Source organism: Rattus norvegicus, chromosome 4 (assembly GCF_021556685.1).
Source record: "Rattus norvegicus strain SHRSP/BbbUtx chromosome 4, alternate assembly SHRSP_T2T, whole genome shotgun sequence".
Lineage (NCBI taxonomy): Eukaryota > Metazoa > Chordata > Mammalia > Rodentia > Muridae > Rattus > Rattus norvegicus.
Genome location: NC_141537.1, coordinates 10,704,002 through 11,229,826, shown reverse-complemented (window position 1 = coordinate 11,229,826; position 525,825 = coordinate 10,704,002). Strand labels below are relative to the sequence as shown.

Below are 525,825 nucleotides of genomic sequence, written 5' to 3'. Positions count from 1 at the left end.
GGACAGGAATGCTGTAAGATACTGTCTATGAGGACAGGAGTGCTGTGAGATACTGTCTACTAGGAGAACAGGAGTGCTGTGAGATACTGTCTACTAGGACAGGAGCGCTGTGAGATACTGTCTATGAGGACAGGAGTGCTGTGAGATACTGTCTATGAGGAGGACAGGAGCGCTGTGAGATACTGCCTGAGGACAGGAGTGTTGTGAGATACTGTTTATGAGAAGGACAGGAGCGCTGTGACATACTGTCTATGAGGACAGGAGCGCTCTGAGATACTGTCTATGAGGACAAGAGTGCTGTGAGATACTGTGTATGAGGACAGGAGCGCTGTGAGATACTGTCTATGAGGAGGACAGGAGTGCTGTGAGATACTGTGTATGAGGAGGAGAGGAGCCTTGTGAGATACTGTCTATGAGGACAGGAGTGCTGTGAGATACAGTCTATGAGGAGAGGAGTGCTGTGAGATACTGTCTATGAGGAGGACAGGAGTGCTGTGAGATACCGTCTATGATGAGGAAAGGAGCGCTGTGAGATACTGTCTATGAGGAGGACAGGAGCGCTGTGAGATACTGTCTATGAGGACAGGAGTGCTGTGAGATACTTTTTATGAGGAGGACAGGACTGCTGTGAGATACTGTCTATGAGGACAGGAGCGCTGTGAGATCCTGTGTATGAGGAGGACAGGAGCGCTGTGAGATACTGTCTATGAGGACAGGAGTGCTGTGAGATACTGTCTATGAGGAGTACAGGAGCACTGTGAGATTCTGTCTATGAGGAGTACAGGAGTGCTGCGAGATACTGTCTATGAGGACAGGAGCGCTGTGAGATACTGTCTATGAGGACAGGGCGCTGTGAGATACAGTCTATGAGGACAGGAGCGCCTTGAAATAATGTCTATGAGGACAGGAGCGCTGTGAGATACTGTCTATGAGGACAGGAGCACGGTGAGATACTGTCTATTGGGACAGGAGTGCTGTGAGATATTGTCTATGAAGAGGACAGGAGTGCTGTGAGATATTGCCTCTGAGGAGGAAAGGAGCGCTGTGGGATACTGTCTATGAGTACAGGAGCGCTGTGAGATACTGTCGATGAGGACAGGAGTGCTGTGAGATACTGTCTATAAGGAGAGGAGTGCTGTGAGAAACTGTCTATGAGGAGGACAGGAGTGCTGTGAGATACTGTCTATGAGGACAGGAGCGCTGTGAGATACTGTCTATGAGGAGTACAGGAGCGCTGTGAGATACTGTCTATAAGGACAGGAGCGCTGTGAGATACTGTCAAGACAGGAGCGCTGTGAGATACTGCCTGAGGACAGGAGTGTTGTGAGATACTGTTTATGAGGAGGACAGGAGCGCTGTGACATACAGTCTATGAGGACAGGAGCGCTCTGAGATACTGTCTATGAGGACAGTAGTGATGTGAGATACTGTGTATGAGGACAGGAGCTCTGTGAGATACTGTCTATGAGGAGGACAGGAGTGCTGTGAGATACTGTGTATGAGCAGGACAGGAGCGCTGTGAGATACTGTCTATGAGGAGGACAGCAGCGCAGTGAGATACTGTCTATGAGGACAGGAGTGCTGTGAGATACTGTCTATGAGGAGGACAGGAGTGTTGTGAGATACTGTCTATGATGAGGACAGGAGCGCTGTGAGATACTGTCTATAGAGGACAGGAGCGCTGTGAGATACTGTCTATGAGGACAGGAGTGCTGTGAGATACTGTTTATGAGGAGGAGAGGACTGCTGTGAGATACTGTCTATGAGGACAGGAGCGCTGTGAGATACTGTGTATGAGGTGGACAGGAGCGCTGTGAGATACTGTCTATGAGGACAGCAGTGCTGTGAGATACTGTCTATGAGGACAGGAGCGCTGTGAGGTACTGTCTTTGAGGAGGACAGGAGCGCTGTGAGATACTGTCTATGAGTAAAGGAGCGCTGTGAGATACTGTCTATGAGGAGGACAGGAGTGCTGTGTGATACTGTCTATGAGGAGGACAGGAGTGCTGTGAGATACTGTCTATGAGGAGAGGAGCGCTGTGAGATACTGTCTATGAGGAGGACAGGAGTGCTGTGTGATACTGTCTATGAGGAGGACAGGAGCGCTGTGAGATACTGTCTATGAGGAGGACAGGAGCGCTGTGAGACACTGTCTATGAGGTCAGGAGTGCTGTGAGATACTGTCTATGAGAACAGGTTTGCTGTGAGATACTGTGTATGAGGAGGACAGAAGTGCTGTGAGATATTGTCTATGAGGACACGGGTGCTGTGAGTTACTGCTATGAGGACAGGAGTGCTGTGAGATACTGTCTATAAGAGGACAGGACTGCTGTGAGATACTGTCTATGGGGAGGACAGGAGCGCTGTAAGATACTGTCAATGAGGAGGACAGGAGCGCTGTGAGACACTGTCTATGAGTTCAGGAGTGCTCTGAGATACTGTCTATGTGGAGAGGAGTGCTGTGAGAAACTGTCTATGAGGAGGACAGGAGCGCTGTGAGATTCTGCCTGAGTACATGAGTGCTGTGATATACTGTTTATGAGGAGGACAGGAGCGCTGTGACATAGTGTCTATGAGGACAGGGCGCTGTGAGATACTGTCTATGAGGACAGGAGCGCTGTGAAATACTGTCTATGAGGACAGGAGCGCTATGAGATACTGTCTATGAGGACAGGAGCGCGGTGAGATACTGTCTATGAGGCCAGGAGTGCTGTGAGATACTGTCTATGAGGAGGAAAGGAATGCGGTGAGATAAAGCCTATGAGGAGCAAAGGAGCGCTGTGGGATACTGTCTATGAGTACAGGAGCGCTGTGAGATACTGTCTATGGGGACAGGAGTGCTGTGAGATACTGTCTATAAGGAGGACAGGACTGCTGTGAGATACTGTCTATGAGGACAGGAGTGCTGTGAGATACTGTTTATGAGGAGGAAAGGACTGCTGTGAGATACTGTCTAAGATGACATAAGCGCTGTGAGATACTGTGTATGAGGAGGACAGGAGCGCTGTGAGATACTGTCTATGAGGACAGGAGTGCTGTGAGGTACTGTCTATGAGGACAGGAGCGCTGTGAGATACTGTCTATGAGGAGGACAGGAGCGCTGTGAGATACTGTCTATGAGGACAGGAGCTCTGTGAGATACTGTCTATGATGAGGACAGGAGCACTGTGAGATTCTGTCTATGAGAAGAACAGGAGTGCTGTGAGATACTGTCTATGAGGACAAGAGCGCTGTGAGATAATATCTATGAGGACTGGGCGCTGTGAGATACTGTCTATGAGGACAGGAGCGCTGTGAAATACTGTCTATGAGGACAGGAGCGCTGTGAGATACTGTCTATGAGGACAGGAGCGCGGTGAGATACTGTCTATGAGGCCAGGAGTGCTGTGAGATACTGTCTATGAGGAGGAAAGGAATGCTGTGAGATATTGCCTATGAGGAGCACAGGAGCGCTGTGGGATACTGTCTATGAGTACAGGAGCGCTGTGAGATACTGTCTATGAGGACAGGAGTGCTGTGAGATACTGTCTATAAGGAGGACAGGACTGCTGTGAGATACTGTCTATGAGGACAGGAGCGCTGTGAGATACTCTCTATGAGAAGGACAGGAGCGCTGTGAGATACTGTCTATGAGGACAGGAGTGCTATGAGATACTGTCTATGAGGACAGGAACGCTGTGAGATACTGTCTATGAGGAGGATAGGAGTGCTGTGAGATACTGTCTATGAGGAGGACAGGAGCGCTGTGAGATACTGTTTATGAGGCAGACAGGAGCGCTGTGAGATACTGTCTCTGAGGAGAACAGGATCGCTGTGAGATACTGTCTATGAGGAAAGGCGCACTTGGTTATACTGTCTATGAGGACAGGAGTGGTGTGAGATACTGTCTATGAGGACAGGAGTGCTGTGAGATACTGTCTATGAGGACAGTAGTGATGTGAGATACTGTTTATGAGGAGGAAAGGACTGCTGTGAGATACTGTCTAAGAGGACATAAGCGCTGTGAGATACTGTGTATGAGGAGGACAGGAGCGCTGTGAGATACTGTCTATGAGGACAGGAGTGCTGTGAGATACTGTCTATGAGGACAGGAGCGCTGTGATATACTGTCTATGAGGAGGACAGGAGCGCTGTGAGATACTGTCTATGGGGACTGGAGCGCTGTGAGATACTGTCTATGAGGAGGACAGGAGCACTGTGAGATTCTGTCTATGAGAAGAACAGGAGTGCTGTGAGATACTGTCTATGAGGACAGGAGCGCTGTGAGATACTGTCTATGAGGACAGGAGCGCTGTGAGATACTGTCTATGAGGACAGGAGCGCGGTGAGATACTGTCTATGAGGCCAGGAGTGCTGTGAGATACTGTCTATGAGGAGGAAAGGAATGCTGTGAGATATTGCCTATGAGGAGCACAGGAGCGCTGTGGGATACTGTCTATGAGTACAGGAGCGCTGCGAGATACTGTCTATGAGGACAGGAGTGCTGTGAGATACTGTCTATAAGGAGGACAGGACTGCTGTGAGATACTGTCTATGAGGACAGGAGCTCTGTGAGATACTCTCTATGAGAAGGACAGGAGCGCTGTGAGATACTGTCTATGAGGACAGGAGTGCTGTGAGATACTGTCTATGAGGACAGGAACGCTGTGAGGTACTGTCTATGAGGAGGACAGGAGTGCTGTGAGATACTGTCTATGAGGAGGACAGGAGCGATGTGAGATACTGTCTATGAGGCGGACAGGAGCGCTGTGAGATACTGTCTCTGAGGAGAACATGATCGCTGTGAGATACTGTCTATGAGGAAAGGCGCACTTGGAGATACTGTCTATGAGGACAGTAGTGGTGTGAGATACTGTCTATGATGACAGGAGTGCTGTGAGATACTGTCTATGAGGACAGGAGCGCTGTGTGATACTGTCAATGAGGACAGGAGTGGTGTGAGATACTGTGTATGAGGAGGACAGGAGTGCTGTGAGATACTGTCTATGAGGAAACGAGTGCTGTGAGATACTGTCTATGAGGACAGGAGTGCTGTGAGATACTGTCTATGAGGACAGGAGCGCTGTGTGATTCTGTCTATGAGGAGGATGGAGTGCTGTGAGATACTGTCTATGAGGACAGGAGTGCTGTGAGATACTGTCTATGAGGACAGGAGCGCTATGAGATTCTGTCTATGAGGAGGATGGAGTGCTGTGAGATACTGTCTATGAGGACAGGAGTGCTGTGAGATACTGTCTATGAGGACAGGAGCGCTGTGAGATCATGTCTATGAGGAGGACAGGAGTGCTGTGAGATACTGTCTATGAGGACAGGAGTGCTGTGAGATACTGTCTATGAGGACAGGCGCGCTGTGAGATACTTTCTATGAGGAGGACAGGAGTGCTGTGTATACTGTCTATGAAGAGGACAGGAGCGCTGTGAGATACTGTCTATGAGGAGGACAGGAGCGCTGTGAGACACTGTCTATGAGTTCAGGAGTGCTGTGATATACTGTCTATGTGGAGAGGAGTGCTGTGAGAAAATGTCTATGAGGAGGACCGGAGCGCTGTGAGATTCTGCCTGAGGACAGGAGTGCTGTGATATACTGTTTATGAGGAGGACAGGAGCTCTGTGACATACTGTCTATGAGGACAGGAGCGCTCTGAGATACTGTCTATGCGGACAAGAGTGCTGTGAGATACTGTGTATGAGGACAGGAGCGCTGTGAGATACTGTCTATGAGGAGGACAGGAGTGCTGTGAGATAATGTGTATGAGGAGGACAGGAGCGCTGTGAGATACTGTCTATGAGGAGGACAGGAGTGCTGTGAGATACTGTCTATGAGGACAGGAGTGCTGTGAGATACTGTCTATGAGGAGGACAGGAGTGCTGTGAGATACTGTCTATGATGAGGACAGGAGCGCTGTGAGATACTGTCTATGAGGAGGACAGGAGCGCTGTCAGATACTGTCTATGAGGACAGGAGTGCTGTGAGATACTGTTTATGAGGAGGAAAGGACTGCTGTGAGATACTGTCTAAGAGGACATAAGCGCTGTGAGATACTGTGTATGAGGAGGACAGGAGCGCTGTGAGATACTGTCTATGAGGACAGGAGTGCTGTGAGATACTGTCTATGAGGACAGGAGCGCTGTGAGATACTGTCTATGAGGAGGACAGAGGGCTGTGAGATACTGTCTAGGAGGACATGAGCGCTGTGAGATACTGTCTATGAGGAGGACAGGAGCACTGTGAGATTCTGTCTATGAGAAGAACAGGAGTGCTGTGAGATACTGTCTATGAGGACAGGAGCGCTGTGAGATACTGTCTATGAGGACAGGGCGCTGAGGATACTGTCTATGAGGACAGGAGCGCTTTGAAATACTGTCTATGAGGACAGGAGCGCTGTGAGATACTGTCTATGAGGACAGGAGCGCGGTGAGAAACTGTCTATGAGGCCAGCAGTGCTGTGAGATACTGTCTATGAGGAGGAAAGGAATGCTGTGAGATATTGCCTATGAGAAGGACAGGAGCGCTGTGGGATACTGTCTATGAGTACAGGAGCGCTGTGAGATACTCTCTATGAGGAGGACAGGAGTGCTGTGAGATACTGTCTATAAGGAGGACAGGAGTGCTGTGAGATACTGTCTATGAGGAAAGGAGCGCTGTGAGATACTGTCTATGAGGAGGACAGGAGTGCTGTGAGATACTGTCTATGAGGAGGACAGGAGCGCTGTGAGATACTGTCTATGAGGCGGACAGGAGCGCTGTGAGATACTGTCTTTGAGGAGAACAGGATCGCTGTGAGATACTGTCTATGAGGAAAGGCGCACTTGGAGATACTGTCTATGAGACAGGAGTGGTGTGAGATACTGTCTATGAGGACAGGAGTGCTGTGAGATACTGTCTATGAGGACAGGAGCGCTGTGAGATACTGTCAATGAGGACAGGATTGCTGTGAGATACTGTGTATGAGGAGGACAGGAGTGCTGTGAGATACTGTCTATGAGGAAACGAGTGCTGTGAGATACTGTCTATGAGGACAGGAGTGCTGTGAGATACTGTCTATGAGGACAGGAGTGCTGTGAGATACTGTCTATGAGGAGAGGAGTGCTCTGAGATATTGTCTATGAGGACAGGAGCGCTGTGAGATACTATGTATGATGACAGGAGCGCTGTGAGATACTGTCTATGAGGACAGGAGTGCTGTGAGATACTGTGTATGAGGAGGACAGGAGTGCTGTGAGATATTGTCTATGAGGACACGAGTGCTGTGAGTTACTGCTATGAGGACCGGAGTGCTGTGAGATACTGTCTATGAGGACAGGAGCGCTGTGAGATACTGTCTATGAGGAGGACAGGAGTGCTGTGAGATACTGTCTATGAGGACAAGAGTGCTGTGAGATACTGTCTATGAGGAGACAAGTGCTGTCAGATAGTGTCTATGAGGAGGACAGGAGCGCTGTGAGATACTGTCTATGAGGACTGGAGCGCTGTGAGATACTGTCTATGATGACAGGAGTGCTGTGAGATACTGTCTATGAGGAGAGGAGTGCTGTGAGATACTGTCTATGTGGACAGGAGTGCTGTGAGATACTGTCTGAGGACAGGAGTGCTGTGAGATACTGTCTATGAGGTTGACATGAGCGATGTGAGCTACTGTCTATGAGGATAGGAGTGCTGTGAGATGCTGTCAGGTTAGGAGTGCTGTGAGATACTGTCTATGAGGACAGGAGCGCTGTGAGATACTGTCTATGAGGACAGGAGCGCTGTGAGATACTGTCTGAGGACAGGAGTGCTGTGAGATACTGTCTATGAGGAGGACAGGAGCGCTGTGAGATACTGTCTATGAGGACAGGAGCACTGTGAGTTATTTTCAGGACAGGAGCGCTGTGAGATACTGTCTGAGTACAGGAGTGCTGTGAGATACTGTTTATGAGGAGGACAGGAGCGCTGTAAGATACTGTCTATGAGGACAGGAGCGTTGTGAGATACTATCTATGAGGACAGGAGTGCTGTTAGATACTGTCTATGAGGACAGGAGCGCTGTGAGATCATGTCTATGAGGAGGACAGGAGTGCTGTGAGATACTGTCTATGAGGACAGGAGTGCTGTGAGATACTGTCTATGAGGACAGGCGCGCTGTGAGATACATTCTATGAGGAGGACAGGAGTGCTGTGTATACTGTCTATGAAGAGGACAGGAGCGCTGTGAGATACTGTCTATGAGGAGGACAGGAGCGCTGTGAGACACTGTCTATGAGTTCAGGAGTGCTGTGAGATACTGTCTATGTGGAGAGGAGTGCTGTGAGAAAATGTCTATGAGGAGGACCGGAGCGCTGTGAGATTCTGCCTGAGGACAGGAGTGCTGTGATATACTGTTTATGAGGAGGACAGGAGCTCTGTGACATACTGTCTATGAGGACAGGAGCGCTCTGAGATACTGTCTATGAGGACAAGAGTGCTGTGAGATACTGTGTATGAGGACAGGAGCGCTGTGAGATACTGTCTATGAGGACAGGAGTGCTGTGAGATACTGTCTATGAGGACAGGAGCGCTGTGAGATACTGTATATGAGGAGGACAGGAGTGCTGTGAGATACTGTCTATGAGGACAGGAGCGCTGTGAGATACTGTCTATGAGGAGGACAGGAGCGCTGTGAGATACTGTCTATGAGGAGAACCGGAGCGCTGTGAGATACTGTTTATGAGGAAAGGAGCACTGTGAGATACTGTCTATGAGGACAGGAGCGGTGTGAGATACTGTCTATGAGGACAGGAGCGCTGTGAGATACTGTCAATGAGGACAGGAGTGATTTGAGATAATGTGTATGAGGAGGACTGCAGTGCTGTGAGATACTGTCTATGAGGAAACGAGTGCTGTGAAATATTTTCTATGAGGACAGGAGTGCTGAGAGATACTGTCTATGAGGACAGGAGCGCTGTGGGTTACTGTCTATGAGGAGGACAGGAGTGCTGTGAGATACTGTCTATGAGGACAGGAGTGCTGTGAGATACTGTCTGAGGAGAGGAGTGCTGTGAGAGACTGTCTATGAGGTGTACAGGAGCGCTGTGAGCTACTGTCTGAGGACAGGAGCGCTGTGAGATACTGTCAGGTTAGGAGTGCTGTAAGTACTGTTTATGAGGACAGGAGCACTGTAAGATACTGTCTATGAGGAGAGGAGCGCTGTGAGATACTGTCTGTGGACAGGAGTGCTGTGAGATACTGTCTATGAGGAGGACAGGAGCGCTGTGAGATACTGTCTATGAGGACAGGAGCGCTGTGAGATATTGTCAGGACAGGAGCGCTGTGAGCTACTGTCTGAGAACAGGAGTGCTTTGAGATACTGTTTATGAGGAGGACAGGAGCGCTGTAAGATACTGTCTATGAGGACAGGAGCGTTGTGAGATACTGTCTAAGAGGACAGGAGTGCTGTGAGATACTGTCTATAAGAACAGGAGCGCTGTGAGAAACTGTCTATGAGGAGGACAGGAGCGCTGTGAGATACTGCCTATGAGGACAGGAGCGCTGTGAGATACAGTCAAGACAGGAGCGCTGTGAGATACTGCCTGAGGACAGGAGTGCTGTGACATACTCTTTATGAGGAGGACAGGAGCGCTGTGACATACTGTCTATGAGGACAGGAGCGCTCTGATACTGTCTATGAGGACAAGAGTGCTGTGAGATACTGTGTATGAGGACAGGAGCGCTGTGAGATAATGTCTATGAGGAGGACAGGAGTGCTGTGAGATACTGTGTATGAGCAGGACAGGAGCGTTGTGAGATACTGTCTATGAGGACAGGAGTGCTGTGAGATACTGTCTATGAGGACAGGTGTTCTGTGAGATACTGTCTACGAGGAGGACAGGACTGCTGTGAGATACTGTCTATGATGAGGAGAGGAGCGCTGTGAGATACTGTCTATGGGGAGGACAGGTGCACTGTGAGATACTGTCTATGAGGACAGGAGTGCTGTGAGATACTGTCTATGAGGAGGACAGGAGCGCTGTGAGATACTTTCTATGAGGAGGACAGGAGTGCTGTGTGATACTGTCTTTGAGGAGGACAGGAGCGCTGTGAGATACTGTCTATGAGGAGGACAGGAGAACTGTGAGAACCTGTCTATGAGGTCACGAGTGCTGTGAGATACTGTCTATGAGGAGAGGAGTGCTGTGAGAAACTGTCTATGAGGAGGACAGGAGTGCTGTGAGATACTGTCTATGAGGACAGGAGTGCTGTGAGATACTGTCTGAGGAGAGGAGTGCTGTGAGAGACTGTCTATGAGGTGGACAGGAGCGCCCTGAGCTACTGTCTATGAGGACAGGAGCGCTGTGAGATACTGTCAGGTTAGGAGTGCTGTAAGATACTGTTTATGAGGACAGGAGCGCTGAAAGATACTGTCTATGAGGACACGAGCGCTGTGAGATACTGTCTGAGGACAGGAGTGCTGTGAGATACTGTCTATGAGGAGGACAGGAGCGCTGTGAGATACTGTTTATGAGGACAGGAGCGCTGTCATATATTGTCAGGAGAGGAGCGCAGTGAGATACTGTCTGAGATCAGGAGTGCTGTGAGACACTGTCTATGAGGACAGGAGCGCTGCGAGATACTGTCTATGAGGACAGGAGCGCTGTGAGATACTGTCTATGAGGTGGACAGGAGCGCTGTGAGATACCGTCTACTAGGACAGGAGTGCTGTGAGATACTGTCTACTAGGAGGACAGGAATGCTGTGAGATACTGTCTATGAGGACAGAAGTGCTGTGAGATACTGTCTACTAGGAGGACAGGAGCGCTGTGAGATACTGTCTACTAGGACAGGAGCGCTCTGAGATACTGTCTATGAGGACAGGAGTGCTGTGAGATACTGTCTATGAGGACAGGAGTGCTGTGAGATACTGTCTATGAGGACAGGAGCGCTGTGAGATACTGTCTATGAGGAGGACAGGAGCGCTGTGAGATACTGTCTATGAGGAAAGGAGCGCTGTGAGATACTGTCTATGAGGACAGGAGCGCTGTGAGGTACTGTCTATGAGGAGGACAGGAGCGCTGTGAGATACTGTCTATGAGGAAAGGAGCGCTGTGAGATACTGTCTATGAGGAGGACAGGAGCGCTGTGAGATACTGTCTATGAGGAGGACAGGAGCGCTGTGAGATACAGTCTATAAGGACAGGAGTGCTGTGAGATACTGTGTATGAGGAGGACAGGAGTGCTGTGAGATACTGTCTATGAGGACAGGAGTGCAGTTAGATACTGTCTATGAGGACAGGAGCACTGTGAGTTACTGTCCATGAGGAGGACAGGAGTGCTGTGAGATACTGTCTATGAGGACAGGAGTGTTGTGAGATAATGTCTATGAGGACAGGAGTGCTGTGAGATACTGTCTATTAGGAGGACAGGAGTGATGTGAGATACTGTCTATGAGGACAGGAGCGCTGTGAGATACTATCTATGAGGAGGACAGGAGCGCTGTGAGATACTGTCTATGAGGAGGACAGGAGCACTGTGAGATACTGTCTATGAGGACTGGAGCGCTGTGAGATACTGTCTATTAGGACAGGAGCCCTGTGAGATACTGTCTATGAGGACAGGAGTGCTGTGAGATACTATGAGGAGGACAGGAGTGCTGTGAGATACTGTCTATGAGGACAGGAGCGCTGTGAGATACTGTCTACGAGGACAGGAGCGCTGTGAGATATTGTCTATGAGGACAGGAGCGCTGTGAGATACTGTCTATGAGGACAGGAGTGCTGTGAGATACTGTCTATGAGGACAGGAGCGCTCTGAGATACTGTCTATGAGGAGGATAGGAGCGCTGTAAGATACTGTCTATGAGGACAGGAGCGCTGTGAGATATTGTCTATGAGGACAGGAGTGCTGTGAGATACTGTCTATGAGGAGGACAGGAGCGCTGTGAGATACAGTCTATAAGGACAGGAGTGCTGTGAGATACTGTGTATGAGGAGGACAGGAGTGCTGTGAGATACTGTCTATGAGGAGGACAGGAGTGCTGTGAGATACTGTCTATGAGGACAGGAGCACTGTGAGTTACTGTCTATGGGGAGGGCAGGAGTGCTGTGAGATACTGTCTATGAGGACAGGATTGTTGTGAGATACTGTTTATGAGGACAGGAGCGCTGTGAGATACTGTCTATGAGGAGGACAGGAGTGCTGTGAGATACTGTCTATGAGGACAGGAGTGCTGTGAGATACTGTCTATGAGAAGGACAGGAGCGCTGTGAGATACTGTCTATGAGGAGTACAGGAGTGCTGTGAGATACTGTCTATGAGGACAGGAGGGCTCTGAGATACTGTGTATGAGGAGGACAGGAGTGCTCTGAGATACTGTCTATGAGGACATGAGTGCTGTGAGATACTGTGTAAGTGGAGGACAGGAGTGCTGTGAGATACTGTCTATGAGGACAGGAGCGCTGTGAGATACTGTCTATGAGGAGGATATGAGTGGTGTGAGATCATGTCTATGAGGAAAGGAGCGCTGTGAGATTCTGTCTATGAGGAGGACATGAGCGCTGTGAGATACTGTCTATGAGGAGGACAGGAGTGCTGTGAGATACTGTCTATGAGGAAAGGAGCGCTGTGAGATACTGTCTATGAGGAGGACAGGAGTGCTGTGAGATACTGTCTATGAGGAGGACAGGAGCGCTGTGAGATACTGTCTATGAGGCGGACAGGAGCGCTGTGAGATACTGTCTTTGAGGAGAACAGGATCGCTGTGAGATACTGTCTATGAGGAAAGGCGCACTTGGAGATACTGTCTATGAGACAGGAGTGGTGTGAGATACTGTCTATGAGGACAGGAGTGCTGTGAGATACTGTCTATGAGGACAGGAGCGCTGTGAGATACTGTCAATGAGGACAGGATTGCTGTGAGATACTGTGTATGAGGAGGACAGGAGTGCTGTGAGATACTGTCTATGAGGAAACGAGTGCTGTGAGATACTGTCTATGAGGACAGGAGTGCTGTGAGATACTGTCTATGAGGACAGGAGTGCTGTGAGATACTGTCTATGAGGAGAGGAGTGCTCTGAGATATTGTCTATGAGGACAGGAGCGCTGTGAGATACTATGTATGATGACAGGAGCGCTGTGAGATACTGTCTATGAGGACAGGAGTGCTGTGAGATACTGTGTATGAGGAGGACAGGAGTGCTGTGAGATATTGTCTATGAGGACACGAGTGCTGTGAGTTACTGCTATGAGGACCGGAGTGCTGTGAGATACTGTCTATGAGGACAGGAGCGCTGTGAGATACTGTCTATGAGGAGGACAGGAGTGCTGTGAGATACTGTCTATGAGGACAAGAGTGCTGTGAGATACTGTCTATGAGGAGACAAGTGCTGTCAGATAGTGTCTATGAGGAGGACAGGAGCGCTGTGAGATACTGTCTATGAGGACTGGAGCGCTGTGAGATACTGTCTATGATGACAGGAGTGCTGTGAGATACTGTCTATGAGGAGAGGAGTGCTGTGAGATACTGTCTATGTGGACAGGAGTGCTGTGAGATACTGTCTGAGGACAGGAGTGCTGTGAGATACTGTCTATGAGGTTGACATGAGCGATGTGAGCTACTGTCTATGAGGATAGGAGTGCTGTGAGATGCTGTCAGGTTAGGAGTGCTGTGAGATACTGTCTATGAGGACAGGAGCGCTGTGAGATACTGTCTATGAGGACAGGAGCGCTGTGAGATACTGTCTGAGGACAGGAGTGCTGTGAGATACTGTCTATGAGGAGGACAGGAGCGCTGTGAGATACTGTCTATGAGGACAGGAGCACTGTGAGTTATTTTCAGGACAGGAGCGCTGTGAGATACTGTCTGAGTACAGGAGTGCTGTGAGATACTGTTTATGAGGAGGACAGGAGCGCTGTAAGATACTGTCTATGAGGACAGGAGCGTTGTGAGATACTATCTATGAGGACAGGAGTGCTGTTAGATACTGTCTATGAGGACAGGAGCGCTGTGAGATCATGTCTATGAGGAGGACAGGAGTGCTGTGAGATACTGTCTATGAGGACAGGAGTGCTGTGAGATACTGTCTATGAGGACAGGCGCGCTGTGAGATACATTCTATGAGGAGGACAGGAGTGCTGTGTATACTGTCTATGAAGAGGACAGGAGCGCTGTGAGATACTGTCTATGAGGAGGACAGGAGCGCTGTGAGACACTGTCTATGAGTTCAGGAGTGCTGTGAGATACTGTCTATGTGGAGAGGAGTGCTGTGAGAAAATGTCTATGAGGAGGACCGGAGCGCTGTGAGATTCTGCCTGAGGACAGGAGTGCTGTGATATACTGTTTATGAGGAGGACAGGAGCTCTGTGACATACTGTCTATGAGGACAGGAGCGCTCTGAGATACTGTCTATGAGGACAAGAGTGCTGTGAGATACTGTGTATGAGGACAGGAGCGCTGTGAGATACTGTCTATGAGGACAGGAGTGCTGTGAGATACTGTCTATGAGGACAGGAGCGCTGTGAGATACTGTATATGAGGAGGACAGGAGTGCTGTGAGATACTGTCTATGAGGACAGGAGCGCTGTGAGATACTGTCTATGAGGAGGACAGGAGCGCTGTGAGATACTGTCTATGAGGAGAACCGGAGCGCTGTGAGATACTGTTTATGAGGAAAGGAGCACTGTGAGATACTGTCTATGAGGACAGGAGCGGTGTGAGATACTGTCTATGAGGACAGGAGCGCTGTGAGATACTGTCAATGAGGACAGGAGTGATTTGAGATAATGTGTATGAGGAGGACTGCAGTGCTGTGAGATACTGTCTATGAGGAAACGAGTGCTGTGAAATATTTTCTATGAGGACAGGAGTGCTGAGAGATACTGTCTATGAGGACAGGAGCGCTGTGGGTTACTGTCTATGAGGAGGACAGGAGTGCTGTGAGATACTGTCTATGAGGACAGGAGTGCTGTGAGATACTGTCTGAGGAGAGGAGTGCTGTGAGAGACTGTCTATGAGGTGTACAGGAGCGCTGTGAGCTACTGTCTGAGGACAGGAGCGCTGTGAGATACTGTCAGGTTAGGAGTGCTGTAAGTACTGTTTATGAGGACAGGAGCACTGTAAGATACTGTCTATGAGGAGAGGAGCGCTGTGAGATACTGTCTGTGGACAGGAGTGCTGTGAGATACTGTCTATGAGGAGGACAGGAGCGCTGTGAGATACTGTCTATGAGGACAGGAGCGCTGTGAGATATTGTCAGGACAGGAGCGCTGTGAGCTACTGTCTGAGAACAGGAGTGCTTTGAGATACTGTTTATGAGGAGGACAGGAGCGCTGTAAGATACTGTCTATGAGGACAGGAGCGTTGTGAGATACTGTCTAAGAGGACAGGAGTGCTGTGAGATACTGTCTATAAGAACAGGAGCGCTGTGAGAAACTGTCTATGAGGAGGACAGGAGCGCTGTGAGATACTGCCTATGAGGACAGGAGCGCTGTGAGATACAGTCAAGACAGGAGCGCTGTGAGATACTGCCTGAGGACAGGAGTGCTGTGACATACTCTTTATGAGGAGGACAGGAGCGCTGTGACATACTGTCTATGAGGACAGGAGCGCTCTGATACTGTCTATGAGGACAAGAGTGCTGTGAGATACTGTGTATGAGGACAGGAGCGCTGTGAGATAATGTCTATGAGGAGGACAGGAGTGCTGTGAGATACTGTGTATGAGCAGGACAGGAGCGTTGTGAGATACTGTCTATGAGGACAGGAGTGCTGTGAGATACTGTCTATGAGGACAGGTGTTCTGTGAGATACTGTCTACGAGGAGGACAGGACTGCTGTGAGATACTGTCTATGATGAGGAGAGGAGCGCTGTGAGATACTGTCTATGGGGAGGACAGGTGCACTGTGAGATACTGTCTATGAGGACAGGAGTGCTGTGAGATACTGTCTATGAGGAGGACAGGAGCGCTGTGAGATACTTTCTATGAGGAGGACAGGAGTGCTGTGTGATACTGTCTTTGAGGAGGACAGGAGCGCTGTGAGATACTGTCTATGAGGAGGACAGGAGAACTGTGAGAACCTGTCTATGAGGTCACGAGTGCTGTGAGATACTGTCTATGAGGAGAGGAGTGCTGTGAGAAACTGTCTATGAGGAGGACAGGAGTGCTGTGAGATACTGTCTATGAGGACAGGAGTGCTGTGAGATACTGTCTGAGGAGAGGAGTGCTGTGAGAGACTGTCTATGAGGTGGACAGGAGCGCCCTGAGCTACTGTCTATGAGGACAGGAGCGCTGTGAGATACTGTCAGGTTAGGAGTGCTGTAAGATACTGTTTATGAGGACAGGAGCGCTGAAAGATACTGTCTATGAGGACACGAGCGCTGTGAGATACTGTCTGAGGACAGGAGTGCTGTGAGATACTGTCTATGAGGAGGACAGGAGCGCTGTGAGATACTGTTTATGAGGACAGGAGCGCTGTCATATATTGTCAGGAGAGGAGCGCAGTGAGATACTGTCTGAGATCAGGAGTGCTGTGAGACACTGTCTATGAGGACAGGAGCGCTGCGAGATACTGTCTATGAGGACAGGAGCGCTGTGAGATACTGTCTATGAGGTGGACAGGAGCGCTGTGAGATACCGTCTACTAGGACAGGAGTGCTGTGAGATACTGTCTACTAGGAGGACAGGAATGCTGTGAGATACTGTCTATGAGGACAGAAGTGCTGTGAGATACTGTCTACTAGGAGGACAGGAGCGCTGTGAGATACTGTCTACTAGGACAGGAGCGCTCTGAGATACTGTCTATGAGGACAGGAGTGCTGTGAGATACTGTCTATGAGGACAGGAGTGCTGTGAGATACTGTCTATGAGGACAGGAGCGCTGTGAGATACTGTCTATGAGGAGGACAGGAGCGCTGTGAGATACTGTCTATGAGGAAAGGAGCGCTGTGAGATACTGTCTATGAGGACAGGAGCGCTGTGAGGTACTGTCTATGAGGAGGACAGGAGCGCTGTGAGATACTGTCTATGAGGAAAGGAGCGCTGTGAGATACTGTCTATGAGGAGGACAGGAGCGCTGTGAGATACTGTCTATGAGGAGGACAGGAGCGCTGTGAGATACAGTCTATAAGGACAGGAGTGCTGTGAGATACTGTGTATGAGGAGGACAGGAGTGCTGTGAGATACTGTCTATGAGGACAGGAGTGCAGTTAGATACTGTCTATGAGGACAGGAGCACTGTGAGTTACTGTCCATGAGGAGGACAGGAGTGCTGTGAGATACTGTCTATGAGGACAGGAGTGTTGTGAGATAATGTCTATGAGGACAGGAGTGCTGTGAGATACTGTCTATTAGGAGGACAGGAGTGATGTGAGATACTGTCTATGAGGACAGGAGCGCTGTGAGATACTATCTATGAGGAGGACAGGAGCGCTGTGAGATACTGTCTATGAGGAGGACAGGAGCACTGTGAGATACTGTCTATGAGGACTGGAGCGCTGTGAGATACTGTCTATTAGGACAGGAGCCCTGTGAGATACTGTCTATGAGGACAGGAGTGCTGTGAGATACTATGAGGAGGACAGGAGTGCTGTGAGATACTGTCTATGAGGACAGGAGCGCTGTGAGATACTGTCTACGAGGACAGGAGCGCTGTGAGATATTGTCTATGAGGACAGGAGCGCTGTGAGATACTGTCTATGAGGACAGGAGTGCTGTGAGATACTGTCTATGAGGACAGGAGCGCTCTGAGATACTGTCTATGAGGAGGATAGGAGCGCTGTAAGATACTGTCTATGAGGACAGGAGCGCTGTGAGATATTGTCTATGAGGACAGGAGTGCTGTGAGATACTGTCTATGAGGAGGACAGGAGCGCTGTGAGATACAGTCTATAAGGACAGGAGTGCTGTGAGATACTGTGTATGAGGAGGACAGGAGTGCTGTGAGATACTGTCTATGAGGAGGACAGGAGTGCTGTGAGATACTGTCTATGAGGACAGGAGCACTGTGAGTTACTGTCTATGGGGAGGGCAGGAGTGCTGTGAGATACTGTCTATGAGGACAGGATTGTTGTGAGATACTGTTTATGAGGACAGGAGCGCTGTGAGATACTGTCTATGAGGAGGACAGGAGTGCTGTGAGATACTGTCTATGAGGACAGGAGTGCTGTGAGATACTGTCTATGAGAAGGACAGGAGCGCTGTGAGATACTGTCTATGAGGAGTACAGGAGTGCTGTGAGATACTGTCTATGAGGACAGGAGGGCTCTGAGATACTGTGTATGAGGAGGACAGGAGTGCTCTGAGATACTGTCTATGAGGACATGAGTGCTGTGAGATACTGTGTAAGTGGAGGACAGGAGTGCTGTGAGATACTGTCTATGAGGACAGGAGCGCTGTGAGATACTGTCTATGAGGAGGATATGAGTGGTGTGAGATCATGTCTATGAGGAAAGGAGCGCTGTGAGATTCTGTCTATGAGGAGGACATGAGCGCTGTGAGATACTGTCTATGAGGAGGACAGGAGTGCTGTGAGATACTGTGTATGAGGAGGACAGGAGTGCTGTGAGATACTTTTTATGAGGACAGGAGTGCTGTGAGATACTGTCTATGAGGACAGGAGCGCTTTGAGATACTGTCTATGAGGAGGACAGGAGTGCTGTGAGATACTGTCTATGAGGACAGGAGCGCTGTGAGATACTGTCTATGAGGACAGGAGCGCTGTGAGATACTGTCTATGAGGACAGCAGTGGTATGAGATACTGTCTATGAGGACAGGATCGCTGTGAGATACTGTCTATGAAGACAGGAGTGTTGTGAGATACTGTGTATGAGGACAGGAGTGCTGTGAGATACTGTCTATGAGGACGGGAGCGCTGTGAGATATTGTCTATGAGGAGGACAAGATTGCTGTGAGATACTGTCTATGAGGACGGGAGCGCTGTGAGATACTGTCTATGAGGAGGACTGGAGTGCTGTGAGATACTGAGTATGAGGACAGGAGCGCTGTGAGATACTGTCTATGAGGAGGACAGGAGTGCTGTGAGATACTGTCTATGAGGACAGGAGTGCTGTGAGATACTGTCTATGATGACAGGAGCGCTGTGAGATACTGTCTATGAGGACAGGAGTGCTGTGAGATACTGTTTATGAGGACAGGAGCGCCGTGAGATACTGTCTATGAGGAGGACAGGAGTGCTGTGAGATACTGTCTATGAGTACAGGAGTGCTATGATATACTGTCTATGAGGACAGGAGCGTTGTGAGATACTGTCTAAGAGGACAGGAGTGCTGTGAGATACTGTCTATAAGAACAGGAGCGCTGTGAGAAACTGTCTATGAGGAGGACAGGAGCGCTGTGAGATACTGTCTATGAGGACAGGAGCGCTGTGAGATACAGTCAAGACAGGAGCGCTGTGAGATACTGCCTGAGGACAGGAGTGCTGTGAGATACTCTCTATGAGGAGGAGAGGAGTGCTGTGACATACTGTCTATGAGGACAGGAGCGCTCTGAGATACTGTCTATGAGGACAGGAGTGCTGTGAGATACTGTGTATGAGGAGGACAGGAGTGCTGTGAGATACTGCCTATGATGAGGACAGGAGCGCTGTGAGATACTGTCTATGGGGAGGACAGGTGCGCTGTGAGATACTGTCTATGAGGACAGGAGTGCTGTGAGATACTGTCTATGAGGAGGACAGGAGGGCTGTGAGATACTTTCTATGAGGATGACAGGAGTGCTGTGTGATACTGTCTTTGAGGAGGACAGGAGCGCTGTGAGATACTGTCTATGAGGAGGACAGGAGAACTGTGAGAACCTGTCTATGAGGTCACGAGTGCTGTGAGATACTGTCTATGAGGAGAGGAGTGCTGTGAGAAACTGTCTATGAGGAGGACAGGAGTGCTGTGAGATACTGTCTATGAGGACAGGAGTGCTGTGAGATACTGTCTGAGGAGAGGAGTGCTGTGAGAGACTGTCTATGAGGTGGACAGGAGCGCTGTGAGCTACTGTCTATGAGGACAGGAGCGCTGTGAGATACTGTCAGGTTAGGAGTGCTGTAAGATACTGTTTATGAGGACAGGAGCGCTGAAAGATACTGTCTATGAGGACACGAGCGCTGTGAGATACTGTCTGAGGACAGGAGTGCTGTGAGATACTGTCTATGAGGAGGACAGGAGCGCTGTGAGATACTGTTTATGAGGACAGGAGCGCTGTCAGATATTGTCAGGACAGGAGCGCAGTGAGATACTGTCTGAGAACAGGAGTGCTCTGAGATACTGTCTATGAGGACAGGAGCGCTGCGAGATACTGTCTTTGAGGACAGGAGCGCTGTGTGATACTGTCTATGAGGTGGACAGGAGCGCTGTGAGATACTGTCTACTAGGACAGGAGTGCTGTGAGATACTGTCTACTAGGAGGACAGGAATGCTGTGAGATACTGTCTATGAGGACAGGAGTGCTGTGAGATACTGTCTACTAGAAGGACAGGAGTGCTGTTAGATACTGTCTACTAGGACAGGAGCGCTCTGAGATACTGTCTATGAGGACAGGAGTGCTGTGAGATACTGTCTATGAGGACAGGAGTGCTGTGAGATACTGTCTATGAGGACAGGAGTGCTGTGAGATACTGTCTATGAGGAGGACAGGAGCGCTTTAAGATACTGTCTATGAGGACAGGAGCGCTGTGAGATATTGTCTATGAGGACAGGAGCGCTGTGAGATACTGTCTATGCGGAGGAAAGGAGCTCTGTGAGATACAGTCTATAAGGACAGGAGTGCTGTGAGATACTGTGTATGAGGAGGACAGGAGTGCTGTGAGATACTGTCTATGAGGACAGGAGTGCTGTGAGATACTGTCTATGAGGACAGGAGCACTGTGAGTTACTGTCTATGAGGAGGACAGGAGTGCTGTGAGATACTGTCTATGAGGACAGGAGTGTTGTGAGATACTGTCTATGAGGACAGGAGTGCTGTGAGATACTGTCTATGAGGAGGACAGGAGTGATGTGAGATACTGTCTATGAGGACAGGAGCGCTGTGAGATACTATCTATGAGGAGGACAGGAGCGCTGTGAGATATTGTCTATGAGGAGGACAGGAGCACTGTGAGATACTGTCTATGAGGACTGGAGCGCTGTGAGATACTGTCTTTTAGGACAGGAGCCCTGTGAGATACTGTCTATGAGGACAGGAGTGCTGTGAGTTACTATGAGGAGGACAGGAGTGCTGTGAGATACTGTCTATGAGGATAGGAGCGCTGTGAGATAATGTCTATGAGGACAGGAGCGCTGTGAGATATTGTCTATGAGGACAGGAGCGCTGTGAGATACTGTCTATGAGGACAGGAGTGCTGTGAGATACTGTCTATGAGGACAGGAGCGCTGTGAGATACTGTCTATGAGGAGGACAGGAGCGCTGTCAGATACTGTATATGAGGACAGGAGCGCTGTGAGATATTGTCTATGAGGACAGGAGTGCTGTGAGATACTGTCTATGAGGAGGACAGGAGCGCTGTGAGATACAGTCTATAAGGACAGGAGTGCTGTGAGATACTGTGTATGAGGAGGACAGGAGTGCTGTGAGATACTGTCTATTAGGAGGACAGGAGTGCTGTGAGATACTGTCTATGAGGACAGGAGTGTTGTGAGATACTGTTTATGAGGACAGGAGCGCTGTGAGATACTGTCTATGAGGAGGACAGGAGTGCTGTGAGATACTGTCTATGAGGACAGGAGTGCTGTGAGATACTGTCTATGAGAAGGACAGGAGCGCTGTGAGATACTGTCTATGAGGAGTACAGGAGTGCTGTGAGATACTGTCTATGAGGACAGGAGGGCTCTGAGATACTGTGTATGAGGAGGACAGGAGTGCTCTGAGATACTGTCTATGAAGACATGAGTGCTGTGAGATACTGTGTATGTGGAGGACAGGAGTGCTGTGAGATACTGTCTATGAGGAGAGGAGCGCTGTGAGATACTGTCTATGAGGAGGATAGGAGTGCTGTGAGATCATGTCTATGAGGAGAGGAGCGCTGTGAGATTCTGTCTATGAGGAGGACATGAGCGCTGTGAGATACTGTCTATGACGAGGACAGGAGTGCTGTGAGATACTGTGTATGAGGAGGACAGTAGTGCTGTGAGATACTTTATATGAGGACAGGAGTGCTGTGAGATACTGTCTATGAGGACAGGAGCGCTGTGAGATACTGTCTATGAGGAGGACAGGAGTGCTGTGAGATACTGTCTATGAGGACAGGAGCGCTGTGAGATACAGTCTATGAGGACAGGAGCGCTGTGAGATACTGTCTATGAGGACAGCAGTTGTGTGAGATAATGTCTATGAGGACAGGAGCGCTGAGAGATACTGTCTATGAAGACAGGAGTGTTGTGAGATACTGTGTATGAGGACAGGAGCGCTGTGAGATACTGTCTATGAGGACAGGAGCGCTGTGAGATATTGTCTATGAGGAGGACAAGAGTGCTGTGAGATACTGTCTATGAGGACGGGAGCGCTGTGAGATACTGTCTATGAGGAGGAAAGGAGTGCTGTGAGATACTGTCTATGAGGACAGGAGCGCTGTGAGATACTGTCTATGAGGAGGACAGGAGTGCTGTGAGATACTGTCTATGAGGACAGAAGCGCTGTGAGATACTGTCTATGAGGACAGGAGCGCTGTGAGATACTGTCTATGAGGACAGGAGTGCTGTGAGATACTGTTTATGAGGACAGGAGCGCCGTGAGATACTGTCTATGAGGAGGACAGGAGTGCTGTGAGATACTGTCCATGAGGACAGGAGTGCTGTGATATACTGTCTATGAGGACAGGAGCGCTGTGAGATACTGTCTATGAGGAAGACAGGAGTGCTGTGAGATACTGTCTATGAGGACAGGGGCGCTGTGAGATACTGTCTATGAGGACAGGAGCGCTGTGAGATACTGTCTATGAGGAGGACAGGAGCGCTGTCAGATACTGTCTATAAAGACAGGAGCGCTGTGAGATACTGTCTACTAGGACAGGAGTGTTGTGAGATACTGTCTACTAGGAGGACAGGAATGCTGTGAGATACTGTCTATGAGGACAGGAGTGCTGTGAGATACTGTCTACTAGGAGGACAGGAGTGCTGTGAGATACTGTCTTCTAGGACAGGAGCGCTGTGAGATACTGTCTATGAAGACAGGAGCTCTGTGAGATACGGCCTATGAGGAGGACATGAGCGCTGTGAGATACTGTCTATGAGGAGGACAGGAGCGCTGTGAGATACTGTCTCTGAGGACAGGAGTGCTGTGAGATACTGTCTATGAGGAGGACAGGAGTGCTGTGATATACTGTCTATGAGGACAGGAGCGCTGTGAGATATTGTCTATGAGGACAGGAGCGCTGTGAGATACTTTCTATGAGGAGGACAGGAGTGCTGTGAGATACAGTCTATGAGGACAGGAGTGCTGTGAGATACTGTCTATGAGGATGACAGGAGTGCTGTGTGATACTGTCTTTGAGGAGGACAGGAGCGCTGTGAGATACTGTCTATGAGGAGGACAGGAGCACTGTGAGATACTGTCTATGAGGACTGGAGCGCTGTGAGATACTGTCTATTAGGACAGGAGCCCTGTGAGATACTGTCTATGAGGACAGGAGTGCTGTGAGATACTATGAGGAGGACAGGAGTGCTGTGAGATACTGTCTATGAGGACAGGAGCGCTGTGAGATACTGTCTACGAGGACAGGAGCGCTGTGAGATATTGTCTATGAGGACAGGAGCGCTGTGAGATACTGTCTATGAGGACAGGAGTGCTGTGAGATACTGTCTATGAGGACAGGAGCGCTCTGAGATACTGTCTATGAGGAGGATAGGAGCGCTGTAAGATACTGTCTATGAGGACAGGAGCGCTGTGAGATATTGTCTATGAGGACAGGAGTGCTGTGAGATACTGTCTATGAGGAGGACAAGAGTGCTGTGAGATACTGTCTATGAGGACGGGAGCGCTGTGAGATACTGTCTATGAGGAGGAAAGGAGTGCTGTGAGATACTGTCTATGAGGACAGGAGCGCTGTGAGATACTGTCTATGAGGAGGACAGGAGTGCTGTGAGATACTGTCTATGAGGACAGGAGCGCTGTGAGATACTGTCTATGAGGACAGGAGCGCTGTGAGATACTGTCTATGAGGACAGGAGTGCTGTGAGATACTGTTTATGAGGACAGGAGCGCCGTGAGATACTGTCTATGAGGAGGACAGGAGTGCTGTGAGATACTGTCCATGAGGACAGGAGTGCTGTGATATACTGTCTATGAGGACAGGAGCGCTGTGAGATACTGTCTATGAGGAAGACAGGAGTGCTGTGAGATACTGTCTATGAGGACAGGGGCGCTGTGAGATACTGTCTATGAGGACAGGAGCGCTGTGAGATACTGTCTATGAGGAGGACAGGAGCGCTGTCAGATACTGTCTATAAAGACAGGAGCGCTGTGAGATACTGTCTACTAGGACAGGAGTGTTGTGAGATACTGTCTACTAGGAGGACAGGAATGCTGTGAGATACTGTCTATGAGGACAGGAGTGCTGTGAGATACTGTCTACTAGGAGGACAGGAGTGCTGTGAGATACTGTCTTCTAGGACAGGAGCGCTGTGAGATACTGTCTATGAAGACAGGAGCTCTGTGAGATACGGCCTATGAGGAGGACATGAGCGCTGTGAGATACTGTCTATGAGGAGGACAGGAGCGCTGTGAGATACTGTCTCTGAGGACAGGAGTGCTGTGAGATACTGTCTATGAGGAGGACAGGAGTGCTGTGATATACTGTCTATGAGGACAGGAGCGCTGTGAGATATTGTCTATGAGGACAGGAGCGCTGTGAGATACTTTCTATGAGGAGGACAGGAGTGCTGTGAGATACAGTCTATAAGGACAGGAGTGCTGTGAGATACTGTGTATGAGGAGGACAGGAGTGCTGTGAGATACTGTCTATGAGGACCGGAGTGCTGTGAGATACTGTCTATGAGGACAGGAGCGCTGTGAGATACTGTCTATGAGGAGGACAGGAGTGCTCTGAGATACTGTCTATGAGGACATGAGTGCTGTGAGATACTGTGTATGTGGAGGACAGGAGTGCTGTGAGATACTGTCTATGAGGAGAGGAGCGCTGTGAGATAATGTCTATGAGGAGGATAGGAGTGCTCTGAGATCATGTCTATGAGGAAAGGAGCGCTGTGAGATTCTGTCTATGAGGAGGACATGAGCGCTGTGAGATACTGTCTATGAGGAGGACAGGAGTGCTGTGAGATACTGTGTATGAGGAGGACAGTAGTGCTGTGAGATACTTTTTATGAGGACAGGAGTGCTGTGAGATACTGTCTATGAGGACAGGAGCGCTGTGAGATACTGTCTATGAGGAGGACAGGAGTGCTGTGAGATACTGTCTATGAGGACAGGAGCGCTGTGAGATACTGTCTATGAGGACAGGAGCGCTGTGAGATACTGTCTATGAGGACAGCAGTTGTGTGAGATAATGTCTATGAGGACAGGAGCGTTGTGAGATACTGTCTATGAAGACAGGAGTGTTGTGAGATACTGTGTATGAGGACAGGAGTGCTGTGAGATACTGTCTATGAGGACAGGAGCGCTGTGAGGTATTGTCTATGAGGAGGACAAGAGTGCTGTGAGATACTGTCTATGAGGACGGGAGCGCTGTGAGATACTGTCTATGAGGAGGAAAGGAGTGCTGTGAGATACTGTCTATGAGGACAGGAGTGCTGTGAGATACTGTCTATGAGGAGGACAGGAGTGCTGTGAGATACTGTCTATGAGGACAGGAGCGCTGTGAGATACTGTCTATGAGGACAGGAGCGCTGTGAGATACTGTCTATGAGGACAGGAGTGCTGTGAGATACTGTTTATGAGGACAGGAGCGCCGTGAGATACTGTCTATGAGGAGGACAGGAGTGCTGTGAGATACTGTCCATGAGGACAGGAGTGCTGTGATATACTGTCTATGAGGACAGGAGCGCTGTGAGATACTGTCTATGAGGAAGACAGGAGTGCTGTGAGATACTGTCTATGAGGACAGGGGCGCTGTGAGATACTGTCTATGAGGACAGGAGCGCTGTGAGATACTGTCTATGAGGAGGACAGGAGCGCTGTCAGATACTGTCTATAAAGACAGGAGCGCTGTGAGATACTGTCTACTAGGACAGGAGTGTTGTGAGATACTGTCTACTAGGAGGACAGGAATGCTGTGAGATACTGTCTATGAGGACAGGAGTGCTGTGAGATACTGTCTACTAGGAGGACAGGAGTGCTGTGAGATACTGTCTTCTAGGACAGGAGCGCTGTGAGATACTGTCTATGAAGACAGGAGCTCTGTGAGATACGGCCTATGAGGAGGACATGAGCGCTGTGAGATACTGTCTATGAGGAGGACAGGAGCGCTGTGAGATACTTTCTCTGAGGACAGGAGTGCTGTGAGATACTGTCTATGAGGAGGACAGGAGTGCTGTGATATACTGTCTATGAGGACTGGAGCGCTGTGAGATATTGTCTATGAGGACAGGAGCGCTGTGAGATACTGTCTATGAGGAGGACAGGAGTGCTGTGAGATACAGTCTATAAGGACAGGAGTGCTGTGAGATACTGTGTATGAGGAGGACAGGAGTGCTGTGAGATACTGTCTATGAGGACAGGAGTGCTGTGAGGTACTGTCTATGAGGACAGGAGCACTGTGAGTTACTGTCTATGAGGAGGACAGGAGTGCGGTGAGATACTGTGTATGAGGACAGGAGTGCTGTGAGATACTGTCTATGAGGACAGGAGCGCTGTGAGATACTGTCTATGAGGAGGACAGGAGTGCTGTGAGATACTGTCTATGAGGACAGGAGCGCTGTGAGATACTGTCTATGACGACAGGAGCGCTGTGATATACTGTCTATGAGGAGGACAGGAGTGCTGTGAGATATTGTCTTTGAGGACAGGAGCGCTGTGAGATACTATCTATGAGGAGGACAGGAGCGCTGTGAGATACTGTCTATGAGGAGGACAGGAGCGCTGTGAGATACTGTCTATAAGGACAGCAGCCCTGTGAGATACTGTCTATGAGGAGGACCGGAGCGCTGTGAGATACAGTCTATAAGGACAGGAGTGCTGTGAGATACTGTGTATGAGGAGGACAGGAGTGCTGTGAGATACTGTGTATGAGGACAGGAGTGTTGTGACATACTGTCTATGAGGACAGGAGCACTGTGAGTTACTGTCTATGAGGAGGACAGGAGTGCTGTGAGATACTGTCTATGAGGACAGGAGCGCTGTGAGATACTGTCTATGAGGAGGACAGGAGTGCTGTGAGATCATGTTTATAAGGACAGGAGTGTTGTGAGATACTGTCTATGAAGACAGGAGCGCTGTGAGATACTGTGTATTAGGAGGACAGGAGTGCTGTGAGATCATGTCTATGAGGACAGGAGTGCTGTGAGATACTGTCTATGAGGACAGGAGTGCTGTGAGATAAGTCTATGAGGTGGACAGGAGTGATGTGAGATATTGTCTATGAGGACAGGAGCGCTGTGAGATACTATCTATGAGGAGGACAGGAGCGCTGTGAGATACGGTCTATGAGGAGGACAGGAGCGCTGTGAGATTCTGTCTATGAGGACTGGAGCGCTGTGAGATACGGTCTATTAGGACAGGAGCCCTGTGAGATACTGTCTATGAGGACAGGAGTGCTGTGAGATACTGTCTATGAGGACAGGAGTGCTGTGAGATACTGTCGATGAGGACAGGAGCGCTGTGAGATACTGTCTATGAGGAGGACAGGAGCACTGTGAGATACTGTCTATGAGGACAGGAGCGCTGTGAGATATTGTCTATGTGGACAGGAGCGCTGTGAGTTACTGTCTATGAGGAGGACCGGAGCGCTGTGAGATACAGTCTATAAGGACAGGAGTGCTGTGAGATACTGTGTATGAGGAGGACAGGAGTGCTGTGAGATACTGTGTATGAGGACAGGAGTGCTGTGACATACTGTCTATGAGGACAGGAGCACTGTGAGTTACTGTCTATGAGGAGGACAGGAGTGCTGTGAGATACTGTCTATGAGGACAGGAGCGCTGTGAGATACTGTCTATGAGGAGGACAGGAGTGCTGTGAGATCATGTTTATAAGGACAGGAGTGTTGTAAGATACTGTCTATGAAGACAGGAGCGCTGTGAGATACTGTGTATTAGGAGGACAGGAGTGCTGTGAGATCATGTCTATGAGGACAGGAGTGCTGTGAGATACTGTCTATGAGGACAGGAGTGCTGTGAGATAAGTCTATGAGGTGGACAGGAGTGATGTGAGATATTTTCTATGAGGACAGAAGCGCTGTGAGATACTATCTATGAGGAGGACATGAGCGCTGTGAGATACGGTCTATGAGGAGGACAGGAGCGCTGTGAGATTCTGTCTATGAGGACTGGAGTGCTGTGAGATACTGTCTATGAGGACAGGAGCGCTGTGAGATACTGTCTATGAGGACAGGAGTGTTGTGAGATACTGTGTAAGAGGACAGGAGTGCTGTGAGATACTGTCTATGAGGACAGGAGCGCTGTGAGATATTGTTTATGAGGAGGACAAGAGTGCTGTGAGATACTGTCTATGAGGACGGGAGCGCTGTGAGATACTGTCTATGAGGAGGACAGGAGTGCTGTGAGATACTGTCTATGAGGACACGAGCGCTGTGAGATACTGTCTATGAGGACAGGAGCGCTGTGAGATACTGTCTATGAGGACAGGAGTGGTGTGAGATACTGTCTATGAGGACAGGAGTGCTGTGAGATACTGTGTATGAGGAGGACAGGAGTGCTGTGAGATACTCTCTATGAGGACAGGAGTGCTGTGAGATACTGTCTATGAGGACAGGAGCGCTGTGAGATACTGTATATGAGGAGGACAGGAGTGCTGTGAGATACTGTCTATGAGCACAGGAGCGCTGTGAGATACTGTCTATGAGGACAGGAGCGCTGTGAGATACTGTCTATGAGGACAGGAGTGGTGTGAGATACTGTCTATGAGGACAGGAGCGCTGTGAGATACTGTCTATGAAGACAGGAGTGTTGTGAGATACTGTGTATGTGGACAGGAGTGCTGTGAGATACTGTCTATGAGGACAGGAGCGCTGTGAGATATTGTCTATGAGGAGGACAAGAGTGCTGTGAGATACTGTCTATGAGGACGGGAGCGCTGTGAGATACTGTCTATGAGGAGGACAGCAGTGCTGTGAGATACTGTCTATGAGGACAGGAGCGCTGTGAGATAATGTCTATGAGGAGGACAGGAGTGCTGTGAGATACTGTCTATGAGGACAGGAGTGCTGTGAGATACTGTCTATGAGGACAGGAGCGCTGTGAGATACTGTCTATAAGGACAGGAGCGCTGTGAGATACTGTCTATGAGGAAGACAGGAGTGCTGTGAGATACTGTCTATGAGGACAGGAGCGCTGTGAGATACTGTCTATGAGGACAGGAGTGGTGTGAGATACTGTCTATGAGGACAGGAGCGCTGTAAGATACTGTCTATGAAGACAGGAGTGTTGTGAGATACTGTGTATGAGGACAGGAGTGCTGTGAGATACTGTCTATGAGGACAGGAGCTCTGTGAGATACTGTCTATGAGGAGGACAAGAGTGCTGTGAGATACTGTCTATGAGGACAGGAGCGCTGTGAGATACTGTCTATGAGGAGGCCAGGAGCGCTGTGAGGTACTGTCTATGAGGACAGGAGCGCTGTGAGATACTGTCTATGAGGAGGACAGGAGCGCTGTCAGATACTGTCTATAAAGACAGGAGCGCTGTGAGATACTGTCTACTAGGACAGGAGTGTTGTGAGATACTGTCTACTAGGAGGACAGGAATGCTGTGAGATACTGTCTATGAGGACAGGAGTGCTGTGAGATACTGTCTACTAGGAGGACAGGAGTGCTGTGAGATACTGTCTATGAGGAGGACAGGAGTGTTGTGAGATCATGTCTATGAAGACAGGAGCGCTGTGAGATACGGCCTATGAGGAGGACATGAGCGCTTTGAGATACTGTCTATGAGGAGGACAGGAGCGCTGTGAGATACTGTTTCTGAGGACAGGAGTGCTGTGAGATACCGTTTATGAGGAGGACAGGAGTGCTGTGAGATACTGTCTATGAGGACAGGAGCGCTGTGAGATATTGTCTATGAGGACAGGAGCGCTGTGAGATACTGTCTATGAGGAGGACAGGAGTGCTGTGAGATACAGTCTATAAGGACAGGAGTGCTGTGAGATACTGTGTATGAGGAGGACAGGAGTGCTGTGAGATACTGTCTATGAGGACAGGAGTGCTGTGAGATACTGTCTAAGAGGACAGGAGCACTATGAGTTACTGTCTATGAGGAGGACAGGAATGCTGTGAGATACTGTCTATGAGGACAGGAGTGCTGTGAGATACTGTCTACTAGGAGGACAGGAGTGCTGTGAGATACTGTCTTCTAGGACAGGAGCGCTGTGAGATACTGTCTATGAGGAGGAAAGGAGCGCTGTGAGATACAGTCTATGAGGAGGACAGGAGTGCTGTGAGATCATGTCTATGAGGACACGAGCGCTGTGAGATACTGTCTATGAGGAGGACAGGAATGCTGTGAGATACTGTCTATGAGGACAGGAGTGCTGTGAGATACTGTCTACTAGGAGGAAAGGAGTGCTGTGAGATACTGTCTTCTAGGACAGGAGTGCTGTGAGATACTGTCTATGAGGACAGGAGTGCTGTGAGATACTGTCTATGAGGAGGACAGGAGCGCTGTGAGATACAGTCTATAAGGACAGGAGTGCTGTGAGATACTGTCTATGAGGAGGACAGGAGTGCTGTGAGATACTGTCTATGAGGACAGGAGTGCTGTGAGATACTGTCTATGAGGAGGACAGGAGTGCTGTGAGATCATGTCTATGAGGACAGGAGCGCTGTGAGATACTGTCTATGAGGAGGACATGAGCGCTGTGAGATACTGTCTATGAGGAGGACAGGAGTGCTGTGAGATCTGTCTATGAGGACAGGAGCGCTGTGAGATACTGTCTATGAGGACAGGAGCGCTGTGAGATACTGTCTATGAGGACAGGAGCGCTGTGAGATACTGTCTATGAAGACAGGAGTGTTGTGAGATAATGTGTATGAGGACAGGAGTGCTGTGAGATACTGTCTATGAGGACAGGAGCGCTGTGAGGTATTGTCTATGAGGAGGACAAGAGTGCTGTGAGATACTGTCTATGAGGACAGGAGCGCTGTGAGATACTGTGTATGAGGACAGGAGCGCTGTGAGATACTGTCTATGAGGACAGGAGTGCTGTGAGATACTGTTTATGAGGACAGGAGCGCCGTGAGATACTGTCTATGAGGAGGACAGGAGTGCTGTGAGATACTGTCCATGAGGACAGGAGTGCTGTTATATATTGTCTATGAGGACAGGAGCGCTGTGAGATACTGTCTATGAGGAAGACAGGAGTGCTGTGAGATACTGTCTATGAGGACAGGGGCGCTGTGAGATACTGTCTATGAGGACAGGAGCGCTGTGAGATACTGTCTACGAAGAGGACAGGAGCGCTGTCAGATACTGTCTATAAAGACAGGAGCGCTGTGAGATACTGTCTATTAGGACAGGAGTGTTGTGAGATACTGTCTACTAGGAGGACAGGAATGCTGTGAGATACTGTCTATGAGGACAGGAGTGCTGTGAGATACTGTCTACTAGGAGGACAGGAGTGCTGTGAGATACTGTCTTCTAGGACAGGAGCGCTGTGAGATACTGTCTATGAAGACAGGAGCTCTGTGAGATACGGCCTATGAGGAGGACATGAGCGCTGTGAGATACTGTCTATGAGGAGGACAGGAGCGCTGTGAGATACTGTCTCTGAGGACAGGAGTGCTGTGAGATACTGTCGATGAGGAGGACAGGAGTGCTGTGATATACTGTCTATGAGGACAGGAGCGCTGTGAGATATTGTCTATGAGGACAGGAGCGCTGTGAGATACTGTCTATGAGGAGGACAGGAGTGCTGTGAGATACAGTCTATAAGGACAGGAGTGCTGTGAGATACTGTGTATGAGGAGGACAGGAGTGCTGTGAGATACTGTCTATGAGGACAGGAGTGCTGTGAGATACTGTCTATGAGGACAGGAGCACTGTGAGTTACTGTCTATGAGGAGGACAGGATGCGGTGAGATACTGTGTATGAGGACAGGAGTGCTGTGAGATACTGTCTATGAGAACAGGAGCGCTGTGAGATACTGTCTATGAGGAGGACAGGAGTGCTGTGAGATACTGTCTATGAGGACAGGAGCACTGTGAGATACTGTCTATGACGACAGGAGCGCTGTGATATACTGTCTATGAGGAGGACAGGAGTGCTGTGAGATACTGTCTTTGAGGACAGGAGCGCTGTGAGATACTATCTATGAGGAGGACAGGAGCGCTGTGAGATACTGTCTATGAGGAGGACAGGAGCGCTGTGAGATACTGTCTATAAGGACAGCAGCCCTGTGAGATACTGTCTATGAAGACAGGAGTGCTGTGAGATACTGTCTACTAGGACAGGAGTGCTCTGAGATACTGTCTACTAGGACAGGAGCGCTGTGAGATACTGTCTATGAGGACAGGAGTGCTGTGAGATACTGTCTACTAGGAGAACAGGAGTGCTGTGAGATACTGTCTACTAGGACAGGAGCGCTGTGAGATACTGTCTATGAGGACAGGAGTGCTGTGAGATACTGTCTATGAGGACAGGAGTGCTGTGAGATACTGTCGATGAGGACAGGAGCGCTGTGAGATACTGTCTATGAGGAGGACAGGAGCACTGTGAGATACTGTCTATGAGGACAGGAGCGCTGTGAGATATTCTCTATGAGGACAGGAGCGCTGTGAGATACTGTCTATGTGGAGGACCGGAGCGCTGTGAGATACAGTCTATAAGGACAGGAGTGCTGTGAGATACTGTGTATGAGGAGGACAGGAGTGCTGTGAGATACTGTCTATGAGGACAGGAGTGCTGTGAGATACTGTCTATGAGGACAGGAGCACTGTGAGTTACTGTCTATGAGGAGGACAGGAGTGCTGTGAGATACTGTCTATGAGGACAGGAGCGCTGTGAGATACTGTCTATGAGGAGGACAGGAGTGCTGTGAGATCATGTTTATAAGGACAGGAGTGTTGTGAGATACTGTCTATGAAGACAGGAGCGCTGTGAGATACTGTGTATTAGGAGGACAGGAGTGCTGTGAGATCATGTCTATGAGGACAGGAGCGCTGTGAGATACTGTCTATGAGGACAGGAGTGCTGTGAGATAAGTCTATGAGGTGGACAGGAGTGATGTGAGATATTGTCTAAGAGGACAGGAGCGCTGTGAGATACTATCTATGAGGAGGACAGGAGCGCTCTGAGATACGGTCTATGAGGAGGACAGGAGCGCTGTGAGATTCTGTCTATGAGGACTGGAGCACTGTGAGATACTGTCTATTAGGACAGGAGCCCTGTGAGATACTGTCTATGAGGACAGGAGTGCTGTGAGATACTATGAGGAGGACAGGAGTGCTGTGAGATACTGTCTATGAGGACAGGAGCGCTGTGAGATACTGTCTATGAGGACAGGAGTGTTGTGAGATACTGTGTATGAGGACAGGAGTGCTGTGAGATACTGTCTATGAGGACAGGAGCGCTGTGAGATATTGTTTATGAGGACGACAAGAGTGCTGTGAGATACTGTCTATGAGGACGGGAGCGCTGTGAGATACTGTCTATGAGGAGGACAGGAGTGCTGTGAGATACTGTCTATGAGGACACGAGCGCTGTGAGATACTGTCTATGAGGACAGGAGCGCTGTGAGATACTGTCTATGAGGACAGGAGTGGTGTGAGATACTGTCTATGAGGACAGGAGTGCTGTGAGATACTGTGTATGAGGAGGACAGGAGTGCTGTGAAATACTCTCTATGAGGACAGGAGTGCTGTGAGATACTGTCTATGAGGACAGGAGCGCTGTGAGATACTGTATATGAGGAGGACAGGAGTGCTGTGAGATACTGTCTATGAGCACAGGAGCGCTGTGAGATACTGTCTATGAGGACAGGAGCGCTGTGAGATACTGACTATGAGGACAGGAGTGGTGTGAGATACTGTCTATGAGGACAGGAGCGCTGTGAGATACTGTCTATGAAGACAGGAGTGTTGTGAGATACTGTGTATGAGGACAGGAGTGCTGTGAGATACTGTCTATGAGGACAGGAGCGCTGTGAGATATTGTCTATGAGGAGGACAAGAGTGCTGTGAGATACTGTCTATGAGGACGGGAGCGCTGTGAGATACTGTCTATGAGGAGGACAGGAGTGCTGTGAGATACTGTCTATGAGGACAGGAGCGCTTTGAGATAGTGTCTATGAGGAGGACAGGAGTGCTGTGAGATACTGTCTATGAGGACAGGAGTGCTGTGAGATACTGTCTATGAGGACAGGAGCGCTGTGAGATACTGTCTATGAGGACAGGAGCGCTGTGAGATACTGTCTATGAGGAAGACAGGAGTGCTGTGAGATACTGTCTATGAGGACAGGAGCGCTGTGAGATACTGTCTATGAGGACAGGAGTGGTGTGAGATACTGTCTATGAGGACAGGAGCGCTGTGAGATACTGTCTATGAAGACAGGAGTGTTGTGAGATACTGTGTATGAGGACAGGAGTGCTGTGAGATACTGTCTATGAGGACAGGAGCTCTGTGAGATACTGTCTATGAGGAGGACAAGAGTGCTGTGAGATACTGTCTATGAGGAGGACATGAGCGCTGTGAGATACTGTCTATGAGGAGGCCAGGAGCGCTGTGAGATACTGTCTATGAGGACAGGAGCGCTGTGAGATACTGTCTATGAGGAGGACAGGAGCGCTGTCAGATACTGTCTATAAAGACAGGAGCGCTGTGAGATACTGTCTACTAGGACAGGAGTGTTGTGAGATACTGTCTACTAGGAGGACAGGAATGCTGTGAGATACTGTCTATGAGGACAGGAGTGCTGTGAGATACTGTCTACTAGGAGGACAGGAGTGCTGTGAGATACTGTCTATGAGGAGGACAGGAGTGTTGTGAGATCATGTCTATGAAGACAGGAGCGCTGTGAGATACAGCCTATGAGGAGGACATGAGCGCTGTGAGATACTGTCTATGAGGAGGACAGGAGCGCTGTGAGATAATGTTTCTGAGGACAGGAGTGGTGTGAGATACTGTCTATGAGGAGGACAGGAGTGCTGTGAGATACTGTCTATGAGGACAGGAGCGCTGTGAGATATTGTCTATGAGGACAGGAGCTCTGTGAGATACTGTCTATGAGGAGGACAGGAGTGCTGTGAGATACAGTCTATAAGGACAGGAGTGCTGTGAGATACTGTGTATGAGGAGGACAGGAGTGCTGTGAGATACTGTCTATGAGGACAGGAGTGCTGTGAGATACTGTCTAAGAGGACAGGATCACTATGAGTTACTGTCTATGAGGAGGACAGGAATGCTGTGAGATACTGTCTATGAGGACAGGAGTGCTGTGAGATACTGTCTACTAGGAGGACAGGAGTGCTGTGAGATACTGTCTTCTAGGACAGGAGCGCTGTGAGATACTGTCTATGAGGAGGACAGGAGCGCTGTGAGATACAGTCTATGAAGAGGACAGGAGTGCTGTGAGATCATGTCTATGAGGACACGAGCGCTGTGAGATACTGTCTATGAGGAGGACAGGAATGCTGTGAGATACTGTCTATGAGGACAGGAGTGCTGTGAGATACTGTCTACTAGGAGGAAAGGAGTGCTGTGAGATACTGTCTTCTAGGACAGGAGCGCTGTGAGATACTGTCTATGAGGACAGGAGTGCTGTGAGATACTGTCTATGAGGAGGACAGGAGCGCTGTGAGATACAGTCTATAAGGACAGGAGTGCTGTGAGACACTGTCTATGAGGAGGACAGGAGTGCTGTGAGATACTGTCTATGAGGACAGGAGTGCTGTGAGATACTGTCTATGAGGAGGACAGGAGTGTTGTGAGATCATGTCTATGAGGACAGGAGGTCTGTGAGATACTGTCTATGAGGAGGACATGAGCGCTGTGAGATACTGTCTATGAGGAGAACAGGAGTGCTGTGAGATCTGTCTATGAGGAGAGGAGCGCTGGGAGATACTGTCTATGAGGACAGGAGCGCTGTGAGATACTGTCTATGAGGACAGGAGTGGTGTGAGATACTGTCTATGAGGACAGGAACCCTGTGAGATACTGTCTATGAAGACAGGAGTGCTGTGAGATACTGTGTATGAGGAGGACAGGAGTGCTGTGAGATACTGTCTATTAGGACAGGAGCGCTGTGAGATACTGTCTATGAGGAGGACAGGAGTGCTGTGAGATACTGTCTATGAGGACAGGAGCGCTGTGAGATACTGTCTATGAGGACAGGAGCGCTGTGAGATACTGTCTATGAGGAGGTAAGGAGTGCTGTGAGATATTGTCTATGAGGACAGGAGCGCTGTGAGATACTATCTATGAGGAGGACAGGAGCGCTGTGAGATACTCTCTATGAGGAGGACAGGAGCGCTGTGAGATACTGTCTATAAGGACAGCAGCCCTGTGAGATACTGTCTATGAGGACAGGAACGCTGTGAGATACTGTCTACTAGGACAGGAGTGCTGTGAGATACTGTCTACTAGGAGGACAGGAATGCTGTGAGATACTGTCTATGAGGACAGGAGTGCTGTGAGATACTGTCTACTAGGAGGACAGGAGTGCTGTGAGATACTGTCTACTAGGACAGGAGCGCTGTGAGATACTATGAGGACAGGAGTGCTGTGAGATACTGTCTATGAGGACAGGAGTGCTGTGAGATACTGTCGATGAGGACAGGAGCGCTGTGAGTTACTGTCTATGAGGAGGACAGGAGCGCTGTGAGATACTGTCTATGAGGACAGGAGCGCTGTGAGATATTGTCTATGAGGAAAGGAGCGCTGTGAGATACTGTGTATGAGGAGGACAGGAGCGCTGGGAGATACAGTCTATAAGGAAAGGAGTGCTGTGAGATACTGTGTATGAGGAGGACTGGAGTGCTGTGAGATACTGTCTATGAGGACAGGAGTGCTGTGAGATACTGTCTATGAGGACAGGAGCACTGTGAGTTACTGTCTATGAGGAGGACAGGAGTGCTGTGAGATACTGTCTATGAGGACAGGAGTGTTGTGAGATACTGTTTATGAGGACATGAGCGCTGTGAGATACTGTCTATGACGAGGACAGGAGCGCTGTGACATACTGTCTCTGAGGACAGGAGTGCTGTGAGATACTGTGTATGAGGAGGACAGGAGTGCTGTGAGATACTTTCTATGAGGACAGGAGTGCTGTGAGATACTGTCTATGAGGACAGGAGCGCTGTGAGATACTGTCTTTGAGGAGTACAGGAGTGCTGTGAGATACTGTCTACTAGGACAGGAGCGCTGTGAGATACTGTCTATGAGCACAGGAGTGCTGTGAGATACTGTCTATGAGGAGGACAGGAGTGTTGTGAGATACTGTCTATGAGGACAGGAGAGCTGTGAGTTACTGTCTATGAGGACAGGAGCACTGTGAGTTACTGTCTATGAGGAGGACAGGAGTGCTGTGAGATACTGTGTATGAGGACAGGTGTGCTGTGAGATACTGTCTATGAGGAGGACAGGAATGCTGTGAGATACTGTCTATGAGGACAGAAGTGCTGTGAGATACTGTCTACTAGGAGGAGAGGAGTGCTGTGAGATACTGTCTTCTAGGACAGGAGCGCTGTGAGATATTGTCTATGAGGACAGTAGTGCTGTGAGATACTGTCTATGAGGAGGACAGGAGCGCTGTGAGATACAGTCTATAAGGACAGGAGTGCTGTGAGATACTGTCTATGAGGAGGACAGGAGTGCTGTGAGATACTGTCTATGAGGAGGACAGGAGTGTTGTGAGATACTGTCTATGAGGATAGGAGTGCTCTGAGATACTGTCTATGAGGACAGGAGCGCTGTGAGATACTGTCTATGAGGAGTACAGGAGTGCTGTGAGATACTGTGTATGAGGATAGGAGCGCTGTGAGATACTGTCTATGAGGAGAGGAGTGCTGTGAGATACTGTCTATGAGGACAGGAGCACTGTGAGTTACTGTCTATGAGGAGGACAGGAGTGCTGTGAGATACTGTGTATGAGGACTGGAGTGCTGTGAGATACTCTGTATGAGGACAGGAGTGCTGTGAAATACTGTTTATGAGGACAGGAGTGCTGTGAGATACTGTTTATGAGGACAGGAGCGCTGTGAGATACTGTATATGAGGAGGACAGGAGTGCTGTGAGATACTGTCTATGAGGACAGGAGTGCTGTGAGATACTGTCTATGAGGACAGGAGTGCTGTGAGTTACTGTCTATGAGGAGGACAGGAGTGCTGTGAGATACTGTCTATGAGGAGGACAGGAGCGCTGTGAGATACTGTCTATGAGGAGGACAGGAGTGCTGTGAGATACTTTCTATGAGGACAGGAGCGCTGTGAGATACTATCTATGAGGAGGACAGGAGCGCTGTGAGATACTGTCTATGAGGAGGACAGGAGCGCTGTGAGATACTGTCTATGAGGACTGGAGCGCTGTGAGATACTGTCTATTAGGACAGGAGCCCTGTGAGATACTGTCTATGAGGACAGGAGTGGTGTGAGATACTATGAGAAGGACAGGAGTGCTGTGAGATACTGTCTATGAGGACAGGAGCGCTGTGAGATACTGTCTATGAGGACAGGAGTGCTGTGAGATACTGTCTATGAGGAGGACAGGAGTGTTGTGAGATACTGTCTATGAGGACTGGAGCGCTGTGAGATACTGTCTATGAATACAGGAGCGATGTGAGATACTGTCTACTAGGAAAGGAGTGCTGTGAGATAGTGTCTATGAGGAGGACAGGAGCGCTGTGAAATACTGTCTATGAGGACAGGAGCACTGTGAGATACTGTCCATGAGGTGGACAGGAGCGCTGTTAGATACTGTCTATGAGGAGGACAGGAGCGCTGTGAGATACTGTCTATGAGGAGGACAAGAGCGCTGTGAGATACTGTCTATGTGGAGTACAGGAGCGCTGTGAGATGCTGTCTATGAGGACAGGATTGCTGTGAGATACTGTCTATGAGGACAGGAGCACTGTGAGTTACTGTCTATGAGGAGGACAGGAGTGCTGTGAGATACAGTCTATAAGGACCTGAGTGCTGTGAGATACTGTGTATGAGGAGGACAGGAGTGCTGTGAGATACTGTCTATGAGGACAGGAGTGCTGTGAGATACTGTCTATGAGGACAGGAGCACTGTGAGTTACTGTCTATGAGGAGGACAGGAGCGCTGGGAGATACAGTCTATAAGGACAGGAGGGCTGTGAGATACTGTGTATGAGGAGGACAGGAGTGCTGTGAGATACTGTCTATGAGGACAGGAGTGCTGTGAGATACTGTCTATGAGGACAGGAGCACTGTGAGTTACTGTCTATGAGGAGGACAGGAGTGCTGTGAGATACTGTCTACGAGGACAGGAGTGTTGTCAGATACTGTTTATGAGGACATGAGCGCTGTGAGATACTGTCTATGAGGAGGACAGGAGCGCTGTGAGATACTGTCTCTGAGGACAGGAGTGCTGTGAGATACTGTGTATGAGGAGGACAGGAGTGCTGTGAGATACTTTCTATGAGGACAGGAGTGCTGTGAGATACTGTCTATGAGGACAGGAGCGCTGTGAGATACTGTCTTTGAGGAGTACAGGAGTGCTGTGAGATACAGTCTACTAGGACAGGAGCGCTGTGAGATACTGTCTATGAGGACAGGAGTGCTGTGACATACTGTCTATGAGGACAAGAGCGCTGTGAGATACTGTCTATGAGGAGGACAGGAGCGCTGTGAGATACTGTCTATGAGGACAGGAGCGCTGTGAGATATTGTCTATGAGGACAGGAGCGCTGTGAGATACTGTCTATGAGGAGGACTGGAGTGCTGTGAGATACTGTCTATGAGGAGGACAGGAGCGCTGTGAGATACAGTCTATAAGGACAGGAGTGCTGTGAGATACTGTGTATGAGGAGGACAGGAGTGTTGTGAGATACTGTCTACTAGGACAGGAGCGCTGTGAGATACTGTCTATGAGGACAGGAGTGCTGTGACATACTGTCTATGAGGACAAGAGCGCTGTGAGATACTGTCTATGAGGAGGACAGGAGCGCTGTGAGATACAGTCTATAAGGACAGGAGTGCTGTGAGATACTGTCTATGAGGAGGACAGGAGTATTGTGAGATACTGTCTATGAGGACAGGAGTGCTGTGAGATACTGTCTATGAGGACAGGAGCTCTGTGAGTTACTGTCTATGAGGAGGACAGGAGTGCTGTGAGATACTGTGTATGAGGACAGGTGTGCTGTGAGATACTGTCTATGAGGAGGACAGGAATGCTGTGAGATACTGTCTATGAGGACAGAAGTGCTGTGAGATACTGTCTACTAGGAGGACAGGAGTGCTGTGAGATACTGTCTTCTAGGACAGGAGCGCTGTGAGATACTGTCTATGAGGACAGGAGTGCTGTGAGATACCGTCTATGAGGAGGACAGGAGCGCTGTGAGATACAGTCTATAAGGACAGGAGTGCTGTGAGATACTGTCTATGAGGAGGACAGGAGTGCTGTGAGATACTGTCTATGAGGACAGGAGTGCTGTGAGATACGGTCTATGAGGACAGGAGCACTGTGAGTTCCTGTCTATGAGGAGGACAGGAGTGCTGTGAGATACTGTCTATGAGGACAGGAGTGTTGTGAGATACTGTCTATGAGGACAGGAGTGCTGTGAGATACTGTCTATGAGGAGGACATGAGTGATGTGAGATACTGTCTATGAGGACAGGAGCGCTGTGAGATACTATCTATGAGGAGGACAGGAGCGCTCTGAGATACTGTCTATGAGGAGGACAGGAGCACTGTGAGATACTGTCTATGAGGACTGGAGCGCTGTGAGATTCTGTCTATTAGGACAGGAGCCCTGTGAGATACTGTCTATGAGTACAGGAGTGCTGTGAGATACTATGAGGAGGACAGGAGTGCTGTGAGATACTGTCTATGAGGACAGGAGCGCTGTGAGATACTGTCTATGAGGACAGGAGTGCTGTGAGATACTGTCTATGAGGACAGGAGTGCTGTGAGATACTGTCGATGAGGACAGGAGCGCTGTGAGATACTGTCTATGAGGAGGACAGGAGCGCTGTCAGATACTGTCTATGAGGACAGGAGCGCTGTGAGATATTGTCTATGAGGACAGGAGCGCTGTGAGATACTGTCTATGAGGAGGACAGGAGCGCTGTGAGATACAGTCTATAAGGACAGGAGTGCTGTGAGATACTGTGTATGAGGAGGACAGGAGTGCTGTGAGATACTGTCTATTAGGACAGGAGTGCTGTGAGATACTGTCTATGAGGACAGGAGCACTGTGAGTTACTGTCTATGAGGAGGACAGGAGTGCTGTGAGATACTGTCTATGAGGACAGGAGTGTTGTGAGATACTGTTTATGAGGACAGGAGCGCTGTGAGATACTGTCTATGAGGAGGACAGGAGTGCTGTGAGATACTGTCTATGAGGACAGGAGTGTTGTGAGATACTGTTTATGAGGACAGGAGTGCTGTGAGATACTGTCTATGAGGACAGGAGGGCTCTGAGATACTGTGTATGAGGAGGACAGGAGTGCTGTGAGATACTGTCTATGAGGACAGGAGGGCTCTGAGATACTGTGTTTGAGGAGGACAGGAGTGCTGTGAGATACTGTCTATGAGGACACGAGTGCTGTGAGATACTGTGTATGAGGAGGACAGGAGTGCTGTGAGATACTGTCTATGAGGACAGGATCGCTGTGAGATACTGTCTATGAGGAGGGCAGGAGTGCTGTGAGATCATGTCTATGAGGACAGGAGCGCTGTGAGATTCTGTCTATGAGGAGGACATGAGCACTGTGAGATACTGTCTATGAGGAGGACAGGAGTGCTGTGAGATACTGTGTATGAGGAGGACAGGAGTGCTGTGTGATACTTTCTATGAGGACAGGAGTGCTGTGAGATACTGTCTATGAGGACAGGAGCGCTGTGAGATACTGTCTATGAGGAGGACAGGAGTGCTGTGAGATACTGTCTATGAGGACAGGAGCGCTGTGAGATACTGTCTATGAGGACAGGAGCGCTGTGAGATACTGTCTATGAGGACAGGAGTGGTGTGAGATACTGTCTATGAGGACCGGAGCGCTGTGAGATACTGTCTATGAAGACAGGAGTGTTGTGAGATACTGTGTATGAGGACAGGAGTGCTGTGAGATACTGTCTATGAGGCAGGAGCGCTGTGAGATACTGTGTATGAGGAGGACAAGAGTGCTGTGAGATAATGTCTATGAGGACAGGAGCGCTGTGAGATACTGTCTATGAGGAGGACAGGAGTGCTGTGAGATACTGTCTATGAGGACAGGAGCGCTGTGAGAAACTATCTATTAGGAGGACAGGAGAGCTGTGAGATACTGTCTATGAGGAGGACAGGAGCGCTGTCAGATACTGTCTATAAGGACAGGAGCGCTGTGAGATACTGTCTACTAGGACAGGAGTGTTGTGAGATACTGTCTACTAGGAGGACAGGAATGCTGTGAGATACTGTCTATGAGGACAGGAGTGCTGTGAGATACTGTCTATGAGGACAGGAGTGCTGTGAGATACTGTCTACAAGGAGGACAGGAGTGCTGTGAGATACTGTCTTCTAGGACAGGAGCGCTGTGAGATACTGTCTATGAGGACAGGAGTGCTGTGAGATACTGTCTATGAGGAGGACAGGAGTGCTGTGAGATCATGTCTATGAGGACAGGAGCGCTGTGAGACACTGTCTATGAGGAGGACATGAGCGCTCTGAGATACTGTCTATGAGGAGGACAGGAGCGCTGTGAGATACTGTATCTGAGGACAGGAGTGCTGTGAGATACTGTCTACTAGGAGGACAGGAATGCTGTGAGATACTGTCTATGAGGACAGGAGTGCTGTGAGATACTGTCTACTGGGAGAACAGGAGTGCTGTCAGATATTGTCTACTAGGACAGGAGCGCTGTGAGATACTGTCTATGAGGAGGACAGGAGTGCTGTGAGATACTGTCTATGAGGACAGGAGCGCTGTGAGATACTGTCTATGAGGACAGGAGCGCTGTGAGATACTGTCTATGAGGACAGGAGTGGTGTGAGATACTGTCTATGAGGACCGGAGCGCTGTGAGATACTGTCTATGAAGACAGGAGTGTTGTGAGATACTGTGTATGAGGACAGGAGTGTTGTGAGATACTGTCTATGAGGCAGGAGCGCTGTGAGATACTGTGTATGAGGAGGACAAGAGTGCTGTGAGATAATGTCTATGAGGACAGGAGCGCTGTGAGATACTGTCTATGAGGAGGACAGGAGTGCTGTGAGATACTGTCTATGAGGACAGGAGCGCTGTGAGAAACTATCTATTAGGAGGACAGGAGAGCTGTGAGATACTGTCTATGAGGAGGACAGGAGCGCTGTCAGATACTGTCTATAAGGACAGGAGCGCTGTGAGATACTGTCTACTAGGACAGGAGTGTTGTGAGATACTGTCTACTAGGAGGACAGGAATGCTGTGAGATACTGTCTATGAGGACAGGAGTGCTGTGAGATACTGTCTATGAGGACAGGAGTGCTGTGAGATACTGTCTACAAGGAGGACAGGAGTGCTGTGAGATACTGTCTTCTAGGACAGGAGCGCTGTGAGATACTGTCTATGAGGACAGGAGTGCTGTGAGATACTGTCTATGAGGAGGACAGGAGTGCTGTGAGATCATGTCTATGAGGACAGGAGCGCTGTGAGACACTGTCTATGAGGAGGACATGAGCGCTCTGAGATACTGTCTATGAGGAGGACAGGAGCGCTGTGAGATACTGTATCTGAGGACAGGAGTGCTGTGAGATACTGTCTACTAGGAGGACAGGAATGCTGTGAGATACTGTCTATGAGGACAGGAGTGCTGTGAGATACTGTCTACTGGGAGAACAGGAGTGCTGTCAGATATTGTCTACTAGGACAGGAGCGCTGTGAGATACTGTCTATGAGGACAGGAGTGCTGTGAGATACTGTCTATGAGGACAGGAGTGCTGTGAGATACTGTCGATGAGGACAGGAGCGCTGTGAGATACTGTTTATGAGGAGGTCAGGAGCGCTGTGAGATACTGTCTATGAGGACAGGAGCGCTGTGAGATATTGTCTATGAGGACAGGAGCGCTGTGAGATACTGTCTATGAGGAGGACAGGAGCGCTGTGAGATACAGTCTATAAAGACAGGAGTGCTGTGAGGTACTGTGTATGAGGAGGACAGGAGTGCTGTGAGATACTGTCTATGAGGACAGGAGTGCTGTGAGATACTGTCTATGAGGACAGGAGCACTGTGAGTTACTGTCTATGAGGAGGACAGGAGTGTTGTGAGATACTGTCTATGAGGACAGGAGCGCTGTGAGATACTGTCTATGAGGAGGAAAGGAGTGCTGTGAGATCATGTCTATGAGGACAGGAGTGTTGTGAGATACTGTCTATGAGGACAGGAGCGCTGTGAGATACTGTGTATGAGGAGGACAGGAGTGCTGTGAGATCATGTCTATGAGGTTAGGAGCGCTGTGAGATACTGTCTACGAGGAGCACAGGAGTGATGTGAGATATTGTCTATGAGGACAGAAGCGCTGTGAGATACTGTGTATGAGGAGGACAGGAGTTCTCTGAGATCATGTCTATGAGGACCGGAGTGCTGTGAGATATTGTCTATGAGGAGGACAGGAGTGATGTGATATATTTTCTATGAGGACAGGAGCGCTGTGAGATACTATCTATGATGAGGACAGGAGCGCTGTGAGATACTGTCTATGAGGAGGACAGGAGCGCTGTGAGATACTGTCTACGAGGACTGGAGCGCTGTGAGATACTGTCTATTAGGACAGGAGCCCTGTGAGATTCTGTCTATGAGGACAGGAGTGCTGTGAGATACTATGAGGAGGACAGGAGTGCTGTGAGATACTGTCTATGAGGACAGGAGCGCTGTGAGTTACTGTCTATGAGGAGGACAGGAGTGCTGTGAGATCATGTCTATGAGGACAGGAGTGTTGTGAGATACTGTCTATGAGGACAGGAGTGCTGTGAGATACTGTCTATGAGGAGGACAGGAGTGATGTGAGATACTGTCTAAGAGGACAGGAGCACTGTGAGATACTGTCTATGAGGAGGACAGGAGTGATGTGAGATACTGTCTATGAGGACAGGAGCGCTGTGAGATACTGTCTATGAGGACTGGAGTGCTGTGAGATACTGTCTATGAGGACAGGAGCGCTGTGAGATACTGTCTATGAGGAGGACAGTAGCGCTGTAAGATACTGTCTATGAGGACAGGAGCGCTGTGAGATATTGTCTATGAGGATAGGAGCGCTGTGAGATACTGTCTATGAGGAGGACAGGAACGCTGTGAGATACAGTCTATAAGGACAGGAGTGCTGTGAGATACTGTGTATGAGGAGGACAGGAGTGCTGTGAGATACTGTCTATTAGGACAGGAGTGCTGTGAGATACTGTCTATGAGGACAGGAGCACTGTGAGTTACTGTGTATGAGGAGGACAGGAGTGCTGTGAGATACTGTCTATGAGGACAGGAGTGTTGTGAGATACTGTTTATGAGGACAGGAGCGCTGTGAGATACTGTCTATGAGGAGGACAGGAGTGCTGTGAGATACTGTCTATGAGGACAGGAGTGCTGTGAGATACTGTCTATGAGAAGGACAGGAGCGCTGTGAGATACTGTCTATGAGAACAGGAGGGCTCTGAGATACTGTGTATGAGGAGGACAGGAGTGCTGTGAGATACTGTCTATGAGGACAGGAGTGCTGTGAGATACTGTGTATGAGGAGGACAGGAGTGCTGTGAGATACTGTCTATGAAGACAGGATCGCTGTGAGATACTGTCTATGAGGAGGACAGGAGTGCTGTGAGATCATGTCTATGAGGACAGGAGCGCTGTGAGATTCTGTCTATGAGGAGGACATGAGAACTGTGAGATACTGTCTATGAGGAGGACAGGAGTGCTCTGAGATACTGTGTATGAGGAGGACAGGAGTGCTGTGAGATACTTTCTATGAGGACAGGAGTGCTGTGAGATACTGTCTATGAGGACAGGAGCGCTGTGACATACTGTCTATGAGGAGGACAGGAGTGCTGTGAGATACTGTCTATGAGGACAGGAGCGCTGTGAGATACTGTCTATGAAGACAGGAGTGTTGTGAGATACTGTGTTTGAGGACAGGAGTGCTGTGAGATACTGTCTATGAGGCAGGAGCGCTGTGAGATACTGTCTATGAGGACAGGAGTGCTGTGAGTTACTGTCTATGAGGACAGGAGCACTGTGAGTTACTGTCTATGAGGAGGACAGGAGTGCTGTGAGATACTGTGTATGAGGACAGGTGTGCTGTGAGATACTGTCTATGAGGAGGACAGGAATGCTGTGAGATACCTTCTATGAGGACAGAAGTGCTGTGAGATACTGTCTACTAGGAGGAGAGGAGTGCTGTGAGATACAGTCTATAAGGACAGGAGTGCTGTGAGATACTGTCTATGAGGAGGACAGGAGTGCTGTGAGATACTGTCTATGAGAAGGACAGGAGCGCTGTGAGATACAGTCTATAAGGACAGGAGTGCTGTGAGATACTGTCTATGAGGACAGGAGTGCTGTGAGATACTGTCTATGAGGAGGACAGGAGCGCTGTGAGATACAGTCTATAAGGACAGGAGTGCTGTGAGATACTGTCTATGAGGAGGACAGGAGTGCTGTGAGATACTGTCTATGAGGAGGACAGGAGTGTTGTGAGATACTGTCTATGAGGAAAGGAGTGCTCTGAGATACTGTCTATGAGGACAGGAGCGCTGTGAGATACTGTCTATGAGGAGTACAGGAGTGCTGTGAGATACTGTCTATGAGGATAGGAGCGCTGTGAGATACGGTCTATGAGGAGAGGAGTGCTGTGAGATACTGTCTATGAGGACAGGAGCACTGTGAGTTACTGTCTATGAGGAGGACAGGAGTGCTGTGAGATCATGTCTATGAGGACAGGAGTGTTGTGAGATACTGTCTATGAGGACAGGAGTGCTGTGAGATACTGTCTATGAGGACAGGAGTGCTGTGAGATCATGTCTATGAGGTCAGGAGCGCTGTGAGATACTGTCTACGAGGAGCACAGGAGTGATGTGAGATATTGTCTATGAGGACAGAAGCGCTGTGAGATACTGTGTATGAGGAGGACAGGAGTGCTCTGAGATCATGTCTATGAGGACCGGAGTGCTGTGAGATATTGTCTATGAGGAGGACAGGAGTGATGTGATATATTTTCTATGAGGACAGGAGCGCTGTGAGATACTATCTATGATGAGGACAGGAGCGCTGTGAGATACTGTCTATGAGGAGGACAGGAGCGCTGTGAGATACTGTCTACGAGGACTGGAGCGCTGTGAGATACTGTCTATTAGGACAGGAGCCCTGTGAGATTCTGTCTATGAGGACAGGAGTGCTGTGAGATACTATGAGGAGGACAGGAGTGCTGTGAGATACTGTCTATGAGGACAGGAGCGCTGTGAGTTACTGTCTATGAGGAGGACAGGAGTGCTGTGAGATCATGTCTATGAGGACAGGAGTGTTGTGAGATACTGTCTATGAGGACAGGAGTGCTGTGAGATACTGTCTATGAGGAGGACAGGAGTGATGTGAGATACTGTCTATGAGGACAGGAGCACTGTGAGATACTGTCTATGAGGAGGACAGGAGTGATGTGAGATACTGTCTATGAGGACAGGAGCGCTGTGAGATACTGTCTATGAGGACTGGAGTGCTGTGAGATACTGTCTATGAGGACAGGAGCGCTGTGAGATACTGTCTATGAGGAGGACAGTAGCGCTGTAAGATACTGTCTATGAGGACAGGAGCGCTGTGAGATATTGTCTATGAGGATAGGAGCGCTGTGAGATACTGTCTATGAGGAGGACAGGAACGCTGTGAGATACAGTCTATAAGGACAGGAGTGCTGTGAGATACTGTGTATGAGGAGGACAGGAGTGCTGTGAGATACTGTCTATTAGGACAGGAGTGCTGTGAGATACTGTCTATGAGGACAGGAGCACTGTGAGTTACTGTGTATGAGGAGGACAGGAGTGCTGTGAGATACTGTCTATGAGGACAGGAGTGTTGTGAGATACTGTTTATGAGGACAGGAGCGCTGTGAGATACTGTCTATGAGGAGGACAGGAGTGCTGTGAGATACTGTCTATGAGGACAGGAGTGCTGTGAGATACTGTCTATGAGAAGGACAGGAGCGCTGTGAGATACTGTCTATGAGGACAGGAGGGCTCTGAGATACTGTGTATGAGGAGGACAGGAGTGCTGGGAGATACTGTCTATGAGGACAGGAGTGCTGTGAGATACTGTGTATGAGGAGGACAGGAGTGCTGTGAGATACTGTCTATGAAGACAGGATCGCTGTGAGATACTGTCTATGAGGAGGACAGGAGTGCTGTGAGATCATGTCTATGAGGACAGGAGCGCTGTGAGATTCTGTCTATGAGGATGACATGAGAACTGTGAGATACTGTCTATGAGGAGGACAGGAGTGCTCTGAGATACTGTGTATGAGGAGGACAGGAGTGCTGTGAGATACTTTCTATGAGGACAGGAGTGCTGTGAGATACTGTCTATGAGGACAGGAGCGCTGTGACATACTGTCTATGAGGAGGACAGGAGTGCTGTGAGATACTGTCTATGAGGACAGGAGCGCTGTGAGATACTGTCTATGAGGACAGGAGCGCTGTGAGATACTGTCTATGAGGACAGGAGTGGTGTGAGATACTGTCTATGAGGACAGGAGCGCTGTGAGATACTGTCTATGAAGACAGGAGTGTTGTGAGATACTGTGTTTGAGGACAGGAGTGCTGTGAGATACTGTCTATGAGGCAGGAGCGCTGTGAGATACTGTCTATGAGGACAGGAGTGCTGTGAGTTACTGTCTATGAGGACAGGAGCACTGTGAGTTACTGTCTATGAGGAGGACAGGAGTGCTGTGAGATACTGTGTATGAGGACAGGTGTGCTGTGAGATACTGTCTATGAGGAGGACAGGAATGCTGTGAGATACCTTCTATGAGGACAGAAGTGCTGTGAGATACTGTCTACTAGGAGGAGAGGAGTGTTGTGAGATACAGTCTATAAGGACAGGAGTGCTGTGAGATACTGTCTATGAGGAGGACAGGAGTGCTGTGAGATACTGTCTATGAGAAGGACAGGAGCGCTGTGAGATACAGTCTATAAGGACAGGAGTGCTGTGAGATACTGTCTATGAGGACAGGAGTGCTGTGAGATACTGTCTATGAGGAGGACAGGAGCGCTGTGAGATACAGTCTATAAGGACAGGAGTGCTGTGAGATACTGTCTATGAGGAGGACAGGAGTGCTGTGAGATACTGTCTATGAGGAGGACAGGAGTGTTGTGAGATACTGTCTATGAGGAAAGGAGTGCTCTGAGATACTGTCTATGAGGACAGGAGCGCTGTGAGATACTGTCTATGAGGAGTACAGGAGTGCTGTGAGATACTGTCTATGAGGATAGGAGCGCTGTGAGATACGGTCTATGAGGAGAGGAGTGCTGTGAGATACTGTCTATGAGGACAGGAGCACTGTGAGTTACTGTCTATGAGGAGGACAGGAGTGCTGTGAGATACTGTGTATGAGGACTGGAGTGCTGTGAGATACTCTGTATGAGGACAGGAGTGCTGTGAGATACTGTTTATGAGGACAGGAGTGCTGTGAGATACTGTTTATGAGGACAGGAGCGCTGTGAGATACTGTATATGAGTATGACAGGAGTGCTGTGAGATGCTGTCTATGAGGACAGGAGTGCTGTGAGATACTGTCTATGAGGACAGGAGTGCTGTGAGTTACTGTCTATGAGGAGGACAGGAGTGCTGTGAGATACTGTCTATGAGGAGGAGAGGAGCGCTGTGAGATACTGTCTATGAGGAGGACAGGAGTGCTGTGAGATACTGTCTATGAGGACAGGAGCGCTGTGAGATACTATCTATGAGGAGGAGAGGAGCGCTGTGAGATACTGTCTATGAGGAGGACAGGAGCGCTGTGAGATACTGTCTATGAGGACTGGAGCGCTGTGAGATACTGTCTATTAGGACAGGAGCCCTGTGAGATACTGTCTATGAGGACAGGAGTGGTGTGAGATACTATGAGGAGGACAGGAGTGCTGTGAGATACTCTTTATGAGGACAGGAGCGCTGTGAGATACTGTCTATGAGGACAGGAGTGCTGTGAGATACTGTCTATGAGAAGGACAGGAGTGTTGTGAGATACTGTCTATGAGGACTGGAGCGCTGTGAGATACTGTCTATGAATACAGGAGCGATGTGAGATACTGTCTACTAGGACAGGAGTGCTGTGAGATACTGTCTATGAGGAGGACAGGAGCGCTGTGAGATACTGTCTATGAGGACAGGAGCACTGTGAGTTACTGTGTATGAGGAGGACAGGAGTGCTGTGAGATACTGTCTATGAGGACAGGAGTGTTGTGAGATACTGTTTATGAGGACAGGAGCGCTGTGAGATACTGTCTATGAGGAGGACAGGAGTGCTGTGAGATACTGTCTATGAGGACAGGAGTGCTGTGAGATACTGTCTATGAGAAGGACAGGAGCGCTGTGAGATACTGTCTATGAGGACAGGAGTGCTGTGAGATACTGTCTATGAGAAGGACAGGAGCGCTGTGAGATACTGTCTATGAGGACAGGAGGGCTCTGAGATACTGTGTATGAGGAGGACAGGAGTGCTGTGAGATACTGTCTATGAGGACAGGAGTGCTGTGAGATACTGTGTATGAGGAGGACAGGAGTGCTGTGAGATACTGTCTATGAAGACAGGATCGCTGTGAGATACTGTCTATGAGGAGGACAGGAGTGCTGTGAGATCATGTCTATGAGGACAGGAGCGCTGTGAGATTCTGTCTATGAGGAGGACATGAGAACTGTGAGATACTGTCTATGAGGAGGACAGGAGTGCTCTGAGATACTGTGTATGAGGAGGACAGGAGTGCTGTGAGATACTTTCTATGAGGACAGGAGTGCTGTGAGATACTGTCTATGAGGACAGGAGCGCTGTGACATACTGTCTATGAGGAGGACAGGAGTGCTGTGAGATACTGTCTATGAGGACAGGAGCGCTGTGAGATACTGTCTATGAAGACAGGAGTGTTGTGAGATACTGTGTTTGAGGACAGGAGTGCTGTGAGATACTGTCTATGAGGCAGGAGCGCTGTGAGATACTGTCTATGAGGACAGGAGTGCTGTGAGTTACTGTCTATGAGGACAGGAGCACTGTGAGTTACTGTCTATGAGGAGGACAGGAGTGCTGTGAGATACTGTGTATGAGGACAGGTGTGCTGTGAGATACTGTCTATGAGGAGGACAGGAATGCTGTGAGATACCTTCTATGAGGACAGAAGTGCTGTGAGATACTGTCTACTAGGAGGAGAGGAGTGCTGTGAGATACAGTCTATAAGGACAGGAGTGCTGTGAGATACTGTCTATGAGGAGGACAGGAGTGCTGTGAGATACTGTCTATGAGAAGGACAGGAGCGCTGTGAGATACAGTCTATAAGGACAGGAGTGCTGTGAGATACTGTCTATGAGGACAGGAGTGCTGTGAGATACTGTCTATGAGGAGGACAGGAGCGCTGTGAGATACAGTCTATAAGGACAGGAGTGCTGTGAGATACTGTCTATGAGGAGGACAGGAGTGCTGTGAGATACTGTCTATGAGGAGGACAGGAGTGTTGTGAGATACTGTCTATGAGGAAAGGAGTGCTCTGAGATACTGTCTATGAGGACAGGAGCGCTGTGAGATACTGTCTATGAGGAGTACAGGAGTGCTGTGAGATACTGTCTATGAGGATAGGAGCGCTGTGAGATACGGTCTATGAGGAGAGGAGTGCTGTGAGATACTGTCTATGAGGACAGGAGCACTGTGAGTTACTGTCTATGAGGAGGACAGGAGTGCTGTGAGATACTGTGTATGAGGACTGGAGTGCTGTGAGATACTCTGTATGAGGACAGGAGTGCTGTGAGATACTGTTTATGAGGACAGGAGTGCTGTGAGATACTGTTTATGAGGACAGGAGCGCTGTGAGATACTGTATATGAGGATGACAGGAGTGCTGTGAGATGCTGTCTATGAGGACAGGAGTGCTGTGAGATACTGTCTATGAGGACAGGAGTGCTGTGAGTTACTGTCTATGAGGAGGACAGGAGTGCTGTGAGATACTGTCTATGAGGAGGAGAGGAGCGCTGTGAGATACTGTCTATGAGGAGGACAGGAGTGCTGTGAGATACTGTCTATGAGGACAGGAGCGCTGTGAGATACTATCTATGAGGAGGAGAGGAGCGCTGTGAGATACTGTCTATGAGGAGGACAGGAGCGCTGTGAGATACTGTCTATGAGGACTGGAGCGCTGTGAGATACTGTCTATTAGGACAGGAGCCCTGTGAGATACTGTCTATGAGGACAGGAGTGGTGTGAGATACTATGAGGAGGACAGGAGTGCTGTGAGATACTCTTTATGAGGACAGGAGCGCTGTGAGATACTGTCTATGAGGACAGGAGTGCTGTGAGATACTGTCTATGAGAAGGACAGGAGTGTTGTGAGATACTGTCTATGAGGACTGGAGCGCTGTGAGATACTGTCTATGAATACAGGAGCGATGTGAGATACTGTCTACTAGGACAGGAGTGCTGTGAGATACTGTCTATGAGGAGGACAGGAGCGCTGTGAAATACTGTCTATGAGGACAGGAGCACTGTGAGATACTGTCTATGTGGAGTACAGGAGCGCTGTGAGATGCTGTCTATGAGGACAGGAGTGCTGTGAGATACTGTCTATGAGGACATGAGCACTGTGAGTTACTGTCTATGAGGAGGACAGGAGTGCTGTGAGATACAGTCTATAAGGACTGGAGTGCTGTGAGATACTGTGTATGAGGAGGACAGGAGTGCTGTGAGATACTGTCTATGAGGACAGGAGTGCTGTGAGATACTGTCTATGCGGACAGGAGCACTGTGAGTTACTGTCTATGAGGAGGACAGGAGCGCTGGGAGATACAGTCTATAAGGACAGGAGTGCTGTGAGATACTGTGTATGAGGAGGACAGGAGTGCTGTGAGATACTGTCTATGAGGACAGGAGTGCTGTGAGATACTGTCTATGAGGACAGGAGCACTGTGAGTTACTGTCTATGAGGAGGACAGGAGTGCTGTGAGATACTGTCTACGAGGACAGGAGTGTTGTGAGATACTGTTTATGAGGACATGAGCGCTGTGAGATACTGTCTATGAGGAGGACAGGAGCGCTGTGAGATACTGTCTCTGAGGACAGGAGTGCTGTGAGATACTGTGTATGAGGAGGACAGGAGTGCTGTGAGATACTTTCTATGAGGACAGGAGTGCTGTGAGATACTGTCTATGAGGACAGGAGCGCTGTGAGATACTGTCTTTGAGGAGTACAGGAGTGCTGTGAGATACTGTCTACTAGGACAGGAGCGCTGTGAGATACTGTCTATGAAGACAGGAGTGCTGTGACATACTGTCTATGAGGACAAGAGCGCTGTGAGATACTGTCTATGAGGAGGACAGGAGCGCTGTGAGATACTGTCTATGAGGACAGGAGCGCTGTGAGATATTTTCTATGAGGACAGGAGCGCTGTGAGATACTGTCTATGAGGAGGACTGGAGTGCTGTGAGATACTGTCTATGAGGAGGACAGGAGCGCTGTGAGATACAGTCTGTAAGGACAGGAGTGCTGTGAGATACTGTCTATGAGGAGGACAGGAGTGTTGTGAGATACTGTCTACTAGGACAGGAGCGCTGTGAGATACTGTCTATGAGGACAGGAGTGCTGTGACATACTGTCTATGAGGACAAGAGCGCTGTGAGATACTGTCTATGAGGAGGACAGGAGCGCTGTGAGATACAGTCTATAAGGACAGGAGTGCTGTGAGATACTGTCTATGAGGAGGACAGGAGTGTTGTGAGATACTGTCTATGAGGACAGGAGTGCTGTGAGATACTGTCTATGAGGACAGGAGCTCTGTGAGTTACTGTCTATGAGGAGGACAGGAGTGCTGTGAGATACTGTGTATGAGGACAGGTGTGCTGTGAGATACTGTCTATGAGGAGGACAGGAATGCTGTGAGATACTGTCTATGAGGACAGAAGTGCTGTGAGATACTGTCTACTAGGAGGACAGGAGTGCTGTGAGATACTGTCTTCTAGGACAGGAGCGCTGTGAGATACTGTCTATGAGGACAGGAGTGCTGTGAGATACTGTCTATGAGGAGGACAGGAGCGCTGTGAGATACAGTCTATAAGGACAGGAGTGCTGTGAGATACTGTCTATGAGGAGGACAGGAGTGCTGTGAGATACTGTCTATGAGGACAGGAGTGCTGTGAGATACTGTCTATGAGGACAGGAGCACTGTGAGTTACTGTCTATGAGGAGGACAGGAGTGCTGTGAGATACTGTCTATGAGGACAGGAGCGCTGTGAGATACTGTCTATGAGGAGGAAAGGAGTGCTGTGAGATCATGTCTATGAGGACAGGAGTGTTGTGAGATACTGTCTATGAGGACAGGAGCTCTGTGAGATACTGTGTATGAGGAGGACAGGAGTGCTGTGAGATCATGTCTATGAGGTCAGGAGCGCTGTGAGATACTGTCTACGAGGAGCACAGGAGTGATGTGAGATATTGTCTATGAGGACAGAAGCGCTGTGAGATACTGTGTATGAGGAGGACAGGAGTGCTCTGAGATCATGTCTATGAGGACCGGAGTGCTGTGAGATATTGTCTATGAGGAGGACAGGAGTGATGTGATATATTTTCTATGAGGACAGGAGCGCTGTGAGATACTATCTATGATGAGGACAGGAGCGCTGTGAGATACTGTCTATGAGGAGGACAGGAGCGCTGTGAGATACTGTCTACGAGGACTGGAGCGCTGTGAGATACTGTCTATTAGGACAGGAGCCCTGTGAGATTCTGTCTATGAGGACAGGAGTGCTGTGAGATACTATGAGGAGGACAGGAGTGCTGTGAGATACTGTCTATGAGGACAGGAGCGCTGTGAGTTACTGTCTATGAGGAGGACAGGAGTGCTGTGAGATCATGTCTATGAGGACAGGAGTGTTGTGAGATACTGTCTATGAGGACAGGAGTGCTGTGAGATACTGTCTATGAGGAGGACAGGAGTGATGTGAGATACTGTCTATGAGGACAGGAGCACTGTGAGATACTGTCTATGAGGAGGACAGGAGTGATGTGAGATACTGTCTATGAGGACAGGAGCGCTGTGAGATACTGTCTATGAGGACTGGAGTGCTGTGAGATACTGTCTATGAGGACAGGAGCGCTGTGAGATACTGTCTATGAGGAGGACAGTAGCGCTGTAAGATACTGTCTATGAGGACAGGAGCGCTGTGAGATATTGTCTATGAGGATAGGAGCGCTGTGAGATACTGTCTATGAGGAGGACAGGAACGCTGTGAGATACAGTCTATAAGGACAGGAGTGCTGTGAGATACTGTGTATGAGGAGGACAGGAGTGCTGTGAGATACTGTCTATTAGGACAGGAGTGCTGTGAGATACTGTCTATGAGGACAGGAGCACTGTGAGTTACTGTGTATGAGGAGGACAGGAGTGCTGTGAGATACTGTCTATGAGGACAGGAGTGTTGTGAGATCCTGTTTATGAGGACAGGAGCGCTGTGAGATACTGTCTATGAGGAGGACAGGAGTGCTGTGAGATACTGTCTATGAGGACAGGAGTGCTGTGAGATACTGTCTATGAGAAGGACAGGAGCGCTGTGAGATACTGTCTATGAGGACAGGAGGGCTCTGAGATACTGTGTATGAGGAGGACAGGAGTGCTGGGAGATACTGTCTATGAGGACAGGAGTGCTGTGAGATACTGTGTATGAGGAGGACAGGAGTGCTGTGAGATACTGTCTATGAAGACAGGATCGCTGTGAGATACTGTCTATGAGGAGGACAGGAGTGCTGTGAGATCATGTCTATGAGGACAGGAGCGCTGTGAGATTCTGTCTATGAGGATGACATGAGAACTGTGAGATACTGTCTATGAGGAGGACAGGAGTGCTCTGAGATACTGTGTATGAGGAGGACAGGAGTGCTGTGAGATACTTTCTATGAGGACAGGAGTGCTGTGAGATACTGTCTATGAGGACAGGAGCGCTGTGACATACTGTCTATGAGGAGGACAGGAGTGCTGTGAGATACTGTCTATGAGGACAGGAGCGCTGTGAGATACTGTCTATGAGGACAGGAGCGCTGTGAGATACTGTCTATGAGGACAGGAGTGGTGTGAGATACTGTCTATGAGGACAGGAGCGCTGTGAGATACTGTCTATGAAGACAGGAGTGTTGTGAGATACTGTGTTTGAGGACAGGAGTGCTGTGAGATACTGTCTATGAGGCAGGAGCGCTGTGAGATACTGTCTATGAGGACAGGAGTGCTGTGAGTTACTGTCTATGAGGACAGGAGCACTGTGAGTTACTGTCTATGAGGAGGACAGGAGTGCTGTGAGATACTGTGTATGAGGACAGGTGTGCTGTGAGATACTGTCTATGAGGAGGACAGGAATGCTGTGAGATACCTTCTATGAGGACAGAAGTGCTGTGAGATACTGTCTACTAGGAGGAGAGGAGTGTTGTGAGATACAGTCTATAAGGACAGGAGTGCTGTGAGATACTGTCTATGAGGAGGACAGGAGTGCTGTGAGATACTGTCTATGAGAAGGACAGGAGCGCTGTGAGATACAGTCTATAAGGACAGGAGTGCTGTGAGATACTGTCTATGAGGACAGGAGTGCTGTGAGATACTGTCTATGAGGAGGACAGGAGCGCTGTGAGATACAGTCTATAAGGACAGGAGTGCTGTGAGATACTGTCTATGAGGAGGACAGGAGTGCTGTGAGATACTGTCTATGAGGAGGACAGGAGTGTTGTGAGATACTGTCTATGAGGAAAGGAGTGCTCTGAGATACTGTCTATGAGGACAGGAGCGCTGTGAGATACTGTCTATGAGGAGTACAGGAGTGCTGTGAGATACTGTCTATGAGGATAGGAGCGCTGTGAGATACGGTCTATGAGGAGAGGAGTGCTGTGAGATACTGTCTATGAGGACAGGAGCACTGTGAGTTACTGTCTATGAGGAGGACAGGAGTGCTGTGAGATACTGTGTATGAGGACTGGAGTGCTGTGAGATACTCTGTATGAGGACAGGAGTGCTGTGAGATACTGTTTATGAGGACAGGAGTGCTGTGAGATACTGTTTATGAGGACAGGAGCGCTGTGAGATACTGTATATGAGTATGACAGGAGTGCTGTGAGATGCTGTCTATGAGGACAGGAGTGCTGTGAGATACTGTCTATGAGGACAGGAGTGCTGTGAGTTACTGTCTATGAGGAGGACAGGAGTGCTGTGAGATACTGTCTATGAGGAGGAGAGGAGCGCTGTGAGATACTGTCTATGAGGAGGACAGGAGTGCTGTGAGATACTGTCTATGAGGACAGGAGCGCTGTGAGATACTATCTATGAGGAGGAGAGGAGCGCTGTGAGATACTGTCTATGAGGAGGACAGGAGCGCTGTGAGATACTGTCTATGAGGACTGGAGCGCTGTGAGATACTGTCTATTAGGACAGGAGCCCTGTGAGATACTGTCTATGAGGACAGGAGTGGTGTGAGATACTATGAGGAGGACAGGAGTGCTGTGAGATACTCTTTATGAGGACAGGAGCGCTGTGAGATACTGTCTATGAGGACAGGAGTGCTGTGAGATACTGTCTATGAGAAGGACAGGAGTGTTGTGAGATACTGTCTATGAGGACTGGAGCGCTGTGAGATACTGTCTATGAATACAGGAGCGATGTGAGATACTGTCTACTAGGACAGGAGTGCTGTGAGATACTGTCTATGAGGAGGACAGGAGCGCTGTGAAATACTGTCTATGAGGACAGGAGCACTGTGAGATACTGTCTATGTGGAGTACAGGAGCGCTGTGAGATGCTGTCTATGAGGACAGGAGTGCTGTGAGATACTGTCTATGAGGACATGAGCACTGTGAGTTACTGTCTATGAGGAGGACAGGAGTGCTGTGAGATACTGTCTATGAGGACAGGAGTGCTGTGAGATACTCTCTATGAGGACAGGAGCACTGTGAGTTACTGTCTATGAGGAGGACAGGAGCGCTGGGAGATACAGTCTATAAGGACAGGAGTGCTGTGAGTTACTGTCTATGAGGAGGACAGGAGTGCTGTGAGATACTGTCTATGAGGACAGGAGTGCTGTGAGATACTCTCTATGAGGACAGGAGCACTGTGAGTTACTGTCTATGAGGAGGACAGGAGCGCTGGGAGATACAGTCTATAAGGACAGGAGTGCTGTGAGATACTGTGTATGAGGAGGACAGGAGTGCTGTGAGATACTGTCTATGAGGACAGGAGTGCTGTGAGATACTGTCTATGAGGACAGGAGCACTGTGAGTTACTGTCTATGAGGAGGACAGGAGCGCTGGGAGATACAGTCTATAAGGACAGGAGTGCTGTGAGATACTGTGTATGAGGAGGACAGGAGTGCTGTGAGATACTGTCTATGAGGACAGGAGTGCTGTGAGATACTGTCTATGAGGACAGGAGCACTGTGAGTTACTGTTTATGAGGAGGACAGGAGTGCTGTGAGATACTGTCTACGAGGACAGGAGTGTTGTGAGATACTGTTTATGAGGACATGAGCGCTGTGAGATACTGTCTATGAGGAGGACAGGAGCGCTGTGAGATACTGTCTCTGAGGACAGGAGTGCTGTGAGATACTGTGTATGAGGAGGACAGGAGTGCTGTGAGATACTGTCTATGAGGACAGGAGTGCTGTGAGATACTGTCTATGAGGACAGGAGCACTGTGAGTTACTGTCTATGAGGAGGACAGGAGTGCTGTGAGATACTGTCTATGAGGACAGGAGTGCTGTGAGATACTGTCTATGAGGACAGGAGCACTGTGAGTTACTGTCTATGAGGAGGACAGGAGCGCTGGGAGATACAGTCTATAAGGACTGGAGTGCTGTGAGATACTGTGTATGAGGAGGACAGGAGTGCTGTGAGATACTGTCTATGAGGACAGGAGTGCTGTGAGATACTGTCTATGAGGACAGGAGCACTGTGAGTTACTGTCTATGAGGAGGACAGGAGCGCTGGGAGATACAGTCTATAAGGACAGGAGTGCTGTGAGATACTGTGTATGAGGAGGACAGGAGTGCTGTGAGATACTGTCTATGAGGACAGGAGTGCTGTGAGATACTGTCTATGAGGACAGGAGCACTGTGAGTTACTGTTTATGAGGAGGACAGGAGTGCTGTGAGATACTGTCTACGAGGACAGGAGTGTTGTGAGATACTGTTTATGAGGACATGAGCGCTGTGAGATACTGTCTATGAGGAGGACAGGAGCGCTGTGAGATACTGTCTCTGAGGACAGGAGTGCTGTGAGATACTGTGTATGAGGAGGACAGGAGTGCTGTGAGATACTTTCTATGAGGACAGGAGTGCTGTGAGATACTGTCTATGAGGACAGGAGCGCTGTGAGATACTGTCTTTGAGGAGTACAGGAGTGCTGTGAGATACTGTCTACTAGGACAGGAGCGCTGTGAGATACTGTCTATGAAGACAGGAGTGCTGTGACATACTGTCTATGAGGACAAGAGCGCTGTGAGATACTGTCTATGAGGAGGACAGGAGCGCTGTGAGATACTGTCTATGAGGACAGGAGCGCTGTGAGATATTTTCTATGAGGACAGGAGCGCTGTGAGATACTGTCTATGAGGAGGACTGGAGTGCTGTGAGATACTGTCTATGAGGAGGACAGGAGCGCTGTGAGATACAGTCTATAAGGACAGGAGTGCTGTGAGATACTGTCTATGAGGAGGACAGGAGTGTTGTGAGATACTGTCTACTAGGACAGGAGCGCTGTGAGATACTGTCTATGAGGACAGGAGTGCTGTGACATACTGTCTATGAGGACAAGAGCGCTGTGAGATACTGTCTATGAGGAGGACAGGAGCGCTGTGAGATACAGTCTATAAGGACAGGAGTGCTGTGAGATACTGTCTATGAGGAGGACAGGAGTGTTGTGAGATACTGTCTATGAGGACAGGAGTGCTGTGAGATACTGTCTATGAGGACAGGAGCTCTGTGAGTTACTGTCTATGAGGAGGACAGGAGTGCTGTGAGATACTGTGTATGAGGACAGGTGTGCTGTGAGATACTGTCTATGAGGAGGACAGGAATGCTGTGAGATACTGTCTATGAGGACAGAAGTGCTGTGAGATACTGTCTACTAGGAGGACAGGAGTGCTGTGAGATACTGTCTTCTAGGACAGGAGCGCTGTGAGATACTGTCTATGAGGACAGGAGTGCTGTGAGATACTGTCTATGAGGAGGACAGGAGCGCTGTGAGATACAGTCTATAAGGACAGGAGTGCTGTGAGATACTGTCTATGAGGAGGACAGGAGTGCTGTGAGATACTGTCTATGAGGACAGGAGTGCTGTGAGATACTGTCTATGAGGACAGGAGCACTGTGAGTTCCTGTCTATGAGGAGGACAGGAGTGCTGTGAGATACTGTCTATGAGGACAGGAGTGTTGTGAGATACTGTCTATGAGGACAGGAGTGCTGTAGGATACTGTCTATGAGGAGGACAGGAGTGATGTGAGATACTGTCTATGAGGACAGGAGCGCTATGAGATACTATCTATGAGGAGGACAGGAGCGCTCTGAGATACTGTCTATGAGGAGGACAGGAGCACTGTGAGATACTGTCTATGAGGACTGGAGCGCTGTGAGATACTGTCTATTAGGACAGGAGCCCTGTGAGATACTGTCTATGAGTACAGGAGTGCTATGAGATACTATGAGGAGGACAGGAGTGCTGTGAGATACTGTCTATGAGGACAGGAGCGCTGTGAGATACTGTCTATGAGGACAGGAGTGCTGTGAGATACTGTCTATGAGGACAGGAGTGCTGTGAGATACTGTCGATGAGGACAGGAGCGCTGTGAGATACTGTCTATGAGGAGGACAGGAGCGCTGTGAGATACTGTCTATGAGGACAGGAGCGCTGTGAGATATTGTCTATGAGGACAGGAGCGCTGTGAGATACTGTCTATGAGGAGGAAAGGAGCGCTGTGAGATACTGTCTATAAGGACAGGAGTGCTGTGAGATACTGTGTATGAGGAGGACAGGAGTGCTGTGAGATACTGTCTATTAGGACAGGAGTGCTGTGAGATACTGTCAATGAGGACAGGAGCACTGTGAGTTACTGTCTATGAGGAGGACAGGAGTGCTGTGAGATACTGTCTATGAGGACAGGAGTGTTGTGAGATACTGTTTATGAGGACAGGAGCGCTGTGAGATACTGTCTATGAGGAGGACAGGAGTGCTGTGAGATACTGTCTCTGAGGACAGGAGTGCTGTGAGATACTGTCTATGAGAAGGACAGGAGCGCTGTGAGATACTGTCTATGAGGACAGGAGGGCTCTGAGATACTGTGTATGAGGAGGACAGGAGTGCTGTGAGATACTGTCTATGAGGACAGGAGGGCTCTGAGATACTGTGTATGAGGAGGACAGGAGTGCTGTGAGATACTGTCTATGAGGACACGAGTGCTGTGAGATACTGTGTATGAGGAGGACAGGAGTGCTGTGAGATACTGTCTATGAGGACAGGATCGCTGTGAGATCCTGTCTATGAGGAGGACAGGAGTGCTGTGAGATCATGTCTATGAGGACAGGAGCGCTGTGAGATTCTGTCTATGAGGAGGACATGAGCACTGTGAGATACTGTCTATGAGGAGGACAGGAGTGCTGTGAGATACTGTGTATGAGGAGGACAGGAGTGCTGTGAGATACTTTCTATGAGGACAGGAGTGCTGTGAGATACTGTCTATGAGGACAGGAGCGCTGTGAGATACTGTCTATGAGGAGGACAGGAGTGCTGTGAGATACTGTCTATGAGGACAGGAGCGCTGTGAGATACTGTCTATGAGGACAGGAGCGCTGTGAGATACTGTCTATGAGGAGAGGAGTGGTGTGAGATACTGTCTATGAGGATAGGAGCGCTGTGAGATACTGTCTATGAGGACAGGAGTGTTGTGAGTTACTGTGTATGAGGACAGGAGTGCTGTGAGATACTGTCTATGAGGCAGGAGCGCTGTGAGATACTGTCTATGAGGAGGACAAGAGTGCTGTGAGATAATGTCTATGAGGACAGGAGCGCTGTGAGATACTGTCTATGAGGAGGACAGGAGTGCTGTGAGATACTGTCTATGAGGACAGGAGCGCTGTGAGAAACTATCTATTAGGAGGACAGGAGAGCTGTGTGATACTGTCTATGAGGAGGACAGGAGCGCTGTCAGATACTGTCTATAAGGACAGGAGCGCTGTGAGATACTGTCTACTAGGACAGGAGTGTTGTGAGATACTGTCTACTAGGAGGACAGGAATGCTGTGAGATACTGTCTATGAGGACAGGAGTGCTGTGAGATACTGTCTATGAGGACAGGATTGCTGTGAGATACTGTCTACTAGGAGGACAGGAGTGCTGTGAGATACTGTCTTCTAGGACAGGAGCGCTGTGAGATACTGTCTAAGAGGACAGGAGTGCTGTGAGATACTGTCTATGAGGAGGACAGGAGTGCTGTGAGATCGTGTCTATGAGGACAGGAGCGCTGTGAGATACTGTCTATGAGGAGGACTAGAGCGCTGTGAGATACTGTCTATGAGGAGGACAGGAGCGCTGTGAGATACTGTCTCTGAGGACAGGAGTGCTGTGAGATACTGTCTACTAGGAGGACAGGAATGCTGTGAGATACTGTATATGAGTACAGGAGTGCTGTGAGATACTGTCTACTAGGAGAACAGGAGTGCTGTGAGATACTGTCTACTAGGACAGGAGCGCTGTGAGATACTGTCTATGAGGACAGGAGTGCTGTGAGATACTGTCTATGAGGACAGGAGTGCTGTGAGATACTGTCGATGAGGACAGGAGCGCTGTGAGATACTGTCTATGAGGAGGTCAGGAGCGCTGTGAGATACTGTCTATGAGGACAGGAGCGCTGTGAGATATTGTCTATGAGGACAGGAGCGCTGTGAGATACTGTCTATGAGGAGGACAGGAGCGCTGTGAGATACAGTCTATAAGGACAGGAGTGCTGTGAGATACTGTGTATGAGGAGGACAGGAGTGCTGTGAGATACTGTCTATGAGGACAGGAGTGCTGTGAGATACTGTCTATGAGGACAGGAGCACTGTGAGTTACTGTCTATGAGGAGGACAGGAGTGCTGTGAGATTCTGTCTATGAGGACAGGAGCGCTGTGAGATACTGTCTATGAGGAGGAAAGGAGTGCTGAGAGATCATGTCTATGAGGACAGGAGGGTTGTGAGATACTGTCTATGAGGACAGGAGCGCTGTGAGATACTGTGTATGAGGAGGACAGGAGTGCTGTGAGATCATGTCTATGAGGACAGGAGCGCTGTGAGATAGTGTCTATGAGGACCACAGGAGTGATGTGAGATATTGTCTATGAGGACAGAAGCGCTGTGAGATACTGTGTATGAGGAGGACAGGAGTGCTGTGAGATCATGTCTATGAGGACAGGAGTGCTGTGAGATACTGTCTATGAGGACAGGAGCGCTGTGAGATACTGTCTATGAGGAGGACAGTAGCGCTGTAAGATACTGTCTATGAGGACAGGAGCGCTGTGAGATATTGTCTATGAGGATAGGAGCGCTGTGATATACTGTCTATGAGGAGGACAGGAGCGCTGTGAGATACAGTCTATAAGGACAGGAGTGCTGTGAGATACTGTGTATGAGGAGGACAGGAGTGCTGTGAGATACTATTAGGAAAGGAGTGCTGTGAGATACTGTCTATGAGGACAGGAGCACTGTGAGTTACTGTCTATGAGGAGGACAGGAGTGCTGTGAGATACTGTCTATGAGGACAGGAGTGTTGTGAGATACTGTTTATGAGGACAGGAGGGCTCTGAGATACTGTGTATGAGGAGGACAGGAGTGCTGTGAGATACTGTCTATGAGGACAGGAGGGCTCTGAGATACTGTGTATGAGGAGGACAGGAGTGCTGTGAGATACTGTCTATGAGGACACGAGTGCTGTGAGATACTGTGTATGAGGAGGACAGGAGTGCTGTGAGATACTGTCTATGAGGACAGGATCGCTGTGAGATACTGTCTATGAGGAGGACAGGAGTGCTGTGAGATCATGTCTATGAGGACAGGAGCGCTGTGAGATTCTGTCTATGAGGAGGACATGAGCACTGTGAGATACCGTCTAAGAGGAGGACAGGAGTGCTGTGAGATACTGTGTATGAGGAGGACAGGAGTGCTGTGAGATACTTTCTATGAGGACAGGAGTGCTGTGAGATACTGTCTATGAGGACAGGATCGCTGTGAGATACTGTCTATGAGGAGGACAGGAGTGCTGTGAGATACTATCTATGAGGACAGGAGCGCTGTGAGATACTGTCTATGAGGACAGGAGCGCTGTGAGATACTGTCTATGAGGACAGGAGTGGTGTGAGATACTGTCTATGAGGACAGGAGTGCTGTGAGATACTGTGTATGAGGACAGGAGTACTGTGAGATACTGTCTATGAGGCAGGAGCGCTGTGAGATACTGTCTATGAGGAGGACAGGAGTGCTGTGAGATACTGTCTATGAGGACAGGAGCGCTGTGAGAAACTATCTATTAGGAGGACAGGAGAGCTGTGAGATACTGTCTATGAGGAGGACAGGAGCGCTGTCAGATACTGTCTATAAGGACAGGAGCGCTGTGAGATACTGTCTACTAGGACAGGAGTGTTGTGAGATACTGTCTACTAGGAGGACAGGAATGCTGTGAGATACTGTCTCTGAGGACAGGAGTGCTGTGAGATACTGTCTACTAGGAGAACAGGAGTGCTGTGAGATACTGTCTACTAGGACAGGAGCGCTGTGAGATACTGTCTATGAGGACAGGAGTGCTGTGAGATACTGTCTATGAGGACAGGAGTGCTGTGAGATACTGTCGATGAGGACAGGAGCGCTGTGAGATACTGTCTATGAGGACAGGAGTGCTGTGAAATACTGTCTATGAGGAAAGGAGTGCTGTGAGATACTGTCGATGAGGACAGGAGCGCTGTGAGATACTGTCTATGAGGAGGTCAGGAGCGCTGTGAGATACTGTCTATGGGGACAGGAGCGCTGTGAGATATTGTCTATGAAGACAGGAGCGCTGTGAGATACTGTCTATGAGGAGGACAGGAGCGCTGAGATACAGTCTATAAGGACAGGAGCGCTGTGAGATACTGTGTATGAGGAGGACAGGAGTGCTGTGAGATACTGTCTATGAGGACAGGAGTGCTGTGAGATACTGTCTATGAGGACAGGAGCACTGTGAGTAACTGTCTATGAGGAGGACAGGAGTGCTGTGAGATACTGTCTATGAGGACAGGAGCGCTGTGAGATACTGTCTATGAGGAGGAAAGGAGTGCTGTGAGATCATGTCTATGAGGACAGGAGTGTTGTGAGATACTGTCTATGAGGACAGGAGCGCTGTGAGATACTGTGTATGAGGAGGACAGGAGTGCTGTGAGATCATGTCTATGAGGACAGGAGCGCTGTGAGATACTGTCTATGAGGAGCACAGGAGTGATGTGAGATATTGTCTATGAGGACAGAAGCGCTGTGAGATACTGTGTATGAGGAGGACAGGAGTGCTGTGAGATCATGTCTATGAGGACAGGAGTGCTGTGAGATACTGTCTATGAGGAGGACAGGAGTGATGTGATATATTTTCTATGAGGACAGGAGCGCTGTGAGATACTATCTATGAGGAGGACAGGAGCGCTGTGAGATACTGTCTATGAGGAGGACAGGAGCGCTGTGAGATACTGTCTACGAGGACTGGAGCGCTGTGAGATACTGTGTATTAGGACAGGAGCCCTGTGAGATTCTGTCTATGAGGACAGGAGTGCTGTGAGATACTATGAGGAGGACAGGAGAGCTGTGAGATACTGTCTATGAGGACAGGAGCGCATTGAGATACTGTCTATGAGGAGGACAGGAGTGCTGTGAGATCATGTCTATGAGGACAGGAGTGTTGTGAGATACTGTCTATGAGGACAGGAGCGCTGTGAGTTACTGTCTATGAGGAGGACAGGAGTGCTGTGAGATACTGTCTATGAGGACAGGATTGTTGTGAGATACTGTCTATGAGGACAGGAGTGCTGTGAGATACTGTCTATGAGGAGGACAGGAGTGATGTGAGATACTGTCTATGAGGACAGGAGCACTGTGAGATACTATCTATGAGGAGGACAGGAGCGCTCTGAGATACTGTCTATTCGGAGGACAGGAGCACTGTGAGATACTGTCTATGAGGACTGGAGCGCTGTGAGATACTGTCTATTAGGACAGGAGCCCTGTGAGATACTGTCTATGAGGACAGGAGTGCTGTGAGATACTATGAGGAGGACAGGAGTGCTGTGAGATACTGTCTATGAGGACAGGAGCGCTGTGAGATACTGTCTATGAGGACAGGAGAGCTGTGAGATATTGTCTATGAGGACAGGAGCGCTGTGAGATACTGTCTATGAGGACAGGAGTGCTGTGAGATACTGTCTATGAGGACAGGAGCACTCTGAGTTACTGTCTATGAGGAGGACAGGAGTGCTGTGAGATACTGTCTATGAGGACAGGAGTGTTGTGAGATACTGTTTATGAGGACAGGAGCGCTGTGAGATACTGTCTATGAGAAGGTCAGGAGTGCTGTGAGATACTTTCTATGAGGACAGGAGTGCTATGAGATACTGTCTATGAGGACAGGAGCGCTGTGAGGTACTGTCTATGAGAAGGACAGGAGTGCTGTGAGATACTTTCTATGAGGACAGGAGTGCTGTGAGATACTGTCTATGAGGACAGGAGCGCTGTGAGATACTGTCTATGAGGAGGACAGGAGTGCTGTGAGATACTGTCTATGAGGACAGGAGCGCTGTGAGATACTGTCTATGAAGACAGGAGTGTTGTGAGATACTGTGTATGAGGACAGGAGTGCTGTGAGATACTGTCTATGAGGCAGGAGCGCTGTGAGATACTGTCTATGAGGAGGACAAGAGTGCTGTGAGATAATGTCTATGAGGACAGGAGCCCGGTGAGATACTGTCTATGAGGAGGACAGGAGTGCTGTGAGATAATGTCTATGAGGACAGGAGCGCTGTCAGATACTATCTATTAGGAGGACAGGAGAGCCTTGAGATACTGTCTATGAGGAGGACAGGAGCGCTGTCAGATACTGTCTATAAGGACAGGAGCGCTGTGAGATACTGTCTACTAGGACAGGAGTGTTGTGAGATACTGTCTACTAGGAGGACAGGAATGCTGTGAGATACTGTCTATGAGGACAGGAGTGCTGTGAGATACTGTCTACTAGGAGGACAGGAGTGCTGTGAGATACTGTCTTCTAGGACAGGAGCGCTGTGAGATACTGTCTATGAGGACAGGAGTGCTGTGAGATACTGTCTATGAGGAGGACAGGAGTGCTGTGTGATCATGTCTTTGAGGACAGGAGCGCTGTGAGATACTGTCTATGAGGAGGACATGAGCGCTGTGAGATACTGTCTATGAGGAGGACAGGAGCGCTGTGAGATACTGTCTCTGAGGACAGGAGTGCTGTGAGATACTGTCTATGAGTAGGACAGGAGTGCTGTGAGATACTTTCTATGAGGACAGGAGTGCTGTGAGATACTGTCTATGAGGACAGGAGCGCTGTGAGATACTGTCTATGAGTAGGTCAGGAGTGCTGTGAGATCTGTCTATGAGGACAGGAGCGCTGTGAGATACTGTCTATGAGGACAAGAACGCGGTGAGATACTGTCTATGAGGACACTAGTGGTGTGAGATACTGTCTATGAGGACAGGAGCCCTGTGAGATACTGTCTATGAAGACAGGAGTGCTGTGAGATACTGTGTATGAGGACAGGAGTGCTGTGAGATACTGTCTATTAGGACAGGAGCGCTGTGAGATACGGTCTATGAGGAGGACAGGAGTGCGGTGAGATACTGTCTATGGGTACAGGAGTGGTGTGAGATACTGTCTATGAGGACAGGAGCGCTGTGAGATACTGTCTATGAAGACAGGAGTGTTGTGAGATACTGTGTATGAGGACAGGAGTGCTGTGAGATACTGTCTATGAGGACAGGAATGCTGTGAGATACTGTGTATGAGGAGGACAAGAGTGCTGTGAGATAATGCCTATGAGGACAGGAGCGCTGTGAGATACTGTCTATGAGGAGGACAGGAGTGCTGTGAGATACTGTCTATGAGGTCAGGAGCGCTGTGAGATACTATCTATGAGGAGGAAAGGAGAGCTGTGAGATACTGTCTATGAGGAGGACAGGAGCGCTGTCAGATACTGTCTATAAGGACAGGAGCGCTGTGAGATACTGTCTACTAGGACAGGAGTGTTGTGCGATACTGTCTACTAGGAGGACAGGAGTGCTGTGAGATAATGTCTATGAAGACCGGAGCGCTGTGAGATACTGACTATGAGGACAGGAGTGCTGTGAGATACTGTCTTGAGGAGGACAGGAGTGCTGTGAGATCATGTCTATGAGGACAGGAGCGCTGTGAGATACTGTCTATGAGGAGGACATGAGCGCTGTGAGATACTGTCTATGAGGAGGACAGGAGCGCTGTGAGATACTGTCTCTGAGGACAGGAGTGCTGTGAGATACTGTGTATGAGGAGGACAGGAGTGCTGTGAGATACTTTCTATGAGGACAGGAGTGCTGTGAGATACTGTCTATGAGGACAGGAGCGCTGTGAGATACTGTCTATGAGGAGGACAGGAGTGCTGTGAGATCTGTCTATGAGGACTGGAGCGCTGTGAGATACTGTCTATGAGGACAGGAGCGCTGTGAGATACTGTCTATGAGGAGGACAGGAGTGCTGTGAGATCTGTCTATGAGGACTGGAGCGCTGTGAGATACTATCTATGAGGAGGACAGGAGCGCTGTGAGATACTGTCTATGAGGAGGACAGGAGCGCTGTGAGATACTGTCTACGAGGACTGGAGCGCTGTGAGATACTGTGTATTAGGACAGGAGCCCTGTGAGATTCTGTCTATGAGGACAGGAGTGCTGTGAGATACTATGAGGAGGACAGGAGAGCTGTGAGGTACTGTCTATGAGAAGGACAGGAGTGCTGTGAGATACTTTCTATGAGGACAGGAGTGCTGTGAGATACTGTCTATGAGGACAGGAGCGCTGTGAGATACTGTCTATGAGGAGGACAGGAGTGCTGTGAGATACTGTCTATGAGGACAGGAGCGCTGTGAGATACTGTCTATGAAGACAGGAGTGTTGTGAGATACTGTGTATGAGGACAGGAGTGCTGTGAGATACTGTCTATGAGGCAGGAGCGCTGTGAGATACTGTCTATGAGGAGGACAAGAGTGCTGTGAGATAATGTCTATGAGGACAGGAGCCCGGTGAGATACTGTCTATGAGGAGGACAGGAGTGCTGTGATATAATGTCTATGAGGACAGGAGCGCTGTCAGATACTATCTATTAGGAGGACAGGAGAGCCTTGAGATACTGTCTATGAGGAGGACAGGAGCGCTGTCAGATACTGTCTATAAGGACAGGAGCGCTGTGAGATACTGTCTACTAGGACAGGAGTGTTGTGAGATACTGTCTACTAGGAGGACAGGAATGCTGTGAGATACTGTCTATGAGGACAGGAGTGCTGTGAGATACTGTCTACTAGGAGGACAGGAGTGCTGTGAGATACTGTCTTCTAGGACAGGAGCGCTGTGAGATACTGTCTATGAGGACAGGAGTGCTGTGAGATACTGTCTATGAGGAGGACAGGAGTGCTGTGTGATCATGTCTTTGAGGACAGGAGCGCTGTGAGATACTGTCTATGAGGAGGACATGAGCGCTGTGAGATACTGTCTATGAGGAGGACAGGAGCGCTGTGAGATACTGTCTCTGAGGACAGGAGTGCTGTGAGATACTGTCTATGAGTAGGACAGGAGTGCTTTGAGATACTTTCTATGAGGACAGGAGTGCTGTGAGATACTGTCTATGAGGACAGGAGCGCTGTGAGATACTGTCTATGAGTAGGTCAGGAGTGCTGTGAGATCTGTCTATGAGGACAGGAGCGCTGTGAGATACTGTCTATGAGGACAAGAACGCGGTGAGATACTGTCTATGAGGACACTAGTGGTGTGAGATACTGTCTATGAGGACAGGAGCCCTGTGAGATACTGTCTATGAAGACAGGAGTGCTGTGAGATACTGTGTATGAGGACAGGAGTGCTGTGAGATACTGTCTATTAGGACAGGAGCGCTGTGAGATACTGTCTATGAGGAGGACAGGAGTGCTGTGAGATACTGTCTATGGGTACAGGAGTGGTGTGAGATACTGTCTATGAGGACAGGAGCGCTGTGAGATACTGTCTATGAAGACAGGAGTGTTGTGAGATACTGTGTATGAGGACAGGAGTGCTGTGAGATACTGTCTATGAGGACAGGAGCGCTGTGAGATACTGTGTATGAGGAGGACAAGAGTGCTGTGAGATAATGCCTATGAGGACAGGAGCGCTGTGAGATACTGTCTATGAGGAGGACAGGAGTGCTGTGAGATACTGTCTATGAGGTCAGGAGCGCTGTGAGATACTATCTATGAGGAGGAAAGGAGAGCTGTGAGATACTGTCTATGAGGAGGACAGGAGCGCTGTCAGATACTGTCTATAAGGACAGGAGCGCTGTGAGATACTGTCTACTAGGACAGGAGTGTTGTGCGATACTGTCTACTAGGAGGACAGGAGTGCTGTGAGATACTGTCTATGAAGACCGGAGCGCTGTGAGATACTGACTATGAGGACAGGAGTGCTGTGAGATACTGTCTTTAGGAGGACAGGAGTGCTGTGAGATCATGTCTATGAGGACAGGAGCGCTGTGAGATACTGTCTATGAGGAGCACAGGAGTGATGTGAGATATTGTCTATGAGGACAGAAGCGCTGTGAGATACTGTGTATGAGGAGGACAGGAGTGCTGTGAGATCATGTCTATGAGGACAGGAGTGCTGTGAGATACTGTCTATGAGGAGGACAGGAGTGATGTGATATATTTTCTATGAGGACAGGAGCGCTGTGAGATACTATCTATGAGGAGGACAGGAGCGCTGTGAGATACTGTCTATGAGGAGGACAGGAGCGCTGTGAGATACTGTCTACGAGGACTGGAGCGCTGTGAGATACTGTGTATTAGGACAGGAGCCCTGTGAGATTCTGTCTATGAGGACAGGAGTGCTGTGAGATACTATGAGGAGGACAGGAGAGCTGTGAGATACTGTCTATGAGGACAGGAGCGCATTGAGATACTGTCTATGAGGAGGACAGGAGTGCTGTGAGATCATGTCTATGAGGACAGGAGTGTTGTGAGATACTGTCTATGAGGACAGGAGCGCTGTGAGTTACTGTCTATGAGGAGGACAGGAGTGCTGTGAGATACTGTCTATGAGGACAGGATTGTTGTGAGATACTGTCTATGAGGACAGGAGTGCTGTGAGATACTGTCTATGAGGAGGACAGGAGTGATGTGAGATACTGTCTATGAGGACAGGAGCACTGTGAGATACTATCTATGAGGAGGACAGGAGCGCTCTGAGATACTGTCTATTCGGAGGACAGGAGCACTGTGAGATACTGTCTATGAGGACTGGAGCGCTGTGAGATACTGTCTATTAGGACAGGAGCCCTGTGAGATACTGTCTATGAGGACAGGAGTGCTGTGAGATACTATGAGGAGGACAGGAGTGCTGTGAGATACTGTCTATGAGGACAGGAGCGCTGTGAGATACTGTCTATGAGGACAGGAGAGCTGTGAGATATTGTCTATGAGGACAGGAGCGCTGTGAGATACTGTCTATGAGGACAGGAGTGCTGTGAGATACTGTCTATGAGGACAGGAGCACTCTGAGGTACTGTCTATGAGGAGGACAGGAGTGCTGTGAGATACTGTCTATGAGGACAGGAGTGTTGTGAGATACTGTTTATGAGGACAGGAGCGCTGTGAGATACTGTCTATGAGAAGGTCAGGAGTGCTGTGAGATACTTTCTATGAGGACAGGAGTGCTATGAGATACTGTCTATGAGGACAGGAGCGCTGTGAGGTACTGTCTATGAGAAGGACAGGAGTGCTGTGAGATACTTTCTATGAGGACAGGAGTGCTGTGAGATACTGTCTATGAGGACAGGAGCGCTGTGAGATACTGTCTATGAGGAGGACAGGAGTGCTGTGAGATACTGTCTATGAGGACAGGAGCGCTGTAAGATACTGTCTATGAAGACAGGAGTGTTGTGAGATACTGTGTATGAGGACAGGAGTGCTGTGAGATACTGTCTATGAGGCAGGAGCGCTGTGAGATACTGTCTATGAGGAGGACAAGAGTGCTGTGAGATAATGTCTATGAGGACAGGAGCCCGGTGAGATACTGTCTATGAGGAGGACAGGAGTGCTGTGAGATAATGTCTATGAGGACAGGAGCGCTGTCAGATACTATCTATTAGGAGGACAGGAGAGCCTTGAGATACTGTCTATGAGGAGGACAGGAGCGCTGTCAGATACTGTCTATAAGGACAGGAGCGCTGTGAGATACTGTCTACTAGGACAGGAGTGTTGTGAGATACTGTCTACTAGGAGGACAGGAATGCTGTGAGATACTGTCTATGAGGACAGGAGTGCTGTGAGATACTGTCTACTAGGAGGACAGGAGTGCTGTGAGATACTGTCTTCTAGGACAGGAGCGCTGTGAGATACTGTCTATGAGGACAGGAGTGCTGTGAGATACTGTCTACTAGGAGGACAGGAGTGCTGTGTGATCATGTCTTTGAGGACAGGAGCGCTGTGAGATACTGTCTATGAGGAGGACATGAGCGCTGTGAGATACTGTCTATGAGGAGGACAGGAGCGCTGTGAGATACTGTCTCTGAGGACAGGAGTGCTGTGAGATACTGTCTATGAGTAGGACAGGAGTGCTGTGAGATACTTTCTATGAGGACAGGAGTGCTGTGAGATACTGTCTATGAGGACAGGAGCGCTGTGAGATACTGTCTATGAGTAGGTCAGGAGTGCTGTGAGATCTGTCTATGAGGACAGGAGCGCTGTGAGATACTGTCTATGAGGACAAGAACGCGGTGAGATACTGTCTATGAGGACACTAGTGGTGTGAGATACTGTCTATGAGGACAGGAGCCCTGTGAGATACTGTCTATGAAGACAGGAGTGCTGTGAGATACTGTGTATGAGGACAGGAGTGCTGTGAGATACTGTCTATTAGGACAGGAGCGCTGTGAGATACGGTCTATGAGGAGGACAGGAGTGCGGTGAGATACTGTCTATGGGTACAGGAGTGGTGTGAGATACTGTCTATGAGGACAGGAGCGCTGTGAGATACTGTCTATGAAGACAGGAGTGTTGTGAGATACTGTGTATGAGGACAGGAGTGCTGTGAGATACTGTCTATGAGGACAGGAATGCTGTGAGATACTGTGTATGAGGAGGACAAGAGTGCTGTGAGATAATGCCTATGAGGACAGGAGCGCTGTGAGATACTGTCTATGAGGAGGACAGGAGTGCTGTGAGATACTGTCTATGAGGTCAGGAGCGCTGTGAGATACTATCTATGAGGAGGAAAGGAGAGCTGTGAGATACTGTCTATGAGGAGGACAGGAGCGCTGTCAGATACTGTCTATAAGGACAGGAGCGCTGTGAGATACTGTCTACTAGGACAGGAGTGTTGTGCGATACTGTCTACTAGGAGGACAGGAGTGCTGTGAGATAATGTCTATGAAGACCGGAGCGCTGTGAGATACTGACTATGAGGACAGGAGTGCTGTGAGATACTGTCTTGAGGAGGACAGGAGTGCTGTGAGATCATGTCTATGAGGACAGGAGCGCTGTGAGATACTGTCTATGAGGAGGACATGAGCGCTGTGAGATACTGTCTATGAGGAGGACAGGAGCGCTGTGAGATACTGTCTCTGAGGACAGGAGTGCTGTGAGATACTGTGTATGAGGAGGACAGGAGTGCTGTGAGATACTTTCTATGAGGACAGGAGTGCTGTGAGATACTGTCTATGAGGACAGGAGCGCTGTGAGATACTGTCTATGAGGAGGACAGGAGTGCTGTGAGATCTGTCTATGAGGACTGGAGCGCTGTGAGATACTGTCTATGAGGACAGGAGCGCTGTGAGATACTGTCTATGAGGAGGACAGGAGTGCTGTGAGATCTGTCTATGAGGACTGGAGCGCTGTGAGATACTATCTATGAGGAGGACAGGAGCGCTGTGAGATACTGTCTATGAGGAGGACAGGAGCGCTGTGAGATACTGTCTACGAGGACTGGAGCGCTGTGAGATACTGTGTATTAGGACAGGAGCCCTGTGAGATTCTGTCTATGAGGACAGGAGTGCTGTGAGATACTATGAGGAGGACAGGAGAGCTGTGAGGTACTGTCTATGAGAAGGACAGGAGTGCTGTGAGATACTTTCTATGAGGACAGGAGTGCTGTGAGATACTGTCTATGAGGACAGGAGCGCTGTGAGATACTGTCTATGAGGAGGACAGGAGTGCTGTGAGATACTGTCTATGAGGACAGGAGCGCTGTGAGATACTGTCTATGAAGACAGGAGTGTTGTGAGATACTGTGTATGAGGACAGGAGTGCTGTGAGATACTGTCTATGAGGCAGGAGCGCTGTGAGATACTGTCTATGAGGAGGACAAGAGTGCTGTGAGATAATGTCTATGAGGACAGGAGCCCGGTGAGATACTGTCTATGAGGAGGACAGGAGTGCTGTGATATAATGTCTATGAGGACAGGAGCGCTGTCAGATACTATCTATTAGGAGGACAGGAGAGCCTTGAGATACTGTCTATGAGGAGGACAGGAGCGCTGTCAGATACTGTCTATAAGGACAGGAGCGCTGTGAGATACTGTCTACTAGGACAGGAGTGTTGTGAGATACTGTCTACTAGGAGGACAGGAATGCTGTGAGATACTGTCTATGAGGACAGGAGTGCTGTGAGATACTGTCTACTAGGAGGACAGGAGTGCTGTGAGATACTGTCTTCTAGGACAGGAGCGCTGTGAGATACTGTCTATGAGGACAGGAGTGCTGTGAGATACTGTCTATGAGGAGGACAGGAGTGCTGTGTGATCATGTCTTTGAGGACAGGAGCGCTGTGAGATACTGTCTATGAGGAGGACATGAGCGCTGTGAGATACTGTCTATGAGGAGGACAGGAGCGCTGTGAGATACTGTCTCTGAGGACAGGAGTGCTGTGAGATACTGTCTATGAGTAGGACAGGAGTGCTTTGAGATACTTTCTATGAGGACAGGAGTGCTGTGAGATACTGTCTATGAGGACAGGAGCGCTGTGAGATACTGTCTATGAGTAGGTCAGGAGTGCTGTGAGATCTGTCTATGAGGACAGGAGCGCTGTGAGATACTGTCTATGAGGACAAGAACGCGGTGAGATACTGTCTATGAGGACACTAGTGGTGTGAGATACTGTCTATGAGGACAGGAGCCCTGTGAGATACTGTCTATGAAGACAGGAGTGCTGTGAGATACTGTGTATGAGGACAGGAGTGCTGTGAGATACTGTCTATTAGGACAGGAGCGCTGTGAGATACTGTCTATGAGGAGGACAGGAGTGCTGTGAGATACTGTCTATGGGTACAGGAGTGGTGTGAGATACTGTCTATGAGGACAGGAGCGCTGTGAGATACTGTCTATGAAGACAGGAGTGTTGTGAGATACTGTGTATGAGGACAGGAGTGCTGTGAGATACTGTCTATGAGGACAGGAGCGCTGTGAGATACTGTGTATGAGGAGGACAAGAGTGCTGTGAGATAATGCCTATGAGGACAGGAGCGCTGTGAGATACTGTCTATGAGGAGGACAGGAGTGCTGTGAGATACTGTCTATGAGGTCAGGAGCGCTGTGAGATACTATCTATGAGGAGGAAAGGAGAGCTGTGAGATACTGTCTATGAGGAGGACAGGAGCGCTGTCAGATACTGTCTATAAGCACAGGAGCGCTGTGAGATACTGTCTACTAGGACAGGAGTGTTGTGCGATACTGTCTACTAGGAGGACAGGAGTGCTGTGAGATACTGTCTATGAAGACCGGAGCGCTGTGAGATACTGACTATGAGGACAGGAGTGCTGTGAGATACTGTCTTTAGGAGGACAGGAGTGCTGTGAGATCATGTCTATGAGGACAGGAGCGCTGTGAGATACTGTCTATGAGGACGACATGAGCGCTGTGAGATACTGTCTATGAGGAGGACAGGAGCGCTGTGAGATACTGTCTCTGAGGACAGGAGTGCTGTGAGATACTGTGTATGAGGAGGACAGGAGTGCTGTGAGATACTTTCTATGAGGACAGGAGTGCTGTGAGATACTGTCTATGAGGACAGGAGCGCTGTGAGATACTGTCTATGAGGAGGACAGGAGTGCTGTGAGATCTGTCTATGAGGACTGGAGCGCTGTGAGATACTGTCTATGAGGACAGGAGCGCTGTGAGATACTGTCTATGAGGAGGACAGGAGTGCTGTGAGATCTGTCTATGAGGACTGGAGCGCTGTGAGATACTATCTATGAGGAGGACAGGAGCGCTGTGAGATACTGTCTATGAGGAGGACAGGAGCGCTGTGAGATACTGTCTACGAGGACTGGAGCGCTGTGAGATACTGTGTATTAGGACAGGAGCCCTGTGAGATTCTGTCTATGAGGACAGGAGTGCTGTGAGATACTATGAGGAGGACAGGAGAGCTGTGAGATACTGTCTATGAGGACAGGAGCGCATTGAGATACTGTCTATGAGGAGGACAGGAGTGCTGTGAGATCATGTCTATGAGGACAGGAGTGTTGTGAGATACTGTCTATGAGGACAGGAGCGATGTGAGTTACTGTCTATGAGGAGGACAGGAGTGTTGTGAGATACTGTCTATGAGGACAGGATTGTTGTGAGATACTGTCTATGAGGACAGGAGTGCTGTGAGATACTGTCTATGAGGAGGACAGGAGTGATGTGAGATACTGTCTATGAGGACAGGAGCACTGTGAGATACTATCTATGAGGAGGACAGGAGCGCTCTGAGATACTGTCTATTCGGAGGACAGGAGCACTGTGAGATACTGTCTATGAGGACTGGAGCGCTGTGAGATACTGTCTATTAGGACAGGAGCCCTGTGAGATACTGTCTATGAGGACAGGAGTGCTGTGAGATACTATGAGGAGGACAGGAGTGCTGTGAGATACTGTCTATGAGGACAGGAGCGCTGTGAGATACTGTCTATGAGGACAGGAGAGCTGTGAGATATTGTCTATGAGGACAGGAGCGCTGTGAGATACTGTCTATGAGGACAGGAGTGCTGTGAGATACTGTCTATGAGGACAGGAGCACTCTGAGTTACTGTCTATGAGGACAGGAGTGCTGTGAGATACTGTCTATGAGGACAGGAGTGTTGTGAGATACTGTTTATGAGGACAGGAGCGCTGTGAGATACTGTCTATGAGAAGGTCAGGAGTGCTGTGAGATACTTTCTATGAGGACGGGAGTGCTATGAGATACTGTCTATGAGGACAGGAGCGCTGTGAGGTACTGTCTATGAGAAGGACAGGAGTGCTGTGAGATACTTTCTATGAGGACAGGAGTGCTGTGAGATACTGTCTATGAGGACAGGAGCGCTGTGAGATACTGTCTATGAGGAGGACAGGAGTGCTGTGAGATACTGTCTATGAGGACAGGAGCGCTGTGAGATACTGTCTATGAAGACAGGAGTGTTGTGAGATACTGTGTATGAGGACAGGAGTGCTGTGAGATACTGTCTATGAGGCAGGAGCGCTGTGAGATACTGTCTATGAGGAGGACAAGAGTGCTGTGAGATAATGTCTATGAGGACAGGAGCCCGGTGAGATACTGTCTATGAGGAGGACAGGAGTGCTGTGAGATACTGTCTATGAGGACAGGAGCGCTGTCAGATACTATCTATTAGGAGGACAGGAGAGCTGTGAGATACTGTCTATGAGGAGGACAGGAGCGCTGTCAGATACTGTCTATAAGGACAGGAGCGCTGTGAGATACTGTCTACTAGGACAGGAGTGTTGTGAGATACTGTCTACTAGGAGGACAGGAATGCTGTGAGATACTGTCTATGAGGACAGGAGTGCTGTGAGATACTGTCTACTAGGAGGACAGGAGTGCTGTGAGATACTGTCTTCTAGGACAGGAGCGCTGTGAGATACTGTCTATGAGGACAGGAGTGCTGTGAGATACTGTCTATGAGGAGGACAGGAGTGCTGTGTGATCATGTCTTTGAGGACAGGAGCGCTGTGAGATACTGTCTATGAGGAGGACATGAGCGCTGTGAGATACTGTCTATGAGGAGGACAGGAGCGCTGTGAGATACTGTCTCTGAGGACAGGAGTGCTGTGAGATACTGTCTATGAGTAGGACAGGAGTGCTGTGAGATACTTTCTATGAGGACAGGAGTGCTGTGAGATACTGTCTATGAGGACAGGAGCGCTGTGAGATACTGTCTATGAGTAGGACAGGAGTGCTGTGAGATCTGTCTATGAGGACAGGAGCGCTGTGAGATACTGTCTATGAGGACAAGAACGCTGTGAGATACTGTCTATGAGGACACTAGTGGTGTGAGATACTGTCTATGAGGACAGGAGCCCTGTGAGATACTGTCTATGAAGACAGGAGTGCTGTGAGATACTCTGTATGAGGACAGGAGTGCTGTGAGATACTGTCTATTAGGACAGGAGCGCTGTGAGATACTGTCTATGAGGAGGACAGGAGTGCTGTGAGATACTGTCTATGGGTACAGGATGGTGTGAGATACTGTCTATGAGGACAGGAGCGCTGTGAGATACTGTCTATGAAGACAGGAGTGTTGTGAGATACTGTGTATGAGGACAGGAGTGCTGTGAGATACTGTCTATGAGGACAGGAGCGCTGTGAGATACTGTGTATGAGGAGGACAAGAGTGCTGTGAGATAATGCCTATGAGGACAGGAGCGCTGTGAGATACTGTCTATGAGGAGGACAGGAGTGCTGTGAGATACTGTCTATGAGGACAGGAGCGCTGTGAGATACTATCTATGAGGAGGAAAGGAGAGCTGTGAGATACTGTCTATGAGGAGGACAGGAGCGCTGTCAGATACTGTCTATAAGGACAGGAGCGCTGTGAGATACTGTCTACTAGGACAGGAGTGTTGTGCGATACTGTCTACTAGGAGGACAGGAGTGCTGTGAGATACTGTCTATGAAGACCGGAGCGCTGTGAGATACTGACTATGAGGACAGGAGTGCTGTGAGATACTGTCTTGAGGAGGACAGGAGTGCTGTGAGATCATGTCTATGAGGACAGGAGCGCTGTGAGATACTGTCTATGAGGACGACATGAGCGCTGTGAGATACTGTCTATGAGGAGGACAGGAGCGCTGTGAGATACTGTCTCTGAGGACAGGAGTGCTGTGAGATACTGTGTATGAGGAGGACAGGAGTGCTGTGAGATACTTTCTATGAGGACAGGAGTGCTGTGAGATACTGTCTATGAGGACAGGAGCGCTGTGAGATACTGTCTATGAGGAGGACAGGAGGGCTGTGAGATCTGTCTATGAGGACTGGAGCGCTGTGAGATACTGTCTATGAGGACAGGAGCGCTGTGAGATACTGTCTATGAGGACAGGAATGGTGTGAGATACTGTCTATGAGGACATGAGCCCTGTGAGATACTGTCTATGAAGACAGGAGTGCTGTGAGATACTGTGTATGAGGACAGGAGTGCTGTGAGATACTGTCTATTAGGACAGGGGCGCTGTGAGATACAGTCTATAAGGACAGGAGTGCTGTGAGATACTGTCTACTAGGAGGACAGGAATGCTGTGAGATACTGTCTATGAGAACAGGAGAGCTGTGAGACACTGTCTACTACGAGGACAGGAGTGCTGTGAGATACTGTCTACTAGGACAGGAGCGCTGTGAGATACTATGAGGACAGGAGTGCTGTGAGATACTGTCTATGAGGACAGGAGTGCTGTGAGATACTGTCGATGAGGACAGGAGCGCTGTGAGATACTGTCTATGAGGAGGACAGGAGCGCTGTGAGATACTGTCTATGAAGACAGGAGCGCTGTGAGATATTGTCTATGAGGACAAGAGCGCTGTGAGATACTGTCTATGAGGAGGACAGGAGCGCTGGGAGATACAGTCTATAAGGACAGGAGTGCTGTGAGATACTGTGTATGAGGAGGACAGGAGTGCTGTGAGATACTGTCTATGAGGACAGGAGTGGTGTGAGATACTGTTTATGAGGACATGAGCGCTGTGAGATACTGTCTATGAGGAGGACAGGAGCGCTGTGAGATACTGTCTCTGAGGACAGGAGTGCTGTGAGATACTGTCTATGAGGAGGACAGGAGTGCTGTGAGATACTGTCTATGAGGAGGACAGGAGTGTTGTGAGATACTGTCTATGAGGACAGGAGTGCTCTGAGATACTGTCTATGAGGACAGGAGCGCTGTGAGATACTGTCTATGAGGAGTACAGGAGTGCTGTGAGATACTGTCTATGAGGATAGGAGCGCTGTGAGATACTGTCTATGAGGAGTGGAGTGCTGTGAGATACTGTCAATGAGGACAGGAGCACTGTGAGTTACTGTCTATGAGGAGAACAGGAGTGCTGTGAGATACTGTGTATGAGGACTGGAGTGCTGTGAGATACTGTGTATGAGGACAGGAGTGCGGTGAGATACTGTTTATGAGGACAGGAGTGCTGTGAGATACTGTTTATGAGGACAGGAGCGCTGTGAGATACTGTCTATGAGGAGGACAGGAGTGCTGTGAGATACTGTCTTGAGGAGGACAGGAGTGCTGTGAGATCATGTCTATGAGGACAGGAGCGCTGTGAGATACTGTCTATGAGGAGGACATGAGCGCTGTGAGATACTGTCTATGAGGAGGACAGGAGCGCTGTGAGATACTGTCTCTGAGGACAGGAGTGCTGTGAGATACTGTGTATGAGGAGGACAGGAGTGCTGTTAGATACTTTCTATGAGGACAGGAGTGCTGTGAGATACTGTCTATGTGGACAGGAGCGCTGTGAGATACTGTCTATGAGGAGGACAGGAGTGCTGTGAGATCTGTCTATGAGGACTGGAGCGCTGTGAGATACTGTCTATGAGGATAGGAGCGCTGTGAGATACTGTCTATGAGGACAGGAGTGGTGTGAGATACTGTCTATGAGGACATGAGCCCTGTGAGATACTGTCTATGAAGACAGGAGTGCTGTGAGATACTGTGTATGAGGACAGGAGTGCTGTGAGATACTGTCTATTAGGACAGGGGCGCTGTGAGATACAGTCTATAAGGACAGGAGTGCTGTGAGATACTGTCTACTAGGAGGACAGGAATGCTGTGAGATACTGTCTATGAGGACAGGAGAGCTGTGAGACACTGTCTACTAGGAGGACAGGAGTGCTGTGAGATACTGTCTACTAGGACAGGAGCGCTGTGAGATACTATGAGGACAGGAGTGCTGTGAGATACTGTCTATGAGGACAGGAGTGCTGTGAGATACTGTCGATGAGGACAGGAGCGCTGTGAGATACTGTCTATGAGGAGGACAGGAGCGCTGTGAGATACTGTCTATGAAGACAGGAGCGCTGTGAGATATTGTCTATGAGGACAAGAGTGCTGTGAGATACTGTCTATGAGGAGGACAGGAGCGCTGGGAGATACAGTCTATAAGGACAGGAGTGCTGTGAGATACTGTGTATGAGGAGGACAGGAGTGCTGTGAGATACTGGCTATGAGGACAGGAGTGGTGTGAGATACTGTTTATGAGGACATGAGCGCTGTGAGATACTGTCTATGAGGAGGACAGGAGCGCTGTGAGATACTGTCTCTGAGGACAGGAGTGCTGTGAGATACTGTCTATGAGGAGGACAGGAGTGCTGTGAGATACTGTCTATGAGGAGGACAGGAGTGTTGTGAGATACTGTCTATGAGGACAGGAGTGCTCTGAGATACTGTCTATGAGGACAGGAGCGCTGTGAGATACTGTCTATGAGGAGTACAGGAGTGCTGTGAGATACTGTCTACGAGGATAGGAGCGCTGTGAGATACTGTCTATGAGGAGTGGAGTGCTGTGAGATACTGTCAATGAGGACAGGAGCACTGTGAGTTACTGTCTATGAGGAGAACAGGAGTGCTGTGAGATACTGTGTATGAGGACTGGAGTGCTGTGAGATACTGTGTATGAGGACAGGAGTGCTGTGAGATACTGTTTATGAGGACAGGAGTGCTGTGAGATACTGTTTATGAGGACAGGAGCGCTGTGAGATACTGTCTATGAGGAGGACAGGAGTGCTGTGAGATTCTGTCTATGAGGACAGGAGTGCTGTGAGATACTGTCTATGAGGACAGGAGTGCTGTGAGATACTGTCTATGAGGAGGACAGGAGTGCTGTGAGATACTGTCTATGAGGAGGACAGGAGCGCTGTGAGATACTGTCTATGAGGAGGACAGGAGTGCTGTGAGATACTGTCTATGAGGACAGGAGCGCTGTGAGATACTATCTATGAGGAGGACAGGAGCGCTGTGAGATACTGTCTATGAGGAGGACAGGAGCGCTGTGAGATACTGTCTATGAGGACTGGAGCGCTGTGAGATACTGTCTATTAGGACAGGAGCCCTGTGAGATACTGTCTATGAGGACAGGAGTGGTGTGAGATACTATGAGGAGGACAGGAGTGCTGTGAGATACTGTCTATGAGGACAGGAGCGCTGTGAGATAATGTCTATGAGGACAGGAGTGCTGTGAGATACTGTCTATGAGGAGGACAGGAGTGTTGTGAGATATTGTCTATGAGGACTGGAGCGCTGTGAGATACTGTCTATGAGGACAGGAGCGATTTGAGATACTGTCTACTAGGACAGGAGTGCTGTGAGATAGTGTCTATGAGGAGGACAGGAGCGCTGTGAGATACTGTCTATGAGGACAGGATCACTGTGAGATACTGTCCATGAGGTGGACAGGAGCGCTGTGAGATACTGTCTATGAGGAGGACAGGAGCGCTGTGAGATACTGTCTATGAGGAGGACAAGAGCGCTGTGAGATACTGTCTATGCGGACAGGAGTGCTGTGAGATACTGTCTATGAGGACAGGAGCACTGTGAGTTACTGTCTATGAGGAGGACAGGAGTGCTGTGAGATACAGTCTATAAGGACAGGAGTGCTGTGAGATACTGTGTATGAGGAGGACAGGAGTGCTGTGAGATACTGTCTATGAGGACAGTAGTGCTGTGAGATACTGTCTTGAGGACAGGAGCACTGTGAGTTACTGTCTATGAGGAGGACAGGAGTGCGGGGAGATACTGTGTATGAGGACAGGAGTGCTGTGAGATACTGTCTATGAGGACAGGAGCGCTGTGACATAATGTATATGAGGAGGACAGGAGTGCTGTGAGATACTGTCTTTGAAGACAGGAGCGCTGTGAGATACTATCTATGAGGAGGACAAGAGCGCTGTGAGATACTGTCTATGAGGAGGACAGGAGCGCTGTGAGATACTGTCTATAAGGAGAGCAGCCCTGTGAGATACTGTCTATGAAGACAGGAACGCTGTGAGATACTGTCTACTAGGACTGGAGTGCTGTGAGATACTGTCTACTAGGAGGACAGGAATGCTGTGAGATACTGTCTATGAGGACAGGAGTGCCGTGAGATACTGTCTACTAGGAGAACAGGAGTGCTGTGAGATACTGTCTACTAGGACAGGAGCGCTGTGTGATACTGTCTATGAGGACAGGAGTGCTGTGAGATACTGTCTATGAGGACAGGAGCACTGTGAGTTACTGTCTATGAGGAGGATAGGAGTGCTGTGAGATACTGTGTATGAGGAGGACAGGAGTGCTGTGAGATACTGTCCATGAGGACAGGAGTGCTGTTAGATACTGTCTATGAGGACACGAGCACTGTGAGTTACTGTCTATGAGGAGGATAGGAGTGCTGTGAGATACTGTCTATGAGGACAGGAGCGCTGTGAGATACTGTCTATGAGGAGGACAGGAGTGCTGTGAGATCATGTCTATGAGGACAGCAGTGTTGTGAGATACTGTCTATGAGGACAGGAGCGCTGTGAGATACTGTGTATGAGGAGGACAGGAGTGCTGTGAGATCATGTCTATGAGGACAGGAGCGCTGTGAGATACTGTCTATGAGGAGGACAGGAGTGATGTGAGATATTGTCTATGAGGACAGGAGCGCTGTGAGATACTGTGTATGAGGAGGACAGGAGTGCTGTGAGATCATGTCTATGAGGACAGGAGTGCTGTGAGATACTGTCTATGAGGAGGACAGGAGTGATGTGAGATATTGTCTATGAGGATAGGAGCGCTGTGAGATACTATCTATGAGGAGGACAGGAGCGCTGTGAGATACTGTCTATGAGGAGGACAGGAGCGCTCTGAGATACTGTCTACGAGGACTGGAGCGCTGTGAGATACTGTCTATTAGGACAGGAGCCCTGTGAGATACTGTCTATGAGGACAGGAGTGCTGTGAGATACTATGAGGAGGACAGGAGTGCTGTGAGATACTGTCTATGAGGACAGGAGCGCTGTGAGAAACTGTCTATGAGGAGGAGAGGAGTGCTGTGAGATCATGTCTATGAGGACAGGAGTGTTGTGAGATACTGTCTATGAGGACAGGAGCGCTGTGAGTTACTGTGTATGAGGAGGACAGGAGTGCTGTGAGATACTGTCTATGAGGACAGGAGTGTTGTGAGATACTGTCTATGAGGACAGGTGTGCTGTGAGATACTGTCTATGAGGAGGACAGGAGTGATGTGAGATACTGTCTATGAGGACAGGAGCGCTGTGAGATACTATCTATGAGGAGGACAGGAGCGCTCTGAGATACTGTCTATGAGGAGGACAGGAGCACTGTGAGATACTGTCTATGAGGACTGGAGCGCTGTGAGATACTGTCTATTAGGACAGGAGCCCTGTGAGATACTGTCCATGAGGACAGGAGTGCTGTGAGATACTATGAGGAGGACAGGAGTGCTGTGAGATACTGTCTATGAGGACAGGAGCGCTGTGAGATACTGTCTATGAGGACAGGAGCGCTGTGAGATATTGTCTATGAGGACAGGAGCGCTGTGAGATACTGTCTATGAGGACAGGAGTGCTGTGAGATACTGTCTATGAGGACAGGAGCGCTGTGAGATACTGTCTATGAGGAGGACAGGAGCGCTGTAAGATACTGTCTATGAGGACAGGAGCGCTGTGAGATATTTTCTATGAGGATAAGAGCGCTGTGAGATACTGTCTATGAGGAGGACAAGAGCGCTGTGAGATACAGTCTATAAGGACAGGAGTACTGTGAGATACTGTGTATGAGGAGGACAGGAGTGCTGTGAGATACTGTCTATTAGGACAGGAGTGCTGTGAGATACTGTCTATGAGGACAGGAGCACTGTGAGTTACTGTCTATGAGGAGGACAGGAGTGCTGTGAGATACTGTCTATGAGGACAGGAGTGTTGTGAGATACTGTTTTGAGGACAGGAGCGCTGTGAGATACTGTCTATGAGGAGGACAGGAGTGCTGTGAGATACTGTCTATGAGGACAGGAGTGCTGTGAGATACTGTCTATGAGAAGGACAGGAGCGCTGTGAGATACTGTCTATGAGGAGTACAGGAGTGCTGTGAGATACTGTCTATGAGGACAGGAGGGCTCTGAGATACTGTGTATGAGGAGGACAGGAGTGCTCTGAGATACTGTCTATGAGGACACGAGTGCTGTGAGATACTGTGTATGAGGAGCACAGGAGTGCTGTGAGATACTGTCTATGAGGACAAGATCGCTGTGAGATACTGTCTATGAGGAGGACAGGAGTGCTGTGAGATCATGTCTATGAGGACAGGAGCGCTGTGAGATTCTGTCTATGAGGAGGACATGAGCGCTGTGAGATACTGTGTATGAGGAGGACAGGAGTGCTGTGAGATACTTTCTATGAGGACAGGAGTGCTGTGAGATAATGTCTATGAGGACAGGAGCGCTGTGAGATACTGTCTACTAGGACAGGAGTGTTGTGAGATACTGTCTACTAGGAGGACAGGAATGCTGTGAGATACTGTCTATGAGGACAGGAGTGCTGTTAGATACTGTCTACTAGGAGGACAGGAGTGCTGTGAGATACTGTCTTCTAGGACAGGAGCGCTGTGAGATACTGTCTATGAGGACATGAGTGCTGTGAGATACTGTCTATGAGGAGGACAGGAGTGCTGTGAGATCATGTCTATGAGGACAGGAGCGCTGTGAGATACTGTCTATGAGGAGGACATGAGCGCTGTGAGATACTGTCTATGAGGAGGACAGGAGCGCTGTGAGATACTGTCTCTGAGGACAGGAGTGCTGTGAGATACTGTGTATGAGGAGGACAGGAGTGCTGTGAGATACTTTCTATGAGGACAGGAGTGCTGTGAGATACTGTCTATGAGGACAGGAGCGCTGTGAGATACTGTCTATGAGGAGTACAGGAGTGCTGTGAGATCTGTCTATGAGGACAGGAGCGCTGTGAGATACTGTCTATGATGACAGGAGCGCTGTGACATACTGTCTATGAGGACAGGAGTGGTGTGAGATACTGTCTATGAGGACAGGAGCCCTGTGAGATACTGTCTATGACGACAGGAGTGCTGTGAGATACTGTGTATGAGGACAGGAGTGCTGTGAGATACTGTCTATTAGGACAGGAGCGCTGTGAGATACTGTCTATGAGGAGGACAGGAGTGCTGTGAGATACTGTCTATGAGGACAGGAGCGCTGTGAGATACTGTCTATGAGGACAGGAGCGCTGTGAGATACTGTCTATGAGGAGGACAGGAGTGCTGTGAGATATTGTCTATGAGGACAGGAGGGCTGTGAGATACTATCTATGTGGAGGACAGGAGCGCTGTGAGATACTCTCTATGAGGAGGACAGGAGCGCTGTGAGATACTGTCTATAAGGACAGCAGCCCTGTGAGGTACTGTCTATGAGGACAGGAGCGCTGTGAGATACTGTCTACTAGGACAGGAGTGCTGTGAGATACTGTCTACTAGGAGCACAGGAATGCTGTGAGATACTGTCTATGAGGACAGGAGTGCTGTGAGATACTGTCTACTAGGAGGACAGGAGTGCTGTGAGATACTGTCTACTAGGACAGGAGCGCTGTGAGATACTATGAGGACAGGAGTGCTGTGAGATACTGTCTATGAGGACAGGAGTGCTGTGAGATACTGTCGATGAGGACAGGAGCGCTGTGAGATACTGTCTATGAGGAGGACAGGAGCGCTGTGAGATACTGTCTATGAGGACAGGAGCGCTGTGAGATATTGTCTATGAGGACATGAGCGCTGTGAGATACTGTCTATGAGGAGGACAGGAGCGCTGTGAGATACTGTCTATGAGGACAGGAGTGCTGTGAGATACTGTCTATTAGGACAGGAGCGCTGTGAGATACTGTCTATGAGGAGGACAGGAGTGCTGTGAGATACTGTCTTCTAGGACAGGAGCGCTGTGAGATCATGTCTATGAGGACAGGAGTGCTGTGAGATACTGTCTATGAGGAGGACAGGAGTGATGTGAGATATTGTCTATGAGGACAGGAGCGCTGTGAGATACTATCTATGTGGAGGACAGGAGCGCTGTGAGATACTGTCTATGAGGAGGACAGGAGCGCTGTGAGCTACTGTCTACGAGGACTGGAGCGCTGTGAGATACTGTCTATTAGGACAGGAGCCCTGTGAGATACTGTCTATGAGGACAGGAGTGCTGTGAGATACTATGAGGAGGACAGGAGTGCTGTGAGATACTGTCTATGAGGACAGGAGCGCTGTGAGAAACTGTCTATGAGGAGGAGAGGAGTGCTGTGAGATCATGTCTATGAGGACAGGAGTGTTGTGAGATACTGTCTATGAGGAGGAGAGGAGTGCTGTGAGATCATGTCTATGAGGACAGGAGTGTTGTGAGATACTGTCTATGAGGACAGGTGTGCTGTGAGATACTGTCTATGAGGAGGACAGGAGCACTGTGAGATACTGTCTATGAGGACTGGAGCGCTGTGAGATACTGTCTATTAGGACAGGAGCGCTGTGAGAAACTGTCTATGAGGAGGAGAGGATGCTGTGAGATCATGTCTATGAGGACAGGAGTGTTGTGAGATACTGTCTATGAGGACAGGTGTGCTGTGAGATACTGTCTATGAGGAGGACAGGAGTGATGTGAGATACTGTCTATGAGGACAGGAGCGCTGTGAGATACTATCTATGAGGAGGACAGGAGCGCTCTGAGATACTGTCTATGAGGAGGACAGGAGCACTGTGAGATACTGTCTATGAGGACTGGAGCGCTGTGAGATACTGTCTATTAGGACAGGAGCCCTGTGAGATACTGTCTATGAGGACAGGAGTGCTGTGAGTTACTATGAGGAGGACAGGAGTGCTGTGAGATACTGTCTATGAGGACAGGAGCGCTGTGAGATACTGTCTATGAGGACAGGAGCGCTGTGAGATATTGTCTATGAGGACAGGAGCGCTGTGAGATACTGTCTATGAGGACAGGAGTGCTGTGAGATACTGTCTATGAGGACAGGAGCGCTGTGAGATACTGTCTATGAGGAGGACAGGAGCGCTGTAAGATACTGTTTATGAGGACAGGAGCGCTGTGAGATATTTTCTATGAGGATAAGAGCGCTGTGAGATACTGTCTATGAGGAGGACAGGAGCGCTGTGAGATACAGTCTATAAGGACAGGAGTACTGTGAGATACTGTGTATGAGGAGGACAGGAGTGCTGTGAGATACTGTCTATTAGGACAGGAGTGCTGTGAGATACTGTCTATGAGGACAGGAGCACTGTGAGTTACTGTCTATGAGGAGGACAGGAGTGCTGTGAGATACTGTCTATGAGGACAGGAGTGTTGTGAGATACAGTTTTTGAGGACAGGAGTGCTGTGAGATACTGTCTATGAGGACAGGAGTGCTGTGAGATACTGTCTATGAGAAAAACAGGAGCGCTGTGAGATACTGTCTATGAGGAGTACAGGAGTGCTGTGAGATACTGTCTATGAGGACAGGAGGGCTCTGAGATACTGTGTATGAGGAGGACAGGAGTGCTCTGAGATACTGTCTATGAGGACAGGATCGCTGTGAGATACTGTCTATGAGGAGGACAGGAGTGCTGTGAGATCATGTCTATGAGGACAGGAGCGCTGTGAGATTCTGTCTATGAGGAGGACATGAGCGCTGTGAGATACTGTGTATGAGGAGGACAGGAGAGCTGTGAGATACTTTCTATGAGGACAGGAGTGCTGTGAGATACTGTCTATGAGGACAGGAGCGCTGTGAGATACTGTCTATGAGGAGGAGAGGAGTGCTGTGAGATACTGTCTATGAGGACAGGAGCGCTGTGAGATACTGTCTATGAGGACATGAGCGCTGTGAGATACTGTCTATGAGGACAGGAGTGGTGTGAGATACTGTCTATGAGGACAGGAGCGCTGTGAGATACTGTCTATGAAGACAGGAGTGTTGTGAGATACTGTGTATGAGGACAGGAGTGCTGTGAGATATTGTCTATGAGGCAGGAGCGCTGTGAGATACTGTCTATGAGGAGGACAGGAGCGCTGTCAGATACTGTCTATAAGGACAGGAGCGCTGTGAGATACTGTCCTCTAGGACAGGAGTGTTGTGAGATACTGTCTACTAGGAGGACAGGAATGCTGTGAGATACTGTCTATGAGGACAGGAGTGCTGTGAGATACTGTCTACTAGGAGGACAGGAGTGCTGTGAGATACTGTCTTCAAGGACAGGAGCGCTGTGAGATACTGATTATGAGGACAGGAGTGCTGTGAGATACTGTCTATGAGGAGGACAGGAGTGCTGTGAGATCATGTCTATGAGGACAGGAGCGCTGTGAGATACTGTCTATGAGGAGGACATGAGCGCTGTGAGATACTGTCTATGAGGAGGACAGGAGCGCTGTGAGATACTGTCTCTGAGGACAGGAGTGCTGTGAGATACTGTGTATGAGGAGGACAGGAGTGCTGTGAGATACTTTCTATGAGGACAGGAGTGCTGTGAGATACTGTCTATGAGGACAGGAGCGCTGTGAGATACTGTCTATGAGGAGTACAGGAGTGCTGTGAGATCTGTCTATGAGGACAGGAGCGCTGTGAGATACTGTCTATGAAGACAGGAGCGCTGTGAGATACTGTCTATGAAGACAGGAGTGCTGTGAGATACTGTGTATGAGGACAGGAGTGCTGTGAGATACTGTCTATTAGGACAGGAGCGCTGTGAGATACTGTCTATGAGGAGGACAGGAGTGCTGTGAGATACTGTCTATGAGGACAGGAGCGCTGTGAGATACTGTCTATGAGGACAGGAGTGCTGTGAGATACTGTCTATGAGGAGGACAGGAGTGCTGTGAGATATTGTCTATGAGGACAGGAGCGCTGTGAGATACTATCTATGAGGAGGACAGGAGCGCTGTGAGATACTCTCTATGAGGAGGACAGGAGCGCTGTGAGATACTGTCTATAAGGACAGCAGCCCTGTGAGGTACTGTCTATGAGGACAGGAGCGCTGTGAGATACTGTCTACTAGGACAGGAGTGCTGTGAGATACTGTCTACTAGGAGGACAGGAATGCTGTGAGATACTGTCTATGAGGCCAGGAGTGCTGTGAGATACTGTCTACTAGGAGGACAGGAGTGCTGTGAGATACTGTCTACTAGGACAGGAGCGCTGTGAGATACTATGAGGACAGGAGTGCTGTGAGATACTGTCTATGAGGACAGGAGTGCTGTGAGATACTGTCGATGAGGACAGGAGCGCTGTGAGATACTGTCTATGAGGAGGACAGGAGCGCTGTGGGATACTGTCTATGAGGACAGGAGCGCTGTGAGATATTGTCTATGAGGACAGGAGCGCTGTGAGATACTGTCTATGAGGAGGACAGGAGCGCTGTGAGATACAGTCTATAAGGACAGGAGTGCTGTGAGATAGTTGTATGAGGAGGACAGGAGTGCTGTGAGATACTGTCTATGAGGACAGGAGTGCTGTGAGATACTGTCTATGAGGACAGGAGCACTGTGAGTTACTGTCTATGAGGAGAACAGGAGTGCTGTGAGATACTGTCTATGAGGACAGGAGTGTTGTGAGATACTTTTTATGAGGACATGAGCGCTGTGATGTACTGTCTATGAGGAGGACAGGAGCGCTGTGAGATACTGTCTCTGAGGACAGGAGTGCTGTGAGATACTGTGTATGAGGAGGACAGGAGTGCTGTGAGATACTTTCTATGAAGACAGGAGTGCTGTGAGATACTGTCTATGAGGACAGGAGCGCTGTGAGATACTGTCTATGAGGACAAGAGCACTGTGAGATACTGTCTATGAGGAGGACAGGAGCGCTGTGAGATACTGTCTATGAGGACAGGAGCGCTGTGAGATATTGTCTATGAGGACAGGAGCGCTGTGAGATACTTTCTATGAGGAGGACTGGAGTGCTGTGAGATACTGTCTATGAGGAGGACAGGAGCGCTGTGAGATACAGTCTATAAGGACAGGAGTGCTGTGAGATACTGTCTATGAGGAGGACAGGAGTGTTGTGAGATACTGTCTATGAGGAGGACAGGAGTACTGTGAGATACTGTCTATGAGGACAGGAGCACTGTGAGTTACTGTCTATGAGGAGAACAGGAGTGCTGTGAGATACTGTGTATGAGGACAGGTGTGCTGTGAGATACTGTCTATGAGGAGGACAGGAATGCTGTGAGATACTGTCTATGAGGACAGGAGTGCTGTGAGATACTGTCTACTAGGAGGACAGGAGTGCTGTGAGATACTGTCTTCTAGGACAGGAGCGCTGTGAGATACTGTCTATGAGGACAGGAGTGCTGTGAGATACTGTCTATGAGGAGGACAGGAGCGCTGTGAGATACAGTCTATAAGGACAGGAGTGCTGTGAGATACTGTCTATGAGGAGGACAGGAGTGCTGTGAGATACTGTCTATGAGGAGGACAGGAGTGTTGTGAGATACTGTCTATGAGGACAGGAGTGCTCTGAGATACTGTCTATGAGGACAGGAGCGCTGTGAGATACTGTCTATGAGGAGTACAAGAGTGCTGTGAGATACTGTCTATGAGGATAGGAGCGCTGTGAGATACTGTCTATGAGGAGAGGAGTGCTGTGAGATACTGTCTATGAGGACAGGAGCACTGTGAGTTACTGTCTATGAGGAGGACAGGAGAGCTGTGAGATACTGTGTATGAGGACTGGAGTGCTGTGAGATACTGTGTTTGAGGGCAGGAGTGCTGTGAGTTACTGTCTATGAGGACAGGAGCGCTGTGAGATACTGTTTATGAGGACAGGAGCGCTGTGAGATACTGTCTATGAGGAGGACAGGAGTGCTGTGAGATACTGTCTATGAGGACAGGAGCGCTGTGAGATACTGTCTATGAGGAGGACAGGAGAGCTGTGAGATACTGTCTATGAGGAGGACAGGAGCGCTGTCAGATACTGTCTATAAGGACAGGAGCGCTGTGAGATACTGTCTACTAGGACAGGAGTGTTGTGATATACTGTCTACTAGGAGGACAGGAATGCTGTGAGATACTGTCTATGAGGACAGGAGTGCTGTGAGATTCTGTCTACTAGGAGGACAGGAGTGCTGTGAGATACTGTCTTCTAGGAAAGGAGCGCTTTGAGATACTGTCTATGAGGACAGGAGTGCTGTGAGATACTGTCTATGAGGAGGACAGGAGTGCTGTGAGATCATGTGTATGAGGACAGGAGCGCTGTGAGATTCTGTCTATGAGGAGGACATGAGCGCTGTGAGATACTGTCTATGAGGAGGACAGGAGTGCTGTGAGATACTGTGTTTGAGGAGGACAGGAGTGCTGTGAGATACTTTCTATGAGGACAGGAGTGCTGTGAGATACTGTCTATGAGGACAGGAGCGCTGTGAGATACTGTCTATAAGGAGGACAGGAGTGCTGTGAGATACTGTCTATGAGGACAGGAGCGCTGTGAGATACTGTCTATGAGGACAGGAACTCTGTGAGATACTGTCTATGAGGACAGGAGTGGTGTGAGATACTGTCTATGAGGAGGACTGGAGTGCTGTGAGATACTGTCTATGAGGACAGGAGCGCTGTGAGATACTGTCTATGAGGACAGGAGCGCTGTGAGATACTGTCTATGAGGAGGACAGGAGTGCTGTGAGATATTGTCTATGAGGACAGGAGCGCTGTGAGATACTATCTATGAGGAGGACAGGAGCCCTGTGAGATACTCTCTATGAGGAGGACAGGAGCGCTGTGAGATACTGTCAATAAGGACAGCAGCCCTGTGAGGTACTGCCTATGAGGACAGGAGCGCTGGGAGATACTGTCTACTAGGACAGGAGTGCTGTGAGATACTGTCTACTAGGAGGAGAGGAATGCTGTGAGATACTGTCTATGAGGCCAGGAGTGCTGTGAGATACTGTCTACTAGGAGGACAGGAGTGCTGTGAGATACTGTCTACTAGGACAGGAGCGCTGTGAGATACTATGAGGACAGGAGTGCTGTGAGATACTGTCTATGAGGACAGGAGTGCTGTGAGATACTGTCGATGAGGACAGGAGCGCTGTGAGATACTGTCTATGAGGAGGAGAGGAGCGCTGTGAGATACTGTCTATGAGGACAGGAGCGCTGTGAGATATTGTCTATGAGGACAGGAGCGCTGTGAGATACTGTCTATGAGGAGGACAGGAGCGCTGTGAGATACAGTCTATAAGGACAGGTGTGCTGTGAGATACTTGTATGAGGAGGACAGGAGTGCTGTGAGATACTGTCTATGAGGACAGGAGTGCTGTGAGATACTGTCTATGAGGACAGGAGCACTGTGAGTTACTGTCTATGAGGAGGACAGGAGTGCTGTGAGATACTGTCTATGAGGACAGGAGTGTTGTGAGATACTGTTTATGAGGACATGAGCGCTGTGAGATACTGTCTATGAGGAGGACAGGAGCGCTGTGAGATACTGTCTCTGAGGACAGGAGTGCTGTGATATACTGTGTATGAGGAGGACAGGAGTGCTGTGAGATACTTTCTATGAAGACAGGAGTGCTGTGAGATACTGTCTATGAGGACAGGAGCGCTGTGAGATACTGTCTATGAGGAGTACAGGTGTGCGGTGAGATACTGTCTAGAAGGACAGGAGCGCTGTGAGATACTGTCTATGAGGACAGGAGTGCTGTGAGATACTGTCTATGAGGACAAGAGCGGTGTGAGATACTGTCTATGAGGAGGACAGGAGCGCTGTGAGATACTGTCTATGAGGACAGGAGCGCTGTGAGATATTGTCTATGAGGACAGGAGCGCTGTGAGATACTGTCTATGAGGAGGACTGGAGTGCTGTGAGATACTGTCTATGAGGAGGACAGGAGCGCTGTGAGATACAGTCTATAAGGACCGGAGTGCTGTGAGATACTGTCTATGAGGAGGACAGGAGTGTTGTGAGATACTGTCTATGAGGACAGGAGTGCTGTGAGATACTGTCTATGAGGACAGGAGCACTGTGAGTTACTGTCTATGAGGAGGACAGGAGTGCTGTGAGATACTGTCTTTAGGACAGGAGCGCTGTGAGATACTGTCTATGAGGACAGGAGTGCTGTGAGATACTGTCTATGAGGAGGACAGGAGCGCTGTGAGATACAGTCTATAAGGACAGGAGTGCTGTGAGATACTGTCTATGAGGAGGACAGGAGTGCTGTGAGATACTGTCTATGAGGAGGACAGGAGTGTTGTGAGATACTGTCTGTGAGGACAGGAGTGCTCTGAGATACTGTCTATGAGGACAGGAGCGCTGTGAGATACTGTCTATGAGGAGTACAGGAGTGCTGTGAGATACTGTCTATGAGGAGTACAGGAGTGCTGTGAGATACTGTCTATGAGGATAGGAGCGCTGTGAGATACTGTCTATGAGGAGTGGAGTGCTGTGAGATACTGTCTATGAGGACAGGAGCACTGTGAGTTACTGTCTATGAGGAGGACAGGAGTGCTGTGAGATACTGTGTATGAGGACTGGAGTGCTGTGAGATACTGTGTTTGAGGACAGGAGTGCTGTGAGTTACTGTCTATGAGGACAGGAGCGCTGTGAGATACTGTTTATGAGGACAGGAGCGCTGTGAGATACTGTCTATGAGGACAGGAGCGCTGTGAGATACTATCTATGAGGAGGACAGGAGAGCTGTGAGATACTGTCTATGAGGAGGACAGGAGCGCTGTCAGATACTGTCTATAAGGACAGGAGCGCTGTGAGATACTGTCTACTAGGACAGGAGTGTTGTGAGATACTGTCTACTAGGAGGACAGGAATGCTGTGAGATACTGTCTATGAGGACAGGAGTGCTGTGAGATACTGTCTACTAGGAGGACAGGAGTGCTGTGAGATACTGTCTTCTAGGAGAGGAGTGTTGTGAGATACTGTCAATGAGGACAGGAGTGCTGTGAGATACTGTCTATGAGGAGGACAGGAGTGCTGTGAGATCATGTCTATGAGGACAGGAGCGCTGTGAGATACTGTCTATGAGGAGGACATGAGCGCTGTGAGATACTGTCTATGAGGAGGACAGGAGCGCTGTGAGATACTGTCTCTGAGGACAGGAGTGTTGTGAGATACTGTGTATGAGGAGGACAGGAGTGCTGTGAGATACTTTCTATGAGGACAGGAGTGCTGTGAGATACTGTCTATGAGGACAGGAGCGCTGTGAGATACTGCCTATGAGGAGGACAGGAGTGCTGTGAGATCTGTCTATGAGGACAGGAGCGCTGTGAGATACTGTCTATGAGGACAGGAGCGCTGTGAGATACTGTCTATGAGGACAGGAGTGGTGTGAGATACTGTCTATGAGGACAGGAGCCCTGTGAGATACTGTCTATGAAGACAGGAGTGCTGTGAGATACTGTGTATGAGGACAGGAGTGCTGTGAGATACTGTCTATTAGGACAGGAGCGCTGTGAGATACTGTCTATGAGGAGGACAGGAGTGCTGTGAGATACTGTCTATGAGGACAGGATCGCTGTGAGATACTGTCTATAAGGACAGGAGCGCTGTGAGATACTGTCTATGAGGAGGACAGGAGTGCTGTGAGATATTGTCTATGAGGAGAGGAGCGCTGTGAGATACTATCTATGAGGAGGACAGGAGCGCTGTGAGATACTCTCTGAGGAGGACAGGAGCGCTGTGAGATACTGTCTATAAGGACAGCAGCCCTGTGAGGTACTGTCTATGAGGACAGGAGCGCTGTGAGATACTGTCTACTAGGACAGGAGTGCTGTGAGATAATGTCTACTAGGAGGACAGGAATGCTGTGAGATACTGTCTATGAGGAGAGGAGTGCTGTGAGATACTGTCTACTAGGAGGACAGGAGTGCTGTGAGATACTGTCTACTAGGACAGGAGCGCTGTGAGATACTATGAGGACAGGAGTGCTGTGAGATACTGTCTATGAGGACAGGAGTGCTGTGAGATACTGTCGATGAGGACAGGAGCGCTGTGAGATACTGTATATGAGGAGGACAGGAGCGCTGTGAGATACTGTCTATGAGGACAGGAGCGCTGTGAGATATTGTCTATGAGGACAGGAGCGCTGTGAGATACTGTCTATGAGGAGGACAGGAGCGCTGTGAGATGCAGTCTATAAGGACAGGAGTGCTGTGAGATACTTGTATGAGGAGGACAGGAGTGCTGTGAGATACTGTCTATGAGGACAGGAGTGCGGTGAGATACTGTCTATGAGGACAGGAGCACTGTGAGTTACTGTCTATGACGAGGACAGGAGTGCTGTGAGATACTGTCTATGAGGACAGGAGTGTTGTGAGATACTGTTTATGAGGATATGAGCGCTGTGAGATACTGTCTATGAGGAGGACAGGAGCGCTGTGAGATACTGTCTCTGAGGACAGGAGTGCTGTGAGATACTGTGTATGAGGAGGACAGGAGTGCTCTGAGATACTTTCTATGAAGACAGGAGTGGTGTGAGATACTGTCTATGAGGACAGGAGCGCTGTGAGATACTGTCTATGAGGAGTACAGGTGTGCTGTGAGATACTGTCTACTAGGACAGGAGCGCTGTGAGATACTGTCTATGAGGACAGGAGTGCTGTGAGATACTGTCTATGAGGACAAGAGCGCTGTGAGATACTGTCTATGAAGAGGACAGGAGCGCTGTGAGATACTGTCTATGAGGACAGGAGCGCTGTGAGATATTGTCTATGAGGACAGGAGCGCTGTGAGATACTGTCTATGAGGAGGACTGGAGCACTGTGAGATACAGTCTATAAGGACAGGAGTGCTGTGAGATACTGTCTATGAGGTGGACAGGAGTGTTGTGAGATACTGTCTATGAGGACAGGAGTGCTGTGAGATACTGTCTATGAGGACAGGAGCACTGTGAGTTACTGTCTATGAGGAGGACAGGAGTGCTGTGAGATACTGTGTATGAGGACAGGTGTGCTGTGAGATACTATCTATGAGGAGGACAGGAATGCTGTGAGATACTGTCTATGAGGACAGGAGTGCTGTGAGATACTGTCTACTAGGAGGACAGGAGTGCTGTGAGATACTGTCTTCTAGGACAGGAGTGCTGTGAGATACTGTCTATGAGGACAGGAGTGCTGTGAGATACTGTCTATGAGGAGGACAGTAGCGCTGTGAGATACAGTCTATAAGGACAGGAGTGCTGTGAGATACTGTCTATGAGGAGGACAGGAGTTCTGTGAGATACTGTCTATGAGGAGGACAGGAGTGTTGTGAGATACTGTCTATGAGGACAGGAGTGCTCTGAGATACTGTCTATGAGGACAGGAGCGCTGTGAGATACTGTCTATGAGGAGTACAGGAGTGCTGTGAGATACTGTCTATGAGGATAGGAGCGCTGTGAGATACTGTCTATGAGGAGAGGAGTGCTGTGAGATACTGTGTTTGAGGAGAGGAGTGCTGTGAGTTACTGTCTATGAGGACAGGAGCGCTGTGAGATACTGTTTATGAGGACAGGAGCGCTGTGAGATACTGTCTATGAGGAGGACAGGAGTGCTGTGAGATACTGTCTATGAGGACAGGAGCGCTGTGAGATACTGTCTATGAGGAGGACAGGAGAGCTGTGAGATACGGTCTATTAGGAGGACAGGAGCGCTGTCAGATACTGTCTATAAGGACAGGAGCGCTGTGAGATACTGTCTACTAGGACAGGAGTGTTGTGAGATACTGTCTACTAGGAGGACAGGAATGCTGTGAGATACTGTCTATGAGGACAGGAGGGCTGTGAGATACTGTCTACTAGGAGGACAGGAGTGCTGTGAGATACTGTCTTCTAGGACAGGAGCGCTGTGAGATACTGTCTATGAGGACAGGAGTGCTGTGAGATACTGTCTATGAGGAGGACAGGAGTGCTGTGAGATCATGTCTATGAGGACAGGAGCGCTGTGAGATTCTGTCTATGAGGAGGACAGAGCGCTGTGAGATACTGTCTATGGGGAGGACAGGAGTGCTGTGAGATACTGTGTATGAGGAGGACAGGAGTACTGTGAGATACTTTCTATGAGGACAGGAGTGCTGTGAGATACTGTCTATGAGGACAGGAGCGCTGTGAGATACTGTCTATAAGGAGGACAGGAGTGCTGTGAGATACTGTCTATGAGGACAGGAGCGCTGTGAGATACTGTCTATGAGGACAGGAGCGCTGTGAGATACTGTCTATGAGGACAGGAGTGGTGTGAGATACTGTCTATGAGGACAGGAGCCCTGTGAGATACTGTCTATGAAGACAGGAGTGTTGTGAGATACTGTGTATGAGGACAGGAGTGCTGTGAGATACTGTCTATGAGGCAGGAGCGCTGTGAGATACTGTCTATGAGGAGGACAAGAGTGCTGTGACATAATGTCTATGAGGACAGGAGCGCTGTGAGATACTGCCTATGAGGAGGACAGGATGCTGTGAGATACTGTCTATGAGGACAGGAGCGCTGTGAGATACTATCTATGAGGAGGACAGGAGAGCTGTGAGATACTGTCTATGAGGAGGACAGGAGCGCTGTCAGATACTGTCTATAAGGACAGGAGCGCTGTGAGATACTGTCTACTAGGACAGGAGTGTTGTGAGATACTGTCTACTAGGAGGACAGGAATGCAGTGAGATACTGTCTATGAGGACAGCAGTGCTGTGAGATACTGTCTACTAGGAGGACAGGAGTGCTGTGAGATACTGTCTTCTAGGACAGGAGTGTTGTGAGATACTGTCAATGAGGACAGGAGTGCTGTGAGATACTGTCTATGAGGAGGACAGGAGTGCTGTGAGATCATGTCTATGAGGACAGGAGCGCTGTGAGATACTGTCTATGAGGAGGACAGGAGAGCTGTGAGATACTGTCTCTGAGGACAGGAGTGCTGTGAGATACTGTGTATGAGGAGGACAGGAGTGCTGTGAGATACTGTCTATGAGGACAGGAGTGTTGTGAGATACTGTCTATGAGGACAGGAGCGCTGTGAGATACTGTCTATGAGGAGTACAGGTGTGCTGTGAGATACTGTCTACTAGGACAGGAGCGCTGTGAGATACTGTCTATGAGGACAGGAGTGCTGTGAGATACTGTCTATGAGGACAAGAGCGCTGTGAGATACTGTCTATGAGGAGGACAGGAGCGCTGTGAGATACTGTCTCTGAGGACAGGAGTGCTGTGAGATACTGTCTTGAGGACAGGAGCCCTCTGAGATACTGTCTATGAAGACAGGAGTGCTGTGAGATACTGTGTATGAGGACAGGAGTGCTGTGAGATACTGTCTATTAGGACAGGAGCGCTGTGAGATACTGTCTATGAGGAGGACAGGAGTGCTGTGAGATACTGTCTATGAGGACAGGAGCGCTGTGAGATACTGTCTATGAGGACAGGAGCGCTGTGAGATACTGTCTATGAGGAGGACATGAGCGCTGTGAGATACTGTCTCTGAGGACAGGAGTGCTGTGAGATTCTGTGTATGAGGAGGACAGGAGTGCTGTGAGATACTTTCTTTGAGGACAGGAGTGCTGTGAGATACTGTCTATGAGGACAGGAGCGCTGTGAGATACTGTCTATGAGGAGGACAGGAGTGCTGTGAGATCTGTCTATGAGGACAGGAGCGCTGTGAGATACTGTCTTTGAGGAAAGGAGCGCTGTGAGATACTGTCTATGAGGACAGGAGTGCTGTGAGATACTGTCTATGAGGACAGGAGCCCTGTGAGATACTGTCTATGAAGACAGGAGTGCTCTGAGATACTGTGTATGAGGACAGGAGTGCTGTGAGATACTGTCTATTAGGACAGGAGCGCTGTGAGATACTGTCTATGAGGAGGACAGGAGTGCTGTGAGATACTGTCTATGAGGACAGGAGCGCTGGGAGATACTGTCTATGAGGACAGGAGCGCTGTGAGATACTGTCTATGAGGAGGACAGGAGTGCTGTGAGATATTGTCTATGAGGACAGGAGCGCTGTGAGATACTATCTATGAGGAGGACAGGAGCGCTGTGAGATACTCTCTATGAGGAGGACAGGAGCGCTGTGAGATACTGTCTATAAGGACAGCAGCCCTGTGAGGTACTGTCTATGAGGACAGGAGCGCTGTGAGATACTGTCTACTAGGACAGGAGTGCTGTGAGATGCTGTCTACTAGGAGGACAGGAATGCTGTGAGATACTGTCTATGAGGACAGGAGTGCTGTGAGATACTGTCTACTAGGAGGACAGGAGTGCTGTGAGATACTGTCGATGAGGACAGGAGCGCTGTGAGATACTGTCTCTGAGGACAGGAGTGCTGTGAGATACGGTGTATGAGGAGGACAGGAGTGCTGTGAGATACTTTCTATGAGGACAGGAGTGCTGTGAGATACTGTCTATGAGGACAGGAGCGCTGTGAGATACTGTCTATGACGAGGACAGGAGTGCTGTGAGATCTGTCTATGAGGACAGGAGCGCTGTGAGATACTGTCTATGAGGACAGGAGCGCTATGATATACTGTCTATGAGTACAGGAGTGGTGTGAGATACTGTCTATGAGGACAGGAGCCCTGTGAGATACTGTCTATGAAGACAGGAGTGCTGTGAGATACTGTGTTTGAGGACAGGAGTGCTGTGAGATACAGTCTATTAGGACAGGAGCGCTGTGAGATACTGTCTATGAGGAGGACAGGAGTGCTGTGAGATACTGTCTATGAGGACAGGAGCGCTGTGAGATACTGTCTATGAGGACAGGAGCGCTGTGAGATACTGTCTATGAGGAGGACAGGAGTGCTGTGAGATATTGTCTATGAGGACAGGAGCGCTGTGAGATACTATCTATGAGGAGGACAGGAGCGCTGTGAGATACTCTCTATGAGGGGGACAGGAGCGCTGTGAGATACTGTCTATAAGGACAGCAGCCCTGTGAGGTACTGTCTATGAGGACAGGTGCGCTGTGAGATACTGTCTACTAGGACAGGAGTGCTGTGAGATACTGTCTACTAGGAGGACAGGAATGCTGTGAGATACTGTCTATGAGGACAGGAGTGCTGTGAGATACTGTCTACTAGGAGGACAGGAGTGCTGTGAGATACTGTCGATGAGGACAGGAGCGCTGTGAGATACTGTCTATGAGGAGGACAGGAGCGCTGTGAGATACTGTCTATGAGGACAGGAGCGCTGTGAGATATTGTCTATGAGAACAGGAGCGCTGTGAGATACTGTCTATGAGGAGGACAGGAGCGCTGTGAGATACAGTCTATAAAGACAGGAGTGCTGTGAGATACTGTGTATGAGGAGGACAGGAGTGCTGTGAGATACTGTCTATGAGGACAGGAGTGCTGTGAGATACTGTCTATGAGGACAGGAGCACTGTGAGTTACTGTCTATGAGGAGGACAGGAGTGCTGTGAGATATTGTCTATGAGGACAGGAGTGCTGTGAGATACTGTCTATTAGGACAGAAGCGCTGTGAGATACTGTCTATGAGGAGGACAGGAGTGCTGTGAGATACTGTCTTCTAGGACAGGAGCGCTGTGAGATACTGTCTATGAGGACAGGAGTGCTGTGAGATACTGTCTATGAGGAGGACAGGAGTGCTGTGAGATCATGTCTATGAGGACAGTAGCGCTGTGAGATACTGTCTATGAGGAGGACATGAGCGCTGTGAGATACTGTCTATGAGGAGGACAGGAGCGCTGTGAGATACTGTCTCTGAGGAGAGGAGTGCTGTGAGATACTGTGTATGAGGACAGGAGCGCTGTGAGATACTGTCTATGAGGAGGACAGGAGTGCTGTGAGATCTGTCTATGAGGACAGGAGCGCTGTGAGATACTGTCTATGAGGACAGGAGCGCTGTGAGATACTGTCTATGAGGACAGAAGTGGTGTGAGATACTGTCTATGAGGACAGGAGCCCTGTGAGATACTGTCTATGAAGACAGGAGTGCTGTGAGATACTGTCTATGAGGACAGGAGTGCTGTGAGATACTGTCTACTAGGTGAACAGGAGCGCTGTGTGATACAGTCTATAAGGACAGGAGTGCTGTGAGATACTGTCTATGAGGAGGACAGGAGTGCTGTGAGATACTGTCTATGAGGAGGACAGGAGTGTTGTGAGATACTGTCTATGAGGACAGGAGTGCTCTGAGATACTGTCTATGAGGACAGGAGCGCTGTGAGATACTGTCTATGAGGAGTACAGGAGTGCTGTGAGATACTGTCTATGAGGATAGGAGCGCTGTGAGATACTGTCTATGAGGAGAGGAGTGCTGTGAGATACTGTCTATGAGGACAGGAGCACTGTGAGATACTGTCTATGAGGAGTACAGGAGTGCTGTGAGATACTGTCTATGAGGATAGGAGCGCTGTGAGATACTGTCTATGAGGACAGGTGCGCTGTGAGATACTGTCTATGAGGAGTACAGGAGTGCTGTGAGATACTGTCTATGAGGATAGGAGCGCTGTGAGATACTGTCTACTAGGACAGGAGTGTTGTGAGATACTGTCTACTAGGAGGACAGGAATGCTGTGAGATACTGTCTATGAGGACAGGAGTGCTGTGAGATACTGTCTACTAGGAGGACATGAGTGCTGTGAGATACTGTCTTCTAGGACAGGAGCGCTGTGAGATACTGTCTATGAGGACAGGAGTGCTGTGAGATACTGTCTATGAGGAGGACAGGAGTGCTGTGAAATCATGTCTATGAGGACAGGAGCGCTGTGAGATTCTGTCTATGAGGAGGACATGAGCGCTGTGAGATACTGTCTATGAGGAGGACAGGAGTGCTGTGAGATACTGTGTATGAGGAGGACTGGAGTGCTGTGAGATACTTTCTATGAGGACAGGAGTGCTGTGAGATACTGTCTATGAGGACAGGAGCGCTGTGAGATACTGTCTATGAGGAGGACATGAGCGCTGTGAGATACTGTCTATGAGGCGGACAGTAGCGCTGTGAGATACTGTCTCTGAGGACAGGAGTGCTGTGAGATACTGTGTATGAGGAGGACAGGAGTGCTGTGAGATACTTTCTATGAGGACAGGAGTGCTGTGAGATACTGTCTATGAGGACAGGAGCGCTGTGAGATACTGTCTATGAGGAGGACAGGAGTGCTGTGAGATCTGTCTATGAGGACAGGAGCGCTGTGAGATACTGTCTATGAGGACAGGAGCGCTGTGAGATACTGTCTATGAGGACAGGAGTGGTGTGAGATACTGTCTATGAGGACAGGAGCCCTGTGAGATACTGTCTATGAAGACAGGAGTGCTGTGAGATACTGTGTATGAGGACAGGAGTGCTGTGAGATACTGTCTATTAGGACAGGAGCGCTGTGAGATACTGTCTATGAGGAGGACAGGAGTGCTGTGAGATACTGTCTATGAGGACAGGAGCGCTGTGAGATACTGTCTATGAGGACAGGAGTGCTGTGAGATACTGTCTATGAGGATGACAGGAGTGCTGTGAGATATTGTCTATGAGGACAGGAGCGCTGTGAGATACTATCTATGAGGAGGACAGGAGCGCTGTGAGATACTCTCTATAAGAAGGACAGGAGCGCTGTGAGATACTGTCTATAAGGACAGCAGCCCTGTGAGGTACTGTCTATGAGGACAGGAGCGCTGTGAGATACTGTCTACTAGGACAGGAGTGCTGTGAGATACTGTCTACTAGGAGGACAGGAATGCTGTGAGATACTGTCTATGAGGACAGGAGTGCTGTGAGATACTGTCTACTAGGAGGACAGGAGTGCTGTGAGATACTGTCGATGAGGACAGGAGCGCTGTGAGATACTGTCTATGAGGAGGACAGGAGCGCTGTGAGATACTGTCTATGAGGACAGGAGCGCTGTGAGATATTGTCTATGAGGACAGGAGCGCTGTGAGATACTGTCTATGAGGAGGACAGGAGCGCTGTGAGATACAGTGTATAAGGACAGGAGTGCTGTGAGATACTGTGTATGAGGAGGACAGGAGTGCTGTGAGATACTGTCTATGAGGACAGGAGCACTGTGAGTTACTGTCTATGAGGAGGACAGGAGTGCTGTGAGATACTGTCTATGAGGACCAGAGTGTTGTGAGATACTCTTTATGAGGACATGAGCGCTGTGAGATACTGTCTATGAGGAGGACAGGAGCGCTGTGAGATACTGTCTCTGAGGACAGGAGTGCTGTGAGATACTGTGTATGAGGAGGACAGGAGTGCTGTGAGATACTGTCTATGAGGACAGGAGTGCTGTGAGATACTGTCTATGAGGACAGGAGCGCTGTGAGATACTGTCTATGAGGAGTACAGGTGTGCTGTGAGATACTGTCTACTAGGACAGGAGCGCTGTGAGATACTGTCTATGAGGACAGGAGTGCTGTGAGATACTGTCTATGAGGACAAGAGCGCTGTGAGATACTGTCTATGAGGACAGGAGTGTTGTGAGATACTCTTTATGAGGACATGAGCGCTGTGAGATACTGTCTATGAGGAGGACAGGAGCGCTGTGAGACACTATCTATGAGGAGGACAGGAGAGCTGTGAGATACTGTCTATGAGGAGGACTGGAGCGCTGTCAGATACTGTCTATAAGGACAGGAGCGCTGTGAGATACTGTCTACTAGGACAGGAGTGTTGTGAGATACTGTCTACTAGGAGGACAGGAATGCTGTGAGATACTGTCTATGAGGACAGGAGTGCTGTGAGATACTGTCTACTAGGAGGACAGGAGTGCTGTGAGATACTGTCTTCTAGGACAGGAGCGCTGTGAGATACTGTCTATGAGGACAGGAGTGCTGTGAGATACTGTCTATGAGGAGGACAGGAGTGCTGTGAGATCATGTCTATGAGGACAGGAGCGCTGTGAGATACTGTCTATGAGGAGGACATGAGCGCTGTGAGATACTGTCTATGAGGAGGACAGGAGCGCTGTGAGATACTGTCTCTGAGGACAGGAGTGCTGTGAGATACTGTGTATGAGGAGGACAGGAGTGCTGTGAGATACTTTCTATGAGGACAGGAGTGCTGTGAGATACTGTCTATGAGGACAGGAGCGCTGTGAGATACTGTCTATGAGGAGGACAGGAGTGCTGTGAGATCTGTCTATGAGGAAAGGAGCGCTGTGAGATACTGTCTATGAGGACAGGAGCGCTGTGAGATACTGTCTATGAGGACAGGAGTGGTGTGAGATACTGTCTATGAGGACAGGAGCCCTGTGAGATACTGTCTATGAAGACAGGAGTCCTGTGAGATACTGTGTATGAGGACAGGAGTGCTGTGAGATACTGTCTATTAGGACAGGAGCGCTGTGAGATACTGTCTATGAGGAGGACAGGAGTGCTGTGAGATACTGTCTATGAGGACAGGAGCGCTGTGAGATACTGTCTGTGAGGACAGGAACGCTGTGAGATACTGTCTATGAGGAGGACAGGAGTGCTGTGAGATATTGTCTATGAGGACAGGAGCGCTGTGAGATACTATCTATGAGGAGGACAGGAGCGCTGTGAGATACTCTCTATGAGGAGGACAGGAGTGCAGTGAGATCTGTCTATGAGGACAGGAGCGCTGTGAGATACTGTCTATAAGGACAGCAGCCCTGTGAGGTACTGTCTATGAGGACAGGAGCGCTGTGAGATACTGTCTACTAGGACAGGAGTGCTGTGAGATACTGTCTACTAGGAGGACAGGAATGCTGTGAGATACTGTCTATGAGGACAGGAGTGCTGTGAGATACTGTCTACTAGTAGGACAGGAGTGCTGTGAGATACTGTCGATGAGGACAGGAGCGCTGTGAGATACTGTCTATGAGGAGGACAGGAGCGCTGTGAGATACTGTCTATGAGGACAGGAGCGCTGTGAGATATTGTCTATGAGGACAGGAGCGCTGTGAGATACTGTCTATGAGGAGGACAGGAGCGCTGTGAGATACAGTCTATAAGGACAGGAGTGCTGTGAGATACTGTGTATGAGGAGGACAGGAGTGCTGTGAGATACTGTCTATGAGGACAGGAGTGCTGTGAGATACTGTCTATGAGGACAGGAGCACAGTGAGTTACTGTCTATGAGGAGGACAGGAGTGCTGTGAGATACAGTCTATGAGGACAGGAGTGTTGTGAGATACTCTTTATGAGGACATGAGCGCTGTGAGATACTGTCTATGAGGAGGACAGGAGCGCTGTGAGACACTATCTATGAGGAGGACAGGAGAGCTGTGAGATACTGTCTATGAGGAGGACTGGAGCGCTGTCAGATACTGTCTATAAGGACAGGAGCGCTGTGAGATACTCTCTACTAGGACAGGAGTGTTGTGAGATACTGTCTACTAGGAGGACAGGAATGCTGTGAGATACTGTCTATGAGGACAGCAGTGCTGTGAGATACTGTCTACTAGGAGGACAGGAGTGCTGTGAGATACTGTCTTCTAGGACAGGAGCGCTGTGAGATACTGTCTATGAGGACAGGAGTGCTGTGAGATACTGTCTATGAGGAGGACAGGAGTGCTGTGAGATCATGTCTATGAGGACAGGAGCGCTGTGAGATACTGTCTATGAGGAGGACATGAGGGCTGTGAGATACTGTCTATGAGGAGGACAGGAGCGCTGTGAGATACTGTCTCTGAGGACAGGAGTGCTGTGAGATACTGTGTATGAGGAGGACAGGAGTGCTGTGAGATACTTTCTATGAGGACAGGAGGGCTGTGAGATACTGTCTATGAGGACAGGAGCGCTGTGAGATACTGTCTATGAGGAGGACAGGAGTGCTGTGAGATCTGTCTATGAGGACAGGAGCGCTGTGAGATACTGTCTATGAGGACAGGAGCGCTGTGAGATACTGTCTATGAGGACAGGAGTGGTGTGAGATACTGTCTATGAGGACAGGAGCCCTGTGAGATACTGTCTATGAAGACAGGAGTGCTGTGAGATACTGTGTATGAGGACAGGAGTGCTGTGAGATACTGTCTATTAGGACAAGAGCGCGGTGAGATACTGTCTATGAGGAGGACAGGAGTGCTGTGAGATACTGTCTATGAGGACAGGAGCGCTGTGAGATACTGTCTATGAGGACAGGAGCGCTGTGAGATACTGTCTATGAGGAGGACAGGAGTGCTGTGAGATATTGTCTATGAGGACAGGAGCGCTGTGAGATACTATCTATGAGGAGGACAGGAGCGCTGTGAGATACTCTCTATGAGGAGGACAGGAGTGCAGTGAGATCTGTCTATGAGGACAGGAGCGCTGTGAGATACTGTCTATAAGGACAGCAGCCCTGTGAGGTACTGTCTATGAGGACAGGAGCGCTGTGAGATACTGTCTACTAGGACAGGAGTGCTGTGAGATACTGTCTACTAGGAGGACAGGAATGCTGTGAGATACTGTCTATGAGGACAGGAGTGCTGTGAGATACTGTCTACTAGGAGGACAGGAGTGCTGTGAGATACTCTCGATGAGGACAGGAGCGCTGTGAGATACTGTCTATGAGGAGGACAGGAGCGCTGTGAGATACTGTCTATGAGGACAGGAGCGCTGTGAGATATTGTCTATGAGGACAGGAGCGCTGTGAGATACTGTCTATGAGGAGGACAGGAGCGCTGTGAGATACAGTCTATAAGGACAGGAGTGCTGTGAGATACTGTGTATGAGGAGGACAGGAGTGCTGTGAGATACTGTCTATGAGGACAGGAGTGCTGTGAGATACTGTCTATGAGGACAGGAGCACTGTGAGTTACTGTCTATGAGGAGGACAGGAGTGCTGTGAGATACTGTCTATGAGGACAGGAGTGTTGTGAGATACTCTTTATGAGGACATGAGCGCTGTGAGATACTGTCTATGAGGAGGACAGGAGCGCTGTGAGACACTATCTATGAGGAGGACAGGAGAGCTGTGAGATACTGTCTATGAGGAGGACTGGAGCGCTGTCAGATACTGTCTATAAGGACAGGAGCGCTGTGAGATACTCTCTACTAGGACAGGAGTGTTGTGAGATACTGTCTACTAGGAGGACAGGAATGCTGTGAGATACTGTCTATGAGGACAGGAGTGCTGTGAGATACTGTCTACTAGGAGGACAGGAGTGCTGTGAGATACTGTCTTCTAGGACAGGAGCGCTGTGAGATACTGTCTATGAGGACAGGAGTGCTGTGAGATACTGTCTATGAGGAGGACAGGAGTGCTGTGAGATCATGTCTATGAGGACAGGAGCGCTGTGAGATACTGTCTATGAGGAGGACATGAGGGCTGTGAGATACTGTCTATGAGGAGGACAGGAGCGCTGTGAGATACTGTCTCTGAGGACAGGAGTGCTGTGAGATACTGTGTATGAGGAGGACAGGAGTGCTGTGAGATACTTTCTATGAGGACAGGAGTGCTGTGAGATACTGTCTATGAGGACAGGAGCGCTGTGAGATACTGTCTATGAGGAGGACAGGAGTGCTGTGAGATCTGTCTATGAGGACAGGAGCGCTGTGAGATACTGTCTATGAGGACAGGAGCGCTGTGAGATACTGTCTATGAGGACAGGAGTGGTGTGAGATACTGTCTATGAGGACAGGAGCCCTGTGAGATACTGTCTATGAAGACAGGAGTGCTGTGAGATACTGTGTATGAGGACAGGAGTGCTGTGAGATACTGTCTATTAGGACAGGAGCGCGGTGAGATACTGTCTATGAGGAGGACAGGAGTGCTGTGAGATACTGTCTATGAGGACAGGAGCGCTGTGAGATACTGTCTATGAGGACAGGAGCGCTGTGAGATACTGTCTATGAGGAGGACAGGAGTGCTGTGAGATATTGTCTATGAGGACAGGAGCGCTGTGAGATACTATCTATGAGGAGGACAGGAGCGCTGTGAGATACTCTCTATGAGGAGGACAGGAGTGCAGTGAGATCTGTCTATGAGGACAGGAGCGCTGTGAGATACTGTCTATAAGGACAGCAGCCCTGTGAGGTACTGTCTATGAGGACAGGAGCGCTGTGAGATACTGTCTACTAGGACAGGAGTGCTGTGAGATACTGTCTACTAGGAGGACAGGAATGCTGTGAGATACTGTCTATGAGGACAGGAGTGCTGTGAGATACTGTCTACTAGGAGGACAGGAGTGCTGTGAGATACTCTCGATGAGGACAGGAGCGCTGTGAGATACTGTCTATGAGGAGGACAGGAGCGCTGTGAGATACTGTCTATGAGGACAGGAGCGCTGTGAGATATTGTCTATGAGGACAGGAGCGCTGTGAGATACTGTCTATGAGGAGGACAGGAGCGCTGTGAGATACAGTCTATAAGGACAGGAGTGCTGTGAGATACTGTGTATGAGGAGGACAGGAATGCTGTGAGATACTGTCTATGAGGACTGGAGTGCTGTGAGATACTGTCTATGAGGACAGGAGCACTGTGAGTTACTGTCTATGAGGAGGACAGGAGTGCTGTGAGATACTGTCTATGAGGACAGGAGTGTTGTGAGATACTCTTTATGAGGACATGAGCGCTGTGAGATACTGTCTATGAGGAGGACAGGAGCGCTGTGAGACACTATCTATGAGGAGGACAGGAGAGCTGTGAGATACTGTCTATGAGGAGGACTGGAGCGCTGTCAGATACTGTCTATAAGGACAGGAGCGCTGTGAGATACTGTCTACTAGGACAGGAGTGTTGTGAGATACTGTCTACTAGGAGGACAGGAATGCTGTGAGATACTGTCTATGAGGACAGGAGTGCTGTGAGATACTGTCTACTAGGAGGACAGGAGTGCTGTGAGATACTGTCTTCTAGGACAGGAGCGCTGTGAGATACTGTCTATGAGGACAGGAGTGCTGTGAGATACTGTCTATGAGGAGGACAGGAGTGCTGTGAGATCATGTCTATGAGGACAGGAGCGCTGTGAGATACTGTCTATGAGGAGGACATGAGCGCTGTGAGATACTGTCTATGAGGAGGACAGGAGCGCTGTGAGATACTGTCTCTGAGGACAGGAGTGCTGTGAGATACTGTGTATGAGGAGGACAGGAGTGCTGTGAGATACTTTCTATGAGGACAGGAGTGCTGTGAGATACTGTCTATGAGGACAGGAGCGCTGTGAGATACTGTCTATGAGGAGGACAGGAGTGCTGTGAGATCTGTCTATGAGGACAGGAGCGCTGTGAGATACTGTCTATGAGGACAGGAGCGCTGTGAGATACTGTCTATGAGGACAGGAGTGGTGTGAGATACTGTCTATGAGGACAGGAGCCCTGTGAGATACTGTCTATGAAGACAGGAGTGCTGTGAGATACTGTGTATGAGGACAGGAGTGCTGTGAGATACTGTCTATTAGGACAGGAGCGCTGTGAGATACTGTCTATGAGGAGGACAGGAGTGCTGTGAGATACTGTCTATGAGGACAGGAGCGCTGTGAGATACTGTCTATGAGGACAGGAGCGCTGTGAGATACTGTCTATGAGGAGGACAGGAGTGCTGTGAGATATTGTCTATGAGGACAGGAGCGCTGTGAGATACTATCTATGAGGAGGACAGGAGCGCTGTGAGATACTCACTATGAGGAGGACAGGAGTGCAGTGAGATCTGTCTATGAGGACAGGAGCGCTGTGAGATACTGTCTATAAGGACAGCAGCCCTGTGAGGTACTGTCTATGAGGACAGGAGCGCTGTGAGATACTGTCTACTAGGAGGACAGGAATGTTGTGAGATACTGTCTATGAGGACAGGAGTGCTGTGAGATACTGTCTACTAGGAGGACAGGAGTGCTGTGAGATACTGTCGATGAGGACAGGAGCGCTGTGAGATACTGTCTATGAGGAGGACAGGAGCGCTGTGAGATACTGTCTATGAGGACAGGAGCGCTGTGAGATATTGTCTATGAGGAAAGGAGCGCTGTGAGATACTGTCTATGAGGAGGACAGGAGCGCTGTGAGATACAGTCTATAAGGACAGGAGTGCTGTGAGATACTGTGTATGAGGAGGACAGGAGTGCTGTGAGATACTGTGTATGAGGACAGGAGTGCTGTGAGATACTGTCTATGAGGACAGGAGCACTGTGAGTTACTGTCTATGAGGAGGACAGGAGTGCTGTGAGATACTGTCTATGAGGACAGGAGTGTTGTGAGATACTCTTTATGAAGACATGAGCGCTGTGAGATACTGTCTATGAGGAGGACAGGAGCGCTGTGAGATACTGTCTCTGAGGACAGGAGTGCTGTGAGATACTGTGTATGAGGAGGACAGGAGTGCTGTGAGATACTGTCTATGAGGACAGGAGTGCTGTGAGATAATGTCTATGAGGACAGGAGCGCTGTGAGATACTGTCTATGAGGAGTACAGGTGTGCTGTGAGAAACTGTCTACTAGGACAGGAGCGCTGTGAGATACTGTCTATGAGGACAGGAGTGCTGTGAGATACTGTCTATGAGGACAAGAGCGCTGTGAGATACTGTCTATGAGGAGGACAGGAGCGCTGTGAGATACTGTCTCTGAGGACAGGAGTGCTGTGAGATACTGTCTATGAGGACAGGAGCGCTGTGAGATACTGTCTATGAGGACAGGAGCGCTGTGAGATACTGTCTATGAGGACAGGAGTGGTGTGAGATACTGTCTATGAGGACAGGAGCCCTGTGAGATACTGTCTATGAAGACAGGAGTGTTGTGAGATACTGTGTATGAGGACAGGAGTGGTGTGAGATACTGTCTATGAGGCAGGAGCGCTGTGAGATACTGTCTATGAGGAGGACAAGAGTGCTGTGAGATAATGTCTATGAGGACAGAAGCGCTGTGAGATACTGTCTATGAGGAGGACAGGAGTGCTGTGAGATACTGTCTATGAGGACAGGAGCGCTGTGAGATACTATCTATGAGGAGTACAGGAGAGCTGTGAGATACTGTCTATGAGGAGGACTGGAGCGCTGTCAGATACTGTCTATAAGGACAGGAGCGCTGTGAGATACTGTCTACTAGGACAGGAGTGTTGTGAGATACTGTCTACTAGGAGGACAGGAAAGCTGTGAGATACTGTCTATGAGGACAGGAGTGCTGTGAGATACTGTCTACTAGGAGGACAGGAGTGCTGTGAGATACTGTCTTCTAGGACAGGAGCGCTGTGAGATACTGTCTATGAGGACAGGAGTGCTGTGAGATACTGTCTATGAGGAGGACAGGAGTGCTGTGAGATCATGTCTATGAGGACAGGAGCGCTGTGAGATACTGTCTATGAGGAGGACATGAGCGCTGTGAGATACTGTCTATGAGGAGGACAGGAGTGCTGTGAGATCTGTCTATGAGGACAGGAGCGCTGTGAGATACTGTCTATGAGGACTGGAGCGCTGTGAGATACTGTCTATGAGGACAGGAGTGGTGTGAGATACTGTCTATGAGGACAGGAGCCCTGTGAGATACTGTCTATGAAGACAGGAGTGCTGTGAGATACTGTGTATGAGGACAGGAGTGCTGTGAGATACTGTCTATTAGGACAGGAGCGCTGTGAGATACTGTCTATGAGGAGGACAGGAGTGCTGTGAGATACTGTCTATGAGGACAGGAGCGCTGTGAGATACTGTCTATGAGGACAGGAGCGCTGTGAGATACTGTCTATGAGGAGGACAGGAGTGCTGTGAGATATTGTCTATGAGGACAGGAGCGCTGTGAGATACTATCTATGAGGAGGACAGGAGCGCTGTGAGATACTCTCTATGAGGAGGACAGGAGTGCAGTGAGATCTGTCTATGAGGACAGGAGCGCTGTGAGATACTGTCTATAAGGACAGCAGCCCTGTGAGGTACTGTCTATGAGGACAGGAGCGCTGTGAGATACTGTCTACTAGGACAGGAGTGCTGTGAGATACTGTCTACTAGGAGGACAGGAATGCTGTGAGATACTGTCTATGAGGACAGGAGTGCTGTGAGATACTGTCTACTAGGAGGACAGGAGTGCTGTGAGATACTCTCGATGAGGACAGGAGCGCTGTGAGATACTGTCTATGAGGAGGACAGGAGCGCTGTGAGATACTGTCTATGAGGACAGGAGCGCTGTGAGATATTGTCTATGAGGACAGGAGCGCTGTGAGATACTGTCTATGAGGAGGACAGGAGCGCTGTGAGATACAGTCTATAAGGACAGGAGTGCTGTGAGATACTGTGTATGAGGAGGACAGGAGTGCTGTGAGATACTGTCTATGAGGACAGGAGTGCTGTGAGATACTGTCTATGAGGACAGGAGCACTGTGAGTTACTGTCTATGAGGAGGACAGGAGTGCTGTGAGATACTGTCTATGAGGACAGGAGTGTTGTGAGATACTCTTTATGAGGACATGAGCGCTGTGAGATACTGTCTATGAGGAGGACAGGAGCGCTGTGAGACACTATCTATGAGGAGGACAGGAGAGCTGTGAGATACTGTCTATGAGGAGGACTGGAGCGCTGTCAGATACTGTCTATAAGGACAGGAGCGCTGTGAGATACTCTCTACTAGGACAGGAGTGTTGTGAGATACTGTCTACTAGGAGGACAGGAATGCTGTGAGATACTGTCTATGAGGACAGGAGTGCTGTGAGATACTGTCTACTAGGAGGACAGGAGTGCTGTGAGATACTGTCTTCTAGGACAGGAGCGCTGTGAGATACTGTCTATGAGGACAGGAGTGCTGTGAGATACTGTCTATGAGGAGGACAGGAGTGCTGTGAGATCATGTCTATGAGGACAGGAGCGCTGTGAGATACTGTCTATGAGGAGGACATGAGGGCTGTGAGATACTGTCTATGAGGAGGACAGGAGCGCTGTGAGATACTGTCTCTGAGGACAGGAGTGCTGTGAGATACTGTGTATGAGGAGGACAGGAGTGCTGTGAGATACTTTCTATGAGGACAGGAGTGCTGTGAGATACTGTCTATGAGGACAGGAGCGCTGTGAGATACTGTCTATGAGGAGGACAGGAGTGCTGTGAGATCTGTCTATGAGGACAGGAGCGCTGTGAGATACTGTCTATGAGGACAGGAGCGCTGTGAGATACTGTCTATGAGGACAGGAGTGGTGTGAGATACTGTCTATGAGGACAGGAGCCCTGTGAGATACTGTCTATGAAGACAGGAGTGCTGTGAGATACTGTGTATGAGGACAGGAGTGCTGTGAGATACTGTCTATTAGGACAGGAGCGCGGTGAGATACTGTCTATGAGGAGGACAGGAGTGCTGTGAGATACTGTCTATGAGGACAGGAGCGCTGTGAGATACTGTCTATGAGGACAGGAGCGCTGTGAGATACTGTCTATGAGGAGGACAGGAGTGCTGTGAGATATTGTCTATGAGGACAGGAGCGCTGTGAGATACTATCTATGAGGAGGACAGGAGCGCTGTGAGATACTCTCTATGAGGAGGACAGGAGTGCAGTGAGATCTGTCTATGAGGACAGGAGCGCTGTGAGATACTGTCTATAAGGACAGCAGCCCTGTGAGGTACTGTCTATGAGGACAGGAGCGCTGTGAGATACTGTCTACTAGGACAGGAGTGCTGTGAGATACTGTCTACTAGGAGGACAGGAATGCTGTGAGATACTGTCTATGAGGACAGGAGTGCTGTGAGATACTGTCTACTAGGAGGACAGGAGTGCTGTGAGATACTCTCGATGAGGACAGGAGCGCTGTGAGATACTGTCTATGAGGAGGACAGGAGCGCTGTGAGATACTGTCTATGAGGACAGGAGCGCTGTGAGATATTGTCTATGAGGACAGGAGCGCTGTGAGATACTGTCTATGAGGAGGACAGGAGCGCTGTGAGATACAGTCTATAAGGACAGGAGTGCTGTGAGATACTGTGTATGAGGAGGACAGGAATGCTGTGAGATACTGTCTATGAGGACTGGAGTGCTGTGAGATACTGTCTATGAGGACAGGAGCACTGTGAGTTACTGTCTATGAGGAGGACAGGAGTGCTGTGAGATACTGTCTATGAGGACAGGAGTGTTGTGAGATACTCTTTATGAGGACATGAGCGCTGTGAGATACTGTCTATGAGGAGGACAGGAGCGCTGTGAGACACTATCTATGAGGAGGACAGGAGAGCTGTGAGATACTGTCTATGAGGAGGACTGGAGCGCTGTCAGATACTGTCTATAAGGACAGGAGCGCTGTGAGATACTGTCTACTAGGACAGGAGTGTTGTGAGATACTGTCTACTAGGAGGACAGGAATGCTGTGAGATACTGTCTATGAGGACAGGAGTGCTGTGAGATACTGTCTACTAGGAGGACAGGAGTGCTGTGAGATACTGTCTTCTAGGACAGGAGCGCTGTGAGATACTGTCTATGAGGACAGGAGTGCTGTGAGATACTGTCTATGAGGAGGACAGGAGTGCTGTGAGATCATGTCTATGAGGACAGGAGCGCTGTGAGATACTGTCTATGAGGAGGACATGAGCGCTGTGAGATACTGTCTATGAGGAGGACAGGAGCGCTGTGAGATACTGTCTCTGAGGACAGGAGTGCTGTGAGATACTGTGTATGAGGAGGACAGGAGTGCTGTGAGATACTTTCTATGAGGACAGGAGTGCTGTGAGATACTGTCTATGAGGACAGGAGCGCTGTGAGATACTGTCTATGAGGAGGACAGGAGTGCTGTGAGATCTGTCTATGAGGACAGGAGCGCTGTGAGATACTGTCTATGAGGACAGGAGCGCTGTGAGATACTGTCTATGAGGACAGGAGTGGTGTGAGATACTGTCTATGAGGACAGGAGCCCTGTGAGATACTGTCTATGAAGACAGGAGTGCTGTGAGATACTGTGTATGAGGACAGGAGTGCTGTGAGATACTGTCTATTAGGACAGGAGCGCTGTGAGATACTGTCTATGAGGAGGACAGGAGTGCTGTGAGATACTGTCTATGAGGACAGGAGCGCTGTGAGATACTGTCTATGAGGACAGGAGCGCTGTGAGATACTGTCTATGAGGAGGACAGGAGTGCTGTGAGATATTGTCTATGAGGACAGGAGCGCTGTGAGATACTATCTATGAGGAGGACAGGAGCGCTGTGAGATACTCACTATGAGGAGGACAGGAGTGCAGTGAGATCTGTCTATGAGGACAGGAGCGCTGTGAGATACTGTCTATAAGGACAGCAGCCCTGTGAGGTACTGTCTATGAGGACAGGAGCGCTGTGAGATACTGTCTACTAGGAGGACAGGAATGTTGTGAGATACTGTCTATGAGGACAGGAGTGCTGTGAGATACTGTCTACTAGGAGGACAGGAGTGCTGTGAGATACTGTCGATGAGGACAGGAGCGCTGTGAGATACTGTCTATGAGGAGGACAGGAGCGCTGTGAGATACTGTCTATGAGGACAGGAGCGCTGTGAGATATTGTCTATGAGGAAAGGAGCGCTGTGAGATACTGTCTATGAGGAGGACAGGAGCGCTGTGAGATACAGTCTATAAGGACAGGAGTGCTGTGAGATACTGTGTATGAGGAGGACAGGAGTGCTGTGAGATACTGTGTATGAGGACAGGAGTGCTGTGAGATACTGTCTATGAGGACAGGAGCACTGTGAGTTACTGTCTATGAGGAGGACAGGAGTGCTGTGAGATACTGTCTATGAGGACAGGAGTGTTGTGAGATACTCTTTATGAAGACATGAGCGCTGTGAGATACTGTCTATGAGGAGGACAGGAGCGCTGTGAGATACTGTCTCTGAGGACAGGAGTGCTGTGAGATACTGTGTATGAGGAGGACAGGAGTGCTGTGAGATACTGTCTATGAGGACAGGAGTGCTGTGAGATAATGTCTATGAGGACAGGAGCGCTGTGAGATACTGTCTATGAGGAGTACAGGTGTGCTGTGAGAAACTGTCTACTAGGACAGGAGCGCTGTGAGATACTGTCTATGAGGACAGGAGTGCTGTGAGATACTGTCTATGAGGACAAGAGCGCTGTGAGATACTGTCTATGAGGAGGACAGGAGCGCTGTGAGATACTGTCTCTGAGGACAGGAGTGCTGTGAGATACTGTCTATGAGGACAGGAGCGCTGTGAGATACTGTCTATGAGGACAGGAGCGCTGTGAGATACTGTCTATGAGGACAGGAGTGGTGTGAGATACTGTCTATGAGGACAGGAGCCCTGTGAGATACTGTCTATGAAGACAGGAGTGTTGTGAGATACTGTGTATGAGGACAGGAGTGGTGTGAGATACTGTCTATGAGGCAGGAGCGCTGTGAGATACTGTCTATGAGGAGGACAAGAGTGCTGTGAGATAATGTCTATGAGGACAGAAGCGCTGTGAGATACTGTCTATGAGGAGGACAGGAGTGCTGTGAGATACTGTCTATGAGGACAGGAGCGCTGTGAGATACTATCTATGAGGAGTACAGGAGAGCTGTGAGATACTGTCTATGAGGAGGACTGGAGCGCTGTCAGATACTGTCTATAAGGACAGGAGCGCTGTGAGATACTGTCTACTAGGACAGGAGTGTTGTGAGATACTGTCTACTAGGAGGACAGGAAAGCTGTGAGATACTGTCTATGAGGACAGGAGTGCTGTGAGATACTGTCTACTAGGAGGACAGGAGTGCTGTGAGATACTGTCTTCTAGGACAGGAGCGCTGTGAGATACTGTCTATGAGGACAGGAGTGCTGTGAGATACTGTCTATGAGGAGGACAGGAGTGCTGTGAGATCATGTCTATGAGGACAGGAGCGCTGTGAGATACTGTCTATGAGGAGGACATGAGCGCTGTGAGATACTGTCTATGAGGAGGACAGGAGTGCTGTGAGATCTGTCTATGAGGACAGGAGCGCTGTGAGATACTGTCTATGAGGACTGGAGCGCTGTGAGATACTGTCTATGAGGACAGGAGTGGTGTGAGATACTGTCTATGAGGACAGGAGCCCTGTGAGATACTGTCTATGAAGACAGGAGTGCTGTGAGATACTGTGTATGAGGACAGGAGTGCTGTGAGATACTGTCTATTAGGACAGGAGCGCTGTGAGATACTGTCTATGAGGAGGACAGGAGTGCTGTGAGATACTGTCTATGAGGACAGGAGCGCTGTGAGATACTGTCTATGAGGACAGGACCGCTGTGAGATACTGTCTATGAGGAGGACAGGAGTGCTGTGAGATATTCTGTATGAGGACAGGAGCGCTGTGAGATACTATCTATGAGGAGGACAGGAGCGCTGTGAGATACTCTCTATGAGGAAGACAGGAGTGCAGTGAGATCTGTCTATGAGGACAGGAGCGCTGTGAGATACTGTCTATAAGGACAGCAGCCCTGTGAGGTACTGTCTATGAGGACAGGAGCGCTGTGAGATACTGTCTACTAGGACAGGAGTGCTGTGAGATACTGTCTACTAGGAGGACAGGAATGCTGTGAGATACTGTCTATGAGGACAGGAGTGCTGTGAGATACTGTCTACTAGGAGGACAGGAGTGCTGTGAGATACTGTCTATGAGGAGGACATGAGCGCTGTGAGATACTGTCTATGAGGAGGACAGGAGCGCTGTGAGATACTGTCTCTGAGGACAGGAGTGCTGTGAAATACTGTGTATGAGGAGGACAGGAGTGCTGTGAGATACTTTGTATGAGGACAGGAGTGCTGTGAGATACTGTCTATGAGGACAGGAGCGCTGTGAGATACTGTCTATGAGGAGGACAGGAGTGCTGTGAGATCTGTCTATGAGGACAGGAGCGCTGTGAGATACTGTCTATGAGGACAGGAGCGCTGTGAGATACTGTCTATGAGGACAGGAGTGGTGTGAGATACTGTCTATGAGGACAGGAGCCCTGTGAGATACTGTCTATGAAGACAGGAGTGCTGTGAGATACTGTGTATGAGGACAGGAGTGCTGTGAGATACTGTCTATTAGGACAGGAGCGCTGTGAGATACTGTCTATGAGGAGGACAGGAGTGCTGTGAGATACTGTCTATGAAGACAGGAGCGCTGTGAGATACTGTCTATGAGGACAGGAGCGCTGTGAGATACTGTCTATGAGGAGGACAGGAGTGCTGTGAGATATTGTCTATGAGGACAGGAGCGCTGTGAGATACTATCTATGAGGAGGACAGGAGCGCTGTGAGATACTCTCTATGAGGAGGACAGGAGCGCTGTGAGATACTGTCTATAAGGTCAGCAGCCCTGTGAGGTACTGTCTATGAGGACAGGAGTGCTGTGAGATACTGTCTACTAGGACAGGAGTGCTGTGAGATACTGTCTACTAGGAGGACAGGAATGCTGTGAGATACTGTCTATGAGGACAGGAGTGCTATGAGATACTGTCTACTAGGAGGACAGGAGTGCTGTGAGATACTGTCGATGAGGACAGGAGCGCTGTGAGATACTGTCTATGAGGAGGACAGGAGCGCTGTGAGATACTGTCTATGAGGAGGACAGGAGCGCTGTGAGATACTGTCTCTGAGGACAGGAGTGCTGTGAGATACTGTGTATGAGGAGGACTGGAGTGCTGTGAGATACTTTCTATGAGGACAGGAGCGCTGTGAGATACTGTCTATGAGGAGGACAGGAGTGCTGTGAGATACTGTCTATGAGGACAGGAGCGCTGTGAGATACTGTCTATGAGGACAGGAGCGCTGTGAGATACTGTCTATGAGGACAGGAGTGGTGTGAGATACTGTCTATGAGGACAGGAGCCCTGTGAGATACTGTCTATGAAGACAGGAGTGTTGTGAGATACTGTGTATGAGGACAGGAGTGGTGTGAGATACTGTCTATGAGGCAGGAGCGCTGTGAGATACTGTCTATGAGGAGGACAAGAGTGCTGTGAGATAATGTCTATGAGGACAGGAGCGCTGTGAGATACTGTCTATGAGGAGGACAGGAGTGCTGTGAGATACTGTCTATGAGGACAGGAGCGCTGTGAGATACTATCTATGAGGAGGACAGGAGAGCTGTGAGATACTGTCTATGAGGAGGACTGGAGCGCTGTCAGATACTGTCTATAAGGACAGGAGCGCTGTGAGATACTGTCTACTAGGACAGGAGTGTTGTGAGATACTGTCTACTAGGAGGACAGGAAAGCTGTGAGATACTGTCTATGAGGACAGGAGTGCTGTGAGATACTGTCTACTAGGAGGACAGGAGTGCTGTGAGATACTGTCTTCTAGGACAGGAGCGCTGTGAGATACTGTCTATGAGGACAGGAGTGCTGTGAGATACTGTCTATGAGGAGGACAGGAGTGCTGTGAGATCATGTCTATGAGGACAGGAGCGCTGTGAGATACTGTCTATGAGGAGGACATGAGCGCTGTGAGATACTGTCTATGAGGAGGACAGGAGTGCTGTGAGATCTGTCTATGAGGACAGGAGCGCTGTGAGATACTGTCTATGAGGACAGGAGCGCTGTGAGATACTGTCTATGAGGACAGGAGTGGTGTGAGATACTGTCTATGAGGACAGGAGCCCTCTGAGATACTGTCTATGAAGACAGGAGTGCTGTGAGATACTGTGTATGAGGACAGGAGTGCTGTGAGATACTGTCTATTAGGACAGGAGCGCTGTGAGATACTGTCTATGAGGAGGACAGGAGTGCTGTGAGATACTGTCTATGAGGACAGGAGCGCTGTGAGATACTGTCTATGAGGACAGGACCGCTGTGAGATACTGTCTATGAGGAGGACAGGAGTGCTGTGAGATATTGTGTATGAGGACAGGAGCGCTGTGAGATACTATCTATGAGGAGGACAGGAGCGCTGTGAGATACTCTCTATGAGGAAGACAGGAGTGCAGTGAGATCTGTCTATGAGGACAGGAGCGCTGTGAGATACTGTCTATAAGGACAGCAGCCCTGTGAGGTACTGTCTATGAGGACAGGAGCGCTGTGAGATACTGTCTACTAGGACAGGAGTGCTGTGAGATACTGTCTACTAGGAGGACAGGAATGCTGTGAGATACTGTCTATGAGGACAGGAGTGCTGTGAGATACTGTCTACTAGGAGGACAGGAGTGCTGTGAGATACTGTCTATGAGGAGGACATGAGCGCTGTGAGATACTGTCTATGAGGAGGACAGGAGCGCTGTGAGATACTGTCTCTGAGGACAGGAGTGCTGTGAAATACTGTGTATGAGGAGGACAGGAGTGCTGTGAGATACTTTGTATGAGGACAGGAGTGCTGTGAGACACTGTCTATGAGGACAGGAGCGCTGTGAGATACTGTCTATGAGGAGGACAGGAGTGCTGTGAGATCTGTCTATGAGGACAGGAGCGCTGTGAGATACTGTCTATGAGGACAGGAGCGCTGTGAGATACTGTCTATGAGGACAGGAGTGGTGTGAGATACTGTCTATGAGGACAGGAGCCCTGTGAGATACTGTCTATGAAGACAGGAGTGCTGTGAGATACTGTGTATGAGGACAGGAGTGCTGTGAGATACTGTCTATTAGGACAGGAGCGCTGTGAGATACTGTCTATGAGGAGGACAGGAGTGCTGTGAGATACTGTCTATGAAGACAGGAGCGCTGTGAGATACTGTCTATGAGGACAGGAGCGCTGTGAGATACTGTCTATGAGGAGGACAGGAGTGCTGTGAGATATTGTCTATGAGGACAGGAGCGCTGTGAGATACTATCTATGAGGAGGACAGGAGCGCTGTGAGATACTCTCTATGAGGAGGACAGGAGCGCTGTGAGATACTGTCTATAAGGACAGCAGCCCTGTGAGGTACTGTCTATGAGGACAGGAGTGCTGTGAGATACTGTCTACTAGGACAGGAGTGCTGTGAGATACTGTCTACTAGGAGGACAGGAATGCTGTGAGATACTGTCTATGAGGACAGGAGTGCTATGAGATACTGTCTACTAGGAGGACAGGAGTGCTGTGAGATACTGTCGATGAGGACAGGAGCGCTGTGAGATACTGTCTATGAGGAGGACAGGAGCGCTGTGAGATACTGTCTATGAGGACAGGAGCGCTGTGAGATATTGTCTATGAGGACAGGAGCGCTGTGAGATACTGTCTATGAGGAGGACAGGAGCGCTGTGAGATACAGTCTATAAGGACAGGAGTGCTGTGAGATACTGTGTATGAGGAGGACAGGAGTGCTGTGAGATACTGTCTATGAGGACAGGAGTGCTGTGAGATACTGTCTATGAGGACAGGAGCACTGTGAGTTACTGTCTATGAGGAGGACAGGAGTGCTGTGAGATACTGTCAGAGGACAGGAGTGTTTTGAGATACTCTTTATGAGGACATGAGCGCTGTGAGATACTGTCTATGAGGAGGACAGGAGCGCTGTGAGATACTGTCTCTGAGGACAGGAGTGCTGTGAGATACTGTGTATGAGGAGGACAGGAGTGCTGTGAGATACTGTCTATGAGGACAGGAGTGCTGTGAGATACTGTCTATGAGGACAGGAGCGCTGTGAGATAGTGTCTATGAGGAGTACAGGTTTGCTGTGAGATACTGTCTACTAGGACAGGAGCGCTGTGAGATACTGTCTATGAGGACAGGAGTGCTGTGAGATACTGTCTATGAGGACAAGAGCGCTGTGAGATACTGTCTATGAGGAGGACAGGATCGCTGTGAGATACTGTCTCTGAGGACAGGAGTGCTGTGAGATACTGTGTATGAGGAGGACAGGAGTGCTGTGAGATACTTTCTATGAGGACAGGAGTGCTGTGAGATACTGTCTATGAGGACAGGAGCGCTGTGAGATACTGTCTATGAGGAGGACAGGAGTGCTGTGAGATCTGTCTATGAGGACAGGAGCGCTGTGAGATACTGTCTATGAGGACAAGAGCGCTGTGAGATACTGTCTATGAGGACAGGAGTGGTGTGAGATACTGTGTATGAGGAGGACAGGAGCCCTGTGAGATACTGTCTATGAAGACAGGAGTGCTGTGAGATACTGTGTATGAGGACAGGAGTGCTGTGAGATACTGTCTATTAGGACAGGAGCGCTGTGAGATACTGTCTATGGGGAGGACAGGAGTGCTGTGAGATACTGTCTATGAGGACAGGAGTGCTGTGAGATACTGTCTATGAGGACAGGAGCGCTGTGAGATACTGTCTATGAGGAGGACAGGAGTGCTGTGAGATATTGTCTATGAGGACAGGAGCGCTGTGGGATACTATCTATGAGGAGGACAGGAGCGCTGTGAGATACTCTCTATGAGGAGGACAGGAGCGCTGTGAGATACTGTCTATAAGGACAGCAGCCCTGTGAGGTACTGTCTATGAGGACAGGAGCGCTGTGAGATACTGTCTACTAGGACAGGAGTGCTTTGAGATACTGTCTACTAGGAGCACAGGAATGCTGTGAGATACTGTCTATGAGGACAGGAGTGCTGTGAGATACTGTCTACTAGGAGGACAGGAGTGCTGTGAGATACTGTCGATGAGGACAGGAGCGCTGTGAGATACTGTCTATGAGGAGGACAGGAGCGCTGTGAGATACTGTCTATGAGGACAGGAGCGCTGTGAGATATTGTCTATGAGGACAGGAGCGCTGTGAGATACTGTCTATGAGGAGGACAGGAGCGCTGTGAGATACTGTCTTCTAGGACAGGAGCGCTGTGAGATACTGTCTATGAGGACAGGAGTGCTGTGAGATACTGTCTACTAGGAGGACAGGAGTGCTGTGAGATACTGTCTTCTAGGACAGGAGCGCTGTGAGATACTGTCTATGAGGACAGGAGTGCTGTGAGATACTGTCTATGAGGAGGACAGGAGCGCTGTGAGATACAGTCTATAAGGACAGGAGTGCTGTGAGATACTGTCTATGAGGAGGACAGGAGTGCTGTGAGATACTGTCTATGAGGAGGACAGGAGTGTTGTGAGATACTGTCTATGAGGACAGGAGTGCTCTGAGATACTGTCTATGAGGACAGGAGCGCTGTGAGATACTGTATATGAGGAGTACAGGAGTGCTGTGAGATACTGTCTATGAGGATAGGAGCGCTGTGAGATACTGTCTATGAGGAGAGGACTGCTGTGAGATACTGTCTATGAGGACAGGAGCACTGTGTGTTACTGTCTATGAGGAGGACAGGAGTGCTGTGAGATACTGTGTATGAGGACTGGAGTGCTGTGAGATACTGTGTATGAGGACAGGAGTGCTGTGAGATACTGTCTATGAGGACAGGAGCGCTGTGAGATACTGTTAATGAGGACAGCAGCGCTGTGAGATACTGTCTATGAGGAGGACAGGAGTGCTGTGAGATACTGTCTATGAGGACAGGAGCGCTGTGAGATACTGTCTATAAGGAGGACAGGAGAGCTGTGAGATACTGTCTATGAGGAGGACAGGAGCGCTGTCAGATACTGTCTATAAGGACAGGAGCGCTGTGAGATACTGTCTACTAGGACAGGAGTGTTGTGAGATACTGTCTACTAGGAGGACAGGAATGCTGTGAGATACTGTCTATGAGGACAGGAATGCTGTGAGATACTGTCTACTAGGAGGACATGAGTGCTGTGAGATACTGTCTTCTAGACAGGAGCGCTGTGAGATACTGTCTATGAGGAAAGGAGTGCTGTGAGATACTGTCTATGAGGAGGACAGGAGTGCTGTGAAATCATGTCTATGAGGACAGGAGCGCTGTGAGATTCTGTCTATGAGGAGGACATGAGCGCTGTGAGATACTGTCTATGAGGAGGACAGGAGTGCTGTGAGATACTGTGTATGAGGAGGACTGGAGTGCTGTGAGATACTTTCTATGAGGACAGGAGTGCTGTGAGATACTGTCTATGAGGACAGGAGCGCTGTGAGATACTGTCTATGAGGAGGACAGGAGTGTTGTGAGATACTGTGTATGAGGACAGGAGTGCTGTGAGATACTGTCTATGAGGCAGGAGCGCTGTGAGATACTGTCTATGAGGAGGACAAGAGTGCTGTGAGATAATGTCTATGAGGACAGGAGCGCTGTGAGATACTGGCTATGAGGAGGACAGGAGTGCTGTGAGATACTGTCTATGAGGACAGGAGCGCTGTGAGATACTATCTATGAGGAGGACAGGAGAGCTGTGAGATACTGTCTATGAGGAGGACTGGAGCGCTGTCAGATACTGTCTATAAGGACAGGAGCGCTGTGAGATACTGTCTACTAGGACAGGAGTGCTGTGAGATACTGTCTAATAGGAGGACAGGAATGCTGTGAGATACTGTCTATGAGGACAGGAGTGCTGTGAGATACTGTCTACTAGGAGGACAGGAGTGCTGTGAGATACTGTCGATGAGGACAGGAGCGCTGTGAGATACTGTCTATGAGGAGGACAGGAGCGCTGTGAGATACTGTCTATGAGGACAGGAGCGCTGTGAGATATTGTCTATGAGGACAGGAGCGCTGTGAGATACTGTCTATGAGGAGGACAGGAGCGCTGTGAGATACAGTCTATAAGGACAGGAGTGCTGTGAGATACTGTGTATGAGGAGGACAGGAGTGCTGTGAGATACTGTCTATGAGGACAGGAGTGCTGTGAGATACTGTCTATGAGGACAGGAGCACTGTGAGTTACTGTCTATGAGGAGGACAGGAGTGCTGTGAGATACTGTCTATGAGGACAGGAGTGTTTTGAGATACTCTTTATGAGGACATGAGCGCTGTGAGATACTGTCTATGAGGAGGACTGGAGCGCTGTGAGACACTATCTATGAGGAGGACAGAGGAGCTGTGAGATACTGTCTATGAGGAGGACTGGAGCGCTGTCAGATACTGTCTATAAGGACAGGAGCGCTGTGAGATACTGTCTACTAGGACAGGAGTGTTGTGAGATACTGTCTACTAGGAGGACAGGAATGCTGTGAGATACTGTCTATGAGGACAGGAGTGCTGTGAGATACTGTCTACTAGGAGGACAGGAGTGCTGTGAGATACTGTCTTCTAGGACAGGAGCGCTGTGAGATACTGTCTATGAGGACAGGAGTGCTGTGAGATACTGTCTATGAGGAGGACAGGAGTGCTGTGAGATCATGTCTATGAGGACAGGAGCGCTGTGAGATACTGTCTATGAGGAGGACATGAGCGCTGTGAGATACTGTCTATGAGGCGGACAGGAGCGCTGTGAGATACTGTCTCTGAGGACAGGAGTGCTGTGAGATACTGTGTATGAGGAGGACAGGAGTGCTGTGAGATACTTTCTATGAGGACAGGAGTGCTGTGAGATAATGTCTATGAGGACAGGAGCGCTGTGAGACTCTGTCTATGAGGAGGACAGGAGTGCTGTGAGATCTGTCTATGAGGACAGGAGCGCTGTGAGATACTGTCTATGAGGACAGGAGCGCTGTGAGATACTGTCTATGAGGACAGGAGTGGTGTGAGATACTGTCTATGAGGACAGGAGCCCTGTGAGATACTGTCTATGAAGACAGGAGTCCTGTGAGATACTGTGTATGAGGACAGGAGTGCTGTGAGATACTGTCTATTAGGACAGGAGCGCTGTGAGATACTGTCTATGAGGAGGACAGGAGTGCTGTGAGATACTGTCTATGAGGACAGGAGCGCTGTGAGATACTGTCTATGAGGAGGACAGGAGTGCTGTGAGATATTGTCTATGAGGACAGGAGCGCTGTGAGATACTATCTATGAGGAGGACAGGAGCGCTGTGAGATACTCTCTATGAGGAGGACAGGAGCGCTGTGAGATACTGTCTATAAGGACAGCAGCCCTGTGAGGTACTGTCTTTGAGGACAGGAGCGCTGTGAGATACTGTCTACTAGGACAGGAGTGCTGTGAGATACTGTCTACTAGGAGGACAGGAATGCTGTGAGATACTGTCTATGAGGACAGGAGTGCTGTGAGATACTGTCTACTAGGAGGACAGGAGTGCTGTGAGATACTGTCGATGAGGACAGGAGCGCTGTGAGATACTGTCTATGAGGAGGACAGGAGCGCTGTGAGATACTGTCTATGAGGACAGGAGCGCTGTGAGATATTGTCTATGAGGACAGGAGCGCTGTGAGATACTGTCTATGAGGAGGACAGGAGCGCTGTGAGATACAGTCTATAAGGACAGGAGTGCTGTGAGATACTGTGTATGAGGAGGACAGGAGTGCTGTGAGATACTGTCTATGAGGACAGGAGTGCTGTGAGATACTGTCTATGAGGACAGGAGCACTGTGAGTTACTGTCTATGAGGAGGACAGGAGTGCTGTGAGATACTGTATATGAGGACAGGAGTGTTGTGAGATAATCTTTATGAGGACATGAGCGCTGTGAGATACTGTCTATGAGGAGGACAGGAGCGCTGTGAGATACTGTCTCTGAGGACAGGAGTGCTGTGAGATACTGTGTATGAGGAGGACAGGAGTGCTGTGAGATACTGTCTATGAGGACAGGAGTGCTGTGAGATACTGTCTATGAGGACAGGAGCGCTGTGAGATACTGTCTATGAGGAGTACAGGTGTGCTGTGAGAAACTGTCTACTAGGACAGGTGCGCTGTGAGATACTGTCTATGAGGACAGGAGTGCTGTGAGATACTGTCTATGAGGACAAGAGCGCTGTGAGATACTGTCTATGAGGAGGACAGGAGCGCTGTGAGATACTGTCTCTGAGGACAGGAGTGCTGTGAGATACTGTGTATGAGGAGGACAGGAGTGCTGTGAGATACTTTCTATGAGGACAGGAGTGCTGTGAGATACTGTCTATGAGGACAGGAGCGCTGTGAGATACTGTCTATGAGGAGGACAGGAGTGCTGTGAGATCTGTCTATGAGGACAGGAGCGCTGTGAGATACTGTCTATGAGGAGGACAGGAGTGCTGTGAGATACTGTATATGAGGACAGGAGTGTTGTGAGATACTCTTTATGAGGACATGAGCGCTGTGAGATACTGTCTATGAGGAGGACAGGAGCGCTGTGAGATACTGTCTCTGAGGACAGGAGTGCTGTGAGATACTGTGTATGAGGAGGACAGGAGTGCTGTGAGATACTGTCTATGAGGACAGGAGTGCTGTGAGATACTGTCTATGAGGACAGGAGCGCTGTGAGATACTGTCTATGAGGAGTACAGGTGTGCTGTGAGAAACTGTCTACTAGGACAGGAGCGCTGTGAGATAATGTCTATGAGGACAGGAGTGCTGTGAGATACTGTCTATGAGGACAAGAGCGCTGTGAGATACTGTCTATGAGGAGGACAGGAGCGCTGTGAGATACTGTCTCTGAGGACAGGAGTGCTGTGAGATACTGTGTATGAGGAGGACAGGAGTGCTGTGAGATACTTTCTATGAGGACAGGAGTGCTGTGAGATACTGTCTATGAGGACAGGAGCGCTGTGAGATACTGTCTATGAGGAGGACAGGAGTGCTGTGAGATCTGTCTATGAGGACAGGAGCGCTGTGAGATACTGTCTATGAGGAGGACAGGAGTGCTGTGAGATACTGTCTATGAGGACAGGAGCGCTGTGAGATACTGTCTATGAGGACAGGAGCGCTGTGAGATACTGTCTATGAGGACAGGAGTGGTGTGAGATACTGTCTATGAGGACAGGAGCCCTGTGAGATACTGTCTATGAAGACAGGAGTGTTGTGAGATACTGTGTATGAGGACAGGAGTGCTGTGAGATACTGTCTATGAGGCAGGAGCTCTGTGAGATACTGTCTATGAGGAGGACAAGAGTGCTGTGAGATAATGTCTATGAGGACAGGAGCGCTGTGAGATACTGTCTATGAGGAGGACAGGAGTGCTGTGAGATACTGTCTATGAGGACAGGAGCGCTGTGAGATACTATCTATGAGGAGGACAGGAGAGCTGTGAGATACTGTCTATGAGGAGGACTGGAGCGCTGTCAGATACTGTCTATAAGGACAGAGGCGCTGTGAGATACTGTCTACTAGGACAGGAGTGTTGTGAGATACTGTCTACTAGGAGGACAGGAAAGCTGTGAGATACTGTCTATGAGGACAGGAGTGCTGTGAGATACTGTCTACTAGGAGGACAGGAGTGCTGTGAGATACTGTCTTCTAGGACAGGAGCGCTGTGAGATACTGTCTATGAGGACAGGAGTGCTGTGAGATACTGTCTATGAGGAGGACAGGAGTGCTGTGAGATCATGTCTATGAGGACAGGAGCGCTGTGAGATACTGTCTATGAGGAGGACATGAGCGCTGTGAGATACTGTCTATGAGGAGGACAGGACCGCTGTGAGATACTGTCTCTGAGGACAGGAGTGCTGTGAGAGACTGTGTATGAGGGGGACAGGAGTGCTGTGAGATACTTTGTATGAGGACAGGAGTGCTGTGAGATACTGTCTATGAGGACAGGAGCGCTAGGAGATACTGTCTATGAGGAGGACAGGAGTGCTGTGAGATCTGTCTATGAGGACAGGAGCGCTGTGAGATACTGTCTATGAGGACAGGAGCGCTGTGAGATACTGTCTATGAGGACAGGAGTGGTGTGAGATACTGTCTATGAGGACAGGAGCCCTGTGAGACACTGTCTATGAAGACAGGAGTGCTGTGAGATACTGTGTATGAGGACAGGAGTGCTGTGAGATACTGTCTATTAGGACAGGAGCGCTGTGAGATACTGTGTATGAGGAGGACAGGAGTGCTGTGAGATACTGTCTATGAGGACAGGAGCGCTGTGAGATACTGTCTATGAGGACAGGAGCGCTGTGAGATACTGTCTATGAGGAGGACAGGAGTGCTGTGAGATATTGTCTATGAGGACAGGAGCGCTGTGAGATACTATCTATGAGGAGGACAGGAGCGCTGTGAGATACTCTCTATGAGGAGGACAGGAGCGCTGTGAGATACTGTCTATAAGGACAGCAGCCCTGTGAGGTACTGTCTATGAGGACAGGAGTGCTGTGAGATACTGTCTACTAGGACAGGAGTGCTGTGAGATACTGTCTACTAGGAGGACAGGAATGCTGTGAGATACTGTCAATGAGGACAGGAGTGCTATGAGATACTGTCTACTAGGAGGACAGGAGTGCTGTGAGATACTGTCGATGAGGACAGGAGCGCTGTGAGATACTGTCTATGAGGAGGACAGGAGCGCTGTGAGATACTGTCTATGAGGACAGGAGCGCTGTGAGATATTGTCTATGAGGACAGGAGCGCTGTGAGATACTGTCTATGAGGAGGACAGGAGCGCTGTGAGATACAGTCTATAAGGACAGGAGTGCTGTGAGATACTGTGTATGAGGAGGACAGGAGTGCTGTGAGATACTGTCTATGAGGACAGGAGTGCTGTGAGATACTGTCTATGAGGACAGGAGCACTGTGAGTTACTGTCTATGAGGAGGACAGGAGTGCTGTGAGATACTGTCAATGAGGACAGGAGTGTTGTGAGATACTCTTTATGAGGACATGAGCGCTGTGAGATACTGTCTATGAGGAGGACAGGAGCGCTGTGAGATACTGTCTCTGAGGACAGGAGTGCTGTGAGATACTGTGTATGAGGAGGACAGGAGTGCTGTGAGATACTGTCTATGAGGACAGGAGTGCTGTGAGATACTGTCTATGAGGACAGTAGCGATGTGAGATACTGTTTATGAGGAGTACAGGTGTGCTGTGAGATACTGTCTACTAGGACAGGAGCGCTGTGAGATACTGTCTATGAGGACAGGAGTGCTGTGAGATACTGTCTATGAGGACAAGAGCGCTGTGAGATACTGTCTATGAGGAGGACAGGAGCGCTGTGAGATACTGTCTCTGAGGACAGGAGTGCTGTGAGATACTGTGTATGAGGAGGACAGGAGTGCTGTGAGATACTTTCTATGAGGACAGGAGTGCTGTGAGATACTGTCTATGAGGACAGGAGCGCTGTGAGATACTGTCTATGAGGAGGACAGGAGTGTTGTGAGATACTGTCTACTAGGAGGACAGGAGTGCTGTGAGATACTGTCGATGAGGACAGGAGCGCTGTGAGATACTGTCTATGAGGAGGACAGGAGCGCTGTGAGATACTGTCTATGAGGACAGGAGCGCTGTGAGATATTGTCTATGAGGACAGGAGCGCTGTGAGATACTGTCTATGAGGAGGACAGGAGCGCTGTGAGATACTGTCTTCTAGGACAGGAGCGCTGTGAGATACTGTCTATGAGGACAGGAGTGCTGTGAGATACTGTCTATGAGGACAGGAGTGCTGTGAGATACTGTCTATGAGGACAGGAGCACTGTGAGTTACTGTCTATAGGAGGACAGGAGTGCTGTGAGATACTGTCTATGAGGACAGGAGTGTTTTGAGATACTCTTTATGAGGACATGAGCGCTGTGAGATACTGTCTATGAGGAGGACTGGAGCGCTGTGAGACACTATCTATGAGGAGGACAGAGGAGCTGTGAGATACTGTCTATGAGGAGGACTGGAGCGCTGTCAGATACTGTCTATAAGGACAGGAGCGCTGTGAGATACTGTCTACTAGGACAGGAGTGTTGTGAGATACTGTCTACTAGGAGGACAGGAATGCTGTGAGATACTGTCTATGAGGACAGGAGTGCTGTGAGATACTGTCTACTAGGAGGACAGGAGTGCTGTGAGATACTGTCTTCTAGGACAGGAGCGCTGTGAGATACTGTCTATGAGGACAGGAGTGCTGTGAGATACTGTCTATGAGGAGGACAGGAGTGCTGTGAGATCATGTCTATGAGGACAGGAGCGCTGTGAGATACTGTCTATGAGGAGGACATGAGCGCTGTGAGATACTGTCTATGAGGCGGACAGGAGCGCTGTGAGATACTGTCTCTGAGGACAGGAGTGCTGTGAGATACTGTGTATGAGGAGGACAGGAGTGCTGTGAGATACTTTCTATGAGGACAGGAGTGCTGTGAGATACTGTCTATGAGGACAGGAGCGCTGTGAGACTCTGTCTATGAGGAGGACAGGAGTGCTGTGAGATCTGTCTATGAGGACAGGAGCGCTGTGAGATACTGTCTATGAGGACAGGAGCGCTGTGAGATACTGTCTATGAGGACAGGAGTGGTGTGAGATACTGTCTATGAGGACAGGAGCCCTGTGAGATACTGTGTATGAAGACAGGAGTCCTGTGAGATACTGTGTATGAGGACAGGAGTGCTGTGAGATACTGTCTATTAGGACAGGAGCGCTGTGAGATACTGTCTATGAGGAGGACAGGAGTGCTGTGAGATACTGTCTATGAGGACAGGAGCGCTGTGAGATACTGTCTATGAGGAGGACAGGAGTGCTGTGAGATATTGTCTATGAGGACAGGAGCGCTGTGAGATACTATCTATGATGAGGACAGGAGCGCTGTGAGATACTCTCTATGAGGAGGACAGGAGCGCTGTGAGATACTGTCTATAAGGACAGCAGCCCTGTGAGGTACTGTCTTTGAGGACAGGAGCGCTGTGAGATACTGTCTACTAGGACAGGAGTGCTGTGAGATACTGTCTACTAGGAGGACAGGAATGCTGTGAGATACTGTCTATGAGGACAGGAGTGCTGTGAGATACTGTCTACTAGGAGGACAGGAGTGCTGTGAGATACTGTCGATGAGGACAGGAGCGCTGTGAGATACTGTCTATGAGGAGGACAGGAGCGCTGTGAGATACTGTCTATGAGGACAGGAGCGCTGTGAGATATTGTCTATGAGGACAGGAGCGCTGTGAGATACTGTCTATGAGGAGGACAGGAGCGCTGTGAGATACAGTCTATAAGGACAGGAGTGCTGTGAGATACTGTGTATGAGGAGGACAGGAGTGCTGTGAGATACTGTCTATGAGGACAGGAGTGCTGTGAGATACTGTCTATGAGGACAGGAGCACTGTGAGTTACTGTCTATGAGGAGGACAGGAGTGCTGTGAGATACTGTATATGAGGACAGGAGTGTTGTGAGATACTCTTTATGAGGACATGAGCGCTGTGAGATACTGTCTATGAGGAGGACAGGAGCGCTGTGAGATACTGTCTCTGAGGACAGGAGTGCTGTGAGATACTGTGTATGAGGAGGACAGGAGTGCTGTGAGATACTGTCTATGAGGACAGGAATGCTGTGAGATACTGTCTATGAGGACAGGAGCGCTGTGAGATACTGTCTATGAGGAGTACAGGTGTGCTGTGAGAAACTGTCTACTAGGAGAGGAGCGCTGTGAGATAATGTCTATGAGGACAGGAGTGCTGTGAGATACTGTCTATGAGGACAAGAGCGCTGTGAGATACTGTCTATGAGGAGGACAGGAGCGCTGTGAGATACTGTCTCTGAGGACAGGAGTGCTGTGAGATACTGTGTATGAGGAGGACAGGAGTGCTGTGAGATACTTTCTATGAGGACAGGAGTGCTGTGAGATACTGTCTATGAGGACAGGAGCGCTGTGAGATACTGTCTATGAGGAGGACAGGAGTGCTGTGAGATCTGTCTATGAGGACAGGAGCGCTGTGAGATACTGTCTATGAGGAGGACAGGAGTGCTGTGAGATACTGTCTATGAGGACAGGAGCGCTGTGAGATACTGTCTATGAGGACAGGAGCGCTGTGAGATACTGTCTATGAGGACAGGAGTGGTGTGAGATACTGTCTATGAGGACAGGAGCCCTGTGAGATACTGTCTATGAAGACAGGAGTGTTGTGAGATACTGTGTATGAGGACAGGAGTGCTGTGAGATACTGTCTATGAGGCAGGAGCTCTGTGAGATACTGTCTATGAGGAGGACAAGAGTGCTGTGAGATAATGTCTATGAGGACAGGAGCGCTGTGAGATACTGTCTATGAGGAGGACAGGAGTGCTGTGAGATACTGTCTATGAGGACAGGAGCGCTGTGAGATACTATCTATGAGGAGGACAGGAGAGCTGTGAGATACTGTCTATGAGGAGGACTGGAGCGCTGTCAGATACTGTCTATAAGGACAGGAGCGCTGTGAGATACTGTCTACTAGGACAGGAGTGTTGTGAGATACTGTCTACTAGGAGGACAGGAAAGCTGTGAGATACTGTCTATGAGGACAGGAGTGCTGTGAGATACTGTCTACTAGGAGGACAGGAGTGCTGTGAGATACTGTCTTCTAGGACAGGAGCGCTGTGAGATACTGTCTATGAGGACAGGAGTGCTGTGAGATACTGTCTATGAGGAGGACAGGAGTGCTGTGAGATCATGTCTATGAGGACAGGAGCGCTGTGAGATACTGTCTATGAGGAGGACATGAGCGCTGTGAGATACTGTCTATGAGGAGGACAGGAGCGCTGTGAGATACTGTCTCTGAGGACAGGAGTGCTGTGAGAGACTGTGTATGAGGAGGACAGGAGTGCTGTGAGATACTTTGTATGAGGACAGGAGTGCTGTGAGATACTGTCTATGAGGACAGGAGCGCTAGGAGATACTGTCTATGAGGAGGACAGGAGTGCTGTGAGATCTGTCTATGAGGACAGGAGCGCTGTGAGATACTGTCTATGAGGACAGGAGCGCTGTGAGATACTGTCTATGAGGACAGGAGTGGTGTGAGATACTGTCTATGAGGACAGGAGCCCTGTGAGATACTGTCTATGAAGACAGGAGTGCTGTGAGATACTGTGTATGAGGACAGGAGTGCTGTGAGATACTGTCTATTAGGACAGGAGCGCTGTGAGATACTGTGTATGAGGAGGACAGGAGTGCTGTGAGATACTGTCTATGAGGACAGGAGCGCTGTGAGATACTGTCTATGAGGACAGGAGCGCTGTGAGATACTGTCTATGAGGAGGACAGGAGTGCTGTGAGATATTGTCTATGAGGACAGGAGCGCTGTGAGATACTATCTATGAGGAGGACAGGAGCGCTGTGAGATACTCTCTATGAGGAGGACAGGAGCGCTGTGAGATACTGTCTATAAGGACAGCAGCCCTGTGAGGTACTGTCTATGAGGACAGGAGTGCTGTGAGATACTGTCTACTAGGACAGGAGTGCTGTGAGATACTGTCTACTAGGAGGACAGGAATGCTGTGAGATACTGTCAATGAGGACAGGAGTGCTATGAGATACTGTCTACTAGGAGGACAGGAGTGCTGTGAGATACTGTCGATGAGGACAGGAGCGCTGTGAGATACTGTCTATGAGGAGGACAGGAGCGCTGTGAGATACTGTCTATGAGGACAGGAGCGCTGTGAGATATTGTCTATGAGGACAGGAGCGCTGTGAGATACTGTCTATGAGGAGGACAGGAGCGCTGTGAGATACAGTCTATAAGGACAGGAGTGCTGTGAGATACTGTGTATGAGGAGGACAGGAGTGCTGTGAGATACTGTCTATGAGGACAGGAGTGCTGTGAGATACTGTCTATGAGGACAGGAGCACTGTGAGTTACTGTCTATGAGGAGGACAGGAGTGCTGTGAGATACTGTCAATGAGGACAGGAGTGTTGTGAGATACTCTTTATGAGGACATGAGCGCTGTGAGATACTGTCTATGAGGAGGACAGGAGCGCTGTGAGATACTGTCTCTGAGGACAGGAGTGCTGTGAGATACTGTGTATGAGGAGGACAGGAGTGCTGTGAGATACTGTCTATGAGGACAGGAGTGCTGTGAGATACTGTCTATGAGGACAGTAGCGATGTGAGATACTGTCTATGAGGAGTACAGGTGTGCTGTGAGATACTGTCTCTGAGGACAGGAGTGCTGTGAGATACTGTGTATGAGGAGGACAGGAGTGCTGTGAGATACTTTCTATGAGGACAGGAGTGCTGTGAGATACTGTCTATGAGGACAGGAGCGCTGTGAGATACTGTCTATGAGGAGGACAGGAGTGCTGTGAGATACTGTCTACTAGGAGGACAGGAGTGCTGTGAGATACTGTCGATGAGGACAGGAGCGCTGTGAGATACTGTCTATGAGGAGGACAGGAGCGCTGTGAGATACTGTCTATGAGGACAGGAGCGCTGTGAGATATTGTCTATGAGGACAGGAGCGCTGTGAGATACTGTCTATGAGGAGGACAGGAGCGCTGTGAGATACTGTCTTCTAGGACAGGAGCGCTGTGAGATACTGTCTATGAGGACAGGAGTGCTGTGAGATACTGTCTACTAGGAGGACAGGAGTGCTGTGAGATACTGTCTTCTAGGACAGGAGCGCTGTGAGATACTGTCTATGAGGACAGGAGTGCTGTGAGATACTGTCTATGAGGAGGACAGGAGCGCTGTGAGATACAGTCTATAAGGACAGGAGTGCTGTGAGATACTGTCTATGAGGAGGACAGGAGTGCTGTGAGATACTGTCTATGAGGAGGACAGGAGTGTTGTGAGATGCTGTCTATGGGGACAGGAGTGCTCTGAGATACTGTCTATGAGGACAGGAGCGCTGTGAGATACTGTCTATGAGGAGTACAGGAGTGCTGTGAGATACTGTCTATGAGGATAGGAGCGCTGTGAGATACTGTCTATGAGGAGAGGAGTGCTGTGAGATACTGTCTATGAGGACAGGAGCACTGTGTGTTACTGTCTATGAGGAGGACAGGAGTGCTGTGAGATACTGTGTATGAGGACTGGAGTGCTGTGAGATACTGTGTATGAGGACAGGAGTGCTGTGAGATACTGTCTATGAGGACAGGAGCGCTGTGAGATACTGTTTATGAGGACAGCAGCGCTGTGAGATACTGTCTATGAGGAGGACAGGAGTGCTGTGAGATACTGTCTATGAGGACAGGAGCGCTGTGAGATACTGTCTATAAGGAGGACAGGAGAGCTGTGAGATACTGTCTATGAGGAGGACAGGAGTGCTGTCAGATACTGTCTATAAGGACAGGAGCGCTGTGAGATACTGTCTACAAGGACAGGAGTGTTGTGAGATACTGTCTACTAGGAGGACAGGAAGGCTGTGAGATACTGTCTATGAGGACAGGAATGCTGTGAGATACTGTCTACTAGGAGGACATGAGTGCTGTGAGATACTGTCTTCTAGGACAGGAGCGCTGTGAGATACTGTCTATGAGGACAGGAGTGCTGTGAGATACTGTCTATGAGGAGGACAGGAGTGCTGTGAAATCATGTCTATGAGGACAGGAGCGCTGTGAGATTCTGTCTATGAGGAGGACATGAGCGCTGTGAGATACTGTCTATGAGGAGGACAGGAGTGCTGTGAGATACTGTGTATGAGGAGGACTGGAGTGCTGTGAGATACTTTCTATGAGGACAGGAGTGCTGTGAGATACTGTCTATGAGGACAGGAGCCCTGTGAGATACTGTCTATGAGGAGGACAGGAGTGTTGTGAGATACTGTGTATGAGGACAGGAGTGCTGTGAGATACTGTCTATGAGGCAGGAGCGCTGTGAGATACTGTCTATGAGGAGGACAAGAGTGCTGTGAGATAATGTCTATGAGGACAGGAGCGCTGTGAGATACTGTCTATGAGGAGGACAGGAGTGCTGTGAGATACTGTCTATGAGGACAGGAGCGCTGTGAGATACTATCTATGAGGAGGACAGGAGAGCTGTGAGATACTGTTTATGAGGAGGACTGGAGCGCTGTCAGATACTGTCTATAAGGACAGGAGCGCTGTGAGATACTGTCTACTAGGAAAGGAGTGTTGTGAGATACTGTCTACTAGGAGGACAGGAATGCTGTGAGATACTGTCTATGAGGACAGGAGTGCTGTGAGATACTGTCTACTAGGAGGACAGGAGTGCTGTGAGATACTGTCGATGAGGACAGGAGCGCTGTGAGATACTGTCTATGAGGAGGACAGGAGTGCTGTGAGATCATGTCTATGAGGACAGTAGCGATGTGAGATACTGTCTATGAGGAGGACATGAGCGCTGTGAGATACTGTCTATGAGGACAGGAGCGCTGTGAGATACTGTCTATGAGGACAGGAGTGGTGTGAGATACTGTCTATGAGGACAGGAGCCCTGTGAGATACTGTCTATGAAGACAGGAGTGCTGTGAGATACTGTGTATGAGGACAGGAGTGCTGTGAGATACTGTCTATTAGGACAGGAGCGCTGTGAGATACTGTCTATGAGGAGGACAGGAGTGCTGTGAGATACTGTCTATGAGGACAGGAGCGCTGTGAGATACTGTCTATGAGGACAGGAGCGCTGTGAGATACTGTCTATGAGGAGGACAGGAGTGCTGTGAGATATTGTCTATGAGGACAGGAGCGCTGTGAGATACTATCTATGAGGAGGACAGGAGCGCTGTGAGATACTCTCTATGAGGAGGACAGGAGTGCAGTGAGATCTGTCTATGAGGACAGGAGCGCTGTGAGATACTGTCTATAAGGACAGCAGCCCTGTGAGGTACTGGCTAGGAGGACAGGAGCGCTGTGAGATACTGTCTACTAGGACAGGAGTGCTGTGAGATACTGTCTAATAGGAGGACAGGAATGCTGTGAGATACTGTCTATGAGGACAGGAGTGCTGTGAGATACTGTCTACTAGGAGGACAGGAGTGCTGTGAGATACTGTCGATGAGGACAGGAGCGCTGTGAGATACTGTCTATGAGGAGGACAGGAGCGCTGTGAGATACTGTCTATGAGGACAGGAGCGCTGTGAGATATTGTCTATGAGGACAGGAGCGCTGTGAGATACTGTCTATGAGGAGGACAGGAGCGCTGTGAGATACAGTCTATAAGGACAGGAGTGCTGTGAGATACTGTGTATGAGGAGGACAGGAGTGCTGTGAGATACTGTCTATGAGGACAGAAGTGCTGTGAGATACTGTCTATGAGGACAGGAGCACTGTGAGTTACTGTCTATGAGGAGGACAGGAGTGCTGTGAGATACTGTCTATGAGGACAGGAGTGTTGTGAGATACTCTTTATGAGGACATGAGCGCTGTGAGATACTGTCTATGAGGAGACTGGAGCGCTGTGAGACACTATCTATGAGGAGGACAGAGGAGCTGTGAGATACTGTCTATGAGGAGGACTGGAGCGCTGTCAAATACTGTCTATAAGGACAGGAGCGCTGTGAGATACTGTCTACTAGGACAGGAGTGTTGTGAGATACTGTCTACTAGGAGGACAGGAATGCTGTGAGATACTGTCTATGAGGACAGGAGTGCTGTGAGATACTGTCTACTAGGAGGACAGGAGTGCTGTGAGATACTGTCTTCTAGGACAGGAGCGCTGTGAGATACTGTCTATGAGGACAGGAGTGCTGTGAGATACTGTCTATGAGGAGGACAGGAGTGCTGTGAGATCATGTCTATGAGGACAGGAGCGCTGTGAGATACTGTCTATGAGGAGGACATGAGCGCTGTGAGATACTGTCTATGAGGCGGACAGGAGCGCTGTGAGATACTGTCTCTGAGGACAGGAGTGCTGTGAGATACTGTGTATGAGGAGGACAGGAGTGCTGTGAGATACTTTCTATGAGGACAGGAGTGCTGTGAGATACTGTCTATGAGGACAGGAGCGCTGTGAGATACTGTCTATGAGGAGGACAGGAGTGCTCTGAGATCTGTCTATGAGGACAGGAGCGCTGTGAGATACTGTCTATGAGGACAGGAGCGCTGTGAGATACTGTCTATGAGGACAGGAGTGGTGTGAGATACTGTCTATGAGGACAGGAGCCCTGTGAGATACTGTCTATGAAGACAGGAGTCCTGTGAGATACTGTGTATGAGGACAGGAGTGCTGTGAGATACTGTCTATTAGGACAGGAGCGCTGTGAGATACTGTCTATGAGGAGGACAGGAGTGCTGTGAGATACTGTCTATGAGGACAGGAGCGCTGTGAGATACTGTCTATGAGGACAGGAGCGCTGTGAGATACTGTCTATGAGGAGGACAGGAGTGCTGTGAGATTTTGTCTATGAGGAGGACAGGAGCGCTGTGAGATACTGTCTATAAGGACAGCAGCCCTGTGAGGTACTGTCTTTGAGGACAGGAGCGCTGTGAGATACTGTCTACTAGGACAGGAGTGCTGTGAGATACTGTCTACTAGGAGGACAGGAATGTTGTGAGATACTGTCTATGAGGACAGGAGTGCTGTGAGATACTGTCTACTAGGAGGACAGGAGTGCTGTGAGATACTGTCGATGAGGACAGGAGCGCTGTGAGATACTGTCTATGAGGAGGACAGGAGCGCTGTGAGATACTGTCTATGAGGACAGGAGCGCTGTGAGATATTGTCTATGAGGACAGGAGCGCTGTGAGATACTGTCTATGAGGAGGACAGGAGCGCTGTGAGATACAGTCTATAAGGACAGGACTGCTGTGAGATACTGTGTATGAGGAGGACAGGAGTGCTGTGAGATACTGTCTATGAGGACAGGAGTGCTGTGAGATACTGTCTATGAGGACAGGAGCACTGTGAGTTACTGTCTATGAGGAGGACAGGAGTGCTGTGAGATACTGTCTATGAGGACAGGAGTGTTGTGAGATACTCTTTATGAGGACATGAGCGCTGTGAGATACTGTCTATGAGGAGGACAGGAGCGCTGTGAGATACTGTCTCTGAGGACAGGAGTGCTGTGAGATATTGTGTATGAGGAGGACAGGAGTGCTGTGAGATACTGTCTATGAGGACAGGAGTGCTGTGAGATACTGTCTATGAGGACAGGAGCGCTGTGAGATACTGTCTATGAGGAGTACAGGTGTGCTGTGAGAAACTGTCTACTAGGACAGGAGCGCTGTGAGATACTGTCTATGAGGACAGGAGTGCTGTGAGATACTGTCTATGAGGACAAGAGCGCTGTGAGATACTGTCTATGAGGAGGACAGGAGCGCTGTGAGATACTGTCTCTGAGGACAGGAGTGCTGTGAGATACTGTGTATGAGGAGGACAGGAGTGCTGTGAGATACTTTCTATGAGGAGAGGAGTGCTGTGAGATACTGTCTATGAGGACAGGAGCGCTGTGAGATACTGTCTATGAGGAGGACAGGAGTGCTGTGAGATCTGTCTATGAGGACAGGAGCGCTGTGAGATACTGTCTATGAGGAGGACAGGAGTGCTGTGAGATACTGTCTATGGGGACAGGAGCGCTGTGAGATACTGTCTATGAGGACAGGAGCGCTGTGAGATACTGTCTATGAGGACAGGAGTGGTGTGAGATACTGTCTATGAGGACAGGAGCCCTGTGAGATACTGTCTATGAAGACAGGAGTGTTGTGAGATACTGTGTATGAGGACAGGAGTGCTGTGAGATACTGTCTATGAGGCAGGAGCGCTGTGAGATACTGTCTATGAGGAGGACAAGAGTGCTGTGAGATAATGTCTATGAGGACAGGAGCGCTGTGAGATACTGTCTATGAGGAGGACAGGAGTGCTGTGAGATACTGTCTATGAGGACAGGAGCGCTGTGAGATACTATCTATGAGGAGGACAGGAGAGCTGTGAGATACTGTCTATGAGGAGGACTGGAGCGCTGTCAGATACTGTCTATAAGGACAGGAGCGCTGTGAGATACTGTCTACTAGGACAGGAGTGTGGTGAGGTACTGTCTACTAGGAGGACAGGAATGCTGTGAGATACTGTCTATGAGGACAGGAGTGCTGTGAGATACTGTCTACTAGGAGGACAGGAGTGCTGTGAGATACTGTCTTCTAGGACAGGAGCGCTGTGAGATACTGTCTATGAGGACAGGAGTGCTGTGAGATACTGTCTATGAGGAGGACAGGAGTGCTGTGAGATCTTGTCTATGAGGACAGTAGCGCTGTGAGATACTGTCTATGAGGAGGACATGAGCGCTGTGAGATACTGTCTATGAGGCGGACAGGAGCGCTGTGAGATACTGTCTCTGAGGACAGGAGTGCTGTGAGATACTGTGTATGAGGAGGGCAGGAGTGCTGTGAGATACTTTCTATGAGGACAGGAGTGCTGTGAGATACTGTCTATGAGGACAGGAGCGCTGTGAGATACTGTCTATGAGGAGGACAGGAGTGCTGTGAGATCTGTCTATGAGGACAGGAGCGCTGTGAGATACTGTCTATGAGGACAGGAGCGCTGTGAGATACTGTCTATGAGGACAGGAGTGGTGTGAGATACTGTCTATGAGGACAGGAGCCCTGTGAGATACTGTCTATGAAGACAGGAGTGCTGTGAGATACTGTGTATGAGGACAGGAGTGCTGTGAGATACTGTCTATTAGGACAGGAGCGCTGTGAGATACTGTCTATGAGGAGGACAGGAGTGCTGTGAGATACTGTCTATGAGGACAGGAGCGCTGTGAGATACTGTCTATGAGGACATGAGCGCTGTGAGATACTGTCTATGAGGAGGACAGGAGTGCTGTGAGATATTGTCTATGAGGACAGGAGCGCTGTGAGATACTATCTATGAGGAGGACAGGAGCGCTGTGAGATACTCTCTATGAGGAGGACAGGAGCTCTGTGAGATACTGTTTATAAGGACAGCAGCCCTGTGAGGTACTGTCTATGAGGACAGGAGCGCTGTGAGATACTGTCTACTAGGACAAGAGTGCTGTGAGAAACTGTCTACTAGGAGGACAGGAATGCTGTGAGATACTGTCTATGAGGACAGGAGTGCTGTGAGATACTGTCTACTAGGAGGACAGGAGTGCTGTGAGATACTGTCGATGAGGACAGGAGCGCTGTGAGATACTGTCTATGAGGAGGACAGGAGCGCTGTGAGATACTGTCTATGAGGACAGGAGCGCTGTGAGATATTGTCTATGAGGACAGGAGCGCTGTGAGATACTGTCTATGAGGAGGACAGGAGCGCTGTGAGATACAGTCTATAGGGACAGGAGTGCTGTGAGATACTTGTATGAGGAGGACAGGAGTGCTGTGAGATACTGTCTATGAGGACAGGAGTGCTGTGAGATACTGTCTATGAGGACAGGAGCACTGTGAGTTACTGTCTATGAGGAGGACAGGAGTGCTGTGAGATACTGTCTATGAGGAGAGGAGTGTTGTGAGATACTCTTTATGAGGACATGAGCGCTGTGAGATACTGTCTATGAGGAGGACAGGAGCGCTGTGAAATACTGTCTCTGAGGACAGGAGTGCTGTGAGATACTGTGTATGAGGAGGACAGGAGTGCTGTGAGATACTGTCTATGAGGACAGGAGTGCTGTGAGATACTGTCTATGAGGACAGGAGCGCTGTGAGATACTGTCTATGAGGAGTACAGGTGTGCTGTGAGATACCGCCTACAAGGACAGGAGCGCTGTGAGATACTGTCTATGAGGACAGGAGTGCTGTGAGATACTGTCTATGAGGACAAGATCGCTGTGAGATACTGTCTATGAGGAGGACAGGAGCGCTGTGAGATACTGTCTCTGAGGACAGGAGTGCTGTGAGATACTGTGTATGAGGAGGACAGGAGTGCTGTGAGATACTTTCTATGAGGACAGGAGTGCTGTGAGATACTGTCTATGAGGACAGGAGCGCTGTGAGATACTGTCTATGAGGAGGACAGGAGTGCTGTGAGATCTGTCTATGAGGACAGGAGCGCTGTGAGATACTGTGTATGAGGAGGACAGGAGTGCGGTGAGATACTGTCTATGAGGACAGGAGCGCTGTGAGATACTGTCTATGAGGACAGGAGCGCTGTGAGATACTGTCTATGAGGACAGGAGTGGTGTGAGATACTGTCTATGAGGACAGGAGCGCTGTGAGATACTATCTATGAGGAGGACAGGAGAGCTGTGAGATACTGTCTATGAGGAGGACTGGAGCGCTGTCAGATACTGTCTATAAGGACAGGAGCGCTGTGAGATACTGTCTACTAGGACAGGAGTGTTGTGAGATACTGTCTACTAGGAGGACAGGAATGCTGTGAGATACTGTCTATGAGGACAGGAGTGCTGTGAGATACTGTCTACTAGGAGGACAGGAGTGCTGTGAGATACTGTCTTCTAGGACAGGAGCGCTGTGAGATACTGTCTATGAGGACAGGAGTGCTGTGAGATACTGTCTATGAGGAGGACAGGAGTGCTGTGAGATCATGTCTATGAGGACAGGAGCGCTGTGAGATACTGTCTATGAGGAGGACATGAGCGCTGTGAGATACTGTCTATGAGGAGGACAGGAGCGCTGTGAGATACTGTCTCTGAGGACAGGAGTGCTGTGAGATACTGTGTATGAGGAGGACAGGAGTGCTGTGAGATACTTTCTATGAGGACAGGAGTGCTGTGAGATACTGTCTATGAGGACAGGAGCGCTGTGAGATACTGTCTATGAGGAGGACAGGAGTGCTGTGAGATCTGTCTATGAGGACAGGAGCGCTGTGAGATACTGTCTATGAGGAGTACAGGAGTGCTGTGAGATACTGTCTATGAGGATAGGAGCGCTGTGAGATACTGTCTATGAGGAGAGGAGTGCTGTGAGATACTGTCTATGAGGACAGGAGCACTGTGTGTTACTGTCTATGTGGAGGACAGGAGTGCTGTGAGATACTGTGTATGAGGACTGGAGTGCTGTGAGATACTGTCTATGAGGACAGGAGTGCTGTGAGATACTGTCTATGAGGACAGGAGCGCTGTGAGATACTGTTTATGAGGACAGCAGCGCTGTGAGATACTGTCTATGAGGAGGACAGGAGTGCTGTGAGATACTGTCTATGAGGACAGGAGCGCTGTGAGATACTGTCTATAAGGAGGACAGGAGAGCTGTGAGATACTGTCTATGAGGAGGACAGGAGCGCTGTCAGATACTGTCTATAAGGACAGGAGCGCTGTGAGATACTGTCTACTAGGACAGGAGTGTTGTGAGATACTGTCTACTAGGAGGACAGGAATGCTGTGAGATACTGTCTATGAGGACAGGAATGCTGTGAGATACTGTCTACTAGGAGGACATGAGTGCTGTGAGATACTGTCTTCTAGGACAGGAGCGCTGTGAGATACTGACTATGAGGACAAGAGTGCTGTGAGATACTGTCTATGAGAAGGACAGGAGTGCTGTGAAATCATGTCTATGAGGACAGGAGCGCTGTGAGATTCTGTCTATGAGGAGGACATGAGCGCTGTGAGATACTGTCTATGAGGAGGACAGGAGTGCTGTGAGATACTGTGTATGAGGAGGACTGGAGTGCTGTGAGATACTTTCTATGAGGACAGGAGTGCTGTGAGATACTGTCTATGAGGACAGGAGCGCTGTGAGATACTGTCTATGAGGAGGACAGGAGTGTTGTGAGATACTGTCTATAAGGACAGGAGCGCTGTGAGATACTGTCTACTAGGACAGGAGTGTGGTGAGGTACTGTCTACTAGGAGGACAGGAATGCTGTGAGATACTGTCTATGAGGACAGGAGTGCTGTGAGATACTGTCTACTAGGAGGACAGGAGTGCTGTGAGATACTGTCTTCTAGGACAGGAGTGCTGTGAGATACTGTCGATGAGGACAGGAGCGCTGTGAGATACTGTCTATGAGGAGGACAGGAGCGCTGTGAGATACTGTCTATGAGGACAGGAGCGCTGTGAGATATTGTCTATGAGGACAGGAGCGCTGTGAGATACTGTCTATGAGGAGGACAGGAGCGCTGTGAGATACAGTCTATAAGGACAGGAGTGCTGTGAGATACTTGTATGAGGAGGACAGGAGTGCTGTGAGATACTGTCTATGAGGACAGGAGTGCTGTGAGATACTGTCTATGAGGACAGGAGCACTGTGAGTTACTGTCTATGAGGAGGACAGGAGTGCTGTGAGATACTGTCTATGAGGAGAGGAGTGTTGTGAGATACTCTTTATGAGGACATGAGCGCTGTGAGATACTGTCTATGAGGAGGACAGGAGCGCTGTGAAATACTGTCTCTGAGGACAGGAGTGCTGTGAGATACTGTGTATGAGGAGGACAGGAGTGCTGTGAGATACTGTCTATGAGGACAGGAGTGCTGTGAGATACTGTCTATGAGGACAGGAGCGCTGTGAGATACTGTCTATGAGGAGTACAGGTGTGCTGTGAGATACTGCCTACAAGGACAGGAGCGCTGTGAGATACTGTCTATGAGGACAGGAGTGCTGTGAGATACTGTCTATGAGGACAAGATCGCTGTGAGATACTGTCTATGAGGAGGACAGGAGCGCTGTGAGATACTGTCTCTGAGGACAGGAGTGCTGTGAGATACTGTGTATGAGGAGGACAGGAGTGCTGTGAGATACTTTCTATGAGGACAGGAGTGCTGTGAGATACTGTCTATGAGGACAGGAGCGCTGTGAGATACTGTCTATGAGGAGGACAGGAGTGCTGTGAGATCTGTCTATGAGGACAGGAGCGCTGTGAGATACTGTCTATGAGGAGGACAGGAGTGCGGTGAGATACTGTCTATGAGGACAGGAGCGCTGTGAGATACTGTCTATGAGGACAGGAGCGCTGTGAGATACTGTCTATGAGGACAGGAGTGGTGTGAGATACTGTCTATGAGGACAGGAGCCCTGTGAGATACTGTCTATGAAGACAGGAGTGTTGTGAGATACTGTGTATGAGGACAGGAGTGCTGTGAGATACTGTCTATGAGGCAGGAGCGCTGTGAGATACTGTCTATGAGGAGGACAAGAGTGCTGTGAGATAATGTCTATGAGGACAGGAGCGCTGTGAGATACTGTCTATGTGGAGGACAGGAGTGCTGTGAGATACTGTCTATGAGGACAGGAGCGCTGTGAGATACTATCTATGAGGATGACAGGAGAGCTGTGAGATACTGTCTATGAGGAGGACTGGAGCGCTGTCAGATACTGTCTATAAGGACAGGAGCGCTGTGAGATACTGTCTACTAGGACAGGAGTGTTGTGAGATACTGTCTACTAGGAGGACAGGAATGCTGTGAGATACTGTCTATGAGGACAGGAGTGCTGTGAGATACTGTCTACTAGGAGGACAGGAGTGCTGTGAGATACTGTCTTCTAGGACAGGAGCGCTGTGAGATACTGTCTATGAGGACAGGAGTGCTGTGAGATACTGTCTATGAGGAGGACAGGAGTGCTGTGAGATCATGTCTATGAGGACAGGAGCGCTGTGAGATACTGTCTATGAGGAGGACATGAGCGCTGTGAGATACTGTCTATGAGGAGGACAGGAGCGCTGTGAGATACTGTCTCTGAGGACAGGAGTGCTGTGAGATACTGTGTATGAGGAGGACAGGAGTGCTGTGAGATACTTTCTATGAGGACAGGAGTGCTGTGAGATACTGTCTATGAGGACAGGAGCGCTGTGAGATACTGTCTATGAGGAGGACAGGAGTGCTGTGAGATCTGTCTATGAGGACAGGAGCGCTGTGAGATACTGTCTATGAGGACAGGAGCGCTGTGAGATACTGTCTATGAGGACAGGAGTGGTGTGAGATACTGTCTATGAGGACAGGAGCCCTGTGAGATACTGTCTATGAAGACAGGAGTGCTGTGAGATACTGTGTATGAGGACAGGAGTGCTGTGAGATACTGTCTATTAGGACAGGAGCGCTGTGAGATACTGTCTATGAGGAGGACAGGAGTGCTGTGAGATACTGTCTATGAGGACAGGAGCGCTGTGAGATACTGTCTCTGAGGACAGGAGCGCTGTGAGATACTGTCTATGAGGAGGACAGGAGTGCTGTGAGATATTGTCTATGAGGACAGGAGCGCTGTGAGATACTATCTATGAGGAGGACAGGAGCGCTGTGAGATACTCTCTATGAGGAGGACAGGAGCGCTGTGAGATACTGTCTATAAGGACAGCAGCCCTGTGAGGTACTGTCTATGAGGACAGGAGTGCTGTGAGATACTGTCTACTAGGACAGGAGTGCTGTGAGATACTGTCTACTAGGAGGACAGGAATGCTGTGAGATACTGTCTATGAGGACAGGAGTGCTGTGAGATACTGTCTACTAGGAGGACAGGAGTGCTGTGAAATACTGTCTATGAGGACAGGAGCGCTGTGAGATACTGTCTATGAGGAGGACAGGAGCGCTGTGAGATACTGTCTATGAGGACAGGAGCGCTGTGAGATATTGTCTATGAGGACAGGAGCGCTGTGAGATACTGTCTATGAGGAGGACAGGAGCGCTGTGAGATACAGTCTATAAGGACAGGAGTGCTGTGAGATACTGTGTATGAGGAGGACAGGAGTGCTGTGAGATACTGTGTATGAAGACAGGAGTGCTGTGAGATACTGTCTATGAGGACAGGAGCACTGTGAGTTACTGTCTATGAGGAGGACAGGAGTGCTGTGAGATACTGTCTATGAGGACAGGAGTGTTGTGAGATACTCTTTATGAGGACATGAGCGCTGTGAGATACTGTCTATGAGGAGGACAGGAGCGATGTGAGACACTATCTATGAGGAGGACAGGAGAGCTGTGAGATACTGTCTATGAGGAGGACTGGAGCGCTGTCAGATACTGTCTATAAGGACAGGAGCGCTGTGAGATACTGTCTACTAGGACAGGAGTGTTGTGAGATACTGTCTACTAGGAGGACAGGAATGCTGTGAGATACTGTCTATGAGGACAGGAGTGCTGTGAGATACTGTCTACTAGGAGGACAGGAGTGCTGTGAGATACTGTCTTCTAGGACAGGAGCGCTGTGAGATACTGTCTATGAGGACAGGAGTGCTGTGAGATACTGTCTATGAGGCGGACAGGAGTGCTGTGAGATCATGTCTATGAGGACAGGAGCGCTGTGAGATACTGTCTATGAGGAGGACATGAGCGCTGTGCGATACTGTCTATGAGGCGGACAGGAGCGCTGTGATATACTGTCTCTGAGGACAGGAGTGCTGTGAGATACTGTGTATGAGGAGGACAGGAGTGCTGTGAGATACTTTCTATGAGGACAGGAGTGCTGTGAGATACTGTCTATGAGGACAGGAGCACTGTGAGTTACTGTCTATGAGGAGGACAGGAGTGCTGTGAGATACTGTCAATGAGGACAGGAGTGTTGTGAGATACTCTTTATGAGGACATGAGCGCTGTGAGATACTGTCTATGAGGAGGACAGGAGCGCTGTGAGATACTGTCTCTGAGGACAGGAGTGCTGTGAGAAACTGTGTATGAGGAGGAGAGGAGTGCTGTGAGATACTGTCTATGAGGACAGGAGTGCTGTGAGATACTGACTATGAGGACAGGAGCGCTGTGAGATACTGTCTATGAGGAGTACAGGTGTGCTGTGAGATACTGTCTACTAGGACAGGAGCGCTGTGAGATACTGTCTATGAGGACAGGAGTGCTGTGAGATACTGTCTATGAGGACAAGAGCGCTGTGAGATACTGTCTATGAGGAGGACAGGAGCCCTGTGAGATACTGTCTCTGAGGACAGGAGTGCTGTGAGATACTGTGTATGAGGAGGACAGGAGTGCTGTGAGATACTTTCTATGAGGACAGGAGTGCTGTGAGATACTGTCTATGAGGACAGGAGCGCTGTGAGATACTGTCTATGAGGAGGACAGGAGTGCTGTGAGATCTGTCTATGAGGACAGGAGCGCTGTGAGATACTGTCTATGAGGACAGGAGCGCTGTGAGATACTGTCTATGAGGACAGGAGTGGTGTGAGATACTGTCTATGAGGACAGGAGCCCTGTGAGATACTGTCTATGAAGACAGGAGTGCTGTGAGATACTGTGTATGAGGACAGGAGTGCTGTGAGATACTGTCTATTAGGACAGGAGCGCTGTGAGATACTGTCTATGAGGAGGACAGGAGTGCTGTGAGATACTGTCTATGAGGACAGGAGCGCTGTGAGATACTGTCTATGAGGACAGGAGCGCTGTGAGATACTGTCTATGAGGAGGACAGGAGTGCTGTGAGATATTGTCTATGAGGACAGGAGCGCTGTGAGATACTATCTATGAGGAGGACAGGAGCGCTGTGAGATACTCTCTATGAGGAGGACAGGAGCGCTGTGAGATACTGTCTATAAGGACAGCAGCCCTGTGAGGTACTGTCTATGAGGACAGGAGCGCTGTGAGATACTGTCTACTAGGACAGGAGTGCTGTGAGATACTGTCTACTAGGAGCACAGGAATGCTGTGAGATACTGTCTATGAGGACAGGAGTGCTGTGAGATACTGTCTACTAGGAGGACAGGAGTGCTGTGAGATACTGTCGATGAGGACAGGAGCGCTGTGAGATACTGTCTATGAGGAGGACAGGAGCGCTGTGAGATACTGTCTATGAGGACAGGAGCACTGTGAGATATTGTCTATGAGGACAGGAGCGCTGTGAGATACTGTCTATGAGGAGGACAAGAGTGCTGTGAGATACTGTCTATGAGGACAGGAGCGCTGTGAGATACTGTCTATGAGGAGGACAGGAGTGCTGTGAGATCTGTCTATGAGGACAGGAGCGCTGTGAGATACTGTCTATGAGGAGGACAGGAGTGCGGTGAGATACTGTCTATGAGGACAGGAGCGCTGTGAGATACTGTCTATGAGGACAGGAGCGCTGTGAGATACTGACTATGAGGACAGGAGTGGTGTGAGAAACTGTCTATGAGGACAGGAGCCCTGTGAGATACTGTCTATGAAGACAGGAGTGTTGTGAGATACTGTGTATGAGGACAGGAGTGCTGTGAGATACTGTCTATGAGGCAGGAGCGCTGTGAGATACTGTCTATGAGGAGGACAAGAGTGCTGTGAGATAATGTCTATGAGGACAGGAGCGCTGTGAGATACTGTCTATGAGGAGGACAGGAGTGCTGTGAGATACTGTCTATGAGGACAGGAGCGCTGTGAGATACTATCTATGAGGAGGACAGGAGAGCTGTGAGATACTGTCTATGAGGAGGACTGGAGCGCTGTCAGATAATGTCTATAAGGACAGGAGCGCTGTGAGATACTGTCTACTAGGACAGGAGTGTTGTGAGATACTGTCTACTAGGAGGACAGGAATGCTGTGAGATACTGTCTATGAGGACAGGAGTGCTGTGAGATACTGTCTACTAGGAGGACAGGAGTGCTGTGAGATACTGTCTTCTAGGACAGGAGCGCTATGAGATACTGTCTATGAGGACAGGAGTGCTGTGAGATACTGTCTATGAGGAGGACAGGAGTGCTGTGAGATCATGTCTATGAGGACAGGAGCGCTGTGAGATACTGTCTATGAGGAGGACATGAGCGCTGTGAGATACTGTCTATGAGGAGGACAGGAGCGCTGTGAGATACTCTCTCTGAGGACAGGAGTGCTGTGAGATACTGTGTATGAGGAGGACAGGAGTGCTGTGAGATACTTTCTATGAGGACAGGAGTGCTGTGAGATACTATCTATGAGGACAGGAGCGCTGTGAGATACTGTCTATGAGGAGGACAGGAGTGCTGTGAGATCTGTCTATGAGGACAGGAGCGCTGTGAGATACTGTCTATGAGGACAGGAGCGCTGTGAGATATTGTCTATGAGGACAGGAGCGCTGTGAGATACTGTCTATGAGGAGGACAGGAGCGCTGTGAGATACAGTCTATAAGGACAGGAGTGCTGTGAGATACTGTGTATGAGGAGGACAGGAGTGCTGTGAGATACTGTGTATGAGGAAAGGAGTGCTGTGAGATACTGTCTATGAGGACAGGAGCACTGTGAGTTACTGTCTATGAGGAGGACAGGAGTGCTGTGAGATACTGTCTATGAGGACAGGAGTGTTGTGAGATACTCTTTATGAGGACATGAGCGCTGTGAGATACTGTCTATGAGGAGGACAGGAGCGATGTGAGACACTATCTATGAGGAGGACAGGAGAGCTGTGAGATACTGTCTATGAGGAGGACTGGAGCGCTGTCAGATACTGTCTATAAGGACAGGAGCGCTGTGAGATACTGTCTACTAGGACAGGAGTGTTGTGAGATACTGTCTACTAGGAGGACAGGAATGCTGTGAGATACTGTCTATGAGGACAGGAGTGCTGTGAGATACTGTCTACTAGGAGGACAGGAGTGCTGTGAGATACTGTCTTCTAGGACAGGAGCGCTGTGAGATACTGTCTATGAGGACAGGAGTGCTGTGAGATACTGTCTATGAGGAGGACAGGAGTGCTGTGAGATCATGTCTATGAGGACAGGAGCGCTGTGAGATACTGTCTATGAGGAGGACATGAGCGCTGTGAGATACTGTCTATGAGGAAGACAGGAGCGCTGTGAGATACTGTCTCTGAGGACAGGAGTGCTGTGAGATACTGTGTATGAGGAGGACAGGAGTGCTGTGAGATACTTTCTATGAGGACAGGAGTGCTGTGAGATACTGTCTATGAGGACAGGAGCACTGTGAGTTACTGTCTATGAGGAGGACAGGAGTGCTGTGAGATACTGTCAATGAGGACAGGAGTGTTGTGAGATACTCTTTATGAGGACATGAGCGCTGTGAGATACTGTCTATGAGGAGGACAGGAGCGCTGTGAGATACTGTCTCTGAGGACAGGAGTGCTGTGAGATACTGTGTATGAGGAGGACAGGAGTGCTGTGAGATACTGTCTATGAGGACAGGAGTGCTGTGAGATACTGACTATGAGGACAGGAGCGCTGTGAGATACTGTCTATGAGGAGTACAGGTGTGCTGTGAGATACTGTCTACTAGGACAGGAGCGCTGTGAGATACTGTCTATGAGGACAGGAGTGCTGTGAGATACTGTCTATGAGGACAAGAGCGCTGTGAGATACTGTCTATGAGGAGGACAGGAGCGCTGTGAGATACTGTCTCTGAGGACAGGAGTGCTGTGAGATACTGTGTATGAGGAGGACAGGAGTGCTGTGAGATACTTTCTATGAGGACAGGAGTGCTGTGAGATACTGTCTATGAGGACAGGAGCGCTGTGAGATACTGTCTATGAGGAGGACAGGAGTGCTGTGAGATCTGTCTATGAGGACAGGAGCGCTGTGAGATACTGTCTATGAGGACAGGAGCGCTGTGAGATACTGTCTATGAGGACAGGAGTGGTGTGAGATACTGTCTATGAGGACAGGAGCCCTGTGAGATACTGTCTATGAAGACAGGAGTGCTGTGAGATACTGTGTATGAGGACAGGAGTGCTGTGAGATACTGTCTATTAGGACAGGAGCGCTGTGAGATACTGTCTATGAGGAGGACAGGAGTGCTGTGAGATACTGTCTATGAGGACAGGAGCGCTGTGAGATACTGTCTATGAGGACAGGAGCGCTGTGAGATACTGTCTATGACGAGGACAGGAGTGCTGTGAGATATTGTCTATGAGGACAGGAGCGCTGTGAGATACTATCTATGAGGAGGACAGGAGCGCTGTGAGATACTCTCTATGAGGAGGACAGGAGCGCTGTGAGATACTGTCTATAAGGACAGCAGCCCTGTGAGGTACTGTCTATGAGGACAGGAGCGCTGTGAGATACTGTCTACTAGGACAGGAGTGCTGTGAGATACTGTCTACTAGGAGCACAGGAATGCTGTGAGATACTGTCTATGAGGACAGGAGTGCTGTGAGATACTGTCTACTAGGAGGACAGGAGTGCTGTGAGATACTGTCGATGAGGACAGGAGCGCTGTGAGATACTGTCTATGAGGAGGACAGGAGCGCTGTGAGATACTGTCTATGAGGACAGGAGCGCTGTGAGATATTGTCTATGAGGACAGGAGCGCTGTGAGATACTGTCTATGAGGAGGACAGGAGCGCTGTGAGATACTGTCTTCTAGGACAGGAGCGCTGTGAGATACTGTCTATGAGGACAGGAGTGCTGTGAGATACTGTCTACTAGGAGGACAGGAGTGCTGTGAGATACTGTCTTCTAGGACAGGAGCGCTGTGAGATACTGTCTATGAGGACAGGAGTGCTGTGAGATACTGTCTATGAGGAGGACAGGAGCGCTGTGAGATACAGTCTATAAGGACAGGAGTGCTGTGAGATACTGTCTATGAGGAGGACAGGAGTGCTGTGAGATACTGTCTATGAGGAGGACAGGAGTGTTGTGAGATACTGTCTATGAGGACAGGAGTGCTCTGAGATACTGTCTATGAGGACAGGAGCGCTGTGAGATACTGTCTATGAGGAGTACAGGAGTGCTGTGAGATACTGTCTATGAGGATAGGAGCGCTGTGAGATACTGTCTATGAGGAGAGGAGTGCTGTGAGATACTGTCTATGAGAACAGGAGCACTGTGTGTTACTGTCTATGAGGAGGACAGGAGTGCTGTGAGATACTGTGTATGAGGACTGGAGTGCTGTGAGATACTCTTTATGAGGACAGGAGTGCTGTGAGATACTGTCTATGAGGACAGGAGCGCTGTGAGATACTGTTTATGAGGACAGCAGCGCTGTGAGATACTGTCTATGAGGAGGACAGGAGTGCTGTGAGATACTGTCTATGAGGACAGGAGCGCTGTGAGATACTGTCTATAAGGAGGACAGGAGAGCTGTGAGATACTGTCTATGAGGAGGACAGGAGCGCTGACAGATACTGTCTATAAGGACAGGAGCGCTGTGAGATACTGTCTACTAGGACAGGAGTGTTGTGAGATACTGTCTACTAGGAGGACAGGAATGCTGTGAGATACTGTCTATGAGGACAGGAATGCTGTGAGATACTGTCTACTAGGAGGACATGAGTGCTGTGAGATACTGTCTTCTAGGACAGGAGCGCTGTGAGATACTGTCTATGAGGACAGGAGTGCTGTGAGATACTGTCTATGAGGAGGACAGGAGTGCTGTGAAATCATGTCTATGAGGACAGGAGCGCTGTGAGATTCTGTCTATGAGGAGGACATGAGCGCTGTGAGATACTGTCTATGAGGAGGACAGGAGTGCTGTGAGATACTGTGTATGAGGAGGACTGGAGTGCTGTGAGATACTTTCTATGAGGACAGGAGTGCTGTGAGATACTGTCTATGAGGACAGGAGCGCTGTGAGATACTGTCTATGAGGAGGACAGGAGTGTTGTGAGATACTGTGTATGAGGACAGGAGTGCTGTGAGATACTGTCTATGAGGCAGGAGCGCTGTGAGATACTGTCTATGAGGAGGACAAGAGTGCTGTGAGATAATGTCTATGAGGACAGGAGCGCTGTGAGATACTGTCTATGAGGAGGACAGGAGTGCTGTGAGATACTGTCTATGAGGACAGGAGCGCTGTGAGATACTATCTATGAGGAGGACAGGAGAGCTGTGAGATACTGTCTATGAGGAGGACTGGAGCGCTGTCAGATACTGTCTATAAGGACAGGAGCGCTGTGAGATACTGTCTACTAGGACAGGAATGTTGTGAGATACTGTCTACTAGGAGGACAGGAATGCTGTGAGATACTGTCTATGAGGACAGGAGTGCTGTGAGATACTGTCTACTAGGAGGACAGGAGTGCTGTGAGATACTGTCTTCTAGGCCAGGAGCGCTGTGAGATACTGTCTATGAGGACAGGAGTGCTGTGAGATACTGTCTATGAGGAGGACAGGAGTGCTGTGAGATCATGTCTATGAGGACAGGAGCGCTGTGAGATACTGTCTATGAGGAGGACATGAGCGCTGTGAGATACTGTCTATGAGGAGGACAGGAGCGCTGTGAGATACTGTCTCTGAGGACAGGAGTGCTGTGAGATACTGTGTATGAGGAGGACAGGAGTGCTGTGAGATACTTTCTATGAGGACAGGAGTGCTGTGAGATACTGTCTATGAGGACAGGAGCGCTGTGAGATACTGTCTATGAGGAGGACAGGAGTGCTGTGAGATCTGTCTATGAGGACAGGAGCGCTGTGAGATACTGTCTATGAGGACAGGAGCGCTGTGAGATACTGTCTATGAGGACAGGAGTGGTGTGAGATACTGTCTATGAGGACAGGAGCCCTGTGAGATACTGTCTATGAAGACAGGAGTGCTGTGAGATACTGTGTATGAGGACAGGAGTGCTGTGAGATACTGTCTATTAGGACAGGAGCGCTGTGAGATACTGTCTATGAGGAGGACAGGAGTGCTGTGAGATACTGTCTATGAGGACAGGAGCGCTGTGAGATACTGTCTATGAGGACAGGAGCGCTGTGAGATACTGTCTATGAGGAGGACAGGAGTGCTGTGAGATATTGTCTATGAGGACAGGAGCGCTGTGAGATACTATCTATGAGGAGGACAGGAGCGCTGTGAGATACTCTCTATGAGGAGGACAGGAGCGCTGTGAGATACTGTCTATAAGGACAGCAGCCCTGTGAGGTACTGTCTATGAGGACAGGAGTGCTGTGAGATACTGTCTACTAGGACAGGAGTGCTGTGAGATACTGTCTACTAGGAGGACAGGAATGCTGTGAGATACTGTCTATGAGGACAGGAGTGCTGTGAGATACTGTCTACTAGGAGGACAGGAGTGCTGTGAGATACTGTCGATGAGGACAGGAGCGCTGTGAGATACTGTCTATGAGGAGGACAGGAGCGCTGTGAGATACTGTCTATGAGGACAGGAGCGCTGTGAGATATTGTCTATGAGGACAGGAGCGCTGTGAGATACTGTCTATGAGGAGGACAGGAGCGCTGTGAGATACAGTCTATAAGGACAGGAGCGCTGTGAGATACTGTCTATGAGGAGGACAGGAGTGTTGTGAGATACTGTGTATGAGGACAGGAGTGCTGTGAGATACTGTCTATGAGGCAGGAGCGCTGTGAGATACTGTCTATGAGGAGGACAAGAGTGCTGTGAGATAATGTCTATGAGGACAGGAGCGCTGTGAGATACTGTCTATGAGGAGGACAGGAGTGCTGTGAGATACTGTCTATGAGGACAGGAGCGCTGTGAGATACTATCTATGAGGAGGACAGGAGAGCTGTGAGATACTGTCTATGAGGAGGACTGGAGCGCTGTCAGATACTGTCTATAAGGACAGGAGCGCTGTGTGATACTGTCTACTAGGACAGGAGTGTTGTGAGATACTGTCTACTAGGAGGACAGGAATGCTGTGAGATACTGTCTATGAGGACAGGAGTGCTGTGAGATACTGTCTACTAGGAGGACAGGAGTGCTGTGAGATACTGTCTTCTAGGACAGGAGCGCTGTGAGATACTGTCTATGAGGACAGGAGTGCTGTGAGATACTGTCTATGAGGAGGACAGGAGTGCTGTGAGATCATGTCTATGAGGACAGGAGCGCTGTGAGATACTGTCTATGAGGAGGACACGAGCGCTGTGAGATACTGTCTATGAGGAGGACAGGAGCGCTGTGAGATACTGTCTCTGAGGACAGGAGTGCTGTGAGATACTGTGTATGAGGAGGACAGGAGTGCTGTGAGATACTTTCTATGAGGACAGGAGTGCTGTTAGATACTGTCTATGAGGACAGGAGCGCTGTGAGATACTGTCTATGAAGAGGACAGGAGTGCTGTGAGATCTGTCTATGAGGACAGGAGCGCTGTGAGATACTGTCTATGAGGACAGGAGCGCTGTGAGATACTGTCTATGAGGACAGGAGTGGTGTGAGATACTGTCTATGAGGACAGGAGCCCTGTGAGATACTGTCTATGAAGACAGGAGTGCTGTGAGATACTGTGTATGAGGACAGGAGTGCTGTGAGATACTGTCTATTAGGACAGGAGCGCTGTGAGATACTGTCTATGAGGAGGACAGGAGTGCTGTGAGATACTGTCTATGAGGACAGGAGCGCTGTGAGATACTGTCTATGAGGACAGGAGCGCTGTGAGATACTGTCTATGAGGAGGACAGGAGTGCTGTGAGATATTGTCTATGAGGACAGGAGCGCTGTGAGATACTATCTATGAGGAGGACAGGAGCGCTGTGAGATACTCTCTATGAGGAGGACAGAGGCGCTGTGAGATACTGTCTATAAGGACAGCAGCCCTGTGAGGTACTGTCTATGAGGACAGGAGTGCTGTGAGATACTGTCTACTAGGACAGGAGTGCTGTGAGATACTGTCTACTAGGAGGACAGGAATGCTGTGAGATACTGTCTATGACGACAGGAGTGCTGTGAGATACTGTCACCTAGGAGGACAGGAGTGCTGTGAGATACTGTCGATGAGGACAGGAGCGCTGTGAGATACTGTCTATGAGGAGGACAGGAGCGCTGTGAGATACTGTCTATGAGGACAGGAGCGCTGTGAGATATTGTCTATGAGGACAGGAGCGCTGTGAGATACTGTCTATGAGGAGGACAGGAGCGCTGTGAGATACAGTCTATAAGGACAGGAGTGCTGTGAGATACTGTGTATGAGGAGGACAGGAGTGCTGTGAGATACTGTGTATGAGGAAAGGAGTGCTGTGAGATACTGTCTATGAGGACAGGAGCACTGTGAGTTACTGTCTATGAGGAGGACAGGAGTGCTGTGAGATACTGTCTATGAGGACAGGAGTGTTGTGAGATACTCTTTATGAGGACATGAGCGCTGTGAGATACTGTCTATGAGGAGGACAGGAGCGATGTGAGACACTATCTATGAGGAGGACAGGAGAGCTGTGAGATACTGTCTATGAGGAGGACTGGAGCGCTGTCAGATACTGTCTATAAGGACAGGAGCGCTGTGAGATACTGTCTACTAGGACAGGAGTGTTGTGAGATACTGTCTACTAGGAGGACAGGAATGCTGTGAGATACTGTCTATGAGGACAGGAGTGCTGTGAGATACTGTCTACTAGGAGGACAGGAGTGCTGTGAGATACTGTCTTCTAGGACAGGAGCGCTGTGAGATACTGTCTATGAGGACAGGAGTGCTGTGAGATACTGTCTATGAGGAGGACAGGAGTGCTGTGAGATCATGTCTATGAGGACAGGAGCGCTGTGAGATACTGTCTATGAGGAGGACATGAGCGCTGTGAGATACTGTCTATGAGGAGGACAGGAGCGCTGTGAGATACTGTCTCTGAGGACAGGAGTGCTGTGAGATACTGTGTATGAGGAGGACAGGAGTGCTGTGAGATACTTTCTATGAGGACAGGAGTGCTGTGAGATACTGTCTATGAGGACAGGAGCACTGTGAGTTACTGTCTATGAGGAGGACAGGAGTGCTGTGAGATACTGTCAATGAGGACAGGAGTGTTGTGAGATACTCTTTATGAGGACATGAGCGCTGTGAGATACTGTCTATGAGGAGGACAGGAGCGCTGTGAGATACTGTCTCTGAGGACAGGAGTGCTGTGAGATACTGTGTATGAGGAGGACAGGAGTGCTGTGAGATACTGTCTATGAGGACAGGAGTGCTGTGAGATACTGACTATGAGGACAGGAGCGCTGTGAGATACTGTCTATGAGGAGTACAGGTGTGCTGTGAGATACTGTCTACTAGGACAGGAGCGCTGTGAGATACTGTCTATGAGGACAGGAGTGCTGTGAGATACTGTCTATGAGGACAAGAGCGCTGTGAGATACTGTCTATGAGGAGGACAGGAGCGCTGTGAGATACTGTCTCTGAGGACAGGAGTGCTGTGAGATACTGTGTATGAGGAGGACAGGAGTGCTGTGAGATACTTTCTATGAGGACAGGAGTGCTGTGAGATACTGTCTATGAGGACAGGAGCGCTGTGAGATACTGTCTATGAGGAGGACAGGAGTGCTGTGAGATCTGTCTATGAGGACAGGAGCGCTGTGAGATACTGTCTATGAGGACAGGAGCGCTGTGAGATACTGTCTATGAGGACAGGAGTGGTGTGAGATACTGTCTATGAGGACAGGAGCCCTGTGAGATACTGTCTATGAAGACAGGAGTGCTGTGAGATACTGTGTATGAGGACAGGAGTGCTGTGAGATACTGTCTATTAGGACAGGAGCGCTGTGAGATACTGTCTATGAGGAGGACAGGAGTGCTGTGAGATACTGTCTATGAGGACAGGAGCGCTGTGAGATACTGTCTATGAGGACAGGAGCGCTGTGAGATACTGTCTATGACGAGGACAGGAGTGCTGTGAGATATTGTCTATGAGGACAGGAGCGCTGTGAGATACTATCTATGAGGAGGACAGGAGCGCTGTGAGATACTCTCTATGAGGAGGACAGGAGCGCTGTGAGATACTGTCTATAAGGACAGCAGCCCTGTGAGGTACTGTCTATGAGGACAGGAGCGCTGTGAGATACTGTCTACTAGGACAGGAGTGCTGTGAGATACTGTCTACTAGGAGCACAGGAATGCTGTGAGATACTGTCTATGAGGACAGGAGTGCTGTGAGATACTGTCTACTAGGAGGACAGGAGTGCTGTGAGATACTGTCGATGAGGACAGGAGCGCTGTGAGATACTGTCTATGAGGAGGACAGGAGCGCTGTGAGATACTGTCTATGAGGACAGGAGCGCTGTGAGATATTGTCTATGAGGACAGGAGCGCTGTGAGATACTGTCTATGAGGAGGACAGGAGCGCTGTGAGATACTGTCTTCTAGGACAGGAGCGCTGTGAGATACTGTCTATGAGGACAGGAGTGCTGTGAGATACTGTCTACTAGGAGGACAGGAGTGCTGTGAGATACTGTCTTCTAGGACAGGAGCGCTGTGAGATACTGTCTATGAGGACAGGAGTGCTGTGAGATACTGTCTATGAGGAGGACAGGAGCGCTGTGAGATACAGTCTATAAGGACAGGAGTGCTGTGAGATACTGTCTATGAGGAGGACAGGAGTGCTGTGAGATACTGTCTATGAGGAGGACAGGAGTGTTGTGAGATACTGTCTATGAGGACAGGAGTGCTCTGAGATACTGTCTATGAGGACAGGAGCGCTGTGAGATACTGTCTATGAGGAGTACAGGAGTGCTGTGAGATACTGTCTATGAGGATAGGAGCGCTGTGAGATACTGTCTATGAGGAGAGGAGTGCTGTGAGATACTGTCTATGAGGACAGGAGCACTGTGTGTTACTGTCTATGAGGAGGACAGGAGTGCTGTGAGATACTGTGTATGAGGACTGGAGTGCTGTGAGATACTCTTTATGAGGACAGGAGTGCTGTGAGATACTGTCTATGAGGACAGGAGCGCTGTGAGATACTGTTTATGAGGACAGCAGCGCTGTGAGATACTGTCTATGAGGAGGACAGGAGTGCTGTGAGATACTGTCTATGAGGACAGGAGCGCTGTGAGATACTGTCTATAAGGAGGACAGGAGAGCTGTGAGATACTGTCTATGAGGAGGACAGGAGCGCTGACAGATACTGTCTATAAGGACAGGAGCGCTGTGAGATACTGTCTACTAGGACAGGAGTGTTGTGAGATACTGTCTACTAGGAGGACAGGAATGCTGTGAGATACTGTCTATGAGGACAGGAATGCTGTGAGATACTGTCTACTAGGAGGACATGAGTGCTGTGAGATACTGTCTTCTAGGACAGGAGCGCTGTGAGATACTGTCTATGAGGACAGGAGTGCTGTGAGATACTGTCTATGAGGAGGACAGGAGTGCTGTGAAATCATGTCTATGAGGACAGGAGCGCTGTGAGATTCTGTCTATGAGGAGGACATGAGCGCTGTGAGATACTGTCTATGAGGAGGACAGGAGTGCTGTGAGATACTGTGTATGAGGAGGACTGGAGTGCTGTGAGATACTTTCTATGAGGACAGGAGTGCTGTGAGATACTGTCTATGAGGACAGGAGCGCTGTGAGATACTGTCTATGAGGAGGACAGGAGTGTTGTGAGATACTGTGTATGAGGACAGGAGTGCTGTGAGATACTGTCTATGAGGCAGGAGCGCTGTGAGATACTGTCTATGAGGAGGACAAGAGTGCTGTGAGATAATGTCTATGAGGACAGGAGCGCTGTGAGATACTGTCTATGAGGAGGACAGGAGTGCTGTGAGATACTGTCTATGAGGACAGGAGCGCTGTGAGATACTATCTATGAGGAGGACAGGAGAGCTGTGAGATACTGTCTATGAGGAGGACTGGAGCGCTGTCAGATACTGTCTATAAGGACAGGAGCGCTGTGAGATACTGTCTACTAGGACAGGAGTGTTGTGAGATACTGTCTACTAGGAGGACAGGAATGCTGTGAGATACTGTCTATGAGGACAGGAGTGCTGTGAGATACTGTCTACTAGGAGGACAGGAGTGCTGTGAGATACTGTCTTCTAGGACAGGAGCGCTGTGAGATACTGTCTATGAGGACAGGAGTGCTGTGAGATACTGTCTATGAGGAGGACAGGAGTGCTGTGAGATCATGTCTATGAGGACAGGAGCGCTGTGAGATACTGTCTATGAGGAGGACATGAGCGCTGTGAGATACTGTCTATGAGGAGGACAGGAGCGCTGTGAGATACTGTCTCTGAGGACAGGAGTGCTGTGAGATACTGTGTATGAGGAGGACAGGAGTGCTGTGAGATACTTTCTATGAGGACAGGAGTGCTGTGAGATACTGTCTATGAGGACAGGAGCGCTGTGAGATACTGTCTATGAGGAGGACAGGAGTGCTGTGAGATCTGTCTATGAGGACAGGAGCGCTGTGAGATACTGTCTATGAGGACAGGAGCGCTGTGAGATACTGTCTATGAGGACAGGAGTGGTGTGAGATACTGTCTATGAGGACAGGAGCCCTGTGAGATACTGTCTATGAAGACAGGAGTGCTGTGAGATACTGTGTATGAGGACAGGAGTGCTGTGAGATACTGTCTATTAGGACAGGAGCGCTGTGAGATACTGTCTATGAGGAGGACAGGAGTGCTGTGAGATACTGTCTATGAGGACAGGAGCGCTGTGAGATACTGTCTATGAGGACAGGAGCGCTGTGAGATACTGTCTATGAGGAGGACAGGAGTGCTGTGAGATATTGTCTATGAGGACAGGAGCGCTGTGAGATACTATCTATGAGGAGGACAGGAGCGCTGTGAGATACTCTCTATGAGGAGGACAGGAGCGCTGTGAGATACTGTCTATAAGGACAGCAGCCCTGTGAGGTACTGTCTATGAGGACAGGAGTGCTGTGAGATACTGTCTACTAGGACAGGAGTGCTGTGAGATACTGTCTACTAGGAGGACAGGAATGCTGTGAGATACTGTCTATGAGGACAGGAGTGCTGTGAGATACTGTCTACTAGGAGGACAGGAGTGCTGTGAGATACTGTCGATGAGGACAGGAGCGCTGTGAGATACTGTCTATGAGGAGGACAGGAGCGCTGTGAGATACTGTCTATGAGGACAGGAGCGCTGTGAGATATTGTCTATGAGGACAGGAGCGCTGTGAGATACTGTCTATGAGGAGGACAGGAGCGCTGTGAGATACAGTCTATAAGGACAGGAGCGCTGTGAGATACTGTCTATGAGGAGGACAGGAGTGTTGTGAGATACTGTGTATGAGGACAGGAGTGCTGTGAGATACTGTCTATGAGGCAGGAGCGCTGTGAGATACTGTCTATGAGGAGGACAAGAGTGCTGTGAGATAATGTCTATGAGGACAGGAGCGCTGTGAGATACTGTCTATGAGGAGGACAGGAGTGCTGTGAGATACTGTCTATGAGGACAGGAGCGCTGTGAGATACTATCTATGAGGAGGACAGGAGAGCTGTGAGATACTGTCTATGAGGAGGACTGGAGCGCTGTCAGATACTGTCTATAAGGACAGGAGCGCTGTGTGATACTGTCTACTAGGACAGGAGTGTTGTGAGATACTGTCTACTAGGAGGACAGGAATGCTGTGAGATACTGTCTATGAGGACAGGAGTGCTGTGAGATACTGTCTACTAGGAGGACAGGAGTGCTGTGAGATACTGTCTTCTAGGACAGGAGCGCTGTGAGATACTGTCTATGAGGACAGGAGTGCTGTGAGATACTGTCTATGAGGAGGAGAGGAGTGCTGTGAGATCATGTCTATGAGGACAGGAGCGCTGTGAGATACTGTCTATGAGGAGGACACGAGCGCTGTGAGATACTGTCTATGAGGAGGACAGGAGCGCTGTGAGATACTGTCTCTGAGGACAGGAGTGCTGTGAGATACTGTGTATGAGGAGGACAGGAGTGCTGTGAGATACTTTCTATGAGGACAGGAGTGCTGTTAGATACTGTCTATGAGGACAGGAGCGCTGTGAGATACTGTCTATGAAGAGGACAGGAGTGCTGTGAGATCTGTCTATGAGGACAGGAGCGCTGTGAGATACTGTCTATGAGGACAGGAGCGCTGTGAGATACTGTCTATGAGGACAGGAGTGGTGTGAGATACTGTCTATGAGGACAGGAGCCCTGTGAGATACTGTCTATGAAGACAGGAGTGCTGTGAGATACTGTGTATGAGGACAGGAGTGCTGTGAGATACTGTCTATTAGGACAGGAGCGCTGTGAGATACTGTCTATGAGGAGGACAGGAGTGCTGTGAGATACTGTCTATGAGGACAGGAGCGCTGTGAGATACTGTCTATGAGGACAGGAGCGCTGTGAGATACTGTCTATGAGGAGGACAGGAGTGCTGTGAGATATTGTCTATGAGGACAGGAGCGCTGTGAGATACTATCTATGAGGAGGACAGGAGCGCTGTGAGATACTCTCTATGAGGAGGACAGGAGCGCTGTGAGATACTGTCTATAAGGACAGCAGCCCGGTGAGGTACTGTCTATGAGGACAGGAGTGCTGTGAGATACTGTCTACTAGGACAGGAGTGCTGTGAGATACTGTCTACTAGGAGGACAGGAATGCTGTGAGATACTGTCTATGAGGACAGGAGTGCTGTGAGATACTGTCTACTAGGAGGACAGGAGTGCTGTGAGATACTGTCGATGAGGACAGGAGCGCTGTGAGATACTGTCTATGAGGAGGACAGGAGCGCTGTGAGATACTGTCTATGAGGACAGGAGCGCTGTGAGATATTGTCTATGAGGACAGGAGCGCTGTGAGATACTGTCTATGAGGAGGACAGGAGCGCTGTGAGATACAGTCTATAAGGACAGGAGTGCTGTGAGATACTGTGTATGAGGAGGACAGGAGTGCTGTGAGATACTGTGTATGAGGACAGGAGTGCTGTGAGATACTGTCTATGAGGACAGGAGCACTGTGAGTTACTGTCTATGAGGAGGACAGGAGTGCTGTGAGATACTGTCTATGAGGACAGGAGTGTTGTGAGATACTCTTTATGAGGACATGAGCGCTGTGAGATACTGTCTATGAGGAGGACAGGAGCGCTGTGAGACACTATCTATGAGGAGGACAGGAGAGCTGTGAGATACTGTCTATGAGGAGGACTGGAGCGCTGTCAGATACTGTCTATAAGGACAGGAGCGCTGTGAGATACTGTCTACTAGGACAGGAGTGTTGTGAGATACTGTCTACTAGGAGGACAGGAATGCTGTGAGATACGGTCGATGAGGACAGGAGTGCTGTGAGATACTGTCTACTAGGAGGACAGGAGTGCTGTGAGATACTGTCTTCTAGGACAGGAGCGCTGTGAGATACTGTCTATGAGGACAGGAATGCTGTGAGATACTGTCTATGAGGAGGACAGGAGTGCTGTGAGATCATGTCTATGAGGACAGGAGCGCTGTGAGATACTGTCTATGAGGAGGACATGAGCGCTGTGAGATACTGTCTATGAGGCGGACAGGAGCGCTGTGAGATACTGTCTCTGAGGACAGGAGTGCTGTGAGATACTGTGTATGAGGAGGACAGGAGTGCTGTGAGATACTTTCTATGAGGACAGGTGTGCTGTGAGATACTGTCTATGAGGACAGGAGCGCTGTGAGATACTGTCTATGAGGAGGACAGGAGTGCTGTGAGATCTGTCTATGAGGACAGGAGCGCTGTGAGATACTGTCTATGAGGACAGGAGCGCTGTGAGATACTGTCTATGAGGACAGGAGTGGTGTGAGATACTGTCTATGAGGACAGGAGCCCTGTGAGATACTGTCTATGAAGACAGGAGTCCTGTGAGATACTGTGTATGAGGACAGGAGTGCTGTGAGATACTGTCTATTAGGACAGGAGCGCTGTGAGATACTGTCTATGAGGAGGACAGGAGTGCTGTGAGATACTGTCTATGAGGACAGGAGCGCTGTGAGATACTGTCTATGAGGACAGGAGCGCTGTGAGATACTGTCTATGAGGAGGACAGGAGTGCTGTGAGATATTGTCTATGAGGACAGGAGCGCTGTGAGATACTATCTATGAGGAGGACAGGAGCGCTGTGAGATACTCTCTATGAGGAGGACAGGAGCGCTGTGAGACACTGTCTATAAGGACAGCAGCCCTGTGAGATACTGTCTATGAGGACAGGAGCGCTGTGAGATACTGTCTATGAGGAGTACAGGTGTGCTTTGAGATACTGTCTACTAGGACAGGAGCGCTGTGAGATACTGTCTATGAGGACAGGAGTGCTGTGAGATACTGTGTATGAGGAGGACAGGAGTGCTGTGAGATACTGTCTATGAGGACAGGTGTGCTTTGAGATACTGTCTACTAGGACAGGAGCGCTGTGAGATACTGTCTATGAGGACAGGAGTGCTGTGAGATACTGTCTATGAGGACAAGAGCGCTGTGAGATACTGTCTATGAGGAGGACAGGAGCGCTGTGAGATACTGTCTCTGAGGACAGGAGTGCTGTGAGATACTGTGTATGAGGAGGACAGGAGTGCTGTGAGATACTTTCTATGAGGACAGGAGTGCTGTGAGATACTGTCTATGAGGACAGGAGCGCTGTGAGATACTGTCTATGAGGAGGACAGGAGTGCTGTGAGATCTGTCTATGAGGACAGGAGCGCTGTGAGATACTGTCTATGAGGAGGACAGGAGTGCTGTGAGATACTGTCTATGAGGACAGGAGCGCTTTGAGATACTGTCTATGAGGACAGGAGCGCTGTGAGATACTGTCTATGAGGACAGGAGTGGTGTGAGATACTGTCTATGAGGACAGGAGCCCTGTGAGATACTGTCTATGAAGACAGGAGTGTTGTGAGATACTGTCTATGAGGAGGACTGGAGCGCTGTCAGATACTGTCTATAAGGACAGGAGCGCTGTGAGATACTGTCTACTAGGACAGGAGTGTTGTGAGATACTGTCTACTAGGAGGACAGGAATGCTGTGAGATACTGTCTATGAGGACAGGAGTGCTGTGAGATACTGTCTACTAGGAGGACAGGAGTGCTGTGAGATACTGTCTTCTAGGACAGGAGCGCTGTGAGATACTGTCTATGAGGACAGGAGTGCTGTGAGATACTGTCTATGAGGAGGACAGGAGTGCTGTGAGATCATGTCTATGAGGACAGGAGCGCTGTGAGATACTGTCTATGAGGAGGACATGAGCGCTGTGAGATACTGTCTATGAGGAGGACAGGAGCGCTGTGAGATACTGTCTCTGAGGACAGGAGTGCTGTGAGATACTGTGTATGAGGAGGACAGGAGTGCTGTGAGATACTTTCTATGAGGACAGGAGTGCTGTGAGATACTGTCTATGAGGACAGGAGCGCTGTGAGATACTGTCTATGAGGAGGACAGGAGTGCTGTGAGATCTGTCTATGAGGACAGGAGCGCTGTGAGATACTGTCTATGAGGACAGGAGCGCTGTGAGATACTGTCTATGAGGACAGGAGTGGTGTGAGATACTGTCTATGAGGACAGGAGCCCTGTGAGATACTGTCTATGAAGACAGGAGTGCTGTGAGATACTGTGTATGAGGACAGGAGTGCTGTGAGATACTGTCTATTAGGACAGGAGCGCTGTGAGATACTGTCTATGAGGAGGACAGGAGCGCTGTGAGATACTGTCTATGAGGACAGGAGCGCTGTGAGATACTGTCTATGAGGAGGACAGCAGTGCTGTGAGATATTGTCTATGAGGACAGGAGCGCTGTGAGATACTATCTATGAGGAGGACAGGAGCGCTGTGAGATACTCTCTATGAGGAGGACAGGAGCGCTGTGAGATACTGTCTATAAGGACAGCAGCCCTGTGAGGTACTGTCTATGAGGACAGGAGTGCTGTGAGATACTGTCTACTAGGACAGGAGTGCTGTGAGATACTGTCTACTAGGAGGACAGGAATGCTGTGAGATACTGTCTATGAGGACAGGAGTGCTGTGAGATACTGTCTACTAGGAGGACAGGAGTGCTGTGAGATACTGTCGATGAGGACAGGAGCGCTGTGAGATACTGTCGATGAGGAGGACAGGAGCGCTGTGAGATACTGTCTATGAGGAGGACAGGAGCGCTGTGAGATACTGTCTATGAGGACAGGAGCGCTGTGAGATATTGTCTATGAGGACAGGAGCGCTGTGAGATACTGTCTATGAGGAGGACAGGAGTGCTGTGAGATATTGTCTATGAGGACAGGAGCGCTGTGAGATACTATCTATGAGGAGTACAGGAGCGCTGTGAGATACTCTCTATGAGGAGGACAGGAGCGCTGTGAGATACTGTCTATAAGGACAGCAGCCCTGTGAGGTACTGTCTTTGAGGACAGGAGCGCTGTGAGATACTGTCTACTAGGACAGGAGTGCTGTGAGATACTGTCTACTAGGACAGGAGTGCTGTGAGATACTGTCTACTAGGAGGACAGGAATGTTGTGAGACACTGTCTATGAGGACAGGAGTGCTGTGAGATACTGTCTACTAGGAGGACAGGAATGCTGTGAGATACTGTCTATGAGGACAGGAGTGCTGTGAGATACTGTCGATGAGGACAGGAGCGCTGTGAGATACTGTCTATGAGGAGGACAGGAGCGCTGTGAGATACTGTCTATGAGGACAGGAGCGCTGTGAGATATTGTCTATGAGGACAGGAGCGCTGTGAGATACTGTCTATGAGGAGGACAGGAGCGCTGTGAGATACAGTCTATAAGGACAGGAGTGCTGTGAGATACTGTCTATGAGGAGGACAGGAGTGCTGTGAGATACTGTCTATGAGGACAGGAGTGCTGTGAGATACTGTCTATGAGGACAGGAGCACTGTGAGTTACTGTCTATGAGGAGGACAGGAGTGCTGTGAGATACTGTCTATGAGGACAGGAGTGTTGTGAGATACTCTTTATGAGGACATGAGCGCTGTGAGATACTGTCTATGAGGAGGACAGGAGCGCTGTGAGATACTGTCTCTGAGGACAGGAGTGCTGTGAGATACTGTGTATGAGGAGGACAGGAGTGCTGTGAGATACTGTCTATGAGGACAGGAGTGCTGTGAGATACTGTCTATGAGGACAGGAGCGCTGTGAGATACTGTCTATGAGGAGTACAGGTGTGCTGTGAGATACTGTCTACTAGGACAGGAGCGCTGTGAGATACTGTCTATGAGGACAGGAGTGCTGTGAGATACTGTCTATGAGGACAAGAGCGCTGTGAGATACTGTCTATGAGGAGGACAGGAGCGCTGTGAGATACTGTCTCTGAGGACAGGAGTGCTGTGAGATACTGTGTATGAGGAGGACAGGAGTGCTGTGAGATACTTTCTATGAGGACAGGAGTGCTGTGAGATACTGTCTATGAGGACAGGAGCGCTGTGAGATACTGTCTATGAGGAGGACAGGAGTGCTGTGAGATCTGTCTATGAGGACAGGAGCGCTGTGAGATACTGTCTATGAGGACAGGAGCGCTGTGAGATACTGTCTATGAGGACAGGAGTGGTGTGAGATACTGTCTATGAGGACAGGAGCCCTGTGAGATACTGTCTATGAAGACAGGAGTGCTGTGAGATACTGTGTATGAGGACAGGAGTGCTGTGAGATACTGTCTATTAGGACAGGAGCGCTGTGAGATACTGTCTATGAGGAGGACAGGAGTGCTCTGAGATACTGTCTATGAGGACAGGAGCGCTGTGAGATACTGTCTATGAGGACAGGAGCGCTGTGAGATACTGTCTATGAGGAGGACAGGAGTGCTGTGAGATATTGTCTATGAGGACAGGAGCGCTGTGAGATACTATCTATGAGGAGGACAGGAGCGCTGTGAGATACTCTCTATGAGGAGGACAGGAGCGCTGTGAGATACTGTCTATAAGGCCAGCAGCCCTGTGAGGTACTGTCTATGAGGACAGGAGCGCTGTGAGATACTGTCTACTAGGACAGGAGTGCTGTGAGATACTGTCTACTAGGAGCACAGGAATGCTGTGAGATACTGTCTATGAGGACAGGAGTGCTGTGAGATACTGTCTACTAGGAGGACAGGAGTGCTGTGAGATACTGTCGATGAGGACAGGAGCGCTGTGAGATACTGTCTATGAGGAGGACAGGAGCGCTGTGAGATACTGTCTATGAGGACAGGAGCGCTGTGAGATATTGTCTATGAGGACAGGAGCGCTGTGAGATACTGTCTATGAGGAGGACAGGAGCGCTGTGAGATACAGTCTATAAGGACAGGAGTGCTGTGAGATACTGTGTATGAGGAGGACAGGAGTGCTGTGAGATACTGTCTATGAGGACAGGAGTGCTGTGAGATACTGTCTATGAGGACAGGAGCACTGTGAGTTACTGTCTATGAGGAGGACAGGAGTGCTGTGAGATACTGTCTATGAGGACAGGAGTGCTGTCAGATACTGTCTATGAGGACAGGAGTGCTGTGAGATACTGTCTATGAGGAGGACAGGAGTGCTGTTAGATACTGTCTATGAGGAGGACAGGAGCGCTGTGAGATACTGTCTATGAGGAGGACAGGAGTGCTGTGAGATACTGTCTATGAGGAGGACAGAAGCGCTGTGAGATACTGTCTATGAGGAGGACATGAGCGCTGTGAGATCTGTCTATGAGGACAGGAGCGCTGTGAGATACTGTCTATGAGGACAGGAGCGCTGTGAGATACTGTCTATGAGGACAGGAGTGGTGTGAGATACTGTCTATGAGGACAGGAGCCCTGTGAGATACTGTCTATGAAGACAGGAGTCCTGTGAGATACTGTGTATGAGGACAGGAGTGCTGTGAGATACTGTCTATTAGGACAGGAGCGCTGTGAGATACTGTCTATGAGGAGGACAGGAGTGCTGTGAGATACTGTCTATGAGGACAGGAGCGCTGTGAGATACTGTCTATGAGGACAGGAGCGCTGTGAGATACTGTCTATGAGGAGGACAGGAGTGCTGTGAGATATTGTCTATGAGGACAGGAGCGCTGTGAGATACTATCTATGAGGAGGACAGGAGCGCTGTGAGATACTCTCTATGAGGAGGACAGGAGCGCTGTGAGATACTGTGTATAAGGACAGCAGCCCTGTGAGATACTGTCTATGAGGACAGGAGCCCTGTGAGATACTGTCTATGAGGAGTACAGGTGTGCTTTGAGATACTGTCTACTAGGACAGGAGCGCTGTGAGATACTGTCTATGAGGACAGGAGTGCTGTGAGATACTGTGTATGAGGAGGACAGGAGTGCTGTGAGATACTGTCTATGAGGACAGGTGTGCTTTGAGATACTGTCTACTAGGACAGGAGCGCTGTGAGATACTGTCTATGAGGACAGGAGTGCTGTGAGATACTGTCTATGAGGACAAGAGCGCTGTGAGATACTGTCTATGAGGAGAACAGGAGCGCTGTGAGATACTGTCTCTGAGGACAGGAGTGCTGTGAGATACTGTGTATGAGGAGGACAGGAGTGCTGTGAGATACTTTCTATGAGGACAGGAGTGCTGTGAGATACTGTCTATGAGGACAGGAGCGCTGTGAGATACTGTCTATGAGGAGGACAGGAGTGCTGTGAGATCTGTCTATGAGGACAGGAGCGCTGTGAGATACTGTCCATGAGGAGGACAGGAGTGCTGTGAGATACTGTCTATGAGGACAGGAGCGCTTTGAGATACTGTCTATGAGGACAGGAGCGCTGTGAGATACTGTCTATGAGGACAGGAGTGGTGTGAGATACTGTCTATGAGGACAGGAGCCCTGTGAGATACTGTCTATGAAGACAGGAGTGTTGTGAGATACTGTCTATGAGGAGGACTGCAGCGCTGTCAGATACTGTCTATAAGGACAGGAGCGCTGTGAGATACTGTCTACTAGGACAGGAGTGTTGTGAGATACTGTCTACTAGGAGGACAGGAATGCTGTGAGATACTGTCTATGAGGACAGGAGTGCTGTGAGATACTGTCTACTAGGAGGACAGGAGTGCTGTGAGATACTGTCTTCTAGGACAGGAGCGCTGTGAGATACTGTCTATGAGGACAGGAGTGCTGTGAGATACTGTCTATGAGGAGGACAGGAGTGCTGTGAGATCATGTCTATGAGGACAGGAGCGCTGTGAGATACTGTCTATGAGGAGGACATGAGCGCTGTGAGATACTGTCTATGAGGAGGACAGGAGCGCTGTGAGATACTGTCTCTGAGGACAGGAGTGCTGTGAGATACTGTGTATGAGGAGGACAGGAGTGCTGTGAGATCTGTCTATGAGGACAGGAGCGCTGTGAGATACTGTCTATGAGGACAGGAGCGCTGTGAGATACTGTCTATGAGGACAGGAGTGGTGTGAGATACTGTCTATGAGGACAGGAGCCCTGTGAGATACTGTCTATGAAGACAGGAGTGCTGTGAGATACTGTGTATGAGGACAGGAGTGCTGTGAGATACTGTCTATTAGGACAGGAGCGCTGTGAGATACTGTCTATGAGGAGGACAGGAGTGCTGTGAGATACTGTCTATGAGGACAGGAGCGCTGTGAGATACTGTCTATGAGGACAGGAGTGGTGTTTGAAACTGTCTATGAGGACAGGAGCCCTGTGAGATACTGTCTATGAAGACAGGAGTCCTGTGAGATACTGTGTATGAGGACAGGAGTGCTGTGAGATACTGTCTATTAGGACAGGAGCGCTGTGAGATACTGTCTATGAGGAGGACAGGAGTGCTGTGAGATACTGTCTATGAGGACAGGAGCGCTGTGAGATACTGTCTATGAGGACAGGAGCGCTGTGAGATACTGTCTATGAGGAGGACAGGAGTGCTGTGAGATATTGTCTATGAGGACAGGAGCGCTGTGAGATACTATCTATGAGGAGGACAGGAGCGCTGTGAGATACTCTCTATGAGGAGGACAGGAGCGCTGTGAGATACTGTCTATAAGGACAGCAGCCCTGTGAGATACTGTCTATGAGGACCGGAGCGCTGTGAGATACTGTCTATGAGGAGTACAGGTGTGCTTTGAGATACTGTCTACTAGGACAGGAGCGCTGTGAGATACTGTCTATGAGGACAGGAGTGCTGTGAGATACTGTGTATGAGGAGGACAGGAGTGCTGTGAGATACTGTCTATGAGGACAGGTGTGCTTTGAGATACTGTCTACTAGGACAGGAGCGCTGTGAGATACTGTCTATGAGGACAGGAGTGCTGTGAGATACTGTCTATTAGGACAAGAGCGCTGTGAGATACTGTCTATGAGGAGGACAGGAGCGCTGTGAGATAATGTCTCTGAGGACAGGAGTGCTGTGAGATACTGTGTATGAGGAGGACAGGAGTGCTGTGAGATACTTTCTATGAGGACAGGAGTGCTGTGAGATACTGTCTATGAGGACAGGAGCGCTGTGAGATACTGTCTATGAGGAGGACAGGAGTGCTGTGAGATCTGTCTATGAGGACAGGTGTGCTTTGAGATACTGTCTACTAGGACAGGAGCGCTGTGAGATACTGTCTATGAGGACAGGAGTGCTGTGAGATACTGTCTATTAGGACAAGAGCGCTGTGAGATACTGTCTATGAGGAGGACAGGAGCGCTGTGAGATAATGTCTCTGAGGACAGGAGTGCTGTGAGATACTGTGTATGAGGAGGACAGGAGTGCTGTGAGATACTTTCTATGAGGACAGGAGTGCTGTGAGATACTGTCTATGAGGACAGGAGCGCTGTGAGATACTGTCTATGAGGAGGACAGGAGTGCTGTGAGATCTGTCTATGAGGACAGGAGCGCTGTGAGATACTGTCCATGAGGAGGACAGGAGTGCTGTGAGATACTGTCTATGAGGACAGGAGCGCTTTGAGATACTGTCTATGAGGACAGGAGCGCTGTGAGATACTGTCTATGAGGACAGGAGTGGTGTGAGATACTGTCTATGAGGACAGGAGCCCTGTGAGATACTGTCTATGAAGACAGGAGTGTTGTGAGATACTGTCTATGAGGAGGACTGGAGCGCTGTCAGATACTGTCTATAAGGACAGGAGCGCTGTGAGATACTGTCTACTAGGACAGGAGTGTTGTGAGATACTGTCTACTAGGAGGACAGGAATGCTGTGAGATACTGTCTATGAGGACAGGAGTGCTGTGAGATACTGTCTACTAGGAGGACAGGAGTGCTGTGAGATACTGTCTTCTAGGACAGGAGCGCTGTGAGATACTGTCTATGAGGACAGGAGTGCTGTGAGATACTGTCTATGAGGAGGACAGGAGTGCTGTAGATCATGTCTATGAGGACAGGAGCGCTGTGAGATACTGTCTATGAGGAGGACATGAGCGCTGTGAGATACTGTCTATGAGGAGGACAGGAGCGCTGTGAGATACTGTCTCTGAGGACAGGAGTGCTGTGAGATACTGTGTATGAGGAGGACAGGAGTGCTGTGAGATACTTTCTATGAGGACAGGAGTGCTGTGAGATACTGTCTATGAGGACAGGAGCGCTGTGAGATACTGTCTATGAGGAGGACAGGAGTGCTGTGAGATCTGTCTATGAGGACAGGAGCGCTGTGAGATACTGTCTATGAGGACAGGAGCGCTGTGAGATACTGTCTATGAGGACTGGAGTGGTGTGAGATACTGTCTATGAGGAGGACAGGAGTGCTGTGAGATATTGTCTATGAGGACAGGAGCGCTGTGAGATACTATCTATGAGGAGGACAGGAGCGCTGTGAGATACTCTTTATGAGGAGGACAGGAGCGCTGTGAGATACTGTCTATAAGGACAGCAGCCCTGTGAGGTACTGTCTTTGAGGACAGGAGCGCTGTTAGATACTGTCTACTAGGACAGGAGTGCTGTGAGATACTGTCTACTAGGACAGGAGTGCTGTGAGATACTGTCTACTAGGAGGACAGGAATGTTGTGAGATACTGTCTATGAGGACAGGAGTGCTGTGAGATACTGTCTATGAGGAGGACAGGAGCGCTGTGAGATACTGTCTATGAGGAGGACAGGAGTGCTGTGAGATACTGTCTATGAGGAGGACAGAAGCGCTGTGAGATACTGTCTATGAGGAGGACATGAGCGCTGTGAGATACTGTCTATGAGGCGGACAGGAGCGCTGTGAGATACTGTCTCTGAGGACAGGAGTGCTGTGAGATACTGTGTATGAGGAGGACAGGAGTGCTGTGAGATACTTTCTATGAGGACAGGTGTGCTGTGAGATACTGTCTATGAGGACAGGAGCGCTGTGAGATACTGTCTATGAGGAGGACAGGAGTGCTGTGAGATCTGTCTATGAGGACAGGAGCGCTGTGAGATACTGTCTATGAGGACAGGAGCGCTGTGAGATACTGTCTATGAGGACAGGAGTGGTGTGAGATACTGTCTATGAGGACAGGAGCCCTGTGAGATACTGTCTATGAAGACAGGAGTCCTGTGAGATACTGTGTATGAGGACAGGAGTGCTGTGAGATACTGTCTATTAGGACAGGAGCGCTGTGAGATACTGTCTATGAGGAGGACAGGAGTGCTGTGAGATACTGTCTATGAGGACAGGAGCGCTGTGAGATACTGTCTATGAGGACAGGAGCGCTGTGAGATACTGTCTATGAGGAGGACAGGAGTGCTGTGAGATATTGTCTATGAGGACAGGAGCGCTGTGAGATACTATCTATGAGGAGGACAGGAGCGCTGTGAGATACTCTCTATGAGGAGGACAGGAGCGCTGTGAGATACTGTCTATAAGGACAGCAGCCCTGTGAGATACTGTCTATGAGGACAGGAGCGCTGTGAGATACTGTCTATGAGGAGTACAGGTGTGCTTTGAGATACTGTCTACTAGGACAGGAGCGCTGTGAGATACTGTCTATGAGGACAGGAGTGCTGTGAGATACTGTGTATGAGGAGGACAGGAGTGCTGTGAGATACTGTCTATGAGGACAGGTGTGCTTTGAGATACTGTCTACTAGGACAGGAGCGCTGTGAGATACTGTCTATGAGGACAGGAGTGCTGTGAGATACTGTCTATGAGGACAAGAGCGCTGTGAGATACTGTCTATGAGGAGGACAGGAGCGCTGTGAGATACTGTCTCTGAGGACAGGAGTGCTGTGAGATACTGTGTATGAGGAGGACAGGAGTGCTGTGAGATACTTTCTATGAGGACAGGAGTGCTGTGAGATACTGTCTATGAGGACAGGAGCGCTGTGAGATACTGTCTATGAGGAGGACAGGAGTGCTGTGAGATCTGTCTATGAGGACAGGAGCGCTGTGAGATACTGTCTATGAGGAGGACAGGAGTGCTGTGAGATACTGTCTATGAGGAAAGGAGCGCTTTGAGATACTGTCTATGAGGACAGGAGCGCTGTGAGATACTGTCTATGAGGACAGGAGTGGTGTGAGATACTGTCTATGAGGACAGGAGCCCTGTGAGATACTGTCTATGAAGACAGGAGTGTTGTGAGATACTGTCTATGAGGAGGACTGGAGCGCTGTCAGATACTGTCTATAAGGACAGGAGCGCTGTGAGATACTGTCTACTAGGACAGGAGTGTTGTGAGATACTGTCTACTAGGAGGACAGGAATGCTGTGAGATACTGTCTATGAGGACAGGAGTGCTGTGAGATACTGTCTACTAGGAGGACAGGAGTGCTGTGAGATACTGTCTTCTAGGACAGGAGCGCTGTGAGATACTGTCTATGAGGACAGGAGTGCTGTGAGATACTGTCTATGAGGAGGACAGGAGTGCTGTGAGATCATGTCTATGAGGACAGGAGCGCTGTGAGATACTGTCTATGAGGAGGACATGAGCGCTGTGAGATACTGTCTATGAGGAGGACAGGAGCGCTGTGAGATACTGTCTCTGAGGACAGGAGTGCTGTGAGATACTGTGTATGAGGAGGACAGGAGTGCTGTGAGATACTTTCTATGAGGACAGGAGTGCTGTGAGATACTGTCTATGAGGACAGGAGCGCTGTGAGATACTGTCTATGAGGAGGACAGGAGTGCTGTGAGATCTGTCTATGAGGACAGGAGCGCTGTGAGATACTGTCTATGAGGACAGGAGCGCTGTGAGATACTGTCTATGAGGACAGGAGTGGTGTGAGATACTGTCTATGAGGACAGGAGCCCTGTGAGATACTGTCTATGAAGACAGGAGTGCTGTGAGATACTGTGTATGAGGACAGGAGTGCTGTGAGATACTGTCTATTAGGACAGGAGCGCTGTGAGATACTGTCTATGAGGAGGACAGGAGTGCTGTGAGATACTGTCTATGAGGACAGGAGCGCTGTGAGATACTGTCTATGAGGACAGGAGCGCTGTGAGATACTGTCTATGAGGAGGACAGGAGTGCTGTGAGATATTGTCTATGAGGACAGGAGCGCTGTGAGATACTATCTATGAGGAGGACAGGAGCGCTGTGAGATACTCTCTATGAGGAGGACAGGAGCGCTGTGAGATACTGTCTATAAGGACAGCAGCCCTGTGAGGTACTGTCTTTGAGGACAGGAGCGCTGTGAGATACTGTCTACTAGGACAGGAGTGCTGTGAGATACTGTCTACTAGGACAGGAGTGCTGTGAGATACTGTCTACTAGGAGGACAGGAATGTTGTGAGATACTGTCTATGAGGACAGGAGTGCTGTGAGATACTGTCTACTAGGAGGACAGGAATGCTGTGAGATACTGTCTATGAGGACAGGAGTGCTGTGAGATACTGTCGATGAGGACAGGAGCGCTGTGAGATACTGTCTATGAGGAGGACAGGAGCGCTGTGAGATACTGTCTATGAGGACAGGAGCGCTGTGAGATATTGTCTATGAGGACAGGAGCGCTGTGAGATACTGTCTATGAGGAGGACAGGAGCGCTGTGAGATACAGTCTATAAGGACAGGAGTGCTGTGAGATACTGTCTATGAGGAGGACAGGAGTGCTGTGAGATACTGTCTATGAGGACAGGAGTGCTGTGAGATACTGTCTATGAGGACAGGAGCACTGTGAGTTACTGTCTATGAGGAGGACAGGAGTGCTGTGAGATACTGTCTATGAGGACAGGAGTGTTGTGAGATACTCTTTATGAGGACATGAGCGCTGTGAGATACTGTCTATGAGGAGGACAGGAGCGCTGTGAGATACTGTCTCTGAGGACAGGAGTGCTGTGAGATACTGTGTATGAGGAGGACAGGAGTGCTGTGAGATACTGTCTATGAGGACAGGAGTGCTGTGAGATACTGTCTATGAGGACAGGAGCGCTGTGAGATACTGTCTATGAGGAGTACAGGTGTGCTGTGGGATACTGTCTACTAGGACAGGAGCGCTGTGAGATACTGTCTATGAGGACAGGAGTGCTGTGAGATACTGTCTATGAGGACAAGAGCGCTGTGAGATACTGTCTATGAGGAGGACAGGAGCGCTGTGAGATACTGTCTCTGAGGACAGGAGTGCTGTGAGATACTGTGTATGAGGAGGACAGGAGTGCTGTGAGATACTTTCTATGAGGACAGGAGTGCTGTGAGATACTGTCTATGAGGACAGGAGCGCTGTGAGATACTGTCTATGAGGAGGACAGGAGTGCTGTGAGATCTGTCTATGAGGACAGGAGCGCTGTGAGATACTGTCTATGAGGACAGGAGCGCTGTGAGATACTGTCTATGAGGACAGGAGTGGTGTGAGATACTGTCTATGAGGACAGGAGCCCTGTGAGATACTGTCTATGAAGACAGGAGTGCTGTGAGATACTGTGTATGAGGACAGGAGTGCTGTGAGATACTGTCTATTAGGACAGGAGCGCTGTGAGATACTGTCTATGAGGAGGACAGGAGTGCTGTGAGATACTGTCTATGAGGACAGGAGCGCTGTGAGATACTGTCTATGAGGACAGGAGCGCTGTGAGATACTGTCTATGAGGAGGACAGGAGTGCTGTGAGATATTGTCTATGAGGACAGGAGCGCTGTGAGATACTATCTATGAGGAGGACAGGAGCGCTGTGAGATACTCTCTATGAGGAGGACAGGAGCGCTGTGAGATACTGTCTATAAGGCCAGCAGCCCTGTGAGGTACTGTCTATGAGGACAGGAGCGCTGTGAGATACTGTCTACTAGGACAGGAGTGCTGTGAGATACTGTCTACTAGGAGCACAGGAATGCTGTGAGATACTGTCTATGAGGACAGGAGTGCTGTGAGATACTGTCTACTAGGAGGACAGGAGTGCTGTGAGATACTGTCGATGAGGACAGGAGCGCTGTGAGATACTGTCTATGAGGAGGACAGGAGCGCTGTGAGATACTGTCTATGAGGACAGGAGCGCTGTGAGATATTGTCTATGAGGACAGGAGCGCTGTGAGATACTGTCTATGAGGAGGACAGGAGCGCTGTGAGATACAGTCTATAAGGACAGGAGTGCTGTGAGATACTGTGTATGAGGAGGACAGGAGTGCTGTGAGATACTGTCTATGAGGACAGGAGTGCTGTGAGATACTGTCTATGAGGACAGGAGCACTGTGAGTTACTGTCTATGAGGAGGACAGGAGTGCTGTGAGATACTGTCTATGAGGACAGGAGTGCTGTCAGATACTGTCTATGAGGACAGGAGTGCTGTGAGTTACTGTCTATGAGGAGGACAGGAGTGCTGTGAGATACTGTTTATGAGGACAGCAGCGCTGTGAGATACTGTCTATGAGGAGGACAGGAGTGCTGTGAGATACTGTCTATGAGGACAGGAGTGCTGTCAGATACTGTCTATGAGGACAGGAGTGCTGTGAGATACTGTCTATGAGGAGGACAGGAGTGCTGTGAGATACTGTCTATGAGGAGGACAGGAGCGCTGTGAGATACTGTCTATGAGGAGGACAGGAGTGCTGTGAGATACTGTCTATGAGGACAGGAGCGCTGTGAGATAATGTCTATGAGGAGGACAGGAGCGCTGTGAGATACAGTCTATAAGGACAGGAGTGCTGTGAGATACTGTCTATGAGGAGGACAGGAGTGCTGTGAGATACTGTCTATGAGGACAGGAGTGCTGTGAGATACTGTCTATGAGGACAGGAGCACTGTGAGTTACTGTCTATGAGGAGGACAGGAGTGCTGTGAGATACTGTCTATGAGGAGGACAGGAGTGCTGTGAGATACTGTCTACTAGGACAGGAGTGTTGTGAGATACTGTCTACTAGGAGGACAGGAATGCTGTGAGATACTGTCTATGAGGACAGGAGTGCTGTGAGATACTGTCTACTAGGAGGACAGGAGTGCTGTGAGATACTGTCTTCTAGGACAGGAGCGCTGTGAGATACTGTCTATGAGGACAGGAGTGCTGTGAGATACTGTCTATGAGGAGGACAGGAGTGCTGTGAGATCATGTCTATGAGGACAGGAGCGCTGTGAGATACTGTCTATGAGGAGGACATGAGCGCTGTGAGATACTGTCTATGAGGAGGACAGGAGCGCTGTGAGATACTGTCTCTGAGGACAGGAGTGCTGTGAGATACTGTGTATGAGGAGGACAGGAGTGCTGTGAGATCTGTCTATGAGGACAGGAGCGCTGTGAGATACTGTCTATGAGGACAGGAGCGCTGTGAGATACTGTCTATGAGGACAGGAGTGGTGTGAGATACTGTCTATGAGGACAGGAGCCCTGTGAGATACTGTCTATGAAGACAGGAGTGCTGTGAGATACTGTGTATGAGGACAGGAGTGCTGTGAGATACTGTCTATTAGGACAGGAGCGCTGTGAGATACTGTCTATGAGGAGGACAGGAGTGCTGTGAGATACTGTCTATGAGGACAGGAGCGCTGTGAGATACTGTCTATGAGGACAGGAGTGGTGTGAGATACTGTCTATGAGGACAGGAGCCCTGTGAGATACTGTCTATGAAGACAGGAGTCCTGTGAGATACTGTGTATGAGGACAGGAGTGCTGTGAGATACTGTCTATTAGGACAGGAGCGCTGTGAGATACTGTCTATGAGGAGGACAGGAGTGCTGTGAGATACTGTCTATGAGGACAGGAGCGCTGTGAGATACTGTCTATGAGGACAGGAGCGCTGTGAGATACTGTCTATGAGGAGGACAGGAGTGCTGTGAGATATTGTCTATGAGGACAGGAGCGCTGTGAGATACTATCTATGAGGAGGACAGGAGCGCTGTGAGATACTCTCTATGAGGAGGACAGGAGCGCTGTGAGATACTGTCTATAAGGACAGCAGCCCTGTGAGATACTGTCTATGAGGACAGGAGCGCTGTGAGATACTGTCTATGAGGAGTACAGGTGTGCTTTGAGATACTGTCTACTAGGACAGGAGCGCTGTGAGATACTGTCTATGAGGACAGGAGTGCTGTGAGATACTGTCTATTAGGACAAGAGCGCTGTGAGATACTGTCTATGAGGAGGACAGGAGCGCTGTGAGATAATGTCTCTGAGGACAGGAGTGCTGTGAGATACTGTGTATGAGGAGGACAGGAGTGCTGTGAGATACTTTCTATGAGGACAGGAGTGCTGTGAGATACTGTCTATGAGGACAGGAGCGCTGTGAGATACTGTCTATGAGGAGGACAGGAGTGCTGTGAGATCTGTCTATGAGGACAGGAGCGCTGTGAGATACTGTCCATGAGGAGGACAGGAGTGCTGTGAGATACTGTCTATGAGGACAGGAGCGCTTTGAGATACTGTCTATGAGGACAGGAGCGCTGTGAGATACTGTCTATGAGGACAGGAGTGGTGTGAGATACTGTCTATGAGGACAGGAGCCCTGTGAGATACTGTCTATGAAGACAGGAGTGTTGTGAGATACTGTCTATGAGGAGGACTGGAGCGCTGTCAGATACTGTCTATAAGGACAGGAGCGCTGTGAGATACTGTCTACTAGGACAGGAGTGTTGTGAGATACTGTCTACTAGGAGGACAGGAATGCTGTGAGATACTGTCTATGAGGACAGGAGTGCTGTGAGATACTGTCTACTAGGAGGACAGGAGTGCTGTGAGATACTGTCTTCTAGGACAGGAGCGCTGTGAGATACTGTCTATGAGGACAGGAGTGCTGTGAGATACTGTCTATGAGGAGGACAGGAGTGCTGTAGATCATGTCTATGAGGACAGGAGCGCTGTGAGATACTGTCTATGAGGAGGACATGAGCGCTGTGAGATACTGTCTATGAGGAGGACAGGAGCGCTGTGAGATACTGTCTCTGAGGACAGGAGTGCTGTGAGATACTGTGTATGAGGAGGACAGGAGTGCTGTGAGATACTTTCTATGAGGACAGGAGTGCTGTGAGATACTGTCTATGAGGACAGGAGCGCTGTGAGATACTGTCTATGAGGAGGACAGGAGTGCTGTGAGATCTGTCTATGAGGACAGGAGCGCTGTGAGATACTGTCTATGAGGACAGGAGCGCTGTGAGATACTGTCTATGAGGACTGGAGTGGTGTGAGATACTGTCTATGAGGAGGACAGGAGTGCTGTGAGATATTGTCTATGAGGACAGGAGCGCTGTGAGATACTATCTATGAGGAGGACAGGAGCGCTGTGAGATACTCTCTATGAGGAGGACAGGAGCGCTGTGAGATACTGTCTATAAGGACAGCAGCCCTGTGAGGTACTGTCTTTGAGGACAGGAGCGCTGTTAGATACTGTCTACTAGGACAGGAGTGCTGTGAGATACTGTCTACTAGGACAGGAGTGCTGTGAGATACTGTCTACTAGGAGGACAGGAATGTTGTGAGATACTGTCTATGAGGACAGGAGTGCTGTGAGATACTGTCTATGAGGAGGACAGGAGCGCTGTGAGATACTGTCTATGAGGAGGACAGGAGTGCTGTGAGATACTGTCTATGAGGAGGACAGAAGCGCTGTGAGATACTGTCTATGAGGAGGACATGAGCGCTGTGAGATACTGTCTATGAGGCGGACAGGAGCGCTGTGAGATACTGTCTCTGAGGACAGGAGTGCTGTGAGATACTGTGTATGAGGAGGACAGGAGTGCTGTGAGATACTTTCTATGAGGACAGGTGTGCTGTGAGATACTGTCTATGAGGACAGGAGCGCTGTGAGATACTGTCTATGAGGAGGACAGGAGTGCTGTGAGATCTGTCTATGAGGACAGGAGCGCTGTGAGATACTGTCTATGAGGACAGGAGCGCTGTGAGATACTGTCTATGAGGACAGGAGTGGTGTGAGATACTGTCTATGAGGACAGGAGCCCTGTGAGATACTGTCTATGAAGACAGGAGTCCTGTGAGATACTGTGTATGAGGACAGGAGTGCTGTGAGATACTGTCTATTAGGACAGGAGCGCTGTGAGATACTGTCTATGAGGAGGACAGGAGTGCTGTGAGATACTGTCTATGAGGACAGGAGCGCTGTGAGATACTGTCTATGAGGACAGGAGCGCTGTGAGATACTGTCTATGAGGAGGACAGGAGTGCTGTGAGATATTGTCTATGAGGACAGGAGCGCTGTGAGATACTATCTATGAGGAGGACAGGAGCGCTGTGAGATACTCTCTATGAGGAGGACAGGAGCGCTGTGAGATACTGTCTATAAGGACAGCAGCCCTGTGAGATACTGTCTATGAGGACAGGAGCGCTGTGAGATACTGTCTATGAGGAGTACAGGTGTGCTTTGAGATACTGTCTACTAGGACAGGAGCGCTGTGAGATACTGTCTATGAGGACAGGAGTGCTGTGAGATACTGTGTATGAGGAGGACAGGAGTGCTGTGAGATACTGTCTATGAGGACAGGTGTGCTTTGAGATACTGTCTACTAGGACAGGAGCGCTGTGAGATACTGTCTATGAGGACAGGAGTGCTGTGAGATACTGTCTATGAGGACAAGAGCGCTGTGAGATACTGTCTATGAGGAGGACAGGAGCGCTGTGAGATACTGTCTCTGAGGACAGGAGTGCTGTGAGATACTGTGTATGAGGAGGACAGGAGTGCTGTGAGATACTTTCTATGAGGACAGGAGTGCTGTGAGATACTGTCTATGAGGACAGGAGCGCTGTGAGATACTGTCTATGAGGAGGACAGGAGTGCTGTGAGATCTGTCTATGAGGACAGGAGCGCTGTGAGATACTGTCTATGAGGAGGACAGGAGTGCTGTGAGATACTGTCTATGAGGAAAGGAGCGCTTTGAGATACTGTCTATGAGGACAGGAGCGCTGTGAGATACTGTCTATGAGGACAGGAGTGGTGTGAGATACTGTCTATGAGGACAGGAGCCCTGTGAGATACTGTCTATGAAGACAGGAGTGTTGTGAGATACTGTCTATGAGGAGGACTGGAGCGCTGTCAGATACTGTCTATAAGGACAGGAGCGCTGTGAGATACTGTCTACTAGGACAGGAGTGTTGTGAGATACTGTCTACTAGGAGGACAGGAATGCTGTGAGATACTGTCTATGAGGACAGGAGTGCTGTGAGATACTGTCTACTAGGAGGACAGGAGTGCTGTGAGATACTGTCTTCTAGGACAGGAGCGCTGTGAGATACTGTCTATGAGGACAGGAGTGCTGTGAGATACTGTCTATGAGGAGGACAGGAGTGCTGTGAGATCATGTCTATGAGGACAGGAGCGCTGTGAGATACTGTCTATGAGGAGGACATGAGCGCTGTGAGATACTGTCTATGAGGAGGACAGGAGCGCTGTGAGATACTGTCTCTGAGGACAGGAGTGCTGTGAGATACTGTGTATGAGGAGGACAGGAGTGCTGTGAGATACTTTCTATGAGGACAGGAGTGCTGTGAGATACTGTCTATGAGGACAGGAGCGCTGTGAGATACTGTCTATGAGGAGGACAGGAGTGCTGTGAGATCTGTCTATGAGGACAGGAGCGCTGTGAGATACTGTCTATGAGGACAGGAGCGCTGTGAGATACTGTCTATGAGGACAGGAGTGGTGTGAGATACTGTCTATGAGGACAGGAGCCCTGTGAGATACTGTCTATGAAGACAGGAGTGCTGTGAGATACTGTGTATGAGGACAGGAGTGCTGTGAGATACTGTCTATTAGGACAGGAGCGCTGTGAGATACTGTCTATGAGGAGGACAGGAGTGCTGTGAGATACTGTCTATGAGGACAGGAGCGCTGTGAGATACTGTCTATGAGGACAGGAGCGCTGTGAGATACTGTCTATGAGGAGGACAGGAGTGCTGTGAGATATTGTCTATGAGGACAGGAGCGCTGTGAGATACTATCTATGAGGAGGACAGGAGCGCTGTGAGATACTCTCTATGAGGAGGACAGGAGCGCTGTGAGATACTGTCTATAAGGACAGCAGCCCTGTGAGGTACTGTCTTTGAGGACAGGAGCGCTGTGAGATACTGTCTACTAGGACAGGAGTGCTGTGAGATACTGTCTACTAGGACAGGAGTGCTGTGAGATACTGTCTACTAGGAGGACAGGAATGTTGTGAGATACTGTCTATGAGGACAGGAGTGCTGTGAGATACTGTCTACTAGGAGGACAGGAATGCTGTGAGATACTGTCTATGAGGACAGGAGTGCTGTGAGATACTGTCGATGAGGACAGGAGCGCTGTGAGATACTGTCTATGAGGAGGACAGGAGCGCTGTGAGATACTGTCTATGAGGACAGGAGCGCTGTGAGATATTGTCTATGAGGACAGGAGCGCTGTGAGATACTGTCTATGAGGAGGACAGGAGCGCTGTGAGATACAGTCTATAAGGACAGGAGTGCTGTGAGATACTGTCTATGAGGAGGACAGGAGTGCTGTGAGATACTGTCTATGAGGACAGGAGTGCTGTGAGATACTGTCTATGAGGACAGGAGCACTGTGAGTTACTGTCTATGAGGAGGACAGGAGTGCTGTGAGATACTGTCTATGAGGACAGGAGTGTTGTGAGATACTCTTTATGAGGACATGAGCGCTGTGAGATACTGTCTATGAGGAGGACAGGAGCGCTGTGAGATACTGTCTCTGAGGACAGGAGTGCTGTGAGATACTGTGTATGAGGAGGACAGGAGTGCTGTGAGATACTGTCTATGAGGACAGGAGTGCTGTGAGATACTGTCTATGAGGACAGGAGCGCTGTGAGATACTGTCTATGAGGAGTACAGGTGTGCTGTGGGATACTGTCTACTAGGACAGGAGCGCTGTGAGATACTGTCTATGAGGACAGGAGTGCTGTGAGATACTGTCTATGAGGACAAGAGCGCTGTGAGATACTGTCTATGAGGAGGACAGGAGCGCTGTGAGATACTGTCTCTGAGGACAGGAGTGCTGTGAGATACTGTGTATGAGGAGGACAGGAGTGCTGTGAGATACTTTCTATGAGGACAGGAGTGCTGTGAGATACTGTCTATGAGGACAGGAGCGCTGTGAGATACTGTCTATGAGGAGGACAGGAGTGCTGTGAGATCTGTCTATGAGGACAGGAGCGCTGTGAGATACTGTCTATGAGGACAGGAGCGCTGTGAGATACTGTCTATGAGGACAGGAGTGGTGTGAGATACTGTCTATGAGGACAGGAGCCCTGTGAGATACTGTCTATGAAGACAGGAGTGCTGTGAGATACTGTGTATGAGGACAGGAGTGCTGTGAGATACTGTCTATTAGGACAGGAGCGCTGTGAGATACTGTCTATGAGGAGGACAGGAGTGCTGTGAGATACTGTCTATGAGGACAGGAGCGCTGTGAGATACTGTCTATGAGGACAGGAGCGCTGTGAGATACTGTCTATGAGGAGGACAGGAGTGCTGTGAGATATTGTCTATGAGGACAGGAGCGCTGTGAGATACTATCTATGAGGAGGACAGGAGCGCTGTGAGATACTCTCTATGAGGAGGACAGGAGCGCTGTGAGATACTGTCTATAAGGCCAGCAGCCCTGTGAGGTACTGTCTATGAGGACAGGAGCGCTGTGAGATACTGTCTACTAGGACAGGAGTGCTGTGAGATACTGTCTACTAGGAGCACAGGAATGCTGTGAGATACTGTCTATGAGGACAGGAGTGCTGTGAGATACTGTCTACTAGGAGGACAGGAGTGCTGTGAGATACTGTCGATGAGGACAGGAGCGCTGTGAGATACTGTCTATGAGGAGGACAGGAGCGCTGTGAGATACTGTCTATGAGGACAGGAGCGCTGTGAGATATTGTCTATGAGGACAGGAGCGCTGTGAGATACTGTCTATGAGGAGGACAGGAGCGCTGTGAGATACAGTCTATAAGGACAGGAGTGCTGTGAGATACTGTGTATGAGGAGGACAGGAGTGCTGTGAGATACTGTCTATGAGGACAGGAGTGCTGTGAGATACTGTCTATGAGGACAGGAGCACTGTGAGTTACTGTCTATGAGGAGGACAGGAGTGCTGTGAGATACTGTCTATGAGGACAGGAGTGCTGTCAGATACTGTCTATGAGGACAGGAGTGCTGTGAGTTACTGTCTATGAGGAGGACAGGAGTGCTGTGAGATACTGTTTATGAGGACAGCAGCGCTGTGAGATACTGTCTATGAGGAGGACAGGAGTGCTGTGAGATACTGTCTATGAGGACAGGAGTGCTGTCAGATACTGTCTATGAGGACAGGAGTGCTGTGAGATACTGTCTATGAGGAGGACAGGAGTGCTGTGAGATACTGTCTATGAGGAGGACAGGAGCGCTGTGAGATACTGTCTATGAGGAGGACAGGAGTGCTGTGAGATACTGTCTATGAGGACAGGAGCGCTGTGAGATAATGTCTATGAGGAGGACAGGAGCGCTGTGAGATACTGTCTATGAGGACTGGAGCGCTGTGAGATACTGTCTATTAGGACAGGAGCCCTGTGAGATACTGTCTATGAGGACAGGAGTGGTGTGAGATACTATGAGGACAGGAGTGCTGTGAGATACTGTCTATGAGGACAGGAGCGCTGTGAGATACTGTCTATGAGGACAGGAGTGCTGTGAGATACTGTCTATGAGGAGGACAGGAGTGTTGTGAGATACTGTCTATGAGGACTGGAGCGCTGTGAGATACTGTCTATGAGGACAGGAGCGATGTGAGATACTGTCTACTAGGACAGGAGTGTTGTGAGATAGTGTCTATGAGGAGGACAGGAGCGCTGTGAGATACTGTCTATGAGGACAGGAGCACTGTGAGATACTGTCCATGAGGTGGACAGGAGCGCTGTGAGATACTGTCTATGAGGAGGACAGGAGCGCTGTGAGATACTGTCTATGAGGAGGACAAGAGCGCTGTGAGATACTGTCTATGAGGAGTACAGGAGCGCTGTGAGATACTGTCTATGAGGACAGGAGTGCTGTGAGATACTGTCTATGAGGACAGGAACGCTGTGAGATACTGTCTACGAGGAGGACAGGAGTGCTGTGAGATACTGTCTACGAAAGAGGACATGGCTCCTGCACTCACAGACTCAATGCAACTAGTTACCACAGAAGATAAAGACAAGAGTTAAGATTCCAATAGGAGGCAATAAATAGGTGCAGGAGAGAACATGAAGATGTCAGAGGAATTTGTTAGAGGTGTTTGTGGTCATGTGGGAAAAAAGAGTTGGGATTATAGAATCATGGACTGAAGAGATGGGTCATTGGTTAAGAGCACGGACTGCTCTTCCAGAGGTCCTGAGTTCAAATCCCAACAAGAACATGGCTCAGAACCATCTGTAATGAGATCTGAGGCCCTCTTCTGGTGTGTCTGAAGACTGTGAATACTGTATAGTGTGGCAGTGGTGGCACACGCCTTTAATCCCAGAACTTTGGAGGCAGATGCAAGTGGATCTCGTAAGTTCAAGGATAGCCTGGTCTACAGAGTGAGTTCTAGGACAGTCAGTGCTGTTACACATAGAAACTGTGTCTTGAAAAAGCAAACAAAACAAAAACAAAGGGTGTGCACCAGCATGCCCCATCCCAACATGGTTTAAAACCACATTGAGCAGCAGCACGGAGGACTAAGGTTTACAGCTACTTTATTTACAAGTATACATTTAACACAATGAGATAAACACTGATAGACTGAAGGACTAAGGTTTGCAGCTACTTTATTTACAAGTATACATTTAACACAAGGAGATAAACACTGATAGACTGAAGCCTAGCTAATAGTAGTGTAACGTGTATCATTTTGATGATTACATTATTTTAAACAACAAACTACACTGAAAAATTAATGCCGATAAAATTCTTGGTCATAATATTAAGAAATACAATATATAAATTGAAAATATGATTGTTTAAAATTTGAAAATGGAAGTGAACTCATTTGGACAGAGTCAGACGTTAACATAATCTGAGAGGGGAGGACCTCTGACCCAAATGACATCGTTCAGGTTAACAGAAGAAAACAGAAGCCTAGTTTTATCTTCAAGGATGACAGGCAGCTTGCTTCCTCAGGTGGAATACACTCAGGCTCTGCAGCAGGCGCGTCACATCACCGAGCACGAAGACTTCCCTTGTGAAGCCGCTCCGTCAATCTTTTCTGCTTCCAAAATTATCCTTCTAAAAACATCCACAGCAGTCTGAAGAGAAGTTAAGAGCAGCGACAGGGTTAGTTCTCAGTAGACTCTGATAGCTGTTCACAACCAACAAGACTGAGAAGGGCAGGCACCCATCTGTTCTTCAGGGCCATATGGGGACCAGAAGGTCCCTAGAAGACCCATAAGGCCCGGGACCTTCCTTTGTCACAGCGACCAGCACCAGCTCCCACTCTGCTTGGCCTCATGCTCTCTGCCCCATGCTCTACGATGCTCCCTGGATAGTTGGTCCAGCTCTACTCTGGCCTTTCTCTTGTACCCTCTGCAGCTCCTACAGGGTCCCTTTCTCCTAGGACCTTTGGTACCCCAGGCCTCCAACAGGGGAGGTGCTCTTCTTGCCCATCCTGCTCCTGCAGACCACACTTCTCTTGGCGCCCCCAAACTTCAAGTCTGACTACATTCTGTGTTTCTCTGGGCTGCATCTACAGATGCTGCAAGCTCTCCATCATCCACAGCTAGTCCTCCTGTGCACCATGCCACCAATTACAAACCCGTCTAGTCTAGTTCCTCCCAGTCTTGGTCTCCTCTAGTGATTTCAACCCAATCTTAGTCCTGCAGTCAAACTCCTCTGGCAACTTTAGAAAGATCTCCTTTGGGGTTGGGGATTTAGCTCAGTGGCAGAGCGTTTGCCTAGCAAGCGCAAGGCCCTGGGTTTGGTCCCCAGCTCCGAAAAAAAGAAAAAAAAAAAAAAGAAGAAAAAAAAAAAGATCTCCTTTTTTCTGAAGGGTAATGAGAACTATCAGTCTCTGTCCTTTAAATACAAGAACTTTGATTATGGAAATTAAAGGCTATTGTTTTTAGAAGGCAGGACCTGGCTCAGGCCACCTCACTATCAGGAGTCAACTCACTCTAATATCTACTTTACGTGTCCCAACATAGGTATCCATTAGCTTGGAGAGTCCATAAGGCTCAATCTGGCAGAGCTGGTGTCTGGCTCTGCTGACAGTCCTCCTGTCCTGCTCTAAGGCTAACCACTTTCTCTTCTCTAGGTCAGCTTTCGGTCTCACAGCACTGAACCCACTTGCTCAGCAGGCATCCACCAGCATGTGCGCACTGCTCAGCCCAGGGGAGCATGGACCTGTTACAGGAGCATGACAGGAACCCTTGATGTGAATCAGGTTACCGAGCTCCAGTCGTCCAGAGGTACCTGGCCCTCCCACCTCACTGACCCTGGCTCATGGTTGGTCACTTGTTCTCTAGTTCACTGGAAAACAGACGCTGCCTTCACAAGAGAACACCATGCTCACCACCACAGCCATGCACACCCTCTGCTCCCATGCGCAGTGACCAAGTCTACCATCTGACGAAGTACAAGCCAGCACAGCGCTCCTCTCTCTTGAAGTAAGGCCACTTCCTTCCCTGCTTATCAGAATGTGATTCTGAGGAAAAGGCCAGGCTGTGGATGGGTCTGAAACTAGTTCTTCTGCCTATACCGTGAGTTAGAGATCCTCAAGTTCTCAACTTTTCTAGATTTCTTATTTCTAAAATGAGATGGTTCAACAGATACTTTTGAGAACAGAGGAGACAAGCATTCAATTCCCAGTACAGGCCCCATTAGTGCTAACCTCCTTCTTGCTATCTGGACTTCACTGTCTGTTTCCCAGCTGAGCTGATTCAAACAGAGGACTTGGACATCTGAGCTGGATCAACAGGAGGGCATAAAGGTCAAGTGAGCCCACCTCAGATATCAATGAGTGCTTCAGAGGGAAGACGGGACCATTCAATTCAGCTGGGTGCATCAAGGAGCCCAGGAAGTGTGAAACCTGAGTGAAGACCTTGAGGCTGAGGAATTTCCTCATGGGAAAGGCACAGAAAGGGTTCAAACAGACGCTTGGCTCCTTGGCCTGGAGATTCCTCAGAGAGGTAAAGTCATCTTAGTGGTAGATCAAACAGGCCCCACAATGAAACTTAACTACTATGAACTACCAGAGGATGCAAGCAGACAATGGGGGCAGGACATTTTAAGCTTAAGCAGTGTCCTCCCTGTGCTTGAAGAAGCAGTAGAGGTCTGTGTATGTGACTGGAAGGCAGAGCACAGGCTGCCACATGCTAAGGACTTGAGCATGCTCTAGGAGGCTGAAGCGTGTGGTCTACCCAAGGAAGGCCAGGCAGCAAAGGGGAAGGAAAAAAGTAAGGGAGTGGAGGAATCAGATACCACAGGTCTGGGCAAAAGAACAAGTTTAAACTGAAGCTATGAATAAAAACAAGCAGAGTTCAGTGGCGCTCTCTCGCGGAGACAACACACCCCTTAAAGGGATAGTCACAGGGCTGAAACTGGGAACAAAATAACACTTAATTTCTGTGCTAAAATAACCATGCAACCTCAAGAGAAAACAGAGCTTGGTGGGCTTGCAAGTTGTAAGGCAACTCTGCTTACCACAGGTTCAGACTCTGCATTACAGAGCCAGCTGCCACTCCCATGGGGAATGTTTCTAAAATGAACTTAAAAGTGAGCTAACACTGGGTTCGGTCCCCAGCTCCGAAAAAAAGAACCAAAAAAAAAAAAGTAAGCTAACAAATCCTGCACTCCAAAGAAAAAAATTCCCCGCTTTGTGCCACAAACTGTGACGTGTTGGCTCAGCGTCCTCGGGGCCAAGCTGTTAACTTCTTTTTTCTTACCGATGAATCCATCCCAGGCTGGCCTAGGCCCAAAGGTTCTGCAGGGCAGTCTCCTAACAGCCCCGTGCCTGCTGTGCTCTAAGTATTCCTCATCCCACGGGCTTTCTCTGCCTTTGCCAGGCCCACAAGGAAGGGCCAGGCCTGAGTCAGGTGCATGCCGCCACCTTCCTGTCCCTCCCACTCACCCAGCTTTGTCTGTCTGAATTGTGGACTGTGCAAAGGAGCCAAGAAGTAGGCCAGTGTATTACTTACAATAAAAGGAATCATTTATAAAATCAAAACCATGCATCTGACCCCTCTGCACTGTAAGGGACACAGTCACAGTTAGGTCTCCTTGTCTGTGTCTTCCCTCTGTCCTGCCTATGGCGACAGTCCCAGGAGCAAATATCCTCTCAACAAAACGCCCTCTCAACAGGCCTTCTAGGCCTACCAGAGCAGAGTGTTTACAAAACTCAGAAATTATTAGTAGCTTTCTAAAACACTCCAAAGTTGGCGTTAGAAATGGCAGATGGTTAAATGAGCAGGATTAAAAATGACAGGTAAGACGCCGACTGAAGGAATATATGCTGGTAACTAATGAGAATGACGTTTAGTTAATTTTAGGAACTACACACCTGATTTTCTTTTGCAGAAGATTCCAAAAAAGCTGCATTCCAAGATTCTGCCAAAGCCTTTCCTTCTTCATAACTGATCACCCTAAAGAGAGAAGAAAGTCCTGATTCTTTGTTCTCTGTCATTTAAAAAGCTGTGACTAATTCAGCAAACAGGCCCCACACTTCGATCAACTTTCCTGTAAGTAGAACCATGTGCTCTACATTATCAGGAAGCGATGAGGGAGCACTTAATTCTGCATGGCTGGAACCCAACAGACAAGCCTCGAGTCGTCTATGTGCTGACATCTATGTGCTGACAAGTCTTGCAGGTTCAGAAATGTGACTGCTTCCCACTACTGCAGACCCAACCTCAATCTGCTGGCCACAGCAAGGTTTTAAACACTGCAAGGCCAGGGTAAATCCCACCAGGGTCATAGCTCACCTGTTTACCTGAGCACCACCAACCCAGGCTATTCTCAGCTCCGTGGACATGGTGTTCCTGCCCCTGCTCATCACAACGAGTGTGCAAGGGCACTGTGTGAAAACCGAATAATACCTGTCATGCTAACTAACCCAAGACAGTTTCCCAGTTTGCTCCTTGTTCTAAACCAGTGTGGCATTTACCCTGCACATTGCTTCTGCTGTACTTCTGGCAACCATGAGAACAGAATTTTTGGCATTTTGGTGACTAAATCTTTTTGGACTTAAGAGCTACACACCTTTCCATATGCAGGTCCTTCTTATTTCCGACTAACATAATCGGTATCCTATGAGGAGAGAAGACGAGACAGGTGAGTGAGCCTCAGTGTTCCCACTGTAGGAGATGCTCGCACACCCTTCTAGACACAGCGACTGTGCTACTTACTGCACTTTCCCCACCATGTCCAACAGCTTGCCGTGGATAACTTTAATTACTTCAAAGCTACAAGACAAAAAGCATGGAACATCATTGTAATGGAGAAATTAAAAAACTTACATTTACAGGAGGAAAACATATACCACAGATCTCTTCCCATAGGACACTCAGGATTTGTACTGTGACTACTCTACGTCTTACACTTACTCTTAGGTCTAGCACTGGGCCCACAAACCACAGCACCTACTGGACCCCCAAACTGCATCTATCAAAGAACAGAATGTTTGACTGCAAATCGGAAGAAGGTCTTCTGAGGTGGTGTGCCCCAGTGATCAGCCCTGTTCCCCCAACACTCCCACCCCTTTTTTGAGGCAGTCTCAAGGTATAGCCCTGGCTAGCTTAGCCAGTTCTGTCTGCCCCTATGTCCACCGTGCTGGGGTTAGAGAGACATGTATACCACACTTGGTTCCCCTTCCTTTTCTAAGTACCATTATCCACTGGGTGATGCCAACCTCTTGATTTTTATGATCATCCACATCCACAGTGACTGCTTTCCACTACTACAGTGCCAACCTCCATCTCTGGCCACAGCAGATGGTATCATCCTGATACAATCACTGAACATGTCACAAAGATTAGCCTAAAAACCTGCCGCAGTGGGATCCCTCACACCTCTGACCGCTGGCTAATAGACACCAGCCATTCCCATTCTCCTTCAGCCTGGTACGAGCATCAACCAGCACACACTGTATTACTTGTAAGGCTGCCCAGAACCCGACTCCTTTCTGCAGTCACTTTTAAGCCTAGCTCTTCAGAGGCAGAGGCAGGTGAGTGGGAGGGCAGCCTGGTCTACATGTGAGTTTCAGGACAGATAGGGCTACATGGTCAGACCATTTATCAGCTGGGCATGGTGGCACACCTTTAGTCCCAGCACTCCCGAGGCAGAGGTAGGTGGATCTCCATGAGTCTGAGGCTAAACTGCTCTATACAGTGTGTTTCAGGAGTGTCAAAGCTACATAATGAGACTCTGCTTAAAAAAAAAAAAGTCCTAAATAGTAGAGAGTGAAAAAGATGATTTAATGATTTAGTGAAAGAAAAAGCAAACAGAACAAAACTAAAACATAAAACACAGATTAGTGCAATGTTTATAGTATATTTTTGGGTATCCCCTAGAGCTATTTCTACATTTCTCCAACTGTTTCCCAGGATGTGGAGCTGGCCAGGTTTGTTTTAACTCAGGTATAAGCAGGGACTAGCAGCAAAGGGTCTGTTCAGAGAACCTGGTTTCCAGTGACACACCAACACTTCAAGGTAGGAGTCCTGCCATGGATGCAGTTGGGCAGACATATACATGGAGGAGGAGGAAACAAATTTCTGTTACCAACAGTGTGTAGTGATTAAGGGCCTAGGCCCTGCCCAATAAGGCTAACTGAACAGTTGAAATGTTGCTAGGTAGGGCCAGTAAGGATCTGAACTTTCTATTTTGTTAAATTTGAGCTGATTCCATCCCTGCAGTCAAGCTCAACTAGATAGCTGGCCTTGACTGGCAACTAGTCAGTGTCACATAGAGCCTCTGCAGCCCTGGGCAAGTTCCTTTAGCAGCTGTGTGTTTAATTTCTCTCTACAGAGGTGAGAAACAAGGTATCTGAAGAGGGTTTCTTATGGACACAGTCAGTGGCGGGCTGTTTTACAATTATTTTCTTTATGTGTGCATGGGTAGGTATGCAGTAAGGTTGACCTAAGGTGCCTTCCTTAGTCACTCTGATTCTTTGAGACAGGTTCTTACTGAAGCTGGAGCTTGCTGACTGGCTGGACTAGCTGGCTACCCAGCCCCAGGGATCCTTCTGTCTGGAAGCAGAGATTTCAGCACAGGCCATCATGCCTGGCTTTTACATGGGTGCTGTAGGTCCAAACTCAGGCCCTCATGCTTGGACAGTGGAAATATTTTATCAACAGAGCTGCCTCCCAGCATCAGTAACACATCATTAAAAGGCAGACAGGGTGACAGACTAACATTTCTCACACTGAAAAGATCCCAGCTAGCCATCAAACTTCTACCAACACTGGCATTTCTATGAACCTTCAAAGACAAGCTGCTCCCACTGTCATGAGCTCTACTTGTGTGCTCGGCCACATCTGCTTTGTCTGCTGCAACAGACCACTCCTTTTTCTGACAATGGATGCCATCCCTGCTAACAAATGTGTTGCTTAAAAGAACCAGAATTAATTCTCATTAACAAAGCAGTGGCTGCATTTCAGTCAGTGAAACCTTATTACTCAAAGGTCTCGTTTCATAAATCCACATGAGAAAGCATTCAAACAAACTCAAGTCCCTAAATTATATTGCTAAGTCAATTCCATATTAATATAGCAAAACACACAAAACAAAACCAATTTACTATTTCCCATTTACATACCAGAAAAGCTCAGTTCACATTCAAGTAAGAAAGCAGATTTTATTCTATCAGTGTGACGGAATGCACTGAGGACTCTATCCCTATAATAAATAGATTGCTTCACAAGGAAAAAACAAAAAACAAAAAACACTGAAGACATTCAGTGTAGTAATCAATTCTAACTGTTACTATTAATTCTAGCATAATCTTTTAAAAGGGTCTATGTATAGTAAAAACTCAAGCAAACTGCTAGAGTCTTACCTTTTGATTGATGTAACAGAATACACAAGAATATAACCATTAATATCTATGGAGTATGTCTGAGGAAAAATGGAATATTCATCCTGTGGGGAAAAAATTAATTACATTTGAGTAGTCTTCATCAAGCAGCGTAAACAATCTTTATCCCAAGTTTTTCATGTATTATTTAAAGAGATTAAACCAAAGGAAAAAATGTTATGCCAGATAGAGCTATACAAGAACCTGCCTGGAAGAAAAAGAAAAAGAATGTTGGGGGTGTGTTTGATATATGAAGGAAAATTCAACATTCCCAAAAGACTGTGTCAAGGTCTTCAATGAAAATATGCAGGGTCATGGGACAGTCAATAATTACTGCTAAGTTAACATGTGAACAGACTAATAAAAATGAGTTTTTAATAAAGGAACGATTCTGCAGGCACTTGAACAAACCCCTAAAGCTACAGTAACAGCTCGTCCTGGCTCATGAATAGTGACTGGAAAATGTAAAAAGATGCGGTCATGCACGGGAATGAGGTACAAACTACAGTGCCCTCAAAAGCAGCAAAGGTGGAGAGCAGCACGAACTGCAAACGCGAGCACAGAGCCTTTAGATTCCCTGCGATCGCTCAGTTTGTACTTGAGCAGAACTGTACTCTATACAGGAGTGAAGACTTAGATAAAAGTGGCTGGCAGCAAAGTGCTTGCCTCGTAGAGCTTGAGGGACAGAGGAGAGATTCCCAGAAGCCTGCGTGAAGAGTAAGCAGTGCCGGCCGGCCTGTGTGCAGACAGGCAGATCACTGGCTCACTGGCCAGTCTGTCACACCAACTCCATGAGTGGGGGGTTCAGTAAGAAACTGAGTCTAAAAGGCAAAGTCAAGGACAATGGAGGAAGACACACACCACCAACCTCTGGTCCTTACCTGTGTCCACACCTACTAACCCACACACTGACACACAACATTCCTTCCACACACACTAGTCATCAGTTATAATGATAAACTGGGATGTTCACGGCAGCACCACTGTAGAAGCACTACTGACAACCTAACAGGTCAATAATTATGGTTCAGTCTACAGCTGCTTGCCATGTGGTCACCAGGGGCCATGTGCTTAAGAAGTAAGTTCCGTGGTAGAAGTCTATCTTTTTTTTTTTTTTGATAAAAAGAGAAAAAATACAATACCATATTTACATGTTCTTTGTGTATTATAATGGTATAATACAGTGTTATGCCTTACTATATTCTAATAAAATTTAATTTTTAAACTATAAATATTTAAAACACGATATTTTTTGGGGGGGTTTCAAAACGGTTTTTCTGTATAGCCCTGGCTGTCCTCGAACTCAGAGATCTGCCTGCCTCTGCTTCCTGAGTACTGGAATTAAAAGTGTGTGCTACCACAGTCTGCTAAAGCATGATTTTTAATGATAAAATTGGTTACATTATAACTGTCAAATAGATCTATCTATAGTTTTAAAATATATTTTTCTAAATCTCTTGTCTTTGTTTTGAGATAGGGTTTCGATGTAGCTCAGGCTGGCCTCATTCAAATATGCTATGCTGCCAACGACTAATTTGAAGTCCTGATCTTCCAGCCCTTCTTTAGCATCAGGAGTATATAGGTTAGTGCCAAGCATGTCTCACCTCAAAATCAGGCCAATCCAAAATGTCTCCTGAAAACTCAAAGTAAGCAAGCTGCATTAAGCACACTCATCCTTCTCTTCGGCTGGGCAATTAAGCCACAACGACAGTCGTGTAGTGTGCGTACTGTCTATCTATACTGATCTGACCAACAATGAACCCCTCAACAATGTGGTCCCAAGAGATTATAGCTGATCTGGAAAATCCCCACTGCCTAGTGACACCCACTGCACCGGGACCTCACTGCCGCAGCAGTGCTGGAGGCTTAGGAAGACTGTAGTCTAAAGCCAGGTACTATGTGCTCACTTATTTTACTACTATTTTGGTTTTCCAAAACAAGGTTTCTCTGGGTATCCCTAGCTGGCCTCGAACTGACAGAGATCCACCTGCCTTTGCCTCTGGAGTACTGGGGTTAAAGGTGTGTGCCACTACTGCCTGACAAACGTTTATTTAATTTGGAGACAAGGTTCACTATCCTACTTCAGCCTCCAGAGTGCTGGGATTACAGGCATGGTGTGTACCACCTATATCCTGCTATATACATAATTCTTAAAAAACAAAAAACAACAGAAAATGCTGATTTATTATTTTTGTGTATGTTTGTGTATGTTGAGTTTAAATGCATCACATGTGTGCAGATACCTGCAGCGGTCAGAAGAGGGTAATGCCGGGAACAGGAGTTACAGGTGTTGTGAGCCAACCAGTGTGGCCATAAAGTTCAGGTCGCCTGAGGTGCTCTTAAGTACTAAGCCCCCACACACAACCTTAACAACAACAGTCAAATCTCCTAAAGTCCTACTTTTCAGAATGACCTTGTTATAAGTAACATATGATCATGTTTGTGCTGATATAAACTATAAAGTAAAAAGTACTTGCAATTTATTATGACTATTTATGGTGTACATTTTTTAAACATGCAGACTATTTTATAAATTTATTAGATGATGATGATGATTTTGAGATATGGTCTTATTATACTGTTCATGATGATCCTTAACTCTAGAGATCCTCCTGCCTCAGCCTCTCAAACTCACAACTGTCTGAATCCCTAGTTCCAGCATATCCGATGCCCTCTTCTGGCCTGTGTGTAGTGCATTTATGCGGTGCACAGACATTCCTGTAGGCAAACACCCATGTGCAGACAGTAAAACGAATGTAGCTATAAGCACCAGCCCTCACTGTTTAGTACCAGCCTCGCCCCCTAGAACTGATCAACCCGAAGCCAGAGGTAGGAGATTCAGTCTCTAAGTTTTCTGTGGAGTAAGGGCAGAATGGCAGCAGCTAGAGAGGCCATGTTTTACTGCTGTGAACTACACACAAATTATTAATATTAGCAAAGGTGTGAATTATTATTCAAAGTAGTCAACTCTGGATGCATTATCTAGTAACAAAGAACTCACCAGAATGACGGTAGTAACCCAAGTAAGTACTACTCTGAACTACAGAGCACATATGATCCCCAAGCCAGGAGCCTGTCAATTTTTATTATCTGCATATCAGACTATTAAAAACTGTTTGATGCCCGCCCAACTGTATGTTCATGTTTAGAGCAAAGCACTTCCTCAGGAGAATGTACCTGAACTGTGTCGATTCAGAGAGCCACAGGAAGACATCCCCCCACACCACCCTACTCTGGCTCTGCTTAATGTCTATCAATAGCAGGGACGAGCACCCTCTGGTCTGAGGCACATCAAGTCTACAGAAACTTCAACCTAATGATCCTGTGCAGGCTGATACCAGGAAAGCAGTGGGGCACAGCAAAACTCATCCTCTGTCTCCAGGTCACTGGAGAAGTAAGAATAGCTGAGATTCAAAGCCTAAAACTCAAGAGATCCATCTGCCTTTACCTCTTGAGTGTCACCATGCCCCACCCAACTCAAAGCTTCCAGACTTAGTCCCCACTTTCTAGGGGTTTAAAAAAGATTTCAAGGGTTGGGGATTTAGCTCAGTGGTACAGCACTTGCCTAGCAAGCGCAAGGCCCTGGGTTCGGTCCCCACCTCCAAAAAAAAAGAAAAAGGAAAAAAAAAAAAAAAAAAGATTCCAAAGATACAAAAGCAGATGAAGCCAAGGTAATGTCAAGAGTCCTAGTCGAAATATCTTTGCCCAGGACCCTAAGTTTAAACCTGGTTTATCAACAACATTAGTAACAGTCTCCCTCACATTAAATGTGTCTTTAATTTAGGTAATAAACTGTATTCAACTACAAGGACAAAGCAAAGCCTGCAAAACTGAACCAAATTTCTACTTCAGGGATTCCCCCTACTAGTTCTGAGAGAGGCATGCTGTCTATGCCATTGCCATCTCTTGTTTTAATGAGCCCTGCTGATGCCTGTTTCCCCACGACCCCATAGGCCTGGGAGGAAAGTGCATGCCACAGTGCTCTAGAAGCTCAAGGTCTCACACGGTCAGGGTTTACTTGCTTCCAGAACAAGAACTCCAGGCTTCCCTAAGTGCTAACTCCCCTCTGTTCAGCAGTTTCCTGCTTCACACCCTCCTTCTGTGCTTACTTCACGATAAAACAGAAGGAATTAGTTTCTAAGTATGGAACAGATCCCATTATTTTAGGTCCCATACAAACGCCTCCATTCAGCAGTGCAGAGATTAGACCACTCGCCTGCACCCGCTCTTCTGACCTTTGTGACTGCACTGCATGGGCAGGGAGAGTCAGAGCTGGAGGCCCAGCTCATCATACTCCCCGCCCGCCTTCCAGTGAACAGGGACAGACTCAGTCTAACAAAATGGTTTCCAGGAAAGGCAGCACTGGGTGCTATGGAAACAAGGCAGCTCAGCTGTCAAAGGCTCTTGTGTTCCTGGAGTACTCTTACTTCTTCCTCCTCTGTCCCCAGCCTGTAGCCCCGGCAGACATTCCATACGTCACTGCTGCACTCAGTAACCCGACTATCACTCTTTCTTGTGCAGAGGGATGTGGAAGAACTTAACTTCTGGCAACCATTCATCAAGTAAATCCACAGTTAAATCTGCCCATCACACAATCGAACCAATCTAGTGTTTCCCGGCTCAAGTCCTCATGATGAAATAAGCATTACCTCTCTTGCCAGCTAAGAAGTATTTTATTTTTCTCTTTTTTTTTTTTTTTTTTTCCGGAGCTGGGGACCGAACCCAGGGCCTTGTGCTCGCTAGGCAAGCGCTCTACCACTGAGCTAAATCCCCAACCCTATTTTTCTCTTAATATAGGAAAATGCACATTATGGGGGGCCAGAGGGAAGGAAGTAATATGATCCTTTTAATATAGAATTAAAGTGTCATTATTCTGTAGTGACTGTCAACCCTCAGTTAACAAGACCTGCCATGTGGTTTAACAAAAGATCAGGCAGACAGAACATTAACACTCTGCGGTACCAGCCTGAGGTACTCTGGGGTACAGCCTGAGACCCCGAGTGTGTGAGAGGGCTGCTGGGCAGGCCCATCAGATCCACCGCAGGAAATTCTGAGGTCACTTACCTGCCCTGCTGTGTCTACAAGCTGAAGATGATACTCTTGCCCATTTACTGTGATCAGCTTGGTGAATGCTACAAGCAAAAAGAGAATAAAATACTGGTTTAAATAAATTAACTCTGGATTACTTAAAAGTCTGAACAATGACAAGTGATCAAACTAAGTCCCTAATAGTCTTGTCACAAGTTGCCATTAATGGAAATTGAACAAGCCTCAAACTGTACAGAATATCTCCTTCCTTCATCAGCCTAGTAGGAATTGCTGAAGAAAATCAAGCTCGGGGAAACCTTGAATGCTTTCCAAAGGAACTGCAGTCAGGCAATAATTCACATCTTATAAAAACAATCTGACTGCTCTGTGGAGGGTGCTTCTTCCTCTATGAACAAGGGAAATACACTATGTAAAGTCAGAAGTCTAGAATGAACCAAAACCACAAAAGATCTTCCCTAATTCACAGGAAGTCTACTAATGCCAGAGCACAAAGAACTCGCATTAAGTGCTAAGAAGCTTCAGAACATTAAAACAAGCAAACAAAGCAACACTTTACTGAGATAGCACAACAATGGAACAGATGTTCTCGGCTGGAACCACCAATCCTTCTCAGTCTAAAGAGCCAGGCAATTTGTCACAGCCTTTTTCCCAAAAAGGATGAGAAAAATCAGTTCAGCATTTCAAGGGGACAGGCTTCCAAACATTAGAGGGAGGCTACTTGGAGATCTGCAGCCCCACAAGAAAGTGGAACACATTTTTTTTTGTGTTGGTGGCTCCAGCCACTCTCCTGTCTGTCTGTCTTGTACAATACAGGCCCAGTAACAGAAGCTATCCCTCTGCAGCAGAAAGTAGTCCCAATGTGTTTCACTACCCAATCGACAAATAGAACTATTCAGAAAACTAAGCAACAAAGAGAAAGGCAGAGGATACCATGTGGATCATAGTTGCTGAGGGAGACCCCACCAGGCAGTGTTAACCCGCTCTACACGCAAGCAAGGATGCTGGGCAGGTTCACAACGACAACCAGATGGAAACTGAACAAGAGTAAGTCGAGATGGAAATATCCAATACAAATCCACTGATCGCTGGTAGAGCGCCACACACTCATCTAAAGACTCAGCATTTGGGAGGCAGAGGAAGAGGCAGACGGATTTAAGACCAGCTTGGTCTACACAGCAGGTCTGCTAGAGCTACACAGTGAGATGCTGATTCAAACAGTGAACATTCTCTTATTCTATAAAAGAGTTTTACTTTGACTTCTCACTTCCAGTCACCTAACACTGCAGGAGATTTGATCAGTCAGTCAGGGAGCTTGATGAAAATTATGTGAGCAGAAACGCAGCTATGCTTAATTAGAACTAAACAGTTGTAGTTGTTGCGAGGTATGATCCAATTGTTCTGATCAGGCTAAGGTTACTGAGACAATGGTTCATTTATTTACAATTACTTCCTGGGTACGACTGTACCAGCAGCACTGTTCTACATGCCGAGGATGCTCCAAGTCCCTGACTCTGAGCTGACAGAAGACGGGAAACCCATATCATTACCAAATGGAAAATGGACATGGGGAGAAATTATATTTAGTGAAAAACAAAACAAATCAAGAAAGTCAAGGGGAGGGGAGAGGATAATTGTTTGTGGATTTGGTTTACTGCTTGCATTATGTTATTTGGGAACTGCACGAGAATCCTGTATCTGAGAGTCCCTGCCCCCAGCTGGTTTTGACTGGCAAATAAAGTTGACAGCAGCCAGTGGATGGGCAGGGAGACAGAGGTGGGACTTTAGGACTCAGGGGCAAGGGGACCAAAGAGGTAGAGAAAGAACTGCCACTGCTGAGGGGAAGAAGATACAGGCCTGAGAGCTGTAGAAGACATAGTGCCAATCACATAAGAGCTGGGAAGAGTGGTCCCAAGGCTTCCCCCCACTGAGTCTAGGGTAACCAAGTAATAATTCAGGAAGGAGTACTGAAGGGGAGGTGTTAGAACATGGACGTTTAGAAGTGGTACAAGCCATTGAGCTGATCAGTGCATATTAAATAAGGGTGTGTGTGTGTGTGTGTGTGTGTGTGTGTGTGTGTGTGTGTGTCTACTGGGGAGAGTCGAGCAGATTATAGCAACAGATAAGAGATGAAAATGACCAAAATACATTCTATACGTGTATGAAATTAACAGAAAGGGAAATAGTTAAAAGGCAGTCAATCAGTCTAAAATATGCTAGCAATGTTGTGAATAACAAGTAAAACTGAACACAGGGAACCTGGGCATGGTGGTAACCACTTGTCCAAGCACTCAGAAAGCAGACAGGAAGATGAAGAGTTCTAGACCAGGCTAGGCTACATAGATTGTCTCCACCTCCTGCCCTTCACCCCAAAGATACAAGTACTAGGCCAAGTGTGCAAGTAAGTTGTAGCTATTTACTGGTAAAGTCTTGTGCAAACAAAAGTAACAGATGTCTGAAACTCTGGCATTCACAAAGTAAGCTGTTATCTCTATAGTGAGTTAAGCATCTTTAATTCATATTCACCAAGAGGTCTAACACCGTGAGATTCTTCATCAGACTTTCTTAACCACAGACAGGTGGTGATGGCACAGAACTTCCATCCCAGCACTAGGGAGGCAGAAGCAGGGGCTATGAGTTTGAGGCCAGCATGTCTACAAAGTGAGGTCTAGGACAGCCAGGGCTACTGCACAAAGAAACCCCGACTCAAAACAAACAAACAGGGCTGGAGAGATGGCTCAGCGGTTAAGAGCACCCGACTGCTCTTCCAGAGGTCCTGAGTTCAATTCCCAGCAACCACATGGTGCTCACAACCATCTGTAATAAGATCCGATGCCTTCTTCTGGTGTGTCTGAAGACAGCTACAGTGTACTTATATATAATAAATGAATAAATAAATCTTTAAACAAACAAACAAACAAACCAACCAAACATCCTAACCACCAATCATAGTGCCAACTAACCCTGAGATGATAAACTCTAAGGTAATAAATGGCTCCTATTCTTGCTTGTAAACCACAACCTCTAAGTCTAGTACACATTAGGTTGTTAACACTACAGAAAGGATAAAAACCGTATCTGTGAAGTACTTCTGGTCTGCACGGTTTTCTTTGTTAATTCTTCTATTATCCTATAACTATTGAAAATGACAGAGTCCCCAAACTCTTTCCTTTTAAAGCAATGTCAGAGTGTACCACCATGAACATTTGCTATGAATAACCTACTCTGTAATGATAAAAGTTAAGTGTAAAATAATTATTAGGTTATTTCTACATCTCCAGTATTTGGGGGGGGGGGCGTAAAGACCAAGTCTCATGTATGTAGCTTTGGTTGGTCTGAAACCTTTTCTCTCTCTCAAATTCATGTTCTTTTCTTTCAAGTTCATGGTTATCACCAAACATTGCTCTCTTACCAAATAGTGGAGGAACAAAATAAAGGCTTCTACCCTGGTAGAATATAAAAGAATAGAAAATAGAGCCCACTGACAAAATATGCCCCTATAAAGTCTCAGGGGATATTTGATTTGATAATCATTTCTGCTCTTGCCTGCAGACTTTACTGAATTAAACACTATGAATCTATCTGTATGATAATGTCTTTACTGCTGAATACCAAAATAGGAAAAACCCAAAGGCACAATAAAAAGTGACATTAACAACATTAAACTAGCCAAGCTGGGCTCGACAGCCATGTACCTCTCTTCCTAACTGCTCAGAGGAGCACATGTGGAATGCAGCCAAGCTAGGAGACACAGATCAACTCTGTGGACTCACTAGAATCAAAGTCCATCAGTATCTCTACTGTAAACGCAGGATGCGAAGGCCACCGTGCCACTGAATCTGCCCCTAACACGCCCAATCTGTATGTTCCTGACAGCAAGCCCTCCTCCATTAGTCCTGCTCTCAAGAGCCTCGCACCTTGGCTCAGAGTCTACCAGGGACTCTAAAATAAAGCAGGTGCTCTGATATGCTGGATCCCACCCTGAACATCTGTAAGGGTCTCAAAGACAACAAAATAAAGACCATGGCTGCTTCTGGGCTGCACATGCCCATTTCCTGCATGTGTTATGAAATCCAAGAGACTAAGAAACCACCTCTTTCCAATGCTGAGCGCCTGCTGTGATCCCAGAATAGCATGTTTGCCGGCAGCCTCTTTCAAGTCTTTAGGACGCAGAAAGCAGGGTGCTCCTCAAGGTACAAAGATTTAGGGGTTTTCATTCTTTTCAAACTTGACACACATACAAAGGGCTCCTGCTGAGTGGAGGGGGTGGGGATAAAAATAAGACTGCTCTCACTTCCTTTTTCTTGAAGCAACTTTGTGTATGAAGGTTCCAGTGTGGGAGCAGAGTCCCATTGATTGAGATATCACTTTCTTCATGCCAGAGGACATGGGCCCCGAATAAAATAACTTCAGGGCACACTGAGTAAAATTTTTGTCTGTTTCCTTTAAATCCCTCATTGGAGAAATATAAATTTAACAGATTATCCCCTGCAACCAAACTTTCAAGACTATACAAATAATATTTGTGTACAAAAAAATGCCTTCTCCATTCCTAAATAGTTGAAAACAATACTCACTGTTTTCTATGGTTGGATCGTAGGAATCAACAAATTGACCTTCAACAAACTGAATTGTCAATGAGGACTTTCCTGTAGAAGAGAACAAACAGTTTAGAATTATTGGTATATCTGGATAAAAATAACTGTTTTACAAAAAAGCCACTCTAGGACTAACAGGATGGCTCAGTGACTAAGAGCCACATAAGCAGAAACCAAGTTTGATTCCCAGTACACATGCTGGGCAGCTCCCAACTGCCTGTAATCCGGCTCCCCTTCTATACGTGTAATAAAAGATTAAATGTTGATAACTAAAAACAAAACAAAACAAAAACCCATAGCAAAAGCCCATTCTAGTAGGTGAAGAAACTCAAGGTGTCAGGGCTGTGTAAGTGATTTCAAAGATAAAACATATTCAACTTGCTTTATGTGAGATTAAAATCAATTAAGCTATAACCATGCAAACTTTTTTTTTTTTGACATTCATTAAGTATTTCTGACCAACAAGCATAGAGGACAGTTAAGGGAAGTCTAAAGCAGTTTAAAACAGAAGAACAGGGGCTGGAGAGAAGGTTCCGTGGTAAAGAACCCTGGTTGCTTTACCAGAGGATCCAGGTTTGACTTCCAGCAGTCACTTAGTGGATCCAATCCTGGGGATTCAGACACTGACTGTTTATATATGCTTGGCCCAGGGAGTGGCACTACTAGAAGGTGTGGCCTTGTTGGAGTAGGTGTGTCACTGTGTGTCACCTTATCCTAGCTGCCTGGAAGTATTCTGCTAGCACCCTTCAGATGAAGATATAGAACTCAGCTCCTTATGCACATTCCTGCCAGGATGCTGCCACTCGCCCACCCTGATAACAGACTGAACCTCTGAACCTGTAAGCCAGCCCTAATTAAATGTTGTTCTTACAAGAGTTGCGCTTAATCATGGTGTCTGTTCATAGGAGTCAAACCCTAACTAAGACAGACACCCTCTTCTGATCTCTATTGGAGAGGCACTAGGTAGACATATGGTACACACACACACACACACACATATATATATATACACATATATAAAACACTTATACGGGGTTGGGGATTTAGCTCAGTAGTAGAGCGCTTTCCTAGGAAGCGCAAGGCCCTGGGTTCGATCCCCAGCTCCGAAGAAAAACAAAACAAAACAAAACAAAACAACAAAAAAAAAACCACTTATACATGTGAAAATATAAACCCAAATAAAGAAATGAAGAAACAAAATTGGGAAAGGGTGGGGGAGGGCAGGTGCAATTCCTGTAAGCCTTTCTTCCCTTTCAGGAATTAACCAGTTTGGGGTTTGTGTCTGTGCACATGTCTATGGTCAATGGAAGCCAAAGGACGGTCTTCCCTGTAAACCCCCTGCAGGTGCTGCCCAGCTTGATCTTCCACTTTTTACTAAGAGCTGTTCTTATTGGCTGGCCGCTGAGCTCACAGGCTCTACCATTCTTCCACTTCTCCATGCTCGGGATTTCAAGTGCTTATAATCCCAGCTGCCTTAAGACAAAACAAAAAACTGTGGGTGCCAAGCTGAACAAGGGAAGAACATTATCAACTGAGCTGTCTTCCCAACTATAGATTTATTTCATGTATGTGAGTACACTGTCGGTGGTTGGGGATTTAGCTCAGTGGTAGAGTGCTTGCCTAGGAAGCGCAAGGCCCTGGGTTCGGTCCCCAGCTCCGAAAAAAAAGAACCAAAAAAAAAAGAAAAGAAAAAAAAAAGAAAATGAGACTGTAGCTGAAAAAAGGAAAGTGAGTACACTGTCACTGTCTTCAGACACACCAGAAGAGGGCATTGGATCCCTAATTACAGATGGTTGTGATCCTCCATGTGGTTGCTGGGAACTGAACTCAGGACCTCTGGAAGTCAGTGTTCTTAACCACCAAGCCATCTCTCTAACCCCTCCAATCATACTTTTATTAGTGCACATTAACTAAAAAAAGGTACAGAAATTGTACAAAATCACATTCATATCACCGTGTATACAACGTACTTTGATTATATTCACATGCCTTATTTCTCTCTTGTCCCCTCCCTACCTCTTGGTAGTCTCCTTCCTCTTACATACTCCTCCCCTCTATTTTCATTTCTATCTATCTGTGGTGGTCTGAACATGCTTCACCCAGGAGTGGCACTATTAGGAGGCTTTGTTGAAAAAAGTGTGTCACTGTGGCGTGGGCTTTAAGACCCTTGCCCAAGCTGCCTGGAAGCCAGTCTTCTCCTGGTTCCCTTTGGAACAAGATATAGAACTCTCAGCTTTGTCCCCGGTGCCATGCCTGCCTGGATGCCGCCATGCTTCCTGCCTTAATGATAATGGACTGAACTTGTAAACCAGCCCCAATTAAATGGTGTCCTTAAGAGTTGCCTTGGTCATGGCATCTGTTCACAGCAGTACTCCCTCCCTCTCTCCCTCCATCCGGTTTTTGAAGACAGGGTTTCTGAGACACACCCTGGCTGCCCTGGAACTTATTTTGTAGACCAGGCTGGCTTAGAACTCATAGAGATCCACCTGCCTCTGCCTCCTGAGTGCTGGGATTAAATAAAGGCATGCACCATTATCACCGGTTTTGTGTCTATTTAAAAATCTACATTCTGCAGATAAGAGAAAGTACATTTTAAAAATGACTTAATTTTTTCACTATTTTTAGTTACTTAAGTTGGGGGAACTGTTTCTCAGGCCTTGACTGGCCTGATGGAACTCACATTATAGACCAGGCCGGCCTAGACTGCACAGAGATCTGTCTACTCTGCCCTACTTCCCTTTGGGATGCTTGCATAAAGGTGTGCACTGCTACTCAGGCCAAGAAAGTTTAAAAAAAAAATTAAGAAACTGTTTTTGTGGGTTGGGGATTTAGCTCAGCGGTAGAGCGCTTGCCTAGCAACCGCAAGGCCCTGGGTTCAGTCCCCAGCTCCGAAAAAAAGAAAAAACAAACAAACAAACAAACTGTTTTTTGTGCCAGGGTTTCTTTGTGTAGCTCTGGTTGTCCTGGAACTGAAAATAAAGTCTTGAGGGCTTGTTTGGGGAGGTTCTAGCAGGGGAGGACAGCTACTCTAGATCCTTGACAGAAGGAGGAGGGACGAACACTGGAGTAGTGAGGCAGGAAGGGGACATCTGCCTAGTTAGCCAGGTTAGCCTTCACATCCAAAAGTAAACTCTTTGTTTTTGGAGCTGAGGACCGAACCCAGGGCCACCACTGAGCTAAATCCCCAACCCCTCAAAAAGTAAATTCTTAAAGGAAGCTCTGACCCTGAGTCAAGGTAATTTCCCACGCTGTCCTTGACACCTGCTGCCTTAATGCATTATCTTCCCGTGTGCTTTCTTACAGCCTGCTGTCAGCGTTACTAGATTATCAGCTTTTAAAGAGTAATCTGAAAAAACCAAAAACCAAAACCCTGTCACACAAGCATTTTATTTAAAATACTCCTTAATACAGAACCCTGTTCTGATGACTGGAACAGGCCTAGGGATGCCCAACAACAGTACAGAGCTGGAACTAGAACCCTACCTCCTTACTCCCCTAATCTGCTTCCTTAGTGTCTCCCACACATGTTAGAACAGGGCCTACCTTGTGAAGACAAAAAGAAAAAATCCTCAATTATTGTTGTCAGGAAAGAATAAACTGTGTCTTGTTCATCTCACTGCCAAACTCCTCTCTTTCTCGTTGTCAGACATTACACACGTGTTCTGCAGGCTTGCTGGGCTAACTCCTGCTTTGAAAGGCATTTCTACTCCTAGCCTATAACTACAGGCAGAGTGCAGTTCATGTTCCCCAAATCAAACTTTGAATTGCACAGCTCACAGGCTGAGGAGTGTCCTCACACCAAGGAGCCATAACTTGAAATTAATTCATAAAGCAGCACCCACCCACTGAAGACAGACAACCTCCTAGACGGAAGCTCAGTTCTTAGTACAATCAGCATGGACTCCCAATGCCACCACAACCCACAGAACCAGACACGCCAACTGATTCACTTGACTGGGCCTCCTCAGGTCCAGTCACTACCATCTTGCCTCTGCCAACCTCCCGCTGCAGTGACCTCTACCCTAGCTGCCGCCACCACTCCCAGATGAGTGAATGACTCATTCCTGTCACTCTGTGAGTACAAATGTCAGTTCTGCAGGGAGCCTATCCCCAAATCACCCTAGGAGTAGCGGTCCCTATCAACAGTCCTCCTGCAGCCACCTGCCATCTCTTCTCCCCATTTGGCCCAATCACCACTGGCCCACTGAGATCAGCCTAACACATACAGACATTCATCTCTAAATGAACAAACCCAAAGCTCAGGTCTCATCTCTTCTATTCAGAGTGTTTAACAGAACAATTCCATTAGCATTTATAAAGACCAATCATGGGTCTGCTCATGATAAAATAGCAGTTCAGGAACTACACAAATGTTGCTTGCATTGTGTCTAAATGCATCCAAGTTAGTCATCTTATCAATAAAGAAGGATCTAATGCTAAGTTTAGGTACTATTTCCTGGGACAAAGACAGCAAAGGAAAAAATTCCTCTTATGTTAGTAAAAACTGAGAAGTTGGTAAAAATTATTTTTCAAAAGATTTTCTCCTTATTTTATGTCTCAGTGTTTTGCCTGCATGCCTGCCTATGACTGCAGAGGTTCTGGAACTGGAGTTACAGATGGTGGGCGAGCTGCCACGTGGGTACTACCAAACTCTTCCCTAACCACTGAACCATTACTCCAGCCTTCCTCACAAAGGGAAATTCTTACTCATGTAAATATACATTTAACACAATACTTGGGAGTCAGAGAAGTTAATTAGAAAGAACAGAGAAAAAGGTTCTTTGTAAAAAAAAAAATCATTAATTTATTTATTTGCACACACGTATTCAAGTACAGGCAGGCACATGCCACAGTGCTTGTGCGGAGGTCAGAGGACAACCTGGGGCAGCTGGTTCTCTTTTCCCACCATGTGGGTCCTAGGAATGGAACTCTGGTTCTCAGGCTTGGTGGAAAGGGCCTCTACTGCTGAGGCATCACTTCTGTTCAAGACATTCCTCAGGAAGTCTTTGAAGGGGACCGTACCTCTTAGGAGATGGGAGCGTCAGTCTACACGTTCCCTAACAAATAAATGGAAAGAAGGTGGGGGATAGCTTTCTTTCTACCATTAAATGATCAAGAATTAAAAATTATAGCAAGCGCAAGGTCCTGGGTTCGGCCCCCAGCTCCAGAAAAAAAAAAAAAAAAAAGAAAAGAAAAGAAAAAAAGAAAGAAGGGGGTTGGGGAATTGGCTCAGTGGTAGAGCGCTTGCCTAGCAAGCGCAAGGCCCTGGGTTCGGTCCCCAGCTCTGAAAAAAAGAAAAGAAAAAAAAAATTAAAGAAGAATTACAAAGTATTTTGCAATTGTCAATGTAGGTCTAGATTAAAATAGTGAAAGAGGGGTTGGGGATTTAGCTCAGTGGTAGAGTGCTTGCCTAGGAAGCGCAAGGCCCTGGGTTCGGTCCCCAGCTACGGAAAAAAAAGAACCAAAAAAAAAAAAAAAAAAAAAAAAATTAGTGAAAGAAAGCCAGCTGTGGTTATGCACATCTGTAATCATCATTCTAGGGGCTGAGGGGAGAGGGGGAACCAAAGGGCACAAAAAAGAGGAAAAAAATACCTGTCTGTCTGTCTGCATGTATACATACACATATATTTAAAGTTAAATCTATCTTAAATTTATTCTTTAAAAATTTCATATATGCATACATAGATCTCACCATATTCACCTCCTCCCACCATCGAACTCCTCCTGGGTTCCCCTCATTTTCCTCTCAACTCCCCATCCTTTTAAAAAAAAGTCCACGGAGTCCAATTAGTGCTGCCCATATATGCATGAGCATGAGGTCATTCACAGGAGCACGGTCAACCTAACAGGGACCACATTCATAAAAACAAAAACAAAACAAAAACAACAAAAAAACAAAACAAAACCACTCTAGCCCACTCCTGCCCCCAACTTCCCAAGCAGCCATCAGCTGTCAAGAGCTGCTGACTTGCTTGATCCAAGTCTTGTTGGGAACGCTGAGACAATTTTATACCAGCTTTCTCTGACTTGTGGCTTTTAAGAATTTCTGCCTTCTCTTTCAGATGTTCCTTGAGTCTTGTGGGAACACAGTATGATACAGATATCCCACCAGTTGTGAAGAGACACTCCATTTGAAAAATACACTTATTGTTGCACATTCTGAAGTGTCCATTTGTATTCTAATAAGAAAGTTAACCTGATATAGTAACAAGTCATCTGGTAAAAGCACATGAGGTAGTCTAGCCTAAATCCCAACAAAGAACAGTCAATTACTGTCATCCTGAGAAGTCAGCTGGAAAAGAGAATTTAATCAAATATGTCCTTCCAGCTGGCCCCTAGAGGAAAGGTATTATTTGTTAGGAGACATGAGGCTGTGAGCCTCTGGGTCTTCCTTGGATCTCTCCTCCCTTGTTGGACTTTCCTCCTAAGGGGGAGATCACTAATTACTGAAACCAAGATAGGAAGGTTCCACTTAGCTGTTCTGCTGTCTTCTTTAGAAAGTAGAACACTAGACAACTGTCAATGAAATCTACTAATCAACACAGACTAGTCATCCTTGTCAATAAAACACAACAGCTGTGCTCAGGTGCTCTCGCCCGCTACTGTACTGCAGCTTCCAGAGACACCTGAACCAGCAGTTCAGCTCTTGTGGAAAAGTCAAGTTCTCTGTGTGCTATACTGGTGGCTACTAAAATCAAACTGTGGTCTTCATTATGGCTAACGTTTATGATCCCCCCTCACATGCCTGACATTTACTTTGGCTTCTGTCTCTAGCAAATGTAACTTCTAAAAACACTAGCAACTTGTCAAAGGTGAGTCTGCAAAGATGGTCATGCTTTTAATTTGTACTGAGGAGACACTAAAACTCGCTGGGGGCTGGGAGGTGTGTCTGAGAAATGTTATAGAAAAACAACCCAAGAGTGATCTCAAGTCAACAGAGAGGAGTGCATGTTGGGCAGGTGCATCCCCGCACAGCACAGGCAAACCATCAGCAATCAGCAGCACACGTTATAAAGGTCATGAAAAGAACCAGCCTTGGGGTTGGGGATTTGGCTCAGTGGTAGAGCGCTTACCTAGGAAGCGCAAGGTCCTGGGTTCGGTCCCCAGCCCCGGGGGGGAAAAAAAAAAACCAGCCTCAAGTCCCACAGTCAGCTTCCAGACTCCTCTTCCTAATAAAACAATTGCGTTTTTTTTTTTTTTTGGAGCTGGGGACCGAACCCAGGGCCTTGAAGCGCTCTACCACTGAGCTAATCCCCAACCCAATTGCGTTTGTTTTAAAAACCACAGAAAAAATTTTGTAAAAAAATTTCTCAACTTTCACTAGATAAGAGGGCACCAAATTGGTTTATTTGTTTTGCCATGATGAAATAGCATGGTGAGTATTCATTCCACTCTACTTTCTCTGAAGCTGTACTTTCAGGGCTACTGATTCCCATGCTTTGTGACTACCAAAATAATCGTCACTTCTGTAACTCCTTAGCTCTTTTCAGATTAATGCTCAACTTGTTTTTATGTTTCTTTTCCTAAAAAACATATACCTACTTTCATACCTCCATCCTCATCCCCAGCATTGTCTACTAAAACAGTTTCCGTGTTTCTGGTTCATTGGGTTAAGACGGGTAGAGTCTTGCTCTGCTAAGTAGGTGGTCAAGTCATCAGGCAGTAGGGGAACCATTACAACTCCTGTACTAGATCTGGGGCAGGCACTCCTCTTCTTTGGAGTGCTGGAGGTTGAACCCAGACTTCAAATACACTAAGTAGAAACCCCAACACCAAGCGACAACTTTGCTCTACCCCTAACTCTTAACATACAGGGACACTAATGTCCCGTGTACAGTCTAACACTGTAGCAAAACCCAGTAGTATCTATCACCCGTAACCTCTCCTCTACAGCACCTGTCTCCTAGACATGCCAGGAAGTAAGGGCTGGGTCACCATGACCCAAACTACTGTCCCAGTGCCTCAGCACCTGCTGAGGACCAGTCAATCAGTCTTGGGCATTCTGCCAGCACACATTCTTTCCAGCAGTCATCACCCCATCCAGACCAACTCTGAAGCAATGTTTTCAAAGTGGGGGGCAATGAACCACTGGGTCATGAGATTCCTTTATTGTTTAAGAAATAGGAACACTGACCTGGAATGCAGATAAAGGTGCTGGGAAACCAGTTTGGGACACATTTATAACTGGGTGACCATATGATGTTTGTTACCATAGGCTGCAGTTAAATGGTTAGCACTCTGACTCGGAGATGTACTACTGTAACTCTGACTCTCAATCTCTTACCTCTACAGGCTTTACTTCACTTCCAAGATAAATCATTTCCTAACACTCCTTTGTCAGGGGCCTCCCATTTCCTTTCTGTGAGCCTTCTGATAAATCTGTCATCATAATCTAATGAACTGCTATTGTAAGTCTGTTCAGCATCTTTGAGCCTTAGTGGTTACAAGCTATATCTTCTCTAGCCCCTACCACTGTAGCTCCCCTTTCTTCTGCACTAGCAGATTCAAGTGCTAGCATACGCCCAGCAACCTAGCACCACAGAGTACTTGTTATCTAGTCTACCCAAACCCCCTTGACAGGAAGTTCTAGTACAGGTGTATATCAGTAAGTACCTCCCTATGTACTGTGCCATAGTGCAACAAGTCGAACTATCATCCAAGGAGTTCTCCAATGCTCTAACTCCCACCAGCAGGTCAGAGCATAAGCATTTAAACCCTGTTGATACAGCCATGGTCATAATGTACCACGACCCTTGAGATACCAAGGGCATTCAATCTCTTCATTACCACTATCTTCCAGGTACCAAGGTGAACGTTAAGCACTATACAGGCAGCCTGTGAAAGCACGCCTGTCCATCTGACATCATTCACACACACCAGCTTTCCAACAGAAGTTGTTCTATGTCCCTGTTCTCTTACCTAGTTCCTCTCAGCTACCTCTAACCTTTCTCCTCCTGAAACAGCTCTAGACAGATTTTCTCCTGGTTCACTTCTATGCCACTTAGCTTGTTCCACAGCTGTCTCTGAAATATTTCAGAATTCCCAGGAACACACCTCTGTGTGGTTCTGTCTGCTATCAGACAAACACCACCTTGCTAGGAGAGTGCAGCAGCTGGGGGCTGCATGCGTGACCATGAATAACAGAACAGTGAAGATGACAGATCTTAGCTACTTAAAACTTCACTCCACTAATCCAAGTTCTCAAGGAGAACCCATGGAGATGCACGTGCCCTCCAGCCATAGTAAAAAGGTGTTCTGAAGAGCCTTGAAGAAAAAGATCAGATAGAGATCAAAACTACAGAGACAATTAAGGAGATTAGCTTTCTAACTTCAAAAAAGAAACTGATCACCAAGACAAAACCTGCAGATCAGACTGAAAGAATACAAGCTCATCAAAAGGATGCAACTGAAAAATTACAGGGAAACAACACCCACACCCCCAAACCCCCAAACCAAACACAGCACTACCAGCCAGTGATGAGCTGAGACATCTGTATGTCTCTGAGGGACTGACATCCCGTAACTACAATTCTGCTCCTTCTTCCCCGTTATGCATTCACTTCAGCTTTCACTCCTAGTTTCTGCAGTTATGGTCACAAGTGCTTCTGGAGCCACAGTCACCTTGCACACCATCTCTCTTCAGGTAACTTCTTCTACTAGCTGCATTTCTGTAGTTCCAAGCTTGGGAACATTTCATCCTCAGTAAACCTTTAAGGTCTTCGTAAAAGGAACAGGAACTGGCAGTGCCTGCTCGGAACTGGCTTGAGTGACTCTTATAAGGAAGAGGACAGTCAGAAACCCAAAGGGGAACATTCTTTGAGTGTTTGAGGTAAAAGTGACACACAGAATCAAACAAGTCACAGACCACAGGAACCAAGTTCCCCACTAGAGAATAAGGTAGAGAGAGATAAAGGGTGAGGAGAAAGTGAGTGAGATGGAGTAATCTGGAGGAAGCAAGAAAAACCCAACCATTAGGAACCTCAAGTTACATTCCTAGATAAAGAGACTCCACTAATGAGACAGAACAGTATGGTGGTCAACTTGATGGTATTTCAGTCACCTACAAGACATAGCACTGGTTATGTCCATGAGGAGGCTGGAGAAGGTTAACTGAGAATGGAATGCCCACCCTGCATGTGTGTGCCACCATCCTGTGGACTGGGGTCCTGGATGAGTAACAGGAGGAAAGGAAAAGCCCACTGAGTCCCAACACTCACCACTTCCTGCTTCCCAGCACAGATCATGTGACCAGCTGTCTCACATTTGTTTGCCTTTCTTCCACAACAAACTATGTCCTGAAATTGTGAGCCAAGATAAACCCTTCATTCCTCAAATTGCTTTTTGTCAGGTGTTTAGTCACAGCATCAAGAAAAATAACTAATACCATCAAAATGATTAGAACAGATGAAAGGAACCTGCAACTCTGCCCAAAACTAAAACCAAACAAACAAAAAAAACCAAACAAACAAGCAAACAAACCCCAAATGTTTGAGGGTCCAACACAATTATCAAAAGCATTGCTTTCATTAAAAAAAAAAAAAACAACTTATGAAAAAACAGTCAGGAATGCTGGCATTCTCCTTTAATGCCAGCACTCAGGTAGATTTCTGTGAGTTCAAGGCCAGGCTGTTCTACCTATATATAGAACAAGTTCTAGGACAGCCAGGGTTAGAGAGATCCTGTTCCAAAAAACAAACAACTTATGGGGGGTGGGGGTAACACAAGTAAATATCAGTGAGAGTTTCAAGTAAAAATGGATTAGTTTTGGCAATTTTCAGAGCAAAACAAACCCAACTCTACGACAAGCGTCCTTTCCCATTTCTAGAAATCCATTCAGTCCCCAGTACAGCACCCGTCAATGGCAGCTCCATGGTAGGAGGGTGCCAACAGCACTAGTGAGTAAGGTTTGTAACATCCTGCTTTCAGAAGCACTTTAATTAGTAGAAACTGAACAGTGGGTGAACGTTTAGGATTTGAACTCAAGATTATGGTATGAATCACATGAGATGAATGTGAAGTTCTATGGGTCATACAACATGGCAGTATCTACCACAGATTCAATAAGTGGCTATTAAATTCTAGTACAATATCCCCTGAATCGACTAACCTTTTCCCCAAATTATGATCAATACAACTGATGATCAATTACCATCAATACAAATTGGGGTGGGGGTGGAGACTGTATTCCAGGACCCCCCCCAGCTATTCAGTCAAGAGTAGTACTGGTGTAAGACAGGCGGAGTCTAGAAAAAGACCCATTTACAGGTTCACGGCAGAGGTGTAAAAGTGAGTCTGGGAGAGAGCAGTGTTTTCAATACATGGTGCTCAAACAACCAGACATTCAGTGATACTCACAGAGACGGTGAGAGAGACAGACACACCTCAGCTATACCTAGTTGGTACCCTATTTAAAAAGAAAATTATCAAAACCAGATCATAAATTAAATATAAAATGACAACTATGAAACTTCTAGAAGAACACATTCAAGAAAATCTTTGTGACATGAGTTGAAGAAATTTTTTTCTATATATAACTAAAAGCACAACTTATAAAAGATTTTTCAAAGGGGCTGGGGATTTAGCTCAGTGGTAGAGCGCTTGCCTAGGAAGCGCAAGGCTCTGGGTTTGGTCCCCAGCTCCGAAAAAAAAGAACCACAAAAAAAAAAAAAAAAAAAAAAAAAAAAAAAAAAGATTTTTCAAAAGAAACCAACTTGAACTTACCAAATTAGGAACTGTGGGACAGGGAAGGTAGCTCAGTTAGCAAAATGCATACTGCACTGCTTAAGGTTTGAGTCCGACACCCAGGCTCCAGAGCTGGGGGCTGGGGGCTGGGGGCTCAGAGGTAGAACCTCGGCACCGTGAAGTAGGGACAGGATGATCCCTAGGGCTTACTGGTGAATTAGTCTAGGTAAACTGGTTGAGTTCAGTTAGAGAGACCCTGCTGCAAAGTATGAGGTTGAAGGCAATCAAGGAAGACACTGGGCATCAACTACTGACCCTGCCTGCATACCTGAACCGCGCATATACAGATACAGTAACTGCTCTATGACTTGAGTCATCCTCTTAATGAATTAAGTGAATGAAAATATAAGCTATGGACAGACCTTCAGGGAACTCTGTCAAAACACCGTGGAGTAACTGCAGAAACCAGCAAATCAAGAAGGGAGCATTGCTGGGGTGGGGTCAGGGGCAATAGAGAAGGGACTAGCATGGCATCTGTGGTCTGAGGGAAAATGTAAAGTGGGGGAGGGGAAAGAACAATGGAGGTGGAGGGAGATAAATGAAGCAGAGAGGAAGGCAAAATAACAATAAAGTCTCAAGGGGTTGGGGATTTAGCTCAGTGGTAGAGCGCTTGCAAAGGCCCTGGGTTTAGTCCCTAGCTCCGAAAAAAAGAAAAGGGGAAAAAAAAAAAAAAAAAGTAAGTCTCAAAAGGTATAAGGAAGTAAGGAATTCCACTACTAACTACCTGAAAATGCATATAGCATGGAAGTTAGTGTATAAATATACACCATATATACAATTATATATACATATATAATTTAAATTAAAAATTCCCACCTGAGCTAACACTGCTTCCCCAAAGATTTGTAGAGCATAGAACAAAACCCTAACACCCTGCACTTGAAAGTCCCTTTTAAAGTTGTCAGAGTGGAAGGTAAAAATGAAGGTGGAAGGTCTGTCCTTTTTGCTGAAGAGACCTTGTACTTCAGACAGAGTTCATAGCTCCACAATGGACCTAATCTGAAGGCCTCCTCCCTGAGGGCAACCTTTCATGATACCAGGCACCGGGCAAGTGTGCAAGAAGGGAAGGAACCAATAGTCCTACTCAGCTATGATGCCCACGAACCACAACGACCAGCACGGCACCATAACACTAAGTACGGGCACAGATGACTTGGCAGTAACCAACAGCTCTCTAACTGGACTTAAGCCATCTTGACAAGAAGGAAACCATGCGACTACTGGCTAGTGAAGTCATGGATCTTGAAGGAGAGCCCCCAACCACCATCTTGAAACCAGCATAATCCCTCAGTATATTCCTTCTTTAGGTAGGTTTTGGGGCTTGAACTCAGGTCACAAGGCTTCTGGAAAGCACCTTACACACAAAGTGGTCTGGCTGGTCTTGGTACCTTGAGCTGAAGGTGTACATATGCAGCTGGAGTCACTGAAGATAGATTTTAAAATGATATACCTATGCCAGCACCCCCATTTCAAAGGAGCCATACAGGAATTTGTGTATACTCTGGGAAAGTGCTCACGACTGTTCACATGAGCACCACTGTCACCACGGGGTCTGAGGGGGACACAGATGCCAACAGTGCAAAGTTTTTTTCCTTATTTTTTGCTACACGGCTCTGACTGTCCTTAAACTCATGCCTCCAAGTGCTTGGATTACAACTGTGTGCCACCGTGCTTGGTTTGCAGCCCCTCCTCCTCCTGCTTCGTTTAAAGATGGGGTCTCATGCTAGTCTTATCTCAAACTTGCTATGTAGTTGAGGATGACCTTGAACATCTGATTCTTCTGTCATACCTCCCAAATCCTGAATTATAGGCATGCACCAGCACATCAGATTTTGTACAATGCAGGGGTTGGAGCCCAGGGCTTCATGCTGGTAGGCAAGTACTCTACCACCTACCTCCTCAGTCCAAACTGTTTAACAGAAAGCTCACGTGAGACGCTCTCATTGGAGCTTGAGAACACTTCCACAGGAGTCGACTCACTTGTTCCTAGCAGTTAAGCAGGGATGACGTCATCCTGCATTTTCTCACACCCATATGCAAACTTTAAAAAAACCACTGTGTACCCACTACTGCCAAGCACTATGGTACCAGAGGAAAACAAGAATGAATGACTAAATTACATAAATGAAGAATTTTATTAAATGTCAGCGGTTTGGGAATTGATCCCTAAATTAGAATATTCATTTTTCTAGAATGACTTACAGATAAGCCAAGGTGGAAGTCAAGAACAGATTTTACTAAATTATAGGTAACTAAATATCTGCCAAAGAATAAATGTGCTCCAAAATGGGTTGAGTGGGCATGGAAAAGCCCCTCCTACAAAAAAGGGCAAATGAAGAGGTTGAAAAGGTAGCTCAGTGTGTAAGAATGCAAACCACCAAGTCCGACCCGCCGGGAGGAGAACTAACGCCTCCAAATGGTCCTCTGATCTCACATGTGTGCTGTGTCAAACATGTGCAGGTTTAAAAGAAAGACACCAATTAACTTAAAGAGCATAAGATTTAATATTGCTTAAAATACCCACTTGTCAGCTAAACAATCATATTAATAAGGAAATTTCTTCAAAAATTGTTAAAATATACCGTGTTTACGCCAACATTAATTCGGTTCTCAGACACTTTGGCTACCCAGTTCCGTCCCGGGGCCACACGTGAACAGTGGTCATGAAACAGCAGGCAGCTCTGACGTGTGTAGTTTGGAGACTTAGTATGAAAAATATTCTTAAATCATATGTTGAAATTAAACTTTACTGGAACAGAAGAATCCTAGTTGTATAAACTAAACTTATATGAATTAAGACCTATGGGGGGGGGGGGTTGGTAGTGGTGGTGGTTGGGGAGGGGAATACCCTTATAGAAGAAGGGGTGGGAGATGGGATAGGGGACTTATGTCCGAGAAATTGGGAAAGGGAATAACATTTGAAATGTAAATAAAAATTATCTTTAAAAAAAAAAAAAAGACCCTGGGTTTAATACTAAGCATTGCAAAACAACAATAATAAAACTGTAAAATGGGGAAAAAATAAATTAAGCCCCAGACTATCTTTAGAAAGGTATAGCGCAACTGTCTTAAAACTAAAATTTCTATTCAGTCATCCACTTATCTATGCAATAGAGACCAAGAAGGAAATTGTCTAGAAATGAAGCTTATCCCCAACAGGAATGAGAAAAACACCCTGTGGGTCTCAACCTTTTGTGGGTAGGTTGCCAAACAACCCTTTTACAGGGTGCCCTAAAACCATCAAAATCAGGTATTTACATTATGATCATAACTAGCAAAGTTACAAACATGAAATAGCAACAGAAATAAGTTTGTGGCTGGGAGTCATCATAACAAAGGGACTGTATTCAAAGGTCACAGCATTAAAAGGTTGAGAACCACTGATGAGGCACACAAACGCTCAGCACACCTGCTTGGCTGACTCAGAGTGGGCCCACCTGGGCTCTGAAACTTCTCTTGTCTCTGGAGTGACAAAGAAACTACCAACCCTAAAGTAAGGAGGGATGCGGGTTGACATTAAGTTATCAGGAGCAGAAAACATCAGTCCCCAACATGGCCACCTGCTAGGATCTTTATAGCCAGAAGCCAGGCAGATGTGGCAGGTGCAAAATGAAGCTTATGCACCCTCTAGCCCTTGGTCCTGTTGTTTTTTCCTTTAAACCAAAAGCAACACTGCCTGGTCACACGAGCTGGCTAGCACAGTCCCTTCCCAGAGAGACATCCTGCATTGGCCCACAACAACTCAGTCTTTCTGATTGCCCCAACCTCTTCTTGCGGCAGACTGTTCTGAAGATGGAAAACAAATTATGATCCAGGGCCAAATCTGCCTCACAATCTGTTTATTATTTATTTTTTTCTTTTCTTTTTTCCGGAGCCGAGGACCGAACCCAGGGCCTTGCGCTTCCTAGGCAAGCGCTCTACCACTGAGCTAAATCCCCAACCCCCTGTGTTTTTTTTGTATGAGTTAAAAGTGGGTGTGCATGTTTTTCTTTCAATGGCTTCAAGAAAAAAGGATGCCAGCTTTGTGCTCGGTACATGGACAGAGAATGCCCTTGAGCATTTAACCAGCACCTATCTGAGTAAGTAACACAGCACTTTAACCCCTTCAACCGACAGTGCAGCGTGTTAAGCTGTGGAGTATTGAGACCCTCTCCTTGGGAGTTCATTTCATCAAGAGCCCATCACTCTGCTCTAACCTCAGGAAAATACGAAGGCTAGAAGCTTCCTGTTCTGAACTAATATCAGTGTAGATTAAAATTCCCAACCGGGTATGGTGGCACACACCTTTGACCCCAGGACTCCGGAGGCAGAAGCAGGCAGATCTCTCTGATTTGGAAGACACAGTGGTCTATGTAGTGAGTTCCAGGACAACTGGGGCTATATAAAGAGATATAAAATAAAAGAAGAAAGAAAGCTCCCATATCCTATAAGGAACACTTCAGAGGCTGAAGAAAATTTAGCAATTTTGAAATGTAATAACGATATTTAAAGCTCTTCGTGTTTCACATGAAGTAATACATGTGACATAAAAGTACTAAGCGGTTTGCTTCAGTTAGTTTAAGAATCCTGAAAGCACTTTATCATGTGTTGTAACACTTGTTACTTTGTAACAAACGCTTCCTACCCTAACAACCATGACCAAATTCAATTTCCATTTAGTGAACTATGTAACAATCCACTTATGGACAGTATTAGACGTTATTAACAGCTCATTGTTTTGTACCTTCAACTAAGAAAAACACTGCACAATAATGACTTCCTATACTACAACAGGTAGAGGCAGCTGGTTTTCATTTTGTGATCCAGCTGCTGTTTTTAATTTCAGTAATGCTGGTATTTATAGATGCCACTTTTTAGTATTCTGGTAGCATGTGACACTGGCAATTTTATTTAATCTTTGGAAACCTTACCATTATCAAGTACAAAGGGGACACATCCAACGAGCATCACACGAGGCCACAGAAGCAACTCACTGCTTCCTACTCGTTATGAATGACTTTCCCAAGTTCCTTTGAGGCCCTGGAGCTTGTGCCCGCCTTCTTCCCAACTTCATTTCTTACTCTTGCCTCATTATGCTTTACCACCTCCAGTTTCCTTCTGTTCTCATCATGCCAAGATCTTTCTCATCTCGCTAAACTCTCCTTGCCTCCTAGAATACTAGGGAATCTCACCTAGGAAGCTTATGCATATCTTTGCTAATCGTACCTACAGTGCACCCATTTTTGACTCAACTTTACACAACAGTGAGTAACAGGATCTTAGGCTGTGGCCTTTGGACTTCTGGACCTTCTCCAGGACTCATAAGGTGAAAACATCACCAAGTCAGCCACTGAATTATGCTCCCATTTGTATAAAAGATGCAAATGCAATGGTAGTGCCTGTGTGGGCATCCTCAGCAAGACCCAAGACAGCAGGCACAGAAACATTTTGTGACATCACCGCACTCTCTGAGGGGAAGCCATCTCCATTTGCCAACAGCCTTAAGAACACAGTGAGTGATCAAGTGTACGGGGTCTTGACCCTTGCACATCTTTTACTATTCTCCAAGAGGGCCGGCAACATGGCTCAACAGCTAAAGGTGCTTGCTGTGCAGGTCTGGGGAAAGTGGAAAGAAATAAGAGATTCCTGAAAGTTGCTCTTTGACCTTGACATAGGCACCATGGCAGGAGTGCTGCCATACACAGTAAACAAACCAAAAAACAAACAAACCGAAAAAGCCAGAAACCATTCTACAGCATGATGGAAGGTCTGAACAAGCACTGCTGCCGCACACAGAAACACGACTAACCTGGCCGGTGGGTTTTAAGACACAAAAGAAACAGATTTCAATGGATGATCAGTACAACTTTTGGAGTCTGAAGTCCACATCATAGAAAAAAGAAAAAGGAAAAAAAACCCAAAAGAAACAGATTTCAACTGGGCACAACCCCTGTTCACATAATTTCAATACTTGGAGGGAAAGGCAGGGAAGTTTACTCAAAGTTTTAGACTACCCTGCGCTAAGACCCTATTTCCCTTACTGTCTTCCCACCCTCTCCATGAGTGGGGAAAGGAGATCACCAAGTCAAGTAAAAACCGGTAGTACGGGGTTGGGGATTTAGCTCAGTGGCAGAGCGCTTGCCTAGCAAGCGCAAGGCCCTGGGCTCGATCCCCAGCTCCGGAAAAAAAGAAAAAAGAAAAAAGAAAAAAAAAAGAGCTATTCAGAGTATAAAGCGAAACAATGTGATTTAATTCAAAGGGAACAGATAACAAGGCTGTGGACTGCCTAGAGAGAACCAACTTCCATAAGCTGTCCTCAAATCCATGTACACACCTGCTTGTCTCAAATAAATATACTAATAAAAGACTGTTGGTCACTGCTTAAAACGGTTCAGTGAACACCAAAAACATGCCACCACCTCAAAGAACTATTAAAAATTCACCCATTTTCAAGCTAGGTTGTGGTAACACACACCTTTAATCCTAGCACTCAGGAGGCAGAAGCAGGTGGATCTATGTGAGTTCTAGGAGAGTCAGGGCTACACAAACAAATCCTGTCTTGAAAAACCCATAAACAAAACACCACCACCCCCTAACCCATTTTAAACTATTCATTAACTATTCGATAAATGCCATTATTTGCCTCATACTACAATGAAATCAGGAGCAGATGAAAATCATTGCTTTAAAACATCAATTATTAAGAGATTCTTTCCTGGGGGCTAGCTAGAGTAAAGAGATGGCTCAGTGGTTGAGAGCATTTGCTGCTCTGGCAGAGGACCCGGTTCATTTTCAAGCACCCATACAGTAGGTCTTAATCACCTGTAAGCACAGTTCCAGAGGAATGACCTCTTCTTGTCTTAAAGACTTGCAAAATAAATCAATCTAAATAAAAATTCTTTCAGATCTGAAATGCATACTATCAAAATCTAAGTTGCTTTATGGGCAGAAATTGACAACTTAGTCCTACATAACAAAGGGCTAAAAATAGGCAAATTTTTCTTGAAAAACAAACCAAACCAAAACCAAAACTCTCAAGTTAGAAAGCTCCTACGTCTCCACTGTTATGACCCACAGTGATGCTAGAGCGACTGTGGCCTGGTGTAAAGACACACAGATCAGCAAAGTCCAGCAGAGGGGAATCTATGCACACTTCACATTCCACTAAAGGAGCCAATGAGGAAAGGCGTTTCCTAACAGGCTGAGACAAGCTGTACCCTGAAAGTAAGAGCTGAGTGTAAAACACTCAGAAGCAGCAGCAGTAAAGCCCCACTGTTTCCCATTAGGCGGTGAGTGCCCTGGATACGACACCAAAAGCAGAAAGTGCAAAACGGAAACAAACTAGACCTCAAGCAAGGCCCTAAACTGAATCCTAAGCACCAAGCTAAAAAAATGGAAGCACAACTTCACCACCATAGATGGAAGAAACTTTATAAATCAGATATATCCTTGAAGCCTACTAGGATGGCTAAAGTCAGAGTTGGTAAAGAGGGAGACAATTCCAAGCCTAATACATTGTTATAGGAATGTAATGGGAGATGCTGTATAAAGTTTGACGATTCTTTAAAATGTCAAAACCAGGGACACCCCATGTCCCAGCAATTCCATTCCTAGGGAACACCAAGAGAAATGAAAACAAAGGAATGTCTGTGCAGGGATGTTTACAACACCATTATTTTTAACAGACAAGAAGTATAAACAATTCACATATCTAAGAGGAAAACGTAGTATAAACTCACATTAATGAACTATGAATTCAGCCACAAACAGGAACAAGGTACGCTGCCCTTACATGAAGTGTTCAGAGCAAGTAGTTCGATAAAAACAGAAGGCAGCGTCGTGGCTGCCAGCGTCTTGAGTGGTAACAACTAACCCCTATGAGCACAGGTTTTCTTCTCGGTACCCATGGGCATCAAAATTGGATCCCCAGAACACATGTCGTGGAAAGAAAGAACCAATTCCCAAAAGCTGTCCTGTGACCTCCACATGCTTGTGTACATGATCTCACTTCAGCAGCACCCGCTCTAAGACTGTAACCATACGATGAAGCGTTCCATAGGTTAAGGTTACAATAAACTCCGCTAATTCTCTTATACAGAGCAATGAATGGGACTGGTAAAGCTTCACAAAAATAGACACCCCTGAACTACTCTGCTGAGGTACGTATATAGAACACGCTACTAAGCACACATTAATTTCATACTTCATGTATGGAAGTACATGGCAAGTCATGTTTAAACCACAATTTCTTAAAAAGACACACACACATATACAGAGGTACTAAACTACTTTTGAGTGTGGTATACTCAAAACATGTGTACAGGCGTGTGTGGGCATGCAAAGAGGCCAGAAAGAAATGTTAGGTGTTCTGATTCCCTTGAGACAGGGTCTCTCACTGAAACTGAAGAACTCCATTTGCTAGGCAGGCAGGTGGCTAGCAAGCCGGGGCTCTCCAGTCTCTGTCCCCACCACCACACTGCCTTGCACAGCTTTACATGGGTTCTGGGGACTAGAACTCAGGTCTTCACAGTTAAACAGAAAGCACACTACTCACTGAGCTACCCTCTTATCCCTTACCACATTTCTCAAACAAATTATTTCATAAAAGAACAGGATGATTGAATGGGTCAGAATCCAAAGGGCTTATGTTCTACTGGGAACAATCAAGCACATGATGATACCTTTCACTGTGAAGAATCCAACAGCATCAGTCGCACTCTAACAAGGTTTACCTCATCTACTCTTCCTGAACTGCCATTTACCAAACCATTTCATTTTATAAACGTTCACATTCCTCTGATCCCATCCGTCTTAGCAATATAAGGATTACACGCAACAAATACACTTTTGGAAAGATGATCTAGTGACAAACTAGATTACCGACACCCTGGAAGATATTCCAGAGGGACTACCAGATTTTGACAATTTTGACTGGAGGAGTCCTCACTACTAAGGACTCCTCAGCTACAGTAACAACCATGTTACCATGAGGAAGCTGCTACATATGACCACCACCAAAATGAACAAAAGGACCTCCATAAAAGCCAGACTAATTACAGGTGACATTGAGGTGACATGTCTGCAAAAATCTTCCCTACTGCAAATACCAGGAAAATACCACAGAAGAGAATTTTACTGTCCCATTTTAAACCCTTTTCATAGGTTTATCAATGTTTCAAAAACAAATGAAGGGGTTGGGGATTTAGCTCAGTGGTAGAGCGCTTGCCTAGGAAGCGCAAGGCCCCGGGTTCGGTCCCCAGCTCCGAAAAAAAAGAACCAAAAAAAACAAAAAACAAAAACAAAACAAAAACAACAACAACAACAAAAAAAAAAAACAAATGAAGACTTGAAAGCCACATTTCAGTGCTTACTGAAGCAAACTTAAAAGTCTGTGGCACGTCCAGTAACAATGCCCAGCAGTATAGTCAAAGCAGAAAACCATTTACTCAAAAGAACAGTATAAAAAGGCATGGTTTTGAATCAATCTCTCTCTCTCTCTCTCTCTCTCTCTCTCTCTCTCTCTCTCTCACACACACACACACACACACACACACACACACACACACACCCTAGAAACACTGACATTTCTATACTAGGGCACTGAACATATCTCTTAGGTTCTGAGAAGTGGGTAATCCTGGCAGAGCGGCTAGTGCATGCAATCATGCTGGCAAAAGACCAACCCACTCCTCTGCAAAGAATCCTGAAACTATAAAATATTTCTGTTCATAGGAAAGCAAACTAAAGTCAAAGGAAACATTAGGAGTAACGTAGTATCTTACTTTAGGCATTACCCTTGCAAACAACTATGGAGAAAACAGGCTGTGTGACACATTGGGGGCATTGAAAATAGGCCTACAATCCTGTGCTCCTCCACCAGCTAGCACCACACTTCCAACCAGCAGCCTAGAGTGAACCTTTGTGGGGAGAAGTATAGGAGTAGCCAGGCACACCTATCCCTGCTCTAGTGGGGCTTTCACAGGAAGACCAGTCTAGGCTATACAGTGAGTCCAGGACTACCTGGGTTACATAAGACCTTGCCTAAAAAATCAGGATGGGTTTCTACTGACAGAAGTTCTATAGCCAAGGAGACATAACACCAAACTTATTTAAATCCAGTGCCATTCCAAAAATTACAAGAAAATAAAATCCAGACCTGTAGAATATTCTCACGGATTGATATGCCTTGCACATTCAAGATTACCATCTTCAATTAGTTAACACTCTGTATATTTATCTAATTAGAGGGTACTCAATCAACAGCCAAGTTACATCGTGGTCTCATTCTCCGAATTGGGGGGAAATTAAGAAACAGTCAACAGTATGGTGATCCAGACAACCAGCATCGGTTACCTCAACCAGGAGCTCCATAGTGGTGTTTAGTACATGGTCTCTTAGAGACACTGAAACCGTAATTTTGTGGATGTTAACTCTAGGGTTGCAACTGTTAAAGCAGTCACCTACTCTTTCCTAAGATAAACACCTCACTTAGCACCTTTCCACTCTAGGCACCTTCAACTCTCATACTGTCTCCAATCTTCCAACTCCTTCCTAAGGGGTTTCTCCAGACCTTGAGGAAAGATAGTGAAAGGATGAGTAAGCAGGCCCAGACTGATGTTGGTCAAAGAGCACAGACCCAGACACCAGCAGTGGAAAGCCGGGTGAGAACGCAGAATGAAAAGCCTACAGGAGTCCGTTCAGGGGCAGGCTTTCTACTGGCCACCTCCTTCGGCAACCAAACTCCCCACCTCCCACTCACTTCACCACATGTCAGTTGTCCCTGTCAAGCATACATTTTTCGGAGACAGTTACGGCTTTCAAACAGCACTTAAAGATGAACATGATGTTCTCGGGTTCCGGTCAAAGACAATAAAGCCTCGCCCTGCAACGTGGTCAAGTTCATACGTCCTGTTTCACATAAGAGACTGAATACTACTGTCTCGACACCTTGTACCTTCCCCACTCCACCCAGGCCCACCTCTATTCGGCAAAAAGATGACTACTAGGAGCAGCTTCAAATGTATGTCAATCGCTTGGTGGTGGTGTTGGGAAAACAAAAGGGCTTTTGAATTACTTTAACAGCCTGGTTCAAAGAGCCTGGCCTTGTTTCTTCTCAAAGGGGGAGAAAATAGGACACCGAGAGTTCGGAGATGTCTTTCTCGCCTTCCCTGTGCTGGCCGCCAGCTGCTACCTAGCGGGCCTATGAGGGGTCCAGTCTAGGTTTCTTGGAGGCGGAAAACTTGGTGGCCAAACATCTTGGAAGTTTCTCCGTTTTCTTTTAAAAGGTTTAATTTCTTTACAGATGGAAAGGTCACAGGGAGAGGTTTCCTTTGTTGAAATGCCCGGGGCTTGTGGGATTGGGGAAACGGGTGGGGATAGACCGTGCTCAGAGAAGGCGGGACAGACACGGGGATCCGACTAGACTGCTCCGGGCCGCAGGACCGGTGCAGTGGTCCGCAGCTCCTACGCCTAGAGAAGAACTCAGTCGCCTCGGCCTGCGGCCCCGCCACCTGTCCGTCGCGCCCGGGTACAGGGGAAGGCGCCGCCGCCTCCACTCAAAATGGAGGTTATGAAACGCGCGCCGCCCGCCCGCCCGCCCGCCCGCCACATGGCCGCGCCGCCACAAACTTCGCAGGCGCGTCCACGTCCTGGGGATCAGACCCCGGCATCACCGGGGCCGCCACTCACCCACAGACCGATAGCCCAGGATGGCGATCTTCCGGGACTTGGACTGAGGCATCTTGGTAGCCTGGTCAGCCCCGGCCCAACCACATCAACCGCAGCGGCGGCGACTCCTCCGGCTCAGACTATCGGCGGCGGGTGCGCCGGGGGAACGCGGCATACAGAGCGCGGCGGCGGGCGCGGCTGCCTCTTGCTCGCTCGTTCTCTAGCTCGCTCAACCGCCCGGAACCGAACGCGCGGGCCCTCCCCCAACAACACACCCACGTGACCGCGCGCGGCCGCGTCTGCGCCGCCTCCCGCCACCGCCTCCCAGCCCGGAACGCGCGGGGGTGCGTCGGGGGAACGTTTTACTTTAAAGGGAAAAAGCGGAGACGCCCGAAGGCCCCCGGAAAAGTCACGACCAAAACTCGCTGCGTCATGACCCTCCCACCTACTTCCGCCGCTTTTTAATTACGACAGTCTTTCCCGAGCTCTGACTGGACGGCTTCCAGACTGCCGCGCGATGACGCAATGGAAACTCCATCTTCTATTGGGGATTAGGAGGGGGTGGAGCCAAGGAGAGACACTGTTCAACCGGGAGCTAAAAATACAACCTGGCTGCTTTTGCTACGCGGGGCGCCTGCGTGATCCAAAAGCGTGGCCCTACGGGCGAGTGGGCGGGCGGACAACTCCCCAGTGATTGGCTGATATGGCGTGCGGGGGCGGAACCATAGGCGAGAAGCGCGGTCATTGGTGAAGTGACGAGCCGTTGGCCGACTTGCGCCTGCCGGCCCTTAAAAGGCGTGAGGCGCGTGGCCCTAGCTGACGGGCTGTAGGTTGGCTGTCACCTCTCTTCGTTCTTGTCTATACTTTAAATTACCGTCCTGCTATGTTAGCTTTAGTCTGGGCTTAGTGTGGGTGGTGACTAAGCTTTATTCGTGGCTGAGGAACTGTGGGAAGAATGGAATCTGTGCAGAACGCAAATGTCAGAGATTCCACTAAAAGCAGCGCGAGCTGGCCAGTCCTAGTGCGGACTCGGGCAACACGCTGGGCAGCGCGCACCTCGCATAGAAAGGCGCACTCGTGGGTATCCTGCAGCCAGATCAGCGCGTCTTTTCATACATAACAGTCGAGATGTTATTTCTGGAGAAACGTGAAAGTCAGCCATTGTCAAGAACGCTGAGGAAAAGCAGGCGGCTTCGCTGTCTGGTGTGGGCGGGCCATGCCTGAAAAGGGAAGGCTGTCATATTTTCTGCAACAGGCGTACTGGCACAGAGCCCTTGTTTCCGGAGAACTAGAGGATTGGGATGTCCTCATATTGAAGAACAGGAAGAAAAACTAGTCCCTAGGTCTAGTTCATGAAAGCCCAAGCTAGGCCTGGAAATAAAGGTGCCAAGAGCGTGAACAGCACGCTTGTCCTTAATTTCTTGTCCTTCACAATAGACCTGTTTTTATAAGGTCTCATGTAGTCCAGGCTGGCCTGGAATTCTTAAGAGATCCACCTGCCTCTGCCTCCAAAGTGCTGGGATTAAATGCTGCCCTGCTACCCTTGATCTTTCAATTCTGTCTTTGCCCAAGTGCTCTGATTTCCGGCTTCCAAACCATGTTTATTCAGTGCTAGGAATTGAACCCAGGATGAACGTTAGGGAAGTACTCAGGCAACTGAGCCTTCCCCTTAGAACTATATTAAGTATTTTAAAACAGACTCAGGTAAATGTATATTCAGCAGATAAATCCACCAGTGTTCTTGAGACCAAAGCACTAAATTTCCTGGTGAATGTAACACAGGGTTACCTTAAGGGGGGTGCGGTCAACAAGTTGCATTAGGCAGTAAATGCACTTGATATGCAAGCCTCACAACCTGACTTTGATCCATGTATACCAAGGTGGAAAAAGAACTGACTCGTTCTTTGACTGCTAAATCTGTTCTATTTTATACACACATCTGCACACTACTACCACTACCACTACCACTACCACTACCACTACTAATTAGGACAGGATACAAATACCAGGCTATGCATAGTGAAGGTCTGAATGTGTGTTGGTGTTGGGTAAATTTATACATGCATGCTATTGTATTTTGTTCTGATATCTGCTCAAAAATATCTTCCTTTGAGTTCCCTGAAAAAGTTTAAAAATATTGCTTTAGGCTATGAATATTTGTAACCAGATAAGTAGTTCTAAAGTTCAAGAATCTTCTAGCTGCTGATTAAAAGCTCTTAGATGTCAGATTGGAGAATTTTGAAGATACTCCGCAATGGATTGAATTCACTTTCAACACTGGCTCGGGGCTGGAGAGATGCCCTAGTGGCGAAGAGCTCTTTTTTTTTTTTTTTTTTTTTTTTGGTTCTTTTTTTTCCGGAGCTGGGGACCGAACCCAGGGCCTTGTGCTTCCTAGGTAAGCGCTCTACCACTGAGCTAAATCCCCAGCCCCGAAGAGCTCTTTTGGAGGGCGGAGTTTGGTTTCCATCACCCACATAATGGCTGACAACCAGCTATAGCCCCAGTTCCAGGGGATATGAACCCACTTCTGGCCTCTGTGGGCACTACATTGCACATGGTACACAGACACATACATGCCAGGAAGATGTGTGGCTCAGATTCCCGAAGACAACAGATACCAAAAGTATGCACTCATGGAAATACCTAAATATAATCAGACAGGAGCATCAGGAGAAATGCTCTTTCTGTCAATCCCAAAGCAGCACATCCAGCTGAGAAAGCTCTTGAACTTTTGTTAAGCAAGCTGGAAGAGTGGCTGTCTCCAGTCAGCTTCCAAAGGTTCTGCTAACATGGTCTCAGTATGCTGCCCTTTCTCCACGTTCTTTTACATCGTTCCTTTCCTATGTGCCCTAAAACTCTGAAGTCTTCCATTTCAATCTCTAGAGAGAGAATATAATTAGTTCAGTTAATGACCACTGTCCCTTGAGGAGCTCATGCTAAACACGTGACTTGGGCAGATAGGTCTTTGCTGGTATCTATTTCTGGGGTTTGTGGCTATTACTTAAAACAACCAGCCTTACACTGTAGTATTTCTTATTGGCTTTTTGTGACTATTTGCAAAGTACAAGACTTACACTTGTGACACAGTTTTATTATACTTTATTTATTTATGTGTGTGTTGTATGTGTGTGTGTACATAACATGGTGTATTTGGAAGCCAGAGGACGACTTTTGGGAGTCTCTTTTTCTCCTTCCACCATCTGGGTCCTGAAGTCAAACTCAAATCAACAGGCTCGGTAGCAAATACTGCTACTCCCTGAGCCATCTCACCAGCCTACAATGTAGGTTTTTGATTCCTAAGATCCCTTCCTACTCCCATTATTGGATCAAGCGAAGACAAAAGTCCTTGTTTACTAAAAAATATTGTGAAATTGTTTCTCATGGGAAATCTTGACCTTAATTGAAGTGTCTAAGAGTCTTGTGTTTTGTTTTACACATTTGATGGCTATCTTGTTATGTCTCAGAGGTGTCTGCCTTCAGGTTTCATTGCTGTGAAGGAACAACATGATCAAAGTAACTCTCATAAAGGACAACATTTAATTGGGGCTGACTTCAGGGGTTCAGTCCATTATCGTCATGGTGAGAAACATGGCAGCATGCAGGCAGCCATGGTGCTGGAGAAGGGGCTGAGAGTTCTACATCTTGATTCAATCTGCAGGCGGCCAGGAAGAAGCACCGATCACACTAGTCTTAGCTCGAGCATACATATGAGACCTCAAAGCCTGCCTCCACAGTAATACACTTCCTCTAACAAGGTTACACCCACTCCAATGAGGAGGCCACTTCTCGTGGGCCAAGCATATCCAAGCCAGCACAGTGTTCAAAATCAACCAGTGCAGATTTGGGGGAACATCCCACTCCGGTCTGCTATGTGGACAAAATGTTGAAGTCAGAGGGTCAGCTCTTACCCCTGTGGACAGAGAGGGACCTTCTCAGCAGAAAAATGGTCCTGTCTTCAGCATTTCAGGGTGAGTGTCATCTTGGGGGAAGACAAGTCCTTTACTTTCACTGGGAAGAAAAATCTGACCCCTCTCTTACCAGGTGTTCACCTCAGTGTACCTCTTGAAGCATGGAATTATGGGATGCCCCTAAAGAAGGGAAAGTGAAGGGGGCCTTGGAGGAAGGCACATGTGCCAGAGAACACTGACTTACCAAGGAAGCAGGAGGACAGCTGTAGGCTGTGTAGTCACTGTAAACTGTTCTCATTTCATCATGGCTTGAGCTGTGTCCCCCAAGAATGAACCTGTGAAAGTTCAATCCCTGTCAGAACACTCTTAGTAGAAAACAGGGCTCCTGCAGACAGATTTCGTTAAGATGAAGTCATATTATAGCGACCCTCAAGCCAGTATGAGGTATGACCTAAGAAGGGAGGAGACATGGGCATGAGGGAGGTGTGACAGCGACTAAAGGGCTCCTGGGATTGTGTGAAGCTGGAAGAGGTGAGGAAATTACTCCTGAGACCCTTCAGAGAGAGTGGTTCGGCCAACACCTGGATTTCATGCTTTGACCCTCTAGAATCCTGAGAATAAATTTCCATTGTTTTAAGCAACCTAGTTAGCAACATTTTATCAGTGTAGTTACAGGGAACTACATCCACTCTCCTCAGGCTGCCACCGATCTTAGAATAAGATAAGATAAGGTAAGTTTGCATGTGGTTTCCAGGGGCTGTAGATAAAGACTGTCTTTGCATAACCCCTAGGCCTATAGCTTCTCACGTTCACCAACAAAAGGCTGTTGACCCACACAGAGCCAGGATATGAAGGTCGTTGGCTCAGTGGATGGTTAGATGACTGGATCAGAAGGCTTAGCTCATTCCTAAGAACCTAGGAGATGGGGTTGGGGGATTTAGCTCAGTGGTAGACCTCTTGCCTAGCAAGCGCAAGGCCCTGGGTTCGGTCCCCAGCTCCGGGAAAAAAAGAAAAAAAGAAAAAAAGAAAAAGAAGAACCTAGGAGATGTCCAGGAAAAGCCAGGAGGTGATTCCTTGCAGAAAATCAGGTTACAGTTTATGATCCTTCAAATGCACCTTAGATGTAGAATTTAGTCACAGTTATTCATAAGCCATTGAAAAATATAATGAACACTTGAGGTGCATAGTAAATGTCAGCCCAGTCGTATGAAGGGCTGGCTCAGTATTGAATTTCATCTAAGCCATAAGGCTGCAGGGAACCTGTGAGGATGCAAGAAGGAAAAACAGGACACAGATATAGAATGTACAGGTTGGTCATGGTTCCATCATTTGCATGTGGCATGACAGGTACTGAAGTGTCACATAAGGGACGTCAGGGCAGTTTCTTCACGGTTGAGTGCTCAGAATGTTGGGTATTGCCTATTTCATATCTCTCTCTCTCTCTCTCTCTCTCTCTCTCTCTCTCTCTCTCTCTCTGTTCTTCTTGTTTTTCAAGACTGGGTTTTTCTGTCTGTCCTGGATCTCACTTTGTAGACCAGGCTGGCCTCAAACTCACAGAGATCTTCGTGTGTTTGCCTCCCAAGTACTGGGATTAAAGGTGTGGCCACCACTGCCTGGCTTTTTCTTGACTGTCAACACAGTGGAGGCTCACCTTGACCACCTGGCTAGGTGTGTCAACTGTCATGCTTTACAGGGTCCCTTTCTCTCTTCCTCACTCCATACTGTTTAGGAAGGAGCCTTGTGCTCATCTTCTCCTGAGGGGTGGGAAGTAATCTGTTACGTCATTTTCTTTCTGCCTGAGAATTTCCTTCAGAGTTTCTTTTAGACTCCTAGATACATATTTTCTATCTGAAAATATATTTTATTTCTTTGACTTTCACTTAGAAGGTTATAGATTTACATATAATCTAAGAAATAGCACAGGAAGGCCTTATGTGCCTTTATGTAACATATTCCATAAGTATAGGTAATATCAAGATTGAGTTCTTTATGTCATATTTAGAACTCACCAGCTTTCCTGGTGTGTGTGTGTGCACGTGTGTGTGTTATGTGTTGTGTCTGTGTGTGTCTGTGTGTGTGTGTTGTGTGTTGTGTCTGTGTGTGTGTGTCTCTGTGTGTGTGTGTCTGTGGTGTGTGTGTGTCTGTGTGTGGGTCTCTCTGTGTGTGTGTCAGAAGTGAGCCTCCCTTTTTTATACGTGTTTGTATTTTTGCTTTAACGGTGTTTTAGGAGTTTCTTTCTCTCTCTTTTGAAGTGTTCTTGTCTCTCGGACCCCATTTTTCATGGGTTTAAGTCTTTTCCCTTCTGCTTTGACTTCTGTGTTTGGCTGATAATTTTCTCACTGGAGTTTCAAGACCTCTGGCAGCAGAGGAAGTCTCTTTAAGAAAACAGTTTAAACACTGAAAAATTCTATCTTACTTCCTGACTGTCCCTTTGTAATACAAAGTGAGTACTTAACCTCCATGTTTGCTAAATGCTGTCCAAAGTTCCATAGTTATGAATTGTTGGTTTTATGTGTTTTGGAAAAACTTCCAGTCACTATTTCAAAACAAAAAAAAATAATTACAAAAAACCATAATTACACTCTGTGGTAGTTTAAGTAAAAATGGTGTATATGTATACAGGCACTTAATATTTTTATGCTATTTTGAATGAGAGTTAAGTTTTAAAAAATTTTTGATTTCTTACTGGCACCTGGAAACATAACTATTTTTTAAGCTGGCCATTTAGTAAAATTTATTTATCAAAGCTTCATTTATTTTACTCCTTTGTTCATTCCTTCTGCATAGATATCACATAGGCTTTACTCACTGATTCTCATTTTGGATGCTGTCGCTTACTCCACTATGACACTGGATTCAAGGGATGAATGCAGACTTCCTCCTTGTCCCTGGATTCTGGGTGAGAAAAGACCAAATTTCATCACTTTGTATACTGGTAGCTACAGGATCTTAGTTGAGGAGGGTTTCCTCCTTTCCTGGTGTGCAGATAAGGAAGTTTTATTTCCATACAAATGATAGATTTTCTGAGAAGTTTTTCAGAGTTTATCAAGATGATCCCATGGTGTGGGTTTCTTACCTCAGTTTCCCCCTGGATTTCACTGACTGAGCTTCAGATGTGAATCCAGTCTGTACCTCTTTCCCCCTCTATGACCTCATTTGGTCAGCCTGCTGGTATTTTACATGATTAGGTTTGTTACAATTTGTTACTATTTTCTGTATCTGCCTTTGTTTTTTTTTTTTTTTTTTTTTTTTGGTTCTTTTTTTTCGGAGCTGGGGACCGAACCTAGGGCCTTGCGCTTCCTAGGTAAGCGCTCTACCACTGAGCTAAATCCCCAGCCCCTGTATCTGCCTTTGTTAATCTAGCTATTGTTTCCCTTCTGTGTAGTCCCTCTCCCTGTAGTGTGTGCATGTATTCCTGTGTGTACATGTGGAGGCCAGAGGTCAATCATTTGCTACCTGACTTTTTGATAAAGGGTCTTTGACTCAACCTGGAGCTCATGGATTAGCTAAACTCGTTGGTCAACAAGCTCCAGGGATCCACTTGTCTCCATTCCCATTCCTTGCCTAATGCTGGGGTCACAGCGTGGTGTTGTGCCTAGCTTTCATGTGGGCCTGGGGAACTGAACCCAGGTCCTTACACTGTGTCTACCAGCACTTTATCAACTGAACCGTCTCCTCAGCTCTCTCCTTGTAATTTTTTTGTCTGGTTTTGTGTCTGGGTTATCCTGGGCTGACAGAATGAGTTGGAAAAGATTTCTTCTTCCTCTTCGTCATCTTCTTCACTGTCGTCTTCTCTTTCTCCCCCTCCTAAGAATTTGTGTAGGATTAACACCAATCTCTCCTTTATAGAGAAAGGCTGTTTATGTTATCTGTTGACTCTTGAATGAGCTTTGAAAATTTGTGGTAGTGAAGAGATTCATCCACTTCACCTATCAACTTTGTTAAGACAAGGTTGACTTGTTACGGTTATCTCCTTCTTTTTTTTTTTTTTTTTTTTTTTTGGTTCTTTTTTTCGGAGCTGGGGACCGAACCCAGGGCCTTGCGCTTCCTAGGCAAGCACTCTACCACTGAGCTAAATCCCCAACCCCAGGTTATCTCCTTCTTACCCTTTGTAACCATGCCGGGGCATCTGTCTCACTAAAGAGCTTAGGAATTCGGTCCTCTTAGCTTTTTTCTTCATTTGGGCAATCTAGACTTTAACAAACTTTATTTATCTTTCAAAACCTTTAACTTTTGATTTCACAGATCTTTATTTTTTGTCGGCGCCAGCACCGACACGGTACCGAGAATCGGGTGAAAGCCTGCGGGATGAAAGAAACACACACATACACACAGGTTATCGTGTCAAGCCAGGAGAGGAAGAGAGGAAGAGAGAGAGAGAGAGAGAGAGAGAGAGAGAGAGAGAGAGAGAGAGGAAGAGCAGAAGAGAGGAAGAGAGGAAGAGAGGAAGAAGAGTGAGAGTTTCCTGTAGCTTTATTCACCACTTATATACCCAAGTCTCCAGGTAGAAAATAACTGGGAAGCACAGTGGGAAACCCTGGCTTGTGACTTCGATAACAAAAGACCAACTATGAGACCTGAATTAATTAGGGAGAAATCCGAGAAGACCAGCCTAAATCTCAAGGATAAAAGCTGAGGAAGCAAAAGGCAGAAGTAAATTGACCACCACCCAGGTGTGGTCCAGGTGTGTCAGTTCCACACAGCAGAGGTCATGCAGTGGAGACACCGGGTGTTTACTACTTGGTCTTTTCTTCCTGTGCCGTAAATACATGGGAGAGGCTCTTAGGAGTATGTGTGGCCAAGAGTCACGTAGCCACTTTGAGCTATCTAGGCCCAAATCCAATATGGCTCACTACAATTTTTATTGCTTCTGTTGTAATAATCCCTAAGATCTTACCGAGTTGGACGCCATGTTAAAAGCAACATTATGACACTTGCCAAAATGCAACAAAGACCTAGTCCATAGTTCCGGGTAGATCTCCAAGTAGAAGGTCCCTAAGTGTACTGACCTTTCTCTTTCCTTTTGGCTTCTGCAGTTCTACTTTTTGCTAACTGAAGTATGTCAACCAGGATATGATTTTTGTGCATAAAAGACAAAGAGCTATAAGGTACTAAATTGCATAATTGGGGAAAGTTCCTCATGTAGTCTCTAGCCTGAAATAAGGATTTTTCTTTTCTGCTTTAAGAGTGTCTGTGTAGTGGTCTTTGGTGGGCTTGCTAACCTTGCAACATTCTGGATGCCTTAGCAAGATCCTCAGAAACTAAGCTACTGGGACACTGGTGCTCTCAGATCCCCTCTGGGGTGACAATGTGGAAACAAATGGTTCCTATCAAATGCATATCCTGAGATATTCCGGGGACCCATGAACTTCTCCTGCCTCTAGTCCTACTGTGTCAAAGGCTCCCAATGCCTTTGAAAGACCCCCCCCCCTTAAAAGGAAAATTTTACGAGCTTAAGGTCCACAACTATAAAAGTAAAAAGTAAGTCTTAAGATTCACAGACTCAGAAGTAAAACAGGCCCGGGCGAGCCCAGGCACGCCCAGGCCCTGTGGGGCCTGCCCCGCCATTAAGACTAACAGACCATAAAGATAAGGAAAAAGGAATGCAGGAACCAGCCCGAGTTATCGAGTTATCAGTGCTGACTCATAGGCCATCTGGCAGGAAGGGATAAGCCCCTAGCCCCTGACATTCCGGACGCCCCAGCCTGCACGTACTCTTTTGCTGCGTAACCATGCATCCGCGCCTCATTTGAATCCACCAATCAAGTCCCTGTAACCATGCATCTGCTTCTGTATGCCTGCTTCTGCTCCCCAGAACTCTATAAAAACCCGTCCCCGGTTTGCTGGGCGCACCAGTCCTTTTGAGCTGACTGAGACACCCGCAGGTACCTGTGTATCCGGACAATAAACCCTCTTGCTGATTGCATCCGGTGGTCTCGGCCTGGTCATAGGGCTTGGGGATCTCCTTCCCGAAGGAAGATTCTCTCTGAGGGTCTTTCACCTTCACCCTAAGATGGGAAACCACAGAGAGTGTCTGAATCTGCCACCTCCAGAAGTAAGTTTGTTTATGACACCTTCCAAATAGGACACCTTAAGAAATAAGGATTGGGGATTTAGCTCAGTGGTAGAGTGCTTGCCTAGCAAGCTTAAAGCCCTGGGTTCAGTCCCCAGCTCTGAAAAAAAGAAAAGAAAAAAAAAGAAAAGAAAAGAAAGAAGGACAACCTTAGGAAAGGCTAGATACAGTCCTAACTCTAGGGTCTGGGCTCCTCCACAAGATGTCACTCGAACTCATGGTTTAAGTGTGTGTGGTACTCCCCTCTGGTTGTCTTTGTTTGTCTGTGTGTGTTTTTTTGTGTGCTTCTGTCAGTTCTGTTTGGCTGTGGAAACAAATCTAAGATGGGGATGGGAGTGAGTAGTTCCAAGACACCACCTGGAGTGTTAAATACTCCAAGAAAGGTTTCATAGACAAGGACAAATACAGGGTCTGTTTCTCAACCAGAAAACTCGAGTCTTCTATGAAATCATCTAGCCATCTTTTGGAGTTGGGTGGCACAGTGACAGATCTCTGGACTCCCAAATGATCCAGGCTGTCTAGAACATGGTGACCAAACACACCCCTGCAACTCTGACCAGTTTCCCTGTGCTGACTAATGGCTTTCTCTGGTGCAAGACCCTCCCCAATGGCTTAAGACTTGTGCCCTCTTGTTGGGGACACAAATCCTTTCGGTTCAGCTAGATTGCCCAAAGAAACCCAAGCCTCCTTCTATTCTCTGGTATCCATCCTTGTTCTCCTGGCCCCTAGGTTAACTACGCTATATTTGGTCATCGCTGGACCATTAACACTTTTGCTTCCAGTCCTCACTGTAGGATCCTGCTTGCTCAGCTGCCCGTTTAACTGTGCAAACAGTGAGTTCTGTTAAATTGTTAGTGCTGAGGGATGTAATCACCTGACCTGATAAGTGCACAATTTGACTTATGCATATAAAACTAGTGGGGACTGTATGTCCTCAGACCTAGAAAAGCCGACACCATGTTAGAGACACCATTACAACCTTAAAACCCAGCATGTAGGCTCCAATGCCTGCCCAAACAGGAAGAAACATAGTCCATGGTCCCAGGAAGGTCTCTGAATAAAGTATTTTGATCACATTTGTCACTTCTTGATCCAGCTCCTCCAAGACCTCCATTTTACCGGGTCCCCTCCCATTTTTTGTGTCTTCTTTTTGCACCCTCACAGACTCCAATAGGTACTGTTCACATGTGCAAGGTCGTAGGGTCATCTACTGTAATTTGGGCAATGTTCCAGATGCCACACCCTGGAGAAAACTCACTCCTGCACCAGTAAGTAGTCTTCAACTGCCCATGGTTCCTCAGCCTGATGTGGGGCTTCTGCAGCACACCCCTATCCGTACTGGAGTGTTGATCGGCTTGATCTTGTGCCAGTCTGGAGGCAGACAACTATAGATGTCATAAGTTCATGGATGAGGTGTCCAGTCCTGTCCAGAAGACACTTTCCCAACCGTCTTCCCCACCTAACAGATGTCTTAGTTAGAGCTGATCTGCTACACGCAAAAGGAGCTCATACACATATATTTTAAAGTGTCATGAATTACTGGAGCTGTGGTCCATTTGGTAGAGCTGTTAGGGATTGGTTCTAACGGTTTGAATTAGTCTGGAATCTGTGTGTCCAAATGCTGAGTTCAGGCTAGGAACTGGAGGCGAGGGGGAGGGAGAATCGCCATGACTTCGGGGAGAAGGATGGGATGTAAGAGCTGCAGGAGAGAAAGCCAACCAGCCACATAGAATTCCGATAAGTGGCCACTGGACACTACCTCATTGGGCCTGAGGTAGCAGGGGAAAGTTTAGGAGTCTCAGGAGTACCAGAGGGGAGCGTTCGCTAGCAGGGGAAGGTTTAGGAGTACCCAGTCTTTGAGCTAGACATGGCACGTCAAAAATTAATTGACGTGTGTGTGTGTGTGTGTGTGTGTGTGTGTTTCATTTGTGAATCCAAAGAGCTCCTGGGTGGGTGTCTGGGAGAGCAAGTTCCTGGGAGCCAAGGCAGAATAGCTAAACGACTGCTCCATCGAGCACTTACCCAGCATGCACCAAGCCATAGGCCCCATCCCCAGCCCCTATAAATCAACCGTGGGAGACCCAGGAAGATCAGAAGTTCAGATTATCTTCTGCTACACAGAGATGTTGGGGCCAGCCTGTGACACAGAAGACTTTGGCTTGAAAAAGTCTTTAATACTTTTGATTTGCTTCCAGCTAAATTGACAAGAGACCGGAAGTAAGTAACAGTGCAAAACAGGTACTAAATGTAACTCTTTCTGAAAAGCAGAGACTTCATATAAAAGTCACATAAAGGGGAGGTACACTTTAACTTTCAGTGTAACTATATGGTCATGAACACAAATACATTCAAGTATGGTTAGGCCCACTCTAATACCAGAATCCTGGGGCCTGAGGAAGGGGGATCCTGTGTTGTGGACCAGCCTGGGCCACATAGTGAGACCTTATCCAAAACAAAACAAAAAACATAATTGTGTTAGTTTGAATATGCTTAGCACAGGGAGTGGCGCTATTAGGAGGTGTAGCCTTGTTGGAGGGCTGGACAATGTGATGCTCCTCCTCCTAACCCGCGAGCCGGCCTTTTCCTACTGATCTTCAGGTGAAGATGTAGAACTCAGCTCCTCCTGCCCCGTGCCTGCCTGGATGCTGTGATGCTGCCATGCTCCCACCTTGATGATAATGGACTGAACCTCTGAACCTGTAAGCCAGCCCCAATTAACTCTTCTCCTTACAAGAGTTGCCTTGGTCATGGTGTCTGTTCACAGCAGTAAACCCCTAAGACACATATACACAAAAATAAACAACCAACTCAAAACATAACTCCCCCAAACAAGCAAATATAACAGTGTCTGTTAAGACTGAACGCATCCTTGCTTCCTATATTAAATTTAACTCCTGTGTGATAGTATTTGAAGGTAGAACCTTTGCCAAGTCATCAGGTCATAAAAGTGGATCCTTGGTAAGTGAGATTAGCTGGGGGAGGGGAGAAAACTGGAATTTGCTATCTTTCCCTCATGTAAGGATAAATGCAGTTATCTCCAGTTTTAGCTGGACCAGGGAGCCCACCAAAACCAGGCACCCTGTATCCTGTTCTTGAATGTTTAGAAGAGACCATATATCTCAGCTGGGTGTGATGTGCATGTATCTGATTACACAATGAGTTCCAGAGCTTCAGAGACCCCGTCTCAAAACAAACCAAAACCAACCAACCAACTGACAAACAAACAAACAAACAAAAAATACCTACAAACCAACCAAAATCCAAAAACCAAATAAGAACAACAACCAGAGAGAGAGACCATACCTCTTTAAACTTCTGTTGTTTATAAGTGATCTAATCCATGCTGCTAGTGCCAGAAGTTAGTATCGCTAAAGTAGTTCTTTATTGATAGTGATAAAATACCATAACCAAAAGCAACTTAAGGAAGAAAATTTATTTTGGTTTCTGATTCTGTTGGAATCCATCATGGCAGGCACAGTGGCAGAACCAGGAAGCTGGGTTATCACATTTTCACCTACACACAGGAAGCAGAGCAAGGGAACAGGAAGTGGGCTGAGGCTATAAATCCTCAAACCCCACCCCAGTGAAATATTCCCTTTAGGTAGAAGGCCATGATTCTAAAGGTTCTATAACCACTCCATGTGGGGCAGATCCAAATATTCAAATACATAAGCCCCTAGGAGACATTTCTCATTGCAACCACAACAGAAGGTTTGAGACCTCTGGCTTTTCTCTGCCTGCCTTTGACTTCAGCTCAGCATGATTTTGACATTTAGCAGAGTGACAAAGTAACAAAGTAGCAACAGCTCGTGGAGGCAAAGCAGCCTGAATGTAATGTACGAAGTGTGGCTGAAACCAGGAGTATCACTTCTCACTCAACACAAAACTTGGTTGCCGGGAGGGGTAGTGCACACTTAGATCCTAGCACTTGGAGGCTGAGGCAGGAAGATGCTTCTCTTTCAAGGGCAGCTCTGGCTATCCTTGAGTTCCAGGCTAGCCTGTGGAGGGTTTTATTTGTTACAAGGCTAAAGCACAATCTGCTTAGTCTCATACTTTTGAAAAACAGGGCTGTGCCTTAAAATTATTCAAAGTTGACTGACAAGCCAGTTTATGGCAGAAATGGCCGGTCACCAAAGCAAGGAGGCTCAGAGGCTGCAGGCGCTTGCAGTGGATCTATCCGGGTGAGCTCCATTCCTGGAACCCACAGAGGACAGAGAAAACTGCCTCCCAAAAGTTGTCCATGACCTCCATTCAAACACACACACACACACACACACACACACACACACACACACACACACACGCCAGACATACATATACAATATAATAAATGAGAAACATTAAGTTCCTTCTCTGTCACTAAAAGTTTGTACACTCTTGCACAAGCTTCTTCAGTTTTCTCCATCTCAAAGGCTGCCCTGAGAACTATCTGTCTCCCCTTCTCCCTTTCTGCCTTCTGGATGAAATGCTGGCTGTGTCCTCAGAGTGGCGCACAGCACAGCATATGACATAGTGCCAAAGATGAGGTTTCTTCTGCACGCTCCCCTCAGCCTGTTCTGATGTTCATTCCCACCTCGCCCCCAACCTTTCACTTATTCTTCAACATGGCTTCAGCTAAAGCTTTCGTAGGGAGAGACCAACTTTCCTTTGATGGCACTGGGGTAGAGTAAGCTACCTCAGCCTTCCCACGGGAAAGAAAATGGAACAAGGCAATCTTGAAAGTCGCCAATGTTACCCTGAATTAAAGGCTGACCTAGCCAGTGCCTACAAAGCTTGACCTTCATGGAGGTGGCTCAAAAGAGGAGAGAACTAACTATAGTAAAGAGCCAAGAGAGAAATAGCCAACTGGAGGGGACCCAGTGGCAACCATCAGAGCAGCTCTTGGCTGCGGGAAGAAGTTCAGTGGACTGCATGAAGTCTAGCAAAATTTGTGCAAACCTGGCTGCTTCATATTTCCATTGTTAGCTGGATGTGAGTATGACCCAGCCAGGGTCAAACAAAGATGTGTGTGTGTGTGTGTGTGTGTGTGTGTGTGTGTGTGTGTGTGTGTATTTTTTTTTTTCTGAAGAGATCTCCCTGTGTAGTTGGAGGAAGTCTGGTACTCACTTTAGAGCCTAAACTGGTCTGGAATTTATGGTGACCTTCCTGCTTCTGCTTCCAGAGTGATAGGGTCACCACACCCTGTAAGGATAGCCAATTTCTTTTTTTTTTTCTTTTTTTTTTTTTTCGGAGCTGGGGACCGAACCCAGGGCCTTGTGCTTGCTAGGCAAGCGCTCTACCACTGAGCTAAATCCCCAACCCGGATAGCCAATTTCTAAGGTGACCTGTGGCCTACTCAACTCTGTTTCAGATGAGCTGTGTTGGCTGGTCCAGGCTCTCAGAGGAATTGAATGGTAGGAGTGAATCGTCAGCCATGGAAGCAGGGTGGGAGCTGGAGGACACCCAGGGAGATAGAAGCCAGGAGGTGCCAGCAGACAGTATCCATGGGGCCCTGCAATGAGTTGTAGAGGAGCAAAATTATGGGGTACACTGGCCACTTGCTGCTGTTCTGGGGGATCCAAGAACAAGGCAGAAGCACTGTGTGAAGGTTCTCAGCAACCTCCCTAGTCTATGTCCAAGGGACAAGTGTCTATTGCTAAAGATACCATGTCTGAGACAACTCTTGCAGAAGAAAGCATATAATTGGGGTTGACTTACAGTTTCAGAGGTTAGTCCATTATTATCATGGCAGGGAACAGAGCAACTTGCTGGTAGGTGCTAGAGCAGTAACTGAGAGCTTTACATTCTGCTCTGCAGGCGGGAGGCGGGGGGCAGAAGGAGGGAGGGAGGGAGGGAGAGAGGGAGAGAGAGAGAGAGAGAGAGAGAGAGAGAGAGAGAGAGAGAGCGCATCTGACATGCTCACCTCAAAGCCCACTCCCAGTGACATACTTCTTCCAGCAAGGCCATACCTCCTGATCCTTCTAATCCTTTCCAACAGTTCCACTCCCTGGTGAGTGAACATTGAAATCTATGAGCCTACAGGAGCCATTCTTTTTTTTTTTTTTTTTTTTTTTTTTTGGAGCTGGGGACCGAACCCAGGGCCTTGCACTTCCTAGGTAAGCGCTCTACCACTGAGCTAAATCCCCAACCCCTACAGGAGCCATTCTTAATCCCATCTGTACATCAGGCCAGTGCTGCAAAATGGGGCCTTTCGCTTCCTCGAGTTGCTGCTTCCTTTGAGTACAGACCTGCCACTAAGGCCACCAGCCTGCAGCTACTGAAAAGAAAATTATACGAATTCTAGGTTTAAAAATATAAAATTAAAAGAGTTAGCCCCAAAAGCCACAAACTCGGGGCTAAGCCCTGCCGCCAGGAATAGCAGGCCATAAAGATAAAGAAAAGGAATGCAAGAACCAGCTCAGGCTATCGAGGACTGAGCCATAAACCATCCAAAGACATCCCCCCAGCTTACTCAGAGTCATACTTTAACCAGATGTCCTCCAGACCCTGATAAGCCCCTACTTGTGCTTTTCAGCCATTGTGTCCTACAGAGAGCATTCCAAGAAACCGGACAGCCCAAGCCTAACCAGAGGTGTTTCAAATACAAATGCTCCATCAATTTTGACAAACTTTTAAAAATAATGAGGACCTAAAGACCCTACCCTTCTCCTGATTTAGTAGCTCTGTTCCAGGAACCAGGGGGCCATAAAACCTTCTGGCGTCCCCTTATCTCCTGGAGCCATAAAACAATCCTGTAACTTGCGGTGCATTCCCCTTTGACATCCCCCATCCCCTGGTGCTCACAGCCTCTGCCTTTAAATACTCTTTTTCCCAGCCTCTCGGGGCCGACACCTCTGTCTCCTGCGCGGGATACGTGTCGGCCCGGAGATCTCTATAATAGGTCTCCGTAATAAACCTCGCCTTTGCTTATTACATCCAAAATGGTCTCTCTGTGTCTGGGGTCCGCGATTTCCCAAGACTTGAGTAAGGGTCTCTCTGCGTGGGATCTTTCACTACCTCTTAGGAGTTAGGAGACCAGGTCTCCCTCTGCTTTCAAGATGGTTGGTTCCATTAGTCACTTTTGGAGTCCCTGATCAAGTGCTGGCCTTTGTCAGTGCTAGTGCTTTATCAGAGTCCATGCTGGGTGACAGGTGTGCAGGCCAGCTTGTAACATCCAGCACTGCTATGGGTGGGTAATTGTGTATATGACATTGGAGATGTCCTAGGAGCTATATGGATTCATTAACTTTTGCACTTTTTTTTTGGGTGGAACCCAGGGCCTCTCGTGTGCTGAGCTATACCTCCAGTCTTCTTACTACTTTTAAATTTTTGGATTGTAGAAGTTCATTGCTTGATTATGACAACTGCCAACATTTTTGCAACTTTTTTTTTTTTAACTCACGAACCCTCCTCTTGCATTAAGTCATTTGGTTGCAAAAAGGGTGAAGTGTGAGGAAAGGCTGGTGCTGACTCATGGTCACAGGAGGCCTCTTCAAGCAAGGGCTGACCTCAGAGTTGGGCTTTCTCAAGGCATTTACTGAAAAAAACATTTTTGAAAAATCGGTTTTTACCTATTTGGGCTAAAACATGGATTAAGAAACCTACCAAAAGCTTCTAAAATTCCAATAACACAGCACTTTTATATTATTAGTGCTTTTGTCTAATGTATTTCTAGAATTTTTCTGTTGAGGCAGGCTTCTGGGTAGCCTCGAACTCACTATTTCCCTGCTTCAGACCCCTAGTGCTGTGATTTCATGAGTGCACTGCACTTTTAATAACTTCTTTCATGATCATAACTGAGAACTCCATGGCTTCCAGAAGGTCAAATGCCAATCACTATTTTGTTGTATTTTGGAGGAAAGGTATCATGTACTTTAAGGTCAGCTGAGGCGTCTAGATTTTACGGAAAAAAGTTTGATGGCGCAAGCTTTTAAACTCAGCACCAAGGAGGCAGAGGCAGGTGGATCTCTCTGTGAGTTTGAGGCCAGTTGACAGCAAATTTCAGGGCTTCACAGAGAAACTGTATCTCAAACAAAACAAAACAGTAACAAAGAAAAAAACAAACAAACAAACAAAAGCCCAAAACAAAAGAGCTTGAGAGTAAAGGGACAATAAAATCTACAGCCTCAGGCTGGAGAGAGGATGCCCAGCAGTTCAGAGCACAGGCTACTCTTTCAAAGAACCTGAGTTCTATTCCCAGCACCCATTTGCAACTGCCTATAACTCCATTCCAAGGGAACCAACCCACATACATGTGGGCAAAACACTAATGCACATAAGATAAAACAATTCCTCCTGCTATCACTTTAATAAACTCAACAGACAACTCCCACATATAGTCTCCTGGGAGACGTCCGGTGAGAACGATGTCAGTCACACACACAGCTAGGAACCCTCCAAGGTCAAACTCTACCAAGCTAAGAGGTGATTTTTGGAATATTCATTGGAGTCCCTTACCTGTTGGCCCAGCCAGGAGGCAGAAAGGATTCAGGTCCTTGCCTGTCCTCTCTCCTTGCCCCATCTTGTCCTAGGATTTCTGCCCACCCTCCCCACACAGTTTGGGAAGCCAGGACTTAATGAACATCTCTCCTTATTGCACACCCGTGAGGAATGCAGCCACTTCCCACTCGCAGAAGAGTTCATCTTCTTGCTTGACAAAGGCTGTTTCTGGAAAACTCTCCCGAGCTGTAACTTGAACCAGTTACCATGCCTGTCCTGTGGAGAGTGGGCTTGGTAGAGGACCGGCCTTTGACACGGCTGGACCGCGATGATTCTGCAGATGTTTCCCAGTGTGATTACATCACTTCTGAAGAGCACTCATTTTACGCTGCATTTCCCAGGGTGCTGCTCCCCCAGGAAGGGTTGAACTGAAACTGCCTACTCCCCCGCAGTATCCGTAAGATGCTAGACAGGACCAGTCTTCACGTGGTAACACAGGAGCCTCAAGGAGTGCGCAGAGGCATTCCAGCAGCGCAATGATGGAAAGACTCGACTTCCAGGTTTCCAGTTACCCGAATCTGTTCGCTCTGTCCTGGATGGTCCCACCTGTAAGTTCCCAAGTTTACTCTAGCTCTTTTCTCACCTTAGGAAGCATAGCAGATTTCTTCAGAGCCTCTACATCCTCTCAGAGGTTACATTTTGTTCTGGGAGCGGAAAACTCCAAGCACCACCAGGAAGCTTGATTGACGGGAGTTGAACAGACCCTAGTGTTTCTGGGCTCTCCCTTTCTGTCCTCCTTTCTACCCACAGTTGAGTAAGCTTCAAGCCTAGGGGTGGGAACGAGCCTGCTCACAGACTCCCCCACACTGAGTCTGGTCACCAGACCTTTTCAGAGCAGTAATTTTAACCTACATTCAGTTTTGAGAGAGAGTTTCACAGGAGCAAAGCCAAGAGAGTATTGGTAAGAAATTCTGGGCCGGGAAGGGGTGGTGGTGGGTGGGGTGGGGTGGGGGCTGGAGAGATGGCTCAGCGGTTAAGAGCACTGACTGCTCTTCCAGAAGTTCAATTCCCAGCAACCACATGGTGGCCCACAACCATCTGTAATGGACATCCAATGCCCTCTTCTGTTGTGTCTGAAGTCAGTGACAGTGTACCCACATACACAAAATAAATTAGTAAATCTTAAAAAAGAAACTCTGTACAGAAGATCTACTATCAGAACAGGTAACTATTAATTGAATGATGGTTTTAAAACTTAACTTATTATTTTTAATTTTTATTTTTTATGTGTATTGGTGTTTTAGCCTATATGTCTGTGTGAGGGTGTCAGATCTTGGGGTCACAGGCAGTTGTGAGCTGCCATGTGGGTGCTTGGATTTGAACCTCGGTTCTCTAGAAGAGCAGTGAGTGCTCTTAACCACTGAGCCACCTTTCCAGCCACAGACTGAATAGTGTTTAAAAATCGATAGGTGTAGGAAAGACACGAATAGTAAAGGTAAAACACAAAAGCAAATTTGTCTAATGGCCACCTAGAGAGGGCTGAACTCAACAAGTGATGGTGCATAGTCAAGTAGATCTTAAAAATGCATGAAAATTGATATCATTCCGGGCCAGAAAGCAGACCTCAGCAGATTTCCAAGAGTTCCTGCCATTGACTGTGTTCTCCACCACATGCAATTAAGTTAGAAACCAATAACAAAAGCAGAACGAGAAGCCTGACTTGTAGGAAATAGAAGCTGTCTACAGAATTCATGGGTGAAAAGAAATCATAAAGGAAGGGTAGGTTAGGGCTGGCCATGCTGCAGATGACCATGGGAAGTCAAAGCTGTCGAGGCACACTGAAAGGGAACGTCTGAACCTCAAGGCTAAAGGGTAGTGAGTTTCTTTAAGAGGTCAGCATGGACACAGACATACTCTGGGAAGAGGATGGGGAGGGAAAAAAGCTGAAATTACGAAGGCAGAAAAAACCCATGCCAATAGTAGGTGTCTGCCCCTGTGGAGTTAGGGCCTTTGTGGTTATAGCTGAGGCCTGCTGTGAATTTGCAGTCCTTAGGCTCAGCTTGCTAGCTGTTAAGTTACAGGCCTACACCACTATGCTGGCTTTAGTATTATTAATAAAGCATGATGCTAGTTTTGGCTTTTGTTTTGAAACAGAGCCTCACGTTGACTTGGGTGGCCTAGAACTTGCTATATAGGTAAAGCTAGTCTTGGCTTAATCCTTCTGACAAGTACATGGATTATGGGTGTACAATAGTGGCTTTGGACCTCAGCTCTGGTTTCAATTTCAAGAACCTGCCTCAGTGAATAAGGCAAGGAGACACTGATGAAAATTCTTGACGTCAGCTTGAGGTCTCCATACACGAAAACCTATAGACACATGGGATAGTGTACATACACACATGTACACACAATACACACATGTACACATGATACACAGATGTACACATAATACACACACATACACACAATATGCACATGTACATACAATGCACACATGTACAAACATGTACACAAAATACACACATGTATACACGATACACATGTAACAACACACACATGTATATATGATACACACGTGTACACATGATACACACATGTACACACAATACATCGTGTACATTATAAAAAGAGAAGGAAGAAGATGACAGTTGCTTGATATTGAAATGGATATGAAGAGATTTGTCTCTTTTCTTTTTAGTTTTTATATTTGTTTTTGTTTTCAAGACAGGGTTTTCGGGGTTGGGGATTTAGCTCAGTGGCAGAGCGCTTGTCTAGGAAGTGCAAGGCCCTGGGTTCGGTCCCCAGCTCAAAAAAAAAGAACAACAACAAAAAAAAAAAGACAGGGTTTTCCTAGGTAGCCCTGGCTGCTCTGGAACTTGCTTTGTAGACCAGACTGGCCTCGGACTCATAGAAATCCACCTGTCTCTTCCTTCCCAGTGCTGGAATTAAAGGTGTGCATCACACTACCTGTCTCATGCCTCGTTTTACCATTCACCTATGCTTTTAAAACCAGATACATCTTAAATATAGTCCATTTATAAGAACAGAAAATTGTTTATTTTGATAAGGTTTTTTTGTAAATATTTTTGGGAGTTATGAAACATTTTAAAGGTATCCTAAGAGGGTGTGGCCCTTGGAGGTCCACCATGCTCGGGTGGCTGACTCCATCCCCACAGGGATATGGACAGCACAGACCAGACTTGGGTTACTTAAAAGAAAGAGGATGTGCATGTGGAAGGGGGTAGGGAGGGTCTGGGAGGAGTCTTAAAGACTAAATAACAATATTACACTTTTAATAAAGCATTCTTGGCACCTAGGGTGCTAGGCTAAGGGTGGGCCAATCTTCTTAAGCCTGTGACCTCTGTCATTCCCCAGGCCCTCCCTTCCTTAATCCTCCAGGTCCTGTTTGTATTTTTTTTTTCTTTGGTTCTTTTTTTCGGAGCTGGGGACCAAACCCAGGGCCTTGCGCTTCCTAGGTAAGCGCTCTACCACTGAGCTAAATCCCCAGCCCCTCCTGTTTGTATTTTTTGAGACAGGTTCTTCCTATGTTGCCCAGGCGGACCTCAACAATTCTCCTGCCTCAGCCTCTTGAGTAACTAGGCCTTCCAGTGCATGCCAGTACATTCTACATCCACTTGAGGGACTTTAAAAGCAGCCCCAAGCATCTTGCTTCTTCTTTGATAAAAACTGCAGCATACTCAGTTATAAATGAAGGACACTATGAACAAAAACTTATCAGATGCTACCTTGAAGCATGGCCCTAACTCAGTATGCAGCATTCTGTGATGTTTGCCTTGGTGATCACTAGCCTGGGAACAGATCTAGACTCGTAACTGTAAGTGTGGTTTGTAAGCATGGCTTATTCTAAGAGGGTAGGGCTCTTGTCTTAGACGTGTTCTATTGCTGTGAAGAGACAGCATGACCACAGCAACTCTTATAAAAAAGAAAGCATTTAATTGGCTGGCTTATAGGTTTAGTCCTTCAATATCATGGCAGGAAACATGGCAGCACTCAGACAGACATGCTGTTGGAAAAGTAGCTGAGAGATCTATATCCAGATCTGCTGCAGCAGGAAGAGAGGCACTGGGCCTGGCTTGGGCTACTAAAAACTCAAAACCCAACCCCAGTTGTAGGGATGGGTCTGATGCTAAGGTCCTGTTGTCCAATTGGTTCTTGATCTATCAGTAAAGATGCCATGGGCCAATTGCTGGGCAGAAGGAATAGGCGGGATTTCCAGGTCCTTGCAGGCAAGCTAGCAGATGCAGGGGAGAAGACAGTTTTCACCAATGCTTTGGAAGGACAAAAGGTGACCAGCCATGTATGGAGAAGTGGCCATAGGTTGCTTTTCCAGTGGGGAGGATGGGGAGTTGAGCTGGGACTAAAGGTAACTGAAGAACTAAAGTTGAGAACAGTGATTTAGGGTGCTAAGTTAAGAGAATTGGGGAGGCATGCTAGCCACGGGAGATTAACAATGCTCAGCAATTAATTGAGCCAATAGCACAAGTTGAAATTGAGCAGCGTGTGCACGTGTGCGCATGTGCATGTGTGCATCTGTGCTTTTCATCCATGGATCCAATATTCTCTGGGCGGTGACTGGTAGCAAGGCCCATTCAAGAGTTAGGATGGGGTACCAAAAGCTAACACCCAGTGACACATTTCCTCTAACAAGGCTACACCTGCCCCAACAAAGTCACACCTCCTAATTCTTCTCAAGTAGTGCTACTGCCTGATTTCAATACATAAGCCCACGGGGGGGCCATTCTTATTCAATCACCACAGCTTGTTTTTCACTTTGAGACAAGAGTCTCCCTGGGTAGCCCTGGTTAGCCTGGAACTCTAGTAGTCCAGGCTGGCCTTGAACTCACAGAGATCCACCTGCCTCTGCCTCCCAAGTGCTGAGACTTAAAGTATGCACCAGCACACCTGTTGGATTCCTTCCTTCCTTTCTTCCTTCCTTCTCTCTCTCTCTCTCTCTCTCTCTCTCTCTCTCTCTCTCTCTCTCTCTCTCTCTCTCTCTGTTAAGACAATTTGTAGGAGGAGTCAGTTCTCGCCTTCTACCATGTGGGTGGGTCCTAGAGATCAAAACTGAGGTTGTCATGTTTGGTGGGAAGTACTTTTGCCTGCTGAATCATGAAGTTTTTTTTTTTAAACCATAAAAATAGTTAAAAATTAAAAAAAAATCACAAGTCAGGGGCTATCTGTACACAGCCCTAGCAGATGAACATTTCGCTTTGACCCAAACCTTACCTGTACATACTATCAGATTATGTAAATCTCCTACATATTTCTTTAATGTCAGCCAGCCAGTCCGTATCTGTGAATTATTAAATCATTTGAAGGGTCTCACGGTGAATTTGACTAATGTAGTTTCACCGCCTGCCCCCTTACCCCCAGCTGTCGTTCACTTTGTTGAGGAGTGGGGTTGGCCTGTAATCAGTTCTCTGTCTTACTCAGAGTTACTATTACTGTGATGAAACACCATGACCAAAAGCAAGTTGGGAAGAAAAGGTTTATTTGGCTTACATGTCCACAACACTGTTCGTCTTGAAGGAGGCAAGGACAGGAACTCTAACAGGGCAGGAGCCTGGAGGCAGTCTCTGATGCAGGAGCCATGGAAGAGTGCTGCTTACTGGCCTGGTTCAGCCAGCTATCTCAGAACCCAGGCCCACCAGCTCAGAGATGGCCCTACCCACAACGGCTGAGCCCTTCCCCACAACCACTAATAAAGAAACGCCCTGCTGGCAGATCTTACTGAGTCATTTAATTGAGGCTCCTTCCTTTCAGAAAGCTCTAGCTTGTGTCAAGTGGATAAGACTAGCTAGCTGTCTTCTTATTGGTTGGGTTCTTTCTGCATCTCCTATAGTTATATCTAATGGCTTGATCAGATTCAGAATAGATGACGGATTTGATCATATTTTACCTAAGGTCTTCCTTCTTCCTTTAAAGATTAAGGTAGGTCTGTGGATGTAAAATAGCTTGTACCTGCTTTATGATACGTAGTAGTGACCGTGCTTTATCAGAGCTGTTTTTAATGATGTTGCTCAGAATGTTTTCTTTCCAGATGATGATTGAGAAGCTAATTTAAAAAAAAAAATGGTGCCAGGTACCACAAGAGTAACAGAACTGTGCTGTTTTCTCGGGTTTTGTTTTTTTACTTTTTTTTTTTTTTTAATGGAGTGTGCTGGATGTCTCTACAGTTTTGTTCAGATGACTGCAGAACCTGGAAAAGCTGTTGCTGCTGTTGATGCATAACACACTGCTATTATTGGTCTTTTTATATAAATATAAATATATATATATACAGATATATAATTTGAATTTTTGGAAACTTTAGCTGTGCTGTCAACTTTGGAAAAAAGTATCCCCATTTACTGTGTTGAGTTGGCACTGTACAGAAATTAACAGCCATATTGGTCTAGAAATGTTGAACTTAAGTTTTTTCCATTTGTACAGGGGTAACGCACTGTATTAAATATGTAAGGTCTTATCTACGTGGGTTTGATTACAAAAACTAATAAAGTATTCTCTAAATAAAAAAAAATTAAGGTAGGGCATGGGTGAGGACTGGGTCATGGGACAAAGAAGGAAGGAAGGAAGGAGGAAGAAAGGTGAGCATGCTTGTCAACTTTGCACTGCAGAAAAGAAAAAGCAGCTAGGAGGCTATGGGGAGTGTCCATGTCAGCTTCGTGGGTTGCAGGGTGTGTGTCTGTGTCAGCTTCATCGGTTGTGGATGTGTGTTCAGCTTTGTGGGTTGTGGGGGGTCTTTGTGTTGGCTTTGTGGGTTGTGGGGTGTGTGTCAGCTTCGTGGGTTGCAGGGTTTGTGTGTGTGTGTTTGTGTCAGCTTTGTGGGTTGTGGGGGGTGTCTTTGTCAGCTTCCTGGGTTGCAGGGTGAGTGTGTCTGTGTCAGTTTCGTGGGTTGCAGGGTTTGTGTGTCCTGTGTCAGCTTTGTGGGTTGCAGGGTTTGTGTGTCTGTGTCAGCTTCGTGGGTAGTGGGGGGTGTCTGTGTCAGCTTCGTGGGTTGCAGGGTTTGTGTGTCTGTGTCAGCTTTGTGGGTTGTGAAGGGTGTCTGTGTCAGTTTTGTGGGTTGTGGGGGGTGTGTCAGCTTCGTGGGTTGCAGGAGGTGTCTGTGTCAGCTTTGTGGGTCGCAGGGTGTGTGTGTCTGTGTCACCTTCGTGGGTTGCTGCAATGCTGTAGCACAAGCTGGGAGACTCCCAGCAACAAAGCATACTTACTCTGGAGGCTGCAGGCTGAACCCAGTGTCTGCAGATTCTCGGGGGGTGGGGTGGGGTGGGTGGGTGGATTCTGTCTTCCAAGCTTCTGGTACTGCCAAGGATCTGTGACTTTCCTTGGCATACTGGCTGCGTCACTCTGTTCTCTGTCATCATCATCATTCCCTGCTTTCTCCCTGCGTGTCAGTATCCAGATTTCCCTCTTACAACAAGGACATCAGTCCCATTGGACCAGTGCCACCGGCATGACCTCATCTTAACTCGATTCCTCCACAAAGACCCAGTTTCCAAATCAGGTCAGTGTTGCCAGGTAAGTCAGGTATGAGGATATCAGAGAGTCTTTGTGGGAGACAGTTCAACCCACTACAGCCATTTAAAAGGACAGGATGGCATGAACTCTACCAAACCATTATCATGCTATACAGTAAAGATGGCAGCAAGGACTACTTCAGGCAAATGTGGGGTGCAGCTTGGTGATAGGGCTACCCAGTATGTGTGAAGCCCTGGGCTTGGCTCCTGCACTGAAACAAAACAACAAAACAAAACCGAGAGGGGCTGGCATGTGTAGAAGACTGCTCACCTAGTATATGCAGAGTGAGCTCTGGGTTCAGTCCCAGGCGTGGCATGACCTGGGAGTTGTGGCATGTACCTTTTATCCCAGCACTCAGGTGTTAAGAGACAGGAGGATCAGGAGTCCGGTTATCTTGGGCTACATGAGTTTGAGGTCAACTTGGGCTACCCAAGAGCCTGTCTCAAACAACAGAAAAGAAACAATGTACCCGTTAAGCTCTCCCCTAGGTGAGACTCACAGAGCTAGCAGAGTTGAGGCCAGGATGGCATAACTCCCTTAGCCTCCTGCCCTGATCTTCTGGCTGCAATACTTCTAGAAACTCTTGTCATTTACTGTTTTACGAGCAGCTCTTGGGGGTGATTCCTAATCAAGTGCAAACAGGATCTGAGGGTCGAGGCAGCAGAGAGGGCAGGGAGGAAAAGGAGCAAAAAGCAGCAGCCCTTATGAAGTAGCTGCTGGTCCTGGGTGGCCAGGTGTTGCTTGACAAGCCGAGCCCAGGGCTGGGCCTAGGAGGAGGAGAACCACAGCAACCCCAAGGGTGGCAGTCTAAGAGGAATCAGAAGCCTGGAGGTTTAGGTGTTTAGGCAAACAGCCTACGAACCAGCTCACCTAGGAGCTAGACACGTGTGAATGTTCATGAGTGTTTATTCCAGGACTCACGTTCATTTGCCTGCCATTCCAAAGCAGATGTACTGGACACAAGAGGCTCTGCCTCTGGCTGGATGCCTGTATGGACATACTCCCCTGAGGGGGGCATGTCTTGGCACAAAGGATGAGTGTGGGGGTGGGGAGGGGCCCTGAAATGGGGGTGATGGATGGCTGGGCTTGGTGCTTTCCGATGTGTCTTATGGAGAGGGTCAGGTGAATTCTTGACAGTGCCAAGTAGGGACAAAGTTGGAGTACTGTCTTCCCTATAAAACTACATGGAAAAGTGATGTGGGGCGGGACAGGGTGGGGCAGTGTCTTCCAGATGCTCACGCCCAGGGCCGGACTCTGAAGGTGTGAACTAGGTTAATGTACTACAGGCTTTGTAGTGTTTTGTAGCTTTCTCTGAGTATTAACTTCAGCCACCGCTGGTTCCGAGGACGGTGGGGTAGGCTACGTGTATCCATTTATTTATGCATCTTGTTGATAGGGCCTTGTTCTGCAGCCCAGGCTGGCCTTGCATTGAACGCAGGGGTTGGGGGAGGCCCTGAACTGGGAAGGTCTGCATTGTCAGCTCTGTGCTGCTGCCCCTAGTCCATGTGACAGATCTCTTTATAAAATACTTATTTTTTGGGCTGGAGAGATGGCTCAGCGGTTAAGAGCACTGACTTTCAGAGGTCCTGAGTTCAGTTCCCAGCAACCACATGGTGGCTCGCAATCATCTGTAATGGGATCTGATGCCCTCCTCTGGTGTGTCTGAAGACAGCTACAGTGACTCATATGCATAAAAACTTTAGCAAACTGGTAGATAGGATTTATTTTAATTTTCGATCTGGAAAACAAAACAAACCCCCCAAACAAACCCCCAAACTCTGCTCATATATACACACACAGATATAGTGTCAACATTTTCAGAGCACTGACACGAGGGGACAGTTTCCCTTACTGCTTTATGTGTCACAATAAAAGTTACAAGCGTCTTGTCAGCGGTCACACAAACATCATGAGTTTACATTTCAACACACAATAAAAAAAAAAAAAAACAACACAGACGTCTTCTGGTACTTCATCCCTGCGACCTCGGCCTGTTTCCATGAACGTTTAAAAGACCCAACAGTGGCTGTTTGGTGTGAGCCTGGCCTTTAATGGCTGAGCCATCTCTCCAGCCCCAGGAGCTTGTTTTGGAAGGCATAGCCTTTCCAGATCCAAACTAAAATCTCGAGAGATTTTCCACTTAGGAGAACGATCAAGGTTTTATTCGTAGGTATGGTGAAGTCCACTCACCAAAAGATGTGTAGAAAACCTGCATGAGAGAAAAAAATAAATAAAGCGAGGTTGCCAAGCCAGCCTCGCCGACGCGGCAGCCAGAACAGGACACGTAGCACTCAGAAGCAGCACGTGGCGTTTTCGGTTGCCTCTGCTCAAATGAAAACTTTTCAACCCACTGGGTGCAGAGGAGGAAGCTGGGTAAAGGTTTGAAGATGCTCACACTTGGGCCGGGCGTCTCTTCAGCAGCACTTAGGGGCGTGCGGCAGCGGCGGTGACATACTGCGTTTGGACATAAGGCACCGTGATCTGGACGTGCCGTTCACTCACTCTCTGTCACCTGCTCCATCCCAATGACTTCTTTGAAATGAAAAGTAGTACTATTTCAGGATACAGTGCACTTTAATGACATACAGCATTGGAAACCCTTCACACGGGTCTGAGGACAGTCTTTGAACGCAAGCCTGAATCTTCAAGCACATACAATCTTTTCCTATACTTACAAATCACTGGAAAAATACCCATCGCTAAACTCTGATATACATTCTTAGCCATTTTATTCTCTTTCTATTGCAGCCAGTGTTCATGAGGCAAAACGTGACCCCGAGACTTTGTTCAAGTTCTCCTGTGAGGGCGTCTACACTTGCGGTGGTCATTCGGTCTCTGTCTCCTTCTGTTTGGCACCTGCCAGGGAGACGGAAAGTGGAAGTCTCAGAGCTTATGTCCATGGTAGGGTTCTGTGCACCGGCCGATCCCACCCAGAGAGAGGTAGGAGGAATAAGTGGTCACAAGAGCCCCGCCCCCTCCCATCACCACTTTGGCTTCGATAGCACATCTTCCCATTCTAGGTGTCAATTCTACTGCTAACGTAGTAAAAACAGGCAGAGTTCTTTCAGCTGCCATACTTATAAGACTATTCCTTTCTTTTTTTAAACAAAGTATTACAACATGTCTGAAGACGACTGTGTATAGCAGCTAAGAGTACCCGCTGGGTCTCCACAGGAGACGGCAGGCAAGCTACCATACTACCCAAGGCACCTCTCTAGCTTTCATCTGAATGAACCCTTTTTAAAAACAAATTCGTGTGAATGGATGCTTTGCCTACACGCATCTCTGCACCAGGTAGGTGCAATGCCCAGGGGTGCCAGAGAGGGCGTCGATTCTCTGGGACCAGAGTTGCAGGAAGTTGTGAGCCACCAAGTGGGTGCTGGGAATCAAACCTGAGACCTCTGGAAGAGCAGCCAGTGCTCTTACCTTCTGAGCCATCTCTCCAGGCCCTGGCCTTTGTTTTCTGAGGCAGGATCTTGCTATGTAGCTCAGCCTGGCCTCTACCTTCTGAGGGCACACTGTGTCAGACATTAATAACACACTAGAGCAAAGGGCTGTCCTACAATCTACTCTAAAAACCAGGCTGGTCTTGTGAACTCACAGAGATCTGCCTGCCTCTGCCTCCTGAGTGCTAGGATTAAAGGCGTGTGCCACCACCATTGGACTCTTCTCTCATAATTTCTGCATGCTGCTGCCAGGGTCCCTGTGAAGGTACCTTTCATGGGTTGGCTCTGTGGATTCTGCATCTGAGGCAGGACTGTGGCAGTGGCTGGGGACTCTTACGGTGAGCCAATGTAAGGATGAGGCTAATTACAACAGCCAGTCTCAGGGAGACTGCTCACTGAACTAAAGAGATGTACCGCCACCACAGTGTGCACATAATTTAATGATTAGCTACTGGAGTTCAGCACCTGTTGTCACCTCTGTCTTGGGTCTGTGACCCTGTGGAAAAAGGAGCTGGTTTCTGTGATGCCGATGGAGAGGTGGGGGAAGGGATGCAAAGAGAATGTAAAGGAGGGTGTGACAGAGTTCTAAGACCCATCAAACCACCTCTTACTGACACTCAGCCCGCTCCCACGGGCTCTCTACCCCTGCTCACCGAAGCAGACCATCAGAACTTCAAAGTGAGAAGGAAAGTCAGAAAGGTCTGCAGAGCAACGTGCACACAGCGTGGGTGGTGGTGGTGGGGGAAGACTTCAGCACCTCAGGGCTTGTCCTGGAAATCTATGTATGTATATATGTACGTATGTATGTATGTATGTATGTACGTATGTATGTATGTATGTATGTACGTACGTACCTACGTATGTATCCATTTATGTATCTATGTACCTATGTATCTGTATATGTATGTATCTATGTATCTATCTATGTATCTATCTATCCATCCATCCATCCATCCATCTTACCCACCCAGCCACCTCTCTATCTTTTTTTTTTTTTCCTTTTTTTCAGAGCTGGGGACTGAACCCAGGGCCTTGCGCCTTGCGCTTGCTAGGCAAGCGCTCTACCACTGAGCTAAATCCCCAACCCCATCTCTCTATCTTTTAAGACAGGTTTCCTTTATGTACCCTGGCTGAACTGTAGCTCACAGAGATGTACCTGTCTCTGCTCCCCAAGTCCTAGGATCAAGCACATATGCTATTATGCTGGCCTGAAATCTCCATTTTTTACCTGCTGGTGTGAGGATCAGGGCTTGCAGGATGTCTGACAGGGAGATAATACCCACAATACTATCTGCTTCATTCACTACCACCAACCGATGGACCTGCAAAGAAAAAAAAAGTCTAAGTGTAAGTTTACTCTGTGTGCGTGTGTGTGTGTGTGTGTGTGTGTGTGTGTGTGTGTGTGTAGGGGGTACATTTGCCCATGTACAGTACACAGAGGCAAGAGGGTTGTTTTAATTGCTCATTTATTTTATTTATATTTTCTGTGTATGAGTATTTTGCCTGCATACATGTCTGTATACTACATGCATGCAGTGCCTGTGGAGGCCAGAAGAGGCACTGGAGTTACAGATGGTTTTGAGCAGCCATGTGGGTGCTGGGAATCCAACTTGTGTTCATTGGAAGAGCAGTCAGTTTTGGTAGCTTCTGAACCATGTCTCCAGCCCCACTGAACAGAAATCTCCCACTGAACCCAAAGCTTGCCACTTCTCTAGACTGGCTGGCCAGTGAGTCTAGGGGCCACCAACCTCTGCCCACCAGGGCTGGGGTTACAGGACCCAACTGCTGCCCTGTCTTAGGTGGGTGCTGGGATCTAAACTCAGGCCCTTAGGCTTGGACAGCAGGCAAGTTATCCACCCAGCCATCCTCCTAGCCCACACGTGAAAACTTTAAATTAAAAGATTTTGAAATGCATGTTGGGAAAAAATGGCACTCATGTGACCATAAGATAGATACAACTACGGGGCTGCGCAATGGGCAGTCTGCAGAAAGATCTAGAAAATGTAACAGCCAGAGCTTGACCACAGCAAGTGAAACCAGCCAGTTCTGCCTGCTGAGCTTTCAAACTTCAAAATATCTATAAAGAAATGACACAGACTCCAAATTAATAACCCCCCCCCCCCGCTCTGTGCACGCATGGACGCATGTGGTGGGCATGGAGGCCAAGAATTCTTCTCTAAGACTGGAGGTCACCCACTCAGCTACACTGGAGGCTGGCAGGCCTCACATGTGCTCTTGGTTTTTACTGTAGATGGAATTTGGGAATTATCAACAGAGCTATTCCCTCACTCCACTACGGCCACAATTTTTAATATTCCGTCTCAGTCTCTTGTAGCCAGTAGGCAGCTGGTTTAGATGGCAAAGAAGTCTGGAGGGCTGTGGAAAATAATGGGGGGCTCTCTGCTCTTCTCCTCTCCTGCTGAGGCTTTTTTGTGACATCCAGGTATATATCAGTGTTAATTTTCAGGATACGCTGTGGCAGAGCGAGGCAAGTACGGTCACCTCTGGTGCTCTTGTCTGGAAGGGAGAGCTCACAGTGTGGAATAGCGTGCGATGGTTTGATGTCATAACTGGCTTTAGGGTTAAACACTAGGTGCTCTGGGAAGCTGGCTCCCGGTGGCCCTGGGAAGAGTCATCTAGTGAAGCAATTTTAGTTAAGAGGTGTGTAACTTGAGAGAACGACTTATTTACATTCCAATGGCTTCTTTCAAACCACAGAATTGCAAGAGTGCAGGCATTCTCCAGTTTCCTGCCCTTGGCGCGAACGCCATATGCAGCAAGATTCCTGTTAGTTCTACTGTGTCCATGTGGTCCCTTCTCTATGCAAACACATGAGCAGCAACTCCCAGAATCCTACTGGCCTCAGTATCTGGCCTTTTCCCATCTGTAGCTCTCACAGTGGATTCCATTCACCACATAATGTCCACTGTCATCAAAGGGAAGGATACCTTTCCTGCTGCTTATGACCTATGGAGGGTGTATGATCCTAAGGACATTCATGAGACACTAGGATGCATTCATAAATATGTGAGAACCTTCTAGAAAACAAGATGGATGCAAAACAGTTTTTAAAAAGGAAAGATTCGGGGCTGGGGATTTAGCTCAGTGGTAGAGCGCTTACCTAGGAAGCGCAAGGCCCTGGGTTCGGTCCCCAGCTCCGAAAAAAAGAACCAAAAAAAAAAAAAAAAAAAAAAAGGAAAGATTCTCCATTAAAATGCTGTGCTAAAGAGCAATGGAAACAGCCGGGGAGAGGAAACACCGAGACAATGAACTCGGACGCCACGTGGAGGTCAGACCCTGTAGGATGGAGCCCGGCTCTACAGGAAGGCAGCTGGAGTCTCTAGGGCAGACGCTGGGCTCAATAGGACAGAGGCTGGACTGACTGCACGAGGCTCAGGGGAATTGTAACAGCAATGGCTCTCAAGGCAGCACAGGACTTGACGTGTACAGCTTTCACTGTGGAAGTTTATGGACGCTTCTTAGTGGTCTCAAAAGTCGTCAGGCACTTTGCCTCTTAGTTTGCATGTTTATATTTGTAAAGCCAAGACAGCCTTGTTATTGGGGGCTCATTTTACATAGTAGGGAATGTTCTGGAGGGAATGAAACTGCATCCTTCAGTCCTTGAGAGTGACACTTGACGGGAGGGCTGGAGGAGGGATAAGGGCACACAGGAGGCCACTCCCAGCCCTGCCTGAGAAGGAAGGAATGCTGTGGGATGGGAAGGTGTGCGGTAGGCACTACTGTGGCCCTCTCCTCCTTCCTGGGAACCCTGTGCAGGTACACTTGAACATCCCACAAGCCCTGAAGTGCAGGGAGTTCAGGGCTCATCAAACAAACCCGAAGACAGGTGTTCAAACCCTGGAGCCCACATAAAGGGGGAGAGAGAGAAACGACCTACATGGACACATGGGCAAACCCTCGAGAGTGCATGTGTGCGTATGCAAGCGCGCGCGCGCGCGCACACACACACACACACACACACACACACACACACAGAGTTTCGCTTTACCTTGTTACCATTCACTTTGTTAAAATAACCTTATATATTTTTTTTCTTTAAATTCACAGATATTCTGACAAGATGTACTGACTAAAAGCTCCTGGGCAACTTTTGTTTTCTCAAGTGTTCGTTTTGTTTTCATTCTATGAAAGTATCTTGCCAATATTTTCCACTCACAAAAATGCATCAAATTCACTCAACTCAGCAGGCCTTCCCATCGGAGTGTACTGAGCACTGTTCTGGGGCTTAGAACGCCGTGAACCCCCTCTACAGACACCTGTGGCCTGCCTCCCAGGGCTGGGTCTCAGCCTCCCAAGGAGTCTACCCACTACTTGCTGTGTGTGTGCCCAGCAGACACGAGGGAAGATGTGTGGCGGGCTGCGGTCCCTCACCTCGGCTCTCACTATTCTGTCCACAATGGTCTCCAGTGTTTCCAGCTTACTGCACTTGACCACACCCTCAAAATACTGTGAGCGGTGCTGCAGGGCCTGGGTCACCGTGATGTCTAGGTTATTGTACGTTTTCTCAGCAGCAAGATTCTGTAAGAGTCATAAGAAAAAAAAATACATCTTTCATTTCCACTTGGATGAACTAGCAGGTTGATTTTTTTTTTTGTTCTTTTTTTTTTTTTTTTTCCCGGAGCTGGGGACTGAACCCAGAGCCTTGCGCTCCAGAGCCTTGCGCTTCCTACCACTGAGCTAAATCCCCAGCCCCTGAGCAGGTTGATTCTTTTTTTTTTTTTTTTTTTTTTTTTGGTTCTTTTTTTCAGAGCTGGGGACTGAATCCAGGGCCTTGCGCTTCCTAGGCAAGTGCTGTACCACTGAGCTAAATCCCCAACCCCGAGCAGGTTGATTCTTAAAGACACTGACATGGGATCTGGCACAGGAGCTCTCTTCTCAGCTAGTGTCACACCACCAGCACGGTTCCCGCTGAACTCAGTCACACTCCTAGGCGTGCCTTGTCTGTGGAAATGTTCATTTGTTGTTGTGTTGTTAAAGTGGGGGTTCAATCTAGCACCTTATGCAAACTAAGCAGGTGCTCTACCACTGAGCTACCCCTAGGCCTCTCCCCGCTCCCTTTCTAAATTCTAAGTCGTGTTTTCCTAAGTTTTCCAGGCTGGTCCTGAACTTACTCTGCAACCCGGGCATGTCTTAGGCTCCTTCAGAGCTGGAACAACAGGCTTGGGAGACAGACGCTGTGTGGTTCCCTTACAGAGATTTCCCTTATTTATGTGTGTGGCATGCCTACTGACAGTGCTCTCTGCCAGGCTCCCCCACTCATGTCCACCAAGGCTACACCCCACATGAGCAGCATCTCTTGAGACACGGACCAACACCGGCCAACAGTGAGACGCCTCGGAGGGAGGGGTCTGCATCAGTGTCTCCCAGTGGGTTCTTAGGGAAGTGTGGGGCCCGTCAAGATCAAGAAGAGACTCAAGAAGCCCAGAAAGCCAGAGTCTCCCATGACTCCCACCGAATTTAGTGGGGCCGTTCATCCAAGGTTCTAATGAAAAGATTTCTGGTTTAATGAGATGATTTTTGGTTGAATCAAAAGACAGCTGCAAAACCATAATTAGTGGCAGGGTCAAAACTGTAGCAAAATGTGTGTCTGGTTCAGCTGTCAAACCTGTTTCCCTTTCTTAGACACAGTGTGAAACTCAAAAATTACATTAAAGATGGGTGGGAAAGACTTGGCCAGCGTCACAGACGTGCTTTGCTTGAAGAACCCCAGGAAACTAGGCCCTAGATCTGTTTCGTGGCTGTTTCCTTAGAACAGTGTCTCCCAACCTGAATGGGAGTTGCACTGACAGCTACCCAGCTCGTGTGAGCATTGAGCACCCCCAAAAGAAACACGGCCAGGTAAGGCTCGTGGGCTGTAGGGACAGAGGCAATGAGTTCCCATCAAATGGCCAAGGTCAGCAAAAGGTCAGCACACACTTAACACACAGCTCATTGGTAAAGCAATGGCTCTCTGAAATACCCCCCTCGGGAGGAGACTTTCACTCGAGAAGTCAGGAATTATTACATCATGGAATAAACGACTTAGTGCACTTTTAGTTTTCATTTGTTTTAAAATGCATGCTGAACGACAGGCTTAAAAAACATGAAAAAGTACTTACAATTACATCAAACTTGGAGTAAATATCTACAACTTTTCCTAAAAATGAAAACATATGTTAGAAGAACATTTTAGGAACGGTAACTCATTAAAAAAAAAAAAGTCCTGATTGATAACTACGGGGCACATTCTCGTCTTCCTGCCGGCTAACTACGGGAGCTGGAGCCTGGCATGCGTTTCTCTGCTGTCTGCCCACTTCCCACTCATCCCGGCCCAGGAGCAGGGATGGCCTCACAGACCTGACTCATCCACCACAGGCAGCGCAGATATCCGTCTCTCCACAAAGATGTTCAAGGCTTTGATGATGGGGGTATTCGGGTGAATGAAGGCAATATTGTGATATGTTCCTATTCCGAGCTCATCCAGGTTCTGCTTCATGAAGGCGGGCTTTGGCATGTCAGACATCTGAGCAAGGAGAGACATGAGAATGTTCTAGAACCCTAGCAGACCCTTTCAGTGTACACACATCCAGATCTGAATGAAAAGCTATGTGCAACAAATTAAAGGCAAGTCTTTCCTATTAGAGTTATCCATCAGAACTGTTTCTCTCAAACCAGCTAACGGCTCCACATGTTATCTTTGTACAAAAAAACCAATTCTACATATTCATGGTTTCCCTTCTCTTCACACCAAAACAGTAGGAAGAAGATGAGATCGGCAGGTCTGTCTGGGAAATTAAGGCCCGAGAGCAGCACCGATGGAACCCTGCATTCTTAGGCCATCTATATTCAGCCCTGGGATCTGAAGGGACACTGAGCTCTGTGTGTTTGCACATCCTGGGCCTGACTGGCTGCAACTAAGCTGTTGCTGTTCCCACCTCCACTGACCGCACGCTCCCCAGATGAATCCAGTTTCTCACTATTAACAGCAAAGAATAAGCCAGCTGAACAAGATAGAAAGAGCCTTTACAATTAGCTTTCCTTTTCTATTTCAGAGGAGGAAGGATAAACTGGAAGAAAGTCTAGGATCAGGCTGGACTACAACAGAGTAAGGTCTATGGTTTCAAAGATCCACCTTTTATAAAGGGCAGAGTTGACGCCATCTTCCTGGTGTACCTTATAATTATCAGGAAAAGATGAACAATTAGAAGAAACAAAATGTTCAAGTCAAAGAGTTCATCAACATTCAAATCATGAGACTCCTAGAAATTTAGAGAAAAAAAAAGAGAGAGAGAGAAAGACCTATTAGGTCACCTAGTCCATCTCAGCACAGAATTCCCGCCTCACTGCCTACCTTCTGCATGCCTGGGAGGGTATCACTACCCTTCCCCAGAATGATCCTGATAACCAGTAAAAACTAGGCCCTGGTGTTGCTTTATTTGAAATATGTAGTTTTTTAATCTGAGAACCCTTGGCTGAATAGTCTGGCTACAAGGCTCTATCTACCATATTTGTCCGAACTAAGGTAACTCCCTTCTTCTCTTCAGACTAGATGGGTGACGTCATGAATAGCTGTAACAGCACCAACCAGACAGGGCTGCGTAAGGACACCTCGTGCAAGGCTCCCAACATAGTGTCTGCCAGCGGCCAGCGTCACACACGGGCTCCAGTGGCTGAGCATTGAGCACCTGCCCCTCCGCCCCAACCCTGGGTTCCTATGCTATCACAACAAGGAAGGTTTCCACACTCCCCATCACTGGCTGACGGACAGCACCCCCTGCTTGCTCTTCTTCAACTGCTCAGGAAATGCCACAAACGCCATTTCAGCAAATGATTCTTCTCCCAAGTTAGTCAGTAAGCTATGTGACCAGATGGACCACACAACACGTCTCCATCACTGATCCCTGGACACCTCTGTAAAACCCTGGCCCTGCAAGGCTGCATCCGAAAGATCAACTCGGGCCCTTCTGTAGACTTGTATGCTCCCTTAGTCCCTGATGGGAAGCTGCAGACAGGAGCCTGGAAAAGCCCCTTGGAAGCAGCTTTCAAAAGTTTATTTCCTTTAGTAAGATCACTTCAGACAGCCTTTCTGAATGGTCCACACCTCGCTGCTCCTCCTGGCGATGACTCCATGTTTACACAGGGGAGGGATGTGGATGAGACCCTCCCAGCACATTCCTGCTCTACCATGGTGTAACCCTTACTCACGTCTGTTCTGCCTTGGCAGTCTCTGGCCATTGCAGTTGAGAATGAGGTGACCCCATGGATGGTCCTTTTTTTTCTGCTCATGTTTCTAAAACCATGACCTCAGCAAACATACCACAAGCAACTTTTGCCCTAAATCCTGGCTCCCTCCATGGATGCCATAGGCCTCAGTGAGACTGATGTACAAACTGCTCAGGCTCCCCCTGCACAAGACGGACACAATGCCCGCCTATGGGGGGCATTCCCTGGTTTTACTATTTTAATACTAGGACTAAAAGATTTAGGACCAAAAGCATTTGAGCTGGCGTCAGCGTGGAGGACACACAGTGCACACAGTAGTGAGTTGGGAAATGGAAGTGTTGTGAAACGGAGACCTTGGAACTAACGGTTTCTTCTACTTCGAGCAACGGGAGCCCATTTACTTGACGTAAGTGACAGTCAACGCAACTACATCTTTAGGGACTACTTACAAAAAGCTGGAGGAACTTGAGGATTCTTTTGTGGGTAAGTATATAAAGTGCATTCCCACTGATAGGGTCAATAACTGGCAATCTGTGGATTTTATTTTTGATCAACGAGTATACAGCATCGAAGAGGCTGCGGGAAAAGCCATTAGAGTCATTAGGAGGCTTTCAAGGAAAATCAGAAAACCTTCGGACCACCCCAGCTACAGTACTCTCACTGCTTTTACATTACCACAACAAGAGGTTCATTAGTTTAAAACAGTCACAGCAAAGTTTTACATGGGAGCTCGTCACTCATCTGCTGGCTCATCCCAGACTCAAGGGGAAACATCTCCAGTCCGGGGGGTGTTTAACAATGCATCCGGGGATTTGTTTGAAGGTGAGCTGTAAGCCTTCAGGAAGACCAGCAGTGACCTCAGCACTGAGGCCGGATGCCACACTCCCAGGGTGCCCGCCTGCCCTGCCAGCCCACCCCGGGGAATTGTCCTTCTGTGTCCTTTTTGCCTTCTGCCACCACTGCCAAGGGGCCTGTTGGGTATACCTTCTCCATCCGTTTGGAAATGAGGTAACAAAACCAAGTGTCTTCTCTCTCTAGAGCTCTTGGGCTTAGACTGCCTCCTACTCTGTCCATCTTGTGCCGAGAGCCAGAGGCTGTGCCCAGCGCCTGCTCTACCCCCAGGCTGTGCCTGGGTCTCGCTTCGCCCTTCCAGCTCCCTCAAGGCTACCTCTGGTCTGGACTGCAATCACTGGGGACGTGTTTCACTGCTCTTCCCAGAGTCCAGCCACTGAACGTTGGGGTCAAGAGCGAAGTCCTGAGGATCAATAACTCTAACAGGACCCCTCTACTAATGTTGCCACAGGCAAGCTGGGTGTTCAAAACTGACCTGGATGACCAACCTCATGGCCAGTCACTTGGATCCACATTAGTTGTTCCACCCATTACTCTACTCCCCCTCCCTGTCTCAGGACTTGCTAAGTTGCCCAGGCTAACCTTATAATTGCTAGGTATATAGCCCAGGTTGGCCTTGAAACTTGCAATCCTCTTATGTCAATCTTCCCCAAGGTTCAGGAGTCCAACTATGTGCCACCTATGTGCCTGGTGTCGCTGGGATTTCCAACATCTCTCGACTTCTGGCATACTATTTGGATTAAGGAAGCTGGCCCTAACTAGACTGGTCCTAACTAGTAGTACACTGTCTGCCTACTTCTACTTATCCATCACGGCAATCAAATATCTAAATTGCACAGAATGTTTTCAAATGGGGGAGAAGAAGCTTCACGTTTACCTCGCATCTGGAGAGATATTCACCAAAGGCTTGAAGGTTTCTTGTAAGTACAGTTCTGCATTTGGAGAAGGAAAACACACAGTCAGTTACAGACTCGCTGTGTAAAATGCTACTTTATATTCCAATACCCTCAGCTGACAGGAACAACTAGACAAACCAGAAACCCAAATAAAAGGTCATTTAATTTACCCCAAATATTGTTATAGTCACAGTTCTTTAATGTGGCCTCAATTGTTTTCGGGACGTTGTACTTGTAGAAAAAAAAAATCACATGTAGTGGGGAAAATCCCTCTATCTTCATAGACGCTGGCAGCATCAGGAAAAGCTCTGATGCAGAGCAAAGGCAGCGGAAGCCACTGGGTCCTATCAAGTTCACATTACTCTCAAGAAATGAAATGTTTTCAGAATCCCTTAGAGCAGGTTTTCATAATGTGGGAGACAGCATCGCTCTAACCAGTGCTCTCCAAACGATCTCGTTGCATTTCACTACGCTGAAGCTCAGAACCCAGGGCATGTTGGGATCCTTGCCAGCCTATACTCGTTTTCTTTGTAAGGAAATCACAACTGCACTTAATTTGGTTTGCTGAGGACTGGATGCAGAAGGACATCCTGACACTGTCTCACAACACCCTGTAGTGGAAGTGCGAGAACACCTAATGGGATGCACACAGCACAGCTGGATGAGACGTGCCTGTCTTGGTACTGACCATCATGTCACTGACAGGCCATCTGGATGACATGCTGACCTAATTCATTCAGTCTGCCTTGATAAAGCATGCTCAGTAAAACATCCCTTGACAAGCTCTCAAAATCACATGAAATTAAAAGGGCCCGCAGAGGCCATGAGCATTCCATTTGAGGTTCTGACTTTTCAGCTACCTTGAAAGTTGGCCATCCTGCCAAAGCACACGATGAGAGCCAGGCTAATGCCTAGCTAGAACGTTTCCTGTAGGCGGTCCCTCCCTGAGCACTGGGACAGGGTTCTTATGCTCTGATCAGTGGGGGGCAGTGGGGGGGTCCTCTACCATACCCCATGGGAGTCTGCCCTGCCCGCTGTGAGGCTTCCAGATGACAACTTTCCCATAATGGAACAAGAATTTAAAATCTGACCCCAGTGTAGGTAAAAATAACATGACTGCAAAGGGTAAATTCTGGCATGGCAAACAGTTCTTTTGTATGTATTCATGTACTCTATCTGCGTGTGTGCACGTGTTTGTGTGTGTACACCAGAGGACACTGCAAGCACCCTCCACCACGTGAGACAGTCTGTTACTAGCTCTGGCTGGCTAACCGGTGAGCCCCAGAGACTCGCCTGTCACTGCGTCTCCATTGCAGAACTGAGTGCACCCTGCCATACTTGGCTTCTTTATGGAGGGTTCTGGGGACTGAGCTCCAGTTCCACGGCTTGCACAGCTATCTCCCTAGCCCAAGAGTTCCTGAAATGATTTCTTTTTTTTTTTCCAGAGCTGAGGACCGAACCCAGGGCCTTGTGCTTGCTAGGCAAGCGCTCTACCACTGAGGTAAATCCCCAACCCCCTGAAATGATTTCTTATTCTATCCGAACTGTCCAGTTAGAGCTTTTCTTGTCTCAGTTTTGCTGTATTTGTAGAAGAATAATTTATCTTAATTGCAGCTTGGTCTGTCCTAAACTTAGGCCATGGAGACCAATATCTGGGGGTGATGCTCTGTGGTAGGCTCCCTCAGGTCTACAGCTCCAGGTTTAGTGAAAGGCCACACACATGTGGCTACAGTCAACACAGTCTACCACAGAGGGACAGTGTGCACATTATATGGAAGTCCCTCAAAATGGAGAAGCAAGCAAGCAGAGTGTTTTAGCCGATGGGCTGTAACTCAGTACAGGAAATGATCTGGCAGTAAATCACACTTTCACATAGTGTCTTCCCCGTGTGCTGAAGAGGGCAAGACCTGGTAGAGCTTACCCCTCCACGTTTCAATCTTATGTTCCTCCAATTCATAAATCTGTACCTGCAAATAAGAAAAATTTGTGTCTACACATGTCACCATTCACACGGGCAAACAGCTCCCCATCTGTCACTCTCTTTGTAATTAGAAAATTAGGGGATACAAGGAGAACGTATTTCCGAGTACTAAAAAAATGGCATTAGCCTTGTACGTACTTACATTTCATTGATTTCCCCCCCAATTTTTAATTTACTAAATGACCACAGAGATTTGCTATATAGTATCTGCTGTCCTTTATATAATACAGAGTATTCAAAGTCCGGTAAAACTTACTTAATTTTTCTCTAAGTAAGATATTTTTTAGTTAAATATTTTAAAGTAAGCAGATGAAAGTAACAGGTTTTATGGTGGCCCTTCTTGTTTTGTACGTATGTATCAGATACATCACCTTAGTCCCCTTTCATGTGCACCCCTCCCTGCAGCTCTTTCCTTTCTTCCCACAAGCTGCCCTTCCTCCTGTTCTGATGGCACACTCAGGCCTCTGCCATCTGACTCCTCATTCCTCCCCTGAGGTCCCCCCACCCCTGTGCCCTCTCCCTTCTCAGGCTACTTTCTACCTTCCTGTCCTACATACAAAGATCTTCCTTCTGCAGGTTTCCTCCTGAAGAAACACACTTTTGTATGTTATTTGGGAATTACAGGCATGTACCACCTGGTGACAGTTTGATCAAAGTCATGGGTTGCAACCATGACTGCGAGAACCTGCCCAGGTTGTGGCCATCTCAGCCTGAGTAAAAACATATTGCTGTGCTTCCTCGATGGGATCAACTGATGCTTCTTAGAACAAGCTTCCCCGTTAACAAATGCATATTAGCGGATAACTGACTGCCACTTAGAAACTCATGGGAGTAACTTCTGCCTTCTAGATGCTCCATACAGTAGAACTAGTTAAATAAAGCAGACAAGTGACCTCCCCACCACAGCAGACAAAATTAAAACTGAGCTGTGTTTAATACAGGATAGACTGGCTTTCAGTTGAAATTGCCCTTCTAGAACATGCTGGGGTGTCTGCCATCATTGGCATCCAGAAGAGTCTTTTCTATTAGCAAGAAAGGGTCAGCACTGAATTCTTCCGTTTGGATTTCTATGTCCTCTTTCCTAGTTTCCTATAGCAGACATAAAGCCACGAACAAGGGGTCGGGGTGTAGTTCACGGTGGACGACTGCCTAGCAAGCCCAATGCACCAGTCCCCACCCCCACCCCCGGAACTGAGATAAATAACTAAATCCTGGATGGGTGCCCAGTGACTATCAATCGCCACTCAGAAGAGGCCTGCAAAAAAAAAAAAAAAAAAAAAAAAGCCCTCAGCCACTTTATCTCCAGGCCCCCAGGCCAAGCACTAAGAGGAAGTGGGGAGGCAGCACCCTTCCTGAACACACCACCATGCTGCTGGTCATCAAGCAGCGGAATGTACACACTTCAGGGCAGTAAATTAGAAAGTGTAATTCTGCAAGCTGAAGAAAGCAGTTGCTACTTCTAAAAATTTTTTTTTATTTTTTACTTTTGCTGGTGCCTTCTCCAGGCTTCAGATAAATGACGTGAGGCTGGGCTCACTGCTTACTTGGGCTGGAAGTCTCGTACTGAACTTCCCTATGTTATATGCACTGGAAAAACCCATCCCACCCCGACCACATACACTGTGAGGTCCATGCCACTTACCATGGGGGATTTATAGTATCTGTGTAGTATGTTTATGAAATCTGTAATTGTGAGCATTCCTGAAACAGAGAATCAACAGTTAAAAACAAACTCAGGGGTGGGGAGATAGTTCAGTGGTTAAAGCACTTGCCACAGAAGCATCAGGAGTCTGGATCCTCAGGAACACTGGTGGGTGTTGTAATCCCAGCCTTAGATGGCAGAGTCAAGGGATCCCCTGAATAACCTGGCTGTTTACTAGGCATATTGGCAAACTCTGGGTTTGATTGAGAGAGCCTGCCTCAAAGTTAGTAAAGTGAACAAGTGATGGAGGATGGTTCCCGATATTAAGTTTAGGCCTCCACGTGCCCGCAAACATGTGTGAGTGCACACACGCATACACCACAAGCATATACCACACACACACACACACACACGACTATACATACACCTTCACCACCACACACACACAAATGTGCATATTAACACACATACATACACGACTACATACACCTTCATATACACACAAGTGCACAATACATACACACCACACACATGACTCTACACATTTACACACATACACATAGCCCACACACGTGTGGATATATGTTGATGCCTGCGCCATCATGATACTGAGCATTGGGTGTAGGCCTGCGAGGTTTAAGAACCAAAAATACAGACTTGGGTCACTCCTGTTGAGAAAATGAATGCAGAAGCTTTTACTAGGTTCACAGGATCGCAATAGAGAAACAAGTTTACATTCTCAGCAGGGAAACAGAAACTGAAACTAAAGCTGACACCAGTTGTTACCCCCTATGGCCAAACAGCAAGGCCAGGATGTTCCTTCAGGAGAACAAAGGCTTTCACATGCATCATGGAGGCTCAACAGGGGGCAAACGCTGGGGGGGAGAAGGGGGCAAGGGGAGGGGGGCAGCGCCAGGGGGGTCCGACACACATACATGACTACACACTTGCAAGTGTGCATACACATGTACATATATACTACACACACATTACACACACGAGTGCACATGCACACGTGCACAACACACACACACCCCTATGGAAAGAGACAGACGAAAAGACATGCAGAAGCGAAGCTTCCAGTGGCTAGTGAACCTGCTACAGTTACAGTTACTAGAAAATCTTGTAATGTACAACCCAAAGACCTCAGGCTCAGTCTAGGATATTAAAAAAAGAGCATACATTCCCTGCACTAACCTAAAAGTGCAAACTGAATCTAACAGGTGGTTAGATGGACTCGGAGTGTCTGGCAGGTTGAGAGAGAACCAGGCAGCACTCATAACTGCAAAGATCTGCAGCTGCATCTGAGTAGACTTACATGCCTCAGAGATACTGAGGTCCCCTAAGTGACATGGGACACCTGGAGAAACATTCTGAACACAATGGGGTTAGAAAATTCATTTATTGTGGACCTACTATGTGTTGGAAACTAGGATTATGAGGGTGAAAAAAAAAAGGATGTTTTCTGTAAGAGCATTATAGTCTAGAGGGAGAACAGACTTAAGTCGTTAATTTCAAACTAATGTCCTGAGAGCAGACCAACAGCACCTTTGGCCACTGACTTTGGCCAAATGTGACAGAGTCAACATAGTCGTAAGGCACACATTTTTTTCCTCTTTCGGTACCAAGGTCCGAGTCAGGGCCCAGCACATCCTAAGTAAGCCCCACAACACTGAACAGTAACCCTAGTTCTTGGCTATACAAGAATTTGGCACCCCAAGGTCTTGCTATAGCTTAGGTAGGAACTTGAGATCCTCCTGCCTCTGCACCCCAAGTGCTGGGATTACAGGTATGTACCACCATATCAGGGCTCACCCAGCATTCTGGCAGCTTAACGATTCAGCGGGCATTGATTACACTCCCATCCTGACGCTTGCTGTCACTGACAAGGTGACGAGCAGAGCCAGCACACACGAGCAAGTGCCTTGAGCTCGTCTGACCACATCAGTAGCCATTCTGCTCTCTGAGTTGATGAAGACACAAAAGCTTCCTCAGTGAACTCAGAGACTAGGTTCAAAAAGCGACGTTCCCTCCCCAGTCCACTTGAAAAGCAGAAAAGACTGCAATAAGGCTCACAACGTTGTCTTAAATTCACTAGTGGTTTGGTCTGGTCCAGTATGCAAAAGACAGAAAGTTCTTCAGCTCAAAGACTGTCTATCAGGCTGACCCTGCAGGGATGGAATCCTGGAGCCCTCTGCTCTGCGGGAAAGGACCCTTCCCAGACAGCCTTCCCCAGCCACGCTACTCACCTACGAAGCTCTGCTTTTTACTTTCCCACAGCGGCGCTGCACGGACTCCGTTGGCTACCAAAGCAAAGAAGGCCTTTTTAACCTGAAAGAAACAAGAAATAAAACATCCTTTTAAAGCATACATTTCAGGAGGAAAATACTCTCAACTAAGGTTTCAACAGAATCTTAACCAGTAATTAGTGATGGGAGTATTGTCATGTTTCCTGCACAGACATCATGACCAAGAAGCAAGTTGGGGAGGAAAGGGTTTATTCAGCTTACACTTCCACATTGCTGTTCATCAAAAGGAAGTCAGGACTGGAACTCAAGCAGGGCAGGAAGCAGGAGCTGATGCAGAGGCCATGGAGGGATGCTGCTTTCCCTGGCTTGCACAGCTTACTTTCTTATAGAACCAGACCAGGGATGGTACCACTCACAATGGGTCCCCCCAACTTGACCACTAGTTGAGAAAATGCCTTACAGCTGGGTCTCATGGAGGCATTTCCTCAAAGGAGGCGCCTTTCTCTGTGATGAGTCCAGCTTGTGTCAAGTTGACACACAAAACCAGCCAGTACAATAGGCTACAAATAATATGTGTTAGCAAAATATTTTTGTGTAGGGGTTGGGGATTTAGCTCAGTGGTAGAGCGCTTGCCTAGCAAGCGCAAGGCCCTGGGTTCGGTCCCCAGCTCCGAAAAAAAGAAAAGGAAAAAAAATTTTTTTTGTGTAGCTTTACTTAAAGGTATTTAGATGTGTCTAACTTTGACACTGTAACATGACACTGTCATCTTTGGAAAAATCAATCCAATTTAAAAAACCCCACAAAACCCTCAAAATTATATTTTCCCTTTGCGTGTGTGTGTGTGTGTGTGTGTGTGTGTGTGTGTGTGTGTGTAGGTAGGTAGGTACGCACGTGTGTGGGCACATGTGTGGAGGTTACAGGACAACTTCAGGTGCTGGTCCTTGTCTTCTGCCTTGGTTTGGGACAGGGAGGTCTTTGTTGCTGGATGCTGTGTATACCCGGCTAGCTTGCTGACAGGTTTCCACAGACCCTCCTGTCTGCGCCTCCCACCATTACAGGAGCAACAGATTACAGACACATGCTATCAAGGTCAGCTTTTTACATGGGTCCTGGGGATTTAGGTCCTCACATTTGTGGCAAATGGTTTGAGCATGGGGACATCTCCCCAGTCCTCAAAAGACTTGAAGTAAGTTTACAATTTTGTGTTCAGCCATATTCAAAGCGAAAGAATTATGAGTTGCATGTGGCCTATGGGCTACAGGTTGGCCACACCTGGTAGAGAGAGTGGGGATTATATTTTTCAAACTGAAAGGTAATAATTAACTTCACTTTTCTCTTCACTGTAACTAAATATTCTTGTATATTCAAATAATTAAAATCATACAAAATAGTTAAATAGCCTAATTTCCCCACATGTGATGGGTAATTCAGATGAAACATAGTTATAATGAATTATTTGCAATGATATGGATTGTTGTATTAAAAATCACAACAAATAATGCATCCTCGTCCCCCACAAAGATGGGAAAGGCAAGCATACAGTTGTACTGGTACTTCTCAGCACTTCAGACAAACATGAGCTCTGGGGCTGTGACAGCACAGGCGCTGTTCAGTGTTAACACACAGCACTTTGTTCAACTGTAAGACACACCCTTAGGGATATTGTCAGGTGACACACTTGATTTATTAAGGGCCAAAAGCTCAGGGCTGAAAGCAATCCTCTAAACAGCAAGTGCAAACAAGGAAAACACTCTGTAATCATTAATAATTCAAGATATGCAAATGAACATTAAAGCATTATTCAGAGCTGCTGTAGTGTGGACCTGAGGATGGCGCTCAGATGCCTGTGTGGGAGGAAGTGAGGACGGGGCTGGGATGCCTGTGTGGGAGGAAGTGAGGATGGGGCTGGGATGCCTGTGTGGGAGGAAGTGAGGACGGGGCTCAGATGCCTGTGTGGGAGGAAGTGAGGACGGTGGGAGGAAGTGAGGACGGGGCTCAGATGCCTGTGTGGGAGGAAGTGAGGACGGTGGGAGGAAGTGAGGACGGTGCTCGGATGCCTGTGTGGGAGGAAGTGAGGACGGTGGGAGGAAGTGAGGACGGTGCTCAGAAGCCTGTGTGGGAGGAAGTGAGGACGGTGGGAGGAAGTGAGGATGGTGCTCAGATGCCTGTGTGGGAGGAAGTGAGGACGGTGCTCAGATGCCTGTGTGGGAGGAAGTGAGGACGGTGGGAGGAAGTGAGGACGGGGCTGGGATGCCTGTGTGGGAGGAAGTGAGGACGGGGCTGGGATGCCTGTGTGGGAGGAAGTGAGGACGGTGCTCAAATGCCTGTGTGGGAGGAAGTGAGGACGGTGCTCAGATGCCTGTGTGGGAGGAAGTGAGGTCTTTTTTTGAAATAGGGTCGGGGCTGGAGAGGTGGCTCAGTGGTTAAGAGCACTGACTGCTCTTCCAGAGGTCCTGAGTTCAAATCCCAGCAACCACATGGTGGTTCATAGCCATCTGTAAAGAGATCTGATGCCCTCTTCTGGTGTGTCTGAAGTGTACTCATATACATAAAAATAAATAAATAAATCTTTGAAGTAGGGTCTCCCTCTGCAGCCTAAGCTGGTCTGGAACTTGTGATCCTTCTGCCTCAGCCTTTTCTGGGTTTTAGGGTTCTGGGTAATTCACCCCTCCTGGTGCTTCCATTTATTTTCTGTCTCTTTGCCTCCCACCACCATGGGTGACTAGGCCTCCTCAGTCACCTGTTCTCACCAGCAAGTACCTAACTTCTGCCCTAACTCCTGCCTCCAGGTCCCGGCCCCATGTGAATTCCTGCCGTCCCTGCTTTCAGTGATGAGTGGTGACTACGGAACTGTGAGCATAACCCATCAACCCCGTCCTCCCAACCCCGTCCTCCCAACCCCGTCCTCCCAAGTTGCTTCTGGTCACGGTGTTTCATTGCAGCAATAGTGACCCTGATCCCTGCTTGGATTATTTTTGGGAGTGGGATTCGTGTGTGTGTGTGTGTGTGTGTGTGTGTGTGTGTGTGTACGCGCGCGCACGTGCGCGCGCTCGCGGGTGTGCTGTGAATGCACAGGAAGCTCCATTTATGTTGCTGCAGGTCTGCCCTCCTTTTCCTTTCTTGGATGTCAGATTTGTCCCCCACAGCTCCTCTGCCACCACAGACAGCCGGGTAACGTCTACCATCTCCTACTGTATCAGGAGGTGATTCACCTGAGACATCGGACTTGGTTTTGTTCAGAGAGACAATATTCCATAATCTCTAAATGATCTTCTAATCATTAATTACTTCGCCCTTTCCAGCTCCTGACCATCGTCCTTGGCAATGAAAGCAGCACAGGGGAAGGGCTCCAGTTTCTCTGGCCACACCAGGGGACCACTCATGAGCAAGGGGACCAGCTCTTCCTTTCTTTTTTCTTTCTTGCCTTGAGACTAATGGATACCCAATCTTCCTTGAGCATCTTAATTCCCATCTCAGAGGAAGATGATAATAAACAGCTCTCTTCTCATCTTAGTCTTCTAGTTTACTTTTGATGACATGCACATATACATGTGTGTGTATCTATTTAACTTTTTTTTCTTTTTTTTTTTTCGGAGCTGGGGACCGAACCCAGGGCCTTGTGCTTGTTAGGCAAGTGCTCTACCACTGAGCTAAATCCCCAACCCCGGCTTTGAACTCTTAATCCTCCTGCCTGTCTTACAAGTGCTAGGACTGCAGGCATGTACTGCTACACCTATCTCTCTCTCTCTCTCTCTGTCTCTCTCTCTATCTCTGTCCTGGAACTTGCTCTGTAGACCAGGCTCAAAGGTCACACACAGAGATCTGCCTGCCTCTGCCTACCAAGTGCTGGGACCAAAGCTGTGCCCTGGCTTCTTTCCTTCTCAATGGCTGCACCAGGGTATTCTGTGATGTGTCCACTGCTAAGCCAATCACTGCACAGCCTCTGGGTTCAGGCCTCCAGGCGGGCCTGCCTTTTTTGGTTCCTGCCTGCTGCTCTTAGCTCTCAGTGGTGTGCCCAGGAGAAACAAGGCAGTTAATCTTCAAAGATTCAAGCACATCTTTCCCTCTGCTCTACCCAAAGCCAACATGTCCTGTTTTCTTGTGCATAAATCAACTCCCTCCAAGCTCAGACTCACGGGATCCATGATTCTGGGATGGGCCGTGCACATGGCTTTGATTAAGTGTACAAGTGACAGAACGTGGTTGACCTTGGGCACCCGGAAAACACTGCATTCTTCACATATTACTCAGCCTGGCTAAATTCTTAATTCCAAAGAGAGTCAACCCCAGGACACAATAATATCTAGATAAACGGAGGATTGGTACTTGTGGCTGTTTACTTAAATGTGAAGGGTCAAGAGCAGCTGACTGCTTCTGAGAGGACTGGGGGAGGCAGGGTGAGGGTGCAGTTTATTTTGGGGACTCAGAATGTCTAGTTATTTACTGGGATTGGGAACAACTGCTGTAGAGACATTTAGAATGACTTTCTAAGACCACCTTCCCTGCAGTAATAGCCATGCATTTGCTCTCCGTCCTATGTCAAAGGATCAGAGTCTTAGGGGCCTAATAGCACCCTGAGGGCTCCCTGTGGATCACCTGAGGGCCACCTGAAGGTTCCCTGGTTCAGGGAGCTCACAGGTCTTAAAGCCCATTAACAAAATCAACCGAATTTCCATAAATTTACAAAAAAAAAAAAAAACCTGTTGGAAATGAAATTAAGCAAAAGCAAAAAACGACTTCCGCCTTCCTGTTGGTCTCTGGTGCAGGGGACAAAAGGCAGGAAGAAGAGCTCCAAGGAGGGCCTGGTGTTTCCTCCGAAGTGGAGCAAAGGCAGTGGTGGGAGGTGGACAGCAGCGGGGTAGAGCTGGGGGAGCCTGGGAGGCCTCTCCTTGGTCAGCTCTTTATGAAGAACACAGGAGGCTGGGAGGAATTTTTCTGGGTGCCCAGAGTCCCATTAGGGCTTAGGGTGAGGCTGCCCTCCACAGGCTGTTGTGGAAATCACACCCTTGCTGGCTTCTGGGGTCCTGTCTCTCTTCCTAAACCTTTTGGGGTCTCCAGCCACTCCCAGAATCCAGCCTTCACAAGCCATGTGCCCACAGGTTCTTAGCTTAGTATCTACCCATTGGAGCACAAGTGAAGGCCGTCTTATCTGGCGAGGTGGCATGTCGGTGTGCGCTCATTATTTGTACATAGAGATCTTATACACTGGATATAACTTGATTATTAAACTGAACACATAATTTAGAATTTTCACATGCAATTATAAGCCATATTGATAAAAATAAACTCCAATAAATACAATTTTAATAGCGAAATGATCAGGTTCAAATTTCCTGATTGGAAAAAAGAAACCAATAAAGTTCTTTTTCTAGAAATTACCCACCTCAATATTTTTTTCTAATATTTACCATATATTCATGGAATAACCAAGAGAGACAATCAGGTCCCAGTGAGGGAGGCAGGGCAGTTTAGTACACTTAGGCTTAGGCTCCAACCCAAGCAGACAGACCCGGGTTCAACTTCCACACCTCACGGTACTAGTTGGAGGATGCGGAGTCTGTGGATTAAGCTTTGATTTATGTTAAACTAGAATCCAGTGTCTGTGTCATAGAATTCACTCAGCAATAGTGAGTTCCTTATGAGGTTACCATGGGGATGTAGACAAAACCTTAGCCCAGGCCTGACTCACAGAAGAGCTCGGGAAAGGCCTGCTGTCATTGCTGGATTGAATTACCATGCACACGGCCACCAGCAACAAGCTATCGGAAGCTAGGCATACTCACTTGCAACGTAGTGTCGAAGACAACAAGCTTTGAGCTGGTTGGAACGATGTCATAACACTTGTGTGACCTCATGAATCGCATATAAACGCCACTCTCTGAGTCTTCTGCTAAAAAGAAAAGGCAATGGGTTATGACAAACTGCTCTCACCTCAGTGGGCAGAAACTGGGTTCCAAAGACCCACTGCTTACTTTATAGGAAGAGGGCAGTCACTCCTGATAATTCAGGATTGTTCCGGAAGTCCTAGCTGGCATATCAGGAGAGGAGGTAGAGGTGTGGGAGAAAGGCCTACAAGTGGAAAAGGACCCGCCCCTCCCCGCAGACTATTTGCGTATGATATGCTTGACTACCAAATGCTGGTGGACAGGCAGGAAGTCTCGATGCCGTCCTCTGAAGGCACTGGGCCTATTTTTCTTATCAACTTTCACTTTCTATCTTGTTATCACTGATTCTGCTTTCATTCTCAACTCTTATTTCCTTCCTGGGCAGTTTCTCTGAATGATCAGACACTTCCTCAAGTAATTAATCAGTTCAGCTGACAAATACCGACTGCATCCGGCTTAGTGTAGGTTCTTCCCAAAGCTACGCTTGAGACCAAGGGGTGAGCGAGGCAAGAGAACAGAGAAAACAAAACAAAACACCTCAAGATAAGGCTGCCCTGTAAGCAGGTTACAGTCTGATCTAAGTGGAGGCAAAGGAGTATGGGAGGGTGCTCCGATATCTTGGGTACAGAACTGTGTTCCAGCAGGAGACATCACCCCTGCCCTCGGGGTCAGGGGTTATTCCTGGGGGTTACCTGTAGTTTTTCTGCCCTGAAGCATAACTACCAAATCCCCATGGGCAGAGATGGTGGGATGAGAGATCAGGGGGAAGACAACCCCCCTGCCATTTGTCCCTCACAGCTCCCAGTGAGTCAGGGGAGGAGACTGTGACACTTCACAGGAAACAATACAGACTGTGACTGCAGCGCTCACACTATCAAGCACACTGCCGAGGACAAGGTGTCGAGTATGAGGGCTGGGACCTGCTGACGGCTTGGGGCGAGTGTGGATAAGCGGGTGAAACTGAAGTCGGTATGCTGCTATCTTTTCTCGAACTATTTATCTACCAGAGAAACGGGGTCCTGTCCAGGAAGAACAGCAACTGTGAAAGTGCTAGAATAGAAGCCAGGGAGGTTCTGATCCAATTCTGCCATCACCGATAGCGCTGGGTTCCTCATAAGCTGTTCTGTGGGCAACATCAGTTCAATTTACTATAGTTATCCAATACCCATGTTACCAGTCGCTTGCTCAATCAGAATTCAGATGAATGAACTCAAGACAGACACTAGCAACAATGGAATATGACCCCCCCACCCCCGTGCACACTTTACAAGACATTCTGATTTAACTGAAATCAAGCCTTTTGGGTTAGAGTGTAAATCAGGACTGCAGTGTTTGCTTCGCACGCATTTGAGCCGGCATCCTCACCAGAGCCAAGCACACAAAACGGGCTTCTCATAAGACTGTGCACACTGTAGATGTCTGTATTTCTGTAGATGTCTGTATTTCTGTCGATGTCTAAGATAACGATCTGAAAAAAACCTATGTAGTGGGATTATTCAAACTTGAGTCTTTTAAAAATATCTGTAAATTTTGTGTTAAACATATTTTGAATGTATCCGTCTTATTTCCCTTTGATTAAAAGTATTTATGTGTGTGCGTGTTTACAGTGGGTGTGCCACACAAACGCAGGTGCTCACAGAAGTCAGAAGAGGGCATCAGATCTCCTAGAGTTGGATAAAAGCAGTTGTGAACACTAGTGCCTGAACTGGGGTCCCCTGGAAAAGCAGTCAGCACTAACCACTGGGCCATCTGTCCACCAGCCCTTCTTTCCTTCTTTATTCCACTGGCTTTTACATTCAGAATACGTCTATCCTCTTGGTTAATCCTCTATAGAAATGCTCACACAGACACACTCAGAGGAGTGCTGCATTAATTTAGGTGCTTCACGGCCAGTGACGTGGACAAGATTAACAGTCATAGGGCCTGTGAGGGGGCTCAACAGGCAGGGATTTTTCACCAAAGCCCGGTGACGTGGGTTTAATGCCTGGAACCAACATAAAGACTGAAGAAGAGAACCACATGCACATATGCAAATGTTACACGGTCCTCGCTCTACCTCATGCCCACACAATAAATAAAAATTACACTAAGAAAAATTATCCCAAGTCCACCTCTTGAGAACTTGACAGCTAAGCACCCCTCTGGGTGCGATGTATGGAATCTCTCGTGTGACGATAGAATCCTCAGCTGTCAATAAAATGCTGTTGGCCGATTAGCTTAGGCAGGAAACAGGGAGGTGCGAGTTCTGGTACAGAGAGATTTCTGGGATAGAGTCAGGAGACGGGGAGGAACTCGGAGGAAGACAGTTGCGTAAAACTTACGGAGAGGTAACCAGCTACATGGCATGGCTTAGACTAGTTTAAATGGGATCACTGAGTTATGAACCAAACTGGCCTACACATTTATCCATGTACAAGAAGTCGAGGGTTAAAAACAGTGAGCGATCCCGGATGAACACGGAACATGAATGGTCTTGAATCCAGTTCCGGCTGCCATTCTGGCACCTTCTGAGCGCCTAGCACAATGGCCTGGTAAGCTCCAGTTTCCCAGCCTGCATCATCAAGATGTACATATTCCCTACACCTCTGTCCCGAAGCCTCATGAACCAAGAGTCAGCAGCAGCCCAGCTTCTCTGGTGCTGCCCTCAGTGCTATGCTTCCGTGAATGTGCGTATGTGTACAGTGCAGTGCCTTCAGGCAAGGGTGGAATCCACTGCAGCTGAGTTACAGGTAATTGTGTGTGTGTGGCCTTGTGTGGGTGCAGGGGACTGAACCACGATCCACTAGAGGAGTGGCCAGAGCTCATTACTTCCAAGGCAGCTCTCCAGCCTCGGGTACTGGACAGACTGAATAACGGAGAGGACCAAGCGTGCATCCTAGCTTGGTTTGGGAGCTCAGGGTCCAGGGAAGGCTGCTGCGTGTTCTGTGATGCTGTGTACCTGTACCAAGGACAGCACTTTAGCAGGCAGAGAGCAAGCCTGTGCTACAGGCCACAACATTCAGGGCAATTTTTTTCTCCTCAATTAATTCTCTTCAGAAGTGACCTCGGACAAACCTGGATTGCTTTACCAATCTCCTAGGTGCCTCCCCAGACATAGGAGTAGGCAGCTGAGATCACACCCAGCTGCTTCCTCACATGTCACAATAATAAACCAACTGTGATACCAGATAGTAGCTTCCACTTACTGGGGGGCGGGGGTCCTCATTAGCTCCAACTGCCCACGTGACCCAGCCTACAGTCCCCGGACAGGAAAGCCTCAGTCAGGAACTGCCTAGCGAGACCGGTGTATGGACAGCCTGAGAAAGGTTGTCTTGATTGCTGATTGATGCGGGAGGACCCCATCCACTGTGGGCGGCCTGTGAGTGCACCAGTAAGCAGTTTTCCTCCGTGGTTCCTGCTGAGTTTCTCTCCTGACTTTCCTCAATGACAGACTGTGGTCTGGAGGTGTAAGGCAAACAAACCCTTTACAGCCTCCCCATGCTGATCTGGCCATGGTGTTTGTCACAGAAACGGAAAGGAAAGGAGAACATTAGGATTTCTGTATTTTTTCCCACGTGCTTTTTTTCTTGTTTAGGAGCCCAGCTACGACAGCCCATAATTATCATGCCTGCTTGCGTTCCTCCACTCGGACTTCCCTTCTGCTGAACAACCTTGGTAGTTCTAAGGAGAGCAGGTAGATGATCTGGGGGTTCTGTTGACCTTGACTTGGTCGACGTCTCACATCAAGGACATTAACGGTGATGCTGCTGAATCATCAATCTTGTCGCCTGGCTGGGGATGTCCTCCTCAGGGTCCTTATTCCTCTTTCTGCGTTGTGGTTTCCTGAGCCCACACCCAGTAGGTGAAGGGTTGGGTTTATCTTCCTCAGGGCAGGGCATCTATGTAATTTGGCATAATTCTTTTGGGGACAGTTATTTATGTGTGTTCATGTATGAATGGACCAACATCAATCTGGACTCACAGGTATCTGTTCTCCTGAGTCGTAGCTGTCATATGTAGTGTTGTTCAGAGGCTTGCTTTAGCCACTCAGACACTCACTCTCTGTTTATACACCTGGGGGAGCCATGGAGCTCATGTCTGGCCTCACACGGCCCTGAGCTTGCTCTGGTTCTGCCTCCCAGGACTGCCCTTCCACTGCAGCCTTTACTCAGTCTGATCGGGAATGAGACCCTGTTAGAACTCTGTGCTTCCTGGATCAAAAGCAGGTGTGGGAGCCTGATTCCCCCTGAAAAGACATTTTATGCAGCCTCTGGGCCACAGGGAGCCATGTTGCCCACTGTTAACATCTTCTATTAGTATGATACACTGCTTACACAATGAACCCAGAGTGAGCATGAACCAGCTACTAACCAAGGTCCACACTGCTCACACTGCCTTAGTTCTGTCACGTCCTGTTGCCGTCACAGGCTCTTACCCAGGATTCTACACTGCACTCAGGTGCCTCTGGCTGTGACAGCTCGAGAGGGCTTTTGGAGCTTTCTCATGAACAGACTGACTGTTGAGGAAGATCTATAACGTTTTTAAAAATGAAAAAAAATTGCCTAAATTAAGCGAAACGGTAAACAGGTAAGGCAAATGCTGAATGTCAGTGGCGTGGATGGAGGAGAGATTTCCACTGGTACACAGCACAGTCCACAACTAAATCAGGCAAAGTTTATCCCACTTTCTCATCTTCAGAGAAGCCACTTCCTTCATTTACATCATTGTTAAATTCAAAGTTGCATTTGAAAGCAGAGAAAAACAGGTTAATTTGGGGTTAAAGAGGAAAAGCAAAAACAAAGACCCCACCCCACCCAAAGCAGCTTGTTCAGAGAGGGACAAAGAGGTCTAGACTTAGGTCCTTCTGGGTCTGAGCCCCAAGGTCTCTCCTGTCCCTTGGACCAACACTGTCCCTTTTCACTTCCGCCTCTTGCGCATCACTGCTAGGGACACTGACTGGTCCCTGAGGACCTGGCCCACCAGGTGGAGAACTGTGTTAGCCCAGAACTGCTGTTCAAGGGAGCAGCCAAAAAGCCCACTAGAAGGCAGCGAGTTCCCTACAGTGTGGTGTAAAATTAGTTCCCTACAGTGTGGTGTTAATTAGTCTGCAAGACGTAACATTTAAGCTTAAATAAAAATCATGGAATGGGGCTGGAGAGATGGCTCAGTGGTTAAGAGCACCGACTGCTCTTCCAGAGGTCCCGAGTTCAATTCCCAGCAACCACATGGTGGCTCACAACCATCTGTAATGGGTTCCGATGCCCTCTTCTGGTGTGTCTGAAGACAGCTACAATGTTCTCATTAAAATAAATAAATTAAAAAACAACAACATGGTAAACACTAAATGGGATATATGCAAATGAGATTACTCTTTCTAAAATTGGATTTGATGGCCTAACAACATGGACTCAATGACGTGATGTCCTCCCCACTCCCCCCATCTAGCCCCATGCAGCCAGAGTGGACTCAATTTAATTCAAGTTTCAGGAGTCTGGCTGAAACCCATCTGTCTGCCTGTCTGTGACGCCCCCTGCACCCCTATAAATGCATCAGAATCATACTAGAATATGCTTTGGGGAGTTGGCTTTGGGAAGGTGCTCCCAAGGAGACTCACTGTGCCAACGCACACGCTGGGTGCTCTTGTTTGTGGTCTACTGGGTCCTTTCAGTGTGGGCTGAACAGTGACACCCTGCACCCAGAATGGCCACTTAAAACATCTGGAGGCAAATGGTTTATAGTCAGGGATTTTCAGATGTCAGACAAGGAGTTTGGGACCAGACCATCCTGGACTCAGGACAAATGACTTCATAAAAGAGAGAAGGGTTGAAAGAGATCCAGAGAGGAACATGGAGACAGTGTTGGATGACAAGGACTGCCAGCAATGAGGAGAAGCATAGAGAGGGGGAGGGGCGGGGGACAGAAAAAGAAGAGGGGGCACAAACAGACAAAGAGCTAGACAGGGAGGGGTGCGCCTGGGAAACATTCTCCTCCAGCCTCTAGGGCTGCTGATAGCTTACATCAGACTTGTGGCCTTCAAAACTGTGGGAGAATAAATTTCTGTTGTACACCAAAGATTGGTTACAGAGGCCTCAGGACACTAACATACCTTCAAAGATCAGTTCAAAGAGCACTTCCTCCCGCAACATCTTGCAATGGACTAAATTGCTACCGTTCTGACATGTCCATTAGTGCTTTATGAGCAGTTGCCTGGGAGCCCTCGCAAGCCCACTGATTTACAGGCCTGGGTCTTCCAAAGCCTGGAGACTGAACGGGGAGGCAAGCAGGGCTCACACTTCTTTACATACTCAGTGAGTTCCCGTATGTGTTGGACACAAGTCACCACTGGCCACTGAAAACATATAGATCACGTGTGACAGGGGCAAGAGGAGATCTGCCCACTCTGTCAGACACAGCAAAAGCTTCCAGTACCCAAAAGGGGAGGCACAGGTGGACCCTGCCACAGGGGTCGACGGGGAAGCTAGACACAGTGGGAAATACACTTTCTTCACAGTATATGCCTCTAAAAATTAGGTTATGTGTGTGTGTGTGTGTGTGTGTGTGTGTGTGTGTGTGTGAGAGAGAGAGAGAGAGAGAGAGAGAGAGAGAGAGAGAGAGAGAGATATTGATTGATTTTGAGAGATTGAGATGGGGGAGGTCACTGAAATAATGACCAAATGGAAATAGCCCTGTGATTTAAAAAAAAAAAACACAAACAACACTTTAATGTTCCAAAGCTTAATAAGTTGTAAGTATAGTTTATACTAAACCTATTTTCTTTCTTTCTTTTCTTTTTTTTTTTTTGGTTCTTTTTTCCGGAGCTGGGGACTGAACCCAGGGCCTTGCGCTTCCTAGGCAAGCGCTCTACCACTGAGCTAAATCCCCAACCCTAAACCTATTTTCTAATTCTGGTAGGAAACATGGAATTAAGATTGCAGAAATAATTTAAAATGGTCATCCTATCTATCTAATTATCATTTGTGTGTGTGTGTGTGTGTGTGTGTGTGTGTGTGTGTGTGTGTGTACATGCATGTGTTCACTGGTGTGCAAATGGAAGCCACATGAGGATGTGGAGTGTTTTCTCTTACGACTCTGCTTATCTGCCTCACTGCCTTGACGTGGGGAATCTTACTGAACCCAAAGCTCGCCATAACGGCTAGGCTAGACCTGCCTGTCTCCACCTCCTAGTCTGGGGTTACAAGCATGTACACTCAGTCATACCTGGCTTGTTGTGTGGGCGCTGGGGATTTGAACTCAGGCCCTCATGTTTGGATAGCAAGCCCTCTTACCTACCGAGCTGTCTCCCCAGCACACTCACTATGTATTCTAAATATTCTAAAACCTCTGAATACAGCAGACTAGACAAATCCAAGCCTCAGTGGCACTCACTGTATCATATATTATTAATATTTTCCCCAAATCCACTTCCGTGGAACTTTAATTTAGAAAGCAATTGCAAAAATGTGTACACTGCTTCATCTTTTTGTTCTCATAAGATGAAGACGAGAACAAAAAGTGTTAAGTCAAGCAGAGGCATGAAGAGACGATCAGAACAGCAGACACCAGAGTGAGGGCTAACGGAATAATAGCTTCCTAGTGAGTGTTAATCAAACCTAAATGCAGGACGGCCGAGGAGACATGACTCAGAAATGGGCTCGGGCATGTCTTCGCTGGAGATAATGCCTACTGATTAATTCACTACTGTGAGGGGTAACTCTGCCAGTGGACAGGATCTAGAATGTCATCGTATACCAACATCTGGGCATGTCCTCAGGGGTTAGCTAGATCAGGTTAACTGGGGAGGGGGCACCCACCCTGCATGTGGGCAGCAGCAGTTTCTCTGCATCCTGACCCAGGATGCAACAGGACCATCCTCCTCACTCCCAACGCCACAATGGACTGTGTCTCTTTAAACTATGAACCCAGCAACCCTTTCCTCTGCTAATCTGCCCCTGTCAGGGTGGTGAGGAAATGAATACAGCTGATGACTACCAACTGGGCAGCACCATCAGGTAGCACTGCTCTCAAGCCCGGGCAGCCACGACAGGCTGTGGTTCCAGGAAGCCTGTTCCGGTCCTGGCTGCCCTGCCCCAAATCCCACCAGGACAGTTCTAGGTCCCTCCCTGAAACTCCTGCATGGTCTAGGAGGGCTATCCTGTCACTCTTGGGAACAGGCACACATTGACTGTTACATGGTTGATCTCGACCCAAATGGGAAAATAAAAGATGGCCTAAGGCCACACCTGGCCTCCCCTCTGTAAGCTCCTCCAGGTCTCCTCAGACGAAGACCACAGGAGGGGTGAAGCACCAGGCAGCACACGCTGCTGTCCAGTTTCCCTTTCTGGACAGGCTGTCGTATGACATCACCACGGGTGTGAATTATCCCAGCCTCACCCTTGAACAAAGTGTCAGTCAGAGGGACGGCTGCTCACGCCCTGTCTGTGGACGCCTTAGCGCACTGCATCTCTGTTTCTGTGGCTGTCTGTTCTCTGTGTTTCAACTCAGCTCTCAGTCTGGCCACGGACACCTCTAGGAATTGATCGCTGACCGCTGACCAGTTGCTTTGTCTTGTCACCACTGGGGAGGGAACCCAGAGGCTCAAATGAGTGATCTCTAACTGAGCCATACCAGCCCCGACACCCTCTGCTTTTATCCTTAAGATGTAAGACGGAGCTGAGAAAAGGGTGTCTAGAGGGTGGAGGCTACAGTGTGACAGGAAGTGAGGTCAGAGTCCTGGGGGTGGGAGGGGCAGGAAGAAGGGAAGGGGAATGTGTAGATATCTGGAGGCTCACTTGGTTCCAGTTCTCGAGGATGAGAAAGGTTCCCTACAGTATCTTCCACAGTAATCTACATTTGCTGCGGGACATTACTATTTGAAACAGCAATAAGAAGCATGAAGATGTCTCCAGGAATAGCAGCACAGAGTAGCTAAATACCACAGTGTAAGTAACGACACTGGCACACAGTAATCAACATTGTGGCCACTCTGCTCTCAGCACCAGCAACGTTAAACCTCAAGCTGAGACTAAGTCCATAAGGAAGGGAAAGTTACCACCCAACTCCTCAGACGAAGACACTGAGGCCTGGGGCTCAGATAACATCCTCCAGAGTAACATGACATTACTACTGTGAAGCCAGCTTTTCAGAAGTTCTAGACGGGACCAGAGCATGGCGACTGAGTATGGGTGACATCAATTCGACATTACACAGATTCAAGGCAGGAAAGAGAACAGAAAATCAGAGTGTATATGCCTTGTAGTCCTTGCAGTATGGGGCAAGGGAAGAAAGGACCTCAAGTGGGCCCCACAGTTAAAAGGAATTCAGGGGCACACAGACGAGCAGGTTATCTGTGGAGGAAGCCCATGGAGAGCAGGAGCTCCAGCTTCCTCTCAGCCATAGCATGTGCTTGTCCCCAGGGGGATGTTTGGTGAAACCTGAGCGGCTTTTGCTGCAGGCTGGGGTACAGCTTGCAGGCTCTCCTGGCATCTGGTGAGTAGAGGCTGTGTGTGCTCGCACACAGGGCAGCACATAGCCCAAGATGTCAGTGGAAGCCCTGCAGCAGCCCGGCTGGCTTTTTTAGCTCTTTTATCTGACTGCCTGCCTCTCCCATTGGCCTCTACTCCAGGAGTGCCCCCCAGCGCTGGCCTCATCCTCTGCGGGCGGGCATGGGGACATGCTGGGGGTCAGGCTGTCACAGAGCAAGGAGAGGTCAGTGCAGTGATGGCCTTACAAAATTTTCTAATGTCCTTTGATAGAATCGTGATTCCCCCCCCCCCCCCGGTCTAAGCTTGGTTAATCTCAGAAGAGAAAACTCAACTGAGAAAATGCCCCAATCAGGCTGGTCTGTAGGGCATTTTCCTGATTAGTGATTTGATGTAGGAGATGTCATCCGCTGTGGGGGGTGCTTCCCCTGGGCAGGTGGCAAACTGAGCAAGCCATGAGGAGCAAGCCAGAAAGCAGCACTCACTCCTCCATGGCCTCTGCTTCAGTTCCTGCCTCCAGGTTCCTGCCATGCATGAGTTCCTGCCTTTGCTTCCCTTGATAATAGACTGTGGTGTGGAAGTGGAAGCCAAAAAATCCTTTCTCCCCAGGTTGCTTTGGGTCATGGTGCATAATACTGTAACAGGAAGCAAACAAAGCTAAACATTAATATAACCCCAGGGCTTAAGATTAGGATGAATCCCACTGGCATTTATTCTCTTGCAAGTTTTTGGTTTTGCATGCATTCATGTGTGCATGCGTGCGTGTGCATGTGTATGTGCACTCTGTATATGCATGTAGGTGCTCACGCATCTGTGTACATACCCTTGTGGAAGTCTGAGGACAACTTTAAATGTCATTCCTCAGATGCTATGCATCTTGTTTACTGAGACCCCCCCCCCCCCCGGCAACACCCACTCCTTCCCAGGACACAGAACCCAGACACTGAACTAAAGCAAGTGAGGGTCACAGTCATGGTCACAGTAAGCAGCAGTTGACACGGGGACCAGGGCAACAGCACAGCTTCCTCCAATCTCTACTGTATTGGGGATCTTGAAAGGGGATCCTGGTCAGCTCTCTCGGCATTTCTTGAGATGAAGGGAGACTCCTTCTGTGTTGTTATGGACTTGTGTACGTCTTGGTAAACTGAGGGATTCTTGCCTGGGCCTGGCCGGAGCACATGGGGCTTCTGATAGCTGACATTTCTTATGCTTGCACAGTTCTGCCAGTGCCTTCTGCTGTCCTCTTAACTGCTGCCTTCTCTGGCCCTGACTTACGGATAAAGCAGGCCTCATAGAATACCCACTCTTCCTTTCCTGTGCCCAGGGCTGAGTACCAAGCTTCTATTGTTCAGGGAAAGTGGTAGAACGACTCACAGAGATTGGCCTGCCTCTGCCTCCCAAGCACTGGGATTCAAGATATGCATCACCACGCCTGGTCATATTTAAAAACAAAACAAAACAAAACATGGCTTCTGGGGACCATTGTGTGACAAATACTTTACAAACTAAAGAATCTCCCCAGCTTCTGCAGTTTCTTCATTTTTGTTTTGGATGGGGTCTCATGTATCGAGGATCAGACTGGATATATATTAAAGATAATCGTAAACTTCTGATCCTCCTGTCTCCACCTCCCAGTTGCTGCGATTACAGGTTTGTGCCACCATGCATGGTCATGTGGTGCTGGGAACAGAGCCATGGGTTTGTGCATGTGTGGCCATCACTCTATCAACTGAGCTACACCCCCAGCCACAAACAGTCCACCGATTTCCATACGATTCAACTCAATTACTTTTTCTCTTGTGGTAATTGGCAGGAAACAAACCAGGGAAATACACGCTAGTGATAATTACTCAGGTAATAACGGAACAGTCTTAAAACTCATCAGTGCAGTCTCTGTCTTGGTTACTCTTCTATTGCTTTGATGAGACACCCCAACCAACCTATCTGGGGCTCATGGCTTCAGGAGGAGCATGGGAGCAGGCCTGGTGCTGAGAGCTTACATCTGACCCACAAGCCTAGCTAGGCATGACTGGGGGAGTCCTAACTGGAAATGATGAAAACTCAAACTCTACTCCAGTGACACGCCTCCTGTAACAAGTCCACACCTCCTGTCCTTCCCAAAAAGTTCCACCAGTTGGGGACCTATATATATGAGCCTCTGGGGGCTGTTCTCATTAAAACCACCATGGTCCCATTTCTCTTTTAAAAAAATGTTTCTTACGCATACAAGAGTTTTGCCTGAATGTCTGTCTGTATACCACATGTGGGCAGTGCCTGTGGAGGGCCCTGGATCTGAAGTTACAGATGGTTGTGAGCCACCATGTGGATTCTGAGAACCTAACTCTGGCACTCTGCAAAAGCCTCAAGCACTCTTTTTTTTTTAAAAATAATTATTTATTTACTTTTTATGAGTACACTGTTGTTGTCTTCAGACATGGTTGTCTTCAGAAGGTTGTGTCCTGGGAATTGAACTCAGGACCTCTGGAAGAGCAGCCAGTGCTCTTAACCACTGAGCCATCCCTCCAGCCCCCAGCCTCAAGCACTCTTAACTCCAGCTCTGTCCAGCTTCCTTTCCTGTATATTACTTTGAGAATCTGTTGACGGTGAAGAAGGCTCTCTAATTTCTGACACTTTGTGGTTTCACGCTCCTCTTAAACAGACCTGACAAAGGTCTGCTATCCATGCTACTGCTTTCTCCAGGAACACGCCTTCGTCTTTACCGAGCAGGGCTCCTTTTCTATGAGATCTCATCTCAGCAGGAAAAGATGAAAGGATCAATTCAGCAAACCACCAGAGGGCGAGAGATCAATTCTGTCAACCAGGGAAGGTGAATTCAAGATGACGAGAAAACACTATGAGCATTCCGCAGTTAGACGCTGATGAAAGGCTACCTCATTCTGGAAGCAGTACCATTCTCCCAAATCGCAGTGTTGGTCCACAATTACGTACACTGTTAGGGGCTAGCACTGAAGCTCCCATTACAGATCCACAGGCTATCTCCATCGTGGCATGCCACCGTTCTAATGGCCAGAGGCACTCTGTCAGGAGTTGCCACTCCAAGCCATGATGTATAAAAGCCATGCACAGAACCACAGCAAGGCACTGGCCATGGACACTGCTATCAGTTCACAGGCCTGGGATGACACCTTCCAGTCTGTTTAGGGGCTCAGGTTGAGTGGGAGACAGAGTAGGGGGGAGGGTAGGGCACTCGGGGACTGAACCTATTGGGGGAACTGCAGCTACCTTTCCTGTGGCCTTCTATAGAGGAGAAGCTACTTTTCTTACTGCCCCCTTTCTCTTTTCCTCTCCTCTCCTCTCCCCTCCACAGAATTCTGAGACCAAGTGTATGGAATTCTGTGCCCACTGAACCCGATGCCCACAGGACCCCATTGCTGGATTTTCTCAGTTCTGATTCTCCACCTGGGGGGCCATGGAATCCATAGGTGTAGGGCTCAGATCAGGTCTGCCCACATCCCTGCCGTCCTGGGTGCAAATCCTCGTGCAAACCCCGTGGCTGATTGATTGACTATAAATGAAGGTCCCTGCGCCTCTCTCCCTGGGATCCATCAATTTTCTCGAGGGCAACAATTAACAGTTTATCGAGACATACACAGGAATATTGTAAGGGGTGTGGGCAGATGCCCTGAGCTTTCACAGACCCCATGTATTCAGCTGTCTCGACGCTCTCTGGACTCTGTCTTTCACGATTTTAATGGAAGTCTATTTAGTATGCATGACTAATTAAAACGCAGGTCACTGCTGATCAACTTTAGAGCACTTTTTCTGCCCAGAGGCTAGGAATGGTTCTCAAAGTCCCAACCTTCAACCCTCTAACTCTGCCCTACTGTTTCCAGTCACTAGCCTCCTCCTGGAATGACCAAGAGATGGCCCGACAGCAATCAATATTAGCAGACAAAAAAATGACTTTGAAGACTGAGAATTTTAGATGCTGTATACACCGGGAAACCAGCCATACCACCTACTGAATTTGACCACATCAGAGCTTAAGCCTGAACTGTTATCATTATTACTTCTTTTTCTTCTTCTTCTTCTTTTGCTTTTTACTTCTTTGAGACACAGGCTTCTCGCCCAGGCTGCCTGAAACTCACTAGCTAGCTCAGACTGGATCTGAACATGTGGGACTGTCACTGCCTCCATCCACGAGTTCAGGGTTGCAGGCATACGCGGCCACATCTGGCTCTTTATCTGGGGACAACAATGTCATCCTTCTGCAGGGTACTCCGAGTAAAGAAGGTAAACACAATTGTGCTCACCACGGCTGCAAAGGGGCAGAGACATCCACCAGGCACCTGCTTTATGGCAGTCATTACCGCTACTGTGTATGCAAACGACCACACCCTCACGTTTGGCTGAACGCTGTCTGTGGTCATGTTACTCGATGCACATTTACTCATAGGAGCTCGGTGCTGGTATGGACAAGCTACCTGCGAAAAACAAAGCTTTAAGTACTTTGCTTAAAGTCCCAGAACTACTAACCAGGGGGAATAGGTCCCCGATCTGGGTGTGACTCTTAGTTACTATGGCACTAATTATAGAGGCATTTAGAAACGGGTGGGTCATCTGTTCAGACTTCAAAGCTAGGATCACCAGTAAGACCAATGGCCACACAGCCAAGACACCAAGTGTGTGTGTGTGTGTGTGTGTGTGTGTGTGTGTGGTGTGTGTGTGTGTGTGTGTGTGTGTGTGTGTGTGTGTGTGTGTGTGTCTGTATCTTGAGGTGGTCACAATGGATGGGAGAACATCCTACGACAAATGGCAGCAGCAGGATCTCCTCCACCTCCTCTTCTCTCCTTTCTCCTTTCTGAGGCAGGGTTGAGTAGCTTAGGCTGACCGACCTGGACACAGGGCCTGGACACACTACATCTTGGAGGGGGATCTTAACTTGCGACGTACCTGCCCTCAAGCCTGGGCTGGGACGACAGGCCTGCTTCAGCTCCACTCTGCCCGGCTTATGCAGCACTGGGGGATTAGGCCCAGCGTCTCCTGCGGGCTCTGCTTTGTCACCAGCCTCGAATATTCCACCCCAGCAAGTTCTTGTTAGCAACTTACTTGTAAATGGCCAAAGTATCAATCTGAAACTAAACTAAAAACGGGGTGGCTTGAGGCAAAGTGATGTGATGTTAAGTTCAGATCTACAGGAACTGTAGGAGACGACAGCAGCACCCCTGGACAAATGGACAATAACTACAACTCGACCCAAAGGACCCCAAATTAGCTGCCTCCCCATGGATTCTTCCTTAACTATGGAAGACAAGTCAGACTCTTCTCTACCCTTAGCAGAACGCACCTTGTTCCCACAAAGTGAAAATCTGGAAGACCCTCCCTCACACAGACTGCCCATCCTTCCTGCTGGATTACCAATGACTCGCCCCATCGGCAGACACCGCACGCCTGGCCGGCATGGGCGGGTGGAGATGTGTCCTCATCGCAGAGAGACTCGGTACCTACCACTCTCCTCCACCTCTCCACCTCATCCGCATTACCAAAGTCAGCTCTTCCTCACCTGCATGGTGCTTTCAACACAAATAGCTCTTTTTTTCCCCATAGGAATCAACCAGCTGAAGTACTCCAGGCTCTGTGAGTGTGAGGGCTAAAGTTCCACTCCACGTAACAAATATTTATAGGAAATGAAGGCCCTTGGAGCCTGAGGTTTACTAACAAAGAAATGCAGTGACCCCATTAGGGCACTGAGATACTCAGTGAAGTCCTGCCTGGCTCAGACTTGCAGGCCTGTCCTTTTCACTTTCTTCCTCCATGCAATGGAAACGATGAGGCTAACTGCTTCTTACAGCCATTTAAAAGATTAGGTTAGGTGTGCAGGGCTCAGTGAGAGGAGAGGGAAGAACCATCCAGAGAGAGGAGGGTGGGGTGGGGGGGAGAGAGTGAATAGTCCCTGAGAAGACAGAGGCCTGGTGGAGTAGGTGTGTGTGCGCTCGCTCGAGGCAGCAAAAGCTGCAAGTGCAGGAGGGATGCTACAGGGAGGAAGAGGGAGGGAGGGAGGGAGGGAAGGAGCGGACACCAAGGACAGGGAGGAAAACTAGGCAGGACTGAAGGAGGCAGGGTGAGCTGCAGAGATCAGCTCCTAGTTCAACAGATGGATGGAGAGGGCTGGGCTGGCAGGAAGAGAGGCGGTGCTTAGAAGGCAATCCTCAGGCGGGTGAGACAGTGGGGGATATCATCGAACCAAGCTGGCAGAGTGAAAGAAGGGGGTGGGGAAGAGGAAGAAGGAGAAAATGTGCTGGCTAGGGCTCGGGTTTGTCAATTTGACACAAGTTGACTCATGTGGGAAAAGGGAACCTTCAACTGAGAAAATGCCTCCATTAGACCGGCCTATACGCAAGACTGCGAAACATTTTCTTGATTAATGACTGATGTGGGAGGGCCCAGTGCACTGTGGGTGATACCAATCTTGGATGGGTGATCCTGGGTTGTCTAAAAACGCAGGCTGGGTGAACCATGAGGAGCAAGGTCATTCCTCTATGGCCTCTGCCTTTAGGTTCCTTCCCTGACTTTGCTCAGTGGTGACATGCTACCTGGGGTTTGTAAGATAAAATAAACCCTTTACTCCACAGGCTGCTTTGGTCCCCAGAGAAGCTGATCTCTGCAGCTTGTTCTGCCTCCTTTGATCCCTCATAAGCTTCCATGACCAACCTCGCCTGTTCTTGGGGTCCGCTCCTGCTTCTTTCCATCCCTTCCTTCTTTATCAAATTAGGACAGAAAGGGGGGGAGGATGGGGAGGGGGAGGGAAAAAGAGATCAGGAAAGCGAGTAGACTATGAGGATCATGGCTGATTTTGCTAGCTAGGCACCCGTGAAGGACAGAGGCCTGGCTGGAGAGGTGTACTGGACATTCTTAGACACTAAGTTTCATGGCTAAGTTTGGTTTCATGAAACCAAATGCTGGGCAGTATGAATACTGGTCAGAGCCAGGAGTGAGCGCTCTCTCAGGTGAGGACCAGTGTGAAGGTGAGTAGGCCTCAAATGGAGCCTCAGGAGCACTTGGTTTCTTACACTCGGTAAGAAGGGTGGCTGCATGGAGCTGTGAGTCACACCACGTTATACTGGCTGCAGAGGGAAGAGGAAGAACCACAGAGGGAATCAACAGCCAGCTATAGTGAGGAGCCCACCAGGCACCAAGCTGCTGCTCCAGCTGTGTGGTAGACATTAAGGATGAGCTCAGAGACGAGGACACAGGGCAACTGTGTGGACTACAGGTCGAGAGGGGGGTGAGGGCTGACTGCTGCCCACTGGATTTGGGGACGATAAGCTTCTGCTGACCTTGGCAAGTTTGGATGCAGGGCAGAATTGGGGTAAAGAATAAAGAGGCAGCAACCATGGTAAGGGGGCTTCCTGAAAGGAAGATGGCCTCACATTGGCCTCCAACATGGGCTTGACTCTAGGTGAGTACCACACGTCTCCCGAATGTGCTGGGCATGCCATCTCAGAGAGGGCACTTCACCTCTTCCCTTCTTAGTTCCCTCTTCTGTGACCTGGGGGTGGGGTTGGGGTGGGGGTGGTAATGCTGGGTGCCTTAGGGTTATTTGAGATTCAGCATAGTGCCACAATACATGCCAGTGGTTATCAAAAGATCTCAGAGAAGGGAACATTAAAACATGCTTCCGATTTTTCTGGCGCTGCTGCTGCTGCTGCTGCACAGCGGACGCTGTTCCTGTTTATATCTGACTGGTGAAGGTGGAAGCCACTGAGGTCAAACCACAGGCCCAGGACTCTGGTGAGTGGGGTGGAGTTCCACTTGGACAGTGATGGGATCTGGACCACCAGGCCCATACGATAGCAAGACAGTCTTCTGGAGGTAAGTTCACAAGTCCCTAGCGAAGTGACGGGAGATGCTACCTTGGTTCCTGATGAGTTTCTAGTTGGTTCCATGCACTTTCGAAGCCTAGTGATAAGTCACATTTTTTTGCTATCCAAACACTCGATGTTTAAACCGGTCAGGGATTTCCCTCCCCTTTTCGGCAGCATAACCTTTTCCTATCTGTCTGTCTTAGCCTGCTTTTTGCTACTTGGACAGAATACCATGCTCTGAGCAAAGCACAGATATTTACGTGGCTTATGATTTTGGTGGCAGGAAAACCTAAGTAGCGTGGTGTTCGTGTACGCTGAGTTTCCTACGCGCTGCGTTGTAACGGGGAGAGTATCACAAGGCGGCTGGTACAAGAGGCTCTAAGGACAGAGAGAGGCCAGAGACTGCTGAGGCTAGCTTGATCCTTTCCAACCTGCCTTGGAAGAACCAACGTATACCTGGGAGACCAACGTTAATCCCTTCTAAGGGCGTGCTCATCTCTTAAAGACCCATCACCTTTCCAGGTTACATAAGGACTCAAAATTTCATTCCAGAAACTTCTGCGGGGGTGGGGGGAGGGCAGACTCCCTCCCAAAGCACAGTCTACATGACGACCCCTGTACCTCCTTAAGCCTAGGATACCGTTAAGATACATTAGACCCTGACTTTGGATGTCCTAAAACATGTGGCGATATGTGAATACAGTTAAAGCTAGGCAGGAAAATGTCTACTACAGATATTTCACACAACCTTAATTATTCTTGTGGTCAAGAATCAATATATCCCTTGCCTATAAGCCAAGCCCACAAGAGAAGGTAAGAGCTGAGAGAGCGCAGAGACATTCAGAACCTGTCGCTTTGACATGTCTACCACCAGAGGTCAGCACCCTTCTCATCGCAGGCAACAAACCTGCAGGCTGACTGCAGAGCCTGCTCTTAAAAGCTCTGAGAGCCTGGTAAGGAGGAAGGCTTCCTAGGTTGCCCTCTACCAGCAGACGCAACCGGAGCCATTTATATTTTCCCTGAATTTCCTATCCTTGTGAAAATTTAATACCACATGGAAACTGTGTACTTGTTCATGTATGGTGACCCCATGACTGCAATATCTGAGGTGTGCTGTCTCCAGAGAGAGCCCCCATCTTTGCTTACTTTAGGTCATTATGTCCCATGAGGTAAGAACCATGGGTTAGTGGGCAAGTTTTTGTTAGTTCTCCCCACCTCCCCCCGCCTGTGTGTGTGTGCGTGTGCGTGTGCGTGTGTGTGTGTGTGTGTGTGTGTGTGTACACTGGTTATTGGATGCCCTGCAGTCTGACTTCCAGGCAGGAATGGAAAGCAAGCAAGCAGTCACTAAGCGCCAGGCCTGTGTCTGCCAGACACAGCCCATAATAATAACAATGCTCAAACAAAGCTTCAGGAGGCTCTGTGGATTACCCCAGGAAAGATGGCCAAGTCCCTCACATGACAGGGCCTTAACTGTGAGGTGTTTTACTGGGAAATGAGGCTTACTCTCCCACAAAGTGGTCCCTGTTCTTTCTTGTGCCTGTGTGTCTGCGTGCATGCATTCATGTGTGCATGCGTGTATCTAAGTGTTTGGGTGCACGAGCGGGTAAGGGCCAGAGGTGGCTACTCGATGTCTTTTTCCATTGCTCTCCACTTTGGTTTTTGAGATAGGGTCTCACACTGAACCTGGACCTTGCCAATTCACCTAGTCCGGTTGGCCAGCAGACTCCAGAGATCTGCCTGTCTGTACTTCCCCAGTGTGCAGGGATTACAAGCTGGTGTTATCGCGCCCTGCTTTTTCATATGTGGGTGCTGGGGACTGAGTTTAGGTCCTTGTATTTGCTGTTTAGTTTTCCTGTTTACCCGACACCAACTAGAGTTACCTGGGAAGAACCTCGATTGCGAAAATGCCTCTATCTTACTGGCCTTTCGGCATGTCTGTAGGGTACCTGTCAGTCAGTGATTGATGTGGGAGGGCCAGCCTACTCAGGGTGGTGCCTTCTCTGGGCACCTGTGTCCTTGTATCTTGGGTGACACAAAGAGTCATGGGTAGCAAGCCAGTAAACGACATCGTTCCATGGCCTCTGCATCCAGGTTCCTGCCCTGACTTTCTTTCGGGATGAACTACAAGCAGTGGGGCAATAAATCCTTTCTTCCCTAAGTTGCTTTTGGTCATGGGGTTTGTCACCAGGAAGCAAACGACCACACCACAATGGAGCTATGGCCCAGTCCCTTCCTTACTTCTCATCACTCTGGAGTCAATTAGCCCGGCTTCCCACAGCAAGAGTGTGTGAGTGAGGTCTGGACCTGGTGAAGAACTGAGAGGTGGGATGGACAGATGATAAAGGTGAGGAGAAACCGATCAGCAAGGGCAGGCAGAGAACACCACTGCTGCAAGCCACCTCAAACCTATCACTAGTCCTCTACAAGCCCCTAGACTTTGGGGACAACAGGACGGAAGCCAGGGATGGACCTAAAGTCTACGAGAATGTCCGAGCTGGTAAATAGGGCCAGGATTCTGGCCGACTGAACTGTGGGGCATGCAATATATGATCTTTAGAGCAGTCCAGGCTATGTTCAGGTTCAGACCTAGTCAGGAAATAAATTCAAAGCAGTTGGGATAAACACAATGCTGAAATGAAGTGACTTTCAGGCCCCAGAGCTTAAAGAATTAAAAAAAAGCAAACCCATAAAGCGATGGCTCTGGAGACGTTCTGGTCTCAGGGTTTTGCAAGCATCAGATCAATGAATTCTCCCAGCATCATAAAGCAAGTACAGACATTTCAGGTGGCTACTGGGATCCTTATGGCAGACACCAGCAGAGCGGAACAGGGGGACAAGGGAAAGGCACACAGACGGGCAGCTTCAGAGAGATGCGATTTGCAGTGCACCCCGCAGCTGTGGTAAGATAGGTGGGAGGCAGAAAGGGTGAGGGACGCGCTGAGTGCCAAGAGGAGCATGGCTTGCTGTGCTACATGTAGGAGCCAACGCTGGCCCGTTTCATAAATCAATTTTCTTGGACCCCAGCCCTACTGTGTTTGGCCTTGGGCTGCAAAGGGGACAGACTGGGTGAATAACACAAAGTCTGAGATGAGATAGCCCCTTCTGCTGCACCCGAAGGCCCATGACCTGGAGCCTCACTCTTTAAAGGGAAGCCTGTGAAAGAACTGAGAGAAGGCAGGCACACCAGGGCTGGGTAGCAGGAAGCGCCCGAGCCCAGCTGATGCACACAGGAGAGCAGAGAGCAGGACTACCTCCTCTTAGCTCAGACTAACAACAGCCTTGCTGTGCTGTCCCCCTTCCACCTCTTCTTTCCTCCAGCCTTACTAATACTTTAGACGCCTTCTGTCGACTGCAACAGAGTTGACATTTATAAGGAAATAGAAAAACGGCTTTGGCACAACACTTCCAGTTACCATGTACCTGCCCGTATAACGAATGTGTCGTCAGGCCTCCAAATGCGTAACTGAGGACACTAACGGGGAAATGAGGAAGGCAGAAGAGTGAGCGGGCATATTCAGTTGGGACCCACTCTGCGGACGGCTAGCATTGGTTCCCGGGATACTTAAAGGTGTGATGCCTCCCTGTTGCACCTCCTTTCTCCCCTTCAAACAAGCGGCTTTTCTGAATTTCAGATGAATGAACAATTTAAAGTTCCAGGGAAACACTGGACTATTCCACCAACACCATTCCCATTCCAGCTCAGCCTCACAGCAATTGTTTAATAGTCTGCCTTCCTAAAAATCTAGGAACATTTGACAGGGTTATTTGTGGGGTTCAGCTAAAAGCAACGACGGTGACACGGATAAAAATAGATGGGTGGAGAGGGGGCGCTCCTGTTTTTAATTTTAATTTTTATTCTTAACAAGCTTGCTTTCACACTGTACATTCACGACACAGGCAATCCAGAGGCGAAAGGGTACACAGCTAACTGTGAGAAAGGCGCATAAAATAAATCTCGAGGAAAGAGAAAAGCCACGAAACCTATACTAAGCAGAACCCCCATATTGAGATTCACTAATAAAGTCCGTGGGTTTTGGCTAATGGCACTTAGTAAAAGTAACACTTACAAAGCACTGACCATGGGTTCTCGCTGAACGCCTCAGAGCGGATGATCTCACGGAACCCTCGAAGAGTTTCACCACTGGCTCTCTTACAGACAAGAGGAAACCAAGGCACGGAGAACGCAACACCACTTGCATGTGAGTCTGGGTCCTCCCACATAGAGCTCCACTCCGGCAAGCCTCACTTCAATCTCTCCAGCTTAGCCTTCCCAGACCACAAACCTGGCAGCCACTGGTCACTACCTGCTGTGCATGCAGCATAGGAACACCAAGGGATCAGGAGGTGCGTCCAAATGAAGACACGGGCTTCTCTTTTGATAGGACAAAACACAAGCAAAGCTCGGGAAAATTCTGAAATGCACCGTTTGTTAGTAACGAAGACATTTCTATAGAGACGTATTATCTTTAGGCCAACATTTTTTTTTTTTTTTGTGAAGTGCTACAGTGAAGCTACAACAGGCACTGGCCTAATGCTATCAGGGTAGCACTCCCCAGCTGGTTAAGCATGCTTATTTAAGTAATTGTCTGAACATAAATGAACAGGGGTATTAAAGTAAAGTTGGCACAAGGGACAGCATCCACACAGCACATTCTTTGTTCCAGGCCCTTCGTTTTGTCAGTACTCTCGGAAAAAGGAGCAGCCCCTAAATAAATCATGGAAGTACACGAGACTGCATAAGGCCTTTTATAGTCTGCAAATGGTCATGCATCTTATATAAAGTTCATTTTCGACTTCCCCGTTTAAATGTTAGCAGCCTCAAAATAAGAGCCAGGCTATTTACCTGTAAGAAGCTAGTATTTAAAAATAGGGCAGAAAGAAGAATAACCAGGCGGCAGGAGAGGAGACAGGATGGTCAAGTGTGAGGGGGTCGACTGGTCTCAAACCAGATCTACGAGCCACTTCGGGTTTGTCGATTCAACTTTACCCATTTGAGGGAGAGGAGGGAGGAAGACACACCCTACTGGAGGTATTTCCACAAATACAGATAAGGGAACCGGTTTGTTATTTGAAGGTATGGGCTGTCCATATGATTCCGGGGGTGTCCTCGGGGCGCGCGGTGACATGCACAATTAGGGCTGCATGACACCTGGCACTCTCTTGAGTTCGGGTGCGGAGGACAAAAGGGCCGTCCCTTGGAGCGCGCGGGCGGCCGCTCCCGGGATCGGGGCTGCGTCCCCCAGAACCCGGCTGCGTCCCTTGGAGCAGAGCTGCATCCCCGGGAGCCAGACTGATTCCCTGAGAACCGGACTGCATCCCTGGAGCAAGGCTGTGTCCCCGGGAACAGGGCTCCATCCCCGGAACCAGGCGCAACCCCAGAACACGGCTGCATCCCCAGGAACTCGGCTGCTTCCCCGAGGCCGGGTGCTTTCCTCAGAGCGGGACTGCGTCCCCAGGAACCGGGCTGCATCCCGGGAGCCCGGTGCTTCCCCGGAGTGGGCTGCAGTCCCGGTGCTCGCCGCCGGCAGCGCAGGGCGCGGGTCGCGCACTCACCTTCCTCCTGGAACTCCAGCTTCTCCAGCATGCCGGCTTCCGCGGGTCCCGGGGCCGCCGCCAGCGCCGCCTGAGGGGGAGGAGGAGGAGGACACGGATCAGCATGGGCCGCGGCGCTCCGGCTTCTCTCGCATCGGGGGGGAGGGGCCTGCAGCGGCGGCGGGCGCGCGCCCCGGCGGGCGCGCGCGGCAGGCCAGGGTGGAGCGCGTCCCCGCCCAGGCCCCGCAGCCGCAGGTGGGCCGCGATGGCTCGCTCCGCTCCCCCCTGCGCCTTTGGTACGGCCCGCGAGCAAGCGTGGGAAGGGGGAGCGGCAGCCCCAGCGCTTCGGCCGCCGCGCGCGCCTGCGGACACGCGCGTTCTCGCGCAGGTGTGGGCCCATGGGCACCCGCCGCACCCTAGGCGGGTGCGCGCCTCCCTCTCGGGGCCCCGCGCCGGCGGCGTACCGCTCCCTTAAAAGGCGAGGCCGCCTTCGGGGCCGCGCGTCGCCCGCGCTTTCGCGTGCTCTCCATCTCACCCCCCTCTCCCCGCGGCGGATCTCTTAACTGGCTTCCTCCGCTCGCAGCTCGCTCTTTCCTCACCGCCGCAGCTTGCGGCCAAAAGTTCACACAATTTAAATCTGGCCCCGGGCACGCCCGTCACCCTGGACTTGGGTATCTGAGACTTCCCTATCGCCAACTCTGGTTGGCAGGCAGGCGAGGCTGGCAGCCGTCTGCTGCCGGTTAGGGCCCGAGGCTGCCGACGGCCAGCACCTGCCGGGCCACCGACCTGGGAGGGAACTTGTCAATTTTACAAGCCCAGAAGCAGGAAGTAGAGACCTCTTTTAACCTTAGATGGGTCAATTCCTAAATCTAAAGTGTCCCCTCTCAAAAACAAAAAACAAAAAACAAAACAAAAACCCAAAACGGTTTTGTTAAGCTGTTTTGCGATTAAAAAAAAAAAGCAGTTTGTCTTGCTTTGTAGTGAAAAAACTGAACACTTCTTAAGTTCCGGAGCAGTTTCAGAGCTCTGTCTCATTTAGCCAAGTACCAGGAATAAAAGGCAAATTGGAAAAGGGGGTCTGAGGTTGGGAGGAGAAGGTGAGGAGGGGGCTGGAGGAGGAGTTGGAGCGGGAGAGGGAGGAATATGATCCAAGGACATTGTAAGTTGGGGGTAGAGAGGTGGTTCAGTGGTTAGGAGCACTTGCTACCCACATGGCAGCGCACAACTGTAACTCCAGTTCCAGGGATCTGGTACCCTTTCTGGCTTTCGGAGGCACTGCGTGCAGATGTGCACAAAGGCAAACACCCATAGACATACAATTTTTAAAAAATCTTTAAAATATATTGTATGCATGTATGAAGTTCTCAAAGGAAAAAATTAAAAATATTAAAACACACTATGTAGGAAGAAAGAAACGGAACCATCCGAATTGTAGACTGTCTGTGCATAAAGCCCCAGACTCTGGAAACAAACCACACTTCTACAATCAGGAAGATGAGGGAGAGCGGAGGATCAACACACCGCATCTGGTATAATAAAAACAACTATGTGGGAGCTGGTATCAAATGCTGTTTACAGTCTCTGCCACGAAAGTTAATACGTAAAATAAACACAGGAACCACACACAGAGTTTCTATCTAAAGTGTGCACAGTAGGTGAGGTAGATGCAGAGGTAACAGGCGTGGGGGGGGGAGGGCACCCCACATTCAGAGGCAGGAAGACCCAGCATAAAAATGTGGGCCACCAAGGTCATCTCTGGGTTTCTTTCACTTCCTGTCAAAATCCCAGGAACTCTGTTTTGTAGACACAAATAAGCCGATTTTATACCTCACACAGGAAGGTGCAAGCTTTGGAACACCTAGACTCAAGTGGGAGGGGTCACGTTTCCCATTATTAAACCCTGCAGTGAGGACCAGAGAGAGGGTGCAGGGGCTGAGGACCCACCACTCTCCTGAAGAGGACTTCAGCACCCACATCCATGGCCTACATCTGTCTGCAACACCAGGTCCAGGGGCTTCTGTGCACTCGCCTTCATTGCTCAAACCCACAGAGAGATACATAATGCACAGACATTACAAACCAATAAAAGCAGGCTGGGTGAGGTGGCCTTTAATCCCAGCACTAGGGATGCAGGGGCAGGCCAACCTCTGAGTTCAAGGGCAGCCTGGTCTACAGAGCTAATTCCCGGACAGTCAGTCTCAACCCTGTCTCAACACCCCCGCCCCTGCCCCCAGAATAAGAAAAGGTGCTTGTCTCAGAAACCCAACAGACCAAAGCGAATCTCTTTTTAAAAAGCTTACAGTATAGCGGCAGTAATCGGGACTATGTGATATTAGAGAGAAACAGATAACTGCCAACAGCACACCAGCAATGCATCCAAGCTAATATGTGAACCATGCTTTGACAACTGCACGAAGGCACACTCCTAACTACCAGTGGGCACTGGTTATCAACCGTCAGAACACACGAACGAGGACAACCCAAACTATCCCAATGTTATCTGCAAGTTAGCGCAAATTGGGTCATGGTCCTAGCATGTGAACCTTTTAGGAAAACAATCGAGAAAATCTCAGATGGAAAACATTCTCCATAAAAGGGAAAATTTGATAACTTAAATCTACAAAGCGGGAGAAAATATTTGCAAACCACACAGTTAACCAATGACTGGTGTCTCGAATATAAAAGGATGCTGAAAACTCAGAGAAAAGCAGACAGAAAGAATGGAGAGACAATTCACCAGGAGCGGGTGGGACAGAGCCGGCAACAAGCACATCGAGGAGAGTCATGTAAATCCAAGGCACGAGCTGTCAACACACACCCATCAGGATGAAGCACACACTGATTGTATCCAGTGCAGGTGAGGACAGAACTAAACAGAACCGGTTTGCACTCTGGGATGGCTAGAAACAGAGAGTGGTGGAGACATGGCTTAGCAGTTAGGAATACCTGCTGTTCTTCTCCAGAAGACCTGAGTGCCCCCCCACCCCCACCCCCACCCCCGCACTCTCAGGCAGCTTATGATTGCCTGTAATTCCAGCTCCAGGGGATCTGACACCTCTGGCCTGGGAGGGCTCCTGCACTCATGCGGGCAGACACAGAGAGACCTGCATACACATGCACATAATTAAATATAAATTTGAAAAGAAAAACCAGAATGAAAGAATGCCCTGAAAACACCTTGCCAGTTTCCTTTGAAGCTGTGCACTTACAAATCACACATCAGGTGTTTTCCTGAGTATTAATCACGGGGCGACAATGGACACATTGACAGGATACAAGAATGTTCCCGGGGCTGGGGATTTAGCTCAGTGGTAGAGCGCTTACCTAGGAAGCGCAAGGCCCTGGGTTCGGTCCCCAGCTCCGGAAAAAAAAAGAACCAAAAAAAAAAAAAAAAAAAAAGAATGTTCCCAGCAGCTGCCTTCCTAAGAGCCTCAACTGGGAATTACAGATGCTATTTGATGGCTGACGGTTACAACACCCAAACCATCTATGCCACAGCACATCACACCAAAACTTCTAAAGGTCCACCAATTATCTGTTCAAAAACTTGAAAAAACTGGGCATGGTAGTGCACATCTTTGATCTCAACATTCGGGAGGCAAAGGTAAGTGGATCTCTGAGAGTTCTAGACCAGCCTGGTCTACAGAGTGAGTCCCATGCCAGCCAGAGCTACATGGTGAGACCCTGTCTCAAATAAAATATGGACAAGTCTCACAGGAATTATTCCGAGTCAAATTAAAGCCATTTCTGAGGGTCATACATTGCTTTCATGTCATGACACAATTATAGAAACCGGGGTCAAATTACTGTATGCCAGGGGTTGGAGTGCAGGGGTGGACAAAAGTGACCATGACTTTTATGAAAGGTCACCTTGAGGGACCTTGATGGTAGTGGACCTGCTCTGAATCTTGCCTGTGCCAGAATCCACATCCTGCTTAAGATAGCACACTGCCTTCCCCCCATGAGTCAAGCCAATTTTGTGGAAGAAATGACAATTGGGACTCATGAATGTATTTACTGGAAAAAATAGCTTACCCTGTAGTGCAGTGACTTTCAGTGGATTAAGAGTCAGGCAACCAAGTTGACAATCTTTTCACTGTCCCAAAGGGAAACTGTGCACCCACTATCTTATTTCCTGCTGGCTGCTCACCCCCACCGTGGGGCTAATCCACTTTTGTCTCTATTGGTTCCAGATGTCATACACAAGGGGTCATCGTCCTGGTGTGACCCTCCCTCAGCTGGTGAACATTTCATCTGGGAGTTTTCTACCTTTTGGCTGTTACAAACATTCATGTCCGTGTGGACATGTATTTCCATTTTGGGGGGTTAAATACCGAGGAGTAGAGTTGCTGGGTCATATTCTACTGGCTACTTCATGGCTAACATTTGAGGAACAGCCCATCTGGGTTACACCACCATGGTGTGGCACTTGCCAACAGTACGTGAGGATCCAGCTTCCATTAAAGCCACGTGGCCACCCCACAGTGTGTCTGGCAAGTGTACCTACACCTTGTTATCTCGAAAGAGCAAGGTTGGTGATGAATGCATAAGTGTTGCCCGAGTCCCACACCTCAGATTTTACCTTCTTGTTTTTGTGGTAATGTTGGCGATGTTTTTGAAAATCTCTTATTCTTTTTTAAAGCTTATTTTTATTTTATGAGTTTTGCCTTAAAATGTGTATGCTTAAAATGTGTATGCCTAAAGTGTATATGCCTAAAATGTGTATGCTAAAATGTATAAGCTTAAAATGAGTGGGCCTGGTGCCCATATCTGCAGAGGCCAGAAGACGGCTCTGGGTTTCTCAGAAAAGGACTTAAGGAAGGTTGTCAGCAACCACGTGTGTGCTGGGAACTGAACCAGGGTCCTCTGAAAGAACAGTACACCCTTTTATCTTCTGAGCCATTACCCCAGTCCCCCCTTTCCTGGGTCCTTCCTGGTTAGGAGTCCATCAATGTCACCTTACAAACTGAAGAGATGGTCTTGGAGACTAACATGGGCAGGAAACAGGCAGGGGCTGTGTTCTCTACAAGGTGGTCCTCAATAAGAGAATGGAAACCACACTTATCCAGCTCCTGGGCCCACTCCTCCCTCAACACTGGATGTCCAGCAGCAGCCTGAAATGGAAGTATTTCTATGTAATAAGCTGGTGAAATCAAATTTATGTCATGGATTTTTTACTTGGCAAGAAAACACATTTCTCAGAAAGACAGCTATGGAGCAATAGGAAAGGGCAGATGAAATATTGTTCTATCATACGGCCCTTTTCAAGAAGTCAATGGCCTTCAAAGCTCTTAGATACCTGCATGAATACCTACAGGGTCCAAAGAAGGTCAATTCATGGGCAGGAACTTTTTAAAGTTGGTGGTCCTCAGTTGCCCTTCTATGGCAATGTTTTCTTAAGGTCTCGGCAGACTTTTTGTCAGACTTAATTTTAGCTGCTCTGGGCGGGGGGGAGGGGGAGCCAGGGCAGGGAAGAGGGGGAAGGAAGGGCTTGGTATTATCCCCATAGAGAAAGAGGGGTGTGCGCTCATCCATCACAGTCGGTCAGGACCTGGGTTTGGAATTAGAAAAACCAGATAAACCGTGCACCTCAAATTTCCTGACAGCCCATCTGAGGCCAATCCCCCCAGGGGACCTGCATGGTTCTTCTGGCGACAGAGAGGCATGGTGGGTGTTCCCCTTGCTACCGTGTGACCACAGGACACCTTTCTACCTGTATGCCTTTGCCTCTTCAGGCAATTTGAAGCTCCAGGGCTCTAGTGTGGTGAGAAGAACAATTTGCTCTGAAGGGATGCCTGCAAAAAACGGAGCCCTTACAAACGTGGCGTCCTGGCTGGTGAGAAGTGCTGAATTATTAAGATCTGTTACATAACTGGCCTGGAGAATGAGAAATACAGTATTCTGAATAACTTGGAAGGAAAAGCTTTACCCGGATGCACAATCACAAAACAACTGCTAAAAAGTACCCTTAATGCACCAAGGTTCTACGAGGTTGCTCTGCCTTAAGAAACAAAGAGACATTAAATAGCTACTTACTGCCAAGAAAAAATTGACAGTAAATACAGGAAAAGGAGCCCCTCAATTATTTAGCGCACTGACCCGAAGTCATTGCTCGTCTCTGACTGTCTCTGAGTGACTCTGGCTACCATGGCAGCCTCCCTGGGTGTAAAACGTGCTAGCATGGAGCTACCCTGGGCTACACCTGTTCCTGAAGCTGTGAATGCTGCCTAACACAAAACCCCAATCTACTTCAAACAGTACAAGATTTGTTGTTCTTGGAGAGAGACAGGGGATCAATACGTATCCCTGGCTGGCCTGGATTTGACATGTAGACCTTGAACTCCTACAGATCTACCTGCCTCTGCCTCCTGCACAGTGGAATTAAAGATGTGCCACCAAGTGTGGCTTGCTTGTTTGTTTTGTACTCAATTGCTGGTAGATGATGGCATCTGATTCACTGGCAAGGTCGGACACTCCTGCTTCTTCCTTGGGTAGACCACTGCTCAGGCAGGGTAGCAATGACACAGGATTTGCTCCTCTTCCCCATTACTGGGGACGGGGCCCCCTCTGTCTTTACCAGGAATCCTCTTCTGATTCTCCCCTCTTACCTTCCTGTGGCGATCTAAATGAGAATACCCAGAGGCTCATATGTTTGAATGCTGGTTTCTGGTTAGAGGAACTGTTTGAAAAGGATTAAGAGGCGTGGCCTGTTGGAGCAGGTGTGACCTGGTTGGAGGAAGTATGTCACTGGGCTTTGACGTTTCAAACGCCCACATTAGGCCCAGCCCCTCCCACTCCCTCTCCCCTGCTGCCTACAGATCAGGATGTAAAGCCCCCAGCTACCACTTCAGCACCATGCCTGCTGCGATGACCATGGACTAACCCTCTAAAACTGCAAGGAAGTCCCTAATTCAACGCGTTCTTGTATCAGAGTTGCCCTGGTCATGGTGTCTTTTCGCAGCAACAGAACAGTGACTATGACACTTCTCTTCTTCACAGTTTATCTGATTGGTGGCTTCTTTTCGATAATTTCTTTATTTGCCTACAATCGAATGCCTTAGTTTCCAGTGCGATATTTAAGAATTCTATATGAAGAGGACATGGCTCTGTCATCAAGAGCACTTTACTGCTTGTCTTAGTCAGTATCCTACTGCTGTGAACAGACACCACGACCATGGCAACTATTAAAAGGACAACATTTAATTGGGGCTGGCTTACAGTTTCAGAGGTTCAGTCCACTATCATCATGGTGGGAAGCCTGGCAGCGTCCGGGCAGACATGGTGCTGGAGGAGCTGAGAGCTCTACCTCCAGATCTGCAGGCAGCAGAAAGCAAACTGGCTTGAGCTTCTGAGACCTCAAAGTCCACCCCTTAGTGACACACTTCCTCCAGCAAGGCCACACCTGCTCCGAGATGGCACACGCGCAGCTGGAACTCCAGCTCCAGGGGATCTGACAGCTCTGGCCTCTGCAGGCATTGCACTCACATGAATATACCCATACATAGACATGTAATGAAAATAATGAAATAAGATTAGAAACAACTCTATAGAGGCAGGCAGACAGCCAGGACTAGATAGAGAGACCTTGGAGAGAGAGGGAGAGGGAGGGGGAGAGAGAGAGACAGAGAGACAGAGAGACAGAGAGAGAGAGAGAGAGAGAGAGAGAGAGAGAGAGAGAAAGAGAGAGAGAAAGAGAATTCTATATAAATTACTGTACTTACATATATAGTCTCTCAAATTCAAGATATGTAAAACCTAAAACGTTTCCCCTTTATTGTGTGTGTGTGTGTGTGTGTGTGTGTGTGTGTGTGTATTGTTTGTTTGTTTGTTTTGAGACAGGATTTCTCTGCATAGCCCTGGTTGAACCTAAACTCACGCTGTAGACTAGGCTGACTTCCAACTCAAAGAGACCTGTTTGCCTCTGTGTCTCAAGTGCTGAGATTAAAGATGTGCACCACCACCGCCTGGCTTTCCACCTTAGTGTTTGATACAATGAACCCAGACTAGCTGTCCAGTAAGCTCTAGGGACCTCCTGTCTCTGACTCTTCACCACGAGGATTACAGGAGGAGCCACGTTCCACTATGCCCACCCGTTTATGGGAATTGGACTCAGGTCCTCATGAATGTGTAGCGAACACTTTACCAACGAGGCCATCTCCTCAGCCCCCTACGTTAAAGCTGGGCACCATGGTGTGCACCTGCCGTCTCTGCTTCTGGAGCTGGAGAAAGAGGATTAATTGCTTAGGCCCAGGAGTTTGAGGCCAGCCTGAACAACACAGTGTTCAGCAAAACAAAGGATAAACTTGCATTCAGGATATAATCATCTGCCAGACACCTGGTTGGTGAATGCTTTCTCCGTTCTGTAGGCTACCTTTTCACAGTTCCCTAATCACGACAGAGCAACCATCTTCAGTTTGGATGAGGTTCGAGTGAACTTTTGTGATGAGCGATGCTGATTGTCACCTAACTGGGCCGAGAAGCACCCGGGCTAGTGACGCACCTTGGCTGTGCCACCACCTCTCTGTGAGAGCCGACCCACCCTCAGTGTGGGTGGCGCCATCCTATAGGCAGGGCCAGAAGGAATAAACTGGGCAAAGAGAAAACTGCCAGTAAGCTCAGGCACCCCCCACCCCCATATGATATGCTTCCACCATGTTCTCTGGTTCACTGTGCTCTCGGAAGCCAGACACCATTATTCAAACTAAGCCTTTCCAGTTTCAAACTGTTTCTCCCCGGCCAACACACCCTCTTATGGTTTGTGTTTTCTGTGTCTTTTCCTTCTCCCTCTCAGGCTGTGAAGATTTACTTCAACAGCCTTCTAGAAGCTTTAGTTTCTTTCTCTGTAGCTTCAATCCAGTTCTATGTCATCACACAAGCTTCCCCCACAGGACTGGAAGTTCTGGAAGGGGGAGACTGGTTTCCTTTTAACCACAGTATTACCAGGACTCTAGCATCTTCTGGCAGTAGGCGTTCCATACCTGCTGTTAGGCCTTTTGACAACTTGATAGAAGCTAGAGTTATCTGGGAAGAGAAAACGTCAATGGAGAAAATGCCACCATCAGATTGCCCATAGATAAGTCTACAAGGCATTTTCTTGACTGAATGAATGATATGGTTGGGGCTAGTCCACTGTAGCTCACTGAAGAAGGACTTTCCTTCTCCATGGTCTTGTACTGTTTCCCTTTTCTTCCATTTATGATAGTTAGCACTGTCAGCCAACTTGAGAGTCTAGAATCAGCCAGCGGACAAACCTCTGGGCACATCTATGAGGAAGTTTCTAGTTTATCCCTGGATAAAGATTGGGATACCCACCCCAAAGTGGGCAGCACTATCCTCAGGGGAGAGATGCCAAGCCGAATCAAAAGGAGAAAGTGAGTTGAGCATTTACTCATCGCTTTCTACTTGATGGTGGATGCAATGTGACCACACGTTCCTGCTGCTATCACATACCCATTATGATGGACCGCACCCTCCAACCGTGAGCCCCTCCAACTGTGAGCCCTTCCAACTGTGAGCCCCTCCAACCGTGAGCCCCTCCAACTGTGAGCCAAAGCAAACCCTTCCATCCTTAGGTGGCCTTTGTCAGGCACTTGGTCACAGCAATGAGTGAAGCAATTAGTACACTGGTTTTCCCTTCTTCCTTGGCTCCCCTTTCCCTGGGGCTTCTTTGTGTGGTTTTGTGCACTGTACCATCCTGGAGCTCTAGTTTGCAAAGGCTAAGCAAGGGGAGAGTGCTCCTAAGTTCAGTGCTGTAATTTGGCCATGGGTCCTCAGCCTCCTTCCCCTTGGCCTTGTGCTGTTTGCTTTCATATATTTGGATCAGTAGCCTGGCTACTCCACTAGAGATCTAAGCACTCACAGTGCGTATTCTGAAAGCTCAGAATGCTCTCTGAATACAAAGGAGCAAGGTTTCTGGCTCTGGCTTTCCTCACCTGTGTCCCTGTCCCAACCTCCTAGAAGTCTTAACTTTGGCTAGTCTATTTATCGCCGTGACCTGTTTTGATTCAGTTTTTTACTGTGACACATGATGACACAGGGTTGCTGGGAGAAGTTTACTCTCCCTGTCAAGGTGACCTGCCTTTACTCACACTCAGTGGACTGAAGTGGGGCTCTATTTCTGAGCACCTTGCTTTGTTCGCTGATCTAAACGTATGATTTCATCACAACCACCCTATGTGAGGCTGAAGCTCTAGGCTGTTGGGACTCAAGCCTCAAGCCTCCAGGAGCCTTCCAACCCCCACCCCCCGGTTGTCTTTCTCTTTCTTACTTTTTTCCTTCTGCCCCCTCCTCCTTTTTCCTTCTTCTCTTTTAAAACAAGTTTAAACATTTGTTTCATATGTATGGGTGTTTTGCCTGCATGCACAAGCAAGAAGCTAGCAAAGGGCATAGGACAGAGTTATAGTTGTGAACTATCCATGTGGGTGTTCTTCTTCTTTTTTTTTTTTTTCTTTTCTATTTTTCGGAGCTGGGGACCGAACCCAGGGCCTTGCACTTGCTAGGCAAGCGCTCTACCACTGAGCTAAATCCCCAACCCCCCATGTGGGTGTTCTGATGTACACTTGGGCTCTCTGCAAGAATAACAAGTGCTCTTAACTGCTGAGCCCCCTTTCCTGCCTCTTCTCGAGTCCCCTCTTCTTTCCTCCTCCTCTCTTCTTCTTTCTGCTCTTCCTCCTTTCCCTCCCCCTCTACCCTACCACACCATCTCTCTCTCCTCTCTCTCTTTTTCTGAGTCAAGGGTCTTGCTATGTAACCCAGCCAGGCTAGCCTGAAACTCTCTGTGTAGCCCAGGCTTGCCTCATGCCCATAATCCTCTCGCCTCTGTCTCCCAAGCACTGGAATTATAGGACAGCTTTGAAAGGTGTTTGTTAGCCGGGCAGTGATAGCCCATATTACGAGGCACAGGCAGGTGGATCTCTGTGGGTTTGAGACCAGCCTGGTCTATAGAGCTGGTTCCAGGACAGCCAGGGATGCATAGAAAAATCCAGTCTCAAACAACAACAACACTCACTGCCTTGTACCTGTAAGTCTTCAGTTTATAGTTCCTTGCTAACTGAATAAATTTACAAATTCTATGTGTTTAAAATGTGCATGTACATATTTATTCTGATTACAACACAACATAGTATTTGTACTTTATTCACACACACACACAAGTGTATTACATTATCATATATCATACAGAACAGGAAAGAAAATGTCTTTCCTATTTTAAACTCAGTGCTATACAAGGTGATTTGCACACTGTACTAGGAGGTGCTCCCCCCAGCCCCCGGATTCACACTGCTCTGTTGCAGAGGGACTCTCTTGGCTGCCTGCCCAGCATCCATTCCCTTCTGCTTCCCGGTTGGGGTTCACATCCTCCCCACACATGCATTACATCAGCTCCACATTACATGTTCATGACTCCGCCTATCAGTTCTTGTCAGGTAGGCATGCACTGAGAGCTTTGGGTGGCCAGCCGGGTGCCTTCAGATGAAACCACAGCAGACAGGGCTTGGGTGATGTCACTGAGCAGGTCTACCCATGTCTCACTTTGCCTGGGGCCTATTCTATCCCTGGACCTGCACACATGAGAAAATAGTGACCTTATCCTTGGAGCCTGTTTGAGGAGATTCTGATGCCCTCCAGTTCAAACCATGCCAGGCAGGGTGCTGTGACAGAGACAGGCCACACCTTCAGGTGGCCAGGGTCTACCTAGGTGGAGATAACATTCAAAGTCTGGAAGCCAGAGTCCCTATATGCTGAAGTACACATTACCAAGAAGTTGAAATAAAAGAAGGTCCATCTGCTGAGAAGGTGCAGATGCTGAAGAACTCTCTCAAATGGGGCTTCCTTCAAAGTTGTATTGAGGTAGCTTTAAAAATCATATCTATTTATTTATTCTCCCTGTGTGCGTGCCTGGGGTACCCATGCAACTTGCAGGAGTCAATTCTCTCCTTTTACCATTACTCTGGGGACTGAATCCAGTTATCTTGGTAGCAGGAGCCAGTACTGCTGAGCTGCCGGCCTGGGTGGGGTCTGAAGGAAGTCAAAGGGAGGACAAGCTTCAGATCTCCCTATAGGCAGAGAGCTCATGGTTGAGAGAGGAGTATGCTCAGAAAAGCCTCGGGCCTGCATACACATACACACAATAAATAAATACGCAAGAGGAGTGAAAGAAAATAAAGTGTGGGCTCCTTGACGTGATGGGAACAGCAGAGGCTGGGCAGTAAGAAATCAAAGCCTGGTTTTAAAACTCTAAAGTATAACCTACTCATGGACCATGAAAGCTGCTTAATGTGCCAACCACAGTAGAACAATAGTTTATTTACTTTAAAAGAGAGTGGTTTGCATTGCAGATGGCTAGGGATAAGGCTTGCACAGAGAAGCCTCACACACACACACACACACACACACACACACACACACACACAGGAATAGCAGACCAAGATTTTCCCTCACTCATTCCTTCTTTGGGCTAGGGATAAGGCTTGCACAGAGAAGCCACACACACACACACACACACACACACACACACACACACACACACACGAATAGCAGACCAAGATTTTCCCTCACTCATTCCTTCTTTGGATCCCTGACACACGCTAAAGAAGGAAATGCATGTGTTGTGGCCTCTGCTTCCATAGACTGTTGTGTACACACAGGATGTGTTTTGGTGAGCTTGCTGCTAACTGTGCTCTCTTCCTTTCTTTACAACACACAGTAGCTTCTATAACAGAGAACAATATGAAGCCCGGAGGTGGCGGGGGTTGGAGGGGAGAAAAATTTAAACTAGTTCCTTCTTAGTTGCAAGTCAGCAAGTAACCAGGTGAAATTAGTCCTCCACTTGCGAGTTTTTTAAGGACAAGATCTTATGTAGCTCAGGCTAGCTTCAAACTGTGTAGCTTTGAACTCCTGGTCTTCCTGACTCTGCCTCCCAAGTATTGAGATGACAGGGCTGTACCACCATGCCCAACTTGGCCAGTGCTTTTAGAGGCATCTGCTGGTGTAGAATTCTATCTCCCCTGGGGCGGGGCTGGGAAAACCCATGTATGCACACATGCACACACAATCATAGGAGTGGCAGAGAACACTGTTAGTTGTATTTGATTAGAAAATGGGAGAGTTTGGGATTCCCCTGCTGAGAAGTGGCTGGTTACCAGATCTGTATCCTTGAGGGAATGTTCAAGAGTGGGACCATGGCAGGAGACAGGGTCACAGCCATAGTTGTGCTCCCTTTGTCCTTTGTACCCTGAAGATCTGTAGGTGACAGACACTTTACAGAGTGTGGTGGCTAATGTCGGCTGTCAACCTTACCCATCTGGGAAGAGAGAACCTCATTTCGATAATTGCTTCCATTTCCTTAATTGCTTATTGATGAGAGAGGGCTCAGCTCACAGCCATCCCTAGGTAGGTGGGCATGGGCTACATAAGTAAGGGAGCTGAGTGTTTTCCTGTGGTCTCTGCTTCGGTTCCTGCCTCAGCTGCTCCTGATGATGGGCTGTAACCTGTATGCCAAATAAACGTTTTCCTCCTGGAACTGATTTTGGTCAATGTTTTATCACAGAAACAGAGAAAGGAGCTAGAACACAATGGTAGTATGCACCTACAGACTGTGTGAGGAGATCTGAAGGTAGGGTCAGGACTCCTGCATGTCTTGGACATATTTGCAGGACACCAAGGTTCTGTGATGGTCAGTGGTAATTTCAACTTGACAGAGTCTACAATCACTTGAGGGAAAGGCTTTTAGGCATGCCTAGGGAGAGAGGACTTGATTGTGTTAATTGAGATGGTAAGGCTTGCTCACCGTGGGCGGCGCCATTCCCTGTGCAAAGGATGCTGGACTATATAAAATGGAGAAAGTGAGCTGAGTACGAGGAAGTGTTCATTACTTTCTTACGGACATACCAGTTGGTTCAAGATCCTGATACCTTGACTTCACCACAACAATTGCCTGCAGCCTGAATTGTGAGCTGAAACTAAACCCTTACGTTGCTTTTGTTTGAGCAACAAGAAACTAATACAGAAATTGGTATTAGGAGTGTGGCAACGTTGGTATTTTCCCCTCCATGGAGTGTAGAAAAGTTTAGAATTTGCAGTTAGAAAGAACAGTGCCAGCAGCAGAGCTCAACAGGGCACTCAAGTGGGAACTTAGAAGGGAAGGCTGAGAGGAACACAGTGGAGGCTCATGAGGTGACAGAGGGGCATAAAGACTCAGTCAGGATTGGTGATAGAAGCTATTTCTATGATACTTTAGCCAAGGATCTGGAGTCATTATTCTTGTGCCCTGAGAGCATGAGAGACTTTGAATTTAAGAATGATGGATTCATTTGTCCTGCAGAAGACATTTCAGTCAGGAGAGCACTAAAGCTGGCAAAGAAAGACGCTCGAAGTGTTAAAGAGATCAGTCCTGCTGGAGAGAAGCCTTCCGTGCTGTACTGGGATGGTAGGGAAGGTGTGAAGGGGGGGAAAAAGACACTAGTAGAGACTCCATCCCAGAAGGCAAAAAAACAAAAACAAAAACAAAAACAAAAACAAAAACAAAAACAAAAACAAAAACAAAAACAACCCCCCCACCCTTGAAGACTCCATCTTGTTCTTACGGAATGAGAGCACAGGCTGAGGGGCTCACACAACAGACCATAGAAACTTCATCAGTGAGATTCAGACTCCAAACTCACAGAACGTTGAGCTGGGCTCACCCAGTGTACCGTGAGTGATACTGGCCCATGTGAAATAAGCCGTGCACACAGAAAGACAAAGCACTACAAAATCCCACGTCTGTGTGGATCTTACAAAGTCCAGCCTCTAGGACCAGTGTGTAGGACCGCGGTCACCACGGGCCGAGTGTGGAGCTGTCGGGTAGATGGCGTCTGTCCCTTACGAGAAATAACTTCTAGTAGCCCATTCTACCATGTGCTGACTATCGTCAAGAGTAATGTGGAGTTCAAAAATTCTGGCAAAGATTTAATGTTCTTACCACAAGAGATAATAAGAATTTGAGCTTGCGTGTGTACTCACTAGGGGGATTTAATCACCCCACAGCGCAGGCAGGGATCACACTGGAGCTCATCGAGTATATACACTTAGTTGTCAGTTGTTAATTAAAAGTTACAAAAACCCCGGAAACAAAACTGTCCTTTGTCAAGAAGGTGACCCACATTTATCGAACAAGGCTGCAGAATATAGTCCTCCCTTCTCCCAGGGCCTGTCTGTGTGAGGCTGGATTTCCTCACAAACTTCAACCATGGCATATGGAAACAGGTTTCAGAGGCAGTCCTGAGAACCCCACTGTATTCTCTTAACTAGACACTTCAAAAATTAACACCGACGTAAGAACGCGCCATTCTGTGATGGCTCACTGGGTAAGGATACTCGCTGCCAAGTCTGTTGACCCGAGTTTGAGTCCACCTGGAGAAGACGACCGGTTCCTCTAAGTTCCTCTGGTCTCTACACACATGGCATAGCCCACATGCATGCAGTTTTTTAAAAAGACAATTTATCTTTTATAGAACATATTTACCATCACGTATATGGGTATATTCCTGGATTTAAGTTGATTTAACGGCTTTATATTGAAGCATATAGACATTCCTTCCCAGTTTTATTGACACTACTCTGACAATGAGCTGAGAAAGCTTTAGTCCGCGCACAGAGCCCAGCACGACTGTGCCCAAGCCCACACTGCTCCCACAGACCAAGCTCTGCTACCTTGCCTCACAGCACTGGTCTTTCTCAATGAGAAAAAAAATGACTGAAATTTGGCTGTTCAGAGAGAAGTTAATGTGTTGTGCTCACGTGCTTTTAAATTTAAATGTGAGAGGTGTTTAAAGCTATTCTAAGGCCAATGACAGACCTTGAATTGCTTTCAGTTCAAAGACAGGATGAAACTTGTTCCTCTAAAGGGAGTTCTGGGTTGCACACATTAATTAATTATCCCACTCAATGGCAGGACAGCCCTGCAGATCCTTGACCCACCATGATCCTGATCGCAGCTAGGGAGGTGTGATGTGTGGGTGGCAGGAGTGATGTGGTCATTCTTGTTACCTTTTTAAAAAACAGACCTGCTTTACTTTTATTCATGCATGGAGGTGTCCATGGAGGCCAGGGGAAAATGCCGGATCCCCTGGTGTCAGGAGTTACATACATCTGTGAGCTACCATTGCTTGCTAGAAACCAAACCTTGGTCTTCCACAAGAGTAGCCAGTGCTTTTAAACAATGAGCTATCTCTCAATCCCTCTATGTAAAATAATTATTGGGGATGTATTTATTGTATTTACAAGAATGTTTGCCTTCGTGTCTGTGCCTGGAGCATGCGTGCGCAGTGGCAGTGGAGGACAGAAAAGGGTATCGGAGCCCCCAGAACTAGAACTACAGATGCTTGTGAGGTGTCACTTGGGTGCTGGGAACCAAAGCCGGGTCCTTTGTAGGAACAGCCACACTCAAGACCACTGAGAAATCTCTCCAGCAACATGGACTCACTATGTGGTGCTGCCTGGTCTGCAACTCACTCTGTCGACCAGGCTGGCCTGGAACTCACAGAGATCTGCCTGTCTCTGTCTCCCAAGTGCTGGTATTAAAGGTGTGCGCTATCTTGTCGGGCTCCCATCTTTCTAAAAGATTTGAATTTATAGGTGTATACGCTTCCCAGTATAGTTGAATCCAGTCAGATCCTTTCAGCCACCAAATGACAGAAATCTGTTACTCTGAGAGGGAGAGAGAGGGAGAGAGAGGGAGAGAGAGAGGAAGTCTTTTTGATGGATGCCTTCATTATGTTTATCAGTTTGAAAGCTATTATTTTATCATTATTATTTTATCATCATCATCATTTTATTATCATCATCATTTTATTACTATTATTTTAAACACTACCATGCTTCTGAAATGAGAACTTATTGGTATTTTATAAATCCTGGGGTTTTCTCTGTTTCTGTTGAAACAGTCATTCCTTGGCCACCAAGTGAAAACAGATACATCAGCCAAAGGCCTCCCTGTTTATCACCATCTTCAAAGCAAAGCTTCCCCATGGATATGAGGTTACAACAGTGAAGGTTACAGACAGCAGGGCTTACAGCAGAACTGTCCAAGGCCCCCTCTTCACCTTAGAACTGCTCATCATGTGACTCATTCTCCCTCTGATGCGGCTACACCACAGCGTTTCGGTTTCTTCCCACTTAGAGGTTTTTGGTCATTACTGTTTATAGTTTAGCTCTTCTGCAGAAGGTCAAGACTGACACTTTCTTTTTAAGATATGTACATGTGTGTGTGTTTGTATGTGTGTGTGCAGGTATGTGTGCTGTGTACAAGTGTGTGTGTGTCGTGTGCAGGTATGTGTGATATGTGCAGATGTATGTACAATGTGTGTGTGCATGCACATGTGCAGGAGTGTGTGGTATGTATGTGTGTGTGGTGTGCAAGTATATGTATTGTGTGCAGGTGTGTGTGGTGTGTGACATGTGCAAGCGTATGTAGTATGTGTGTGCAGGCACATGTGTGTGTGTATGTGTGCAGGCCTCTGTGTGTGTGTGTGTGTGTGTGTGTGTTGTGTAGGTGTGTGTGGTGTGTGCAGGCCTGGGTGGTGTATGTGGTGTGTGGTGTGTGCAGGTGGCCTATACTTAATTCCGGTGTCTCCCTTCATTGTTTTCTCTTTCCTTTACACTGTCAGGGTCTTGCTGAACTCAAGAGCCCACAGAGCTGGGCCTATGTCTAGGTAGCTTGACCTGGGGATCTCCTGGCTCTGGCTCTGGAGTACTGGGCCTCACAATTGATGCTTTTCATGTGGCTTCTTCAAGCTCATTTTAAAAATCCCTCCTATTTAAACTTCTATGATGCTGCTTCAGTATTGGTCTTTCTTCTTTTCCTTTTCTTCTTGTTTTGCTCTGATTTGAGCTGTGATGGGAGCTGCCTTCATTCCTCACCACCCCCGTCCCCCTCTCACCTTTGCTCATGACCCTCCTTGCTGGACTCATGGTAGTTTGATCTTCTCCCTTTCTTTTTAATTAAGTGTGTGCTTGTACATGTGAAGGCTCACATGTGTGTGCATGTAGAGGTATGTATGTGCATGTGAAGGTGCACATGTGTGTGTGCATGTATGTGGAGGTGCACATGTGGCACGTGCATGCGGAGGTGTGTATGTGCATGTGAAGGTGCACATGTGTGTATGTGCATGTGGAGGTACACATGCTGCATGTGCATGTGGAGGCCAGAGGACAACCTCTAGTATCATCCTCAACAATGCCATCTGTCTCCTTTGACGCAGGGTCTCTCTTTGGCCTGGAGCTCACCAATTAGTCTAGACCAACTGTGTCAGCCTATGCAGGAATCCTGTGTCTCTGCCTTTCCTAGGCTGTGATGACAAACACATACCATCAAACTCAGTTTATGTTGAGCGCAGACTTGGGTCCCCATACCTGCACGGCAAGTGCTTTCCCTGCAGCGCCTCCCTGTCCTCAGCTCCTTAGCTGACTGTTGCTATCTTTGTCTCTGGGATCTACTTTCCAGATGGCGTGCTCAGCTTCGCCTAACAATCTGATTCGGCTGCGTCCGCTCTTGTCTCACAGAGGCAGTACCTCTTCACTACTGCTTTCTGTAATGGCGGCTTTCCTTCAACTCTTGATTCTTTAGCTTCATTTGATGGAGTGTCCTAGAGGAGGCTGGAGTTCTTCAGCAGGTAAACCATTGAGGGGTGGTAATAAAGGTCAACTAATTCAGAACTTCGCCTCTAAAGGGAAACTAACTCCCCACTCTTTTTCACCAGAAGAGGGCATCAGATCCCATTACAGATGGTTGTGAGCCACCATGTGGTTGCTGGGAATTGAACTCAGGACCTCTGGAAGACCAGCCAGTGCTCTTAACTGCCGAGCCACCTCTCCAGTCCCACAAATGTTTTTTTTACTTAATCTTTCATTTTATAGAAGATATTATTCCTTAAATTTTACATTACTGACATGTTTAAAACAGTATGCAGTAATTTGACATATAACAGGGCACATGGGACTTTCCCTTTTTTGTGTGTGACACTAGGGACTGAGCCCAGGGCCTCGTGTATGCAAGAAACCCAACTCTTAATCTTTGCTCTGGGAAGCGTCTTTCTGTATAGTCATTCAGACATCAAGTGCCAGGGTTTATTAACTGCCCCTTGCCTTCAAGGTAGCTGCTGTCTTCCAGCCTGAGTCACTATGCCCCCTTTCCATGGAGAGGGACGTTTATACGTATGAACAGCCAGGATTGTCACAGGAAGCCTCTAGATGCAGCAGTAAAGCCTTCACGAGGCAAAGGCAAGTGGTCAGGGTCACAGACAACCACAGAGAGAAGCTCCCACAACTAGTCGGTTACTGGGTCATTCTTTACCCGAGGTCTTTGGCCAATATATTCTTGATTTCTTGGGCCCAAACACTGTGGCTCCATTTCGTAATTGTATTCCGTTTCATCACTATCCCAGTGAAAGTGCAACCTGCAATTTAAGTGTTGAGTAGTATTGTTTTGCTGTTGTCTCAAGCAGTGGTTAAAACTCCCACCCCCACCCCTACCCCCACCCCATGTAGCCCCCAAATCAAATACAAGACATTGTGGAGGCAGAGCCAGGGTTGGGGGTTGAGTCTGGACTGTCTCTGGCTAAGCAAGCAGAGCTGTATCTCCAGCTCTATCTTAATTAAAAATTAAAATAAAAAAGCCTGGGGTTGAGGATTTAGCTCAGTGGTAGAGCACTTGCCTAGCAAGCGTAAGGCCCTGGTTTCAGCCCTCAATTCAAAAAAAAAAAAAAAAAAAAAAGCCTGATACAGGCTCTCCTCAGGGCACTCGGAATACGCATGACTCCACTCCGTAGCATAAGCTGCCTTCAACTAACACGCACTGTTTCTGTCTCCCAATAGCCAGGATCGTAAGCTACGCCAATCAGGCCAGCCACAGTTTTCTTGAAAAACTTTACTGCCCCAGGCGATTTGGTTCTCTTTTCCTTTGCCTCTCCCCTCAACACAGTCAGCTCCCCAGCACTGTGTCAGGCTGTGAGCCTATGGGCGCTGGGTGCTGCACCGGGAGGCCTATGGGCTCGGGAACTCTGGGGCAGTCGGGTCAACCAAGAGCACAGGAACATTTCCTAGAAATCCTGAGCTCTGCAGGTGCCAGATCACAAGTTCCAAGCAGATCAGAGACAAAGGGGTTCACTCGGGGGGATCCTCAGCCTGGACACAGATGCTGGTGCCTTATCGCGTCCCCCCAACTCTTTCTGTTCTCAGTCTGATAGGAGGAGAAAGGGCCAGAGGCAGGAGGCTGTGGCCAGATAAGAGAGGAGACAAAGCAGCTTGGCACACGACGTGGCCGAGTTTGGTCTTGAAAACGTGAGGTCCCCGGGCTCAACCCGAGGAGAGGCACTGTGTTGGCCGTCTGTGGACATAATTATGTCCTTACTTTTCCATGCGTGTGTCTTTCATTTCCCGACATCCTTCTGAAGAGAGCAGCAGTAATTTTATTTTATGCCTTTAAAGGACACCGAGTGAAACCCCAATGCCCCAGTCTGCATCTTAGGCCGGACCATCTTGAGCCTACTACATGTACGTTATAATATATCCACTTGCTAATCTGAGATACGGAAACAGACGATGTCAAACTCACCTTTATCATTTGACACGTCCCACAATGAGCTGCTCTTTAAAGCCTGGCATTTTCGTAGTGACTGAAAACTAAATCTGATTTTTTTAAACCTGAACATTTTAGTAGGGCACTACAGTGCTAATTGCTGTGAAGACTTGTGCTGGGCAGATTTGGTGAACTTGACATAAACCTAGGCACATCTGGGAAGGCAGGGACCTCACCTGAGGAACTGCCCCCATCAGAGTGAGCTGTAGGGAGGTCCGTGTGGCATTTTCATTGATTAATGATTGATGGGGGGGGGGCAGATCTCTGTTGGCAATGTTACTCCTGGCCAAGGGGGTACTAGGGTATGCAAGACGGAGCAAGCTCTGGAGAGGGAGCCAGCAAGCAACATTCCTCCATGGTCTCTGGTTCAGTTCTTGCCTTGAGGGCCTGCCCTGACTTCCCTTCATGATGGAATGCAAACCAAGATAAGCCTTTCCTTCCCGAGTTGTTTTTGGTTATGGTGTTCAGCACAGGGGCAGAAACCTAAAGAGGACAAGATCAAAACAAAACAGCCCTTATGAGACTCGGGAGGTGATGTAGCAGTTAAGAACGCTTGTTACTCTTCCAGAAGACCTGGGTTTACTTCCCAACGCCCACATGGTGGCTCACAGTCCCAGGGGATCCCATGCGGTCTTGTGACCTCCATGGCTCCTTGGCACGCACTCGAAATCCAAACATGCATGCAAGCAAAACACTCCTCTCCATAAAATAAACGTAAGGAACATCTTTTTCTGAAGGGTTTAAACTTCCCAAAGTCCTTTATCACTACATAGGTGTGTATGTGAATGTTGTCAGTGTGAGAGCAGGCACACGCTTGCTGGAGGCCAGAGGGCAACTTCTGGCAGCTTCCCCTCCCATGATGTAGGCCCCAGGAACTGAATTCAGGTTGTCAGGCTTGAGTGGCAAGCACCTGTAAGGCACCCGCCAACTTACTGGTCCTACCATAAGATTTTTTTTTTTAGATTTATTTATTTATTATATATAAGTACACTGTAGCTGTCTTCAGATACACTAGAAGAGGGCATCGGATCTCTTTACAGATGGTTGTGAGCCACCATGTGGTTGCTGGGAATTGAACTCATGACCTCTGGAAGAGCAGTCGGGTGCTCTTAACCGCTGAGCCATCTCTCCAGCCCCTACCATAAGATTTAAAAATGAATATGTGTATCATTTTTATCAGAGCAATAGAGAGATACAGATGTGTTATCAAAAGACTGGATGCAATGTAAGTAAAAACTGGTAAGTGAGGACAATACGAAGCAGGCTTCCTGGAGCTCGAGAGACAGCTCAGTGGTTAAGAGCTCTTGCCAGTCCTGCAGAGTAGTCCTAACACTCACACGGAGGCTCACTGTTACCTGTAACTCCAATCACAGGGCCTCTGACATCTGGCCTCTGAGAGCACTTCAAGCCTGTGGTTCACAGACATACATATAGACAAAAACACCAGCACACACACACAATAAAGCTTAATCCCATGTTACGTTTAGCCAAGTGTAAGTCTCTGAAGGATGGCTACTCTTGGGTAGTGTGGACAAAGTGAAAATTCTCAATGCCATTTCCTGCTGTAGGAGTCAGGCAGGGCTTACACGGGGCCTGCAGCTTCATTCAAGTAACAACACGGGACCTAAAGTGCAAAAGTTACCTCTCAAAGAGGGCGTTTACTCCCCCACAGCTCACTGCCCCTCTTAGTGAAAGTGAACGGAAGCAGGCAGATCGAATGGAGGCCTCTGTTTCCTCTGAACCCTAGTCATACACAGCCTTGGCAGCGATGGTGCCTGCAGTCACCTTGGCCCGGCACACAGATGGGTTGCATTCCTGGCAGAGTCCTCAGGGAGGCTCAGTTTGGCAAAATGGAAGGAATGTGGGTTTCATAGGTAGCTCTCTGCTCTCGTCAGGTCTCTGCCACTTGCTGCTCATAAAACTGGGGGTGGATTCTGTTTTTCTTAAGTTTGGTTCTTTACCTGTCAGAGTAGAAACAATACTACCTTCCTGGCATCCTGGGATTAAAAGGAAGCAAAGGGACGATGCAGGCCTGGCTGCTGGCTCGAATGGACAGTTCTCATTTCATATCTAGAAGCCATGCAGGAGGGACCGGCTGCAGTGGCCTGCGGTGGGGAATGTGGAGGGATGAAACTGAACGAGAGGAAAACGGATGAGAAGAAACTGGCACACAGGTCCTGATGCTGCACTGAGCCCCCTGAGGACCTGTGGCTCTCTTAACCGGTAGGGATTTGTGTAGAATCTCCTCTCTCCACCTTTACTAGTGATGCTGTTTCACATCAAGCCTGATCTAGTGAATTTGCTAAGATTTGATGTTTTCTTATGAACAAAACAGAAATCTTCTTTTAAAGACAAGGTCTTGCGCATCCCAGGCTGACTCCGAACTCCGCATACAGCGGACAATGACCTTGGTCTTTTTTTAAAAATATTTTACATTTTGAGACAGGGTCTCACCATGCAGCTCTGACTGTTTGGAACTCACCATGTAGACCACGCTGGCCTTGAACTCATGGGTATGCCACTGCCTCTGCCTCCCAAGTGTTGGGATTAAAGGCGTGCACACCACATGTGTCGTGAACTTGAACTTTTTTTTTAAAGATTTATTTATGTATGTGAGTACACAGTCTGTCGCTCTCTTCAGACACACCAGAAGAGGACCTCTGGAAGAGCAGACAGTGCTCTTAACCGCTGAGCCATCTCTCCAGCCCGTGAACTTGAACTTTTGACCCTCCTGCCTCTACTCCAGCATTTTGGGGCAAGGCTTACAGGTGCACATGGCTGTGCCCAGTTTGCTGGGGAATCAAACCCAGAGCTTGTGCATGTCAGGCAAGCTCTCTGCCAACGGAGCTACGTGGCGCATGCACTCTCGCAAATAAGAAATAGACGTAAAAAAGTATGCTCTTCGGTGTTTTAGGGAAAGATGGTGTCTCATTGCTCGCCCCCTCCCAATAACACATTCCCTGTTCACTGCAGTTTCTAGATCCTGCCTCTTCTTAGAAAAAACAAAAACAAAAAAACTGAGAATGGACTTTGCCTCCTTCAGGGGAATCCATGGCCTGAACTCTCCCTCCCTCCCTCCCTTTCAGTCTGTCTCACCCACAAGCTACCTGCTGACTGGGCTCACACTCGCCCACACTCATGGAGACTGAGCTCCGAGAGACATAAGTGCCAAAAGCCTTTTCTGTGTGCATTCCTGCCTCAGAGGAGGGCAGTGGATGAGGGGGGGTTCTGCTGGTGCTTTTCTCCCACATCACGGATGTCCTCACACATGGGGCCTTTGCCTGGTCACATCGGCTGCCCTCAGACATTAATACATGGGTTGAACACGCTGCGCTTCACACCTGGTTGGAAACAACCCCTTTTCAGTTGCCCGTTTGAAAGGTTGAATAGGTAGGCGGGTGCTGTGCAAACAATCGCATCTACAGCCACGCGCCCAGGGAGTTAGGAGTGTGGTTTTCTTCAGCTATTGAGGCCAAGCCTCTACACTGGAGCTGACATTTCTACTTGCTTCACTCTGGAGTGCCAGACGCAGCCTCCTGGGGTTACCACGGCTGTGCTCAAGCACATCAACACGGCTAGTAAAGTTATTTCTGGGGGTCCTGCTTCTGCTTTTAACAGGTAAGTTACACTAATACTTTGTGTCCCAACTGAGAATTGTGAGATACTGGCAGTGCCCCGAGCCAATATGGTTTGTTCCTTCCATAGCTCACACTGGAGTTTGTGAGGTATTAAAAGGGCAGAGACTTAATTTAACTTCTATTGGTGGGGCCCGGATTATATAACCACGGGTGGAACCCTCTGATTAAATCCTGGTAGCTTTATATGACAGAAAGGCTCGGGCCAGGGATGCAGTACAGCTGGCACAGTGCTTGACTAGCATGCACGAAGCCCAAGTTTTACGACCAGACATGGTGCCGGTTTTATGTCCAACACTGCAGAGAAAAGGTGCAGTGGAATGCTTGGGTAACCCCAGCATTTGGATGGCAAAGGCAGGGGGATCCAGGCTATTTTTTTTAGCATTAGCTTGGAAAAATGAGACTGTAGGAAGAGAGAGAAAGATAAAGACGAGGAAGGGAAAGAGAGGCAGCAGAGAGCACACCTGTGTCCTGTGGTTTGCCATGTGCTCTGCGCCTCCCCAAAGACTCCTGCAGTAAGAAGGCCACCATCGGATAGATGCAGTCCTAACCGTTCTGTACAACTCACCTGGTCTGTGGTATTGTGTCAGTAGCAACAGAAAAACACACTAGTAGGTGCTACAGTTCCTCAGACTGTGTCCGGGCCTTCCCAAGCTGAACTTTGATTGCCAGACACTAAGAAGGGGAGTGGTTGAATTCAGCTCTAGGGATTAGAGCGGGTAAGGAAACCCCATCTTCCTTCTGTCCTCCCTGACCCCTGAGCCTGGAGAAAACTGCCTTCCATGGCCCTCAGGTGCGGAACCGTCACATCCTCGGCCCTGCATCTGAATCCCATGGCTACTGTGCAACTCTAGGGAAGCGCATGCTCTCACATGAACAGCAGCTGAGATCTCTGGGACGTCCTGCAGTGTGACGCTCAGGTTCCCCAAGTCAGCCTCACTGCTGGCTATACATACCTGTATATCCAAATCTCATTCTATCATCCATCCACCCACCCATCCACCCATCCATCCACCCACCCACCCACTCATCCATCCATCCACCCATCCATCCACCTACCCATCCACACACCCACATCCATCCATCCATCCACTCATCCACCCACCGACCCACCCACCCATCCACCCATCCATCCATCCATCCATCCATCCATCCATCCATCCACTCATCCACCCACCGACCCACCCACCCATCCACCCACCCACCCACTCATCCATCCATCCATCCATCCATCATCCATCCATCCATCCATCCATCCACTCATCCACCCACCGACCCACCCACCCATCCACCCATCCACCCACCCATCCACCCATCCATCCATCCATCCACCCACCCACCCACCCACTCATCCATCCACCCACCCACTGACCCACCCACCCATTCACCCATCTAATCTATTTATCTATCTCTATCTAATCTCTACCTACCTATCTACCTACCTACCTATCTACCTACCTACCTACCTACCTACCTACCCACCTACCTATCTACCTATCTTACTATAAAAGAAAGTGAGGCTTTTAACAAAAACGTTTTCCCAACAACCAAGGAAGACGGTGCCTCACTAGAGTATTCGGTGTATGTAGCCTGGTGTGGTGACGACACACACCTGTTAACCGACACGTAGAGGCTGGGACTGTGGGACTGTGAACCTGGAGCACACAGTAAACCTTTGCCTATCCATAAGTAAGTAGATAAGCATTGAGCATAAAGGAAATATGCCAGTGTCTAGGAGGCTGAACACCGCTATCCGTCTCTGTATCTGTGAGGAAGGGACAGTGTGGGCCGGGTGGCAAGACACCACGGCACAGCTTTGGACCTGTTTAGATGTTCTGGTTTTATTCTTTAAGCTCTCCTCTCTGCCAGCAAGGAGAATTGAAGCTTTTAAAAGCGTGGTAAAATAGAGAATTAGATTTGCCATTAACCATTTCAAGTGCACAGCCAGTGGTGGTCACACTGTGTGTCAGTACCGCCAGAGGAAAGAGGGATGCTAACACTGAAATGAGCCTCAAAGTACAGTCTGTACAAGAATGAGACTTTTATTTTATTTATGTAAGTTTTCTTGTTTGCTTGCTTTTTATTTATTTTTGTGTATATGAACGTTTGCCTGCATATGTCTGTGCGCCATGTGTGTGCAATGCTTGTGGAAGTCACTAGAGGGCACTGGATCCCCTGGAACTGGAGATAAAGATGGTTGTGAGCGGCCATGTGGGTGCTGGGACTAGAACCCAGCGTCCTCAAGGGCTTTTAACCACGGAGCCATCTTACCTCTCCAGTCGTCCTGTTTATCTATCTATCTATCTATCTATCTATCTATCTATCTATCTATCTATCTATCCATCCATCCATCCATCCATCTATCCCTTTCTCTCTATATCTAATCTATGTATCTGTTTAGATCTATTTATACCTGTCTGTCTGCCTGCCTGTCTGTCTATCTACCTATCTATCTCTAAGCTATGTATCTATTTAGATATCTATCTATCTACCTATCAATTTGGGTGTTTGTCTGTTTGTTTGGTTGGTTGGTTTTATGTTTTTTGAGAAAGGGTTTCTCTGTGTAGCAGCCCTAGTTGTCCTGGAACCCACTCTGGAGTCCAGGCTGGCCTCTAATTTACAGAGCTCTGCCTGCCTCTGCCTCCCAAGTGCTGGGATTAAAGGCACGTGCTACCATGCCCAGCTCAGAATGTTATTTTTAAGAGAAATGAAACGTCTTTACAGAGGCTTGTGATGTAAGGACGATTAAACAGAAAGAAAGCAAAGAAACAACTTCATCAGATCCAACCACGAGAACCGAGAAACCTCTCCAATCTGTGAAAGAGCAAATGTGTGCACCGGACTAATGCTACGGTGTGTGTCTAGGAAGCCTGGAGAAGAGAAGAAATCCCAGATGGAGACATTCCTCAAGAGGCTCCCATAGAGCCACCTGCATTCATTTCCGGTCTGCACAACTCTCTCTCCTGCAGGTATGCCTAAGGCAGTCCCGAGAACCTCACATGGGCCCAGGGCCAGAAAGAGGAAAATATGGGTTACAGGGCCGTCTCTTGTAGCTGAGGAGAGGGGAGTGGGTGGCCACTCATTAACCAGGCATGCCCGAGTGCTCAGGGGACTGCAGAGAAGGCTTGTCCCAAACTTTTCCATCAGTGCCATGGCTCATTTCCATAGCATCATTAAGGCAACACTATTAATACTGCTGTTATGGTTTGTGCTACTGTAGTACCAACGACAATTCGCCAGCTCCTGTTAATGCTTTCCTAAGTGCTGGGAGGGAGGCAAAAGACCTGCTTCTGAGCTGAAGGAATTCTCATCTAGATGCAAATTGAGGCAAGCCGGCTGTGGTGCGTGAACGGTGCATGAGTACACAGCGGCAATTTTTCCACCTTTCAATGTTCAGTCCCAGCTCTCAACCCCAACCTGGTGCATTCTCACACAAATACGTTGGCAAAGCAGCCTCCCTTCTTAGTATTTAACTGTTTTCTTATCCATACCTGATATTTTGAGTCTTGATCCCTTTGATTTAATCTGAGGTAAATGCTTCTGGTTCCCCCCACTTCAGACTGAAAGATGTTAGCACCAGATATCTCAGATGTTCCAAAGGAATAATAATAATGATAACGACAACAACAACAACAACAACAACAACAACAACAACAACAACAACCACCACCACCACCAAACAAACCATTTCCTCCTCCAGTGAAAACATTCTGTTCTAGAGAGAGAAGAAAGGCTCTGGAAGCTAGGAAAACCTACAAGGTTTAAGAAGTTCCTGAAAGTTACAAGATTCACAGAACCAGCTCCTAAGGTTATGTAAGAGGTAAAATTGCTGCCTGTCCAGGGGTGCAGTTTTCTTGAGTCATTCTTGTGCTAGTGACCTTCCAGTGATGTGACTCCTTGAGTCACCCATGCTCCTATGCGCACCCTCAATAAACTCAATAGCTTACTAAGCTAGATGTGGGTGGAGTGGTTTCTTTGGTCTTTGATTGTTGCTGTGTGTGGTGAAGAAACGCTTGTTAATATTTCCTCAGGAAAAATCACTCAACAGCATCTAGTGGAGCTTGCCTTTCACCTACCGTACTGTCCTAGATAACCGAATGGCAGTGTTACTCACTCTTTGATGCCTCAGACATGCAGCATCACCCCTCCCCCACATGACACATAACTGGGAAGCACCTAGCCCAGACTTTATCACACAATGATTTTTAAGTCAGTACTTTCCTGTAAGGAGCTGCCGCCCCTGCAGCCTCAGTGCCGTGTGGCTGTCTCGTGGCTATTGTTTTATTTGCTGGTTCCTTCCCCAGTTTCCTTCATGAACTCCACCCAACAGTCTGCTGCTAATGAAATCTTTTTAGAAAATTACTTTAATTTCTGTTGCATATGCCAGGGTGTACGGTATGCATGTGCATACATAGGTGTGTAAATGTGTGGACATGTGTGTGCATGTGTGGAGATCCAAGGCTGCTGACCCAGAGTCTTCTTAAATTGCTTCCCATGTTCTTTGAGGCAGGGTCTACCCACTGAACTCAAAGCGCGCCCACACAAGTAGTCTAGCTAGCCAGCTTGGCGTGGGGGACCCACCTCTGCCTTCTGAGTGCTGGGATTACCTGTGGCTCCCCACAACTATGAAGCATCTATGTGGGTTCTGGGGATCCCAGTCTTGTCCTTACGTCTGCCTTTCAAGTGCTTCCCCACTGAATCGCATTCCCTTCCCCTAAAGGATCCTCTTTCTCTAGACGAAAGTGAGGCACACGCACTTGTGTTGGCCAGCTTTCTAGCCCTTCCCAAAAAAAAAAAAATGCCTGAGATCATTAACTTCTGGCCGTTTTGGCTCACAGTTTGGGAGATTTCCGTGGCGTTGCTTGGCTCACGGCTCTGAGTCCCTGACAGCGTTTTAGGCAGGAGAATGTGGCAAGTCGCACCATTCGCTCCCATTACAAGCCATGGGGAGAAGACAGAGGAACAGGCTGGGCCTGCCATCTTCTTCATCCTCCCAGTGACCTGAGCGCCTTCCCACAGGTCTTCGTCTCTTCGAGGATGTACCACCTACCAACAGCGCTATTCTGGGCGCCAAGCCTCTTACCACAGAGGCCCCTGAGTGACGCTCTCTCTCTAAACAGTAACATTTCTCTAAAAACCACAAGGAAAAGATAGTGACAAGCCTGTGATGACCTCTGCAACCCTGCCTCAGATGCAGCCCATGCTTACCCAAGGACACGCAGATCACTGCCATCTTCTCTAACCTTGTTACCAAACCTCCTCTATCAGTTTTGAAGCGATCTGCGTCATTTAATTAATCCTCTGAGGGGAGAAGAGTCACAGGCATCAAATCCTAATTGCACAGACTCTGTGCTGGGTCTGGTCTCACAGTCTCAGGGTAAAGCTCTCCTACTTGTCTCCTGTCCTTCTGGAGACCAGGTTCACTGTGCCCACTGGACTTTCTCATAGTTAATTGCTCACTGGTAAAGGGAAGCTCTGACATGGATTTGCCAGGGATTTGTAAACTTCTGAAGAAAAGCCACATGGGAATCCCTTGGGCTTCGCTGGGCTGTGACTCTAGCATGAGCTAACACAGGGAAAAGACGAGAGGATAAGCATGTGCCAATCAAACTTCATAAAATGAAGCGATAGGCTGGATGGGACTCTGGGGACAGGGCTGGCCAAGCCTGGAATTAGGCATCCGAACTAAGAGGCTGAGTCACCATGGGTGGAGGGTCAGGATTCCAGCACTTGTTTTCAGAGAGTGCAATACCGTGCTGCGAACATGGCTGGGGAGTCCAGCTGTCATGCTCACCTCTTGGCTTCCACACTTGCTAGCAGCTAACCCTCCAATGAGCAATTGTGCACAGTTATCTTACTGGGTCCTCGTCACAGCCCGAGACAAGCTCTCTGTCTCCATCTTGCAGAAGCACAGGGTGAGGGGGTGAGGTGCGGGATCGTTAAAACATTTCCTCAGCTCATTAACAGGTCCAGCCACTCTCATCACTGCAGAAATATCCTTCCTCGCCTCCCTCCGGCATCCCTCACTTCTCTCTATACCAAACCTGGCAAGACAACAGCCCACATTCTCAGCCCAGGCTTAGCTATCGCACTCTCCCAGTAACCCTGCCATCTGGCTTCCACCCTGGCTGGGCCTGTGAGCCAGCCAGCCTGCCTGCCTGCCTGCCTGCCTGCCTGCCTTTCTTCCTTCCTCCCTCCCTTCCTGCCTTCCTTCCTGCCTTCCTTCCTTCCTTCCTCCCTTCCTTCCTTTCTCCCTTCCTTCCTCCCTCCCTTTCTTCCTTCCTTCCTCCCTCCCTTTCTTCCTGTCTCCTTTCCTTTTCCTTCCCCTTCTCTTCCATTCTTTCCCATCTTCCCTCCACTCCTTTCTTCTTTCTTTCCTCTAATTAAAAAAAGTTAGTGCACAAGTAATGGGCTTCGTTATGGTATTTTCATACATATTTCTCCCTGACCCCCCCAGGCTCTGTGTTTGCCTCCTGCTGGTCCTCATTCTCCTCTCTCTCTCACATCCCTTGAAGAGTTCTTTTTCCCCCTCTCCTGATTGTTCCATCCCCTACATATCACACATGTGCACACTCACACAGACACATAAACAATCACACACGTAGACAAACACATGCACACATAACCAGCACACATCCATACACACAGACACACTCACAAATGCACAAAACACACACTTACATGCACACACTTACACACAGACATATACACAAAGACACATACAAATGCATACACATACTCACATGCACACACTTACACACAGACATATACACAAAGACACATACAAATGCATACACATACTCACATGCACACACAGAGACATATACACATTCACACACACACAAGAACACGTGCACAGACACACACACACACACACACACACACACACACACACACACAAACTCCAGGATCTGTACAGTAGAGTGAGTGGAGTTTTGTCTTTCTGAGTCTGCCTTATTCATTAGCATGTAACTCCCCATTCAGTCCATCTTTCTGCAAACACCGTGATTTCGTTTGTCTTCATGGCTGGATAAAATCCCACCGTGTTTACTTATAACACATTTCTCTTATCCTTTTATCTATTGTAGAGACCCAGGTTGGTTCCACTCCCTTGCTATGGCGAACAATACAGCAAACACGGATGTAAAGTAGAAACGCATGCAGTTGAGATCTGAAGCAGAGGCAGGGGATACCAGCCCGAGACAGGGCAGGTAGCCATTCTCGCTCTGCCCCACAGCAGTGAGAATGTTGGAAGATGGCTAGAAGAAGCTGCAGGGAACACCCCATCATCTGCATCACCCCAATGTCCTAAACGTGGTCTCTCAGCCATGGGCAGGGCTGCTCAGTTACAATGGAAAATCCAAGGGAGGCCCTAAAGTAGCTGTTGTCATGGTTAGAGGACATGGCTGAGATGGATTTAACCATGAGCGTGTTGTTGCGTGGTGCCATAGAAGAGTAAAGTCATCCTGGAAATTGGCTGTGGCTCTTCAGAAGCCCCTCCCCCACCTGTGAGTTCTGTCATAAAGAGGAAAGGAGGAATACTCCTTAACTGACTTAGCTCTGGGGTTGGTTTCCTGGGAGACCCCTTCTTCCTGCTGGGGAGACTTTCAGGGCAGGGATTATCAAAATCACCTTTGAGTACTCAGTGCCTGGGACAGTGCCCCACAAGAAAGAGGGTTTTAGGGAAAAACAGCTGAGCAAATCATTTCCCTTGTGGGTTCCTAGTGACATGGGAGAGACAGGCAGGAGGAAGCAGATGTCCAGGTGGCAGTGTGCTCATCTGTCACATACATGGTGCTGGCTCAAGTAAGCTGGGGCAAGGGCACACACCTGTAATCCCACCATTCCAGGGGGGAGGGGGAGGGGAGAAGGAAAAAGAGGAGGGGAGAGGGGGAACAGGAGGGAAGGAGTGAGGGGGAGGGAAAGAGAAGGAGAGAGGGAGGGAAGGAGTGAGGGGGAGGGAAAGAGGAGAGAGAGGGAGAGAGGGAGGGAGGGGAGAGAGAGGGAGAGAGAGAGAGAGAGGAAGGGAGGGAGGGAGGGAGAACGAGAGAGAGATCTAAGGTCTAGCACATCCTTGGCACTCAGCTACCCTGGAGACAGGAGCACACAGGATTCTTGAAGACCCGTTGTGTCGCTCAGAGAAATGTGTGGGCTCTGCCTTCTTTTCTTTTTTCTTTTTCTTTTTTTTTTTGGTTCTTTTTTTTTTTTTCGGAGCTGGGGACCGAACCCAGGGCCTTGCGCTTCCTAGGTAAGCGCTCTACCACTGAGCTAAATCCCCAGCCCCTCTGCCTTCTTTTCTGTTCCAGGACTGAGGACCCCACCATGCAGGGCCCATGGAGAGTGCAGCCTAAAGTGCTGGTAGCTATGAGAGCAGCTGCCCTCTGGCTGTCTTTTCTCAGTGACACAGTGACAGGAATGCTCCAGCTCTGTGGCCCTCATACCAACAAGCCCTCTTCGCAGCTCCTGCTCTGACACAATGTCAGTCGTTCCCCCCCAGACACAGACACAGTGTCAGTGTCAGTCCCCCCCACAGACACACACAGACACACACAATGTCAGTCCCCCCCGACACACACACAATGTCAGTCCCCCCCCACACACAATGTCAGTCCCCCCCCAGACACACACACAATGTCAGTCCCCCCCAGACACACACACAATGTCAGTCCCCCCCCACACAGACAATATCAGCCCCCCACACACACAATGTCAGCCCCCCCCAGACACACACACTATTTTTAAAATATCTAATCTGTAGTGAGCAACACAGATAGAAACGTTAGCTTGCCATCTCTGGACAGGCAAATCCTTATTAGGCTGTCACTGGGTACTCGAAGTGGTGGACAGGAAGGTAAAACCAAGGTACTATACACAAAAACTTCCTAATGCAATGTAATTTGAAATATTTATAGACTTCTACAGTGCTCTTCCTTTAAAGTTAAAAAACGATGTCAGGTTGGGGATGTAGCTCGTTGGGTGGTGTGTGTAGCATGCATAAAGCCTTGGGTTTCTCCTTAAGCACTACACAAAGCAGGCAGAGTGGTATAGACCCACAGCCCCAGCACTGCGGTAGTAACAGGAGGATCTGACGTCCAGGGTCAGCCTCAGCTACACAGTACGAGGTCAGCCTAGGATATATGAGACTTTGTCTGAAAAACATTTGTAATTGGTACATTCGCAGGTGTTTACAGGGACAGGATGATGGCTTCCCACAGGTATGTAGTATGTGACGAGCATAGCAGAGTAAAGAGTTTTTCTATCTCAAGAAGATTTACACAAAATACAAGTCTGTGCTGAGGAGACAGCACAGCCCATAATGTGCTAGTTACAAGCAAGAGGACTCGAGTTCAACCCCCAGCACCCACATAAAATACAGGCACTTTTTTTTCCTTTTTTTCGGAGCTGGGGACCGAACCCAGGGCCTTGCGCTTGCTAGGCAAGCACTCTACCACTGAGCTAAATCCCCAACCCAGATACAGGTGCTTGTAATCCCAACGCTAGGGAGCCAGAGCCAGGAGGGTTGCCAGGGAGTGGCCATCCACTGTAGTTGAATCAATCAGCTGCAGATTTGGTGAGAAACCCTGTCTCAAAATACAAGGTGGAGAGTGATTGAGAAAGTACTTTCAGTCAGCCTCTGCCCCCACATGTATGCATACACATATGCACTAACACACATATATGTATACACACACAGACAGACGGACAGACACTAGACAGACAGACAGACAGAGGCACAGACAGACAGACAGACACACACACACACACACACACACACACTATTCATCTCAATAACCCTGAAAAGCCAACTGACCAGAGATTCCCCCAGGATTCAGGTCACATAAACAAGAGATCTCACCAATGCAGTCGGTTGACACAGTTTTTTTAAAGATTAACTTTGCTCGGGTCACTTTCCCACAAGGAAACAAATGTGAGCTATCTATTATCACGTGGCAATTGCCCTGGTATCTCAGTGGCTTGAGACGGTAATTAATTATCCGGACTGAATTGTCTTTCTCACACATTCACGTCGAAGCCTTTACCCTCCATTCCTGTGTTCTGTGAAGACAGAACCTTTAAAGTGGTGATTACAGCTAAGGAGGGACCAGGGGTGTAGTAGAATGATGTCATAGGGTAGTCCCAAAGCACTGGATCCTCACAAGGAGGGGAGGGGAAACCAGAGAACACAGAGAAGCACAGAGAGAAGGCTACAAGAGAACACACTGAGAGCTCTGCAGGTCAAAGGGCGAGGCCTCCAAGAGACCAAACTTCAGACGTTGGGCTGCATTAATCATGTTGTAGTATTACAACGGAACACAGGGCACAAGCTGCTTCTGAGGTAAAGAGAAGTTTATTTTGACTCACAGCTATGGAGATCCAAGTTCATGGGGGCAGAGCTTGATTTCTGCTGGGACTGTATCATGGCTTGGGGCCTTCCCTTGTCTCAGTCTTTCTGGGATTGCTCCTGTAATGGTATTCAAGTACCAAGGCCCCCAGGGGACAATGACTCAAGACTATGTCAACCCTGAAATCCCAAGACCAGGGTGTATTTCAGTGATAGAGTGCTTGCTTAGCAGGAGCTGTGTGTATGTGTGTGTGTGTATGTGTGTGTGTGTGTGTGTGTGTGTGTATGTGTGTGTGTGTATACATGCACGCGTGTGTGAGCATGTGTGCACATGCGACACACACACATAGACTCACCTATATGTGACTCTATGCTAGTACGTATGGGCACACTTTAATGGTCAACTTAACATAACCTAGAGTCACCTGGGAAGAGAGTCTCATTAAGGAGTCTCATTAAGAAACCATCTACATTGGGTTGGCCTGGGCACATGTCTTTGCGGAATTGTCTTAATTAAGTTAATTGATGTGGGAAATGTACCCCATGGGGCAGCACCATTCCCTAGACAGTAAATCCGGATCTGTTTGAGTTGAGAAGTTGAGCTGACTACAAGGAAGCACATGAGCATCCCTGCAGCCCTTACACCAAACCTCTCAGAAGAGTCCATACTAGCTTTCACCTCTCTGGTGTGTGTCTTTGGCCCTTGGCCGTGCAGGGGTCCAGAGGCAGTCTTGCTGAGTTATGGTGAAACAGGGTGACATCATCCTTTGGCTTCGGTGTGGTTCCTGCCTTTCTGCCTGAACCCAGGCAGTTCGGAATCCCTTCCCCGTGTGTCCCTTAGCTGCCCACTCTCCTTGAGCCTCTCTTCACCAGCCCCACGCTTTCCACATCATTTCCTGCACCATCGCTGCCCCGATCAATGCTTTATGTTTATGATGATGCTTCGGTTCTGGGTTCACATGCTCAATTCTATTTACACGCTTCCCCTGAAACACAGGAGCCACAGTGCCTTACTGTCCCGGGAACAGCTGACTCCCACTCACCGACATAGACCTCCACAGCCCTTTGGTCTCCCAATGCAATGAACCCACTCCATCTGGTCAAGGCAGTTTTTAGAATCATCCTTGACTCTTCTTTTCCTCCTCGAATTACTTATTCACCAGAAGCCAGCTGCCTTCTGCTTCTTCCCGCTCAGAGCTCTCTGAGTTCCAGTGTACTCTCTCTGCTGCCAAGCGCGGACCACTTCCCCCTGTCTCTAGCGTGGGCCTTTGCTCCTGCATATCCTACCTGATCTCATACACCCTGAAATGCAAAGCTCGGTCACTGCTCCTCCTTACTGAGAAAGGGGTTGGGTCTGTCAGTCACCGAGATAGAATATGCTCTCCCACAACAATGAAACAGGTTCTAGCAAGTTCTATTGTTCTCCCACCCCCTTTTGCAGGCAAAGTGCCTTCCTTTGTTCAATTAGGGGCTATTGTCCCGTACACAGATGAGTGTTGCTCATGGCTCTCTCACCTCTCACCCAAGCTAGCACTGGATCCTGCACTTGTTTGTTTAAAGCAGGGTCTCAGGTATCACACAGCTTAGAGCATCTTTAGGTTACTAGGTAGTGGGATGACCTTGAACCTCTGATCCTCTTGTCTCCATCTTTCAAGTACTAGGATTATAAGAACCCTGTACCAGCCTGCTTATGTGGTGCTGGAGACGCGCCCACCACTGGACTCCACGCTCTCTGGACGAGCGCTGTACCAATCGAGTCACGTCGCCAGCCTGCGTTTATTTACTGAATAAATAAAGGGTCTCAGTAAGTGCTGTCACTACAGACTAATTATTCACCCTGTCCCTTTCCAACTTTAGAACAAAATTCATGGGAGCTGACTTTAGGAAAAATTATCTTCACGGTCCCCGTTTATGGAAAGAGTCTCTATTCTAAAGAGCAGAGATAAATTATGTTGAAATATTTCTAGGGCTCCAGAAATCTTCAAGCAGCTCATATCTCTCCATGAAGATTATGCCAGCAGCAAAGTTAACAAAATCAGCCAGGCTCTTAAGGAACAGCACATAAATTAAAACATCCAACAAAATCCAATTACAAAGGGACACACTCTGTATGAACGTCAAATACCACCCCCTCCACTGTGGCTGCAGAGGCTGCAGACAGTGCCAGGGTGAGGGCAGCCCTCCCTGGATGACATTTACAGACGGTTAGGTCTGCTAACGGCAAGTGCCCAGCAGAAACATCCTTTTGTGATTCTTTTTGCGTATGTGATATATGTATGCGTGTATATGGGTGTTATGATGTGTGTGTGTGTGTGTGTGTGTGTGTGTGTGTGTGTGTGTGTGTGTGTGTATGTATGTGAGCATGCACGTGAAGGCCAGAGTTGGACATCAGATGTATTCTTCTCTGACTTTCCACCTCCTTTTTTGGAACAGAGTCATCTCACGGACCTTGAGGCTTACCTCAAGTTGATTAATTCAGCTAGGTTTGAGGACCAGCCATCTCCAAGAACCTATTCAGCCCCTCTCTCCCCTCCTCAGAACTGAGGTTACAGATTCCTGCCATTGCACCGGTGTTTGTATAGGTGCTGGGGATCCGAATCCAAGCCCTCAAGTTTGTGTGGCAGGCACTTAACCTGCTACACCTCCTTAGCTCTCTTTTCCAATTCCTTTCAAAGGAATTAGAACACATCCTTTTGGAAGTGGGAAGCCCTGGTGGTCACCCTGGTTCCCTGTAGCTTTAGGTAGAGAAGCACCATAGATAAGCTCATGGCTTTGCTGTTGGGAGGCACACACGGTACAGGTCTCAGCAGAGCACCATTGTAAACATGCAGTTCTGTGACCAATGTATCCACACTGTCATGGAGCCCTCAGACCCTCCACCTCCAAGACCACCTCATCTTCCCAAAGGGAAGCACCCATCAAAAATCTCACCCAGGGCTGGTGAGATTGGCTCAGTGGGAAATGGCTATTGCTGCTAAATCGGAGGACCTGATTTTGATCTGTGAGATCCACATAGTAGAAGAAGAGAGACTGGACGATTGTCACCTGACCTCTGCACAAGTGCTGTGACACCCAAACCACACTCCATCCTCTGAATAAACAAAAGCTACTCTCTCCCCTTAGCCCCTGAGAAAGCATCACTCCACTCTCTGCTTCTACAAAGAGTGTGGGGACCTTATGTAAAGGAAGCCACGACGGATTTGTCCTCTGGTGTGTGGCTTCTCTCACTCAGCATGACAGCCTCGGGGTTTATCCCTGTCCATAGCCAGTGTCTGTCTGGCACCCAGTTCCAGCCAGTCACAGTTCTCTTCTGTATCTCTGCTTAAACTCACGCCACTCGTGCAGGTTCAGCTCAGCTGGTACTGTGTCTTCTCCAGTCTCTAATGCAGCCGCCAGCTTACCACTCTGACTTAGCTTTTTGCCCAAGTACTACTTAATATATTGCCAGCAAGTAGGTGAGCTCTGGAGGACAGAGCAATGCTGGGCAGTTTAACCCTTGCCAGCAAATGACCACTGCCAAGCTTCCTTGAATGAAAAGAAGAGCAATCATGGTATGGTCTCTGCTTGGCAAATGCATTTTCTCCCCTGAGATAGCCACTGCTATGGGTTGAATGATGTCTCCCGCAGAAGATATGCTGGCGTTTAACGGTAGTATCCTCCAGTGGCACTCTTAGAAATAAGGTCTTTGTGGATGTCACCAGGTTAAAATGAAGCCACTGAGGTGGACTCTGAACTAGGATGATTGGTGTCTTAAGGAAAGGGACATGGGGACACTAGCAGACATAGGCGGAAGGTGGCTTAGAAGGTGGAGTTAGGATCTAGAAAAATCCAGGCTGCTAGATGCTGGGCAGGAGAAGACGCCTGGAGCCCTGGAGAAATGCTCCCTTTGGCTTTTTAGCTTCAGAACTGTGTGGAAGTTCAGTGTGCTGGTTTAAGCCCTTGGTGTTTGGGGTGCTTGCCCTTCTTTTCCGCAGGAACAGAACCTGTTGGTTTCATAGACTGCAGGAAATATATGGAACAAGACTGCCTCTGATTGGACATGCGTGTCTCGTTTGGACTGTCTGAAGACACGACAGACCAGCGTTGCACGCGCTTACTCTGTGTTATCGACTGTGCTCCCCAAAGATGGTTTAACAATCTACGGAGGGATGTGCCGAGGCACCGTGTCCACACCATGCCATCATGCCATTTTATAAAAGGGATGGAGAACCCAGGGGTCTCAGTGCTGTGACGGTCCTGGAACCAATTACTAGTGAGCCTGGGCTTCGTTCTCACGGCCCCAGGAAAAGAAGCCACCACGGCTGAATGACAGGGCTCCATCTCTGCTGGTGTGTCCTCGCTGGGCCCAGGATCACTCTGCGTCTCTGATAGCACTTAACTCAAAACCAAACAGGCTACTGCTTAGGGTCTCCATGCTCGGACAACGTTCAGGTGTAGGGGGAATCTGGCCCTTCCACCAACAACCCCAGACCTTCTCAGTTAATCCTCTGGCAGCCATGAAGACATGTTGTCCCACTTCCCACCAAGTGACTAACTTTCCAAGGACCTACGTCAAGTCAGGTGATGTCAGACCTTAAAACTCTAGGACATAACCCCTTTCTTTTCCTCTCTCTTTCCTTTTCTTTCTTTTTTTTTATAATTTTTATTTATATGAATACACAGTAGCTGTCATCAGATCTCATTACAGATGGTTGTGAGCCACCATGTGGTTGCTGGGATTTGAACTCAGGACCTCTGGAAGAACAGCCAGTGCTCTTAACCGCTGAGCCATCTCTCCAGCTCTTTCCCTTTCTTATCTTCATCCCTCCCTCCCTCCCTCCCTCCCTCCCTCCCTCCCTCCCTCCCTCCCTCCCTCCCTCCCTCCCTCCCTCCCTCCCTCCCTCCCTCCCTCCCTCCCTCCCAGCTTACTCTGCTGTGTTAGTGATAGTTTAGCAGGCCAGTCAAGGCAAATCCAAATGGTGCTTCTAAAGCACGTGTTTAAGAAGTGGAGGGAACAGACTTTCTCCTGGCCATGCTCCAGGACGGCTTCTCCTTTGATCCCTACAGTGTCACTCAGACCTGCTTGCTGCTCTCAGCCTGTGACTTCAGACAGCCCAATTTACAAATGCTAACCCTGGGCAGCCCTGGGCAGCCGAAGCTGGTGTGGGGAAGCATCCTCCTCCCTCCCACAGCCTGGTCCAGCCCCACCCTGGAAGAAAGTGCAGACTTACGGTTCTCAAAGGAGCATGGTGTGTGGGAGATGCCAGAGGAAGCCGGACCGGGCTCTGGAAGGCCAGGCAGAAGCGCTGGCCGGTGTCCGGTGGGGATGAGGAGGCATAGATGCGGCTTTCTAGGCGTTCAGGCTCCTGCTTGTAGGACTCCAGGGGAAATGGGTGCTGCTTGGTCACTTGGGTGGGTGTTGATGGAGAGGAGGAGACGCTGGAGGCTGCAGGGAAGTGACAGAGCTCATTAGGGGTGTGGCCTTGGCAGAGAAGAGGGCTCTGTGCTTCTAAGAGCCCATCCCTTCCTCTGACCAACCCAACGAGCAAACACAAAAACCAACCCTGAAACAGTAAAGGTCGAAATCAAGGCAGAGTTTAATACACACGTGCATTCACAGCCTCTTAGGAGTTCAGAGTTCAGAAGCACCCTCACCGTCCATGCTGAGGCATGAGCAGTGTTAGGGGGGTCATACAGTCCTGACTGTTCATATAGTCAAGCCTACCCTCCACATGGTCTCACTCTCCCCTTGGCCAGTACTGCCCGCTTCCTCTCCCTCCCCATTGTGCGCGCCCACAGCAAACACCGTGGAGACATATTGGTGGAGGTTGCTTATAGGGAGATACAGAGAGAGTTCAGCAGAACCAAGATCTCTGCTGCAGAACACGAAGAAACAAGGATGGGCGCCAACACCAGAGGCCAGAGGAAAAGGGACAGACCCTGCCCTGCACACTATGGAGGAAAGGTGGCACTGCCCATGCCTCAATTTGGGACTTTTGTTTTTTTCCTTCAGTTAGGGTCTCATATACCCCAGGCTGGCCTTGAACCCACTCTGTAGCTGACCAAGTCTTCAGCAGGGTGTCAGCCTACCCCTCATAGTGAGGTCAGTCAGAGCAGGCTAGCTCCACTTGTATGTATCAAACAGTCTTACAGTCACCCTTACAGTTTCTTCCAGACGGAGTCCTGCCTTGGTGCTTCCCTTGTAGGCACGCCTAACCCTCCGTGGGCATGGGATGGAGGCTGATGAGGTGTAACACAGTAGGGTGGGCCAGGTCAGTCAGGGGTTTCCATGTTTCAGATAGGGGCAGTCCCCAGTGATTTCCAACTCCTCCTTGTCCCCCTTGACCCACTATGACAGAAAGCACTGATATCCAATGCCCACGGAGCACAGTCAAACTTCCCTTGGACTGTAACTCCATTTACATTTAGGCTTTCTGGTCAAACCCACATACACATTTTCAAAGACACAGAACCCTCTGTGTGGGTCATTTTTGCTGATCAAAATCACAGATGTGGAGTTAGGGAGATGGCTCAGTCAGCAAAGTGTTTGATTTGCAAGAATTAAGATCAGAATTTGATCTCCAGAAACCACTTAAAAGCAAAAACAATCAAACCCAGGCACGGTGATGTGGGTTTGTGATCCCAGTTTTGGGAGGTAGAGACAGGAGGATTCCAGTCTAGCTTCCTTGGAAAATTCCAGGCCAAGTGCAGGACCTTGTCTCAACAAACAAACAAGCAACAAACTAACCCAAGAAGGATACCACCTGAGGAGTAAACCCCAGGGTGTCCTGTGAGCACACACGTGTGCACCTGCACACGCCTGCAGCCCTTTGAGCACACACATGTGCACTCCACACATGCTTGCAGCTCCCTAGATGAACACACACCCAGGCTCACACAGGCAAGAATGTTAGTTTGTTTCTCAGAGCTGCTTCCCCTCACCGAGTGTCTGGGGTTATTACAGTGCAGATTTTGAAGGCAGAGCTCACACACCCAACTGCTTATGGAGTGGTGGAGTGAGTCATAGCAGCAGAGTGCCTGTCAGGAAGGAGTCGGCCTTGCCACCCTCCTCTCCATGTGAGGAAGCTGTAAGCAGAAGAGGCAGAGAACCCTTGGCATGGGGTGGTGCCATCTGGAGTTCTTGAGAAGGGGGAAAGGGTTTGCTATGTGCAGTGTTCACAGCCTGCTGATCTGCATACATCTGCAGCATCCCCGGAAGGATCCCCGGGAGGGAACAACAGAGGGAAAGCTGCTCAGCGACAGTTTTTCCTACTCCCAAGCTTTCTATAGTGGGTATAGAGATGTTTAACCTCCACTGTCAATTTGACTGCATTTAGAATCACCATGGGAACCTATCTCTGGGTGTGTCTATTAGGGTGTTTTCCAGAGAGGTTTAACTGTGGGTAGCATCATCCCAAGGGCTGGATGTTGCAGACTGAATGACGGAGAAAGCTGTGCATCAACGTTCGTTCTATTCCCAGACTGCAGAAGCAATGCGACCGGCTGCCTTCCCCGCTGCTGCTCTGCCTTGACCGCTACAATGGACGGCACCATGAGCTGAGAGACCCTTCCTTCCAATTGCTCTTGTCGGGCATATTGTCATAACAGCGAGAGAAGGAATTCTACAGGTATGTATTATGTACTTTGAAACTTACCCTTTTCTATCCATTGTTCTTTTATGAGCAGCTGGCCAGGTGTGTGTGTGAGCACATGCCCACCCTGCCCTGCTTCCCTCTAGCTCTGGCCAGGAGTGTGAGTAAGCACACGCCCACCCTGCTTCCCTCTAGCTCTGGGCAGGTGTGTGTGTGTGTGTGTGTGTGTGTGTGTGTGTGTGTGAGCACATGCCCACCCTGCCCTGGCCTTCCCTCTAGCTCTGGGCAGCCTCTGCCAGAGCTGGAGACAGCCTTCTCATCCCGAGCTGCTGCAGAGTCAGGCTCCTTCCTTTCCTCTCTGTTTCCACACCTCAGTCTGTCTGTCCCTCTTCACAGGAAGCTATCTACGCGCACCATTCTCCTGGAATAGGTCCAGTCACCACTGGGTGAATGACTTCGCTGACAGGGCAAACTCCCGGCTGGTTCTTTGATTAGCTAATGATCACCATCCCAGTGCAAAACCCTGGAAGAGGAAGGCAGCTTTACTTGAGAGGACTCACAGAGGCCGAGGGGCACCGGGCCACAGCTCATGCTGGCTCAGCCTGCCTTTTCTGCTGGAATGGATACCGTCTGTGGCTGCATAACTCTCCAGTTGCCTCAAGAAAACCCTCCACCCTCAGGTCACGGGGTGTTTCCATCTTCCACCCAGCCTGCCTCACCTCTGTCCTGCTCTCCGTCCTCAGTCAGGGCCTCCCATGGGGCACAGGGACTGCACAGGCTTCATCAAGCCGCTCTCTGTGACTGCAGTGTACACCCAGGACAAGAGACTTAACAAGAGAAGAGGGTTACGCTGGCTCGTAGTTTCAGTTCAGGACAGGTCACAGGTCATCCTGTGGCACAGCAGGACAGAAGTGTGTGGCGACTGTCCACCTCAGGGCCAGCTCACAGGAGAGAAGGACGAGGATACTACAACCCACGATTTCCTTCAAGGAAGCATCTCCAGTGACTGAAGAAGCCCTATCAGGCTCCACTGCTGAAACTTTCCACCAGCACCAAGTCGGGGACCCAGTCTTTAAAACGTGGGTCACTGGGGAATAGTCCAGATACAGACCATGGCAGAAGGGGAAGGGAATGTGTGCGGCAAAGGCGCAGGTGACACAGGGCAAGGCTCACAAGCAAATACAGAACGTGTGGTCAATGTAGGGGCGCAGGGAGGACCTCACTAGAATAAAATAAATGCCCCTCTTCTCCCTGATGGGAGATCCGTTTCCTGGTGCCCTGCAGCACTTCCTGTTGCTTGCAGAGTCCTGCCTCACACTCTAATGAGTCCACCAGCTCCTCGGGCACCTATACCTCAGATGGAGGGACGGGTGGTCAGACGACGGTTAAGTACTTACGCACCTCTTTGTGTCAAGTACACAGAACAAGTTCATAAACCCTGACTTCACCTTCCAGACTCCTTCATCTAAATCGAGATGTCACCAAGGGATAGGATCAAAGCTGCAAAACCACAAAAAGCCGTGTGAACTTTCTCAGAAAGAGGGGCTCCACGGGCATGCCTACGGGAAGAGAGTCTGGAGGTGCCAAGTGCCTGGAAAGGGCAGGAAGAGGAGCTGAGGAACAGTGAAGGGTGCGCAGAGGGGCGCTGGGTCTGGAACTCTGAGTGGCTCTATACTGGGTGGCCCTGGGCAGGCAGCTTTTGACCCAAGCTGGCAGAAAGAGAGGGACAAAGATCAATTGTCACCAAGTGGGTGCTGGCGTCTCAGTGGTTATTTGGGATGGCTGTTAGGCTGGTGAGGACATTCCTGGGTGATTTTCTGTTTGAATACTGGTGTCACCATTAGTAAATCAAGGGGCAAGAGGGACAGCATTGCTTCACATCTCCATTTTACAACCTTTTGATGTTGGGATGGCTCATGCTCAGTAACCACACTGTCAAAGCCACAAAATAAAATCATAAAAGAGTCCTGCAGTGTTTTAGGTGAGTTTATGACTGCGCTAAGCCACATTCATAGTTACCCTGGGGCGTGTGCTATTTACTTAGATCCTTACTGCTTTCTTTCTGGACAGACTACAGTTTGGCCATCTACATATGCAGGTGTCTGCTCTGCACATCAGTAGCTCCTGGCCGCTTCTGGGACCCAGTTTGGCGAAGGGGGAAGGGGAAGCCAGAGGCCCACTTCAGATATGGTGGGGGAAAAGGGACAAAACCAAAGGGAAAAGCAAAACTGAGAGCACACCCAGCACCCCTGAACCATCCTGTGTTAAGTGCATGTTCCCGAGGCAGGCGGGGCTCAGAGAGGAGCAGCCAGCCCATAGCCAGAGGTGGGCAGGTCCTCTTGTCGAAGACTGAGCCTTGATCTAGAGAGCAACGAGGATGGTCTCCAGGGCAGGTGACTTTCATACTGGGTGGGCAATGCCCATGGTAACCCCAGAAGGGGCCCAGATGGTTCCCTTGTTAGGTTTTCTCTGAGAAGGCGTCCCTCCCCTGCTTCTGAAGGTTTTTGCTGTGGGCAGTTGACGGCTCTGAGGGTGAACAATGGCTCTGATTTTTTCCTGGCTGCTGCCAAGCCCATGAATAAGCCCAGTGAGTGAACAGACACGGACCCTGGCAGCCACACAGAATGCCAGGCAAGTGTCTCCAGACACCAGGGAGCCATGAGCTGGTGACTTCACAGGGCCTGGCTGGCCATGCTGGTGGAACTGTGGCTGTGAGAGGGAGAGGGCAGGACAGAGACATCAATAAAGAGCTCCAGCCTTTGAGACTGTTGGACAAGGCTGAAACAGAGGCCCGGGCTTCAGAAGCTCTAAGCTCTGGGCCTGGATTTACCCCCCAACTCATCAGAAATGCCCAACGAGTGCACTGGAAAGCCAGCAGGCGCCATTAATACAAGATCCCAGAAAAGGAGCAGCCTGTCAGGAACCCAGGTCTGCCCAGCCGTCTCTGACCACCTGCCTGGCTCTGGCAGGGGTGCGACAGCTGAACTTTAAATGAGCTCGCTTCTAGTCACCCTCAGACCTGGGCTCCCTCTTCCATGGCACCATGAGGGTAGCAGCCTTTCCTTCTTAACAGACAGGGGCCTTCCTTTTGGAAGTCCAGGTCACAGCCACTGCTCAGTACCCCTTAAGGCAGGATCAGCCAAGACACAGTGGGAAACCCTTCTAAGGGGTACCAGGACAACATGGCATTCCATCCACGGCAGATTAAGAAAGCCACAGATCATAAGGACTGCTTCCAAGCACCACACTTCTGAGATCTGGGTGTGCGGCTCAGTTGGTAGAATGCTTTCTAACGCACACGAGGTGATGGTTTTCATCCCCAGCACCCCGTAAACCTGGGAATGGTGGTGCAGGCCTGTAGTCTCAGCATTTGAGAGGTGGAGGCAGGAGAATCAGAAGTTCAAGGTTGTCTTCAAATACAAAACCAGGTTTGAGGGCAGGTTGAGATACATGAAACTGACCGGCCAGCAACCTAACATAAACACACAAGCCCACGCCTACACACTAGACCGCTCAGTCCCACCTGCTGGCAAGCCCTAGGCATTGGATCACCCAGTTACATTGTTCCCAAGGTGATATGCCAAGGTGACTTTTGGGCTAGCAGATCCTCTTTTCTCCAGCGGTATTTTCTATGTGACGGTCCCACCCGTGGACTTCAGCCATTTTTCCCCTTTCTCTCTAACCCACAATTTTTGCTAGGTCACTCTTCTAGGCCACTTCTCCATCACACCTGCCTCAGTGGACCCATTCCAGAGGGATCTCAGCCCACTCCACCTGTCCTTGTCCTGTTCCTGACTCTGGGAGGAGCCTGAGCCTGTGCCTGCTGCTGTCCTGTAAGGAAAACACATTGGTTTTCAGGATCCTTTACATTCTCTAGAAAGACGCCATGTACTTCAACATTATTTTTGTCGTTTGTAAATGGATCAGTATTTCACAGGCCCTCAGGTTTAATTTTTAGATAATGGATAGAGATACTTATGACCACATAAACAAAAGCTCCTCAGCCCTCAGTCTTTAGAACTACAGATATTAACAGTTTCTCACTAATATGTATTTAAAATAAAACAAAAAGGGAATGGAATGGGATGTATTTTATGACATAAATATCTTTAATATATGGGCCAAGGAAAGATGCTAGATTCAAAAGTACCTGCTTTTCACTCAGTCTAGTTAAACAGTAATAATATATCAATAATAATGTAATACATATAACACGGTATGAATCCATACTACTATATAATATGTATGTGCACTCCATATAAGATATATTATATGTATGTTATAGATAATATGTAGCCCATCAGAATCTGTGAATTATCCTCAGTGACTGCAAGGGTCCGTGGATCTCACTATGAGGACCAGGGTTCTATCCTGACTCTGTTGTGCCTTTTCTCCCTTGATGATGCTCATAGGCTGCCCTGTCCTTGTGAGAGTTCAAGTCCCCCATCCGGAACCACATGGTGAAACCCAGACCATACTATATGTATTTCATGGAATTCCCTCCTTCCCTTCGCTAACCACATCCCAACACTAGGAAGGACATGGACTATGGCTTGGATCTGGGTCCCTTTTGACATAGATTATCTGTGCATAATTGCTGTTCACTGCTCTATCCTGCCCCCTGGAGGTGTTCAAATGAAAACACAAGCCCAACGGCAGTTGGCAGAATAGAACTCGCAGCTGCTTCAGGTGGGAATTTAAGACCTGGAACCCTGATAGATGGGTGGGCAGGGTTGAGGGGGCACTTACAGAGTAGCAACCCCTGCACAGTAAAGGCCCCTGGTAGATGAGAAGCCCAAGGCAAGAGGCAAGAGAACTCACAGAGGTTGCCTAATGGGCTTTGCTCTTTAGGTCCATTTGCTGGCTACCACTGGTGACTTTCTCAGTGATATTAAAGGATGCTGGAGGCACCAGAACACTCTGGCACAGTGATTCATGGCTGTTGTGATACCTGTGTCCTGTCAGCCCCCTTCAAGGGTTCCTCAAGGGCTCAAGATATGGCTCTCCATTGGTAGACTGTCTGCCCAGCATACATGGCATCCAGCAATGTTAAAGCTAGCTCTGCCAGTCAAGTGTCTACCGTGTGAGCATTAGGGCCTGAGTATGATCCCAGATCCCATGTCTAAAACTGGATGGACCTGGAAGTGCATGCTTGTGAACCTATCACTGCGAGACAGACTGGTCCTTGGAGCAAGCTTCCTTAGCCAGCCTGGTAACTCCCAGGACAGATAAAGAGATACTATCTCAAAACATGTGTGTATGCATGCGAGTGCACATGTACACACACAGACACACACACATACACTCACACTCACACAGACACATACATACACACACATACACTCACACACACAGACACATACACACACACAATCACACACACACACTCACACAGATACATACACACAGATATACACTCACACAGATACATACACACACACACTCACACACACAGACACTCTCACACACAGACACATACACACACACTCACACACACAGACACATGCATACACACACATACACTCACACACACAGACACATACACACACAATCACACACACACACTCACACAGACACATACACACAGATATACACTCACACAGATACATACACACACACAGACACATACACACATACACACACTCACACACACACAGACATATACACACACACAGACACATACACATACACACATACACACACACTCACACACACACTCACACATACACATACACACACACTCACACACACAGACACACACATATACACTCACACAGATACATACACACACAAACACATTCACACACACAGACACATACACACACACAGAAACATACACACACAGACACATTCACACATATACACTCACACACATACACAACACACTCACATACAGATACATACACACATACACACTCACACAGACACATACACACACATACACTCACACACACATACACAACACACTCACACATACACACACACAGACAGACACAGACACACACACACACACAACATTACATATGGAATCCCTCCAAGGCAGCCTGAGAAGTAAACCAGCTGTTGCGATGTGCACAATGTCCTGATGTGAAGAGTCGAGAGGAAAACTTAAGGCCTGGAGGGACAGGGCTAGAACCAAATTGGAAGGAAATGCTATCCTGAGTCTCTACCGTCTGCCCTGAAGTCAACTGTCCTTAACCTTGCTTTGTGTCTTCAGATGTGTTAGTAGCATTTGATGATTTATGATCTGAGTGAGGCATGCTTGTTTATTAAATCTCAAAGTCCCCCACTTGCATCCAATCTTGCCTGTTGCTGCTCTCAGAGAGCCTGGCTAGCACCTAGTTGACACCAACTCTGTGTCTGTTGTATATGTGTTTTGGAATAGATCAACTCTGACTGTACCACATCTTCTGTAATTTTTTTCTGACTAGTCAAATTGTGCTATGGGCAAAAGTACCCAAGTTGAAGAAATTTCTAGGGAACACAGGAAGCTCACAGAAGACCCATCCTGTCAGGCAAACAGGATCCCATACTCTGCTGCATTGTAATAATGTACTGGAATAACTGTATTTATATCCTCCATCCCTGTCTTAGCTAGGTTTTTACTGCTGTGATAAAAACCACATCCCCATGGGATGGGTCTTTCCTCATCAATCATGGAAATGTACCACAGGCTTGCCCACAGGTCAATCTGGTGGAGGCATTTTCTCAATCAAGGTTCCCTCTTCCTAAAAGATTCTAGCCTGTGTCAGGTTGACACAAAACTCAACCACACATGAAGTCTGTGGATCTTGGGCCCTTGAAGGGTCCATCCCGTTCAGCCCAGTGCAGATATGTCCTCCCCTGCTAAGTCCCTGAACAATGCACTCTGCTCACTTCCCAATGGAAGCCAGTGTGCCAGTGCTCTGAGCCCAAGTCAGTGAGCGCAAAGGCTCAGACCTGGCATCCTAGGGCCTGTCAGCAGACACCCACTATGCGGCAGAGCTCTTCCCCATCTCCACCAGCTCAGGCGCATTTAGCAGGGAGGTGGCTGGACTGCAGCTAGGCTGTGTCCAGGTGACAAGCCTCAGATACACTTGTGCCTGGCACATTGACCGTCTGTCAGTGCTGGCCAAAGAGAAACTTCCCAGGGCCATGGGCAGGTTCAGTAGGGTGGATAATTCAAATGGAAATCCTGGAGGGAAACCCTTTCTTTCTTTCCTCCACTGCCCTCCAGAGGAGGTCAAGGTGGCTAGGAGATCTAAGGTGGCCTTAGAGAATGGAAGCTCCATCATTAGGTCTGTGGGAAGAACTTGAGGCCCTGGTGGTGCCAGGCACAGGCCTGACCTTGAGGTCTGAGCTTCGCTAGTGGCTTTAAGTCTTCTTGGTGTCTCCTAGATTAAACTCTCTTGGCCCTTAACTCAATTGGGGTAGAGTGAGGGTCCGTGGCCTCAGTGGTCAGAGATGCCACTGGGAGGGAACAGGATGCTCTTCTGCTCCTGAGGAAGGTCTGGCCGATCCTACTCTAGCATGTGTGTGGTCTAGGAGCACCCCAGGCTGGAGCTGATCTGTCTGTATGAGGGAAGCTCTAGGTCACATACCTCTGATAAGCATTTGTGAGTTTCTCCACCGACCTTGGAAATTCTGCCTGTCTCCCATGGGAAGGTTTCACAAAAAAGTCATTGGTCTGGGTAGGCCTTGATGTCTGCCCTTGAGGAGTTCAATTTGATACACCGGGCAGAGGGTATTGTGGCTACCGGGACAGTTGAGATGTGTCCGTGTCTCTCCAGCACTGAGATCACAAGCACGAAGCATTGCACCTTGCTTTCTTAACAGGATGTGGGAAGAGAACTCAGGTCTTCATGTCTACAGAGCTTTACCAACTGAGCTATCTTTTCAGCTATCATCTGCCTTAAACATTACATTGATTTGTGTGTGTGCGCACATGTATATGTGTGTCGCTGGCATTAACAGAGGTCAGAGGACAACTTCAGGGACTGTCCGTCCACCACATGAATCTACTCCCAGGGACCGAATGCAGTCATTAGGCTTGACAGCAAGCGCCTTTATCCGGTGAGCCCATCCCGTCACCTCTTTCTGCAATGGAGATCCAGGCTCCGAGAGGTGAAGTGTCACCTAGAGCCCATGCAAGTCCTGTAATGTCTTAGGTCTTCAGACGGGGGTGTGTCCCTCCCGTGTCAGCAGTGCATTCACACGCAGATGTTACATCGCTCATCGGTCCAAGCAACAAGAGGAAGGAGGTTCTCCAGAGATGTTGGGTTTATAGGGACCAGCAAAGCTTTACAACAAGAAAACATGGGCTATATTAAGTTATATGCACGTGCGAAGAGGTGGGGAGGGTTTTTTTTTAAAGGCAAATTGAAGAGGACACCATAAGTAATGTTGTACCAGTGTCCTAGATATCAGGGTCAGTAACAAGGGTGGTAGCAATCCAAGCTAAGCATAGGTGGTTGCTGGGCAGATGTCTTTGCAGAAGCATGCACTGTGCAAGGCTGTGGGAGCCTTTGTGCAAGGCTGTGGCTCTGGCTGGGTCTTTTGTGGTCACTCTCAGAATCATAAATGTGTGACACTGATCTCCTTCAGATGTGTTCTTAGATGGAGACTGGCTGCCTACCGAGAGCCAGAAGAGTTGCTGTAACCTTGATTTCTCTGAGATATTGGTTTACAAAAGCGTTACTCGGGAAGTGGCCACAGCAGGGCCGGCTGGGCTGCGTAGTTCAGCCAGGCGTCTCTAAGGCACGGAGCGGCAAAGCCTTGCTGTGACTGAATTTGGAAGCAATTCTGCTGAGTGGGGCCCAAGGTCAAGGAAGGTCAAGTGGCCATCAGGTCGCCAAATAGGAACTTTCTAGCTTGGCCCTGGAGGAGTGGGGGCGTGCATATGATGCTTGTGCACCGCGCTGAGGACGGTGCTCCACCTTAAGCCTCTCTGGGAACTTCTTGTTCTGAACTAGCCTCATGGTCACTGCTTTAGCTGCTGGGATGACAACCATGAACTACCACATCTAGTTCTATTCAGTGGTGGGGACGAACCTAGGACTTTGTGTAGACCAAGCAATCTATCATTCTGTCAACTGAGACAAATCATTCTGTCAACCGAATGCATACCCCTCCCATCGCCAAGAAGTGGTTCTCAATACTGCTGAGTGCCAGGACCCTCTGACCTGTACTGAGTCACATGGGAACCCCAGAACACACCTTCCTTGTTTATTCTGCTTCTGAAGTAACTTCAGGATATTTCCACCCTTAAAGCTTGGCTTCTAGAATGAGTGTGCCAAGGGGGTCACCAATCATGCCCATGGAACCTTTCCTACCAGTAGTTTGACTCCCACAGTTGCCAGCTCCTAGTGGGAGCTGTGCCCACCCTGCAAGTCTAAATAACCAAGCCTGAACCTTCTGAGGGACTTTGTTACTTTTCTCACCACTGTGAGGACATCCTTGGCGGAAGCAGTTTTAGGAAGGAGAGGCTTATTCTTGGCTCACAGTTTGGCGGGGAAAGCAGAGCTCTTGGGCCAGAAGGGCCATACCACAGACCTGAAGGCCAGCCTCTAGTCGGTTACTTCTACCGGTCAGGCTATGTGTCCTACAGGACCCAAAAGTCTTCCTAAACCACACCTCCAGCTATGGACCTACTGGTCAGAACCACGGGAGCCTTTTAATCTGTAACAGACCCTTGTTAGCAGAACACAGGGCAGAAATCAGTAGAAAACCAGAGTGCTATCTGTCTGGAGCCCGCCACCAGAAGTTTCTAGAGCATGCCCTTTAAAATCCAAAATTATACCTATCTGAGTCGATTCAGAACCAGTGGTGGTGACTCCTCCCAGTGCAGCCCACGGGAGCTATAAGTGTGGCTTCCCAAGTTATCCCCACCTCTCTCATTAAATATTTATTTTTACTTTATGTGAGTGTCTTACCTGCGTGCGTGTCTGTGTACCACATGACTACAGTGCCATGTAGTCCAGCCCACAAATTGTGAGCCATCCTGGGTGTGCTGGGAGGCAGAGCTGGTTTCTCTGCGAGAGCAGCAACTGCTGAGCCACGTCTCCATGGTGACCTACCTCCTGATGGTCCACCTTGCACCTCCTCCCAGCAGGAAGCTTTACCCTACAGGCACCCCTCGGACCACCCCATCCTCCAGGCTCTGGGCTCAGAGCGGGTGAGAGGGTGGTAGGTGGCCAGATGGGTTTTGAGCTACTGGCCTTCCCGGGGTATGTCCGTTTTCCAAGTGTGCAGCAATCTGGAGAAACCAGGGCTCACATCCATGTGAGGAGATACGGTATAGACCACGGTACTTAAACCCTTCCTGTGAGGACCATGCTCAGCCAGCAGGAGAAGGCCAGGGCTGGCATTAGGGACACTGTGCTGAATGTGCTTTTGCCTAGCTCCCCTGTGGTGTGCTCTCCCTGGGCAATGGCTGGTGGCCAGTGTGGGCATTCCCTTCCAGGAGGCTGGCCACAGCCAGATGCCATGGGACTCTGACCAAGGCTCTCCTGGGGCTCTGCTGACTTGAAACCTCATCTGACATAGCCTGCCTGGCCCTTGGGGTGTGAGGTGCCAGTAAGACGGCTGGGTGGGGGGGGGTGGGAAGGTGTCCAGACAGCTTCTTCAGAGCCATTCTGAGCATTCAGCTGCCCCCTTCTTCCCAGAATGAAGGGACTATGAATACTGGCCTCACGGGGTCGAGTCTCCCTGAAGAGACAGGGAAGGAAGGCCCACGCTTCAGGGAGGGAATGGAGGATCTCTGGGTGGGGATATGGGTACTGCCTTTTCAGGATGGCCCAGATCTCAACCCTAGCATGCACTGCTGCCTCTCAATGCAGCAACAAGGTGAGAGTTCAAAGCCATTCAACATGGCAGCAGCCCACTGGGTCTTTCTTCCTCATGTTTTAAAAAGAGAGATAACACCTGAACTGGAAGAAAGCCAGCCAGGGACCCTCTTCCCTGAGATCCTTGAGTTCCTGATGCTTCCAGTGTGTGATGTCCAATAACTGCCACTGTTAGATCATGGTTCACAGGGAGTACTTGGTCCTTGACATGCAGGCCTTAAGGGTGCCAGAGTCCCTGTTCCCTGCCACATTTGTCTTCCCTAAGACCTGCTGCGTCCGTGAACCACTCTCCTTTCTATACATTGAAATAGCTGGTTTAAACCTTGCTCAGCCTTACCGCCTGGTGGAGGCTGGCCCTCATAACGTCACTGAGCACAGTCCACGAAAGGGAGGCAGCCACTCAAAATCTACGGGGCTGAGGCAGGTCTCCGGGCTCGAGCGGACCTCTAACACGTGTGGCTGCTGTACGCTTTCCCCCGTAGATTTCTAGAAGCGGAACACTTTGCTCACAGAAGTGGGACTGCCCAACGGTCTCGATCAGCTCCCATGTTCCTGCGTCTATTGCTGATCAAAGCTCCTGTGCTTTCTGGGGCCTGGCTCTTCCTTCAAGCTACTTCGCACATTCCAGCGTCATAAAATTATAGTGTGTTGTGAGGCTACTGTTCCTGTGCTGGGGGTAAAGCCAAGGCCCTGGGGATTCTAGGCACATGCTATACCAGCGACCTCCATCCTTAGCCTTTCTTTACTAAGGCAGGGCAGCTCAGCCTTCGGGGTTCCAGCACTGCAGTTGGTTAAGTCTGCTGTTTCTTCCACTGAACATGACGTGTGGGTCTCATTAATCACCACACCTCCCGCACAGCACGCTCCTGGCACACAATTCCCACTCAAGTACTGGCAGTTCCTATATGAGATCCCTTTGTTTAACAATGTTACCAAGGGGCATAGCTCGTGAAAGAACAAATGGATACATTATATGCCATCAGAATTTAAAACACAGACAAAGAAAGAAAAGACAAGTGCAGTGGAAAAGATATTTGCAAATCAGGTGTGTCATAAAGGCTTGCATCCACAATACATAAAGAATTATCAGAACTGGAGTGATGGCTGTTTAAGAGGCAGCTCACCGGCTAATCGCACACTGCCCTTGCAGAGGACCAGAGCTCTGTTCCCAGCACCTACTTCAGGTGGCTCACAATTGCCTGTAACTCCAGCTCCAGGAGTCCATTACCTCTGTCCCCTGTAGGCACCTGCACTCATGGGCATGTGTACACACTCTCTCGCATACACATACAACCAAAATTAAAAATAAAACACACCTAAAATAGTAACACAATGTATAAATTGTCATTTTAAACTGCACACACATGCATATACACCCATAATTTAAAAACAGAATAGATCTGGACCCCTGTGCACCACCCACACAGCACAGGCAAGGCACAAGACACCGAGAGGTCCAAAGACACTCAAGACACCCGGTGCCACTAGGATGATCAAGTACGTGGGGGAGAGATGGGAGAGATAGAAGCGGAAGGATGTGAGAACAGTGGAGAGAGATGGAGCTGGAGACTCGAGGGTAGTGAGGACCAGCCTGGTGTGAGCAGCCTGCACAGTCACCTGAGGTCATGTGAGGTCCTGGCCTGTGCTGTCGCCAGGGACCACGTCTGGGTCTATGGCTCTGCAACAACAGGCTATCCAAGAGGAGTCATGGAGAGGATCCAGGATTGACAGTGTGTAAGCCAGGGGCCTCCAACCAGACCAGTGACTCGCTGCGGTGAGCATCTGCAAGTGAGCTGTTTGGGCAAAGGGTGTGCGCTATGTGACACTCGGTGACACTCCACAGCTCTCAGGTCAGGATGTCTCTTCATCCTTCTTTTTAATTTAGTTTAACTTTTTTTTTCAGCTGGGGGGGAAGTGGCAGGGGTGGAGAATGGGTAAGGAGGGAGGGGAGATGAGAGGGGTTGGAGCGCAGGATATGAAATTCACAAAGAATCAATAGAAAGTTAAAAAAATCTAAAATATATACGTATAGCATTTTAAAGTGCGTGGTGCAGTGGTACGTCACACTCACATGGTGTGGGCGTCGCACTGTACATCCCCTAAACCCTTCCTCTTCCCAAGCACAAAGCCCGCACTCATTTGTTTTGTTTCATTTTTTTTATGACTGTTTTACTTTGCTTAGTTGGTGAAGATCTGTTCGTGCTGTCCTGCGTGTGTCCAAATCCCCATTCTGCTTCCGACTGGGTTACACACACGGCTACACAGAGGCTTTCACAACTCCCTGCTGATGCCGCCCTCCCGGTTGCACCAGACCTAAACCTCCTATTTCCATGACCTCACGCCAACGGCCTAATACTAGGAGAAAGCTCCTAAATGTTTTGCTGGCCTGGGTCCAGTCCCTCTTGGTCAGAACCTGTCTTAGCCTGTGTGATTGCTGGTCCTAACTCCCAGGGGTCTGGGTGTGTGTGTGCCCATCCCTGGTCATTGATCTGGGTATGGTCAGCAGGCCCAGGCAGGCAGGAAGCCCAGGCAATGTCAGACTTCCCTGTCCTTCCACAGCCAAGTTTCCAAGGTGCTATCTGAGAAGCCCTGCCAAGGGTAATGTGACATTTACATGACACCGGGTGGGGCTGCCCTGGTGACATAACAGGAGGGGGTGTGTCTCTGGGCACTGAGCCCACAGCTCGGCACAGTCTGATGACTTTGTGTTGTGTAAATTAAAGCAGTAGTCACCTGGTCCTCCAAGTCACGGCTGAAACCTGCACCCTCTGATGTGACAACAAACCATGGTGTCTGTCACCTCTACCCGGGGACTTGGCCGTCTTCCTTCCTAGCTCTTTCCTAAGCAGATCCACTTGATGGAGTATTGGTGAACTTCCTTGTTAACAGGACACTGTGCTGGGACTGCACTGGGAGAAGGCACAGACGTTTGCCCTCAAGAACTTCAGCAACCAGTTCTAAACCCCTCGCCGGCTCCCGCTGCTTACTTCAATTGGGCAGCTTGTCTGACCATCAGGGAACTGGACTAATCAGACCCTGCCAATGCCCTGGGGCATAGCTACTAGAAAGCAAGTGGCTTCAACCCCCAAAGTGTACATGAGGGTGTCTCTGGCCAGGCTGGAAAGCCTGGTGCTGGCCTGCTTCTTAAATGAGGAAATGGTCATCTCTGGCCTGAGTATCTTGGAACTAGGCCCTTTTCTTGGGGTGTGGGGGATTCACTCCCTGAAGATAGGTACTGCTTTTACAGAATGATGACTCGCCTGGATACAGTCCGCTGATGTGGGAGGAGCCCTACTCTGTGTCTCTAGGATTAACTCTTCATGGACTGATGGCCACAGGGCCTGAGCTGCCGCCCAGCATGTCCACAATGGCTCTGGGCTTGATCCCAGAGGAGTCTCTTCTCTCATAGCTGCTCAGAGCTTGCAATCTCTGTTCTAGTTCACTCTGTTCCGTCTCCCCGTTCCCCTGACGTGGACTGTGATAGACTAGAAGCAGCCGTAGCTCACTCGGCTTACGAGCACCGTGAAGCTCTGCCACCATCGTCTGCACTGTCTGCATCAGGCTCAGGACAGCACCATGATGTGGCTGCTCTGTGGCCTGGAGCAGGGGAGACAAGGGGCTCTGGAGAAGCAAGAGCGGGCCTTCTCTGGAGGCCCTGGTCTACTGAGTCATTCACCCCAATAAGCTCCAGTCCTTCCCTGGCCCCAGCTTGGAAGGGACTGCCCTGCATAAGCATGGACGGTGTGGCCCTCAGTTCAGCTCTCCCCATCACACCACACTTCCAGAAACAAAGCGCTTTGCATCTCAAAGCCCAGGGTAGGAAGGTGGTTTGTAAGTCAGGGGAGCAAAGCTGGAGAAGCCTCTCTTTCCAGGTGTAGTCACCTCAAGGGCTGGCCAGAAAGGGCCAGGCGGGAGAGGAGCCAAAGAAGGTAGGTAGAGCAGCAGTGCTGGGCTCTCACGGGGTCATCAGGTTGGCGCTCTGCTTGGCTGGCAACAGATTTCAAAGCCCAGGGAAAGTCTGTTCACAGCTGGAGAGTGCTACCCACTCCTCAGTTTCTCTTGCCTTGCTCAGTGGCCCGATGTTTTCATGGGGGAGATGAAGGAACAGACCCTGGGAGGGCAGGTGGCCACAGCCCTTGGCTTGGTGAGAGGAAGGTTAGGCAGGGTGGGGATAGGGAGGATGAAGACGGAATGAGGTAAGTGGAACACCTCCCTCCCCGCCCAGAGGAAGGGTACAGAACCAAGGCCAGTCAAATGGACAGCAACCTGGAGGACATTTGAGTGGGCTCTGCTGGGATGTGGTGGGATGATGCGGGTGGCTGGAAGAGTGCACAGCTGTTTGTCTGGGCGCCATGACTGGTGGGGAGGGAGGGGGCGGGGCCAATGGTGTGCTGAGAGTTTGTAGCTGGGCATCATCCATCTAGAGGGCGTGCAAGTGACATGGCCAAGGGGACACAGGAAGGGGCTGCTTGCTGTCTCCTGGAAGGCAGAGCAAGGTCCTGAGCTGAGGCGGTGTGGAGGAAGAATATGAAGGCCAGGGGGATTGGTCAGTTGGACAGATAATGACGCTAACATTTATAGGTTTTCCAATGACACTGTGATGTCTGTCTGCTATGGACATGAGGGTAGAGTCAGAAGGGGACATGAGGTGTTGGGAGCAGCCTCCCATGGAATGGAGCGTCAGAGTTCAGAACATGCCACACAGAAGGAGATGCCCTTCACCCAGCCTTCTCACACCAACGAGTCGATGGCTCGAGGTTACTGGGTGGAGAAGAACGGGCAAACGGTCAAAGCAAACAAGCCCCAAGATGTGTTTGGGGACCTCTTGCCATGAGAACAGAGGACCAAAGCCAGGGATCAGAGTGTCCCTATGGAAACCTGTCCCTGTGAGGTCTTGCAATCAGACCCCTCACGCTGCAACATAAATGACAGAGGAGTCGAAGCAGAGGCAGCAGCATTCAGTGAGAGTTGGAGGACACCCTGCTAGTCAGCAGAGCTTTACAGAAACTTTGGGGAGTGGCTCTAAGTACCCATGAGGTCCGAGGTCACCTTCTCTGGCCTATAGTCCCTGCTCTAACAAGGGGCATCTCCCTGTTGCCTGGTATAACCTGGAGAAGCAGTGACAGGAGAGGCTATAGAAACTGGGACAAGCCATGCTGAGTCTGCAGAGACTATCTTTGGGCAGGGGTCCCCGAGTCCACTGAGTGACCTCAAAAGGGATACCATCTTCCCTGGGTGATGCTGTTGTGGGCTGAGACCTCAAGGAAGTGCCAACTGCTGGCCTGAGAGCTTCGTGGCCATGTTCGGGTTTCAACCCCTGTCGGAAAAGACAGTCAAATTTGCTGAAGGGCACTGTGTAGGACTGGTGGTGGGGCTGAGGTAAAATGTCCCTCTCTGACCCCCTGCAATCTCCTAGAGCAGGTGTGGGGCTGGCACCCTCCCTCCTGGGTGCCTTCAACGTTGATTAAGAATTTAGAATAATTTTGGTTTGAAATTTGTTATTTAACCTATGGGATGCAGTACCTGTGGGCACCTACAGTGCAGTTAGATACCAGGAAGTGAATGAGCCAGCCATATCACTCTCTTTTGACAGAGAAGGGTATTCAGACAAAAATGACCGTTAGGTGAGAGAAGAAGGCTGCCAACTCACAGACCTTGAGCTAGAGAGAGGAGGCTGGTCTTTGAGAAGGATTAGGACTGAGATAAACTGGGAAGGACCGGGGTAGACAGGCCTGAGGTGGTAGGTGGTGCAAAGGTTTAGTGCACAGACAGTCGTGCACGAGTCCCTGACCCAGACTACAGAAACTGGAAGCCTCCACAGGACACTTCTTGATCTGCTGCGACTTTCCTCATACGAGATGAATGAAAATAGTCCCTCAGGACTCTCGGTGAGGTTCTGAGCAATGAGGCTTTTATCCCTCCACCTTCGGAGAAAACAAGCCGTTGGATAAGCCATTGCAACTGGTGCTTTCTCCTGCACAGACACCGTGAGGCAGCTCTTAGTAGCTCCCTTTCTGGTCTCCAGTATTTTAAGTGGAGTGAAACTGGAAAGAGCTGTGTTAATAAGCTCTGGGCATAGAACAGAGTGAAACAGAGAGGCCACGCTTGGCAGGACTTAGGCGTTTAGAGTTTGCTCTCAGCATACAGGCTGAGGAGCAGCAAGCTGGGCTCTTGCTGTCAATGCCCAGGCTAGCTCAGGCCTGTAGAGTCCCCAGGTATCTTCTCCCAAGAGTCCCTGGTGACATATACACTGCACTGCAGCAGAGACAGGCTCTAGTCTGGGCTAGCATTTACTAGCATTAGTAAGGGTCATGTTTCTGGACCCTGTCCCAGAGGTTCAGATCCAGCAGTTGGGTGGGCGCCCTGGAACTAGCCTTTTCTACTAAGTTTTCAGGCTGCTGGCCTGAGGTTCACACTGAGGGCCATCTGCTCAAAGAGGTCACCTGAGTTCCTGGTGAAGACTGGGCGTTTCTCAGTCACCTGCTTTGGGCATATGAACGCAAGTTGTCAGATACCCAGACAATAGTTACTGTGTGTGTCTTTACCCAGTTAGAGTCAGGGACCCACAGAGAGCCCATGGGTCTACCTGGGGGCCAACAGAGTCACAGAGCATCCTCAAGGCCAGGGAACAAGCCAGGATGGTAGGCTTCACGCTCTAGCCTTCCTCGGGGGCGCTGGCTCAGGGCATCGTCCTGAGGCAAGCCCGTGGCCCTGGCTAGAGTCCTGAGCCTGAAGGGTGGCTTGAAACAGACATGCTCTTCACTCCACTGTGATGACCACTGCTTTGCAGAACTCCGTCAGACAGTGCTCCCAACATGACTGTGAGTGATGAGCAGGTTAGCCCACTCAGGCTAGCCCACTCTCACTTCTATACTCCATTTTTCTTTGTTTATTTGTTCATGTATTGGGTTGGGCATGTGCGTGTGTGTGTGCGAGTGCGTGTGTGTACGTGTGCGTGTGTGTGTGCGCATGCTTGTGTGTGTAGGCCAGAGGTCTTGGGTATCTTCCTTGATTAGTCTCCACTTTATTTTCAAGGCATGGCCTTTCTCTGAACTGATTTAGCTACACAGGCTGGCTACACAGAGAACCTCAGGGAACCCACGGACCCCAACTTCCTGTGCTGAGACTCCTGGTCCATGCTATGCCTGACTTTTTAAAGTGTGTACTGGGGGTGAAATCAAGCCCTCAAGCTTTACCGACGGAGCCATCTTCCCAGCCCCCATTTTACGCTCTTCATATCCTTGGTCCTCGTTCTTCAAAAGACAAAGAAACCTTCCATGTCGGAGAGAAAAGAAAACCAAAAGGGATGTACCGACTTTTGTCCTTGACACGAGAAGCATAAGACCTGGCCAATCAGCACAGATTCCTCGTCAGTATCCACAGGACATGAGCTGGAAGGCAGCTCCACACTGAACCCAAGAACCTGATCTGGACAGCGAGGCCCCTCCTGAGCCATGCCAGGTGGCTCCCATCTTATCTCTCGTGATGCTCACCTCCCCTGTCTGTCTGCCAGGAAGCCTGTGAGCTCACTGCCACGGCCACACTCTGCTCGGGCACATGGGACCTTGAAGTTTAATACTCACTTAATAATTCATTTCTACTCCTAACTGGCCTGCCTGGTTGGGCCTCTGTGGGAGAGGATGCGCGTAGTCTGGATGTCCCAGGGTGGGGTGGTACCTCAGAGAAGGGGGAGAAGTAAATGGGGGGAAGGATTTGTAAGGGTGGGACTGGGAGGACAGAGTGGGGGCATGATCAGGGTGTCAAATGAATAAAGAAACAAGTTGATTTTTAAACAGTATAAAATAACCATCCCTAGGGATGAAACATTCACCTACAGACCCAAGAACCCCAAGTTTAAGTGACCTGGAGAGAGCCCCATGTCACATGATTAGGTGATAGGTAACAGGTATTAGGTGATTAGTAATAGGACCTTATCATGACAACACCAGAGTAAAGTCCTGGGCACACAGCCCCCAAAGGAAGCAAAGTTTTGCTTTCGAGAGCGGGTGGAACAAGGAGGGGGAAGTTAAAAGTCCACTGGATCAGGTGTCCTTTGCATGCCCGTGAGAGATAAGCCTGCTCCCCTTTGAGAGACACCAAAGAAGCGCTGGCTTGTAAGCCTGGAAGCATCTACAGTATAAAGGGAAGTGAGCCCAGACCCTTCGGTGCCACAGTTGTGTCTGGGGGGCATCCTCACGCAGACCATCCCTGCACCCCACAGAGGTCAACCCTCTCCTTAACATGCACAGTACCTGCTGCCTCCCTTCCAGCCTCAGACTGCCTGCTGGCTGCGTGCTCTCATGGCGACTCACTCACCAATGAGTGTCAGGAATGGAGGAAGGGGGAGCAGACCCCTGCCATGTGCAGGGAGCGTCCACAAGCCCCGAGGGAAGAAGTGAGAAGGTTGTACCAAGTGGGTGCATTCGCAGAGAAGCGCACAGGCGCCTCCATTCGGGCATAAGCAGCCATGACTCTAATGCTGTGTGTGCCTCTTACGTGTGTCCTCTCTAGGCAAGGAGCCATGTGCTCTTCAACATCTGTGCTGTCTCTCTCTCAGAAACTGCAAACCTCCCGTCCCCTCAGGGCGCCCCACTGTGGGAACTAACACATGTATTGTTTCTACTGACGATGGGCGTTTCTACTTGGGCTACTGTGAATGATGCTGGAGGGCTCTTATGTGCGTGCCAGAATTTCTGCCTGTTCTTGCTTTATTTACTCAACACAAAAGACATTACAGGGAGGGGAGGACAGGGGAAAGGGCTATCTGGGCATTTGTGCCATGGTGTGTGGGACCTACACAGTTATCATCATGCACTCATGCCTGCTAGGTGTTTAGGATCCTCGGGGGAAGCAGGATGAGGGAAGCTTGTAAGTAGATTTTGAATCTAAGCGAGACAACTTCAAAGCAAAGTGAACAGAATCAATAGTCAAGTGCAGATGCTTGTCTGTCTGTCCATCTCTCTCTCTCTCTCTCTCTCTCTCTCTCTCTCTCTCTCTCTCTCTCTCTCACACACACACACACACACACACACACACACCCCGAATCATCAGCCAAACCGCACACACCTGTCATGACTGTCAGGCTGAGGACTTTGCAACACTCTGAGAAAAAGTCAATGGCATCAGGCTAAGCTTCCCCTGTACAGAATGGGGCTGCTGGTGCCCAGAATCAATCACCCGAGGAATCCAAGTGATTAAGCCCTGAGTAGGAAACCCTTCGGCTATCAGAGCTGCAAGCCAATAAGAGATAACCCTGTTTCCTTTTGAGGAACACAAAAGAAACGAAGGGTTGTAAGCTTGTTACACACACACACACACACACACACACACACACACACACACACACACACACACAGTCTTAGACATCTACGAGAACTGCAAGTTAAGCCTGCTGGGAAAGTTGTTTGGAGAGCGCTAACTGCTAGGCAGGATTATCCCTGTAGGTTGAACACATCCACATGTGCCCACAAACATCTGGCCAGCGCTAAACTGACCTTTGGAAAGCCAACGGTGACAGGCAGAATAGGACTACCTGCCTTCCTCCTGAGTCCAGGCCTGGAGCTGAGCTCAGCACATTCCTGCCAGAAGACAGTGTGAGCGTATGTACGCATGCATGCGAGACAGCCTGTGTCATCACTGTGGTGGGGCGTCTGCCGGGGAGGGCCTTCGGGAGGCTGTGAGGACCCTACGCTGGCTCCACGCGACTCTGACCTGGCAGGCCAGCTCTCAATTTTTTTTTTTTTTTGACTGAGGGGTCTTGGTGTGGCTGTGCTTGTGCGAGCAGCTGTGACGATGGTGGATGAGGGGAATGTGACTTGAGAGTGAAAGAGATGAGACAGTTGTGGGTAGATGCTTGTTTAAAGGTCCAGAGACAAACATTCTGCCTGCCTGGGCTCTGCCCACTGTGGGCCTCCTAGAGGAGCATTCTGGGTCTGAGTGAACGGTTAGGTTTCCTCTGGGCTCAGGTCCTGGGGGTCCTAATCATGAAGGTGGACCAGGCTTTTCTCTCTGGTCACACTCAGGAGCAGGGAGGGCTGGCTTCTGAGCCCCACCCCTGGTGCCCCGTCACCAGCTGCCTGGATGGACGGACGCCCCTGTGTACCAGTGACAAGCCTCCACCCCTCTAGCTCCCCAGGTCAGTGTTCAGAGTGAAAGGGGAGAAGGTGGGGAGGGGTGGAGTGGAGCTGTGCTCATACGGCAGGGGGAGGGGCTGCCGGCGCGAGACTCAGTTCAGCAGATGTCATCCAGGGACTTGCCCTAGGCCACACAGCTGGCGTCTAAGTTTCCTTCAGCCCTGGAGTCTGGCTTAGCATCTTCAGCCTCCTCCCTGACCTTTGCCCTCAAACGTGGAAAAAGTGATGAAAGATTTCAAGCAAGGCTGCAGAGAAACCTGCTTAGTTCCAGAACTCAGCAAACTGGTTCTGGTCTTACCCTAGCTTAACCTGTCAGGTTCTCCAGAAGAACTGATCATGAAAGGATCGGAGCTCTCTCCATCAGGGCCAGCAACTCAACATGGAGACGGTCCCAGGAAACCCAGCTCTACTATGGGTAGAATGGAGCTGCAATCATCTGGACCTGCTGAGCTTCCAGAGGATGCTTGCTTGATCCACAATTTATGGCGCTAATAGATTCCCAACTGAGACCTTTCTTTTCTCCTTAGAGAAGGAATTCGGGGCCCCTGTGGGCTGCCTCTGGGTTGGGCAGTCCTAGCCAGAGCTCCACTGGATGTTCTCAGGTTACTGCTTCCTCCTCTCAACCCTGTTCCTGAGGTCCTCATCCCCTTGGAGCTAGCTGTCTTGATAGGAAGTGAGAGGAAATGGTTGTTGTAATACATGTCCTTAAGGTGTCCAACCATGAGACAGGATTGTCTTTCTTTGATTCAGTCCCACACCAGCCTCAAAGGGACCTTAAGGCATCTGCAGCACGAGGCTGCACAGACAGGAACTTCATTAGGGGCAGCCTGGAGTCTCTTGGAGGAGTCTTAAGCATCAGCAGCCTGAGGTCTTCACACTGACAGGGCCTTTGCTGGGCTCATGTGACTAAGCCCAAGTCTCTGCTCTGAGTCATCTAACTCAAGGTCAAACTGTGTGGGTCAGACAACCACTTTCTGCAAGAGAACTCCAGGTTGTGGTCTCTTCATTCGTCACTAGTCAGAGACCCCAGAAGGCCCACCCTGGTGTGTCACCACTGTGGAGTTATATGAGCAGTGTCACTGGGCGGCCACCGATATGGTGCTACAGCTGGGACCGGCATTCTTATTCTGCCTTCCACCTGCATTTCAGCTCCTCAAAGGGCTTCCCAGCTCAGGGCCGCCCCCTCTCCCTCCGTGCGTGACTCGGGGAAGCTGCTGCCTGTGAGCTTCCCTTTATCTCAGCGGGCATTCCACAAGCAATGCAGTTCTCTGTGTTGAAGCAAGCACACTGTCTGATGCCATCACCCAACCACAGTCCTTCAGTGTCACTGACGGGGTCACCATGACCTGTGCTGGTCCTTGATTCTCACTCTCACTGTGGCATCAGATCAATAATCAAGTTAAACAAGGTGAGCTGGGGGGCTGGGCCCGGCTGGTCGGAACTCAGAGCAGCCATGCTGCAGGAAGGCCAAGTCCCTAAGGTGGCCACAGTGGCTAGTGCCAGCAGAGTCGGAAGCCGGCTCCGTGATGAAGATCAGAAAGGCTGACAGCACTTGTGTGGGCGCTGACTGGAAACTCCTGAGAGGCTCAAGAAAGCAGAGAGTGCGTGCAGGAGTCCATTCCGCCGTGAAAGAGACAGCAAACGAGGAAGCGGAGGCTTCTCTGAGGCCATCTGGGAGCACGAGGCTGAGCAGAATACACACCTAAGAGCTGTCAGGCCCTAAATCTCAAACCACTTCTCCCCTGCAGCTCTCCTCAGAGCCAGGTGCTGCCAGAGACGTAAAGAACACCATCTTATTCTTGCAGGATCTGATTCAATAAAGTCAGAGTTTTGGTTAATAGCTTTCTGCCCTCAGCAAAACCTGTCCAGTGAGACATTTATTGTCCCCTGAAGCCCAGATGCTCTTGCCACAGACCAGAGTAGAAGAAGTAGGGTGGCAACGGTATACGTGCCCATGTCTCCTGAGGAACAGCCATGTGGCCCCACAACACAGGAACGAATTGCTTATGCTGGGTTTTGAGGAATTCAGCCAGTCGAGTAAAGGGCAGGGCTTGGCTAGCAGGTCTTCATGTAACCCTGGCATCCACCTTCATTTAGAAGTGCTTTCTCTATACAGCTGGTCCTGCTGGGGCCCAGCTACTGAGAAGATATCACCCATGCTAAGCCTATGGCCCAGGTGACACCGTAGTGACTGGAGTCTAATGAGACAGACACCATGCCTGGTGAATTACACAGGGAACTGAACACAGAAAAGTCACCCCTGCCTCCTCACATACATACACACACATGTGCACTGCATACATACGAACACTCGCCCTCCCCACCACTGCCACCACCATGCTGGGCAAGGACAAGATGACAAGTCCCTAGTAGTGCGGGCTGCTTGTAAGTTCCATGTAAGCAGCCTCTAACCTTCTTGGTCACACACTCTGTGCAGTGACTCTGACACAGGGAAGCTCAGGTACTGGACACACAGGCCTCACAGACCAGATCCATGCTGTTCACTTCCCATCAGCCTCAGCACCGCGTTCCTATCACCTCTGTCCTCGACAGGGACCTGGGGTCTTCCGTGGTTGGCTGTCACAGCTGTGCTCCCAGCTCAGGGGCTTTGTACTGAATGCTTTTCATTCCCCAAATATCTCCACCATCTCTCGAATGTACACCTCTCACCCAAGTTCCCGTTTACCAAGGCCGGCCTCTGTGACCACACATGCTCTCACCACACATGGACACATTTGGCTTCAGTTTTCTTAGTCCAACCAATGTATCAGAGGAGGACCTGTCATAATATCTAGCTTGATGCTCTTACTTGCAAACAGGCTCCAGGAGGCCTTAGAACGCTGGCAGTGCTAAGTATAGGGGCTGGCCATACTAGATGTTGAGTGCTGACAGTCCCACGCAAGTAGAGCTGACGGTACCAAGCACAGAGTACTGAGGTACCAGGCACAGAGTACTGAGGTACCAGGCACAGGGTACTGAGTTACCAGGCACAGGGTACTGAGTTACCAGGCACAGGGTACTGAGTTACCAGGCACAGGGTACTGACGGTACCAGGCACAGGGTACTGAGGTACCAGGCACAGGGTACTGAGTTACCAGGAACAGAATACTGAGGTACCAAGCACAGGGTATTGAGGTACCAGGCACAGGGTATTGAGGTACCAGGCACAGGATACTGAAGTACCAGGCACAGGGTACTGAGTTACCAGGAACAGAATACTGAGGTACCAGGCACAGGGTACTGACGGTACCAGGCACAGGGTACTGACGGTACCAGGCACAGGTACCAGGCATAGGGTACTGAGGTACCAGGCACAGGGTACTGACGGTACTAGGCACAGGGTACTGAGTTACCAGGCACAGAGTACTGAGGAACCAGGCACAGGGTATTGAGGTACCAGGCACAGGGTATTGAGGTACCAGGCACAGGATACTGAAGTACCAGGCACAGGGTACTGAGGTACCAGGCACAGGGTACTGAGGTACCAGGCACAGAGTACTGAGTTACCAGGCACAGAGTACTGAGGAACCAGGCACAGAGTACTGAGGTACCAGGCACAGGGTACTGAGGTACCAGGCACAGAGTACTGAGTTACCAGGCACAGAGTACTGAGGAACCAGGCACAGAGTACTGAGGTACCAGGCACAGGGTACTGAGGTACCAGGCATAGGGTACTGAGGTATCAGGCACAGGGTACTGAGGTACCAGGCACAGGGTACTGAGGTACCAGGCACAGAGTACTGAGTTACCAGGCACAGAGTACTGAGGAACCAGGCACAGAGTACTGAGGTACCAGGCACAGGGTACTGAGGTACCAGGCACAGAGTACTGAGGTACCAGGCACAGAGTACTGAGGAACCAGGCACAGGGTACTGAGGTACCAGGCACAGGGTACTGAGGTACCAGGCACAGGGTACTGAGGTACCAGGCACAGAGTACTGAGGTACCAGGCATAGGGTACTGAAGTACTAGGCACAGAGTACTGAGATACCAGGCATAGGGTACTGAGTTACCAGGCACAGAGTACTGAGGAACCAGGCACAGAGTACTGAGGTACCAGGCACAGGGTACTGAAGTACCAGGCACAGGTACCAGGCATAGGGTACTGAGGTACCAGGCACAGGGTACTGAGGTACCAGGCACAGGGTACTGAAGTACCAGGCACAGAGTACTGAGGTACCAGGCACAGGGTACTGAGGTACCAGGTACAGGTACTGACGGTACCAGGCACAGGGTACTGAGGTACCAGGCACAGGGTACTGAGGTACCAGGCATAGGGTACTGAGGTACCAGGCACAGAGTACTGAGGTACCAGGCATAGGGTACTGAAGTACTAGGCACAGGGTACTGAGGTACCAGGCACAGACTACTGACGGTACCAGGCACAGGGTGCTGACAGTACCAGGAACAGAGTACTGAGGTACCAGGCACAGGGTGCTGACAGTACCAGGAACAGAGTACTGAGGTACCAGGCACAGGGTACTGAGGTACCAGGCACAGGGTACTGAGGTACCAGGCACAGGGTGCTGAAGCACTAGAAGCCCCCTTCAGGTTAACCCAGGTCTGGCAGAAGTCTCATGTCCTCCTGGTGCTTCCCCTGAGGGGGATGTGCCCACCTCTCAGGTGACCGAGCAGCTGTGTGGATCCAGTGTCAGGGGGTGACTGCTGTGGCAGCTGAGCATCAGGTGCCACCGGGGACTCCGGGGACCTCTTCCAAAGCCCGTGTGCATGAGGTGTAACAAGACTAGGCTGCTTGGCACGCTCCTCCCTCCCTTTCCCTTCTGGCACCCACACTGCTGCCTGACGCTCCCCAGCTCTTGGGGGTAGACTGCACAGGGCTCCCTCTTCTGGGAAGTGGCTTGGCCTGCTGAAGCCAGAGAGGACCAAGGCCCAAGTGCTTGAAGCCAGAACATTCCACGCACTTGATCTCTGTCTCCTTCCTGGACATGACTATTCTCAGGCTCTAGGTAGGTAGATGGTGACACACGGACATCTCCGTAACAGATGCTCTGGCCTTCGGGGAAAGAAGACCTCCTTTTCCTGACAGACGTCATAAAGCAAAACTGCCCACAAACCAACATTTATGCAGGAGCAGCAAGGGGCTGAGTGGGGCAGAAAACACTGCCTGATCTGAGACCTGGGCTGCTGGGCTCTGGTTAGGTTCCTGTGGTCAAAAAAGGGGCTAGAAACAGATCATGTTAATGAATGTAAACCATGCTTGGTCACCCGGGACATGTTTCATGGAGGAACAGTGAAAAGCAGAGAAATCTCCTCCTGCCTCAGACACTGTGGGAAGCATACAGTAGGATGCCTAGTCAGAAAAATTCACTGTCCACACTGGCGCCTCTCAATCACAGAGCACCCTGTATCTATGGGACTGTGTGCAGACCGGGCCAGAGCAACTCGGGGCTGTGTGTGGGGTCCTCTCACTCTGGTTCTCTTTGACTTCTCTTGGAAGCTGGCGGGTAAAAGGATACAGAGAAGGAAGATGAGAGGGAACATTCCAGGAGGACAGGGGCCAGTGAGAAGGGACTCAGAGCCAGACTTCTTAGGCCACGGGTATGCTGACCTTCGAACCCACATCCCTTCATGGCCTGTGGATACCCCTATCTGATGCTCCAATCTCCCCTGCCTTCAAGGCAGACAGTCCTTAAATTCTAGGTTTGGAGAAGTTTCCCTGGCCGGCAACCACTGTGAGTCAGCAGGTTTTAAAGGGATGGTGCTAGTTTGCTCTCGTGTCTGTAAAGATAGATTTCTTTCATTTTTAGTAGAAACTACCTAAGCACATAGAAGAGAGGAGAACACATATGTTTTCCTTTTGCTGAACTGCAACAGCTCTCTACTCGCTGTAGTTCAGTGGCAGAGTGCTTGCCTAGCATGTGTGAGGCCTGAGTCTAAAACAGTAAAAATAACTGAAAAAAGAAAGGAGGAAAGAGGGAAGGAAGGAAGGAAGGAAGGAAGGAAGGAAGGAGGGAGGGAGGGAGGGGAGTAAGGAAAGAAGGAAAGAAGGAGGGAAGTAAAGAAGGAGGGAAGGAAGGAACTTCAAGCTCCCATACCTTCCTCACAACAAAAAAGATCACAATTTAGGTGCCTAGCCCAAGAGTCCACACTGCCCGCCACTGCTTAAGGGTTCTGATAGAGTGAAGAGTGGGTATCCATGTGAAGGTTAAAGTCTGGGCGGGCTCCTGCCCTGCCCTTCCCCATCTGGGTCATGGAGCAGGTTTCCTTTGTCTTCTCAGTAATTGAAGGGTGAATGTTTCAGGGTTGCTGAGAGAAATAAGCAAGGCAGAACCACGAGTAAAGGCTCCCCCAACATCTGGGGATACTGCTCACTTATGCTGTGCATAAGTGAGCAGTGTCACAGCAGAGACCCCTAGAAGAGCACCTTCATCTCAGCCCATCATCCGGCCTTCACACCTGACTGAGAGCCACCAACAGAGGAGGAAAGATAACTCTGCATGAGTAAGAAAGTAAACATCAGGACAACTTTCACAAGTGGAATACTCCTGAAGATCGGCAATGTCAAATTCTACTCCATTGAAAACAAACCTTGAAGTTGTTGGTGACTGGGCTGCAGACAACATTGACTAAGAAGAGCGTGTGGTGCTCTTACTGAAGGACCCAGGTTCAGTTCCCAGCACCTAAATCAGAGGGCTCACAACTGCCTGGAGCCCTTTTTCAGACACTGAAGGAGCCTGCACTGATCCGTGCACACACATGCACACACACCACATACACGCCCCCCCCACATACACGCATACCACATACATACACACACCTCATATACACACACACATCCCACATACATATACACACACCCCACATATACACACACACCACATATATATACACACACAGACCACATACACACACCCCACATACACACACCACATACACACACACCCCACATACATATATACATACACACACACCACATACACACACACCCCACATACATACACATACATACACACATACACACACACACTTAAAGTTGACACAGTATAAGGTAGAGGGTAGGACTAAATGATAAAGCTGGATGGAATGCAGGTGAAAGGGCGCAGGAGTCACTAAAGAGGGTAGAGAGTGAATTGTTTTCTAGTTCCAACTGTTGTTCCCTCCCTCCCTCCCCCCTTCATGGTGGAGAAGTGTGTAAAGATGCAATTGTTACTGAGAGTGTAAGTCCAAAGCAAAGGCACACGGCTTCAGGATGAACATTCTTAAATTTCTAAAGACCTCCTACTTCGTTCATGTGCATGGGTGTTTGCCTGCATGTATGTGTGTGCACCACGTGCATGCCCGCATGTGTGTGTATGTGCCACATGCATGCCCGCATGTGTGTGTGTGCACCATGTGCAGGCCTGGCCTGTAGAGGTTGGAAAAGGGGAAGAGGAAGAGGAAGGCGAGCAGGGAGGCCCCGTCACGACACTGTCACACGAGTTCTCCATGTTCCCAGGGTGGCATTCCCATCTGATGGCCTTCAAGGGTTTCATGCAGGATTCTTCTAGAAGGTGACAGTTGGCTTTATAGATAATGCAATATGTCTTGGAATTTGTTTCAAAATGATTCCTGGGGGCTGTTGAGATGGCCCAGGGGGGCAAAGTGCTTCCTGAACTACCCTGAGGATCAGAGTTTAACCTCCTAACTCCACAGTGGAAGGAGAGAACTCATTCCCAGGGCTGACCTCTGACCTCCACACACACCCTGGGGCACGTTTCTCCCCTAACCCTCAACCCCTCGCCCATAGTAAAAAAAAAAAAAAAAAGCGATCCCCAGGCAGGGAGCTGGGCATATGTGGGGAGGGAATGAGTTCACTGAGCTGCTGGCTACTTGCCCAGTTGGCCAGTGGATACTGCGCTCCACCATGCTCCTTCTCTCTTACACACCTTTGACTCCCTAGGAATACATACACAGAGAATTCCAACATCCACGATTACGCTCGCCCCAGGCGCTTGCTTGGGGGACACTGAGTCACCAGTCCTTGGTGGAACACAGGATGTCGAATGAAGGGTATTTCCTACCCTAACAAGTCAGCTAAGGGTTTGCCAAGTGAGTGTGGGGTAGGGCCACTTTGTCATTTCTATCTCCCTTTGTTGCCCCTGGGTACCAGGGAGGAGGGTTCATGTGTAGACACCCAACCAATCCCATACTGGATTAACGCCAAACCTCTGCTCTCTGCAGTTGGAAGGCTCAAAAAAGTCATGTCTGCTCCTGGGGTTCAACCCAGAGATCAGCCTAGTCTTCACGCACAGGTGCTCCAGGTTCACTTATGGGGAAAATAGGGAGACACCGTTTCCTCATTGTGTGGGTGTGTGTGGAAACTGAGGCTTAAATCCAATCAAGTAATAATGTGCCTTCCCATAAATTCATTTTGCAAAGCCTCAGGATCAATAAAATTATGCTGGCTAGTGGTCTGAACTCCTCCAAGAACAGTTCTACAACGGAGTGCCCTGCAGAGAACACACAGTTCTGAGCCAAGCCACAGATGTAAGAGTTCAGAGAGGACTCACCCAGGCCACACCCAGAGCTCCTGTGACCTTTTAGGGAAGCGGGCGTGGCAGAAAGGGAGAGCAGCCGTGACCTTCCCAGAAGAGAGTGACGTGGTGAAGCCAGGAAGAGGCTGCCCTTATAAAGCTACATTTTGAAAAGACAGAGGATGCCCTGAGCTATTTGTGAGTGTTCCCAAGAGATGGTCGCTGTGCAGCATAAGAATCAGGGAACACCGCACACACGCCACTCAGGGTGATGACTGACAGGTCATCTCCAGGAGCGAGCATAATATTTTATTCCAACCTTCTGGGAAATGTATGGGGAGTGATGTTCGACACTCAAGGGCACAAAATCTGAGTTCCAACTGTGCATCATGGGGAGGTTCACCTAGTCACCCAGCTCTCCTAGACCGTACCAGTCAATACCTATTGTGGGGTGAACGGATCCTCTTGCTCCAGTGTGCCTACACCTGTGTGGGTGCCAACTGGGACAAGAACCAGACCTGGCACGAATCCACTCCCGCTGAGCCGAAGGCTCAGTGAGTAGAAGGGTTTTGAGTATACAAAGCTGGCCGACAGCTGGCCATCTGCTAAGGAAGTGTCCCCAGGGTGGGGTGGGTCTCCGGTCAACTGGCCTTGATCTTGCCTGGGCTCCTTCTCAAACTCCCTGCCTACACTGATCAGCTTCTTCCCATTCTTTGTTACCGTGCGACATTGCATGCATGTTTGTGGGGATGCACATGTGTCTGCAGTTGTGTGCATTTGGAGGTCAGAAGTCAACGCTGTTTTTATTACACCCCATCGGGATTTTTGAGGCAGAGTCTCACAGACTGTGGGATTCATTGACTCTTTTTTTTTTTTTTATTTTTTTATTTATTATATATAAGTACACTGTAGCTGTCTTCAGATACACCAGAAGAGGGCATCGGATCTCTTTATAGATGGTTGTGAGCCACCATGTGGTTGCTGGGAATTGAACTCATGACCTCTGAAAGAGCAGTCGGGTGCTCTTAACCGCTGAGCCATCTCTCCAGCCCTCATTGACTCTTCTAGACTGGCTGGGCACTGAGCTCTTGGGGACAGCACTGGGGAGCTGCCCATCTCCGTCCATCATAGTACCATTACGGAGGGTACCAACATGCAGGTGCTGGGGACTTTACTGACAACACAGCCATCCCCTTAGACCAAACCTTGTTTTATATCTCTCGGTTGCTGGGGCTCTGGATGGGGAAGGGGGGCTGTGATGTGAGGGTTCCCCAGTGTAGGCTTCCACAGCAGCATGCAGCAATGGCACACCACAGAGGGACCTTACGCCTGACTGGTGGATGTCCTCAGCCGGGTGCAGCTTCTGCTGCATGGCATGGGTGCCCAGCAGGACTGCCTGGTTTCCTCACTTAGCTTGGTGTGTCTCAACAGAACACACAGACAAGGCAGCTTGCGTACTACATCGTAGCCTCATTGTCCTGGGGCTGCAAGGCCCATCTTGGTCAGGTCTGGTGAGGGTCCTTGTCCTGGTTGGCAGATGGCCACCTTCAGGATGTATTCTCAGAAGATCTCTCTTCCTCTTTGTCCCTAACCTCATGTGTCCTTAATTAAGCCTCTCTGGCTACCATCACCCCGTGAATTCTAGGAGACACGGTGCACCCTATAGCTTAGCAGAGGCCTGCCGTGTGTCCGAGGGCTCAGCCCTGTCTGTGAGGTCTCTGCTGCCCCTGCTTCAGAGGCCACTGTGGGGGTTTCTCTGGAACACTCTTTGCCTCCTGGGGACTCTGTATCCTTATATTTATTTTTTGATATATTATAACTAGCTACAGTGAGTTTCAGGGCTGGTGATTGTAGGCTGGCATAGAACTGCATGGGACTCCCCTCCTGTGGACTAAAGTCCAGTTTTCTGTCTGTGAGGAGGTCTGTCCACTCCACCCCGCTCTGCTTTCACTCGAGGCCCTTAGCGGGTGGGAAGGGCCGTCATGAGACATTAGCCTGCCGTGTTCCCAAGCTGCATGTTCTTGCTCACACGTGTCCATCCACAAACATGAGCTCATGAAGACCCTGGGTAGATGGCCCTGTGCCTAGGGAGTGAGGAAACATGCTGGCTCAGGCACTGCACGCTGGTTGCTCAGTCAGGAGACCATCTCTGCACGGCGCTCTGTGATGGAGGGAGCATTCACTGCAGGCAGTGAGAGATGGCCGTCCCTCAGCACGGCAGCCCAGGCTCAATTTCTGGTCTAAGTTCTAAGCTTGGACAGGAGAGATAGCAGGAAGGAAGGTGAAGGTCATGTCCTCCTCATTTCTCCTCCATGATGCTAACCCCCATGTTGAACGGCTCCCAGCCAACCACTGGGTACTAGGATCAGCCCTGGGAGGTGGGGGGCAATTGTATGCACCCCCTGCAGTGCCCAAAGCTTCTTTGAGCCTGCTTCCTTACCAACCTTTCCCCGGGAATCACTAATCCATCAAAGGCTTTGTCTCTTGTACTCATAGGACTTCAGCCGCACACAGGAAAGGTCTCAGGATGCTGGGTTAGAGCTCACTGTGTGCTCAGGCTGGCCTTGAACTTTCACCTACCCCTCCATCTGTATCTACTGAGTGTTGGGGTTACAGGCATGCACCCAACAACCTCTGTGTGAGGAATCTTGTGGGGTATCCCCAGCCTGCTGCTTTGTCCCCGCTGTCCTGATCTGGCTGTGCAGAGCATATAGGAGCCCAGGGCTCAGCCCTCGGGGCCTCCAGATCCTAGCTCAGACCTGCTGGACAGGGGCCAGCTTTATTGCATGAGGCCTTTCCCTGGCGCTGGGGCCCTACATGTCAGGTCACACCCTAGATTAGCTCCCAGCTCCTGAAGCCTGGCCAAAGTCCCCAGCCTCTCCCTCAGGCTTGCTTGAGACGACAAGAGGCCGGGGAAGTGGCCCCATGCCTACGGCTTGATGTTATCTATCAGAATGAAATTGTGTTCGCTCTTTGATCCATTGATTTTATACACGCGAACTTGTTCCACAGACAAAGTTACCTCTCCAAGAGATGCTGACTCTACTATTTAGCTACAGCCTTGCTGTGTCCCCCAGGCTTATCTCGCACTGCCACGTTCCAGTGATTCCCCTACCTCACCTTCCTGAGCAGCAGGAAGTCCCGTTGTGCCCTGCTGTGTCACAAATGTTCTCAAATCAAAGGGCTGAGATGCGGCCCATCTACAGATGGGTCAAAACCCAACACAGCAATAAATGAAGTAAAGGCTGGAGAACGTGAAGGAAAAAGCCCTATGCTTAGGTCTGGGATTAGGACAACACAAAAAGACCGTCGGAACGGTGTTCATCAAAGCCCACTGTGGCTTATCACAGAAAATACTTCAAGGACAGCTGCCCGTTCAGAGTTACAGTGACACCACCCTTGCTGTGATACTTGTGGGCAAAGGTCACTGTTTCAAAATAACAGATGCTCATCGGTATGGCTCAGTGGGTAAAAGGCGTCTGCGGCAAAGCCTGACAGTGTGAGTTCGATCCCACAGACCAACATGGTAGGAGAGCACCAAGTCCTGCAAGCAGTCTTCTGACCACCACGCACGCAGCGACACGGACTCCCTGGCATAAACACATGCATAAATAAATGTAAAAAGCAAAGCGAGCAAAAACAAACCAAAAACCAAACCAAACCAAACCAACCAAACAAAAGAGAAGCAAACCCCCAAAACAACTGAGGCTGCCATCTTCATGTTGCCTTTGAATGTAGTTTCCCACAGTGTGGCTCCTTAGGCTAGGGTTCAAACCCAGGACAAGCGGCTGAGGTGCCCTCCCTGCCTTTCCCTTTTGTTTCTCTTTCTCACTCAGGGAGGGGCTCTGCTGCTTAGGGAATGCATTCATCTCTGTCTCTGGCAGAACAAAATGTATGATGTGCTATCATTTATATCGAATGATTATAAAAACAGTAAGCTCCCAGGTGCCTGCAGTGTCTCTGAAGGAGGAGCGTCTTGTTCCAGGAAGCCAGGGGACTGGGTTCTAGAAGGGAAGAATGTGATACGCGTGTACCTCATGGGGATTTTTCAGGGGTGAGTGAATTTGTGGGTACATATACACCTGTCGGTGTGCACAGGGGTGTGTGTGTGTGTGTGTGTGTGTGTGTGCGCGTGCGTGCGCAAGTGCGCCCATATGGGCGAGTAGGTAAGAGGTTAACTTTGGCTGTCACCTCACCTGCCTCTCACTGGTTGTAGCTCACTGATTAGACTATGCTGACCGGCCAACAAGCCCTGAGGTGTTCTGTGGCCAGCTCTTCAGAACATATATTACATTACATATGGGTAGTTTGCATAGCTTTTGAGGACTGACCTAGGCTAGGAGTTTAGGGTACATAGTGGGGAATGCCAGGTAGGAGGGCTCTGTAACAGGTAGAGACCAAGGGATGCATGCTTCTGAAGCAAAACCTTTACAGACCGAGCCTTTGCTCCAGTCTGCAGGTCTCTCTTTTTACCAAATACTTTTTTGTCCCTTTTGAATATTTTAATATCACCGTGTAATACCTATTTAACTACAAACATGTTTAGACAACCCCCAAACACTGGTGTGGGGCTGACCTTCATCTTCTCTGAACACATGTGTCACCTGCACGCAGACCGACTCCGGCCTTGCAGAATCCTGTTCGTGCACTACAAACTCCAGTCCCACCTTGCACAGTGGCTGCAGTTCTGCAGAAGACTGCAGATCATTAAGACAGGGCTTTGGCTGGAGCCATTTTGGAGCAAGGCTACTCCCATGTGGCGCTGCAGAGCTGAAAGACCTGCTGGCCAGCCCTGTGGTGAGAGGACTGTTTGGAACTTCCTCTCGCTCACACTCCCGGCCCCGAAATCTGCTCTGCCTTCCTTCCCAGTCTCAAGGGCACACTGCCCTTGGCTCCCTTTCCTCCACTCTGCAGCAGAGCCCACACTCGAGGCTGGGCAAGCTAGGTGGTCAGCAGGCCTGCCGCCCTGGGCTTGACCCGCCACACCCGGAACCTCCATTCCAGAAGGGTCTGCACCACACGCCCATCCTTCCTCCCCCAGGCTCCTTTCTAGGGGTCCTTCCCTCACTGTGGAAAGTGAGGCTTTGCTCCAATAAAGAAGGGCTTAACTGCTATGGGGTTGGGGGGCAGAGTCACATCTGCTCAGAAATAGCACCAGGGCTCTGGTGGGGACAGAGCCAGGCTTGTTGATTCAAGAGGTCCCTATGGTCTAAGGGCTTGTGCTGCGGCCTTCCCTCCGCCCGCCCACCGTCAGCAGACAGCTCAACACTGTGGCTGTCACTGGCACTGTCCTATTCGGGGGGTGCTGCTAACACATACCCAGACTGATTAGATAGACAGCACCCGGGGTCTGATTAAATGGCATTCCGCAGCCCTTTAACTGCCTGTCAACTCTCCAGCTGGCCCTGCAAGCCTGCATCTACAGTCCTGTGCCCTTCCCCTTCACTAAGGGCACCGGGAGAACTCTCCTTCTGTCTGTGCGTAACCTTTCCCCCAATAGACGGAGGCTTTACAACATACCTGCTCACCGGAGTTGGGACTTTTCAGGGGAGACCCAGCTGCTCTTTTACTTGCGGGTTCTGACTGGAAACTGATTTAACAGCTAAACTTTAACTCTTCTCCCCTTCCCTTCTTTCTGCCCTCTGCATGTGTGTGATGATACGTATGTGTGTTCATGTATGCCCGTGCCCATGGATTCCAGAGGTCAACCTTGGGGTGCATTCCTCTGGAGCTGTCCACCTTAGGTCTCCAGACATCACTGGTGTAGAACTTGCTGTTTTGGCCAGTAGTAAGCACTAGGAATCCTCCTGTCTCTGCTTTACCGCAAGTATGTAGCCACATGCACTCCCAGCTCTTTAAACCGGGGATGGGGCTTGAATTCGGGTCCTTATGCACCCTCCTCACTGGGCCACCTCCCTGGCGGCCTTTATGACTTGAGTTACGTCTGCTCACCTGAACCCAATCTGACCTTAGATGGGTCACAGGATGCGCTTCCTCAAACTGCAGACTCCCCAGGGCTCTGATGGCTGCTTTGACCCTGCTGTCTCTTACAGTAAACCAAGGGCCAGCTGCCTAGAACTTGTAGCTGGGAAGCTTGCGCACCCTTGGTGACTAGGGTTGGTCCTTGTCCCGTGGTCCCTGTGACTTGCAGGGCTTCCCTCCTGGAGACTCTCCTGGGCTCCTTTTCTCTAGCGACCTTCTCCATGGTGTCTCCCGCACTGTAGACCCTGCATGAGCTTGTGTGTGTTCCTGGCTTGCTGACTTACACTTCGGTGCTAGAATCTCCGAGGATAACAGTGTGGCATGAGACTGCAAAGCAGTGGCCTGGACATCGGCTTCCCACACCAGAGTGTGTAGGGGTGTTGTGGGTCCCAGAGTCTCAACACGTCACTCAGTGTGTGCCCCAGAACCTTCAGTTGGGCTGTGTAAGGTCAGGCACTTGAACCCGCAGTGGTAGTTCTGGGCTGTGGTGTCTCTGCCTGGCTAGCTGGAGTGCAGCACTCCTGGCTTCATCCACTAGGGGGCGCTGAGTGGGTCTGCATGGGGATGTGGCGCCCACCATTAGCAGAGAGAGACCTAATGCTCTCACTGCAAGGAAGTGAGTCCAGACTGAGAGGATGGAGACAAGAGCTGCTTGCTCACAACTGGAGAGAGGCTGGCATCTCCAGCAGGTATGACAACAATAGGAGACATGGGACACGGCTCAGACATTCTGTGACACACGACTGAATGTACAAAAGGGGTCTCTGAATGGCAGAATATTCAAGCCTTTCAAGGATATGTGGAAGGTACGATAGCACGGGGGAACCTGCCAAAGCATGGAAGAAGTCAAGCACACCACAAGGAGACCGGACACAGCACAGAGACGTACCACGGCTCACAAGGACCTAAGGGCATCGAACAGAAAAGACGGAGAGAAAAACACTGCTCAGTTTCATTCTGTGAGGGCCCCAGAATTATTAGTTCATAGCGATGGTAGACTGGGGGTGCCAGAGACAGTGTGGGAGAATGAGTTCTGAGAGCAGGGGAGGGAATGGAGGGGTTAGGCTGCTGTGCACCACAATGAGAGTGTGCTTGGTACTGTCGGGCTGTCGAGCTCCAGGTGATGAGGAAAATTCTTATCTGTTGCTCACAAAAAGGAAGTTAGAGGAGGAGGGAGGAGAGCACGATGGAGAGGGAAGGGAGGGAGGGAGAGAGGGAGAAGAGGATGAAGGTCAGGGAGAGGGAGAGGAAGGAAAAGGGGAGGAGGAAATGGAACAAGAGGAGGAAGGAGGAGAGAAGGCAGAGAGAGGAGAAAAGGGAGAGGAAGAGGACGAGGAAGAAGAAATGGGGGATGAGAGAAGAAGAGGAGGAGGCTGTTTCTCTACTGTTCCTGGCAGTGGTTGTTTCCCACAAAGGCCCAAATACAAGCCCCCTGGTGCCCCCGGCTGTCCCTGGCTCATGGGCGGAGGGTCACTCTATCATCCAAGTCACCACGCTCCAGTTGTTGAATACTCACAAATGTCCACCACTACGCCAGCCCCACAATAGCCAGGGCTCCGGGGAGCCCCACTCGCCACATCTTCCATCACCTTGAAAACACCACCTCTGACAGCCAGGCAGGCTACAGTGCACCCACTGTGTGCAGAGAGCTGTTCGGGGGGACACAGACTCATTCCCCTGCAGGAAGCACCCATCAACTGCACTCAGATACAACAGGCAGACAGCCACAACTCGGACAGGTCCCACTTCTTTCCTGCACAGTCCCTTCCAGAGCAATCTTCGAGCATGCTGAAATGTTTTCACACTTTCGTGATTTGGACAATGTGATCGAATCCACCGAGAACCACCGCATGTACTATCCTGAGACATTAGTTACCCTAGAGTGGTAAGGTCTGTCTTCCCACAGGACCTCAGAGAACGAACTAGTCCTTCCCCTCCAGGAGGACGGATGGCCCTTCAAGTATCTGAAGATTCTCCTTCTCCAGGTTCACTCCTGGGGGACAGTTGTGCCGCAGTGCTCCGAGCCCTTCAGTACTTCAGATGCTATCGCTAGCTGCTCTCGTGCTGTCTGTCTGTCCTGCCTCCTCCTTCCTGCCTTCAAAAAGTCCAACCCATAGGAGAATTAAGACTGAAAAAGTGAACAAGCCAGGTGAAGGCTGCCCATCAGCAACCCCAGAACTCAGGAGACTGATGTGAGGGTCGGGCCAGCCTGGGGTACATGAGGAGGCTGTCTAGAACAGATGGCTGCACATGGCCCACCTTGGATAAACTGTGCTTTACTGTTAAATGCTTTGCTTCAGACCAGGCAGAAGACAGCCAAGGCTCCCACATGGGGAAGAGCCAAGCCACAGCAGCTCCATCGTGTCCCCTCCATCCTGTTCTTTCTGCACACTGAGAGCCCAGCAGACACATCAATGCTTCTCCAAGTCGATCTGGGTCCTAGGAACTGGATGGGGGAGGGTCCTGCCCACCTTCATTTTCGTTCATTTTTCTATATTAGGGACGAGATGATCTATTTTTAGTGCATGGCTGGTGTAAGTCAGGGGTTGCTATAGCGACAGTAAGTGGCTGCAAACCCAGTGCTGCTCCGGTTCCTAGTCACAGAGAAATCCTGACCGAGATGCAGCCCTAGAGGGTGGAGCGGCCCTCTTCTTGGGGGCTCCCACTTCTGTCCTCATGGTGTACCCTGGGCAGGCTGGGCCTGAGTGTTGCATAGGCAGTGGAGACCGTACAAACCAGGAACTGAGGGAACAGCTGGAGAGCTGACTGGGAATGGATGCCAAGCTCAATTACAGGTGAGGAGAGTCTCACATGGTGCCGATCCATCTTGGACAATAGGCAGAGGCGGGCTGGTGTGCACTGCTGGGAAGCCCAGAGTAGCAGGCAGGGTGCAGGCGGCCAGTGAGGAAAACGGTATTTTGCTGAGACAGTGCATTATTTTGTTGATGTGTTGAGTCAAGGTCCCCTGTATGCTCAAACTCACCATGTAGCAAAGGATGACCTTGAAAGTCCCGATCTCCCAGTTTCTGCCTCTGCTGGGATTACGGGCACGAGCAGTAATAATTATACAGTGCTGGGAATGGAATCCAAGGCCTTCTGCATGCTTTTTATCTACCTATTGGGCTACATCCCCAGCCCAGACTGTCTACCTTTTAAGGCTGCCTCTGTGTGCACCTACCGCCAGGGACCCTGGACTAAAGCCCAGGAGATGAGAATGAACTTGGAGACTGCTTGTGCCATCCACAAGAGTTGGGTATATTTTCTGTGTTCTGTGCGGATTGTGGCCTGCTTGGTGTGTCCTGCTGAGCTCCTTGAGACAAGGCTGCACTCAAAGTGTAAGAAAAAGAAGCCAGGAAAATTAATGTCTAGCTTTATGGGCAGTGGGAGATGTGTTTTAAAATGCAGGTTTTCTGAGGACTTGGGGGTAGTGAGACCAGGGGATGAGGAGGCAGCTTCCATTGGAAAGGCAGCATATGACAGTCCCCAAGAAGAGGTGTGTGTCACAGTCATGGAGGGGATGGGCATGACAGGGAGTGCCAGGCCTGCTCAGGAAGAGAGGAGAAAGGAAACCCTAGGCAGAATCTTGGTTTTTGTTTCCAAGGCAAAGAAAGGTGGAGCAGACAAAGGCAGGTTTCTGTGGATGTTTTTTTTTTGGTTTTTTTTTTTTTTTTTTGGTTCTTTTTTTCGGAGCTGGGGACCGAACCCAGGGCCTTGCGCTTCCTAGGTAAGCGCTCTACCACTGAGCTAAATCCCCAGCCCCTCTGTGGATGTTTTGATGGGCCTAAGGGGTCTTGAGTTGTCCAGCCTGCTTTCCCTGGTCTCTGTGACAAGAGCCCCATGGAATAGGTGTGTAGAGCTAGGGCTCCGATTAGGTACTGTGTATACAGATGGTAGGTTTCTGGGCAACCCTTGGTAAGAACTGGGTAACTCTTGGAGGGGCAGAGGGTCCTTCTTTGGTCAGGGAGGCCCATATGCAAGTCCATCAAAAGGGGCGGGAACTGGCTTCATCCCTAGCATCACAAAAACTAAACAAAAGATCCACAACTATCCTCAGCATTAGCTGTAACACCCACTGGTCTCTGTTGTCTTTACCTTTAATTTCCAAGTGTTTTCGTCCCCACGGCACAGTCCCGAGAAAGCTCATTGGAGGGGAGTGGACTCTGCCTCCAGGAAGGGAGGGCTCCAGAGGAAGGGGTCTGAGGTTCCCAAGACTGGGATCTTAAGGGCCTCACATGGCCCAGGTTGTGGTTTGCTACCCAGGGTGTTTCTCAGCCAGGAGGAAGCCAATTCATTCTCTCTAAATGTCACCATCTGTCCCATCCTGAGAATCAAGGTCAGGGCTGCCTCTTGCTGGTGGAACATTTTCACATCCTCCTCCACCAAGCTCAGAGCATCTTGTCTGAGTGTGAGAGAAGACGGTGTAGGGTCATTTTCTCCCATCCAGACTCAGGACCACTTTCTCCACTGGTCTTGTCTATCTTTTGCCTGGTGCCTAAGTGTGTGTGTGTGTGTGTGTGTGTGTGTGTGTGTGTGTGTGTGTGTGTGTGTGTGTATCTATCTATCTATCTATCTATCTATCTATCTATCTATCTATCTATCTATCTATCTATCTACCTACCTACCTACCTATCTATTTATAAAGGCCCCCATAGACTCATAGATCTAAATGCTTGGTCATCGTGGAATGGCACTACTTAGAAGGATTTGGAGGTGTGGCCTTATTGGGGGAGGTGTGGCCTTTCTGAAGGAAGCATGTCATTTGGGGGTGGGCATTGAGGTTTCAGAAGTCCAAGCTAGGCTCAGCAGTTCTCTCTCTCTGCTGCCTGTGGATCCAGATTTAGAAGTCTCAGCTCTTTCTCCAGCATCATGTCTGCCTGTGTGCCACCATGCTCGCTGCCATGATAATGGGCTAAACTTCTGAAACTGTAAGCCAGCCCCAATTAAATGCTTTTTTTGTAGTAACAGTTTCCTTGGCCATAGTGTCTTTTCACAGCAACAGAATACTAAGACACCACCCATCTGTCCACCCACCTAGCCCCCAATCTGCAGTTTGAATAAAAATGGCCCCCTATTGGCTCATATATTTGAATGCCTGGTCCTTATTTGGTAAAATTGTTTGGGAAAAATTCAGAGGTGTGTCACTGGTGATGGATGGGCTTTGAGGTTTCAAAAGCCCACACCATTCCTAGTTAGTGTGTTCCTCGGTCTCTCGCCTCCTCCCTCCCCATCCCTCTGCCTGGTGCTACAGGGCCAGATGTAAGTTCTAAGCTGTTTCTCCAGAACAAAATCTGCCTTAATGATGCCATGCTTTCTTCCAGGATGGTCGTGGACCCATCCCCTGAAACTGCGAGCCAGCCGGTACTAAACACTTTAGTTCACAATTGCCTCGGCCATGACGTCTCTTCATGACAATGGAAAGGAAACCAAGACACCATCTATCATCTGTCTGTCTCCATGCTGCCCGCCTGTCTGTTCACTCTCTATGCATTCCTATCCATACATTTTACTATTGCACCGGTTAGTTCTTGTTTTTGTCAACGTGACACAAGCTAGAGTCATCTGGGAAGAAGAACTTCAGTTGAGAAAAACGTCTCCATCATATGGGCCCACGACAAGTCTGTGGGGCATTTTCTTGTTTAGTGATCAAAGTGGGAGGGCTCAGGCCACTGTGGTTGGTGCTATCCCTGGGCAGGTGGTCCTCAGTTGTATAAGAAAGCAGACTCAGCAAGTCGTGATGAGCAAGTCAGTACACAGCACTCTTCCATGGCCTCTGCCTCAGTCTCGGCTCAAGATTCCTGCCCTGAGTTCCCTCAGTAATGGACCGTGGTTAAGACACGTAAGTCAAATAAACCCTTTCCTGCTTTTGGTCATAATGCTGACCACAGCAATAAAAACCACACTAGGACAGCTATCAGTGTCTATCATATCATAAAAATCCATCCATCCATCCATCCGTCCGTCCATCCATCCATGATTCATTCATCTATATACCTGCCATCTACTTACATACATACATTACATACAAAATAAAATGCTGGGCGACAGAAATGCATCTGGGTGAGCATGTGCTTATTTGTATTATTCTGAAGCTCCTGAGAGTCCCTCAAAGACCCATGCTGGGCCTCCCCGTCACCGAGATTGCCTCCGAGAACTTCTCTCACAGAAGCAGGAAGAAGAGCACTTCACTCCTGCCCACAGGAGCAGCAACTCTGAATTCCGCAGCCAAGGGCTCTTTCTGGCTTGACTCCCAGCAAACTGAAGGTTCCAGGGAAGAAGTGTGGATTAATTCTCTAAAGAGCCTGCCTTTGTGTAAGACCTTCTAGATGGTCTGCCACTTGCTGAGTGGGGGCATCACAGCCTTATGGTGAGATGGGTTCAAAAGAACAAGGTTCACTGCGTGGCTTGGCAAACACCTGTGATCTGAGTCCATCTGAGACAGGAATGAATCAGATAATGAGACCCTATCTGAAAGCAATCAATAAAAGGCCAAGGCTGTATTGGGTGGTGTCTGGCCCCCAATGGCAGTCATCTATTACTAGGTTTTGCCTCTGACCTGGAATTTTTGTGACTGCTGGATAAGACCCTAAAATATATGCTGGGCTGTTGGACCTCTTGCTCACCCCTTCCAACCTCGAGGCTAGGAATGGGCGGGTACCTGCTTCCAAAAGAAAGTGTCTCCACCCAGCTGAAGACTGCATTAAAGTCCTAGAGGAGAGATTCCCTATCTCTCTGTAGCCCAACTCCTGGACAGACCGGCCACCTTTCTTTTGGGACTGTAAAAGCCTCCGTCATCCCTCTGGGGACCAATGCCATTCTGGGGTAACCTGCGTCTGTGTTCCACACCATGATGTCTCCTGTTTGTGCTCAGAATAAACTATTCTCTTATTTGATAATTGTTATTTTCTAGTTCGCATTGACAGAAAGAAGTAGATGTTACGTGAGTTATTTTAGGAAGGCCCTGGGAAGGCTGACTTATGCTCAGCCTTGTAAGTGTTCTCTCTGACTTAGGAAATCAGCCTTTGTTTGTGTTATCCCTTCCTGGTCTATCTATCTATAATGGGGGGCCCTCAAGCACCTCAAGCCCCGAGTCACCAAAGCTTCCTTGAGAACTCATCTGCGGCCCCTCACCTGCTTCCTGCTATAGCAGGACTCCCAGCCCTGTGCCCTGAGCCTGAGCCCATCCACTCACTACTTATAATGACCTTCTCCTGAGAAGCCGACTCCAAGCCGAGCCAATCATGACTGGGATCTTTGGGGAGGCTAGAACAGCACCCAGCGCTTGCCTAAGAAGTTAGGGGAAATCAGCAGTACCCACGGAGGCTTGGAGCCAAGGATACAGGGTGGTGTGAGGGGTCATCCAGGCCTCCGAGAACACTCAGTGTTGACTTGTTCTTTAGAGTATTCGGAATTCTCATGTTTTCCCTTCTCAATTCCTGGAGCACAGATGACCACAGGAGGATGGATCCCGCTTGCTCTCTGCGGGAACTGAGCTCTTGTGTTTTCCAAGGCACTGGGGACCGGGTGATCATCTTGGATACATGGCTCTCTGTTGACCAGGTTTATCTCAAAGGTTGTAGTAACAGGATCAGGGATGGACTGTGGCTCGAGCCAGGTGTTAGCCCAAGCTCTGAACCATGGAACCCTGAGAGGCAGGCATCTCCTGAACTCATACCATTTCCTAACTCCAATATCCTCACCCCAATCCTCTATTCCTCCTCCTCCTCCTCCTCCTCCTCCTCCTCCTCCTCCTCCTCCTCCTCCTCCTCCTCCTCCTCCTCCTCCTCCTCCTTCTCTGTGGGTCAGTTTCATCCTCCTGACCTGCACAATGCTCTGGACAGAGCGATGTCTTTGGGCACCTGGGATGGGAACAGGAACAAGAAAGACCACCCTGCCCTTGTCTCCTCTCCGCCTTTCCTTGGCTCTCTAGCCATCACTGCCCTGAGGTGCTCCGGCCGAATTGCCTGAGAGATGCCACAGCTACTCTGCTCCTTGCCACTGACTGAGTGACTCAGCCTCTCGGGAAGAACTAAATCTGAGGTTGGCCCGTTCCCCAACCAAGCTGCGTGTGGACTGGTTCTGCAGGGAAATGGGGCCCACATATGGCAAGCCAGAATGAGGTGGACGGGAGCTGGGCCTGGCCCCACTGGGTTCACAAACTAGAGATGGGCATGTCTGAGTGGGCAGGGGTGACTCCTGGTCCCAGACAGGGCTCCACTGACCCGAAGTGTCGCTGCCCTCCTAGGGAGGTACTCGTCCTAATAAATGCGCTCACTGTGTCTACAGTCTTCTGTGTGGTCCGGCAGAGACAGGCTTGCAGAGACAGGCTTGCAGGGTACATGGCTCAGCCTTCTCCCCACTGCAGCTTTAGCCAGAATTCACAGCCTCAGTACCTCAGCCAGACACTCAGGGCACCTCGCGTGGATGCAGAGTCCTGCTTGAGGATCCGACATGGTGTTTGAGCCCTCTGCTTCCTTCTGCCCTGCTGCACTGGCCTGCACATGGTCCTAGGAACCCTGAGTCTTACTTCTGCACGGCCTGGATCTTTCCACTTGGCAGGAGGTTTTGACCACACACTGGCTCCCCGCTGTGGTCACAGTCCAAGAGCCGATACTTCACCCTCCTTTCAGATGGCACTGAGACCCTGCCTTACATCAAAAACCCCACCCTTCTGTCAAAACAAGTCCTTCACACAGGGATGAACACTGCACGGTTCCACTGTTATGTGTGGTGAGGAAGGTCAGAGGCCAAGGGTCGTTCACCACCTTAGTTTCTGGGACAGGGTCTCTCCGCAGAACCTGGAGCTCACAGATTTGGCTGGACTGAACACCATGGACCTGCCTGTCCCCTGCCCCACCCCACCCCGTGCACCACACCTTGCTGTTATGCAGGTACCGAGGCTCTGAACGCAGGCCCTCAGGTCTGACTGCTAGCACTTTATCTCACGGGGCTGTGCGTCCCACACAGGACTGACTTTTGCTTCTTCATCCTCTGAGGCAGCAGAGTGGATGCAGTGAAACTGGCAGGATGTGGGTGATGGTGGGGCCTGGAAGTGCCTTCCACTGTACATGTGCTCCTGTGTGTGACTGAAACTGTGTTGGGGTACTCATGGCAAATTCACTCAGGACACTGGAAGCCAGGGCCAGGTGGGAGCAGTGGTGGGGGGAAAGGGCTACAAAGACAGAGTGAGGACCAAGATGGAGTGGGTGTTGTGAGAAAAGGACAGAACAGGCCGAAGGCAGACCTTCCTCCCCAGCCTTGGCCTCTGAGGCAGAGCTTTTGATGTTCTCGTGGGGCTGTATGCAGTCAAGGCGCTGTGCTGTGTGAATGGGACCCGACAGCTGGGCAGCAGGGTGTATCGGGGAGCACCTGACAGGGAAGACTCGAATGATGCTTCTCCCAGTCACGGCATGAGCCTGCTGGGCTCATGTCAATAACGCCTTATTAATTCTGCCCACAAGTGCAGAGGGTGAGACGAGGCTGCTTGACGTGTCCCTTGTCTGGTTAGTACCGTCCCTCCTGATCCCCTTTTACATTACTGATGTTCTCACCACATGCTCTTTGCTGACATAATCTGGGTCTCTCTCTACTGAAGAGAAAAGAGAGAGGAGAGTATGTGAGAATTTCCAGTCTGACCTGCACAGTGGGGAACTCCATGTGGGAGGTTTGCCTTGGCGCAGCCGTAGCCACAGCTCAGTTTCACAGTGGGCCCAGGACTCAGAACTGCCCAAGAGGATTCCAACATCCTCCCCAGTGGTCAGCCTGCCAGTGACAGCCTCAAATGTCCTGAGGAAAGACCATCCACAGCCCAATCTGTGTCAGTGGCTCGGTGACCACGGGCAGACCCGAGTCCCCTGCTAATCCTCATCTGTGGTTCTGGAAAGCCTCGAGGCTCTCACGACAGCAGTGTGGAGGTGTGTGGCTTTGCGGGTGTGCATAGGTGCGTATCTGAGTGTGGGGTGTGCCAGTGAGTCAGTGAACCTATGGATTCACACACATGTGTATGCGCACGCGCGCGCGCGCGCGCGTGTGTGTGTGTGTGTGTGTGTGTGTGTGTGTGTGAGATGAAAGTATGCCACTTGACTGGAGACAAAATGAAGCAATCCTGTCCTCACAAGGGAGCGCTCTGCGTGGGGTTAGACGACGATGGTTTCTGCAGAAGAGGGCTGTGCTTGGTACTTTTATGTTAACTTGACACAAACTATAAAGTCATTTGAGAGTGGGGGGACCTCAGGAAGGTGCCCCCTGAAGATCAGGCTGTAGGGGTAGGCAGCGGAGGCGCACGCCTTTAATCCCACACTTAAGAGGCAGAGGCAGGAAGATCTCTGAGTCTGATGCCAGCCTGGTCTACTGAGTGAGCTCCAGGAGAGCCAGGGCTGCTACACAGAGAAACACTATATTGAAAAGCCAAAAAAGAAAGACCAGTCTGTAGGCAGGCCTGTAGGGTATTTTCTTAGTGATTGATGGGGGGGGGGGCAGCTCACGGAGGGTGGGGCCATCCCTGGGCTGATGGTCCTGGGTTCTATAAGAAAGCAGGCCGAACAAGACTTGGAAAGACTTGCAGTAAGCAGCACCCTCCATGGCCTCTGCATCAGCTCCCGCCTCCAGGTTCCTGTCCTGACTTCCTTCAGCGATGAACTTTGATGTGGAAGTGTGAGCCAAATAAACCTTTTCCTCCCCAACATGCTTTTCGGTCATGATGTTTCATCTTGGCAATAGAAAGCCCCAACTGAGACAAGGGTCCAGCTGCAGAGGAGGGCCAAAGGGCCGAAGAGGCAGGCCCTGGCCGCCTAAGGCTTGCTCTGGGGACCCAGGGAATAAGTCAGGGTCAGGCATCTCAAACTCCCATAGAAGAAAAGACTTGAGTAAAATTCCCCATCGAGGAAAGGACGTAAAACCAACCTCCAAAGTGGCCCTTCCTCGACAGCCAGAGAGACCTCGCTGGAAAGGGGTGCTTTGAATCCACCATTTTAAACAGAGAAGGGGCAGGGCTAGAGATCACAGTTTGAACGGGGCGGGGCGGGGGGCACATTTCTGGAGAGACCAGGATATCGTGAGTGAAGAGTTAGACGGAGTGGGCTGAGTTAGCCCAGCTGAGTTGGACGTAAGCTTCCTCTATAACTCGTGGCCCTTCCCCTTCATTCAGGGGCCCAGGCCTGGCATGATGGAGGAGGTGCCCAGCTCTTACTCCAGTGTGATGCTAACTAATGGGGAAACCTGGACCCCAGGGCCCTGGCAACTGACCACAGCATAGCCTGAGAAGGGAGGTGGGTCTGCACTTGTTCTGCAAGCTCCAGAGCTTCCTCTGGAGAAACCCCACGGCCCTGACCCAAGGGCAGAGCCGGCCTTTGCATGCAAGCTCTTATGATACTTGGTGGAGTATTATTTCTGACCTCGACAGTTCAGGAGATGGGAAAACAGCCAGTTCGCACACACCAGGGCAGAAACCACTGACTGGCACACACCGGGCATTTAATAACAGGCCTGCTTGCCTGTCCCCACTAGCAAAGCTAGACTTTTTGTTCAATAACAGGGTCAGATTTAACTCTGTAGTAAATGAGTGTTTACATCTTTGCTATCTAAAATGAACATCTTGTTTTTAGACGAATCACTGACTCTGGTCCAGTCGTCCTTCCCTCCCCCACTGCTGGGTCAGGCACCCCATCCCTCTATAATCCCCCCAGCACTAAATGGCATTCTCCTCTTCAGTTCATTTTGCAGACTTATTTTTTCCTTCCAATGAGAACTGAAAACCGCTTGACTCAGAAGCCCCCATCCCCATGCTGGCCCCCCTCAGACCTCGAGGCTCTCAGGGCTTCGACGCATCCGCTACAGTAGGAGGTACAGGCAGACAGAATCTCCTTTACTTTCACCTCACCTACCTTCTGTTCACTGCCTAGATGACCTGCTAAAGTCATGATGCTACTATATCCACGACAAATGAATTTCTACCACTTGAAATATCACATTCCACTTATTTTTGAGACAGGGTCTCATGCAGCTGGCCTTGAACTTGACATATAACCAAGGATGACACCGGCCTCTCGCCCTCCTGCCTCCAGTTGCCGAGTGCTGAGATTTCAGCTGTGTCCCCACGCCCGGTTTTACTCAGAGCTGGGGATCAAACCCACGACTTACACATGCTAGGCAAGTACTCTAATAGTGGAGTCAACCTCCGGCCCCAGTCTCAGATTAAGACGTGACAGCTACCATTTGAGGTCGCGTGGTCAGGTAGCATCCAGGTCCCTATGAAGTAAAGAAACTTGCGTTCCACCTGTATAGCTCCATCTGAACAGAACACACAAGCTGCCACCATAGCAGGTCCCTGAGCTGAACCACAGATACGTGACCAGCAGCTGATCCCAGTCTCATAAACCTGAGGCAGCAGGTCCCAGAAGCCGCTTCTCCCCAAGGGAGAAGTCACCCTCGGTCCAGCAGGTCTCTTGCCTCCCCTCCTCTCTCTGCGCACGTTTCATTTGCAACAATGCAACCTCACAGTTCAGACTTGCCCTTGCTCTTTTGCAACCTACTGCTTTCCCTAAGCCAGTAACAACCCCAACTGATCCCTAAACCACACGGTGCCAGGTGGGCTGGAAGAAGGAAACAGCTTTAGAAAGAGTGGCTGGCCGGGCAGATCCTGGGAGCAGCATGGCCAGTAGTTAGCAGTCGCTCTTTCTCCTTAAACACTGCCTCAGGGCTATTTTACCCAGAGCAAGGAGCAGAGCTGGCCACGCTCACATGTAGTACACAGGCACATGTGTATGCATGCATACACATGCACATACACATCACGGGAGGTCATCAGAGAAACAGAAAGGACAGGATCCTACCAAAAAGGCCATGGGGTTCCGACTGGCGCCGCTGGGTGCTTCGGCTTTGGTCCTTGGGTTTCTTGTTGCCCCTCAGACTTCCAAAGCGCTTCATGAGTCACCGTGGCCACAGAAGCGGTGATAGGTGAGCATATCAGAACTTGAAGAACCAGTGTGAGCCTCGGCTGGCAGGTACAGGATACCTGCGAGCCACAGTTCACCACTGCTGAGAGGCAGTCAAACTGTGATCCCAGACAATATCTCTCAGAGTAGTATGAGATTCAGGTCACGCTCCGGGACCAGCCTAGCAGCCACACAGGGACTCCCTTTACAGTTCCTGCTCAGGTCCCCGAGACTCCTGAGCAAAGCAGTCCTGACTGGCCGCACCTCTCTCCCGGGCAGTGTCAGTCTCGCCTGTCCGTAAGTAGACAAGCAGCCACTGGAGGCCTGTACAGAACCTTGCAGGGGATCTGTTTATGTAGTTAAGGTTGCCGGCTCACTGACAAGCTCCGGGTTATTTACTCTCTTTAAACTTAAAGTGGGAGGAGAGCCCAAGTAGGCAGAACCGGCACTAGCCTGCGAGTCATGTGCAGATCTGCGTGATGTCTCTTTAAGAAGACTGTAAAAGGAAACCACCCTGTACAGACAATTCTTGGCACCAATTGGCCAGAACACATTCCATTATGACATGACATCACACAACTATTTTGATGCATGTGCGTCGGGACTCTGAGAGCTAGAAGCCCGGAGAGCACAAGGCTAGCCAGACACTGCTGGATCTTCTTTGGTCCTCTCTCCTCTAGGGAACACAGAAAGATTGAGCAGAGACAGGATCACCCTAGGATTCAGCAGAAGGTCTCGAGCAAGCCTGGAGCCTGACTGCCAAGAACTGTGCAACAGAACTCAGATTTCGGAGGGCATCTCACTCAAGTTCTCCTATTGCAGATGGGGAAATCGAGGCTCAGGATGGGGCTGGGACTGCTCCTGCAGCCAACTATGGCAGAGAGGAGACTCCAACACTAATTTCATCCACCGCAAGCCTAATGTGTGATCTGACAAAGCACAAACCCTTTAGTTCATCCGAGTAGCATAAGTAAGAGGGTGAAACACCAGAGAGGGAAATGAGCTTGGTTTGTTTCTCTCCTGATAGCTTTTCCTGAAGAAAAGTTACTTGCTCTGTTACTGATCAGCCTCCTGACCGTGAGGAAGTCTCTTCTATCTGTGTTCCACCTTTGCTAGCCAGGGTGACACCGGGCAATAGCAGGGCCTCAGCTCTAACAGTCAGGGCAGAGAGATGGACGGCTCAGTGGTCGTGAGCACGCATTTCATGCACTGCTCGTTGACAGTACCTGAGCTCAGTTCTGGTGGCAGGAAGATCACAGTTGTTACTACTACTCCAGCCCCAGGGGAATCAGACACCTTCTTTTGACCTCCATAGGCACCTGCACTCACAAGCACAATCCCACATGTACACATACACACACACACACACACACACACACACACACACACACACACACACACACGCGTGCGCACACACGCACACACACAATTTTTGAAATCAAATTCCAATAACCAGAACTAGTGGTAATAATATTTGTGTGGCTTCTCCCGCAAATAACCACTTACACCAAAATTAGTTACATGGACCTCAGCCTGAGGCTGATTGACTTGGATTTTCTCAGCTCCCCGATTAGATGGTATCACCTTGAAAAACAACTGATGCCTGTGTGATTTTTGTTATCTAATAGGGCAGCAGTTAGTGAGGGGATAGAGGGAGACGGGCGAGGGATTCAACTTGTGAGGAGGGCCCAAGCCCACAAGAAGCCACCATGAGCTCAGGCCTGCCCGCTCTTTGTGGGTTTGTCACTCTCTGGCAGTTTGGCTCTCCTCTGCTCACTGTTTAGACAAGAGAACAATGGACCCCTAGCTAGAGTCACAGGCTGCAGTGCAAGCTTGAGGGAGTTTGTTAAGAGGCCATGATGAGGGGAGTCCAGGATGTCACGGTAAGGGTGCTAAGGTTTGAATGTGGCTGCCCCTCACACTTGGTCTCCAGCTAGCAGGACTGTTTGGGGAAGTTGAGGCCCCTCTGGGTTTTGGGGTTTAGCTGGTGGAATTAAGTCACTAAGGGTGAGTCTTTGTTCTGGTTCGGATCCACTTTGTCTGTTGCTGGCCCATGTCACATGAACAAAGCCTCACATCCCCACCGTGTGCTCTCCCCACCACGATGAACTGAAATCCCTCCCTTCAGTAGTCACAGCCAGACAAGTAGCACCAGGAGAGGACCATGGAGTCTCGGCTCCTGCCCCAGATCTGCTGTTCCCAGGGCCTCCCTTTGGCTGAGTGCAGAGCAGACGGGGGCACACACTTGCTGTCTCATACCCACAAGACCCTCAGGCTGTGGAGTGCAGTGGCTGCCTATTTTCTTGGGTCTGCCCCTCACCATACTACCTCTGCCCATCTCTGTCCATGGTGGCCTATCCAGCCATTGACAATGGATCAGGAGGCTGTGGTATCAGCTTCTCTCCTGTTGTCTCTACTCAGAATGAGGAGGGCTTCTATCCTCAATTGCTTTCCACTTTACTTTTTGAGACAGGGTCTCTCATTGAACCTTCGGTCTGTAATTACCCCAAAGACTGGGACTGGGAGGCTGTCAGTGAGACCCAGTCCCACCTCCTTGGTGTGGGGATGCTGAGCATGGGACTGGGTCCAGCTTTGGATATGCGTTCTGGGGATCCAGACTGTGGTCCCTATGCCTCTGGGACAACAATTCTGTGACTGAGCCATCTTCTTCCACTAGAAGATTCTTAAGCTAGAAGAGAAGCAGAGTATGTGGGGAGAGCAAGTGAGTTTCAGTCCAGGAGGAGAAGATCAGTCACGGGAGGCGGGCATGGATGGCAGAAGCAGGCCAGATGGACTTGGGTTATCTGGACATTCACTCTGCGCGTGGTGATTAAAGTGGGGGAATGTTCTAGGCAGCTGCTGATTGAGGGGATTTGGGTGCTGTAAGCCACTCAAAGACACTCCTGTTCTCCAAGAATGGCATTTTCATTATCAAAAGAATAACTGCCATTTACCAAGAGTCTCTCCTAAGCCAAGCAAGGCACTGGGCAACTTGGCAGTTATTTGGTTTGCCCCTATAAAGGCTGAAGGGCAGCTGCCAATAGTGTGTCCTTTAAAGCCAAATAGCGGAGCATCACGGGGCAGCCTGGTGGGGGTCACACAGATGACAAGTCAGGACAGAGGCATGGACTTGGACCCGACTCAGGGAAGTCTGAACGTGCATGCATGTACACAATACAACATCAGGGCCCAAGGTCATTGTCCCCCAGGCTCTGCCTCAGTGAGTTCCTTGGAAGGAAGAGAATAGGCAAGAGTTTACATTCTTACATTCACCTTTGACCTTCAGGCCTGAAAGTTTAAAGGCATAAGAGCCAACCTTGAAAACCTTGATTTGCGTCCTTACCGGACTAAATATCCTTACTGGAGCCGTGACAAGGCACGGGTTGCTGACCTGGCTTGCAGGTGAACTGTGAAATCCCAAGAAGAACAGTACTTGGGGGTGTCTAGGTGACTGAGCACGGGCGAGGAGTGCACACTTCCTCTGTTCACTGGGACTAGAACTCACTGAGGCAGCCTAGCTCTGGGCTTCACTCTGAATTTACTCCACGGGGTCATTTGGAGTCTTTGTTGAGGAATTTAAGAATGCAACCAATCAGGTGAAGGAAAAAAAGAATTCCTTGTCCTTCAGGGTTACTGGCTGCCACTGAGGGGGTTGAAGAGGAACCGACAAGGTTCAGCCTGAGCTGTTTTGGCCTGTCATGAATGCCTACACAAGGCAGTTTTAGGAGAGAGAAGCATTGCACAGAAAGATGGGCAAGCTCACAGGATGAAGCTATATTCTACAGTGGCCCAAGTCTTTAGAGATCATGCCTTTAAAACTGTAGGAAGCCAGCAACAGGAGTCAGGTTGGGGACAACAGACCCCTTGGAATACCAACCTTAACACCAGTTCTGTAGGATTTGTACAGAGGTGTAATGCTAAGTGGTTCTACTGTGTGTGTGTGTGTGTGTGTGTGTGTGTGTGTGTGTGTGTCTGAGTGCATTCGTGCCCACATGCAAAGATATTTTGCATGTTGTGAGTGCACGTGTGTCAAGGTGTGTGCTCGTGTGTATAGATGTAAAAGCACCAGGTTGGGGTTGGCAGTCATACTCAATAGCTCTTCCACCTTCTCTGAGGGGGAAGGGTGGTCTCACAATCAAACCCAGAGCTCACCGATAAAGCTAGTCTCATTACCCAGCTTGCTCTGGGGTCCTGTCTCTGCCTTCTGAGGCTGGAATTATAGCCAGGCCACCACAGCACCCCCCATTTACACGAATCTTGGGGATCCAAACTCTGCTTGCACAGGAGGTGCCTTAACCACTGGGTCACCTTCCCGGCCCATAATGGTAAGGTTTAATTTTATATGTATTCTTTAAAAAATTAACACATTTTTAATTAAAATAGGATTATATCACTCTCCTGATTCCCCTTACTACTCCAGCCACTCCCAGGCATCCTCCCCTCTAACCCCCTAAAATTGTTAAACACACACACACACACACACACACACACACACACACACACACACACACACAGAGAGAGAGAGAGAGAGAGAGAGAGAGAGAGAGAGAGAGAGAGAGAGAGAGAGAGAGAGAGATGCAACCGGCTGAGTCCATGTTGGTTTGCATGTATATGGTTCTGGTCTGACCGCTTGCTATTACATAGCCATAAAGGGGGCTCATTACTGGGAGAGGCTGGCGCTCCTCTCCCAGCAGTCATCAGTGGTCTGTGGTTCTTTGTCTAGGGTGTGGGACCCCGTGGAACTGTCCGCCTCCCACAGAATTGTGGCCTTCAGTGCTGTCTTTGCTCCTCTCTTGTTTCTGCTGCAGCCAATTCTAGGAGAGACTGCTTCACAGCAGACCTCCTGGATTTTCTACCTTCTCTTTCAACCATGTCCCCTAAGCCATACATCATACTCCATAGATACTTCCTAGCAATATCCATTGCTACCCTAATCATGATAGCCAGGAAATGAAAACAAAGAGTCCCTAAAAGTGAAATGTCTTTCAACGGGTGTTGGGATAATGAAAATGTGGTGCATATTCACAGAGGAATACCAGTCAGCTGTAAAGAAGAATGAAACATCAAGTTTGCAGGTAAATGAATGAACCGAGCAAACACACACACATACATGTGTGCACAAACACACACACACACACATGTACACACACAAACACACTTGAGTGCACACACACACACACACAAACACACACATACTAGCACACATTTCTTTGCTGCAAAGCTTCAGAAATAACTGCAATTCTCACTCCTCAGCCAGGAAGCTTCCCTTTCTAAATGGAGCCCACCATCACAGAAATGCACAAATGAACACACGAACGCAGGGTGAGTGGACCGTAGGGCCCAGCCCAGTGGGTGCATCCATATGCATTCTCACCATTGCTGCTGGCTTTGATTCCCAGCTAGACATCTGCACTGAGCATCAAGAAGGATTACTGAAGTCCTCAACCCTGGAGTATCTCTTACTTGCAGGTCATACCGTCGTATGCTGATTTTCTCTCTAGCTAGCCTGAAAGTGTGGTGCTCACAGGATCCCACCACATACAAGAAACAGAACAAGTACCCACTGGTGGAGACCTTGCAGGTGGCTCAGCAGCAGCCAAGTGGGCCAGGGAAATAGGTGGAGCTTCCTGGGAATAGCATGGCCTGTCCCCGGGGAAGGCACAGGCTCACTGTGCTGGAGCCCAGAAAGGGACGGTAGCAGCTCTCTGCAGTCAAGTACTCACTGCAGTGGGCCACAGGGTGCCACGGTGGTCCTCCTCCTCCTCCCCCTCTTCTTCCTCTTCTTCCTCTTCCTCCTCTTCCTCCTCCTCCTCCTCCTCCTCCTCTTCCTCCTCCTCTTGATTTTTCAAGACAGGTTTCCCTGTATCCCTGGCTGTCCTGGAACTCACTCTGTAGACCAGGTTGGCCTTGAACCAAGAGACCGGCCTGCCTCTGCCTCTGCCTCTGTGTCTGAGTGCTGGGATTAAAGGGCTGTGCCACTGCCCGGCTACCAGCACTTACTCTTTCCTATCTGTTCTTTCTGTTTCTCTGCATGTGAAGCAACAGCACTTGACCTTAGGTTTTGGTAGAGGCTCTTTCACTGAACCAGAAGCTCACTTTAGCCAGGCTAGCCGTCCAGTAAGCTCCAAGGGTTCTCCTGTCTCTGTTTCTTCAGCACTAGGATACAGGCACACCCAGGCTCAGGTCTTCTTAACCAGAACGTGCAGGTTTTATAGGTGTGATGAATGCCACTAGGTCTATTATTGCTTCCTGGGGACAGCATGGCCTGTCCCTAGGGAATGCATAGGCTGACTGTCCTGGAGCCACACGGTCTAGTGCAGCAAAACAGTTGAAAGACTGACTATTCAATAGACGGCAGTGAAGGAGCAGTCCTAGTTCACAGATGGCAGTCGAAGGAACTGTAGACAGGAGAGGGGCTCAGTACTGTACTCCAGTGTACATAGGAGGGGTGTTCTCACGCCCTGGGGGCAGCTCAGACCACAGACCACACCTCTGCACTGTGGGTCTAGTGAATGCATTGATCTAGTCCCGAATGCCTCCCACCCCCGTGACTCTGTGTGTAAATCATGTGAATTCGATCCTTAGAGAGTCCCTGATGGTGACTATGTTCCCACACACGGGAGACATGCTAAGACCTATATAGAGACACTCGCTTGTCCATTAAGCTAGGCTTATTTTAGACTCCAGGTTGGGGGTCTATCCAGAACTGGCCAATACTATAGTGGCTTCTCAATCTCCACTACAGGAAGGGACTCCCTCCACACGTGACTGTAGCTGGGACACTAAGATCCTCATCATGTCACATGCTCAGGGACAGTTTCATCCTTTTGCTGTCTGGAGGCCTGTGGAACATCCACAGAGACGGTCCTTGGATTAAAATTACATTTCGGAAAAGCCCTTAAGCCCTCAGGACCACTGAAACACTCTGGACGACACGACAGACGTAACTAAAACTGTGAGGACCTAGAGGGGAGAGAAGCATTTGAGACTCGAGGTGCACCATCTCTCCATGGGCACCTTAATCCATTCCTGAGAAGGGTGTCTCTCCTGCTACTATACCGCTGCTGAGGCCTGGGACCCACAAGTCCCAGGGCCAGCCCAACCACCAAGAGGTCACAGCTTGCCCGGTAGGTGACACTGTCCATGCATCCTGTGTGGAGAGAATGCCCCAAAGCACTTTCCTATGATTTCAGGAGGAGGAGGAGGCCAGCTGCTACCGTTCAATTAGTGACATCTAGGGACAGAGGTTCATTGGAGCCTCCGGAACTCCGGAGAGACCGGGAAGAGAGCTGGAATCCTTGGCCTGCGTCACTGTCCAAGTACAGTCAGGACCTAGTGGCGGCTTCTCTGCAGTGGGGAAGGCAACTGAGGACACACCAACAGAAATCTCACTGTCAGCCCTGTGAGGGCTGTGACCCTCACAGGGCCTGAAAACTGCCCAGGTCCCTGAGAGGCTGCTGCCAATCACAACCTTGGGGTGTGAGTTTCAGATTCCCTTGGAGCAGGGTGCAGTATGCACACTGGCGAGAACACTCCTGCTGGTTGCGAAATAGTGCGTGTGTGTCATGTTTCGCCGAGAGTTATAAAGGTCGAGTTGCTGCTGCTTAGCTCTGAGTGAACTCGCCCTTGGAGCTTCCCTTATTCCTCCATCAGGGGCTGTGTCTGAGTCACACCTCTGACGGCCTTCCCCACCTGACTCAAGCCACCATGTGGTACCGAGTCACTCCAGCACACTCAGGATCGGTCACACCTACCCTCGTGGCGCCTGGGGTGGCGCCTGGGGGGACAGGCGAGAGTGGGGGAATGTGAGTGACAAGAGAGTGTTTGTGTTGGCAAAGATGAGCCACCTCGGCTCACCCAGCTCTGCTCACAGCAGTGACATCTAAGCCCACTAAGATCTGATAGTGGCCACAGGGAATCCTACCATTAAAAACACAGAGAGGCGCTGAGGGCTTGCTGTGTAAGCGTAAATGGGTCTGGGATAGGATCCCCGGGCTGCATAAAACGCCAGCCACGTGGCGAGGGCCAAGGCAGGAGGATTGCGGGGATTGGCTGGTGGCCAGTCTAGCTGAACCAACACTGAGAGGAAGCTTGGTTCAGTGAGATATCCTCTCTCAGGGAAATAGAGCAGGCAGACACAGAGGACGACGGCTGTATTGACCTCTGGCCTCTGCACACACACCAGTGGAGTGTGCACTCACGCACAAACGTAAAGAGAAGCGAAAGCTTATGCCGCAATCATTTTCAGCTAAAATGTAGGAGCCAGAAAGCACGAAATCTCTGAGTCTTGAAGGGGTATCCTGCACCCATGCAGGCCCTTGGGGGCCTCATTCAGTTCTTTCTTGTGGCCCTTCCTTGTATTCTGGAGTTGACGGGTCCCTGCTCATCAAGAGCTCTATAAAAGTCTATCAGGCCCAAGGCTCCAAAAGTCCCAAAGATAAGCAGTAAGGAAGGACAAAGATCAGCTGTTCATGGCCCACAGGACAGATCCTGGGGGCAGAGGGCCCTGGAGCAGTCGATCTAAAGGCCAAACATCAGATATTCTGATTAAAGAGGCAAAGTGTGCTAGGAACAGGCCCCTGTTGTAGCGTGGAGATGAGCTCCAAGTTCCAGGCTCTGGCTGGCCCAGCCTCACCTGGGCAGGGATGCCTTTTTCTAGGGCCTGGCGTTCACCCGAAGGACCCCAACTGCTGCTGCCCCCGTCCACTTGGGAATACAATGAACTGGAGGTCAGAATGTGAGGTCTGAACTGAGGGCTGCCTTGGTTTCTTCTCAACCTGAAATTCGGGCTCGAATGAGGCGACTGGGGAACAGTTTAGCCTTCAGATCAGCTACAACCCAAGAGAAATCTGGGTCCGCGCACAAGCCTGCCACCTTGAGTGATTTCCTACACTTCCGTGTAACATGCTGATTACACAGCGGGCTCAGCCCATCCGGGTCTTAAAGGGATCACGAAAGACAATGTGGCAGAAACATCCCGTAAGCTGCAGGGCATGAAGCACTGATGCTGACAGCAACTGCTGTCCCCACTGCCCATGCCTGACCTCACTGTGCCACCTGCCCCTCCGTCGCCATCTTAGGGTCATACCTTCGAGAACTGTAATCACCGGCACCCACCTCCTCCATCCTCCCCACATCCTTCACTTTTACGAGTTTACATGACAACACGGAGCGAGCGCCAAGCACAACACGTTCAGCCAAACTTTTGTGAGAGTCAAAGGGTTTCATCAAGAAAGTAAAGGCGACGCACAGAGGAGAAAATAAATATTTGCAAGATATTCACTCTTTGGAATTCCCACAAACCAGGCAGAAAAAAGACAACACAGTTTAAAACAGGCAGGAGGGGCTGGAGATGGCTCAGTGGTTAAGAACGCTAGCTGCTCTTTCAGAGGTCCTGAGTTCTGTTCCCAGCATCACCCCAGGTGGCTCATGACTCCCTCTAACTGCAGTTTGGGGGAATCCGAAGCCCTTTTCTGGCCTTGCATGCATGTGGCACGTATAAACACAAACTGTCCCCCTCCCCTTCCCCTCTCTCAATGAATCTTGAATGGGAAAAGGGGAGGAAGCTTCATCAGACACTTCCCCCAAAGAAGAGCAACAGGGCCACACACATGCTTGAGAAAATACTCATGGGCAGCACAAATCCTAACCACAAGTGTGAACAGCTTCTATTGACAGAGATGGAGAAGACAGAGCCGTAACACTCCCGAGAATGTGGAAATACCACTTCTGTCATGGAAACAATTTGGTTTGGCCCTTCCTCAGCAAGTTACGTTAAATATGAGAGTCCTGTGTAACCTACTCCTGGCTATCGACCCGAAAGAACTGAAGGCAGAGATTAGAGCAGCCTGCACACAAATGTTCACAGAGCACTAGTCACAAAACTAGTCCAAGGGGGAAAAACAGCCTCAACCTTCATCGCCGGATGAGTGGGTGAAAAAATGTGGTATATCTATGCAGGGGAATATTATTCAACCAGGAAAAGCATGAAGTCATGGAAAATGTGTGCAATTTCCAAATGAAAGGTAAAGTATGAGGAGCCGGTTGCATTATGATTCCATTTTTATAAAAACCCCCGGACAGGCAAAGCCAGAGACAAAAGGAGATTGAACTTGCCAGATTCTGGGAGTAGAGGGATGGAGAGTGGATGAGGTTTGGGGTAATTACTGGGTCATCAGTGTTCCCTGGGGGTTTATTGCTGCGATACCATTGGGAAGTGGGGGCTGAGGTCACTGGTGGTGTGCCCTTGAAGGGAACATGGAGACCCAGGTCTTCTCTGCTTCCTTCCTGAACATCATGGAGTGAGAAGTCTCCACCATCACGTGCCCAGCACATCCTCTCCAGAAACTGTCTGGTCCTTCCTCAGCAAGTTCACTTTAAAGTCACTATGTGTGTCGCCACAGGCCTGAAGCAGCCACAGACAGGCACCTCTGCAATCATTGACCAAAGGAAGCCTTGTCTCCTTAGTTACCCACGCCAGGCGCTCTGTCACGGCAACACTGGTGAGACAGCCCTCAGATTGAGGGCTGACTACAGTGCTGGGAATGCACTTCATGTCCTCTACTGTGTACTCTAAAACTGCAGAGGCACTGTGTTACACAAAGGTAGGTTAAATCCACACATTCTGGGAGAAACAAGTCTAAGTTCTCCTGTATCTGTATTTCTCACAGCGGTAAATGCGTTTGTGCTAGATGTTGGCCTCTATTTCTTTGACTATCTTATTTCGATAGTCTACTTTTCGCCATCATGTAGCGTCTTGCTGTGGAGACAGACCATCATTGTTCGACTCCTCCCCCATTCACAAGGATTGAATTGTCTGCAATCGATCTGTTGAGAGGCCCTAGAAGCAATGGCACCCCAGCGGCAGGCAGCATTGGCAGGGCCACGGCCTTCTTCCTAAGTGTTGTTTACCACCATCAGTAATGAAGTGGCTAACGCTGTTATGCCACCAGACAGTCACGAGATGGCCAAAACATTACTTGGAGAAGAGACTCAGTCCAGGGCAGGAAGTAAGATAAGGCAACAATTCTAGCAGTGTTTACAATATTGTGGGGACAGTCAAAAGACCCAGGAGCCATGTGATGGGGCTCCAGCTGGACAAGTCTCAGACAGTGTGAGCATCAGAATAGGCTAATGGAGCATTTTAACTCATTTCCTAAAAAGCCAATCTCCAAGTCCAGACATACACGCATACACATAAAAACATGCATACATACAAGCATACATGAGCACATATGTACACATGCATATACACACCGGCACCCATTCATGCATGCACATGCATACACATACACATGTTTGTACATACATGGGTACCACATATACATATATACATAACACATATATCCATGCATGCATACGTGTATATAAGCATGCACACACACATATATTCACATGCATACGCACACAGACACACATGTATGCGTGCACATATACACATATATTCACACAGGAAAGATGGTAGATCTTTTCCTGAGAAAGACTCCCTTTCCAACCAGCTCATGTGGAATTAGTGATGAATTAGAATATTACTCTTTGGCGGCCATCACAGCCATAATTCAGGCAAGAGACACTGATGGCCGCTAAAAGTAACAGGTGAAAGTTGTATGAGAATGAGGCTGTTTACATAACATTCTAAGTGCACCCTCCCCCCAGAACGCTGACTCATCACATCGAGAAACCAACCCTTTATTAAAAGGAGAGAGAGCCTCACTGTGGACAGCCCCAGCCCCACATCAGGGATCCTATGACCAGGAAGGTGCTGGAACAGCCAGCTGTGAGGCCCTAGCTCAAGCAAGCAGCCTGTGGCTTGCCTGCCAACAGCTAACCCAGCATCTGATCATGAGGAAGTGCTGGGCACACCCAGGGTGAGGGCAGCCACACAATAGCTGGCCTGTGGCCTGGACACACTGGGCAAGCGCTGAGGTAATGGAAGCTGTGGGAAGCCGTGGGACAGAAGAGAAACGGCCACAGACTGGGTCATGTCTGGGGTGCTTCCAAAAAGCATGTCATTAAGACAACTTGCTGAATGCGAACAGAGCCTGAAGTGGGGCTAATCACTCTGTGTTGACATTAGTTTCTGGACTTGATAGTGACACTGTGGCGATCCACCTTGTTTTCACAAAGCCAGCGGGGTTAGGCAGCAGTTCTCAACCTGTGGGTGCTGACCCCTTTGGGGTCGTACATCAGACATCCTGAATATCAGATATTTATGTTATCATTCATAACAGTAGCACAATGGCATTTATGAAGGAGCAACAAAAAGAATTTTGTGGTTGGGGTCACCGCAGCATTACGAAGGTTGAGAACCACTGGATTAGGGGGTGTTGTATCTGTAATTTACTCTCAATCATTGGGAGTCTACACGGACAAGCAGTACATGAGTGGAGGTGGGGGTGGGAGTGGGGGTAGACGGACAGATGGACAGCTATCAGAGCTAAGAAAACTTGGAGAGATGTTAGTTTTGTGAGTTGAGTGAAGAGCACCAAGAGAGCCCTTTAGATTGTCTGACAGTGTTTTAATGTGCATGTAGTATGTATATGTGTGTGTGTTGTGTGTATGTGTGAACACACACGTGTGCTTCGTGTGGGGGTGCATGTACACATGCATGAGGAGGCCAGAAGTGGATGTCAGGGGTCTTCCTCTACCCACCCTATTATTACCTTTTGTGAGAGTTTGAAGTTGTCAAAATGGAATGCTACTTTTAAAAAGGAAGTGAAAGAGACTAGGGGCATGGCATGCTTGTGTAACGTGCATAGAGCCTGGGCCTCAACCCCCAGCACCATGTACAGCATCATCTATAGTCCAGTACTCGGGAGATGGAGGTAGGTAGAAGGCCTCCATCGGAAGTTCAAGGCCGTCCTCAGCTCTGAAGTGGAGGGTTGCGTAACAACCTTGCTTCAAAATGGGGGGTGGGGACTTTAGCAGTAACGAGGTGAGGACAAAGACACTATAATTGTAATTGTCTCCAGGGCAGCTGGAGTGTACCTCAGGCAGGCTGTGTAGGACTGGAAGACTCTCAGGATTCATTCCCAACACCCACACAGCCCAGTCTGGGCTGGCAGGGACAGAGCGCCTTCTCAGGACAGGTGCGTGGTGGCCACCAGAGGGCGCCTTCCCAGAACTGCATTAGGTGCCAGGCCACATAGCTGTGCCATTTGATGGCTGCACTTTTCAGGAAACCCGGATGCCACACATACTTTCCCTTTCTTTGTGGACAGGCCGGATGAGTCACGTTTTTCAGAAGGCTGCAGACCTGCCAGCTGCCGGGATCTGGAAAGCTCCTGCTGTAGCCAGTGAGCACAGGGCCCAGGGAGGCTGGCTGGCCCAGGGTGGATGAGCTGTGGCCTCTGAGGAGGGAGCTGTGTCTGGAGTATGGGCCAGCCAGAGTAAATCTTGTTTTGTTGGGCATTGAGCAAACTCATGTTAAGCTAAATTCTGGCGTCTGAAGACACACTCAGATGGTTGGTCCAAGCCCCCTGAACAGTGTACACACGTTTCCTGTTTGCATAACCCCGTGTACCCGCCTGCAGGCCTGCCCATTCCCAGGTGGCACATGCAGCCTCCTCCCCTCACTCATCCAATCCCGACCCGTGTTTAAGCCTTGGCTCAATCTGTCTTACTGTCCCCTCTTCCTGTGTACACACTGGCATTGAGTCACTGGATCTGAGACCTCATGAAGCAGCCCTGTGGCTGCTGGGAGGGTCCTTCTAGAAGCAGCCAAGAAGGCTACAGGAGGAGAGGTGGCCTGCCTCCCAGTTAGTGGTGGCATGACACATTCTGTTCACTGCATGCTGACTTCTTGGAGAAGCACCACATTCCCCCCAAAGACGTCTCCATGAAGGGAAAAAGTGTGCCAGGGTCCCCTCCTATCATCCTGTCACAAGCTTCCTCCCCCAGGTTCTTTCTCTGGTAATACTTCAGGGAGGCTAGTGATGCCCATTCTCTGTCTCTCCAGCATCTAAACCAATGCCCAGGCCCCATGGAGTCCTCTGAAAGCTAACAGCGAAAGTGCACCATCCAAGACCCACAGAGATGTCCCAGGTACACACCAAACACATGGCACGGAAGGAAGCATGCCAGGCGTGCCCGAGACTTGGGCTTCTGTCAGTGAAGGGTGGGTGTGCAATTCTCCATTACCGACGGACTGCTGCTCCTGTCTCAGGTGCTGGGAGGAACTCAATGGATCTATCACCGAGACCCAGTAACATGGCCCCCATGACGTGGCCCTGCGGCCATTTGATGCCCTCTATATACCGTGTGTTCTCTCATCTACTCCTTGCTCTTCTGTTTCCCAGAGGGGGTGGGGCTTTGTTTCTAACCTCTGGGTCAACTCCCAGGTTCCTGTGGCTATATCTCAGCTTTTTTTACCTCACGGCCGTAAGGCCACATGACTGTAGCCATCTAAGTCTGGACTGAGCCCGTCTGTTCTCAGTACACACCAGTTCCACTTTCCCTTGGGACCCTGACTGGCAGGAGGTGAGAAAGGAAGGTGTTTTTAGGAGGTGCCAGAGGGCAGTCTGCAGAGCTACCAGCCATGCTGCTAGACCTCGGGGCTGGAGGAGCAAACTCCTCCAGTTTAGACCTAGCCCTTTGGTTCCTGCTCTGCACTTGTGGACAATGGCCCATTGATCCACATAGGCTGCCCCACTGCCCCGGGGTTTGTTCTGCAGGGCAAGCCGGGGCAGGGCCGCCTCAGCCCAGGGGAAGCCCTTGGCATGTAAATTGTAGACTTGGAGACTCCAAATTGAAGCCTTGAAAGCTGGGGTGCATTCTTCCCTGCGCTGCACAAAACCTTCAGCATTTTATGGGAAAACAGACTTTTATTTGAAAAATAAACTCCCAGTTGCTGTGTTATAAAAGAAGGGCTGTCTGGGAACCAATGCCCCAGTGGTGTGAAAGGGGCCAAAGTCTTAAGTTAAATAAACTCCTCGGCAAGCTCATTTGAATTTCAAAGGTAAAGATCCACACTCAGCAAGGGGGGAACTTCAGTCTTTCTACCTAGGACGACACAGGACCCTCAGGGTCCCGGCAGGACTGGAACATCTAACCACACACAGAGAGTAGAATTCCTGAGGAGGTCTGTATACATGGCCTCGGTCAAGACTGAGCTAAGCTAGTCTTGGAAGCCCGAGCTAGAAAGATACCGTCTACATCTCTGGCCAGGATGCATCTTGCCAGTCCCTCCATCCAGCTGACTCTTACACCCTAGCCAGACTCACTGGCAGGCATTCCAAACTCCTCGAAACTTCCCTGACCATCTAGGGTGGTATTTTCCAGACTGCGATCACTCCCTCTGCCCAGATCATAAAATCAGCTGTGCTATCTGATAAAGCTAAAATAATAGACAGAAGACATTCCAAGGGAGATCCTGTGTCATGAGAAGGGCATTCTGTACTGGATGACAACATCGTGTGCATGTGTGTCTGTGCACGTACACTCAAGGGGGCAGGGCATGTTACACGTGTGACTGTGGTATCTGGAGGCCATCGGCCCTCTCAGCTGTCCTTGAGGCACCTTTTGAGACAGCAGTCTCTCCCTGAACCTAGATCTTACCAATTAGCTTAGGCTGGCTGGCCAGCAAGCCTCAGGGGGTCCTCTAGCTTCTTCCTTCCCGAACCGAGGGGCTGTGACCACGCCCACCTGGAGTCTTTACACTGCCTCTGGGGTTTGAACTCAGGTTCTCCTACGGCATAACTGAATCACCTCCCAAAGATCTCAAACGAGTGTCTTACTGCAAACGGAAGGCCACAGCATGGCTTCATTTGCATACTTTATGCTCAGATTTTCTACAGCCTGACAGATGCAAATGGCCCAGGGGCCAGGGTGTGTTTCCCCGCCTTTTGATTTCCACCTGTCTAGCCCTGGGCTGTGTCTTCACCAGGAACAGCCTTTGTGTAATCAGAAGGTCATGGAATGTTTTTATTCCTCTTTTTCCTGGTGAGGCACAGATAAGGCCCCGAAGCTCAATGGGGCCAGTTCCGTCATAGCATCAGCGGGCATGGACCACTGCTTATTAGATGGGATTCTATGGATTGCTCAGTGGGGGCCGAGGAGCAGACCCAGTGCCAAGTCCCAATGCCACAGCCGCACGATCACGGGGGCCAGCCTCAGGCTGGCATTTGCACTCAGGCTAGCTGTAAAGTCCATCTCAGTCTAAATATCGCTGTCAGGACTGTTCTGATCTGCAGAAGGGGAAAGAAATGAGGAGTTGAGTTCTCGGACTCAGCCCAGAGGGCAGAGGTCGCTCTGGCCAGCTTTTCCTTCCAGGTTAAGGTGCCTTCTACTGTCAGCCCTGAGGCCAGAGCTCTGCTGTGGGTAGCCCTCCAATGCACTGACTGGGACTGGCTGGATGGTGGCAGCGGTAGAGTGGGTAGGACTGGGAGAGCTGGGAGAATTGTCAAGCCCAGCATGTGGTTTTCAGAGGTGAGCAAGAGAAGCCAGTCAGGAGGCAACAGACTGCAGAGGTATATGTGGTAACAGTTCAGCTCACACACGGAAGGGCTGCTCAAGACAAGCATAGTTAGGCAAGGATTTCTAGAGGAAAACAAGCCCTCTGTCAGGTCTGTCAGTCCTTCTTAGATGGTCCTCAGTCCCACGGCAGCAGCCACACAAGCTTCTGCAAAAGGCACGCCCTTCCTCTGGCCGACATCCTAGCCACCTTCCTTAATCATTCATTTAAAGAGCCCTGGGCTCCACCAGCGAGGCCCCACCCTCCTGACCTCACCTGCAGCTAGCCCTTCTCCTCGGATCGGATGGAAGAAATGTCCTACACTCTCCTGCCTTGCACGCCATCTTTGGGCTACCCATCACAGCCCTCTCTGCCTCATTCCCAACCCAGACCAAAGTCTTCCCATCAGAGAGGCTGCTCCTGACTTCCCTCCGGGACTAGCACCCCTGCACCCCCTTGATTTTCTTCACAGCACTTGACACAGCGCGTCCCGCCTGCTTCCAGGATGTCAGGGACAAGCTTGTTTGCTGTGGCCTGCCCAGGGTCTAGCAGTTAGCAGGGCCTTGTGAGGCATGGACTGAATGTCAGAGGTGTGCATCTTCTTTGTAGCTTCCTGATTCTGCTAGGACAAGACAGGAGCGGGGTCGATCAGTACAGCCTTCTTTCCTCTGTGCAGTGCAGGGAGGGCCACAGCAGCTCCTGCTCAAGATTCAGCATATGAGGTTGTAGCACCCCCTAGTGGCCACAGTGCCAAAGAGCCAGGAAATAATAGCCGGTAAGCAACGGACGGGGTCTGCACGCCCCGGACAGCGGGACCCCAGCCTTGTTCTCACCTTACACACTCCCACACTGCGTGAGTGAAGTCAGATTTAAGAAAAGGCTCAGAAAATAAAGGTGGTGCAGTGGCTGTCCCACGTGGTTAAATGTAGCATAAAGCATCTCATAGAGGCCTCAGTTCATCTCAGACGGCGTGATGAACTTTTTAGGGCTTGGTAAACAACCAGCTTGGTGAAGTGCTTGCTGTGCACATAAGAGACCCTGAGATTGATACCCGGAACACATTCTTTAAAACAGCCACATTTAGGGTGCACTGCAGTCTCAGCTCAGAGGGAGGAGATGGGGATTCCCGGGTCTCACTGGCTAACCAGAAACACCTGAGGACGAGCTTCAGGTCTATGAGACCCCAATCTCAAAAAATGAGGTGGGCATTAACTGAAAAATAATATCTAAAGTTAACCTTGGGCAGCCACATGTGTGCAGACACACAGACACAGGCATGTACACACGTATACACACAAGTACACATGCACACACATGTCATATATACATGTCACACAAACACATACACAGTCACTCTCACACACATGCACACAGGTATACACATATGTCAAAGATGCATGTTACACAAATATGTCATACACAAATCTCTCATATGTAATACTACACATCACACGTGTCACAGAGACACGCATGTACATGCATGCATATGCACACGCAGACACACCTCTCTCTCTCTCTCTCTCTCACACACACACACACACACACAGGTGAACTTTGTAAAATATAAACTAAGGTGGTAGGGAAGCACAGAGAACCCAGAAGTGTGTGAGACAAGACCTGGGCCTAAAGCCTTCCCCTCCACAAGTCTGCCTGCCGAGTTTGCCTGGCTAGTCCAAGGGACTTTGCCCAGCTGGCTGACGCACTTACTAAGGTGTCCATCAAGTGTCTTTGGCCCGTTCCTAGCCTCCTGACCTCTGCCTGGATACCTCTCTGTGTAAGAGAGCACAGCCTCCATGTCAGGGCCTATTTTTCGACCTGCTGTGTTTCTGATGAGGGAATTAAAAGTTTGTGTTCCTATGTTCCTCTCCACCCCTCCAACCTGTTTTTGGAAGGTCACCATTTGGGAGAAGAGCATGCCTTGTCCACAGCTCACCTGATGGGAGAGTGCATTCTGATGCTTTGATGGTATATATACAGGTTCTGACCCATGATAGATGGACTGGATCAGGTCGGCTCTACCTCATGCTGCCCTGGTGCCTCGATAAAGTCAAGATATGAGGAAGAGGGGCGCAGCTGTCTGTGGGCTGTCAGGGTCTGTCCCTACCTGTGCTACAGCACATACTGTGCACATGGTGGACTTTGGGTAACAAAGGGCCTAAGGAGGGTGGGGAGAAGGCAAGGGGAATGTCTTACTAGCAGAGGGCAGCATGGCCAGTGGTCAGGTGCTGTGTTGGAAATGACTCGGGGTGTCACGAAGTAAGAAGGCTTAATGCCCTGACAGTCGTGACTCGTATACAGCTGTGACGCGTATACCACACGGCGGCACTTACATGCTGGGCACAGGGAAGTTGTGTGTGTGTAGCCCTCTGGGGCCCCATAAAAGAGACACCACCAAGGACAGAGAGTTACTTAAATCAGGTCAGCAGTATGAAGGCTAGGACAAGCAGTTCACTGCTTCCCAAGAGCAAATTCCAGGGGCTGTGGGAGAGAGGCTGACTTTGCTGGGCCCACGTTTATCTAGTTCACGAGCACCTGCTGCCACCACCGAGCTTTGTGTGACAGTGTGATCTTAGCAACACTAGGAGGTGAGGTGGCACGCCTTGGGTATCTCTTGGGTTTCAAGAGAGAAAACTCTCTCTCTCTCTCTCTCTCTCTCTCTCTCTCTCTCTCTCTCTGTCTCTCTCTCTGTCTCTCTCTCTCTCTCTGTCTCTCTCTCTCTCTCTGGGGGGGTACTATCACATGCACTGTCTGGCAAAAGTAATTGACACACTTTGTGCACGTCAGTTGCCTTCTGTGCGGAGTGCTGCTGAGGTCGGGATGAGCTGGCGCTCCCCTGGGAGCTTGGGCTAATGGGTGATGTGTGAACATGACCGCTCTGTGAAGGACAATCAATCCCAACCACAAATCTGACAGACATGTGCATACAAAACAGGCAGCTCTCTAAACGGCTCAGGGCTGGCTCTAGGAAAACTAGTGACCTAGTTAGGATCATGAGGTCAAACAAGATATATGCCCCAAATTAACACCGTGTAAGCCAGCAGAACATTCACGCTTACCAAACCAATGAAAAGCATCTACCCACTTGCTACCTGTTGCCTCCTTTGTGCCCCGTGGAGAGCAAGTCCTAAGACTCAGTACTCAGTTTACAATGCCACCTATTTCTCTCATACTCCTGTCAGCCAGCTATGATGGGCCACAAGTGCTCTCTCCCTGGCCCACCTCCCGCCTGACAGGAGCTCAAGGCTCTAGGCCTCCACTCCAAACTTCTTTCTTCCTCGTCTGTGAATCATGGGCTCACTCTTGAGAGCCTGAGGTCAGTCCTCCTCCTTCTTCCTACACTGCAAGTCAGGGGGAGACCCACACTACCTAGACTCAGGGGTCTAGTGACGCCAGGACAGCCCTTTACTGTGCATGGTCACCACTTAGAGGCCCAGGGCTGTAGAGAAGAAGAACTGGAAACTGGGTAGCCTACGACAATGGGAACTCGTTCCCTCTCCCTGCAGAGGCTGGTGGTCCTGGAGGTCAGGAGTGGGCAGGGCACGCTTCCCGGGAACTCCACGGCACGGCGCTACCTTGTCTTCAGATTCTGGCACTGCGGCCATCTTTGCATTCACTGGCTCAGAGTGGTGTCACTGAGTCCTTCCTGTGTCACAGGACTTGCCCTTCACTAGTATCAGCCGCACTGCACTAGGGGTTGCCTTAGTGACATCATCAGAACTACTGACATCTGCAGTGATCCTATTTCCAAACCAGGCTGTGTTTTGAGGTACCAAGGGATGTCAACACATTATTTGGGGGTGGGGGTTGCAGTCAACCCTTAACTGTTGCTGTGAGGATGAAACTGAGCCTGAAATAAATTTAGTTTGTCCAGTTCCTCACTGGCCTTAGCCCTGTAACTTGACTTTTGTTGTCTCCCCCAACCCCACCTTCACCCCCGTCCCTTGCAGTCCTGACCCACTGGTCACTAACTATATGGCTGCACTAGGTGACTCCTAATGGTGGTGGTGAGTCAGCCCACAGGATTACGGAGTCCTGCCAGGAACCATTAAACAGGAATTTCAGACTAATTTTCATCTCCTCTCTTGGCAATACTGCATAAGTAGGAACACAATAGACCACCAAGAAAGGAAGGCATGTAGTCCACACCAGCATGGCACTGCTCAACCCTGGCATCAAGGTAGAGGGTGGCAGAATGGAGGTCTGAACCTGTCCTGCCCAGCTCCATTTACGGCAATGGAAAACCGCTTAGAGAATCCAGTTTCCTGGCAGGAGTGGGAGGGGCAGGGGTGGGCTGGGGAAAGAAATTTCTGGAAGATTTGTCTAAAGGAGTTTCAGAGACAATAATGGTGGCTGGGAACTTAGGAGAGCACAGAGGTTGGGAAGTGAGACTGAGGGAAATTCATCCAGCAGTCTGCCCATGAGACAACTTTGTCTTATTTAAAAGGGGCCAAGGGAGCTGGGGAGACGGTAATGTGCTCTCCTCACAGCCATGAGATCCTGAAAATAAAGAAAGAAGGCAGGTGCAATGGCTGTAATTCCAGCAGCGAGACAGAGGATCCCCGAGAAGCTTGCTGGCCAGCCAGCATAGTCAAATTGTGAACCCCAGGTTCAGTGAGAAACCTAGTCTCAAATACAAATGAATGAATGAATGAACTAACAATCAAATTTGGCCTCTGGTGTCCACATGCACACAGAGGGTCTCACAGGCTGAAACTGAAAGTTCAATAAAGAAGGTAAGAAATCGGATCTCAGACAAGCTCTTCAGGGAGTGAGGAGCTAGGGCTACACCGGAAAGGCAGCCTTGGGGCAACCTGTTTCCTCCTGGCACAAGGAATGGTCCAGACAGAATGTCAAAGGATTCTAAGTTCCCAGACAGCCAAGACTGGCTTCCTCCTGGAAGGAGCCCTCCTGTTTGTTCTTCAAGATGCAGCTAGAGTGCCTGCATTTCTCAGAACTCACACAAGAGCTCCACGGGAAGGGCAGGGCCCATGGAGAAAGAATCATGTGACTTGGAGAAGCACATGACCCGGAAAAGGAAGCACATGACCTGGAGAAGGAAACACATGATATAGAAGATGAAGGTCTGAGGCTGGACACTTGGAGGCCACCTGGCTGGGCTGACAGTGCACAGGGCTGATCCCTGATCTGTGCTTACTCTGGGTGCCACACAGAGTGGACGCTGGCAGCTACCAGACTCTTGTGCTGGATTTACTTCCAGGAGAAGCTGGGTCCTGGAGAAGACTCCCCTGTAAGGCGCATGTGCTGCTCCGATAGCCCAGCCCCTTCAACCTTGGCTGTGGAAGAGGGGTCACAGCATGAGAATATGTGGAGGACCTGAACCCCCTACCTCCTCAGTCAGGACGTTAAAACTCCAAAACATAATGCACTGTCTATGTGGGCTGGCTGCTGGTGTTGTCTTTTGTTTAAAAAGGCATGCACGAGAGTGTGCCTGTGCCTATGTGTGCGCATGCGTGCATGCCTTCCTGTGTGTGTGTGTGTGTGTGTGCGTGTGTGTGTGTGTGTATGTGTGTGTGTGTGTGTGTGTGTGTGTGTTTGCCATGGGTATACAGGTGCCCCTAGTGACCAGCAAGGGGTGTCAAAGACCCTGGCCCTGGAGTTATGGAGGAGTGTAAGCTGCCCCATGTGTGCTGAAAAGTCGAGCTTGGGTCCTGAGGGAGAGCAGCAAGCACTTTGACTGCTGAGCCATCTCCTCATCCCACTGTTGGTGAGCCATCAGCAATGGCTGTTTCTCTAGGCTGTCCTGTTAACCAAGGGGCTGGCACCTGTGACAGGCCTCCCTCACACTGGTGGACAGCCTGTGCCATGAGAACCTTGACCTCCCCACCCTCTTCTTCCCACCAGTTCTGGGCTCTGGCTTGTGGTTCTCATCCAGTTCCAGTCCAGTCCTACCTGAGAGCCCCACCTGCCCCTGACCTGGAGTTCTAACCCACCCTGAGCCTGTCTCCGAAAGGCCATCAAAGCTCCGTGGATGGGCTGCCCCGCTCAGCGGTCCTGCCCACAGCCTATGCTGAGGCTGGGTGACGAGCCTTCCACTGGCTTCGCTCATTTTGTTTTCCCTTCACCTTTTAACAGAAACAGGAGTCCCACATGGGAGCACACACCTGTCATTTCAGCACTCAGGAGGCTGAGGCAGGAGGACCATGAGTTGCTGCGGTAGGATACACACTGTTGCAAAGCCAAAACAAATGACAACACCAAAAAACAAAGAAGACATTTCCCCTGGTAGGAGAAGACAGATCCAGCCACGCAAAGGAGACAAAACTAAAGTCAAACATCAGAAATGCCAGTCCTAGCTGGTGCTGCGGCCGTGGCCGTGGCTGGCAGTCTGGTGGGGAAATTTGGAACCCAAATTTATGTAGTTCTCAAAACCTCAGATGTGGCCTTGTTTGGATTTAGTCACTGTTAAGCATTCGGTCTAAGCTCCACCCCCACAGTTACCTGGCAACAGCCAGGTGTGCCTGATACTGTAAAAGGGGCTGCTTGCCCCTCCTCACTCTCTTGCTCCCTCTTGCTCTTACCCTCTTTCCCCTTTGTCCCTTCTCTCCCCATTCCCTTCCTCCCTTCTCTCTACATGCTCATGGCTGGCCTCTACTCCTCTCCTCTCCTCTCCTCTCCTCTCCTCTCCTCTCCTCTCCTCTCCTCTCCTCTCCTCTCCTCTCCTCTCCTCTCCTCTCCTTCCCCTCCCCATCCTCTCTCTCTCTCTCTCTCTCTCTCTCTCTCTCTCTCTCTCTCTCTCTGCCTTTCTCTGCCCCTACTACCCTCTTAACTTCCTTCCCTACGCCCTAAATAAACTCTATTCTATTCTACACAGTCGTGGGGCTGGTCCCTCAGGGAGAAGGGATGTCTCAGCATGGGCCTGCTGAGGCACCCCCTTTCCTCAGGCCTCCATAGAACATACCCCTCTCTTTATCTTTTCATAAACACAACATTCCGGAGCATATCCTTTCTTTATCCTTTTATATGTACAACGGTCCCTGCGGATGTGATTACTTGAGGTGGGATTATTTTAGGGTAGGGCAGCCCTTCCCCTCATGAGACCACTACTCTTTTAAGGAAGGAAGGCACACTTGCAGGGGAGAGGGGCCACACCGCAATGGAGATGGCATGTTAGTTACACACGGGACGCTGTGCCACAGCACAGGGCAGAACAACGAAAGGTGGGAAATCTTACTTCAGCTCATGTTTTCAAAGGTTCCAGTCAGCCGTGGTGGGGAGGGCCTGAGGTCAAGTTCTTGGAACAGGAGCAGGGAGTGGTGGCTCCTCGCATGAGTCTGGAGGGCATCTAGAACCAGGGCTGGGTTATCATATTCAGAGCCTGAGACCGACTTCTCTCAGCTGAACCCGAAGGGCCCACAGCCTCCCAAGCTACGCTGCCAGCTAGGAAGCAAGTGCCCAGAGTGGGGACATTTCAGATCCAAACTGTCACAGAGATTGGGGTACGGGGGTCTTGGAAGTCGGCCGCAGGCCTGGGACACATCTTCCCCTGGCAGACACATCTATGCATGTTTCGGCCAGCACCTTGATGGCAGCTCTAGATGGCGCGGGTTTGTGTCTGCCCACGGGGTCTATCGCCAAGCCTTAGGCATCCTCACTTTGCTACTCAGGTACACTATGGAAGGAGTCAAGGACACAACCCAGGGGGTTTTTTGGTTGAATCAAACAAACAAGCAAGCCATACATTCACCCGGGAGCTGCGGTATCCCCTCTCTTCCTGAATCCTGAGCTGCGCTGAGTCCTTTTTAAAATCTAGATATGCCAACCCCACCTCCCTCAATAAACTGTCTTCCCTGTTTAAAAATCCAGAAGTGAAGCTATATGCAATGGTGCTTGCCCATGATCCCAGCATGTAGACAGCAGGGGGAATTAGATTATGCTGAGGCTACCCTGGGCTACATAGCTATTTAGAGGCCAACCTGGGCAACATAGGAAGACCTACTTTCAAAAACAAAGCCACAGTAGGGTGACAGCACAAGAATGGGGACCAAAAACAGCTTCAGAAACAAGGCACGACACACCCCAAGGTCCTTTTGTACCGATGTGGGTCAAAGACAACTGGCAGGCAGTACAGGCAGGAAAACTGGGCCATTTCATGATTACTGTCCACTCCAGACAAAAGTGGGGCAGCTGATCCGACGCACAGCTATTCTTGGTAAAGAGACCAGACAGGAAAGCCCTCTCAGGACTCTGGGTAATGAGCAATGCCCTTCTGGCACACCTGCACTGGACACAGGGTGCCATGGGACTGTCCCCAGAAAGCCCCTGTGAACAGGGGGATGAATTCCCGGGCAGTGAGGAGCAATGATGTTTAGGTACTTTAATCCACAAAAGGGTGCCCAAGCCTCAGGGAAAGTTCATCTATGTAGCCTCAAAGCGAGCATCATGCCCGGCCAACTGAAACTGTTCCTTTGGGCGTCCTCTCCAGACCTGCACATTGGTACCTGATGGGTTTAGGGGCTTGACGGTTCACAGGTAACAACAGCAACTGCTCTGGAGAAAGACTTGGTCTGTGAAGTTTCCCCTCATCCCAGGGGCTTCCCGGATGAAGCCAGGTCCCCCCGGTTCGACCCAATCAACTTTCATCTTTTTGTGAAGTCAGAGACATTGTATAACCCTTCCTAGGCCCAATCCACAGCTGCCTAGGAAGATGTGGGGAAGCAGCTTCTTCAGCCCGCCTGGCCTGAGCCTTGTGGAACCTTCTAGAGGACAAAAAGTGGAAGAGGCGCCATGCACTTCTGCACAGAGAGCTAGAAGAGTGATCTCTGACCAGATCTGTGTCTGTGATCCTATCCGATGCTCCTCCAATGGTGGGGAGCTGTGTACCCAGTTTTGGACACACCCTGTAGGGTGCATGTGATTCCAGCTCCATGCTGCCCACAGCTGTCTGTTTTGCTGACTTGGGACAAACCGGTACCCAGGCTTACAGAGCTCATACACTGTGTGGTGTTCGGCTCAGTACGGGCTGCAGGAGTTGGACATAGCACATGGACTGTGACTCACACAAGGCTTCTCAGAGCATGAGAAGGAGCTGAGGTGTCAGCCTCTGTCCCTGCGCCTGGGGCTAGACATCTCAGGAGTGGTTGCTGGAGGGTGAGGCTCTATGCCCCAGTCTGTAACTTGAACTTGAAGTTTGACAGTGCCCCATTCTGGCTATTCCACGTCTCTGCCTTGCCCAGGACCCTAACAAAGGGTGTTGGGGCTCTGAGGAAGTCTCCATGGGAACATAGACCCTTATGTCAGTATTTGGCAGGGGGTGAGACCTGGTCCTTAACAACAGCAGTCTTCATGTGGCATTGGGCCAGTCAGCCAGGTCAGAGCGTGCACTTCTGTGCTCACTGCAACTGCTCCTACACCAATTATGTGTGCTCCTGCACGGAGTACACAACCGAGTGCACCAAGTTCACACCGTTGTCCCCAAGTACACACCCAACTGCACCAAGTTCACACCGTCACGCCCTAAGTACACATCACATGTATGACTTGTGCTAACTCTTCCTGGGTCTCCTAGGTCTGACCTAAGTCAACTCACAGTCAGGGAACCTCATTCATCCGGCGTTCTCCTAGCTCTGCTCACATCCAACATCCTGATGCTGCCTTTGATCCTGAACGCTAGCCTGAGCTGCCTCTGCTCGGACCTCTCTCCCCTGCTTCCTGACAACACCTACCGCCAAGCTCACTTTAAAACAAGCGTTTATCTTTTAAGCTAGGCCTCGTGGCACAGGTCTGTAATCAACTCCCGGGGAAGAAGAGTCAGGACTGCAGGCTGAAAGCCTGTGTGGGCTACACAGTGGGTTCAAGGCCAGCTTTGAGACCCTATCTCAGTTTTTTTTTTTTCTCTTTTTTTCGGAGCTGGGGACCGAACCCAGGGCCTTGTGCTTGCTAGGCAAGCGCTCTACCGCTGAGCTAAATCCCCAACCCCCTTTTTTTTTCAGTTTTTTTTGAGACCCTATCTCAAAATGAAAAAGTCAAACAGGGGAGGGGATGGAGCTCAATGGGGGACATTGCTGAGCACAAACAAGGCTCTGGGCTCCAGCTTTGGGACACAACTATTCACACACACACACACACACACACACACACACACACACACCAGGAATGCCTCAGATCATGTAAAAATTTCCTTCAGCCAGTCCTTTCTAGAATGTTCAGAGGGACTGGGCCTATCACACCTCCCTTTTGGACTCCGGCTCTGGGACTGCATTTCAGGAGGACACGCCACGCAGACCGTGGGACTCTGTCACTGCAGTACTAGAGGCAAACACAGCCTTACTGTGAGTGACCCAGGCATGAGGCCACTCTGCTGAGGTCTGGTCTGCTGGTCCTCCATTTAGAGGGGCCACGTAGGGAGGACATCTGGCCCTCTCCATCTGGAGGTGCAGCCATCCACCTATACAGAATGTGTACAGGTTCTTTCTGAGGTTATTGTCACTGTTGAATGTGTGTGTGATGGGGTGGGGAGGATGCCAGGGAAGTCAGAGGACACTGTGGAGCCCGTTCCCCCTCCCCACATTTATTCAAGTTATCAGGTTGACGGCAAGAATCCAGTGTGTTTTCCTGCTGAGCCACTTGAAGCTCTTTCCCTAGACTACAGCATAATACATTTCAGGTGCAACTGTTTATGTGCCGTGCACATTGCGTTGGGCGTTACAAACAGTCCAGAGTGTTTCTAAGTATATGGACGCGCGCTGGAGAGAGGGCTCAGGAGTGAAGAGTGCCAGTTGTCCTTCCAGCGGATTTGAGGTAGGGAACACCCACATGACAGATGGCAATTGCCTGGGACTCCAGTCCTAGGGGGGACCTTCTCCCGACCTCCTCAGGCACTGCACATACACGGTAGGTAGGCTGACACGACATGCAGGCAAAACGGTCATACCCGCTAAAAAGATTACAAATGCTTTTAAAAGTATATGAAGGGATTACACAGTCTCATGCAAATGCTACGTTATTTCTATATAAGGCATTTGGGCATCTTTGGCTGTTTGGTGTTCATAGTGGATCCTGGAGCCAGCCCCTTACGGAATAGCGAGGGCCAACTGTATGTGAGAGTCGTGGGGTGTGGTCCAGCAACTGCAAGAAGTTCTCTAGGACATTCCAACGGCGGTGCTCACACCTCCTTCTCCTGACTGAGCTATGTGGCTGCAAAGCTACCTCCCGGGGAATGATGGGCGTGAGGAGCACTGCCTCAGTCACCGTGTAGTTTGTGTTTCACAGGCTCTCCGAAGGGCGGAAGAGCTGCCATCCCTGGGACACAGCTTTGGGCTACTAGGAACAATGTCCCACAGACCACTCGTGCATACAAAGCAATAAAGAAAGGGAGCTCCCATAATAACTCCTAATTCGGAAAGGCTGAAGTGTCTGCATAGCAGGTCTCACAAGACAAGAAATGCAAATGCTACTCTTGCAGTGGGAAGTTGCTTTCTGCGCTACAGGCAAACATTCTCAGAAAACTGGGGAAAAGATACGGGCAGGGAGCAAACTAGCTGTCTGTGGTAGTTTCAGTGTGGAATGTCCCTCTCAGGCTCCTGTTTGACCACATGATCCCTGGCTGTGGGGCTGTCTGGGGAAGTTGTAACATCTTTAAGAGGTAGAGCTTCACTGGAGGAAGTGAGTCACTGGGGATATTGGGGGGTGGTTGAGCCTATCTTTTTCTTTTTTTCTTAAAGCTTGGCCCTACTTGCTGTTGGCTCCCGGCTTCCTGTGTATGGACACAATGTCCCCAGCAGCCTCCTGCTTCTCCTCCATGCCTTCCTCACTGGGATAGATATCTCTATAGAACTGTTAGCCAAGCAAACCCTTTCTCCCTTAAATTGCTTCTGCCGGGATACTTCACCACAGCACTGGGAAAGAAACTGAGACACACCTACTTCACAGCTGTCCCTGGCCTTTCTTATGATCAACAGTTGCTCAAGTGACAATATCCATCCTTGGACCTCAAGTAACTTATGAGACGCTCTCGCTCCAACGCTCACACACACTTCCTTCACGTTTCTCCTCCGATCTATCCCGCCCACGTTTCCAGGTGCCCAGAGCACCAGAGAAAAGAACCCAGGACCTTCCATAAACAGCGTCAAAGGCCAGGATCCCAAACAGAGGGCCATACCAGGTAGCCCGCTGGCCACGGGTGCAGACCCACCCCGAGCACTGAAGTGAACATTTATCCTCCCAAAATCAGACTATGAACCTTAGAAAGCTTCCAGTTCATGCCACCGAGATCACCAGGCGTACCATGTGGGATAACTAGTGCAAATGGTAAGCAGCAGGCAGAAATGGACGTCACCGAAAATGAAGACTTGGCTCAGCACCAAGACACCAGGAGCTACCCTGTGGCTCTGGTGTCACTTGACCAAGCAGCTATAGGGGAAAGTCTCCCGCAGCCCAGCACCCACCTGAAACCATAGCATCAAAGTCTTACTTTTTCTGGACCGCGAGAAGAACCTGATGCCCCCGGGAGAGGTAGACGGGTTGGAGTTGGGCGAAGACTCTTTGGATGAGGAGCGGAAGATCCCACTGAAGCTCATCCGGCGTGGAGAGCGTGGAGGGGACTCCTGGTAGGAGAACGGGAACACAGTTTTGGGAGAGCCAGGGCTCATCTTGGGCCTCACAGGAGCAGACACAGGGCTGGAGGGCCGGGGCTGGGGGCCCCTGGAGAAGAGTCCTCTGGAAGGGCTGCCTGAGCTAAAGGGACTGTCCACCTGCAGAAAGACAGACAGACAGGTGAGGCCACAATGTGCCAGGCACTCTGAACTCTGCTAGAGCAGACCTATGGTTATTGTCTTTTCTTACGCTCGCTAAGCAGACAGAGAAACAACCCTGTGCCCTTCCACAGAGGTGACAAAGAAATGCTCCAATTGTCAGGCCATGGACGTCCGACCCTGGGCTGGTCAGCTCTGTCCGGGAGCCCCTGGGCACTCTGATTGGCCGTCTGACAGAGCCCTCTAGGGGACTCGAAGGTGAGGGGAGGGTGCCTAGCACCACTCCTGCCTCACTTGATCGCTCTGCAGGGATCCGTTGACTGTTCCCATAATAGCTTTTGTTCCTGAAGCCCTGCCCTTGTCTCTTTCCAGGTCCGATGACTCGCAGTGGCTCTTTGCACCCCTCCCTACACTAGGAGAAAAAGCATGAGCCTCCATGATCCAGAATGCACACGTGGGCTCGTTGGTGAGGACGCTGGTCGAGGAGGTAGCAGGATTTACTCCACGTTACTGTGGCAGGTGAGTGGCCGAGGTCACTGACAGAAGTCGGGAAAGACATGAGCAAGACCCCAAACTCCACTGATGACTCGAAGCCCCAGCTACAGTCTGAAAGAACTACCGGGCCCCACAGCATTAAGTCATGGCTCCAGCTCATAGCCGTCCAGTATCTGCTGTGTGAATGTATTCGGGGGCTTGCTTTCTGAAGTCTGGGCTCTGACCTCAGCTCTGCCCCTTACTGTGTCAGCGTGGTCCCTGGTCTTACTGTCTCTCTTTCCTTCTCTGTGACAGAAGGACAGTCCTACCCTCAGCTTGTAGGTCTAGCTGGGAGTTCACAGGGACTGATTTGCAGCAATGATATGGTGTGTGGTGACCCCTGGAGTCTGACTACTTAGTTCACTTGTGACACTGGGACCCAAGGGACCTAAGGAGACCCCAAGTCAGCAACAGAAAAGAAAGTAACTGTCATAGGTTCAGAGGACAGTGATCAAACCCTGGAAATGATGAGTGGTGGTAACCAGGGCCCTGGTCCAGAGTGGATGTGTGGACCCACCAGTAGAGGGTGCCCCTGAGAGCCAATATCAGGCATCTCAAAGACTGTTATGCTTGCCAGTGTGGGGATGACCCTTCAGTGACCACCAATTTCCTCTGTGATTGTCCACCTGACCCACAAGGAAGTGTTACATGGAGGTTCGGGACTCACTTGATAACAACTCCTTCCTCAATGGTTTCTGACAATGTGACCAGGATTTTGTAACTGAGTCACTGCCCTAGAAAGAAGTTCAAACCAACTCCCCTCCCACTTACAACGAAGGGCAGTTAGATTCCTTGCCTCTCTCTCCCATTTAGCCACCATCCCGTTTGCCTAGGAGACTCGGGATGACTTCTGAAAATAACTTTTAAGGAAAGAGGTTCTTCAGGTGATAGGCAGACTGCCACCAGGTAAGGAATGGGGAGCCAAGAGACCCTCACCTGCCGTCAAAACCACACATACCGGAAACAGGATTCCCTTAAAGCAAGTGATAAAACGAGCCAGGGTTTGGACCTGAATTTAAGCCCGGCACCATCAGTGTGGATGGATGAGTGACCGGGGCCCCCTGCATCTGTCTCTCCTCTCCTCACTAGGGTTGCTAGACTGCTTCATGGGCTACACAGATGTTGGGCTATGCCACACACAGGAGGGATGTCTAGCATGGTCCATGGTATACATGTCGGCCCAGCAGCATCATTGAGCATTAAAGAGTTCTTGATAGAGGAGAGGAGGAAGGCTGAGTTTTGGGAATGCCTCGGTTATGAGAGTTGTACATGGTACCGAGACATGGCCCCTGGCTGTGGGGGATCAAGGTGGCTCCAGAGGTAGGCAGGCACTGGCTGTCAGGCGAATGTGTGGTCCACCATTCTTCAGCTCTAGATGTCACCATGTCTGACGGCTTTGCCGCTGGCCGGGGGCAGGATGGACATCACAGAGCTGGTGAGTGCTCTAACCTCAAGGCCTGCAGCTTTGCATCACACACATCTAGAACCATTGCGGCAGTGTCCGTGGACTCAAAGGGTCAAGGCCAGGCAGAGGCCCCTGAAGACAAGCCCAGGGCACTCCTCTACGCTGTAGCTATGAGGAGGTGGTGTGCCAGTGTGCAAGAGAAGACAGAGGTAGACAGGGAAGCCGTGGTCCCCAGGAGGACACAGAACAAGGTGAAGCAGTAGCAGGAGGCAGATGAAGGGATGACAGGACAACAAGCCCACCTCCCACAGGGCCTCAGATTGGAGAAGACTCATGTCTGATGGGCAGGGTGGTAGGCAAGGTAGATGAGGCATTCTGGAGTGGGGCTGGAGAAGGAGCCAGGCCTGAGATACAGAGGGCTAATTCATGGTCTACCCAGGAGCTTATACGAGGACTAGAACTAAACGCCATAAAAGACTTGACTCTTTTGGGATTGGCAAGGAGACCTCACTGACTAGAGAAGCCATTCTATATGCAGAATTGCAGGCCCCAGGAGTTAGAAAAGGAAACTTCAGAAAACTTTCTTCTTTCTTCCCCTAAAGATGGCCAAAGAATGGAGGATGCTGGGTCCTGCATGGACTCTCCTACAGAGACCCTGAAGACGGAACCCTTCCCTGACTGTTCTGGATAAGGCTGGCAGGAGACAGCAGACCATGGGCGCCTCTAGAGCCACCAGGGATGATGGGAGCACAGGCTATTAGGCTAGCTGTAGTAAATTGATACTCTGATCAACATAACTGGATGACTGTCTGAGTACGGGTGAGCCTCCCCAGTGTGTGCCCGCTTCTCGGGAGCTAATGGAGAATAGGCACTTGGGCTCCTGAAGGCAGAGTTTCCCACACAGGGAAAATTCCATGCTTGTCAGGAAGCTGAGGCTAGGGACAGCCCCTGCCCTGGTCCTATCTGAGCTTTTCTCTTTACAAAACAGAAGAGGAAGCAGTGGGAGAGGAGCTGAGGAGGCAGCCTAGCGGGGGCTAACTTCAGGACTGACCATGAGGGTTTCAGTTTCGCAAGACAGGGTATCCATGCTCTTGAAGATGGAGGCAGAGACCATAGGTCAGAGGAGCCAGGGAGGCAGCTGGAGAGATCAGGGATGAGTCCAGCTCCTCAGGCTGGAAGAGACGAAGGCGGGAGCACTAAGTTCCCAGGACTCCTCTGTGTGCTGATCTCCAGAAGATCTAAGATCAGTCCTCAGCCAGCAATGGGCAGAGATCAAGTCATGTCCCTGGTTGGTATGTGAGAAGACATGTTCAGAGAGAGACTGTCTATCTAAGGTCACATGGAGACCGCGCGGCAAGGATCGCAGGGTCAACGCACGGAGAGGAAGCCCCGTCGCTTGCTGGGTGTTTGCTGGGCCATTTCCCAGATCCCTCTGATTAGCCCTGGCAGTGTGGCTGGCCACCCCAAGGCGACAGGCAACAGTGATTCTCCTTGGCTAGTTCTGACTCATTAGCTGGATGCCAGAGTCATGCAGTCAGCTGACCAGAGTGCTAGGCAGAGATGGTTACTACGACAAAGGACCACTACCTCTTGAGGACAGGAGACAGTGCGTAGAGAGGAGACACGGGAGTCCCATTTTCTCATTGATGATGTTCTCAGACAGCCCCTTAGGCAGTCAGAGCACCAGTGTGGGATGTGTCCTGCTCTCCCTGACAGGCAGTGCCCCCAGCCTGAGGTGCAGGACATTAAGGTCCAGAGGGGAGCATACTAGACCAGCACCAGGCAACCTGCGCTCAGGCCCAGCTCAGCCGCAAATCAGCCACGAGTGAGGCAGCCTTTTGTTTTTGTTTGCTTGTCTTTATCATCGCGATGAAGTGTCTGCAGCTAAAGGCAGTGTGTGCAAGTATGGCGCCTTGGGACAAGCTGAGGAGCAGAGATGGCGGCGAAAAACATTTCCCATCAGCCCATGGGGCGATGAGACGGCTTCTATTTAAGCCGACTTAGGGAAACGTGTCTTGAACCCTGAGTTCTCAGCTCAGCTCCATAGGCGCCCACACTTGGACAAGCGGACATGGCTGCTGACCCTCACACGGATCGCCTCAGTCATCCGATGTGCTTCCTGAGGGCAGACCCCACCGTGCCCACTGCCCTGTCCTTTTCTGGTCTACCTGGTTCTCTCACTCATGCCCTTCTGCCAGGAAAGCCCAGTAGCGTCCCTGACTCAACTTGGGCCTCTCCCATCACGTCCTCAGAAAGGGCCAGACATACGTAGAAATCTAACTAAAGCCCCCTCAGGTGTTTCTATTTTGAAAAAGATCCACGTCATGAAGAAGTGAGCAGGGTCAGAGGCATGCCCTTCTGGGGCAAAGGAGAAATTGCCTGTGGCCACCCTGTCTCCTCCTTGCTGTTGCTCACAGTAGAGCTCCCTGACAGCTGAGAGACAGTAGCACTGCACTAGTGCCAGGCCCAGAGCAGGGGCTCCCTGGGGTGGGCTCTAGGTTGTAACTAACACCCATGGGAACTTCTAGCTCCTGGCCCCAGCACCCCTCCCCATCACACAGAGCTGCTCAGGTGAGGCCCTGTCCCCCAAGCTGTAACTAGAGATTGCTAATGTGGGAGTGGAATAGTGTCCTACGTCCTGCGGTCCCTGGTCTTCTACAGTGTCTGACGCTGCACTGCCACTGTACGACAGCAACTCCTCCAGTCATTGACCCTCCTGCACAAGGCACAGAGGATGGGTTAGGCCATTTCCGAGCAAGTGTTGTAGGAAGACAAGATTACCTCGGCGATCTTTCCCTCTCAGCTGACTCTTGGTGCTCACCACAGTCTCTCTGGACTTCTGGGGCCAGGGAGATCCCCAGCTCCCTTGGAGCACCTTGGCCTTGGTTCCTAATAGGTTTTCCATGCAGGAAAGGCTATGTGAAACACAGCAGGGCAGAGGACCAGAGGACTCAGCCTGGCTACACTACAGGCTCTGAGCTTGATGGCGCCTGCCAGCCCAGGCCCCAGGCCATTTTCTGACAGCTTTTCTGGCTGGGTCACAATAACTGCTAATAAGGTTGGGTACGGCAGGGCGGGGCAGGGGACTGACTGCCAGGAGAGCCTCATGGGCCTAAACCAATTGGTTGATTCAATTGTATGTGATTCAAATGCTCAGAGAATAAACTCCCTTTTTCCAGGATGGGAACTCCCACCCTAATCTAGGCTGGGGAGCACTGGGCAGCCTCTCAGAGATGCTGCAGCCCCTCCCTGCCCCTGTACTTGTACTGGGGTCAGTGGCTGCCACTTGCCAACTGCAGGGGGAACCTGCAGGCTCCCTTGACATCCTCTTTGATGGCCACTGTGACCCCTCACCTGCCACACCCTGGCTCTGTATGGCTAATAGCCTTGAAGCAGCCAGCAAGGCAAGAGGCATTGCCCTGTGAGGGGAGCTGGCTCAAGCTGGCTCAGCCACAGCCACCACACATGCTGATGTGAGCCCCACACAAGTAAACTCAGAAGGAGGTCTCGGCCTCTGCCTGCTTTGCGGGCTTCTCAGGGGAGGTGGTGAGAAGCTTTGACAAGGGAGGTCTTACCTTCCGAGAAGAATGCTTCTCTGAGTTCTCCACATCTCCATCCAGGAGGGGCATGGCAAAGGAACTCAGGTCCTGGGGGGATGAGAGAGCACAAAGTCAAGGCCATGGACCTTTGGGCTCTGGGAGTGTACCACCTCCCTCTCCACCAGGCCTCCTAAGGTCCAGTCAGTAGGGAGACAGTCATAGGGACACTATAGGAACGAAGTAGTCTACAGACACACCGCTGCCAGACTACGGAAACAATGGAAGTGAGAAGCTGGTGTTTCTTCAGGAATCTCAGCTTCCTGAGGAAAAGGCTTTGTGCCAGCTCTGTCTCCATGAAAGAGGTGTCACATCATTCTGACGAGCTGTCAGACTGCCTTGCAAAACTCCCAGGAGCTGAGACAGTGCTGGGTTAATGCTGGGTGGACTACACCTCAGTCAGTATGACTCAAACCTCTGGCCCTCTATTCAAAATTTGAGTCTGAGAAGATGGCCTTCCAGGGTAAGGGGCGGCGTCACTGGGCCCCTCTGCTCCTCTTTGTAACTCGGCGCACTAAATGAGGACTTCCTGGCTTTCGGACACTGCTTGTCTATTCAGCTGGTATACAGACAGTGTGAGCCTAGGCCAAGGATGCCAGGCCCAGCTGCCCGCCCTGTTGCGCCCGCAGCACGGGGAACGCTTGCTTGTATCTCCATTCCCAAATGTCCAGCGGCAGCCACTCACACCCCCAGCAAGGAAGGAAGACAAAGCCACGGAGTAAAAAGAAAGAGTCAAGGCAGGCAGGCTGAAAGAGCAGTGATTCTGGGGGTGGCTTGGCAATGGCTGACGGACGGGACTTTCTCTGCTGACACGAAACCTGAGGCCTCTTTGAATGGTCCGAGGAAGTGTGTCTTCCGTGGAGGGCAGTGCTGGAGCGATAGATAAAGACAGAGATGGAGATGAAGGGGTGGGGGTTACATTAGCTTCTTTTCCTATTGCTGTGATTAAATTTCCAGACCAAGGCTGTATGGAGAACGAGTTTCTTTTGGCTCACAATTTGGGTACAGTCCACCAGGGAGGCTGAGACAGTGGGAGCTTGAAGCAGCTGGGCCCACACACCCGTAATCAGGAATGGAGGAGGGTCGTTGGATGCAGGTTTCTGCTCAACCTGCTTTCATAATTTTATGCACAGTTCAGAGTACTCACCCAGGGAATGGTCTGCACATAGTAAAGATGGGTCCTTAATTAATCTAATCAAGATCCAATCAAGTAGATAGTTAACACCAATCGTCACAGGACTTTGAAATAGAACGGGAAGGAGTGGGTAGCTGGTGTCACTGAGCCAGAAATAAGGTGGCTGCATGGCTCTGACTCTCCAAAGCTGTTCTTCCTGTGCCCCGAAATTGGCCTTGGAAAATGCCTGCCCACCAGGTGGGCCCTCCTGGCTACCTCAAGTCTATAAAAGCCATCTGTAACACGCCATTTTTGTTTATTAAAAAAATAATTGGAGTAAAATATATACAATAAAAATTATCATCTTGTCTGTGTGTGCGTGTGTGTGCATGTATGTGCATGTGTGTGCATGTATGTGTGCATGTGTGTGCATGTGTGTGTGTGTGTGTGTGTGTATGTGTGTTGTGCTGGAATGAACCCAGGGTTTTAAATATGCTAAGCAAGCATTGTACCACCAGGCCATCCCCACCCTTCAGCTAACCCTCTGTAAATACACAAGTCAGTGGCCGGTAAGTTACACACATGATTTCACTGCACCACTGTAACTGTCATGACTGTGCTCTGTCAGAAACAGGCAGACACGATCATGTTTTCCTATGAAGTCCACATTTCTGAACAACAATTCAGCTATATCAGTTTGTTGAGTAGTCCCCATTTTCCTTCATAGCTGGCTGAGGCAAACACGCAAAGGTTCTTTTATTTCGATCTTAACTGCTAATGTTAGCTCTCAGCTCACACATTCTGTATCACACAGCAAATATATCTGCGTGTACATACAGTGTTGGTTCAGGAGGCCAAGAGAGTTCAAGGAGTTTCGAAGAGGCTGTGCTGACAGGCAGAAGGAGGCTGACAAGCATACAGAGGGGCAGCAGAGAAAGAAGCTAGAGCGGAGGCGAACCCAGTCTGAACCCAGTGTTTGCAATCCCAGCCAGGCCACAGAGTCAGAGTTGAACCAAGCTGCAGAAGCGAGGTGTGAGATACTGGTCATGGAGCGATGGAGGCAAAATAAAGAACTAGTTCCAGACAGACAGATGGGTAGACTGATGGACGCAGATTTGAGTCGAGTTTATCGGAGCTGAGACCACGTTAAGCTGAAGTCTCAGACAGTTGGGAGTTCTCTGCCCATTATTCATACACACACACACTCACACACACCACACACACACCACACACCACACACACACTCACACACACACTCACACACTACACACTCACACACTCACACTCACACACCACACACACCCACCACACACACACCACACACCCACCACACACACACCACACACTCACACACACACACTCACACCCACCACACACACACCACACACACACTCACACATGTGCACACACATACAGGTATGCACGCATGCACTTGTGAGCCTCACCTGGTCAAATGACAGTCAGAGGGAACATACCCCTCTCAGGGGCTGACTGAGGAGGTTACAGCCTTCCTTCAGTCTAATGTGTTGGGTAAGTTCTTATGCCTGGTTTTCCTGAGAGGGTTTTAATACCCTCATGTGCTAAAGTGGACTCAATTTACTTCGATACATCGATAGGGTGGCTATCTTTTTTTACTTTAGGAATATGTCATTTAACAGTCTGCCGTGGGTGGTGCCAGGCAGATGGTGTTGTTTACAGGCCCACCAAGTTGCAGAGTCATTTTCAAGCCTCAAAATGGAGTCAATAGCAGCTTGTAAAATGGAGTCTCTCTGGGTGAGGCACTGCCTGAAAACCATTGTTCTGCACAATATGGAGTAACTGAGGGCAGGACACAGACTGATCAAAGCAGAATCTATTTCTAGAACTTTTCATCTAAGAAGAAGAAACTCTTCATCTTCCCTCCCAGGCCCTGGCAGCATCCTCCTATGTTATCCCTCTGAGTCTGACGACTCTGGGGTCTGCAGGAGGGAAGTGGACACTGTCTGTGGCTGGCTTACTGCGGTTAGCGCAGGTCCTCCAGGGCCAGGTGTCAGGCTTTAAGCAGAGCACATCAGACGCGTTGGAATCTCTCTGCTCTTTACAGCCAAATGCTCTCCAGTGCGTGGGAGACCACAGTTTGCTTATTTACTTATTTGCTTCTTTATTAAGTGGCTGGGCACTTGGGGCCCCCAGCCCTTGGCTCACTCCCGATCCACAAATTGAAATCCAGACCCCCAAGACTTCAGAAAGGATCCGTGCTTGGAAGTTGGCTCTTTGCAGATGTAATTAAGTTGAGGCAAGGTGATTAGTATCCAACGGGACAGGTATACAAGAAGACGTCAGGAGATGGACACACACGGGGATGAACACAGGAGGACACAGGCAGAAAGGCTCTAGCTAGGAACCGAGAAGGGAGAGTGTGAGAGGAAGAGGCCTACACCTTGACCTTAGACTGACCTCCAGATCTGTGGGTAAATGAGTTACACGTTGTTGTGACAGACCGACAAACTCAGAGACCAGCCCGAGAAGGTCTCTGCATGGACTTGCTTTTGGTTCTGTCTTGGTGTGTGCAGAGAAGCAGAATCGCTGGGCACTAGGTGGGTCCATGCTGCTACAGCACACCAGCGTGTCGTTTGCTACAGCGTTGGGAGTGGTGTACTCTCCCATCAACTGTGCACAAATTTCAATTTCCCCACATTTCCTTCATCCATGTATGTGTGTAGGTCTGTATGCATGCATGTGTTTATCATCTATCATCTATCCATCCATCTGCCTGTCCGTCTGTCCATCCATCCATCCACCCACCCACCCATCCACCCACCCACCCATCCACCCACCCACCTACCCATCTACCCACCCACCCATCCACCCACCCACCCATCCACCCACCCATCCATCTACCCATCCACCACCCATCCATCCACCCACCCACCCATCCACCCACCCACCTACCCATCTACCCACCCACCCATCCACCCACCCACCCATCCACCCACCCATCCATCTACCCATCCACCACCCATCCATCCACCCACCCACCCATCCACCCACCCACCTACCCATCTACCCACCCACCCATCCACCCACCCACCCATCCACCCACCCACCTATCTATCTACCCATCCACCACCCACCCATCCATCTACCCATCCATCCACCCACCCATCCACCCACCCACCTATCTATCTACCCATCCACCACCCACCCATCCATCTACCCATCCACCACCCACCCATCCATCTACCCATCCACCACCCACCCATCCACCCACCCACCCATCTACCCATCCACCACCCACCCATCTACCCATTACCCACCCACTCACCTACCCATCTGTCCATCCATCCACCCACCCGTCCACCCACCCAGCCCCTGTCTCCCTCCCTCCCTCCCTCCCCTGTCTATCTCATAGTCCTAGGGGCTGAGTCCTCAGCCTTGTGTATCCACCCTGAGTTCTGTCCCCACATCCTGACCACTCTATGTAATCTTCTATTGTCTTGTTCATAGCAGCCATCCCACGAGGCATGAGGCTCTCTGTACCACTTGTTTGCACTTCCCTGGAGCCTTGCAGCTTTGGCTTGCTGCTGGGTCATTTGCTAGTCTCAGGGAAGAGGTCTCTTCAGGTCCTTTGCCCATGCTTACACAATTGGGTTATCTGTTGTTGGGCTATAGGAATTCTGGACCTTACATCCTGGACCTTAACCCACGGGCTGTGCCTGGGGGTGCAGAGACGTCTTTAATCTGATTTAGTTGCTTTAGCGACTTTCCCTTCTGCCTCCTCTCCTTATAGTGTTGTATCCAAGAAGTCACAGTCAAATCGGGAACCCTGAGGCTCTTCCCAGACACTGTTCATATTAAAGTTCATTTAGGCTTCTGATTCTTTATGAATTATTTTTAATATTGTATCAAGTAACTGTGTCGCTTTGTCCTTTTGCAAGTGGGCACCCGGTCTCTCCAGTTGTTTGATGAAAATATGGCCCTTTCTTCGTTGAAATGTCTTGGCACACTTGCCAAAGTCTACTGCAGGGTAGAGGGAAGGCTCAGTGGGTAAAGGTGCTTGCGGCAAAGCCCGGTGGTCTGGCTTGATCCCTGGAACCCAATAGTAAGGGAGAGATCTGATTCCTGCAAATTGGCCTCTGGCCTCCACATGTGCCCTGTGGTATTGCACACAAACACACAAACTAAATAAATAAACGTGGTGCAAGAAATGTGAGCTGATCATGTCTTAGGGTTCTAATGCCGTGATGAAACACCATGACCAAAAGGACTTGCGTATGAAAGGGTTTGCTCATCTTAAGGTTATTCCCATCACCAGGAAAGTCAGGACAGGAACTCACACAGAGCAGGGCCCTGGAGGCAGGAGCTGAGGCAGAGGCCGTGGAGGGGTGCTGCCTGCTGGATTGCTCCACATGGCTTGCCCAGCCTGCTTTCTCATAGAACCCAGAACCACCAGATCAGGGTTGGCACCATTCACCATGGGCTGGGCCCCTCCAGAATCAATCAGAATAATTAAGAAAATGCCTTACAGGCTTGCCTACAGCCAGGCCTTGTGACAGCATTTTCTCAGTTAAGGGTTCCCTCCTCTCAGACCACTCTAGCTTGTGTTGACATAAACCGGTCAGCACAGATCATAAACATGAGAATTTATTCCTGGGTTCTCTCTTTAGCTCCGTCCGTCCATATGTCTGGATTCTGGCTGTTTTGTTTAGTCTTGTTACTTTATGCTAGGATCACACGTTTTAGACACCCTCACCTTTGTGTACTGAGTTTGATACCTGACAACGAGAAGCCTCTAACTTCGTCCACGTGTGAACTCATCGTTGCTTCAGATTCATTGAGATACCATGTTTATTTCAACACTGATTTTCATATTTTTGGGAAAGTTGGGAGAGTTGTTGAGATACGGACATGGGCTGTATCGGATCTGTAGGCTGCTCTCAAGTGGTCTGGCCGCACGCCAGCCCATGGGCGTGGGTGGACTCCTAGTTAGTTGTCTTCTTGTATTTCCTTCCGTTTCTGCATAACCCTCCCTCCCTTCCTCCTTCCTCAATGCATTTTCTCCTCTTCCTGCAGCTGGGGTCCAGTCTGCACCTTCCCTCACCCAGCCCTCCCCTGGTGAGTTAACTGCTCTCACATTTCCACCTCCCATCTCAACCCACCTCCCAGGCCCTGCTTTTGGGAAAAGCGCTTCTGAGGTTGTGAGTGAGCCCTGCCTCGGGCACGAGGGGCTCTGCCCGGGCACTGCAACATCACCTGACAGCCTGGGTCCTTCCACAGCCATCACTGGATGGTTGTAGAGTACAGCGGAAGCATTGACCAGCCTGTGCCTTGTGGGCTCCCCAGCTCCCTGCTGTGGCTGTCTGAGGCAGCCATGGGAAAGCTCTCACCCTGGCCCTGAGGCTCCCATCCAGGCCGCACAGATCCACTGCCTAGGCCTCATGTGCTCTTCGTCCTGACCCTTCCTCAGCCATGGCCAGCGTGGACATTTGTGATTTCCCCAACCCCAACAAAGTGCTGTACGCATCATGCCTGGAGTGTGTTTCACCGCCTCAGACTCCAGCCAAGGTCACTCTCCCGCAGCCTCCCAAGCACGCCCAGGGTGCCGATTGGAGCTTATTTCAGCTATTAGGAATAGAGCCGCTCCACCTCCCTAGTCCTTAGCACAGGCCTGGGCACAGTGTAAATGGCCAAGGCCTGCTGCCCCCTTCCAGTGTTGCTGCCCTTTTCCATCCTCTGGGCCGGCTCTGCTTTTCCTGTCTACCCCACCCTTAAATACTGATCTGCACAATGAACTCCTCCTACATATCAGCAAAGCCTCATTTGGATTCCCTCCCTGGCCTGTTCTCTGATACAGAGCTAACTTCTCTCTTATCTGTGTCTCTGATGCTTCAGATGGGTCTTAATTATGGGACACAATGGCTCTGAACTGAAGTCACCAGTTTATTTCTAGAACTTTGAGTCTGTCAAGGACAAGGGGAAAGCCACTCACTTTGTCACTGTCTGTGTCACGCTGTGGCAGGCAGCTGGCTCCTAATGTGTTTGAATTAAGTCCTGACCCAGCACCCCACCAGTGTGTTTCTCCACACCCAGCACAGCCAGTGTGGACAGGCCCTTGTGCTTGTAGGTCACTTGTGTGTGTGTGTGTGTGTGTGTGTGTGTGTGTGTATCTGTGTGTATGTGAGTATGTGTCTGTGTGTATGACTATGTATGTGTGAGTGTGTGTCTGCGTGTCTGTGAGTATGTGACTGTGTGTGTGTGTATGTGACTGTGTGTGTGAGTGTGTGACTGTGTGTGTATGTGTGTAAGCATGTGTATGAGTGTCTGTGTGTGTGAGTGTATGACTGTGTATGTGTGAGTATGTGAGTGTCTGTGTGTGTGACTGTGTGTATGTGAGTGTGTGAGTGTGTATGTGTGTAAGCATGTATATGAGTGTGTGTGTGAGTGTATGACTATGTGTATATGTGAGTGTGTGAGTGTCTGTGTGTGATTGTGTGTATGTGAGTGTGTGTGACTGTGTGTATGTGAGTGTGAGTGTGTAAGTATGTATGTGTGTAAGCATGTGTGTGAGTGTGTGACTGTGTGTGAGTGTGTGACTGTGTGTGAGTGTGTCTGTGTGTGTGGTTGTGTGTGTGTATGTATGAGAGAGTGTGTGTATGAGTGTGTGTGTGTGTGTGTGTGTGTGTGTGTGTGTGTGTGTGCTGACTCTCTCCTTGCTGTTTTCAATGAGCAATAGTCATCTCTGGCTTCTATCATTTTCTCAGTAGCTGCTGTTTCCCAGGAAAAAGCCTGCCCCAAACTACGCTTGTTCCTTGAATGACCATCCTAAGAAGCTGAATGCTTTAGCGTCAGAGGCAAAGAGGCTTGGGTCCTGACAACAAGATGTTCTGTACAGAATCGGGACCACAATCAAGTGTTGCTTGCAGTAGTATGAGCTCATGTTAGAATCTGATCAAGCCAACCATAGCTCCTTGGCTGCTTGGTCAAGCCACCCACCAGGGAAGTCCCCTGGCACTGATGACTGACTGGCTTTGCTGGAAGACTCCCATGTTCCACATTCCAAGACACTAATCTGGGCTCTCATCTCTGTGTTCATCAAGATACTGTGCACCTTAGGGGACTTAGTGGAAAAATCTTTCTCTGCAACTATGGAAATGGGCCCCTCAGCTCCTAGAACAGTGAGGCCCTGGCTTCTCCATTCAGCCAACCTTGCAGGTGTCTAGGGTTCCTAGAGCTTGCCCTGTGCACACAGTGTGAGTTCTAGCTCTACCTGAGGCCTCAAGTTGTCTGTCTGCCACTGACCCCAAACTTTCTGCAGCAAAGGCAGCGTCCTAGGCTGCATAGAGACAGTAAGGTGTGGGAAGGGAGATGCTAGCTAGAGACAGCCTTGGCAATGGGGCATGCACCAGCTGCATGGAATGTATTAGACCGAGACTACCTGGTCTGGTGATGGCCGTCTAGGTCTCTGGAGAAACTCAACTTCCAGGATTTGGATGGCTAAAGTCACCTATTAGGAACCAGGAAACCCCTGAAATGTAAACCAGCTTTAAAATCAGGTCACTGGATTTCCCAGCCTCAGCTGTCTTTAGAAAATACAGACAAAGCCAAGCCTACCACGAAAAAGTGAGGCTTAAAAGACAGTGCCATTTAAAAAGGTGGTGTGTGTGTGTGTGTGTGTGTGTGTGTGTGTGTGTGTGCATGTGTATACATGTGCATATGCTCACATACATGTACACACGCTTGTAGAGGTCAGAGGACACTCTGGGTGTCATTCCTCACATGCCTCTACCTTGTGTTTTGAGACTGGTCTCTCAGTGGGATGGAGCTCACTGAGTAGGCTAGGCTGACTAGCCAGAGAGCCCCAGAGGCATAGACGTGTCTCTGCCTGTGGCGCTGCGGTCATACCTCACTTTCACAGCGCTTACCTATGTTAGTGAGCTGGTGCCTGACCAGAAACCTCATCCCCAGTGACGAGAGTCAACGGCATGAGAAGGCTTTGCTATTGCACACTGTTGAGAAGACATCAATATCTACCAGCTACAAATCCCGTGCCCGCCGGCGACTGCCTGCAGGAGTAACAATGGCACAGCTGTTGTGTTAGTTCCAACTACTTTTAGAATGGACTTAAGGGCCACGCCGTGAGAGGGGACCCACGCCTGACACTGCTAAAGCAGCCAAGAACCTGAGGCCAGATCAGTCACGGGCTTCAGAGAAAACCTAACACTCTTGCTCTGCTTAAGGAACTGAGCAGTGAGATGACTCCCAACGCCATACTCCTCTATCCGGGACCAGTGCCTTGCCCAGCCCTCATCAGAGAAGCTGCTTCTTGAGATAGATGAGGACTGACACAGAGACTCGCGGCTGGACAGAGTGAGCGGCGCGAGAGGCTTCGGTCCACTCAGTCCTAAGTGGGATGGAGCCTCCATCAGAGCCCTGCCCTCGGGCTTCAGAGATGACTGCAGAGGCAGAGAGGGCAGAAAGATTCTGAGAGCAGAGGGGGCAATGACTACAGAATATATTGTGTGAAAAACTGATTAAAAATAAATAAGTAAATTAAATAAGTAAATAAAATCCACAGAGTGGGCAGTAAGTAAAAGCAATAAGATATAAGGATAAGAATATAAATTAATAAATTAATAAAGATAAATAATAAACCATAAACAGCTCCTCACTGCACTGGCTTTTACACGGATTCTGAGGATCCCTGGGCTTGTTTGGCAAATATGCTATCAACTGAGCCAATCTCCCCAGACCAAGTTTCTGTTCTTTTTTGAATCCGAGTCTTGAGTATGTCAGGCTCTCCTCAAACTTATGTACTGAACACTAGCCTGGACCTCCTCATCCTCCTCACACTACCCCCAGATTCTAGGATTACAGGTGTGTATGGCTACACCCAGCTGCATGCTAAGTCTCTCAGCTGTCCCTCAGCAGGTCCGTACAGCAACAACACAAGTAGGAAGGCCGGTGGCATCATCCCAGTCTACAGATCAAAATGCGGTAGGTGAGAGAGGTTTAAGCCACCTGCCCAACACTAGATACAGGACAGCAGCGGGTTCTTCCACAGAACTCCACCTGCTTATAGTTCAGAGACCCTTACAATAGACTCACGCACCTCCTTGGGCGAATGTTCCGGAAACAGAGGCTGACAAAGGGTCAGAGGCTTTGAGGACATGGAGTTCTCACCCAGGATACCTTACCCTCAGAAGAGAGGGCACGAAGATTTGTGCAACACTGGAGATTTGCTCCTAAAGGGGGTTGTGAGACAGACTTTCTTTTAAGCTCTTCTTTGTAACTAAAAGTAACAGAATCTGTTTCAAAGTACAGAAAGATACAAACACCCCAGCCCAGCGGAAGCCATCACTCCACACTTCAGTACTGTTTTGCATAATTCTCCACCTGGAGACCCTACCTCAGCCTCCCGATCTCTTATCTCAGTATTTCCCCATGAGATAAACTGCCTTGGAAATGCTTACTCATGGATTCTTACAGGCTGGGGTGGGCTGCTCTCCCAATTCAGCTCTGGCCATAGATGCTGGGGAAGAGACCTGATTTGACTTTCGTGCCTGCCTTTACAGGATTCCACTGTTGTTGCAGCTGGAACACCCCAGAAAGAGCTGACAAAGCTGCAGACGCAGGACCAACAGAACAGCTGCCAGGGTCCCCTGCCTCCAAAGGCCACAGGGTCGGAGATGTCAGGGTCACAGTACAAAACTCAGGTTAGAATCCGACAGGGTTGGGAATACATTTGGGATCACTTTTATTCTCCACCCTGCTGAGCAGACCTAAGGACCCAAGCACCCGGTGAGGCTAGCCTGGGCTATGAGCCAAGGATCCCATGCTGCCCCAGGGGCAGAGAGGAAAGGCTCTGCTCCCTATTTACTCCCTGGGGATCCTGGACATACCCCCACTGTGGTTTTCCTTTCCGTCTGACAAATGAAAGGGTTTAAGAAGATAATTTTGGCTTTCATGGTCTGTTTTCAACTGGACAACGAGAGTGTTCAGGAGCCCTGCAAGATTCCAAACAAAGCCACAGAGTATCTGAGCCACAGAACTTGTTTCCTATACCAGACTGCACCGTCAGGCTTTTCGTACCTGCCCTCTGAGCACAGGGTGAAGGTGCTGCTTCCAGGATGCTCCACAATGGATGTGTTAGCATAGGTGTTAGCATAGTTACGCTCCTGGCTTCCCAGCTCTCTATGCCTTTGGATCCACGTCATAATCAAGCCCTGACTTTCTTGACTGACCTAAGGCCCCCATCCTAAGGACCTGGGTGCCAGTGCAGACCCAGCACAGTGCTAGGGGATGCTTGCTATGACCCTTATCATGGCCTCCTGGGGAATTCCATCTGGACTTCCTCTTCCTAGACACCTTTCCTACCCAGAGTTATGGAATCTCTTACCGCATCCAAATCTAAGATGCCATTATGGTTTGAGCCTCCCTCTACCCGCCCTGGCCCTGGCAAACCCTTCAGGTGGGAGGAGGCTGCACTCGGGTCAGTCTTAGGCAACCCCTGAAAACCACCAAATGGTGGTTCTTGGTACTGATGGGTGGAGGGTGAAGGCCAGAGCCATGGTCAATTGGAGTCTTTGAAAAACTCTGTTATATAACTGCTCTCAGAAGGACAAGGAACAAATGTGGAGTTACTTGGACTTGGTAACAGAGGGACAGTAGCAAACAAGGGAGAGAGCTTGACCAAGGGTGTTGGATTGGGACCCGTTCTGACGGTAGTCCAAGGATCTCATGATGCCAAACCCATACCAACCCACTCGCCTGCACACAGTTTCCTTCCCCATCACCAGACCTGACGGACACCTGGATGTAAGGAGACTCGTTGCCCTGGTATCCCCAGTTCCTTAGTGGCTTCTCTAATATGACAGCTGGACCAAACAATAAACTCCTTTTGTTTCTTTCTTTCTTTGAGAAAGACTCTTGCTAGACAGCCCAGACTGATCCCCCTGCATCAGCTCCTGAGTGCTAGAAGTTCAGACATGCGTCACCGTAGCTGGCTTCCCCTCCCAGTGCTCACTCCCTTTCTTCTGTTAGTTACTTCTCTTGACATGTCACCAAGTTCCTTACAGAAGGAAGGGTTTGCTCTGCCTCGCAGTCCGAGGACACAGTCCATCCTAGTGGGGAAGCAGTGGGGTCAGGTGCTTGAGGCAACTGGTCACATCCAGGGTCAGAAAGCAGGAGAGATGGGCAGCACGGTTAGGGGGCATCTTCCTATCTCAGTTAACCTATCTAGAAGTTGGCCGCATAGACAAGCCTAGAGGTTCGTCTCCAAGGTCGTGTTAAGAAGACACTCATGGGGTTGGGGATTTAGCTCAGTGGTAGAGCGCTTGCCTAGCAAGCGCAAGGCCCTGGGTTCGGTCCCCAGCTCCGAAAAAAAGAAAAGGAAAAAAAAAAAAAGAAGACACTCATGATTGGTCATCACAATCCTGAAATGATCGATTGGTCAGAGTCCTGAAGCCTCACTGCTGGGATTTCCCATCTTCTCCCTCATAACCAACCCCCATCCCCTGCTAACACTCCACATGCAGGAAGCCATTTTACTCCCCAAGAGCCTCCACTTTCAAGGCTTCAAATCCTCTACACAAGGTGGTCGCTGTGAAAATGGCATAGGCCGTGGCAGAGGCCACAAGCATCCTTATAATCCTTATAATGCAAGGCTAGCCTGGTGTCCAAGGCTGCACAGTGCAAAGGGGACTATTGGATCAAACGGGTTGTGGAAGCCAGAATGGTCTCTCCTCTCCGTCTGAGCCTGTAGGCTGCTGTAAAAAATAGATGATGTAAAATATTATCTTTCCTCCTCCCTTCCAAGCACCCAGAAGTCTCACATTGAACCCTCTGAATAAAAGGCTATTGTTAAACATATTGTATAATCAATATATTACTATGTGATTACATACTCCTTAATATAAGTATAAAACAGCCTTTAATACGGAAGACATGTTTGATATATATCTAACTCCTTTCTATGTATCTCTGTCTATCCACTCATCCTTCTGTCCTTCTTCTTTTGGAGGTCGTGCCTCTGCAGCGTTAAAGTCCCATCCTTAACCTGGTGGAGCACAGTGGAGCCCTAGGACGGCGGTGTTCACCATCTGAAGGCTCTTGGGCTCCCTGTCTTGAGAAGATACCTCAGCTGCCGGGCAGACACCGCATCTGCAGTCAGCCCTTTTCGGAGAACCAGTGTAATGTGCAAATGGTTGGGTGAGGGGACAAAGGCAGATGGGTGACGGTGCATGTCTTGGAGTACACACACACACACACACACACACACACACACACACACACACACACACCGGAAGCAGTCAATGAATGACTATGGAAGGACATTTACTGTATGTAAAGGAAGCTCCCAGCTTCTCCTCTGTGCCCAACCTGTAAAATAGGAGGCGGGAGACATGTAAATCCCGCCCTGCATCTTAGCGCATAGCAATGTAATGGAGTACACCTTCCTTCCTTCATACGCCACACCAGTCAGTGGGCAACAAGGGTTACCACTTCCTCCTCACCTCAGGCCTGTCCACACTTCCAGACACAGGAAGCGCCTGAAAGGACGGTCTTCTTATTTGACAAATGGGCGCTTGGACCATGCTAATATGAGTTCATGTAAGAGGAGGACGAGAAGGCAGACAACAGCTCAAGACACTCTGACAAGGGAATTGTGTCCTAATGGGTGGCTCAGGCCCTCTGCAGCAATTACAGGCAGACAAGCCAGTGGCAAGATGGTCTTTAATTGCCAGGGCCTTTTCAGCTCTGACAGTCCATGATTTCACTAAGATCAGGTTTTGTTTGTTTTGTTTTGTTTTGTTTTGTTTTGTTTTGTTTTGTTTTGTTTTAAGGCCAGAGCTGGGACTCTTGAAAGGACTTACTCACTTTCAAAAAGGCAGCAGCCAGCCAAGGCTGTGCCCACTTTAGAGTCAGACCTTTGTGGTCACCATGAGTGCCCCTCCAGAAGCTGGCACCTCATGCTACAGTCTGCAGGCTGGCCCTGGCTTTAAAGGAGAACCTCAGTGGTGGGAAACACGACATGCTGCCAGGCCTGTCCCTGTGTACAAATCCAGCAGGGCCTGGGGGGGGAATGAAGTTCTGCAAACCTCTTCTCTGCCCATCCTGGGGCTCCCACAAGTTAAACCCAGCTCATTCCGGAAGGTGAGTCAAACTAAAACTGTGCTTGAGAAGATTTTAATAAGGTCCTGTATAACTCCAAGACACATACTTCTATACAGGAGAGGATCCCCTGCAGGAGAAGACACTTCTAAACAGGAGTTTGGGGAGCCCCCTCACCTCTTCTCTCCTGAAATGAATGATGTGGGGCTCTGAGACACGGCCTCAAAACTCAAGTCCAGTGCGTTTCCAACTCCACCTTTCAGGACAGAAGTGTCCGTCATACTGAACTGGGAGATTCTTGTCAAATACTCCCCAAGCCCAAGGATACTCCAACCCTTCCTGATTCTCCCTCCAGCTCTAGGCCTGGCACACTACATATTCCTAAAAGTATAAAGAAGTTCCCAGGAAAGAGAAAGTACTTAGAAGAGAAGGAGGGGGCTTCTCTCCATGAGCCAGGGCAGAAGTGCCTTCGTTTACTCACTCTCTCTTTCACCCAGGGGATGGGGTGGGAGTGAGAAGCTAGTCCAGGCATTTCAGACTGACAATCCCAAACTGTCAGTGAACCATGAAGTCGATTTAGCGACAGTGCAGTCACCAAGCTCTGAATGTGGACAAATCTCAAGCTGGAGAAATGCTTGGTTAGTTACGAAAGCTCGAGAACCCAGGTTCAGATCCCATGTGAAAGCTGTGCATGGCTACACACACCTCTACCTCCAGCACAGGGGAAGCAGAGAAAAGCAGATGCTTGGGGTTCACTGGCAGTCAGCCTAGCCAAGGGGATGAGCTCCAGGTTCAGTGAGAAAGTTAGGGAGAAAGTGATTGAGACAGACACAGGCATCAACCTCTAATTCCACAGCAGAGCACACATGTACATGTATCGGTACATACACATGGGCATCTAAATGAACATGCACGGATCGATCATACACACACACACACACACACACACACACACACACACACACACAGAGAGAGAGAGAGAGAGAGAGAGAGAGAGAGAGAGAGAGAGAGAGAGAGAGAGAGAGATTGAGATTGAGGAGAGAACGCATTTCCTAGTTATATAAGGCTTGTATCTTGGCCATTCATACAAACATAAGAGCATCAAACCCTCCATTTCTCAGTGTTATTATAGACAAGGTCAGAATGACTCTGCCTTAGAAGAGTTTGGGAACAGTGCACTCAGTTTCAAGGAGCAGAGAAAAGCAGATCTTCTGTTTCCAAGATCTCATGAGAGCACAGAGCAGATTTTGGTTTTCTTATCTGGATCCCCCTTATGCATTGTGCTCAGAAATAAGCACACAGGAAGACTGAAGACTTGCATCTTTTGCCCACCCCAGACAAGAATGGGTTCCTTGCTCCTCACCTCCCAGCCACCTTCTGTGGCCCCTCCCCTGGCCTATTGTCTCAGTCACTGTTCCATTGCAGTGAAGAGACAAGCAAGTCTTATAAAAATTCAGAGGTTTAGTCCATTCTCATCATGGGAGGGAGCATGGCATCACACAGTAGTAAGTGAAAGTTACCTCCTGTTCCTCAGGCAGAGGCCAGGCTTGTCCAATGTGGGTTTTTGAAACCTCAAAACCCACCCCAAGTGACATACTTCCTCTAACAAGACTACGCCCCCTATCCCTCTCAAATAGCACCACTCCCCGGTGACTAGGCATCCAACTATAAAAGTCTATGGGACCATTCCTATTCAAACCACCACGCCTGTGACTAGAGGCTCAACTGTTCTGAACATCAGTTGTATACCTATATTCTCCGAACTTAAACATTCCTTCCTGGAGGAAAGTCCCTCAAGAGTCAGAAAAATAAATGAAACTTACAAGGTTCAAAAAGTAAACAGAACTCACATGTCTCAGGAAGTTCATGAAGCTTACAACACTCACAAAGGTCAGAGAGGTAGCTCAGAGGGTAAGAGTTTTTGCTGCCAAGAGTGAAAGCCAGAGTTTGGATCTCCTGAATGTGGGTTATGCTCTGACCTCCAAGTGTGCCATGACACACACATATACACGAACACCCTCCCTCCACACACATACACACACACACACACACACACACACACACACACACACACACACACACACACACAAAATTCAAGGGTTTAATATAAGGAAAATAACTGCAGAGAAGAAAAGACTTTCAGACCTGGAGCGGCAGGGATGCAGCTTGCATGAGACAATGCTTATGTTGGGTAGAGTGGCCTTTTCAGTGAGGCAGCTGTCTTGGGACCACCCACACTCCTTCACGTAACCCCAGTGAACTTCCTGCTTCACTAAACTATCCTCGAGTGGAAGTTGGTCTGGCCTGCTGTTGGTGCCCTATCTGGGGGTTACCTGGGCGTTCATTCACATCTCCCCAGGAAAGTCACACAATGTCTGCCACCAGCAGCTTAGTTACTACCAATCACAGCATCCCTAGATCACGTCCCAAGAGTGGTCCACATAGGTGGTGTCTGTCACCTCTGTGCCAACCTGACTTGAGCTCCATGTTCCCCCACTCCCCCCATGCCATGTTCTGATGCCTAACTCAGAGAGTCAGGCAAGTAGCAGATGTTGCAGCTGGAAAGGGTCTCAAATCCTCTCATCACTGTGCTATAGGACCAGGTACTCAGAGAGGGTCCAGCAAGTTGCTCCAAGCCACATGGCAAAGCAGCATCCCGTCTGAGACAAACCCTGGTCTTGTTATTTCTGGCTCCTTTCCATCACAGCTGCTCTTTCCACACAAGTAGCTTTCTCCCTGGTGCATCCTCTGCCCCAGATGACATATCAAGGCCCTTACAGAGTTACAGCCATAGGTGGAGTACCCAGCACATGTACTTGGCTCATGTGAGTGTCAGCCATGGCGACTCCCCAAGGCAGTCTCTTCTCATGTAAGTCCTGTTGTCACCTTTGCACCACCTTCTCCAGCAGCAGGAAAAGCCCTTGTTCAAAGTCACCCTCTGGAAATTTGTCATTGTGTGAACTGGCCACTTCCGAGGGACCGGTGACTGTGGCTACTGGGAACCTTCCAGGCACCACAGAACCAGCCTGCTGTCCTCTATATGGCAGTGTCTTAGGGTTCACTGCTGACAGCAGACACCGTGACCAAGGCAACTCTTACAAGGACAACATTTAATTGGGGCTGGCTTACAGGTTCAGAGGTTCAGTCCATTATCATCAAGGTGGGAGCATGGCAGAGTCCAGGTAGGCACGGTGCAGGAGGAGCTGAGAGTTCTACATCTTCATCTGAAGGCTGCTAGGAGAAGACTGGCTTCCAGGCAGCTATGGTGAGGGTCTTGTAGCCCATACCCACAGTGACACACCTACTCCAACAAGGCCACACCTTCTAATAGTGCCGCTCCCTGGGCCCAGCATATACAAACCAACACAGTAGGTTAGTACACACTAGCCAGAGGAGCAGAAGGGCTCAAGGTGAGCGTCTAGACAGCAGCATGTATGTTGGGACTGACAGGGGCCTGGAGATGGTGGCTGCAGATTCCCTTCCAGAAGTTCCTGGAGGGTCGTGCATGCTGGCATCAGCTCTCAGTGATATATGACCCTGTGTCCACTGACAGGGCAAGGAACTCCAGGCTGACACTCCAAATGACTGCTGCTAGCTCCTGAGAAAACTATTTGGGGTTTATTATTATTATTATTATTCGGTACCTATTGTTTAAAAAGCCTCTGTTCCAGCCTCCCCACCACGTCAGGTAGAGGAACCTCACTTCCTATTTCTGTCCTGAGGTCGCCATTACTGCTTATACGACTCTGAGAAGGGGCCTTATGAACCCTGTAAGCTCGCTGAGACTTCCCTCAGAAGGGTGTTTAGTCCCCTGTCTCCCAGGCCTTCCCCCACTCCCAGCTTCCAGGAATGCAGCTCACATTTAGGGTAGGCCCCAGAAGTGTGGCAGGTATAACCTGACACAGACAGTTCTGGGGACAGAGAGGCAGATGCCAGTGAGACATGACAACATCCAGGGCTGGGCACCGGGAGGAAGGGATGTGTGGGTCCAGCACTGGATTTAGGGGCAATGGGGCCGTTCCATATGCCACCACATGGGTGGACAGGTGACGTTACACATACATCAAAACCCACAGAACACATGAACCTGAGGGTGAGCCCTCATGGGAACAATGGGCTTGGGGTGCTAATGTATCAGCACTGAGAACAAATGTAGCCCAGGAAGGGAGAAAGGGGAGAACAGCATTGGCCGACACTTTGTACTTTCTGTTCCAGTTTTCTATAAGGCTAAAACTGCACCCTCCAGTTTTTAGAATTTAAAATAATTTTAAGACAAAGCAAACATCTAAAGATGGCCTTGTGTGCCCTGTCAGTCAATCACTGGGTCTGGGCAGCTCACTGTCGCTCACTACTGCTGACGACAGCAGAGAGACTGTGACCTAGCCAGGAGCCTGCCTGGAGCACCTCAGAAGTAACTGAGACCATTGCTTTATGTGGAGACAGGAGCCTGGAGGCCAGTCCTCAACCTGGCTCCTTGCAGAAGGCAGAGGACCAGAATGGGCGCCTTCTTGGAAGGTTGGTGGGCTGTGGATTCCTTGCAGGACAGCCTTGGACATACAGGATCAACAAGGCAAGTGGGGTTTGTGGACTGGCCTTACGGGGAGAGGTCTGAAGAGCAGGTTCACCATTCTCAGGCTCCTGCCTTCACACTTGTGGAGAGGCCAACAGCAGGTGGTGTCCTCAGGAGCCCTCGCACGATATGGGATGGAACACAAACCTGAGGCCCTGCAAGGCAGTTGGGCTAATGGTGGGGACCGGCTGGGGCAGCGGAATGCATGATGCTTGCTTCCTGGTAGGAGACACACAGTTGCTGCTGAATCTAAACAAGGACATCGCTAGGTCTTTGTTTTTTGTCTCTTCTGCCAACAAACCCATTCCACGGTGGAGGGGCTTGTTATATAAAGAAGAGGGAGGAAAATGCTGGGGTGTGCAGCCAAAGTCACCAGACAAGATCAGCTGTGGCTCCAGCGGGGAGTCAGGTACAAAAAACATGGGCTTATTTATGGCTTTGCTTTTTTTTTTTTTTTTCAAGAAAGAAAAAAATGCCTGCTTCTCACATCCCAAGTCATCTCTTCAGACTGAGTTTGGATGCTTCTGGAAGGAGCACCTTGCCTTACAAAGTTCTTGTCACTCCTTCCTTGTGTGCAGGACCCCGTCCCCGTGGAACTAAGAAGAAACCTCTCTGAGTGTGCATTTAGTGGCTAATATGCTCCCCAAGGTGGGGCATCCTTAATTCCAACTGAAGTCACCCCAGAACTCCATGAGGGTATTGCATGTGGTGGCTCTAGGGTCAGGAAACTCTGTTTGGTCTGTCCCCTGCAGAGTCAGGAAGAAAGCCATTAAGGACTCAAAAGCGTACAAGCCCCTTCCTCTCCAGGACTCTAGCTTCCATGATGATCACTTGTGTCTGGCTGGGCCGGGGATCCCTGAGTCATTTCTGTTCCCCCAAGTGTCCCCAAGAAACTCCTCGTTCACAGATTTGGACTTAGGTGGTACCCCGACTTTGGTCTGTTGTCAGTTCCCTGTTTGGGGTAAGGAAACATTTGTTCGTGTCTTCCTGAGAAGAGTGTCACACAACACCTTACGATGTTCATATATTGGAAATATGACCCCAAATTCATATGTTAATGATAGTAGAGGTACGATCTTTGGGAGGTGATTAGGATTATATGACCTGACCAGGGAAGGGGTGTGTGTGTGTGTGTGTGTGTGTGTGTGTGTGTGTGTGTGTCCTACAGTGGATGGTATAAGTGGCTTTTAAAAAAAGATTGATTTATTTATTATAAATCAGTACACTGTAGCTGTTGTCCTCAGACACACCAGAAGAGGGCATCAGATACTATTACAGACAGTTGTGAGCCACCCTGTGGTTGCTGGGATTCAAACTCAGGACGTCTGGAAGAGCAGTCAGTGCTCTTAACCACTGAGCTATCTCTGCAGCCCATGAAGAGAGAGCTCAGCCAGCATGCTGCTCCTGTCTCATGAGGGACTCTTCTAGCTAGTGATGCAGCAAGAAGACATCATGGTATCCCCAGATGCTGATACCATTTCCCGGACAACGACTGAAATAAACCTTCATTCTCTATAAATGACCCAGCCTGGGGCATTTGTTATAGCCATGGATACAAAAAAAAAAAAAAAAAAAGACCATATGCCCATGTCCCTTTGCCCTTTACAACTACACTGTCCTGGACACCCCTCTCCAACTGTATAACATGAGTGCTTTGTGTAGGAAGACCTTGTACCCATGGTGATTCAACCCTACCTTAGTCAATAAGGTGCAAGGGTGATAGGGGATGACACTGACCTTAGTCTTGGGTCTCAACATATACATATACCCCCCCAACCATGTACATAACACAAGCATGTCAGTACACATGCAATGCCCCCGTAAACACACACAGACTCGCCACATGCACACACTCAGGTGACACAGAACCTTGAGCTTCCTGTGGGTCTGGATCTGGACCTTTCTCTGCACTTGCACTGGGAGAAGCCGGCCACTGTGTGAGTGGTCTGACCACCGAGCTACGTACAGCATTATGGGGAAGCTTGTGCCAGCAACATGGACAGGGCTACACGGAGAAGGATCTATGCAGCCAGCTGAGCATCAGATGTGAGAGGGAAGGGGCCTTTAAAACGTCCCGGCCTCAGCCTCTATCTGACAGAAAATGCAAGTGAATCCCAGTGAGCTCAGCTCTGCTGAGCCAGTCCGCCCAGCCCTGAGAGGCGGTTCAGGCCAAGCATGTGAGGGTAGGGGTGCTGCTCAGCACATGGCCCCGGTATGCACTGCCCTGTCAAAGTCACTGCAGCTTCTGTTTCTAGTTCAAACACCTAGACTCAAAGGCATTCCTGTCACAAAATGCATTCGCACACGAAGGATGCGCTAACACACAGAGATTACTGTGCTGCGTGGGAATCATTTGAAAAATGCCAGTCATTGCTTTAAAATACTTGGCTGCTTTTAGGGGGCAAGAAGCTATTATTATGCGGCCCAGTGGGTAAGAGATGGACTCTTTTTTTTCTCAGAGCTTTGATTAGAGGAAAGGGGGTGGGAGGACTCAACCCATCACTCAGAAACACACAGTGAGAGGACAGTGCGGGCAGAATGCGGGGACATGCTGAACCCACTGCTGACCACGTCAGGGACACAAAATTTCCCAGTTGGAAACATCTTGGTGTGCTCTATAGTGAGCTCCAAAATTGTTCAAAAAAGAAAGGGCGGAGGAGGGCAGGCAGACAAGGGGAAGGGAGGGAGGAAACAGAGAAGGAAGGAAGGAGGGAGGGAGGGAGGGAGGGAGGGAGGGAGGGAGGGAGGGAGGGAGGGAGGGAGAGGGGGAGGAGGGAGTCAGGGAGAGAGGGAGGAGGGAGTCAGGCGGGCAGGCGGGCCGGCAATGATGGTGTGGTCTGATGTAGTGTGGGAGAGAACAAGAAGGGAGACCTCCAGTGGCTCGGGCAGTCTTCCTGAAGAGGTGAAGAGGAAGCTTTTCCCTGTGAGCACTTAGTAGTCCAAGAACGGTTAAGTCTCTGAACTCAGCTGGACCCTTAGCAACCATGGCCACGCTGACTGTCTAAGGCTGAACAGGAGGGCCAATATCAGGAATAACTACATGAAATTATTAATTAGCAAACGCTTCCTCTGCAGTCTCTCAAAACTGAGGATGGTGTGAAGGAGCAGAAGCCCTGGGGGGATCTAAAAATACATTTCAACAGCCAACTGTTCTGGTCAAGCCTATAATCCTAACACTCAACACTCGAGAGACAGAGGCAGGAGGACTGCTCACAAGTTCAGGGCCAGCCTGGTCTACATAATTAGTTCCTGGCCAGTTAGGGATACATAATGAGACCCTGTCTTACAACAACAACAACAACAACAATAATAACAGCACACTGCAATCCTGTATAGTGGCACCCATCTGTAACCCCAGCACTCAGGAGGTAGAGGCAGGAAGATCAGGAATGAATTCAAGGCCAGCCTGGGCTACACGAGGTACCATCTTTGAAAAGTAGATTGCAGCTGTTAGCATGTCTACTCGTTGTCACATCCATTTGAGGATCTGTGCTGGGTCTGGGATGTAGGGGTTTACGGGACAGAGAAACACGGACATGAGACTCATGAAACAATCTCAAGATGGTGACAGGGACTGACTATAATGGGACACTACAACCTGTGTGGGGTGATTGGAGCATCTGTGCCATGATGCGGCTGTTCCTTACGTAGGGCACATGACTTATCACAACCCAGCCAACCGTGCTTACAACCGATGGGCTACACTGTGTGCAAATAACACCCCAGTCAAAGCGGACCTACGCCGGACCAGCCATCTGCAGAGTGTGGGAAATGCCTACCCTCTGCATCCTGGGACGCGGAGCCAACGTTTCCAGGCTATGGGAGGGGGGCACAACCTTTAGGAAGCTGCTGGGCTTCGGGTGATGGCTATACATCATCACCTTACAGGATCCTCAGTTCGGCTGGCCTCCCCTGCCAGAGCCCATGGGTCTGTCAGACCTTCCTCTCCTCCACGATGAGGGGAACGGCTGCATTACAAATTCCAGAGCCTGGCGTACTGTCTTAGAAGAAGTTCTCCCAGGTGTGTGCCCGACATCATGAGATGTCGCAAGTGTGTACAGGGCTGATGTTGCCCGTAGCCAGACCCCCTTCTTTAGGTCCAGGCAGTATTTCAAGATGTCTCAGAACTCAACAGGCCCAACCCTTGCCTGAGCTGGTAGTCGCTAGATTATCCAGTCTCAGAAAATGATCCTATAAACTGAGGAGTGAGAAGAGGTGACTTTGCATGGGGTAGAGATTACCAGAGAAGCATGACACCTGTGGAAGGCCACTGTGATGGTCAGTGCTGTCAGATGCACAGACCGTGCCCGGAGGTGGGCCTGTGGCAGGTCTGTGGGAGAGACCCTGACTGTGTTAACTGAGGTGGGAAGACCTACTCACTCTTCATCCCCGGAGGATCCTGGATGCCACAGGCAGAGAGGGGAGCTGAGCAACAGCAGCACCAGCACTCTCTGCGTCCCGGTTATGGATGTGATGTGACCAGCTCCCTCCAGATGGAGCTGCCTCGGCTTCCCTGGCACAACGCACCGCACCCTTGGTCTCTGGGCTGAAACGAACCTCGTCCCCCTTGACATGCTTTTGTTGGAGTATTTAATCACAGGAAAGGAAAAGAAACTAAGATAGTGACTTTTGGAGGCACAGTGGTAAGGATGCCCGGACGTGGAACGACCTAGGAGTGAGGAGGCCTGAAGATATGGCTGCCCCAGGACCGCGTCTCTGTAACCGCTCCCATTTCCCTCTAGGCTGGTAAGGCACACAGGGCTTCCAAGACCCCAGAAGATGGTGGCTATAGAGACATGAGTCCTGGATGGGTATATTGTGTTTGGTCCACCTGGACTTGGGAGATGCTCTTCCAGACCTTGTCCAAGTGGCCCCTGCTGAGACCCCATTACCGAAATGCCACAGACAGGCATGTGATGCTTGGCTTTGCTTTACCGTTGCATCTGGAGGCACTGGACTGTATTTTGTGACAGTTAAGGCATGGCTGGAAGCTCCGGGACTCTGGATTAGAAGCACAATGTGGAAGCGTTTGGATTTATTTTTTTTAAAAAAAGCACCTCAGAGTTCTGTTTTGGTTTCGATCGCATGCCGGCGTGCTTGTCTCTCACCAAAAGTACGGCTGAAGAATGTGGCACAGCTTTGTGCGAAGCTGCCAGACTCAGGGATTGGCCAGAGTTTGGGCAGGAGGACCTGGGGGTGTGAGCAAGAGAGAAAGAGAAGCTGGTCCTTAGGGCACACGAGGTTTGCCTGAGAGCCCGGGGGAAGCCAGGACATGTGTTTTATGGGACACAGAAGGCGGGCTGTGATAGGACATACACTTGAGCTCTGGTCCACAGGGAAGAGCTGATGGTTTAAGGCAGAAGAAGGAGAAACAGTTCTCATAAAGCAAGGAGAGCTTTGGAAAGGAAGACACGAGGCGAAGGAGAAAATAGAGGCTTCAGACTCCTCCTCACAATTCTTTCTTCAGAGGTAGCCCTTGTAAACACAGCGTCCCTACGGTAATGTGGCCCCACGTCTTGGTTCCAGGAGGCTTGGGAAGCTTCTGGGTGGGCCTGAAGGAGCACCTAGGACTATCCCAAGGGACCTGAGTGCAACCGAGGGCCTGGGTAGGTCAAGGCTCTCCCAAGAGTTCTCCCCCCTTCCAGGCTCATCTTCCTCCCAGTTCTCCCTCTACAGGGAGTGCTGGAGACGACTGAGCACATTCCAAGGCTCTGGGTCTGAGCAGGTAAGTGTAGGATGACTCAGAGAGAGTGGGTGGTGACAGATGCCCGCAGCCAGCTCTGAGCCAGGCCTGGCCAGGTTTTTGGAGCTGATACCTGACATTTAAGGACAAATCCCACCAGCCCTCAAGGACTCTGTTCCAAATGAATGGCTCTGACCCACAGCAGCCCCTTCCCATGTGCTCTGCAGATGGTGCAGTTGGTGGCAGGGTCATGGAGAAGCCCTCCTGCTGTGTGGCAGGAGCCCATCAGTTCTCATTCCCCATGCCCGTGTGTGCTTGGAGGGCTTCTGTGCCAGCTGCCAGCTGTCTGCCACTGGCCACTTTCTGAGCATCGAAATCTCGGAATCCATTTGCCAAGCTGGATAGAAATGGCTCTGGGTCCCAGGAACTCTGGGGAAAAGCAACACAGGCCGGCAATTCACTTGCCTTTTGCATACGCAGAAACCACCCATCTGCTGTTTACAGGGGAATATATTTCTCCCTGCTTTGGTAAGGCAGGAGGAATGGTCTATGGGTTGTGCTTTCCAGAAAGCACCAGAGCTTCCACCTCAGAGCCAAGCAGGGCAGAACTTCCCCTGCCTGAAAGAGGAGCAGAGCCCCACACTGGTTTTGGGGACCCTGGTCAGCTGGAGGCACTGGCCGGTCCCTGTGACAACAACATTCTGGTCAGTTTTCTTGACACCTTTCCTGAGCACGAGGCATCCCATTCCACGTGTCCACCTGAGCATCTCCAGGAAGCCTGAGAACACCGTAGCCTGGCAGGTTTGCCCTTCGGTTTCATGTCCAGCCTACAGACATGATTCCATATGTGACTTGGCCAACACAGCTTGCAACACAGCTAAGCTCATAGGGACTGCCTATCATAGTATCAGCTGTTTGCCTGCTGGGAAAGCGAGGATTGGGGCTTCCTGCCTCCTCAGCTCTTCTCAGCTCCTGATTCTCAGACTGCTTCTCCCCGGCAAAAGCAGTGAAATGGAATTTCAGGAGCCCTCAACTTTCAGGAGTCCTTCCTTGACCAGCAAGAGAAAGGAAAGCCAGGTCTGGTGGTTCCAGCTCGTAACCCCAGCTACTCAGGAAGCTGAGGCAAGAGGATCATAAATTTATAGCCAGCCTGCCTTGGGTTCAATCCCAGTGAAAGGGGAGGGGAGGGTAGGAGAGCAGAGAGGGGAGAGCTGGGTTAAGGAAGAGTAGGAACCCCTGGGTCCCAGGCTCTCTGCTGTCCACAGAACTCCACTTGGGCTGCTGAGCTCCCACCTCCGCAGGTGTCTGGTAAAGAGCACCTCAGACTATGGATGGCCCTGTCCCCACCTCCTTCTCCTGCTCACTGGAATCAGCTCAGCGGGCCCTCACTCACTGGTGACTAACCAGCTGAAGCCATGACTGTGGCAGATGGCTGCCTCCAGTAAAAGCAGTCAGACCGTAAATGCCACCACACACCTCTCTGGCAAAGCACAATCAAAACAAAAACCGAGACTGGCTTTGTTTTCCTGCAGTTTTCTCCCTGTTCCCTGGGATACCACTTGGAGACGTACAAAAGAAGATGGAGAAGTGAATCCACAATTCTAGAAAGATCACGACACAACCATGATTTCAGGGGAAAGTCTCAGCCTGCAGAATCACAATAGGGTACCTCAGGACCGAAGGGAGAAAATCACTTCCATTCAGCCTTGTATGACGGGCAGGACAGGAGGAGAGGAATGGGACTCCATTCCTGTCAGCGAGGACTCACAACTGAGGCTAGAAAACTCCGTGGCCCCAAAGCTCATTCCCCTGACCGTCTGCTGGGTAACTGGAGCGGTAAAACACCACTGGGGCTAATGACTCAACTCTGTTTACTTGCAGGCTGGTTTGCGGCAGAGTCTTACTATGTGGCGCTGGTCTAAGAACTGCCCATAGCCTAGACCGGATGCCTCTTCATGGCTACGTAGGATTAAGCATCTGTGCTAACATCCTGGACTTCAATGAGTACTTCTTCTCCCCTTCCTCTTTACAGACATTTTCTTTAGTGTGCATATGTATGTGTCTAAGTGTTGCACGTGCACCACGTGTGTGCAGGTGCCTGCAAGGCCAGAGGATATTGGGTCCTTAGAGCTGGAGTTGCAGGTGGATGTTGGGGACTGAGCCCAGGCTCTGTGCGAGTGCTGCTAACTAGGCAGCCATCTCTCAGCCTGCACCTCAGGCAGCCCAGCCTGGCTTCAGACTCTCTTTGTACCTAAAGATGACTTTCTCCTCCTCCTGCCTCCGCCTCTTAAGTGCTGGGATTCATACCACACCAAGCCTCAATCATACTTTAAACTCAAGTTTCTGTAATTAAGATTAGAGCCTACAGACCATCGGAGCCCCTTTAGAGTTCTTGTATATGAGTCATGCTTGTGACAAGGACATTTAGTCCAGACTGACATGTGACTGGCTGGAAAGCACACAGATTTCATGTTGGCACTCTTCAGTACCGCTGTCAAACCGTCAAAAACTGGGGACAAGCCTACACACACCTTGGGGGCCGAGGAGGTAGAATCATAGCTCCTCGCTCCCATGTCCTGCCTGTACCGTCTTCACGGGGCCTCAGTTCCTGTGTGTAGGACACGGAAAACCTCCCAGGATCATCCTGGGAATTGACAGAGGGGACCCACAGAAACAGACAAGCCCGGAGCCTGTACCTAGCGTGCCCTCGGTACATGTGAGCTGCAGCGGCCGATCACTACTTAAGAGACAATGAGGAGACAGACAGGGAGAGGAATTAAGACCTCGGCTGACAGCTGGGAGTCATCGGTTGGCTGGTACGAGCCAGCAAAACACAGCTCAACACTCAGTAATGCCCAGAAGCAGACGTACAGCAGTGGCGCGGGCTAGCTCACAGGCTGAGTTAGAGCAATGGAAGGCTCTGCGGGAAGGAGGTGCACAGGATGGCTCTCTCTCCACAGCATCTGGTGAGACGAAAGACTTGATGTATGATTATATGAGAAGGGGCTGTTAGGTACCCTTAGATTTAAACAACAACCCAAATCAAAGTGGGCCAGTAGGTAAAAGTGCTCGATGGTAAGTGTAGTGACCTGAGTCCAACCCGGGAACCCCATATGGTACAAGAAGAAAACAGCCTCCCCCAGCTCGCCCTCTGAATGCACGAACGCACGCACGCACCCTACAAAACCTCCAAGAACCCAAACCAAGTACCTGTGTTCCCAGGACACCCTGGCCAGACAACACCCCGGGTGGATGAGGTCTCTCTGAATGCTTGGTGACTGTCCCACAGGGCTCAAAACTCTGTTTCACTCAAGTGATGATTTTAACTCAATCCTGAGGACAGGATCCAGGGAGGGGCGGGGCACGGCAGCAGATGACAAAGCCCCAGCCAGGGATCTGGTCCACTAGAGCCTGCCCATCCCCCCACCCCCATTCCCCACCACCACCACCACTCTGTTCCCTGCTCCCTAGTGGAAAGACGACTTTAGAAAAACAGAAGTACCCTCCATGTCCCGCACTCCCTCTCAGTTCACAGGGGAATTTGACCTTCTAACCTCAATTTCTCCTCCTCTGAGTCTGCGCCTGCCTCAAGGCCCACTGTCAGGTCAAAATATTCCAACATCCAAATGGACCCCAACCAAAACCTCACCTCAGGTTTGTCTTGTACTTGGATGTTTCCCATGCCCATTGGAGAAGCAGCCAGAAAGAAAAAGAGCCCCTAGACCTACGGGGCCACCCTGTCAGGCTTTGGGTCAGCAAAGCAAATGTCATGTGCCAGACAGGGGAGCCATGGGCCCCGGGTACCAGTCCCTAGGTCAGCCTTGGCTGGCTGAACCCCTGCTCAGAGGCTCCCCTCACATGGCCCATCCTCTTCACACGGAGTGACACCTGAAACCCTCTTGAGTTTGCAGACCTAAGTCCTGTGTGTCTCCAGGTCTGATGATGCTTGCCCAGGACCCTCCAGAAGTCTACAGTGAGCTGAGCACAGGGTTAGATGTGCTCACAGTTCTTGAGTTATTTAATGCCACTTTTTTCTCCCTGACCTTGGGCTGTGACTGAGAAATAGCATTGTGAATTGCTCCTAACCACGGGGGTTAAGGAGCAGGCAGGGAGGATCCTAGGCTGAAGTTTTCTCTGGGCATAACTGCTCCAGCATGTGGAAGGAAGTCATAAGGAAGTCATAAAAACCTAAACAAGACTGCAGTAGCTCACTGCCAAGCAGCAGCTTCAGGGGAGGGTGGGTGGGGCAGGGCACCTGCAGCTTCAGGCCTAGCCCTCGCTAGCCTCAGCTCAGCTAGGCCATCCTGCAGGCTCCCTGGAGCTAGGTCTCCATGCCAGTCTGTGTTCTGCTCCTGCTGCAGCATCGAGGGCCCCACCTTCCCTTCTCTGCTCTCTCTCCCTCTGCCTTCCCCAGCCACATCTTCTTCCTCAACTCAAGACAGCAACCCCCTCCTGGCCAACTCTCCTGATGTGCCCGTGGTCTAGATAGCCCCAGGGCCAGACTCAAAGTCCCCCTGCAGCCATCCTGGTCTTTTCCACTTAGGTCAAACTGAGTGAATGACTCAGGAGAGAGTGTCTGCTTCACTAAGACATCAACTTTGGGAGGGAACTCTACGGCAGGGAAGGGAGGGAGGGAGAAGACCCTCAAAGCAGCAGAACTTGTAGACGGCCCAGGTTTTGTTCCAGTCTCTGCAGTGACGACTGCACAGCCCACACGCATCCCACCTTCTAAGGTATTCTCTTTAAGTCACGGAGAAAAAGTTATGTAAGGAGCAGACATACAGCTCCAGCAGAGCGAAGGAGCATTTTGCTCAGCCTTGAGGTGTTTAATTGAATAAGAGCCTCTGGGAGAACAAAGCACCAGCCAACAGCAGTCGTGCACAGAGGCGACAAGATGCACCACAGAAGGAAATGCAGGGAGCGTGCAACCACCATGCATTAGGAATCCAGCCAGGGAGGTGTGCTTACTCAGCCTGGAGGGGTCCCAAGGTCACCTCTTCCGGATGCTGGACTGTGAGATGCTGGCTGGTGGGATGGGTAGCGGCGACAAGCTGCTCTCTCCGCTCTAACAAATCCTGCTTTCACCTTCCAAAGGCCAATCCAAGAAGGGGTTTCCTGACCCCTTCAGCTCAGGCCGTTTCTAAGGTTCGGATGCTCCCAGGAGCTCCAGTGATCTTCATGCCTGCAACAGATGGGGACTGGGGCTGGGCGTGTTCCCAGTCCCCAGAGCAGCGCAACAAGCAGCTGGCAGACAGCACGAGCTGGCCTGACACAGCACAGGCGACAATCCTGTTGGTTAGAGCTGGTTTGCTGCTCGAGATGATGGCAGAGCTCGGGCAGATACCCTCGCTGTCTGCCAGGGCTGCAGGAGACTGTCATTAGCACCTGTGTCGGGGGCTGCCTGCTGGGGAGGCAACTGTGCCACACAGGCAGCCAGCAGGAGGGAGGGCAGGGCTGAGCCTTGGAAATCCAGGCAGCGGGAAGAAGAAAGGAAGGAACAGGCTGGGCTGCAGCAGCTCCTGGTCTTGCAGAAGGTCTCTGGGGTCCTTTGGCCAGCACCTTCTCCCCATTATAGAACTTCAGGCAAAGGCTAGTTTAACCTCACACAGAAGCAGCAGCCTGCCTTCTGATCTCAGACTTAATCAGGGCTCCCGGGGCAATGCTTGCCCTCGGAGGACAGAGCATGCAAATCTTCTCTTTTGCAAGAATGACAGCTCCAGTCTCAAACACATTCTGCTAGTGAAACCCTCACTGATACCACACCCCCCAACTCTCATCAGACAACCTGAGATCCCACGCCCCCTGCAGGTGACGCGAGACCTTCCTCTTCTGGCTTCTGATGCACAGGTACCTTGAGCCTTTGCGCCTGATGGGTAGTGCATTCCTAGAGGGAGAAAATGACTCACCTGCTCGAGATTACCACCCCTTTACAAACCAAGCTTTCTCGCCTCACCGCCTCTGTCACACCCTGGGCCACTGTGCCCTGCCCCGTTAGGTCACTGCAACTGCTCGAATCAGACAATCCTGAGCCTGTCTGCCTCCTCTGAAGCACCTTTCCCTGGACTCGCTCCACCTGCCCAAGACTGGCACTTTCCTGAGTGGTCTGGCACACTGAGCTCGACCTGATGAATTCAGGGGGCTGTGAGTACAATACATCTGTTCCTTCACAACACATGCTCCTGTGTCTGTGCGTCCCACTACGCCTGCTTAAACAAAGTCCTGGGACCTTTCAAGACACTCTCTAGGCCCAAAGGCATGACTAACATGCCTCCCAAGGGCCACAAGTGACCAAAGATTCCTATGAATGTGGCTCAAGACAACCTTGGCAACTTAAGATTATGAGATGTGTGTGCATGTTCATGTATGTGTGGAGGCCAGAGGACAACCTACGATGTTGTTCCTCAGGAGCCAACCACCTTGTGTTTTTGGGTGTCTCTCACAGGAACTGTGGGTCACAGATTGGGCTAGGCCGTGAGTTCAGAAGCCCCCATCTCCACCTTCCCAGCAAATGAAGGCCACTCCTTCCAGTTTTTAATATGAATGCTGGGGGTCAATCTCAGACCGACATGCTTGTGTGGCGAGCACCTTACTGACAGAGCTATGCAAACCTGTGGCTTTCTTGGAGTCCCTTTCAGCCTAGGAAGGGAACTGGCAGCCACCGTTCACCTGATGATGCCAGCTGTCATAAACACCTAAGTGTCCCTTGAAGCTGAAACTGTTTTCTCTTCTATAGCCTGAGCAATGTTACATGATATACTTTCCAGACATAAACTGCACAGTTCTGTGACCACGACCCAGGTCTGTGTCACAGCTCGGTCACTTCCCTGGGCCTCCTCGGTCCTGCCTCTTAGAAAATCATCAGTGTGGAAATACTGGCTCTGAGCATCTCCCGGGGCCGCCGTTAGGATAACGGATGGACAAGCATTTAGGCAAAGTGAGCATCAAAGCTTATGTGCATGATTATTCTGGAATAATATTCTGGTAGGCAGCACCAGAATAAACACAGAGCTTAGCAAAACCCACTCTACACACCACTGAGCGGAGGGCTGACATCTTGAAACCAGCCCCCTGGGCATGACACAAGTGGCCCTGCCAAAGACCTGGCCAACCTCAATATTTTCTCCTGCTGGCTCTCCAACTAGCTCTCTGGGTGAGCTGGACCTGTTTTATTTGCTTTGTGCTTTATCCCAAAGCATGGGACAAGCCTGGGTTAGGGGGGAGCGAGTTTGTTTTGCCTGGAAAAGCTAGAAATGTCAGGGAAATGGGTAGGTGAGCTTCACTTGGGGGCAGGCGCCTGAGAATGACTTGTGGAGTCCGTGGCTTTCTCCAGCTCGGGCTGCCAGTCAGGGTCAGGGTATCGCTGAAGAGGCCGAGGGGCAAAGACAAGGGCTGTGTCTGAAGCTTCCAACACACCTGGCCTGGCCGGCCTTCACCTGTGTGAAGTCGTCCTCCTACAGCCTCCATGTAGTGCTTAGGTGGCCCATGCTTCCCCTTTGGGATACAGGCTCGTCTGCCTTAGAAGGCAGAAGGCAGTTCTCTTGGAAGACAAATGCCACTGGACAGAAGGTTCTGGCAGAACATGAACACCATTGCTGGTGTCCCAGCCTCAGAAGGGGTCATGGCGGGATGGTCCCTGACGCAAACCCCAGGTCCCCTGCCTCCCTTCTCCAAGTGTCACTCTCAGTTCACTTTGCAGAGGCCAGTCCAGCTCACCTAGCAGGGAAGAACATTATCACATTATTTTCTCCTTTCTGTGTGTCTCTATGTCTGTCTGTCTGTCTGTCTGTCTGTCTGTCTCTCTCTCTCTCTCTCTCTCTCTCTCTCTCTCTCTCTCTCTGTGTGTGTGTGCCTGCAAACCTATGTGTGCACTGTGTGTATACATATGTGTGCATATGTATGTGGAGTCCCGGAGGTTGATGCTAGGCACCTTTCTTACTCATTCTCCTCCATGCTTTTTGGGGCTCCCCTCGATGAAGCTGAAGCCCACAGATTCAGCCGGAATCCGGAGAGCCACCTTGAGCTCCTCCAGACTCCACCTCCCCAGCACCCCCACCCCCACCAGTTCCTTTCTTTTTTTTCTCTAGTGTGGGTTCTGGAGGCGAAGCTCAGGCTTCCTCAGCAAACACTTCACTGAGCCATTTCCCCACCTGACTCCCTCAGATGCGTCCTCAAGAAAAAGGAAAACAGGGGTTTGAGAAGCTGGGTTGCCATGGTCACTGTGATGTGCAGTCTACCTGACACACCTGGGAAGAGGGAGCCTCAGCTGGAGAACCGGACTGGCTGGAGCAAGAGAGTAAGCGGCCTTCCTCCACAGCGTCTGCTTCAGTTCCTGCCATGGTGTTGCCTCAGCGAAGGGCTGTAATCTGTCAGCTGAAATAAACCTTCCCCTCCCTCAGGCTGCCTTTGGTTGTGCTCATCATAGCAACAGAAAGCAAAGGAGAAGGGTTATGAAATGGAGACCTTCATGTTGCCGACTCCATCACAGCCCGACTCCATCACAGCCCGACTCCATCACAGCCTGACTCCGCACGCACACAGCACCCTTCGCTGTTCGGAGAGGGTCAGCCTTTTATCTGCCCGCTTTCACTTCTTTGAATCTTTTGGGGTTTTTCCTCCTGTGGTCTGCGCTTACTATTTCTGTAAGGAGGCTACGGGCTTTCGAGATAGCTCTGTGGATAATAGGTGCTTGCAGTAGAAGCCCTGCAGAGCCGGATGGCCTGGTTCAATCCCTGGAACCCGCATATGGGTGGACTGGACGGTACGCAGACTCCACCCAGCTGCTCAGTAACTTTACACATAATGATAATAAATAAAATAAATTTATAAATACAATTGCAGCCATAGTCTCTGGGGCACATTACGTTCACATTAAACTGTCCAGCCAGTTCTGACTAAGCACAGATATTAAGTCACGTTTAAAAATTCAGCGACTTCAAAGACAAAAAACACAGTAAATAGTAAATGTGGCAAAAAAAAAAACCCAAAAAACGAACAAACAAAAACCCTCAAACCATGCACAATATTTCCTGAGCGACACACAAGACCAGAAATCCAGAGCACACACATATAAATCTTGTGCCTTTTACGCCTGTCCGTGGATAACAACCTGGGTGGATTTCTTAGTATCCTAGGACCTATCATAAACCCGGGCCTGCCGGCACGCCATCTTTAACCATGTGCCTGTAAGATCTGTACAGAGCCGCTGCTCAATGAATCTCTCTCCTCCCTCCCCAGTGTCAGCGTTACTACCCCTGTCTTACAGCCTGCAGTCTCAGGTCAGAGGCCAGGGCAGCGGAGTTAGTGAGTCACTGAGGCAAGAGGAGCCTCCACCCAGGCATTGCCCCAGCACTCAGCTGCCCCGTTCTATGCAGAGTGGCTTAGCAGCTTCCAAAAGGCTGACTGGACACCATCCCTCAGGAGTGGCCCACTGCACTTGTAGGAATCCTTATAATCCTGCAATGGGTGGCTTACTAGGCAGCTCAGGGTAGGCTAGAACCCCTGCACAGCCTGGCCTTTTTCCCCCCAAGCTGGCTGCCCTTGGACTCAGATATCACTGACCTGAACCCTTAACCTCCAATGATCCCGGCTGTGAAGCTTTGCCATTAAAAACAACAACAAAAACCTTTGGGCTTTCACTGTTGCTGGGTAGGAACATGAAGGATACAGCTCTGGGGTTGATCTCTGCAAAACCGAAACAAAAACAAAGGCAGAGCTCAGCGCGAATCTGCCAGACGGCCCTCAACAGGGAGGAAGAGCTGCCACCTAAAATCACCATAGGAACCCGAAGAAGACTCTAAAGTTTCCTTCCTCGGTATCAGACCACTCTGTCCCTAGCCATCAGGCCTGCCTGTCTCTCAATATAGAGTGCACAAGAGGGCTAAGCGGAAGCGCCATGGTAGAGTGGCCCAGTTGTATGCATGGAGCTGGGGCATAAGACAGTCTCTTGAACTGCAAAGACATTCAGCAAACCTAGGCCAGGGCTTCCACAGAACAGTTCTTCATCTGCCAAAACCATCTCTGAATGCCCCCAAGTCTTAAAGAGCCTTGAGCTGCTGCCTGGAAGCCCACGGCATGTGGGAGCGTACGGATCAGCCTGACCCTCCATTCGAAGCCTGGTGTGTGTACCAAGAGTTCATGTGTGGACCGCACCAGTCATTACTGTTTGAAGAGTCACCGGTTAACACACAGACTTACCACTCACACACAAAAACCCTTAGTCCCACAAGACCACTAGGCCAGCCACTTGCCCATGATAACACGGCTGATTGCTGTGGGACAAGGCAAGAACCCAGACACTCCTGATGCCTACCCTCTATGCCTGAGGATGAAGACAGCCCCGTCCACTTTGCACATGGCTGGACAAGTCTGGCATGTGCACTGTCCAAAGATCAGAAGCCACATGTGACAGGGTTTCATGTTTGCTGCAGTAGAGACCTTTGTAATAAGAGGTTGCATGGAGAAGCATGTAAGGATGTGAGGCAAATCTCTCTCTCTCTCTCTCTCTCTCTCTCTCTCTCTCTCTCTCTCTCTCTCTCTCTCCATCCCCTCTTTCTGGTCAGCGGTCCAGGCCCCACATCCTCTGCCCCCGTCCTGGTGGCTGACTCTGGCTTGCATCTAATACAGGCCCTTCCTTCCTCACACTTCCTTCCACTCCTAAACAACCCCATCATCCCTGACTGAACGTGATATTCTCGAGCAAGCTCATCTGCCAATCCAGGGTAAAGCTCCTCAAACCTGAGGAGTGGGAGCTGTTGTCTGGGAGAGGAGTCTACTCCCAGCACGGGCTCGGGGAAGAAGGTATTTATACCTGTTAAGACAGGTTAAGACAGGTTGTTCCTGCTCTGTCTCTCGGGTCCCCTCCCAGACTCAAGCTGGTGCACAAGAAAAAGAAGACAGGGGGGCTGGGGATTTAGCTCAGTGGTAGAGCGCTTACCTAGGAAGCGCAAGGCCCTGGGTTCGGTCCCCAGCTCCGAAAAAAAGAACCAAAAAAAAAAAAAAAAAAAGAAAAAGAAGACAGGGAGGACCCCAGCCCAGCACTGTGGACCCCAGAAAGGGAGTCACTCTCGGAGATAAGGAACAAGCAGGCTGGAGTTGAAAGCAGCCACCAAAGAAGTTTCCAGAAGGAAAAAGCTGCTTTCGAAGCAATTCTTAAATAGAAGGTTCTGAAACTAGGTCTCCCTTGCAGCTGCAAGTCAGGGCTGGGAGTTGGGTCATCTGTAGTCAATGGCTGATAGGCTGGCTCATCTCAGGTGCTCTAGCTCTGAAGGTCTGTGACCTGAATCACGCCCCGCCCTTATGGCTGAGCAGGAGGACTGGGCTGCTATTTAGAAAGCTCAGGTTTCAGCTTAATCAAAACCACAGGAACACAATGGGCACCTAACGGTTTTCCACACTTGCCCGCAACAAGGCCACCCTGTGTTAGGCCCTGTGGGCTCGTCTTCCCAAGTGCCCTGTGAAGGGTGGAGCTTCTCTGTGGGTTTTCATCCTACCAATGTCCTTTAGCGGCAGCACGGCGTTGGGAAGTCATTTAACCAAGGAGGCCTCATTTTTTCTCCACCGTACAATGAAGTTGCCAGACACTTCACGGCTCGGTAAGGGTTAAGTCCACAGTGCTGGAGAGATGGCTCAGAGTTTAAGAGCTTTGCTGTTCTGGCAGAGAGCTGGACACACCCACACACATAAACAAATATAGAAATAAAACCTTTTAAAAATGTAATCATATACACACACTCATTTGCAAAATTGCATATACACGCACATCAAGTTTTGCCAAGCAATGCGGTCCATTTTGGTGACCTGTGTGTTAGATTTTAAACGGACCCCATTTGGAGGTGTTCCTATGCTCCAGTTGAAAGTGGAGAGAACCACAGAGATGCCAAACTTTAAACACGGTAGGAAATGACAGAAAGTTCTGCTACCTCCCTTTTGCTTATGTCTGGACTTCGATATTCAATTCTTACCAAGCCCGGACAGGCAGGCACCAGAGCCTGAGCATGCACAGCCCGGAAAATGAAATCCTCTACCTCGTGATGGTATGGTCTCCGTGCGCCAGGGCACTGCTTCAGTGCTTCGCTGCTGCCTCAGTTCCCCCTGCTCAGCTCACTGACCACAGCTGGTGAGCTCTGATTAGGCCAGGCTCTGCCCTACCCTGAAGGAGCTTTGGAGTCCAGCATGGGATCAAAGTTCAGACGTGCTCCTGTTACCAGAGGGGAAGGGGCTCCACCGGGCTAGGTGGAGACTAGGTCCGGCTAGGAGGGGCTGAGCAGGGCAGGTCCAGGCTGGGGAGGGTGCTGCAGGCTTGGGCAGAACATCAAAGCAGGGTGGAGTTCAGGGAAATTAGGAGCAAGGCTCAGCTGCACTCGGGCAAGGTGGACAGGATGGGAGTAAGGTGAAGGTTCAGCACAAGGGTCTGGTGGCCCTGTGCACTCAGCCCCGGGGGAGGCTTCCACCCGCAGCCCTGCAGGTCAGTCAGATCCTTTCCTTTGTGCAAATCACTCTGGGAGGGAAGAGGGCACCATGCATTCATAACTGGAGATGTTAGGCTGTGATAAGAACAAACAGGCAAACTGGCCTTCTAGCAATCTCTCAGCTCAGGGAGGTAGCGCCCCCAAATATCTAGGCCTCCCAAGTCCTGCCAGGAGCTGGCTCTCAGCCTGTCACTCAGGAAACCCAGCTTGTGCTGTCAGACTGGCCCCTGACCTCAGCTTGTCACAAATGGGCAAAGTGACCAGGGCACAGGGCCACTTTCCTTCCAGCCAGGCGTGACCCTTTTGCAGCTACCCAGGGATAAGAGCAGGAAGCTGGGAAGAGCAGGAAAAACCTGTAGCCGGTTTTCTTAGCTAAGAGATTCCATTGTGATTCTTTTTTTCCAAAAACTGAATAAACATTAATCATGGACTGATATTTGAAAACCAGTTTAGCCGTTTTATAAAGAAGCTTCTCCCGGCTGCTGTGGGTTGATTGCATGCCATCCCCCAAGAAACCATCTCTACAGGAGGTTGTCATCACACATTCACCTGCAGAGGTGGCAGTGGCCAGCAGTGGGGGGTGTTGGGATGTGTGTGCAGAGGTGGAGAAACTGGCGGCCTCAGGCTGTTCCTAGAACTTGTCTTAGCCTGGTCCTAGGATCCCTCCCCAGGGCTAAGCCCCGAGATAGGAGCCCAGAGCAGCTCTGGAGGCGACCAACTTGAAGGAGTTCAAACCTCCCCTTAGCAGCTTAACTGGATGTGAACATGTTCAAAACCTTGATCCCACTGTGACAACTCACTAAATCAAACTTACTTCTAGGGCTCTGATACATCCCGAAGTCCCACTGATTCAACTTAACCACCTCACTTACAACAAGATGCAGAGAAGGGTCAGAAGGGGTTCTGGGAAGGAGAGAGGAAGTCAGAAGTCTGTGCTCTCCTTTAAGGAGTGGCAGGGATTACCTTACTGGGGGACTTTATAATACTCCATGGCTGGAAGTTTCATAGTTGGCTCCAGTCAAAGACCCCAGTTCAAGCTGTCTTTTGTTCTCCTTGTGTTTCTACTCTCTGTCATCCTAAGTCCCAACATTTCTCGATTGTTCAAAATGGGAGCTCCCATTGGTCCAGGATTTCGCCCAGCCCCCTATATAACCAAGGATGACCTTGAAGGCCTGTCCTCTGGCCTCTTCCTTAAGAATGCTTGGGTGAAGGTGTATGCCACTGGCTTATTCAGTGCTGGGGACAGAACCCAGGGCTTTACATGCTGGGCAAGCAACTATTAACTGAGCTGCATCTCCAGCTACTGACATCCCCGTTCTGAGGAGACACTTGTGACTGGTTCATCATATCTGGGTTCCCTGCATTGCTTGGGAAAAATACAATATGAGGTCATCAGATCGGTTGATGGTAAGGACAGAAAATTCCTACACAGTGGCTACAGTGCTTTAAGCCAGGATGGGCCATGGTCTCCTTCCTATCCCCCCAATCCCCATGAAGAGTGACCATGCAACTAGCCTGGCCCAGAGAGCCATAAGAATTGTCTTGGCGGGGTTGGGGATTTAGCTCAGTGGTACAGTGCTTGCCTAGCAAGCGCAAGGCCCTGGGTTCGGTCCCCAGCTCCGAAAAAAAAGAAAAAAAATTGTCTTGGAACTGGAGAGATGACTCAGTGCTTAAGATCACTAGCTGTTCTTCCAAAGGACCTAGGTTCAACTCCCAGCACCCACACAGTGGCCCACAACTGTCTATTGCTCCCATCCCAGAGAATTCTGCACTCTTTCTTGGCCTCCTCAGGCACTGCACGCATGCACGCACACACGCACACACGCACACACACACATACACACACACATACACACTTAAGCAAAATACCCATACATATGAAATAAAATTAAAGTAAAAGAGTTTTTCAAAATAACTGTCACGTGCCTGATACCTTTTTCTTATCTCTGTCATGCACAGATCCAAGCAGAGAGTGACCCTTCAGTCTGGGGGGTTCCAAAGAAAACAGGGTCTGGAGCAGGGCCATTAACACAAGAGAGAAGTCTGTGGCTCCTGACTGTAACTCCTGCACTTGGGAACTAGAAGCAGAAGGATCAAGAGGTCAAGGTCATCCTGGGGTAGATCAAGGCCAGCCTGAGCTAGCAGAGACACTGTCACAGACAGCTGAAGTCTGTCCACTGCGTCCCACTGAGCTCTGAGCTCTGGTTTCCCAGGTGCTCAGTTCATACTTACTATTTCTCCCCTGTCTTTATTTGAGACCTTATGAACACGAGAGGGCCTGCTATGAGGGAGAGCCATGGACTGGGGTCACCGCTGTTGTATCCTCAGTGATACCTTTCTTTTAATTTTTAATTTTGTTTTGGAGACAGGGTCCTGCTCTGTAAATGGCACTAGTCTGGAAATCAAGGACGCTCCCATCTCAGAACCGCGGGTGCCGTAATCACAGGTGTGTGCCACCCCACCCCACGTGTGCCCGTGGCTCCCCAACTACCCAAGATCTTAAAAACAAGGTGACAAAGGTGACCTTTGCATAAACACGCATTACCCTTCACTCCTAGGGCCACACAACTGCAGTGAGCTTCCTCTCAGCTGGAGGGACAGTGAGAGGGACAATGGCTGTGCCTCTGCAGGAGGCTCACAGATCACTGAGCGGGCCACAGTCTACAGATGCAGGAAGCTCCCTACGCGTTTGGCTCCACAGCGTGGAACCTCGGTCACCTTCCCACTCGGAGCCCGGTGTTTGTTCAGTGTGTCCTTTCCACTGGGACAAACACTTAGGTGAGGGCCTTTCCAGCATCACAGACAAGGTGTTTCGAGCTCTTGTCAGCAGCAGCAGCAGCAAGGTCACCCTTCCTTCCTGCCCTAAGACCCCTGTACTCCCTTTCCTGTCCCAAAGTAAGTCCGAAACACAGCAATCGAGAGAACAGCAGCTCAGCACGGCCAGCGCTCAGCACGGCCAGCGCTCAGCACGGCCAGCGAGGGTGGTTTGTTCAGGACAGTCCCCGATAACACAAAAGGCCGAATATCCCAGTAAACCCTTCATCCGTGAGAGCTCAGGCAGCTGGTTACCCTGGTAGGAAGAGGATCCAAGCAGTCCATCCCCCAGTCTCAGCCCTCATTTTCACATGGCATCGCCTTATGTGAGGGTCTGTGTCCAGATCCCTGTGTGTGTGTGTTGTATATGTGTATGATATATGTAATCGTGTTTGGATGCCCATACAGAGGTCAGAGGAGGGCATGAGTGTCCTGCTCTGTCACAGTCTCTGTCTTACTCTCTTGAGATAGAGTCCTTAATAAACACTGGGACCCCAGGAAAATGCAGAAGTCCTCTTAATTCCACCCTCCTCAGCACTGGGATTAGTGCACGTCCATGCCCAGCTTTTTAAAAATTATTATTTTATGTGCATGTATGTTTTTCCTACATATATGTATATATGTGTGCCACGGTCATGCCTGGTGCCTACAGAGGCCAGATGAGGGGATCAGATCCCCTTACACTGGAGTTACAGACTGTTGTGAACAGGATGCTGGGAATCGGGCCTCTGGGACAGCAGTCAGTGCTCTAACTGGTAAGTTATCTTTGTAGTCCCTTGCCTAACTTTGTAAGTAGGTGCCGGGATTCCAACTCAGGTCCAGGAGCTTGCAAGGCAAGTGCTTTGTGGTGGCTGGAGTGGGAATGACTGCCATAGACTTGAGTCTGAATGCTTGGCTATAGGGAGTGGCTCTATTAGGAGGTGTGGCCTTGTAAGAGGAAGTGTGTCACTGTGGATGTGGGCTTTGAGGTCTTACAGAGGTGGGGCATGCAGTCTCCTTCTGCTGACTGCAGATCAAGGTGTGGAGCCTCAGCTCCTTCCCCAGCGCCATGTCTGCCTTGCTTCCCACCGTAACAATAATGGACTTGTGAACCGGTAAGCCAGCCCCAATTAAATGTCGTCCTTTACTGTGGGAATAGTGTTCCTCCACAACAATAAAAACCCTAACACATGCTCCTCCCCACAGAACTGCTCCTTTCATGAGGACAGCAGTCTGGCTGGATTGGGGTGATGTACTTACCTAGTTACATCACTTTCAAGTAAGGTCACATTCAGGGTACTGAGAGCAAGACTGAGATCTTGGTTCAGACAGGGGACAGTGGTTTAATCTGAGATATATGTGTATATATATATGTATATATGTATATATATGAATATATATGTATATATATTCATATTCCCCCTTAGAAAGTTTCTAACAAATCAGACCCTGCTCCCTCTCTCCCTTTCTTCTACCCTGTAGCCCAGGTAGGACTTGAACTCACTAAGTAGCTGAGAATCTCCTGCCCATGCCTTCCAGTGCTGGGATTACAAACATGAATCACCGGGGCTGGGTTACATCACGCCGGCGATAGAACCTGGAGCTTTGTGTGTGCTAATGGGAACACTCTACCAACCGCCAGCTCCCTCCTTCCTTCCCTTCTACACCATCACCCTCATCTCTGTCCACAGCTGCTCAAAAATACCCAAATTAGGGTCTGTGGTGTGTGCGCTCACTGTTTCATGGATCTGCCCACTCTGAGGTCCGGCCGCCCCAGCTGCCGGACACAAACCCAAAGCAGGTTCGTGCTCAGCCCCTCCTACCGCAGCAGCAGCCACTGTTGCCTATAATCTGGTAGTACCGTGGTCCAGGAGCACTGCTTCTCTTTAAAATCAAGATGCAATGTGTGGCTGATCCTGTGACCCACTTACCCTCCTCCAATCCAAATGCAACTTTAAATCGCCTTGGCCTACTGGTCAAAGAAAAGACAATGTACAAACACGCTCACAGCTCATGAGTCTGAATCCTACTGCAGGGATCATCCCCCACCCCCACCCCATTTTCTCATCTGGGTTGGGACACTTTTGGTGCTTGCGGGCTCCCTGGGTAGCGTGGCTCTCCTAGCCTGGGAGCATTGCCAGGGATGGCTGGCAACAGCGTGAGGCAGGACAGTCAGGCATGCTCCATGATGAAAACAGAGCCTGCCCCATGAAGGGCCGCCTTGTCACTTTTACGCTGGGTACAACCAAGAAAGGAGACATCCCACAATGGGGCTCTGCCAAACAGAAGCCACAAGCATGTTTCCAAGGACCAGTGTACCCAAGCCGAAATACCTACAAACAAGTCTAATTTTGGAAAGACACAGGACCCAAAGCACATCACACTGGCTAACTCACTTAGAACTCTATGGTTTATTTGCATGTGTGCGTGCACATGTGTGTTTGTGTGTATATGTGTTATGTGTGCTTCTATGCATTCTAAAACTGCATAGAAGTCAGAGGTCAATGTTGGTACCTCAATCACTCTCCATGGCGTGTGTGTGTGTGTGTGTGTGTGTGTGTGTGTGTGTGTATGACTGTGTATGTGTATGTGTGAGTGTGTGTGTGAGAGAGAGAGTGTGTGTGTGTGTGTATGTGTGTGTGTGGTACAAAAATATGTGAGTATGTGTGTGTGTGAGAGAGAGTATGTGTGTGTGAGTGTGTGTGGTACATATATGTGAGTATGTGTGTGTGTGTGTGAGAGAGAGAGTGTATGTGTGTGTGTGGTACATATATGTGAGGGGGGGTACCTGTATGTGTGTGTGAGTGTGTGTGTATGTGTGTGTGAGTGTGTGGGGGTGTGTACGTGTGTGTGTATGTGTGGTACCTGTATGTGTGTGTGTGTGAATATGTGTGTGTGAGTGTGTGAGAGTGTGTGTGTGCTGTGTGGTACATGCATGTGAGTGTGCAAGTACAGGAACTAATGTGAGCCACAGTAGCACTCCCAACCCAAGCTCTGGCCTCCTGTCTGGATGTAGCTCCAGATGGGCACAGAAGGGAGTGTGTGTACGGGGTCTTCTAGCCTGTTCAGTTGGTATGACTGAAGATCAATGTGGGGTTCAGTACCTAGTCTTGGGGGTACCCCACCCTCTTCTACTGGCCGACTTTCTGTTAAACAAAACCTAGACTCTGTGTCTTGAGTCCTCCCATAAATTGCCAGTGCCTGAGAGTCTGTCTCCCAGAATTCTAGTTTTAGAAACTTGATACTCCAAAGCTATCCTGTGTTCCTGGAATTCGGAGGCAGGATCTTTGAAGGGAGTTCTAATTAGGGCTTCTACAGAAAAAAAAAAATGAAGCAAGTTGAGGAGAAAAGGCTTTATTTTTGGCTTACACTTCTACATCACTGTTCATCACTGAAGGAAGACAGGGCAGGAACTCACACAGGGCAGGAACCTGAGGCAGGAGCTGATGCAGAGGCCATGGAAGGTGCTGCTTACTGGCTTGCTCCCTATGGCTTGCTCAGCCTGCTTTCTTATAGAACCCAGAACCATTGGCCCAGGGATGGCACCTCCCACAAAGGGCGGGCCCTCTTCCATCAATCACTAATTTTAAAAAATGCTCTACAGTTTCGCCTTCTGCCCTGTCTTCTGGAGGCACTTTCTCTTTCGAGGTCCCTTTTCAGAGGACTCTACCTTGTATCAAGTTGACTAAAAGTGGCCAGGACAAAGGGGATTATGAAGAGAAGGATCTGCTCCCGGGAATGCTTTAACGTACTCTGTGGGTGAATGTTTGCAGTGGGAGGGTAGGTATGGCTCTTTGGAGTGTTTTGCCAGCACCACATGTCACCAGTGTACCCATCTGCAACAAGGCCATCCCTAGATGCACTGCTGGGCCTTGGAACTTCCCAACTCCCAAGAGAGTAAGAAAGTTTCTGTATAGTCAATGGTAATTTTGCAATTAGTAAGTAATCCATCTCAGGCATTCTGTTACTGCAGCAGAACAGAAGGAGACAGTATGGAGACATGGGGAAAGCTAAGCTGAAGTACGTGATTTTAAGGACGGGTTGACTGAGTAGCAGCCAACGGTGAGGTCATACTCAGACAGGGTCCACAAAGCCGAGATCCACCAAAGCCCTCTCCAACTCTGTCTGCCTGAATCTCTGTCGCCTCCTTTAGTCCTGCCGGCTACCTGACTGGCATGCTGATGCCCCTCAATCAAACCCTAAGTTCTGTGCATCTACAGCTATCACCCAACAACTGAGTGTTTCACTTAACACTGCGACAAGTCCATTCAGAACTCTGAAGAGATACAGAGGTGGAAGGTGAGTGGGGGTTACCACCAAAGGGTTCAGCTCAGGCAAGTTGGCCAAAACACCCCGCATGGAGGCCCTGCAGCCAAACGGCTAGCGTTTTCCTGTGGGTTCTGTGCCTCAGGGCTATGAAACACTTTGGGGCCCCATGGCTGAGGCAGGAGGATTACAGGTTCAAGACTAGCCTGGGCTCCAGACATCCATGAAAAAACATAAGACCACATGGAAACTCTCTACATGTATCTCTCCTTGTTACAGACATCACAACTTGGAGGGGAGGTGTCACAGCAGGGCAGAGTGAGTCAAACCCACAGCACCAGTCTACCCAGATGCACCACAGTGAAAGGAAATTGGTTAGATTTGGCATTTTTAACTAAGAGAAAGTTCAGTTCCTTAAAATAAAATCCCATATTTGGAGATGACTAATTTCATGGGGACAGAGGAGAGACTCCCAGGCATGGGGGATCACCAAGGCTATGTGGGGACAGAAGGAACAGGAGATGGGTGTTCTAGTTTAGTCTCACCTGCACTTATGGTGGTCCCTCTGCTTCTAAAGGCAATGACAGTAACACCAGAGGCACAGCCAGCAGGGGCTGGCAACAGCCCCCTTGCCTGAAGCACAATTCTGTGATCACAGGGGGCTTGTCACAAAGACCTCGAGTTGGGCCTGGGCAGGCAGCAGCCCTGCTGGCCTTAATCCTCTGCCTCCCTCGGTCCTCTTAGCACGCTGGCTGAGTAGCCTGACCCTGTCACCCTCATTTCAAGTTTCCTGGGCGTGTCCTACCTGGCTTACTAGCCATGGTGCCCCAGGAAGAGCAAGGCTCTCTTGCAGGAGCCAGTCTTCCCTAATCTAGAAGGGAACACACAGAGCCTTCGCTGCTCCCAAATCTCAGCTTGCTGGCTTCAAGTCTGCATAAGAAAACACATTTTTGAGAATTCGAAAGTGCTATTTCAGTCACGAGCCAATTACAGAGATTAACCCGAAGATGGGGAGCGGGGACACCCAGAGGATGAAGACATCAAACAATGATGGAGAGCAAGTGAGGGTGGCTGTGGCAAGCACCTCAGGAGCCATCCGTGGTCCCTGTCATCCATCCCTGCTCCAGGCACCACCTAGGCTATGATGGTTGTCCATGAGCCTAGTTCTCGATTCTTACTTGGCGAACCCATATTCGGTTCCATCTGCTTGCCCTCCTGCAACCTGCTTACACAGCGCTCCATATTCTCTATTAATATGGTCAGAAGCTTGCTACTGCTTCCCCTAAAAGATCTACTCCCTCAGCAGGGTATCAGGAAACGCTGCCTTGTCTTGTGATCCACCAGAGCGAGAAGGCTCTGTGGCATCTGATTCTTATTTGGGATCCAGAACTCCAGCCTGGCACCCAGTCTGTGCTCACCTGCAATGTCACGGACCCACTAGAGCAAGCCTTCAAGGAGCCTAAAGGGGACCTGGCCTGACAGCTCAACATAGCAAGGGCCCCCTTCCTTTGACACCACAGGAAGCCACGGCAGAGGAAAGTAAGGCAGCTCCAGGCAGCAGGGCTGCACCTCTGTCCGGTCCCCGGGATTTTGAGAGAATCAAGTAGGGCTCGGCAGGAAGACCTGACTTCCCCCAGAGAGGCTTGTGCAGGTTGAGCAGCTAGCTGGAACACTGACAGGAGAGAACTGGACCCGGAACTGGAGCCCGAGGGCCAGGCCCTGCAAGCCTCGCAGTTTGCACTACATTTGTAACTACAGAGAAAGTTCTAAGAAGACATTATTTGGGTCGCCTGCTAGCAGAGGCGGGTCCAGGTCTCGGCCACTGAGAGCCATGGTAGGGCGGCGGCTGATGAGGCAGCTGTCTCAGTCATTGTTTTAAGGCAGCTCTCATAGGAGCATTGCTTAGAGTTTCAGAGGTGAGCTAATCTCATCAGGTGGTGAGCGCGGTGGCACATAGGCAGACATGGTGCTGGAGAAATAGCTGAGAGTTCTACACCGAGACTGAGAGAGAGAGAAACAGACAGACAGACAGACAGACAGACTGACTGACTAGACTGACTGACTCAAGGTCTCAAAACCCACCCCCAGGGACATACTTCCTCTAAGGCTGCACCTCCGGATTCAAACACAGGAGCCTGTGGAGGCCATTCTCATCCAACCAGTACAGCGGCTGAGCAGCGGCCCTGGGGATGACGGGTTCTGGGACCCCAGAATGTGCTACCAGCCCTGCTGAGCTACCTTGGAGGGGTCTCCAGGGAGTGGTGGTAAGTACGGATGATGGTGATAGTGGTGATGGCCGGGATGGTGAATGGTGATGGTGGGTAATGATAACTGTGGTGAAAATGCACGAAGGTGGGTGACACTGGTGACAGCTGGTAATGACGGTGATCACAGTGACAATGGTGGTGATGACGGTGGTGAATGTGGATGAACGTGGGTGATGACAATGGCGATGGTCAGTAATGATGATGATGGGTGATGACATCGGTAATGGCAGACAGAAATGGTGGTGGCAGTGTGACCAAGGCCCTGTGGCTACGGATGTTACAGTCAGGGAAGGGAGGAGAAGGCATCCCTCAATGATTTAAATCATGCTTTGATATGCCTCATCTGTCAAACTCTCTCTAAGCGACTCCGGCCTTCAGTGTGCAGGTAGGCACAGGTAAACAATGGCCTTCCCTTCATGGACCAGTTCTCCATCCTAGAGGACGCTTCGCACTGAGTGGCATATTTGGGGTCTGGGGATGTAGCTTACAGTCGGTTCACAAGCATTTAAAAACAATGGGCAAGCTCTTTGGGCTTCAGACCAACACACAGGTGTCCACATCTCCAGGAGCGCACAGCCCTCTGGCATGGATACACACGTGTACGGCAATCACAGGAAGATTCTGGGCCCACATGTGATAGCTCAGAGAGCTGGTGCACAGTAGGGCTGTTTCATTCTGCAAGGTCCCAAGGCTTCTACCCATCAGATGCCCCCTTTGAGCTCTAGGGTTTCTGCAGAATCTGGATGGACCCAACATTCCCAAGGAACATGTCCCAGGGCCATTGCCAGACTGGCTCAGCTATCCCACGGCCGCGGCCGTTGCTATGCTTTCCAAGCTGTTACTCTGTTAGTTCCCCCAAGTCTAATAAATCTATCACCCCCTCTAAAAAAAAAAGCAAACTTGTGGAGGAAAGTTGAGCCACTATCTTCCTGGTGTGCTTCCAAAGAGGATGAATGGATCTTTGCCTGAGGCTTTTGCTCCCAAAGCTGTAGGCTTGAAATGCTGGTCCCGTCTCTCTAGCCACACTAGTAAGAGGCGGTGAGGAGACTCCCACGGAAATTTAAGCTGGAACTGGAACAACTTCATTAGATTAATGAATTCTTAACTAAATGAAGAAAATAAATTAATGTGGAATCAGCTGTCTGGAGAATCAGGCCCAACTAAAACATCTCGAACCAGCTGCTCTCTGGTCGTGGTTGACAACACATGAAAAACTTGCGTCCCTTTCTTGCCCACCCAGGGACAGAGAACAGAAGGCTCGATCATCCTCAGGCAGACACAAGTCCCTGGCCCTCAGGCCTCAGAGCCACTAAAGGGAGAAGGCAAGCGAGGGTGCTACCTGCCAGCCCTGAAGTGCCTTGGCTACAAGGTGCAAAGCCCAAGCCTGCAGGGACGATGCTCAGTGGGCAAGCAACCAGGTCGAAATGTTTTTGGGGTTTCCCAGTGAAAACACCAGGACACTGAAGACAGTGACCTTAACTCAAGCCCAGTTTCTGGAAATGTAGTGTCCTTGTGGGTGCACACCAGCAGTCACGCCGCTGGTGCCAGCCATACCATGCAGCTGAGCGGGCGCTGACAGCTGAGTGGGTGCCGGCAGCAATACTCCTCCAGGTCAGGCGAGCAAAAGAAGCCCCTGAGCTGCTGGCTTTTCCCTGGGGTGCTGAGCTGAGCTGGGCCTGACAGGATTAAAAACCCAAGTTAGGAGGGAAAAACCACATAAGGCTGACATCCCCCAAGAGCAGTTCTGTTTCTCATTTCAAGTCACCTCCAGCTGTCTCCAGACTCCCAATCCAAGGGTCTACTCTCCTCATGGGCTCCTGGAGCCTGAGAGCCCCTCGAAGCATCCAACTAAGGCTGTCTCCTCGATGTCCCTTGTCCCCTCTTGACCGTGTCCTGGGGTCCTCTCCTGGGGCTTGGCTCACTCTCTGAAAAGATGGCTCCAATGTGAGAACGGGCCAGTCTGAGAATCCAAGTTCTTTAGTACCGGGGATTGGCCAGTCACACCCCAGGCCTGCCCTCCTACCTAGGCACGGCCTCGCCTTGTTCTCACACAATACGCTTCATGCCTCAGTAGTATAAAGCCAAGAGGTCATACCGCGGGTTGACTCCTGGCAGGGAGCCTATCAGGCTGGGGGAGCCGGTAGCCATCGAAGGCTTCTGGGATCCAGATCCTCTCTTTCTGGCTCCGTGAACCGGCATCGAGCTGCAGTCTGACACAGAGATTCACAGCACAGCAATCAGCAAGCCTACACATCAGAGCCACCCTTCAGTGGAGCTGGTTAAACACCTGCACCCCAGCACCCACAGATGGGCACCCTCACACATGCAGTGTAGGAACTGGTCAAACGCAGAGACTCAACCACGAGAGGGAAGCGCACACCTTCGACTAAGGCTCGGGCTCTGGGGAGGAAGAGGCCAGGCTGGCCTGGTGTGAAACAATGTCTTCTGGACTCACAGAGCCTCCATTGTCTGTGCAAGCCCTTCCCACGACCAGCATGACCAACACTCCAGCTCGGAGCAGGCGTAGGGATCAGGAGCCTCCATTGCAGGAGAGGATCGATAGGCAGCTGATGGCTTTGCGGGGAGGGAGAACCAGAATTCTTTAAGGCTATGGTCATGTTTGGTCAGCCATTCCAGTGGATGGCCCAACACCCATGATTATATGGGCAACGCTGGGGCTTGGTGGGTTATTAAAGAGTGCCTGAAGGGCTACACAAAGTTGTGAGGGGTGGAGGGCTTGGGGGCTGGGGGTGAATCAAAGATTCCAGAATTTGAGAAATAAATGTATTTATTTATTTGCATTTTATCCAACTTTGAGCATTCTTGTTACAGGAGCACAGACAGACTAATTCTAAATGTCTCTGGGTGTATCTGGAACGAGAAAACACAGCAAGTATAACAGCTAACTTTAAAAATTAAGACTGGACTTAGTTAACATGCCCCATCTCATCTGGCCTTCATAACTCAAGTAGCCAACAGTGCCACCCCTGTGCCCTGCTCCAGATTGGGCCAATTTGGAGGTAGAGGTAGCTGTTGTGCACAGAGTGGGTCCAAGCAAGGCTGCCAGCCTGGGCTTGTGGCTCCCACGGCTCCTGTCTGTGTTCTGCATGAAGAAAAAGTATGGTTCGGGTAGTCTCAGGCGACCCTGGAGTTAGGGAAGGGAAGGAGTGGGTACCCCCTCTGCCTTGGCACACTGAAGAGACGAGGTGGCCAGGGGCAGGTTTCAGGGCTGACAACGCCCTCCAACCTCCCTGATATGAGGCCCCTCCCTTCTGTGAGAGTCTGAGATACTCGGATGACTACAGGGAAACCTGTAGCGGAGAGTTTCTGTCTCTCACCTTCTCCAGGTCTCTGCTGGTCTCTGCGTCTGGGGACCTAGGAACGCAGCCTTGCAAAGCAGCAGTCCCACTGCACCCGGCTGCTGGAGGAGGACCCCACAATAGGGAAGGACTTAAAGCCACGTCGCCTTGCAGGCCTGGAGGTCTGCACAGAGCGGGCTCCCTCTGAATCCTGTAGGGAGGCTTCGTTGGGCTTCTCCTAGCTCCTGGCAACCCCTGGCTCTCAGTTGCAAGTGCAGGTGCCTCTCTGCCTTCACGGTCACACAGGTGCACCTGATGTCTCTGGTGTCCCTCTCTTCCTCTCAGAGACATTGTCTCACCGCATCTGAAATGACCCTGCCTTCTAAGACTACATACTGAGGAATTTGAGGCTAGGACGCCCATGTATCTTTTAGGGGGACACATTCCGCAAACATTTGCCATCGCTGAGTGGGTTCTGTGAACAAAGGTCCCCAGAAAGAAGCCATGCCTTCCACTGAACCTTCTGCCAGGCAGATGAACGGATCGGTCCTTGGGTGATGGTAGAAACTTGAAACGCTGAAGGCACAGAGCCAAACTACAGCTGATCTTTGGTGATCTGGAGCCCCTCAGCAGCCATCCCTTGCCCGCTCCTGTGTCTGAACTAACACCCCTGTGATGGACAGGCGAACGTCCTTGGAGTGCACTAACTTTTCAGACCACTAATTCCTTAAGGCTGAGCGTGTTGTGGGGCAGCATCTGAAGCCCACAGCGGAGCTTCTCCCGCCTCGTGGGAACCACCTGCCTGCTGTCCCCACCAACGCACTGGAAAAGTGCCTTGTTATGTGACCTTTGCTCTACTACTGTGAAAACTGCACCAAACTGTCACAACACGGGAACACGGAATCCGGGGTGTCCTGAATCTGTGTTCTCGGGCCGTGTTGACTCATGTTCGGCTCTGGAATTAACTACCTCGGGCTGGAGAGAGGACTCAGTGGTTAAGAGCAGTGACTGCTCTTCCAGAGGTCCCAAGTTCAAATCCCAGCAACCACATGGTGGCTCACAACCATCTGTAACGAGATCTGATGCCCTCTTCTGGTGTGTCTGAAGACAGCAACAGTGTACTCATACATAAATAAATAAATCTTTAAAAAAAATTAACTACCTCATCACCTTGGAGGTGAGAATCGCGTTTCTACCTTGACAGCTGTAGCCTGGGGAACCTCACTCCTGCTGTTTCCCGCTAGTCTGTTGTCTGTCCGTTTCTAGAATATGCCGTGGCCATGCAGCCCCCTTGTCGGACTCTGGGGCTCCCGTATAGAAAACCTGAGTGCTGCAGTGCTCACGAGATAGTGACCCTGAGGAGGCTGGACCCGGTGAAGGGTCTGTAGAACGAGTCAGTACAGAGGCAGGAAGCCGTGCCAGTCCATATCTATTCTAGGCACTCTGACAGCCATGGGAGACCTCGGCTGAAGGCTTACCTTAACTCGTTAATTCAACATTCCAGAAACTTCCTGGAAAGGGAAACATACCCACAGGGGCACCCTTTACCGAAAGATGGAGTCAAAGTGCTCTCTTATTGAGGCTACAAAGAAACTGGCCAGTAGATGCAATATTCCCTGGGGGTGGGGGTGGGGAGAGCGCATCAGGCAAATGGGAACTTGTTCTAGGCTCTGTCTCAGAATAGCCCACGTTGGTGGTGCTCCGTCCTGTAGGAAGTCGGGAACCACAGCTCAAGAGAAGCCACCAGCCCTACTGGATCAACAGGCCAAGGCTCACACCAAGCAGTGGAATCCTGAGCCTGGGTTCAAATCAGTTAGGCAGACTCTAGAGTCCTGCTCTCCTTCCCGCCTCCACTGTCACTGGTCAAGGGAAAGATGCTCCCTCAACTGGCTCTGCTACTGTCCCACCTCACCCAAAACCGGGTGCTGGGGAAGAGCACAGAGGTCAGACGATGCTGTGGTAAATCAGTTCAAGTCACTGAGGTGTCTTGTGTGGGGGCAGGGCAGGGACAGGTGAGGTGGGCGGGGGTGGGTGTTCATATGGGTGTGTGTGTTATGCATATGTGTGTGTGTGGAGACCAGAGGTCGATTTCAAGTGTAGTTCCCCGGGAGCTTTCTGCATGGTTTTAGAGACAGGGTCTTCCACCAGGGCCCAAGGTTCACTGATTAGGCTAGACTGGCCAGCACTTTACCCACTGAGCCCTCTTCCCAACTCCATGTCACTGAGTTTAATTCTGTCTGATGCCAGGGAGACTAAGGAAGACATTGAAGACCAGTTTTCTCCTCTTGATCTCTGACAATCCTGCTGGAAGCAAGATCTGTCGATACAGAGGAGAAACGCTCGGTGAGCAGCCACGCGGTGGGTGATCAGGTTTCTCTCCTCCAGCAGTGTGTTCAGTACCCTGCCTTCTCGGCGTCTGAAGAATGGTCAACCGAAAGGGGGCCGTCTGTACCCTCGCCGCCGAGACATCTGGCATGGAAGGTTTCATTTTCAGGCGGAGGGGTGGAAATATGGAAAACCAAAGAAACCCAGAGCTGGGGAGATAAGGCCTGTGGCCCACGTCAGAGGGATTTCAGTCAGGTTACTGTAATAGAGCCAGGCCTCTTCCAATGGCTGTCTGGACGGAACACGGCCTTCCAGAACCGAAGCAAGCTCTGGTGCTGCCGCCGGGTGCCTGCTCAGAGCGCGTTCTCTTCTGAAGCCCTTGGGCTTGTTGTCTGGCATACAGCAGCTTCTGCTTTTGCTAAACTACTTCCCCTTCTAAAACCTGCTCCCTCAGTACGCAGGGCCTCATCCACCTCATGGCCACTCCCTGTACTGAACCTCTGCCAGCAACAGCTACGGCAGTGACACCTGGTGTGATGCTGGGCATCAGGGCAGGGATCGGCTATGCACAGGACATCGGGGCGGTCCTCACGCTCCTGTCATGGATGCCTGGCTTCTCTCTAGAGGTGACTGCCAGGAACATCCCCACATTCCCAGCTCAGCAAAACCTGCCAGCTTTTGGATTCCTCCTCATTGTTTAACCCTTAACCCTTGATGTCCAAGGAGATCATTCCTACTTACTGGAGAAGACTGATGGGCCAGAAGGGCCATGGTGGATGCTTCTAGAAACAAAAGCTCAGGACATTTTCCTCATCCACAGATCCCTCTGAATCTTGTATCACAAACATCTTAATCTTCCGTTTGCTTCCACCTATTGTCCAAACACGGACTGCACACCTCCCTACCTGCGTGGGTTAGTAAGAGGGAAGCCAGGCCCTCCTGCTCATCCAGGGGAGGGGCATCTGGTAAGATAGCTACCAGTGAGCCCTGAGCAGAGCTAAATGAGGAGAGCTCTTGGCTTTCCACTCCACTCCACAGTCTACTCCCAGATTCCAGAAGGCTGCTGGCTCTGAAGCGAGTTGCTAATGACCACAGCTTTATCAATGAACACGGGTGCAGGGCGACAGCCCAGACTGAGACACCATTAGCTAGGAATAAAGCAAATCCCCAGGCTGTGGCCCTTAGAAGAGCAGGACACTCGTTTGTTGTCTGGAAGGGTACGCCTCCAGATTACTAACTGCAGCAAGGGGTGCTCAGGGCCCTGAGAAGCTACGAGATACCCAGGGTCACTCAGGAACATAGCTGCATTATGAATGCTTTTGTCCCGTTGGACTCCTAGGAGGAGGTCTGGGAAAGAAATGGTTGTAGGTGTTGCCGTCCGCCTGGATCTCTGAGGAAGTGCGGAGACCTTGACCCCTCCCTCATCAGTTCTCTGGCTATTTCAGAGCAGCAAAGAGGTGCAGGGAGAGCAGTGTAGCCTCCACTGGGCCTTCACTCCAGCGCTGACAAAACTTTAACAACCTTAACAACCTCCCACAAAATGGAGTCCCAGGAGCTCTCTGTGAAATCTCGGGTCTTTGGAGATTCTCTCTCTCTCTCTCTCTCTCTCTCTCTCTCTCTCTCTCCCTCCCTCCCTCTCTCTCTCCCTCTCCCCTCCCCCTCCCCCTCAGCCCTTCCCTGATGGAGTTGTTGGGGGTACCTTTTTTCTGCTTGAACTTTTTTAAAAACAGGTGGTGATCATGACAACCAAGGGCTGGCCTGCCATGTGCTACCCTTAGGCGTGGCCTTCGGAAGAGGAAAGACAGACCCAATGATGGATGAGTGAGTGTAGCAAGAGCCTGGAGCAGGAAGTGAAATCGGCAGACTAGGCGAGGAGGAGCCTGCAAGATGACAGGGTTGCCAATGCCGGATTTTCTCTTTCAAAGCTCAGCTGTTTAAAATTGCTCTAGCAAGTCATACGGTGGGTGAGCCACATACTTGGTTAACCCTGCAAGGTTATCTATCATTCTGCAGTTTAAAAACAGTCACTGGTTGGACATGCCCCATTTTAATCCGCTAGTGTCCACTGCTCTCCACTGCTCAGCAGACAGTGGCTCACGCCAGGGCCTCTGACCCCAACTCCAACTCTTCCTACCAGACCACACTGCTTCCTTCCAGTTTCCACAGTGGAACATAAACCTCTCGCTTCATAGGTGAGGAAGCTGGGACCTCCATGCTAGGTCCCCCCCACCCCCACCTCCTGCAAGAGACACTTGGATGCCTAGCCAAGAACCCAAAGACGAAACCCTAACCCACTCTTGTTCAGCGTGGTCACTATCACTGTGCCTGTTAGCTCCTACCTAACAGAGCAGAGCTGACCCTGAGCTGGTTTAAAACCAAGTAGATTTGTATTTGGAGTCTGGATCATACTATAATGTGCATGTATGTCTTTTTATACGGTCTCCCTACAAATACATGTATAAACACACATGTACACATGCACCTGTGAATACAAATACTTGTACACGTACACATATGATCCTCCAGTACCTCAGAACACATCATGTTTTAGCTTGAGGGAATGGATTTGTCATGGCTGCATGTGAGGCCCAAGGCCACAGTGTCTCTTTGCTGAAGGCTCCCTGAATACTTCTGGGCAACCCTTCTGTTGTGTCACAAGTACTTGGAGGCACATCATCAGTGCCTAGGGACAAGAGCTATGTAACCTCCCCATCAAAAAGCCAGGCAATGGGAATTTAGCTACCAAGGAGCATGGACTAACATTTGGGGTCTGAGGAGTACAAGGGATCTCAAGACCACTTACAGCCAAGGCCCTGGGGCCCTCATACGACACCTTATTTACAGAGCCAAATAAGGACAATTCGGTACTTCTGGTCCCAAGGTCAGAACTCAGGGCATGGGGACAGCCTAGAATCAGGACGCCCAGCTCATAGGCCACATTGGGGATTCTCACACCACTGCCTGAGGGAGAGTGGACAGCAAGAGTGGTCTCAAGCCAGGATCATGCCCAAGGTCCCAGCAGGAGAAAGAAAGTCAGAGGAAGGGGACAGCCTCACTGCCCAGCCTCATATGACTATGGTAGCACTGCTCACATATGCACGGGGGACACTGAATTAGTGGCCCCCACTCACCAACCCACAGGAGTCCACAGGCCACTGAGCAGGCAGACGACAGCCTCCGGCATGCTTTCACTCAGTCGAAGCAGGCAGACAGGTGCATGCGACTGCACCATAAGGAGAAAGTGGGTGGGCAGAACAGGGAGAGAAGCCTGTGGGCAGAAACCAGCGAGAGGGGAACAGGCCCAGAGCCATGCCCACATCTCTACCATATGGATCCTGAGGAGATGGCCTGTTTGCTTGCTTAAATCAAAGTTACCTAATTCCAGTGACAGTTACTACCATTGTCTTTACTACCTAAAGAATGCTACAATATGGTAGGATGAGAATGCCCAAGGGAAGGAAATCAGCCGTGACGGGAGAAACAACAACAACAACAACAACAACAACACACACACACACACACACACACACACACACACACACACCCTCTGCTCTTCCCAGATTTGGAACACATTTGAGCCTTGGTGTATCTCTGGTAAATGAAGCTTATTTACATTTTATTCATATATATTTAGTTTTTGAAGCATGATCTCGTGTAGCTCAGGCTGGCCTTGAACTTACTATGTAGCTGAGGCTAACTTAGACATTCCAATCCTCCTGCCTCCACCTCCCACCTGCTGAGCACACCATCGGCTCGATTTACGCAGTTCTGGGGATAACCACGGCTTTGTGCCAGTTCGGGCACCAACTAAACAAGAAAGGTGATCTTTATTTTAAGTCCTAATTTGTTCAACTTTGCTTCTGGCTAGCCTCTTTCATTAGTTTAGAGAGGCAGAGGAGCCTATCGCCCAGCTAGTTAGAGGGGCAGCAGGAGAGAAGCTCGATCTGCAAAGCCTCTAATCCTAATTAACCCAGGACTTACGATGACACCAAGGAAACCAGAGCAAGCAATGGATGTGTACCAAGTCACATCCACACATGGAAAGCCTTTCTTGTGGGACTGGGAGATTCTGGGAAGGTATTTTTGTGTTCTTTATCTCCCCCAAGTAGGATGTGGAGGGAAGCAAGAAGAAATCTCACTGGGGAAAAAAAACCAAAAAACAAAAAAACAAACAAACAAAAAAACCCCAAAAAACCAGAGTAGATTTAGCAGACAACCCACTGGATACAAATGTCAGCCCTGCCCTCACCAGCTGTGTCCCTTGGGCAAATGACTCATCCCATCTGAGCCTCCCTTTCCATGATTATAGAATTGGGCAACAAGCAGAACCAGGTCAGGCTGTGATTGGCTAAGTGACAGAACGCTTGAAAGAGGCTGGCGTGATGCCAAGTGTCGAACGGTGTCTAGCAAAGACTAGTGGGGAAGACTCCTTCAAAGACGGCCTGGGGGCCCAAGACACAGTCCCACTGAGCACACCGCACTGTCCCAGCAGAGCTGGCCCGCCCAGGGTTGGCTGTTGCAGCCACACTAGGGCCTAGAACTGGGTCAGAAGGCAGGTTTTTCCAGCCTGGTGAAATCTGGCTCTTAGGAGACTAAATAAAGGAAGGACAGGGATAGTGGCAGACAGACAGCAGAGAAAGAAAGAAGATTCGCATAGGGGAAGATAAGAAGGTAACAAAAGGTACCAGCAGATTGTAGCCCCAAGTCTTAGTACAGAAGGAAGCATTCTCCAGGGCTCCAAACAGCAAACCAGCATAGTTGTGGAAAGCAGCATTTGAGGGAAAACGTTCTAAGCCTCACACCTACTCACAGAGAGCGAGGCATGGGTCGCCCCCATAAAACATGCCCACGGGAGAGCCAAGTGTTCTTAGGGAGCAGGGGATTCAAATACCAGTTAAGCAAGGGGCCTTTCGTAGCAGAGAAAGTAGTGAAAAAACATGGTGTCATGTGGAAGATACCAGGTTAGATCAGAGCTGAAAAATGTCATTGTTTTTCAGCGGGTGACATTCAGGACCTTCCTTTCTGCTAGCTCCCAGACTCCCGAGTGCTGAGACTTACAGAGCCCCAAGAAAACAAGGAACGGGGCAAAGACAGAGGTTCACCTGGCTCCAGGCTGCAGACCCAGAGGTTCATCTGGCTCCAGGCTGCAGACCCAGCAACGGGGGGGGGGGGGGGGGGGGGCAGGGAGGCGTACGACACGACACGGACTGGTAAGGAAGGTACAAGGGTTGAGGACATCCATAAATCAGTCTGTGAAAACTGTTGGAGATAAACACCTTGCCCCCTCTACGCATTTTTCTCAGGTTGCACATCGCCTCCAGCACCATCTGCCCGTTCAGCCCAGTGGTTCAGCATGTGGGCTCAGGTGCCAGACGGCTCCGGCTAGCTGCCTGGCCTTGCTGCCCCTAACTCGTAGCCTGTTTGCAGGTTTTTTCCCACCTGCGTAATGGGAACGGTAGCTCCTCTCACGTGGCAAGGGTGGGGTGGTACAGGCCGTGCAGAGAAGCAGGGGTGGGTGCAGTAACCCAGGGGTGCTCCCTCTCTGCAGAATGATCTTTGTCTGACCTTGACAATCAATGGATTTGAGTGCTCTAAGGCTGACATGTATTTGACACACGATGCCTCTGCAGGCACTGAGGCACACTGAGGCGATGTCCATGGTGAGCTGCGCTGTCAGGGGCTATGACAACACATGGACAGTGGGTCCCCAGATCAGAAGAAAGCACGTGGTGGTGAACTCGAGCCAGTACAGACAGACCTCTCTGACATGTCAACAAACCCTGGACACAAACAGCTCTGTGAGGCTGGTGGGCCCGACGCTGTGCCTCTGTAAAGCTGACAGAGCAAGGAGCCAGGAGGAGCCGAGGCCGGAAGCTGACTGGAGGCCTAGGGCAGGGGGCCAGGGAGCAGACACTGAGGACTCCAGGCCACACCTGCTGCCGGGGCCCAGGGTCACACAACCTATTCATCCTCTTGATTCCCAGGAGACACTGCTGCGTTATATGCCCTACTCTCCATCCAGGGCGAAGCCTGTCCCCTCTTCACTGACTTCACACAGACTGATGTGACAAGGGAATGCCCCTGTACTCATTGAGACAGAAGCCATATTATGGTATCAGGTAGGAACTTGAACCTCCAGAACTTTCTCAAGCCATGGTAGAATGAAGATTCTACCCATGTTCTCTCCCTAAACCCGTGTTCTCGTAGTTTTCTCCAGGCCGGTGACTGTCCCCAGGGGTACCCACAATTTCCCAGTGCATCGAATCACTCCAACTCCTGCAACAGCACCCCTGATATGGCTCTCAAGTTCCTAGTGTGTGACACTAGGGCTCAGTAGTTCAGCCATAGCTCAAGGTAGCTTTCTCTCTGGGCCCCGGGCCTGTCTCAGCTTGAGTAAGGGGAGCTGATAAACCTGGAAACGGACTTAGCCAAACCCGAAACACCAGGAACCAAAGGGAGAGGCCGAGGGGACAGTGATTGAAGATGGCAGTTTTGTCCCTGTTCCCAAATGTCTGCTCCCTCAGCCGCATCTTCCTTTTGTGGAGTGGCTGAGCACAACCCATTTCCCTGCTCATGCCAAGACTCTGTTCTTAAGGATCTGCCATGAGTGACAGCCAAGTCCCCATGCTGGAGCCCGGCAGGCGGCAGCTCCCCCCTCCTACAGCACCAGGAACTAGAGTTTCCTGGAGCTTGTGAGGCACAAGGGCTGGGGCCTGGCTCTTGGCCCGAGGAGGTGCCAGACCAGCTTCCAATCAAAGGACAGTCTTGTCACCAAAATGCCCCCCCCCCCGGGCAGAGTAGGGGTGCTGTTTCTGGTCAGTTAGCTTGAGCAAAAGACCCAAACAACTTCCCCAGGTAGGAGGTGAAAGAGAAAAGATAGAGGCACAATAAGATACATCATCTCATTAAATCAACAAGATGCAAAGTCGCTGAAATATCTCTCTCTCTCTCTCTCTCTCTCTCTCTCTCTCTCTCTCTCTCCCTCCCTCCCTCCCTCTCTCTCTCTCTCTCTCTCTCTCTCTGTGTATATATATGTGTGCGTGCGCGAGTACATCTCTTTTGAGATGGGATTTCCATAAGACTGATAAATAATGGATTCACTCAGCTTTTGAGAAATTAGTTCCTAAAGGCAGCTAGACATTTTGATTCTCAAAGACTGTCTTGGTTTTGTCATTCCGCATTTCAGCTGGCCTGGGCATCTCTGCACTCTCTAGCACCGTGATCATCTGAGGAGCTTCCTCTGGACTGACCTGGGAATCCTTAATTGTCATCTCTGAAGGGGCTTGGGGTCTAAGTAAGGAAAGCAGCAGACATATCAGAAAGTACCCAGGCTTGCAGAGGTGGCTGCTAACACGGCCCAAGCTTCTCTCCTCTTCCCAGGGACCATGATCACAAAGGCTCACCCTCATTTCTCTATTTGGAGGCAACTCCAAAGGGCATCCCACCTCCAGAAGGTCCCTGGGGGGTGGCTGGGACATTTGTCTCGACTGCTTTATAGCCTGCCTGTCCATCTGACTCAGCTTGCTCTCCACTCCCACCTCTGCAGGGCCGAGCTGAGGTACAGAATCAATGGGTCAAAAAACCCTTTAAAGAAAGGAACCCAATTCACTGAAGAGTCGTCATCATTTAGCAAGAAATGAGACAAGGGTCCTTCTTGACGTCACAGCGGCGAATCTGGAAGCAGGAAGGCACCAGTAGCGGGAGCCACAGAACTCTGCCTTGGTCCTTCCTGGGCACCAGTATCTGGGCATGGCCACAAAAGACAAAACACGTCAGGCCAGCCCGCAGCCTGGTCTGTGCTCACCTCTGCCTCAACTGCTGCTCTGAGCTAGCACAAAACAGAAATGTTTTACGGTCACGGTATGAGGCAGTCTACCGGCCTCTAGTCAGGAACAGAGGATGTATGTGGGCCAGCCATGGACCTCACCTGTAGACTTGAGAAATTTTCTTCTCCTTCAACTTGGTTATAATAGAAGACCTGAGTCTGAGCCGCTGGTTTACCACTAGCAAGCCAAGGGCCCATGGTGGGTCATAGCAAAAGGCAGACTGGTCCAGAGAGAAGTTTCTGTCCTCCCTAGGGGGGAGCACCACAAGCCCTCTGGGCTGCCTCTTTCCTCAGCAACCAACGGAAGGCCACCTGGCCAAGTTCTTCTCTTTGATACCACTGTTCACTGCTTCTCTGTCCCATAGCTGAGAATATTTTATTACCTGAGCCCCGAGGTCATTGAAGAAATCTCAAACTACATTTAACAAGCAAGAATGGTGTGGAGACAAATAACCTCTCTATTCTCCTGATCCTGGCTTCCCTCCCGGGCCAAAATATCACCTTGGACACCCATTCATCCTTGCTGATAAAAACAGGATGCTATCAAATGCCTACCTGTGGGAGAACCAGCTCCCCTCACGCCTCTCCTCAGACCACCCTGGACTCAGGGAAGGCATGGGCAGCTGGAGAACCAATCTGAATGTCCTTACTTCTTAGACTCTGTGGTAACGAGGAGGCACGGACCGCCATGACACAGCGTACATAAAAAACACAAGGATGACCTGGCCCCATCCACGGTGTTTCACAGGTCGCATGCCCTTGGGACTGGTGGTCCATCTGTCCTTGCCTGGTGAGCAGTGTGAACAACTGAGGGAGAAGTATAGTGCTACTCTCACCTAGCTCCCTGTCCTATTCCTGCCCAGACCCAGTCCCTGTTGGTAGAAACAGGTTGTAATCACTGGAGAGAAGCCTGGTAATCAAGGCAGATACTTGAGTCCTGGAGTCTTCTTCTACCTAAGGACTCGCCATCTGGCACTGAGCTAGCAAGCAGGCAGTCTGGCCGGCACAGCTGATCTCTTATCTTCCACGGTCGCCCGTCTTGTTCAGGTTTGCTGTGCTGTGTGGATACCTTTCTCTATTTTCTTCAAACAACACCTAGAAAAAGGTGTTATGGTTGGCAGTGCCCACCAAGGGCTAACCAGCTAACCCTAGACTGACCGGAGAGAGAAGTGGAAACCCTCTGTCCTTGCCTCTTTCCCAGCCCACATTTCATTTGGGCAACGTTACAACCAGCTTATAGCCTGGAAAACTTTCTGAAAAATAAACCGGCTCTGAGGTGAGGTTTCTCCACAGTCGTTCTCTCTCCCACTTCCCAGATCCTCCCTCTGATGCACGCAGCTCCCTGCTGGGGATGTTTGACTGTGGCACATTTGCTATTGTGGGCACTTGGACACTTGGAGAGCCTATCAAAGGGTCTTGCTCTCCCTGAGTCAGGCTCCCCATGTCTGTGTTCAGCTCCTTTAACCAAAAATGTCAAGCACAAACTCAACCACCCAGGAAACACCCCGCCTGCCCATTTCTCCCTTAGTCACCCGCCAATCTCGAGAGTCAGCATCTGTTGGAACGTGGCACACAGGCTGATAAGAAGTGCTGAGCGTGGAGGTTAGAACAGGCCTTTACTTGCTTGGCTAATCAGCTGTGACCTCATTCGGAGATCAGTGGAGGAGCCACGTGAAAGTGGGCTAAACCACAGGGAGCTCTCAGAGGACTCCCCCCTGTGGTGTGCTCTGTAGTCGGAGCAGAGGAAATAGTTAAACTTTAGCCCCACCAGCGGGGAAGCACCTCCAGTCAGACTGCTTGCCCACTCAAACTGTACTCTTCCTCTACCTACTTAGAAAATGACTAAATCTCCATCCTTCACTTCCTGTTGACAGGAAGCCTGCCAACTCATGGTTTGCCACAGACCAATGGGATAGCATCTGGTCCACAGGCTCTTGCCAGGGCCCTGGTGTTTTGGTGTTCTCTAGCTGGGCAGTGAAGTTGTTGATGAATGCTCAACAGAGACCGATGGGCTCTCGGTGGACCCGGGTTCCCATCTGCTTTTCTGACAGGCAGAATGCCATTCCTTCTCACTGTGGGAAGCTTGCCCAGCGGTCCCGAGGCGATGAAGTCCTCAGGAAGGGTGGTCTTATAGTGACCTCCTCTTGTGCCAGGAAGGCTAAGTGGAGGGATACCAAGGGTGAGGACTGAAATTCTACGAAGAGAGAAACGTCCTGCAGGATGTGTAGATGAAGAACTACACATCTGCTGCCGGAGAGGGCGGCTGCAGATCCTTTCAAGTCTGTGCTCTGGATCCTGTGCCAGGTAGGAGGTGCAGAAATGGCAGATCAATGAGCTACACTCCCCACAGCCCGGGAAGCCAGAACGCACTGTTAAAGTCCTAGGCCACGGAACCCGTGTATGTGAACTTGTTTGAAATGGGAGCTGCACTAGCATGATGTCATCAGGGTAGACCCTAATCCTTCATGGCTAACGTTCTTAGGAGGAATACATGTTAGCACAGCCACCCTGAGGGGAAAGGCCGTTTAAGACAGAGGCAATGTTGAAGCGATACTGACACAAGCCAAGAGATATGGAGCGGGGGTGAGGGGGTCCTAGGCAATGCAAGCAAGGGGGAGTCCTCCTCTGAAGACAGCACAGAGAACACAGTCCTGCTAATGGGACTGGATGAAACCCGCGTGCATGGTGAAGGCATGGAGCAGTCAGCCTTCAGGGGAACGAGGGGCATCTACCTCCTCCCAATCTCCACTCTGCCCTCTTTCCTAAGGCCTCCTCTGGGTCTAATACCCTCTAGTCATTCTGTACCTCAGGTCACGGAACGTCAGCACGAACACTAAGCTACAAGGATCCTGGACTGCGCTTCTGTCTGGTAACTGGTGGCTGTTTTACTTATGTCCAGCCTGGGGGCTTGGCTGGCACCAAGATGTCCATGGCTCCTAACTCCCTACAAGGGTAACCACAGGCACCTGCCAGCCAATAGAGTCTGCCACTGCTTTCTGCTTTCAAATATGGCAGATTGTGGAGATTTAAAGCAGCAGGCTTTGGTGGTCGGTTGGTCTCTCTCTCTCTCTCTCTCTCTCTCTCCCCTCTCTCTCTCTCTCTCTCTCTCTCTCTCTCTGTGTGTGTGTGTGTGTGTGTGTGTGTGTGTGTGTGTGTGTCTCAGCTCTCCACATCTGCTGGAGAGTTCTCTCAGTCTGGGTTGGTCTCTGGGGTCAGTTCGTAACTCAGCTGGGGTGGAGGTCACAACAGCGCATGTGCCCAGCTGACTTCACAATGGCCAGGATATAGAGGACAATGTGGCTGTGTCTAGCAGACAGTTCAGGTGACCTCAAATCCAGTGGTTTCTCCAGTCTGTTGGTCAGAACAGGACTCAGGACATGGAGCCATAGGCTACTTGCAGGAAAGATGGCCACAGGCCACAGCGGGAGGAACTTGAGTACAGTTAATAAACCAGTAACTAAATCCCTAGATCTAACTAGTGTCTAATACACATTATAGTTCTATTATATCCTGCTTAAATTATAAGAATTTTAGTGTGTACATACCATGTCATATATATTTATAATATATAACATATACATATGCAATATATGTACACATACACACACACATGCACGCACACACATGGACATGTGTGTGTGCGCATGTGCATGTATTACAAACAAGGTAGGACTACAGTCTCCATCTGGCTCCAGAGCACTAACTGTACGTGCTGTGCCCTACTGACATTCAGTCGGCATGCTGTGCCCACCTTGAAGCAGCCCAGGTACTGGCCAGACTCAACATGCAGACTCGAGACACAGAACTCAAGCTTTGTTAATGAACCTGGAGGCACAAGAGTCCTGGGCCTGCACTGAGCTGCTGCAGCGTCTGACGTCTGGGTCCTGTAAGAGGACAGACACCCCAAGATGCCAAACCACAGAAGCAGGGCCCAAACCAAGAGGCTGAATCACATCACACCGGGCTACTCTGGCCGCTGGACAATCTTAACTGGGCAGCCAGAAATATCCTGTCACTGTCACACAATCAGTAGTAAAGGGTAGTTCTTCTCAAAGATGGATGGGAAACTGTGATGGTTTATGAAAGACAGAGGATGTATGGATAGACAGAGATAGATGGGCACACGCGCGCGCACACGCACACACACACACACACACATGCACACACACAGGCCCGCGCACACACACACGCATAAAACACACAGGCACATACGCACATAAGATGCATGCATACTTGATTATTTGGACAGGTTAGTTAGATGACATAAGTGGATGTATGGATAGACAGATGGTAAATAAATGGATAATTGTTACATGGATATTCTAATAGATTAGGTAGATGGTAGGTGACTGTCTTAGGGTTTTTTTTGCTATGATGAAACACCACGACCAAAAGCAAGTTGGGAGGAAAGGGTTTATTTAACCTACACTTCCACATCCCTGTTCAGCACAGAAGGAGGCTAACACAGGAACTTAGACAGGGATGGAGCTCGAAGGCAGGAGTTGATGCAGAGGCCATGGAGGGGTGCTGCCTACTGGCTTGCCCCACATGGCTTGCTCAGTCTGCTTTCTCATAGAAGCCAGGGCCACAGAAGTCTGTGTTCTCCCCCACTGACCACTGATTAAGAAATGCCTTACAGCTGGGTCTTACGGAGGCACAGTCTCAACTGAGGCTCCCTCCTCTGAGATGACTCTAGCTTTGTCAAGCTGGCATAAAACCAGCCAAGACAGTGATGGGTGGTCAATAGATGAAAGGAAGGATGGATGGACAGAAAAACAGATGACAGGCAGAACCGATGACATGAGGACAGAAGAATGGAAACTAGACACCGACTCCTTTCAAACCCAGGAGGCATAAAAATCCCACGAAGAACTTGATGAATAACAAAATTAGGGGTCTTGTCTCAGAAATTCCAGATCAGTAGGTTTAGACTGACGCCTAGGATTTGATATTTTAAAAGCATTTAAGATAATGCTATTATACCGAAACCAATTCAAGAACCATACCTTGCCATCAAAGAGCATGTACAAAATGTTCAAACCAGTCTTCGTCAAGGTCGAAGCTGAATGTCACCCCCCAGCCTCCAGCTCAGGGTGCTTCAGTGGTGAGAGGGACAGAGCATGCTGTCATTTGGTCCTCCAGCTCCAGGCTCAGAGGACAATTCCTATCCCCATGCTCTACAGAGAGTGTGGTCACAGGCCCATCACCGGCACAGAGGGCCCTGTGGCCTCAAGCTGGCTGAGACTCCCCTGCTAGCCACACATAGCAGGTTGCAGGCAGTATCTTGAGCAACGGGCTCTCACTCAAGCCCAGTTGTGCCACCACAACCTTCTGACTGGCCAGCAGCCCTGGGCTCTATTTTTAGTCTGTCTCCAGTGACAGTGAAGGATTTCAGGAGCTCCTCTCCCAAGAGGGCTGGGGACATGTGCGCTGTCACCTGTGCCTACTAGGTCAAGAACCCAACCTCCCTGGCAGCTTCAGTGTCACACAAGATCCTGCTCTGGTCCTTCTAGCCCTCCTCGGGCATCCCCCAACCACCTTCCCTCACTGAGGGGTGCTCAGGCTCTGACCCCTGGAAGTCTACCAAAGCGCTTCATCTTGCTTCCACGGCTGGTTACCTCTCATGAGTTTTTGTTCCTCGTATTTTAATAGCTTCTCAGATTAGAACCCCCGAAGGAGGCTCCAAGACAAGAACTTCGGTCATGGTGAATTGTTTAAGTTATTAAATGGCATTAGCAAAGGAGTAAGGAAGAAGTTTCTAGAAGCCAGACAGGTCATGAGAATATGCTAACGCGTGAGGCAACAGCCCCGCTGCTGGGTTCTCCTGAAATGTTTCTGTGCAGCCGTATCAGAACTGTCTACCCAATGACACCTTACTGGGTGGAAGTCTGTCCTTTCTGCACTGTGGTGGTTCAGATGACAAGGACCCTCATGGGCTTAAATATCTAAATGTCAAATTTTTCCCAGTTAGTGAAACCACTTAGGAAAGATCAGAAGGTGACTTTATGGAGAAGATGTATTGCTGGGGATGAGCTTTGAGGTTTCAAAAGTCCAAGCCATTCCCAGTTAGCATCCCCTCGCCCCTCCAGCCCTTGCCTTGTGCATGTAGATCAGATACAAGGTCTCAGCTACTGTATCAGAGCCAAGGTAACCAAAAGAGGGACCATCCCAGTACCTGAGGTGTCCCCACATTCAGCTGAGCCAGCTGCCAGAGCTGGGAAGAATCTTTCAGACAGGCAGAAAGACACAAGCCCCAAGCTCCCCACGAGGCTATGGCGGACCTGGAACGACTTGCACATAGGGAACAGGTCTTTGCTGCAACTCCTCTGTCTCTGAGAGCAATTCCTGAGTTTTGGTTGCCCTGAAATTAATTCACTAAGGAAAACTTACAGAATTCTCTCTGCCTCTGATTCCAGAGCACTGGGATGAAAGTACTAGAAATTACTGTGCCTGGCAGGGTCTGGCCTTCAAGCACAGGGAAAAGCACAGGATACCCAGTTAAGCAGCAATAGACCAGTTACAGTGTGAGTGTGTTCCAAACAGAGCATGGGACATACTTAAGAAAGAAAATCGTATGTTGCTTGAAACCCAATTCCTTCAAAGTCCTGCTGATCTGGTCTGAGGACATTCCCTTCCACTGCCTTCTACTGGAGCCAGAAGCACCACTCTCTCTGCACCGGAAATGGCTCTCCCATGTTATCACTCTGGTCTCCACAGCCTTTTGTGGAACTGACCTGTCATCTTACATCCTAGGCTCGGCTGTTAAGCCCTGAGCCTTAAGTGCCCATTTTCACAGCCTCTCCTGGCACAGTAATCAATAGGTCAGCATTAGTGGGTAGATGACAGGACCCTCTGGGCCCACCCACAAACACATGCACAGGAGAGAAGGAGAACACAGGCCCAGGTCACATGGGTGAGCAGCTGTGTGTCAGTGGAGTGAAAACTGCTTTCAGGAAAGGCCGGGTCATGCCAAGAATACACTTGAGTGTCCCAGTTTTCAGCATTCAGAGTGGCCTGTTGGTCCCTCAGCTGCTGCTGGACTTTGCCCTATACTGCCCCGCTGACAAGCACATACATACGGGTCGGGGTCAGCTGCTCTATTTGGCCTCCATTCACGGTGGCTTCTTCAGTGGGCACTATTTTCCCTCCCCCGCCATCCCAACCCTGCTGACGTTTGTTTGTCTGTTTATATTGAGACCCATTTGTTCTCTAGCCCAGGCTAGTCTTAAATTCACAGCAATCACCATGCCTCAACCCCCTAAGTGCTGGGATCTCTTCATACTCTGACATACATGTAATAACCACATGAGTGTACAGCACTTTACACTGTAAGGAGCTTTCTTCCCCATTTACTGTTTTACTCCAACCTCCCCACAGGGTGGACAAATCGGCACCATTTTTTGAGACAAACAGTGGTTAAAGGGCCAGCTCGAAAGGTCACTGTTAAACAGATCTTAGCAGCAATGTCTAGCTTTCTATTTCAATATTTATTTATTTATTTATTTATTTATTTATTTATTTATTGTATATGCATACACTGTCACTGTCTTCAGACACACCAGAAGAGGGCATTGGATCCCATTGCAGATGGTTGTGAGCCACCATGTGGTTGCTGGGTTTGAACTCAGGACCTCTGGAAGAGCAGTCAGTGCTCTTAACCACTGAGCCATCTCTCCAGCCCCCCCCCCCCGCCTTCCATTTAAATAGTTTTAAAATGTCTTATATAGGCAATGTGATGAGGAGTATTGTCTCAAGTAATATCCACACCCTTATATGTTCAGGTCACTGTGGGACTCCTGACTCCCCCAGATGCCCACCTTTAAATAGCTCCCCAAAGTACACCTATTACCTATGTGGGGCTTCAAGCCCCAAGATTCCACTCAGTATCACATTCCTGGACTGGAATAAAAAGATAGGGGCCCGCATCTGAAAGGAAGGGCTTGGGGCCAACAATAGGAAAAGCCTACTACTCATTCTTCGGGGTGAAATTGAGTGGGTAGCGCTGGAAAGCCGGCTCTGGGATCAGCGTGGATGGATCAGCGTGGATGCTGTCAGGTAGCACAGGACGGAGGTGGGACTCACTGAGCTGTCCCACACTGCTTAGCATGTGCCTTTGTAAAAAACCTTTGCTTGCTTGGTCACTGCCAGGATGTAGCCAAGTGGTGTTCCCCTTTGAGTAAAGTTAAGGGCTAGAGTACACCTCCTGATCCCCCTCTACAGAGAGGAGAACAAGTGCCCTTGGGCTACCAGCTGGGGCAGGCCAGACTGATGCTCAGTGCTGTGAGCAAGCGATTCCGCATGCTGCTCCCTCTGGCTGTTTAAATCAATGTCACCAAAGTCCAACCAAGGTGGCAGGGTGATCTGGGCTGAAGTTAGCAACAGCCCTGTATTATATGATAGGGACACCTCAAGCCCCCAGATTCCACGAGGCCCAAAATGTTTCTGGATCCAAACCAAGGGAATCATTGCAAAGGGCTCCCGCCGCGACTCACATGCATCCTGAGGAAATTGGTGTGGAGGGAGAGCCTTTTGGGGGTGCTGCCACACCGTGGCCCCTGCTATATTCCCACCCACCACTCTTTTCCTCAGTCCTCGGCGCTGACGCGCAGTTCCTCCGCTCACATTTCCCCACACTTCACAAGGTCGTTTTTCAACAAAACAATACAACTCACTACCCCCTCCCCAGCACCCGCACCGGCGGGATCCGGGGCTACGCCCAGTCCGCCGCCAGGCTTTGCGCACCCGGGAGCGCGCTTCTCTTACTCGCTTCCCAGCAGACACCCCTGCCTCTGTCCCAGACAGTCCCATAGCTCCACTAGAGTACGGACCAAGATCCAATCTCGGGCTCTGCGGCCCAGCTTGGGCCTTGCCCCTCCCCCTCCCCAGCCTCCCGAAGGGACAGGAGGGACAGGACGGCGCGCGCGGGTTGTCCCGTGTTAACCGCCTAGGCGCCGCCAGAGTCTGGAGCTCCAGGGATCGGACTCACCGGAATGTGCACTCGCAGCGACCGCCTCTTCAGGCTAGGGTTCTTTTTGCCACTGCTCCCGCCAGGGCTGGAAACCTCTTTCTTCTTCTTGGTGTCCATGGCTGCGCTTCCCATAACTTTAGCTAGAAGTTAATTCCGGTGCCTTGTTCCCGGGGTTCGGGCCCCTCGCTGCCCCCCAGGGCTGCTGCCGTTACACTGTAGCCACGCGCTTTTTATGACTGTCCTCCCACCCTGAAAACACCTCGTGGGGACTTCCGCGGGGAGGGCGGGTGGCGCAGGTAACACGCGGGGCTCCACCCGAGGGGCTGGCGGTCCGCGGAATGCCGGGTTGGAGCGTCCTCTTTCTCCTACAGAATCATCGGGTGCAGCGTCGCGGCCAGTGCTGCTTTTGGTTACGCGTGGCAGAAGTCTCGTGCTGGGTGATAAAGTTTTCCTCCTGCTGCAAAGCGAAGCAACATTTTCCACCTCTCGGCTCCTCCCACAGATTCCCAGAGGTAATCGGCCAGGCAGGTGCAATTAACAACAGCAATTTGGAAAACAGCCTACCCTTGTCTCTGCCTGGTTGGAAACAGTGGCTAGAGACACTTAGTGGAGAAATGCATAACCCTGGGCCGCACAATAAAGCGGCAGGGAGCCTGGGACCCGGAGGGCCTCCTCTTTGGGCAAGAGGGAGGGCAGAGGGGGAAGAGGAGGTGCAAAGGCGAAGACTCGTCGCAATTGGGCTGGCGCGTGGCCGCAGGGATAAACTGTGGCGGCGGCTGGCTGGGTTCTGCGGGCCGAAGGGCGCGCCCCAACCCCTAGGGGAGAATAGGGCAGGGCGCCCGCCCGGGGCGGCCTCTGAGTCGCGTCCCCCGGCACCCTGGGGACTGTGGGGGCCGGGCCTGGCACCAACGCAGACTCCGGGAGCGCTGGGCGGTGGCAGGCGGCGCGCGCGTTGAACAGGAAGTGCGCGGCGTGCGGCGCCACTGTCCCACTCCACGCGGCCCACGCTGCCCCCGGGTGGTCGCCGTGCGCTCTCTGTCTCAAGGTAAGCGGGCTCCGGACTCGCCAGGAGCTGATTCTGATCCATGGTTTTGCAGTGTCTCTGTTTAGGTCCAACCCCCGGAAACACACACCCGCAGCCCTACCACGCCACGATTGAAACCCCGGGTCTAAGTGGCTCGGATGACCGCACTCGCTTCGCGCAATGCTGCCGCCCTGCTGCGTGTGGACCCTCATTCCTGTTCAGAGTGGCCCGTGGCGGGGTGAGTACAGGCTTTTCTCCACGACTTGGTTCTTTTCAGATTCATCAAAGATTGCGCAGCAAACCTTGATCTTCTGCAAAGGCGCTCTCATCTCTGTAAATGCTGAAGTCCTAAGACCACAGGAGGAAATGGGTGCGTCGGAGCCTGAAAGCAGGGCGAACACGCCACGTGCTCCCGGATCTTCAGAGCCACTGGCTGCAGATCTGCCACTGAGGGCTGCTCAGGGCCCTGTTGTACCTCCCGGGCAGCACGACCTTGGCTTCTGGTCTGAGAGAGGGGCGTGCTCCCGCTCCTGCTTAGAATTGAATACCGGATGAGCCCAAAGATTACTCCATCACTCTGAAGCTAACATCAGCCCATCTGCTCCTATCTGTAAACAGTAATATACAGACATTACTGTATATTACATCTGTAGAGTAAACGTGATAGTGGCCGCTTTGACGAAGACATGATGAGGGTGGTGATGGTAAGGAGGTGGTAGCCTTTACTTCTCTTCCTGCCCCTCTTCCTGCTCTCCCACTGTAGAGGATGTGGTTACCACTTTAAGACCATGATTTAGTAAAGGACCTATCCGTCCCATCAGAAACAACCTGGGTTTAGTTATCGCGTGGGTTTCCATGTTACCAGCCTAGTTCTGCAAATTAGGAACTACAGTTGTGGGGCAGAGGGGCCAGGTTCCTTGGTTCATTTACATCCCGCTGCCACACTTTCAAACCAAGAATGAAGTCACCCCCTCCCCAGAGCCCCCCAACCAGTATCCCTGAGCAGCTTCTGGAGAGTCCTCTGAAGGAACCTGCCTAGGATCAAAACTCAAGCCCGGTGTTGCCACCCTCCTCCCCAGCCTGGCTCCTCACTAAAGAGCCCCCAGAGATCCCCAAGACACCGTTCTACTGAGTGTTCAGATTGATTCCTAGAAGCAGAAGTGAGGAGTTTGAAGGGGTGCAGTATCAATGTCCAAGGAGGCCACCCTGAGCCCTAAAAAAAATCACTCCAGGATTGTCAACTGTCAAGTGTTCTCTCTCTGTAGTTTGAGATGTTCATCTCTTCATGATGGTGCCAGGGTGCATAAATGGTACCATGTGATGAGAAAGCTGTGGCTTTGTAAGAAAGAAGCAGCCATCAGAGGAAACAAGCAGACAGAGGGAAAGACTCGGAGGCGGAAAGCACATGTTCCTTATATCAATACCTTCCCGTGTATGTGTGTGTGTGTGTGTGTGTGTGTGTGTGTACATGCATTGCTAGAATTATAAGCCTGTGCCAGCACACCACCTACGCCATCTCCCAACCTCAAGAACCAGCATTTTGATCGTGGCCTCCATGCCCAGCACTGCAGTAGACTTCAAGTTAATGATCTAATGTCTGTCTATCAAAGTCTTCTGAAAGAGCCATTTCAAGCACTGTGTGGACCAGGGTGGCCAAAGCCTGGCTGCTGGCTCGTGTTTTGTGCTCCTTTAACATCTGTGGGTTGTCACTGCTGTGTCCTTTCAGACAACAGAAAAAAAAAAAAGGTGGCCTCTTCTGTTTTAAAACCTTTATACATACACAAAACAAAAACAAAAACCACCTTTCCACCAGATTACAAAACTCTAGGAAATGTCTCAAGGGTGACCTTGAGCAAACTGCTGCCATGTCCTCCTGGCCTGTGACACAGTTGGTGAGGACAATTGCCTGTGTGTTTAGAACACAGTGATTTGATTCTGAGCAAAAGGCAGCCCTTGGAGACTGAAGTAACTCAGGCCCTCTGTGAACGCTGTGGCAACGTACAGCTCACCCTACCAAGGTGTCATTATCTAATGACAACCAAGGCAGAGATGCTTCTCTGTTAGACTGACAGTGTAATCTCACTATGGCTTCTGCTCTCAGGATCTACAGGAGGTGGTGAGTCTCGACAGACATGAAGAAAGGGCCCAGGAGGAGTGGAAACTCTGCCTTGGAGTAGTCTATCTCTTGAACGCCTCTCTGAGCCTGCTTTATTTTCCTGTGCCAGCCACCTCTATTCTGCAAAGCAGACCTCCCTCTAAAGTCACTTAACCACAGGGGATCCCAACAGTGGAATCCAGGAGACCCGCATTAAGGTACCGATGAGCTCTGTGGCCAGTCCTGTCTTCTCTTCAGAGAACAGCCAGGATGCTGACAGCTCAGTGTCTTAAGTCCACACTCAGCACTTCTCCAGTGACAGAGTCAGCAGGCGGGGCTCATGTGGCCTGAAATGTGTCTGTCTACTAAATGGGCACCACCCATGCCAGCCGGGAGTGAAGTCCCAGTCCCCCAGCATCTGCCCTCCGGACTCTGCTCAGGAGTGAGATGTTTGCTTTAGGGTGTTTATGTTGTTTGCTTGTTTTTGTCTTTATTTGGGGTGGGGTGGTATCACACCAGTAAAGTAGAGGTCAGAGGACAACGCTAGAGAATCAGTTCCCTCCTTCCACCTTCGCATGGGTTCTGAGACTGGACACATGCTGCTAACTGGTGCGGCACCATGTGTCTTTACCCACTGAGCCATCTTGCTGGCCCATTCTAGCAATCCAGCCTTGCCTCCCATCAGGCAGAAAGACTTGGACTCAAGTAGTCAGTGTGTGTTCATCATCCGTTTAGCTGTGAGCTTCGAGTATGCAGTAAGTAAAGACGAACCCTGAGAGGTTGTGATTCTCGCTGTTCCCTGAATGTGACTGATTTCTGACCTTTCACTGATCTGCCTGATGGTACACGGTGAAAGAATACATACTAAACACCATAATAAAGTTGCCTTGGAGATTAACCTGGGTGGGTTGAAGTTCCTGTGCTGCTCCACACAAGTCTGACCCATCTTATATCAGATGTCAGCAGCTCTGGGTTGCAGCTGGCATCCAGCCATTGGCTCTAGAACACGGGTGAAGCCTTTTCCAATGAGACTCCAGGGGAGGAAATGAATTTTACATGCTGTCACTGTCCTTGTTGTGGCAGCATGAGGTGAATGGAATGACCATGCACAGGACTTAGAACCCTTGACCTCCAAGCCTCACAGGAAAGGACAAGTACCATCTGGCCCTCGGGGAGAATGTTCCTCCAAGAAGGGCTGAACCAAACCCTGAGTCCAACCCATGCCCAAGCTTGCCAGAGTCCACGCCTGCCCTTGTCCCTTAGTACTTGATAACATAATCAATCAGTATGCATTTGCCAAGCAGACAGATCTCACAGAGATACTCAGTCCAAGGACTCCTGGGGTACAGGGCAACTTGAGGACTTGGTGGGTGTGGCCACTCTCCTTATGCCATGTGGGTCAAAAGCTATTTTATGGAATGTACCTAAATAGACCTCTGGAGAATCTTACGAGGTCTTGGGAGAGACTGGACAAGAGGAACTTTCCAAGCACTGGGCTTGGAAGAGTTTCCTGAAAGTATCTGTCACACCCTGGAGGCCACAGGCCTTTCTATCAAGGCCTTGTTTTCTAGCCTGGCTTATCACAGCCTTTTACCTTCTAGGTTAAAAAAAAGCATAACTGTTAGTATTTCTTCTAGGCTCCACCCCACTGTTGCCTGGCAACAGCCAGGTGTGCCTGACTCACTATAAAAGGGGCTGCTTGCCCCCTCCTCTCTCTCCCCATTCCCCTCCCCCTCTTTTTCCATGTGTTCATGGCCAGCCTCTACTCTCTGTCTCTCTGTCTCTCTGTCTCTGTCTGTCTCCACTCCCTCCTCAATTCCCCTCCCCATACCCTAAATAAACTATTTCATACTATATCCGTGGTATGGCTGGTACCTCGGGGAAGGGATGCCTCAGCATGGGCCTGCAGAGTCACCTCCTTCCCAACACCGTACTGTGCCTCTATTAAACATATCCCTCCCTTCTCTTTTCTTTTTTATAAAACACAACAATGGCAAAGCTCTGGTCTGGGCCACTTGTATGCAAGGACATTTTCTTCTCACTGTGGAACAACTTATCCATCCATGACTCAAAGGCTTCCCCGAATTTTAGATGGGTGGGTAAAGATGCTACAGCTGGGGGAAGGGTGTGTGTGTGTGTGTGTATGTGTCTATGGGGTTCACTGCCAACACACAACACATGAGAGGGGATAGTGGCCTCATTGTGGGTAGCTCTGAGTCCAGGAAGATTCATGGTGACTTGTGTACCTGACAAGTCACATAACTAAATATGAAGTGAGAAGCCGTAGTAGTAGTAATAGTAGTAGTAGTCAAATAATAATAATAATAATAATAATAATAATAATAATAATAAAATAACAACAATCTGGCAACAGTAAAACGTTCTTGGAATTGTAATGAGCAAAACTGAGCTCATTCAAAACTCAAATGGAGAATGAACTGGAACTGTCTCTGGTGGCACTCGTCGCCACCTCACTGTCTGTCTGGTTCAGCCCTCACAGTGTGAGCACCGTGTGAGCCTAGCTACGCAAAGCCACCTAAGCTGTGTGAGACACCTCAGGACAGATTCGGGACTGTGAATCCACAGCATCTTTACTGTGCGTAGTCCCCTGTAATTAGAGAAGCTGGTTTACTTGCAGATAACAGGGGCTGTGTTCCTATCACCGTTCTTCAGTATGCAGCGCACTAGCCTGCATTCGGACTGTACCATGTTGAAGTGTTGGATCTTTTCAACAGCTGTTTGAGTTGCAGACTTGATGTTTATAAAAATTCACGAACTGAGCTTTGGCTTGGGATGAGGACAGAATTTCTAACAATTTCTCTAAACATACTCCTAGTATTTTACACTAAATATTTATGTATACGAAGCAGTTCTCAGCATTGAATATAAAATCAACACATCATCCCAGTTAGCCCAGGAAAGTTAAGGGAAGAATTGCTTCTCAGAGACTCCGTAGGACCCTCAGCCCTGGAAAATCTGAATGGTCACTTAACATTTCCGGAGAACAGTGTCCTAGGGAACTGATGGGTGTGTACAGTGTGGGGATGCAGCTGGCATCCACCCTCCCAGTGGACTTCCTGTGGCCTCGGCTCCTAGACCTGTTCCCTATACTGCTCAGCTCTCTATCAGGGTCTTTGGATTCAGCCAGAGGGAGACAGGTGAGCAGACAGCAGTGTGGGAGGAGTCAGGTCAGAAGGGCTTCACCTCTAGGATTCAGGAGTTGGAAGTTGGTGAGAGACTATAGAAGCAGTAGGAGATTAGAACGCTGGCTGCCTTCTGAGTGGGATGAGATGGGAAAGGCCACCCTGGAAAGCAGAAAAGCAGTGTGTAAGCACTGGCTTCAGGGGACTTACACGCCACGGAGAAGAGAGGACACCATGGTAGATACCTGCTCTGATGCTTTGTTGAACAAGACAGCAGGACAGTGAGGAGAGCTCTGGCTTCGCCATGCTGATGCCATGATTCCAGAAAGGGCCAGGTAACAATGATGTGGGAGCCGAGCCCTCCAAGGCTGGGCTATCGCAAGCGAACGGAAGCTATTCATTCAGTCCATGTCCAGGCAGCTAGGTAGCCTTCCCTGAGCGATTGTCTTCCTCCAGAGAAGAAGCCATATCACCTGCTGCCACCAGGAAGGTGCTTAGGAGAGAGGTGGCAAGGAAAGCGTAAATACAGAGCACTCGCTCACAGACTGCCTGCCACATAAGGACCTATTGTCGACTCTGTGTCGTTTATTACATATCTTCGAAAGCGATGCCCTACTGATAGGGATGGAGGGGCCGCCCATGCTGCACAGCAGCACACTCTGCATCATACAGTATGGAGTAATGGGCAGGCAGAAGCTTAGCCTTTTTGGAGGCTGTTGGCCTACGTTCACCCCATGAGCAGCACTTTTGCTAGCATGGTCCACTTCCAGCTTGATACCCACCTACTAAGAGAAAAACCACACCTCATGCTTCCAGTGAGAATCTTACCTGCTGTGAAGGAGGGTGAGACTTGTATTTCCTTTGCCACTAGCTTCCTGTGAGTGGTCCATGGTCTCTCTGTTTAGTGTCCTTCAGACTGCCTGGTCTTTCTCTTTACCTTACAGTGCCTTGGGCTGCTGAGCTCAGGTACAGGGCTTGTCACAACCAAGCCCCGGATCCTTATGTGGGAGGGAGCAGAGAACCCAAGGCCATCCTTTGATCTGTAAATGCAAGGCAAGAGCTGCCCCACTCCCTTCAAGTAAATGTCCAGGGACTGCCTCGGCTGTTTGCTGTCAGTCACACTCTTTTCCTTTCTTTTTTTCTTTTTCTTTTTTTTTTTTTTTTTAGTATAGAATAGAATTTATTTAGGGCATGGGTGTGGGAGCTGAGGGGGAGGGGGAGAAGATGAAGGAGAAGGGGGAGGGAGAGAGAGAGAGAGAGAGAGAGAGAGAGAGAGAGAGAGAGAGAGAGAGAGAAAGGCTGGCCATGGGAATGGGGAGAAAGAGCACTCTTCCTTTCTTACAGTGTCACTTTAGGGTATGGAGATTTTCTGCATGATTTACAAGCATACTTCGCACTTCAAAATTATTCCTAAAAATTCTCTTTTAACTACTTTTGGGGCTGGAGAGATGGCTCAGCGGTTAAGAGCACCCGACTGCTCTTCCAGAGGTCATGAGTTCAATTCCCAGCAACCACATGGTGGCTCACAACCATCTGTAAAGAGATCCGATGCCCTCTTCTGGTGTGTCTGAAGACAGCTACAGTGTACTTATATATAATAAATAAATAAATCTTTAAAAAAAAAAACTACTTTTGAATTTTTTATGGTTTCTTTCTTTATTTTGACCTTTTCTTTTTTTTTTAAAGATTTGTTTATTTATTATATATAAGTACACTGTTGCTGTCTTCAGACACACCAGAAGAAGGCATCAGATCCCATTACAGATGGTTGTGAACTACCCTGTGGTTGCTGGGATTTGAACTCAGGACCTCTGGAAGCACAGTCAGTGCTCTTAACCACTGAGCCATCTCTCCAGCCTTGACCTTTTCTTTTTAGACAAATTCTCACTGTATAGTCCTGGCTGTCCTGGAACTCACAGAAATACACCTGCCTCTGCTTCCTGAGTGCTGGGAGTAAAGGTATGCACCATCACACCCAGCTTGGTTTCATTTTGTTAATTTATTTATTTTTTATTTGTGTTGGGGAGGAAACAAAGAAGGAAGAGAGGGAAAGACAGGGAGGGAGGAGATGGGGGGAGGGAGCAGTGAGTTTATGTCCCATGCATGTGGGTGCCCACAGAAGCCAGAAGAGGGCATCAGGTCCTCTGAACCTGAGTTACAGATGGTTATGAGCTGCCTGATGTGGGTGCTGGGAATCAAACCCAGGTCCTGGAAAAGCAGCAGAGCTCCTAACTGCTGAGCCATCTCTCCAACCTTGGTGCCTCCCTCCCTCCCTCCAGCCCTGGTCCCTCCTTCCCTTCCTCCAGCCCTGGTGCCTCCCTCCCTCCCTCCCTCCCTCCCTCCCTCCCTCCCTCCCTGCCTCCGTTCAGATATGCACCATTGCTCAGTTTGCTTCTTTTTTAACCTTACTGACTTTTGATTGTATGTTATGGTTCCCAACTTTTATGGATTTGTGTATGTGTCAGCATGGATAAGTGTTTCTTGTGCTTTTCTCTCATTTAAAAAGTTGTTCTTGCCTGTTGGTTTGAGGGGGGCACAGAGATGGAGTTGGGTAGGTGGGAAGTAGGAAAGACTTGCGGAGGAGAAACCATGGTCAGAGTATATTGTATGAAAAAGTATATTCACACACACACACATAAACACACACACACACACACACACACACACACACACAAAGTTAAGCTGCAGGGCTTGCCAATCACCTGGCCAGATCATCCCTCAAGAGCGATGACTCACTAAAGCCCTGTGAGCGAGATGAGAGGAAGAATTATCTCCTTAATGTGATAATGTATTTTCCTTCCCAGAAGGCCTTCTTAGTTCAGACTTCTGTTTTGTAACACTGTAGTCTGCCAGCATTTCTGAGATACCCCAGGAAGCTCACCTTCCCTCTCTTCCCTGTCTTTTCCTTCATGCCTAGCATGTTTTGTTCCCTGGTGCTGTGGGCTTTTCCCTTTCTCGGAAACTTCTGCCCTCTGCTCTTCAGCCACTGCAGACCTCTCCTGACAAGGCTCTTCTCCGACTCCTTCATCAGGAGCTTGCCTGTCTATCTCTTAACCTCAAGTAAAGCTACTCTCAAACGTAAAAGAAATAAAAAAAAAAAAAGTGCGAGTTACGCCAGCCAGGAGTGAGCCTGCTTCCTAGTGGTGAGTGGACCTATGCTCACCTGGCGGCTGGTCCAGCCTGTGCTCTGAGCCTCAGTGTCTGTTGGGCAGGCTGATGGCTGGGGCCTTGTCCACTAGAGAGTCACTGACTTCTTTTTTTTTTTTTTTTTTTTTTTGGTTCTTTTTTTCGGAGCTGGGGACCGAACCCAGGGCCTTGCGCTTCCTAGGCAAGCGCTCTACCACTGAGCTAAATCCCCAACCCCGAGAGTCACTGACTTCAAAGAGGATGTTTTTCCTCTTTCTCTGTATGTCCTTGTGGAGTGAGGTGGATGCCGAGGTGGGGAGAGAGGGAGAGAGAGAGAGAGAGAGAGAGAGAGAGAGAGAGAGAGAGAGAGAGAGTGTGTGGTTGGTGCAGGGAACCATTGCCCATTGCTCCTTCCTGCATCCAGACATTAATTCGCTCCTCATTCAGTGCACGTCAGGCAAGCAAACAGAAACCTGTCTCAAACTGTAGAACGTCAAAGGCTCATCCTACTGATGGCAAGTCACTGCTGCTGCCCTCAGAGGAACTTGTAATGAGTGCATCAGACATACAATGAACTCAGACACTGATGAACTCATCGTCACAAAGTAAGGAACAGGCATATGGTACCTTGTGTTTCGGAGAGTCAGAGATGGAACCATTTAATTCCTACAGCGACTGTTGTCTCCCTCTTCCTCTCTCTCCAGGTTCAGGAGGCTGACTGAGTTACAGAGAATCTACATCTTCCCAAGGTCACCAATTTCTTGATGCACCCATGGATTCTTTGGGATATTGGCTGTGTATGTCAATCTGGCCAGCCTATGGTGCCCATGGACTGGTCAAATGCCATGCAGATGTCGTTGCAAAGGTTTTTGAAGATGAGTTACGTCGTCTCGACATGGGTATTGTAAAGCAGACCACTGTACAAACTATGGTGGACCCCACCTCATTGGTTGAAAGCCTTAAGAGAAAAAGCTAGCACTCTCCCAAGAAGGAAGTCTCCTTGAGAAATCCTCAAGGTCAAACCTACAACTCTAGTCCTTACCTAAGCTCCCAGCTCTCCTGTCTTGTAGATTTCAGACTTTCTAGGCCCCACAAGGAGCCAACTCTTTAAAGTCAATCTCTCTCTTGAACCCACCTCACCTTCTCTCTAAAAGCTACCTGGAAAGCTCTAAGCCCCACACTAGGTGGCTCCTTGACCATCCGCAGAAGTCCGGTGGCAGCAGAGGACAGCGCAGAGAAAGGCCTAAGTGCCTGGGGCAAAGGCAGCAGACTCCCGGTGTGCACAACAGGGCCAGTTCACCGGCCTTGTTGCTGAGGAGATCCTGTGAGGAACTGTGAAACTCAAGTGGTCAGATCCCTCCAGGAAAAAACAGCTTCCTCTGCAGTGAAGAAAGCCCAGCTCACACTCACTAATGACTGGGCTTAGCCACGCCCATCACTGGGCTGTTTTCACTTTACCTGAAAAAGAAAGAGGTAATTACAGAAGCCAGGCCTCAGAGCCGCCTAGAGTATGTATGTTGTCATTACCATAGCAGGCAGAGTCCCCGGGCACCTGACCATATAAGCATGACAGTGGAGGACGGATGAGCACTGAGAAAGAAGACACCCTTAATGTCTCTTCCGGATTCACAAAGTGGTGGGTTTTAGAATTACCGACATGGTCAAGCTCCCTGGCTTGTGTTCCTTTCTGTATTTCACTTGCATTGAAGGCGTGTGTGTGTGTGTGTGTGTGTGTGTGTGTGTGTGTGTGTGTGTGTGTATCCAGAGGTCAACCCCAAATGTCATTCCTCAGGTGCTGTCTACGTTTTTAACCAGGGTCTTTCAATTGGCCTGGAGCTCGCACACTGACTTGGCCCTCAGGGTCCCTCTGTTACCACCTCCCAGGACTGAGATGACAGGCTTGGGACACCATATCCAGCCTATATGGCTTTCTATATGGGTTCTGGGTATTGAGTTCAGGCCCTCATGATTGCGTGGTGAGAACTTTACTGACTGAGTGACACCCCCAGCATCATCTATGGTGACTGTCATGACCGCCCCATTGTGAAGGGAGCTAGCAAAGCCACGCAGGCTCATAAATGGCCCACCTGAAAGTTCTCCCAGAGGCCAGAATGAAGTCCCACACCATGGTCTCAATCCACACGTGCAGCCTGCAGGTCCTGCTCAGGCCTGCTTCAGCCTGAGTCCTTGCCACATCTCTCTCCTTTCCCATCCAAACTGATGACTCCCCGCTTCCTAACCAGTGTTTGTCAGCCGGGATCCCTGGAGACGCGATGCCACAAAACGAGACATTTAAGGGAGGTGATGGGGAGATGCCCAGGAGAAAAATGGGAGACAGAGTTGGATGGAATGGGTTTAGAGCTCTGTCCTGATACCTGGGGAAGAGTAGTGGCAAGAAGGGTAGGCAGGAAATGGCTCCCAGTGTTGCACAGACCACAGAGATGTAACCGTAAGGCTCTCAGCAAAGAGGAGTTAGATCCCCTCTGCAGGCCCCTGTTGCTTGTAGTTAGGGGAGGGTGGAGGCTAAGGCAAGGCTCTGGGCTATGTGCTGAGGACCCCTGCTCTGTGGACTCCTTGGAAGTGAGCTTAGCAGTATGCTCATGCCCCCCAGTCCCCGTGCCACACAGCCATGTACCAAGGCTCTCTCAGCTTTTCATTCTAGAAGAAACTTAGAAGAGGAAGGACACGTCACACACACACACACACACACACACACACACACATACACACACACACACAGAGCTGATCACTTTCCTTTTTGTTCCCATAGCACTCACGCTCAGTGTGGTGCTTCAGGGTTATGCAGAACCTTGCTCCTGAGAACCTAAGCCATGATGAGAAACCCTTCTCAGACAGATTGCTGCACGCGACTGAGGGAAGAGCAGCTACACAGACGTCCCCTGGACCACTGTGCTGACCTTTACAGACTAGGGTTGAAGTGTCCTGGTGGCAGCTGTGGCTTGTGGTTCAGTGGGATCCTTGCTGGATGCCTTTGAGCGGGCCCTTGTGGGTCCATGGTCCCATTCAGGCCTGTGACAGACAGGCTACTGCACATTCGCCATGGCCCCCTTAAGACTGCCTACCCATCAGGTGTAGTCTGTAGGCTAGCTGCACAAGGACACTGGAGACATGTGGGAGACCAGGCTCAGGGATATCGTCTCAGCCTTCTGTATCCTCAGGCTCATCGTCTATGAGCATCCCATCTTCTGATCCTGGGGTCATACAAACAGTGCTCTACGGGTCTCCCAGGACCTGGACCACGGGGCGTCCCAAGGACAAGTATTGCCTCTGTTTTTGCATCAGCTGCTGATGCTGTGGCTTCTGTCCTGTCCTGGGTATGACCATGTGTGTCACCTCCTATTATGTCAGCAACACAGCAGGTCCTCTGGGAGGGACCCAGTGGCCCCCTCTAGGCTCTAACAACATCACATCCCTCTATGACACCTACATCTTTTGACCATAGCTCTTCTCTGGCCTCATCTCTAACTCCTCTCGGCACTGTCTCTCCAGGAGCAGAAGCCTGATGTTTGACCATCTGTGTCCTCTCAGTCGCTACACTATGCCCTTTAAGAGGGAGTGCGGACCTGTATTGCGAACCTGCCTGGCGGTATGTGCTCACTGGTGCAGTAATAGCAGGCTTGGTATTAGTTTGCTCTCTGATTGGAATCAAGGTTCATTTCACAGAAACCAATCCACATCTAGTACTGAAAACCTGGTCAAAAGCCCACGCTGGGAAATCGTAGGTTCTGGTAGATTGTTTACAGATGTCGTCGTTCTGCTAAATAGACAGTGCATGCTCATCAAATCGCTTTCTTAAATGTGTTTATGCCCACAGATGAGCCTTGCCGTTACATTTGACCAAAGAAGCTTCTTTTTACATCAGGTAATAGTTACCACAGAGACTCTTGTAACTGGTCACGATGCTGAGAACAAATGACTACTGAATGTTGAATCATAAAAATCTATATTATGAAAAACCATAAATCTATATTGCCCTTCCAAAGTTTGTGGAACATCGCAGAAGAGAGACAGAATGGATTTAGGAGCTGGTGAGAGGGACAGAACAGTGTGCATGGCTTGATCACTGCACTCTTTTTTAAAAGTTATCTTTATTTTCGATCGTGTGTATCCGTGCATAGGCAGGTTCCTGTAAGTGCAGGTGTAGAGAAGAGAGCCATTGCAGATGCCCGGGAGCTGGAGTTACTAGGCAGTTGTGAACCATACGGTATGGATGCTGGGAATCAAACTTGGGTTTTGTGCCAGAGCATTATGAGCCCTTAGTCATAGATGCTTCTCTCCAGCTTGGCTACTGCAGCCTTCTGCTCACGGCGGCGAAAGCCTGCCTAAAGCCTGCCAAAGGCCGGGCCCATCCACACCCTGACACGGAAAACAGTTCTCCCCAGCAAGCATGGACTCACCTAGTTATCGTGGTGTCTACAAAGACCCTCTTTCTAAATAAGTGGGGCTGGCAGTATAGCTCAGTGGTAGAGAACATGCTTAGCAAGCTCCAGGCTCTGGGTTTGATGCCAGAACCAACCAGCCCACCTGCAAACCCTGCCACCAAATAAGTCATACCCACAGTACAGGGAAGAATGTCTGCTGATGCGTGTGTGTGTGTGTGTGTGTGTGTGTGCGCACATATGTGTGGGTCTGCTTGCTTGCATGTGACCATGGAGGCACTGTCTGTGGTCTCGGCACTAACTGCACAGCCATGCCTGAATTATGTCATATCTCACCTTGTTCCGTACAAAGACCCCAGGTAATGGCTGCTTCCACCGTCTGCCAGGAGGTTTGTTTCTGTTAGACTGTTTTGGGACTGGCTCGATTGTTTACATTAGGAGCCAAGTCAGCCTGGGCCTCAGACCTTGGAGTCTGGAATACAACAGGCCCCAACATGAGATGTCTGGGGCCTGAAGGGTGTGGCACCTGAGCTTCATTCATGGGTGCAAGCCTGCTCTCTACCGACTTCCAAATATCGCAGGAGACTCCAGGAGTCCCCAAGTCTCAGCACCTGACCAGGCAGTTTCACAGCTCTGAGAAGACTAGGGAGTAGAACGGCCATAGGGGCGAGGAGGGTGTGTCTCCACATTCAAACACATCCAGGCCCCAGACTCCGCAAGTCCCTTAGCAGCTCTCAGTGACAAAACAAATGGAGTAGAAGGTCTCGCCACATGACAACCACACACAGAAGGGAGCCACAAGGACCTATGCAACCATCAATCAAGGGCGATTTACAGCCAATGTTTCAACAGCACCTTTGGTGAGGCGAGCGTCAAGAGTGAGTTTTAATTAGGGCAGAGTGGCTCATCTCCAAGCTAGGCCTGGGAATTACCAGGTTCTCACAGCACTTCATGTAATTTGGCAGAGTGGCTTTCCGGGGAGCTGCTGGAGTGATGGAGCCGCCTAAGACCAGCTGTGCTCAGCACTGTCCCTCTGCCCTGTCCCTGGGGCCTCTGGAGGTTTGTTCTGACCTGGGATACAGAGATGCAGAAGGTGGGGTGGGGCGTGGGGGGATGACATTCACACACACACACACACACACACACACACACACACACACACACACACACATACTTCTTTCTTTTTTTCTTTTTGCTTCCCTCTCCTCCTTATTCCTTCCCCTCACTTTTCTTTTTTCTACCTGTTATAGCTTGGGCTTCCTGAGAACTCCTTACGCAACCCAGACCAATCTAGAACTTGGCAATCCTGCCTCAGGAAAAAAATATCTTTTGAAACAAGGTCTCGTTTCGCCCAGGCTAGGCTGGAACTCGTGATCCCCCTGCCTCCAGTGAGGAAGACACCGAGTCCAGAGATCAGGAAGCACTCGTTATAGGCCACCCGGGTAAGCATTCAGAACGGCCGCAGAGGCTGCTGCCCGCGTCTGGAGAAAGCACTGTGTCTCCTGCCTCCCAGCTTAGATGGCTCTTAGATGGTCACATCCCAGCCCGGCATGATTCACATCCTTACCCAGTGTGCATCTATTGTGTGGTTTGCCTGTTATTTAAGCTTGAATGCAGAAGTGCAGGAGCCCATGGCTGTAGGAGTATAGCCTTCTGTAAGCATGAAGGGTTCACTACTACAATGACAGCCTTAAGAACAAGTAACCTCTGTATCTGGGAAGTTGTGTGTTTGCCGTTCTATCTGGTCGGTCTGTCTCTGTGCCACAGTGGTGAGGCACCGCACTGCCTGGGAGTCACAGAGTCACCCGTAACAGGAATCTCTTCAGTTCACTACTTTTGTGTGAGAGATTCTCTTGGATCTGTCTAAGAACAGTCTCACATATTTCTTTTATAAATTGCACTTTATTTCTAACTCTGCAGTTAGGGCCAGGATCTGTGTTTAAGGTAAGAGGATCATGGGAAAGATCTGGAGAAACAGCTTACTGTTTCTTACTGATGAGGAAGGGCTCACCAAGTGACTGATCACCCGGCAGCTGATTCAATGGGCTATTTCTATCCTGTGTGTACCACATTCTCTGGTAGATTAAGAAAAACGTTTCAGACCCCACCCATGCTAGTTTTCTGTTACTGTGCAAAACATCTGAGGTAATCAAATCAGAAAGAGATCACCTTAACTCGGTTTCTGAAGCTCAGTCTTAGTGCCTCACATAGAGGGAAGATGGGGTTTTTGCTAGGGCACAGCCTTCCCTAGGCTGTCATCGCAACGAAGCCAACGTCACTGCGTCTTTCTCATCATGTGACAAAACACCCTAAAAGCAGCTTAAGGAGGGGAAGGTTTATTCAAGCTCACAGTTTAAAGGCACAGGATAGGGAAGGCTAGAGGCAGGGACTTGAGGTGGCTGCTCACAGAGCATCTGAAGTCAGGAAGGGGGGCCAGGTTGGTGTTCAGCCAGCCCACAGAATGGCTCTGCCCACATATAGGTTGCATATTCCCACCTCAATTTACCTAATCTAGAAAACCCCTGTCTCCAAGGTGAGTCCCAAGCTTGCCAGGGTGGCAGTGGGTGTGAACCGTTACCCTATTGTGTTTGTTTGTTTATTATATGTAAGTACACTGTCACTGTCTTAGACACACCAGAAGAGGGTATTGGATTCCATTACAGATGGTTGTGAGCCACCATGTGGTTGCTGGGATTTGAACTCTGGACCTCTGGGAGAGTAGTCAGTGCTCTTAACCACTAAGCCATCTCTCCAGCCCCCCTCCCCCCATTGTGTCTTATATTACTAGACTGTCAGCGCTGTGCTGGGACTGTCCGATCACCAATGTGTTTGTCACTCGTAACTGGCATGACATCACAACGGAAGGAACCTGGGCTCTCAAGACTGAGCACGGTGACGGCCATCACTCAGGAAGGAGGCAGAGCCACAGTGTCAGGCCAGAGCACAGCAACAGCACCGTCAGCTCAGGGTCCTGTCTTAGAACTTTGATTCTAAAGCCAAGTGGCCTGTGTTCCTTGTGACCACCCTAAACTCCCCAGTCCTGCTCCCATGGTGACTTTTACAAGTCCCTCCCTCCCTCCCTCGGAACCTCCTATTTCTCTAACAACTGAGACAATCAGGAGTGACATTTTTTTCTGGTCCTACCTCACACAGCCCCTGTGCAAAAAATGACCTTATCTTTTGGCTCAGCAAAGCACTCAGGTGGCCTTGTGGGACACTTCTCTTATCTTAGATGCCTTGTTGCTCTACCACACAAGCCATTGTTCCGGCTCTTTAAGCAGAACACACGTGTCCTCTCTCAAATGTGATGCCTTCTACCTGAGCTGAGCATTGGAAGCCCCTGCGGGCTTTAGGAAGTTCAGGTGGGAAAGCTAAAGAACTGGCAGGTTGGTCTTTCCGTTGTCCCGCTGCCTCCCAACATTGCTTCTTCCCACCGTCCTGACTCTGCACCCCTTGGCTCCCATTCCCCTCTCTGCTCCCCTTCATAGCAAAGTGTGTCTAGCCTGCCCGCCTCTCACTTCCTTCCTGCTTTTCCTCGTCAGTGCCTACTCCAGGAGGACTTCCTGCCCATGCAACAGAACTCCATGCTGCTTGTGGCTAACCCAACCTTCCAGCACGCACTGGTTGGCTGGACCCCAGCAGCACCGACAGCTGGTCTCACCCACAGTCCTATTCTTTGCATGGACTCCTGCCACCCACATTTAGGGCTCCAACCTGGGCCACTTTCCCTCCCTCCTGAGCTGCTGCTCCTGGGTGTAAACATCTTGCCAGCTCCCTCAGGCTTAAAACCCTGATCAGGCTCTTCTGCCTGGGTTCTGTCTTGTTGTCCAGGCCTGGCCAGTCTTTCTGTTGCTCAGGTCCAATCCGAGTTGCCCCAAGTGTTTCTTTCCCCCCTTCGTGTTCATGTCTACTAACCAGCTGGTTCGCATGTCCTACTAACCAAGGACCTCCAGGTCTACACCCCCACCCTCCTGCTGTGCCTGTTGGAACTGGATCAGCTGCTGTCTAGTACCTGTTTTCCATTCCCACACTGCCTCAGCATGATCAACCCACACCATTTAGAGCGATCCCTCGCCAATCTCTGCTTACAGGCTGCTCTCCCCACTCATAGAATTGGGGTCTCCACAGGATTGAACCAGGAAGGACCTCGTGCTTGTACCACACTTTGCAAAGTGAGCCATCTCCCCAGCCTTCCACAGTGGCCCTCATGATCCCCACCCCCACTACTATGACATCCTTTCCCCTGGGAGTCCTCCTAGACTGTCATTTAAAAAGAGAAAGCCCCTTTCCTGGAATCTCCATCCGCCTTTCTTGACGTCCTTTCCCCATAGCATTTCTCATCTCCTAACACACTATGTAACTTTCCTACATAGTACACTGTCTGTCTGCTCCAAGAAAGGTCTCAAGCTCTATGAGGACAGAGTTGTCTGCTCTGTCTAATGCTCCAGGATCACGTACAGTGTCTAGTCTGCTGCAGGTTGGGATGTCTGCTAGATGAACGAAGGTGGCACATTCTCAGAGTAAGTGCTCCTGTAAGGGCACTGTGAAGGTCACAGCCACCATCACAACACTGCTTGGAAAAGCTCTGAGACTGAAATCTCAGGGACACTGTCAGACAGACTGGTGGACAAGCTCTGAAGAACTCAAGTCAGGTCAGGAAGCTGGGGTACGAAGCCGACAGCTCTTGCAGCTGGGTTGGGGATGGCATTCAGCAGGGCCAGTGGGGCTCCAGAATCTGGCTTCTGGCTTCTTGGTGCTGTTACAGAGAGGCCCTAAGATCCAGAGGTGATGGACACCTACAGGGAAACAGGATTCACTGTGCATTACAACACAGCTGCACACACGAGTTCACACCAACTGGGACTGCATGCACAGGACCTGCACAGAATCAAGCTGGCCAAAATCCCAGCCGGATGGGGAAGGGCTCTTGAAGTACCACCCTAGCCAAGATGAATGGCCTAGCTGGCGATGAATGGCTGGTAGGGGAGGGAGAATTTTCTTCAAGTTGCAGCCCCTGAGAGGCTACATGGATATTTCTACACCGTATACATACAGGCGGCAATAAGTGTCCCCTGTATATTAAAAAAAATTAACAGGAAGTAGGTAAGGAAGGGGGGATAGGGAAGGAGTTAGAAGGGAGTGAATTGGAGGGTAGATTTGATTTAAAAACACATTAAAGTATATATGAAGTTCCCAATAAAAATTTAAAAACCAAAACTAAAAACAAACCTTTTGTTCAATAGAACCACCCATTCGTCTGCTGGCTTAGAGTGAGTATAAAGTCACGTCACCTGCCAGGTGACTTTTTTTTTTTTTTTTTTGCTTACTAGGAGAAATCGTTTGGTAGCTGGGGGTGGGTGTGAGGTGGGTGTGGAGAAAGCCCACTCATCAGCTCATCAGTAGTACCAGGTCCGAGCAGATCCCTGGTGATCATGCGTCACCATGACGACAGCGACAGCGCCAGTCCAGACAGAGAGGATTTGAGTCCCTGAGATGCAGACCTGCCGTTAGCACTTTTCAACCTCAGTCTGAATTGTGGAAACCACAGCCTTTGCTCTCGGAATCCCAAGGTAAAAAAGCCATAGAGGTATCAGGAAAGGTGAGGCCGGGGAGCCTGTTCAGCAGCTCAAACTCTCTCTGAAACAGCTCCCCCACCCTGCTTTCAGCTCCCTCTTCCAACACCTTGGCTTTCAGCTCCCTCCCCCACACCCCTTCTTTCAGTCCCCCCCACACCCCTGCTTTCAGCTCCCTCCCCCACACCCCTTCTTTCAGTCCCCCACACACCCCTGCTTTCAGCTTCCTCCCCCACACCCCTGCTTTCAGCTCCCTCCCCCACACCCCTGCTTTCATCGTCCTCAAATATGCTTCTACCTTTTAAAGCCAAATTCTCACACAGAGAATTTCAGGAGTACCAGCATATAAGCCAAGAAGCCAGAGGGTGAAATAGCACGAAATGTTGTATGAACCTAAGCCGGTTTGTTTGGCGTGGCATGCATTTGTGGGTAGTGTAGGAAGTGAGGCTAGCTCTCATAGCCACACAGCAGGAGGTGCTGGACAAGTTCCTTAGTCCCTTCAATCTGCCAAACCGAGAAAGTGACACTGCACACCTGCGATCTCGGCACCTGTGAAGTGGAGGCAGGAGGATCAGAGTTCAAGGCCAGCCTGAGATACACGAAATTCTATCTCAAAGAAGCCCAAGCAAAATAAACCAAGGGAAGCAGCATAGCCTTGCAATCCCTGGGGAGAGGTGATTAAAGTCAAGGGCAACTTTGCAGTTAGTGTGACAGCCGGGAGGTGCTGCAGACAGAGCCCCGGGTGATGAGGGAAGCAGGTCTCTGTAACCTGATACAGGGCATCATAGGGCTGGAGAGAAGCTGCTCTCACAGAGGACCGGAATTCTGTTTCTAGCATCCCTATCGGGTCAACTTGACACAAACCTAGACTTATCTGGGAAGAGGGAATCTTAAGTGGAAAAGAAATGAGGCTTCGGAAGCCTTTAGGGCTTTTCTTGATTGTTTATGTGGAAAGGCCTGCCTGCCATAGGTGGCACAGCCTCTGGACTTGGTCCTGGAGTGTATAAGAAAGGACAGAAAGTTCCTGCCTTGAGCTCCTTCAGCAATGGAGTGTGATATGAGTACAAATGAAAGAAAGCCTCTTCCTCGAGGTATTTTGGCCACAGTGTTTTTACCACAGCAATAGAAGTCCTAAGACAGAGGTCTTTCCATTTTCCTGTGCCGTCTTCAAGCTCTCATTGTAGTCCTTCATGTCCTTGGTCGGGTTAGGCCCAGGAATTACGTGTGTGGAATGGGGTGCCACTCTGAATGGGTTGTTTCCTGGCTTCTTTCTTAATATGTCTTTCATTTTTACAGAGGAAACCGGCTACAAATTTTTGTGTGTTCACTTCATATTTTGCCTTTTTCCTGAAAGTATTGGTTCTAAGAAGTCTAGAATCCTGGGGGACACTGGTTCTCAATCTTTTGGAATTGAATGACCCTCTCACAGGGGATGCCTGGGACCATCCTGCATATCAGATGTTTGCACTACAATTCATAATAATAACAAAATTCCGGTTCTGAAGTAGCAATGGAGATAGCTTTATGGTTGGGGTCACTGTGACTGAGGAATTGATTTAAAGGGCCATGGCATTGGAAAGGCTGAGAACTACCACAGCAGGATCCTATGAGTGGAATCATATCAACAGCAGAATCATGCAAACAGAGTGCTTCAGTGTCCATCTCACGGCCGCTCCGGTCTCACTGCTCTAGCTGAGACTTCAAGCACTGCTCTTAATAGACATGAGAGGGTGCACACTTTGTCTTCTTTCTGAAAAACTAGGCGTATGCTGAGTTTTTCTTCACTGGGTACGATGTTGGCTACAGATTTCTTGGACATAGTCTTTATTATTTTGAGGTAGGTCCTGCCATTCCTAACCTCTCTGTGACTTTTACCATGAGGGACATTGGGTTTCGTCCAGCCAGAGTCTTTTTCTTCATCTAAAGAGAAGACCATGTGGTCTCTGTCTTTGGGGATAACATTTCTTGATTTACAAATGTTGAACCATCCCTGCATCTCTCGAATAAACCAGCTCAGTCATGATGAATGATCTTTTCAAAATGATTTTGAATTGATATTTTATTAAGATTTTTTTGCATCTATGTTCACCAAGGAGACGGGTCTGCAATTTCCACTTTGTTGCTGTTATGACCTGATCTGAGGCTTGTTCCACTGGGGATTCACATCTGGTTCTGTAAACATGGCTAAAAGCCCTGGTTTATCTGTTTATGTCTACAGACGTGTGCTCTGTTTCTATCTACAGACGTGTGCTCTGTTTATATCTGCAGACGTGTGCTCTGTTTATATCTGCAGACATGTGCTCTCTCAGTGGTGGTCAGAAGAGCCTCTTACCACAGAGGGGATTGGTGAATCCAGAGACTCATTATTGTTTCAAGCACTGAGAATGAGTGACTTTGCGTGCTCAGCCTTAGATGGAAAACCACACACCCCACACATAAGGATCTGGAACATTGCAGAAGTGGGGGCAGAGAGAACACAAGAACCAGAGGCTGTTGTATGTGTATGTGTCTGTTGGATGTGACATGGCTGTAACATACATGGACTCACAGTGGTTGTGGTTACCTAAACAAGGTCTTCACGAGATCAAACCAGTTAAAAGTTCCAGTGTGGAGAAGGGAGTAATTCCGAACCCCACCTCTAGCTCAGGATGTATTAATGGTTGATGGCTGTTGGGGAAGGAAGACTTACTTTCTTTGAGGAGTGGCCATTGGCAGGGTCCCCCGTCCCCAAAGAGTGGCTTCATACCCATGTGCACATAGGCAGTACTAATTAGACTTGGTGGGTTACATAAATATATTAATAGTTGTTTATATAATAAATAGTTTTAAAGGGAGAACATGACACGGGAGGGGTTTGCGATGGGAGGGGTCCTGCGGTGGATAAGAGGGAGTCAACGGTGAATATGTTGAAGATATAATACACACACGATGAAAATTTCAAAGAATGTTTTAAAATTTCATTTAAAACAGATTTGGCTGCAGTCATTGTGGACCTTGGGTGACATCTGTCATCTGCAGGGCTGCTTGAGTCAGCCTAATGTGCTGCAGGAAGGTTGTAAGGGAAGGAGGAGGGCACGGGAGGTGTTTCCCACTTCACTGGGGCTTCTCTGTGTCCCACGGTAGTATTTATTTTCTGAAAGTCTTTCTTTTCCCAGAGAGAGAGAGAGAGAGAGAGAGAGAGAGAGAGGGAGAGAGAGAGAGAGAGAGAGAATGCACAAGCACTTGGAGGCCAGAAGTGTTTCATCTTCTTGGAACTGTAAGAACTGGGAGTTGTGAGTTGCTGGACACGAGTGCTGAGAATGGAACTCAGAGGTCTGGCTCTGAGTATCAGGAGCACTCTAATGAATCCGAAAAATCCACTACTCTCCAGAATTTAAGATACACTATCCTTACAGATTGCCTTGACTTCAGCTCTGCTCTGTGACACCAACTGTGACAGCTTTGAGTGGTTCCCATCTCTCCTGAACACCCTCTGAAGCCTGACAGACAGCTCTGGTCTCAATATTTAACCTTTTAAATGCTGTGATGCTGACTCCTTCCCTCTCCCACAAAATTGCTGACTACAGAACTTGGCAGTGAGGTCAGCTGTGATGGGTGGGGCCTTTGCCTTAAGAAGGACAGAATGAGAGACACTCAGGCAAACCCGGAGGCTCCCTGTAAAAGGCAGAGTCAAGGCAGCTGCTCTGAGAGTAAGATGAGTTGTTATTGCTGTTTGTCCTAATGGGAGTCTTTGCCCATTGTTTGTTTGGTTGGTTGGTTGGATGGTTGGATGGTTGGTTGGTTGGATGGTTGGTTGGTTGGTTTTGGTTGGTTGGTTTGTTGGTTGGTTGATTGATTAGATGGTTGGTTGGATGGTTGGTTGGTTTGTTGGTTGGTTGATTGGTTAGATGGTTGGTTGGATAGTTGGTTGGATGGTTGGTTGGTTGGTTGGTTGGTTGGTTGGTTGGTTGGATGGTTGGATGGTTGGATGGTTGGATGGTTGGTTGGTTGGTTGGTTGGTTTGTTGGTTGGATCGATGGTTGGTTGGTTGGATGGATGGTTAGTTGGTTGGATGGTTGGTTGGTTGCTTGGATGGTTGGTTGGTTGGTTGGTTGGTTGGTTGGTTGGTTGGATGGATGGTTGGTTGGTTGGATGGATGGTTGGTTGGATGGATGGTTGGTTGGTTGGTTGGTTTGTTGGTTGGATGGATGGTTGGTTGGTTGGATGGATGGTTGGTTGGTTGGATGGATGTTTGTTGATTGGTTGGATGGTTGATTGGTTGGTTGGTGGTTAGTTGGTTGGATGGTTGGTTGGTTGGTTGCATGGATGGTTGGTTGGTTGGGTGATTGATTGGTTGGTTGGACGGTTGGTTGATTTTGATTTTTTTGAGACAGGGTCTATCTGTTGTAGATCTAACTACCCTGAAACTCCCTCTGAAACTGGCAGAGATCTGCCTGCCTCTGCTTTTGCAGTGCTGGGATTAAAGCCACTACCCTGCTTTGTTTTATTTTGAAACACTGTTTCACACAGTGTTTCTGTCTATCTAGTGAAGAAGACCAGGAACTCCTGCTCCCACTTCCTGGTGGTGGGATTAGAAGCTTCTGCCATGGCGTCCAGTTCAACTCTCAGCTCTGTTGACTATTTATTTACTACATTATGATAGCTTGTGTGCAATCATGACTCCTCCCCGCAATTAAAACCAAACCAAACCCAGCAGAAGCTAAGCAACTGATGACTTTCGGTGTTTTATTTTTGCACCTGTCAGCTTCCACCTGGAAGGCCTCTGTGGGTTTGTGGTCCAATAGCGGCAGTAGCAGGCCCTTGACTTTTTTATCCTGGACCCTCTACTGACTATAGTAGTGTGGGACTCCAGGCTGAGGGATGGCTGGGTGGTCACCAAGGATGGAGGTCTTTACTGTGATAATTCAGTATCGACTGGGCTCAGAAAACCCAAGGTTTTCACCACAGTGATAGGCAGAATTAGCAACTGAACCTTCGAAGACTTCTGATGCTGGGGTTAGTGGTCAAGGGCTAGCCAACTGCTTAGGTGAGGGTATCTCTGTGCTATGGTGTGCTTTGATCTGGTTTACTTGGTTTGGGTTTTAGGCTAGATCTCTGAGCCCCAAATACTTCATTATGCGGCAGTCAAGGCCCTATTTCCTACCTAAGAAACCACATTTGAGGAAAACACAATTAGAACCCTCCAGCCCCTCATTTTACTATCTCAAGCTCAATCCTGTAAATGGCTTTCAAAGAGACACACACTCATCTTGCCACACGATGCTCACATGGCCTAGGGATGCTGCCAGCAAGACAGCCATCACTCCGGCCTTGGACTAGAATCGTGAGCCAAAATAAACTTATTTTCTTTAAAGCTCTCCAGGCTGTAGTGTCGCCTTCTTAGCCACAGAAAACAGACCAGCACAATCATCCATTTGTATCTTGAGTTCACAGAGAACAGTGAGGTTTTATTTAATATTTCTGTATTCCACCCGAGTCTCTTTTCTTCTACCCCAGGAAAAGGGGGAGAGACGAGAGGGAAGTAAAGTATCCCAAATGGCTCATTCATTTTACTCAGTCTCTCAGGCTAACGACTCCACACACAAGTTCAATATGAAGACTGAAACACTCAGCAAGGGCTTTGGGTGTAGCTCAGTGGTTGAGACCTGCCTGGTTGCCTCCCCCAACCACTGAGTCATTTCCCAGGCTCCTTTGTACACCTTGTGTGTTCTGCCTTTTTTACACTCAGACCGTATCGTGGAATCACAGCCTCTCCTTTCGAGTAACCCCACCTCTGCCCCTTAGTTTTACAACTGATCATATGCTTCTCAACTTTAATCCACATGTTCACACTCATTTGTCTGAAGCCTGTTCTCCAGTAGATTCCTTAGAGAAAGGAAGGGAACACTACTTCTCAAGTTTGCCCATGTTAATAGTATGTACGCTCTTGTTTTAGATAAAGTACTTCAGCATGCGTAAGGTCTGGCTTCCATCCCAGACCAAAACAAACAAATAAACAAACAAACAAACAAACCAAGTATGAGTGAGAAATGTCCCCCAGGGTCTTTTGTGTTTGAACTCTTGGTCTCCAGCTGGTGACATGGAGAGGTTTAGGAGGTGCAGCCTTGCTGGAGGAAGGACATCACTGGGGCAGGCTTTGGGAGTCTAAAGCCTTCCTCTATAGGTAGGCAGCTGTCTCTACAACTTGTCTCAGTTCTGGAAACTGGGTTAGGGTTCCTACATTTTCAGGTAATATTGGTCGTTCTCAGATTTCTGACAGGGTCGAAAGACTAGTTATAGTCTCATATCCAACCCGGGCTATTTAGCATTGAGAGGACATATTTAATAGGATAGTTTTCAGATAGTCTACAAGCTAAACCAGGACATAAGAGATATGGAATTATAAGCCTTTTCAAGTTAGGATAAATAACAGTGTTCTATTTATTTGACAAAAATAATGGACTGATGTTAGATGTATCTTGTACTTTGTAAATTATAGAATGGTAATAGTTGTGCTCAATTTATATCTGAGAGGAAAGAGCCTTTTAATTGGACAAAAAGGGGGAAATGTGGATTGCTGTCTGTGTGAGGGTGAAGGCGGGCACAAAATCAGGCAAGGGCTGTGATTGGGCAGTGGAAAAGGAAGGCGGGCTGAGAATTTCAAGACCAGTACAGAGGGACAGAGACAGACAGAGGGGGAGACAAAGAAGGAGGCAAGATGGAACCTATAGGAGAGGAGGGGCCAGAACCACACAGTCCTGGGAGCCAAAAGCACTGGGGATTCCTTAGATAGATGATGAAATAATAAGTAGGGTGTGTTTGCCCCACCTAGGGGTGCAGCTCGTGTTTATATCAACTGAGTTTTGAGTTCTTTGTGCAGGCGTTTTATGGGTTGAGGGTTTACTAATATAAACCTGACTGATAAATTATAAGCGTCTAGAGTTTTGATTTTATGGGGGTTATGGGATTTCTAACCACAGAGGGTGAATGGCTGCGAATGGAGGAGAGTCCAGAGTAAGAGAACCACAAGAAGGGTGGTCACTGCACCGTAGGGCCAGAGAGTGGCCGACGTTAGCATGGGATGGCGTTTTTTAAAAATATTTCCCATTACTTCCTGTCTTCCAGTTTGCTCTCTCTGCTTCATGCTTGTGGTTGAAGATGAGTTCTCAGCTTCCTGCTCTCTGCCATACCAGAGACGTGAGGCCATCCACTGTGATGGAACCTCACAGAACCATTAGCCCAGACATTGGTCAGGGTGTTTATCACAGAAGCAGAAAAGCAACCAAGACTTCGAACATGTTCCTTACGTGGAAAGGATATTTTAAATTCTGTATGAAACCCTTGGAGCTGGGTGTAGCAGTGCAGATCTGTAAGCCCAGGCCTTAGGAGGCTAAGGTGTGAGGATCCTTACCAGTTCGAGGCCTGGGCTACATAGCAAGTTCTAGGTCACACAAGACTACAGAGGAGGACTCTGTCTCAATAGAGGAGGAGCAGGAAGAGGAGGAGGAGGGGGAGGAAAGGAGAGGAGGAAGAGGAAGAGGAGGAGGAAGAGATGATCCTTGGTTTTTATCTCCACCAAGTGCCGTAACCCTACTATCTAATGTACCAAGTATTGGTGTTAAGAACTCTGATAATGGACTCTTTTTCTTTTCAATTTGTATAATCAATTTCTGGTGTTGATCTTTATAGCTTAGTATTACCATGTGTTCTTTTGCAGAGTGTTCGTTTAAATATTTTGGGAGTGTGCCCACACCCTGGGTGACACTGCCACGGGCTGTCCAGGTGCTGCAGCAGGTGTCCAGTTGTCCCAGCCATGACTCAGCCGGACTCTTCTGGCCTCTCAGCGTATGCGCTGGCTCCCTGTGCGATCTCTGCTCCAGCCTCCTGCAGCTCTTGACCCCTGCACACTGAAGGAGGCAAAGCCTCTGCTAACGTCTTGACTGATGGAATTAAGGAAGACGAGAAAATCCGGAAGCGTAAATCCTTCCCAAGATGTCTGGGGATTGAGAGCTGGAAGTGAGTGGCATAGAGGCAAAACCATTGGGCAGAATTGTCGGAGGAAAGATCCCTGTTGCTCTCAGCATTGCCAATGGCATCCCCCCAACATTTGGTGGTGAGGCAGAGCCCTCACAGGGCAGAAGGCAGAACTGTCTCAAGTCTCAACTTTGTGGTAGAAGTTACAGAGTGATGGCAAGAAGATTGGTTTTGCAGGGCCACCATCCTGATGAGATCAGACAAGAAGAGGAGGCCGAGAGTGATGTTTCCTCCATCGTGGAAGCTAGCTGTCAGGCCACCAGTGATTCTGGATGGAAGGATAAGTAGACACTCAACACAGACTCCCAAGACTGGACCTCCTATGACCACCTAATGGATTTCTTCTTGGACCAAGGGATGCACGACACTTTTGAGGATAAGTCACTAGAGCTCAGCATAGTCCTAGAACATCAAGAAGTTTTGCCAAGAACCAGCAGAACTGTGAGAGGCTGAAGGCCTTAATTCTAATGGCAGTTTTGGCTAAAGGACAAAAGCTACTATGACATCAGAATGATGCTTTGAAATGGCTGCCTGGTGTGATGGGAGGAAAAAGCAAGCTTAAATTCTTGCGGCCCACCTCCACTTACTGTTCCTTTGAACTTACTTTAAGTCACACGGCCAGGGATGGGTGAAGCTGACATCTGAACCTCTCCTGATGTCAGAGCCCCCATTTTTTCCCTACTTTAAGTAACTGCTCTTGAGGTTGCAGTTTCCAGCTTTAAGAGCAAAATCTGTTTCTCTCATTAAACCAACCTGTGTGAACACTGTTGTGAGGGCCTATCGACTTAAGAACGACTCAAGCTCACCTGAGCAAACAAACTTCTAGGACTCCCCGGGAACACATTTTTATTAGATATTTTATGTATGTACATTTCAAATGTTATCCCCTTTCCTGGTCCCCCCCTCCTATCCTCCCTCTCCCTGCTTCTATGAGGATGTTCTCCCTCCCACCCAACCCCAAGTGGCACTTTT

General features: G+C 49.2%; 2 protein-coding genes, 4 long non-coding RNA genes and 1 pseudogene across 23 annotated transcripts; 5 read left to right on the top strand and 2 right to left on the bottom strand.

Annotated features, from left to right (window-relative positions):
- Positions 1–189,400: 189,400 nt before the first annotated feature.
- Positions 189,401–229,880, bottom strand: Rheb (Ras homolog, mTORC1 binding). The gene is made up of 8 exons (NM_013216.1): positions 229,706–229,880; positions 206,276–206,347; positions 201,717–201,784; positions 196,635–196,717; positions 193,987–194,043; positions 193,841–193,888; positions 193,143–193,224; positions 189,401–189,894 (listed from the first exon to the last, which is right to left on the bottom strand). Exons 1-8 carry the CDS (start codon positions 229,755–229,757, stop codon positions 189,802–189,804), a joined length of 555 nt encoding a protein of 184 aa, NP_037348.1. The 5' UTR covers positions 229,758–229,880; the 3' UTR covers positions 189,401–189,801.
- A 27,437-nt stretch (positions 229,881–257,317) lies between these two features.
- On the bottom strand, positions 257,318–498,367 carry Prkag2 (protein kinase AMP-activated non-catalytic subunit gamma 2). Of its 17 annotated transcripts, none has more exon segments than NM_001398879.1 (16): positions 257,318–258,478; positions 260,297–260,390; positions 263,461–263,607; positions 265,188–265,225; positions 265,426–265,591; positions 267,741–267,867; positions 269,021–269,075; positions 270,961–271,006; positions 272,663–272,721; positions 274,912–274,993; positions 280,695–280,798; positions 303,634–303,703; positions 343,417–343,631; positions 422,999–423,278; positions 428,793–428,864; positions 497,498–498,268. In NM_001398879.1, coding segments are annotated over 16 exon segments (1,701 nt in total). In that variant the 5' UTR covers positions 497,612–498,268; the 3' UTR covers positions 257,318–258,446.
- On the top strand, positions 345,146–347,743 carry LOC102554193 (uncharacterized). 2 transcript variants are annotated; one of them, XR_015686289.1, is made up of 3 exons: positions 345,146–345,273; positions 345,667–345,813; positions 346,174–347,743. It is a non-coding gene; the product is annotated as an uncharacterized LOC102554193 (long non-coding RNA). The 2 variants fall into 2 exon arrangements; XR_015686288.1 differs by having other exon boundaries at positions 345,251–345,474.
- Positions 383,746–388,082, top strand: LOC102554253 (uncharacterized). Its single transcript, XR_015686287.1, has 3 exons — positions 383,746–383,984; positions 386,508–387,025; positions 387,279–388,082. It is a non-coding gene; the product is annotated as an uncharacterized LOC102554253 (long non-coding RNA).
- Positions 483,413–489,793, top strand: LOC147994676 (uncharacterized). The gene is made up of 4 exons (XR_015686290.1): positions 483,413–484,506; positions 486,671–486,805; positions 487,873–487,980; positions 488,233–489,793. It is a non-coding gene; the product is annotated as an uncharacterized LOC147994676 (long non-coding RNA).
- A 22-nt stretch (positions 498,368–498,389) lies between the features above and the next one.
- LOC147994675 (uncharacterized) lies at positions 498,390–501,496 on the top strand. Its single transcript, XR_015686286.1, has 2 exons — positions 498,390–498,524; positions 498,781–501,496. It is a non-coding gene; the product is annotated as an uncharacterized LOC147994675 (long non-coding RNA).
- Positions 501,497–524,716: 23,220 nt separating this feature from the next.
- On the top strand, positions 524,717–525,393 carry LOC147994674 (complement component 1 Q subcomponent-binding protein, mitochondrial pseudogene; annotated as a pseudogene).
- The last annotated feature ends 432 nt before the right edge of the window (positions 525,394–525,825 follow it).

Coding starts and splice junctions, on each gene's coding strand:
- Prkag2 (XM_087658374.1), bottom strand. CDS start 497,611: ATGGGAAGCGCAGCCATGGACACCAAGAAGAAGAAAGAGGTTTCCAGC. Junction 428,865..497,497: donor CGCTGCGAGTGCACATTCCG/GTGAGTCCGATC, acceptor TCATCCCCCCAG/GACCTGAGTTCCTTTGCCAT. Junction 423,279..428,792: donor AGAAGCATTCTTCTCGGAAG/GTAAGACCTCCC, acceptor GTCTTTCTGCAG/GTGGACAGTCCCTTTAGCTC.
- Rheb (NM_013216.1), bottom strand. CDS start 229,757: ATGCCTCAGTCCAAGTCCCGGAAGATCGCCATCCTGGGCTATCGGTCT. Junction 196,718..201,716: donor TTGTAGACACAGCAGGGCAG/GTAAGTGACCTC, acceptor TTTTCCCCACAG/GATGAATATTCCATTTTTCC. Junction 189,895..193,142: donor CTTCTGCAAAAGAAAATCAG/GTGTGTAGTTCC, acceptor ACTTCTCTTCAG/ACTGCTGTGGATGTTTTTAG.